We start from the raw sequence: 539,748 nt of genomic DNA on the forward strand, positions 1-539,748 counted from the left end.
AGCTAGTTCTTTGAGCGGGTGACATGTATTTGTGAGATTTATTGGTGCTGCTAACTCAGCTTGACCTTCCATTTCGCTTACAGCAAAAGTTCCATGTATTATTTCAGCTTGCATGGGCTGAGCTCCTATGTGAGTAATCACTGCCATTCACTACACTGCAGGTTGAAGTTTTGCATACAGAAAGGAATGAACCTGTGGCCTTGCCCTGCCTTGAAAAAGGAAGAGTGTGCAAATGCTTATCAGAGCCCCTAAGCCTGAAGTAACTATTTTCTAGAAAGCAATCAGAATTCAACTATATTAACATTACAAGTGGTTTTTCACCCACACCCCTTTCAATGCAAAGTTGGTGAGATTTTAATTAAAACTGTACTGATTTGTAGTAGTAGGTGTAGGCGTGAGCAAATTCTGTTTGATCACAAAAATTAAAATTCCTTTCATTTGGCTATTTCTAAAAGATTGTCTTTATTAACAAATGTAAGAATTGTTTACAAATTGTACAAAAGTAGTACATAAATCCAGAAAGTGTAGAAACCCATAAACTATACTTTAAAAAAGAGAAATCCTTTGGTTACAGATATTTTCTGTAGAACAAGCTTGTGCGTTATAGTCAAGTACTTTGATAACATAGAAAACTGTAGATTTAAAGCATGGAGTTAATATGTAAGGTATGAAATATAAGTGGTCAAAGGGGGAAGAGAATCTTTGAAAGAGCTCTATTTTGGCAGTTCTTCTATAATGATGCGAGAGACTGAGTTCCATCCAGTGGAAGCATCTCCAGGTGGGTAATCGGAACAAGTACCAACCCAAACAGCAATATCCACCAGGCCAGCGCTGATCCCTTCACAAAGCCCTTCCACTGTATGAAAGACAAAAAGCATAGTGGTTTCACCCAAAACAGAGGGATTGAACCTGTGCCCACCAGGCACCGTTTGATTCACCTCCCATCACCCCTCTATTACTTTCAAAAATTAATCATGTTCATTATTTTCAATGGTTCTACTCTGTGTAGGACTAGCATTGGATGCACCCTTGTATGTCCACACAGAATTGCATGGAAATAATAAAAAGTTTTAGTGGATGTTTGCAACAGTACAATTAATAGGCGGGGAGTTCCAAAGGACTGGCATCTTTAAAAAGAGAAGAGCCACTTTTGGTGCTGATTACTGTAGTTCATGTTTATTTCTTTTATTAACTGTCACCAGGAGGAATCAAGACCCCTTATAACTCATAAATCTTTTTTGCTTGGTTATTTTACTTAAAATGCTGTTATTTTCTGCCTTATACACATTGTGACTTTATTTTGCTTTGTATCTGGTGACCAATACCCATTATTTGTTTGTATTATTTCATGTTATTCTTAACAAAATTTATATTATAGACATAAAAAAAGAGGAGAACCATTCATTGTGATTTGGGAAGAAACGGCCCCGTGCTTAGGTTTTGGTTTTGTTTGTTAAAAAAAAAATCTCCATCAACTAATTATAGCTGTCAGTAAACAAAATCAATATTCTGTGAGAAGGTGCTCTCATTTTAATGGAAACTTTAACAATGTTCAGTTGTCTACTCATACTCTGTGTGTCTGAGCAAATTTAAAGGACAATAATTGGTGTAGTTTCTGACCTTTGCATTCTGGAACAAATGTTTTTCTGCTATAGCATCCTACAATTCAGGGAAGAAGCTGAATGGATCAGCCATCACTAGCAGTTTGCTGTGGGGCAACATTAATGGCTTTTACGCTCTGTCAACCTTCCTTCCAGATGCAGGGCTACCAGGTGGTGTCTAGAGTTGGGCTCTAGTAGCTGCATTTATATCTCTATACTTTCTTCTTTGGCATTCACTCGTAGCCAAGTAAGATTGTCTTCCATAAACACAGTTTTAACAGTGAGTTCATAAATGATTGTGGAGGCCAATTCTGGATCCAAACATCCTTCCATAGTGGGGACATAGGTTTCTGGGCCATAACTGATCATGGTTAGGGTTTGCCAAGCATGCCTTCCTCTTAGCACATTTCTTCCTTTTGTCCTGAGTTCAAGTGTCTTCAAAGCGCATGACACCTTTGGTAAAGGCTGTTCTCCAAATGGAATGCTCACAGGACAGTGTTTATATCTCTATACTTTCTAGCTTATAACTGTGTGAGTCTAAGCCTGGAGGAGGTTTGATTCTCATCTGTCTGATCCTAAACCTTAGTTCTTTATCACCAGAAAGGAAAACTCTGATGTACCTATTACCTTATTATTGTGTTTATTTTCTACAGGGAACCAGGCAAGTAACGCCATCTGCATCTCACATGTGCCCAGAATTTTTACAGTGAAATTCTTCTTGGTCTCACAAGATTATCTTGATACGTACCTGAAGAAGTGCGGTGTATGTTAATGGTGGAATTTAATTCCGGACTTCCTTGATCTAAATAAATTATAGCTTCAATGGGAAGCGGCCCAGAGCATTCAGCTCCATTAAATGTAAAATACCATCTCTGGCAACAAGCGTTTCTGCATTTGAGTCTAAGTGATCCACTGAAGAGGACTCTTAAAGCACTGTTGCTGCGCATCTTTGTGAATGTGCACTCCTATTACAAAACAAGAAAAAGTTGTGTGTTTAAGTGGTTGATTATTTATTGACTTGTCATTTAAAAAGAAATAGTTACTACCTTAAAGGGACAGCTGCCTCAAAAAGCTTATGCCATAATAATTTGGTTAGTCTTTAAAGTGCAACAGACTCCTGGTTATTTCTTATAGAGTTAGACAAATAGCATCCCTTCTCCAGCAATCCTCTGCGTCCTCTGCTCTAGATTTTTATATTTAAATCCTAATACCAGAGCTTGCTTACAGTATCTTTCATCAGTCATTTGAGATGCCTCAGTGGGCCTCCTTAAGTGGATCTCTGATTGCTGACTGCAGTAGGTAGGCCCTGGATGCTAGGAATAAGGAAGCCAAAGCGATAAGGAAAAGAATGATCACCACATCTTTGTACCCTCACCCACCTCTGTTGCTGTAATATACATTATAAATGCAATGGTACTTGCTTACTGCAATTTTTCCAAGGTCTATGCCATAGTTCAGAGCACTCCATGAACACTGTTTGTAGTTGGGTGTCCAAGACTCCTCAAAGCTTTCTCTCATGCATTCTCCTTTTTCTCCTTTTAGTCCATCTCGACCCGGGATCCCAGGTGTTCCAGGAATTCCATTGACACCAGGGTTTCCGTCTCTTCCAGGAACACCATTAGGTCCTTGCAAACACATCCCATTATACTGAAAATCAAAATTATTCCCATTTTATAGACACATAGTTATATATATATATAGATGCTTGAGCTTGATACAGTAAACCAATAACCACATTGGTTATTACATTTTGTTGTTGCAAAGGAACCATTTTTCTCCCCCGGCTTGTCTCGTATACACACACATAAACCAGGCACTGCTTTCCCCAATGGACATATTACTTAAAGAAATGTGGCGAGTTACAGCCACAGCTTACCAAGGCCAGCTCTGCTTCTGTGTCCAACGTGGCAATGAATGGCTTGAGTGAGGAAGAATGTTTTAAGAAACCCACTAACCATTTCCCTAAATATTCATGCTCAGTGAGTAATAACAAAGAGCGGCGGAGATCAGTCAGATTACTCATCCTCTGCAGCCGTAATGTCCCACCACAGCAGATTACACAGCTGTCTCTTTTGCAACCCTGCAGGCAGCTGTGAGTTTTACGTTAGCAGAGAGAAAGGCTGTATGCATTGCCAGTCTAACACACAGGTAGGCCAAAGCTGGTTTGGGGGGGAAATGCATAAAAATGCAGTATTTCATAAGAAACAACAGGCTAGATAGCATCAGGTGTACACCGCTTCCCAAATGAGAGGTGGAAGCACACTGGATGAAGAATAAACATCTGCATGTTTAAGTACACAGCCCTTGAGATCTCAAGTTGTAACAATGAGCACAGCACAGCTCCCATTCCACCCCATCTACAGACTTTAATATTACTTTCCATCAGTCAAGCTTTATTTAAACATGATGCCAGGTAAACAGTAAGGATTTATCTGCATAGTGTTGTTTGAACCTGGCATCACATTATGTATGCAACATTAGCATCCTGTTGCAGTATGGCCCCTGCTAGATGGTGCCTCTCTCGCACACTATTTGTTATTTTCTTACCAAACCCAGAACTGCTTAACGTCAGCAACATTAAGCCTTGTGTGCTTTTGGATGTGACGCCCAGGCAACCCAGTTTAAATTAGAAACGGAACACATGCACTGGTAAATTATTCTAATTGCGCACCATCATATCTAAATGTGGCTTTAGAGCCATTCAACATTCAGAAGGATCTTTGCAAGTTTTCAGAAACTAGTAGAATTCTGGCTGCGGACTGCATCTTCCGCCCAGCTGCGTTTGATAATAATGCTCCTTCATTTGTTCCTTCCCCACATCCTCTCCTTTTCCAGTATTGTGTCTGTCAGGTTTGTTTTCTTAATCTTATTCAGCAGCTCGAAAACATTGGGGGCTTGGCTTATTCTTTTCTTCTTACACATCGATTGTTGCCAGCATGGTGCAGAGGTCAGACCCATCAACCAGGACCTGGGAGACCAGGGCTCAATCCCCAGTCAGCCAAGAAGCTTACTGAGTGACCTGGAGCCAGTCAGCCACCTAACCTACCTTGCAGGGTTGTTGTGAGGGTGACCTGAAGAATGCAAGGTAGAACCAGGTAGGCCACCTTGAGTTCTTTGGAGGAAATCACACTGCAGTCCCCTGTGCTCCTGGACTCCCCCCATCGGTGTCTGCCTGGCCACCGGGAGAATAGGATGCTGGGCTATTTTAGCCTGATCTAGCCAGGCTGCTACTTCTTATGGTGGGATATAAATGAGTAAGACAGGAAGTGGCACGCCAAGACAAGGGTGGCGCTGTGGTCTAAAACACTGAGCCTAGGGCTTGCCGATCAGAAGGTCGGCAGTTCGAATCCCCGCGACGGGGTGAGCTCCCGTTGCTCGGTCCCAGCTCCTGCCAACCTAGCAGTTCGAAAGCACGTCATGTCAGGTAGATACATAGGTACCACTCCGGTGGGAAGGCAAACGGCGTTTCCATGTGCTGCTCTGGTTCGCCAGAAGCAGCTTAGTCATGCCGGCCACATGACCCGGAAGCTGTCTGCGGACAAATGCCGGCTTCCTCAGCCAGTAAAGCGAGATGAGCACCGCAACCCCAGAGTTGTCCGCGACTGGACTTAACAGTCAGGGTCCCTTTACCTTTACCAGCCAGGCTGCTGCTTCTTATGGTGGGATATAAATGAGTAAAACTGGAAGTGGCACACCAAGAAGAGGGCTAAGCAGGAGGTCTCCTTGAGGGGTGTATCTAGGGTTTGGAAAGGTTGTCCACCAAGGGTGCTGGCCCAACTCCTAGCCCCCCCCCCCCATTTGATGGACAAGGCCATTCAAATGATGTGTGTGACGCATCTTGTGATCAATTATGTGGGGTGGGGCTTATCTGCCTCCCTCCATATTTTATCCAAGTTGACACCCAGTGGGCGCCAAAATGGTGCCTCTCCACTCTGGCTTGGAATGGCAGAGCGCCCAGCTCCTTGGGCAGGGTGCAAGGGAACCTAAGGTACGCCTCTGCCCCCATCCCTCTGCCCCGAGGAAAACGCAATGCGTGCGCCCTCTCGGGATCGCTGCTTGCCTCCATGCCACCCACGACCCACCGCAGCCCGAGACCCTGCGCGGCCCCCTCCGGGGATCGCGGCGCCCTCGCTGCGCACTCACCACGTCCACCACCTCCCTCTGGCGAAGCGCCTTCTGCTTGCCTTTGGGGGTCTCGGCCAGGCCGGCCGGGGGGCTCGCCGACAGCACCCCCAGCAGCAGCAGCAGCGCCGCGAAGGCGACCAGCGAAGGCGGACAGGGAGGCAGGAGCTTCATGGCGCTGGCGGAGAGAGCGAGCGGGAGGCAGAGCCGAGGCGCGGATGAATCGGGCAGTGTCTGCGCCGCGCATAAGCGAGCCTTTCAGTCCCTCCCCGGGGGGGGGGCGGCCAGGAATGCGCAGTCCGCAGCAGCGTCCGCCCGGCTAAGCGGAGGGGGAGAGGGAGAGGGGTGGGCGGAGAAGGCAGGGGGTCTCCCCCCCCCCAGCCACGTGCGGACGGAGGCAGGAAAAGGGGATGAGGTAGGATGGAGGGAGCGCGCCGCACAGTCGAGGGGAGAAGGCAACTTCTGCGCCTCTCGACGGCGGCGCCGCTTTCCCGGCGCTGGCAAAGACTGGCCGCTGGGGGGCGCCCGGCTTGACTGCCCCGCCGCCGGATCTCCCTCCTCGCCCCGGAGCCGTCTGCTTGGATGCAAGCCAGGCGAGGAAAACGCAGCCGCTTCTTTGTCCGGAATCCGCCTGCGGAGAGAGAGCGGTCTTGCATTTCCAGATGCAACGCTCTTGGCTTTGCGGGATGCGCGAGAGGAGCCCGGCCCACGCAGGCTTCCTTAGCACGAAAGAGAGAGTTGCCTGCTGATACCCCCCTTTGCATTACCAACAGATAACCATTACAAAGGGTTGGAATGTTTTGATTTCTCCATTGCTATAAATACTCACATGCAATACATTGCCCTGTGGTTGCGCGTTTTTGTTGGTGGCTGCACAGAGTGATGATGCAGTGTTAAAAGTTGTTGCAAACGAAATCCCTGATCTGGACGTTGTGTAGAGTAGACATTGGGCTGCAGCTCCCTCCTTCCATTTACCGGTATTCTCTAATTACCAGGTTGGGCACTGCTTTCCTTCTGGGTGAAGACAGAGGCAAAGTGGGTGTTGAAAAGTTCCCTCTTCTCTGTAACCCAATAGCATTTCTCAATCTTCTCAAAAGACCTTTTGTTGTTGTTGTTTAGTCGTGTCCAACTCTTCGTGGCCCCCTGGACCAGCCCTGACCACTCAGACAGGACCACTCCTGTCTTCCACTGCTTCCCGCAGTTTGGTCAAACTCATGCTGGTAGCTTTGAGAACACCATCCAACCATCTTGTCCTCTGTCGTCCCCTTCTCCTTGTGCCCTCCATCTTTCCCAACATCGGGGTCTTTTCCAGGGAGTCTTCTCTTCTCATCAGGTGGCCAAAGTATTGGAGCCTCAGCTTCAGGATCTGTCCTTCCAGTGAGCACTCAGGGCTGATTTCCTGAAGAATGGATAGGTTTGATCTTCTAGCAGTCCATGGGACTCTCAAGTCTCCTCCAGCACCATAATTCAAAAGCAACCTACTATTTGCTTATTCTTCCTCTTGCCTCAAACGTAGCCGAAAATAAACTTAAAAATTATTCTCTTGCAACCCTGAGTTTATCCAAGCTTTGACCCTCCTTCTCCGTGGAGCTGTCGACTACTCTTCCATCATTTCTCCTTTCTTCCCTTTCTTGTGCATTCTCTTCTTCTATCTCAGCTCATCTGTAAGCTCCTTGTGCAGCCACACTCATATCTTTTAAGTGTCTCCTTACTTTTCCATCAGCAGTTGCGCCTTCAATACCTCACCTCTAAGAATAAGATGGCTTCCACCGTACAAAAGTCAAAATCAGCAGAACTGGCAAAGGGCAAAATCATAGTTAGAGCAGGAAGAAACAAATGTCAGACAAAAAAGTACTTCTTCATATAACATACAGTTAAACAACGGAACTCACTCCCACAAGATGTAGCGATGGGGACCAACTTGGATGGCTTAAAATGAGGGTTGGACAAATCCATGAAATGGTTACGTGTCATGTACTACATCCACATTTGGAGGAATCATGCTGGAGTTGTTTGAATATTTATCTTTTCCATTGGAAGGTTACACTTCCTCTGCAGCTATTTTAAGACACAAAGCTACCACAATATCTAATGGCAATTATTTCTGACAATTATTGTCTCGTACAGTATTTAGATATGGATGTGGGACCAAAGAGGTAGCCAAAAGACAGTTCCATTCCCCCCACAACTAACTCCAGCCAGTGGCGTAGTGTGGGGGTGCGGGGGGGCCCGGCCGCACCGGGCGCAACATCTGGGGGTTAGGGTTAGGGGGCGCAAATCCACGGGTTAGGGGGTGCAAATTACTTGCCTTGCCCCGGGTGCTGACAACCCACGCTACGCCACTGACTCCAGCCAAAACCAGCCCTGCTCTGAATCACCACCTCATGCCTAGTTAGGAAACCAGCACTGAGTTAGGAACCCTGACCAAATAATGAAGTAACTTAGCCACTTTGGGGAATGTAGATTCTACGACTCTTTATCACTGCTTTGATGACAATCCCCACACACTCCTACTTTTTGTTACAATTGTTAAAATGGCCAATATATATATATATATACCATCATTTGTGAGCTCTCTGGCATTACTCCAGTTAATTGCTGGCAAATGCCTGTGGTTCTGAGTCAGAGACAAGGCATTTAATTGCTTGCCAGGAAGCTGAACTTCACTGTACACATTTATCTTTGTTACTGAGAAGGCTTGCTGGGACCTGCCCACTTGCCATTAAAGCCACTGACACAATCCATCTGGAAATATTTAAACCCTATGCACATAAATGCACAGTGCATGACTTACAAGGGAAATGCCCTGCAGCTTCAATCTATAGAAACTGTTTTACCAAACACTGTAGTGGAACACACATATGCATACACATATAAACATTTGTATAAAGAAAGGTAGGCTGTGATTCATCTCTATGTGTATCTTAACAAGCTTTGTTCCTGACTCCAGGGACATCTGTATTGCCTATTTGTATTATTTTCCATTAACATGTTTATATTCAGCTTTCCCATCTGAACAGTGGGGCACTCAGCTAAACAAATTAAAAAATGCAATTTTTAATTGCAATTTTGAACATTAATCTGGGTAAATCAGTCATACCTAGAATGAGTTCCCATAGCATGTAAACCATGGTTCGTCATTACATTATAAATGGGCCTAAATACAATTTAGTATGATATTAGGATTCAATAGGATATTAGAAGTCTTCCTGCAAACAAATCAAGGTGCACATCACTGTTATTCAGTTACCATAAAATCACACAACAGCTGCTTTTAGGAATTATGATTTGAACTGTACACATACAGGCTCCAACCTTACTTACAGTGATTCCCCTCACTTATAGTACTGTCATAGGCCAGGTCTTTTCAGCTTCAACCTCCAGCAAGTTATTAGTTCTAAGAAGCCCAGCTGTAGAGAACAGACATGCATCAGTATATCAATGTTTGCATAAATGCTGGAAGTTGGTTTCCTTTACATTTCTATATTGACTTAGGCAAGAAGAAGAAAAATATTGCTCTCTCCTCTTCCATGGGTATATCAAATTAATAAAGCTCAAACAGTGTTAAGTACAGATCAGAAATCCCATTATGTACGGAATTACCCTCACCCAAAAAGATTCAGATTAATAAGGTGGAAGATTCTTATGAGTACCCAGCTTTCTTGCATTTCAAAAAGTATAAGAAAACAGGAACAGAATCATAATGAAGAGAAATAAAAATGCAATAGGAGGATTTCACACCATAAAGCTCCTGTAAGCCATGTTGCATTTGATGCCAAATTCTCACTTTTGTTTTGTGGGGTTTTGCATGTGAATACTGCATGTGAATACTGGCAAGAGTTTTGCTCAAACAAAAAGCAGCCGAGCTTCTTCAAAGCACCACTGAGCACAGCACCCAGTGGCAGCTGATGGATGCTCAGTTTTCCTGTGATGTGGCATTTTAATGAGATGCTCCAGTGAGAGTGGGTGGTCAGACTTCAAAGAGAAATCTTATGCTGCATCCCATTTGGCCGCTTCACTTTCAGTGTTTTGCAGAAAGCTAAGCTTACCTCTCTCATTCTGCTGAAGCAGCTGAATTGGAAGGAAAGTCTAGATGAAACTTCATACCGCTGGCTGAAAGAGTCTGGGTGGAGGGGGAAAGGGGGGCCCTGCACTTTGCTTTGAAACAGGTCACAACATTTCAAACAGAAGCACAACCAACATCCTCTGCTGCCTCCTGCTCTTTGCTGGTGGCTACGGTTATGTTTTAAAGAGGTGCTGCAAAGAAGAAACATTATAATTATTTCTCTTACCAGAAGATGTTTACACAGACTTGAAATACCAACAAACATGGGGCTGTTGCCAACAAAATCACTGTGTGCACAGAAGAACCTCTGTGAGTGCGGCCGAACTTCCCTTCCTTCTTCCCCCTCACTCTGCCGCAATGCCCACAAATCTGCTTGGGGAGGGGAGAGGTTGAGGGGAAACCCAGAGCAGATTTGGGGGCAGTGGGTGGGGGAGGTAATAGAAATTCGATTGCATTTGCACAAGTCATTCCCTGAACCCATCGATTCAGTGGGATACAACCCATGGTTTACTGGTGGTATTTTGCTGGTTTGAACTTTGCATAGCACTATCATTATGGAAAGCTTGTTGAATACAGCATCTTACAGCAATGAATAAAGCAAATTCAGTACTGTATTATAAAGTTCAGTGCACTTTGAGTGCTAAGAATCCTAATGCAGTTTTATCAGTATACAAATGTTCATTTGGGGTACTTTGTCAAGTTCTGATTATGCCACATGGGGAATAGTGCAGAAAATGGCAATTAAAATTGCTGGGGCAGCAATGAAATGTGTTCTGACTGGGAAGGTGGGAGTCATGCCCTGGGGGGCTGGCTGGTTGCCAAAATGCTACCGCAGCATGTTGCTCTACGTATGTGCAGTCATACAGGTTCTGAGCTTGCAGAACTTGTGTGACTGCACAGAGTTCTCAAAGCAGTGTAGGAAAGGGAATTAAAAGGCCTTTGACAACATCTCTTGGAAATTTATGAAGGGAAATTTAAAAGAAATGGGAGCGGGGCGGGGTTTTCAAAATGGGATTGACGCAATATATTCAGAACAAAAAGCCAAATTGATAGTTAACAATGTGGTAACGGAAGAATTTAAAATTGAAAAAGGAACACGACAAGGCTGCCCGATTTCCCCTCTGTTATTTATTTCAGTCCTGGAGGTGCTCCTGAACTTGATTAGAGGTGACCGGCTGGTGCAGGAGATTGAGGTCGGAGCGAAACAATATAAACTTAAAGCTTTTGCAGATGACCTAGTTTTGACATTGCAGGAGCCAGAATCTAGTACGAAAAGAGTATTACAACTGATACATGATTTTGGACAGGTCGCAGGATTTAAGCTAAATAAACAAAAAACGAAGGTGTTAGGGAAAAATATGACAGATACAGAGTCAGAACGGTTTCAGAGAGAAACAGAATTATCATTGGTGAAAAAGGTAAAGTACCTAGGGGTTAATATAACAGTCAAGAATCTGAGTCTATTTAAGGATAATTATGAAAAATGTTGGTCTGAAATTAAGAGAGACTTGGAAAGTTGGGCAAAATTGAAGCTTTCTTTGTTAGGCCGAATTGCTGCCATTAAGATGAATGTGCTGCCAAAGATGTTGTTCTTGTTTCAAACATTGCAAATTGTGGACAAAACGGAGTGTTTTCGGAGGTGGCAGAGAGATATTTCCAAATTTGTCTGGCAGGGCAAAAAGCCCCGAATCAAGTTTAAGATATTAACAGATGCAAAGGAAAGAGGGGGCTTTGCCCTGCCAGACTTAAGGCTGTACTATGAAGCCGCAGCTTTCTGTTGGCTAAAAGATTGGCTACTTCTCGAAGACACTGACGTGTTAGATCTGGAAGGTTATAACAATGCTTTTGGTTGGCACGCATATTTGTGGTATGACAAAGCTAAGATAAACAAGGCCTTTAAGAACCATATTGTCAGAAAAGCAGTGTTTAATGTCTGGACAAAATACAAAGACTTATTGGAAAATAAAACTCCAAGGTGGCTTTCACCCTTGGAAGCTAAGGCTTGGAAAAGACCCAATATGGAAGCCTACTGGCCAAAATATTGGGAACTGTTAGAAAAAGACGGAGACAATTGGAAATTGCAGAGTATGGAGAAAATGAAGGATAAAGTGCGAGACTGGTTACATTACGCTCAGATTAAGGAAATTTTTAAAAGTGACAAAAAGCTAGGATTCCAGGTGGAGAAATCGAAGTTGGAAACAGAACTGTTAGAACCTAAGACTAAGGTACTTTCAAGAATGTATAATTTGCTGCTGAAATGGAATACGCAAGACGAAATGGTTAAGTCGGCTATGATAAAATGGGCACAGGACATTGGGCATAACATTATGTTTGAGGACTGGGAAAGGTTGTGGACCACTGGGTTGAATTTCACTGCATGTAATGCTTTGAAAGAAAATGTAATGAAAATGATATACAGATGGTACATGACCCCAGTTAAACTTGCCAAAATATACCATTCGTCTGATAATAAATGTTGGAAATGTAAAGAAAATGAAGGAACATTCTTCCACCTCTGGTGGACTTGCCCCAAAGTGAAGGCCTTCTGGGAAATGATATATAATGAGTTGAAAAAGGTGTTTAAGTATACCTTTACCAAGAAACCAGAGGCCTTTCTTCTGGGCATTGTCGACCAGAAGGTGTTAAAGAAAGATAGAACATTTTTCATGTACGCAACAACAGCAGCAAGGATACTACTCGCTAAGAACTGGAAAACTCAAGATCTACCCACACTGGAAGAATGGCAGATGCAACTGATGGACTATATGCAACTGGCGGAAATGACTGGCAGAATCCGAGACCTGGGAGAAGAAAGGATTGAAGAAGATTGGAAGAAATTCAAGACTTACCTGCAGAAATATTGTGACTTAGTGGAATGTTAAGAAGGATGCTTGGTTATAAATAATTGGCCATCACTAAAATAGATTAAGAATTGATGATAAGAGAGATTAAGAGAAACAATTAGTAGGAGAATTATTTTATGGTATTTAAGCAAGTGGTTATAGATTTGGAAATAAGATGATAATTTGCTTGACAAAAATTTATTAAAGATGTAAATGGGAGCGGGAGACGTGAGGAAGTTCAAGGATATCATGAAATTTTGTTAAAACAAAGCAATAATGTTTATTACTATTGTATTCTTTTTTCTAAAAACTCTAATAAATATTTATTAAAAAAAAAAGGAAGGGGAATTAAAATTTATCAGGGTTGAAGTGGAATATGTTCTCTGCAAAAAGTGGCATAAAAGTAGCCACTTTAAATTTTATTCCCCCCCCCAAAAAAGTATAAGGAAGGCAAATATGACAGAAATTTATAAGATTAGTGATGGTGCACATGAACAGAAAGTCATGAAATGAAACTTGTTGGCAAAATAATAATGAATGTTCAGAGAGTATAAATAACACATGGAACTCTTTCTATCATAGGAGCCAACTCCTTCACCCCCCAATAAAATAACTGAGGAGGCTGCCCCCCAAAAGCGTTGATGGGCATTGCCATTCAAATGGTGCTCATGCACTGCATCTTGTGAACGAGTACAGTGGTACCTCGGGTTACATACGCTTCAGGTTACAGTCTCTGCCAACCCAGAAATAGTACCCCAGGTTAAGAACTTTGCTTCAGGATGAGAACAGAAATTGTGCTCCGGTGGCGCGGCAGCAGCAGGAGGCCCCATTAGCTAAAGTGGTGCTTCAGGTTAAGAACAGTTTCAGGTTAAGAACGGACCTTTGGAACGAATTAAGTACTTAACCCAAGATAACACTGTATGTGGGGAAGGCTTACCTGCCTCCCAAAATTTTACTGAAGTTGGTACTCATGCTTGCCACATATCAATGGCTACTAGCGATGGTAGCAAAATCTGGATCTTACAATTCAGATGGCAGTATATCATAACACAAGCTGGAGAGAAATAGCGCAACAGCTTTCTCCACAATAATCTATTTGTGAACTTTCCAGAAGCATACAGATGGCCACAATTGAAGCCTTAACATTTGGAAAAATGGGTCTCCCATCTTCAGCCAGGAATGTAATTTGCACTTAAGCTCTTAGCCACTTAGCTTTTAGAAATTTGGTTAACACTCATGTTTAGGGTTGCCTGAGGCAGAAGACAAGATGCAGAAGCTGACCGGACTACTAGTTGAATGTTACTTCCACAATGTATCAGGATGGTGTTGTCTACCATACTTGAGGACAGCAGGCTGGCTTAAGAGGTGCAGGGCAGCACATAAAGCTCTAAGCAGACAACACTTCACTGCCACATGCACCCCCAGGACTTGGAGCCCAAGGTGCCCACCTGATTCCACCTAACAGTAGAGCTGGCCCTGCTCCAAGCTGTTTTCAAACACAACACAGTTTGTGACCTTTTTACAGTATAGAAAACTTTATTGACCAATAGTAAAAATACATATGCCAAATTGCAGACATTTTTTTAAAAAATCAGATGTGCCAATAAGAGAATTTTTTTCCCCACAGAGAATATTTACAACTTTGAAAGTCACTCTAGTTATTGGAAGAATAGCATGTTCTGAAAATAAGGAAATATCCAGTTAAACCACCAATAGTCTTTGTTAAAGGCAATAAGTTAGAAAGTTGTAAAATGCAGAGAACATAATACATTCAAAATTCAATACATTGTTATAACAGGAAACAATTTGATCCATCAGAACTATCTTCCTTATTCAGTTGCCATTTACATTTCTTTTCTATAATATAGTTTTACTTGGTGTCCAAGACAACCAAAAGATGTTGCACAAAGTGGAATGTTGAAAAACAAAGAAACTGGGAGTGCTTTCTTTAAAAAAACACAAAACCACTTACAAAGACGGAGAGCTATAAAAACAAGTGAATGTTAGTGTCATAGATAAGAGCTCAGTTATAATCACCTTTGTCTCTGTTAGAACTACTTACCTAAGAGCGTAAAATGCAGTTGGGCTGAGTAGCGAACAATAATTTCTATAAGTCAGCTGGAATGGTAAAAAGGGCATCTGAACAAAGGCACAGTGCTTAGCCCTTTCCACTGAGCCAAATGTAATGTATATTCCTCACACTTACAATTCAGAATGAAAGGGGTGCTTACAGGACAGATTGAAAGGCTTCTCCCCCTTCCGGCATTATCCAACACTTGTTCTATTTAGAAATTCAACACTTGTTCTATTTTGAATTTTAAATTCAACAACATCAAGGCAGCTTTTTGTTTGGAATTGAGGAATGTGCAGTTAAAATAAACGAGCAGGTGCTGTAGAAGCAAGATGTAGAGAAGGCCACCTTCTTTAAAAGAGGATTAGACAAATTCATGGAGAAAATGTTGGAGGCACTGCACCTCTGAATACCACTTGCCAGGAATGACAAGTGCAGAGAGAGTACTAGTGAAGAGGTTGGGGCTTCCCACAGGCATGTGGTTGGCCATTGTGAGATCAGGATGCTAGACTAGATGGGCCTTTAGCCTGATGCAGCTACAGAACCTGAGCACACAAGGAAAATGAGTAAGATGGACCAGCTACCTCCAGTTCAGTCAGAGGATTGGGGAAGGCATGGCAGGTTTAGCAAGGCAGGTTTAGCAACTCATCAGCAGTGGCTGAATAGGAGAAACAGATACTTTTTGTTTAAGGAGCAAAATATTACAGTGGCTTATTGGTGCTGGCTGCTGAGAAGCATTAAATTTACGGCTGCTTTGGCAACAGGGGTAACTGTAATCATAGACTCCTGACAACAGGTGAGGACTATTATCCCAAGATGGCTGCACACAAACAACTTAATTTATTTTGCTACCCAGAATTAGTGCATCACAAAACATTAGCTTTTACTAGACCCACAGCAGATTAGTCTTCAAAATGCAGTTTTCAAAGTCACATTATGTAACTATTGTCAACTGCACAGTGTATATCATTGTGGGGCAGGCTTTTGACTCATTTTTTATCATTATAACTGACTTGGAAAAGATGTAGGGCTCTACCACATTATGCCGTGCTTGGCATAAGGAGACACCACCCTGTGTAAAATCCAGAAAATATCATTCTAAAGTATAGGGGCATCTTCTGCAGCCTTTTAGCAAGGAAGCACAACTGCCCTACTCTACCTGTGAAAGGAACAAATTGTAAAGAAAGATGAAGAGAGACTTGGCTGTGCTGCCTTCTGCTCTTTTATGAGAAGCGGCAAAGGGCAAGAGTACTGCTACAACATCCAAATTGTTTGCCTTCTTTCGCTTGATTGCTATGCACACAACCTAACTCGGTGCTGCAATACATTAGTTACTAGGGCCATCCAGTCAAAAGGGCAAGGGGATTGGAAAGAATACAACATTCCTGAGCCACAGCAGGATTGGAGATACTGGAGCCTGCGGTCAGTTAAATTGAATGCAGAGGAAATATGATCCAGTGAAACTGCAAGTGACTTCAGCATCAAAGGGGAAATACCCAGGACAGTTTACCCAAGCCCTGCTAAGCATAATCACATCCTTTCCTTGATAAATGTGCTGCCCTTGTGCTTCAGAGCTGCACAAACATACACTCAGTATGTTTATTTATTGAATTTGTATACCACCCTTCATTCAAAGATCACAGGGTGGTTCACAACATAAAAATACAATCGAGAACACAAAATATGTAACAAAAACATACCAATACCCACCCACTTACACAAACTTATTTAAAAGGCCATCCATTGCATGTTAATCAGCCCAAGGCCTGGCTATAGAAAAACATTTCACCTGGTGCCTAAAGAGATGCAATGAAGGCACCTTGGGGTGAGCAACCCATAAACAGGGAACTACAGTAGAAAAGGTCTGTTCTTGTGTTGCCACCCTCTGCACCTCTCGTGGAAGGGGCACACAAAGAAAGTCCTAAAATGTTGATCGCAGGATCCGGGTCCTTGATATGCACCTTTCTAGACAAGCAGCAAACCCCAGCTGCTGCAATTCAACTGAATTTAAAGAGACAAGCTTGCTATTTCCAGTCTTCTACAGGATACCCTACCAGTTTCTTCCTAAACAAGTGAAAGCAAGCTTTGCTGTAGGACTACTGGGTGTTTTTTATATCATTGCCAGGTAGGGACACGGCGCAGAAATCCCAAGGGCTAGTGGGAATAAGCTTAAAGCACCAGGGTTGGGAGCCATTAAAGTTGTCTGAATGGTCTTTACTGCCTTGACCCAGAATATCTAAGCAGCCCAGGGGCTGTTTCACAGCTCTGGAATAAGTGCTATATTATGGAGAAAGCTGCAACTATATCAGGTAGAATCAGACAGATTTGGTTTTTGTAGATTCTACCTGTAGACTAGAATAGTAGAAAGTGCTTGTTTTAATCAGTTGATGCTTCTAAGCTGATTTATCAATAAATGATCAATAAATGGACTCAGAAATCACAAAAAAACTGATGTTTAAAATGCAAAGATCAGGACTGAATGACTTCTAGCAAAGAAACACACAGTTCTCCCATTTTCCAAGCTAATAGAAAACAAAAAAAAATTTATAGAAGGTTACAGCTTAGATCTTCAAAACTACAAAAGGCTAGGAAATTAGCTTCATAGGTACTGTGGTCTATTTCTTCTCTCAAGGGTCTATTCTGATAGGGGAAAAGAAAGGGAAGGGAATGGGGTTCAATGCCCAATTTATGCAGAATCTCACTTTATAAAATATAAGCTACTATTAGATTGTGCTCAAGCCTCAGATTTGAAAGGTACCACCCTGAGTAGAAATATTGAGGTTAAATAAATTCCCAGGTTATTGCCTGTAATATCTAAACAGCGGTTGGCTTCACCACTCCCCACCTTACCTTACTTGAGCATAATGACAATAATAATAATGAAGGGTAGGAGACAGGTATATAACAAAGCATCCTGTCATGTAAAAGAAATCTGTGCTATACTTGTATAAAAGTAGCTACTTTCAAAACTGGTTTTGATTCAAGAGTCCCTTTCCATTTCAGTGTTTAGACCATAACATAAAATATTACTACTGGCCCAAAAATTTATGAGCCATTGCACCTAAGATTTTTTTTTTTTTACAAAAATAGCTTGTCTACTAGACCCAATACAAATACCTGCACAGAAGCATCTGCACCAGTGACCACCCAGTATTATTACAATACAGTTGTAATTCATAAAGACAATTGCACAGCTTTGGCAGAGGCAAAAGCAGGGTCCCTGCTACGTTTCTCAGCAGCATCCCAAGGGCTGTTGGACCACAGAAATCAAAAGTGGATGTACATGTGTACTTGCCAGATGTGATAATAAGAAAGGGGCATTTGAGAAATCCCCATTTCACAAAAGAACCCCTCCCCCCCCCAAATAAGACAAATGAAAAATTCAACCCCGCTGAAAACCAAAATAGGGAGATACCTTGGCAAGTTCCATGGGGTGCTTCTGAGGGAGATGTAGTGTCCACTGGCACCATACTAGAGAACCTAGGCTAAGGGTTTCTCTGGCCTGCAGGTCAGAGCTGGCTGATAAGAGCAGCAAAGGCAGACACTTCAGCCACAGGTGCTCAAGTCACTGCTTGTACTTTGCAGCTTAAGCCAATTCTCCAAGAATGGGACCGTGGTGTTATTCTCACATGGTGCATCAGCTTTCCCCTGCCCCTGTCTGACCCACCTATTTATGATACAGTAAATAGCACTGCTAGTAGTAGGTGGTAGTTTTATAATACAGCTCAAGATACCTTCCATCTCCACTACTGCATGCAGTTTGACATGAAGGTCATAAAAAGCAGTACTTACTTGTTCATCATCTTTTTCACATCAAACTTACTGCTAGCTAGGACATGTCCAAAGTTTGAAGAGGAAGCTGTTGCTAGGCCCCTCACAATGCAATTTTAGTTTTACCTGAAGTGCGACCAAGGAGGATATTGTGGCACCTCCTTGCAAAGCAGAGCGCAACAGTCATTTCCAGTGTAACACAGATTCCATCCATGAGCTGAAATGACTCACGTAGCAATTTCTCCTTTTTAAGCATTTGAACTGTGACCAGACTCCTGAGCTTTCCTTGAATCTGAAGAGGAATGGGCAAACAAGACTGACCCCTTGGGACTGCCTGGCTGGGAAACATCAAGGTGCGGATGACCAACTTGGAGGGGAAGGGATTCAATCAGATCACTTCTAGGAGTTGTCCTGTTATATGCATACAAAAGACAGAAAGAAAAAACATATTTTTTAAAACACAAGAGATCCTATGAACTACTCGGAGAATGATGTTACTAGGCAGCCTATATAACTGCTGTAAATCAGGGATGGGGAATCTATGGCCTTCTAGTTGTTGGTGTACTAAAACTCCCATCATCTCTGACCATTGGACATGTTGGGTCGGGCTGATGGGAGATGGAGTCCAGCAACATCTGAAGGGCCACAGTTTCCCCATCCCTGCTGCAAACAAAACAAACACTCAAGTTTAAAAAATGGGTCACATACTTGACAGGAATTATTAGACATGCAGTTTTCAACGAAAACTTTTGGGTAGCAGGGATGGAAAAAGCCTTTAGTAGAAAAGCTGCTATCACTCAGAACTAACAACATAGGCTACATTTGTCTTTGAACCAGGCATCAGGATCAGTGTTAGAAATTGAGAAATGAAAGCTAGGAGCAAAATGGTACCTTAAACCTAGGTTATGGGAGTAACAATGGAATGTTTTTAAAAAGGTGTGCCTACACAAAATACAAAGCTGAAAATGGATGAACTGCAGGTAAAATACTATGTCCATTTTTCACATGGTCTAGTCCTTCCCCTACCCACCTCCCTAATATTCTTCAGAGGGTCTCTTCTCCAGTCTTCAGAGAGGGGAAAGGGGAAGGCAGAAAAAGGACCTCCTTTCCTTCTACTCTGCAGTTTTAATCTGAAATCTTAGGCGCAGAAACTGCTTGCACTAATGAAATTCCCTGTCACATAATGCACCTAGAACAATGGGAGTTTCAAACACTGATCAGGATTCTTACAGTATAACCCAGCAAACTCCAGATCCTGGTTCTGCGCCAAGAGCATGGGACCTTTGTCTTTGCTCTACATGATTGGCTACATTGTTATGAAAGGCTTAATGAAAATAGAATATTTGGGTATCAAGATGGACCAAATCACCACTTTAGCTTCATTAAAGTAAAATAACATTTGTTTTCATAATTTATCAGTGTGCACTGAATTTTTACAATATTTATGCTGTTTTGTGGGAGTTGAGTCTTTTTATAGATGCATTACTGAAATGTAAGGACACTGAGCCACCTTGTGCAAACCTAAGTCAGGTCTCCTAGATCCAATCTAGGAGTGAGCACAGGCTCCCACACTGGTTCAGAGTCTTTGTCGTAGCAATTCATCCAACTGGGCCCTTGATTTTCTCCTGAACTGCTTAGAGGCTAATATCTTATACTTTGGCTTGTCTCCTCTTAAATTCTAGCAAAGTATCTGAACAATTACGCCTTGCATTCTATATTCAGGTGTTCAGAGGTGTGGTGTCTAAGACAATGTAGCTACTTTTGCTTAAAGATTGGTTTAGGTGCCCACTCCAGTGCAGATAATGCAGCTCCATTGGATAAAAAGCTTTGTTTGCAAGATTTGTTTTCCATTTCCTGCTATTTAAAAGTAAAATGCAGTATTTTTCTCTTCTGATGGTAGTAACAACTAGCATGCAATAGTTAAAAACACATAAAATTAAGGGAAAGGCAATTACCTTCCTTCGACCATTCTTTTCATGCTTTCAGATAAGCTGGCAATATCCTGTGTGTTGTCTGCCTTCCCTCTCTTTTCTAGCTGTTCCAAAGCCACTTTAGGGCTAGGTAACATGTGCAGTGCACTTTGTTCGCTGCAGGCAAACTCTTCCTCTTTCACTTTCTGGCTGACCGTTCCATCTGCTTCCATCTCTCTCTCAGATGTTTCAGGACAGCTTTTGATCTCCGTGAACGTGTCTTGGCTTAAGTAATCATGGTTTGCGATGGCCATGGCAGAAGTTCCGTGATTGGTTGTGACAGCTGTACTGGTCCCCATTGACTTTGAAATCACCTTCAGTTTGTGAGAGCTGGATTTGTAGTGCTTCTTTTTGTGCTTCGCTTTAGAGTTGTGCTTCAAGAAAAATTCACATGACTCTTGCAATACTCTTCGGCTTTCACTGATTGGACTGATTGGGAGAAGACAATACATGGTGATTACAACCCTCCTCCATAACTATTTAGATGTGCTAATTGCATTCAGATGTGCAAACATCTTGCTGAAGTCATTGTCAAAACTACCAATTTTAAGATGTGGCAGACTGCTCTCTTAACTCATTTTTTACTTTCTTTCATAGAATTCTAGAACTGGAAGGGACCCAATGGATCATCTAGTCCAACCCTCTGCAATGCAGGAATTACAGCTAAAGAATCCCTGCCAGATGAATATTCAGCCTCTGTTTAGCAACCTCCAATAAATGAGAGTCCACCCCCTTCTATGGTAGCCTGTTCCATTGTCAAACACCTCTTACTGTCAGAAAGGTCTTCCTAATGTTTAATCAGAATCTCCTTTCTGGTAATTTGAATCCATTAGTTTGGGTCCTACCTACTCTCCGGAGCAGGAGAAAACAAGCTTGCTCCATCATCCATGTGACACCCTTCAAATATTTCAAGCTGGCTATCATATAAGCTCTGCTTTCTCCAGACTAAATGTATCTAACTCCCTCAACTGCTTCTCATAAGGATTGGTTTCCAGACCTTTTATCACCTTAGTAGCCTTCCCTCTGGACATGTTCCAGCTTGTCAATATCCATCTTAAAACGGTGATGCCCAGAACTGGACACAGTAGTCCAAGCTGTGGTCTGACCAAGGCAGAACAGAGCGGTAATGATTATTTCCCTATCTTTCTGTTGATGCAGTCTAGAATTGCAATAGCTTTTTTTTTGCTGCTGCATCACGCTGTTGACTCATGTTGATTTTCTGGTCTACTAAGACCCCTAGGTCCTTCTCACATGCACTGGTATCAAAGCCAGATGCCCCTCCATTTATATTTATATGGAGCAAGTCTATAAACTATTTATTGCTCCACTCCCATCTTTACAAAGGGGTGGAAATATCTTATCTAGTGCACAAGATCATGCTACAGTCGTTTTAAGAGCTACTGCATTTTTTTCAAATGTTTTCATTACAAGAAGGGACTTGAGGGTGCATGATTTGCTCCAGGACATTGAGCAAGTTAACTGCCAAGTTGGCACCACAGGCCCATGTTCAATATTCTATGCAAGTAGCATTGGAGCCACAATCCTGCAAGTACAAGAAACTTAGTTCTCCCTTAATTCTTATTTACTCAGCCACTCTCTTGGTACAGAAAACACACAACTTTATCAGACACTAGGTCTATAGGGAAGTTTTCTCCACCTGTATTTTATCTTTATCCATGTCTTCATCTCTTTGCCCTTCAATAGCTTCCCTAGTGAATCAAATGAAAGATCCATCTGGTTCTACACCATGATAGATACGGAGGCAGGCAGATATTTTTGTTTATTTTATTTATTGAATTTATATACTGCCCCATACACGGAGGTTTCAGGGCAGTTCACAGAACCTGTGAAAAGCTCACAAGAGGGACATCAGGGCAACAGCCTCCCTCGCAACTAGTATTCAAAACAATATGATCAGGATTAACATGCAATATTATCATGATTAACATGCTCCCATCATCCCTAGCTAGCAGGACCAGTGGTCAGGGATGGTAAGAATTGTAGTCCAAAACCAGTTGGAGACCCAAGTTTGGGAAACTCTGCTCTACACTTTTGGCCCACTCTGCTCCTTAGTCTTCACTCTTATTGCCTGCCCTCACCACAGAATCCCAAGGTGCCTGAAACTGGCTTTTCACTTTCCTCACATAATCTGTATCATTTGCCAAAATTGTAGCCATTAATGCATTGAACGATTGGAATATTCATCAAATCACAGCAACTCACTGAGTGGCCAGAAATGGTGCTCCAGGTTTCATATTACTGCATAATATGGTTGTACATGCAAGCAATAGAAGTTTTTAGTGTAAAAAAGTGCAATATTTACCTTAAAGTAACAACACTCTGGATGTAGGTAAATAAATCTGACTACCTGGGACAAACTAGCAGGGTAATAATAAGGGGCTGTATTTTGGTAGAGTGCATCACTTTGCTAAGACACACATATGAAATAGCTATACAATAATGGAAAAAGGAGGAATATGGAAAGGAATATACATCTTCATTGTAAAGGAATGTGGGCTGAAGGAGTTGAAGATAATTGCTTGCAAACCTTGACTAAAGAAATTTAAAGAAATACAGAAATCTAAAAGCCATATTAAGAATTCAGGATGCAAAGGAGAGTAATGGAAAAAAGTATTCCCAAGGGAACTTACACATAGCCTACATAAAACTGTTCAAAATATACTCCAGAAGAATTTAAACTGAAGAACAGACCACTCTGTGGGAGCTTAGAGAAAATATTATTCTCAAATTCTCCTCTTCCTGAGATCAATCTCCAAATAATTATGCAATGCCAAGCATCAAGAAAGACTGTATAAAAATATGGCATAGCATTAAAACAGATACAAAATTTGACCAAGTCAGACCCCTGCTGCTCAGGATTAAACTGCTCAGTCTCTTTTGCAAAAGGAGAAAAAATGGCCAGTTTACCAAGGAAGATTTGGTTTTGGAGGAAATTCAGCATCTGGCTAACTACAGCTTTAAAAAATCCCCCGTGTGAGGGCACTTCTAGACCTTGCAGATAGTATTGCCCATAAGTTCCAATTCACTGCAGGTTCACATGTGAGGGAGGGAGGCGGCACTTAAACAATGATGACAATAGGAAGTTCAATATCAAAGATGAGAGACCACATGTTTTCGGGGGTGGGGATTTTAAAAAAATGACCTGCAATCCTATGAACAAAGTCAGGAAGCAACCCAAGATGAATACACTCTCTCTCTCTCTCTCTCTCTCTCTCTCTCAATCTCTCTCTCTCTCTCTCTCTCTCTCACACACACACACACACACACACAAACACATTTTTAAAACACACCAATTAACAGTGCCCACTAATTTTATCTTGTTGTTTTTAAAATAAATATTACCACAAAAAATGTGTCTTACTCTCTTTTGCGATTCCTGTTGAAGAAACTTGCCCATTCTGAGCAAGTCTTCTTGCTTCCCACCCAGAAAACTGGAGAGATGCCAACAATTAAAGTCATAAGGTATTTCATCAGAAACAAAATTATTTCTGGCCTTGCCAATATCTTGACCTGGAAAACAATAACCATTCATTAAAAATACAATAGAAAAATGGTTTTCCGACCCTATACTTCAAAGCAGAAAATGAATAGTGATATAGAAGTTTGCAGTTTTATATCAACTAAGCTGCACTCAGGCTTAAACAGCTTTAAGAAAATGAGAATACTGTACCTATGCTACACACGTAAAATAGCTTAATCACAATATGTTGTCATCGAAACTCCAGTAAATGAAATGCTGCAAGTGTAAGCAGGGATAATATGATGCAATGACACAGTACTGAATGGTGTGATTTTAATTTATTTAGAAAATGACACAAAAACAAGAAATAAGCCTCAGGGTAGGGAACCTCCAGTCTGTAGCCAACTTTGGCCTGCCAAGGGTCCCAGTTCGGCCTGTTAGGCACTTTCTGGCAAAGTACCCACACCTGCCATATTTGTGGGGCCAGTGCCTGCATAACTTCAAAGGAACAATGGTGAGCTTAAAGTGAGCTCCCCACTGTTTTTTTGCTGGAGCAAGGTGTGCTCCCCCTGCCCAGCAGTTGGTGGGGAGTGGAAGTTTGCCTTGCTCCAGGATCATGATGGGGTTTGCATTGAAACCCCTGCTAGAATGGAGGGAAAATGTATTAATGAGAGAAAAAACACGACACGTAAGAGTTAAGTTACTCCAGCATCACAAAACTACAATTCCATAAATCCCTTAGGAGAAGCCTGAAGAAACTTCTTTAGAACTTGCCTGTGTTCTTAAATGTTGAAGGCAGATACAGTTAAGTCACAAAAATTGTGGCCACAGCTGTATAGAAGGGAGAAATGCATAACAAGTGTAGCTAATTCTTCTAAAGTGCTCAGTACTAACCAATTTCTTTAGTGATACTCTGTACAGTAACACAGTTGTGTCATCTGAGTACACAGGAAAGACGATGGAACTGATGGGCTGAAGTTAATTAGAGGTGGCAGGATTTTCAGAGTGCCTTGGGGGTATGTACCAGTGTCTTTTCTGCTGTTCGCTGCAAAATTAATCCACTCTTGTGAAGAACAGGCTCAAAAAAAGGGCAATGATATTTAACTCAAGAGCTAACTTGTCTGTCTTACCTAGTATTCAGATTTTTATTTTGTATTAGCTTGGCCAATTCAGGTCTCTCCATTACCACCCTGGCCTATTTTTATTAGCTTGAAAATCATTAACTAGCTGATGCCAGAAATATTATTTTGAGTAAATAGCTATTTTAAAAAGCTTGGACCAAGCTGAATGTAATAAAGTAATACCACTAAAAAGGAAATGCTCTGCTATAAGTATTTTTGCTTAAATAATCCTTATATTGGAATAAATGCAGTATGCATCTAGGTTGGGATAGTCTAAGTGGTCCCTCTTGATGTTGGGGACTACAGCTTCCATAATCCCTGACCATTGGGATGTGCTGCCTGGGGCTGATGGAAGTTCACATCTGGAGGGAACTACATAAGCAGCCAAAATGAATTAACATTTCCCTAGTTATAAGTAGATCAGAGGTTGCTATCTACAAATATAAACTTCTGTTTCCATTTTTTTCCATTTCTAAGTGACTTAAAACCTCACTTTAATATGCCAGTTACAGATAGGTAGCCGTGTTGGTCTGCCATAGTCAAAACAAAAAAAATTCCTTCCAGTAGCACCTTAAAGACCAGCTAAGTTAGTTCTTGGTATGAGCTTTCGTGTGCATGCACACTTCTTCTTCTTCTGTGTATCTGAAGAAGTGTGCATGCACACAAAAGCTCATACCAAGAACTAACTTAGTTGGTCTTTAAGGTGCTACTGGAAGGAATTTTTTTTGTTTTGACTTTAATATGCAATGTAGATAACTTTCCCATCTATTTTAGTGGGAAGAAAAGCATGTTTTAAGCAACAATATTAAAAATGACTCTTATCTTCAATATGAACAGATGAGTGTAAAATCTGAAGGATTATTGTCTAGCAGCATATTAGTTTTGCTGTTGTTTTTAGACAGTCTTTTTAAATTTTCTTCTTAGGAAATCATAGCTAGAAGTCACTAACATCTTCAAGGAGGGTTCTAAAGAGAAATTTATTCCATTGCTTTTTTCTCAGAGTTTATACTTTCTAGGACAATACTGATTGGAGGAAGACTGGATTCCACGTTGAACACTAGGGTAGGACCACTCAGCGGCTTTAGTAGCACTGAAGAACAGTAGACAAAGCAGTATCACAGTTATAATAATAATAATAATAATAATAATAATAATAATAATAATAATAATAATTTATTATTTATACCCCGCCCATCTGGCTGGGCCTCCCCAGCCACTCTGGGCAGCTTCCATAAAAACCAAAAATACAGTAAAATCACACGTTAAAAACTTCCCTGAGCAGGGCTGCCTTAAGATGTCTTCTGAATGTCAGGTAGTTGTTTATCGCTTTGACATCTGCTGGAAGGGTGTTCCACAGGGTGGGCGCCACTACCGAGAAGGCCCTCTGCCTGGTTCCCTGTAGCTTTGCTTCTCGCAATGAGGGAACCGCCAGAAGGCCCTCGGCGCTGGACCTCAGCGTCCGGGCAGAATGATGGGGGTGGAGACGCTCCTTCAGGTATACTGGACCGAGGCCGTTTAGGGCTTTAAAGGTCAGCACCAACACTTTGAATTGTGCTCGGAAACATACTGGGAGCCAATGTAGGTCTTTCAAGACCGGTGTTATATGGTCTCGGCGGCCGCTCCCAGTCACCAGTCTAGCTGCCGCATTCTGGATTAGTTGTAGTTTCCGAGTCACCTTCAAAGGTAGCCCCACGTAGAGTGCATTGCAGTAGTCCAAGCGGGAGATAACCAGAGCATGCACCACTCTGGCGAGACAGTCCGCAGGCAGATAGGGTCTCAGCCTACGTACCAGATGGAGCTGGTAAACAGCTGCCCTGGACACAGATTTAACCTGTGCCTCCATGGACAGCTGTGAGTCCAAAATGACTCCCAGGCTGCGCACCTGGTCCTTCAGGGGCACAGTTACCCCATTCAGGACCAGGGAATCCTCCACACCTGCCCGCCTCCTGTCCCCCAGAAACAGTACTTCTGTCTTGTCAGGATTCAACCTCAATCTGTTAGCCGCCATCCATCCTCCAACCGCCTCCAGACACTCACACAGGACCTTCACTGCCCTCACTGGTTCTGATTTAAAAGAGAGGTAGAGCTGGGTATCATCTGCATACTGATGAACACCCAGCCCAAACCTCCTGATGATCTCTCCCAGTGGCTGCATGTAGATGTTGAAAATCATGGGGGAGAGGACAGAACCCTGAGGCACCCCACAAGTTGTTGCTGCAGTCAAATCCCCAGCATTGTATACATGTGCAGCAGCATTAAGAGATACCAATATTCTTAATTATTGAGGTATAAATTGTGCAAGTATTTCACTCTTACCTGATAAGGGCAAGGTATATGGAACTTAACACAATGGTCATAAACCCAAGTGGTTTCCCAGATCTTCCTGTACACCTGCTCGTAGATATAACATCCCAAGAGCATCACTAAAGGTACCAGGTATAAGCCACTGAAGACACCGATTCGAATCATGAATTTCTTCAGCTTTTCTTGATTCCTGCCATCATTCTGTATAACTTGCCGCACATGATTTAGAGAAATTATGCCTGCTAAGAGGAGAGACAATCCAACAAAGACACAAAGGCACAAAGGCAAAAGGACAAAGTATCTGGAAGCATCCAGGTCATAGAGGCCAACGAAACAAACACCGCTGATGTTGTCACCTTCCACTTTGTTCATGGCAAGAAGCATAATGGTGAGAAAGCCAGGCATGCCCCAGGCAATTGCATGGAACCACATTGCCTTTTGCTCAATAGCTTCACAGCTCCACTTTCGTCCAGCAGCTAGGAACCAAGTGACTGTGAGGATCACCCACCACACAGTTCCAGCCATGGTGAAAAAGTACAGAGCCATAAAAACAATTGTGCAGGCTTTGTTCTGAGAACCAAGAACAACTGTCTCTCCAAGCTGCAGTTTTTCATCTACCTTATTACAGGCAGTTCTGTTTCCCAGGACAAACCCAAGGAAGTATACCAGAGACACTATGCTGTAACAAACAGAATAGTATATTATTGGCCTCTCTGGATATCTGAACCGCTTAACATCAATCAAAAATGTTAGGAATGTGAACAGAGTTGCGCAAAGGCAAAAAATTGAAACGATCCCAATGAAGCTTTTGGCGACGTCTAGCTCATGATTACTGAAATACATGTTGGGACAGGGGGGAGCACACTGATCAATTCCCAAAAACTTGTAGCCTTGGCCACTGGAGGTCTGCAGATGACGTGGACACCAAAATCCATAATCCCTTCTGGGCTGTCCTGGAGTCTTCTTAGTGTCATGAGATTTTGTAGTGAGAGAAGGAGTGACAGCAGCAGTTTCATCACAATCCTCCAACCTAGAAAGGAAAGAGAGAAAATGCAGAGGGACCACTCAGTGCTATTTGCCTAGAGGCTCAGAGCACATACTTCAGATGCTTGGTTATCAAACTAGACTGGGACTGGGATCGCAAAGAATAAAAACAGATTTTTTTTAAAAAGGAAACCTAACCTCAATTACAAGGGCAAGGACCCTCCAGCTAGCAGGCCAATCTTGCTCCATCAGGGGCTCCAAGATTGCGCAGCCAAGGCAGTAGGATTCAGTCCCTGTCTGCCAATTTGGCAGGGATTAAAGCCCTGGACAAATTGCCCTTTGAAGCAGTGCATGCCCACAGATCTGAGGGAGCAGGGAGGTACATATGAGAGGAAATGCTTGTCTATGCAGACCCCAGACCAGGTAGGTTTTTTTAATAGTTTTCATTAGCACTTTGTAAAGGGCCTAGAAGCTAACAGAAAGCCAGTACAGGTATGCTAAAATAGCTGTGGCCTTTGCCAGTCAAGAGGCAACTCACAGCATTCTTCCAAGCATCTTTCAAGGCAGCTCCAGGAAGAGTGAACTGGAGTAGTCATTGTAAGAGTTTTCCAAAGCAAGTATAGCTGAGGCCAAACACTTGCCTGAGAGATGCAGCCATAAAATCATAGAATTGTAGAGAAGTAAGGGACCATGAGAACCATCTAGTCCAGCCTCCTGTAAATATGCAGCTGTTCCATAGGGGATCAGACCTGTAACCTTGGCATTATCAGCACCATGCTTTAACCAACTGAGCTACCCAGACATGACTTGCTTTATATGTTGTATAACACATAGATTTTTTAAAAAGTATTAAAGCTATTTATAAATACTTTTAAAATAAAGTGGCCTCCAAATGCACATGTTGTCCTTTATAGGCGATATCATATTATGTGCTTTATGACCATGGCAGAAGAAAAGGAAACAATAAAGTTCTCCTTCCAAAGTGCTTCATCTTTGAGGAGATGGGGGCTCAAGGTATGAGTTTTTCCTAATTCTTCAGTCTTCCTCACCTCAACTGCTGTTTACCAACTACCATGCATGCTAGTCCTGTAATGACCTCTGTTTCCTATATGGATGAGCAAGAATCCAAAGCACTAAAGAGCTTGTACAGAAGAGAACGGAAAAGTTGAACAGTCTAGGTTGAAATATATATGCAAAGCAAATTTGCTTATTCACTTCATCAGATATACACTTGGTCCAAGCATACTCATAAACCTGGCAGTGCTCCTCTCCCCTTGAAAGAGCAGGCACACTCTTCTCATCACAAATAATCTTGGGGAGTCCAATTCACAACTGTTCCCCCTCAGAAAAAGGGGGGAATGGAAGAACCGCATGCATTCGGGGTGATGGGTGTCATCACATAAATTGATTGCAACCAAGAGCACCCGTTTATACAGAAGATCATCTGTGTGGAGGAGGCACACACGCTGATATGTAACAATCAAAGAGAAGTTTATTGCATGAATGTATGGATTAGGACTTTGTCTTAGGCCAGAGTAAAATCCATTGGAAATAAAGAGAATTAAAAACACTGTACCTGCTGCATTCAAGTTCCTCATTCCAATTAATTCCAAAAGTGTTTATCACTTGTTTACAGTCAGAGTACACTCTTTCACAGAGACTTCGGCATGGGTGAATCACACGCGATTGATCCAAACAGGCAGGCACAAATGCTTTGCAAAGAAATGCATGAATATCTGGTGAGCACTGGACATTCAGAAGAGGAAGGAAATCCTTTGGGAGAGGGAAAATGATACTTTGATTAGCACATCTACAAAGTTTTCTTGTAAAACTGACACTGTCTTGTTACAGAACTTGAGTTACAAAAGATTAGTAAATCATGAGATTTCAGAAGTGGAACAAGTGTTTAAATGGAGGTTGAGGGCACTCCAGCTCATCTTCTCTCATCTGCCTCTGCCAATAGCCATGTTTCACATTTCCCCATCTCTCCTACTGCTGCTGTTGCCCTGCATAGGGAAAGCATCTTGAGCATCTTGCTGAGCAGAGGAAAGGTAAGTTTGGAAGTATATATAAAAAAACTGGAGTGTGCACCAAACTGAAAGATGTGACTACAAAACATTGAATTTGGACATTTGCACCTTGCAAGTTCTTTCCAGTTAGATTCATGCAACTCCCATCTATCTTTAACGTGGTCAACATAAAACTTTTTAAAACATCAGGAAGCAGTTGGCTCCAGGGAGAACCACAGAAGCCCACTGCAGCAGCCATAGACTGTGCAAGATTTCTGGAATTTAATTTTGACAGAAATGATCAACATTACTAAAGAAACTATTGTTTCTTGTCCAAAATTAATGTTACTGAATATTTTTTATGAAACCAATGTAAATATATTGTCAAAAAGAATTGGTCCTATATGATCTTGGCAGCAAGAACAGTCATTGCAACTCAATGTAAAACAGCCCAAAATCTTACACTGGACATGGTACCACTCACCTCTGGAATATATGTATAGTGGGGTAAAACCACGCATAATTTGAGATTTCAACAAGGACTATAACTTCCAGACACATTTTATATGATTTAGCATATAAGAACCATCATTTCCAAGACAAACCTCTTTGAAGACAAGCCTGGTAAATCTAGAACTATACTTGATAATCTGATAACACTGATAGTCTTTACCTGGACTTTGTTATTTTAACCCATGAGCAACTGTACTCATGCCTATTTTATAGTTTTGTTTTTCATCTTTTAATTTTCATCTGCTGTTATAATTGTTCTCTTTGCTCTATATGCATTATAAAATGAAATAATAAAAAACTTGACCAAAAAAGCAAGCCCACAGAGCAAGAAATTCAGCACCAAAAGGCTTTTGAGAGTTTAATTCTATAGGCATATATAGACTCTTTGTTTAAGGAATGTACGCATAGAATGACTTCATCATGATCAAGGTGTCTCCCCTGCCAGGTAAGTAAACATTCGAACTAGTTTTATCCAACCCATCTTATATAAGTTCCCTGGGTGTTCAGAACAACACAACATCTCCCTATTACTATAGGACGAAAGCCCAGAAGTCACATATTCAATCACCAGATTTTGCGCTGCCATGATAGGCCCATATTGTTAGTTCCACACTTCTGAAGCCTCACCCCATATAGCTGTTTTAACTGGTCTTTTTAATTTTTATTATCAGATTTTACTCATCTGTTATTTATGCTTAATTAAATATTCTATGTAAGGTATATGTTTTAATCTACATTTGGTTCTTGCTCCCATTTATTTAACAATTATCCGCTTAGACTCACAATGTTATGCTATTTATTTAGATGTTTTGCTTATGCTGGTCTGTGACCGTAATAAAGTAAATTCAATTCAAAAATTCAATTCAATTACTTCATCTGTTTATTTTATTTATTTCATAAAATTTATGCACTGCTTGACTGTAAAAAAACCCCTCAAAGTAGTTTACAAGATAAAAGAAAAAAAATCAAGGAAAAAAAATACAACCCTACTTGAACACATACAAAACTTAAAATACTAAAACAGATTAAAATTACTTCAACTTTCTAAGCATCTGTGTAGGCTTGTTTAAACAATAATATTTTTAGCAGGCATCAAATGTTGGGGGTGGGGAGATAACAAGAAATAAGTGTATATGTATTTATATACACACAACCACACCTGACAGCAACAGTTGGATGAGGAAATGTAGCTGCTGCCACTGTAATAAATTCCAGGTTTCTACTGTGAATACTCTAGTAGTCACATCATATTTTGTTTCTTGTAACCATGTTACATGTTTAATTAAATATCCAGAGCCCTATTGCTCACTTTGCATTCGGTAATTTCCTTCTGCTAGTTGTTAAAAGTGACAGATGACGCTTTCCAAAGTACCAGGTTCTATACTTACCTACATGAAATAATTTTATTTTGCTTATTATATTCAATGGCCATCTGGAAGATGCATAAATAGACATATTTTCCCTCTACTGTTCATATACATTAAATAGGCCAACTGGAAACTTTCCATAAACGTGGGAAGTCCACGTTTCCCAACAACCATCAACAACAAGAGCAGAGGAAAACACATTCTCTAGTTGAATTGTTAGCATAGAGAGGGTGGTGGAATGCACAATAACTGAGATCATTCTTCCACAGGAAATTAAGAATTGTTTCTTAAGTATTTAAAGAGGGTTTTGTCTCTCAGGGTCTGGGGAAATTTGGTGTTCAAATTACTGCTCGCTAAAGGAAAGAGGAGAGAATGGGAATATGTAGATTATGACCTGCTCCCAATTTCTCCCAGGAGAAAAGTACATGACTGAATGGAAGAGTATAGGTACTTCTACTTTTTTCATACTTTCTTGATAACAGAATTCATCATGGGATGCAGAGAAGCCAATTTCATTTTGGGGAAGATGGGGGAGCATACATGTATTATCAGGTATAAATGTTTAAACCACACTGCGCTGCAGACTGTACACTGCCTCAGCAGCAAGGCCTGAGGCAATCAATAACCATTGCAATAACTTAATTTAGGTTCCAATCTTACCCCCACTTATCTTAGGACAAAGAAACAGAAAGAAACCATGGGTTTTCTTTTCCCCAGTAGCCCTTGGTGCTACTGAAAAATTGGTTTTGTACCTAACAAAGTTTATCTAATTAAGTCCACAAACATGCTCAAGACCACCCAAAGAGCTTCATGTATATGTATGGATTTGAATCCAAACTTCTCCTGGCTAAAACCAGCAAATTATCCCCTACATTTATACCACACTATCAGGATCAAGATGATGTAATTATTGCAGCTTTCAACATTTATACACGGCATATTCACAGATGCAACTGCCTTGTGATCTTAGAACTGTGAAGGTGTTTCTCTGGGTTTAATGCAAGTGAAATCAGTTGAAAGGTTCCAATCAAATGCCAGGGAGGCCATATGAGTGACAGACAAGGCAATTACTTGCCTTAGACAAGAGTATCCATTAAAGTTTAATTGTCAAACCATAGTTTGGTAACTGAACATTCAGAAGCATTCTTCCCATCCCCTTTCGGCTCTCACCCTCTCTAGGTCAGCACCTCAAGTCCTTGTCTCTGGTTACAAGCCAACTATGATTAGTGGTAATGCAATCATGCCAGTTAGATGTAACACTGACCTCAATTAAAGCTAATTAGGAAGGGTGAAGGAAGAGGAGTAGGCAAGCCTATGGCGTGCTCATCACTACCAAACTACAGTCTGGCAACTGGGCACCAAACCATACTAATGAGTCACCAGCAAAATTACTGGATCCAAGACAGCAGCATGGGTTTCTGGGTGGAATATAAGATATGTCAGTCTACTTACATCAGCCACTGCAACTAGAAAGTTGTGTGCACAGGCACTGCACACACCAAGGCTGCCCCTAGTGTCCATAGGAGGACCTTGACACCTCCCAATCTGGCAACAGCAGTATCACCACCCTCCTGCTGAAATTAGGTTTCAAAAACCCATCTGTGGTAGCCCACAGTGCTTTGGCAGGGGTGATGAGTGGTGTTCCACAGCAAGGCGAGAAAAACCCTTCAAAGCTGTGGGCCATTAAAAAAATGCTCCCTATGCTACAATTGCTGTGGCATGGAGGAGGGGTGGTCTTCCTGTCAACTGCAGCTGGGGAGAAAGCTGAACAATGTGGCCTTGGAACTTCCCTCCCTAGCTGCACTCTCCAGAAATATCACTCATCCTTAATTAGGCTTGGGGGGAAATTAACCCTTTTCAAGTCTAGCTGCTTGGCTGAGGGAGAGTGTGTGGGCGCAGATGCATCACATGTGTGTAAACATATGTATGCATGTAAGTGTGTCTGTGTGCATGCATGTGCATGGATAGGAGGGGATAATCTCTTGGCTAGGCAGCTAGTGCACCTTTCAATTCTTACAATGGTGAGATGAAGTGTGACTGGTGCCCACAACCTTTTCTCAGAAGTCTACCTGCATCCACAGGCCCAAAAGCGTTAGCAACCCCTGGTCTAATGTATTAAAGTTAAAACACTGGACTTGGAAACTACACACATTCAGCAAGACAAGTCACATTTGCGTGAACTGGAGGCGCAGCATCATTCACTTTCTCCAAAAGGAAAGAATGATGTTTAAAAATAGCTTTTCTCTTAATCACATGTATTATCCCTTTCTAACCTATGTATATGCATTACTTCACATAAAGCAAGCCTGACTTCCAAGCTAGCTTTTCAAACCTCTACAACTTAAGTTAGGGGACTAATCATTCTGCTTTGCAATGCAACTTCCTAGTAAGCACATTACCTAATTAAACTGTTTGTTAAGCAACTGTGACAGTACTGCCTATACAGACCTCTAGTTATATTTTAAGTTTAATGGACCATGTCCCAAGAGAAGTTTCAAGATCCAGAGCAGTTGGAGCACTCGACTTTGACCAGGGAGAGCTGAGTCCATATCCCCCCTCAGACTGAAGAGAGTGAAACTTTGGGCAGAGTCACAAGTTTCTTGCAAGGTTGGGGTAACTCCATGCATACAATGCACACAGGGGCCATGGAAACATTTAGAATTTTGACAAGAGTGTTGCAGTCTCCAACCCAACTGGTTCCTTCTCTCACCTACCAACCTTATACAGAAAGAAAAAGTACACCTGTACATCTACCAATAGTATCTCTCAACATGGAAGTGGCAACTTCTGAACTAAAGAAATAGAACAGTATGCCATAGGATTTTAGCTGGGTCATATCTGGTTTGCATTTTTATCTATGATTTTAAAACAAGGCCTTTATTTGCCACTGTGGCTATTAAACTATGTCCATGACATGAATTACAGCTTTATAATCCCAAAGCAGCTTGTATTAGAACTGATAATTGAAAGGGAGTTGTTGTTTTCCTGGAAAATAAAATTAGGTTCTCTTTTTTGGTAAGGAACTTATATAAAATATTGATAAAAAAATGAATACCAAAGATTTCCTGGAATAGCACATATATTTAAAATCCGTAATATTTTCACCTTCTCAACAAATCCGAGCAGGAGATCTCATTCCCAGACCGGGAACTATTGTTGAGAAATGCGACTCACACAAGGCTGCCCATCAGCTACTTTCCATACCCAGAACTAATTTTTAAAAATTCATCTCCATCGTGAAGATTCAGTTATGTAAAGCAGACAGCAATGTTCAGTTGATACATTAAAATGTATTTGCAGTTATCTTAACAAACTGATGGGATAGCAAATCAACCCTTAACTTCAAGTGATAATTTATTCTCCCTACTTGCAACTAAGTTAGAAATTCATTTGGTCAGAGAGAACCGCTAAGTACAGATTTATGAGTAACTGAGGAGAGTCACTTGGGTGTGAGTTATGAGGCACCATTAGCAGTGGTTTTAGAGTTTATAATACTCATGGTCATAGCTCTGAACACTGACTTCCAAGGAGGGACTTAGGTCTAAACCATTTTCAATCTAGTTATCAGATGGCATACTGAACTGCAATTTGATGGGGTACATGTAAAAAGAGATGTCCCCTCCTTGCACAAATACAAAAGCTTAATATTTTTTATTTTTCCTGAGAAGCATCCTCAGATCCATGCAGAAAAACAACCCCAACCCCAAAATGTACAAGAAGTCATTTTTTTCTCCATATCAAATGAGCATACAGGCTGCTTGCACTAGCAGCTTATCTTGCTATAATACAGGGATGAGGAAACTTTCAGTCAGAAGAGCAGCCCCTCCCATTTCATTACCATCCTAAGGCAAAATGGGAATTGCTGCCCTGTGCTCCCACACCCTCTCACCGCTTCTGTTGCTGCACCCCCCACCACTGCCGGAGCAATTCCACAAAGCGTTGCTGCTTGGCTTCTCTGCCCAGGAACAGGGAAGACAAGGTGCAACACCACATGCTGGAATGCCTCCCTCTCACTGGCAAGAGGGGAGGGTATTCTGGCGATGGTGGAATCAGTGGGGTGGGCGAAACACTGCCTCTTGTGCTTCTGCCACCTGAAGTGGGCACTTCATCCCACCTCACGAGCAAGCTGGCTTTGGTCGGGGGGCTGCATTCCCTTCTGGGAAACCTTCCAGGGGTCACAGGCAAAAGTGGGCAAAGCAATGGACAATGAATATTTTATTTGTACAGTATACTAATTCCTACATACCCCTCTCTATCTTCTATTCAGGCAGGCAAGAAACATTATCAGAGCTCAAGGACACATTCCAGTCAGGAACAAACACTCAAAGGAAGGAGCAAAGCAGAGCCAATAACTGAGCTATTAGTCACAACTAAAAGTGGACTGCATTGATTTGGGATGAAGCAGTTTCATCACCAGTATGCTGATGCCACTGAGCTATTACAATATAAAACTGGCCGAGGTTGAAGACTGCTTAAATGCATGACAATTTAGCCTGACCGAAAGCATTATGCAAAGTTAACCTATCTGAAACAAAGAAGCATTATAGAAATAGTTTTTGAGGACTATCAGGATAGCAATTTCACAGTAGCAATGCATGGTGCAGAGAATTATCTTTATGGATCAAAACAGCTTAAACCTATTATTTCAGTTATCAACTCTTCTACTTGTTTAATTTTCCTTTTCTTCATGCTTTCATCATGTGCTCTCTCTGTATGTGTTGGTCTTTAAGGTGTTACAAGACTTTTTGTTGTTTTCTCAAATAGTGGCAGGTGGATACCCTGGAAAAGCTCACAATCAGAGAATGACGACAATGGCTAAAGACATGAAGACTTTTAAAGGATGAGTCATCATCATCATGCCATTATCACTATAGTTACCATTTTCTCTACCTTTTCAAGTTCTTTTTGTAGGACTACACAAAAGTTGCACAAAATATTCTAAAGTGGGTACACTATATTTTTATATTGCTGTACTTGCTGCTGCTTTCAAATCCTCTCCCTAATAATTCCAACCAAAAGCATACAAAGTATTCCAAAAGCAGGTACACCATAGTTGTATATAATAGCATTACAAAGTTTCAATGTTTTCTACATTTTTTCAAACTCCCTTCCAATAGTTCCATCACTGAATTTTACTTTTATCACTCATAAAACTTTACTATGACACTGAGGCTCCTTACACAGCCTGTTTAGACTTCCATCTAGCATGAGTTTTGTTTTGTTTATGTCTTAATGTTACCTTACTTAGCACTTTGTTCATTAGCTCTGATGGATGCTCATATACAGAGCTAAAAATCTGTCTACTTATTAGTGTTTTAGTCTTGTTTTACAGCACAGTCCCATGCAAGCTTACTCGGAAGCAAGTGCCTCTAGCTTCAATAGGATATGCTCCAAGAAAGTGTGCTTAGAACTGCAACATTAGAAGACATATCCTTTAGTTTTGTTCTCCATTCCTACATGCACTGACTTGTCACGGTTATATTACAAGAGAATAAGGAATGCTTCAGTGCAATTTCTAATTGCACAGGTACCTTAATTTTCCTGTCACAAACAAATATTTGCTTGTGCTTAGAAATCTTTAGATATCAGAAAACACCACCAAAATATATACCACCAAAACTAGAAGTGTCTGACAGAAATCAGAATAAGGATTCAACAGTACAGATGGTTGAAGGATGCACATCTTCCTTCCAGGTGAAATGGGAGGGGAAGCGAAGGATGAAAATACCAATGTGCCCCTCACTCGTGTTCTTATTCCAAATATCCAAAGTCTACCTGGGGAGATTCACAGTTTAATGCTTTTGGAGACTTATTATAAATGTTAATATTTAAAATAAACACTAACACATACATATTAAAACTGGCAAACACTAAACAGCAATCTCTTCTCCTTTCCCCTGCTCTGTAGCAGAGGCTGAAGTGCCGGAAGGAGGAAGAACATCCTAGCCAGGAAGCCCACAGAAACCACCCTCAACACCTCCTCCATCCACAAGCAAAGAAAAGCAGCAGCTGCTCTCACTACCTCTCTTGCTCATGGTATAGACACTGACATAGGGAGGACTGGGCCCATGGTACCACTTGGCAAGAAATCTCAAGAAGTTGCCTCTGCCAACTTGCTTACCCATCTCTCTGGGCAGTGCAGCACAGACCTCTAGTCATGGAAGCAGCAACCACTCACTAAACAGCACTCTCCCTGTGGATGGCAGGGTGTGTGGGTCCAATTTTTGCCGCAATACTGCCCAGTAAGCAGAAGTGGTGACTGCTCCTCCAAAGAACATCAGCTGCTTTGCTGGGCCTAATTCTTCCAGCTCAAGCACCCAAAGGAAGAACACATGAGCAGGTTTAGGCTTCTAGAGGGAGAGGATAATTGGGCATTCAGAGGCAACTATCACTTGCCCTATCCTTGACCCTATTGTCTCTTCATGCTCATGCTCTCAAAGCTGGTGGAATGGTGAGGACAATTGGGCTCATTCCTCACCACTGTACCATGCAGAGGGAGAGTGCAGGTGATCACATGAGAGATGTCTGCTTTTTCCATTACCAACGCTCTATAGCTGCACCACCTAGAGAGAAAGGATCAGCAAGCAGGCAGATGCGCTTAGTCAAACTATTAAAAATATTTAGATCAAGAAAAAGACATCCTACATTGCTTCAAAATTGTAATTAATGTTCACTACAATTACTGAAAAGCATTGTACATAGTAATCACCACTATTTAAAAAAGGTATTGCCTTCCATGACAGAAAAAAGAATTTCTTCTGACACAGCCTGCTGAAAAATATGCATATTTTTAAAGTACTTTTTTCTTTAGAAAAAAAATCCCATGGAAATTTATGCACCTTCTAACAATTCATGGATTAATTGACTCAAACTCACATGGTTAAGTTTCTTTTTAAAAAAATTAGATTACATCCCTAATTCACAGGCATGTTTGGTCAATTGCACCATGGACAATTGTGAATGTCTAGTCTGAAGGAGTATAAAAAAAATCCTTCCAGTAGCACCTTAAAGACCAACTAAGTTTGTTATTGGTATGAGCTTTTGTGTGCACAGACACTTCTTCATGCACACAAAAGCTCATACCAATAACAAACTTAGTTGGTCTCTAAGGTGCTACTGGAAGGAATTTTTAAATTTTGTTTCGACTATGGCAGACCAACATGGCTACCTACCTGTAACTGAAGGAGTATGTTAGAGACAAGAATAAACTTCAGAGAAGCTTAACACTCCTTTCATTTAGCATAATGAACAAAACCTATTTGAGGAGTTACTACACCTATGCTTTTATACACAGTTAGGAGATCTGTGGAAGAGATGCATCTCATATTTTAGAACTTTATGGGCAGCAATGAATTTTTATGCCAACTGCATGCAGATGCCACTGGCCTGAGGGGATACAGCACAAGGTCGCCAGATATAAACAGTCAGGAAGCTCAGATGACTAAACACTTTGAAGATTTAAAAAGGTAACACAGAAGATCTTCTATACATTTATTCAGACAGGATGTAGGAGCTCTTTTGTAAATTTTCAGGCTCAAACCATGTAAGAATAGACCCTAAAATCTGGTCACATGCCCATACTGTTATGTTTGTACCTGCATCTCTCTCTTTATGTTTGTTTCAGAACACTAGGTTTTTCCTCATAATGTGTAATATTGAACATGTCTTACCTAGAATTCTTTTTACTGACAGAATCACATTTGTACATATAACAGAAAAAATATTTATAGCATGTACGATAGAGAAAGAACAACTCACCCCCATTCTGGCAGCTGCAGTTTGCTGATCATAGTGCCCCATCACATTGGGAAAAAATGTCATATTGTAGGCCATTCCAGAACATCTTGGGATAGTAATGGGTTCACATGTGAATAAGCTATGCCCATGTGTCAAGTTTAAGATTAAGCTCAAAGTCAGAAGTACAAAGATACCCATCTTCCCAAGCATTTCACACTTCAGTGTTGTGTCATGATCAGCTTCTCCACAGGATACTTTGTTCACAGTCAAAGTAAACACATATTCCTTTTTTAATTTCTCAGAGACTGCAATGAAATGGCAAGACTGGATTTCCTGTTTCTCTTCATATTCTCATCTGCCTGTCTCGATTACTTGAAAGATAAACTTCGCCATTTGCGCACTGTAAAGGAAAAAAGAACAGTTAACAATAGCTGTAACTGCTTCAAGATCTTTGAAATACATCAAATAGAACTTTAAAAGGCAAAAGCTTACAAATACTTTTAGAAATAAGGTAGGCTATTATTACCCTACACCTCCTCAAGGCAAAAGGCAACTGGATCAGTCGTTGACAGCAGTGACAATCAGGATAGCTCAGCTAATAATCAGTTACTATTCTGCACAGTACAAGCCTATGCATGTTCATTCAGAAATAAGTCTCACTACATTCAACGAAGATTACTTGGGATTGCAGCTACAAAGACATACTACATGTTACGAAGAACTAAACCCCACAGGGTAAATTTCTCAGAAACAACATCAGAAACTTGAAAGACACACTCCAATTTTCAAAATGTAGGTCAGTCATAACTTCTAAACATATAATTTAGACATCTTCCATATAAGCAGCAAACGTCAACATACAAGTTTACAGGAGGGCCCTCAATACAGCCAATACATTTATAGTTTACAATGTGGTTTGCAAAAGAACTGTTTGCATTGCTGCGCTGACTGGAGAGCTCTGAAACTTCTTCCTCATCGCGCAGATGAACCAAAAGAGGGAAAGATGCCTACATACCAATTAAGCTGACGGCAGACATTTCAGAGGGGAGAAAGCTCACGTTACAACGTGAATAAGAGAGAGAGGTACGATCTATTCTAACAGGTACGTTTTAAGCCCCATTCCGCCCACACTTTGCAACTACCGAGTCTCTCTCCGCCTCAAAAACCAACTCCCTTCCTTCCTTTCCTCCACAATGCCTCCACAGCTTGAACTGCAGCCAGCATTTTCCCTCCCTGCTTTACCACCTTAGAGACGGCCTGCTAGAAAGGCTCTGGAAAACTCAAACCCCGTTTCGTGACTTTTCTCTTGTCCTCATACAGCTATTTCATGTGGGGAAGACTTGAAATGAGAGAGCCCGCCAACGACTTTGCCCTGAAAGCTCTTCGAAGTGGCATTACCTGCCATGGAGCATTTTTTCAAGATGCTGAGGACGTAGAGAGGAACAGAAAACCCGGATTTAATTAAGTCCTCCAAACAAACGGCCTCTTATACTTCTCCAACGCCGCCCTCAGCGCAGGAGAAGAAGAAGAAGAAACACTCTCCAACCTGCCTCTATTCGGCGGCCGCCCCACATGCCAACACAAGGCGTCGTCGCTACCCCGTCCCGTCGCGTCCCTCAGACGGGAAGAAACCACAGCGGAGGGGGCGGGGGGGCGGGCAGCTGGGCGCCAAGCCACGCCCCCGTCCCTCACCTGAGCCGCTTGGCAGAGAGCCGGCGCCTCACCTGGACTCGCCTCAGGGCGCCAACGGCCGCGCGGGCTCACGGGTCCTTTCGGAGACAGAATGCAGGGCCAGCCAGCCGAGATAGGGAGGTGGTGGTGGTGGTGGTGCTAAGAAGAATCGCGCGATATTTGAACGACCGGTGAGAAGGGCGAGGGGGCGGTGCTGCGCACCTTCTTCGGGCCACCCGGATCCCCTCCCCGCTCCCGCCTCCCCCTCTCTCCTCTCCACCAAGATGGCGGCGCCTCACCAACGTCTCTTCCCCTTCCCCTCGCGGGGGGAAAAGGGGTGGAAATGACCACGAGAGAGGAGGAATCGCGTTTCTAATGCTCCTCCGCTTTTTTTTTTTTTTTAAGGCAGATAAACCTTTGAAAGTAGGAAATTAGCTTAATGGAGAGGGAGGACTACGAGATCACAAGCTTATCTTCCTTCTGTGCTATTTCTTTTCTTTTTTTAAAGGTGGGCAAATGATATTCTTCACCTGCATGCCAAAATGCCAGAGTGCACTTTGCTGTTAACCCGCACACCGACGGTGTCTCCTCATTCTGCATTTTGTTTCAACCCAGCTTGGTATTGGGCGAAATGTTGGCTCCCGGTGTCAGCAGACCAGAAAGTGGAAACATCTCAGATGCCTATTTGTCATTGAAATCAAGACGATTGTTCGTTTATTTGTTAAGATTATTATTTTGAAGTAAATCTGTTGAGAGCGACGTAGAGAGTGTTTCTAAGACTAAAGGAAATCTCAGACGTAGTTCTGGTTTGGATAAATAGGAATGTAGTTCCAAATGTAAATAGGATGCCAGAGAAATTAATTTAAAACATTTGAGATATTAAAATATATTGAACTTTGGGAACCCACACTTTTAAAGCATAATAAAATAGCAATATGTTGAGCCCCCTTTTTCAATTTAAGGACAAGTAAATAGGAACTGTTCAGCCTTGTGTTTCGTGGCCTAGGGGTAAATCCAATTTAATTCAGTGGGATTTAAGGTAAAGGTAAAGGTACCCCTGCCCGTACGGGCCAGTCTTGACAGACTCTGGGGTTGTGCGCCCATCTCACTCAAGAGGCCAGGGGCCAGCGCTGTCCGAAGACACTTCCGGGTCACGTGGCCAGCGTGACATCGCTGCTCTGGCGAGCCAGAGCTGCACACGGAAACGCCGTTTACCTTCCCGCTGGTAAGCGGTCCCTATTTATCTACTTGCACCCGGAGGTGCTTTCGAACTGCTAGGTTGGCAGGCGCTGGGACCGAGCAGCGGGAGCGCACCCCGCCGCAGGGATTCGAACCGCCGACCTTTCGATCAGCAAGTCCTAGGCGCTGAGGCTTTAACCCACAGCGCCACCTGCGTCCCATTTCAGTGGGATTTACTTCTGAGTAAATGTACAAAGGATCAGGCCTTGTGGGTTTCCCGTGCCCGCCTCTTTTCTTCTGTTCTGCTCTGTTCTTGCAGTGCCTCCTAGGCCCTGCACCCAGTGTGGTGGAACTGGTCATGCCACCCTAAATCCACCTCTGGCGGTTCTCATTCATCCCTTTCCTCCAAAAATGTCTCATTGCTTCATCTTTGCCTTCAAATTTTGCCCTGAGAGGATGAGAAAGACAGAATAGCCTGGAGAGCTGCCCACTATCTATCTCAATGTAAAGTGCTGGTTTTGATCATGGCTTGGAACTTCAGTATCTGAATGATCACGTCTTCTTTCCACATGCACCAGCGCAGTCATCTGAGAGATACGATTAGTGTGATGTCTATCCCAAATAGGCCTACCTGACACCTACCTTAACATTATTTTAGAACCAGGCAAAGCCCTTACGTGCCCAGATGGTTTAAATTATATTGTGATTCTAACATTATTTTAGCCCAGTTTTTGTTTATTTGTTACTTTTCATTGTAATTGTGATTATTGTATCATTTGCCACCTAGGGGACCTTTGACACAAAGGTGGGTTAAAAATACCCAAAAACAGAACAAAGAAGCCCTCTCCCAAAAGGTCAGTGGCATGCTAAACTCTCCTTTCATTGTTGCGATAATTATCACCACAAAACTGAAATGTGAGGCTCCTGTGTTGCTCAACCAGTTCTGCCACAGACTTGTTGTGTAGCCTTGGGCAAGTCACACAACTGCCATTCTGTGCCTTTATGAAATGTGAATGATAATAATTTTATTTAATACCCTTACAAACCTTCATTAGCATCAGTATAGTGCTTTGAGATCTGGAAAGAGGCACTCCAACACATAATTACAAACTGGAAGGTGATGGCACTGAGACAAGATTATTCAGTGCCAGAGCCTTACCCAGGTCAATTTGGGACTCACAGGGCTTGGCCTTGTATAGATGGGGTTGATGCACACAAGTAAGATGGTGGTTGTAACATTTATAGACAAGATAATTGCAGAATCACAATAAATAAATTATTTTTCTCCTGCTTTGCCAGCAACCGAACCATGTTTTAACTACAGTAGTGCAAGTCCTTACTTTGCACTACTAGGTAGCTAAAACCATTTTTAAAGGCTGTTTAGATAAGAAAATGTAGGGATGAGAAAATGAAGACCTAACAGAGGAGAATTATCTGTTGTTTTGATGGCTTTTATTTTGATTGCAACTTAGAAATAGTGGCATTTCTTACAATAGTTGTTAATGGCTGGAGTTGAGCAAGAAATAGGTCACCAGTCTTTTTGAACTTGTGGGCACATTTGGAGATTTAAAAAACTGTTGTGAAATGGCTGCCATGGCTAGTCACAAAATGGCTGTCATTTTGTAAACATGGATAATCTCAAGGCATAGCCAGGATCTGAGCCCCAGAACACAAAATCACTCATCTGAACCCAGTTTTCTGTCCAACAGGACACTCCTAAGACAATTAATTTGCTCTTATTACCTATAAATGAGTTCATTTCCCCCAATTCCCTCTCTTTTTCAGAATTATTCTGCACACTCTTTCACACATGGACATCCTTTCATTCACAAACACAGTGAAGCCTCAAGTCTACTTTATTGGGTATCTACATCTGCAGTAGGGTGCAGCTGGGTACAACTACATACCTTGTTATGCCTATTGCAAAAAAACAACAACCACAAAGTCTTGTCTCCTTTTTCCTTATGGCAGATCCTTTTTAATACACAAAACAAAAAAACTTATAATCTAATTTAATCCCAATGTTATTTTAATCAATTTGTCATTAAGGCATTGCTTTTAATTTCTCTAGATTCAACAGAAAAACTTTAAAGAACCAGTAGGTGGCACTAATAAATCTCCTGAATGTCAATTGCAAAGCTGAACAGACACTCAGTTTTTGTGTTTTGACACTCAATTTTTTTGTCACATTTAAGCTGCAACCCAATAACCACTTACCTGTGAGTAAGTGCCATTAAACCCAATGGGACTTATATACTTTCCCCATAGTATTATCTCTCCAGTTTTTCTTTTATTTTCTCCAGCAGTCAGGCAGTATTTTGTAGACCCTGAATATATTAGTCCTCACTTAGTTGTTTTTGAGAACTTTTTCCTCTTTAGGTTTTTCTGCTGACGTTTTAGTACTTCTGCAAACCACAAGTTTTTCCCAAATATGCCAGTACCTTCCTATTGTGTGTGTGTGGTGCTGTTTTGGTTACACAAGGAATGGCACCGGGGGGGATATAATTTTTTGTATATTGTGTATCTTATATTAAATTAAAACAAAAAATCAAAGAGAAAATTGAGGGTGTGTGTGTGTGTATAGTATAGTATATAGAGAGTTTGCTCACAGCTAAAATCTACACTAGGGACACAGGTGGCGCTGTGGATTAAAGCCTCAGCGCCTAGGACTTGCTGATCGAAAGGTCGGCGGTTCGAATCCCTGCGGCGGGGTGCGCTCCCGCTGCTCGGTCCCAGCGCCTGCCAACCTAGCAGTTTGAAAGCACCTCCAGGTGCAAGTAGATAAATAGGGACCGCTTACCAGCGGGAAGGTAAACGGCGTTTCCGTGTGCAGCTCTGGCTCGCCAGAGCAGCGATGTCACACTGGCCATGTGACCCGGAAGTGTCTCCGGACAGCGCTGGCCCCTGGCCTCTTGAGTGAGATGGGCGCACAACCCCAGAGTCTGTCAAGACTGGCCCGTACGGGCAGGGGTACCTTTACCTTTACGTTAAAATCTACACTAGTTGCATGCAAAGCAAACAAATGAAACCAAACAACCCGAGGATAAAGAAAAGTAATGCTTTTACTGCAGTATATTGTAGACTCTGGTATTGACAAAGCTTTGCAGTTCTGTTTTGTAGCTTGGTAAGTACTAAAAACACGCACCAAAATCAGGATTTCTGAAACAGAACAATCAATACAACATTGCTTTGGGAGATAGCCAACACAGATGATGACAGAAATGATCAATATTTTGTCTTTTCAACACAAATAGCAATAAAACCCTCCAGCTGTTTCTTAAGCTCCTGAGGATCTGAACAAATTATAGAAGAGGCTTCTTTTAGGTAAAGGTAAAGCTCTCAAAAGCCACTTTCAGTGCAATTCCGAGTCATTTTGCATGTCACACTTGTGGTAGCTTTACTCACATGCAATATTCCATTTTGAAAAACTGTTGCCATATAATGAAACTTAGGAAAACTATCTTTAAAATGATACAGAACAAGTTAACAATCTATGAAAAATAAAAATGAGTGTGTAGGTAGACATTTTCATGGAATTGCCTGAGTGTCTACACTTGCTAGAATGGTTATCCCCTAAACATTTTACAAGCCAAGTTCCCAAATTATATTCTGTCCTTACTTTGCAACCCATCTGCTACTTACAGACTTACTTAGTAAATTGTTCTGTTTTAACGCCCACTAGGAGCAACCTGATACTTCAAGCTCCTATGGCAATCTGGTAGAGATGATTGGATTCACATTACCAAAGCTTTAGTTTCTGCATGTAATGTTTGGTTTCAAGATTTGGTGTCATTGGTCCATTAAATGCCAGTATAAAGAGATGGCCAAAATGTGAGCATTTTAATAGGCTCCTTACTATTAAAGATTCATGCAGAAGAACTGTAGGGTGAGGAGTTCATGCTATCTGCTCCCAAAGCAGCCACTGACAATGATCCTTATCTGCCTTTCCATGAAATACCATACGTAAAAACTTTGATATGAGGAAAGTTGAAGAGAAAAAGCCCAAATCAGGACTCTCATACCATCAGCTCCCAAAGAGATCACCAGTGGCTGACAGAAGTCTACTGTTTTATTATTTTGTCTTTTGTAACTTAATCTTTAATACCTTATCAGGAAGGTGGTCTATAAATGCAGTAAAGAAAACAAATAATGTGTAAATAAATAATCTGATAGAAAATATATCCCACACAGGTCTGGACTATAACATGCCACTGGAAACATATGATCTGAGGCACATCTGACTACAAAATGCTGCTTCTGACAATATATGTGTGTATCTGTATCAAGATCTTTGTCATATTATTTAATATTTCTATTTCCGTAGTCCTCAGATAATTTACTTTCTGTGGCCCCTGTAAGTGCCTCTGCCGGATTTACATATAAGCTAAACAAGCTATAGCTTAGGGCTCCACTCTCTTGGGGCCGCCCAAAAGATTCAAAGGGGGAAAACCTGGATGTACATTTCCAAAATATAAGATAAAAAACAAATAAAATAAAGCCTACATACAGCAACACTGTTTTGTGTTATGTAGGCTCCTATTTGTTGTGTGCAAATGCCTTTATATACCTATTAGGTCCATAAATTACCATAGCATATATTCAACACAATAAACAGCAACCATTTGTCGCTGACAAAGAACAGCTGGACATATAAAGGGCCCCCTTACCTTCAGTAGCTTAGGGCCTCTTCAAACCTAAATCCGGCCCTGCTCCTCCTAACTCTGAAATCCCATTGTGCCAGCAAACACAGCCAGGGGCTGCACATTTGCCAAGATAATGTCTAGTTCTGCCCAAGCCTTCCCTGAGAGCATCAAATCCTAAAATCAATTTTGGAGCAAACACAGAGGAAGTACAATAAGAACTATATCTGCAAAACATGAAATCTTAGCTGTGGCTCGTGGGGGGCATCAGAGAATTGAATAAAATCCTTAAACCTTGCTTGAGAAGCTGTTTACTTAATGAGCATAATAAATAATGAATACGCCTTGAGAAACTGCTGGAAGCAGATTGCTTCAAAATCTGGAAACACCACAGGAAACTGGTCCTGTGTGTTTTTTAGAAATAGTTTGCCCATCTATTCCCCCTCCCAACACAACAGAAAAGACTATTAATTTATTTGATACGATTTTTCTGACATTTTGGGTATGTTTTTTTCTAAAAAGTACTGGTGAGGTGATGAAACGAGAAACAGAAAATCCATTCTCATTAGATTTGCCACAACAGGAGCTTCACGGTTGGGCATCCACCACAGTGTTCTAGCAATTAAAACCTGTATTTCAACCAGGCAGTTCAAAGGTGTTAATTATGCTAAAAGAATGCTTTAATAATTATTTTATTAGGTTCATTTAAAACACTTTAGCTGCATATTAAAATCCCTTCAACTTCCAATAAGCCTGAGAAGCTGTAACATTTTCCAGATTTAAATCTCTGAAAAAATCAGAGCTGTGGCATCACTAGCCACCAAGGGATATGCCTGCAATACCTTTCTGTGTGGTTCCTGGATCAAGTGATTGACTTGATCCATTCCCAATCCCCAGGATATCAGTAGCCTTTGGCAGCAACACTGTAACTAGATGTTTCCACTGCCCTGTACAGCAGAGACCAAACGGAAGCAATTCAACATGAAATTTTGTGCCTATTTTTTGGCTGAATTTGCTGTCACACCTGATTTTAAAAAACAAAGAACTTGAAAAATGTGTGTTTGCATACAGCAAAAAATAAAATAAAAAATCCATAGTTCTGCAGGCTCTTAGAGCATATTTTAAAGGTGATTATCCTCCTACAGTTTTGAACCCTGACTTAGCATTACCATAAGTAAGGCAAAGGCTATGTGCTCCACAACTGTCAGTTCTTTTTTCACTGATGTTTCTGGAAACCATAAATTATTGAATTTTGCGAAGAAAATTAGAATGGCCCTTAAAGAAATAAACAAGTTCCATAACCTGGCTCACTCCCATTTTAGCCAGTCTGTAGCCCTTTAAAAACAGTAGCTCAGCGGGCTACTAAAAATGATAAAGGGACCAAGCCCTCTCTGGCCATCTGTGATTCAAGCAATAATGGAGACATCTGAGTCCTGGAAGACCTGCTCCCTTCCTTGCAGAACTTTTTGCACTTGGCATGGGAGGGTGGAATCCTGACTGACTCAAAAAGAAGAAGCAGCTGAGGCTGAGTGAACAGACTCTTGGGCTGGGATATTTCAGTGGGGTTTTTGTTGTTGCAGTTATTGACATTATTTTTTTTGCATTTTTAGCTCCTTGGTGCCGTCTCCCCGGTCTAGGTATCACAAGCCACAACATGAAATGACAATGCAGCAGTTTAAGCATGAGTTGTAGATATATTCAAAGAGGTGAGAAGTAATATCTGACACTGCAGATTCCTAGGTTGCCTCTCATGGCCATTGTAGCCAAGTGACCATTAATATTACTGCACCAATGGAGTAGCAGGCAAGTATCCAACTGCCATTTTGCTTTGTTTACTGCGATTACATTTGATACAGTCTGCCCTCGGAGCAACTATTTAGACCCCATTGGGCATCGCTGTGTACATGCAACGAGGGAGATCTGTGTATTGAGGAAAGCTTTCATGTGCATAGTGGATGCACACATGCACCTGGATCACACAACCACGTTGCATAGCTCACCAAGGCCCTGCTGATGGGTGGATGTGTCCTTTGATGCAGCTGGCATTGCACACCCCCTCCCAGCCCCACCAGCTGTTATGCACAATTAAGAGCTGGATCAAGGCCAGAAGCAATTAACAAGTTCCCCTGCTGAAACTTCACTTGTGACTCTGTCCTCTCAGAACACAACACAACACTCCCTTCTTGGCCAAGAGATTAAAGAAAAGAATTAGGAACATTCTTACGCTTTGGAGCAGAATAAAATAAAACCTGGGAACTTTGGGAATAGCTTTTGGGGGAGGAAATGTTTATTTCTTCCTGCTGAACTTTACTCTGCCCATAATTATAAAGAGCACTTAAAGGCCAAGGATTTGCAACCCCAGGTGGAAAATGTCCATTTTGAAATGAACAGTTGGGTTAAGTACATACAGTTCCCAATGCATTTTGAGGAAACTAGAAATAGCACCACTTTCATTTTGATTACCCCAAATGTTTACAGTAGTACCTCAGGTTACATATGCTTCAGGTTACATACGCTTCAAGTTACAGACTCTGCTAACCCAGAAATAGTACCTCGGGTTAAGAACTTTGCTTCAGGATGAGAACAGAAATCGTGCTACGGTGGCGCGGCAGTAGCAGGAGGCCCCATTAGCTAAAGTGGTGCTTCAGGTTAAGAACAGTTTCAGGTTAAGAACGGACCTCCGGAATGAATTAAGTACTTAACCTGAGGTAGCATTGTATATGTAATATAGTCCACCTGCCAAAGTGAATTTTATTTGTAGCAGGATGTGACCCATGTTTTCTTTGGACCATGGAGGAAATATTATATGTAATTTTGTTTCCTAAATACAGTATGTTAGGTTGGATGCTGAATCCCTAAGAACATATAAAAATGGAAATGTTTAATGCTTCTTCATTAAAAACTGCTCTGGACTGGTGTTTATAAAGAAACACGAAGAGGCCTTTGAAACATGCAGGGAAACATATTTACTTGTTCATCTGCCCATTTTGTTTTCCAGAAAAAGCAGCTACCATAACTTGCACATGGGGTGTGTGGCATTGACCTTGTAGCCCTTCTGTTCTTGATCAAATTCCATCAGCATCAGCCAGCATAAACAATGGTCAGAGATAATGGGAATTGTAGTCCAATGACATCTGAAGGGCTACAGGTTCATCATCCCTGATGTGTGATTTTGTCAGCAGAGCAGCTGTTACAGCACAGCATCATTATACTGTAGTGATATATAGAGGGGATTTCACACTAAACCTAGTCCAGTTTAATCAGCATTCAACCGGGATATGCTCATATAATTACAAATTCTCTACCATAACCTCCCCTTCAGTTTGGCTGTTCTCGCAAGGCATGTTTTGTTTTAAAAGCCCACGTGCTCCTGCGTGGTTCACTGCAGACTGAGACTTCATTGTGTTTCCTTTTCTCACCAATTATTTTATTTTGGCACTTTTGAAAACCACCACTTTGCAGTATTAATCCTTTTCAACAACAAACAAGTCAGTTGCTTCGTCAGGTCTCTGGGCATTGAATCAAAATAGGAAAAGACAGTCTGTCAAGTGTGTTCTGTGCATCGGTGATTAGAAGCTAGCCACAGAAACTCTTTCAAGCTATGGAGAAGAAATTAATTATCAAAGGCTGCATATATACATAGAGGAACTATTATATGCTCATTGCAACTACATTGCAGTAGATTTGTGCACTATGAGTTGTGGACATGTTCCCGGGGGGGGGGGGGGTAGATTTCTGTCTTTCTCTAACTTTAAGATTGCAGTCTAAAGTAAGAAATGGGGAAGTTGGTGGGAGCAGTGATCACAGAGATACGGGACAAGGAGAGGCTATGAATATTTCCCTCTTATTCAACCAACAAAGTTAACTTTTTATTTTATTATAGATATGACTAGTGTGTCTGAGATTAGACAGGCACCCTCCTTGCTGAGCTTCAGGTATATGACAAGTGCTTTCTTATTTCAACAGGCATTTTAAAGTGGTGTTGGGTTTATTATGATTTTTTAATTGTTATTCTATGCATGGTTTATTTTTATTTTTTTGTAATTTTACTTGCACTGCTTAGAAATATTAATCAGTATATAATAAATGCAATAAATAAACACACATTCTAAATTGGCAGATATGACATAATCCACAGAATCATGTGTTCTAGGGCAGTGTTTCCCAACCTTGGGTCTCCAGCTATTTTTGGACTACAACTCCCATCATACTTAGTGAGCAAGACCAGTGGTCAGGGATGATGGGAGTTGTAGTCCAAAAACAGTTAGAGACCAAAGGTTGGGAAACACTGTTCTAGGGCTTACTTCCAAGTAAGCTTGGAGAGTATTGCAGCTGCCAACTTTGAGCATAAGCACTCTTGAAGCATCCTGACTGCAGCCTAATTATATATGTTGCACACAGTTGTAATTTGAATTTATCACTCTGAGAGTAGACAGGTCTTAAGTAAAGTCTACAGCAGCATAGGCAAACTCCAGATGTTTGGGACTACAACTCCCATCATCCCTAGCTAACAGGACCAGTGGTCAGGGATGATGGGAGTTGTGGTCCCAAAACATCTGAGAGCCAAGTTTGCCTATGCCTGCTATACAGGGTTCTATGATTCAATGGTTATCTTAACTTAATAAGCAATCCTCCAACAGTTATTAAGCCTAGAAACTGAATATGGATTTCAAACACTGAATTTTCATCTCAAGCAATTTCTTTAAGAAGTCAAACAATTTACAAACATTTTTATTAGTTACATTTTTTTATTTGTCTCAATGGCCTGTTCATCTGTGATTGAAGTGCCTTTTCTATAGATTTGACACCAAACACTAACTTTTCATATAAATTTTATTAATTTATAGGCCAGAAGAACTTTTTAAAAAATGAAGTTGTGTCCTTCAGATTACTATTTGAATAATTTTGCTCTCCTTCAAAACAAATCTGTTTGTTTAAAATTTAGAGACTTCAGTAGCAAATGTATACACAAATTCCTTTTGAAAATATAAGTGATAAAGGAGACACAAGATCAATTGCCTTTTTTCAATGAGTTGTGGGCGATCCCAATTTTGAGTGATAGGATATTTCACCCTTTTGCAGGCATATCGTTGCCACACAGTGCAAAGCTGCTATATGACACAGAAGCAGGCAAAGTTAGAGTACCACAGTTCTTACATGTATTTCAGCTACATTAAACCTATCTATGCCGTCACAAACCTTGGCCATCAGTTACATCGTAAGTCTCATATGGTATAGCAAATCAGACCATTATTATATGGCTCACCCAGCATGCCACTGAGATAAACAACAGAACCTGCAAATCTGTACACAGCCATTGTAGTGAACATCTTTAGGATCAGGATGGAAATCATTTGATGTGCAAACTGAACTGAAGTGCCAACCACAGAAAGGCTGCATGAAAGCTCAACTTTCATATAATAATAATAATAATAATAATAATAATAATAATAATAATAATAATACCCCGCCCATCTGGCTGTGTTTCCCTAGCCACTCTGGGCAGCTTCCAACAGAATATTAAAATACGATAGTCTATTAAACATTAAAAGTTTCCCTAAACAGGGCTGCCTTCAGATGTCTTCTAAAAGTCTGGTAGTTGTTTTTCTCTTTGACATCTGGGCGGGTGCCACTACCAAGAAGGCCCTCTGCCTGCTTCCCCTGCAACTTGGCTTCTCACAGCGAGAGAACCACCAGAAGGCCCTCGGCACTGGACCTCAGTGTCCGGTCAGAACAATGGGGGTGGAGACACTCCTTCAGGTGTACTGGGCCAAGGCCATTTAGGGTTTTAAAGGTCAGCACCAACACTTTGAATTGTGCTCGGAAACGTACTGGGAGCCAGAGTAGGTCTTTCAAGACCAGTGTTATGTGGTCTCAGCAGCCGCTCCCAGTCACCAGTCTACCTGCTGCATTCTGGATTAGTTGTAGTTTCCGGGTCACCTTCAAAGGTAGCCCCACATAGAGCACATTGCAGTAGTCCAAGCGTGAGATAACTAGAGCATGCACCACTCTGGCAAGACAGTCCGTGGGCAGGTAGGGTCTCAGCCTGCGTACCAGATGGAGCTGATAAACAGCTGCCCTGGACACAGAATTGACCTGCGCCTCCAATGAACAGCTGTGAGTCCAGAATAACTCCCAGGCTGCGCTCCTGGTCCTTCAGGGGCACAGTTACCCCATTCAGGACCAGGGAGTCCTCCACACCTGCCCGCCTCCTGTCCTCCAAAAACGGTACTTCTGTCTTGTCAGGATTCAGCCTCAATCTGTTAGCCACCATCCACCCTCCAACCGCCTCCAGACACTCACACATGTACCTAAAAACAGATGTGTCAGGTGCAATTTGTGAGGGATTGAGTGTTCCTGAAATATTTTGGTATACATTTTTATGTGATATTAATTACTTAAATGGCAATGTATAAAATCCAAACACATTATGTTCTAATTGCTGGCCCAGCCTCACCAGTATGGCAATATAGAACAAAAAGCATCCAATGCTGGCAGCAGTTTAGAGCAAGGATAGCGGTTTTTCCAAAGGCACTCAACAGCAGATGTCCACTACATTCAGCATGAAAAATAAAACATCTTGAGATCTTCACATTAAGTTATCAGTTAAAGTGCAGCAAAATATTGCAGAATTCAGTCATCTTCTCCTTTGGCTCTTTTAATTCACACAGTTCTTTGTAATTCTTCTGTTACTAATTTGTCTTATTGTTTTGGTGGCGTTAATAGCGACTTCTTTTGTGACGTTTTTCTTGTTGTCCCATTTAGCCTGTTTAAAAAGAGTGTACAGTAAATTAGTTTAATGCAAGATGCTTAGAAGATGTTTCATAGAAGTAAACTTCCTAAACAAGGAGAAAAGACAAGAGTAAAATAAAAATTATCAAAATATTCCAATCAAAACAACAAGCAAAACTTAGCAATATCTCTATCCTGATCTTGTAGTAATCTTGTAGTAATCGCCAGTCAAATTGTTGATACAGTGGCATTTTTACCCAGCAAATAGGAAGTAAAGTAATTGGAAAGTTATCACAAGGAACGTCCTCCCTACCATTCACAAGTGATCTCTGTTTAACTGGTGTTATTTAACTTGTTTATAAAGGATCTGAAGTCAGGGATGAGGAGGAACATGGACTAGTTTGTAGATGACACCAAGTTGTGTTCAGGATAATAAAGACCTACATGAACATTACATTGTCCCCAAATGGACAAAAAATGACTAGTGAAGTTCAAAGGAAGTATAAATGTAAAGCGGGGTGGGAAACCTCCAGCTCCTGGGCTAATCGTGAGACTGTATCATCCTCCAATACTTTGCTACCACAAAGTAGGTCCTAACATGAGATCTAGACCATGTTCAATTGGATTAATCACCAGTTTTTCTTCACAGACACTCCGCTGGATTTTATGGATGCTTGGCAGGCTCAGAGATGCGACAGGAACACCCAGTGGGCAATAGGAGATATGTTGCACTACTTGTAACATTTACTTAAGCAGCTCATGACTAGTCTTCAAAATAACAGCAAAGCAGTATTAATATATTCACTTGATTCTTCTTTATGTCCTTAATTAAAACAGGTTCAACGCATGCCATTATTCCCATTAGTTACTGCTTTGTCATGAGCCTTGCAATATGAGAAATGTATTCATTTGTGACTTTAAAAAAGAAACACTAGTTTAGAAGGTACGACTTCGGTATAAAGGACACAGGCTTAATAGCCCTGTGACAGGCCTTTAGCTGAGGAGAAACAGGATTAGCCCAGCTTCAAGAGGATACCAGTGTGTACAAGGAGTCACTCGAAATGTAGTTCTGCACCTACCTCTGTGGTTCTAAAGCCATTTTGTTGTTTGTGTGCTGAAGTTCCAGTGGGGTGAACTGTCAGTTTTGTACATTGTGTACCAGAGTGAGCTCTCTTTTCAGTACTACCTATTCCACTTGCAGCTGAGGACTTTCCGGTACAAGTCTGAGTTGATTTGCTATCCTCCAGAATTCCTAAGAACACACAAAATCGCATTTTGTTAAGTCAAAACATTTACTGGTGTTTTACACATTTTTCAAGTTAAAGAGATATTAACAAAACTAGTCAGTTTCACAGAATTGTTTGTGAACAGTTTGTATATGCCCAGTTACCAAAAGATGGTTTTTACGTTTGCACATTCCTATCCCCCTCCAACAAATTAGAAACTGAACAGAAGTTAGGAGCACGAGATCCTGAATTATTATTCAGAGAGACATAAGCAAAGCAGACATGTCTTTGAAAACAAAAATAGAACACTGATGTTTTTTTTTTCTTCTTCTCCTGCTCTATTCCCTTTTAAATATAAATAGTAATCTGTTGAATACCATGGCTAATAGTTTATGTCCTGTTTGACTTCCTGCTTTTGTGCAACCATACTGCTGTGGAAAAATACGTTGTATGGCTCAGAACATCCCATACTGCCTCTCTTCTATTTCTGTGAACTTTTGCTATAAAATCGTTCTCGCCATCCTGAGTGCAGAAATTATGTGTAGTTACATAATTTCCTCCCCCTGCTTTTTTATCGGGTGAAACAGCTGTGGGCACTGGGGGATTGGCAGGGGGGAAAGGCCGGTTTTCCTCCCCATCTGTTTGCTCTAGCTCTTCACCCAGCTGTTTTTTCTCTCTCCAAAAGATAAAATATACCAGGGCCCTTCAATCATCATATAGCATTTCTCAGTGAAACAACATGGCTGTGTGCAACCTGTCAAAGAAAGCAAGCAGAGCCATCTGAAAGTTTCTGTGGTAAGCCTTGATGGTTTGGGTAAAGAAGGGGTTGCCAACATGGCCTTTGTGGGCACCATGGTGCCTTTGAAGCCCTATGGGGAATGCACTGGCAAATCAGACTCCTCCCCTCACCCCTATGGGTCAACTGCCCACCTCTCATCTAAAGTAATTGTGATGTCAGATTGACAGGTCAGTGGCCTCGCTCACGTCTCACCCAAGTTGGCCCACAGGGTTTGGGAGAGAGAAAGATCTGGCCATCTGGGCCAAGAAGGTTTTCCACTCCTGATCAAGCCAATATTTGATGTGTCTTCCAGCTCTATGATTCTGTATCAGGGATGCTGTGGCAGCATATATGTATCAGGGATGCTGATGGCCAGTTTGCTTCCCTGAGCTCCTTGGGGAGGAAAGGCAGAAGAGTGTAAATTCAATCAATCAATCAATCAATCAATACCACCTACAGAACATTTTGCACATGTCTCAAGGTTTTCTGGCCAAGTACCAAGCCTTATGATTACCGATGCTACCACTGATATGAAATATATGTGAACTTTGGGGGGCCAGCTGCTTCAGTTATACGTGTCTATCTGCCACATAATGAACCTTTCACATGCTCTTATCAGTTAATCATAGCTTTTGCTTCAAGCCCCGCATACAGAACCAAACAAAGCTGTCGATAAAAGGAAATACGTATAATCACTGGGGGTGGTTTTTGTCTGCATGATTCTTGGTTACATATATGCTTCACGAAAAATTGAAGGCATTGTTACTTTGTGTCAGGTGACTGAGAGCAGCTGCAAAAGCAGACAGGAGATAACGGCACAATTGGCTCAATATATTCAGCCAACCTCTTTATGCGACTCCCTCTGAAACAAGAAAATTTTTCGGTTTTCTGCCCAAAGCAGAGTGCTGCTTAAGTCTATGCTGTAAACTAGGGAATGGTAAGGAACACTGCTTGGTATTTGGAAGTGATACTGTGTTTCATAATCAATGAAGTCTTAACTCACATGAGACCAGGCATTGCATCAATATTTCTATTTTGTACACATACTGCATCCAGAGCGAACTCCAATTAGATTCGACATGCAGCCTAAATATTTTACATGTATCCCTTTAAGCATTGATACCCTGACGGAACATATCAAATTTGTCAGTAGTTGTCAGTGGGAATAAGCGGGGGGCGTGCACAGCACAGACATACCCAAGTCCTCCATAAAACGGAATATTAAAGGGCTGTCTCAAGTTAATTTCAACATCACTATTCTTGCAAGTGCTATATTACCAACTAAATAGCATTTGTAAGGGTGCACATCACCACCTACATGCAAATAACTAGAGCAAGAAGACTGCACGGGAAGTCTGTGATCCTTTTTGGAGACCTCCTAAAAAAATGTTTATGACGAAAGACTCTTTATCAAAGCAGATCCTTGCTTGTCCTCTGTATATCTGCAATGCAGGGAAAGGAAAACAATTGGTTCAGTCCCATTTCTGGTGCTAAAAGTCAACGCAAGATTACAGGATGCTCCTCCCACACAGGAGCATCTAGAGGGCTAATGAAGTATTCTTTAAGCATCAAATCATATGAATGAAGCAATATTCAAGCTTTGTGGAAGAATGCACTCCAGGAAACTGCAGGGGAAAGAACAAAAAAGGAGGAAAGTACCAAAAATAGCATGTAAAAATTACGTATGCATTCATATTTATCTGTTCAAGAACAAATAGTCTTGAAGTAACAGCACGTTCCTTCCATGCTTTTTGATCATCTGTGCAGGAGTTTTGAGGCTTCACACAAGTGAGTTGCACGGAAGCTGCTTAGAACGGCATTCAAGTGAATAATGCTGCACAGGGTCAGCCATTCGCCTGCATGAGCTTGACATATAGACTAGTCTGTGCTACACCACTGTTGCCATGCTAAAATAAAGCCGTGCTGGGTAGGCTGTGTGGCAACATGGAGATGGAAGGCAAAATGCATAGCTGGGATGCATAGTGCATGCTTATGTTATTTTTAATTTGTTTTATATATCACCTTATGCCAGTTTCATGGGAGAGAGAGATTGGGTTTGTCATTAAAGGATGGCTCCTTCCATTTGCCAGGACTCACCTTCCTGCCCTCAAAGCTTTCATGAGGGAGCTGGTAATGGAAGAAATGTGTGTGTGTGTTTTTGAAGGGAAGGGGGTTCCCTTATATTTTGAGTCTAGGTATAAAAGTTGTGGGCGTAGAGTTGCTCGGTACTAGTGGCGTCACTTGGGGACTACTGTAGAAAAGAGTAACATGCTTGTGGCATCCACATAAACCATATTATATTTTACTCTCAGTAAGCATCAAACACATATTTGGTAGCTGGCAGTCCTAGATTTTGAGAAAGAAGTTGTGCAAAAATACAGACTGCCATCAATCTAGATATTATGTCCATGCTCAGTCCATGGTTGTCCCCTGCCTACCTGCAATGCAGGGAAGAAGAAAAAAATTCTAGCAGTTTCATTTATGGTGTTATCTAGTCAAAAGCAAGAACACAGAATGCTCCAGTGCAGATAGTCCTTGCACATGCGGTCTAGAGTGCTAGGCCAAGTGAATTAGTATTAAGACAAGTGTCAAATGATATGACCTAGTAATGGTGGGATGCTGTCAGTTTTGGGCAGATGCTAAGCTAACAACTCTGGCTTCTGTAGCCCATAACAGACTGAGTCACAGAGACTTGCATATCAGCTTCATGAGAGGACTATGTTCTGCCCCAACCCTACAAATCTACCTGAATGTTACATAATATGAGAAAATGTTTTTCACAAGAGATAGAGCTCATATATGACTGCTCATAGGAAACAGGGAAAGGGTGGGGAAGGAGAATCTTCAGCATCCTCTCATAGCACTTGAGCTGGTGCTAGAAGTGGGATAAAAGGCTAGGAACACACAAAACCCAAAGTCATGTTCTGTGGTGGCTCTCCATGCATGTATCTATGTGGGGCGGGGAGTTGTTTATCTGGTTGGTTGTATGTTGCTTTGGGTTGGCCTTGGCAAGATAAGGCAACTAACAAATTCAAAGAAGAAGAAGAAGATACATGGCGATGGACAAGTGTTGAACACAATGCAAATCCAATGTAATGGGTTCTTCAACATACATGCATGATGAATCCATGCACATCTTACTAACTTAAGGTGCATGTAAGAGACATGTTTACTTGCAAGTACAGTACTACACTGGGGACGTTATCTACATTCATCTCCAAATATATAGTAATATGAAGCTGACACCCAGTTATAGGATTTTGGCAAAACAGCAGTCAAGTAAAACAATGATGGTGGTGGTTTAGATTCCTTATGTATGTAGGTGAATATATATTAGTTCTTCAAACGGCAAGTGCTTCGACTAGCAAGAATCGGAGCAAGTGTGGTGTAGTGATTAGAGTATCAGACTATGACCTAGGAGACCAGGGTTCAAATCTCTACTCGGTCATGAAGCTCACTAGGTGACCTTGGGTCAGTCAGTGCCACTCAGCCTAACCTACTTTGCAGAGTTGTTTTGGGGATTAAATGAGGAGAGGGAGAAACATGTTGTATACAGTCTTGAGCTCCTTGGAGAAAAAGATGGAATATAAATGAAATAAATAATCTCGTAGACATTCCTTAACAGGTAATAGAGACAGGTGATTGGGGTAGTACATCTGCCTAAGTTTAAGTAACAGCATGACAAACTTCTGGATAAACACTCCAGAGCCAGTGTGGTGTAGTGGTTAAGAGCAGTAGTCTCGTAATCTGGGGAACCGGGTTCGAGTCTCCGCTCCTCCACATGCAGCTGCTGGGTGACCTTGGGCCAGTCACACTTCTCTGAAATCTCTCAGCCCCACTCACCTCACAGAGTGTTTGTTGTGGGGGAGGAAGGGAAAGGAGAATGTTAGCCGCTTTGAGACTCCTTAGGGTAGTGATAAAGCGGGATATCAAATCCAAACTCTTCTTCTTCTTCTTCTACTGTGGTAGCAAAGCAAGCAAACTGTACAGCCTTGAAAGACACACACACACACACACACACACACACACACACACACACACACACACACATCACTTAAAACCAGAAGATCAGCAAGTAAATATTTCCCAAAATGGAGCATGCATAAATGTCATTGACTATTTACAATATAAGGGGCATAATGCAAAATGCATCTGTGACTCTTTAAAACCATATTTCCCCACATAGCACTTGGAACAGCATTAGAAGTACTAAAGGTAAAGAGACCCCTGCCCGTTAGGTCCAGTCGCGGACGACTCTGGGGTTGCGGCGCTCATCTCACTTTACTGGCCGAGGGAGCCGGCGTTTGTCCGCAGACAGCTTCCAGGTCATGTGGCCAGCATGACTAAGCCGCTTCTGGCAAACCAGAGCAGTGCACGGAAACACCATTTACCTTCCTGCCAGAGCAGTACCTATTTATCTACTTGCACTTTGACATGCTTTCGAACTGATAGGTTGGCAGAAGCAGGGACTGAGCAACAGGAGGAACTACAATACATAACAAAACGTTGTTTCAACACAGAAAAATATACCCTTAAGAGTGTTTTCGGGGGGCGGGAAGGCAATGGATCCTATACAACTAAGCAACTCCCTCTAAAAGGGTTGTGATTATAAAGATTGCAGATCTCTGGCCTATGGAAAAACTAATCCAACTGTCAATAATACTTCTGATAATGCAAAACCTTTCAGTTCAATAGTTTTGCTTTGATTGCTTTTCTAGATGAAGCTAATGAAGCAGAGTGACAAGACTGCTTTTAAAACAGCAATACAAAATTTTTCTAGTTTTAATAGTCTGTGAAAGGAGGATTTCATGCTACATTTTCTCTTTCAATGGAAGCTTTTAGGAGCAACTTGAACTACTGCTAAATTGTCCTCCCCTCCCTTTTTTTGAGACCATTCACAAAAGTATAGCACCGTTGTTGGTCTTTTAAAGGCTTTGCCTTTTCATACCACCCATCCCAGATGACTGATATCGCTACACCGGTTTTTGGATATTTCTTCTTCACCAATTGTTTGGTACAGGTAAAAAGTTCCACGGCGGGTTTAAGTGTGTTGCTTACTACTGAGTACATTAAATTCTGTTATGATCTTAATGGAAAGGTCTTACAGTTTCTGTATTTCAAACTTCTGTTTATAGCCATTATTGCTCTTTTCAGTTTACTGTAGAAAAAATCACCCTCTGCTGCAGTTTGAAAATTAAGATAAAAAAGGGGATATGAGGAGGAAAAAACGAATAGAAGAAAAAAAATGAGTGGAGAATTATAATATTGGATAAAATCCAGCCAAATTTAGGTGTTTGGCTTTATACCAGTAATATTATTTTTTTATTGTCACATTTTGTGTGGATTGCTTTTTTATGTACGCTGCTTAGAAATACAAGTAATTAAGCAGTATATAAATGTCTAAGAAAAATAAATGTTTATGTCCCTTTGATTTCAGCTGAATGGTTAAACTGTCTCCTACTTTACACAATAAGACTTGCAAGCAGTTAATTTCTGCTAAATCTTAACCATTGCTTACTCAAAGACAATAACAAATATAACCAAACTCAAATATATTAAAAATGTATAGGTGGTTCATACACAGGCTACAAAAATCAGAAGGCAAAATTGAGAAAACAAATTTTGAGGTTGTAATCAATGCTAGTCCTGCTCAGTGTTAGTCCTACTCAGAGTAGACCCACTGGAGATTATAGATATGACTAACTGAGGTTCATTAATTTCAGTGGGCTGCTCTGAGTAGGACTAGCATTGGTTATAACCCATGGAATCATTCTGAGGGCTAGGTTAAAGAAGAGTTCTGCTAATGTCAAACTACATGTTACACATAACTGAAATGTAGGTGGGGGCTGGATTTGCTTGCAGCAGCACTGTGATTTCAGTTATAGAAATGGCATAAGGGGAAGCTCTGCTGCTATAAGCAAACTGACTGTTCCCTACACCTGCATTTCAAAAAATAAAAGTAAACCCATCGGAAGATCCAAAGACTGATGTCCTAGGTAATTGTAGCTTAGTCCTAGTTAGCAACAGCAAATGATATTTCCTCAGTTTATGGAGGAATGCAATAGCATTTGGGTATTACCCTCCCCCTCCGCCACCATGCCAAAATTAAGCAGAATGTGACCATAAGTGCACGTTATTTCAAAGAGTCAATTCACAAAACTCCTTTGAGGGCTTTCCCCCCTGTTTTAAATCTGCATGGTAAGCAATTCCACCAGGATGTTCATGATGGATTGTGAATAAAAATCCACATAATCTATTACAGGCACACACCTCTAAACTGGTCATATGGCTGACCTGCTATCATGTACACATTCACAATGATTTGACTGGGGTGGGAAAAATCAACTACTTTAAAACACATGTATACATCCCTAAGATGGGCAGAGAGCTTGGTGCTGGGTTGCTTTGAAACCAACAAGACATACTTCCAAAGACAAATATTATAGCATACATAGCAAAATCTATGTTAATTAATAAAATAACAGTAATATCCCCTGGATACCTAGCCCATTTCACTAAATACTATGTAATGAAATGATGAGGAATTCAACAGGGCTTTAATGCACACATCCCAGTCTCTAATGCAACTCTGCCAACCTTATTCTTGCTCTCTTTTTAATCATATATTTATTTATTTTTAAAAAGTCCCACCCTTAATCAAATATATTAGCCTGGGTAACAACTTCATAAAGTAATATATCAGTGCAATAAAACAAAACATTCTTTAAAACTACAGCAAACCATCTCACAGCAGCATCTCAGTGGCAATTTTCCAAAGCCAATGTAAAAAAGAAGACATCTTAGGGCTTCATCCACACTTCTGTTTCACCAGCTGCTCCCCCCCCCCCACCGAGAAGCCCATAATTTAGCACTGGATTGGAACAAATAGCAACCACGTTTTCCATGGATTACCGTTTGTTCCAATTTAGAGCTACTGAGTGTGTTTTCCAGGGGGAAACAGTGGGACAAAAGCATAGCTGCTCGGACTCATGCTTTCGGAACAAGTGGCAAGCCTCTCGGATCCGTGCTTTCAAAACATGGGACAAAAGGGAGGGGGGCAAGCCCCTAGATGTCCAGTCCCCTTAAATACCCAAATCTTTTCATGATTCAGACAGCTATCTATCTCTTTTGAATTGTATTTAAAATGTTGCCTGGTGTTAGCTGACAGGAAACGAGTGGTGCTGTTTTCAATGAACAACATTTGAACTCTTAATACTGCAAACCTCTTATCTGCAGCATTAGTTCTGAAAACAGAGCAAATCTTCTATTCCCCACTTGTGAGGCTCTCACTGGTTATGGTCAAGAAGAGTTCTACCTACCCTGCAGAGATGCTAAGGCGTTCCTGCTGATGCTTTTAGTAAGCAGCTGCTAGGAGAGTTGACTTGGCACAATACCATAACTGGTGCAGAAGTCCTGCCGTCTGCATTGTGGCGAGTGTGTCCTAATTACAGTATTTCATGTTCTTCTACGTTGCTAAGTTGATATGGTGCTGCTGGCTAAGCATTAGGACTGTCTTGTATCCTTGTAAGCACAAGCACAGCAGCATCCATCTTAAATGGACAGAGACCAAAGATGTTATGTTTGCAACTGAAACTGTGCAACATGTAATTGAAATATATAACATTCAGTCATGATTTCAACACTATGAACTGCTAGCTTGACTAAAGCACAACCCTAAATCTGCATGTTCACAGATCAGACAGGTTGCTCTGACAGCCTAATCATCCAAATATGTGAAGCCCTGTTCACAACAAGCCTCACAATCCTTGTGCCACTTACTACATGGCATAAACTGGTAAAGCACAGGATCTATAGAACTGAGGCTACAATCCATCTTCGTTGTGCACTGGTACCAGGTTTCTTTTCAGCAGCAACTCCCTTTTGCTGACTGTTGAAGAGCCTTTCCTTATAACAGCAACAAAAGGTCCCTCCCTGATCTTTCTGTAATGTCACACCAGCAGCATATAATACGGACAAAGTCTTGGACCAACAAAACAAAACAAAAACGCATCACGATACTGCCATAAGGTTAAGTTACATGAAGATGTAAGTTAAGCAGAGCTGCATATTGCTATGCATTCTCTTTACATTGCAGGGAGGAAAAGTTTTAACCCTTCTCCCTGCTTAAAAATAAAAAGTCGCAAGAACGATAATGGTCCAAAAAGAACCCCGCCCGTGACTGTGTCTTCAATTCTCTTCTGAATATGCAGGACCTAATAGGGTTGCATTGCAAGCCACCGCACAGAACGAGGAGCAAGGGCTGCAGGAATAAATACATGAGCGCAGCTCAGACGACAGAACTTGAAATGCAAAGCCACTTCTCTGAAATATGTCCCAACAGGGAGGTGAGGTGTTCGCCACCTGTTCGCTGGCCCACCTCTCGGCTTCCTCTGGCCAAACCTTTGGCTGTGGAGAAGAGCCCAGAAGGAAGCGAGGCGGAGGACCGAGCGAGGAGGCGGGAAGGGCCCGGGCCGCCTGGCTCGCGTTTCCCGCCACCACAGCCCCGAGCTCTACTCACCGGGTTCCCTCAGGCCAGCCTCGGCGTGGCCGCCCTCGGGGCCGGTGGCGGCAGCGGGAAGCGGCTGCTGGGGCTCGGCGTCTGTGTTGGTCAGCCAGGTGGACTCGGTCTCCCTCGTCCAGCTCTCGTAGTAGCGCGGCTCGATGGCATCGGCTCGGCTCCCGCCGCAGCCCATCCTGCGGGGCCTCCTCCTTCTCCGTCCCCCTCCGCGCCAGCACCGCGGTCAGCGGCCCGGCCAGAGCAGCATCGCCCTCCCGCCTTCCTCGCCCAGCCTCCGGCCAGGCGCGGGAGAGCGGCGGGAGGCGGCGCCATGACTTCCCGCCTCCTCCGTTTCGCCCGCCTCCTCAGGGCGGCCCCCTGTCAGTCCTGGCCGGAGCTTCTGCTCTCTCCTATCTCACGTCCCCTTGCCTCTTCTCCTCCTGTTGCCTTCTTCCATAAGAATTACGTGTCCTCTTCTTTCCTTTCCCTTCAGGGTTTTTCTTCTTCTTCTTCTTCCCTCTTCTCTGTTCCCATCCCTTTCTTCTCCTCAAATTTCCTGGGAATTTAGAATCCTCCTCGCCAGGCTGTGGGCTGAAGGCTGTGCAAAGAGCCTGAACTGATACTGCCTTTAATATTAATACAGAAGCGGGGCTGGCTGTTTCTTTTTCCTCTAACAAGACATCTCTTCGGCACGTCGGTTGAAAGTAGAGGCATGATGCTGAACAGTTTGGTGCTAAGGCTGGAACACATTCTCCTCCCAGACCCAGGGAAGTCTCCTTGTCTAATTAATACTGAATTGGTTAATTAAATACATTAGTTAGTGCTAATCCATTGCAATGTAAAAGAAACGATTCTTTAAGTACACAAGATTTTGGCTAATTGCCAACCCTCTCTGCAGTGAATTCAAACCCTAAAGGGACTGGAGTTCATTGAGCGCTGGATGGTGGCGAATGCTTTAGATGGCCAAAAGCAGTTGTTGTTATTATTATGACGATGATGATGATGATTAGTTTTTGTTAAAAAACTGCACACACATAAATCATAAAATAACACAACTAAGAAAAAAATGGGTCACTAGGGGGTAAAATACTAACCACTAGGAGTGAACCTAATGAATAGTGTCGGCTTTATTGCGCCATATTGCAATATATGTTGTAGGTTTTTCTCGTCCATGTGTTGTTTCATTTGTATATTTAGTAAAATCACACCCTACAGTGCAACAATTATCTTGTTTTCTCTCTTCCTTGCCACCTTCAATTTTTTGCCACACGTTTTCCAATTATGGCAGCTTACCAGACTATTATTCCAGTGATCAATATTCATTAGTTGCAAAGTTTTCCAAGTTCTATTACCGTTCTAGCTGCTGTGTTATTAATTCCTTACTTCTTAATTGGTTCATATATGAAGTATATAAATTAAATAAGGCTAATGCTGGAGTTATTGGGATTGACTGAGTTGTAATCTGAGATAGCTCATTAAAAACTTCCAAAATTGTTCTATTTGTGGACAACCATATGCAGTTGTGAAGCACAGACAGAGGTGGATCTACTATGAAATGAATGATACAATCTTCAGAGGCCCTGTTCCCAGAGAGGCCCCGTAAGAATCTTTAATCCACATTGCTTTAAAAAACTGAGAGTTAGTAGCACAGATGTAAAGGTGGAATGTTGCGGTAAATTAACTGCTCTGTTGTGGCTGATGTATTCTCTCTCTCTCTCTCCCCCCCCCCCCCCGTTTTTAACAGAGATCTAGACCCTAGGAACAATGATGAGGTCACAAAAGTACTTAAGCAGATACCCAAAAACACAATTTGTGGTGATCTGTTGTGGAACAACCGAGTTGGAGAATATAACAGTGGTTTCCCAGACCTCATTGCTGGTTGTGAAGGGGCCCCCTATGACAGTTTAAGCTTCAGGGGACCCCCCCCCCCAAGTGTAGGTCCACTATAGGTGTCTAGTATCTTGATTATGTAAGCAGTCTTTAAATATGAGGAATACAGCTCTAAAATAGAAGACCTAGATAACTGGTTCAAGAAGAATGGCCTTTACATGAGAGCCCTTCAGTTCACTAAAATTCATTTGCATTGTATAATATGTGCATAACAATTGGTGCTCTGGTGTCTGTTTATTAGGGATTCAGTCTTTAATTGATTAATTGGTGGAGGCCTTTGCAAGCAATTTAAAGCACCTCTCCAAATAATAACTACACTTAATCAGCAGAGAAGGAGGCTGAGGTGTGCCTGTGAAACTGCAGTGCCCTGATGTATTTGGAGAGGGAAGGGCAATCTTGCTGGATAAGACTGAGAGCCTGAACAATTAACTGATGGGGCTTACTTAATCATGTAGCAATCAGTTAAAATGTAAAAAAATTGATTTCAGTGTATTGCCATGCTTGGTCAGGGCACACATCTGAAAGTTCTTTTCAATGTTCTTGGACTAAACCCTTTTGGAATACAAGTTAGTAGTACCAGCAGAATATTTTCCCTCTGATAGCCTTGGATGTATTTTGCTTGAGGACAGGCTGTTGCGGCATAGAGCTGTTCCAGAAACTAATATATCTCAAACTATAAAGGAACATAGCATAAATTTAAGACCCATGCTTGGGTACAAAATCCCATCACAAGGTACCCAGGAGGGAATAACAGAGACTACACAGGAAAATTTTCCAGGAAAAAAATAAGCTTTATTGAGAATTACAAGGTAGATTACTGAAGGCTTGCCCTAGAAGGGAGAGGGAGGGTAAAATAAATGAAGAAATGGTAAGGAGGTAGCAGTGAGTCAAGAGCAGCCATGTTCTGGGAAGCTTAAATGTTTCTGGGGAGGTGGGGGTCAAATTATAGAAGCTGTAAAGTTTAGAAAGGCAGAGAGAATAAGTTGGAGAATGAAAGATGAAAATTGTTTACCCTACCTTATGATCTGTTTGAAAACACATCGAAGGAAGATGGGCTGATGACAGCTTCACTGAATACAGTGGTGTAGCGTGGGGGTGCAGGGGGGGCCGGCCGCACCGGGCGCAACATCTGGGGGTTAGGGTTAGGGGGCGCAAATCCACGGGTTAGGGGGCACAAATTACTTGCCTTGCCCCGGGTACTGACAACCCACGCTACGCCACTGACTGAATAGGAATTTGGTGCAGGAAATCAAGCCAGGTAGTGTGCACTGAGTGGAGACATCTCTGCCCCCTTCTCTGGTGTATACAATATAAAATATAAAAACGTGGGTAAAAATGACCTTGCTGTGTTTTAAGCCTCATAGCCTCATTCGCTGGGTAGGTCATTCCCTAGTTCACACTAAGGAGCTATTTCTAAATGTGCCCAGTGAGAGCTGCCCTTAGGCATAAATGAAGAAATCAAATATTTTAATATAGTTGGGACTGGGCAGGAATGCTCCAACTTCATTGCCAGCCAACCCTTCCCCAAGCAAGCAAATGAGATAAGCTTGTCAGTGGAATGGGCTGTTTCAGAAGCTGATGGACTCTCCTTTATTGGAGGTTTTTAAACAGAGGATGAATGGTTATCCACCAGCGATTCTTTAGTGTTTCCTGCATTGCAGGGGGTTGGACTAGATTATTTTTGGGGTTCCTTCCAACAATTATCTGATTCTGTGATGATTGAGTATGTTTAGTGGGCACAGGGTGCTGACTGGCTGTTGTGAGGGGAAAACAGATCAGTGGGGAGAAGAAGAAGAAGAAGAGTTTGGACTTGATATCCTGCCTTTCACTCCCCTTAAGGAGTCTCAAAGCGGCTAACATTCTCCTTTCCCTTCCTCCCCCACAACAAACACTCTGTGAGGTGAGTGGGGCTGAGAGACTTCAGAGAAGTGTGACTGGCCCAAGGTCACCCAGCAGCTGCATGTGGAGGAGCGGAGACACGAACCTGGTTCCCCAGATTACGAGACTACCGCTCTTAACCACTACACCACACTGGCTCTCCTGGGAGGAAGAGGAACAAAATGTCTAGAACTCTGAACAGAAGCAGTTTGCAGTACAGTACAGTACAAGGTTTTGTCTAAGAGACCCAAATGCTGATGTTTAGTTTAGTGGCAATGTCGCTAGAATGGTGCTACACACACAAACAGAGAGAGGGAGAATGGGGAGAGAGAGGGTATCAGAAGGCTTTTTCAACTGGGGGCCCGTCCACTGTCCTTCAGACCTTGTGGGGGGCCAGACTCTATTTTGGAAAAGAAAAAAAACAACGAATTCCTATGCCCCACAAATAACCCAGAGATGCATTTTAAATAAAAGGACACATTCTACTCATGGAAAAACACACTGATTCCCGGACCATCCATGGACTGGATTTAAAAGGCAATTCGGCCAGATCTGGCCCCCAGGCCTTAGCTTGCCTACCCATGGCTTAGAGAGGAACTGCAAGGTTTGCAGGACTGCAGAGGGGGGGAACTGAGGAGGAGAGAAGGGTGTCAGAGAACAGCCCAGGACTGAGCATGTCCAGTGACTATGGAATGCTGACTGACTGCTGGGGGAGGGGCGGGTGCAGGACTGAAGGACTGGGGAAGTGGTGGTGGAGGGGCGGAATGGAATGGGGTGTCCGGAATCCTGAACAAAACTCCATGCGGCAATGTTCTGCTTAGAAAAAAATGGGAAGAGAACCATGAACAAACATATTCTCGTTTGCCTTTTGAAAATCTCTCTCGTGTGATCAGCTGTTCAGAAAGAAGTTCGAAATCCTCAGATACAAAGGTTACTCTAGCTGCAGATTTGGATTACCTATGTCAACCTTTTGAGATATAACCCATTTCGGTTGTGTACACATCCCTGACTCACTGGTTGCTGAGCAGTGGAAGTGTGCTGCCGGGTAACAGTGCGAGCAGAGAAAATGAACGATACTGTTATTACATAAAATCATCTCCCACCCACTGAACTGACTCATCAGAGCGTCACTGAGTAGGTTTTTGCATCCGTATCAAAACATGACACAGTAATCCGTTCTTTCCTTTCCCCCATAACATGATATAGCATTACTCCTTAATTCAGTGTGGGATAATGATTATAATTTTATTTCCTGTAATAAAATACTGTTAGCATGTCAAGAGGGAGGAAAAAGTGGGGTGGACTTTTTAACCTCACCGAGAGGCAACACAAGCCATTCATCTGGAATGTGGGTTTGAATCTTGCAGTCCTGGCCAAGAGAGGAGGAGCTAGGGGATGAAGAAGAAAAGGGTGCAGCACTAAACACAGGTAGCAAAAAGAGAGGAAAACCTCCAAATTGTATGCTTTTGAATTATGGTGCTGGAGGGGACTCTTGAGAGTCCCATGGACTGCAAGAAGATCAAACCTATCCATTCTTCAGGAAATCAGCCCTGTGTGCTCACTGGAAGGACAGATCCTGAAGCTGAGACTCCAATACTTTGGCCACCTCATGAGAAGAGAAGACTCCCTGGAAAAGACCCTGATGTTGGGAAAGATAGAGGGCACAAGGAGAAGGGGACGACAGAGGATGAGATGGTTGGACAGTGTTCTTGAGGCTGCTAACATGAGTTTGACCAAACTGTGGGAGGCAGTGGAAGACAGCAGTGCCTGGCGTGTTCTGGTCCATGGAGTCACAAAGAGTCAGACACAACTAAACGACTAAACAACAACAACTTTGAGGCTTTACCAGATTAGCTGAGGAGGCATCAGGAACAGTCCTTTATTGCTCTTTAGGGAGAGGCCATAGTTCAAAAGAGAGTTTATTTGTGAGATTGCCTTACCCCATATATGGCTATTTTTCTGCTTTCATCTGTTGCCACATAATAATTGTTCTGCATTTGTAAGAAATCAGTCTTTCAGTGTGGCAGCACCTACCCTTTGGAACTCCCTGCCCTTTGACACCAGGCAGGCACCTTCACTGCACCCTTTTCAATGCGGGCTAAAACCAATTGGATTTAGAGAAGCCTTCCCAGGTGTATAGAACGTTGACATGTGCTTCAACCTTATTTTTTTAGCTTATTGCTCATTTAAGAAAAAGGTAATGTTTCACATAGCTATTTAACTGTTTTTACTGATTTTTTTTATTGTTTTATTGGTGTGGTGGTTTTTTTTTTGCAAACTGCTTTGAGAGGTTTTTTAAATGTAAGTTTTTTTGAGGATGAATATGCCAAGTCTTGGCAAAGTACCAGGCAAGCATTTAAAAGGCTGAGCAAAGTGTGGGGTGCAAGCAGGAAGAGTTTTGTAAAGCCAGTGATATAATTTATTTTTAGGTGAGGCAGGAAAATTTCAGGAACAATGCCAATGCAGGCAGGTTTTCTCTGATACAGAGGGACAATTGAACCTTGCTCTGCAGTTCAGGGAATGCTTTGTGAATAGAAAAGCTCGACTCAAACCCAAAAATGCTTTATAAGCTGTGAGGGCAGAATAATTTAACTGAGCTTCCTTCTGCCTTGAGTTTGTATAGCATAACTAATGTAAAGCACATTAACTGGAAACTCTCTCACCTGAATGCATGCAGAGATTTTACTGTGGTGAGTGTGGTATACTATCGTATGGAGAGTAAAGGTTATTCTCCTACATCCTGCATACTTGACAAGTACCTTTATCATCCTTTCCAGTACGGAAAAGTCATTAAGTGAAACAGCTTTATGCATCTGTTTGGGTGTTAACTGGAAATTTTCAGAGGAAGAGAACCAGTGTAACTAGAAGAAAGGGGAAATGCTTAATTATCCATGGCAGCATGTGGCAATATTTTGAATAGATGGGATTTGTTACAACCACTTTAATTAAACCTAACCCACCCACCCCCGTGACAATCTTGTATTATACATCAAAGGTGAGGAACCTATGGCCCTCCATATGTTTTTGGACTCCAGTTCCTCTGGATCTTCAGCTAGAATAGCCAAGAAGATAATGGGGGTTGTAGTTCAGCAATATTGGGCGACCACCTTATCCCTTGCACACCCAGCAGATTGCTGCATTCTGTAGGAGTTTCTCCTGCAAGTTTCATAGATCTCAGAAGCCTGCTCTGCAGAAGCTCAGAGCAGGGCTTTTAGTACGGCTGCCTCCTGTTCTGGGGAACAGCATTTTTGTCGAGATAGCATGTTGTTGTTGTTTAGTCGTTTAGTCGCGTCTGACTCTTCGTGACCCCATGGACCAGAGCACGCCAGGCACTTCTGTCTTCCACTGCCTCCCACAGTTTAGTCAAAGTCATGCTGGTAGTCAAATTGAGATGCCACAGGTGCCTGCTATCTCCACTTTCTGGAAGGTTGAAGACATTTTTGCTCCGATGGGCTTTCCCAGTTGGATAAATGGGTCATTACCACGATTACCCACTTGTTAAGGTTTTAGTCTTGTTTTAAATGTATCTGTTGTTTTTATGTATTTAACTCTTTAATTACCTAACGTGTAAATCACTTTTGAGTCGATTGTTTAGAACGCAATTAACATTTTTTCTTGGTAATAAGTAGCATAATCATCTAAAGGGCCACAGTTTCCTGCATTCCCAAGTTACGCCAGTCACATTTTACACAGGCCAAAATGAATGATTCATCCACTGCAGTGAAGTCCATAGAACTGTTGTAATTTGAAAGGTGGCGTATTAATGGCACTTTTACATTATCTAGTCCCCCCCCCCACCTTTGAACTGGAAATAAGGTTTTTTTTTCCCCATAGCCAGCTGATTTTATTTGCTGCTTTTGGTTTTCTATTATTCTACTATTTTGTGTGTTTTACCATTGCTGTTAGTAGTGGCTTTGAGGTACTAGCAAGGAGGTAGGCATATAAATTTTTAAAATAAATATAAAAAACAGAAACTGCCTGCAGCTGGTAAAAAAAATAAGCCTGCTACTGCAGTTCAGAACGGTATAGCCAGGTTAAGCACTGCAGACTCTGAGGAGACTTCATTATTTGATAAGAGAGCATTCACATCTACTAGCACATGGAAACCGGTCTGTGTGGAAGAAAGTGTTGCTTAGCAACAGGCAAAAATTCTAAACAGTAACCTCTGTGAAAGTGATAGGTGTTGTTTGTTGAGAGGCATGTGGTGTGGAAGAAATTGGGATTTGTTAAAAAATGGAAAGGAAGCGCAGGAGCATGAGAGGCAAACCTGCTTCCTTCTAAGTGAGAAGCCTTCAATATATATATGTATAAAACCCATATGTCTATTTAATCACTTACAAGACATAGGAACAGATGGGAGTATCTGCTAGCAAGATGGTCTCTGCTTGAAGGAGACTTTTCAGTCTTCAATGGGAGTTGCCCCAGCAAATTTTTGTTGTCCAACCCAGGGGTTCCCAAACTGTGGACCGTAGACCACCAGTGATTTGCAAGCCTCATTCTGGTGGTCCATGTCTGTGAAGAACATTCATTGTTCTTAGATCTTGGCAGCTCACCTGGAGAGTGAGTGGGACAGTCTGAAAGTGACAATAGGAGGAGGCATTCGAAAGAAGCAGAGATGATTAGCAGATAAGTTACTGGAAGGCTAGAATCCAGAAGTTCAATCTTTTTTCAATTAAAAAAAATCATACACCACCTAGCACAGCTATTGCTACAAGAAGCAGAAAAAGAATTAACTGGTCCAAGACCATAGACAATTTTAAAGTCATGTCCCTTGAAGTGGACACTACACATCCCCAAATCCTGAGGCCCAATGTAGACTCTCAAAAAATCAAGTTATAGCAAAGAGACTACTACGTGGTATTTCAGATTTAGTTTTTATAGACATTTTTTGCAACACATTTTAAGCTGAGCAACATGGATGGTAGAAAAGCATGCTTCCTGAACCATTGTGCTGGCAACAAAGAAATGTCAGGTCACCTGCATGAAAAAGCACAATAATGCAGGAAACATGTTTAACTACCATCAACATATTTCAACCAATAGGAGAGATGCTTAAGCAGTGAAAACCTCTTTAAGTGCCTGTGTTGCCCAAATGTAATGGGAAATGAAAGATACTTTCATAGCCTCTGTACATTTCCACCCCCCGGGTGTGGATTGTATTGGGGGTGGGGTTGTACTCTACATCTTGTTTGAATTACTGTACTTTTCTGTGTATGACTGTTTGGTTTTTTTACTCTAAAATAATGTTAAAAAACGGGAGTCGTTTTATACACAGGGGTCATCTTTCCACATCTTCGTAAATCTGTGTCCCCCAAAATTGGGGAAATACGGTATTTCACTTCCGCTGGGGGAGATTTGTTTATCATAACCCAATCCCTACAAGAGCACCAGACAAGTCACACTTCAACCTTCTTGCTTTGCTTAATTGGGCAATTATCAGCTTGCATGAGCAAAATCTATTTTTTCTTTGCAACAATATACTCCTAAGGATGTAGTCTGTGCCAGTTCAAAGGTTGCTTTTAGCATTTTCAAGAGTCCATTAGTTCTAGTAATGCGATCAATTCACATGCTGTGTAGGTCTAACAACGCTGTCTTCATTACAGAAGCCTCTTATATCTATAACATGCAAAATGTTTTTGAATGTATTGCAGCAGATAGAAAGGCTTTGTGTTTTGAGTAAATTAATACCTGTAAGGTAACTGTAGATGCTAAACAAGATGTTCAAATGACACCCCCGTTTGCCTTTCTAAATTTGTTCACATACCAAAACTTGCATGTAATGAAAAAGGACTTGATAAGCCATTTGCTCAGTGCAGCCAGAATAACCATAGCTAGGGCATGAAAATAATTATCAAGAGGCATGGCACCAAGCGCAGCTTACAGCATTATTGGAAAAACTTGCCCATAAGCTAAGACGTATAAATAGACAACATAGGTGAGATGCATGTATAGACACATGGTGTGATTTTATTGTTTTCACAAATATACCAGAACATATTCAGGCTCCACCTATACACAATTTGTGGCAGACGTGAATCAAGTAGCATTTGACTCCATGAAATATGTCATACCCACTACCTCCAGGCTTGCTGAGAGATGATAATGAAATAATAGTCAATCAACACTTCTTCTTCAGATGTTATATTAAAGAAACTGGTCAGATCCTCTTAAAGGACCCATTCCAATAATAATTATTAGAACTGCGTTTAATTGTATTTTTTTATGTGATTTTCAACATACTTCTTAATATTTTTCCGATTCTCCTGTTTCCTGTATCCCTCTCACATATTCCCTAGTAAAATGTTCATGTTGCTGTTTATTGTTTTTATAACAATCTTTTAAAAAAATATATATGTAAAGACAGGTGTTAGGTGTTTGGAAGAGACTCGGTTGATGCTGCTATCAACTGTTGTTTAGTGATGCTTTGTTGTTTTAATGAATTGTGTTCTCTAAAATAAAGAGGAGTAACTGTAGGTTGTGTTCTGTATCCATCAGATTATGTAAGCAGCAGTTCTGGCAACAGGTTGAACTTTCTGGAAGCTGGGTCCTGGCATTTTGCAGCACAATTCAAACAGCACTGAGAGGCTGCATTATTTTCAAAAGGCCAGTTTTGAGCTAGGCTACATGTTGACCTCAAGCTGCATCCAACTGGCACCCCAGAAGCTGCTGGAAAGTTATTTGATTCAGTGGAGCCTTCTGTCAGTGGAAAAGGGATGGAGGGTGATCTTGGGTGGTCCTCCCTCCTTCCTGCAACTGCTGTGACACGGCCCACATTATTCCAAAGTGTTCCACAAATTTGGGGTGGCACAGAAGAAGAAGAGTTTGGATTTGATATCCCGCTTTATCACTACCCTAAGGAGTCTCAAAGCGGCTAACATTCTCCTTTCCCTTCCTCCCCCACAACAAACACTCTGTGAGGTGAGTGGGGCTGAGAGACTTCAGAGAAGTGTGACTGGCCCAAGGTCACCCAGCAGCTGCATGTGGAGGAGCAGGGACACGAACCCGGTTCACCAGATTACGAGTCCACTGCTCTTAACCACTACACCACGCTGGCTCTCCAAAGGAGAGGAAATTGCTGGATAGCTTTGTTCTCTGTTCTGCTTAAGGCTCTGCAGGATCAAACAGCATTCAGCGAGTGGAGGAACACAACTGGATACAGTGGGTTCACTGTAGCGTTTGACCTGCAATCTTCTACTATAGCTCAAGGTAGAAAAGAAAGGTGTGTAGAATCTGCAGAACAAGGTAATGGAAGTCTGGCTTATTCCTGGCACTTAAAAAATATCACGCTGTTTTCCTAACACACTTCTATTAGAAGAAACCAGTTTAATACTGAAGCTCTCTTTCAAGTTCTCATTTTAATATTTTGCCAATACCTGTTGTTGCATTTACTGTAATATTGTTTGTTTGAAAGTGGCACAAGGGTGCCCTCTGGTGTTCCAGAAACAAAAGTGTGGTGGTAGTGCAGAAGCTCCAAAAAGTTTTAAAATATTCAAGCGACAGAAATAAAGAATTGGATCTGACCGATAAATATGATAAGATTATTCTTCGTAATACCAAAATGCATGTTAGAATCAACCAGCTCTTTAAAAAGACCCATCATATTTCACTATTTACTTGGGCCCAGCAATGAAGATACTCTTATTGATTAGTGTCCTGTAGGTCTTCATCTATTCTTCCCTTGCCAGCCCCGCCAATTCCTTCCAGCGATTGCTCATTATTGATTGGCTTCATTTATGGCCACCACAAATCTATTTGCTTGCTTTAGCACCCAGCGTATGAATCTCACCTCTCAAAATGCTTCCTACCAGCTTTTGACAAAGTCATACCAGAGTGAGACAAAGCAGTCAATACAGTAGTACAGGTGCTTTTATTTTTCTCCTGTGAATGTTTCCTGTGCATAAGTTTAAAACATTCAGAAAGCACAGACTGAATATCAATCTCCACATATTTTACATCACAATTCAATAACAATGTTTACAAGTTTTATATCTATGAAACACAGTGAACAAAATGGCATTAAGTTTTCTCCCCACAATCTTCCTTTGTAAACAAGTTCTTCCCGGAGGATAGTCAATGGAATTGATGCAGACCACGGTACGAAAGAGGAATGACCCTTTAAAAACTTTTTTTTAAATAAGGACTATTTATAAATACACTCTGATTCTCTCAATATACATTTACAGACCTGATCAATTTAAAAGCGATACTTACATTTCTCTTTTAAAAGAAAATGTCAAAGAGATGGACCACTATGGGGATTATTCTCCTACGCGAGGGAGGGAGCAAGCAGGCAACAGGTTTACAGGAGAGAGTTAGGAGCATCACCATTCTTCAACCTTTTCTTCTTGGACACCAATATTATGGGAGGATGGTCAGGGTCAGAAGTAATCTACTTAAATTCGAGCAAGTTGCAGTCTATCTTGTAGTACACATAGGGGTAGTATTCTTGCTGACTGAGGTTCAAACCTGGAATATCCATAGTTGCCTATAAAAGACAAGTTTATTTTTTTTAACTCAACAACTAAGAGTTTAGCAGGAGAGTTAATGGCCACATATTTTCTTTAAACACGTGCAAGTACTATTGCTCAGACTCAGACAAAAACCACCTGAATTTTATCTTTTTGGTACATTTTAAAATTTCCTTCCCACTGGGGAAGGGTCATAGCTTTGTGACAGAACATATGCTTGACAAGCAAGATTTCAAGATTTTCTCCACTTCTACACAACACAAGTGATAGCTGGGAAACTTCAGAATTTAATGAGATTCTCAACCACTCCCACTAGCTCCGCAAAGATTGATAAATGACATCATCTGCCTCTATCAACAGAGTCTCCATGGCACCAAGTGATGCTGAATGGGAGATGATTGTTCCAAATCTGTCATTGTAGCACTCAAGACATTGTGATTACTGTTTTAGTAGTTTGCACAGGGCCATCCCTTCTAGCAGGACCTAGGACTACAAATCAACCAGGTTTCTACTTTACCAATATCAGGGCAAACTTATAAACTGTCCAATCAGCACCAGCTCCCATGCTGGTAGATGTGGCTGAGCCAGATAGTGTCTCCTTGGTGTAAGAAAATTCTCAGTCAACGCAACTTCAACAATTTGAATTGTAGGTGGACGTCGTAAAAATGCGAGTTACTTACATCAATGATTGCTGCTGCGCTGCTGTCAAGGTGCTTGTACAAGTCATACAAAACCTCTCTCAATTTCTTCATTGTTTTCTTGTTGGGCTGAAGGAGCATAGCCTGGAAGTTCACTGGCAAACCATACCTAGAGGAGCAAAGTAATTTTAAGAGCTGTTGGGGATGTGCTTCAGTTCTGAGACTTCTGGAATGCAGTTGTCACCACTCCTGCCAGTTATTTTGGAAATATACTATTACGAAGGGGCAGCAATAGTATATTGGATGTTGAGCTCTGCCGTTAATGAAATCCAAGAGTCTCTGTACCAGTTGTTACTTTCTGTATTGTTTAGAAAAAATGTTGTCAGGGTTTCTGGGAGAGAGGAGGAGATGACAGAGGAGACGGAGAGCGAGTGGGAGGAGGGGCAGAAGGATGAGGAAGAAGATGACGGAATTCTAAGGGAATCCACGAGTCTGAGCAGCGAGTCAGAGGATTCTCAAAAGGGGGTTACCTTAATCAAGCAAAAGGGAGGAGAAGGGAGAAGCGGAGAGGAGCCCAGTGGAAGACAGACGCAGCAAGAGGCGTCTCAGCTGGGACGGAGTAAAGGGGGTGGAGTCGTCAGCCTCTCGGAGGGAGCAGGATTAGGAGAGAACAGAGAAAGGGGGTTGGAGCATGGTGTTCAGCCGGAAAGGGTGGAGAGCAGAACAAAGGGTGGTGTAGCGGTCGAAAGAAAGGTCAGGAGCAACGTACGCGCGCCAAGTTCAAACGTAGAGGCGCGCGGAAGTGGAGAGAGCTCAGGGGAGGAGCCCGGCCCCAAAGCCAGAAGGAGGGGGGAAGAGGCGGCAGAGGATTCAGCCTCAGGCGAGTCACGGAGAGAGGGAACCCAGGGGGGCAGGAAGACCCTGCGGAAAAGAAAGGAGAGGAAGAGGTGGTCTAGAGCCAGGCTATTAAGTTGGTGTGGAAGAGGGGAGGAGTCAGAGGGGACTTCAGCGGTCTAACGTGACAGACGTACGGCCACAATGCTGAACTGTATGAGAAGCAGAAATCTTCAATAAACTTTTCCTGTAAATAAACCGCAACGGAGTGAGGTCTCTTGTGAGCTGGGACCCATCCTGGGTGGCCGTGACAGTAAGTCCCCTCTCTGAAAGCAAAAAAATTTTTTTTTGCGAAGCTCACGAACGGGAGCAGCCATGAGCGCTGAGGAGCAGCTGGTTGCACTGCGGGATCAGGTTACCGCTCTCACATCGGCAGTCATTGCTTCGCAGAAGAAGAATGACGACTTGGAGAAGACGTGCCAGGATTTGCAGGCAAGGTGGGAACACGCGGACAGGGCGGGGGCCCCAGGATCCAGAGCGGAGGGCATTGCGCTTGGACGGCGGGGGGGTGCCCTGGTTCCGCATTTTAATGGCAACTTGCAAGACTATCCCAATTTCAGAGCGGACGTCGTGTATGCACTGCATTTACTCCGTCACGATTTTAAAGATGAGGAGGAGAAAGTGGGGTTCATTGTTTCGCACCTGCATGGGGAGGCCAGGGCTTGGCTACGCAATCTGTGGCGCGAAGATGGACCGGCCCGTCGCAATTCAACTGCGTTCATCAAAGCGATGGATTCCTGTTTTCAATCCTCTGTGGATGTGGACATTGCGCGCCGTCAAATGCACGGGCTGAGGCAGGGGAAAGCGACTGTGCGCCAATACCACTCTAAATTTTTTGCATTGCTCACCGCCTTAGATTGGCCAAAGGACAGTAAACCGGTCAGAGATCTTTTTTGGGAGGGATTGAGCCCCCCCATCAAGGATGAGATCGCTAGGGGGGACAGACCCCAGACCCTAGAAGACGTGGTGCAACGGGCTTTAGCTATTGGAATTCGACATGAGGGACGTCCGTGGCACGAGGAGGACGGGCCCCAAGCGCGTGCGCAAGCGAGGACTCTCCCTTTTGTGCACAGGGATTTCAGCCGTGCGCACCCCTCGCCAATGGGGAAGGACAGCGAGGAGCCAATGGAGATTGGTGGTGCTAGGGCTCAGAAGCCATCCCAGAGCCCTGTCCCTGGTGCAGCCAAAGCGAAGCCTCCTAGAGGAACCAGGAAGTGTTACATCTGTGACAGTGCGCACCATATGGCGAAAGAGTGCCCCCAGAGGCTCCAGAAGCACACTGCGGCACTGGCAACTGTGACAGCAGAGGTGCAACCAGGGGAGCGACTTCAGGGAAACGACAGTGCCTGGCTGGAAGCAGAGCTCCTGGGGCTCAGCCAGGCGGATCTGTAGACAAGCCCCCAGCATCGCCGCAGAGCGTGGACCCTTTGCCTCCCAAACCGGCAGTTCTGCTCACAGCAACACTCCAGCTGCCTGATGGGAGACTCCTCGAGGTTCCAATAACGATCGATTCGGGAAGCAACGCCGACTTCGTGGGACTGCAGTTCGTTAAGCAGCACAACATGGCGCTCCTGCCTGCAACGACGCCTCTGAACGTGGTCACGGTAGACGGCAGGAAGTTGCTGGGGGGGCAAGTGGTGCAGCAAACCCCTCCCATGCTGATGCAGATTGGCAACCATCGAGAACTTATTAGTTTCAATGTCACCCACTTATCGGACACGCCCATCGTGTTAGGCATGAGTTGGCTGGAGAGGCACAGTCCCGCGGTTGCGTGGTATCAGCGGCAGATCACCTTTTGTTCATCGTATTGTGCTCAGCATTGCTTTCAGACCGATCAGGGAGGAGAAGCCGAGCAGCAGTTGCATCTGGGTATGGTGCAAACAGTGCCTCACAAGTACCAGGACTTCTTGGAGGTTTTCTGTGAGAAGGAAGCTGACAAGTTGCCGCCTCACAGACCTTACGACTGCGCGATTGATTTAGTGCCAGGGGCGCAACTGCCTGCTGCCAAGCTGTACTCCATGTCGGAGGACGAAATGCAAGAGCTTCGGGAGTTCATAGACCATAACCTCAAGCGCGGTTTCATCCAGGAATCTAAAGCAGCGGGAGGCAGCCCTGTTTTCTTTGTGAAGAAGAAAGACACGCCCCAAAAAAGGCTTATAGTGGATTACAGGTTCATAAACAGCTTGACTAAGCCCAAAGCTTTCCCCATGCCCAAGATTGACGACCTTTTAGCGACCGTCAGGAGGGGCAAGATTTTCACCAAGCTGGACCTACGTGGAGCTTACAATCTCATCCGCATCCGGAAAGGAGATGAGTGGAAGACCGCCATGTTCACCCCTCTGGGCACATACGAATACAGAGTCATGCCTTTCGGCCTCCAAAATGGCAGCCACGTTTTTCAAGCATTTATGCACCACGTGCTAGCAGGTCTCCTCTACAAAAAGTGTGTCTGCTTTCTCGACGATATCCTGATTTTCTCGGAATCGCCGGAGGATCACGATAAGGACGTGAGGGAGGTCCTGCAGAGGCTGAAGGAACACAGGCTGTACGCCAAGTTGGAAAAATGCCAGTTTGATGTCAGAGAGGTTGATTTCCTTGGCTACAAGTTGTCCGACGAGGGACTGGCCATGGACAGGGCTAAGGTTCAAGCGCTGTTGGACTGGAAAAGCCCTCGAAATCGGAAAGAGGTCCAGAGGTTCATCGGCTTTGCCAATTTTTACCGCAAGTTTATTAAAGGCTTTGCGAACGCGACGGCGGCTATCACTGACACCCTCAGTTCCAAGAAGAAGAAGTTCGTCTGGACCGAACAAGCGGAGCGGTCCTTCCGGACGCTTAAGGGTCTTTTCGCCTCCGAAGAGCAGCTGCTCCACGTGAATCCCGGCAGACCCATGCGGGTAGAGACCGATGCGTCAGACAGAGCGGTTGGGGCCGTTCTTTTGCAAGAGGATTCACAAGGCAACTGGAGACCGGGTGCGTTCTACTCCCGGAAGCTCAGCAAGACGGAGCGCAATTATACCATATGGGACAGGGAGTTGTTGGCCATTCATGCAGCTTTCAAAGCGTGGCGACACTTCTTGATAGGAGCCAAGCACACGGTGCAGGTCCGCACGGATCACAAGAACTTAGAGTATTGGCGGACGGCTAAGTTGCAGACCCAGCGACACATGCGCTGGGCGGAGTTCTTCGCGGACTTCGACTTCAAAATAGAATACATCCCAGGAGACTCCAATGTTATTGCAGACGCGCTATCCCGAAAGCCGCAATACTTGGAGGAAGCAGCTCCAATCGCAGCAAAGCACATTTTCGCACCGCAGGCGTGGACGTGCGCTACCATCGCAGTCGACCTGGACGCGGTGCGACGCGCGTTGCAAAGGGATCAGTTTGCACAGTCTAAGATGGAGGAGCTACGCGGAGGGTCGCGAGACAACGATGAGTTTCAATTGCAAGATGGACTTTTGACTCGTAAGGGTGCCCTTTACGTGCCCACCGACGAGCTTCGAGCCAAGGTTCTGCAACAATTGCATGACGCCCCTAGTGCAGGCCATTTCGGCAAAGAGAAGACGATGGAGTTGGTGGCTAGAGACTTTTGGTGGCCCCAGATGAGAGGAGAGGTGGCGGACTACGTCGCCAGGTGTGATATCTGCCAGAGGTCCAAACCAGTGCACCAGAAGCAGGCGGGATTGCTAGAACCGCTGGAGACACCGCAGCAACCGTGGGAGAGGGTAGCGTTGGACTTTGTTACAGACCTGCCCAGCTCCAGAGGTAAGACGGCGGTGTTAGTGGTGGTGGACTTGTTCACCAAGATGGCGCACTTCATCCCTTGTGCCAAGGTGGCGACGGCAGAACAGACCGCAAAGCTCTTCATCGATCACGTCTTCAGAGTGCATGGACTTCCGCAGTCCGTCTTGTCCGACAGGGGGCGCCAGTTTGTTTCCACTTTCTGGCGAAAGCTTCTGGGCATCTTGCACGTCAAAATCAACCTGACATCGGCGAGGCATCCACAAACCAACGGTCAAGCGGAGAGGGTCAACGCGATCATGCAGCAGTACCTGCGGTGCTACGCCAACCAGCGACCTGCGGCGTGGGTGGACTATCTGCCGATGGCTGAATTCGCCTACAACAACACGAAACACGCATCCACCGGGGTGACGCCTTTCTTCGCGAACAATGGCCGTCATCCCAGGACCTTCCCGAGATTTGCGGCACCAGGAGGGGGGGGGCCTCAAGATGCCGACCAGTTTGCAGCGGAGTTGCAAGAGGTGCATGAGGAGCTGCGGAGACATTTGGAGCTGGCAAAACAGGCGTATAAGGTGCAGGCCGATAAGCACAGGAGGGCGGGAGAGGACATCCAGGTTGGGGACTGGGTGTGGTTAGCAGCCCACGCGATGCCGGCCAGGTCATTGGCCAAGAAGAAGTTAGGACACAGGCAGCTAGGGCCATATCAAGTTGAGGCTAAGATCAATCCGGTGGCTTTTCGTCTAGCCCTTCCGGAGGGTTCCAGGGTGCACCCGGTCTTTCATAGGTCGGTGCTCACTCCCTACAAAACCCCACACAGGTTTCAAGAGTCAGGAGCACCCCCAGAGCCACGTAGGAGGGCGCCTGAGAGGGGGGAATCGCCAAGACCAGAACCTCTTAACGAGGTCACAGAGATACTGGACTCGAGATGGGGGGAGGAGGGAGTTGAATATTTTCTCGCCAGGGAAGGCACTCCGGCCTCTGCCAATAGCTGGGTGCCGGGTTACGCGTTGGACGAACCCCTGTTGAAGGAGGAGTTCCATGCACTTTTTCCGCACAAGCCCATGCCCGAGGAGTATTTTGATGATTGGCTTTTCACGCCCACTTTGTCGGACAGCACGTTCGAGGGTTTCTCCTCGCCCGAGGGCCATACGCCCGAAACAAGCCCGACCAGGGATCCGAGACTGGGGGGGGGAGGAGACAGGCCCTTGTTGGTGGGTGGATCAGCCAAGGGAGGCATGGAGTCAGAGATGGATGGTAGGTCCTTGGCAGGCAGCGCCAGGAGAAACAGTGATGGAGGAAGAGACTGTGATGTCTTTGGGTGGGGAACCCGAGTTCGAACACACATATACGGAGCTGCCAGAGGAGAACGTTGAAGTGGACAACCTGTATCCTGAACCGACCCCGGAAGAACCACGTTTTCCTCAACCTGCACCCGGCGAGCGGGAGGGGGGAAGGGGGGGCTTCGAGGGGGGGATGGATGTCAGGGTTTCTGGGAGAGAGGAGGAGATGACAGAGGAGACGGAGAGCGAGTGGGAGGAGGGGCAGAAGGATGAGGAAGAAGATGACGGAATTCTAAGGGAATCCACGAGTCTGAGCAGCGAGTCAGAGGATTCTCAAAAGGGGGTTACCTTAATCAAGCAAAAGGGAGGAGAAGGGAGAAGCGGAGAGGAGCCCAGTGGAAGACAGACGCAGCAAGAGGCGTCTCAGCTGGAACGGAGTAAAGGGGGTGGAGTCGTCAGCCTCTCGGAGGGAGCAGGATTAGGAGAGAACAGAGAAAGGGGGTTGGAGCAAGGTGTTCAGCCGGAAAGGGTGGAGAGCAGAACAAAGGGTGGTGTAGCGGTCGAAAGAAAGGTCAGGAGCAACGTACGCGCGCCAAGTTCAAACGTAGAGGCGCGCGGAAGTGGAGAGAGCTCAGGGGAGGAGCCCGGCCCCAAAGCCAGAAGGAGGGGGGAAGAGGCGGCAGAGGATTCAGCCTCAGGCGAGTCACGGAGAGAGGGAACCCAGGGGGGCAGGAAGACCCTGCGGAAAAGAAAGGAGAGGAAGAGGTGGTCTAGAGCCAGGCTATTAAGTTGGTGTGGAAGAGGGGAGGAGTCAGAGGGGACTTCAGCGGTCTAACGTGACAGACGTACGGCCACAATGCTGAACTGTATGAGAAGCAGAAATCTTCAATAAACTTTTCCTGTAAATAAACCGCAACGGAGTGAGGTCTCTTGTGAGCTGGGACCCATCCTGGGTGGCCGTGACAAATGTCAATAAAAAACAAACATTTAAAAAGTTTCTGAGTAAGCACCTGTTCACTCTTTGTGCTCCAAGCCTAATTAACAGGCAGAAGGATAAAACAGGTATCTGAAAGTGATAACTCTCTTATTTTGGAATACTTGTCTTATTCAAAGGTTTTGGAATCATCTTTGGACCATATTGGCTGTGAGTTCTGGAAGACCTGCTCCTTGCCTTGCAGGCTTCTCCACCTGGCCTGGGATGGCAGGGGCCTGACTCTGGCTACAGAAGCTGAGGCTGCTGAACAGACTCTTGGGCTGGGGTGTTGTTTGGGGGGTTTTGCTGGGGAGGGTTGCTGTTGTTGTTTGGTATCTGTATTTCAGATCTTGTTGTGATTAATGTGGAAATTGTTCAGTTTGGTTGTGTATTTTTTAACTTTTTCTTTATTGTTTATGAATACTTATGATATTTTTTCATGTTGTAAGCCACCTTCAGCATGATTAGAACTGTGGAAAATCTATGTATGTATGAAATCAAATTTCCTGCATTTGCTATCTCAGTTTAAGAATCAGCTGTCATAAAACTGTTATAGCATTTTATTGCGAATCTCCTTACTGCACTACATTGCCTCTAGCTCTTGCGAGCAGCAGCAACCAGTTTGATATATGTCATGTCCCTCTGCTGAAAGAAGGCACTTTGCTCCAGTGGAGGCTCCCATTAGTGAAAAGGTGAGGGAGCGGAATTTTCATCCCTTCTGCAGCCCACTGTGCTACTGTCTGCCTCCCCAAATATGTTCCAGGGATGCCCTTTAGAACATCAGACATCCAGAATAACAGCAGAAACAAAGTAGCATATCAGACTGAAGGAAAAGGGGGAGATTTGAAGACCACCTCTCTGCCTTGTGGATCATGGAAGTATCTGGAATATCACGAAAATTTAATATTAAAATAATCTCACTGCTTGTCTGATTGCTTTAGTAAATTGGCCTTGTTCCTAGTTAATGCGTAAACAGTAATTTGATTCAGATAATCCTGTTGTCTGTGCAAGAGAGCGCAGCTACCAAGATACCACAGACCAAACATGTGGAATGCTAGTGATTCTTGAAGGAATGGAGCAATAGCTCATCTATAAAGAAAAATACCTCAAAACTGATTCAACGAAGACTCTCAGCGCTTTCACATGAATCCACGCAATGAAAGCTTCACTGAAATTTACTTTCAGCCATCGTACTAGAGGCCCCTGTATTTGGAAAGGAAAAGCAAGAAGGCATTTTAAGCAACAGGAGACTTTGCACTGTATTCAAATCTGTTTTGTGTATGGCAACGTTACTGCAGCTGCTCTGCAGAATGAACAGGCCAAAGCATGCCAAGAGGAGATAATGGAAGCATCCTTTGGCTGGGGAAACTGAGATTCTGAACATCAACATCTTGTCATTTTAAGCATTTATTTCCTGCCTTTCTATATGAAGACAGAGGAAGCTTACCTAAAACTATAAGCTATCAGCAATAATATAAAAACAGCAGACACAAAAATACATACAGCAATTACATAAAAGACCAAGTCAAGGGTTCTCCTAGTCACAGATTAAAATGATGGGGGGGGGGGGAACCGTCTTCACCTGGCATCCAAAATACATAGGACCAGTGCTTTTTTCTGGGGGGACAAGAGGGTACGCATACCCCTAAACATTTTGTGAATCTAAGTTTGGCCTCAATGAGAATCAGTATTTCAATATGAGTACCCCTAAACATTTTTTAAAAAGAAAAAAAGCACTGCATAGGTAAAGGTAAAGGGACCCCTGACCGTTAGGTCCGGTCGTGGATGACTCTGGGGTTGTGGCGCTCATCTCACTTTACTGGCCGAGGGAGCCGGCGTGCAGCTTCCGGGTCATGTGGCCAGCATGACTAAGCCGCTTCTGGCGAACCAGAGCAGCGCACAGAAACGCCATTGACCTACCCGCCGGAGCGGTACCTATTTATCTACTTGCACTTTGACGTGCTTTCGAACTGCTAGGTTGGCAGGAGCTGGGACCGAGCAACGGGAGCTCACCCCATTGCGGGGATTCGAACTGCCAACCTTCTGATCGGCAAGTCCTAGGCTCAGTGGTTTAGACCACAGTGCCACCTGCATCCCTTTTACTGCATAGGACATTATCCAAGGCTGCAGTTGCACCGGCACAATGCATTTCCATGGACTCAGTGGTGCTTCTTCTCCTTTCCTCATCAGCACCCCCCTCTCAAAACCAGCTCTGGAGGGCTGGGGGAAGATCTGGGGAGCCTCCAAAGATGATCTTACTGGATAGGCAGGTTCATATGGAGGGAATCAGCTTTTAAAAAGTCATGAAATTATTCAGGAAAATGTAGACAGAAAGAAAACGGAACAAGCTTATCCACTGGCATGGATTTTTGTCTTTCAGAAATTACATAGGGCACCTCCAGCAGGAGATGTATGCAATGCATTCAGAACCACAGAAATGGTAGCAATCCTCAATACACTGGGCACTGCACAGAAACATCTGAGAGCTTACATGTAGGAAGGGACCCACACAACAAATTCTCCTTCTCTGGAGGTAATGGGCACTGGGTGGGAGATGAATTGTCTCACAGCCTTTGCGGACGGTTCTGGGGCCCTGACATATCCCAATGCCATCTAGAAAACTAAATAGCCAAACAGTGGAAAGCGTAGCCCAAACTGTAATCTACAATTACTAATAACAGCTTTCATACTGTCAAAGGCTGCTTTGCTCGCTCTGCATTTACTGCAATGTTTCTTATATCAATGAATTAATCTCAATAGTCCCTAAAGGCAGATGTAGGGAAGGAAAAACTATTTGGGGGGGGGTGTTGAAGAATTATCTTCAAATGTATTTAACACACATTGAACTTACAAACTGTTTCTTCTTATCAGTAGACAGCCTGTTCATTTCTTCCTTGTCTGCCTTCATCTCTTCTTCATTATACTGAAAGTCGCGGACCATAAACCTGCATCGGGAGACCAGCAGACCATTGGAGGTTGCTTTACAATTGCTGTTTGGTAGAAAAACAACCTGGGAAGAGGACCACTTACTTGTTTTCCCTGGCTTTGTGCCTGAACTCATCCACAGCCTTCCTGAACAAGGTGACATTACAGAGATAACTATCCTGGTCCTCCGAAAGAACACTGCAAAGAATGAAAGACACCGGGGAGTACAGGTCAAAAAATAAAGGAAGAGACATACGGCAATAAAAACTGTAACCTGTAACGCAAGACCAGCAAAAACAGCTTATGTGCTGCTGCTGCTGCACAGTTGTACTGCTTCAGATTACAGTGCTAGGCTTACAGATGGTGTACCTCTATTAGAGGAGTAATTGCAGCTCACCTTTGCCATGCTTCACAGGAGAAGTGCTCGAGTCGCATTTCACATTCAAATCATTGTCCTCTCTGAGCAAAGCTAGCTGCATTAAACCCGCTGTGTGCAATTTAAGTATTCTCTCAGAAAATGACCTCAAATTTGCAACACTACTTAACAGCTTTCAGTAGCTTTCCCAATCTTGCCTGCTTAGTAAAGTGAATGGAGCGTTAGAACTGAAGAACTGATACTGCTTCAGAGGAGGGGCGAGAATGAGAGTTGTACCCTCCCTTGCCCCATAAAACAAATTCTGTGCAAACCAAAGGTTCCTCTAATGCAGTTGGGCCAGAAGAAGATTACTGGACTTTCAACCTTCAAGTCCAAATGAGACCATGATAAAAAGATGTTTTTTTGAACATCACCTCTCCTAACAATTGTACCATGTGGTTGGGCTGTGGCCAACAGTACAGCTGGCTGCACACATTACTGGGCGTTACTGGAACCAGACTCAGTATAAGGTGGCACTTGTATTCATTGCTCAGGAATGCAGTTTCTGGGGAAACGGACCTGATTCAAAGACTCAAATCACAAGGTGGTGAAAGAATTCTAAAAGAGAACTAACTTTTGGGGGGCGGGTATAGTACTGGGCAAACCAAGTCTCCAAAAGCTGTTTCTCCTTTTTTTTTTTTTAGTACATCAGCCTATTTTCAACTGTGTTCCTAAGTAAGTAGAATCAAACTTACTTGCTGGATCGTGGAACTATCATATCCGTTAAAGTTTCATACTGCTTCATCCAGTCATTATAATTTATCCTAAAGATAGAAAAATTAAGCATTAGTTGCCTTAACAAAAATCCCTGGGGAGGGGAGCACAAAGTTCTTTTTGCCACTATCAGCACTATGAGTGTTTTCAGGATACACTGGGTGTACACCCAGGATCCAAGGAGCTGCCTGATGTGTCCTCCAGGTTTCTCCATGAATACACAGAGGGGCTGCTTAGTTTCCTTTCCATCTACAGAAGAACTTAGCACTGCATCAGATGTTGCTCTGTCAGCTCCTAAGTCAGGAAATAGTTTTATAGCACTATTGCATGTATCTTTACTCAATTTACTCTGAACTCCAGGGATTCATTCCCAGTGGTACATACAGCTTAAGACTTAGACAGAATTAAGTTCTCCAGTGCAGCTTTAAGATCATACTGTTGACCCAGGACTTGCAAGGAATTTGTTGTACCTACTGCAAACTCTTGTTTTTATTGCATAGGAAAAAGCACTCCTGGTTTTCACAGGGTAGAACATTGTGCATTAGAGCAAAGATCAAACTTCTAATACTTGATGTTTTTATTATGTTTTTAGATATACTGCAAGTCACTCAGAGTGGCTGGGGAAACCCAGCCAGATGAATGGGGTATAATAACAATAACAACTCAAAGTGCATGTTTTTCATTGCATTTTTATGTACACTTACTTTAAAAGCAAACATGCTAAGGTTTGTACTGCAAGCCCCATTCAACACCCAGAATAAAGCAGGCATGGGGTAAAATTAAACATAGAAATATAAAACTAAGTTTTTGCTGTGTATATAATTTTAGATGTATAGAATGTTCTACATAATTAAGCAAGAAGCTAAACCCAACACCTTGTTCTTTAGTTTCAACTCTTTATTGGCCTAAAAATGTCTTTTTCCCCCAAGACAATACCTTTTTAGCAAGTATTTTCCGTTTTAATTTTTTTAAAGCTAGTAAATTTCCATGAGCTACCAGCATCATTTGACCAACTCAGATACATCCTCAACACAATTTACTTTGACTAAAATATTATTACAAAGAATAGCCTCGTTTGCCTGGCCTGCTAATACTTTACTAAGATTGCAGGCTAATAGAGAGAGAGTTAGGGCAGGGAAGATAAATGCAGTGATAAGAAGCAAAATGTTGACTGACATGTGTAAATCCAATTTACAAGCTAAACACTTCAATAGGTTAGAGCAAATCAATGAGAATTTCTGAAACCTGGAGGTCAGTTTTCGCAGCTTAGCTAGATTTCTCGACTGACTTCATAAATGAACAGATTTTGCAGTGCATGTGAAAGGGCTTCAACTTACAATGGAAACACTGAGTGCTTTTGCTGATGTTGAGATGTAAAGAAAATGTCTGTTCCCCTGCCTATTAGAAGTGGATTTCACATTTCCACATATGCCTTTAATTGTTCCATGGTAACATAGCAGTTTCAGCAAACAAATTATTCTGCGAAATATCCCTTCCTCTTAATACATTCTGTATGCTTGTCTTTACGTTTCAGCAAGGATTCTTTTTGGGACCAGGAGACAGACTTACTTTGGTACAACCACTAACAACGTAATCAAATATTCAGAATCAAGTACAAAGTCATCTTTCTTTACAATTTCAGCCAGACTTCTGGTTAGCAAACTTCCCCTGTTAAAGAACAAGAAGATCAAAAAATGAGTGTATAATTCTTATATTTAATTTGATCTGAATAATAAGACTTTTGGCGGCAAATAGCTACAATTTTTATAATGCTCCTGATGTGATATAATCAATTAGATATGCCCCAAAACCAACTGACAAAAAGCCAAAATCTCAATCCAAGTGACTGGATAATTTAAGCTTGGTAAAGTATGAAATCCCAAGTTTTCAGATAAACTTGCATGATATGCAGAACCCACCACTTAAATTTTCTATTATAGCTGTGATGTGATAATGTTATCTGAAAACAAAGATCAGGTGCTGTGATACTAAAGACTGACAAATCGAGCTATATGGCTGGTTGTTGTACAATTCTCTGTATGACTTCAACATGATGGCAAATACGTTTCTTCCCTCTTTTTTCCAGGTTTTTTTCTTAGCTTGTTTCAAATGTGGCTTTAACTCCACCATTATCTTGTACAGTATGTTCAAACCCAGAGGTAGGGCAATCTGCTAATTTAGGCCCTTGCCTGAGAAATGTATGAATTCAGAAATCAAAAGTCATATGTGTTGTGTTGTACTGTTGTACTGTTTTATTGTTGTTAGCCGCCCTGAGCCCGGCTTCGGCTGGGGAGGGCGGGATATAAATAAAAATTATAATTATTATTATTATTATTATTATTATTATTATTATTATTATTATTATATTGAACATATCAAATTCATCAGCCTGCTTTCAGATTGCCTTACAGAAGAAGACAACTCACGCATTCTTCCTTTCCAAGTTCTGAAGGTTGCCTTTCAGGTTGTTGTATGCAGACGCCCTTGCCTTCAGGTCATTATCAATCTGAGTCACTCCCTTTAAAGGACAAAATTCAGAAGCAAAACTATATCAGTGTTTTCTAAGAAGCATTTAAATACTGCATTAGACTTTCCTATAAAAATGACAATTATGTGCAAATGAATATCAGGCTAGGAAAATAAGACAACATTCACTGGCCAGCATTCCAGCTGTTACCCTCCAGATGTTTTGGACTAGAGTTTCCATAAGCCCTTGGAGGACACCAGAATGAAGAAGGCCACAGATTATCACTTACACACAGTTTCTTAAAGAAGTTTACTATATTAGTAAAGTGAGTTCGAAAAATCTGTACAGTAATTGCCTTAAAAAGGATTACGACTTGGAATCCCCTTTTTATGAACTTTTTTAAAAGGCAGAAAATTATTCTCAGAAGTAATGAAATAGCATTCTTTTGTAGCATATATGACCCATTTAAACGGAGCTTACACTTGGCTAGAACAGTCACTGAAGTTGCTAATGATGTGGGGGTGGGATTCAGAAACATATTTGAGACTTACCCCAGGGCCTCCACACACCCAGTGGAATTCAAATTCCTTTCCCTTTGGACATTTAACCTCCATACACTATCAAATCCCTCTTGAAACTCCTCTCTGTTTTAAGTGCACATTAAGAGGTACTGTTGCCCTGGACTCCCAGTTTTTTTTCTGGCAGCCTGTGGGTCTCAACCATAGAGTTTTCCATCAAAGATTATTTTTAAAAAATTTATTTTAAATTTATTTTTAAAATTCTAACTAGGTCTGGTCTTGGATCCTTTCTGGAAAACCCATGTGGATTTTCAGCCTTGAAACAACTTTTTTTCATAAGTTGTTCCAATAGAATAGTTTCAAAATCACAGGGCTATATCCAATGCTCATCCTACTCAGAGTAGTCCCAGTTAAAATAATAGCCATGGCTAACTCCAGTCTTAATTGGTCCTACTCTCTGTAAAATAGGGGGATGCCACCCACTGTGGCCCATTTAGCACATCACAGCAAACAATGAATGGTTTACTGTGAACTTGGGTGGCAGTTCCTGCTTCAACCTTAACACAGAAGGACTACAGAAGCTTGTTCAAGGAAGTATGCCTGATTTGAACATCTAGCAGATAAAAGTGGTATTTAGGAGCATCTACTGAAAGATCTGGTAGTTAATGAATTGCTGCTCAAGTAAACAGCGCTCACGGTGAAAGGGAAAGGCATCACCCAAGAGTTTTCTGAAGGACTGGAAACAAAACTGATCACAGAGCGGGCAGGGAGGGACTATTTACTTCCTTTTACAATACAGAATAGTTATTGTTCCCATACTTATGTGAAGCTATGAAATATTTGGGGAATTACTGCAGGGAATTGCCAAGAGGCCAACTAGAAGAAAAGCAATGATTTGGCTGTGGTGACCACCCAGGGAAGGCTACAACTGCACGCCTCACTATCCACAAATGGCACTTTAGTTGGCTTTATCTTCCCTTTCCTCTTCAGCACAATGGCACCATTCATCACTGGTGATGATTTATTTAGACAGTTAATCTACCAGCTATTTCACTAAGCAAGATGAATCTCTTCCTAGAGAGCAGTCGCCAGCAGCCCTGCAGCTGGAAAAAGAGCGTCCCTTCTTTGAGCTATTCCCTAATTAGAAGCTATTCCCATCCATTCCCAAATATCTATAGGAGAAACAAGCAGGGCAGTGGGAATGGGAAGAAAAAGAAAAGGCTTGGGTTTTTGTCAAGGGCAAATGCCGTATAGAGGAGTCTTAGTCACAATTAGTGCGGTTAGGAAACAGGATTGCTACATCCTGCCAGTTTGGAGAGAAGGCATAAGTTGTGGGAGAGAACAAGCCTTTGAGTTAGGACTGTGGTGCAAGGCTGCACAGACAGACAAGAAAATCAGATCAATAATATTTTCGACGAGATAATCCACACTTGCCAGTATAGGACTGAGCCTTCATAAATGGGCAAACTATAAACGAATACAGATTTATGGTGTTGTAGGTTTGCACTAAACAAGACAAACATGGCAAATCTGGAACTATACTTGATAATCTGCTAACACTGATAAGTCTTTACTTGTTTCTATTCTGTGTTCATTCCTCTGAAATGTCTGATCAATACCAATTTTGTCACTTAAAAGTATTCAATATTGTAAGATGCCCAACTGGGTTGCATATTTATATTTTATTAACTGTATTTACATTTCCAGAGTATGCAAGACCCTGATGAGAGGTTAGTCTACTACCTGACCTTTTCCAGGTTCCCCCCCTTTCTTAATGTTAAGGTAAAGGGACCCCTGACCGTTAGGTCCAGTCGTGGCCGACTCTGGGGTTGCGGTGCTCATCTCGCTTTATTGGCCGAGGGAGCCGGCGTACAGCTTCCGGGTCATGTGGCCAGCATGACTAAGCCACTTCTGGCGAACCAGAGCAGCGCACAGAAACACCGTTTACCTTCCCGCCGAAGCGGGAGTATTTATCTACTTGCACTTTGACGTGCTTTCGAACTGCTAGGTTGGCAGGAGCAGGGACCGAACAACGGGAGCTCACCCCGTCGTGGGGATTCGAACCACCGACCTTCTGATCAGCAAGTCCTAGGCTCTGTGGTTTAACCCACAGCGCCACCCATGTCCTTAATGTTAATAGGACACAATTTTCCATTTCCTAAAATGTCAGGTCAAGGTTTTCATTGATCTGCCTGATAAATCACTGTATGCTTTTATGGGGGGGACTTTTGCACCACAGAAGCTTTCTGCACTTGTTTGTCACTTTGGGAATTTTTGATGGTTTCTTCTTCTTTTTTAAAAGAACACCAAAGAGACTAAAAAGCAGAAGCAATTTTTACCACACCCTAGTGCATGGTCTATGCAGTACCACAGAGATTATAACACAAGCTTTATACGTCTTTGGATAGTATAATCCTACCTTGGCAATTATTTCTGAAATATTCTTCAGAGACTGCTTGATTGGATACTTCGCCATGTCCCACTGGAACCTTGTTATGTAGGTGACCAAATCAACTGTGAACACAAAGATTGAATATTGGTATTGGCAAACAGGTGTGCTGGCTCCCGGCCGATTTATGGGCACAATTTAAAATTCAGGTTTAACCTCGGAAGCTCTGAACTTGGTCAAGGCTATCTGAAAGACCATCTTCTCCTCTATGTACCTACTCAGACCTCAAGTTCCTCTTCAGAAACCCAGCTCTGGCTGCCCCCATTGAATGAAGTGTGGTGAGTGACTGCTGGGAAAATGGCATCTCAGTTATGGAACAGCCTGGCTTCATATTTCTTATCCTTATTGTACCAGGTGAAGACCTTTCAGCTCACTTTTAAATCATTTAAGTAATCTGGCCCATTTTTCAAAAATCTGTTTTTAACTTTAGGTAGGTGGAGTTCCGTTTGGTTTATTGATCTAGGGTTCCCATCTTTTAAAAACAGCTATGTTTGCCTGGAATTTCAGTTGCTTTTTTACACAACTATTTTAAGCCAGCCAGAGAACTTTACGTTATGGGATGGCGCACAACCTGCATGAATGAATAAATACACCTACCAAGCAATGCTCCTGGAGACTTTATATAGATGTTTGCCTTTTAAAACACAGGAAAGACTATCTGTAGTATAAGAAAGTTCAGAAGCCATTGCAGCAAGGCCATATTAAAAGGTATGCTGTTTGGGATGTTTCTTTTCATATATTAATTTTGTGCACATACATAATTAGAGTGGATCAGAAGCAATAAGAGGATGGAGCCCCTATTACTTTAGTGGCTGAGAGGGGGGCATTTCGACAGGACATTGTTGTGACAGTGCTGCAGGAACAGAAGTGGCCCCCACCAGACAATTTCTTTCAGCATAATTAAAGACACTGGATTGCTGTGTTCCATTTATTCAGGTCACCTAATGATAACCTAGATTTACAGGTGGTAACCAACAATAATAAGCTACTGTGGGACAGCTTAACACTTATTTTGGCCAGCCATGATACACTAGTTTAGGGGCGATGAAACACTTGTTAGAACAGGGTTGAGGAACCTGCAGCCTTCCAGAGATTGTTGGACGTCAGCCTCAACCATTGGCGAAGCTAGCTAGGACTTGCTGGGAGCTTGAATCCAACATCTGGAGGGCCACAGATTCTCCAATCCTCTTTCAGAAGTTACTTTAGTAAATTCTGAAGGCATATTAGACACATCACATCAATTTTTTCACTGGTGTTCAGAAATGGCACCTCTACTCTTACAAAAGCATCTGTGGTGTTACTTTTTTAAAGGACCACAAGGGAAAAAATATATCAACATTCCAACAGGGCATCTTTCACACCATTCTTTGGGTATGACAGTATTTTTCATTTCTTTCTGATACTATCGACTCAGGGTGATAGCCAACTAAGTTGCACTGAGATCAAACCTATTGAAAACAACAGACATAAGTATCTTGCCCTTGTTCTCAGCTGGGGCTACTTTGAATATGCCTATTGTCAGGGTTTCTGGGAGAGAGGAGGAGATGACAGAGGAGACGGAGAGCGAGTGGGAGGAGGGGCAGAAGGATGAGGAAGAAGATGACGGAATTCTGAGGGAATCCACGAGTCTGAGCAGCGAGTCAGAGGATTCTCAAAAGGGGGTTACCTTAATCAAGCAAAGGGGAGGAGAAGGGAGAAGCGGAGAGGAGCCCAGTGGAAGACAGAGGAAGCAAGAGACGTCTCAGCCGGAACGGAGTAAAGGGGGTGGAGTCGTCAGCCTCTCGGAGGGAGCAGGATTAGGAGAGAACAGAGAGAGGGGGTTGGAGCAGGGTGTTCAGCCGGAAAGGGTGGAGAGCAGAGCAGGGGGTGGTGTAGCGGTCGAAAGAAAGGTCAGCAGCAACGTACGCGCGCCAAGTTCAAGCGTAGAGGCGCGCGGAAGTGGAGAGAGCTCAGGGGAGGAGCCCGGCCCTAAAGCCAGAAAGAGGGGGGAAGAGGCGGCAGAGGATTCAGCCTCAGGCGAGTCACGGAGAGAGGGAACCCAGGGGGGCAGGAAGACCCTGCGGAAAAGAAAGGAGAGGAAGAGGTGGTCTAGAGCCAGGCTATTAAGTTGGTGCGGAAGAGGGGAGGAGTCAGAGGGGACTTCAGCGGTCTAACGTGGCAGACGTACGGCCACAATGCTGAACTGTATGAGAAGCAGAAATCTTCAATAAACTTTTCCTGTAAATAAGCTGCAACGGAGTGAGGTCTCTTGTGAGCTGGGACCAGATCTGGGTGGCCGTGACAGTAAGTCCCCTCTCAGAAAGCAAAAATTTTTTTTTGCGAAGCTCACGAACCGGAGCAGCCATGAGCGCTGAGGAGCAGCTGGTTGCACTGCGGGATCAGGTTACCGCTCTCACATCGGCAGTCATTGCTTCGCAGAAGAAGAATGACGACTTGGAGAAGACGTGCCAGGATTTGCAGGCAAGGTGGGAGCGCGCGGACAAGGCGGGGGCCCCAGGATCCAGAGCGGAGGGCATTGCGCTTGGACGGAGGGGGGGTGCCCTAGTTCCGCATTTTAATGGCAACTTGCAAGACTATCCCAATTTCAGAGCGGACGTTGTATATGCACTGCACTTACTCCGTCACGATTTTAAAGATGAGGAGGAGAGAGTGGGGTTCATTGTTTCGCACCTGCATGGGGAGGCCAGGGCTTGGCTACGCAATTTGTGGCGCGAAGATGGACCGGCCCGTCGCGATTCAACTGCGTTCATCAAAGCGATGGATTCTTGTTTTCAATCCTCTGTGGATGTGGACATTGCGCGCCGTCAAATGCACGGGCTGAGGCAGGGGAAAGCGACTGTGCGCCAATACCACTCTAAATTTTTTGCATTGCTCACCGCCTTAGATTGGCCAAAGGACAGTAAACCGGTCAGAGATCTTTTTTGGGAGGGATTGAGCCCCCCCATCAAGGATGAGATCGCTAGGGGGGACAGACCCCAGACCCTAGAAGACGTGGTGCAACGGGCTTTAGCTCTTGGAATTCGACATGAGGGGCGTCCGTGGCATGAGGAGGACGGGCCCCAAGCGCGTGCGCAAGCAAGGACTCTCCCTTTTGGGCACAGGGACTTCAGCCGTGCGCACCCCTCGCCAATGGGGAAGGACAGAGAGGAGCCAATGGAGATTGGTGGTGCTAGGGCTCAGAAGCCATCCCAGAGCCCTGTCCCTGGTGCAGCCAAAGCGAAGCCTCCTAGAGGAACCAGGAAGTGTTACATCTGTGACAGTGCGCACCATATGGCGAAAGAGTGCCCCCAGAGGCTCCAGAAGCACACTGCAGCGCTGGCAACTGTAACAGCAGAGGTGCAACCAGGGGAGCAGCTTCAGGGAAACGACAGTGCCTGGCTGGAAGCAGAGCTACTGGGGCTCAGCCAGGCGGATCTGTAGACAAGCCCCCAGCATCACTGCAGAGCGTGGACCCTTTGCCTCCCAAACCGGCAGTTCTGCTCACAGCAACACTCCAGTTGCCTGATGGGAGACTCCTTGAGGTTCCAATAACGATCGATTCGGGAAGCAACGCCGACTTCATGGGACTGCAGTTCGTTAAGCAGCACAACATGGCGCTCCTGCCTGCAACGACGCCTCTGAACGTGGTCACGGTGGACGGCAGGAAGTTGCTGGGGGGGCAAGTGGTGCAGCAAACCCCTCCCATGATGATGCAGATTGGCAACCATCGAGAGCTTATTAGTTTCAATGTCACCCACTTATCGGACACACCCATCGTGTTAGGCATGAGTTGGCTGGAGAGGCACAGTCCCGCGGTTGCGTGGTACCAGAGGCAGATCAACTTTTGTTCATCGTATTGTGCTCAGCATTGCTTTCAGACCGATCAGGGAGGAGAAGCTGAGCAGCCATTGCATCTGAGTATGGTGCAAACAGTACCTCACAAGTACCAGGACTTCTTGGAGGTTTTCTGTGAGAAGGAAGCTGACAAGTTGCCGCCTCATAGACCTTACGACTGCGCGATTGATTTAGTGCCAGGGGCGCAATTGCCTGCTGCCAAGCTGTACTCCATGTCGGAGGACGAAATGCAAGAGCTTCGGGAGTTCATAGACCATAACCTCAAGCGCGGTTTCATCCAGGAATCGAAAGCAGCGGGAGGCAGCCCTGTTTTCTTTGTGAAGAAGAAGGACACGCCCCAAAAAAGGCTTATAGTGGATTACAGGTTCATCAACAGCTTGACTAAGCCCAAAGCTTTCCCCATGCCCAAGATTGACGACCTTTTAGCGACCGTCAGGAGGGGCAAGATTTTCACCAAGCTGGACCTACGTGGAGCTTACAATCTCATCCGCATCCGGAAAGGAGATGAGTGGAAGACCGCCATGTTCACCCCTCTGGGCACATACGAATACAGAGTCATGCCTTTCGGCCTCCAAAATGGCAGCCACGTTTTTCAAGCATTTATGCACCACGTGCTAGCAGGTCTCCTCTACAAGAAGTGTGTCTGCTTTCTCGACGATATCCTGATTTTCTCGGAATCGCCGGAGGATCACGATAAGGACGTGAGGGAGGTCCTGCAGAGGCTGAAGGAACACAGGCTGTACGCCAAGTTGGAAAAGTGCCAGTTTGATGTCAGAGAGGTTGATTTCCTTGGCTACAAGTTGTCCGACGAGGGACTGGCCATGGACAGGGCTAAGGTTCAAGCGCTGTTGGACTGGAAAAGCCCTCGAAATCGGAAAGAGGTCCAGAGGTTCATCGGCTTTGCCAATTTTTACCGCAAGTTTATTAAAGGTTTTGCGAACGCGACGGCGGCGATCACTGACACCCTCAGTTCCAAGAAGAAGAAGTTCGTCTGGACCGAACAAGCGGAGCGGTCCTTCCGGACGCTTAAGGGTCTTTTCGCCTCCGAAGAGCAGCTGCTCCACGTGAATCCCGGCAGACCCATGCGGGTAGAGACCGATGCGTCGGATAGAGCGGTTGGGGCCGTTCTTTTGCAAGAGGATTCACAAGGCAACTGGCGACCGGGTGCGTTCTACTCCCGGAAGCTCAGCAAGACGGAGCGCAATTATACCATATGGGACAGGGAGTTGTTGGCCATTCATGCAGCTTTCAAAGCGTGGCGACACTTCTTAATAGGAGCCAAGCACACGGTGCAGGTCCGCACGGATCACAAGAACTTAGAGTATTGGCGGACGGCTAAGTTGCAGACCCAGCGACACATGCGCTGGGCGGAGTTCTTTGCGGACTTCGACTTCAAAATAGAATACATCCCAGGAGACTCCAATGTTATTGCAGACGCGCTGTCCCGAAAGCCGCAATACTTGGAGGAAGCAGCTCCAATCGCAGCAAAGCACATTTTCGCACCGCAGGCGTGGACGTGCGCTACCATCGCAGTCGACCTGGACGCGGTGCGACGCGCGTTGCAAAGGGATCAGTTTGCACAGTCCAAGATGGAGGAGCTACGCGGAGGGTCGCGAGACAACGATGAGTTTCAATTACAAGATGGACTTTTGACTCGTAAGGGTGCCCTTTACGTGCCCACCGACGATCTTCGAGCCAAGGTTCTGCAACAGTTGCATGACGCCCCTAGTGCAGGCCATTTCGGCAAAGAAAAGACGATGGAGTTGGTGGCTAGAGACTTTTGGTGGCCCCAGATGAGAGGAGAGGTGGCGGACTACGTCGCCAGGTGTGATATCTGCCAGAGGTCCAAACCAGTGCACCAGAAGCAGGCGGGATTGCTAGAACCGCTGGAGACACCGCAGCAACCATGGGAGAGGGTAGCGTTGGACTTTGTTACAGACCTGCCCAGCTCCAGAGGTAAGACGGCGGTGTTAGTGGTGGTGGACTTGTTCACCAAGATGGCGCACTTCATCCCTTGTGCCAAGGTGGCGACGGCAGAACAGACCGCAAAGCTCTTCATCGATCACGTCTTCAGAGTGCATGGACTTCCGCAGTCCGTCTTGTCCGACAGGGGGCGCCAGTTTGTTTCCACTTTCTGGCGAAAGCTTCTGGGCATCTTGCACGTCAAAATCAACCTGACATCGGCGAGGCATCCACAAACCAACGGTCAAGCGGAGAGGGTCAACGCGATCATGCAGCAGTACCTGCGGTGCTACGCCAACCAGCGACCTGCGGCGTGGGTGGACTATCTGCCGATGGCTGAATTCGCCTACAACAACACGAAACACGCTTCCACCGGGGTGACGCCTTTCTTCGCGAACAATGGCCGTCATCCCAGAACCTTCCCGAGATTTGCGGCACCAGGAGGGGGGGGGCCTCAAGATGCCGACCAGTTTGCAGCGGAGTTGCAAGAGGTGCACGAGGAGCTGCGGAGACATTTGGAGCTGGCAAAACAGGCGTATAAGGTGCAGGCCGATAAGCACAGGAGGGCGGGAGAGGACATCCAGGTTGGGGACTGGGTGTGGTTAGCAGCCCACGCGATGCCGGCCAGGTCATTGGCCAAGAAGAAGTTAGGACACAGGCAGCTAGGGCCATATCAAGTTGAGGCTAAGATCAATCCGGTGGCTTTTCGTATAGCCCTTCCGGAAGGTTCCAGGGTGCACCCGGTCTTTCATAGGTCGGTGCTCACTCCCTACAAAACCCCACACAGGTTTCAAGAGTCAGGAGCACCCCCAGAGCCACGTAGGAGGGCGCCGGAGAGGGGGGAATCGCCAAGACCAGAACCTCTTAACGAGGTCACAGAGATACTGGACTCGAGATGGGGGGAGGAGGGAGTTGAATATTTTCTCGCCAGGGAGGGCACACCAGCCGCTGCTAATAGTTGGGTGCCAGGCTACGAGTTAGACGAACCCCTTTTGAAAGAAGAGTTCCATGCACTTTTCCCACATAGACCCATGCCAGCTGAGTACTTTGATGACTGGCTTTTCACACCCACATTGTCAGATAGCACGTTCAGGGGTTTCTCTTCCCCCGAGGGAAGAACACCAGAATCAAGCCCGCCCAGGGGATCGTGCTCGGGGGTGGACACGGAAACCCCTTATTGGTGGGAGGAGCAGCCAGAGGAGGAATGGCGTAAGAGGTGGCTGATAGGTCCTTGGCGGGCAGCACCGGAGGAAGTAGCGATGGAAGCAGAGACTGAGAAGCATTTGGGGGAAGAACCCGACTTCGAATACACTTACACAGAACTGCCAGCAGAGAACATTGACGTAGACGACCTGTATCCTGAGCCTACCCCCGAAGAGCCGCAGTTTCCACAACCGGTCCCCGGCGAGCGGGAGGGGGGAAGGGGGGGCTTCGAGGGGGGGATGGATGTCAGGGTTTCTGGGAGAGAGGAGGAGATGACAGAGGAGACGGAGAGCGAGTGGGAGGAGGGGCAGAAGGATGAGGAAGAAGATGACGGAATTCTGAGGGAATCCACGAGTCTGAGCAGCGAGTCAGAGGATTCTCAAAAGGGGGTTACCTTAATCAAGCAAAGGGGAGGAGAAGGGAGAAGCGGAGAGGAGCCCAGTGGAAGACAGAGGAAGCAAGAGACGTCTCAGCCGGAACGGAGTAAAGGGGGTGGAGTCGTCAGCCTCTCGGAGGGAGCAGGATTAGGAGAGAACAGAGAGAGGGGGTTGGAGCAGGGTGTTCAGCCGGAAAGGGTGGAGAGCAGAGCAGGGGGTGGTGTAGCGGTCGAAAGAAAGGTCAGCAGCAACGTACGCGCGCCAAGTTCAAGCGTAGAGGCGCGCGGAAGTGGAGAGAGCTCAGGGGAGGAGCCCGGCCCTAAAGCCAGAAAGAGGGGGGAAGAGGCGGCAGAGGATTCAGCCTCAGGCGAGTCACGGAGAGAGGGAACCCAGGGGGGCAGGAAGACCCTGCGGAAAAGAAAGGAGAGGAAGAGGTGGTCTAGAGCCAGGCTATTAAGTTGGTGCGGAAGAGGGGAGGAGTCAGAGGGGACTTCAGCGGTCTAACGTGGCAGACGTACGGCCACAATGCTGAACTGTATGAGAAGCAGAAATCTTCAATAAACTTTTCCTGTAAATAAGCTGCAACGGAGTGAGGTCTCTTGTGAGCTGGGACCAGATCTGGGTGGCCGTGACACCTATTATTAGATATCACACTCAAAAGATTTAATGGACAAGATCAGTAGCATCATAGTTATTTGTATGTCTTTTTAATGCAATGAACATATCTATCTATTTCAAGGATGTTTAAATTAGCATACATGAAAAGCTTGTGCTTAATGTAACTAAGGAGAAGACACTGATCACATAAAAATCTAGAACTATAAACAAGGTAGGGAAAGCAGAACTGCAGCTGAAGAGCAAGCTTCCTTTTAGATATTATATTTATAGGTTGGTTTCTAGGTTTTCTGCTTGCTTTGAATTCTTGCTATCACTTGTGCTGCAGAAAATGCTTTCCTATAACTCCTATGCATCACTTCTGAATTCATGCTCAAACCATCAACTTTCAATGTCACCCTTCACAGAAAGCTAACATTTACCTCCATTGGCCAGAAGGTTTTCCTGAACTTTATCTTTACTGTCTTCCAGGACATCAGCCATATACTGTGCCACCTTCTTGACAACACTGAAGAGAAGAGAAAAATTAAGATAAAAGAAAGCAGATCCCATTCATCTTTCTGTCTGTGGACTAAACGTTTCAGCAACTTGGGGGCTGTATCAAATGAGACTCACAATTAGGTCACAATTCATTTCACAGAACTGTTTCAAACTGACAACAAATTGTCCCCCATGATACTCTCCAAAATGCTGCTCGTGAAATTTGTTGTGGTATAAGATCTGTTCTTTGTTCTTCAAAAGCTACGGGTCATTTAAGACTGGGCACTTTCTCAGATTTTTGTCATTTTACTCAATTCAAAGAATTTTTCATTGCTTTCTGTTAGGCCAATATCTAAAAATCTCTCCCGTGTCAGGCGATAAAGTGCACTAGTTAACTCTAGTATCAGAGGCGGTATGTCTCTGAAGATTAGTTGCCGGGGATCTTCTTTTAAAAATTGAATTCATATACTGCCCTATACTCAGGGGTCTCAGGGTGGTTCACAAAATAGGAGGTGCTGTTGCACTCCTGCTTCTTTAACTTACTCTTTGTACCTGTTTGGCTACTGTGAGAACAGAATGCTGAACTGGATGGGCCTTTTATCTGATCTAACAGGGCTCTTATGTTCTTAGAGATCATTTTAGCAATGCAGACAGTCAAAGAACAACCACACGTTCCTAAACATGGCAAAACTGCAAGTACTTAAGACTAACACACTGGGTTGGTTCACAGGTAGCATTCCTGAGCCTCCAGATGATCCTTCTTTTCACCTGTTTCCCCTCCCTAGCAAAGCAGGATTGGAATTCGTGGTTTGACGCTGGTTTCCATACCTAGTTTGGAGGGCAAACTCAAACCACTGCTTGCGAGTTTGGTTTTTGTGACTTGTTATGGTTGTCCAAACCAAGAAGTAGCTAATTAACCCAAAATATTGTTGGAGACTCATAAATATGGCATAATAAACCATACTGTGCACGTAATCTGATTGCTGGCAACTGACAAAGTAAAGAAAATAAGACAGGGATAGCTTTATCATTACACAAACTCAGGACTGTGGTTTGTTTGGCAATAACAAGCAAGGATTGGAATGCCAAAAGCAAACTGCAACTTAAAGCTGGCTAGCTATCCTGGCTTGTTAGGAAAACGCAAAGCATATCCCCGGGGTTGGTCACAATACTAAATGATCCCTTCCTTGTTTAGTTTATCTGCTCACACCAGAGGAGGTACGTGGGAGCGATCAGGCTGCCTGCACAGTATGGTTTATTCCACAAAGGTTCTTCGCTTTCCATTATGTGCTAACACTGACAGTCATTAAGCTGGTTAACCTAAAAAACAGACAATTAGCAGGCAATACATAGGCTTCTATATTGCAACAAAACGGAAGAAACGTGAGCAGTGATATTAGGTGGATATTAAAAAGTAGTTACCTTTCCACAAATGTATCCAGTTTAGCCAGCTCATCAGACAAGCCAACTAACACATCAAGGGTACCAACCTATAAAGGAAAGAATGAGAATTATTTTAGATAGGACATATACAACAAGGTAACTGTAAGAAGGAACTATTAGACTAACAGTGCAATCCTATGCATTTTTAATAACAAAGAAGTCCCACATTAAATACAATGGGATTTATTTCCAAGTTTGCATGCATATGATTTCAGTCTAAAAATTGTCTTTTTTAAAACAACAACATTGCATTGAAATTTAAAGATAATCATTTTATTTATCATCTGCCAGCAACTACAATGTTAAGAGATTATCCATGCCAGTACATTGGAACAGGAGTCAATGAATCTCAGCAGGGAATAGAAATGGATTTCCAAGCTGGTCTAACCATTTGTTCTATATCACAAGTACATTCAGCATTAGCTTGTGATACTGCATTCAGGGAGGCAACTTAAATAAAATATAATTTGGAATTTTTAAAAAGCCTAACAGCCCCCTTACTGTACAGTTCCAGTTCACGCTGTAGAAGATAGGAGCATGCACTCCACAAATTCACAAGTTAGGTAAGTGATTTACAATTGCTTCATTTAGTAAGCAAAGTAACATTAGCAGGCAAATATTCTTTGGCAACAGGAGTGTGCTGTGTTGGTACCATCATGTCTCATTTCCCCTAAACTTAAGGTGCAAACAGTCTGAATACAAAACCATGTGCTTTTGAATGGGTATACCTTTAAATCCGGAATGTTAAACTTTGCATTGGTAGAAAGGTTGTTATTTTTTATGGTTGCAGCACACAGCTTCTCCCATGTCTGCTGACATGTTTTTTCCCCAGGAGCAGAAATCAGCCAGAACTCTGTCATTTTTGCCACTTTATTGCGACGCTGATGATTTTGAAAGATAGAGGTAAAACACTGGGGAAGCAAAAGACAGGGGGGAAAAAACATTTAAATAACAATAGAGAACAAGGTCCTTTCAGAATATATAACTTCATTTCTGTTCCACCTCTGGGCCACCGGTGTGGCACACTGTTCTATACAGTACTGCCCTCCCGGCATACGTTTTAACACTTACTTGAAAGCATTTCTAAACCACTTCATATTTTAAAAGTCTCTAAGCAGTGTGCCTTACATACAATAGTGAAACAATATCCATTAAAACAAAAATACAGCCTAAAAATCAATAAAACTGCATGAAAACAAAAAGCATTTAAAACTGATTCAATGCACTAATACACATAAACCAGGGCCTAACTTGGTCAGGGAAAGCCTGTGAAAACGATCTCTTTTGGCTCCCAGTACGTTTCCGAGCACAATTCAAAGTGTTGGTGCTGACCTTTAAAGCCCTAAACGGCCTTGGTCCAGTATATCTGAAGGAGCGTCTCCACCCCCATCGTTCTACCTGGACACTGAGGTCCAGCACCGAAGGCCTTCTGGAGGTACCCTCACTGTGAGAAGCCAAGTTACAGGGAACCAGGCAAAGGGCCTTCTCGGTAGTGGCGCCCTCCCTGTGGAACGCTCTCCCACCAGATGTCAAAGAGAACAACAACTACTAGACTTTTAGAAGACATCTGAAGGCAGCCCTGTTTAGGGAAGCTTTTAATGTTTGATGTATCACAGTACAGTGGTGCCTCGCAAGACGAAGTTAATTCGTTCCGCAAGTTCTTTCGTCTTGCGAGTTTTTCGTCTTGCGAAGCACGGTTTCCCATAGGAATGCATTGAAAATTAATTAATGTCCCCCGACCTCTTCTGAAGGCTGGAGGGGGGGCGGACAAGGGCTTTTCTTCCCACCCCCAGCATTTAAAAAAAAACCCGGGACAGCAGAGGACTTCTCCGCTGTCCCGAGGTTTTTTTAAATGCTGGCGGGCGGCAGCGCTGCCGCCCGCCAGCATTTTAAGATCGCCCCGGACAGCCTCCGCTGTCCCGGGGTTTTTTAGAATGCTGGCGGGCGGCAGCGAAGGCTTCTGGTCCTGGACCTCTTCTGAAGGCAGGCGGGGGGCAAAAGTCTTTGCTCCCCCCCGCCTGCCTTCAAAAGCCGTCCGGAGGCTTTTAAATCGCCCCGGGAAGGCAGGCAGGGGGGACAAAGACTTTTGCCCCCCGCCCGCCTTCGGAAGAGGTCCTGGACCTCTTCTGAAGGCGGGCGGGGGGCAAAAGTCTTTGCTCCCCCCTGCCTGCCTTCCCGGGGGCTTTTAAATCGCCCCTGGACAGCGGAGAATGTCTCGGGGTTTTTTAGAATGCTGGCGGGTGGCAGCGAAGGCTTCGCTGCCGCCCGCCAGCATTCTAAAAAACCCCGCGACAGCAGAGGCTGTCCGGGGCGATCTTAAAATGCTGGCGGGCGGCAGCGAAGGCTTCGCTGCCGCCCGCCAGCATTTTAAAAAACCCCGGGACATTCTCCGCTGTCCAGGGGTGATTTAAAAGCCCCCGGGAAGGCAGGCGGGGGGGAGCAAAAGTCTTTGTCCCCCCTGCCTGCCTTCCCGGGGCGATTTAAAAGCCTCCGGACGGCTTTTGAAGGCAGGCGGGGGGGAGCAAAAGTCTTTTATTTATTTATTTATTTATTTATTTATTATTATTATTATTATTATTATTATTATTACTTTATTACATATAGAATTATGTAGACTTCTATTTTGAGATTAGAATTTTTGTGATGCTGAATGGTCAATTATTTTGTAGTAATTTCCCCCCTTCTTTACTAATATCAAGTGGTTTGTATAGGAAGCCCTGTACAAAATATTTCACTTGTGCAATGGGGCTCCTGCCCATAATCCAGAAGTAGGCAGTGGGGAGGGATTGTTCCATCTGGCAAGCTGATATGCTTGTCCACATGGAATGTTAAGCATCCATCAGTCATTTTATTTGTATGCCACCTTTCCAAAGTTAAAACCATGCTCAAGGCAGCTTACAACATATCAAACAATAAACAAAACATCAAAAAGTACACAAAACTGAACATTTCCCACATAATAAAAACCAAAATAAAAATATAAAAAATAACATTAACATTAACAAGAGCAACACCCCGCGCAAAAAACCCACCTTCCTAAACAATACCCCAGTCCAACATAGTGCCATGTTGCCACTCCTACCATCAACAGGCAAGAGGGTTCTGAGACTGCTCTGCCCAGCTACAAGAAATCTTTAATCTGTATAATCTGAGGGCAGGGTAATTGGTTCCACAGTTAATATTGCTGCGTGTTGTATGGTATTGTGAGCATGAAGACACTGTACACTATATGATGTTTAGTTTTTCTTTTTTATAAAATATATTTTCTATTGTTTCAGTTCGTATAGGTAATATAACCATTTTAAAAAGGAAATACTATTAGTATATTTATACTGGGAAGAATACAGTTTATGACAGCCACTCATCCCCCTCTCCTCAAAGTTTTGTTTCTTGATGAACCCCTAGCTATGGAAGTTTATTTATTTTTCCCCCTACTGTATAATAACTTGCATTTAAGCGGCCCTTCCAAAAATGTGATGCTATTTCTCAGGACACCTATCTTACTAGGCAACAGAACCTTGCATCAACACAAAGCACAATAAACTCAACTGTAACCTTCCTAACATCTATTCACATAGTTTTGAATAGTAGCAAGCCATGTAATTTCTAATGTTGATGTAGAAGCCTAGCGGGACAAACTTACGCAACCTGCCTGATATTCATATGACTAATACACTTGAAAACGTAGGACTTTAACTTCCTATCAGCTCCTATAACAAAATGAGTGTATGAGACTGTGGAATATTTTAGGCTACTACTTCCTATATTACTGAATTGCGAAGCTTTAGTGCCACACTTTGCTTTTAGGGCTAATTAGGCTTCATGAGAACTATTAGCACATTGTACAACACTTCCACAACTGCTTAATCAGCAATAATAGTAAAGTTCTACTCAAACAGTTTAATAAAATGCTGAAAATGTGAATTGAAAATGTGCACCCAAATCAAAATCCCCTTTTCTTATTCCTCACATGACTGATACTACATCTCTTAAGAAGTATACAGTAATTGATTCATGTCTAAGCAAAATAGAACACCCCAAATTATGGCTGTTTTTTCTTGGATGAACTCTCAGGGTAACTGCAAGTGCATTCTCTGCAAAGATGTGTCATTGACATTGGATGGAGGTTTTTTGGGGGGAGGGAGGGGAAGAAACTACAGTGGTGCCTTGCAAGACGAAATTAATTCGTTCCGCAAGTCTTTTCGTCTTGCGAAGCACGGTTTCCCATAGGAATGCATTAAAAATCAATTAATGCGTTCCTATGGAAACCGAACCGCCTTCAGACCAGGTCTGGGGACAGTCTGTCCCCCGACCTCTTCTGAAGGCTGGCGGGGGCGAAAGTCTCTGCTTCCCCCCCCGCCTGCCTTCCCGGGACAGTCCCGGGGGCTTTTAAAATGCTGACGGGCGGCAGCGAAGCCTTCGCTGCTGCCCGCCAGCATTTTAAAATCGCCCCGGAACAGCGGAGGTCTCCTGGACCTCTTCCCAAGGCGGGCGGGGGGCAAAAGTCTTTGCTCCCCCCACCTGCCTTCAAAAGCCGTCCGGGATAGCGGGAAGCGATTCCCTGCTATCCCGGACCGCTTTTAAAATGCTGGCGGTGGGGAGCAAAGCCTTTCGCCCCCGCCGGCCTTCTTGGACCTCTTCTGAAGTCCGGAGGGGGGGGAAAGGCTTTGCTCCCCACCGCCAGCATTTAAAAAAAGGTCCCCGAGATTTCCCTATGGGCTTTCGTCTTGCGATGCAAGCCCATAGGGAAAATCGTCTAGCGAAGCGTCGCAAAAACCGAAAAACCCTTTCGTCTTGCGGGTTTTTCGTCTTGCGAGGCATTCGTCTTGCGGGGCACCACTGTACTTCAATTGTTCTTAGAGTTTGCACAATGAACTCTATTCAGAATAAGGAAGTACTGAGATTGATTTCAGACATTACTTATACAGTTTGGACAGGAGAATGAAAAAAGGAAGAGAAGAAAATTCACATACCATAGCCTAGAACTTTTAAATAGGGAACTTGTGTTAAAGGTGTCAATTTCAATTGTCAACTTGCAGTCTACTTGCTGATTAACGTAGGTCTCCTAGCACCAGAGCTGTGTGAAAAGGGTCTCTGGATTTTCTAGTCACTTCTCCCCACTCACAATCCTTGAACGTAGGGGAAAGTATGGTCTATGTATCCATTATCACTAAACCTTTTTCCATTGCTCTTTACAGAAAATACTATTTACCAATTAAAACAAAAAAAATTCCTTCCAGTAGCACCTTAAAGACCAACTAAGTTAGTTCTTGGTATGAGCTTTCGTGTGCATGCACACTTCTTCAGATACACTGAAACAGAAGTCACCAGACCCTTCTATATAGTTCAATAACATATTATTCAATAACATATTAGATCTTCCTATCTCCACTTCCCTGGTCCTAGCAAAAGCAGCCTTGCATTTAAATAAACCAGAATAAGATATCTACACATTTAAAAATGCAAGTGGATTAGAACTAAATAGAAATAGGAATGAGTAATCTACGTATAAGAATTGGTATTTTTGAAATGAAGAGAAATGTTTTTTAAAAGAGTGCTTATCTTTAGAGGAATCACTAGTATTAAGGACTACCATAAAAGCAGCAGTAGTATGTTAAACTGAATAAACCCATCAATTCAACATTCTTCCATTTGCTTACACTAAGCTTACAAGGTGGTTCAGCTATGCCTGTTCTTTATTGAGCATTTGTTTACAGGACGGTTACATGACAAGGAGAATTCATCCTAATTCACTTATGTGGTGCTTGTCTTCCTGTTAATCAGTCGTTTATCCCACTTTTCAGTGCATTTCCCTTCCATTTCCCTAACCACAGAAAATGGATTTCTTGTGCTAGAGTGACATAGCACTTTACCCGAACAAAACTAAGTTCCTGGTATGTGCCTGAATCCATCCCTCCAAACAGTGACAGTGGAACCCTATATTTGGCTAAGCACTAGGTAAATCTAAGGGTTAAGTTCTGATAAACCAACTCAAATTAATCTACCTATACTGAAAATTTTAAGACAAACTGTGTTGCAGAACAATGCTGAAGGGAACTTAAAGAAAGCAGTTCTTTTTTAAGGAGAAAGCAATCTGTTTAAGGAACAATATAAAAATATTTCAAACCAAAGACTCCCAGCCCAGGGGTGAGGAGTCTGTGGCCCTCCAGATGTTGTTAGAGTCCCCAGCCAGCATGACCAATAAGTGTCATGGGAGTTGGGCTGCAACAACATCTGCAGGGCCCACCCTTGATCTAGAGGACATCTTTTCACATTGCTGTCACAAGACAGCGTGCCAGCAAAGTATTTTTTTATATGGATCTGATTTATTCTGGGTGACAGGAGTTGAATGAACAAAGTCATAAAAGAACACCCAAACCTGCAAGATGAGTTTGGTATGTTAGCATGATTTAAAGAATTGGAGGCAGAATCAGTACACTTAACTAAACTGCAATATGACTGGATATCCAGCTCTTTGAAGAGACCCTCCACACGGAAAAAATAAGCACACGTTTGTTTGTGAAGGGTTCGTCCTCTGCTTCTGCCTTTCTCCTGTCAACGTGCGAGGAGCAGGATTTCGCTTGTTACTACCCCCACATGCGAAAGCTTAGGTCGGCAGTTTCGCCGTGGCGCCAGCTTTTACACGCACTGCACGATCTGAGGAAGTGGGGTCTAGCCCGCAAATGACCGCCGTGCCCCATTGACGCCCCTAGCCCTTAATAATAATAATGATAATAATAATAATAACAATTTATTAAGAGACCATCAATGGGAAAACCTGAGTGGGGCGCGGGGGAAGCAAGCTTGAGAGCACCCATTAAAAAACCCAGCGGTCCCCAGGAGAGAAATTCGCCCTCCGGCCCCCCTCTCGGTAAGGAGAGCCAGAGGTCAGGGCGAAGGGAAGCGGGGAAGCTGCCTCCTTTCCGGACGAGGCACCAGGGGCCTAGTGGCCCAGCCTGCCCGAAGGCGGCTGCCGCCGGGGCCTCTCACTCACCGGCGTCCGCGGAGCGGGGCACGAGCGGAGCGGCGGAGCTCAGGCGCGGGGGGAAGCGGCGGACGCCGAAAGGGGCCCTTCCCGTCACTCCATGGCCTTCGCGGGAGCAGCGGCGCCTGTCAGCACCATCACGTGACGACCGGCGGGGAAGGGATCAGCTGACCAGGCGCTTCCCGTTTGGGAGCCCAAAGCCAGCCGCAGCTACCCCGGATGGAGAGGGGCGGAGCTCCCAGAGGGAAGCCGGAGAGCGAGGGGCGGCGGGCGGGGCTAAGGGTTACCTTGGAGCCGGAGCTCGGTTGGTGATTGGTGGAGAACGCTTGGGAACGACATCGGACGGCCGCTAGGGGCGCCAGTGTCAAGGGAAGAGCCCGCGCTCTGCTCTCCCACTGTGAAGCTCAGATTTACGTGGGGACCGCGAGAAAGGTTATTCCGCAGGTTTAATTAACAGTGCAGTCCCAGCCTGGTCTACTCGGAAGTAGGTCCTGTCAAATTCAGCAGGGTTGATTCCCAGGTAAATGGGATTAGGTTGGCAGCCTAAATTATGATGGGGAGGAAAAAATAAATAAATCAGAATTTACATATAATAATATTCGTTTCTTGGGAACCAGGGCTAAGCCTCGGCATTCGTTCTGAAAGCCAGGACTATATGATGAAGTCAGAGAGGAGAAGGCATGAAAAATGACAGGTTGATTCTGTTAAATGAACAAATGCAGCAGTAACGTTGGAGGGCAGTACTTTAATTAGGAACATCCAGGTATTCGGGAAAGAGTAAAGCAAATTGTTTACATTCAACCTCTGATATCTGCAATTAGGACAAGGGAAGACTCCTGTCTAAAAATCCCTGGAGAGCTGCTACTCCCGTATCAACCAGTGTAGAGGACTGAGCTAGTACTCTGACCTCTAGTTTCACTCGGTATGAGGCGATTTTCTGATAAACTAATATTTTTCTCCTTCGAATGTGGAGTTTTCTGCATGTTATGAAGAAGGGGAGCAGTAAGGAGTTGAGCCTTGTGGAAATTCCAAGCACCGCAGGTTGTAACGTTATTAAGAAAACAATGCCGCCATATTAAGAGCACGTGCAAAAGAAGTTGTGTAGATTTAAAGCACAACTCTATGCGTGTTTCCTCTAGAAGCAAGTCCCACCTTCACTGTGTAGGATGAAGCTTACTTCCCAGCAAATGTGCATAGGACTGCAGCCCCAGTTTGATCATCTTGGATGAAAAACAGGTTTCACCAAGGGTTGCTGGGACAAAGAAACATCATGGTTGCTCCTCTCCCAACACCATTTATTTCATTAATTAATTACTTTGTCCCGGTAGCCCTGGTGAAACCTGGAATCTGTTTTGTGGCCTGCAGAACTTGAGCTAATGAAGTCTGCGCTCCTATGCAAACTTGCAGGGATATAAGTCCCGTTGAACATAGTATGAGATACTTCTCTGAATAAACTTGGATACGATTGCAATGTAAATCTGCAAAGTGCCTCCCCTCCCACGTTATCCAGGAGTTAAGGAAAACTAAGGAGGTTGGTCACACATTTATGACCTAGGCTCCTTTGGGAGTGGGGATGGTGAGGGTGAAATGGCCCAACAGCCAGCACTTGACAATATTGGGCCCAGTCAGTACAGAAGCTGCAGGCTGGCGGAGCCTGAAGCAGGCTTTTGTCTGTCTCCTGTCCTGCCCCAACCAGCATGAATGACAGGGTTGTGGACGGACTACTAGCTACACTGCTCTGTCACACTCAGCTACTGCCTAGCCATGGTTTCAAGTTGCTCTGCCAGTCGCCAGATAGGGAACAAATAAATTCAGTGTTCTTCACGACAGAAAGAGAGGGAATCTAACAGCCATAACAACGTGTTTGCCAATACAGGTCCAACGTTCATTTCTAGATTGTGGTGATTAACTGCAAGTACATATCAATAAACACCAGGATGAAGCAGAATAACAAGGCAGATATTATCCGACTCTCAAATGGAAGCCAAATGTAGCAGAACATATAAGACATGCAAGAAATACATAGTGCTGTGAGTACAGAAAAGGTAAACAAATTTGAGTTTGCAATAAATGGGGATACCACTTCAGCGGCACCAGCTGTGATTTGCATGATCCCTACATGGATTGTGGGTGAACAACCACCAGCTAAACACTGCCTGAAAGTACCTTGTAATCTAATCTTGCACCTTGATACTTAGACATTAATCCTTGAAGTTCCAATTAACCCACAATTCTTTCTTGTGTATTGTTCTGTGCACACAAGGTACATTGTGATAATTGGTGGAGTAATATCCTAATTTAGGAAGATCCTTCTTTGAATAATACTGCAACGGCACTCGGCCACTAACTTTCTTTGGAATACTTACATGCATATTTATCAGAGCTGCAGTATCTTGTGGTTTGTTCGCTCTTACAGAAAATGATACATTTTAATGCAGATTAAAACTTGGTTTAATTTTTAGACCTGCATTGATAAAGGTTATAAGAGAAATTGTTATGGGTCAATCGAAGTCTGCTTTTATTGTCTGCTCAAATACATTTATACTCAGAAGTAAGTCCCATGGCTTACTGGGGTTTTGAAGTACTGTCTCCCCAGTTCAAGTCTAACACTCCAGTTAGCCTAGGATTTACTGTTCATACATGTGTATAGGATTAAAGCCCTAGTTATAATTTTGTGCTTCACAAAAAGCAAACATTACTCAGTCCACACAGGTTCGAATCATATGTTACAGTGTGCAGCACAATGCATGCTCACTCAGAGAAGTATCGTCAAGCCATATTTAAATTAGGCATCTGCAGATGCTTAAGACTAGTAATAATCCATTATCACATTCCTATTTTCAGGAAAAGTCCTCTGTTACAATAACAGCAGCAGCTCCTTTCTCACGGAGTCTAGATTGGGAAGGTAGCAAAGACGATCTACCTATTTTCCTTTCCTTTTTATCCTATCCTTCTTCCAAGGAGCACAGGTAGAATACATGGCTCTCCCCTACCTGTTTTATTCTCACCACAATCCTTGCAGGTTAGTTAGGCTGAGTGAAAGTAATTGGCCATTTTTTAATGGCTTAGTGTCAATTTTAATTCAAAACTCTTCAGTTCTAGTATGGGGATATGTACACATCTTGCATCTAAAGCTCCCCCCAAAGAATCCTGGGAACTGTAGCTTACCCCTCACAGAGCTACAGTTCCCAGCACCCTTAACAAACTACAATTCCCAGGTTTTCTGGGGGGTGTACTTTAAATGCATGGTGTCTATGCAGTCTAACTGCTACAAGCTACACCTATTGAAATTTGCTCTTCTACACAACAATTAAAGCGGCAAAGTCTTGTTCCCTTTTGCATCTTACTACCTTACAGATCAATTGATGCAATCCTGAGTGCACGGTGCCACAAAAAGAATAAGTACCATACAGCTGGGAAGGGAAATCAGATGTTCTTGGAATCCAGTTCTCATTAGTTCCAGCCAGCATGGCCAATGGTCAAGGAAAACGGGGGTTTGCGTCCAATTTCATCTAGGGGCTCCATACCTGCAGGCACACCATGCTTGATAATGCTGAAGAAAGCACTTGCCAGTCTGAGTCTATTGAAAATTCCTTCCTGGCCCCAAATAAGGTAGTCAGTGAGGCACCTGTTAAGTAAGCAGAATTTTATTTGGTGCCCAACATCCAATGTCACCCAACATCTAATTTCTGCATGTAGCAGTTTTGAAGCAAGTGGATTTAATTAATAGCTTATATTAAGGTTACCAGATGTCCCCGTTTCCCGGGGACAGTCCCTGGATTTACAAACCAGTCCCCATACAAAATCCATTGAAGTTGAAAAGTGTCCCCAGATTCAGTGAAAAAAGTCTGGTAACCTTAGTTTATATACAAGGGAAGGAGTCGTTTCCTGAACCCAATAGGCTACCACATCAGAGATATAAAAAGTAAACCACACCATCATTATCTTTACAAATAATCCTGAACATCCATGATTATGACTATCCTACAGGGGTCAAGCAGAGGTTAGATCATCATCACTCACTTCAGAAGCACTGGCCACGTAGGGTTGCTATAAGTCCTCTTTTTCCAGGACATGCCCTCTTTTTCAGGGGAAAGATTTCTGTCCTGGCGGATTTTTTGATTTTGCTAAAATGTCCTTTTTTTTTTCCTTTGGTACCAAACCGCTCTCCTCTTCTGCTGCTGCTGCTGCTGCTGCTGCTTCTTCTTCTTCTTCTTCTTCTTCTTCTTCTTCTTCTTCTTCTTCTTCTTCTTCTTCTTCTTCTTCTTCTTCCTCTCTATCTCTCTCTCTCTCCTTTTCATTTTCTCCTATCCTCCTCTCTCTCTCCTTCCTTCCCTCCCTCCCTCCCTCCCTCCCTCCCTCTTCCTTCTACATAAAAAGCCGCCATTTTGCTTCATTGCTTTTCCTGGGCTTTTTAGTTAATTATTTTGTATGCCTTCCCACCACCCCATGGACACCCCAGAGAGGGGGAGGCAGATTTCTTTATATTTACATGTCTCCCCCCCCCCCCATTTTGCATGCACAAATTTTGCTGCATCCCTCCCTGGCACCCTCCAATGTTGCTCCGGCGTGTGCCCTGCCCACAGCATGCCCTGGTACATGCCAACTCCTGCTCACACACCCCTCCCCAGGCACCAGCAAATGCGTCCTTTTTGCTCTTCAAAATACAGCAACCCTAAAGTAGTGGTGATTATGAGTATTGCCTTGCAACAATGCGTGCCTAATCAAGTCAAAAGGATTCTACCCATTCTCTATAGGTGTCTTCCTGTAAAAGAAAAAGAAAAAGGGGGCTGCCACCTTTTCCTGGTTCTGCCCAGTGCCTTTGATGGCAGCGTGGCTGAGGCTGATGGGACCAGGAGTCTAACAACATTTGAGTGCCTAGGTTCTGTATTTGTGTCCAATTGCACCAGCTGTGTGTGTTTGGGGTGTGTGTGAGAGAGACCTAAGTGATTTTGTATGTGTTATAGAATGGTCAAGGGTAAAATAAATATTACATATAGATCAAGCAACAGTGTTATTACTGGTATATATGTAAGTCAATTTTCCTTCGTTATACTTTGGTATTTACCAGCTTCTGATTAACTTCCTTCACCCATATTTCAACTAGAAAGGGGATGATCCTGTGTGGAATAAATGGCTACTCACGGCCTGTTTGCCCACTGGCAACTTTGTGAGGGAGAACACACCTAGGGATCCTGTTAGTTGTAGAGACTTATTTAAATTTCTCTTTTTGAAAGCCACACATTTTAAAAAATATATATATTTTAAATTGTATATATAATTAGAAAAGGGGGCTGTTGGCAGTTATAAGTGGGGGGGCTCATTCTTAACCATTTGTAGATTATCTTTGAAAATATTCTTTCGTACCTTTTGCAAGCTGCTCTATTGACAAATTCAGTTAATATCTAAAACTTTGGCTCTTAGAAAGTTGCTTACTTTCAGGGATTCTGTTGACGATGACACAAGGTTTGATAGAATGATGGCAGCCTTAAGACAGATGGTGACTTCATAATAAGTAGTTCTAGACTTTAGAGTTTTGGAACGGTGAACTGCTGTTTATTTCACAATTATATTTCCACTTTTCATTGTATGTTGTGCAGCTAATAATGGCATCATTCACACCTAACATAGCCATATACTGACTTCACAAACAGTATTTATTTTATTTGCCAAAAAAATCTCGAATAAAGCAGATATTGCACTGGAGGCGGACTTACCGTAGCTTGCAGTCCCCACATGTCTACTCAAAAGTTAAGTCCTGATGATTCGAGCGGGGCTGGATCCCAGGCACGTGGAATTAGGATTGCAGAAACCATCAGGCATGGAACAGAGCCACTGAAATCAATGGGACTTGTGAGTTTAATGTTTAACAAATCTACTCTTAAGCACAACTAAGTGTGAAATCAAAATGTAGAAATATGTAAATTTACAGAAACAAAGAAGACCATAGGCATTGACACAGATTACTGTGAAGGTTTACCAGGGTTATACAGACTGTGATCAGGAAAAGAAATCCAGACCACAAAAGGGAAAGGTATAAATCAGTTTTATTGATTACAAGGGCAGTGCAATTTTAGCAGACAATTCAAAACAAACACCCACATGGCTTTAATCACCACAGGGGACGTAGTTTACTGCAACATAACTTTACAATTTCAGTAAAGGAAGGTGGCCAGTTTTCCAGGCTTCAAGTGGAAGCAAGTCTTGGATCTTTTCTAGTCTCTCCAATGCAAGTTTCACCAATGGAAAAAAGGAGACTGTCCTGCTATCTGTTGGCCAGGGAGGTCTTCTTCAAAGCCTTGTCTTCATTTGACACAACTGGAACTAATGTCACATTGTTCTCACTTACATTTTGCTTTCCCCTTTATCCTTATGCAAGAATTTTTCCATCTCCTGTGCTTGCAAAAATTGATAAATGACCTCACAGTACTCTTTCATTATTTCTTCGACTACATACTATAGCTGCTACATGAATAGTGTGGTACCTGCATAAAATAGCCTTATAAGTTTCTGGCTGAATGTGGAACAAAGCCATAAACTTTAACCTATTTTACTAATACCACAGGTTGTCCGGCTTGAATATACTCGCCATTGTTCCCTTGACCTTTCCCCCATATACAAAGCACTTCCTCTTAGGTTTCTTCCAAATTCTGTAAATGCTACGTGACCTTTCTTAGTTTAGTTTGGAGCCTGGCTTGTCAGCACCCAATCAAGATATGATCTGCACATTCTGCCCATCTCTATACTGTTGTTAGCTGCAAGCATAATAATAAATCATCATAGATCCAGAGGAAAAAGCCTCGCTCCGGTCAGACAACCTGGACAACCTTTCAAAATGCCACTGACAAGTAATGGCTTTTTTTTCCCTTTTAGGGGACAGTCTCAGGCCTTGGAGAGATCCAGCGCTTCTGTTGCAGGATCAAGACTTCTAGTATCAAGCAGCAGAACGAAACTTTGTTCCCTGGTTAGTTATGTAGAAGGCTTCCTTGACTACAATAGGAGACTTCTTTGAAATCTAATTACAATGGAGGAGAAACAATTTGGAAGGGTTGCAGTGCACGTTGTGTGTGTGTGTGTGTGTGTGTGTGTGTTGCCATGAGTACAAGGTGCCTGCAACAGTTTTTATTATTTGCAAATGTGCCCATGCCCCTCCCCAGACTGGTGACCTATGATATAGCTTGATAAACGGGTTGGAGAACTTGAAAGCTGGCGTCCTATTTTGTGACATTTCAGTTTTCTGAATAAAGGTCTTGCTCTAATGGACTTTGAAACATAATAAACAGTGTCAATACATCTGAAAGCAACCATATAAAACAAGCATACAAACAAGATAATAAACATCTAATCATGGGCATATTCAGGATTTATGTTGGTAGGGGCAGGCTTTATATGGGGGGGGCGGGCAGAACTTCAGTTAAGTATTTTTTATTGGTCTTGGCCACCCCGGCTACACCCATGCATCTAACTCACCTGTTCACAATGCATCAGGAGAACCCTGAGAAGAGGAGGATTGGGACTAAAAGTCTAAGGAAAAGCGTGGCCTCATGGAGTCCAAGTCGTGAGGGAGCATGATATGTGAGACCATAGAATGTGTTCACTGCGTGCTTACATGGCATAGATGTTAAGTTTAGGTGCCTTCACTTGCAATGCCCATGCTTCGTATAAAAAATTTATAAACACACTATACTTTTCTTAGGATGGTGCGGGGAGGGAGGGTTATCCTAAAACTTTATTGTTTTGTATTTTTAAAGAAAATTAACAGAATTATATAAGATAATTATAGCTTCCACAAATACAACAGCTTAGTTCCACAAGGAGTGAACCATCTAATACTTGTGATAGCTGTCATGGGTTTCCAAATAGTGTAAACATGTTTCTAAAAGGGAATCTTATCTGTTTCTGAAAGATTATTTTTATTACTGTGATTAGACTTTCATCTTATAGAACCAAGTAAGTCAGTTTAAGATTAGCTACTATTGCCAAATCACATTGAACATAAAATGTGTAGGGCCTTTCATTTCTGTTTTCACAGTTGGCAAGTTTTTCTACAGAAATAGCATTCAAAAAATGAAAAGATTGGATTGTGCAAAACTGTTTCTTGCCGCCAACAACCTCTTTACACACATCACCAGAAACTTGCTTTTCCAGACACAGTTTAAGGAACCTGAACCAACAGGCTTTAAGCCAGTAGATAAAAATATTAATGAACCTGTGCTCTCACCTCAAGTGGAAAAATTCCCTTCTCCATTCTCTCTCTCTTTTTTTTTAAATTTTTTATTGATTTTTCAAACACATAATAAAAGACAAACACATTACAGAACAAAAACATACACAACATTAAACATATACCGACTTCCCCATACCTCCCTTTCGCTGCATCCTTATTCCAAAGTTCTTTAGCAACCCTTTAGTCAGTTTATCTATTAATTCCCTTTCATTAGATTTCCTTAAACTTGTTAATTACAGCTGTATTTCTCTACTTCTTACCCCCTGACATCTCAACACTCCTCAATTTTACAACAGTTTTTAAGATATATTTTAAACTTCTTCCAGTCCTCTTCCACTGTCTCTTTCCCCTGGTCTCGGATTCTGCCGGTCATCTCTGCTAGTCCCATGAAGTCTATCACCTTTGTCTGCCATTCTTCCAGAGTAGGTAGTTCTTGCATCTTCCAATACTTTGCCAGAAGAATTCTTGCTGCTGTGGTAGCATACATAAAAAAGGTCCTGTCCTTCTTTGGCACCAGTTGGCCAACCATGCCCAGGAGAAAAGCCTCAGGTTTCTTAGGAAAAGTCCATTTAAGGACCTTCTTAATTTCATTATAGATCATTTCCCAGAAGGCTTTAATCTTTGGGCAAGTCCACCAAAGGTGGTAGAAGGTACCTTCAGTCTCATTACATTTCCAACATTTATTATTGGGCAAATGGTAAATTTTTGCAAGCTTGACTGGGGTCATGTACCACCTGTAAATCATTTTCATTATGTTCTCTTTTAAGGCATTACATGCCGTGAACTTAACAATTCCCTTCTCCATTCTCAAAGCTAGTGATGTCTCGTTCTCACCATAGGTCAACCACCAAGGAGATCAAAGCTATCTCTGTCCCATAGCTAAGCCTAAAACAAGATCAAAATGGCTCTAGATAATCAGTCTCTCCTACATGGAAGCCATAGCTGCTCTAACTGGCCCATCCCTCACACCCTGCATGCCTCCCTCTGCCTTGGACTGCTCTGACCATCCTGCCTCCTGCCTTGTGGGTGGTGCCAACCCCCATAAATCGCTGGTCCCCCCTCTCCTGGGTCAGTCCCCTGGTCCCCTGCTTCCACACTCTTCAGAGCCCTGCCTGTCCCTGGCAGAAACACACAGAGAATTAGGCAAGGGACTTTACCTTGTCAGGATTCTGCTGTAAAGTGTATCAGGTAAGGACAGATGAAGTGACTCTGAAAAGACAAAGAGTACGTTTCTCTCACCACTGAGCAGCTACTGAAAGTTCCCACATGTTAGAGGAACAGCCTAGTATGGCAGCTAACGTTGGACCTGGGACCTGAAGTCCAAGCCCCACAACGCAAGAGGCCCTCAAATGACCACCCAGAGAGTGAAATGTGAGGGCAATGGCAAACAGATTCTGCATTCGCACTCTGGCTGACACAAACATGCCACAGGCTTCCAGCGTTGATACTGCTTGCTGCAGCACCCCATGAAAAAAAACACACAACCATGTTATAGCCAGGGGGCAGTTAGCTGTGCATGCATATACTGTAGTTACATATGCTCATTTTATTAATTTTGCTTTTAAAATATTTTCCTTCACAAAATATTGCTTATTCCCAAGTGAATATGTTCAGCATTTGGGCAGCGGAAGCAAACTCATTTTTATTCCTTGTGGTCATGATGGTGCTATGATTTAACCTTGCTTAAAACTGCACACTGCGAAGTTCTTTAAAAAGAAAACAGGATTGACTGTTGTTGCTGCTCCATTTTGTTCGAACATATCATGAAGGTAGAGGCAGTGGTAAATTATGGAATGGGTGGTGGTGGAGGAAAGAGGAGAAATGTTAATTGTGTCAATTAGGTGCTTTGCGACTGGAGATCTCTGTAAGAAAGACCATTAAGTCCAGGATGTAAAAAGCACCCAGCTGCACCACAGGAGAGGCTTTCCAGATCAGAGACCGGGAGGGGGGCAGTTTTCTTTCATATTTGACCCTGACACATATTTCCATACACTCTGTAGAAATTAAAGTCTCTGCCAAAGAGTGGAAACCTTCCTTGTTCCAAGTTGGCCTGTGGTTGTATAAGCACTGCTGCTGCTGTTTTCCATCTCTGCTCAAGGCAGTAATGGGAACTATGTGCATAGTTTGAATTGTAGCAGTCAAAGGCAAATATCTTGGAACTGTTTCACCAATCCTCCCTAAGTTTAGGTATTTAAAACAACCTGAGCTTGGTAGCCCATAATCCTGGTTCTCATAGGCAACCGACCATTTGGCATTATTTACGTTTTTTAAATACATGGTGATGAATGAATTCATACAAAGGGGGATACAGCCCTAGAGATTCCACTTTCGATCCTGGCGAATTCCATTCTTAAAAGAATACCAATACAGACACAGCAGCTGTGGGATCCGGCTCCTTTTTCAACCGGGGCCAAACAGGGTTTCAAATGACATAAGCAGACTAAAGTTTCAAAGCAGCACATGCCTGGAAGGACATTCTATTCTGCCCAGATAATTCCTAAAATATGATCTGCAATGAATGGCTAGTCAGATGGAGTCTCTCAAGAATGCTGTGTGTTTGAGTTGATCCATTGTTTATGCAGAAATCCTCAGGCAACAAGATTACAGAGCAGCAATCCTATATCCATTCACTGGGGAGTAAGCTTTGTTGTAAACTCAGTGTGACTTACTTTTGAGCAGACATATATAGGGTTGTGCAGAAAGAAAAAACACTTTCCGCAATATGTTTCAAGGTCGTCCTTTCCCTTAGGCACAGCAAGCATCAGGCAGCAGATGCAGGAACAGGTCAGGTGGGGAAGTGGCTGCAATGGCAGAATTGATAGTGGTCTTCCTTGCATGCCCTAAGCTAGCCTACAGGTCTCTAGTTTAGTGGGTGAAATATACACAGAGTCGCAAAGTGATTTCATGCTCTTTATTCAGCTCCTAGTGGTGAGGAGGAATGAATGAATGTCCCCTCAAAGTATCGGCTTTATATACATTATTTACACAATGGGCTGCACATGATTGGCTAATTCTGGAATTCTACTGTAAGCCAATCAGGTTGTGGATTCACTTCTATCTGGAGCATGATTGGGTGGTTCCTGCCAACCAATCATACTGCTGCATTGTTCTAAGACCAATCAGACTGCTGCATTCTGAATCCTATCGTTCTAGGACCAATCAGACTGCTGCCTTTTGGATCCTATTGTTCTAGGACCAATCAGACTGCTGCAGTTTGGATCCTATTCAATTCAGTACATAACACCGGGGAAAGCTGCCACATCACTAGTGTTGACATAAGAGTCAGCTGCCGATTTGGTCCGCTTCTGTATGTGGAATAGTTAGGAGGGAGTCCCTGTCTTTTCCTCTGCTCTGACCAATTTGCTTAGAAGTACAGTTGTACCTCAGGTTACAAACACCTCGGGTTACAGACTCCGCTATCCCGGAAGTAGTGTGTCAGATTAAGAACTTTACCTCAGGATGAGAACAGAAATCGTGCAGCAGCGACACGGCGGCAGCAGGAGGCCCCATTAGCTACAGTGGTGCCTCAGGTTAAGAACGGACCTCCGGAACAAATTAAGTTCGTAACCAGAGGTACCACTGTAAACACCTTCTGATTCTGTGGGTTTCCCTTTCAGTAAATATGTTCAGGACTCTGAGCATAAGGATATTTCCTCACATATATTTTCACAAATAAACCTAATACTACCCCATCCACTTTACTACTTGCCACAAAAATCTGTTTTTGCACAAGACTGGGCACCTAAGAAAAAGGACACGCAAATCAGTAACCGAGGAAGTGGCAACATAAACGTCTACTGAAACCGGATTCCAACGAAAACATTGTGGGAGAAATCTGGTAGGCTGTATTTGGAGTCATTTGTTTTGATGACAGCCGTTTTCTGATATCTGAACTGTCCCTTATAAATTTATTATTAATCCTTTCCCCTCTCTTAACAGAATTGTTGTGTATTGCATTACTTTTTCAATGCCACCGGCAGCTTTGGGATCAATTTTTCAACTAATGACATTTTGTACTATAACTGAATTGCTGAATCACACAATTGCATTGAATTTTGACATGGCCAAGTCACTACAAGGCACCACCATATCCTGTATTTGTTTCTATGGTTCTTGGTGAAAAAGCTGCCTTGCATTGGGTGCCTCTGGCATGGAAAATCATTGCTTACCATAGCTGATCACTTTTTTCTGTGTGCACACATTTTTATAGTCTACATTCAGTACACATGGAGGTCTTGGTTCTTCTACCAGATCTACACAGTTATTGCAATTATTGAAGTTATATCCCACAACTGCAATTATTGAAGTTATATCCCACAACTGCAATTATTGTGTTGGAGTGAATGGGAAAGGCATGGAAAACCTCTTCAACAGGATGATTTTCAAACAGATACCATGTAACTACACTCACCTTTGTTGATGACAAGATCTAGAATACATATAGATTGAAAGCAGTTCGTTAAGGAGGGCTGCGTATATATCAGACCTTTAAAGCACCGCCTCCCTGCATAGAGGAGTTAAAGTTTGTGTAGGCTGTATTATGGATGTGCTTTAGAGCAGTGTTTCCCAACCTTGTGCCTCCAGCTGTTTTTGGACTACAATTCCCATCATCCCTTGCCACTGGTCTTGCTAGTCAGGGATGATGGGAGTTGTAGTTCAAAAACAGCTGGAGGCACAAGGTTGGGAAACACTGCTTTAGAGGCTGACTATATGAACAATTCTGCATTCTGATAAACCATTCCTTTGCACTCTAGATGGATAAGTGTGTACACTGCCTTAATTTCAAATGTCTTATGAACTGAGGCCAAGCTACCCAACCAGGCAAACTCAGTCTTTTTCTAACATTCATCTTTTCCCAGTACATCAGTATGATAATTCTAAATGCAAGACACTATAAATCAGCAGCTATTATTGGGGAAAAAATTATCAGCCATTCTAAACAACATTAAAGCAGTAATTTTCAAACTTCATATCTGCAGGGAACCCATCCCTCTGTTGATTTGTCTGTAAAGGTGCCTCTGTGCATTTGCTATACAGTCCTTCAGCATTGTCAAGGATCCCTGTGAGTCTTCACATTCTCAGTTCGTATAGTTAGGTCTCATAGTTATGCCTCACTAAAATTGCAATGTAGAACAGATTCAACCCACCTCTCTGGTTTCACCTTGAAGGGGAAAACCCATAGAGGTGGGCAAGCTCTATTTCAAAGGTAACTTCATCTTTCAATATATATAGCAACTGATCATCCTAGTGAAGTACCCCTCAAAGTTTAATGTTTATGTTCACTTTAATACATTTAGAGAGAGGAAATGTTGCACTTCTGCTTAAAATACGAATTAAAAATAAATGCTAATGAATGAGCAGGAAATGTAACGACAAAGGTGCAAGCAGGTAACAATAAAAATGGAAACAGGAAAGCAGGGTCGGGGGAAACCACTATGCCAATCTGTACTTGCAAGGATTGAGCTGCAAAAAAACAAACTACTAAAACTGAGCACTTAAAAACAGCAGTGGGAGAGGACAATTGATAAAACAGAGGAATGCAATGGTGCAAGGCTTTCTGCATTCTCCGGATTAATTGGGTGAAAAAATGGTATCAATTCCAGAGGAAAAAGCTAGTGTGAAAGCTAGTCTGACTTAATGTGAAAGTCACATTAATATAGCCAAATGATACCTAGCTTTAACATGTAGCAACATGAAGAATTACAGTAAAAATTACTGCAACCAGAGGGTGTTTCATGTTGGCACTTAATAAAATGTACACATAAAATTATTCCGTTTAAAAATATGTTTGTCTGGCTTCCAGCTGGAAACTAATTACATGTTGAATTCTTGCCTTCTGCAGATCGAATTATGTAATCGCTTTATACTTGTACAACCGCGCAGTAAGCCATCAGTAAGTAATTGAAAAAATAAAATAAACAACTGGGTGTTGTTGTTTTTAAGCGTTTCCATCTGAGCTCATGAGCAAAGCAACAAAGCAAATTCATGAGCACAGTTGGCCTTAGTCTTGTGACATTATGGGGAAAATGTGCAGAATGATTATCTGATAGCTAAGGGCTACTGTCAGTTCCAGAGACCATACCTGTCCCTTTAAAATGATGGAGTAGCAAGAGAAGATGTATCCCCTGCACCACCTGTGTCAATACCCCACCTTTGCCCACCTTCCTTTTCTGTCTGTAGTGAACCAAAACTCAGGTCCTGCATACTACAGCACTTGAGTGTGGGGATTGGCGGACCGGTGGATTAGGAAGCACAGTAGTGTCTTGTAATTCACTATATTTTGAAATTAAAGGGAAAGGCATGATCTCTGATTCTCAGCTGGCATCTGTAGTGGTGGTGTCCTTCAGAAATATGTCCAAGAGCGTGGCTTGCTCTTCTAGAGTACAAATCAGGCAGGAAGCAAGAAGGCATCACATTACTAAGAAATGAATAAATCCATCTTTCAGTTAACTGTTATAAGCTACATTGCAACCAGGGGGGGGCATCTTGAATAAAATATTGTGGGGACCCAGGTAAGTCCCACCCTGCATAAACAGTCACATGATGAAGTGCACACACACCATTTGAATGGGAATGCCCATCAACTTTGTGGTGGCCCAGCCCCCTCAGATATTTTATTGTGGGGGGCCAAAGCCCCCACAGGCCCTAGGAGTTGGCTCCTAAGATTGAAACTCCATCAGTTTACAATCTATAGCAGGGGCAACTAACTTGGTGCCCTCCAGATGTTGCTCAATTCCAACTTCCGTAAGCCCCCCAACACAACAACCAGGGATGGTGGAAAACATTTGGAGAACTGCATGCTGGCCACCCCTCATCTTTAGTGAGTTATACTGCCATAGCAATCCTATTCCCATAAGAGTAGCCATGTTAGTCTTCTGCAGCAAAAACTAACACATTTATTAGAGTATACACCAATAGTGTAGCCTCAGGGTTAATCAAGTTCAAGAAGCCTTTCCTACCTGGTGCCATCATTCTACAATTTTTTATGGTGGCAACCTTTTCTTCTAGACTCTGAACCTTTGGATTCAGTCCTTCTCCCATGACCTGCTTCCAAGGCTTCATGTACTCCCCAAGAGCCCATGGAAGGTGAGGGAAAGTACACAGACCAGCATATTACAGTGGTACCTCAGGTTACAAACACCTTGGGTTACAAACACTTTGGGTTACAGACTCCGCTAACCCAGAAGTAGTACCTCGAGTTAAGAACTTTACCTCAGGATGAGAACAGAAATTGCGCAGTGGCAGCGTGGCGGCAGCAGGAGGCCCCATTAGCTAAAGTGGTACCTCAGGTAAAGAACAGTTTCAGCTTAAGAACGGACTTCCGGAACGAATTAAGTTTGTAATCAGTGGTACCACTATACATCCACTCACTCAGCTGGCCTGCCTCCAACCTGAACCATCTCTTCACTTAATACAGGCCAGGGATCTTTGTATGTCTTAAAGGGGGTGTGTGAAGCATGGCTGGCAGGCTGCTTTCTGATTACGGCACTCTGGGTTGGGAGATTTAAAGACTCTTCCTGTTCCTTGGCAAAAAAAAAAAAGCAGCAAAAGAGTTATGCAGCTGCCCTAAAAGCATGTGTCATTTTCACAGCCCCTTTTTACTCAAGGAAAGCTTTTCTTATCATAGAGTGAGTGCATATGTGCCTGTCTCAGGTGCCCCTTGCACTGGAGGTCTGCTGCCTGGGTATGGCTGCAGCCAGGAGTTGCAACTTGTTACAGGGCACTTTCCTGGCCTGAGTCCACTTTATCAGATGCAACTGATTAAGTGGATTCTAGAGCATGAAAACATGCACCACAATACATACTGCATTCTTTTTAAAGGTACCACAAGGCTCTTTGTTGCTTTTGCAACAATCATCTGAGGTACGTAGGCCGCTATATTATTTCCTTATTGCAGTTAAATAACATATTAATGCCTCCATCCATTACACTAGTCTCCTCCCTCCGCTCAAGATTCGTCCAGCATGTTCATTCTTCCCTCTTCCTGCCACCCGGCCGTAGTATCCCAGCCCTGGTTCCTCAAGTCTATAGGGAAATGGAGGTATCTCCATACAGATCTGACCTGCTGCGCGGTGACCTGTTTCCCAACTAGAGCAGGGTTTGCACTGTTTCTGCTGGAGATACAAGCCATACAACAAATCCAGGAAATGAAAAACCAAAACATCAGCGAGTAAACTCATACTTTCCTAACGATGCAGTAAGAAAGGCAAGCATCAAATACCATGACAAGAAGAAAGAATAAGAAGTAATAATGAATGATAATAAAAAGCAACATGGAACAAATAGCACAGCAGGAGAGGCATATGACAATATGTTAGAATCAATGTAATTGAGAAGAAGAGTTTGGATTTGATATCCCACCTTTCACTCCCTTTAAGAAGTCTCAAAGCAGCTAACATTCTCCTTTCCCTTCCTCCCCCACAACAAACACTCTGTGAGGTGAGTGGGGCTGAGAGACTTCAAAGAAGCGTGACTGGCCCAAGGTCACCCAGCAGCTGCATGTGGAGGAGTGGAGACACGAACCCGGTTCCCCAGATTACGAGACTACCGCTCTTAACCACTACACCACACTGGCTCTCCGACATAAGTCCCACTATGTCCAATGGAGCTTACTCTTAATTTATGCACAGGACTGTGGTGCTACTGTCTTCAAAGTTCTTTATTTAAAGGACCAGCTTTCTTCAAATTTTATGTTTGGGATTATCCTGGGGGGAAATTGTTTCAACACAACCCTTAACAATTATAAATTTGTCTTGGTTTATAGCATATTAGATTTGCTAAAGGCAGAGAAATTAGTTAACTTCTTAGAATGAATGATGCCTTTGTAGTAAATAAGTTAGCATGCCTGCCAAATAAATAAACAGTAGAACTAATGCTGTCCCATTGATCCTTGGCTTCTTCTAAGCAGACTTGTAATCTAACAGAGATCTTTACTACCTTCTGAGTCCAAACAACATCTACAGTGTTTATAGATAGTATTACTCCCCAGGGCACTAATGCCTGAGATAACTTTGTACTTGTAGGATTCAAGTTGCTGTGGAAGATCTACATGATTTGCTTTCTCTGTTCCTCTAAAGGGTAGAAAACAACTGCTTTTTTCTCATGCAGAAGAAAATTTCTCAAAATGTTAGTAGACCACACCTGTCTGCATAAGGGTTACGAAGCAGCAGCCTCCCACTGATGTGGCAATATAAACTATGTTGAAACAAGTTTTCCCATTGGCGTTGTGTTGGACTTCACCAGCACAAAGCAGTTTAGGAGTAATCATTTGCTTTCCAGCGAGCAGTGGTAACCATGACAGCTTGATTTCCCTTGCAGAGGCTCTGCTATGAGCCCCACATTGGGCAAAATATTTCTGCATTGCAGGGGGTTAGACTAGATGACTCTCGTGGTCCCTTCCAACTCTACAATTTTATGGTTCTATGATTCCAGATCAGTTATCTGGAATATTATCTTCTGACATGGTGCTGAAGTGAGCATTGTGCAAACAATTTTGATCAGTGACACTTACTGTGAATCTCAAAGAAGACAACACTCCAGTCATAGAGATGTATGATATGAGTATAATTAAGTTTACATATACACCTTATCTCTCTCTCTCTCTCTCTTTCTCTCTCTCTCTCTCTCTTGCTCAAAAACGTTTTCTGCTTGAACTGTCTTTCGAACTTTTGTGTGGATAAGAAACTGGGATTTAGAATCCAGCTTCAGAATTGTTTACCTGACATGGCTGTGGGATCAGATGGAATGGAAGTTGGCAGATCTCAGGGGTTCTCTACTGACTCTAATGAAAGTGTTTTTATAGCATCTCTTTTGTGGTTTAATCTTACAGCATCATCGGAGGGTGGGACCAACTCCTGAGCAAGCCCAGGATCTAAACTAAGCCCCGTGATATCTGCAAATATGCTCAGGCTTTTTTTTCTTTGCACTTGCACTGTGCCACCAGGGTAGGGGGTTATGCAGGTGGTGTATTTTTTAATTAATCTTTATTAAATGTTAAAACAAAAAGAAAGGAAAAAATACCACAGCTGTCAAAACATTATATACTTCAAAGAAACAAACTGACACAACATAAGATTGGCAGCCGATAAAGTACTTAAGAAAGAATAAATAAATAAATAAAACAAAAGTAGGTAATTATTGAAAACGAAACAGGACGTGTGTTAACTGGTGTAAATGTGGTGCAATGCCAGCATAAACACTTTGCATAACTCCAGGATAGGATCTTACTATTATAAAATATTGTGTCCAAAAGGATTAGTACTTGATACATTAAATATAAGTTTTTGGGAGAGCTAGGGGAAATGATTTGCCTGCCAAGAGAGGAGAGGACAATATATGGCAGATAGTATGCTGCTTGACAACAGACGGTTTTGAAGAGACAGGTAATAATTTATTTTATTTTTTTACTGAGCACTGATGCGTCACGTCACAGAGGTTATCAAATTATAATGATGTTATACCTCGTGTTCTTCCCAGAGCCATATTTATGACCTAGAGGTAAAAATTTGTGTAGCCTATAATGGGTAGCCTTAATTATACCTTGAAGTTTGTATCGAATTATTTTGGTTAGTACCTATATATGTATAAATGCAATTTGTAAAGGCAAGAACAACCTTCATTCTGCCGATTCTCTATGGAAAGGCCCTCCATTTCAGGTAGAGAAGCTTTAAATGAATTTGCCTGTAACACAACTTTTCTTGTTAAACATTGTCTGAGTGTGGTCTGCAAAAGCGGGGTATTAATAGCCAGTTCATAATTGCAGAGGATTAAAACTGTTTGGCACATATTATTTTGCTCATACTAGAATCCTCTAATCCTAGAGTTGGAGAGGATCTAGTCCAACCACTTGCCAGCGTTGGAAACAACAACAGCACCCCTGATTGGTGGCCATCCAGCCTCTGCTTAAGGACTTTTAACCAAGGTGAATTTGCCCCCTTACAACACGATTTGTTGCTGCAAGACAGCTTGCATTGTTAGGGTGTTTAAAGGAGCCAACTCCTAGGGGCTGAAGTCCCTTCGCCGCCATCCCCCAATAAAATATTTGATTCCCGCCCCCAGTTGATGAGTATTGCCATTCAAATGGTGTGTGCGCACTGTGTCATGTTTCCACTTATGCATGGTGGAGCTTACCCACCATATTTTATTCAATTTGGCACCCCTGGCAGGGCTTGAGCTAGCAGTCGGGAGGGGTGGATGGATAACTGGCCAGCTGAAGCCCATGCAGTCCATGGCTCAAACACCCTCAAGCATAGGCTGCAGTCTTCTATACCTACTGATCTGGGGCAAATCAAATTGAGCTCAAAGGGGCTTCTGAATAAACATGTGTAGAATCACACTGTTAATTGGTAGGCTTGCAGTCTGCATGACCTGGTTCCTTTAGGTTCCCCCACTTCCCTCCCTGTGATGAATGGGAAGCTGCCTACAGGAAACAAGCATTTTAAAATAGTTGTGATTTGTCAGCAGTATATTCCGCTACCCACCCACCACAAAAAGGTTGTAGCACAGACGGTAGTTCATACGGGCTACTCTATGTCCTCATTTACTACAAAGGTATAATTCTAAGAGGTTAACTCTGTGTCTTTGAAATGCTGTAGCGTGGAGTGTTTCTATTGAGTTCTAATCAACCAGCTATGCACTCCACAATAGGCCATGCCATTCCCCGCGCCAAAAAAAAAAAAAAAATTAGTCAGCATTCTTTTGCCATTGAGCACACTCAGTTCTCAGGGTTTCAACCCCACTCCAGGGTTTCCCCTTAAGGGTTTTTTTTTGGTACTTCTGCTAACACTGAGGCTCCCTCCAAGACAGCTGATAGTTCCCTCTTGTGCAAAAGCAAGGGCACACACACTTGAACATCAGAAATGGAGGGATATTTCCCGTTTTGCATCCCAAATTAGTCCTGGAATGCAAGAAACAATCCCAATTTCATACTTTTAATGCAAGACGGGCGTTTTGTAATCCTGTTATTATTCCTTGTGCTACATAAATATACACTCTGTTTTACAAATTATCAAACCTATCAAAACACTGCTCTCTTTTTGATCTTTTATTTCATTATGTAAGTGTTTCAAGCTCCATGTGGGATGTTTAATACGGTACAGTGTGTGCCAATGTCTTCTCACTGTTGTACTAAGATGACCCAAAGCTACCACACTGGGAGGTTATAACACATGCTTGTTCTCAAGTCCCTTTCTCTCCTGTTGTCAGTTCTGTAAATACTGGCAGCAGTCTAGCATGTGATCTGTCAAGAAGACCATGTTGCTTATGCTAAGTAGCAGAATATATTGTGTGGGCTAACCTAGGTGTAAGAATAGGAGCTGCATGCATTAGCCTGGTGACATTTTTTTTAAAGAATGAAAAGTAGTGGAGAGAATGAAAAAAATCTACTTAACCCTTTCGCTTCCTGACATTTTCTGCTCAAAATCCTGCTTCCTTCAGAGGGAAAGATGCATGAGTGGGAAAGCTGCTTGGGTGATTTCAAGTAAATTAAGGACAGAAAGGGGAAATGCTAATCAGCCCTCTACCTTCCTAGTTCTTCCTCTGCTCCCAACTGAAGGCTCTGAGATTGCTTTCCTTAAAAAAAAAAAAAAGTTAGGAAAAAGTTACTTTACATGGCTCCCAATCATGGGTATAACCAGGATTTTTGTTGGGGGGATGACAGGCCTTTTTGGGGGGGCTGCAGAACCGTCATGATTGGTCAGTTAGTTAAGTATTTCTATTGTTCTATTGCTGCCCCTCCCTGCCGCCACCCCCCCCCCCGCTATGCCCATGGCTCCCATGTAACATCAGGTTTGGTCATCAGTCTATCACTGAACCTGAAAAAGATTAACATTTAAAACACTGGAAAGCTAATTGTAAGGTTTCTTAGAGAGAAAAAAAATCAAAAGGCAGGTACGGTTTCAATCCTATGTTTACACAGTGTGGCCTACTCCCAGGTTAGTGGGGTTAGGATTTCAGCAGTCACAAAGTTGCATTTTTTTTCAATAACCAAGTTTTAGAAACAGAACTTGTTTGTTTTTCATAAGTTCCTGTCTGACTCCTTGGGAGACAAACCTGCCTTTTCCTGCAATGCTTCCAGTTTAGTATACTGAGTCAGAAGCACAGCTGAGCTGTCCTACAGACACACTGTTACTTCCATGCCATATACTGATAAGGTACAGAAGAGTCATGAGGCGTTTTCCAGAATTCTCCTTTGACTTGTTCTGAAAGAGTTCCTATCCCCCAGTGCCTGGGAAGAATGTAAAATGCAAACAGACAGGTGAAATTATGCAGTCCTTGCCACAGATTAAAATGGTGGCAAGGTAAGTGCTTGGCAGAATGACTTAAACCAATATTAACTTGTACCCATTTGTTCCATTTGTACTAACAAAGTACATAAATGTTTACTCAGAGGTAAGCTCCACTGTATTCACCAAGGCTTACTGCCTACTACTCAAAGAGTGCTTAGGAATGCAGTGCTAGAAACATGAGTGTATTTCAAATATTGTGGCACACGGAAGGAAAAAGAACTAAGTGTGAGTGCGGGTACAGAACTAAAATAAGCAGCCCATATGGATATCAAGCAAAATAAACAGCATTGCAGACTGTGGCATAAAAACAATTGTTTCTAATTAATCCCTCCAGAAGTACCTAAGGTTGGTTTTGTTGGCAGAAGAGCTCTCTTTCACACAAGAGTTTCAGGCACATAAATGCTGCATTTCTTGACAGAAGAATGCCTTGCCCTGGAAGGATGCATCATCTCCTGGGTTTCGGCCATTGTACAGCTCTTAAAAGTGCACAGAGCCTCTGTAAAATAGTATGGGCTCAAAAAAACAAACAGCAAAGTATACTAATTAGGAAGGACAGGAGGTAATTTAAATACGTTTTAGTCTTTTAACTTTTGTAAGTTTTGGAGTAGGATTGTAAATTTCCCCCGATTTTACTGTTTGCAAACAGCTTTGAGGGTTTTTTGTTTACAATCGAGCGGTGTATAAATTTTGTGAAATAAATAAGAAGCACATTCTAGAGTCTAGACACGCTCTCAGCGCCTTTCCGTTTGTGTATTACTTCATACAGTAGGCCAGACCCCAACCAAATACAGCACGCCTTTATGTGTCTGTATGCGCTTTTAACGCGGGCTCCGAGGCGACTGCCTTTAGTAAAGGGCGAACTTCGGCCTCCCCGGGAAGAACCACCGCCACCTCCCCTTCCCTCTGCGCCCTGCGTATGTGGCCTGCTGCGCTCATGCGCAATGCCCTCCTAGCCCCGAGGAACTGTCACTCACGTTGGGAAGGAAGGAAACGAGTCGCAAGGAGAGAGAGGAGAGCGCGCGCGCGCCTTCGCTCCCCCGGCGAGGAGGGCGGCGAGCAGGCGCCTCCTTCCTCGCACGCTTGTGACGCGTGCCTCCGAGCCCCGCCTATAGCCCGGCTCCTCCTATAAAAGCTCCGCCGGCGCCCCTTCTTCCTCTTCTTTTGCCATTTCCTCCTGCCTGCCTGCCTGTCTGCCTCCTCGGCGATCTTGCTTGCCGCGCCGTCTCCCGTCTTGCGTGTGTTTTTTCTTTGCCCGCCCGCCTGCCTTCCTCCTCTCCTCCCGGGCTTCTGCCCCGCGCCTCCCTCGCGCCTCCTCGCATTTTTGTGCGCGCGCTCTCTTATTTTTTCTTAAGCCTCGGCGCAACTTTGCGCTCTTTCCTCTGGTCGCGCCGGCAGCCTATGGCCCTGGAAGGCGCCGCTGCCGCCTCCCGTATTTCTGCTGTAGGTTCCCACATCCCTCTTTAAAAATTCCGCCTAAAAAGAGAAGACGATTTACCAAATCTTTCGGGCCGTTGTCCCACGTGAGTACTTAACCTACTATATAGGATTATGATTATTTATTGGGGAAATGTGTATATTGAAAGGGGGACGCCACCCACCCCGTGCAGCGCTCTCCTCCCCCGCCTTGCGCGAGGGCCTTTCCAGATCCACCTTCAGCCCCAGCGGAGGCGGGTGATGGCCGAACCGGGCGCAGGTGCCTCGGCCTCGGCCAGATCCAGAGAGGCGGGGGGGGTGGACAGTCTCCTTCCTCCTCGGTCCTGGCTAGGCGGCGAGCGCCATAGATGGTGACTCCTCGGCACAAAGCTGCTCCGAAAGGAGGCGCGAGGAAAGAGCGATGTCGGTCGCGCTCTGCGCGCGCGCGCGCTGTCAGTAGGTCTGGATCCGTTGGGAGCCCAGGAAAGAGGATGCCTCCCCACCCCACCCCCATTATAGCGCGCTTCGGGGCTCTGGGGGGGGGGTTCCCATTACACCAAGCCCGGAGGCGACACTTATTCCCCCTCGAGGCGGGGAGAAGAGGAGGGAGAGAGCCGAGCTCCTGGCCGGAAGAGCCAGAAGGTTGCTCCCCCGAGCGGACGCCCCTCTCACGCCGGCGGCTCGCTCAGGATGGCGAGTGTGCGCTCTTCCCCGCTGCTTCTTCCCTCAGCGCTCAGGGCGGCCAAGGAGCCCCGACCCGAGCAGGTCAGCGGTGTGCGAGAGAGAGGAGGAGCGGGGCTGAGGAGCTCCTAACATGGCGGACGCTCGCGTGCGAGGGAGGGAGGCAGGCAGGGAGGGGGCTGCCGCCCGACGGGCTTCGGCGGCCCCGTTCCCCCGCGAGTCGGGCATTTGTGGCGGCGGCGGACGGGGCCGGGAACCGAGGCGCGGGGAGCCCAGAGGACAACATGGCAGAGGGGCTCCTCGGCGGCTGTTCTAACATGGCGGATTCCTGTGGAGGGGAGTGGGAGGCTGCCACCGCCTGTGTGAGTGAGTGAGTGTGTGTGTGTATGGCTGCCTCAGAACTGGGTCAGTTCATGGTGATAAGCTGCGGGAAGCAGCAGCAGCAGCCGTTTAACGCCCTGCCGTTGGAGATGGAGGGGGTGGAGGTAGGGGTGGGCTGCTGCTCTGGAGGCCGAAGGCTCCGCGGTGGCGAGAAGCAGCGCTTGACGTGTGCGAGAGGAGGAGGACGACTCCTTCTTATCCCCTCGTAGTGGCCATTGTCGCTGGCTGGTCACTTGTCACCTGCCGCCCTCTGGGTGGGTGGGCAATGGTGAGTTGCCTCAATCCCTAAAAGTGAAGCCTTCATGTGACTCTGGGAGATCTGGCTGGGGGCATTTAGGCCTCTCGACCATGAAATGAGTCATTGGAAGCTGGTGACATGGCAGAGGTCGTCCTCTCCCTCCCCCACCTTCTTTTTCATCTGTAGGTGTGCTGTGTGTGTATATAGAATTGTGACCAGCTTTCCGGGTTGTGTTATTGTCTGGCGCTAACCTAAGGGCTTTTCCTTCTCCTGCGCCTGGTGAGCAAGGAAGGCCACCCTCAATGCCCTCTCTTCGCATGGGTGGATGGTGTCAGCAAGGAGTGGCTGATGATTTTACCATGTCTGCCCTAACGTGTCTCTGAATGGGAACCAGCTGCTTTTGTCAAAGCCTGTAAGCAGTTGCCAAGGTGTATGAAGTGGTGCAGGCCACAGGAATGGAGGAACGTGACAGGTGTCACTTACCTAGGATGTAGAACATCTGCCATGGTTTGCCTCAAAATGATTTTGCACCCATTGTTTGTGGCTATACCATGTTTATTGTTGGTAACATAATTTGACACTAATACTACTGCTGCTTTCTTCAAAGAACAAGTAATTTATCTCCATCATGGCTGGATGAGAATTATTGGAGCTGCCCTTTTTCTTGGTGTTAAGACATATCTTAATGCTAGTATACCAAGGAATGGGATGAAGCAAGACCTCCTGTCCTGTTCAATTGTTGCAATTCTTCTGGGGCACATGTCTCTTAAATATTCCTACTGATCCGACAGACGCTTGCACAATATGTACAAGAACACACATTTTTGTTTTTAAATACTCAGGAATAAACACAAACCCCTAGGTCTGTACAGGCAATCAGCATTGCAAGTTTGTCCCTAAGCATGTGTGGAAGGATTTGAGAAAATCTGTCCTGATTTGAAGGTGGCAGGGTTGCAGCTTCTTGGTTCAAACTATTCTACTTGACATCATTGAGGGGAATGTGGTTTGTCTCTGACACACTTTGGCTTTTAGAAAGTTTGTAAAGAGTTGTACATATTTTTTCGTATGTCGGAGAAGTGACACAGGTGGAACTGTTTGGATATTTGACACCCATGCCCCCAGCAGAAGCTGGAATGGTTATTTAAATTTAGGAAAGACCACATTCTTGCTCATCTGTTGGGAAAGTTGCAGTTTTTCTAGCTCAACCAAATTTCGGGGGGGGGGGAGGAGAATGAGTATCCTATGAATGCTGCTGAGTTCTTTGAAGAGGATACAAATGTGACAAAACATCTCCTTTTTCTTTGTGGGGAAGACAGTGGGAAAAGCTCTTAGCTGTTGAATGGTACAGGATCATAACTTTGGCCATCTGTTAATATGGAATAACTGCTACCTCTTACTTGTCCAACAATGTTCATTTGCTTACATTTATGCCCCATCTTTCTTCTAAGGAGCTCAAGGTGGCATACATGGTTGTCCCTCCTCCCCATTTCATCATCATCAGGAACCCTTTGAGGATGGTTAGAATGAAAGACTGTCAGAGGTCACCCAGTAAGCTTAATGACTGAGTGAAGATTTGAACCCTGGTCTCCAGAGTTCCTCTAAGTTCTTTGAACTGGTAGTGGAAAAGTACCTTTTGTCATACCTTATCTCCCTGCTTCTTTCTGACCACAACAGCACAATTACTGGTTAACACAATTAATGCATTAGAACCAAGATTTAGGTGTTATGGGAACATAAACTTATCACAGTGTGTTTTTCCAACATGCATGGTACAGGTCCAGTGTGTTCGCATTACAGTATATCTCAACTGCGTAGTTTGGGATGCGGCAGAAGTACAGGGAAAGGCGTGGAGTCGGGCTTTGCACGCGGGGCAGGAAAGCAAGCCTTTTGAAATGCAGAGGATCCTGCACATATTTGGCGCCAGTATAAGGGACAGTTCAAAAGAGCGCAGGTCTCGCCAGACCAGCCTGCAGCCCCCTTTCGGAGGCAGCGCTGTCATTGGAGGCTCGAGCTAGCTGCTTCAGCGTCACCATCCGCTGTGACCAAGCTGACGCGATCGTCCTCGGGGCCCCTTCCTCCTCCCCTGCATGTGCGCTGGCGACCAGCTGCGAGCGCCCTCCTGCAGCCCTGCGGCGACGGCGTCTTCGCGGAGTTGCGCCGCGAAGCATGGCGTGCTGGCAGGGGGAGGAGGGTCTGTTCCAGTCTGGACTGGTCCTGTCTAGTTCTTCGCTTCCTGCCTGCCTGCCATGGTGTGAACAATGCTATTGCTGCTGCTGCCGCCGCTGCGGTTTGCGACACGGCATCCCCCGCCCCATGCGCTTCTTCGGAGTGCGAGCCCCTCCCCTCCCCTGTCTGCCCAGCTACAGCCTCGCCAGAGAGCTGCTGCTGCTGTCGTCCACATCAGGCGCATTGGTGTATCCCGCCCGCCCGCGGGGAAGCCCGTAGCCTCTGAGCTTTCCCTAGCAGCCTCCGGCAGACGTGGGAGGGAAGGCGGGCGGGAGCTACGGCGGCGGCTGGAATAAGCTGCAGGGCTTCTTGGCGCACAATGGAAGTTCGCTTTGGGTTGCTGATACTACCAAGGCAGTTCAGCCATGCGGGTGATCGGCTACTCGGCCTCCTTTTTGGTCGCCCCCGCTCCACGTGGGGGATGTTCTGCTTTATAGCTTGAAAACGCGAAGAGCTCATCTGTGGCGAAGGAACTGCTGCTTTGCACACGCCTTAAAATGAAAAAGGCAACACAACTGTACTTGAGAAAGCGGCTCCCAGACACGTGCCTTTATTGTGTGAACTTGTTTTTGAAGCTTGTTGATTTTATTGGTACGTCATTATAAATATGTTATGCTATTTTATGTAAACTGCTTACAGGTGTGTTGTTTTGATTAAGTTGTCTGTAAATTTTGTTAAATGGGTAGTTATGTGCATAAGCATGGAGAATAAAATAACTGGTGTTGGCATCAATAGATTTTAGAGTTTCAGGAACGAATATCCTTTAGGAGGGAAAGGACTAATTCACAGCCATGATAGCACTGAACTTTTGCGAAGTCCTGTGGACGCGGAGGAATATTTATTTTAGATTTTAGAAGAGCTAAGTGGATAGTGCTGAACAGGTGAAGCACCCACTTAGTAAGGAACGTCATCACCACATGAACTTGTGCTAGTCTCTTCACTCTGGTTAACTTGCTTCTTGGGGGTTATCTAATGAAAATCGCTTTGCAGAGAGAACAGGGCACAAATATGAGAAATGGATATATTGTGACATAAATATTCAATCAGTCTCCTATTTCCAAGTGTAATGTAGAAAGATTTTTTTAGGTATATGTGGTAAAAGCGAAACAAAGTTTTGTAGCACTTTAAAGAATTAATAAATGTATTATGGGATAATAAATTGTTGGACCACCTCATCAGATGCATAGGTTTGTTAGTCTGTTGCTGTTCTGTAGAATCTTAAAGACTAACATGGTTACTCACCTGAAGCAGTTAAAATGGTAGAAATGGAGGTGAGTGAGTTTCACAGTATGTTTAAAAGGTGTAAAGAATGCAAGGGAACATAAGGTGTGTTCCAATCTGATAAAGTATATACACCAATTAGAATAGGTGTATTCCACTTCCACCTCTGCCAGAGGGTATGGAGTGCACTAAACAATCAACTGTTCCAACTTGGACCATTTTGATCCTTGTTGGGCTTCTTGGAGACATTAGGTTGAAACCTTTTTAAAAGAGGTTTACAGGATGAATACATAGAATTTCTGCATAGTTTTGTGAAGTACTTGCTTTCATGTCTGGATGCCAAGCACAACTAATATAGTCCTGTCCTCATAAATGCCTGCTTCTTAGGAGTGCTGAGGAAATAAAAAATTGAACCAACACAGAATAATTTTTTTCTGCTCTGTGGAGCTAGGGTACCCAGTCTGCTGGATTACTCATTTTTTAATAGATGAGTCCTGCAAATGTATCAAGAATGGTGAGGGTACTTATGCCTTTCGAGGTCTGGATTAACTGGGGCACAGTGTGGTCCTTTTGGATAAAACATGAAGAATAACTGTGAAGAAAGGATAGGAATAGAAAGATGACTGCAAGGATTCAGACTGAACAGATGCACCAGACTGTCCCTCCACCAGATGCACATTCAAAGCAGATACATTTTTTTTCCTGTGGCTGCTCATTGTCCTGCAGCACAGCTGTTCTGGAGAACAGAAGAGAAGTAGAATTGTTTCACTTGTCTGCCGATTGCCTCAGAAGGCTATTGCCATCCTTGGACAATATTGTTGTTAAGTAAAGGACTACCACTAGGACATCTATCTGGGGACCTGAAAGACTTGAATTGTGGTTTTTAGTGGGCTATACAGCTGTTGGTACAGGGACTGGGTTCTTTATTTTCCCCACCGCTGGCTACTTGCGCCGACGTTGTGCTTGTCTCTGGACCTTATCCCTGATTAACTAGAACAAGATGTGCCCACAAACTAGCCTGTTGGTGGATTTAATGTGTAGCGTGAGGGTTTCCTTCAACTACTAGTTTTAGGCTTCCTTACTGCCTCTGCTCAAACTTTCATGTAGGTTTTGGGTGTTGACAGAGTATGGTAGCCCATTATGTCCCTGCTCTATAATCTTGCCCTTGAGGGATTCCTATTCCGAGCCATTGTGGGCAGGAGTTTGCTGCTGTTGATCTTTCAGTCTGCCACTTTTCTCCCTGGCTCTTGCCAGAAGATTCTCGCTTTTGGACCTGAAGTTGTGTCTATAGCCTTTGTAAGATTTTAATATTTGTTTGATCAAGGCGTGAATTAGAGTGTGGTGATAATGTCAAGGTTGTGGGTTTGATCCCTGTATGGGGCAGCTGCGTATTCCTGCATTGCAGGAGGTTGGACTAGATGATCCTCAGGGTGCCCTCCCTTGATACAGGGGTACCTTGGGTTACAAACTTAATTAGTTCTGGAGGTCCATTCTTAACCTGAAACCATTCTTAACCTGAGGCGTGCTTTTGCTAATAGGAGTGGCACACGATTTCCGTCCTCATCCTGGGGCAAAGTTCATAACCCGAAGTACCACTTTATAGACTTTGTACCAATGTCACTGTTCCTCTAAAATGTAGTCTAGATGCAGTTGTCAACATAGCATATGGTCTGCTGATGAAAGTGATCTGTTTACACAAAGTAATTTAATTGCTAAGGCGTAGTTTTTCTCTCAGCAAGTGTTCATAAAACATATGTACACAAAAAGCCATCTAATGTAGCATCTAATGTCCAACTTATGTCTCAAGAAAGGTGAGCTGTTATTTGTAACTTGCTTCCTTGAAAAATGTTTCCATCAACCAGAAGTTACAAAAATAGAGGTTCTGCTAATTTAATCTACATTCTATATGTTTTCTATAGGATGTACAGTATTTACCTTTCTGTCACATCATTTCCCTTGGAGAGAGAATATTACACTCAGCAGTTCTCCATTTTTAATAATTCAGTCGCCATTTTTAATCTAAACTTATTCCTTCTTGTTGAACTTGGATGATGTGCAAGTGTGTTCATCACTTATCTTAATTCTTTGTTTTCATTCTTCCCTTTTTCTCAGAGCTTAAGTAGTTTCCACAGTATAGAATTCTGGTTTACACAAAGTGCTGGTCAGATCTATTGTGCCACGTGAGCAGAACACATAAAACTTTCCCTATGATTACATACTGTAAGGGAAGTTTGACAGTGGCAACAGAGTTGGTCAGGACAGCTCTTCTGCTGATCCCCAAGGCTCCCTGAACTCAGTTTGACAACAAATGGTTGATAAGCTAAATATTTTAGTACTTAGTCAGCATGTTCATTTATGCTTCTGGCTTGTAGTTGCTATGAAACTGCTACTGCCTGGGAGCCTTCATACTGCAAGCTGAATGTTGTACAATTCTGGTGAAGTTTGAATTGGCCTTCTCAGTCTGTGTTCTAACCTGAATGTATGTTTATGAATGATCTAAACATACAGGCAGCAACCATTTTAGGCACGTCCCATATATGCATGACTGTGCCAAAGCTGGAAGTGACTCAAAAACATCATGGGACGGGATGGGATGGGATGGGGCAGGATGGGCTTATGTGGACCCCACCAACATGTGTAGGGGTCCAGAGTGTAACCTCTGCACAAATCCTGTACTGTATGCTAAACTTCCTCTTTTTTTCTTAAGCACAATTGCTGTATTGAGATGGGTGCATTTGAAGATTGGTTTTGTAAAGCTGGACTTGCAACATTACTGTTGAATATATAATGGATAGTCTCCTCTTCCCCCCCTTACAGGGCAAGCTCTCTGACCAGGTGTACAACTATCCAGAGGGATTAGGAGAAGTGCTTTATCGGGAACAGTTCGACTTCAACGCTGAGCCACCTTGGGAACCTAGCTGATGATAGTAGGGTTCCATCTCCTAACTTGTCCATGTGAGTCTTTTCCTTTATTTTTACAGCTGTGCCCTTGCAAATTCACTAAGTTTTCCCTCCTGGAATTTGGTTTATGAATTGTTCCAAATTATAGGGAAATGTGTGAAAGCCTGATCTTAATTCAAGAAAAGCTGTTGGCCTTAATCTGTGTTTGTATGAGTTTACATATCAAGACCTTAAGATGCCTTCCCTTAAATTAAAGGCATACTTTTTATAAATCCTCTGTGTTCATTTGTAACCTACCTCAGTATGCTAATTGGGAGATAATGGCTGTTTAGAATAAACTTTAATTGTCTTATTGATGTGTTACATGTAAATACCCATTGCTAAATCACTTCAGCACTTTACTTGTAGAGCACAGCCTCCAAGGCATGTCTTGTTAAGTACCTCTTACTTTCCATAAGTTAGTTTTTCAACTATAGGAGATTTTTGGATTCTGTCTTGGACAAATGATTTGTACTAGTTACAGTTTAAATTATAGAGGAGAGAAATGGACGGTAAGCACCCTACTATAGTTCTGTATCACCACAGCAGGAAATCTGGTTTTGCAGACTTGGTGCCTTATCAGACATCTTCTAATAATATATTCTGGTTATCATTTTTGTTGGAAGTAAAAATAATTTAGATTAAACACTACTGAAATAAAAAAAACATGACTAGTTGAAGCATGTCCCATTACATAATAGACAGCATTCTTGCAAAAGAATGTACCACATACTAACCTGCTGCTGCAGTTGTGTACTAATATAAGAGAAGCTGCTTCAAGCAGTAATTCTATTTTATTATGGAAAAAGACAGAACTCAAGCAAAACTTGGAGGATGTCACCTTAATTTTAAAAAGACTAATCTGTCAAATAGACTTGAAACAAAAGTTATGCTTGCAGGTTTTGTTTCGTTTAGCTAAATTGTTGGTGTTTTGAATCAGCCTATTTGACTAGCCTGGCTGGAAGCCTAGCTCTGACCTGACTTAGATATATTGAGATTGTAGGTTTCAAACTTGTATACTTCTTCTTGCATCATCATCCTCTTCCTTGCATGTTCATATTCCCTTTTTTTCCCCCTAGTTGAAGCAAATATAATTTGCTCTGATGTCTAAATCAGGCAAACTGTGGTTTACGCAAGCTGTAGTTTGGCTTCCAAATCAGAATGAGAAATTTCTGTTTGAACTTTGAGAGACCAACTATGGGTTGTACAAACATAGTGTACCTGATTTGGACATTACAGCATACTGTGCTTTGCTGAAACCTGGAAGGAAGAACTGAGTCTGAAAACTATTCTCAGCAGCCAAACTGTGACTTGCCTGTTACATTTGAAGACCTATATTAATTACTTATTGTTTGATACTCTGAAATGCTTTGATAATCTGCAGAGAAATAAAGAACAGAAGGTGTGATATTTCAAATCATGCTGAAATGCACCCACATGATCCTTATTAGTAGTTAAATCCTGGCAAATTTACTGTTTGTGCTGTCTCATCTGTAACTGCTGCAACTGGTTGGCTGAAGCAGTTGAAGCTTGGAAGCTGTTTCAACTGTTGTCACAAAGACTAGCAGCCTTGACAGGCTTTGCAACTACTGAACCATGTGGTACTTTGGGTTTCCCTGGGCTCAGCTGGCTGCAGGATAGACTGTGCTGGAAAAGGAGAGTTTGTGAATTACTCTGTTTATGAATGCAATTGTAATCTTGCCCTGCCTTCATAGAAGATTAATAACTTTCCTTATTTCAGTCACTGAGGATTTGGAATGTTTAATTCTTACGATACTTTGATTTGGCAGCCTTCCCTACCAGGGTTTATTAGAGTTGCATTGAAACGAGTGCTTAGAACAACCCAATACACCTCAAATTTACCTTAATTTCTTGGATGAAATAATTTACTCAAAAGAAACATGATTGACTATATTTCCGTGTTTGTGACAGCTTTTCCTCAGTTCTTTGTATTTTCCTTGATATAGGCAGGTCTGACATGCTGGGATCAAACTGTATGATCCTTGGAGTTATTGCACTTGCACAGCTGCTCCATAGGATCAGGACATTTGTTTCTTTAGTACATGTAGCCTCTTGTCAAAATTAAATTGATTGATTTTTAAATCTTCTAAAGTTGGGTAGATTCTCATATTTGTCTTGCCAATAAATTGTATTGCTGATAAATGTTTGCCTGATGAATTGATGCCCATCTTTAAAGCAACCTAAAAGTTTTTCATGCTGGCATTCCATGCTGTTTTCCTTAATGATTGTGTAGTGCCTAGGCACTCTAAGCTTTTATTTTGCAATAAGATTTGTTCTGCTGTGTACAAATATTTTAAATTAATCATAACTAGTGAATTAAATCTTAACCATGCAACTTCATAGAAATGCTCACCACAAATATACTTACATTTGGGGTGTGCCAAAACTTGGAAGAGCCTTGACACACCCAGATTGTTCGTGTGTGAGAGAGCTGACTAATAGGCACCTTGAAGTTGTGCTATAAAACGTTTTATTGAGGAAAAAGTCAATTAGACGTTAAATATAATGGACCCTACTAGGAACAGGGTATTAATTAAAATTGGTTTGTCTGGGTATAATTTTAAATTCTTATTAAAAGTGGTCTCCACCTTCAGCTGACAGCTGTAGGAGAAAACCTGCTTGAGCTCTTGCCTCCGGGACTAAAACCTACCTTACTCTTGTCAGCATAGCTCTCTGGGACAGGCAGTTCTTCAGAGAACCTGCCTGGTGTGCACATGTTTCCCCAACACCCTTTTGGAAGACAAGTGACACATAGGTGTAACCAAATGAGAGAACTGGAGTAGACTAATTGGAGGTTTGTTCTTTAGCCCCCAGACCAGAAAAGTCTGGAGAAATGTTTCTCTTACTTCCCATCCCCCATCCCTTCAACTTTGGAGCTTTAAGGGGTTTGTGTGCGTGCGCACATCAAACACTTTAAGAACTTCAAATAACTATTTTGCATGCTAAATAAACATACATTCATTGTTTAATTGAATTATTATTGGATGACATGTCAATATTACATTGGCACATTTATTTTGCATTCTAGCCTACTCTGTAATTAAATGATCCCCCCTCCCCACTAAATGGCTTTACTATTTTAAAAGTGGCTCTGACTTCTTAATGTTTGAGATTATTAAGGAGAAAAGTTAATGTAAAAGTAAAGGTTTGGCAAAATGTCTTTCTGTATGCCTACTGCTTCCCACAGATAATGAATACATTTTTTTAAATCACAAAAAGTTTTCTGCAGTGGAAAACTAGCACATGGGGTGCTAATTTGCTAGGGGCAGGGAACGTCTTTTCTGTAGAAGGCAGCATTCCCTCAGTGGTAATTGTTGACAGCAATGGGTGGGGATAGAGCCAAAAGTGGGTGGCGGGGGTTCATCCCTTTTCTGTCCCTACCTCTCTGTTTCTCCTGTTTGTTGCCCTCTCCCTGCCCCCTCAGTGTTTCCCCCCTTCTCCCTCTGGGCTCCTTGTATGAAAATAGTCGAAGGGCTGCAGGCTGCCCACCCAATTTATAATCCAATTTTGCTGAATACCTAGCTTTGTTGTTTTGCTTTCAAATTTAAATAAGCAGCATATTTACACTACTGATAGCCCCCTGATCTCTGTGAGAGAGAGCATGGGTGGGGAAGGAGAAATGAAAGCTTTCTAAAAGGCTATGCTGCGATTGTAATTTTTTTTTATTGTCTTCTCTGTCAAACAGTTTGTTGCATAGCTTAAGGACCCGGATCTAAGGTTTTGTGGCCCATCCCTTGTGTTTCTTGGTTTATGACTGTCGGCTTTGCGGAATACGGCTGAGATGAAAGGATTTCTTGAGGATGCAAACTACTCCATTGGCTTACTGGATGAAGGAGTAAATGTCGGAGATGTCATTGACAACTGCATTTATGAACATACTGTTGTAAGTGTTCCATTTTCAGTATTTTTATTTGTATTTTTATATTGCAAACAAAAAATAAATCTATGCAGTTGTACAGGACTTCATTTAAAAGCAAAAAACACAAGAGTAACATTAAAGCAAAATAAACAGAAGTAAAGAATGGGTCATCTGAAAAAAATAATCACAAAAAACAATCATTTTGATGAAGGCTTGGTTAAAATAGTGGTGTTAAGATGGTGCCTAAAACCTATGACATATGATACTAGCTTGATTTCATTAGATGAGCCCCATTACCACCATATGAAATGCACAATTGTCAGACTTGTCTGAGTGACAGATCACAAAGATCAGGCAGGGGTGTAGGCAATAAAGCAGCCTTTTAAGGACACCAGATTATGTCTGTCTTTATAGATTGATAGCAAGAATTTGTAGCTTGGTAACATACTGGCAGCCCAAGAGGCTCCCTTAACACAAGTATTACATTTAGAATTTTGCACCAGCCTCAAGGGTAGCTCAGCATAGAGTGCGTTACAGTAGTCTATCCTTGACGTTACCATTGCTTGAACCATCACAGTTAATTTATGCAGGAACCGTTGCAGCTGTTAAATGCACTCCTAGCCACTGAGGTTTATCTGTGCCTCAGATGACAAAGTTGGACTTAGGAGTACCTCCACTCTGCATAGCTGCTCCTTTAGGGCGAGTGCAGCTTCATCCAAAGCAGGAAACTGGCCTTTCTCCTAGACACTGAAATGGCACAGCCATAGAGCTTCAGTCCTGCCAGGATTCTAGGCTCCGTTTATTGGCCCTTATCCAGGCCACTGCTGCATCTCTAGACACTCGTTCAGAACTTGCACAGCTTTACCTGGCTTAGACATTGTACTGCCGATTTTCAGATTTAGAGGCATTTCAACCACAAATAAAGTTCCAAAACAAGGTTACATTTTCATGGTACGCCCAGGGAAAGTGGAAGCAAAATGTCTGGGACACTAATTAACAAAATGGAAAATGCTCCCTATGACTGCCAGCTACTTACTGTATATCTTTGTAGTAGCCTTTAACTGTAGTTTCACTGTTTCTCTTTTTCTTCCTAGACTGGAAACAACACTTTTTTTGTTGGTGATCTGGGAAAGTTGATTAAGCAACACATCCACTGGCAGAATGTGATGGCACCAGTAAAGCCATTTTACAATGTAAAATGTAACTCCACTGTCGGTGTACTTGAGATAATGGCAGCTCTTGGAACTGGGTTTGCATGTTCAAGCAAAGTAAGTATTTGACATCTTACCTAAACAACTCTTCTCCAACCTGGTGCCCTGCAAAGGTTTTAGACTACAGCTCCCCTCAGCCGGCACAACCATGCTGGTGGAAGCTGTAATCCAAAACATGGAGGGGACCACATTAGGGTAGGGTGCTGTGAACCCTAAACCTCTAGTAGAGGATATCTGTAAGAGCTTGTTCACTCCTTAAGAACAGTTTCGGAGTTCCGCTTCATGTGCCTCTGCCGCCAGAGCTTTGGAGGTTGGTGGCTAGAAATAGTCCTGGTGGTGATCCTGTTTATGGAGCACCCACCTCCTAGGCATGATGGAAGCTAGTTCATTCTGTGTGTGTTTATATTCTTAAAGTGGCTTACAACAGATTAGAGCAATAAAACAAACAATCCAGGAACATTCCGCTGGCTGGTTGCAAAGGTTAGAATGACCTTCCCCTCACTGCTGTGATTGTAGGCCAACTAGCATTTGGAGCAGAGTGTTCATTACAGAAGATAAGGGGTGAGCAAACTCCCTGCAGTTCATTCTCAGGCCGGTGGCTGGAGCCAGCTCATCTTCCCAGTTTTATGAAGACAATTGTATTCTTTGGTACATTCAGTGGCTGGGCCTGGCCTTTTTATTCTTAATGCTTGTGCTGTTGTCTGTTTCATTTGGTGTCTTATTTTATTCTAATGCTGTATTGGGTTTAATATTCTAAAGCTTTTGTAAACCACCCTGGATGTATTTAAGTTGGAATTTAAACATCTTAATATTTGGGGGGGGGGGGGAGATATGGAATGCATTCTTGACGGTATTATTGCTATGCAGAGGTGTGTGATACTGCAAGCATATTATATTATTTAGGACCATAGAAAGCTACCATATACTATGCCAGACTTTCTCCAGTTAGCCCATTGTCTGCTTTGACTGACAGTAGCTCTCCAAGATCTCTTTGTAACTTGAGATACCAGGGATTAAACTTAGGACCTTTGTGAAAAGCATGGGCTCCACCACTGAACTGTGGTTCATCTCCAGCCTATGAACCTTCCACATATTGAGATTTTTGTACCCAACTTTGATGCTCTCATAACTGGAGTAAATAAAAATAATCCAAATACTATTGTGATGTCTTAAGAACAACTAAGAATGACGTGTTTTATTAGTGTAACTTGCTTAGCTTGTTTGGACATTATGTGCATGTAGGGCAGCTCCAGAGCACCAAGCATTAGAAACTTTCAAAACTTTGTAAGCCTCCTCTCTCTCTCTCTCTCTCTCTCTCTCTCTCTCTCTCTCTCTCTCACACACACACACACACACACACACACACACACACAGCTGGCTTTGAGTTTCTAGAGGTAAACAACTTAAGGTAGAATTTTCTTAGCCTTTGGGATAGGGCAGCTTGCAAACTTTACGTAACTTCGGATAACAAGTCTTGCTTTAGGTATTACTCCCCCCCTTTAATACCACTATTGTGATTTTTAAAAATTCCAACCTTATATACTCTAAATCTTCTTCACAACCTTTATTTGCCTCTAACCTTGTTCAAATGTTTGTTTTTTCAGACTGAAATGGCATTGGTTCAAGACCTGGGCATTTCTCCTGAAAACATTATATTCACAAATCCTTGCAAGCAAGCTTCTCAGATAAAATATGCAGCGAAAATTGGAGTAAACATTTTGACATGTGACAGTGAACTCGAATTAAAGAAAATTGCTAGGAACCATCCAAATGCAAAGTAAGTATACAGAAATGTTTTCATTTTACTTACCATTGTGGGAAGTTGGGATTACAGTATACAATTTTAAAACATTATTGTGGCATCTTAGAAGACTAACAAGTTGTACTATGGCATAAGCTTTCATGAACCAGAGCCCACTGAATTAAATTTAATATATGCTTATAATGAATTATCTCTAAAGGGATAACCTTCTGAAATACTACTTGCAGAGAAGTCTCCTTTGGCTGTTCTAACATGCAACTCTTTAAAACTTGAGAGTGTATACCTTGATGACCCAAATGCTAGCTAGGTGTGTTTGACAACATAGTTTTAAGCTGTTGCTTTTGAAGATTCTACTAACTTACCCTGAAATTGCTTTATCAAGAGACCTTAAAACTTCTTTTGACTCGGAAGCACCTCCTGCCTGGGTTATGTGGGCTGGCGATATTAAAACATGAATATATCTATGTATTTACACACACCATTCTCTGCTTGGGACTCTGGCATCATGATGAAATGTATCACATGTTTGTTCAGATCACCATCTGTGAGAATTGTCTCAAGATCCCTTGAGCTGGTCCAGAATGTTTCGGGGGGGAAATCAAGTATAAATCTGGAACAGGCTGCTATATGCTGCGTGCCAGAACTGTGGTGCTGCACCAGAAGTGCACATCAAGTTTTCTTCTAGTTTACTTGGGGTAGCATCAGCATGAAGGAGGAACAAATGTATGGCGGTGGATTATCTAAAACAGATAAGGCAGTTAGTGGGTAAGTACATGCCCCTTTGAAATAATAGAATATGAAGGCTGCATGTCAATCTCTAGATTGTATCAGTAATTTAATATTCTTGCAGACTTCCTGGGCCTTGAGAGAAGAGTTCATCCAGTAAATGTGTCATGCAATTGGGCACCTCCTTCCTCATTGTCAATCTTTGTGTAAAAAAGTTGCTGGAGTTTATTCTTTTAATAGGGCAGTGATTGCCATGTGTTCAAGAAATATTATATATATGTTATATGCTCCTACACTACTAATCCATATTATGATCCAAACTTTTATCATCAGGTATATTGATCCTTAAGAAAAAGGATAATATATAGTGCTTCAGTTGCATATTTTTAAGGGCATATCTGCATGAGTGCTGTGGACCTTATTTTGGGGCAATATAATACACACTTGGAAAATATAAAGATGTTAGCTTCCCACTCGTTCCAATACCCAGCACTGGCCATGCAGTCACTTCTGTTAACTGAATCAGCAGAGGACTAACACAGTCATTTGTGGAGTATGACATTTGCAAGGCTATTAATGCATCCAGCTCCCAAAGTAAGGTTTGGTAGATTTGGCCCTAAGGATGTTACACAGACATTTAGAGTGAAATTAATGGCTGTATCTCTTTGGATTAATATTAGCAGCTAATTGATGCTCAGGTTTGCAAGAAATGACCCATCTTTCTAGAAACGAAGAACTCATTATGCTCTCAGTCATCGAGTTAAGTTCCAGTTTCTTGTAAGGGTGTAAGTCCTGTTACTTTCAAATGAAATGCTGCCCACCAGCCTGTTCTGGCTACTACTACAGAAGGAAGCAAGCAGTGAAGCTAATAAAACTGGAATTAATACTTCAAAAAAGTACCCAGCGGGAGGGAAAATCTGGGATGCCTTCTATTTCAAATCAGCCATATCTTATCAAGCAAACAGTATTCAAAACCCAGTCATAGATGTGGCTTGCATGTAAAGGTAAGCTGAACCATTAGCTTGCTGTGGCTGCATGGGCCCCTGTAGAGACAGTTGCAGCTGCTTTGCTGTTTTGCTCCTGCTATGAAGCTAAGCTATGGTTTGGCTTAGTATGTTGTCTAAATAGTGGTTCATGATTTGTCTCGTCCCAGACAAACCACAAGCTGTAACCAAGGATTGTTCTTGGTTTACAGCTCGTCTCTTCCAGCCAAACCATGAGCCTGAGTGTGGATGGCATACTGACCAAACCACATCTTAGCTTGCAGCAGTGCAGTAAGACTGGAGAAGGAGCAGCTGTAACTGTCTCTCCAGGGGCTATGGTTTGACTTAGTGTTACATGTGAACTGAACCATATTCAGCACATTTTGCAAGAAGTTACCACTGAGCAGCTTTATGAAAGCCATGATTACATCCAAGGTAATGTATTTTTATTACAGCAGTCAACAGGTTTTCTGCTACAGCAGTTATTAGCTGCTGCATTTCCAAACCACTTATCCTTTTTGACTCCATATTTAGGCCCTAATTGCTAGTTTTCTCTCTGTACAGGATTATTTTTATTAGGTTCCCTTGACTCGTCCATCGGTGGAACTGGAGTATTGGCAACATAATCAACATACTTCTGACAGTCTTCAGGCTTCACATGTGCTGATGCTGCTGTAAACCAACTGTGCCCCAATCATCTTCCCCTTCTCTTAGGCTCTTGCTTCATATTGCCACAGAAGACATTAATGGAGAGGAAGAGATGAACATGAAGTTTGGCACCACCCTGAAGAACTGTCGGCACCTCATGGAATGTGCTAAGGAGCTGAATGTCCAAATAGTTGGTGTTAAGTAAGTAATCATGTTCTTTCTCCCTCATCTTCCCTTCACATTGCTGCTCTTTTCAATGTGAAAGAGGAAAGCAGTGGACTTAAATGGTATAGTCAGTCACTAATGTTGAAATGTTCATGTTAGGAAGGTATCCTGAATGTCTATAAAAGTAGCCACAGTGTTTCATAACTATGCTTCCAATTATATCTCATACATATTATTAAAATGCTATATAATACAGTGTCTTGTTTCTGTGCACCCAAATATTTGGGAAGAGAATATAGGAAGTATTAATACCAGAGAGAGAAAGAAACTGAACTCTTCAGGGATATTAGTTCCCAGGCCTCTAGAAAATTATTCTTAAAAGTTTGTCCTATATATGGTGTACAGTACATGCATTTCCTGTGTGATAAAATTGACCTTTTCAGTTTAAGGCTGTAAATTAGTTCCTAAAGGGGGCCACCTAATTTGAATACATATGGCAGATGAAAGTCATTTAACATGTAAGGCTTGATAGGACAAGCCCATTTCAAACAAAAGGTAAATGTTTAGAAATACATGTATGAAAGGCAACAGCAATATTCAGAGCAAAGCAATTCGCTACAGCTTTCCCATAGTCTCAACTATATAACGCCACGTCCCTAGTAGCAAATATTAGACACCCATAGCATCTAATTCCAAGAAGATGATTATACTGAAAACAGGTCTCCTGCCTCAAGTGTAAATATATCTCCGGGTATAGGGTGCTATATAAATTCAATAAATACTAATAAATAAATAATAATTTTGGGCAAAAAACTATAACTAGTGAGGATTGGGAGTAGAACTTCAATGCTGAATGATATTTCAGTAATGTAGAGAGATCTCTTTTGCTAATACTGTACTGTACTCCATCTTCTTGTTTACCCTTTGTATAAGTCCCATATTTATTAGCAAGAAATCCTGTTGCTTTCAGCGGAAGCTTCTTCTAAGTATGTTTAGCATGGAACACAGACAGATTTGATTGGCTGGGTAATGGTCATCATGTTTATGGTCTAGGCTTCAATAAGTGCAGAGAGCCATTGAGAGAATGAGAGAATTGTGAAGCTAATTTATTGCAAACTTTGTGAGTTTGTCAAGCCAGAGTAAATCGCATAGAATCTGCAGAGTTTTTTAAGTTAAAGTTAGTCTTTGTTTTTGTTTGTTTCAGATTTCATGTGTCAAGCTCTTGCAAGGAAACTCAAGTATACAAACATGCTATTTCTGATGCTCGCTGTGTGTTTGATATGGCTGTAAGTGAATTATTGGACTTGCATACACTTAGTTCACATGTTGAATATGTTCAGTACAGTGAACCCTTGGTTCTCAAACGGCTTAGATGACATACAGATCAACTCCCGAACACCTGGAAGTGTTCAGGTTTTCGAACATTTTTCAGAAGCTGAGCGTCCGACGCAGCTTCCACTTGAGTGCAGGAAGCTCCTGCAGCCAATCAGAAACCGAGCCTTGGTTTTCGAACATTTTCGGAAGTCAAACAGCTTCCGGAACAGATTCCGTTCGAGAACCAAGGTACAACTTTACTTAATTCCATCACACAATTGTAGATAGTTTGCTATTTATTTTTGACATAATATATGAAAATTTGTTGAGTTGCCATTTACTGTATAATCGTTTAAAAGGTAACAAATAAAGCACCTTGTCTTGTTAAAAGAGCTCAATGTTTTAAGAGTCTATATTACAAAACAAAAAGGGCACCTAATACCTTGTAGATAGTAAACTTTCTGCATTTTTATTTTAGGAAGAATTTGGCTTTACCATGAACCTGTTGAACATTGGTGGTGGTTTCACAGATTACGAAGCTGACCTGGAGGAGGTACGGATTTTTATTTAGCTTTTTCCTATAAAACTGGCTTATTTAGTTATTCAGTTAGTTGAGATTTGCATTTGCAGTGGATATACGTATGAAATAGCTAATGAATACAGAGATGGAGGGTGGATTTATAGTCTTCAGTTCCAGTTCAATCATTGAAACTTGAGTTCACAATAGATTTGGATACAGAGCAGCCTTCCTTAACCTGGTGCCCTTCAGATAATTTTGCACTACAAGTTGCATCAGTCACAGCCAGCACATTTGGAGAGCACCAGGTTGAGGAAGGCTGACTTAGAAAATAAGAGTGGCAGACTGGTTTGATCCTGGCTTGTTTAACCAAACCAAAGTATAAAATAATCAGCGTTCCTCTGAGTTCAGACATAACAGAGAGCACTGATTAGTTTTAAAACAAAAGTTTCTGAACTTGTTGCTACACCAAAATTGGAAATGGGAGCACAGTAACCTGAGGCTTGTTTGCACAATAGTAAAACACATTTTCTTGTTGCATCCAAAAAGGACTTTGCAAGTTTTAATATTACAGAGCTTCTGACGCTTTTTAAAATGAATATTTTTTGGAAGAACTTGTGCAGTGATAAGAAGTTACAGCATGCAGGCCAGGATCCAAGGAACTGTTGATGAAAGATCAGATGCAACTTGTGTATTTGATTTCTTCAAGTGATATTTTGCACAGTTTAGCTAACTCTGCTTATAGCTTCATAACTTTCTCAGTGCTTCTGTATCCATATGTGCTATGCATCTTAGAAGGTGGCCTGGTTTTCCTAATGAGGAAAACAACCACTCCAAACTTGGAAAGCAGATTTCCATATGTGGAAGCAGATCTTTGGGTCCCAGTCACATTTTATTATAGTGGCATGTGCATCTGTATGACCTGTTTTTGCTACAGTGCTTTCTAAAAGATATTGTGCTATATGAGTATTGCTGCAAGTGTATTTTGGTCTAGTTGCACAAATGAGAAAGCAATGTGTGTGAATTGGTTCTCCAGTTTGTGCAACCCACATGCTGGGAGTTACTTGACTGACCTAAAATGTTTTTTGGATACAGGTTCACACTGAGAGGGAGGAGAGGAGGAACACACCACAGTTGTGCTAATTTAAAACTGCAAGAGTCTAAATATCACAACAAAATCAACCATTATTTTCAAATTACCCAAGATTTTAGATGGCTGCTTTTGAATAGACCTAGATTATTTGAAAACAAGATCATATTTCGTAGGATTGAACATTGGGGAAAACAGCCTGATAGGAGCAGTTGTAGTCCTCTATCGGTAATGTGCTAAAATTTATACAATTCACTTGATTTTAATAGATCAGCAATAATACATCATGTATCCTTTTTATTCTGAGGTAAAATTCAGACGAACTATGCAACTTGATTGGTTCAGATTTTCCCCCTCCCCAAGTTGTGATAGTGAGTGGCACCGTTTCTCCCCTTAGCTTTCAACTTGACAAACGTTTCTCTAGGAACAGACCTAAAATTTGAACTAAAATTGTTAATTATAAATTAATACAGGCTTTAAAATAGACATTCCCCTTCTATCTTCAAGGTTAATCATATTGTCAGTCCATTACTTGATACCTACTTTCCTGAAGAATCTGGTGTGAACGTGATTGCGGAGCCTGGATGCTATTATGTTTCTTCTGCATTTACTCTAGCGGTTAATATCATTGCCAAGAAAGCTGTTCAAGATGACAAACCTCTTCTCTCTAAAGGTGAGCAAAACCTGTTCCACACTTAAATCAGCATAAGGATTGAAGAAACAACAGCAGTGCTTTGGATCCTAGCCGAAAATTAAGCCTCTAATTTAATAGCTTATATTCTCTTTTATGTTGCTGAGAAGCTTCATTTCTTAGTGGTATTTATATATGGCCTTTAAGGGAAACCACACAAAGCAGTTTGTTAATGCTTATTGTTCCAATATTTTAAAACAATCAAAGAAAGCAGTAAAAATAAGCTATTAAATTAAATTTCTCTCCTTGAAACAAGATGGTCTTTGGTCAGTCCTGGTGGCAGCTGGGAGAATGGGGGTTTACCTTATCTTGAACACTGGAACAACTAGGCTGTTGTTTTCTCTTTTTCATCTCCTGAGGTATTGTGTCTCTTCCAGTATTTGAGCTGGTTTCAATTTAAAAGACAGTTGGCTTTTTTGAATCAGTAAGGGCTCAGCCCTCAGGAGGAAAAAATATTTACTATTTGTAAACTAGAACATATTTTCAGTTTCCATAGAAACATACTGTTTCAGGCTGAGAGTTTTGCCTGGAGGGTTACATTTCAATTTTTGTTAAGCTTTAAGACTTCAGGCTTTGACTTGCATAGTACTGCTAATTTGTATGGCAGACCGAGGGCATACCTCTGCAGTATGTCTGTGTTCAGACTGAATTAAGTGAAGAATCGTATCTTATTTAATGTGCAATCTTAAGAATGTTCCAGGTCATGATTCATATTTGTCTCAGGATACATCTTATATCTGATATTCCTTCATCATGTTTCTTGTCCATGTGCATGTTCCATATGCTCCTGAAAAACTTAGGCAACTGTTTAAGAAAGGGCTGTAAATGGAAACATATTGTGAAACTGTTATTAAAATGTAACATCTTTTGTTACAGTGGAACAAATAAGGAGTGATGAACCAGTCTTCATGTACTACATGAATGATGGTGTTTATGGTTCTTTTGCACGCAAATTATCTGAGAATTTGACTACTATTCCAGAGGTTCACAAGGTAAGAGCACCTTTATGTACTATAAGCTGCTATACTCAACAAGAATTGCCAAATGAAATTATCATTGCTTTTGTATGTGTAGAATCATACATGTATAAATTTAAATCTAACTGTCAGAACTGTTTTCATGCAGAAATACAAGGAAGATGAGCCTCTATTTGCAAGCAGCCTTTGGGGTCCATCCTGTGATGAGCTTGATCAAATTGTGGAAAACTGTCTTCTCCCTGAGCTGAATATTGGAGACTGGCTGCTCTTTGACAATATGGGTTCTGGTGCTTTGGGTGAACAATCTGCTTTTAATGATTTCCAAAAGCCACCAGTTTACTACATAATGTCAATCAGTAACTGGTAAGTTTATATTGTGTTGTACTTTATGATTCAATCTAACTTTGACAAAACACTATGCTCAATATTTTATGAAGGAAGGTGAGCTATTTCTAAGAGCATAGACATCTCAGCAATGTGTGTACACCTTTTGAGAAACCCAAACTTCCTTTGAAAATTGTTGCAGCCCATCCCCCCAGATGCTTTTCCTTTTTCACCTGGCAACACATGCTCACTTTTAAATGAGTCATGACAATAGCTAGAGTGCTAGATTTGGACATGGGGAGACCCATGTTCCTATACAATGCAAAGTTTGTGTTCAACTGATCTCACTAGATACAAAGGCAATAAAGCATAATTTTATCTAGATAGAGCATGTGTGTTAGCTCTTGCTTTGTAGAGGCTGCCCAACTAGCTTTGCAGATCCGTTTTTTTTTTTTTTTAAATTACATGTCCATTCATACCCATGCTAAGGTCACATGTAGTTTAGGTGCTAAAAAGAAAGTATTTCAGTGCAACCGCAACAGTGGTACAGTTCTCTCCTTGGGGTAGACCCTTAAAGTATATGCTGGGCCAGCCCAAGCCTTGCTACATGAAGCCTGGCTGCCTCTAACCAATCACTATACAGTACTGCACTTGCATGCACTGCTATCCTGGTCTATAGGTAACACACCAGTGTGGGCAAACTGTAGCCTTGCAGATGTTAGATTCCAACATAAAGTGGTCAAGGATGATGGAAGTTAGACTACCAGCTTCTGGAGGGCTACAGGTTTCCCTTTCTACTTGTTTTGTCCATCTTGCTAATTTTCCAGGACATAATTTGGCATTAAGTGAATAGAAAGTCAGCTTGTGGAAGAAGGAACAGGTTGATGTGGATATCTAAGTTCATTTAATCAGTCTTGCAGATTGATGGGATTTTATATATGCAGGCAGCGGCCATTTCATATAGGGGTTTTGTCAGCAGAGCACACACAAGCACACCCAGTTATGCCCTCTTCCAGGTCAAAAATGACCCACACATTGGCGATCGTGCCTAAATGGGTTACCATCTATACAACTGCATTGCTCGTAAGATGAAGTATAATGATCAAAAGTGCACGAAAAGTACCATCTATACTTTTAACATAACGGCTGGGAAAAGCTAAAATTAGGCAATTTAATTTGCTAAACTTGCAGTGTTTAGAACAGTATGCAAAATAGGAAAGGGCGGTGCTACAGTGCTTGGAAAAACCCCCAAATGAAATCTTTCTTCCCCTATTTTGCCTGAATATTGTGTGTGCTTTCCATTCCAGGTGTGAGATGCAAGATGCTGGGTTCACCTCTGACACACTGATGAAGAACTACTTCTTTGTGCCTTCTTGCATTCAGCTGAGTCCTGAAGACCGCTTTTCTATTGCAGCTTAAAACAGGCACTAATGCTTCAATTAGCCTTGCAGTTGCATGTCTGTAGTCTTGTCTGGTCACAACATTCCAGTTTGGAATTAAAATGGAACAATCTTGAATGAATTATTGAAACTTGAAATCATTTGGGACCAGGCAAAACCAGCTACAACTACAATTCACTGGGGGAGTAAAGGTTAAAAAACAACAACATTTAAACTTGTCAGATCACTCAATCCCTCAGCATTTAAACGAAATATGCAACAAAATGGATGACTTAGTTGAGATGGAAACCCATCACTTGGGTTCTCTGTTAAACAGTTTACATACAAGTACAGTTTTTATACTAAGGATTTCTGTTAGTCTTGTAAAGTTGTCTTTCCCTCTGATATCTGAAATGTCAGTGGGAAACAAGTGTGACTTCATTAGCTATGTTTAGTGTATTTAGAACGTGTAAATTTGTGCTTTGAACTGTAGTTTAATAAATGTAAAATTGCATCATAGTATTTGTTGTATTCACCTTTGCAGTACCCACCCTTGTACGATTGCAATAAAATTTTGTGTAGACTTTACTGTTCTCCCCACCTACCCCCTCCCTGCTAATACAGGGAAGAGATCTAAGCAACACCGATAGTACAAAAAGGTGTAAGGTTATTATTCAAAGACTGTTTAAATTGACAAAATTTTAAATCATGATTAAAAACTAAGCTGAAGTGCAGTCTGCTGTTTTCCTCAAGCATCTAATTTGAGCTAACTCCAAAACATGCAAGCAGACAGGTGCTGCAAATCAATTCACAGGAAGTAAAATGCATATAATAAACAGAAAGCTAACTTATTGCTTTCTTTTGTCTAAAAAGCAAGACTTACTTTGCACACTGTTGAAACTAAGACCTATTAATCTTGGAGGGGCTTACTTTCCACAGAAACAAACATAGGATTAGGATTTAAAAGTCTCAGTATTCCAACAAAGTTCTGATTAGCATTTTGACAGGATGTCTACATCCATCTCTAGGAACCAGATCCCTGATGTTCTAGATACACTGTAGCAGCTAGACTTAGCAAGCAAAATATAGAAGCTTTTACTCACCGTTGCTTAGATTCCTCCTTCCCCTTGATTTCTCACTTTAATTTATTTTGCTAACCTAGTAGCCTTGGATGTGAATTTTGAAATGCACCAAGCCAGAGTTAATTTGAAAATGGAGATTAGTATACTTAAATAACTTGGTAATGTAAAATGGGCTGCCAGATGCACATGCATTTTATACTAATGCCAGTTGGCAGGAAGCTTTCTCTTCTCTCTGTCCCCTTTCCAGTTCACTGGAGCTAAAACTGCATACTTGCTAGATGAAGGGGTTTGGGAAAATTCCCTTCAGCCTGATCCTTTTAAAATAACAGGTACTATATGCTTTTAACCATATGAGATGCTTTTAATCTGCATGAATGCTTCCTGCAGCTAAATCTTAATAACCCTGACAGTGGAATATGGTTGTGAACATTAAAGCACAAAATGAAAAAAGCAAAATCAGTTTTCCAATTAAGAAAATAACATCACTTTACAGAGTTTTGATCCAGTATCTGTCAGGGTTCTATTAGGAAATTTAAAAAGCAGGGGCAGTTGTCATATCCATCATCAAGCCTCTCTAAAGATACCAAGGATTCTGCTCTTAAGTTTATAGAACTGTTGTGAGTTAACCAACTCTGTTGTAAATGGTACAGTCACCTTCGAAATGTCTGTATTGTATTTGACAGTTTGCCATAAAAGCTGGTTTGAACTTGGTATGTATTTGAATTTATATGCTAAAACCTATCTCTTCTGTTTACAATATTGTAATATCAGTTTTTGAATAATTCAAATATAAAACTGAATGATTTCTATATAGCAAATTAACTAATGGGACTTTGTCTTGTGTATAGTATAGCTAGTTGCTGAGAGAGACTGTTAATTTGAATGATTACACATGAAGACCTATAGCCCTGCCCAATAGAAACTGCTAAGGATGGAAGCTATGTTTAGATGCACCAAACTGCTGACATTTTAAATGAGATTCCAGTTGGCAAGATTAATGGAAAGGAGGACAAAGGGACTGTTCCATCTATTGCATGGGTTTTATTCTCAGGTGCAGTGTTCATTGGACATGTAATGTAACTCCATACCTGTCACATATTTTAATATTTGCACAGTAGCTTCTTGTCACATGAGGGACAGAAAACAACACTTCCCCTTTGGTAAAACAGGCCCAGTTCAGGTTCCAATTTGGCCCTCAAGTCCATTCCCCACAAATCACCTGCCTAGTCTGTTACCCAAGGTACTACGTCAACAGGAGCCCAATCATGCTAATTACTATTGTCATGACAGAATTGCAGCAGACAAACAGCAGCAAAGGAAGATAAATGCTACCCTCAGTTTCATAGGTTTCTATCATTCAACCTCCAAGCAGTCTTTAAGGTCTTCACATCCTGTTCAGTGTTCAAGAGGGTATTCAGTGAGCCTACTAACCCTGGTAGCCTTCCAAGTACAGTGGTACCTCAGTCTACGAACAGCCCTGTTAACGAATGCTTCGGACAACGAACTCCGCAAAACCGGAAGTAAGTGTTCCGGTTAGTGAACTTTGCCCCGGAAGACGAACAGAAGCGGCGGGGAAGCGTGCACCTCGGTTTAAGAACACTTTGGTTTAAGAATGGACCTCTGGAATGGATTAAGTTCGTAACCTGAGGTACCACTGTACACAACATGCAGGTTCTCAGTCCCACAAAGAGACAGGAGTCATGCACATGGGTCTGCCATTCATTCCAAAAATGAATTTAGCTTTTCACCAAATGCAAGAACAGATTCTTCCTTTTGCCCCCAAACACTCTCACACTCTACATAAAGGTGGCATAAGCTAGACATTTGCAGGACCCTTAAGAGTTGTTTCTTCCCAACCTAGCTTTGTGCTGAAGAAAGCTTCAAGCACTATGAGTGCTAAGCCTATGAGGTGTAATGTTTTCCAAAACCACAAGTGATTGCTGCTCATTCTAGCAGCCTAACATTTTCCACTCACACTTTTCTTCAAATCTGCAGCGCAGCCGCATGAAAATCATCTTTGACGTTCACTAAACGTTTTAAGATGGATTCCAGTGCATCTGAGTTGGCCATTGGCGGGCACACTCTGCCCCTCTGTCTTCTAAATTACTATCCAAATTCCCATTCTAGGTTCTGAGTAGCTTAGACATAGTCTACTATAGGATGCCTCTGCCCCAAACTAAGTCAACACTGGGCACTTACCATGGATGTTCTTTCTTGTTTGGGGTAAGCGAGTCTTCCAAGTGTTCCCCTATTTTGATGAATGGTCTGCACAAATGGACAGCTTCAAATGTTGCCTCTGATAGATACCTCTAGCAAGTGCTGAGTTTCCTCCGTAGCGCTGGAGGCTCCTCTTGTTTTCCAGGCTCCTTTCCTCTAGCTGTAGTTATTGCATCAGTGAACTTTGTTTCTAGCTTTGTCAAGAGTGCAGGATATACCACCAACAGCTTATCAGGTGCTTCTTGTACAGTTGGAGTATGTGACCCATTTGTTTCATTCACCCTAAAGAAGAAAGGACGTTCAAAGTAGGTGCCCAGCTTCCCTATCCCAGGGAGTGCTTTGGTAACCTTGAGACTGGATTGTTGCAATGTACTCTGTGTGGGGCTGCTCCAAAAGCTCCAGCTAGGGCAGAACACAGCAGTTAAGACTGCTGATGGGGGCAGGCAGCCAATAGTATGTCACATCTCTGCTACCAGGCCAGGTCCAAGTGTCTACTACACCCTGAAAAACCTGGATCCAAGATACCATAAGGTTTGCCTGACACTTTAATTTCAAACACTGAGATCGTCCAGAGGACTGTTGTTAGTTTTCTCCATATCACAGAGAACCCAACTGGCATCAACTAGAAGTCTCACATTTAGTGTCGCCAGTTCCATGCTGTGGAACTGTTAGAGAAATTTAAAGGGGTTCCTAGACTGGAAGTATCCCTTCCTGAAACCCAAAGGAAAAGGATTTAGGCTCCAACTGAAAAGATTGGCCTTTACTGAAATGCCAATGCGCACAGGGACAGCCTCAAAAATGAGGAGGCTGCAAAGAACCACATCCAAAGCAATGTTCCTGACACACCTCCAGAATATACATGTGATTTCATTTCACAAATCAAAGGATCACAGTAATCTTGGCAGTTGCAACCTAATGTCATTCTGAACCAAGCAAAGTCATTTAGCTCTCCAGATCAGCTCTCCTCAGATCATGTGATTACATACAATCGATTTTAAGACTTTGACTAATTTTCCAATTCATTAAATGCCTTCTACTATCCTATTTCAACTACCTACAAAACAATTCAGGATTGATCACAATTGCCACGGCTATTTTCATGCATACAATGGCCACCATGGATTTATTATTTTCAGTATGAATATTTGCTACAGACAGTACCTAAATGCAACTAGTTTTGTACTGGAAAAGGTAGGTAGCCATGGGCCTTTCCAGTTTAGCTAGGCCACAGACTCAAAAGTTTTATGAAATTATTATTTTATCCACCAGAATCCTCTTCCAGCAGAGATTCAGTAAGCATCTTCATACAACATATTGTACACACATCCTGGTATTTTATGAGATGACAGCATATAACCACTTTATGTAAATGAACTACTTTTATATAAAGTAGTTTTATAAATGAACAAACCCACTATTTCCAGGTTGAATACCACTCAGCTGGGGAAACAAACTTCAATACTGTCTGATTTAAGTCTTAGTTTACTGGTACCCATCTAGTTCATTACTGTGCCTCGACACTGATTCAGAAAATCCACTGTCTCATCTGGATTTGATGAAAAGGAGATAGAGCTGGGTGTTGCTTCAGTTCTCTGCATGACCTCAGTGTAGAGGTGGTGAGAGGGAATGGTTTGCATTTAGGGCAGGGACTATGCAGTTGCTTTACAGTAGGACATTCCCCCCCCCCCCAAGATTTAGTTGCTGCACTAAATTTTATTTAAGAAAAGTTATGCACTGCTTCCTCTAACAAAGGAACTCTTAAAAACCTTACAAAAGACAAAGGCTCAGTTAAAAAATACCAATAAAAGCAAACATTAAAAACAAGCTACATATTTTTTTTTAAATATATAAAATAAAAACAACTATGCTCACTAAAAATCACATGCTAATGCAGCTTGTCCAAAATTATATGCCAAGGTAGGCTTGCTGAAACCAAACTTTAGCAGTGCCAAAACAATACAATTAAAGTGTGGAACAAACATTATTTGGCACTTGTGGGGGGGGGGGAGTGGAGATGTTGCATGCCGATAGTGTCTCACTTCTGTCAGCAATTACACCGCAGCACTCTGCAATAACTCTAGCTTCTGGACCAAACAGAAAGAGAGTGTTACAGTAATCCAGTTTTGAAGCTACCAATTCCCAGAGTACTGAGATCAAGCTGTTCCAATCCAGGAATGGCTGCAGCTGACAAAAGGTGTTCCAAGCCACCAAGGCCACTTGGATCTCCACTGACAAGGTAGGATCCAGAAAACATTCCCAGACTGCAAACCTGTTCCTCCAGTGGGAGCCCAACTTTCCAGGGAAGGCAGCCAGCCATTTTTCAGACATGGGAACCAGGCACTCACAGAGCATCCATCGTGCCAGGATTCGGCCTCAGCATCTGAGCAGAGGATCGGGAGTGATCATGCCAACTGTCCATCTCATTTCTCTGACCAGAGAGATGATACCTCCCCCCATTTCTTAGTGTCAGCTGTGGCAGGTCTAACCAGTTCCAAGGCTGCCTTTTCTCAATGTCCCAAGCAAGCTAGCTATGTTTCTAGATTCATCTCTGGGCATTTTCGACTCTAGACTAGGATCTGCTAGGAAAATATGTATTTTGGGATGTTCACTCTTATCAGGTGCTGTCCAACCTTCAAACAATGTAAGCATAAGAAAGATTAAGTTCTACTTGAAGAAAAAAATCATTTTGTGTACTAGATTTGCAAAATCTGGTGTTGGACACAAAATAGCACAGAAATATAGGTAGTCTTTTTTCCTGCAAGTTAATGTACAGTCGTACCTTGGAAGTCAAACGGAATCCGTTCCGGAAGTCCGTTGACTTCCAAAATGTTTGGGAACCAAAGCGTGGCTTCTGATTGGCTGCAGAAAGCTCCTGCAGCCAATCAGAAGCCACGCTGGACATTCGGCTTCCGGAAATCGTTCAAAAACCAGAACACTCATTTCTGGGTTTCAATCGTTTGGGAGCCAAGGCATTTGAGATCCAAGGTACGACTGTACTAAAAATTAACAAAATTGAAAATATGTGCCAGATATTAGTGGGAGAGTTGTAACTTGGTAGTTACATGCAAAGCACCCTGAGCTCAATCACAGACATCAATAGGTTGGGCAGGGCAAGACTCCTGTCTGAAACTCATCAGAGCTGCTGCCAGGGAGTTAAAAAATACAGAGCTAAGTAGACCAATGGTCTGACTTGGTACTTTCCTGTATTATAGATTCCCAGTGCCCTTTTATTCCACAACCAAAAACAATGGCAATAAAAGAGCTTTGGCTGACTACACAAGTTTTTCCTCTCTGAAAGGAAAAGGATTAAAAATTTATGTTTTTCTTAATTCAACATCTCAAGCAAGGATCTGAAACATCCCAGAGGCAGCTACAGCCTTCCTGGGTACATTGGAAAGAATGAAATACATATACAGTGGTACCTCGGGTTACATACACTTCAGGTTACATTCGCTTCAGGTTACAGACTCCACTAACCCAGAAATAGTGCCTCGGGTTAAGAACTTTGCTTCAGGATGAGAACAGAAATCATGCTCCGGCGGCACAGCGGCAGCGGGAGGCCTCATTAGCTAAAGTGGTGCTTCGGGTTAAGTACGGTTTCAGGTTAAGAATGGACCTCCGGAACGAATTAAGTACGTAACCAGAGGTACCACTGTATAGATTTCAATTTGCTCGTATAACATGTGATCCACAACATTGAAAGATAAGCATTTCTATGTCCTGAGGTTGCCTGGAGGTGGGGTTTAAAAGACAAACAAAATAAACAAATCCAATCAGTGTGGATTCTTTCAACCTGGTTCTTTCAAGTTTCTCATGATTTGCCACATCGTTAATCTCAGTCCCAAAGTGTCCACTAGAGGTCATATTTTGCTTGTCTATTTGATTTGAAGAGGCTGGAGCCAACCACTAAACTCTGGGCCAAACTACAGGTTATTCCAGGACAGGAGATCTATGCCAGCTCTCTAGACATTTTTTAAAAAACACGCTGCGGTGCAGTGAGGGGTGCATGTGGGCTGCCAATTACTTTAGAACAGCGATAGGATGGGAAGGGTGTTTAACCCTTTGTTCCTGTACCATTCAGGTACCATTCAGCCTGCCCTGTTTGCTCCAGGAGGGAAAAGATACCTGGAAACAAATTATTATAGGTAGTGGATATGGGGAGCCCACAAAGTAGAAGAATTTTAAAATAAGTCCCAAGTTCAAAATAAGTTTGAGGTACTACTGGTGCAAGAGACTCATATAAACAACAGCTTTAACTCAAAGGGTCAAATCCTTTCCCTGCTAAAAAAATATAAATCCTCCTGGGATCCTTCTTACTAAGCGAACAATATTGTTTTCCAGTTTGAAATGTAGTGTGTCATCTTGGTGCCAACCATGCTATGGCCTGTGTTAATCATTTACACTGTGACGCCCTAGAATAAAAAGACAATATCTTGTGACTGACATCTTAAGTGCAGCACAAACAACTTAGGGCTTACGTAGCCAGTGTTGCCTTGACTGAGTTCTTCCATCTGTCACCCCAGTCCAAGGCTTTTTGCGCAACACCATATTTTACCTTGCTATTCACTTTTATGATAAAATGGTGTCAAATAAACAAGGCTCTGTAACCAGTGTTAGAAACTGAGATATGAAAGCGAGGAGCTAAATGGCACCTTAAACCTAGGTTATGGGCGCAATAATGGAATGTCTAGGCACACTTTTTTTAATAATAAGAATACAAAGCTGAAAATGAATGAACTGCAGCTAAAATATTATGTTCCTTTTTCATATGGTCTAGTCCTTCCCCTGCCCACACCCCTAATATTCTTCAGAGGGTCTCTTCTCCAGTCTTCAGAGAATAGCTGGAAGTGGGGAGGCAGAAATGTTTTCCCCCTTTCCTTCCACTCTGCAGATTTAATCTGAAATCGTAGGCACAGTACTGTGCCCAGAACTCAAGCTAATGCTTAAGCTATTGTCACAAAATGCACCTAGAACAATGAGAGTTTTGAACGCTGTCTGCAAGACACAGACTTTTGCAAAGTTAAAGACATGGTATTCAATGAAGTTTAACTTAGAGTAGACTCATAGAAATGAATGAATATGACCATGTTAGATCCCTTAATTTTGGTGGGTCTACTTAGTAATTTGTGTGTTGGGACACATGTCGCAACAAGCTAAATATCTAAAGTTGTTTCAAATACAGTACAGTGGTACCTCGGGTTAAGTACTTAATTCGTTCCGGAGGTCCGTTCTTAAGCTGAAACTGTTCTTAACCTGAAGCACCACTTTAGCTAATGGGGCCTCCTGCTGCCGCCGCGCCACCAGAGCACGATTTCTGTTCTCATCCTGAAGCAAAGTTCTTAACCCGAGGTACTATTTCTGGGTTAGCAGAATCTGTAACCTGAAGCGTATGTAACCTGAGGTACCACTGTAATAGCTGAGTATTTATAATATTCAGCTGTTGGTATGCATTCAAACAAAAAAGACACCCTTTACAAGCAACAAGATACATGCTTTTCTCTCACACAGGTTCATTTCCTCATTAGAAATAGTAATGTATGAAGAAGCTGCATTAAAATTATCTCATTAGCAGGTCTTCTTTTCCTTCACTTCTCATTCTTAGCTTATTAGCTTGTCTAATAGTGGCCTCTCAAGGTTTTTCTGCATTTGCCCCTTACTGCGAACTTTTAAAAATTAATGTGGATTGACTGCATATCCAATTGGTGCCTATATAACTCATCTGAGCACAGTGTAGCCTTTGAGAAATTTCACTTAGCTTGCCAAACTGAAGACAGATCAAGTCACACTGCTTCAATTTTCAGCAAAAAAAGCTACTGTGTGTACCCAAGTAATTCATTTAACTCTGAAAATCTGCTCTGATGGTTGTCACATGGAAGCATAGCTATAAGAAATATGAAATAAATAAAGAACGTGAAAAACAGTACAAAAAAATCGAATCAAACCAGGTTTCACATCCATTATAAAGAACATTCCCAAGAGACTACACATTGAATAAGATATTCCAACAAAAACCAGCCTCATAAAGAAAACGTATGACACAAATGTTAGGAATAATCAATAAAGCCATATTTCATTGGGACGTGCCATCCCTGTGATTGGCCTATCATATGAGTAACAAATGGCTGACAAATGGAGACAAGATCCATAGGTTTAGCTGTAACCCAAGATACCTTTAGTTTATATGTCAATTCGTCATAAATAAACAATACTTTATGGAACCAAAATATTTATATAAAAACCTGAGGACTCCTTCCAGCCCTGTGATATGACCAAACAAGCAGCTACTAATAGAATAAAATTAAAATTATATACATCATATTAAATTGTGTTATTAAGTTGAGTTACTAAAAGGACAAAGGAACTCAAACTTGTTGTCCATAGTGCTCCTGGCTGGAAGTTGTTTGGAAAAGCCCCCCCCCCCAAAAAAAAACCTATAGAAAGACTGTAAAATAATTCAGCAGGAGTCATTTTCCTCAGCAATGAAGTAGAAAAAAAGGGGGCAAGAGACTCATCTCCCCCACCCTCAATCAAGTCCAGCTGACCAATTAGCCGCTCCCAGGTCATGACTTTAAGAACAGCACAAGCAACTGGGAAGGGAGAAGAGGAATTAAGGGGAAGGAAATATTTACTTGGGAATTCATGCTACTGGTTTTCAAGTGAGCAAAGACGGGTGTGTGGGTGTGAAGGACACTTTGATAACAACCCATCGCACAAAAAGAAATCTGTGATGCTTATGTTCAAATCATGCAGTTTCTTCTTGCAACGTTTCCACAAATATGACTCAGACAAACGTTTCCAAGGCAAACCTTTCTACAACTGCAGAGTAATGTGCTAAGGTCCAAAGGCAGAAACACCTGTACATAGTTTTATGAAGGAACTTGCCCTTCACAAGATCCACAGTGATGGAAATTTGAGCTAGAGCATTCAGGGACACAGGCTAGCCCTGGCACCTTGCCTGCTTTCCTAGCTAGCAAGTGCTGCGTCAGTATTTAGGAACTAACCTGAATACACAATGAGAAAATACACACTGTACCTATCCGACAAGTGCAGGTAGAGGATACTAACAGGCACATATTAAGACAAGTCTCAATACACTAGTGGCAATTAAACACTGTATAAAATAAGAAGCTTGAGGACAACAGACTCAGAGTTTGAGAAGAAGGGAAATATGGAAGAGATAGCAAATAGTTATGGGCAGGCAAGTAACAATTACCAATAATTTCAAAGCTAGTTTCAGTGTACTTGCTAGAATTATTTTAGCCTTGTCCTTCTCTCACTTGGATGTTCCCCCTCATTGTTCTCCCTCCATCCTTCTAACTCCTGGATTACTTGAGCGTGTTCACATTTCTGTTCATTCAGCGACAGCTCACACAAATGCTTCTATCTTTGTTGCAACTCGGAGTGCCATTTTAAAAGAAGGAAGTGCCATTTAAAAGAAGGAAGTCTGCCACTGCAATTTCAACATACAGTGGTACCTCGGGTTATATACGCTTCAGGTTACATACGCTTCAGGTTACAGACTCCGCTAACCAAGAAATAGTACCTCGGGTTAAGAACTTTGCTTCAGGATGAGAACAGAAATCATGCTCTGGTGGCGGCAGCGGGAGGCCTCATTAGCTAAAGTGGTGCTTCAGGTTAAGAACAGTTTCAGGTTAAGAACAGACCTCCAGAACAAATTAAGTACTTTACCCGAGGTACCACTGTATTGAGGATGGGAGCGGCATTTCTCTTTTCACCTCTGCTTTCCTTCCCCACCAAAAGTTTTGGTCTTCACACCATCAACCAATGGTGGGGTACCCGGTGCAATTTTTCTAGTTCCCTACCATATTTCTTCTTCATCTCGTAATCCATATCACATTGCAGATAAAGTTGATTGTGTACACAGGGCCACCTTCCAAGTTTGATAGCCGTAGCTTTAACTGGCCAGATAAATGACTGCAGTCCTCTTTTCACTTGGAAACTATCTGCATCAACCTCATAAAATTCTCATGGACCTTGACTTTAACACATGACCAAAGGACATCATCATGATATGTGGAAAGGGGAGGGGGGAGCAATATACTGAAGGAAAAGAGAAGAGGATCTAAGGCAGGAGAGAAAGAAAAACGAAGTAAAAACAAACTCTGATGTACCCAGAACCTGTTTGGAAAGCATGTAAACTATGTGCTTTCTCCCTAGTAACACTCTGTAGCATGACAAGAAGTACCCAGACTGTGTCATTCTGGTGCAAATTGTTCTGCAACAGACTCCAAGGTTTTATTTAGAGTTAAAGGTCAGTTCTTAATTGCTTCTGCTTAAAAACAAAGCATGCATGCATCACATCACTAAATTAAGGCAGGAGGAGAACAAGCGCAGCTGGGTGTGTAGCTAATCTGTGAGAAATACCTGAAACATTAAGTCCAGAACACTGCTTTTTTTTTTGTCTGCAAGAGTAAACACAGTATAAAAAGAAAACAAAGTTTAGGATTATGGCTGCTAACACATTTACCAGGGAATAAAGCCTGTGGAACTTACTTCTGGGTAAACATGATTCAATTGTACTGTAAGTATGCTTTCTAGTTAGAAACTTGACAGGCATAGGCAAACTCGGCCCTCCAGATGTTTTGGGACTACAACTCCCATCATCCCTAGCTAACAGGACCAGTGGTCAGGGATGATGGGATTTGTAGTCCTAACAAACATCTGGAGGGCCGAGTTTGCCTATGCCTGGTACAAGATTTAAGAGCTGGGGTTATAATAATTAGAAGCAGTGCATACTGTATACAACTTTTGAGTCACACTTAGCTGGTATGTAAAGCAAAAGTCCACTGCTACTCATACATATATGCTCTATTTATGTAGGTCTCATTCTTCACATGCCTTCTCTCCTCACCAAGTACCAGGGAAGCTGATGTTAGCAGCTTATCTTATGTAACAGTCCTACTCCCTCCCCTTATGGGCAAACCAAAGCAGGGTTTCAGATCCAGACTTGGGATATGACACAAAGGGTTTTGAATGTTGCACAAACATGACATGTTGTGCTTACCTCAGAGCAGCTTCCTCTAAACTACCAAAATATTGTAAGTACAGTACCTTAATTTTAAAGAACAAAATGCTAGCCTGGCGCTGAACGGCTAGTGGAGAAACTCACTGCTTAGGCATTTGCTGGGGGTTCAGTTGACGATGCCAGAAAAAACACTAAAAACATCAAGTATGCCATGTTTGATAAATTGCACTCTTTGAACAACAGGAAACATGCAGGCTAACTAAAAGGGCATCTGATTTGGCTTATGCATGCTGGCAATCAATATTAAGACATGACTCTGGAACAACATCAACATGGTCCATAAAGTCATGAATTTTAGCCTTGGTTCTGCCCCAGATCCATCATGGATTCATTAACTATCTCAGACAAGTCACCATCAGCCTTAATTCTTTTTTGTTAGGGAACAGGCTAAACTGGAGATTAAACAGGCGGGTTGTAAACAGAACTCCTGGCTTCTCACCACATAACCCTGTACAAATATTTCTATCTACTTTCTCTTGTTTTGCATCAGTCCCTGCTTCCGTGCACGTGCGAATCTTGGCAAAGCCTACTGAGTGCACATTTATCTGTGAAGCAGATGTATTTGCTTAGCAGGTAGACAACAGAACCATAGAATAATAGAACTGTAGAGTTAGAAGGGACTCCAAGGGTCATCTAGTCCAACCCCGGCAATGCAGGAATCTTAGCTAAGACAGATGCCCACCCAACCTCTGCTTAAAACCCTCCCAGGAAGGATACTCCACTGCTCCTGAGGGAGTTCATTCCACCATCAAACAGCTCTTACTGTCAGAAAGTCCTTTCTAATGTTTAGTCGGAATCTCCTTTCTTGTAACTTGAAGCCATTGGTTTGGGTCTTAGCCTCCAGAGCAGGAGAAAACAAGCTTGCATCATGTAACAGTCCTTTAGATATTTGAAAATAGCTATCATATTTCTTCTGTGTCTCGTCTTTTCCAGGCTAAACACACCCAACTTTCTAGACCGTTCCTCATAAAGCTTGGTTTCCAGACCTTTTTTCATCTTTGTGCTCTCCTCTGCATATGTTCCAGCTTGTCAATATCCTTCTTAAATTGTGGTGCCCAGAACCAGACACAGTATTCCAGGTATGGTCTGACCAAGGCAGAATAGAGTGGCTCTATTACTTCCCTTGATCGGGACACTATACTTTTGCTGATGCAGCTTAGAATAGTATTACCCCTTTTTTTGCTGCTGCATCACACTGTTGACTCATGTTAAGCTTGTGGTCTATGAAGACTCCTAAATCCTTTCCACATGTACTACTGGCAATCCAGGTGTCCCGCATCTTATATTTGTGCAGCCAGTTATTCCTGCCCAAGTGCAGAACCTTACAATTGTCCCTGCTGAAATTCATTCTGTTAGTTCTCCAATTTGTTAAGGTCATCTTGAATCCTGATTTATTTATTTTTCAGCATTGGCTGCCCCTCCCAGTTTGATGTCATATGCAAATTTGATAAGCATCCCCTCAATTCCTTCATCCAAGTCGTTTATAATTATTCTGTGTTTCAATCTGAATAAACACTGAAGTCTAGGATCTCTCTCACACACATACAATTTTGAGAACAGTTTTCTTATGTGGAACTATTTTTTACCATGCCTTAATTAAAATTTGATTGGGCTTCTGGGAGCAAGATAAAATTGCTTTGTCAACAGCCAGTCGGCCATTCATAATTTAAGAAGCTGGTGGTATCATTTGTTCAGTAGTCAACATTAAACTTGGCAGTGAACAGTAACAGTCTCCATGCAATGTTTTTAAATGCTGCTCAATGAAGGACCCTAGCTAGAGAAATCACAGAAAAGAAACAACAACAATGGTATAGCAATAATTGTTTTGCTACAAAACAAGCAAGAGACACTTTGCTAAGTGCTGTTTGATCCAGAACCAAAACCCAAAAGAGGAATGTCTTACCAGAAAGGATTAGCAAAGTATAAAACATACAAAATAGACAGGATGCACCAAGTAACAACTCCTAGAGTGTGGCATATCAACACTGAACTGGAACTGTGCATGTGAGTTGCTGGTTTCTGGAAGGGGTCTGCTATCTAGACCCAGAAGAAGTCACATTTGCAACATGGGCCGATTTCCCCCCAACCTTAAGGAACAGATTTAATGGAGGGGCCAAGAGTGTGGGTAGGAAGAAGAGAAGGTGGGGAAATTACACTGGATAGCTAAAAGTTGTTGCACTAATGTTTAACTCCTTGACTGGATACTGCCCACTGTACTTACTTCCCCCACTGGGTGGTGGTGGTTGATAATAACTGAAATCACAGGTGGGGGGGGGGAGATTTAACCCTTTCCTCCTGAGGATCGGTGTCTCATGACACCTAATGGCACGGTGGCTGTGTTTTTCACTAGCTGCAGCTTCCAGAATGTCCTTAACAAGCATACCCCATGTAGAATGCATTGCAGTAATCAAATCGAGAGGTTACTAGTGGATTACTGAGGCCAGGCTCTCACGATCCAGTTAACAGTTGCAGAGGCAACCTGCATCTCAACTGACAGCCTTGAATTGAGGAAAACCCTTATTGTTCTTTTTGGGAAGTGCAAACCCATCCAGAGCAAGCCATCTACCAAATTCCAGGACTTGAGAATCACCTACAGCTGCGATCATCATCTGTGGGGCCCCATCTTCCTGTGCCCCCTCCATCAGAGTCTAGTGGGTGCCAACAGGAGAATGGGCCTCACCTGCTGCCTTCATTACATATATTTAGGCACCGGGCCAAATCATTCCTCTTCTCACAGGCCTTTGGTTAATTAAACAATCTATGGCCTTTTCAACTGGGGGGTAGGGGTATTGGTTTTGTCTGTTACTATGTTATATATTTTTGTGTTTTTATATTGTAAACTGTCCTGTGATCCTTGGATGAAGGGGTTATAGAAATTTAATAAGTAATAGTAATAATAATAATACCTTCAGCACCTGTGTCTTGAACAGATTCAGTTTATTGGTCCCATTTGGTCCATCACTGCCTCTAAGCACCGCAACAACACCTGCACAGCCTCTCCTAATTCATATGGAATGGAGAGATAAAGCAGAGTGTTTCTAGCACCTCAATGACCCTGTGCCCCAAATTGCCAGGTTCCCCTCTCCTCTCCCTTGCTCTGACCAGTGTTGGATGCAGACATGCTGCCACTTTCTCCAGCTTAAGGCACATGCCTGGAGCTTGTTATACTGTAAATATAAGTATCTTGCCTGCATGGTTCTTACTGCTACTGTTGCTGTGAACCAACGCATGGATATAAAGTAAGTAAATCCTATTTTTAAACTTACTTCGCAGGTTGTTGCTTAATTCTTTATTAAGCAGAATAAGAAAGGGGGACACCTTGCTTCATAGGTGGACTTGCTCAAAACAAGGCTGTGTCGTCTAATTCCTATGCTTTTATTGCTAAGGTTGGGATTTTGAAACTCTGATCAATCAACACACATGGGAACCTGGAAGGATAAATCGCAATTACTACCGTATTTTTTGCTCTATAAGACTCACTTTTTCCCCTCCTAAAAAGTAAGGGGAAATGTGTGTGCGTCTTATGGAGCGAATGCAGGCTGCGCAGCTATCCCAGAAGCCAGAACAGCAAGAGGGATTGCTGCTTTCACTGCACAGCGATCCCTCTTGCTGTTCTGGCTTCTGAGATTCAGAATATTATTTTTCTTGTTTTCCTCCTCCAAAAACTAGGTGCGTCTTGTGGTCTGGTGCGTCTTACAGAGCGAAAAATACGGTATAACCTCTCCTACCCACTACAACCCAGTCCACAGTCAATCCTTTCACTTGCAATCATACTGTGAATGTTGCTTTATTATGGCCTGATGTGTTCACCAGCGGCACCACATGGTAGGAGGGAAGGTTGGCATGGCTACCGAATATTTGTTGATTGAGGGATGGTTCAGAGTGGGTTATGGTTTCCAGTTTTCTGTTAACCCTGTTCTTTAAACAGCACGGCTGCACCTCCCTCTGCCCATCACCCTGTTAATTACATCAGCTCAGAGCTCCCTCCCGTCTCCACATATTATCCACACATATCCACACAGACACATATTATGTCCTTGAGGGTCTCAGTGCAAAATACAGGGAAGTCCATTTACAGTGGGTCTAGCATGACAAAATTCGCCACAGTGCAGAAATATTAATAAAGTACAAATGCAAACAATAGCAGCCTCCTCACAAGCAGCTTATTTTATCTCACAAAGAGCAATGTAAGTTAACAGCAGACCAGATATTCAATGTGTCCCCCTATCCCTATCCTCCTCTCTCAAAGCTCCACTCTCACCAGGATTTCACCTACTTCCCCAGCTTTCTGTTCTCACCAAAGGGTCCTAGGGATGGTGCAATACTCACCTCATGCAATTCCCCCAGTCTCTGACTCCCCCCCCCCCAGACAGCAGTCTTCCCTTCTATATGCCTTTAAGCAGAAAGGGTCAAGGGCCTCTGCACTTTTATGGTTTCTCCATCCACTTTTGCTGCTCTGCCTCTGACTCAGGAGCTGCAGTTATCACAATGCATAGATCTGTTTATGTTCACCCAGCTGGCCCAGCACATTCCAAGTGTCCTTGGTATATTATCTTGACAATTCCATGGCAATTCAGCATTGCTACATCGATGGAATGCGACCTTGAAGGCGAACTTGTGGCTTCCTGAGAAAATATGGAAGTCAAATATATCCACAATAATTAAAGTTACAGATAGGTAGCCGTGTTGGTCTGCCATAGTCAAAACAAAAAAAATTCCTTTCTGAAGAAGTGTGCATGCACATGAAAGCTCATACCAAGAACTAACTTAGTTGGTCTTTAAGGTGCTACTGGAAGGAATTTTTTTTGTTTTGACAATAATTAAAGTGATCATAAGTAACCGAAAGCAATAAATTCTGCTTTCTTAATAGCTAATAATAATAATAATAATAATAAGCTATTAAGAAAGCAGTTTAGGTCTCATCTCACCAAATATGGGGGCACTGTAATGCAGTGGTGAGGACCAAGCCCATTCAAAAACAGACGTGTGTTTATAAGGGGCCCTAGTGCAGCTGTCAGGCAACCAAGAAAGAGCCAGCACAAACAAAAGTGTTAATCAGATGCGAGATGTATTAGTTAAAATTCTTACTCTGGCAAAGGCTCTCTGGGTGGCCGAGGACAAGCCAGATTCACAACTAAGGGAAGGATGGTACCACAGCAGCCAATGAGTCCTGGGCTGAGACAGGATTCTAACAAACATTGCCCACAACCAAATTTAACATTCATTGTGCTGGCTCTTTTCCTGATTGGAAAGACATTAACTACTAGTTTGATCTGAACTTAGAAGTATCATGTCAACTCACACTGTGTCCTATTCAGCCAAAGCTGTGGATTCACATACATATTCATACTAGATGACAAGGCGTGATCACAGGAGCAGCACACTTGCACTGCAATTGACACGCTACCACACAGCTATCACACCCTTCATCGCTTCTCCTCTTAGGGGCTTACTTTTCTTTCTTTCTTGTTTCATATCAGAATGCCAAAATAAGTGCATATGCAGCTTGTAGTTCATATACTCTCAGTATAAAAAGCATGTACAGTCCTCCTGCTCACCAGCATACTTGAAAGGAAGCCATGACTCATTTCCATTTTGCAGAAGTAAAATGAAGCTGAGTCCAGTGTTTCTCCTGATGTAATGATTATAATCCATGGTGTTTCAGATGTGTTTGTGGAAGGGGGTTATTGGTTTCTTTTTGGTTTTTTTGTTATGTATTGTGTGCTCTCATTTTGTATATGTATGTTGTAAACAACCCTGTGATCTTTGAATGATAATAAATAGAAACAAAAAGAAATACATTAGCAGAAAAATGAATCCACCTAAGTACAGTGGTATCTCGGGTTAAGTATTTAATTCATTCCGGAGGTCCGTACTTAACCTGAAACTGTTCTTAACCTGAAGCACCACTTTAGCTAATGGGGCCTCCTGCTGCTGCAGCGCCACCGGAGCACGATTTCTGTTCTCATCCTGAAGCAAAGTTCTTAACCCGAGGTACTATTTCTGGGTTAGCGAAGTCTGTAACCTGAAGCGTATGTAACCTGAGGTACCACTGTACAATCATAGGACAGATAAAAGAGCCACACATTTTCCACCGTGGAATCCAAGAACATTTCTTATCCAGACAAAACAGCAACATCTTACTTAATACCACACTAATAGCCGAACAGGAATGAATCCTTATTATGAGCAATGGTAGTGGCAATTAATAGGGATTTAAGACACTCACACCGTAGTCATATGTGTAACATATGGACAGGACTTGTGGCACAATCCTAGCTGTGTTTACTCAGAAGGAAGTATCACTTAACCTACTTCAAAAACAACACTTTGCATCTCTTCATTTACGTGTGTCAGAAGTTGGGGGCACCTAATTCTGCATTGAAAACTACAGGCAAGAACAAGGCACGTAGACCAGAATGATAGAAAGCACTGATATGTTTGTTCAGAGATATTAAGATCAAAGAGAAACAAATGTAAACAGTAATAATTTAGGGTTAACACTGCAATCTGAACTCTTCTGAAGCCAGCATAAACAAAAACTGAACTCTGTTTTGGATTCTATGTATTACAGCAAACAAAGAACAGAAAGAAGGACAGGAATACCTGAGATTAAACAGGCTGCTACAACTTTTTCCACAGAATATGGCAAAACATGTTAGATATTCAGAGCAGCATGAAGTGGGTGGCTGTGATGTCCATAAAAACTGACATGGATAGTCAGCTAAGATTTTTTCCAGAACAACTTGGCTCAGCCAGGAGCTGCACAACAGAATTTCCACACAGAGGCTAAGAAAGGGAATTAGGTAGGCTAAGCTCAGGAGCGAAGTCGTCTGCTACTGCTGTTAGCTGTATTATACCTTCATTGCTACTGATAGTACTATTTATGGCTCGCTCACCTTGCAACTGTACAGCCATCCCCACCTCAGCAGAGACAGGCCTTTCATGCAATGCCTAATGTTGATGTTTTCCCTATTCCTTCTGATACAGGAAGAAAGCCAGTGTGGTGGAATGGTTAGAATGTCAGACAATGACCTGGGAGAACAGGGTTCAAATCCCCACTCAGATATGAAGTTCAATGGGTAGCCTTGAACTAGTTACAATCTCTCAGCCTAACCTACCTCACAGGGTTGTTGTGAGGATAAAATGGAAAGGGGATATATGTCACCTTGAGCTTCTTGAAGGAAAAGCTGGTATATAAATTTCACAAACAAATAAAAGAACAGAATTTGGTTCCCTGACTCCCAAGCCTTACCAGAAAATTTCAGGTCTTAAAATTCTCTGAAGTCTTAATTGCCAAGCTTCTTAAACAAATTATCACACTCTTCCTCAAATAGGTGAATAGTAAACAGTGCCCAGTCCTAAGCAGGTTCTAGACAGGCAACAAAAGAAGAGTTGTCTGGCAACTGAAACAAAAAAATTCCTTCCAGTAGCACCTTAAAGACCAACTAAGTTAGTTCTTGGTATGAGCTTTCGTGTGCATGCACACTTCTTCAGATACACTGAAACAGAAGTTTCCAGACCCTTCTATATAGTGAGAAGGTGGGGAGGGGTATTACTCAGAAGGGTGGTGGGAATGGGTGATTGGCAGATAGCTGTGATGAGCCTGTTGACGACTCTTAACGACTGCAATAGGTCTTACAGGAAAAAGCAAGGGGTGAGAAGGTGAAAAATTGCTTTGTCATGTATAATGAGATAAGAATCCAATGTCTTTGTTCAGACCAGGTCTCTCCATGGTTTTAAGTTTGGTAATAAGTTGCAATTCAGCAGCTTCTCTTTCCAGTCTATTTCTGAAATTCCTCTGGCAACTGAAAGATTACCAAGTTCATTGTGGCCCATGAAAGTTTATGTTGCAGTAACTCAAAGTGCCACAAAACTCTTGTTAGTTTAGGAAAAACAGGAGTTTTGTGTCACCTTAGCTTATTGTAGCATAAATTTTCATGGGCTACAGTGAGCTTGATAAGTGCCAAAGGATTAAAAACAAAGAAATAAATGCTGTTGTCTCTGATGCTGCTTAAAAGCTACACTCAGTTGCCTAGCTACTGGTTCCCTGTGGAACAATATTACCACCCACATTCATGGTTACTTCCTGTTATATACATATCTTATCTGTATAAGACGATGGAGCCGAATGGGGAGGGTTAAAAAATAAAATGAAATTCTTGCATGCCACTTTTACCACCAGCTGTCTTAGTTGCTAAGCACAAGATCCCTGCAGCCCACCTCGCCTCTCCCACAGGGATCCGGAGAAGGGGAGGGGAGGAGGGGCGGGGGCGGGAAGAGACGTGACACTGACTCAGCCAGCAACTGGGACTTACCCGAAGGCTGCGCCGGGACACGCTGCCGGGTTTGTGTACACGCCGAGATGACTTTGTCTCCACGCTGCTGGGCAGCCGCTGATCACGCGCAGCCCCCGCCCGCCCATTGGCCAGGGCCTCACACACCTTTGCAGGCGATTGGCCGCGCCTGGCGCCCGCCTTTGCTCGCGCTGCGCTGGGGAGCCGCCACCTGAATGAGGAGCTGCCTGCGAACAAAAAGAGGAAAATAAAGACAGCGGCAGGCAGAGAACGCCCGGGGCGGGGAGGGAACTTGTCAACAGCTGCAGCCTCGCTGGTTCAGCATCAGAGCTGCAGCCTGACGGGGGTGGGGGAGAGAGAGGCGCCTTCCATCGGGGGTCATGCTGAATTTTGGAGTGTCTCCTTTCCAGCTTGCTGTAAGTAGATCTATCCGTCCATTGCAAGAGTCAGTTGGAGCGGTGGAGTGGATTGGGGGGCGGGGACCAAGCTTTCAGCTGGGGAAAAAGTGCTTTTGGCGGAGAAGGGAAAGATGCGATTTCTGTTACGAGATGGAAAAGGCGTATTTGTTCAAAAGGGCAACGCAGAGAGAGAGATCCAGCCAGCTTGAGGTGTGTCTCGGTCAGAGGCTTTTAAGAAGCGAAAGACCTTGTTGGGGAGGAAGGAAATGGGGCTTAGTGGAACCTTTTTTTTTTGCAAGGGGGTGTGTGTTGTGAAAACGAATATTTGGTTGATAAACGGGTGTGTGCAGCGAGGTGTAAGGACTGGGGTGCAGTGCATAAATGTTGCTACGCAACACAATTGGATTATATATATTTGAGTTTGAAAGGAGCTTTGGGGGGGGGGGGGCGAAGCTCTTGGAAACTGCCTGGAGGGGAGTATGGCTATAGGGGAGCATCTGGTGCGGCCCTCTTCGAGGGGGAACCTTTTGGTATGTGGCCTGAGTCTATGGTGAGAATCCTGTATTGCAGCAGGGGGTTGGACTAGATGACCCTTGGGTCCCTTCCAACTCTATGAAAGGCAACTCTTAAAAGCGATTTGAGTGAAAAGGAAAAAGCGGGAGGGGGGAGGGGAGGGGAGAGATTGAAAGAGGCTTATAGGCTGCTGAGGAAGAACAACTATTTTGGAATTACCCGGGAAATAAGAGATCGGAAAAGAAGCTGGTAGAAAGCAACCCCGCGTGTGGAAAGAGAGGTGAGGGAGGTCGGGAAATGAAGAGGCGGCATGTGGCGGCAGGCAGCTCGCTTAGAGAGCCCCAATGCGAGGAAGGGAAGCAGCAAACAAACGAACAGGGCGTGAGTGAGACCCAATGTGTGGGTGACGGGGGGGGGCTCGGTGAAGCGGTTTGGGGGGCGCCAGGACTTGGGTGGGTGGGTGGCGGCGGCGCTGAGGGGGGAGTCCGGCCCCGGGGTGGGTCATGGTATGACTGGAAGAAAGCGGGAAGAGGCCGGGCGAGGGCGAGCCGCATTCCCTGAGCGGGCGAGGCGGGCCTTCCAGAATAAAATAAGGGCGCCAACCGCTCGCCCCACATTCCTCCGGGCGAGGCTCCCGCTTGGCGGTGTGCATTCGCCCCTTTCCTTCCGCCTCCTCCAGACGAGCCTGGGCGGGAACTTCTCTCCCCCCCCCCCCCAATTTGCAGGCGGAAGCCGCTTTCTGTCCCCAGCAGAGCGCGTTGGATTCGGGGGCGCCGCGCAAGGCTAGCCCTGCAGCCTCGAGGGCTTGGCTTTTCTGTGTGTGCGCGGCTTCCTGACGCCCATCAGGTTGCAGGAGGAGGAAGCAAACATTCGCCCGGCTGCTGGTGCCTTTGGGGGAGCGGGCCAGGCCTGCCCAAACCCACGCGCAGGAAACGGGGGGGGGTAAGGGAGCCTCCCAGAAATAAATGTGCGTTTACAGAAGCCTCAAGGACCGGTGGGGTGGAAGGGTTGGGGCGCTGAGTTCAAGGCTCGCCCCCGCGCGGGAGATGCAAGGGGACGAGCATCATCAGCTTTTCCCAGCAGCAGCAGCAGCAGGCGAGATCTCTTCCGGCACGCACAGATGCTCGCCTCTGCTCCTTTCGCCTCCAGGCGTGGGAGGGGGAGAGTGGGCGGGGCCTGCGAGAGCTCGAGCCGCCCCTCCCTTCCCTGTCTCTCGCATTCTAGAACGCGCGGCAAGGAAGTAGGGGAAAGGTCGCCGAGCGGCAATTCCCAGTCCTCGTTCCCCGAGCGCCGAGCAGCAGCCGCTGATCACGCTTTGTTCACATGTCCCCGCCCACTGAGCCTACACTCTCTCTCGGGTGGGGGGGGTAGCCGCCGGCCAATCGTCTCCCGCGGCGCCCGACGTTGGCGGCCAATAGGCGGCGGGCAGGGCGGTCCTTCAGGAAGCGAGTGCGTGCTGTTTGGAATGGGCGGGCGGGGCGCGTGAGTCACCGGCGGAGGCTCTCTGAGGTGAACGTGGCTCGGCTCCAAGATCCGGCTGCCGGCGAGGATCTCCCTGCCCCCGCCTTCCTTAGGCCGTGTAGTCGCCGAACGGCGGCGGCGGATGTAGCCATTCCCTTTCGGTGCTCGGGCCTCCGCGCCTGTATGGCGGCCTTGCAGCGCGCGCTTCAGGGCGTGACTTATAGTGGAGGGGTTGCAGCCGAAGGCAGGCATTGGCGGGTTAGCCAACTTCATGGGAAAGAGATCTTATGCACGGGGCTCTAATAAAAGCGAGTAAAAAGTGCTGCACATAAATTCAAAACGCATCCTTCAGACCTCTGGCTGGGCGCGACTGATAAGTGCGTTTTCCGCACGCAGGAAACGAGCAAGGAATTTGAGGGGTGGGTTTTTTTTGGGGGGGGTGCAAGTTGTTCACAGGAATCCCTAAGCCACAACTTGGAGCACCTCAGGATAGCCAAGCTGAAGCCCTACAGAAACAGGACTTGGTTTTAATTCCCATGTGTAGGCCACACGTTTTTGAGAGAAGCACAGCTCCCTTGTTGTGTTAGTAATGGAATGAATTAGCACAAAGCAAGTACTTAAAAACACAAGGCTGTGTCCCTAGCTTGTCTAAAACACAATAGTAGCAATAAAGGAACCTTGAAGGCTGAAGTCAGTGCATGTTTGCCTGGGGGTATGTGCCACCAAACTCCAGTGACAAATGACTTTCCGAGCATGCTTGTATAGGATTGTGCTTTGGAATAGCAAAGGTACACCTTAAAAATAATGAAATAAGAGTGTAGTAGTAAGTATCCCTGCCTGTCACGCAGGAGACCCAAGGTTCAGTTCCCTGATGGGAAGACTCAGTTTTTGAAACTTGTTTTAACACTTGAGATAGCTTGGTTGCTGGAGCATAAGACTCTTAATCTTAGGGTCATGGGTTCATGCCCCATGTTGGGTGCAGGAGGTTGGAACTAGATTGTGCTAGTGGTCCCTTCCAACTACAATTCTGGGAAAATGGCATAGGACATCACATAGGTGTCTATAGAATGATCTGGGAAACATTTTAAGTGTTTCTACATAACCTTGCAGACTGATCTGAATCCAATTGGACCGAAGTACTTTGACATAAACTGTTTTGATCGAATGAGATACATTGGTTTAACTATAAGCTTAATTGTTTTGTGGACTGAGTTTCATTGAGGTCAATAAGATTTCATTACACTTGGCTGGTTACAGTTTTCATGGTATCCAACCTAGGAATAAATAATCCATTCAAAGGAGGGGTGTAGGAAAAAGGAGAGGCTCTTAAAAACACTGGCGTTACTACATATAATCTGGTTTTTTAAATATTTGATGAACATATAAGCTTATATTTGCTGTTTGATACTGAAAAGCACCCTCTCTTTTTCATAGCAGGAAGGAATGGAGGTGATAACTGAAAAGCGGCACATTAGGAGTGATTTTGAAGCAGTAGAAGCTTTAATGTCCATGAGCTGCAGTTGGAAATCAGACTTCAAGAAGTACGTTGAACTGAGACCAATAACACCAGCATCAGATACATCTGAAGAAATTGAGGACAACCTGCTACCTGCTGCTGACTTTCAAATATCAGCCTTTGTAAGCTTTATTCAATTATTATAAATTTCTTATTTACAACTAAGTCCTATGCATGCTCTTTCAGAAGGAAATTTACTCCATTTATTGGCACTTGCTCTGAAGTAAGCATGTGTAGAATTGCAGCCTGAAGTTCATAGATCATGCTAATTAGTTGTGCTGCATAGAGAGCTAATTGCACCATGTTTTTATTCTTCCAGTGCTTGACTCCGCCCTACAGCCCTTCTGACCTTGAAATGGCTCAGGCAGTCCATCCCATTGCACCAGCGCCACCTACTGTAAAGAGCAAGTCACTTGTTGACACTTCTGAGCAGGGCGCTCCAACAGCTTTTAAGAAGACTGAAAAAGTTTCAGAATCAAGAATGCTGAAAGCACAGGCTACAAGTGTCATTCGCCATACAGCCGATGCTCAGCTTTGCAGTCACAGAACCTGTCCAGCAAGAACAGACAGCATTTTGAGGTGTCGGGATGATTACACAAGGGAAGAAAGGCAAGAAGGCAATGCAAAACCGAAACAAAATCCATCTTGTGAAAGCGTGCCACTGGCTGCTGCAGTGTCTGAAGATAAGCAGCCCGATGTGAAAGAAGAAAAACATTCAGTGTTAGCAGTCAGTCCAGTGCCTTTCATGCAGACCACACTCAGTAGTCCTCTGCCTGTGCCTGGTTCAGCACAACGCTCTTCCCTGGTAGTTCCCACATCTCCTGTGCAAGCAGGGGGAGTCCCTCCTGTGCCATTGGTTTGCCAGATGGTTCCGCTGTCTGCTAACAACTCTGTTGTGACAGCAGTAGTACCCAACACTCCCTGCAGTCAGTTGTCACCAAACCTTTGTCAGCCTATGGTGTTCATGGGAGCCCAAGTTCCCAAAGGAGCTGTTATGTTTGTTGTTCCACAGACTGTTGTTCAGAATCCAAAAGCACCTGTGATCAGTCCCAATGGCACCAGGCTCTCACCTATCGCTCCTGCTCCAGGTTTTGCTCCTGCTTCAACAAAAATCACTCCATCCATTGACTCTTTAAGAATAAGAAGCCATGTGTGCAGCTATCCAGGATGTGGAAAAACATATTTCAAGAGTTCCCATTTGAAAGCACATGTTAGAACACACACAGGTAAATTTTGCTTGAAAAGTTGGAAATTGTTTTGTTTGTGTGTGTCTGCATGTCATTCATGTAATACTGAGGTTTCTCTTTCACTGAGTTTTGTATTGTGGAAAACATAACGGGAAACCCAAAGTTTTCCTCAACATTATTTCACTTGCATAGGAATTTTTCACTAATAGTGCAGTTCTATGCATATTGAGTTTAGTGGGCTATTTCTCCCTGATATATATGTATAGGACTGCAATCTTAGCAAAGGCTATTGCATTTTTATCTCACTGCTGAGGTCTAAGCATATGTTTCATACTGTCACTGTTTTGCTATTTTAGAATGGCTAGTGAATCTAATAGTGGTACAGTAAAGCTAAATATAGTAAAAGAGAGGTATTATGTAATTATGCACAAATGCAATCATGCCCAAACATTTCAGTAATATTTTGGAGCCTGGCAATTTCCAAATCCAATATTTTGCATAATCACACTTTCATGAAGGTAGGTTTTGAGACCTCAGATTATTTGTGTAAATTTAACCTTACTGCAATATAAAACTAATGCTTTATTTGATGGTTTGAATGCTCATCTTCAATAGTAGTTGTCTGCCCATGTACTTTGGATAATAATGTTGATGGTCTAGGGATTCCTCTAGGTTTGTGATTGGAAGTCTGAAAGCTTAATTTGAAGTACCGTATGCTTTTTGAAAAATGGCTGTACAGGTTGTGGAATTACAAAGACAGTGATTCTATAAGGTTTTGTCTGGTCTGTGTTGACAGCGCAGATGAGGATTTTTCTTAGAATATGTCTTGTTCTGTTTCTTGAAAATGGGTGCAACAAAAACTGTATATTCTGTTGGTAAATAAATGCTCTGTTTCTACCTTTTTGTATTTTAGGAGAGAAGCCATTCAGCTGTAGTTGGAAGGGCTGTGATAGGAGATTTGCACGTTCTGATGAACTGTCTCGCCATCGCAGAACACACACAGGAGAGAAAAAATTTGCCTGTCCAATGTGTAATCGCCGATTCATGAGGAGTGACCACTTAACAAAGCATGCACGTCGCCACTTGTCAGCCAAGAAGTTACCAAACTGGCAGATGGAAGTGAGCAAATTAAATGATATTATTGTACCTCCTGCTTCTGATCTTGCACAGTGAAATAACACCAACTGACAATACTGTTAACTAACTACTGTCACTGTGGTTGGCGGTTCATGGTGACACAAAACAGCTTGCAAAATGTCTGTGGTTCTGCACTGTCATCCTTTGATGGTGCAAGAACAGACGGAGAGGCAATGGCTGGCTGTACTTCTGAGAGCAGCAGTGACCAGAAGGGCTGGAGATTTCCTTTGTACTTGGAGAAGTGGAAGTGTCAATGCCAGCACAAGAATGTGGCTTTAAACATGTGGAAAACTATTCAGCTGCTCAATGCATCAGCTAGGTTTAAGCCAGAGTTATGCAGGTGCTCTGAAGAGGTGTTGTAAACAAAATACATAAGAAGTACCAGTTTATGGAATCAGGGATGACCTTTTTATAGCAGAGTGCTGTAATTTCCTTTTGGTTTATTCTCTGAGGCCCAATTATGAAAGATGATGGAATTCCACTAGTGTACCTCCATATCTTAGCATATAAACTATAGCTGTTCCAAACAACTGTTAAGTGAGAGATGCCGTATGGTTCCAGTTGATCTATTCAATTATTACTACAAGCAAGTCCAATAGTATTTTTACTATACCCTTAGAAAACAACATGATTAGTACCATTAGCTGTACCAGCATCTTTGAATATTTCTGCTTTTAAGTTGTGTATTGTTTCCTGTATACCTATACAGTTCTATACCACTGAATTTTTCAAAACCTTGATACAGTGCACTTTGTTTAAAATATAATCCTTAAAGAGTAAACTACACAGCTTGTATTCAGAAGGAAGGACAAAGGTTGTATGGTATGCTACTTTCTGAAAAGTTACTCTGGAGGATAGTTTATGATAGAAGTATATAAGTTGCTTTTATATATTGAAGGTATAGTTTAAAATTGATTAAATTCAGTAAAATGGGGGTTGTGTAGGAAATGGAAAGAGTAAAGACACCAGCCCCAAATGCCAGAATTATCCAAGCATTTTTCTGCTTTATATTGTACCATACTGAAGAAAAGTGAACTATTGGAGAATGGTGTAATATCTATTTTGTGACTACTTAAAAATTTTTGCACAATATTTCTTATAATGTACTTTATACCTTGTTTACAATAAAGATACGGTTTTCTTTAATATAAAATGTGTGTGTTCTCACCTAAATGCAACACTCATTAAAACATATGTGACCTTTCTAAAGGCACCCCCACACAATCATGCAGTGTATAAATGTTACGATTTATTTTTTAAAAAGATTATCTAGAGCAGTGTTTCCCAAACTTGAGTTGCCAGCTCCTTTCGAACTACAATTCCCATCATCTCTGACCACTGGTCTGCTAGCTAGCAATGATGGGAGTTGCAGTCCAAAAACAGCTAGACACCCAGGATTAGGAAACACTGATCCTAGAGCATGGTACTGTGCATCAAAATTTGTAAGTCCATATATGTTCCCTTCAGTAAGTGCCTGTAAACATAAACCCTGAGTCTTAAAAATAATGTTATATATTTGCATCCATACCATGGACCCCAACATGAAATATCTTATTTGCAGCATGGTTGATTAAGCCTGCCTGATTACATGCAGGTACCTTTGTGACACTCCTCCCACCCACACCTTTGCTGGTCCCTTTAAATTTTGATTTGTTGAAAAACAAGGGGGAAATCCATATTTCATATTTCTGATTGCTGGAGTGGGAGGTTGTCCCTTGCTCGCTCTTACATTAAAATAAAAGCTTTGTGGTGTGTATTCTTGCTTGTAAATTTTTTAAAGAATGTTAGCAGCTTCACACTGGCCAGCAGGCCTGTGCAGAGGGGAAAGGCAGCCGGGTACACTTGCCCTGAGCCTTGGAGGGCTAAGCTGGTCAGTGGGGGTGCCTGCCAGACTTATGCTGTCATGCCAAGAACACCCGTGCCTCCCAGACGCCCTTGGGCCTCAGATAAGCTATGCACAGGCCTACTAGCCAGCTTAGCTTTATTATGCTTGTGTTTGTCCTTCAACAGGCATTTCAAGGTGACTGTAGAGATCTGAAGTGTTCTGGATGGATCTTTCCAAGCTAAACAGCATATTTTTTAAAAAAATAAAAGTTAAATGAACCCTTTAGTTTCTAAAAATAAAATTCTGCTGGACTACTTTAGCATCGTATCAGCATTAGCAGCATCATGAATTCAGAGCTCTTAAGTGTTCCACAGATCATGTTCTGGACAGCCTTCTTTCAAAGTCCATGTGCCTAAAGAAACAGACAGGACACCAGAGAGAGAGAGAGAGAGAGAACAGTTTTTATCCAAATGCGATTTTGGTTTTAAATGCAGTGTAAGGTTGTCTCTGTGGGAGTATATTGTATTTAATTTTGGGGTATCAGTTTTTAGGGGGTTAAACAGGCTGGGATAGAGGGCTTGTTGGTCTTTGAATGTCTGATGTAGATTTTTTCCAATTTCGTTGTTATGTATGGGACAGTGACAATAAAGATTATTGTATCGTATCGTATAAAGCAACACAATTTGTCCCCATATGGGACGGCTGCATATTCCTGTATTACAGACTAGATGATCCTCAGGGTCTCTTCCAACTCTACTATTACGTGATTCACGATAATCTGTGAGGGCTCTGATTTGACTTATGCCAAAATACAAGAGCTGTATCACACCTCGATAAAATCATGACCCCCACCCCATCATACTAGTGTTTAGCACCTTTTAAAAATCAGACTTATTTAGTATCTCAGCAGTCATGGGACTGGCCCAATGCACGTAGTCAGATACACTCTGGACAGGAAGAGGGTGAGTGGAGAATTTTACCACCATTCTCTTATCACATAAATCTGACGTCAGGAATCACAAGATGGAGAAGCCAGTAGGAGAACACTTCAGATCTCAAATCAGCTGTCTTATTACAAGAGAATTTCAGAAACAGATTTGAAAGAGAAGTTGCTGAATTACAACTTATCACTAAACTGAAAACTATGGAAAGACCTGGTCTTAATAGAGATACTGGATTCCTGTCTCATTACATATGCTAATCATCTACATACTATCCCTTGCTTTTTCCTGTAGGACTAATTGCAGTCGTTAACAGTCCTCAACAGGTTTACCATACCCATTGAGTCAATTGCCCATCTCCTACGGAGAAAAACCCCACCCCACCCTCCCACTATATATAAGGGTCTGGTGACTTCTGTTTCAGTGTATCTGAAGAAGTGTGCATGCACACAAAAGCTTATATCAAGAACAAACTTAGTTGGTCTCCAAGGTGCTACTGGACAATCTTTTTTATTTTTTTATATATTTCTCTTATCACCTGTTGGCGTTCATTAGTATCATCTGCCCCCATAAGCTGGCTTGGGGGGGGGGATTGTTCCCAGCTGATATGGCTGGTGGATCTGGTGGACCTGTGGAATGCAAATATGACCCAGGTGATTCACATGATTGCTGCTGAACACACACTCATTTCCCTAGGAATTGAGATGGTTCTGTGGTGTACAGCTTGAATGCAATGAAGCGCTAGTGTTGTGCACTACTTGTTCATTATTGAGCCTACTCACTGGCCTACAGAAAGAAGAGCTTCTTTGCTACCTCCATTACATCTTCTGTATGCCATCCAGCTCAGCTTTTCCATTTGTTTTGAAGCCTTTTGTATGCTGGCCAAAATGAGGCACTGGACTCTTGGTTTGCCTGCTGTGACTCATGCACAAGGCGTTTTGAAGATATCTGTTAGGACCTGGGCTCCATTCTTGCAGCAGCCTAGCATTGAGAGACACCCAGAACTCTGTCTGGTTCAATTTTGTTAGATCAGTTTCAGTTGGTACTGCTTAAGGATTTGGACTGGACCCACTTGAGTGTCTGACCTTTGACCTTTCCATACAGCATTCAGGAGACGTTGCACAGGCAGTAAAATTTGGCTTAGTTGCAGTTGTGGTATAGGAAATCTGGCCCAGCTGCACGGGCTGCCAACTCATTTACAAGTCCAATTCAAAATGCTGCTTTAAAGGCAAATAAGGCTTGGGACCACAATACTTCAGGCATTAACTTTCATTATATTAACCTACCTGGACCGTAATTTGAGACCCTCCAAGTGAAGTCTCCATAAGATGGTAGCAAGAGAATGGACCCTTTTGAGTGGCAGCCTCCGCCTGACACCAGCACTAATTTTTTTGTGCTGGGTGAAAATGTTTCTATTCTCCCAGGCATCTGGATATTACCGTATTTTTCACTCTACAGGATGCACTTTTCCCCTCCCAAAAATTAAGGGGAAATGTGTGTGCGTCCTATGGAGCGAATGCAGGCTCCTTGGCTTCAGTGAAAGCAACGCGAAGCCTCTGGAGCGCAGCGGGAACTCGCGCTGCGCTCCAAAGGCTTCAGGGATAGCCAGAGGCTTTGGGTTCCTTTTGCTGAAGCAGGGAGAGCAAGACTCTCCTGGCTTCAGCAGGGAGGGAGAGCTGCACAGCGCCCCTTCAGCCAAGCGGGAGGAGAAATGGAAGGGGCTCCGTTTCTCCTGCCGCTTCACTGAAGGGGTGCTGAGCAGAGAGGGGGAGAAATTTTTTTCTTGTTCTCCTCTCTAAAACAAGGTGCGTCCTATAGAGTGAAAAATACGGTAATTGTTGTGTTCCTTGTGGCCATTTTAATTACATCTGGGTGTTAATCCTGATGTGTGGAAGAAAAGTATTTGTTTTCTAATTTATTATGGTGGATAAACACTTACTGTGCTATCGTTTTTAACGGATTCTTATTAATTGTATTACTGTGTATTTTATTGTCACTTGAGACTTTTTTTGGCGGAAAGCAATTAACAAATTGGAATGAAAAACAACAAACTCCATGCAAAAAGTCAAAAGCCCATGCACCTCCCAAACTAATTTCATTATCATAAGATTCTGTATCTCGCTCAAATCGCTTGGATCGAGGCAGCGATCACATTCTCAAATATCGCCATGAGGTCCTTCCTTCTGGAACAAGGCTGCTGTCCTGCTTCTAAATCAGATAAGTGTTCGAAACATCCAAAACATAAGCACATTGCCAAACTGAAAGGCTCCGTGATCAAATGGGTCAGCCAGCCCTTAGGGCTATTTTTAAACAGTACAGACATGTTGACATACAACACTGAGAAGTGTAAATATCTTTCATTGGTAGTCCTCCATTTAAAGTGACTAGGAGGTTCATAGGTCACAGGAATGGGCAAGTGACCCAGCCGGTTATGTGATTCTGCTATAACATTGCACTTCTTAGAACTGACCTTTAATATTCATAGCATACATTCTCGACTGGTAGAAGATGCCTTTCCTTTCCCTCTAACTCTAAAGTATTTTTCTCTAGTCCTGTTATGTTTTAAATGTTCTGCGTTCCTCCCAAATTGATAACTATCTGTAGGCATAAGTGTCAGCTCCCTGAGGTCCTGGGTGCCTGAGCACCTGCAAAATTCCCCATGAAGGGGCTGGGCACCCACAAATTTTGGCCCCAGGGCCATGCACGCTGCATGGCAGCCATGGTGCCGGGAACTACACCTGCAAGATATTCATGGTTTGATCTCTTGATTCATTTTTTTTTTTTGAACATTTATTTATTTTTTACATAGGAAGCTGCCTTTTACGAAGTCAGGCCATTGGTCTTTTCATCACCAGGTAATCTCGGAGGAATTTCCATAATAACAAATAAAACCGTGGATTTTATTTCTATTAGCACAAGGACTTTTGACTGTGCTATGGAACTTCCTCTCCACGTATGTACCCGCTAAACCCTTTCTGGGAGTTTCTCTAATCCTGCAGAGCAGATTTAAGAAAGGGCTAGGGGTGCAAGGGAAAGGAGGGGGAAGGGAACTTCTGTTGTGCAGCTGGAAGTCCTTGCGTTAGTGGAACTACTTTATTGGATTTCGCCCAATAATTCAAAGTGTTGGTGCTGACCTTTAATGCCCTAAACGGCCTTGGCCCAGTATACCTGAAGGAGGGTCTTCACCCCCATCATTCAGCCTGAACACTGAGGTCCAGCTCCGAGGGCCTTCTGGTGGTTCCCTCACTGCGAGAAGTGAGGTTACAGGGAAGCAGGCAGAGGGCCTTCTCGGCAGTGGCACTTGCCCTGTGGAATGCCATCCTATCAGATGTCAAGGAAATAAACAACTATCTAACTTTTAGAAGACATCTGAAGGCAGCCCTGTTTAGCGAAGTTTTTAATGTTTGATGTTTTATTCTGTTTTTAATCTGTTGGGAGCTGCCCAGAGTGGCTGGGGAAACCCAGCCGGATGGGCAGGATAAAAATAATAAATTGTTGTTGTTGTTGTTGCTGCTGCCGTCAAAATTGTGTATAGTCAAAACAGATTGGATTCAATGTCAGATGGGATTGCCAACGTCTTTTTCCCCTGGATCTCTACCGGCTTTCCACTACCTTTTAATTAATATATATATATATATATATGCTTTCGTAGATTTTCACGGGTACAGGAATGCAGGTTTTGGTGTCCTCGGGTGTCTTCCCGTGTAAAAGTTGGGGTGTCTAGGCGACGTTTCGACGAGGTCTCACTCGTCATCTTCAGGCTGGTGCTTTCGGCTTCTTGTTACTGGAACAGAGCAGGATCTCAGTGTTTGAGTTCCTATAAATACTGTTGAGGGGGTGTGGTGTATAGCCTCCAATGTTCTGGGCAGAGAGGAAGTTCCCAGGCTAGTGTGCCTTTTCTTCTTTTGTTCCTTAATTACTTGAGGGATATCCTGAGTGATTTCACTCAAGAAATCACTCAGGATATCCCTCAAGTAATTAAGGAACAAAAGAAGAAAAGGCACACTAGCCTGGGAACTTCCTCTCTGCCCAGAACATTGGAGGCTATACACCACACCCCCTCAACAGTATTTATAGGAACTCAAACACTGAGATCCTGCTCTGTTCCAGTAACAAGAAGCCGAAAGCACCAGCCTGAAGATGACGAGTGAGACCTCGTCGAAACGTCGCCTAGACACCCCAACTTTTACACGGGAAGACACCCGAGGACACCAAAACCTGCATATATATATATATATATATATATATATATATATATATATATATATATATATTGCCAAGCACGTAAAGCACACAAGTTGGAAATTGCAAGGCTTACTGCATTTGTAAAGAAAAGAGAAAATGTCTGACAAATATTTTGCATGAACTTTGTATGGCACCCACACTCACTTTCAGACTACAGTTCAGATATTGAAATGCTATATATATTTAATTGCAAACAGTTTCTAGTGTTATATACACATTAGTGCCTTAGAATGCAATAAGATCTGCTGCATTTCAAGTTGGATTTGTACATTGCTATACACACCAGACAGGGGACCAGGATGTCCTCACTGATGCACATTCCTTGTTTGGTTTCCCCACCCCGGCAACCCTCCTGTACTCTGTGCAGAGGCAAATGCCATCTCAAGTTTACATACCTCAACTTACTGTGAAGTGAACCTAGCTTACATTTTGAAATCTGATGGAAGCTGGTTTGGGGGGGGGAGTGCATCAAACAGCACTATCTCTTAAGGAAGTACAGAAGAGATATGGATTGTGGCTAATGTGTAACTAGCTTCAAATACCAGTGGTGGGAGCTCACAAGTGCCATAGCAAATATTAATGTGGACATAGCCTCAGAGAAACATCCACACATCAAATTGTTCACATTGCCTGCATCTCAGTAATGACATAGCAATAGATGAAAATTCCTAAACAGACTCATGCACGAAACTGGAGACTACTAGCTGATAGTGTCTCCTTAAATGACCTTAACCACAAGTACCATATTGGCCCGAATATAGGTCGCACCCCAAAATAAGCTGCTCCTTTAAATTTCAGGGGGGGAGAGAATGCCCACAATACCCGAATATAAGCCGCTCCCTTAAAATTCTGCAGGCACTCACACCCGTTCTGTTTTATCATATGTCTGTTTCAGCAGCGATATCGTAAAAGCCAATTTTTGTAAGGTTGCGAATTTAGCCGCACTTTAAGTTTTCACGGTTGGAATTTGGAATAAAACTGCGGCTTATATTCAGGCCAATACGGTACTTTGAAATGTATTTCTAACTGCCCCTGATAATGCTTCCAGCGCTCTCCTGTTGGATATGTTGTCATTTCGTAATCTTTAACCTCACTAGTGGAGCGAAGTCATACTTTTATCGGTTGTGCTATTGTTGGTGTTGCTTACTGATAACAAAGAGAGGTTTTATCAGCTTTGCTGAGGAGTTTATCAGAAGGTTGAGGTCATCAAGACTTAGTTTGTTAAAATAGATTAATAACTATTCTTGCAGAATTAAACAGCGTTTGAGCCAGAAAACCATTTGCCAATGGGGCAACCCTGATTCAAAACTGTTGAGGCTTTGGGAAGTATTTTTTTTAAAGGGAATTTTGGTTCAACATTGTAGTTTAAACTTACCCCAATGACCCTGGCCTCCCTTTAAAAAAAACACACAAAAAACCACTTCCACTAATGAGGTTGACTGACGTAAGCAAGCACTATATTTGTTTTTACCTGCTGACATAATTATATAAGTCGCCATTTTAGATGTTTACATTTGTTTGGAACTTTTCAGTGTTAACACCAGTTGGATGGGTTACAGATTATTTTATGGTGTGCAACTTTGTGCAACCAGCTTCTTGAGGAATCTTCATCACCAATAGGAACCAAGCATGCAAATTCACTGGCCGAGGAAAAAGAGCAATTGGTTACGAGGTTTTAGCTGACAGTATGTAGCGATGTTGAGGACTGGCCAGTGGGGAGCCATGAGGGCTGGTGTGAGCATGATTATCCAATTATTTAATTTCTATATCACTTAATAAAAACGGCTGACTGAGAAGAGCATGTGGGGTTCTTCCTCAGAACAAACCTGTGGGGACAGGCTACTGGTATAGAGATTGTTCTGCATTTATAATTAGGAATAGTCAGTGCTTTTCCCCCCTAAAAAAATGTTTAGGGGTACTCTCATTTTGACTCAAGAAAACCACCATTTTATAGTTCAAATCGGGGGGAAATAAATACAGTAAATGGACAGAAGAACAAAAATTCACAAAATGTTTAGGGGTATGCGTCCCCCTAGAAAAAAAGCACTGGGAATAGTATAAGTCGAACCTGCAACAAAATGTTGCAGCGTGGAGGGCTTCTGTTCAGGATTCCAACCATCCAGACAAGCTATAAGTTTGTTGCAAACCTTGGGATTCCCCCCAAATCTGCCAATAACTTGTGTATGGATGGTGCCGGTTTGGCTATATAAAGATCCACACTTGGAGAAGGGGTTCACTCTTAGGATATAGGATGGCAGAAGGTAAAATCATTGTGCTATCTGTAAGTATGATGTCCGTATATGCGTGCGAATGAAGGCTAGGGGTGATTTTGTTCTCACTGTTCATCTAGCAGCACATGGGATAAGCAGGGAGTTGCACAGTAGTTTGGAGTGGTTTAATGTTTCAGGAGTATCCGTGGCCCACTTAGGGAAAATCAATACCCAGTGCCAACATTAGCCTGATATGGGAAGGGAGCAGGGGTCATTTCAGGCTGTGCTTATTTCAGCCTGTGAAATTTCACCTGCCAGGAAGATATAAATAGACACAATGAGGTCTTACTTTAGACAAATATATGCCACCTAGTGGTAAAAGTATCTTCCAGTGTGCCTCTCTCAAGCCTGGAGAGCAGGGAATGGGAAACCAGATGTTTTTGGCTTCAACTCCCATCATTTCTGACCACTGGCCATGCTGTGCAAAAAGCCTTTGCGGGGAGCACAGGCTTCCCATCTTTGACCTAGAATATCTGCAACCACTTTCACATAGAACAAGCAAGTTTCTCAGCAGAGGCAGCTGCTGATAAGATAGCACCTGTCCACTTTTTTGGGGGGAAGGGGCGAAGTAACTGCAGTGGATCTAGATGGCATAGGATGAATTGCTTGATGTAAATTTAACATCATGTAAATTTAACATGATAATAAATGTTGGAAATGTAAAGAAGAGGAAGGGACATTTCTACACCTCTGGTGGACCTGCCCGAAGGTGAAGGCCTTCTGGGAGATGATACATAATGAACTAAAAAAGGTGCTTAGATTTACCGTACCCAAGAAACCGGAGGCCTTCCTCCTGGGCATGGTAGACCAGAGGGTGGCCAAGAAAGATAGAACTTTCTTTATGTACGCTACTACAGCAGCAAGGATCTTGATGGCAAAGCACTGGAAGACACAAAATCTACCCACACTGGAAGAATGGCAGACGCAGCTGATGGACTATATGGAACTGGCTGAAATGACTGGCAGAATTCGAGACTCGGGAGAAGAAGAAACGGAGGAAGTTTGGGAAAAATTTAAGGACTATTTGAAAAAGCATTATAAGTTGTATGAATGTTAAAAAATGCTCCTTTCTAGGAAAGTACAGCTTCAGTATCGGTAAATTTTTGAATTGGTAAATAAGGCACAACAAGACAGAAGTGGTGTAATGAAATAATTTTATTGTGTTGAAACTAAAAATTAATGGATTTGGATTGAAATGTTTAGAGACCAGATATCACGATAAAATGGAAGATATATTATTATGTTTAAAATAAGTCAACAAATTGCTGAGGTTTTGGATTTACAGAGAATGCAGTGATCGGAAGATGGGGGGAGTCCATTAGATTTATGGAAACATGTATTTGCAATTTGAATTTTGAATATTACAAACCTAATAAAAATTATATTAAAAAAAAAAAAGTAAATTTAACATTTTCTTTCCTACCCCCCCCCCCTTTTTGTACTGCGTGGCTTATTTGCACCAAGCTTCCCCCCCCCCCCCGCCCCAAGGATGAGGTTTATTCTTCCAGGTTAAAACTGAAAACTATGAAGAATCGTCAAGGATTACGGCATGTTTACCATTCCCCAACGATAAACTTCAGCTAATTAAGATCTTTACACCAGTCCTCGCAATAACAGGAAACCAATTTAGACATCTATGTACAGCTTATTTATAAAAAGGTTCCACATCTGCGCTGCCTGCCATGCAAGGGAATCTTTTTCTCCATCAGGATTGCTCCTAACGGCCTAAGATTGTGTATTCATGTAGTAACGCAAATACAAGTGGCTTAATGTACAATCTCCAGCATATATATTATTTCCAGAACTCATTATGTAGGAATCAGCTTTCGGAAGCTGAACAAAAACCAGGGAATAAGCAATGACATGGATTTTATAGCTTGTACTTTTCTTTTCTTTTTAGCTCTGAACCCATGTTCACACTAATTGGATAAAGTACACTTTAGATGTTGAGAACGATGATAAACACTTTCCAAAACATTAATGAACCATACAATTTCCTTTAGATGTGTGCTCTTATTTAAGACTCGGCAATGTAGTCTGCTGCTTTGGCCAAGGAACGTCACTTGTCAGGCAGGATCAACAAGGACTTCAGCCGAGAGCTTCCTATTGTGTGTGCTGAAGGCTCTTATGGCAACTCTCAATTGCAACATGGAGTATTTAATATTTGCATTTTTTTTTTTAGTAGGCTAGGCAACTGCGGTGTGCAGATCTTGAACAGATATTTTAGCCAAGTTTATAATTTCCAAACAATGTGACCCTGTCGTTCTGTTAAACCTTTACACACTATCACTGGCAACCCTACAATTCAATTGGGCCAAGTCCTTCCCATCAACTAGGAAAGATTCTTCTACGTTGAGTGGTGGCTGATCCTTCAGGACAAATGGAGCAGTGCCCCGTTGAGGCATCTGATCAAGGCCTGCATTTTAAAATGAGCTTAAAGATATATTTGCAAATGTTTGTATGTTTCATGCCAGGCAGAAAGCAGCTGGCTAAGTACTCTGGCAGTTGTTTATCTTCCTGCTCTCCTGAACAAGGGCCCCCCTGATTTATAGCAGTAGCAGGAGACAAGTTTCTCAAAGTTGTAAAAGGGAAATACAGGCTGGGAGCAAAGGTTACACTGACCCTACATATTACAGAATACAATCAAGCTGCAAAAACACTAATTAAGAGTTGGTAAATAGTAAGATTTATTGTTTAACAGAAAATAATACCATGAGCCATCTGTTTTAGCCATTTGTTTTGGAATGCAGGGGCAACAGGGCCAAAAGGTGATCTGGTAATTATGGTGCCTTGTCGAGGCAAATGTAAGATATATGGCTACTTGTCTGCCATTTATGGATAGAAGGAAATATAGCTCTTTGTCTCTCATAAAAGGTAATAGGAAATGGGTGTATCTTTTATTATTGGTTCTAGCAAACAGCCAATAGGAATTTCAACCAGGCTGATTGGACAGAGGCAGCCAGAGGAGGAGCAAGGGGGCTGGGTTGAGGAAATATAAGTGCTGGCCATCAGGGCTGAAAGGGGCAGAGCTTTGGTAACCATATACCACTGTGCCTATCATTTATTTGTCTGACAAATAAATTATTATTTTAATTTCTCTATTGCTGCGTTGAATACCGGTATTTCATTCCAGCTAAGCGTTAACCACAAGCAGGGTGCTACACCGTCAACCTCAACCAGGCCCAGGGAGAGGCACGGCCTGTCAGCTTCCTCCTCAGGTATACCCCTTACAGAACTCAGCAGGGAGGATAGCCTCTGTGTGTAATCGTCTCTCCAACTGTCCCTATTTGCCAGGGACATTTCCAGAATTACAGAAGCCACCCCGGCTTCTGATATGAACCCAGAATGTCCCAGGGACGTTTGAAGTGGTGTTGCTGACTCGCACAAGACCAAGGCACCAAAAGACACGCATCCCAATTTTCGTCAGAGTAATGTTGGAGGGTATGTTACTGTCGGTCTCCCTGACCTCTGCCCTACCAGTTCCAATTTATTATTATAAGCCATCCCAGACTCTGTGTTCATCATCTGATGCCCTTCTTTGAGTGCCTCCTCCAGGTGAAGTCCGGAGGGTGGCAACAGAAGATTGGGCCTTCTCTGTAGTGGCTCCCCATTTGTGGAATGCCCTTCCCAGGGAGGTTCACCTGGTGCCCTTCATTATATATTTTTAGGAGCCTAGCGAAAATGATCCTCTTCAACCAGGTCTTGGGCTGATTAATATTCTGTGGGAAAGGGGTGTTCTTGTTTTGCTGTTTTGTTTTATTCTGTGAACTGCCTGAGACCTTATGCTGAAGTGTGGTATATAAATCTAATAAAGACATAAATGACACTTAATGACACTTATACACTGCTGGATTGTTAAAAATCCCTCCAAGTGGAATGGGGCTTGTTCTGTTTTTACTGCGGCACAAACTACAAGTTTAATTGCTCAGGGGCAGAATAACCTGTCTCCTGCCAGGTCAACCTATTTAGCCCATCAAGCTCTGAACTGTACGTTGACTCGCTGCTGCTTTCCAGGGATCTCAAACATAGCGCCCTCCCCCATCCCTTGCTACCTGATCCCCAAAGCATGTGCTCTACTACTGAGCGAGGGTCCCTCCCCATAATTTCCAGCTCCGCAGCTAAAAATAAACAGGAATGGCATTCCCCAGTGCTGGATTAAACCCTGTAGAGGCCACTAGGCAGTCAAAATCTTGGGGGAGCCTCACACTGAACTAAGAAAGCTTGATTGTAATTTTCTTTCAAGATCAATATTATTTTGATCCATTGTCGCAGGCCCCCTAAAAGGCATGGAGCCTATACGCTTGTGGCTATTCTGGCTATTTGATAATCCAGCATTGCATTCCCCCTCCTGTGGCAGCGACCGGCTATGAAGACACCCTTTAAAACACAACTTGGAAATAAAAACAAACGAAGTCACACCAGCAGATGCTCAGCATTGTCGTTGTTGGAAGAAGGTTCGCATGGACAGCAACACGTTTAAAGGGCGATATTAAAAAAGAGAGAGAAAAACGAAACCAAACACAACCATTCCCCTTAGGATCCACTGAGATCGCATCCAGATGCTGAACAGCTGCCAGAGCTGATCATCCAGTGTCTTATTCAAAGCAGGCTAAGCAGGCAGGAAGGGACACAGCCTGGGGACTCTATCCTCACGAGACTGCAAGGTCCGATGGTATAAGTGACTTCGTTCTCACACACCCCTGGTGGCAAGCAGATCTCCTTGGTGACGGTGGAGTAGTTGTACTCCTTCCCTCTGCAAGTCTTAAATTCTTCCTCATGCTCAGCCGACACTTTAATTTTCCCATCTTGTACCCTCACTGTAATGTCTTCCGGGTCGAAACCCTTAACGTCCATTAAAGCCAGAAGCTTTGGGCGGCTACATGCTGCCATCATCTTAGTGATCCTTCTTCGAATTCTGCAAAATAATAGCAACAGCAGTAGTAATAATGGTTACGATAATAACATAGGAAAGAAGAACGAGCCAAGCTGCTTAAAGCGGCCAGAATCCCGCACACAGGAGGATGATGATGATACTGATGATGATGATGATGATAATAATAATAATAATAATAAACCACAGAGCCTAGGATTTGCCAATCAGAAGGTCAGCGGTTCGAATCCCCGCGACAGGGTGAGCTCCCATTGCTTGGTCCCTGCTCCTGCCAACCAAGCAGTTTGAAAGCATGTCAAAGTGCAAGTAGATAAATAGGCACCACTCCGGCGGGAAGGTAAACGGCGTTTCTGTGCACTGCTCTGGTTCGCCAGAAGCGGCTTAGTCATGCTGGCCACATGACCCGGAAGCTGTACGCTGGCTCCCTCAGCCAGTAAAGCGAGATGAGCGCCGCAACCCCAGAGTCGGTTTCCCCAGCCACTCTGGGCAACTTCCAACAAAGTACTAAAATACAAGTGGTATGAAGACAACAAAGTATTAAAATACAGGATGAGAAGTGGAGGCTAAATCTGTTGATAAATAGGCATGATTCGACGGTACATTGTGTCAGTGGATTCACATTATGTGGCAGTGGAAACCAAATGGTTGCAATACAGTACATCAGCTTGTACCAGTTGACAGGAAATGCCACAGGGTTGAACTCATCTATATCCTTGTGTTGGTAGAACTGGACGGTGACAAATCTGTGATGTTTGCATTAGACTCTAATCATTTGCCAGTGGCCTTCTCTCTCTCTCTCTCTCTCTCTCTCTCTCTCTCTCTCTGTGTGTGTGTGTGTGTGTAGGGGTGTGTGCAGTGTTAGAAACTAGCCAGGCGCCAGGCGCGTTTTGCAACTGTTGCGGGTCCAATTGCGACCATGTGGAGATCTCTGGATGCCAGGTTGGCGGCTGACATCTCCATCGGCTGGCCCCTCCAGCTTTCTTAAGCAAATAAGCTGAAGAGCTTATTTTTTGCATTTAGATTCCAGCTTTTTCTCCAAGGGGTACATAGTTAATTCCGTACAACAACCCTGTGAGGTAGGTGAAGATGCCGTGACTGGCCTAAGGTCACCCTGTGAGCTTCATGACTGAGTGGGGATTTGAACCCTGATCTCCCAGGTCCTAGTCCGACACTCTAACACACTGGCTTCCTAGAGTACTTCTGCTATGGGACAGCTATATAAATTAAGGAGGTAAATAAATTTGGGGAAAGCAAAATGTCCCTTAGAGAAGGATCGGAAATATTTTCCTTGAAGCTTGCATTTGTTTTATTCTGGATTGTTTTATTGAATGTTTTAATGTAAATTGCTTTGAGATTTATTTATTTTTTAAATAAAGTGGTATGGAAATGAAATGAAAAATAGTTACAAAAAAGAGGAGCCTATACATTCCATTGTAGTGACTGTAACTAAGGCTGAAGGTGCCATTTGGCAATTAGCTTATATATAGGAGATAAATATATAAACACCATCTAATGCAGGACCTTTTATAAGCATACTAAAAAGCTTGCAATCTAGGGATAGTTAAAAGGAAGACACATAAAGAAATGTGGCTATGTAGAAAAGGAATACACAGTTGGAAACAAGTGCTGAAGGAAAGCCATCCTTCAAAATTAACGCTTCTCCAAATTTTGCAATGCCGCTCTCCAGTCATGTGTACAAAAAATTAATATACTAGGGTAAAGTGTGCATTGAAATGCACGTATATGTGACAATAACACACAAAAATGCATTAAAATGTGTTCATTAGGAGAAATTCACACTAAAATGATGATAAATTTTCACAAGAACCTTTTAAAAAAAATCACAAAGTGATTTGAATGTAGGATTGTGAAAAAATAGAAACTTGCAGGTTTGCTCATACTTGCTCTTGAATGACATAGGATCCTGGGTATTTGATTTGACGGAGCAGCACTTATCAATGTCTCCTCCCTCGCCCCTGAGATCAGCAGGGAAGGCCCTGATTGTGGATCCACCAATGGACATCTCTTATTGTGAAGGGACCTGGAGTAGAGGCTTCTCTGCAGCGCTCCCTCTTCGTGAAGAGCAGACACAGCACAGATGGGGTTTTCAATCACCTGCTGAAAACACTTTCTTTCTCTAGCTGTCACAGGCTTCTGTTAGACTGTTTCTGAGCTTGGGGGTTATCTTTTATTATAGAAGGGACTATGAGTGTCATCTAGTCCAACCCTCTGCAATGCTTGAAACCACGACCTTGATTTAAGAGTCTCCTGCTTGACCAAATGAGCTATATTTTATTGCACAGTCAGAAGTCTTTGGGCTAATGGAAATATTTTGCTGGATATTGCCCATGGATTTATTTATTATGGAAACTGTTCTGAAGTTACCTGGTGACTGAAAGTGGTATAAAGGTAAAGGGACCCCTGACCACTAGGTCCAGTCGTGACCGACTCTGGGGTTGCAGCGCTCGTCTCGCTTTATTGGCCGAGGGAGCTGGCATACAGCTTCCGGGTCATGTGGCCAGCAGGACTAAGCTGCTTTCTGGCAAACCAGAGCAGTGCACAGAAACGCCGTTTACCTTCCCACCAGAGTGGTACCTATTTACCTACTTGCACTTTGACGTGCTTTCGAACTGCTAGGTTGGCAGGAGAAAAGTGGTATACAAGCACACAAAAGGAACCATGAACATGGCTCTTTTATTCCACTTACAATAGAAATCCAAACGCCGCTTTCAGATTTGCTGAAACGTGAACATGCTTAATGATAAATGATGCAGCGGCAGGGCAGGTCATTACATATTTGTAGTGCACCCTCTGCCAAGAATCTCATGACAACATACATGGAATTTCCTATTTTATCCTCACGGCAACCCTGTGAGGTAGGGCCATTCCTTGAATTTATTTGATGAGTATGTATTTTGGCCACACTCAGTTCTGTTATCTGCCTAACTACTGGCTGTAAAACTTTGGTTTCCTGTGTGGTGCTTTTATGAGTCTCAAATTATATACAGCCAAAGACCATCTTGGCTGTTAGTCCTGGAAGACCTGCTCCCTGCCTTGCTGGGTTTTCCCACCTGGCTTGGGAGGGCAGGGCCTTGAATGACTCCAACTACAAAAGTGGAGGCTGCTGAACAGATTCTTGGGATGGGGGACTGTTTAGTGTTTTTTCGTTGGGGTTTCTTGTTGCTGTTACTGATATTAATTTTCTGCAATTGTTATTTTTAGACCTTGTTGAGATTTATGTGGAAATTGATCAACCTTGTTGTGTGCTTCTTGATATGTTTTCTTTATTGTTTGACTGTTGTGATAGTAATAAGGCCCGCTGGATCAGACCAAAGGCCACCTAGTCTAGCATTCTGTTCCCATAGGGGCCAACCAGCTACACACAGGGCAAAAATGCTATAAAAAAGTCAGAAATTAATTGTTATAACAAAAAAGGAGGAAACACTATGGAAAATGTCAAAGAAAATCTTTTTGCTCTCCAGCGCCACCTGGTGTTGCATGTTTATAAATTCAAAGCACTGTTTTTTGACTAATGTAGCTGAGTCCTAAGAGTTGCATTGAAGGGGAGATTATCCCATGCTTTGGGAACAATTATCCCAGGAGCTTAGTATTGCAATGGGTCGTTGTCAACATTTAAAAAACAAACGAGAAACTTAAGGGATTTTCTGATAAATGGGTAAATCCAGATTAAATGGGAATACCCCGCTGGCATTTTGATGCCAACTACAGTGCAGACACTGCAAAGGAAGTGCATGCTTGAGATCCCCAGATCCCCCAATTAATGCCCACCTAGAAGCACTCTGCAACCTCATGTAGCCATTGGTCACCCCTGGTGCGAATAAGCCAGTCGCAGGGTAGAGTTCAGACACTCTGCTGGAGAAGGAGAGTGCCTGAGGCAAATAAAAAGATTGGGTCGTATTCAGCCAACGTTCACTCAGAGCAGAACCCCATGAATGGGCCTGTTAGCGATGGCTACTAATTTCAATGGGTCTCCTCTTGATAAATGTTGATGGAGTACAAACGATTGCGACCTCACGCCAGGGAGAAAATACAGCAGGGGGGCCCAAACTTTTTTCAAACAGGGCCAGATTTGATGAAGTGAAGAACAACTGAAGTTGTTGAGCTTTTTTTTAGGATTGGAGTTGTTGAGCTGTTACCCCAACAGATAAACTGCCACGGGGGCCAGATTAAACCGGCATGCCTGAAATAGTGTCTTTGTTGGTGTACGTCCCTTGAGAGGGCATTCCAAAGCTGTGGTGCCTCCACAGGCTTTAAAAGTACATACCTCGGGTTAAGAACTTAATTCGTTCTGGAGGTCCTTTCTTAACCTGAAACTGTTCTTCACCTGAAACTGTTCTTCACCTGAGGTACCACTGTAGCTAATGGGGCCTCCTGCCGCCGCTGCCGCGCAATTTCTGTTCTCATCCTGAAGCAAAGTTCTTAACCTGAGGTACTATTTCTGGGTTAGCGGAGTCTGTGACCTGAAGTGTCTGTAACCTGAAGCGTCTGTAACCTGAGGTAACACTGTACATAATGCACTTCTAAGAGCACAAGAGAAGCTTGCTTCATCAGGCCAATGACCCATCTAGTCTCACAATGGCCAACCAGCTGCCGATGGGAAGCCCACAAGCAGAATCCAAGGCAGGAGACCTCTCCCCTCCTGCGTTTTCCAGCAACTGACATTCAGGAGCAGTATGGCCTTCAAGGGCAGAGTCAGAGCATAGCCATCATGACTGGTAGCCACAGATAACCTTATCCCCCAAGAATTTGTCCAATCCTCTTTTAAAGCCGCCCAAATTGGTGGCCTTCGCTGCATCTTGTGGGAGCAAATGCCACAGCTTAACTACACCACTGTGTGAAGAAGCAGTTCATCTCTTCTTTTTTTATTCTGAATCTTAAAAAAACAAAGGCGGGGTGGGGGTGGGGAGGGTGGCAGGGCTTGGCTCCATCCAAGTTGGTGACTTCCTAAATAACTTTTATGTTCTGAACCGCCCTGAGATCTATGGGTTTAGGGTAGTATACAACTTTAACAAATAAGCAATAAAATAGCAACATGCAGTTTAAAACAGACCTGGAAACTGCAAATGTGCTTCCTTTTCCTCTTTTGTAGGACATCTATTGCTGCAGTGGTCAAATTACAGAACTAGATAAAGGTAAAGGTAAAGGGACCCCTGACCGTTAGGTCCAGTCGCAGACGACTCTGGGGTAGCGGCGCTCATCTCGCTTGACTGGCTGAGGGAGCCGGCGTCTGTCCGGAGACAGCTTTTGGGTCATGTGGCCAGCATGACTAAGCCGCTTCTGGCAAACCAGAGCAGAGCACGGAAACATTGTTTATCTTCCCGCCAGAGCAGTACCTATTTATCTACTTGCATTGTGTGCTTTTAAACTGCTAGGTGGGCAGGAGCTGGGACCGAATGGGAGCTCACGCCGTTGTGGGGATTTGAACCACCGACCTTCTCATCAGCAGGCCCTAGGCTCAGTGGTTTAGACCACAGTGCCACCCACGTCCCTTTACAGAACTAGATACACAGGAACAAATGCACTCCCCATTGCTTCCACCCTTTTAACACCTTAACAGTTAACACCTTAAATAATTACGCAAGCGACAAACTGGAGAAACCCGTTTACCTGGCCAGTTCTTGCTCAGCTTCTATCTTAGCCCTGATAGCTTTACGCTCCAAAGGTGTGAGGCAAGGCGGTCTACAGGGACGACAGCATAGGATGTCACACAGGCAGTGTGGGTAGGGGTGGAGAAGACAGCAACAATGCGGGTGGAGACTTATATCACAAAGGCAGGTTGCCTGGACTTCGCAGGATTTAGGGCAGCAACTCATGTCCATAAGCCTTAAGCGCTTCTTTATTTCTCTGTCGGTTCGCCTTAAATCTCGCCTTACAGCTTCGAGGGCGTTGCAGAGGGTTGCCATGAGTAGGCATTAAACCATATTAACCGACGAGTACAGCCTTCAATAAAGGGCACTCGTCAGGGGGAAAAAAATTGGTCTTGCAAGCCCCGGCCAGAAGTTTGCATTAAGGAGCAAGCAACTGGTGTTCTGGCTGTATTCCAGCATGACGTTTATGACATCATTGCTCTGCAAATATGTCACAGTCTAGCCATCGCCACGGGAACAGTAAACTGTGGTTGTGTCTCAGCTGCTGAATGTAAAATGCCACCCCGATGAGGCATCAAGGTCATTCTTTCATGTACAATGAAGTCAGAAAGCTCCGAGTTTGTGGTATTTGTTAAAAGCCATTACAGACTTCTGTTAAAAGCCCATATTACAGACTTCAGAATTTCTCAGGGGGGTATCTTGTACTGTGGCCTCTTGGTAGGAAATGAGTGTGATGTGGGTGTCTTAATGGTGTTGTGATAGGAACTAAAGATTGGTTTGGGCGAAATACTTGGACATTGTACAATTGTCCTTATAAACACAGAAACATAAAACATGTAGGCAGAAAGCAAATCAGGCCCATATCCTGAAAAGCCAAATCCACTGATGAATAATGTTTCATAATATTACTATTGGGGGCCAACTATTAATTTTTAACTCAAAATTTAGTTCAGGAACCATTTTATGTTCAGAATGTGGCCTCCTAAGAGAGATCCCTCAAACTTTCTGAAGATCTAATTCCTGCGTAACAAGACTGAATACGTCTCCACCTCCTTCAGAAATAACACCAAGTTCCCTCAGATGGTTTTAGTTAAAATTCACTGGGATTCAGTTTTCTGTGCCCACTGTCTCCTACTGCTTGTAATTACTCTGATATTATGAAATGGCCATTATGTCACAGGTTTCAGGCAGAAATATAAAAGGCTCAATTTTCAGACTTTTGCTTTGATCAGGATGACCTGAACTATGGTTTTACAAAATTCTATGAATCGGCGAAGTACTTTAACATCCTGCTTTGTATCCAGTGGTAGTCCTACTCAAAGTAGACCCAATAAAATGAATGACCATTACTAACTTGGGCCCATTAATTTCAATGGGTCTACTCTTGGGTAAAACTTAGTTGGGTACCACTCAAGATCAAGATAAATTTATTGTCATTGTCCGTATATACACAGTATACACAACAACGAAAATCAAACACCCAAAGACCGGGTTCACATACACATTTGCACGTATCTCCAACACTCTCATCCTATTCAGACATAATCTATAAAACATAACATAATCCAGAATATAACATAACCTATTAAAGGCATAACATAACCTAAAACCTATCTCATTCCTTCCTACTCCCTGCTTACTATTTCTTGCAACTGGCCCTGAGATCATTATTTAGTGCAATCAGAGCTCTTGGATAGAAACTATTCAGAAGGCGTGTGGTTCGTGTTTTCATTGTCCTATATCTTCTGCCCGAAGGCAACAGTTCAAAGAAGTTGTGAGCAGGATGGGTGGGATCTCTCAGGATATTGTGTGACTTCTTCAAGCTGCGAGACATGAAGATCTCATCCAGGGTTGGTAGTTGGAGCCCAATAACATTCTGGGCAATTTTAATTATCCTCTGTAAAACTTTTTTATCCATTTCAGAGCTGCTCCCATACCTTGAAAGCATCTTTAACAATGCTTTCAGGGGGTCCTTTAGGCAACTGTTGCGCAGGACGGTAAAAAGTACATCCTATCGCAGGGTTTAAAGCCCAAAAGCCAACTGCAGAGGTTTTACTACAATTCAAGCGGTATATAAATTTTGTTCTAAGAAGTAAAAACAATGCCTTGACTAAATTTCACATGTACCCTTAGTGCCACCTTGTTCTCTGGATAATGTAGGCCCACCTTTTGCTCTCCAAACTGCCCCTCTGAGAAGCACATCCTCTTTGGCTGTGTGTGAGAGAGGAAGGGAAATGTAAGAGACTGAATGGGGTGGCACAGACAGAGGAGGAGCTATGTAATGCTGCAAACTCCACCATCTTTTGGTCCTGGCTCTGCCTGCTACCAGCCGTAGTCCCCGACTTTTCAAATCACCTCTTGTTTAGGGATAGCACAGCTCTGTTTTTGGTGCAACAGCAGATACAACACCCACTGCTTGGTCTGCTAGTTTCTGTGGACTAGCAGCAATTTACACCAAGTAGATTGCACGTAACTGGAGCTCTGACTCTGAGCAGCAATCACCACACTCCAATATTCTGTAGCTATCTTTTTCTTACCTCTATCTAATACACAAGAGTTTCCTGACATTATGACACTTGTATCTGGGAGTACATATTAAGCCAGTAAGCATCCTAGCCAACAACTGAAATTGCGCTAGGATCAATCTGCCCTTGCTAGAGGGGTCCCTTGTGGAGGTAGGGTGGAGGTAGCAACAACATAAATAACTGTAATTATTGATTCTCATTACACTAAAACTCATTGCCCAACCTTTAAGCAGGCACTAGTTGCAATCAGCACTGCAGATAACAAGGCCAGTGGAAGTGATGGTATTCCAGCTGAACTATTTAAAATTTTAAAAGATGATGCTGTTAAGGTGCTACACTCAATATGCCAGCAAGTTTGGAAAACTCAGCATTGGCCAGAGGATTGGAGAAGATCAGTCTACATCCCAATCCCAATGAAGGGAAGCCCAAGAATGCTCCAACTACCGCACAATTGCACTCATTTCACACGCTAGCAAGGTTATGCTTAAAATTCTACAAGGCAGGCTCAAGCAGTATGTGGACCGAGAACTCCCAGAAGTGCAAGCTGGATTTAGAAGAGGCAGAGGAACCAGAGACCAAATTGCAAACATGCGCTGGATTATGGAGAAAGCTAGAGAGTTCCAGAAAGACATCTACTTCTGCTTTATTGACTATGCAAAAGCCTTTGACTGTGTCGACCACAGCAAACTATGGCAAGTTCTTAAAGAAATGGGAGTGCCTGATCACCTCATCTGTCTCCTGAGAAATCTCTATGTGGGGCAAGAAGCTACAGTTAGAACTGGATATGGAACAACTGATTGGTTCAAAATTGGGAAAGGAGTACAACAAGGCTGTATATTGTCTCCCTGCTTATTTAACTTATATGCAGAATTCATCATGCGAAAGGCTGGGCTGGATGAATCCCTAGCCGGAATTAAAACAAAAAAATTCCTTCCAGCAGCACCTTAAAGACCAACTAAGTTAGTTCTTGGTATGAGCTTTCGTGTGCATGCACACTTCTTCAGATACAGCAGACCAACACGGCTACCTATCTGTAGCCGGAATTAAGATCGCCGCAAGAAATATCAACAACCTCAGATATGCAGATGACACAACCTTGATGGCAGAAAGTGAGGAGGAATTAAAGAACCTTTTATTGAGGGTGAAAGAGGAGAGCGCAAAATATGGTCTGAAGCTCAACATCAAAAAAACTAAGATCATGGCCACTGGTCCCATCACCTCCTGGCAAATAGAAGGGGAAGAAATGGAGGCAGTGAGAGATTTTACTTTCTTGGGCTCCATGATCACTGCAGATGGTGACAGCAGCCACGAAATTAAAAAACGCCTGCTTCTTGGGAGAAAAGCGATGACAAACCTAGACAGCATCATAAAAAGCAGAGACATCACCTTGCAGACAAAGGTCCGTATAGTAAAAGCTATGGTGTTCCCAGTAGTGATGTATGGAAATGAGAGCTGGACTGATCGCCAAAGAATTGATGCTTTTGAATTATGGTGCTGGAGGAGACTCTTGAGAGTCTCATGGACTGCAAGAAGATCAAACCTATCCATTCTTAAGGAAATCAGCCCTGAGTGCTCACTGGAAGGACAGATCCTGAAGCTGAGGCTCCAATACTTTGGCCACCTCATGAGAAGAGAAGACTCCCTGGAAAAGACCCTGATGTTGGGAAAGATGGAGGGCACAAGGAGAAGGGGACGACAGAGGATGAGGTGGTTGGATAGTGTTCTCGAAACTACCAGCATGAGTTTGACCAAACTGCGGGAAGCAGTGGAAGACAGAAGTGCCTGGCGTGCTCTGGTCCATGGGGTCACAAAGGGTCGGACACGACTAAACAACTAAACAACAACAAGTTGCAATCAGAACTGGCTCATTATCTCTTAACCAGCCTCCAGGTGGCAGCAGAGGGCAGCAAGAGGCAATTTGAGCAAATAATAGGAGCAGGGACCTCCTCACTAGTTGCTTTTAATCAGGCTTTCTCAAACTCTGCCCTCCAGATGTTTTTTTGGCCTACAGCTCCCATGATCCCTAGCTAGCAGGCCCAGTGGTCAGGGATGGTGGGAATTGTAGTCTCAGAACTTCTGGAGGGCCGAGTTTGAGGAAGTCTGCTTTTAATATATCCTTGAAGGCTTGGTGGGTTGATCTGGATAGTTGCATTGGATCCCTTTCCAACTCTGTAGTTCTTGATTCTCAATATTTCTGCAAGTAAAGCTATGGGTGTGGGTTCCCCCAAGGCAGTACCTCTTAAGGCCTTACAAAATCTTCCCTGCAGGGTGAGAACATTCTGAGAAAAAGAGCTTAGCAGATGCTCCTCCAGATTTCAGAGGCCTTTCCGGTTCCATAAATTAGCTTTGAGATGAACAGAGAAGTTAAATCACATTGGAATAATAACAGCTTCACAGTATACATCTTTAGTACAGTGGTACCTTGGGTTAAATACGCTTCAGGTTACATACGCTTCAGGTTAAGAACTTTGCTTCAGGATGGGAACAGAAATCGTGCTCCGGCGGTGCGGCAGGAGGCCCCATTAGCTAAAGTGGTGCTTCAGGTTAAGAACAGTTTCAGGTTAAGTACGGACCTCCAGAACGAATTAAGTACTTAACTCAAGGTACCACTGTATATCTACTGAGCTAACTGCACTATTTGATTTCCTAGTCTTCACACACTGTGTACAAATCATACAGATGTTTGTGGAGCCATTCTTTAAGAGGAGCCTGCTGGATCAGGACCAGTGGCCCATCTCGTCCAGCATCCTAGTCTCACAGTGGCGAACCAGATCCCTGTGGGAAACCCTCCTGCAACTGATATTATAGGCAGAGCAGAGCAATCAGGGCTGATAGCGTTTGATAGCTCTCTTTCCTGAATTTGTCTAATCCTCTTTTAAAGCTGTCTAAATTGGTGGCCTCAATGCCTCATGTGGAAGCAAGTTCTGCAGTTTAAGTATGTGCTGTATGAAGGACTTTCTTTTACCCGAATCTTCCAACATTCAGCTACGTTGCTGTCCAAAAGTTATTGCGTTAAGAGACACCATGGCACTCATTTTAACAGAAACTGAAATGGCCAAAATCTTATAGTTTAAATACCTTGTATTACGCATACTGTTTTTTCTTATAAGACTCTTAAATTTCAAACTTCATCTTAAGGGATTACGTTTCCTAGTTTCACAGTTCTTAAAACTCCCAACTGTTTTGAGAAAACAATGATCACAAAAAAGTAATTCTTACATTATTTAAATAGTTATCTACTAGGTTTTTTTTTGCTCTCTAAGCAAAAAAAACAGATAGTATTAGTATTTGCTAATGGGGACAATAGGAGAGTGAAGTGACAGATTTGTCACTTACAAAGCCCTGCTGGCTTGTGCCATGGGCATGTTATCAAGGAGAGCCCATTGTGTGCGCAGGGGGTCTTCAACTATGGGGGGCAGAATGCCCATTTGAAGACCTAAGAACTGCACCACAAAACACCCATTTCGTGGAAGAAAAATTGGTGGGGTGCAGAACCTTTTCAACCAAACAAGCAAAATACTCAACTCATCCAAAAGCTGTCATTACTTGATTGAAGTTCTTTTACAAAGATTAAAAACTGGCTGTACCCAGTGGCCTTGGTAAGCACCAATCAGGGTGTTAAACGGCCTCGGTCCAGTATACCTGAAGGAGCGTCTCCACCCCATCGTTCTACCTGCACACTGAGGTCCAGCACTGAGGGCCTTCTGGCGCTTCCCTCACTGCGAGAAGCCAAGTTACAGGTAACCAGGCAGAGGGCCTTCTCGGTAGTGGCGCCCTCCCTGTGAAACGCCCTCCCACCAGATGTCAAAGAGAACAACAACTACCAGACTTTTAGAAGACATCTGAAGGCAGCCCTGTTTAGAGAAGCTTTTAATGTTTGATGTATTACAGTATTTTAATATTCTTTTGGAAGCCGTCCAGAGTGGCTGGGGAAACCCAGCCAGATGGGCGGGGTATAAATAATAAATTATTCTTATTCTTATTATTATTATGAGGGGAGCATGGTGCCATGGACACCATGTTGGGGACCCCAGCAATAGTGTCCCCCCTCGTTAGAGATCTTCATGACTCATCAGTCAGGAGGGCAGCAACACCTACAGACACAAGCTTACTCAGAGGTTTAAAGACTAAACACAGCCAGCACAACTCTACAGCCAGTTTGGCAGGTAAACAGTCAAGGCCAGCCAGAGGAATGCCAAATGTAACAGTCAGCAGCATGGTGTGAAGATACACGATGTGATATTATTGATGAAGCCGACCAGGCCCAGGGTGTGTGGGTGTGTGGATGGGGCACTGTGAGGGAATCCTACACATTCTTACTTTATTTCCACCATGGGAAGAAAGATGGCATGTAAATGTAGCAAATAAAACCCTACAGCCTACTGGTCATCCTGGATAAGTGATAGGTTACGGGCTTGCCAGGAAAAGGACGAAGTCCTAATTTAGTGCCACTGATTCCACACAGGCAATAATGTTCAGAACAATGCCTATATCAGGAGTACAGTGGTACCCCGGATTACAGACACTTCAGGTTACAGAATCCGCTAACCCAGAAACAGTACCTCAGGTTAAGAACTTTGCTTCAGGGTGAGAACAGAAATCACGAGGCGGCAGCGGGAGGCCCCATTTGCTAAAGTGGTACCTCAGGTTAAGAACAGAACTCCAGAACAAATTAAGTACTTAACCTGAGGTACCACTGTATATTTGTTTATGTGCCTAAGAGGAAGCAGCAGCAAGAAGAGCTACTGCAAACTTCCTGGTAGCATAGTAGGAAGCAGCAACGAAATTGGAAAGGTGTTCCTGCCTGAGAGTCATAGATGTTGCAGTCACAAACTACATTTTTGAGGAATCCTGATAGGTACGTATTTTAGATGTTAAAAAGAAGTTGCAGCAAGGTTAAAGCTCAGGCCTTTGACCTCAGAAAGTTACACACAAATCACATAACCATAGGTTAATAGTTCACGATGGGGCTTCTATACTCTAGCCCAGAGAAATGGAACCTAAGATCTGGAGACCTTCCAAGCCTCTATTTCTGGCTCTTAGGACTCTTCCCAGGTCACACCCTTCCGTGGCCCTGTTTTGCACTCTACTTGAGTGGTTTGGTGCCCTTGAGCTCTGAATAACGCTACTTGCTTGCCTGAAGTGTGCATGTAACTATCCAATTGTAAGGTAAAGGTAAAGGACTCCTGACAGTTAAGTCCAGCCGCAGACAACTCTGGGGTTGCAGACCTCATCTTGCTTTACAGGCCAAGGGAGCTGGCATTTGTTCGTAGAAAGCTTCCGGGTCATGTGGCCAGCATGACTAAGTTGCTTCTGGCGCAATGGAACACCAAAACCAGAGCAGCGCATGGAAACACTGTTTTACCTTCCTACCGTATTTATCTACTTGCACTTTTTGGCATGCTTTCGAACTGCTAGGTTGGCAGGGGCTGGGATCGAGCAACGGGAGCTCACCCCGTCACGGAGATTTGAACCACCGACCTTCTGATCGGCAAACCCAAGAAGCTCAGTGGTTTAGACCACAGTGCCACCCACGTCCCCTATCCAATTGTACAAAGGTACAATTCAAACTTGTTGTTTTTCCCCAAGCTGGATCAGAGGTAGCTACAATGACCTGCAGAGGGACGTGGGTGGCGCTGTGGATTAAACCAGAGCCTAGGACTTGCCGATCAGAAGGTCAGCGGTTTGACACTCTTTACCAAATGGAGAAAAGAAGAGGGGTGTCGATACAACCAAACGAACAGCCAGTGAACAGAATTAAAACCACTATCTTCAAGTGTGGTAAAGTGTAGGCCTAGGATTGTGGAGCCGGGACCTTCAGCTACAAAGCCTGTTGGGTGACTCACTCACTACTGCACAACTATCTCACAAGGTTGTTGTGAGGATAAAATGGGGACAGGGCAGAGGAAGGAAACCTGTGATTGGCATCTTTCTGTCTTGAGAGACAATGGATTTCACTTGCCTATCCGTCACGCACGGAGGGCCCGCTTCACACAAACCGCAGTAAAGGTTTCCCCGGGGCTATTCCCAGGCAAAGCTGCAAGTGCGCCGTTCACACGTTCGCGTGTTCCCTCCCCGCCACCCCAACATAGATTTTAGCAACTCCTACAGGCAGAGTCTGGCTGGCAAGTCAAGGGAAAGCCTATGGCGCCCTGCCAGCCTTTCCCACTCGGGGGCTTTTGCCTTCGCGAGGCGGATTCCCCGTCCCCTCACAGGGTATTATTCCCCGCCCTCCACGCTAGTCGCTCGGCCTGTTCCGGCGGAGGAGAAAGAGGACGCCTCTTTATCTCCCGCTCTCCGGGAAGGCCCAGAAGCCGGGCGGCCAAGGCGGCAGCTGCGGCGGGACCGTCGGGAGAAGGCGGCGCTGACGCGCATCTCCGACGCGCATCGCCGCCTCCTCCCCTCTCCGCACTGGAAGCGAAAGCGGCGCGCGCATCCACGCCGCCCTCCCTCTTCCCCAGCCCGCGCCTGACGCAACGCACGCCGGCTGCCGGCCAACCCTCGCGAGCTTTACATCGTCCCCACGGCCGCCCGCTGCTGAGCGGCGGCCTGCCATTGGCTGCGGGGGGGCCGCGGCCCCGCCCCGTCCGCTCTCTCCCCGGCGAGGCGCAAGGAGAGGGAGGGAAGAGAGGGGCCGCTGGAAGTTAAGATGGCGGCGCGTGTGAGAGCGGGGCGCTGACCGAACCCTTTCCCGCCGCCGCGAGCTCCCCGCTCCCGCGCACGCCGCTGACCAGCCTCTCGCTCTCCCCTCGCGCCGAGCGGAGGCTCCCGAGTGTGAACGAGACACCCAGCGGCACTCCGGAGGGGGCGCCAAGCCCTCCTGCCCTCCCTCTCCCCCCCCCGCCCGCCGTCGCCCGTCCTTTCTCCTCCGCCTCCTCCTCCTCCTCCCCCCCCCGCACCCTCCATTTCCTCCTCGCGCGCCCGGCCCCTGCCCGCCTCCCTCGAGGGAGGGGGAGCGAAACATGACATCGATCCACTTCGTGGTGCACCCGCTCCCGGGCACCGAGGACCAGCTGAATGACCGGTGAGGAGGGAGAGCGCGCGAGGGGAGGCCGCTCGGGGGCCTCCGGGAGTGGGGGGGGGGGAAGACAGAGGAAGCAGGAGAGGGGGAGGAGCCCCCGTGCGTGAGGGGAGGAGCCCCGCGTGTTTGGTTGACGGGAGTGAAGGGTTGGAGGTGGAATGTGGCGTGGGGGGGGACACTTCTCCTTCACCCCCTCCCCGGGATTTTGTTTATTTCCCCCACCCCTTTTCATTTTACACGTTGTGAGCGTCAACAAGGTTCTCCGCCTGGGTTGTGAATGCAGGAGGCGCCTCGTGCATTAGGACGCTTAAAATTAAACAAAAAAATAACCGATAAATAAATAAATAAGTGAAGCCGCCGGTGTCAAAATGAGAGGCACGGTCCCATGCATGCTTACCCAAGTGCAAGGATCCCGTCGGATCCTGGGTAAACGTGGGTACTGTATAGGATCCGGCTTGGAAACGTGTTGGTTTTGCTTTTGTCTCTTGGGTTTGCAAAAGGTGGGGTTGAGCAGACTCGGGTCTTCTCTTCCCGGCATTGAATAAAAACTTCGACTGACAGTGCGATTCCGCGTGGGGTTTAACGCTGTAAGCATCGTGTAACTTGGCGTCTTCTGATGCTGTGTATATTTTAACTCTGGCGCTACGGGAATCTTGACCGCAATGGAAATTTAGCTATTTCGAACGTTGTACACCATCAGATAAAATTCTGAAGGACTCTTCCATCTTATGTTGAAGAAGCTGCTAATCTTGTCTGTCTTAAGCGTAGAAAGCAAAGGAGCAAGACTAGGTTTTGAATTAAATATGCTTTTAAGGGGACTTAAGGGGGAATTTGCGACTACAAATTAGTGATGAGAAAGGGATAGGGAAATCAGTATGTTTATTGTGGCTGGTGTTCATGCAGGGTAGATCTATGAAATAGGCTTGATTGCATTGAGGTTGACAGTCTTGAAACTGCTAAATGTGTATGATTGGGAGCATAATGGAAAGCCTAAATTGCAAGCAATTTGAGATTTCCAGTAATGTTTAACTTTCTGTATTACAACACAAAAATAATTTTGCTACAGTTAACACGTAGATATACCTATTACTTCTTTTTAAAACAGCAACAGAGATAGTAGACATTTTTTTCTCCTATTGTACTCTCTGGGCCTTTATTAAATTTGATTATGGTCCAAGTCTATGCTGTTATTGTGCAGCACAATCTTAAGCATATTTACTCAGAAATAATACCCCTGTGTTTTGGTGGGGCTTATTCCCAGATGAGTGTGCATAGGATTGTATGCTTATCTAAGAAAGATGTCTGAAAAAGGTTTCAGTAGAAAATGAAAAGCTAAATATTTAGCAAGTAACGTACATCAATGTGAGGATTACATCTTATCCAAACTATTACGGGCCTGCCTGTCTGGGTGTGGTTTCTTTCTCTTGAATGACCTGGTGACACATTTAACACTGCAGTGAGTGTCATGTGCTAAGAGAAATACCACCTCAGAGATTGGCTGCAGCCTCAGTAATGTCTATGAATTTGGCATGTTTCTGTCATAGAAGGGTGGAGATAGGACATTAATAGTGTGAGGCAAGTACACCAGCATCTTCATGTAACTTCTACAGCCATGTTCTAAATATGTTTGCCTAGATATATATCCCACTGGGCCCCATGGTATTTGGTTTCTTCCTGGTGACACTGATTTTGGCTGTAACTTTAGAATCGTAACCAAATTGTTCATGAAGTTGTGATAGTGAGGAATGCCAATTTTAGTGCAGACTTAAATGTACAAAACACGTTATAAAATGGCTGTTGGTAGCTATAACTTCTTAGCAACAAATGATTATTTCATAAATTCATAAAATTATTTCCTAAATATGGGGATTTGTTTTTGAATTGTTAGTTGGAAAAGCATAGATTTGGTTTCATTTATGCAAACACTTTTAAAGGACAACTTTATTCCGGTTGTTCATTTTTACTGACGTAATAACAAATGCTCACAAGGATAGAACATGTTTGACTATATCCCCTTTTTATTCTTGAGACAACCCTGTCAATTAGGTTAGGACAGGGGTCAGCAACCTTTTTCAGCTGTGGGCCGGTCCACCGTCCCTCAGACCATGTGGCAGGCCGGACTATATTTTGGAAAAAATATATGAATGAATTCCTATGCCCCACAAATAACCCAGAGATGCATTTTAAATAAAAGCACACATTCTACTCATGTAAAAACACACTGATTCCCGGACCGTCCACGGACCGGATTGAGAAGGTGATTGGGCCACATCTGGCCCACGGGCCTTAGGTTGCCTACCCCTGGGTTAAACTGTGAGGAAGTGACTGGCTGAAGTTCACACAGTGAGCTCCATGACCTAGGGATTCCCTGGCCATTGTTAGACACCTGATAACTACTGCACACCATGTATCTGTTTGCACTATCAAAATGGCTCCCACTAATTAATGATCACAATTTGACTGTTGGAAAAATCAGGTTATTTTTGTGTACCTATTTCAATGCTGTGTGAATTGGTTTTTTTATGTTGATCACATGAAACCAGAAGCAGATGAGTAATAAATATTAATTTTACCTTTTGGGTATATATTTTCTTCTCTGATGTAGAATGGTATTAATATCAAATACCCTTTTGAGTCGACATGCTTGGTGCCATAGCACTTGTGACTTGTAATCATGGTGACTTAAGAGAGGGGAAGCTCTTCTATATTTAAAAGGTGTTGAAAAGCCTCTCTACTCAGGAATTAGGGATTCAGAATGTCTCCCTTGGTGAGGGTAAGCAGGATTTTAGTTCTGATTCACAGGGCAGGAGATGGAATATAGTACAATTTAGAATTGGTAAACCAACATTTTCCTGCCTGTTACTATCCCGCTTTTGACCATGTATTTTGGTGTACAGCATCATAAAGGGATAAAATAAATTGGGACCACAGGTCCATAGTTTTCCTGTAACAGTGGTGTACTATCATGTTTTGTGACTTCCTGGAGCAGCTGTTTATTTGCCTATCTGCTGGTTCAGCGTTAAGATCTAACTGTTAAATCAGGCCATTCTTTACTGATTAAAAAGCATGTGCCTTCAGAAGAAGAATGTTCAAATTAAAATCTAGATATGTTTTACTAAGCTTTGTTAATATGTAATGTGTATAAGTTCAGTTTACTGTGTCTAGCAGACAGCCAGTACACACATAAAAATAATAACAAGAAGAATGCAACAAGAATACAAATATCGGCCATTGTAATGTTTTCCTTCCCCTACCAGCCAACAAAAATGTGTGGCAGGGAAATTAAAAATGTCATGTTTATGAAACATGGGCTAAGTATTATACATTAAGAGGGAGCGATGTCCAGCATGATCTGGGAAGGTGATTTTGGCAAGAACTCTGTGTTTCCGCTTGTGTGTAGTGCTTTTGGAACTCTCCCTACCTTTCCAAAATTCCATTACACTATTTAAAATATCTTCATGCTTAGCTAGAACAGGGTATTCTGCAGTTATCTAGATACTGTAGATTGGATCTGGACCAAGTTAGTTAAACTTAAGTCCCATTGAAATTAGAGAAGCTTAATTACTTGTTCCACTGATTTCAGTGAGACATACATTCAGCTATTTTTCTTTGGATTCAACCCTATATATTTTGTTGAAATCTTACATAGTTTGAGGTCTAAAAGTTTGGAGCTCGCATTGGGCTGTGACTCCTAGAGACAGCACCCTGAGGACAAAACATTCACCAAACATTCTCAAATGGTTTTAAAGGAGCATAGCTGAGAACCTCTACTCTATGCTTTCAAGAAGCTATAACAGATAAGGATGCAGTCCACAGTATTCATTAATTTCAGTGTTACTCTTGATTTCTGCTCCAATTCAGTTGAAATGATTGGAGATTTTATGCTACAAATACCTGGCATATTGATGTATTGTTCTGCTCCCCCAAGAGTTTTGAGATATATATACTCTGGACAGTGTTAGTTTTAGTTTACTCACTTATTAACTCCCTGGCTCCCAAAGTTTGTTTACAAATAGATTCATGAATGTGTTTAATAAAGATACACACACACTTCCTCTCAGTGGTCACCTAAAAAACCCCAAAATACAACTTTGAACCTGCCCAGTTTCCCACTTCATAATAGATCTCTAGATGACATTAATGAACTTGAAACAATATATGATGTGGCTTTGGAGTGTGCATGTGACACATGGGTAAGTGGGGCCCATCCCAGAGTTTATGTAGTTTGTGCACATCAACCCTAATTTTTCAGACTCCCCTACAGTGAAGAATCCCTGCTTCTCTTTAGGCTTATCTCATGATTATTCCACAGCCTTTACTATTCTCATAATTCCCTTCTGAGTCTTTTCTGGTTCGTCAGCATTTTTCTTTAATTGCAACACTTAAAAGGGAACAGGATACTTTAAATAAGGTATTGGTGGCACTAAGTAATTTTACTGTTTCAGGGACTTGGATATACAGTGGTGCCTCGCAAGACGAAAAGAATCCGTTCCGCGATTCTCTTCGTCTAGCGTTTTTTTCGTCTTGTGAAGCAAGCCCATTGACAGCTTAGCGGATTAGCGCTACAGCGGTCTAGCGGCTTCTAGCGATCAGCTGTTAAGCGGCTTATCAGCGGATCAGCTGTTAAGCGGCTTAGCGGCTTAGGAAAAGGGGGGAAAGCGAAAAAAAACCCACGGGGACTCGCAATATTTTTTCGTCTTGCGAAGCAACCCCATAGGGAAATTCATTTTGCGAAGCGCCTCCAAAACGGAAAACCCTTTCGTTTAGCGGGTTTTCCGTCTTGCGAGGCGTTCGTCTTGTGGGGCACCACTGTAATGGGGGCCATAAATTTGGGCTGGTTTTGGTGGCTGACCAAAAATTTGATTTCTGAAACTTTGCTCCTATCCAGGGCTCAGAATTTTATCCCTGACCTTGTGGTGCCCCCTCTGAAGTACAGCAGGACTTTGGGGCATTTCCCAGGTGGGAAAATGTCCATGGAATTATGCTGTGTCCAAGTGTGGTACAAAAATAAGCCTGCCTTTTTTGTAGTGGGCGCTGTAGAGGAAAACTTGTTTTGGTGATGCCCTTCTGAGGTGTGTGAAGTACCTTGGAAGTACAGTCTTTAGCTTTCTTCCAACTGTGTGGGCTGTGAAGGGAGTCTCAGCAAGGATTGTCCTGCAGTGGTGATTCCTGCCCCCCTCTCCAGATTTGGAGAAAGCCTGGGACTTTCCACACTCACCAGCTAGAAAAATGCCAGCTGCTCAGAGTAAGAATATGACTAGGTGGAAAGAGCTTCATACATTAGAAAAGTATTGGGGAAAATATTTACTTTCATTTCGTGTGCGGGTGTGGGTATGTGGGTGTCTACACATATGAGTGTTTTTGTATGCAATGTTTGGGAGGAAATAAGATGGTAAATACCAAATAACAAACTAAATATTGATGTATGTAATTTTTGTTTCTTGGTTATGTTTGGTGGTAGTATGGCTGTATTTTTTTTGTAACATAAAATCATTCAATAAAAATTAATTAAAAAAGAAGAAAAGTATTGGTTCCCCCTTCCCTTCCCCCAGGCCATCAGCCCATCACAAGTGGAAAGTGTGGGAAAGGAGGATAGTAAATTTGAACTTATTCACTCTGGCATTGTCATGGTCCTCCATGCACCAGTATTGGTTTAGTCATGCTGGCTCCACGACCCAGAAAGCTGTCTGTGGTCAAGCGCCGGCTCCCTCGACCTGAAAAGTGAGATGAGTGCAGCAATCCCATAGTCTCCTTTGACTGGACTTAACCTTCCAGGGTCCTTTACCTTTTTTTTTTAAACAAGGCTACTCTTCTTAGTGGTTTTATTTCCTAACCTTTATTGAATCACAGTCTTCTCATTGTGAGATCACCTTGTTGAAAGGTTAGCAATTGTATTGTTGAAATGAACACATAGAGAAATGTATTACCAGTGAAATGTATTTTTGATCTAATTGCAATTCATGTTAACCGCTCCACTTCTGATTTCCTTTCACTTCTTATGTAAGGCAGGTATTTCAGAGTACAAGTACAGGAGCCTGTTTTGTGAGGGGGCTTACCCTATATGTGCACAGAACAGAAAGGGGGGGAAACAATGACACAAAAACATGAAGCACAAATGTAATCCACATCGTGGAAAATACTAAAACACTTGCAGTCATTGCCTGTTGCAGCAGTGGCTAACTTTATTAGCCTGGAGTCTGGAGTATGTCTAGCCAGACTGCTTGAGGCCCAGCCATGGCATAATAATATCCCTTCCCAAGTAGTTTGCACTGGGAGAGTTTGCCTTCTCAAACTAAATAACCTTGAAAATTGTCTTCACATTGCCTTAGGTGGCATGCTTGGTGTAAATGGCATTCTTGGATTGGTAGTGTTGCCTCCTGAGAGCCCTGCCGATGATGCAGATGCCTGTAGGGCAGCCTCGTCGCCAGCTTTCCTTGTTAGGTGGGGCAGCCACATTTCAAGATGGAGTGTTTTGAGGGGCATAGTGCTAGCCAATCCCGCTTCTTCACGGATGGAGAAGAGGTGAGGGCCAGTCCAAAGGAAGGAAAAGGCAGGTTAACTTACATAATTGGATATGTAAAGGTCATGTTAACAGAGCATTTAGTGTGAACACCAGGAATTAGATGACTGGCATATTTTTTGTTTTCCCTGAGGGATAGCTCAGTCAGCATTAGACTCTTAATCTCAGGGTTGTGGGTTATTGGGTGAAAGATTCCTGCATTGCAGGGGGTTGGACTAGATCAGGCTTCCTCAAACTCGGCCCTCCAGACATTTTTGGTCTACAACTCCCATGATCCCTAGCTAGCAGGCCCAGGGGTCAGGGATGATGGGAATTGTAGTCTCAAAACATCTGGAGGGCCGAGTTTGAGGAAGCTTGGACTAGATGATCCTTGGAGTCTCTTCCAACTCTATGATGCTAAGGATGTTATGGATACAGTGAACAAGGCTATGAAAAGGTGTAAAACAAAATAGAATAGTTTATGCTATAACCTAGAAAATAAAAACTTGTGTGGAGTGGTGCTGATGACAAATGAACCGCCTTGAGATCTTATTAAGAAGAGTGGTATATTCATCTAATAAATAAAAAAAATCAAATAAAAATATGCATAACCAGACTCAAAAGCTTGACTTTGCCAATAGCTACAGTCTTCTTTCACCTAATTCTTAATGAACTGAGCTACTTTGGACGAGGCAGTGAGCTTAGCTTTAATGCTGGATTAGGTGTCTCAGCTTTAGATTCCATAATGAAAAACAAACTTTTCCATAGATCTTCCTTTCTGTTGGACGGTCAAGGATCTTTTGTTTACTGTTTGCTATATAAAGGACTAAAAGGCTAACAGTGATTGGAAAGTAATTGTAGAATTCCATTGGATTTTTATTTTTACTGGTTGCTGGATTGATATTTCTTCCCAGAAACCTTGGAAAGGCCTCATGCTGAGCTGCACGTACTGGGAAAATCAGAAATTAGGCCTGTTACAGCAGAGCCAGCCAGCCAGCCAACTGTAGATTGCACAGCAGTGTTTTTATTCCTCTAGGCTTGTTTTCATCCTTTGCCGTCTAGCATCACAAGAAAAAGAAGAAAAAAATGATTTTGAGTATATTGAGTGCTAAAGGACTGAAGAATTACTTGGGATAGATGTATTTTAGCTTGCTTTAGGTTGCCTCATTATTTCACCTTTTTGCAATAAGTGCCCAGTCCTCCTCTACTCATCATAATAACTGCAGAATAAACTAACCCTCACTTCTTACAACAAGCACTCGAGCATTCTTCTTGATTGCTGGCTGGGTAGACAACACAACTAAAGCTGAAAAACAGAGCAAAGGAAAGTCCAAGTGGTGGAATGTAACTTTAGCTCATAACACAAATTTAAATATTGATCTCTTTGAGTTAAATTACTGTAGGAGCTGTTTTTCTGCAGGATCACTTAATTAAATGGTTATTGTGATCATGAAGAATCTACCCTCAGTCAGGGAAAGTCTTTGGGGGCTTTTCTAGATGAGGCTTTTGTTGTGAACTCATCCTGCTTTCTTCAGTGAGTTTTTCAGCAGTCCTGCCTTAAATTGCTTCTGTTGTTAAAATGAGCTTTCATTCTTTAAATAGAGGCTGTCAATTGTTATGTCACAAATAATTTCCCCCCAAAAAAACATATATCCTTGGAATGGAGTGGGAATAAAGCAGAATTCTGGGTGATGGTGCACTCATTTGCCCCACCCTGGCTAGAAGGCTGTTGTAAGACAACTGCTCATTTCCCAGTAGCAGGGCACTTGCTGCTGAACAGGCAGACATGTTAACAGTAAGGTTGGCCCAAGTAGGTAAGGAGGGGCATACATAAAATGAAGCTGAATTCATTTGTGCACAGCTGTTCCGGCTGGGGCCAATGGGAATTGTAATTTAAAACAGTGTTTGGAATTCACCAGGCGCATTTTGCACCTGGCTATTGGCCACTTGCGACCAAGTGAAGATGCCCGGGCACCAGGATGGCACCTGATGTCTTCACCATCATGAGGTCCATGCCTGGGGATCCTTGGATCTTGGCTGTTTTCACACACTAGCAGCACATCCTATCCATTATATTTTATCTTCAGCATCAGAGTGAATTTCAGGAACCAAAAAGTTGTATTGAAAAATATGACTGTCAAGTCGCCTGGGCCCCAAATGACAACTAGGTACCCCATTTTAGTGACTGTAACCCTGGTTTAAGGTCATGTGGGTGTCCCAGCTCCTGCCAACATACGAGTTCGAAAGCATACCAGCGCGAGTAGATGAATAGGTGCCGCTACGGCGGGAAGGTAAACAGTGTTTCTGTGCACTCTGGCACCAGTCACGGTGTCCCATTGTGCCAGAAGTGGTTTAGTCATGCTGGCCACATGACCCGGAAAGCTGTCTGCAGACCACCGCTGGCTCCCTTGAACTGAAAGCAGAGATGAGTGTTTTACCCCATAGTCGAATTCGCCTGGACTGAACTGTCCAGGAGTCATTTACCTTTACCTTTTTACCTTAAGGAGCCATTTGGTGTTCAGCTTATATTTCTGAGTTTCTAACTCACCTGGGGGCTACCAAGTTGGCAAAGGCAGGTGCATCATGTGATCAAACCAAAAGAAAGATGGGTACATTATACATGCTTTACCTCCTTGCAAATCATGTGTTTCAAGGTGTTTTTGAAGTTACTTATGCAAGAAGACCAGTGCATAATGAAGAAAACAGAAAATATCCATGGTTCAGCTCTTATGTTGTCTTGTTCATATAATGCTTTGAATTTATATTGTGCTTTATAAAGTAGAATACGACAGGCTCCCTTCTAAAACCACTTTAAGTTTATCACACAAAGTGAGGGACGACGATGACAAAGTAAACAGGGGAAGAACATGCACTTGTTTCAATTGTATGTACTTGAGTTTAGTAGTATGGCAGCCAAGGGATTTCGACAAAGACTTCATGCAAAAGGTGGACTTTGCGGAGGAATTTGAAGGAAGTCAGGTTGGCATCAGACAGGTACGAGGCACTGCAAGAGGACAGAGTTTGAGGCACAGGAGAACTACAGATAATGGAGTGCTAGAGCTAGAAGAGCAAAGAATATGTTGGCTAGGAGAGTGGTGACATAAAGGGGTGCTCGGCAACCCTGGTAGATGAGTCCATTTTTAAAGCTGCTAACCAAATGCTATTTATGCATTTGTTAAGGTCATGGTCTGAAGGCACATGAGGCCTCTACCTTGGTTTGCAACTGTTTTGGATTACAACCATTTTGGATTACAACCACGTCAAACCTGGAAGTGTGTGTCCCTTTTTTTGGATTACAACACTTTTTTTGGGAGGCCCCATTGGCGAAAATGCGCCTTGGGTTACAACCTGTTTTGGTTTACATATCTGGCTCTTTTCAGTACCTGGATGAGTGATTGCCTTGGAATCGCATGTATTGGGTTGCAAGACAGAAAATCAGTGGAATATAAATGGAAGAGAATTAGAACAATATTCATAACTTGACCTGTCTCTTGACGACTGGAAATCTCAGCTACTAATCTGGTTCTGAGGTTTCACTCACCATGAGCATTTGTTGTATCATTATAAACAGATCTATTAGTAGCCAAAGTAAATTTTAGTCAGAAATGTGTTGCTTTGACTGAAACTTATTAATGCTAAAAGATCCTTTGTTTTCTCTTGCAGGTTAAGGGAAGTTTCAGAGAAGCTCAACAAATACAACTTAAACAGGTGAGATAGCGTTATAGGCTATAACTTCAAAGGAAGAGTAACTTTAGGGCAACTTTCCCCAACTTTGGGTCTTCCAGAATATTGTTGGACTGTGGGACCCATCATTCCTAGCTAGTATGGCCAGTGATAAGGAATGATGGGAACTGTAGTCCAACAAAATTGGAGGACTTGAGGTTGGATAAAGCTGCTTAGTTGTTCAGTGTTCGTATTCACCATTTCCAGAATTAGTAACTTTGTCTCTACATTAGTTTCACTACTTGCCTAACTACATAAGTCTTGTTGCCCAATTAAATGCAGAAAGGAAGAACTCCTGATGTACTTGTGATGGTCAAAGTGCCACGTGGATGTGGTTTTCTATTTCATTGGTATCCAAATTAATTATTTGATCTTGGGGTTTTTTTGTCTTGTTTTAAATGTCTTTGTTTTTCTGTTCTTAACTGTTTTTAATTATGTATAAATCACCTAAGACGGTTGTTTAGAAGGTGATTAGTAAATCAGTATTGGTGATGATGATAATTGGAGTTTAGCATTAAAAATGAGTTTAGCACTTAAATGAATTGAAGTGCATAGGCAGGGTTAAAACTGGCTGCTGTATATTTCACAGCTATTGTTAGAAAATAGCACTTGGGGAACACCGCCTCATAAAGATATGTATTGGAAAATACATTATTGAAATATAGTATAATGTTCCCTGGTGGCTTTTAACATTTTGTTCTCTTTTGTCTTATGGCTGAAAATACATTGGGTTGCTGCAAGTAATGTTCATCTTTAATCAATTTCAGATGTTAAAGCTATATTCATTATACATTCCATATTCCACTTGGTTTATTTCTCAGAGTTAAGGAGTCTTTAAAATTGTTACCCATGCTTGCTTTTTGTTTTCAGCCACCCCCCTTTGAATGTATTGGAGCAGGCCACTATTAAACAGTGTGTGGTGGGACCAAATCATGCTGCATTTCTCCTTGAGGTAATTTGTTCAAAATATGTTTGTCAAAAATATTGTGCTGATACTTAATTCATATAGTTAAATATAGTTTTCCCAATCTCAATTAGACCAACTTGACCCACAGCTGAAAACTTTTATTTTTTGCATAATTAAAGTTTAGTATTGTTTCAATATTGGACACTCTCTCTTTTAAATCTAGGATGGTAGAGTCTGCAGGATTGGCTTTTTAGTTCAGCCAGACAGATTGGAATTGGGTAAACCTGATAATAATGATGGGTAAGGACTACTTTTGTTGTGTATTTAAGAAGTATCTAACACATGTCTCCTGGTATTTTGATTCTGAACCATCAACAGAATTGAAAATGGAAACGAGAGGTGGGAGAACCATGTTTGGGGTGTCTTGCTTTAGCAAACTGGTAATGGCTGTACAGACCTTAGCCAAAATTAAGGCCAATCTAATGACCTATTTTATATTAAATGATGAGAACGGAATCTTACAGTCCTAAATGTTATAGGTGCCATTACGAGTTACTTCAGATAATTTATTTCAGTAATCACTCAAGTTTGAGCTTACATTTTTACATATTTACTACTTGCCAGGGTATGTTTTCTGGATCTACGTTGTTATTATTTGGCTCAAAATTAATTTTTTGGGAACTGTTATCTGATATGATTAATGTTTGGTTTAAACAGGTTTTTGGGCATTACATTAACTCACGATTATATTAATTTATAATCTAATGCATATTCATTCATTTATATAGATACTTCACAATCTTACCATAATTCCTGACACTGAGTTGTTGTTTTTTTTAAGTAGGACATCATTTTGTCAACCACCAAATTCATTAGGCATGCTTCACATGCCTTTTCTTTTTTCATATTAGAACATCATATACTGCAGCTAAGTATGGAAGATTCCCCAAGGGTGTTGCTTAAGCTGGTGTGTTACCAGACTAAGTCCCTGATAATTTAAACCTGGGATTCCAGGCTTTGTTCGTAACCCGTTTGGGATTGTATTGTGACTGATCTACCATCTTTTACTTTCAGTTCAAAGTTGAGCAGTGGCTCAGGGGCAGGAAGGACATCCAGGCCAGGCAGAACTAGTGATTCCCCATGGTTTCTGTCTGGTTCTGAAACTCTGGGCAGACTGGCAGGCAACACCCTTGGGTAAGTTTTGATAGGGTTGAGGCTACCATCTGTTTGCGCTTGGTTATGTGTGGCTACACATAACATTGTCTCCCGTATGTATAAGACCACCGAAATGCAGAAGTAGTTTAGCTAGCTTTATGGGAAAATGCTATTAAGCTTTTAAGTTTGGAATGTTAAATCTACAATTGCAAGCAATCTAATTTACTTTAACCGTAATAAAAACATGTATGCTACTGTGGGTAGTCCTTTTAGTTTTTTTTCCCCTGAATAACAATGACTTCATTTTAGGGGAACATAATTGACTCAAAATGTCGCATGAATCTGCTTTGTAGTACGGGATTAAAATTAAATATACAAATGAAAACATTTGTAGGAAAAATATCTGCATGTGTGTCATGACCTGTATTCGGACATTTTTGTTATTTACCGGTATGTTGTTGAAGAAAGTTAGCATGATTTAGAAGTAAACAGAGGATTTCTAGTTAAACCTGCTGCATTTGTATCACATCAGCAACAATTGTTAGTATCTTCTCAAGAATGGTTCACTACTTCAGTTTCAAGATATCTGAACAGCCTCACATTTGGATTGTGCCAAGTGTCTTCAGTTAATAAAATATTATATTAAAACAAGCCCTATCTTCAGCCTAGAAAAAGAAAAACGCATAAATAATCTACATTTGCACTAACACAAGTATTTTAAAATAAATTATCTCTTATTATTGGTAAAGATATTTATATTGTGCGCTTTCTTCCAAAGGAGATATTTACTGGAAGGATTACTATTTCTGATGCAATTTATAATTTTAACCAATATATGGCCATTAAGATGTGGTAGTATTTAAATGTTTTGCATAGAAAATGTCATATTTAATAGGGGGAGTTCTGTTTTAATTATTTGTAGTGTAGCGGTCTGATTCTGTAACTCAGAACGTATGGCTCTTGGATATGAAAACATAAGCATATTGATCTTTTGCACATGTATGCAATGACTTCATTGTTAACAATTTCAGAAGTTGGCTGGAATGTAGATTAAAAGTAAAAGCTGAAAGTAAAGAAATGAATCTTAATGCAAACTGGCTTGTGAATTTATATTCTTTGGAGTCTTTTAAAGAAATTGCATTTGCAAAACTGCTGTACAGAAAAGATCCCATTGTATCAAACATTCTAGCTTCATTTTAAAAGGCTAGTGTACATGGCTAGTGTACTGTAGTCAACAGTTAAATTCAGATACATGATAGCTTGTAAAATAGCTCAAACACATAAATCTATTGCCGTTTTTAAAATTCCTCAGGAGTCGCTGGAGCTCGGGTGTCGGAGGAAGTGGAGGAGGATCCTCTGGTAGATCATCAACTGGAGCTAGAGATTCCAGGAGGCAAACGCGAGTTATTCGAACAGGACGTGATAGAGGATCTGGGCTATTGGGTAGTCAGCCCCAGCCAGTGATTCCAGCATCTGTTATTCCAGAAGAACTCATTTCACAGGTATGAATCTTTCTTGTGTTGAAATATTTCAAATTTGTGGAAAATGAGTAACTGGGAGATGCTTGCTTATTTATTTCTTTATTTTGCAAGTTTCTGACATATGTGTGTATATATATTGGAGGAAGGTGGAATGCTTCTGTGCCCTTAGACGTTCACAATGTTTGGAAACATGAGAAAAGGCAGAGTATCTGCATCAGATTCATGTAAAGCTAAGGTTGACTGTGAGCACATTTTGGTTTGTGGTCTTGGGACTGAAATATTTTGAGTCAGCCTTTGAAAAACACCTGGCCCAAATTTCAGTGAATAAAGAAATAAACACCACCCATAATGCAAGTCACTTAATGTTCGAAAATTTGAAAACACATTTGTGTTGACTATTCTCTAAAGATTAGCAGGCAGACTACAGATTATTGAGAAGGAACAATTTCTGTTGACATGAGGGTTAGCAAGAATTTTAAAAGTAGGTTAGTTGGTTAGTATTTCTTTAGCATTGTGTAAAGATGATGGAGCTTGTTGTTCAGGCCTTTGAGACTGGTCTAATTGGCCCTGGACCCCCAGGGATAATTGATAATTGCTCTGAGATTACTTTCTGTTTCCTATAATGCCTGTGGGTAAATTTCTTCAGACACTGCACATGTTTGTATTATTTTTATGCCTTCTTTCTGTTGGACTCTTCCTCCACCCCCACCTGGGCACTAGAACACTTTGATTTTATTCACATTAAGTTGTTAACTAATATTCTCTAATGGTAAATTCACATCTTCCTTGTAAATTGATAATCACTTTTCTAATTTCTAATTTTAATATATTTATAAGAGGCAGACTTTGTGCTATATGACACACGCTGACATATTCAGTACAGCCAAGGAACAGAGAAGCACAATGGTCCCTGAAAATCATTTTTATCTGGCAGGATATTTATCCTTGCCGTATCTGTACCGAGTTACTGAAATGGCATACTTCATTAAAAATGAACTACTATATAATCATACTTTAAAAAACCAAACAGCAAATATCCAAAAGAAATAATGTGTCAGGTAAAAATATGTCAGATGAAATATCTCCAGCGTCTTAGACCAAAGCCTACCTGAACGACATTTTTTTTTCTTCAAATGTTGCATAAGTTTTTATTCTGGGCACTGCTATGGTGAACTCACTTCCTTGTGCCCCAGCCAGCCTCACCTCTGAAGCCACATGAGCAGAAGGGCCTCCCCTGGCAATTTGAGCAAATGTTTAATGTGGTAGGAGATTATTCTTTCAAATTCTGGACCGTGTTCTCACATTTGTTACCTGCCTAGCATGATTTGAAAGTAAATATACAGCTGCTGTCAGAAGTTTTGGCATGCCCCTTCTCCTGGCAAGGGGCTGCAGAGGTTTGGCTTGGCAGGGGTCAGAATCTCACTCCTTCCACCTACTTCGAGAGGAGTCCTGAATCACCCATATATATATATATATATATATATATATATATATATATATATACACTGTGTGCCATGAGCTTTGAGGCGAGGGTGGCATGAATCCTTCATGTCTTTGCTGGAGGCTTGTTCCTGGAAGACTGGGTATAAGAAAGTTATTATTAAGGATGTCCCCCAAAAGGAACATCAGCAGCCTCTTTAAAAGTAGCCTGTGGAGTGGAGCGAAGGAATGTTTAAGCAGCAAAGAATAGAAATAAGCAATAGATTTTTATTTTTACAGATTTATAAACTGCTCCACAGCCAGAAGTTACTGAGACTTCACATTACTTACTAGCATTATCCAAAACCAGCCTGTTTACCTTTTTCCAGTTAAACATGATATCTGCTTATATTGAGTATATTGTTGACTTCTACTACTCCAGAAATATTTGTTTCTGTTGATGAAAATTACAATGTTTAAAATGCATTCTATTTTGTATAGGCACAAGTTGTTTTACAAGGAAAATCTAGGAGTGTAATTATCAGAGAGCTCCAGCGGACAAATCTTGATGTAAATCTTGCAGTCAACAACTTGCTGAGCCGAGATGATGAAGATGGGGATGATGGTGACGACACAGCGAGTGAATCTTACCTTCCTGGAGGTTTGTATTGGGCAATGTTTCCTTGTTTTCATCATTAAAAGCAATATTAAGTTATTCTGTCAAAGTGCAATAGACTTCCAGTTTGCAGTGCTGGTAAAGAGTTAGCCTTGTGTTGTTTGCTATGTGCCCTATGGAGATACAGAAATATTGATTGCTCTTTGGTTCCAGTAAATAAGAGAGAAAGTGATAGGCAAGACATAAGTAAGGTTAACTTGTATGGAAGTGAATGTCTTGAGTTAAGTTATTGGATTTGAAGCAGCAGTTCAGAGGTCTGGTATAACGAAAGCTTGTACATACTTTGACCATCATCATTTATCCCTGTTTAGGGAAGCTTTTAATGTTTGATGTATTACAGTATTTTAGTATTTTTTTGGAAGCCACCCAGAGTGGCTGGGGAAGCCCAGCCAGATGGGCAGGGTATAAATAAATTATTATTATTATTATTATTATTATTATTATTATTATTATTATTATTATTATTATTATTATTATGAGGGTCTCCCCCCAAGCGTAAAGAGCTCTTATTGCTAAGACCTTCTGTTTTGTAACTATCAGGAGACAGTTATGCTAGAACAGCTGTACACTTAAAATGTACCAGTCTTGAGTAAGTTGGCATTTTATATAATTGATAGGCATTCCTATTTGGGGCATGATTTTCCATACCTCATATGCACTTTCACACAAAGCCGCTATATGTAGAACTCTAGACTGTGTTGCTCCTCAAATACTGGAGAACCAGGGTGCACGACTTGTCTAATACAAAGGGCCACAGTGGGGAGCTTATAAAGTGGGAAGACTGTAAATAATTTGCATGTTTGTTTTGACAAGCGAAGAATTAGCAATTTTGTTTTAATATTGACAGCAGTTGACATTACTGTTGTTGTGAAAGGCTAGTGATTCATAATGTGCGATATGCCAGGGACAAGAATTAACCTGGGTGCTTGTTAGGCAAAGGGCCTATTTATACAATGTAACTTTGAGCCATGTGAAGCTCTCCTTGATAATGACTGGATACCAACCTGTGTGAACTATTCCTGGTGGCTGTTTTTAAAAAGGTTTTTAAAAATTGTTGCATTGGTTGGTGTGCAAATTTTGGCCGTTTTGGGCCTTTTTGAATGTGTAAAGGGAAGACTATACATATATTCGGCTGAAATCCTAAACTAGGGAGAAAGTTCTGTTGATCATAGTAGGGGCTTGCTTCTGAGTAAGCAGTCAAAAGTATTGCTCTGTTAATGCATCCAGCTTTCATGTTTCTCATTCTATAAACATGCTCTGCCTCTTGGCTTGTGCCTTGCCTTTGAGATAAGGAACTATGGCAATCTCTAAACCTAGATGCTAAATTTCATATCTTCCATAGATGCCTATTTAAAATATTAATAAAATGCCCAAGCAAAATCTTCCCTATCTGCTCCTTTCTTTCAGCTAAAGTTTTTTTCATGTCTCCATATCTCATTCTTCTTGTCTTGAGCTTCTGTGACAGACAAAAGGAAGGGGGATGAGAGTATCTCCTACATCCCCAACCCCTTTCAAAGGCTAGTGTTCTTCTCTTAGACTGTCTTTTGCAGGGCTTGGTTTGCTTGTGTGATTTCTTGTTGTTGGGAATAACTGAGCAAGCTCAGTGGCAGATGATTCACAGACAGGTAGACAAAGCACCCCTGTTTTTACTCTTTGAAATACATATTTGAAAGCATGACTATTAAAAAAAATCCTTTATTCCTACAAAGTGTGCTTACGGTTGTAATGCTTCTGTTGCTTTGAGACATTAAATATGAATTAGGTAAAATTTACTAAAATAAAACAAAATTTACACAGCGATACTTTTACCTCAAATAGACTTGACAGCACTTTTGGGTCAGGGAGGTTTATCGCATCCCTTGTAAGGTTCAATAGATGCTCAGCAAGTCCCAATTTTGAGATACACGGTGATGGTATTCTAGGTGCACGTTGGGGCACGTGCATCTCTCCCAAAAGGTAACTGCCAAAGTTGTCTCATGTTGATAAAATATGGACATGAAACAGTCTTGAGGCTGCATGAAAAAGGGTGCTGCTTGGAGAGCAAAGCCTTGCTGTTTAGTATTTACCCCCCTTTCCTGGTATTCTATATACACGGAATTTTCCAGAGTTCAACATTCTGGTTTCTTTGCTTATTTATCTTAACTTTGTGTTCTGATGGCCATTGTCATGGGAAAGTACTTGGCTTCTGAGCTGCAGCAGTAGTTTTGGTGTGGCTTTTGGAATCTGTGTTGCAGCACTGAAGCAAAATTATTCAGCCAGGTTACTCCATTGTTTTTACAGGAGAGTTCAGCTCTATTGTTTATTTTTAATCTGACCTTCAAATTCTCAATCATCACTCTATCAGGGGGATTTCATATGAAATAAGCATCTGTTGGAGGCTTTGAACAGTGCATTAGGAAGAGGTCAAGTGGTGGTGTGCCCAATTAGCTTTAGCTTTGTCTAGGTATATTTCAGAGGTAATAGTTCACAGACAGATAGTGAAATAGGTGTTGTTGTTTTTAGCATGTTTAGAATGCAGTTAACATATGTATATTTATCCAGTTGGGTATTTGGTGATATCTGTGTAAGGAATGTTTTGTGTGGTACATAGTACCAGCACCTCTTTTTGTTGTTGTTAAAAAGTGTGGCACTTAACTGTAACAGCTTCATGGTGGATACCAGCACCTATTTTTCTAGACAAAAAGCACTGGTTACTAGTAATTTAAATTTCCAACCCTTTTTTTAAGAGCAAGGTTGGGGAAGCTGTGGCCCTCCAGATGTTGTTGGAGTGAAATTTCCATTGGCCATGTAGTCCCAACATCATTTGTAGGGGCACAGATTCTTCATCCTTGTTCTTAGAGCAAGGATTCCCAAATCATTGTCTGTGGACCACAAGTGGTCTGCAAGCTTCATTCAGGTACCCTGTGATATGTGAGTAAAAACACAGTTACAAATCACATAGCATTGGGCACAGCACATTACAGTTGGTACAACAGGCAGAAAAATTATGAAGTGGTCTGCCAAGACCCTCAGCAAGTTTCAAGTGGTTTGTGGGGATTATTTTTTGGGGGGCGGGGAACTACTGTTCTAGAGGATGCCATGTGCAGAGAAGCTGAAAGTAATTAGTGTTGAGGTTGTAATTCTTAGGATGGACGCTGAAAGGATTGCATAAACCTATGTTTCCTTGTCTTAGTGGAGGGATCCCTGGGATGGTGCAAGGTACCAGTGAAGGACATTTTGGGTGAGGGAGGAAAGAAGCTGAAAAGAATTTTGCACGTTTAATTAGTATCAGATGTATGAAAACATCAGGGTTTCTCAAAGTTAAAGTGGCAGTCTCAATGAGATTACCAGTACTTTAAAAGGGAGATGTCCACGATGGGTGGACGCATTCAGTGCACCTAGATGAGTACCCAGAGCAAGGCTTGTGGTTGGGAATGTCTATGGAAAGCCTAGTTAATGTAAGAAGCGGGGTGTGATTTTATAGAGCTTGAAAAACACTGCCAGAAATAAAAAAATATATCTGCTGTCAATGTGGACAGCATATCCTGCTTTGTGTTGGAAAATAAATTTAATAGAATTTAACTGAAAGTCAGGAAGGCAGATTTTTTTTTCCAGCACCTAAGGTAGGATCTTTATCATCTCCAGATAGAGTATTAAAAGACGGGGCACTGTCCTACCACTAAAATCAGTTACTTCATGATAGAAAATGTAGAGTTTGTTTGGGGGGGCATGCTTATGAGTTCTTTCAGAAGTTATCAGTAGATTCTATTAAAATTTTTCCAGTAGATTCTATTAAAATTTTTCCAGTTTAGGAAGTTATTGTCTTAGTAATAGGCAAACATGAGCTTTATTCGCTTTGGAGGAAGTCTTTTATCTGCTTTCTTCTGGAACATAAACTTATTGAGCCTTGTTCTTTTTATATTGTTTAACCGCTTCCAGCTTTGAACCATGTCTGGATTAGTTTAGACCAAGCAGTTGATATAGCTAACATTGGTTTCTTAAATCAGGACATTTTGCTTGATCGCATATGTGAGCAGTAGGCAATACATCCGTAAGCTAGGGAACCTGAAGAACAGAACATCAGTTTTTGTTGGTGGATTTGTCTTGTTTGGTGATGGTCTTTCAAGATGATATTTCAAGTAGCTGATAATTCACCTCAGATCCTTGTCTCCTCTTATAGAGGATCTTATGTCTCTTCTGGATGCTGACATACATTCTGCTCACCCAAGTGTCATTATTGATGCTGATGCTATGTTTTCAGAAGATATTAGTTACTTTGGTTATCCATCCTTTCGGCGCTCATCACTTTCCAGGCTAAGCTCGTCCCGAGGTAATTTTGCACCTTTTTTTTCTTTGTAAATAAGTAGCATTGCTGTGCAGTACACTAGTTATAGCACATGCTGGTGATTTTTGTCTTTAGTTTTGTGTGTACAACCCTTTTCTGTTTTAAATATAGATAAATAAAATTTCTTGCATTAAGCTGTAAAAATTGTATGATGTAAGTGTGTGAAATTAATTGCTAGCAGTATATTTGAAAAGTTTGACAGGTAAAATCTGCACGAGGCTTTCAAAAAGCAATCTGCCAATTTTTAAAAAACCATGCCTACTTAGGGAGTACTTACTGAAAAACTCTATGTTTTTCTCATGCAACATTCTGAAAGGGAGTTCAATTGCTCAGTATCCATGGTACACAGGGAATTTTGTGCCTTCCTGAGTCTGGAGGCATAACTAATAGTATAGTTAGAAGTCCTACATCTGTTCCAGTAGGTAGCATTGAAAGCTCTTCCACTGCTACTTATGCACTGCTCTAAGAGTAAACATTTTCTTTGCAAAGCGTAGTAATAATGACATACTCAACAATAGGTCAGGCAAGCTGGAATTTAACTGCATTCTGAAATGGCTTGCAGTGCTCAAATTCCATCTCTGTTATTCATAACCCATTGCAATGACAGAATACTTTGTATGGCGTCAAGTTCTAAGCATGACTTGAAAAGCGTATGGAATGTAATACCAGATCTGATACTTAGTTATTCCTTCATAGCTTCTTAAAAATAACTATTATGCGTATCCATAACATTTTGCCAATTGTTAATCCAACCTCTATCATGATCTTCATGGAGTATTGCTCTGCCCATTCCAATTTTTTTTCTGTTAGATATTCCAATACCTGAATATCTAAGTGTTATCACAAGTTAGGATCAGTAAAATGATTGCTGTACGTATTAGGCATAATTTTAATTTTCTCGACATGTTAGATTTATCCAACCTAGCATCATAAAATTATGCAGTTTCTGTAGGTGACGTAGAGGATTAGAACAAAATACCTTGTCATCATTCTTGAGACATGGTTCAGACATAACGTTGAAGCTAGGGTTTAGGTCAGGGGTCGGCAACCTAAGGCCTATGGGCCAGTAGCGGCCCACGGGGCTTGTCTAACTGGTCCATGGTGACCCCTGCCACTGCCCGCTCTTACCAGTGCGGCACGGGGGCCAGCTTCCGGATTGATGGCGCACAGGCGCTCCTCTGACCCAGAAGAGTGCGCGTGCACACACGCTCCAGCCCATCCTCCGACGGATGGAGTGTAGACCGGCCCATCATCCGGTAACCTTGCCGACCCCTGGTTTAGGTGTTGAGTGCAGGCTGCAGGATCACATGCAGCCTCCTGCTACCTCTCCGAGTGCACACACTTTGTCTTCAGTATCTACATTAAAAGAGAGACAAAACCATTAGGTTTCTTGGAATGAGTTTATTACATGCTTGGTTTCATCTTAACTTGGATTGGCAATGGCCGCATGTAATTCCCAAGCTGGAAGGAGGAGAGAAGGGGAATTTATGCAGAAGGTGGTGGGGAGAAGGTTTACACGATCCTCTAGTCTACGCTTCATCTCTAAAAGCTGTTTTAAATGTATTTCAGTTTGACCTATTTGGCCCATTTCCCTCCAGTGATCTTGGGGATGGGGAAGGGGTGGACTTAGAACAGCCAGAGTTGTCTTTTGAGGGGGGGGCATATTGGATGATTTGGGGGGGCAAGAGGGCTTCCCTATACAATATTGAGGTGTCTGAGGGTTTCCTTAATGCTTTTACTATTTGTTCATTTAAAAAAAAAAAAAAAATTAGCCCCCCCCCGCCAAGTATACCCCCCCTTTCCCTAACCCAAAGGCATAGTTCTGGTGTAAACAATGGCAGTAAAATTCATACAAGCACAGAAGTGGAGAGAGACTGAAAATTACTGATATCAGTATGAAGGAAAACGTTATCACAACTACCTTTTTGTTCAAATGGAAGATTTTTTTACTGCAGTGAACACAATTGCTCGTCATGATTTAGTCATTCCTATTTAGCATTTTATAGGACCTATCAACAGACGGTCAATTGTAGCTCAATTTTGCCAATTGTTAATCCAACCTCTATCCTGATCTTCATGGAGTATTGCTCTGCCCATTCCAATTTTTTTCTGTTAGATATTCCTATACCTGAATATCTAAGCAGAAGGAAACCACCTTTGTTTCTTGATTAACTTTTTTCTTTTGAAGCATAAGGAACCCTCCACCACCTCATATCGTAGAGGGAGGCCTTTCTCAATTTGTTGAATTTGCCTTACCAGCCCCAAAGGTTGCAGAAAATTAGCCACCAAAACCTTTTCGTGGGGCATGAACACTACCATTAGGGTGGGAGATGATTTTTGGCCCATCATTAGTCCGAATAGATGGGTCATGGGAGATAAAAAGAAAAGTTGTTAGGAATTGGGCTGTAGAGCAAAGGGAGGGAGGGAGAAGAGAAGTAAGCTATGTGGAGATTAGTTTTGAAATAAAGGAAGAGAATGACATGACAGATACCAGAAGGAAAAAGAGAGCAAGGAGGAAAGACGAGAGATTTGTTCTTAAAAAGTTTATCAATACAAATGAAGACTCATATGTTAAATGCATTATGTGCATGTACGTATATTCAACCTCTGACTTTTCTTAAATCACTCCCTTTTTCCTTTCTAAGGTTATTTCTATGTTAAGATGAAAAAATCCTTATTTTCCATGTATGTTTGACTTGGATATTTAGCTTGATTACCTGACTTAAAATTTTAATTGTATGAGAGAACTGGAGAGTACTGGCTTTAGACAATTTTAGGCCAATTGGAGGGAAAGCATTTTGGTAAGGAACATTCTCCTTCAAAAATCTTTTTTTAGAACGTTGTCTGACTACAAAAATTTTCACTTAAGCAACTTTGCCACAAGCTTTTAAAAATCAAAGCAAGTCCTATATGTTTGTTTAAATGAAGGGGTTGGATTAGCAAATGTTACAGAAGTTTAAGATTGTTTTTTAACCTTTTCAAGTGGTGGTGGTGGTTGGGAAAAATTCTGAGACTCTCTAATAAACACTCCTTTTTGGTTAGCTTAAAAAGTCTCTAAAAGAGACATTGCCTTGTTTGGTGGCATCTATTTTTCTTGCTGTTCTTTGATAAGATCACCCACAATATACTCTTTGCATATGGTACTATAAAAATCTTAAATCACCTTTTATCTCATCCTAAGTAAACAGTGAGGTATTTTTTCCCCTTCTGTTAATTCATTTTTTTGAGTAGCTTGAAACTTCAGATTTTGAACTTTATTTCTAGTCCCATTCTTGCATTTCAAATTATTTTGGCAGTACCAAAGTACATATGCTTGAAAGGGTTAATATTTTGAGTGTTGCATGTCATTTTTATATTTCCACTTAAGTGAAATCTATAAGTAGTTTTTAACTGCTGTTAGTTGCATCCTGAAGGGTCTTTACTAGAGAGTGGCTTACTTTTATCCCACTGGTGTGACCCAATTGCATACCAGTTCTCCTTCTTCCCTTAGAGAGAGACTCTGAGCTGTTGCGTGAACGTGAGTCCGTTTTACGTTTGCGTGAAAGAAGGTGGCTTGATGGAGCCTCATTTGATAATGAAAGAGGCTCTACAAGCAAAGAAGGGGAGCCAAACCTTGACAAGAAGAACACACCTGTCCAAAGCCCGGTCTCTTTAGGAGAGGACTTGCAGTGGTGGCCGGATAAGGTATTTTGGTTGTATTTTATTTTTATTAAAAATGCAAAATTGGAATATATTGTATTGTCTGTCAATGTGGATCTATCTCTTTCCTCCCCCTGCCACCTTCCTCATCAAATGCCCCTGCATGTAAATCCTATATTATGGACATGTTTACATTGAATGTGGATCATTCGTGTTCATGTCACTTCAGTTTTGACGTGTTGCTCAATCATAAACTCATTCACTTGGAAAATTAAGTATTGTTGAATTTAATAGAAGGGAGTTGCTTGAATGGAAGTGTGCACAGGCCTCCTGCCTTAAGTAGTTTATAGTTAGCATCCCTTTCACTTGCACAGAAAATTGTGTCAACTGATATTTTTTGGGAGCCTGAACAAGTACTCTTCTGTCTTTATCAATGCGTTTGCCATCCTTTGAAGCAGTGGGGTGATATATTTTTTTTAAGCTGATCCTTTGCGTTTCTTCTGTCTATTCTTTCCCCTTTCACCAGTTGGTTCACTTGTTTTCTGTCGCCTTGCGGATGAAAGAACTCATCTTCACACTGTTGCTGTTATTGTCCTCCTTCATTCGAGAAGTGCGATTATTTGTTAGTGTCAGCTGAAAATGATTCCTTTTGCTCTGATGGTATAAAAAACAGCCATGAACCTATTTCTCTTTTCCTCCCTGCCCTTCTAAGGAACAAATGTCGTGAAGAGGGAGTGGGCCATATGATATACATTTAGCTTAAAGAACTCTACTATTGCTAGTGGTCCTATTTGAATGGACATGAGCTATTTTGCCTTTTAAACTACTTCCTATATTTGTGCCTTCCTTTCCCAGAAGACTGAAAGCCAGTCTGGACTCTTAATTAGTGTAGGGAAGTATCTGCTCCCCTTCATTATTTGCTTCCAATATTTTGGGGGTACGTACTGTGAAGTAGCCTTTTCACAAAGCAGCAGATATAATTAAATGGGTATCTGAAGTGCAGGAGAGTCTTGAGAACAGTGGAGTCTAGAGGAAGCTGCAAATTTCAGGCAGGGATCTTTTCAGTCCTTGCATGAGGACCTGGCGGGAGCTGAATCGGGGACCTCTTGCATGCAAGCCATGCACTCAGTTGCTGAGCTACAGCTGTTGTGAATTAGCAGAATCTTACTCGATGCAGTGGGCTTATTTTTTAACCTGAGATGCCCAGCACAGGAACATTAAGCTGTGGGCCTGTTTATTCCATTCTCATCTCTCTTGGATTTGTATTCTCCTGGGTTCAGTTTAAGACACGCGTCATCAGTCAAGCTTCCTGGCTTGCTTCTTCTTTGGAGAATCGAAGAATGAGGAGGCTTGCTGCGACATGATCTATAATGCCCCTGCCTAGAGCAAGGCAAGAGAAGTGGGACAAGAGAACTGACCGCAACTTTATGTGCTTTAAACATTTTTGGAGTACTTGCAGTTAAATGGCGGGGGAAGATGGAAGGGCAAGATGTAAAACGTGTGTCCAAAGTTCAGTCGAGTCTTTTGGATTAACAGAATGCATCACTAATCCTTGATGATCAGGTAGAATTTGGATCAAAATATCTTACGCTCCTTTGAAAGGTCACAGCATTTCATTACACCAATTCAAGTGGTTATCAGAAAGCTGTTAGGCTGAATGTAAAGGTAATTCCAAAATAGGCTCTCAGTTTGTTTCGGTCATGATCAGTTTCCAAAAAGATTATCTGCCTCTTGATGCAAGCATAATATGTGTTCAAAACTGCATAGCACCTGGTTTTCTTTTGCTGCTTCCATTGTATATATTCTCTCCAAATCTTGGAATTCCATGGTTTCTTTCATCTCAACAAATGACCTCCTCACTTCATGCACAATAGTCCAGCAATTCCTATCATACCTAAGCTTGGTCTTCTTCCTGAAAATCCTGACTTACTCAGAAGCTTTGATTTTAATAATTAAATAATTTGTTCAAAGCACAACAGCATTTCTTCAGCTTCTCCAGATGAGGTTTCTACAGATGACAACAAAACATTCTGTCATTTCTTTTGAATTAAGCAAATGAAGACTACCTGGTAATTTAAATTCAGGTGGCCACCAAACCCTCCTTTGTGACACCTCTTCTATATTACTCCAAGGATAGGTTTCTGTATAGGACACTTCTCAGTCCTAATATAACTAGAAACTCTTCCACTTGTATAGCCAGTGTTAGAGGAATGACCATATAATCTACTACACGTGTTCCTTTGTTTGTAAAACCTTTCTCATTTCTTCATCTACAGCCATTGAACCACTGAGTGTACAGAAGTTAACATTACCTGGTAAATCTTTCAAGAGTCACTTGTGCTGTTTTGGTTTTAAAGCCCCTTACATTTCAGTTCTGAAATTACACAGAACCCACTAATGATACAGCCCAAACCCTATCAAGGTCAAAAATAAAATACAATCTAAAATAATTATTTTTACCAAATATAAAACTATGTCTGATAACCTGTCAACTTCTCACAGACACCAAATGGTCTGAACAGCTCTTTTTCCTTGTGATGAATTTATAATATATGTGAGTGTTTAGCACTCATAATATTGAAGTTTTAAGCTTCACTTGTTTGCTTTTATAGGATGGGATGAAATTTATTTCTATTGGTGCTCTGTATTCTGAGCTTGTGGCAGTGAGCAGTAAAGGGGAGCTGTATCAGTGGAAATGGAGTGAATCTGAACCTTACAGAAATGCACAGGTATGTCTAGCTATGTTCTGTAAAGATGTGGTAATCTCTTGTATACAAAAATGTAGTTGCTTTAAAAAAAGTACAGAGCTTCCTGTGCATCTTTAAAAATTCTTATTTCAAACTTTATTGAATTTTTAAATAAACAATTACCAAGCATAGCGTTGTCTTGCAGGACAAATACACATTCAGAAGTTCAGTCTTGTGTGCAGTCATCCACATGGTATCAAAGCAGATGTGGAAAATCTTTTACATTACAGTTGTTGCTTTGATTACACTTCAGTGTGAATAGTGAGCTCTCTGCGCCTAGTGCTGGATCTGGAAAGCCACTGCCAGTTCCTCTTCCTTAGCAGCTTCGCCATTTTAATTGAAGATTTCAGTGGCTGGGAGAAAGTCAGTCAGGAAAGGTTTGCCTCCGGCTGTGCTTGAAATTGTGCATCTTTCCTCCTTCCCCTCAGCAGCAGCAGCAACCTGAGAGCTGGAGAGGAGCAGCCATAGCAAAGTGGTGGGGCTCTTTGATGTGTTGCTTGGCTTCCTTGTAACGTTCTGTCATATATGAATAGCGCCCATTTGCTTCTATGGCAAAAGGTATACCATTGCTCTTGGTATGGGGTAATGCCTGTTCCCTTGTTATGACTTGGGAGAGAGACAAAGACTAGGTCTCCCTCCCTGCCAAATGTTTGGTAGCCACAAGTGATATTTCAGTGGCGGCATTTTAAAATATTGTCTGCTTCATTTTTGTTTCAAAGAATCCTTCTATACATCACCCACGTGCCGTGTCCCTGGGATTAACCAACGAGAAGATCGTCCTCCTTTCTGCAAACAGCATCAGAGCAACTGTTGCCACAGAAAACAATAAGGTACGAAACACTGAGGATAAAATTCAGTGCTTTTAATCTCCCCCTTGCATTGCCATTCTATAGAAAAAGATTACAGCTGGCCTTGAGCAAATCATTTGCAGAGATTGGTTTTGCGAATAACCTTGAAGCAAGAACTTTTCACCACAAAAACAAGCCAGGGCACGCTAGAAAGAAGATAAAAGAATGTTTTGACTCTGTTTGCTGTTAAAATTGAGAAGACTTTGGCCTAGTAACAAAATTAAAGAAACTTTGCTTCTTTAGAAGAATAATCTATAAGAAAAAAATGAAGCTGCTGTAAAAGTAGAGAATGTGTAAAGCAGGGGTGGCTATCCTGTGATACTTCAGAAGTTGTTGAACTAGAGCTCCCATCATCCTAGACAGTTGGCCATACTGTCTGAGACCGACAGGAGTTATAGGCTGTCAAAATCTGGAGGGCAACAGGGTAGCCATCCCTGATATAAAGCAGGGTCTTGAGTTATTCTTGTCCATGTGTCTTAGAAAGCTTATTTTCCATAGAAATGTAGCACTTAAGGTTTCAGAAATAGGTTTGTCTTCCTTAATGACAAACTTCCCCTTGGTCTCAAGTGACTAACAAGTAGTTAGTCCATTGTATTAAAAGTTGCTAATCCAAATATTCTAGCATAATATTCTGAGATCAAGATTTCTAAATAAAGTCCAGGCACTCTGTGCTCTCTGCTGGATGCATATCACGGCTCCACCTACGAAAGCTTCCTGTTCATTTCAAGGAAGTGAGGAGTGACTGTCTACAAAGTCTTGCAGACATGGGTACAGTGGGGGAGTTCTGTGATAATGTGAACTACTTCTGGCTTGATAAAATGGTTGTAGCAGGGCCAAGGCATGCTTAGAACAAAAAGGATTGAAGCAAAACTTCAAAGCACTATACTGGAAGTGGTTGCACCTGAATAATCTCAAGATTATATTCTCATTGTTTTGTATCGTGCCCTGCATGAATACAAAGTCATATTTGTGTTAAGATCCACTCCGGGGCTGTGCTCTATTCCTTTTAGGTAGCTACCTGGGTAGATGAAACCTTGAGTTCTGTAGCTTCTAAACTAGAACATACAGCACAGACGTACTCTGAACTTCAAGGAGAGCGGATAGTTTCCCTGCATTGCTGCGCTCTTTATACCTGTGCTCAGCTGGAGAATAACCTGTACTGGTGGTAAGTGTATATTTCAGTTTAGAGTCCAAATAATGGTTTTTTGCTCTTTGAAAAACAATAGAAGAGAAGTTGACATCGGCCTTGTTCACATGTCATGGTAAACAGCAGTTAATGGTTTACTAAGAATGTGCTGATCTTGTCCCCTGTGCTATTGCCTGACTAATGAATGGGAGAAACAAACCATGGACTCAGCTACATTAGTCAAGAAACAGCATTTTGAATGCGTTATAAACATGCAACACCAGGTGGTGCCGGAGAGCAAAAAAAAAATCTAAGCGATTTTCCATAGCGTTTTCTCCCCTTTTGTTATAACGATTTAATTTCCGACTTATTCATAGCATTTCCCCTTGTGATTTCTCCATGATTTGTGGTTTTGCATTATGTTGAAACCAAAGATTATGGTTTGTTTGCTTCAGACTACAACCTGTGGTCAAGGTTTGTTCTTAGCTCCCTAAGCATTATTTGTTTGACTGAAACTAACCATTATCCCTAGTTTTGACATAAAGCTAAGACAGTGATTGTGGCTCATACAGGAGCAAAGTGGATAAGATTGGCATGTTAACCAAATAAACCAATAACTGGTTTACCATGGTGTGAACTGGGTCACTAAGGTACATTGAATTTACCCATCCTTGTTCATATGCATGTTTCTCTTTTTTTAATGGAACTGAATTTTCCCTTCTGGTTAGAATTCTTTAGGAGGTTACATTGCTTTGAAGAAAGGACTGTTCTTGGATCAAAGAGAAACAAAGCATGCTCTTGTCCTTAAAGCATTGAAGTGACTTGACACTGAATTATTTTAATGAATTTTGTATTTAGGATGCTTTCAGAGTTAGAAGAGCTAATGCTTTATTACTGTAACAAACCTTCACAGTTATATGACAATAGATATTCCACTGCATATGATATAAAATCTGTAAATAAATGTTTATACAAGGCTGATACCGCTATCGGAGTTGTCTAAGACACAACTGTGATTATTACAGTTGAGGTATCTCATCACAGGTGGCTAAGCATCTTCTGTAGGATCAGTCCAGTTTTGTATTGGCAGTCAGTGGGTGACTACATAGGTATTGTGTCCTTTGGGGGTTTCACTTGTGAAAATATGATTAGAAGCAGGGGTGCAATATAGAAGTTCTAACTGCTTAATTTTACTTCCATTCCTTCATTGGGGCCTTATGTCTAAACTAACACAAAAGGCAAGTTGCTTATTAATAGTGTTAGTTGATTTTTGTAAATAGGATTTTATGTGTAATAAGAGTGTCGGTTTGATAGTGCAGGGAGGATATTACTCTGTAACTGTCTAAACTCTTCTGTGCTTTTGCCAGGCTGTGCAGATTTGTAATGGCTTAAAACCTTTATAGGTTAAGTTTTCCTAATTCTTCCAGACAATGATTAAAAAGGTGACTTGAAATTGACCATGAATGTATTCCGTATCAAGTTGTATCAAAATTTTAATAATGTTACTTTGTTTCATAGTGCATATTGTATACATTTGTTTGAAGAGGACTTTGTCTGGAAATGTAGCTTAAAAAATCTTTTAATAATTATTAAATTAAATCAGATTAGTAGTGCAGGAGAACCAATGTGTCCTTAAATGATTCAACCATTTAAGTGGCATTGGTCAGCAATGGTTGGTTATGAACAGTCCCACTGGCTGCACAGATCATAGCAGGAACCTTCTAGAAAGTTCTGAAAGATTAGGAGTGCTTTCCCCCTCCTGCCCTATGGACTGCCACATTCCACACGTTGGAAAAGAGCTGAAACCATTGCCTTCCCTCTGTTTCTTTCTGGTCACAAAATTTGAACCCTGAATGCAATTGCTTGTTTTTTGCTTTATCCTTTTTATGAAAACTATTTTCCACCTTTCTCCCCAGTCAGTAAGGCTCTGCTTAATTAGGGTTGTGAATGTGGTAGCAAGATCTCAGTCAGATTTTCACAACTCCTGCTTTGCTTTCTTAGGCAGCAATCACAATTGTTGAAACTTGCAGTTGGCTCTGAATGCTTTATGCCTGATGTTGCTGTATTGTTTTATTGTATTGTATTCTTGGCATGTTGAGTTTTATATGCTGCCCTTGCTTGAGTTAGGATGAAGGGCACTTTAAAAATACTTCAATTAAGAAATCAATTTAAAAGCAAGTCTTTGGTCATGCTGTATACAATGGTTTGTTGGTAGAACTAAGTGGGAAAATGCTGCCTTTGCCTCCTTGCCCATGTGTGGAAAGCTGCTGTGTATGACTGAGGGTTGGTAGCATCTCTGAGCTTTCAGTTTTTTCAGACTTTCTTGGAGGGACCTGTTTGGTTTACACAGACACATTTCCCATACATATGACTGCATGGGATACTTACTGAAGGAACCTGTAAGCAGGAATAATGTTTTTGGGAGCTCAGCTTCTCAGATCTTATTTTATTTTATTAGCTCTGGAAATAAACATTTGAAAATGCACTTTTTTTCCTTTTAATCAATACCACATCATCTTGAAAATCACATTTATGGATAATAAGTATAACACAGCTCTTTTTTTTTAACCTTATATTAGTATTTTTCCTCCTAGGGGTGTAGTTCCTTTTAGCCAAAGGAAGAAGATGCTGGAAAAGGCTAGAGCCAAAAATAAAAAGCCTAAGTCTAGTGCTGGTATCTCCTCAATGCCAAATATCACTGTTGGTACTCAGGTATGTAGAGGCTTACTGTGTGACATTTTAAAGCTTTGAGAAGGAACAAATCCACCATTAAGACCCTTTTTATGATGCAGTGACATGTGCAAATAGTCTGCAGATAGACTCTAATGTAAGTGCTCCCATAACTTGAAGTGACAGAGCTTAAACCACCTGTTCGTACGCAGCTCTGTGCTGTGAACTAGCTGCAACCATATTAGGCTCTTGCCTTTCTTCTCTGCGTTGTCACTGTTGCTCCTAAAAAGTTTCCGATACGCTGGTGTGCCTGTAGTTGCCCTTTTGCCTTAACCTTTTCCTTCCCTTCAAACCAGGTGCCCTTATTAGGAAACTATGTGATAGGAAACAAGGGTAGCCAATGTGGTTCCCTCCGGATACTGTTGGATTACAATTCCTATCAGTCCTAGCCAGCATAGCCAATTGCTAAGGAGGATAGGAGTTGTAGTCCAGAAACATCTGGAAGGTGCACCGTATTGGCTACACCTATTCTAAGACTTTTGCAGCTAAGATAGAGATAATATTCCATATGTCACGACTAAAAAACCTGGTCAAAATATATTAAGTACTTAACCTCTTCTAAGTGTTGTTTTGCTTACATAGTTTTGATTCTTCATTGGGAATGAATGGGACTTTAGGGTGAAGGGTGGGTAACAAACAAACAAATAAAAATACTTGTTTACCTCCCTTGTTGATTGATTGCAGGTGTGTTTGAGAAATAATCCTCTCTATCATGCTGGAGCTGTTGCTTTTTCAATTAGCGCTGGGATTCCTAAAGTTGGCGTCTTAATGGAATCTGTTTGGAATATGAATGATAGCTGTCGGTTTCAGCTCCGGTCACCAGAGAGTTTAAAGAACATGGAGAAAGCTAGTAAAACAACTGAAGCAAAGTAAGTGTTCTAAACTTTTGACAGGGACACAGTAGCCGGTGGCTGAAAAAGATATTAGATTATGGGTCTCTGTACTCCAGCTCCTCACTGTTTCCATAACTGAAACAGACATGAGTGCAATAGAGGGCTGTAAATATTGCTCTGAAGACTGTTTAGCAAATACTTGAAAGAAGCAAGTCACACGAAGAATGTGCTTTGCATTGCCTTTTCATACTGACAAACCACATACTTAAGAGTATGTTGATTTCCCCCCAATACAAATTAATGGTTTGAAAATGGCCATAAACAGTTCTTCTGTATATTGTTGCAGTATATGTTTGCTGTTATATTGCATCAGCAAAAACTTCTGTTGACTTAAGAAACAATTCAGAAGTTAGTATCTCTGTCCAAAGTGTTAACTAGTTTTCACATTGTATTCATGGAAAATAAATGTAACAACTGCCTTGTTTTTTAAAAAAATAAATCCTAGGCCTGAAAGCAAACAGGAACCAGTGAAAACTGAAATGGGTCCACCACCATCTCCAGCTTCTACCTGTAGTGATGCTTCTTCAATAGCAAGCAGTGCATCAATGCCATATAGTAAGTCATATGGGGAGGTTTTGGGGGTTTTTTGCCTTGTTGAAATCCACTGTGGTGCAACGTCTGCCAATTATATTAATGTATCCATATTTAATTCCTGAACCCCCACAATGAATAATGTAAGAAACAGTGTTCCATAGAGGGATAAAATTAGCAAAATACAATTTTAGTAGATGCCACAAACTTCACAGAAGGCACTTCCTGTGAAAAGTGACATAAGTAGCCATGTGCTTGTTTTTAGACATAGAATATGCGTGCAGCAGACATGCTACAAAGGAGACTTTTAATCTGTTACTTTTTTTCTTAAGAGCGGCGGCGATCTACACCTGCCCCAAAAGAAGAGGAGAAAGTGAATGAAGAACAGTGGTCTCTTAGGGAAGTTGTCTTTGTGGAAGATGTTAAGAATGTTCCTGTTGGGAAGGTTTGTATAAAATAAGCTCTCTTAGTTTCCTTTAATTTGCTGTGTACCAATCCTTTAAAAATGGATAGAAGAAAGCTGTTTTACAGCAAACCTAGCCATAGCAGTTTGAAATTGTTGGTGAAAATGTGGTTTTGTGTGGTGGCACTGCTTGCTTTTCTAGATGTTTTAAGTACAGTGATTTTAAGTAAAGTGATTCCCCACCCCCCGCTTCACTTCAGAGAGTTTTAATTCTGCTTCAACACTATGCAATATGCTCTCTTTTATAGGTACTGAAAGTGGATGGTGCTTATGTTGCGGTAAAATTTCCGGGGACATCTACTACTGCAAATTGTACAAACAGCTCTGGTTCGGATCCTGATCCATCTTCTCTTCTCCAAGATTGTCGGTTGCTCAGGATAGATGAGCTCCAGGTATGTTTGCAATGCCAGGACTTTGGCCCTGTTCGATTATCTCTGCTGCAGCCACAGTTTCTAGAGTTTATGTTCACTTCCATCACTCCATCTCAAAGAGGTGTCAGACTTTGAGAATATAAGAACCAGAGATATTAAAAGTAAAGTCTTCAGAAGTTGCATATTTTTAATTTAGAAAGACAGACATCTAAGGGGAGACATAAGTTAGATTTTAGAAATTACCCACAGAGTAATTTTTCTTTTATAAGAATCTGGAGTCTGTGACATTAGGCAGTAGGTTTGGAACAGGCAAAAGAAAGAACTTCATGCAACACATAAATTACTTTAAATACATGGCTGGGATGTAGTTCTGGTCATTTGCTTAGATGGCATTAAAAAGTGTAGACCAATTTATGGATTGATCATTGTCTATTAGCTATGACAGCTAAGTGGAGCCCTCACATTAATAGATGGCATACTTATGCTTATCACATGCTGGGAACAAAAAAGAGGGGATGGCTTTCACCATTATGCACGGCTAATGAGCTTGTTAGGCATCTGGTTGTCTGCTGTTGCAGAAGAATCCTAGTCTTTTCAAGCAAATTGTACATTCTTAAAGAGAGGGGAATTAACCCAATTCTTTAGATTGCATTGGAAATACAGAAATCTGCTTTTGTTACAGGTGGTAAAAACTGGTGGAACACCAAAAGTTCCAGATTGTTTTCAGAGGACTCCTAAAAAGTTATGTATTCCAGAAAAAACAGAAATCCTAGCTGTGAATGTAGATTCCAAAGGTAAGGATGAAGGGTTTTTTCCTTCTCATTTTATCTATTGCTTGCTTTAGAAAAAAGAAAGGTACTTATCCCAGTAGAGAATTGTTAAACTGAGTCATCTTAATTTCATTAATCAATATTTGCTAGTTTAAATGGTTTTAAATTTTTTTTGGAGCAAATAGTTTGTTGCTCAGTGTTCTTTTTTGCACTCTTTCAGGAGTACATGCCGTCCTGAAGACCGGGAACTGGGTTAGATATTGCATATTTGATCTTGCAACTGGAAAAGCAGAACAAGAAAACAATTTCCCCACTAGCAGTATTGCTTTCCTTGGGCAGAATGAGAGGAGTGTTGCTATTTTCACTGCTGGACAGGTTTGTTTCTTCTCAGCTTCATCCGTTTTCGGTGTTTCCTACCACCCTAAAAGTACCTCTTTAATGGGTTACTTAATGTTGATAAATGATTCCATTAAACAAGAAATATTGAAAAATAAATCTTCATGGCAGACTTAACTTGACTGTCAGTGTTCCTGATCCCTATCTGGTGAAGGAAGTGGTAAAGAAAAAGAAAAAGGTGGGTAGATCAATGGTATAGTGAGGGATAAGGCTTTGTAAGCTACTGACACAAGTTAATGGATCTTGGGAAGAATCCCTCCTCTTCTCACTTGCCTTGCAACCTAGCTGCAGAATTTGAAGAGACATGACTCGCCAGTGTTTTATCCCCACACAAAGAAGAGAGGGACACAACCATGCATGCTTCTGATACTGGATATTGTTGTAATGTATATGTATTCCCCTATGCAAACTGCATTTAGAAAGCATTTGAACTCGGGCTTCTAGTCCATTCTGGATATTTGCAGGAGTGTTCGGTGAGGACGACAGGTACTACACCTGTTGTCTGACACAACCTGGAGGGACGCGGGTGGCGCTGTGGTCTAAACCACTAAGCCTCTTTGACTTGCCAGTCGGAAGGTCGGCCGTTCGAATTCCTGCGACAGGGTGAGCTCCCATTGCTCTGTCCCAGCTTCTGCCAACCTAGGAGTCCGAAAGTATACCCGTGCAAGTAGATAGATAGGTACGCTGTGGTGGGAAGGTAAACGGCGTTTCCGTGCGCTCTGGTTTCCATCATGGTGTTCCATTGCGCCAGAAGCGGTTTAGTCATGCTGGCCACATGGCCCAGAAAGCTGTCTGTGGACAAACGCTGGCTCCCTCGGCCTGAAGCGAGATGAGTGATGCACCCTACAGTCGCCTTTGACTGGACTTAACTGTCCAGGGGTCCTTTACCTTTACCTTACCTTACCTGGAGGGAGAGTTATCGGGTGATAGGGATGTCAGCATTGTGTGGGCGTATCAGCAGGAACACCAGACGGGCTTCATCAGTGCATCTATGTTGATATGTCAGGTGATAGAGCTACAAATCAATAACGAATGAGAAAAATAATGACAATTTGAATTCTATAAAAATCTACTTTTTCCCCAGGAATCTCCAATCATTCTACGAGATGGAAATGGCACTATATATCCAATGGCAAAAGATTGTATGGGAGGAATAAGAGACCCTGATTGGCTTGATCTTCCACCTATTAGCAGCCTGGGAATGGGAGTTCATTCCTTAACAAACCTTCCTGCCAATTCAACCATCAAAAAGAAAGCTGCTATCATTATAATGGCTGTTGAGGTAATTCATATATATATCTGCCATACTCTCTCGTAGAGACATTATCCTGCACCACCTGGATTACTCAGCGTTTTCAACTGAACTTTCCCTTTTTACAAATATATCTAAACGGTAATTTTAGATATGAGAGCTCTTTGACAGAAGTAGCTTACTGCTAGTTACAAAATGCAGCTGCCTAAATTGATACTTCTAATATAAAGTCTACTTTTTGTTCAAACGTTTGCTATTACTGTTTATAGGTGTTCTGGACCTAAACTCTCTTTAATACAGGGAGAAAATGTGATTTTTTAAAAACATAGCTTAATCCAGATTTCCACTTTTAAGTGGGTCAGGAAGGGCAAGCCTAAAAGAGCCCATAGATTCATAGAATCACATGCAAATAGTTGTGTACTTCTTCTCTCTGTTTTACTGTGATAGCAGTTTTGGGACATCATTTTCAGATGTTGTGATTTATTTTTAAAAATTCATCCACCCCAGAAATTAACTTTAAATAACAGTTTTTAATAAGATGGGATATCTAGGTATTCAAAATGCTTTTAAAAACAATGCAATGCTAAAATAGGTTATAGTCCTTTTTATTTAAATTCCACTAGCAAATGAAAACTTTTCTTTTAAAACAAGCTTTGATTCTGTTGCTTTAATATTGATTTCTAGTGCTAGTGTGTTTACTTTTTAGTTGCTTTTTAAATGTTGTTAATTTGTGTTTTCATAACTGGATTATCGTTGCTTTTATGTTTGCTTTTTATTTGTAAGCCACTTTAGACAACTTCTTTATGAAAGGGATAAATGGGATATAAAGATTTTTAAAATGTAAATAAATGCATAAGTAAAAATTGTTTGCTACATGTTCAATTTTAAAAGCATTGTAGCTGGGATATAGGATTCCCAACCTGCCTGTCCTCAAATCAGTTTGTTGATCCTGCATTTGACCAGCTAAAATCTTAGTTTATCATTTAAATATATAGTACTTTTAAAATGTTAGATGATCAGTTTTAGGTATTTATCTCATTTGTATCCTGTACTTTGTTTAGGTCAGGATAAAGTACTGATGCTAAAAGAGGCTGCAGAATGTAGCATAGGGGAAGGGAATGTTGCTTGCTCTTGTTTTATTAACGTCTCTCTCAATTTTTCTGAGCACAGAAGCAAACCTTAATGCAGCATATTCTCCGATGTGACTATGAGGCCTGCAGACAGTATTTGATGAACCTCGAGCAAGCTGTTGTCTTGGATCAGAATCCACAAATGCTGCAGACTTTCCTCAGTCACAGATGTGATGGAAATCGAAATATTCTGCATGCTTGTGTATCTGTGTGCTTTCCAACCAGTAATAAAGAAACAAAAGAGGAAGAGGGTGAGTTCAGTGATCTCATGCTGATGAGATTCTTCTGAGAGCTTTTGCAAGAAGGCTAGAAAGATGAGTCAGAATTGTTCAAAACCTGTTCTGAAATAGTTACACAAACACAGACACAGGTACACACACACACACACACACACACACACACAGCAACTTCATTAGTAATGAGACATGTCATAAACCAGCAAGGCAATCTGGTTGGAAAATGCAGGAAGAGAGTATGGTAGAAAGGGAAACAAATGTCCCAATTGGCAACAAGTTTTGAGTTCAGCATCACATTTTCCACTTGGTAAATTAAGTCACTTGGAAATAAGGGTGGGATCTGAAATGCTGCGCTCAATGTTCCATGCGTGTATCAGGCTATTTCAAGGCTCCCTTCCCACTGCAGTCTTCCAGTCCTGAAAAGCTGTGCTTGGAGGTTATGGGACCATCTGGTGCAGTATTCAAAGCAGCACGGAGAAGCTAGTGCCAACTCCATTGCCTGCATGTGTGGAAGTGCTTGAAATCCAGCCATAATTCTTGCCTCTAATGTACACTGGGGGAAATTAGCAGATGACGCTTGCAGAAAGACAGGAATTTCAAGACGAAACAGGCCATTGTGAACTTGAAGCATAAGGTTATGGCTGTTGAAACAAAGCAAAAAAGAAAGAGAGAAAGAAAGAAAGGTGGATAGGAGAAATTTATGTCAAAAAATGGCCCGTATGATGCATTAAAACTGTGTTTTGCAGCATGAACTGGAGATCTACAAAACTGAGAATCCTATTAAACTAGAAATATGGAAACATCTATGTATACTGTGTATGCCTGCAGTGGGGCAAAATACATGAAGTTTTCGAGGAACTAAAAGCAGAAGAAAGTGTACTTTCTAAATCATTTAAAATACATTTCTACACCATTTACACCCTTCTCCTAACTTGCTCAAGGCCATGTACAATTTTAAAAATAATAGCATATAAATCTACCAAGCAATGCTGCAAAGGAAATAGGGGTGAGGAAGTAGAGGGGAAAGCAAGCAAATTCATTTACCAATTCTCTAAAGTACATACATGTTTCTGAACCTTTGAATGTGTTGTCCAACAAATGAATGATTTATGGGGCTGCTTGGAGACTGGTTTCCTTATTTTGCAAAAAAGAACCTAAGCTTTGTGTATTTGTGTGTTATGTGTTTTCCAGTTTAAATTCTCCTGTCTTTCTCTTCTCTGCTGGAGGCTTTTTGCTGTTCAGTAATCAAACCCATCGTCATTATACATTTGCATATAAATATTGAGAAATTCCATGTTGATTTCATATACAAAATTTATATAAAAGTGACAGAGAAGCTTTCGGTTCTTTAGTGTTTAATGTCTCTGTAATAAACAGATGCCAAGTTTCTTCTTTATGCTTCAGAAGCAGAGCGCTCCGAAAGGAACACATTTGCTGAAAGGTTATCTGCCGTCGAGGCGATTGCAAATGCTATTTCAGTGGTGTCAAGTAATGGACCGGGAAATCGTGCAGGATCCTCTAGCAGCAGAAGGTAAGCTAGTGGAAACTTCTCTTTTTGCTATTGCAGTATTAATTACCGGCAAGACATTATGAATTAACGCAGGCCAGGATCCAAAGAGCTGCTTGGGAGGTCCCGTGGCTCAGTGATAGAGCACATCGTCCGCATGTAGAATGTCCCAGATTGACTCCCTGGCATCTCCAGTTAAAAGATCAGGTAGCAGGTAATAGAAAGAGAGTTTCTTCCTGAGACCCTGGAAAGGCGCTGCCAGTCAAAAATACTGGGTTAGATGGGCAGACAGCCTGATTATTATAAGGCAGCTTCTCATGTTCCTAAGTGTGTGCAGGTTAGATTTCTGGCTCTTGTTCTTTGAACAAGAAAACCACATACAAACTACTTTTCAAATCTTTTGATGAGCAACAACAATAAATATCCTTTTCCAGTAAGCATGGGAGCTCGCTTCTTCTTTCCCTGACTTACTGTGGTGCTGCTTTCCCTCTTTCTGCTTGTCTCTGATAGCACCCTCCATCTAATCCAGGGTTTGGCTGGCAGCAGCCCTCCAGAGAGGCATAACTTGTATCAGGTGGACAGGACTATGTGCCCTTTTCTCTGGTTTGAGCCACAGTTCTTTCATATTTGGCTGGGATTGACGACAGTCTTTCCTTAACTCCTTATTACAGGAGAATTGGAATTTGTTTCTGGCTCCAGTCTTTCTAAAAGCAAGACAACACGATGACCAAATACAATGATACAATATCAATATACACTCTTTATACAATATGAAATATATGAAACCACATAAACAGAAAACTTACGAATCTCTGAAAATCACAAAATATGCACTTAATGGATTCTCTTGAAAACATAAAACCAAATGAACATAAGTCTTATAAGTCTCTGAAAGTCTTTGAAGACTATGCAAGTCTCTGAAAGAAGCAATTTATCAGATTCTTATCTGGTGAAAACAGGCTGAAAAGCTTTGTCTATGGCATCCAATGTTGCTGAAGTAGTTCGCAAATAGACGTAGTGAACAGTGATTCCAGATATACCCACTGTTTTGTGGAATTCTTCTTCAGCACAGCAGAAGGATACAGAAATGCTTCATAAACCCATCTATATGGAGAATGGAAAAGTATAACAACAATTGCTATGGAATAGTGGTCATAAAGTTATGTTTTCACCAGATAAAGCCTGTTTTCACCAGATAAGAATCTGATACATTGCTGAAGAGTTTGGTTTTGATATCCCCCTTTATCACTACCCTAAGGAGTCTCAAAGCAGCAAACTTTCTCCTTTCCCTTCCTCCCCCACAACAAACACTCTGTGAGGTGAGTGGGGCTGAGAGGCTTCACAGAAGTGTGCTAGCCCAAGGTCACCCAGCAGCTGCATGTGGAGGAGCGGAGACACGAACCCGGTTCACCAGATTACGAGACTAACGCTCTTAACCACTACACCACACTGGCACCCTGTACTCCTACGTTGGAGCCCATTCACTTGCAAACCACCTGCAATGTGTTTTTGGTTGCTAGTTATTCCCCCTTCTCCCCCCATCTTGGGGGGGGCACTCACTTATAAATTAAATGCAAGAGCAGCTTCAGGCTAACCGCAGTTACGAGGAGAATGTAAAGTTGAATTGGTATATTGACAGTACTGTGTCTAAACTACGTGCCGTATTTCTTTTTCACATTTAATAATTGGTGTGGCATTTATATTGCTTTCTTTTCCACATATTAGTTATAAATGCGGACAAAAGTTTGTTTGGCATTCTCGAACACTAGGTTGCCTTCATTATGCTTCCTGCGCAAGCATTAGTTTTAGGATTTTCTGTTTGGTCTTAGTTTGCGACTGAGAGAGATGATGAGAAGATCTCTGAGAGCAGCAGGTTTGGGCAGACATGAAGCAGGGGCTTCATCTAGTGATCATCAGGATCCAGTTTCTCCTCCGATCGCTCCTCCAAGCTGGGTGCCTGATCCTCCTGCTATGGACCCTGGTAAGATTTTCACATGCACTTGTGCATAAGTGTAAAAGTAGATATAAATTGCCTTTCGTTTGAATTGTGAAAGAGTGTAGGAATAAGAAATGCATTGCATCAATGTTATTACAACTTCAGTGGTGCAAAGCATTTAGCTAGTTAGCCACTTCTGTGCTTTCAGGTGAAAACTGAGTGTTAAAATTTTCTGATTACAGCTTGTAGGCAGATGTTGCTTATTTTCAATAATGTGACTTGCTATCTGCTATAATGTTAGCTGCACTTACCAGTAGTTTCATTGAATAGCCTTTGAAAGGAAAGAAAATGTAAAGATATAGTGTGGTTAGTTTCTGTGGAGTGCGCATGTTGCCAGGGATGTGTTTTATGTATTGATGTGCATCCTACTGTTCTGTTTACTAAAAGATGGTGACATTGATTTTATCCTGGCCCCTGCTGTGGGATCTCTTACCACAGCAACAACTGGCACTGGCCAAGGACCCAGCACCTCCACGATACCAGGTGAGAACATGCTATTTTGTACACTTGCATATGACTTAATAAAAAGAAATGGCAAATGCTCACTTCATACATCTATTTTAGTGCAGCTTAAATGTTCCCTCCTATAACTTGAAGGTGCATCTTCCCATTGTTCTGTATAATGAATAAGGGTGCTTAACATATCAGTCTGTTTGTCCTGTTAAAACTATTTGGAACTGCTTCACACATTAAAAATATGTTGGCCAATATTGGTTTCAGGACATGAAGTTTCCAGTCCTTTATATACACTCAAATTCATAATTTAGCATCAGGTTTCTGACATTGTGAATGTGTTGGCTAATCATAATAGCTTGATACAAGAATCCCTCTTCTTGTGTAGAATGTTTTAAGTAAGTGAGCTACTTTTGTAGGCAGCTATTTTTCACCAATACTTTTCCAATTTGCAGGTCCTTCTACAGAACCCTCTGTAGTGGAATCAAAGGATCGGAAGGCAAATGCTCACTTCATACTGAAATTGTTATGCGACAGTGTGGTTTTACAGCCTTATCTTCGGGAACTGCTATCAGCCAAGTAAGGGGTCTTTATGTGCATGTCTTGTAGTGTTTTCATCTACTTGGGAAGCCAAGCTTTTTGAAGAATGGTTGAGGGAATTGGGTATGTTTTACAAAGCTGCACTGAGCCTTGATATAAACAGCTCCATTTTGTATTTGTTAATAAATTGATTTTTCCATTTTTGTTTATGCATCAGATCTATTACCTTCATTTTAACTTTAAAAGTTGGGGTAGTACTAAATCAGGCTCTTTCTGCTAAACCTAGAAGACTACCTTTTAAACTTAACTGAAAATGATACTGACATATTACTGTTTTTTAGGGATGCAAGAGGTATGACACCGTTTATGTCTGCTGTAAGCGGCAGAGCATATCCTGCAGCAATTACCATTTTAGAAACTGCACAAAAAGTTGCCAAAGGTATGTGAATACTGTATGTGATTCTTGCTTTATGTATGCCAATAATTGAGGGCTTTCCCCTTCCTAAATCTCTGGATTAGGCATTGGAATAAAATGTAAAATATTGAATTAATAGAACATGCCAGTCTTCCTGCTGTCCATGAATAACTTCCTGTTATCTTCTTGGTTTTAAAAAGTGTCTGATTCAATAGATACAGTTTCCTGTATAAATTTCCCTGCAGGAGGCTATGCTTTGATATCCATTGGTTTTCGTTTCTGTGAAAATAGGTCAGGGCAATTATTGATAGAAGGTTGTGAATAGTGGCAGGTTTCAATGAAACAAAGATAAAAACCTGTTCTCTATAGAGGAGGAATTTTGTTTAGTATAACTAATACAATTTGAAGTCATTTTGGAGGGAACCATGAGTGCATTCAGTTAGCTGATGTGCATTGTGGTTTAGCAGTAATGTTAAAGTGCCGTGACGTTTTGTTTTCTTCATAGAGGACCTTTGAGAATTATTTGAGAATTATTACCTTAAGTTGCTAGCTCTTCAAAGAGTATGTATAACTTCATTTTAAGCACTATCTTTCTCCTTTTTTAAAAAGCGGAGGCAACTTCAGGTGAAAAAGAAGAGGATGTGTTTATGGGAATGGTTTGTCCAACTGGCACAAACCCAGACGACTCTCCTTTATATGTCCTATGTTGCAATGATACATGCAGCTTTACATGGACTGGTGCAGAGCACATAAATCAGGTAAAATAAGGGAACTTAATTGTTTTTTTTGTGCTAGGTGTAAAGACAAGCTCATATTCCTGAGCTTTTAAGCTTAGATTTTTAAATGCTTGCCTTTCTCTTACTGCTTGGTTTTCTGGGGAAAGGGCTGAGTGGGGGGATGCTTCTTACTGCTCTCTTTGGCTTAACAAGAAACCATTAACAAGAAGCTTAACATTATTTTAATGTAATCTAACTTGAAAACTCTTGAAGAATAAATAAGGCTGCAATTTTGTGCATACTTACCTGCGAGTAAGTTCCATTGAACTTGACGATTCTTTACTTATAAGTAGTCATATATAGAATTGTTAGCTACCACTTAAAAGCAGCATCGTAAAATTATACATAGTATTCCATTCCCCCCCCTAAAATGCTCAATTATCTCTTTGTAGGATATATTTGAATGTAGAACATGCGGTTTACTGGAGTCTCTGTGCTGTTGCACAGAGTGCGCAAGGGTGTGCCACAAAGGTCATGATTGCAAGTACGTGTGTTTGTTCCTAACATCGAGACTTCTGTAGGTTGTTGTATATTTTCAGGGATGATTCAGTTTCATTTTGTTTGAAAATGCAGTAGATTTTTATTTCTTGTAGTGCTCTGCTTTACCTAAAATTTTTGTTAGTGAACAGATTGATAAATGATTGAAGGAAGCTGGAACTGCAACTTGGGCCTGGGTCCACAGTGTAGGGATGGGGAGGGGAGATGTAACCAGCTAGGTAGCCTCCTCTCCAGCAGTGTCAGAGAGAGGTGAGATAAATCAGGCATTTGCTTAGGACTGATCATAGGGGGAGAAGCTGCTACCCCATTTTCAAGGCCACCGTTTCCTCAGACTAATGTAGCCTTTCATAAACAAGAACTGGAAAATGGTATTTAGATGAAAAACACTTCAGTTGAATTAGCAGGGTTTTTTAAAAAAATGATTATGGACATAGTGAAACTTGTAGTGTATATTGATATGGAAACTGCTGTTTTTAAATTTAGAAATTGTATTTACACATTTTGTCTCTGCTTTCAGGCTCAAACGCACATCCCCAACAGCCTACTGTGACTGCTGGGAGAAATGCAAGTGCAAAACATTAATTGCAGGACAGAAGTCTGCTCGTCTTGATTTGCTTTTCCGGCTGCTTACCACCACGAACCTTGTCACCATGCCAAATAGTAGGCAAGTGTCCCTTTTATAGTGGGATTGCGCTGCCCCACAAAAAGCCCCAGTGTAGTCTCTATGTCAACTCTTGGTTTGTTTGTATGTTTACAGGGGGGAACATCTTTTGCTCTTCTTGGTGCAGACAGTTGCAAGACAAACAGTAGAACATTGCCAGTACAGGCCACCAAGAATTAGGGAAGACCGTAATCGTAAGACTGCGAATCCTGAAGGTGGGACCCTTTTCTCATTTGCAAGATTTTCCTCTTATTGTAGCAACTGCTGCAGCAACTGCTTACATGCTTTTCTTTAATTCCTTGGCTTTAGATTCGGATATGCCAGATCATGATTTAGAACCTCCACGATTTGCACAGCTTGCCTTGGAACGGGTTTTGCAAGATTGGAATGCACTGAAGTCTATGATCATGTTTGGCTCACAGGAGAACAAAGACCCGTGTGTATTAACGAACTAGTTATGATTACACTTTTGAGCACTGACTTTGTATCATAGACTTGGCAACTTACTTTATTTTCCCTCTTCCCCTGCTTTCTTTTGCTTTTTTCCAAGTCTTAGTGCAAGCAGTAGGATTGGTCATCTGTTGCCTGAAGAACAAGTGTATCTTAATCAGCAAAGTGGAACTATTCGGCTGGACTGTTTTACACACTGCCTTATTGTAAAGTGTACAGCAGACATACTGGTAAGACATATTTAAATAACACAGTGCCAAAGAAATTTGTCCATTCAGTGCTTATGCGCTTAGAAGATATGAACGTTAATGTGATTAGCAGATCTAAGTTGTGGCAAGTTTGTCATAACTCTTCTGTATTCAGTTCCTTTGCACAAGAATTTGCATGGTTGCGTAGCCGTAGTAGACATTTGCTCCAGTAAACTTTTCTTTACAGCTTTTAGATACTTTGCTGGGGACACTCGTAAAGGAACTGCAGAACAAATACACTCCAGGTCGCAGAGAAGAAGCAATTTCTGTTACAATGAGGTTTCTGCGTTCTGTGGCAAGAGTTTTTGTTATCCTCAGTGTGGAAATGGCTTCCTCAAAAAAGAAAAAGTAAGCTTTTTTAATATAAAAAAACTTAAATTACTGCTTGGGGCAGTGAAAGAAAATGCTTAAGATTTGTTATTTATAAAATGCTCCTCACCAGTTCAGTAGCATCAAGAGTAACTATATGCTCTCAGACTTCTCCCAAATGCCTGTGTGAATGAAGCTGTTTTCTAAAAACGGTGAGAGGGACAACTTGATCCCCATAGGGAGGGACTTCTGCAAGTGCGAGGCTACCCAAAAAGACTATGCCATGTCACCCCCCGTATAGCGAGCTATGCTCACTGGTGTGTCTACAAAATGAGCTGCGTCCAGCAGATTGCAAGGCCTGGCTTGGCAGATAAGGAGAGAACTAGCAGGTAGTGAGGTCCTAAGTTGTTGGCGCTTTAGTATATAAAGACCTTGAGTTGGACCCAGCACCAAAAAATAGGTAGCCAGTGTAGTTCATGCAGGATTGGTGTTGTGTGGTCCCATCTTGCTGTACCGCTCTTGCCATGTGGCCATGTTCTGCACCATCTGCAACTTCCAGATCATCTTCAAGGGTAGATGTCATTGTATTTTGTAGGTGGTGTACACGTCAACTGGAAACAGTCCTCTGAATTCAAACCATGTTTCAGTTAGTACAATGAAACAAATACACACATCTGTGTCTACAGATAGCATTATTACACAGAAACATTGGGGCTTTCTCATGCTGTGTATCCTGAAACATAGGAACAAATGGGGATGCATGTCTCCATACAGCATACCACATAGTATCACTGTCCTCTACCATCTGTAAGCCAAAGCCTGCCATGGTTGTATAACTTGGGTACCACACTATGCCTCTGATTCATATTGCTATAAAGACTGCAGAGTTAATAAAATGGTTTGATTTATGAAAAGCTACATGAATGGGTTAGTCATCGTTTTATAATTAAGCTTGTTGTGTTTTGAGTCTTTCCACATAAATGTAGTTCTCCAACTGTATAATATACTTTTAACTTTATTTCAGTTTTAAGGTAAAGTTCAACATACTCTTTTGTATCCACTGGGCTGCTAGTGGAACAGTAGGCCAACCACTAGACTAGAGGTGGGGACCAGAATTTTTGCCAAAGAGACAGAAAGAAGGGCTGTATTTTAGCAGTGTTAAGAGGGAAGCAATGCAGCTTGACTATTGACTGAACAGGATGAACAGAAATAGTTGTGCGAATACAAAACCATTAAACAACCTGTTCTGGTTTTTGTGTATTCTGAACCTTTTTGAATGTGGCTGTTGATGTCAGTGTTTTCCCTTCCCACGTTTTGTTTCCAGTAACTTCATTCCGCAGCCAATTGGGAAATGCAAGCGTGTATTCCAAGCTTTGCTACCTTACGCTGTGGAGGAATTGTGCAATGTAGCGGAATCCCTCATTATCCCAGTCAGAATGGGTATTGCACGTCCTACGGCACCTTTTACATTGGCAAGCACTAGTATAGATGCTATGCAAGGCAGTGAAGAACTGTTCTCAGTAGAACCACTACCTCCCCGGCCGTCATCTGATCAATCCAGCAGGTAATGCTCCTTAATGTTTATCATTATAAATGCATTCTTGTAAATCATATATGTTTTGGCCATCCATCCCCAGACATTCACTATGGTAGAGAGGCGCAAAGCAGGAGCAGCTGGCAGACAAACAAGCTGAGACTCCTTTGTTCATCTGTGAGATGGCTTGTGGTTTTGTTAAACAAGCCATGGGTAGAACAAGGTGTACAGCTAACATGGGAAGTGGACTGGGCTGGTAGCTCAAAATAACTTAAATGAAGAAGCTATCAAAAACAAGAAGGGAAATCTATTATATTCAACTGACTATTTTCAACAAATGTTAATATGGAGGTTCTTTTGTCTGCTGTATTAAAGTTGATACCTTTGTGCGAAGAGAAGAAAATCATGTGCGATGGTGCTGTGTAAATATATATAATTATATTTTTTTAAAAGGCTTATTTCTTTCTTGTAGTTCCAGTCAGTCTCAGTCGTCCTATATTATTAGAAATCCACAGCAAAGGCGGATCAGTCAGTCTCAACCAGTTCGTGGCAGAGATGAAGAACAAGATGACATTGTGTCAGCAGATGTTGAAGAGGTTGTTTTCTTAATTGTTTTCAATGGGCAACTTTCTATTTATTTTAAAGTAGATATCAGTGCAAGTGTTAAATGAATCTAGTACTAGAATGCAAAATAATAAGTTGGCTTGTAAAGTTTCAGCTGTACTGCAATTTGGGATGTAAATGAGTGTACAACCTTGGTGTTACACACTACCAAAAATGAATCCATGTTAGCCTCTAGCAGCAGAAAGTCCTGTGGTACCTTAGGGAATGGCTTTGTCTATTGTCTGAGCTGGGAGTAGCCAATTTGATGCCCTCTTTTCCCAACTTTTATGAGTATGAGCACCACTTTTTAGCCTCAAAGTTCTATTTAATTTAGAAAATACATAATAACAAAAAGCTATTATGAACTCAGCAACACTTTTCAATGTGTTCATTTTATATTCATCGCAACAAAAAATGTATATGTTTGAAAAATAGTAGAGCATCACTTACTTTTGACATTCTACAGCAGATATGTCCCACCACCAGTCTTAGAATAAGATTCAACTATCAGTATGCCATACTTCTGTAGGTGGAGTTAGGCGTGCGAGGTGCCATTTTGTTATTTGCCTAAGGTAGCAAAATGTTACAGGGCTGGCCCAAAACTAGGAATGGAGCGCAAAATAAGTGTATTGAACAATATAGAAAATGTCTAAAACAGCCATAGCTTTGAGAGCTGTATTTACAAAACATCCTTGAAGATAAGCATTTACACGGTGTAAAAGAAAAAAATCTTCTTGTTTCAGGTTGAGGTGGTAGAAGGGGTAGCTGGGGAAGAAGACCACCATGATGAGCAAGAAGAACATGGCGAGGAAAATGCTGAGGCAGAAGGGCAGCATGATGAGCATGATGAAGATGGTATGATAACGTGGACATGTTTATTAGTCATTTTAAGACATGCACAGGGTTGGATCCAGAATAAGTCCTCTGTACCTCACTGAGTCCTATTTCCTCTCACTTTGGTCCCATTGAAGGTAGTGATGGCTGACATTCTACATTTATTTCAGTGGGACCTAAGTGTGGCTTAGTTTGGATGCAACCTGTAGGTTTTGCCATACACAAGGAACTGTAAGTTGTACCTTCTTTGGGTTGATTAGAAATGAAACAGAAAGCTACTGCAACCCCCTATTCCTCTAACTTGTATTGCTATACGTGTTGGTAATTGTGCATTAGTAATATTGGTATCAAAAACAGCAAGCTTGTGAGATAAATGTATGGCTTTCTGCGGTTGAGTTAAGCAGTAGTTAATGTACTACTGGAGTGCCTTAATCTTCTCAACAGTTGAGCAGTGGGAGAGCTTAAACTGAAAGATAGCTTTGTGAAGAATCTGAAATATTGTATCATGCAGACCACTGTGTTAACATAATTCTATAAATTTGTTATTAGGAAGTGATATGGAGTTGGATCTTCTAGCAGCAGCAGAAACTGAGAGTGATAGTGAGAGTAACCATAGCAACCAGGACAATGCCAGTGGGCGCAGAAGTGTTGTCACTGCAGCTACAGCAGGATCAGAAGCAGGTAATATTCTTTTTATCAGCCTTCATTTTTATGTTTTTTTTTGCAGGGGGGGGGACAATATATTGCTGTACATTATTAAAAGAATTTTAATGTGTCCCCTAGTCTGAGAGAGGTTGATGGGCAAACCTTGAAGTCTACAAGTTGCTTATTTTTTAAGTTACCTTGACTGTTTTGTAGGAGAAAATCAGAAATGGTTAATTATTATTGTTAACAGAACTCTTCACCATAAGCTCCTCTGGGTTACAGCAACAAAATTAATTTAAAACAAAATAAAATCAAGCAGCAACTGTCAGGTTAATAATGTTGCTATGCTTGCAGCCTGAGGGATGTATAAAGGTGGGGTTGCATCTGCAGCTCTGTCTTTTAAAAACACGTTGAAAGAACGCAAGGTAGGAAAATATTTGTGTGCTTCTTAAAAAGTTTTTCTTACTTTGTAGGAGCTGAGTGCCACAGTATACTTTGGATTTCTGGCCTAATAAATAAAGCTCAACCTGCTCTCTTATCAGTGACCCTTATAGTATATCTTTCCCCCTCAGGTGCCAGCAGTGTTCCAGCATTTTTTTCTGAGGATGACTCTCAGTCCAATGACACCAGTGATTCAGATAGCAGCAGCAGCCAGAGTGATGATATAGAGCAAGAGACCTTTATGCTAGACGAGCCTCTGGAGCGAACAACAAACAGCTCTCATGCCAATGGTGCTGCCCAGGCACCCCGCTCAATGCAGTGGGCTGTACGTAACACTCAGAATCAGAGGACTACTAGCACTGCTCCATCTAGTACCTCTGCTCCAGCAGGTATTATAAAAATGATTTTATTTATTTTATTTTTTTACCCCACTGGGCCTTTCTTTTTTCTGATTTCCTATCCAGTGAACTGATTTTTGATTTTGATTTTTCTTGATCCGAAGGGGTACAAGTAATTTATGTACATCTTCTCATAAGCTGCTGTGAAGTGCTTTGTTATTTTAAGAATCATTTATGGACTGGATAGGATCAAATATTGATCATCTGCTTTGTGCTAATACTGGAGCTCATTTCTGTTTAGCTGTTGACGCCCCCTGAATGTGTTTCTTTCTACTTTTAGCAAGTTCAGCAGGCTTGATTTATATTGATCCATCAAACCTGCGTCGAAGTGGCACCATCAGCACAAGTGCGGCAGCGGCAGCAGCGGCTCTTGAGGCTAGCAATGCTAGCAGCTATTTAACATCAGCAAGCAGTTTGGCAAGAGCATATAGCATTGTGATCCGACAAATATCTGATCTGATGGGCCTCATTCCCAAATACAATCACCTGGTGTACTCTCAGATCCCAGCTGCCGTGAAGCTGACGTACCAGGATGCAGTGAATTTGCAGGTAAAGTGCAACAAAGATATGCCAATTTCCGTGTTTACATTTTGTCTTTAATGCAAAATTCCACCTTTAAATTCCTTGGTATAGTCACAGTAAATAACTACTGTTTCATGCTTATTATCATTCTTCTGCCCCCTATATTGGCCACCAGGAAGGGAAATTTCTCCCCTCCTCCAGACCCTAAAACTGGTGGATGGGGAACTAAGGAAAGGTAACAGTTGAATCTGAAATTTAGGGGAATCAAAGTGGATACATTGTGTAATTGGTTCAATAGGGTATGGTTCAGAACTTCTCTGAATTTTTTATGTTTTATGTATGTATACAAAATGTTGATCACATTTGATTTAGAACTACGTTGAGGAAAAACTGATACCCACGTGGAATTGGATGGTGAGCATTATGGACTCCACCGAAGCTCAGTTGCGCTATGGTTCTGCCCTTGCCTCTGCTGGAGACCCAGGGCACCCAAACCACCCACTTCATGCATCACAGAACTCAACCAGGAGGGAGAGGATGACAGCACGAGAAGAAGCTAGCTTAAGAACTTTGGAGGGCAGAAGGTATGCAAATGTACCTCAATAGTTGTATGTTAGTTTCCCCCCCTAAGTAACCACAAGCCAAAAATTTAGTGCAGTTGTCCACACTGATATGTAGCCCTTGGAGGGTTGGCTGACCAAAAGATTAGCCACCCCTGGTCTAAAATGCAATACTTCCGTGTCCCAAAACCATTTGTTTTGTTTTTTATCATTACAGGCGTGCTACACTGCTTAGTGCTCGTCAGGGGATGATGTCGGCAAGGGGGGACTTCCTAAATTATGCCCTCTCCTTGATGCGTTCTCACAATGATGAGCATTCTGATGTTCTTCCAGTTTTGGATGTCTGCTCATTGAAACATGTAGCGTATGTTTTTCAAGCTCTCATTTATTGGATTAAAGCAATGAACCAGCAGACTACCTTGGATACACCTCAGCTGGAACGGAAGAGGTACGGAAGCCAGTTACTCAATGGAAATATAGCTAGATTGTGCACGGGCGCTGGTGTCCCCTTTGATTCATAACACTAATGCATGTGTCTTGCGGTTATATATGTAGCATATGCAGTAGATTAGTATATATGTACAGCTGAAGATGATGCAGTTCTGGTAATCAAGTATTACCTGGAATTTAGCTATTGCTGAAATATTGGTCTGGTTATGAGAATTCACTAGAAATCTGAACATTTTCAGTTTGGGCATCTGCAAAATGAAGGAGGGAACGTTATGGACCCCCAGTACCAAACCAGAAAGGTGGTCTAGAATGATACATTGGTCAGAGCAATAGTATTGATGGTCACATGCCTCCATTCCTCTCCCAGGATATATTCATAGCTCTTTGACCAAACCAAAGTTCAGGCACTCAAGCTCTTTCAACAGGAAACAACAATTTAACAATGTACCGAGAAACATAATAATTTCATAGAAGCCAGTTTACAAGGACCCACATACCAATCCTGTTATTTCTCTTTTGTCTTTCAAAGTATTTTTTGAAAGGCAAGTGAAGCATTCATCATAATCATAAACACACTATTCTCCCAATTATCCTTTTCTTAGGAAATGAATGTTGTTGCTTTGGGTGCTTCAATTTGTTTTTAAAATAGTGGAAGGATTTAAATATATTCAGCTTTTTGGATTTAAACTACCCTTTTCAATTTGTTGAAAGGTGTTACACACAATGATACAAATAAATATGTTTAGCACTAAGCCTTCACTTGCATTTATAGTTAGAACATTACATTATAAAAATATGAGTACACTATACATGTAGGTCTTAATTTTCCAAATACTCATTATACAAAATTTCATTTATCCAGACAATAAGAATTTGTACCCTAACCTCATTACATGAACATCTGAATCAGATACCCGAGCAGCGGAACCTCTGTGTATACAAATATCTGAGAATTGCTTCTTTTAAACCTGCCAATTTACTGAGCTCAGGCTCTTTATTGGTTTTCTTTCCTTAGTCACAGCTTGGTGGGGTGGGGTGGCGCCTCTGGCTGCAGCTCCGGTCAGCAGCTGGACGTGGACGACCCTTCTCAAATGAAGCTGTGACTGAGGAAATAGGAGCACAATAAGAACCCTGATCTTGGTGAAAATGGCAGCTTTACAGGAAGTAATTCAGGATGGAGGGCCAAGCAGTAGGCCAGCAAGCTGTGGGAACATGTTGGGATTTTCCCCATACGAATCAATGGAAATCATAAGCTTTTTATGCAAACACTCACTTAATGAACAATTTCTAAGGAAAGCGGGACCTGCATGTGTATGGTATAGCTGTAGGACTGTATAGCTGATAACAATATTTTTAATAATTTTTCTTGTGTAGCACTAGTAAATTTTAGTACTACGTGCCATCTAAAATAACCTGTCATTCACTTTTTTTTTTAAAAGGACCCGGGAACTTTTGGAACTTGGTCTTGACAATGAAGATTCAGAGCATGAAAATGATGATGACACAAATCAAAGTTAGTACTTGTATAGTTTGGGGTTGTGGGGAGCTGGAAAGAGACTTGATCATATCTCTGCATCTTGGGTTTAAATGATTCACGGACATTGATAATTGTTCAAGCACAATAAAATTGATAAAAATGAAGTCCTAGCTAGTTTTTTTCAGGGGTCAGCTGTAGGACCTATTTCAGTGCCAGGGTTCAGTGCCTTTGAAAATGTTCATAGTGTCTCTTCTGCCACTGAATAACTTACCTAGTCAGCTTCTGGGATTTATGGTAGTGATGGGTTCACCTGCACCAATTCATCTTGTATTCCTAGTGTGGTTTTTAAAAGAATCTTCCAAAAAGTCCTAACGTTAGGACACTTGGATGAGCTCCCCACTGTCCCTCTCTGCTTGTTCCTATGCTCTCCTTTCCCAGATTTAACTTTGTGAAGCTAGGAAATAGGGGCTTGTGGCAGTAGCAATACCATTTTAAGATGTAGGCATTCACATGGACTGCACTTCCTTTGCAGACGCTGGAAAATGGAATTTCTAGTGGGCTGAGTTTAGAAGGCTTTAGAAACTCATTTTTTCAGTCTAGCCAGCACAGGTTTATGTGGGTACTAGGATCCTGTATTGCCACCCTTCTCTACTTTTTGCTTCTCCCCTGAAAGTAGGGTGGAAAATTCCAGTAGCTTAGTTGCAAAAAAGTGATTGTGTTGTTGGATGTGGGCACCTGAGAGAGAGAGAGAGAGAGACTGAAAAAAGAAGACAAATTGTCTGCAGAACTGCAGTCTGAATAGAAATCCAATGAGTAATCTGACAAGTTCAGCTTTGAAGTATTTGAAAAGAATAAAGGAACTGGCTGCAATCAGCGTTACGATGCCGAAGTTTCCTTCGGGAGGAATGGAAGTGAAAGAGGGGAAAGCAACAAGATTGGAGGAAGATAGAAAGATAAATGACAAGGAGGAGAAGTAAATGGTGGAAAAGAGGGGAGATTAAAATATAGACAGGGAGTCATAGTAATATTTTAAAAGGGAAGAGTAGTTGAATGCTGTTCCTTGTTTTTATATAGCATTTTAAACTTGCAAAAGTATTATGGGTGTTATTTTGTTGGAAGCTGCCCAGAGTGGCTGGGTCAATTCAGTCAGATGGGGAGTATATAAATAATAAATCACAATTGGTATTTTTAATAATTTTGAAAAATTATAAGCTAATAATCAAGAAGCAGACAAAAGTGGAAGCAGACAAAAGTGGAACTTCTGATATTTTGTCCTAAAAAACTGGAGAAGTGTTATCAGCATAAAGTAACAGAGCAAATCTGTATCAAATAATCACTGTTATATTGTAATGATTTGTTTTAACTGGACACTTTTCAGGTGCTACACTTAATGACAAAGATGATGACTCCCTTCCAGCTGAAACAGGCCAAAATCATCCATTCTTCCGACGATCAGATTCCATGACATTCCTTGGCTGTATTCCGCCCAACCCTTTTGAAGTTCCTCTAGCAGAGGCCATTCCACTAGCAGACCAGCCACATCTGTTACAGGTAATATTAACTGAGAAAGCTTAAATTGCTTGATTCCTAAGCTGCACACACAATTTAATACTCCAGACACATTAGCCGTTGTTAAACAATTGTGAGCAGATTGTAAATCAGCCACAACTTCTGCTAATACATGCAGTAGGAAGTTCAGTCCCTTATTGTCCAATATGTCAATATTGTTTTTGTTAAGATACAGTACACTATTCCAATTTCCGTCTTTCCAAACAACAGCTTTTTTTGCTTTGCTTAGTTCCCCCGCACCCATTACAAAGCAAGCTAACTACCCAAGTGCCTTAATCAGTCTTGTTCTAATGTTAGTGAAGCAAAATATTCCTTAAGATTAAACCCTGTAATAGTCATTTGGAGTGCCGTTCCTGGGCCTGGGTAGCTAATTTGCTCAGATGCAGGACAGGAATTGATACAGCCAGTAGTTTTTTGGCATGTTACTCTTCCTCAAAGCATGGTGGCATGTGAGGAAGAAAAGAAATTCTCACTGTAGAGAAGAGATGCATGGATCAGCTGCTTACGTTGTGATCAGGAAAGTTGCATCTGCATCAGTGTTGGCTCACATGTAAATTACCTCTGGGTTTTTTTCAGCCAAATGCTAGAAAAGAAGATTTGTTTGGTCGGCCAAGTCAGGGTCTATATTCATCCTCTGCCAATAGTGGAAAGTGTTTAATGGAAGTGACTGTGGATAGAAACTGTCTTGAGGTATGAATTTATTGTGATACATGTTACAAATTCATAACATTGCTTCTTTCCCTCTCCGTTCATCCACTTTCTCTTTTCACTCTTATTTTGCTAAAAAAATGAGAGCAAGTCTATATATCCATATTTCTTTATCCACTCTCAATTCCCTTCCAGGCCTGCTAAGGACTTTACCTTGCCTTAAAGAGCCACAGGATTACCATAGTATTCATTTCAGACTCTGGAAATGCAATTGCAGTGGCTGGAAGGCAGGCCTTACCCAAATGCAATTGCTGCCTGCTCCTCTAGTGAGCAGTCAGATAGATATTAACTCTTTCTCCAAGTGGGAATGCATAGAAGTTGTTTTTTTAAAAAAGCTGGTTAGATGTTTTTTTGATGGATGCATCCACAATGGATATTTCCAAATGTTCATGGCTATTGGTGTGTATGCAAAGTTAAATTTGGAAGAGAAAAGGCCTGCTCCCATAGAATATTAGATCTGAAAATTCCACATTGCTATTTTAGAGAGCTTCTCATCTCAGTCTATAATACTATGTATAATATATTATCAGCTTGGACATTTTTAGGGCTTGCTTTGTTTCAGTGGAGAGGTCCATGAATAAAAATGAACATTGATCCCACTGATTTCTATAGGACCAGTCAAGTTAATCCAGACTCTGATTCAGCTAGTATTAGGCTTTAGGTTCTTGCACTATAGTGACCTTGTTTGCATGTCATGAGTTAATGGTTCACTATGGATGCGTTAAGCTGGGCTGTAGCATTATGTCTGAACCAGTTACTGGGGTTTGTTTTGCTCCAAACAAACCATGATCTGTAGGCAAAGTTTGGTCTTGATTTACAGATTGCATTTGGTTGAGTGAAACAAACCAGAGTCCCTGGTTGGGACATAATGCCAGGTTTGTTTCTCCTGCTTGTTGTTGGGGCAGAGCGAAGAAGCCAAGATCAGCTCTTTCATGATAAAGTTGACGATGGTTAATGATGATATGCAGACTGTACCAAAATAGTATTGCAGACGAGTCTAGAGCATGAAAATACCCTGCAGTGTTTTACAAACCTGTTTCAATGCTCTTTTGTTTAGGTTCTTCCAACCAAAATGTCTTACGCAGCAAATTTAAAAAATGTAATGAGCATGCAGAATCGGCAGAAGAAGGAAGAAGAACAAAATGTGCCATCTGAAGAATCGGAGAGTTCTAAGCCAGGCCCTTCAGCTCATGATCTTGCAGCGCAGCTGAAAAGCAGTTTACTGGCAGAGATTGGACTGACCGAAAGTGAAGGTCCACCTCTGACATCCTTCAGGTACCATTACTTACGAAACAACACCTTTACTTTTACTCCTTTGTGCTCAGTACTGCATAGCCAGGAGGGTTAGTTGCCACAAATGACTGCTTGGGAAAGGCAACAGCAGCAGGAAAGAGAGAGAGGAAATGGCTGTGTTGTGAACGCAGGGTTTCCATCTTAGTTCTTATTCAATTTTTGCAATTACCATTGCTGTTTGGTATTTGCATTGTTTTCGCGAGTGCCACTTTTCTTTGTACGTTACCTTGCTATTTACCATATTTTTTGCCCTATAGGACGCACCGTCCCATAAGGCGCACCTAGTTTTTTTGGGGGGAAATAAAGGGGGAAAAATTATTTTCCCCCCAGGCGTGGGGCTGGGGCGGGGGAGACCCGAGCTTCCCCCGACCCCAGTCCCCAAACAGGCAGCTCTCTGCAAGCCGTGGGAGCCCAGCGCTGGCTCCCGCTGCTTGCGGAGAGGTCCGCGAAGCCTGGAGAGCGAGAAGGGTCGGTGCGCACCGACCCCTCTCATTCTCCAGGCTTCAGCAAAAGCCTGCATTCGCCCCATAGGACGCACACACATTTCCCCTTCATTTTTGGAGGGGGAAAAGTGCGTCCTATAGGGCGAAAAATACGGTAGTTCATGTGCTTGTGATCAGGATAATCCTTGATGGATACTGCAGAGAGATTGTCACTTGACTCTTCCTGCTAGAAACTTTGAGTTGTTTGGCAGCAACTGAGCGCAACATAATCCTAATTTTAACTTGCTTACTATATAAAAGTAATCTCTGTTCTCCTGGTTCTTTTTAAATTTTTGTCTGCCAGGCCACAGTGCAGTTTTATGGGGATGGTTATTTCTCATGATATGCTGCTTGGACGTTGGCGGCTTTCCCTAGAGTTATTTGGAAGAGTGTTCATGGAAGATGTAGGAGCGGAACCAGGATCAGTAAGTATCTTCTTGAATGAAGACAGCTAGATTGTTTTGTAGGCCTTTCCTTTTACTAATACATTGTTTCTCTTTGTAGATTTTGACTGAATTAGGTGGGTTTGAAGTAAAAGAATCTAAATTCCGCCGAGAAATGGAAAAACTGAGAAACCAACAATCTAGAGATTTAACACTAGAGGTAAGAAGTTTCAGTGTTATCTTTTTGAGTTTAGCTAGATTTATCCTGTTGCTCTTGCAATTACCTACCTCAGTAAATTAGGATGTAAAATGGTGGCCCAGCCATCGCTGTGTATGCTGCAGCTGAAGGATGTTTTTGGGTGCTAGTGTGGCTGTAGATTGTATTTTCATTCTTTAGTTTGTCTGTTCTTTACCGTGTCCTCCTAATGTGCTTTCTAGGTTGATCGGGATAGAGATCTTCTAATTCAGCAGACGATGAGGCAGCTCAACAATCATTTTGGTCGCCGATGTGCTACAACTCCAATGGCTGTCCACAGGGTAAAGGTCACGTTTAAGGATGAGCCAGGAGAAGGCAGTGGCGTAGCAAGAAGCTTTTACACGGCCATTGCACAAGCTTTTTTGTCAAACGAGAAGCTGCCAAATCTGGACTGTATTCAGAATGCCAACAAAGGGACACATACAAGTAAGTATATTGTAATAAATGTGTTATGTATAACATTGAAGACTTGGAACAGTGAAGCAGGATGAGGGGCAAGAAATTATGCAGGGTTCTGCATTATCCTCAGGTTTTCAAATCATTACGAGGGGCACATCTGCTTATTTAACAGTAAATCTGAGGATCCTGAATTTTGCACTCATCACAAGTCTGTGCCCTTAAGGTGGTCACAATACACACAGTTCTGATGGGGGAAAATCTGTATTCTCCATCAATCCTTCATTTAAACATAGTGTAGAACATTTTAGCATGAAATAAAGATGCCTGCAGAGAACATTGGGTGGGTGTGTGGGTGGGAACAGGAAGAATTGTCAGACTGCCAGAATTCTTGCTTGGTTCCATATTATTTCCATAGAATACAAGTTAACAGATTCCTGCCTTGAGTCTATATGCTAAACTTCATCAAAGGGGAGTCAACTGAAGAAAGGAAAAGTAACAGGCAGGACTAAACAGGGGAAAGCAAATGGATTTTATTTTAGTTACATGTATTTGGCTTTTTTTTTAAGGCTTCAGCCAGTGAAGGGTTACATTTTAACTTTGTTTCCTTCAAATATTTTAAGATAAACTTCCAATATTGTGTGGTGGTAGAAAAGAACTTGAAGAACAAGCCTGATTTATATATGTCTTTAAATCTTAATTTGGAATTGTGATTCCAGGCTAAATTTTGTGTTCTTCTCCCTCAGCCTTGGTTTCCACAGTTTTATGATCTTTCATAGTATTTGTAAGGGAGCACTGTTTACAAACCATAAGTATGTCTTGCCCCTTTAAGGTCTCATGCAGAGATTACGAAACAGAGGGGAAAGGGATCGGGAAAGGGAGCGCGAAAGAGAAATGAGGAGGAACAGCAGCGGCTTGCGAACTGGTTCTAGGAGGGACAGGGATAGGTAAGTAGCTTTCTTTTGAAGTTAACTTCAAATCAGGAGACGATTTGGAATAATAAACTGCTCGTTCTCACCAGGAGTTTCGTTGAAAGGCAGAAAATAAATCTCTAAATTAACTGCTCCTCAGAAACGGGGCCTCAAAAGTGAGCAAAAGAATTAACTAGGAAGCACCTGCCACTTTACTGGGACACAAAACCAAAGGTGGGGAAGGATGGGTTTAGCGCAGCAAGAGCATACCCTGTATGTAGTGCATTTGATGTGGACCTTTCGGAGAGCAAAGACAATTTCTGATGAATTGCTGTTGTTTTTAAGGGACTTTAGAAGGCAGCTCTCCATTGATACCAGGCCTTTTCGACCCGCATCAGAAGGGAATCCTAGTGATGACCCCGATCCTCTTCCAGCACATCGGCAGGCCCTGGGTGAAAGACTTTATCCCCGTGTACAAGCAATGCAACCTGTAAGGCTAATGTTCTCTTCTGTCTACTGTGGCAAAAATCATTCTTGTTTCTTAATATGTACTGTATTCCACTTAAAAATTGGGTTTGTCTACACATACTTGACATGTTAGTGAATAGTGAATAAGCTGAAGAATACAAAGAGTTTTGCCTTAGACCTGCAATTATTTGTAGTTGTAGGGCTCTGTTGAGGATCCTGTACTCCCCTAGGCATAGGGCTTCAAGATGGATTCCAGTGGAGCAGCAGCTAAATATGTATCAGGATCCATACCTAGACCATCTGCCTCGCGTTAAATAAATGCAAAAGCCTACAAGCATAAATTACAGCAGGGGGCTGAATCTAGGGCAGCTGAAGTTTCCCGAATCTGTAATTTCCACGCAGATGGAGAAGACTAGGGAAAAAATGGAATATAAGATATTAATTTCTCGTTTCCAGGCATTTGCAAGCAAGATCACTGGTATGCTGTTGGAATTGTCTCCTGCTCAGCTGCTTCTGTTGCTCGCCAGTGAAGATTCCCTTCGAGCGAGAGTGGATGAAGCTATGGAACTCATTATTGCGCATGGAAGGTAAACTAACGTTAGGGATAAATCCTTAAGGGAAAACTTTTTTAGATTGCGCCTGGCTTTGAGCTGTCACAGGGGAAAAATTGAATTAGATCTTTTGTACGTTGTAGCTCCTCTACAGAATTCCTGTGGTTTTGTACTTGTTTTTCTATGTTTTCCCACTGGAAAACTATTTGTTGGGTATTAAGAATATTGAGAAAGGAAGACAGATCATTTAGCAGCTAGTAAAATCCATCTGTGCCCGCTTTCCATATTTCCATATTTCTTGAAGGACAAAAAGAGTGATTTATTTTACTAAATTACAATAACATTTAAATTGAATTTTAAATCATGACATTGACTCTGGTTAAATATTTTTCTTTCATTCTGTTCAAAAGGGAAAACGGAGCTGACAGTATCCTAGACCTTGGCTTGTTGGATTCTTCAGATAAAGTACAAGTAAGACAAATGTTTTAACAGTGCCTTTATTAGTTTACCCATGGGACGCGGGTGGCACTGTGGGTAAAACCTCAGTGCCTAGGACTTGCCGATCGTATGGTCGGCGGTTTGAATCCCCGTGACGGGGTGAGCTCCCGTCTTTCGGTCCCAGCTCCTGCCCACCTAGCAGTTTGAAAGCACCCCTAAGTGCAAGTAGATAAATAGGTACCGCTTTATAGCGGGAAGGTAAACGGTGTTTCCGTGTGCTGCGCTGGTGCTGGCTCGCCAGAGCAGCTTCGTCACGCTGGCCACGTGACCCGGAAGTGTCTCCGGACAGCGCTGGCTCCCGGCCTCTTAAGTGAGATGAGCGCACAACCCTAGAGTCGGACACGACTGGCCCGTACGGGCAGGGATACCTACCTTATTAGTTTACTGTTATGTGCATGGAATATGTTGGACTGTTTGCAAGAGGGAAAGATTCTTTCAGTCTAGTACTGTGGTGATGAAACTAAATTTTATTTAAACTTTCCCTTTTAACTAAGTGTGCAATTCCATTAACCTTACCATTTGTTTAATTCCTTTTTTTTTTAACTTGGATGTGGTTTTGACAGACAACTTGTAACAGTGAAGAATATTTCAGTCTTCATTAGTGTGCAGAAAAAAACACCCTTTTTTTACTTCTCTTTTTTTTTAAAAAAAGGAAAACAGAAAACGTCATGGTTCCAGTCGCAGTGTGGTAGACATGGAATTAGATGATACAGATGATGGTGATGACAATGCACCACTGTTCTATCAACCTGGAAAGCGTGGCTTTTATACACCGAGGCCTGGCAAAAATACAGAAGCCAGACTAAATTGTTTCAGAAATATTGGCAGGTAAAATATTCTCAAGATTTGTGTGCATCGCTTTGTGTGAAAAATACTAGAATGTGTACAAAAGTAACGGTCACGAAAAGACGTAAGATTTTGCAATTCAGCACCAGGTTTACAATGATTTCAACTAGACTTTGAAAATATACCATATTTTTCCGTGTATAAGACGCCCCCAATTTTTGGGGACTCCAAATTAAGAAAACACCCCTCAGCACTACCTGTGTATAAGACAAGCCCCAATTTTAAACCTAATTTTTTGGTTAAAAAACCTAGTCTTATACACAGAAAAATGCGGTAATTGATCTCATTTGCTTAGGTGTTCTTCTTTTGACTTGGTTTCTTCATCACTTTTTCTTTTTTTAAAAAACAAAACTTCTTGTTCTGATACGTTTTTTTCTTCAGAATTCTAGGTTTATGCTTGCTACAGAATGAACTTTGCCCCATCACGTTAAATCGACATGTAATAAAAGTTCTTCTTGGCAGAAAGGTAAACCTGCATATAAATCTTAAGAATAGTTAATTATAGGGCTTCAATGTTATTTGATTAAAATTGTGGTGCTTGGTTTAAAATGTAGAGCTTGGTTAATTGAATATTGCCGCTATGTCACCCAACTTTCCATTTAACGCAGTGATTCTTCCTCCCTCTGCTGTGTACTTTTTCCACCAGAAAATGGGAACTCCCTCCAGAGTTCCATGTTCAGGCTTCTTTGAGCATTAGGAAATTGTACTTTGTAGCCACCTCCAGGGCCCCTCAGGAAAAACTGTGATGTGGAAACCTATTTCAAAGGTGTTTCGGATCGTTAACCTGCCTTAACCATGGGCATAAATTTGAACGGAGACATAGGCCCAGATCAGACATGGCATAATGTGAGAGAAAGCAGTGTGCCCTCCCTCCCTCATGGTGCCCTCTAGGCTTACCCTGATATTGTGGCTTGTATTCAAAAAAGTTTCCTGGCATGCACATAAGTAGTAACTGTAATTTAGAGCAAGCCAGGAAACCAGTGCCAAGGTCAGGTGTGCAAGGAGGGAGGAGTGTTGTTTCTGAACTAGGCACATTTGTTTCCTTATGAAAGAACAGAAGATTTGGACATAACCATAGCTGTCAACTTCTCCCTTTTTTTAAGGGAAATTCCCTTATTCCGAATAGGATTCCTTGCAAGAAAAGGGAAAAGTTGACAGCTATGGACATAACACTTCTCCTGACTAACTTGCTTGGTATAGCCTTCAGAAAGCTTTTTGAAGTTCTTAACAGCAAAACTGCTCAGTAGAGTAGCTGTCTTGGTGAGCTGACAAGAAAACTAAAAGTGATGTTTTACATGTGCATTTTATTTTCAGGTTAACTGGCATGATTTTGCTTTTTTCGATCCGGTAATGTATGAGAGTTTGCGGCAACTTATCCTCGCTTCCCAAAGTACAGATGCTGATGCAGTTTTTGCAGCAATGGACTTAGCATTTGCAATAGACCTATGCAAAGAGGAAGGCGGAGGACAGGTAAACAGCAGTTACACCGTTACTCAGACCATTCAACCCTTTTTGCTATTAATTGGAAATGGATGAATGCATCTGTAATATTAGTGGCCAGTTTAACAAAACATATGGCTGAGGAAAATTCCCCTTGGAATGTGTTTCCATTATCTGAGGTATTTGTAAGTATTTTAAGAAGTTGGATTATTTTTTTATATTAAAAATACCACAACCTTCTGTTTCACAATATTTTCCTAGGTTGAACTTATCTCCAATGGTGTAAATATACCAGTCACTCCTCAAAACGTTTATGAATATGTCCGAAAATACGCAGAGCACAGAATGTTAGTAGTTGCAGAACAACCTCTACATGTAAGTAGTACGGTTGAAAGGCATTGGCTTATTTTGATGTTTTCTTACTCACATTTGATAATTTGCATAGAACTGTGTCTTTGAATTGATACATCACAATTTCTGCGCAGTCTCTGAAACTGAGCAAACAATGGTTGCCAGGAAGGTTTCTACTGCTCACCTGCAGGATTGTAAGGCCCCTGTGAAATTTACAAATAGCAAAGGAAGTACCGCTCTTCCTTGTGATTTGAGTGTGAGCATATTATTCTTCAGGCTCTGCTCTTCTAGTTTCTCCCCTCCTGGAGGAAGGAGGCCAGGTGTTTTTTTTTTCCTGGCTGTCACTTCTGACAGCTGGTGCAAGTTGACTTTTTAGTTTGGCCATTCAATCAGGAAAAAGAGAAGTAGAAATTTTGTAAATGAGATGAAAAAAGTATCTCACTTGATGTTTGTGATTATAATAACTTTCTGGGTGGTGAAGGTGCTGCCTTATTGGTCCGTGATTCCTATGCAGAAGTAAACACAAGCCATGTCATGAGGAACAAATAGGACCCCTGCTATAACTCAACATGCTAGAAATTGGGTGTCTGAAAATGTTGGCTGACCTTAATAGCCAGGCCAAAGCTTGTAAACACCAAGGGTTGGAGCCAATGTTAGTAATACTTAGAATAGACCCGTGGAAATTAAGGGGCATTGCTTACTTATGTCCAGCAACTTCAGTGCTCTTGAGTAGAACTTTGTTTGTTGCAACCCCAAGATCCTGCCTCTCCTCTTGTTCCTGACCTTGCTCCGTCTCTCTACATGAGGTCATGTAAAGTTGTCAGTTCTCCACAACTCAGAAAGCCCAGTACAACCCTGTCGCCAAGCTCCATCTTCCGAGTGTAGGGCTGCCTTCATAATGCTTGCCAGAGGACAATAGCTTACTTGCCATGACAAACAGATTTATCTGCCAGTTGTTGGTTCTTTCCGTCCAGTTGTGCAGTAACCAGCCAATATGCAGTTCCTGGTAGTGTTTAAATTAAAATTATTGTGGCTTTTTCAGGCAATGAGGAAAGGTCTGCTGGATGTACTTCCAAAGAATTCATTGGAAGACTTGACAGCAGAAGATTTCAGGCTTCTCGTAAATGGCTGTGGTGAAGTTAATGTGCAAATGCTAATCAGCTTTACGTCCTTCAATGATGAATCAGGTATGAAATTCTTTGTGTAATATTTTAGTCATGCAGCAGTAATATTGCTCCAGACTGCTGGTTTTTTGTTTTGTTGCATATTGGTTAGACAAATGCAATGTTTCCTGAAGCATGCAAGCTATGGGGGAAATTCAGTGTGAGCAAGCATTTGTGTTTGCCTGATGGAATGATCTCCCCTCTCCTCCTGCCACATGCTGATCTAGGGGTTCTTCCGGCCCTCCAGAATGGGTTTTGGGGGAGTGAAGAGGGAGAGAAAGCCCTGTTACCCTAGTGGGAGTCCTTGCTCAGAGTGCTAGCAGAATGGGTTGGTTGCATCCAGCCCTGTGTCTCTCCATTGTATTTGTAGATTTTTGCAGATCTACAAAAATCACAGTGCAGATGGCCCATCCGTTTCTCCTTCACACCAGTCTCTTCAGACCTTTCTAATATAAACTATTGCTTGCGTACTAAATGTAATCTAGTGAAACCATGTCCTTGGATCCCTCTGTCTGCTCTTATTGGCATTTTAATTCACAGTTGGTTGTTGCTATTTGCACAACCAGAGTATTTCCATTAAGTCCACTTTCTGATATCCACAACTAAATGTTATTATCTGCCTGCTCTTCTGTTAATTTGTTTCATTTTTGAACAGGAGAAAATGCTGAAAAGCTTTTGCAGTTCAAACGTTGGTTTTGGTCTATAGTTGAGAAGATGAGTATGACTGAAAGGCAAGATCTAGTAAGTATTCTTTCTTTTGGTCAACATATGGGATTTGTTAATCCCTGTTGGTACTAGATGACTCCACATTGGGGAGAAAAACAGTTTCTTATTTTAACTACCCCAGTATGGTATCATTTCCTCCTGGGCCCAAAGAGCAAGTTCAATCACTCAGGAGTTTGGGATTTGGAGTCTCTTCAAGATTGGTTTCTCCTGGTACATTTCAAACCTCTTTTGAAACTGAGGGGGGAGTATCAAAATCAGGCTACAATATAATACAGAGTCTGCCATAAAAAAAAGAAAATCAGTAACATTTCCCCTTGGGCATTAGTTCTGACTTCAACTTTTCAGTTTTTTAAAAGACTGGACAATGAGAATCTCGAGTAGATTACTTTTAGTTACTCTCATAAAATGAGGTGGTTATTATCAGAAATGCTTCACATTCGTTATTTGAGCATTGTAGGTTTCTGTTACTGATTCAATTCAAGCTCTGTGTTAATTATTTTCTCTACCATAGAGCTCCATTATTTGTGGAAAAACAAAGAATCAAAGATGGTGCTGACAGATAACTTCATAAATATTGTTCGAATCTACAGGAGTTGGGCATAAAGGGATGTAACATTAGTAACAACAGTGTGTGGACATGAGGGACTAGGCTAGTGCCTTAAATGTTCACAGTAAATTCAAGTATTAAAGTATTTAAACCTGGCGCCTGCTTCCCAAAGCCCAGAGCACAATGCCCTGATGGGGTCCAAGAGTCCTCCCTCCACATTCCCAAAGCCCACCGATGCTCAGGACATCATGTATGCAACGTCTCCCCCCCCCCCAATCGCCCTCGCAAGCTGGCGCCTCTGGCCCTAACTGTCCCCCTACGATAAATTTCACTGCATGCCACTGAAATATAAAATTGGCATGTGAATTCCCCCCTCCCCAAATCATTAACAGGTCACTGTTTATTTGCACCTTAGGTTTATTTCTGGACGTCAAGCCCATCCTTGCCCGCTAGCGAAGAAGGATTTCAGCCCATGCCATCCATCACAATAAGGCCACCAGATGACCAACACCTTCCTACAGCGAACACTTGTATTTCTCGCCTTTATGTCCCTCTGTATTCTTCTAAACAGATTCTCAAGCAGAAGTTGCTACTCGCCATTAAGACCAAAAATTTTGGTTTTGTGTAGAGTATAAAAAGTGTGTATTGCTGTGTAATATTAATAGCTAGTTTTTTTGTAGATTTTCCATTTGTCTATAAAAGTTTATGAAAGTTAATGCTGTCATACTCTCCCTGCTGGTATTGCAATGACTAAATGCAACATTCCTGTACTAAGTTTGCAACCCAAGGGGCCGAAGGAGCACTAGCAATGTCGGACTGTAACCATTTGCTAGTTGCCGGCTTCCTGGCCAACCCCAGCCAAAGATGACAGCAGAACAATATAAATTACACTGTGATTTAGCTTTTTGCCGGGGGAGGGTGGGGAAGGAATATGTAAAATGTTCTAAGAAAATTCACTGCTGCCTTTGTGGAAAGTGCTTCAGCAAAGGTTCATGTATAGAGGGAGTAGGGAATTTCAAAATAAAAGATGAAGTATGTTCTGTGTTTTATTTTAACTTTTTTTTTAATGGTGTTTAATTTTGTGGTTGGCTGCAGTTGTGCATCATGTATATTGAACTTGTAAAAAGTTCTTGCCAGTTAGAGCTAAGAGTTGAAATCATTCACGTTTGCTTACAAAAAAACCACTGCCATTGCAAGTTTTGTCTCTTTGCATTGGACTCTGGCACACAAATACCACCACTAATGTTTTGCATGTAATCTGTATACCTTAGTGAGGATCTTTTTGTACATAACAAGGAAGCCAATGCACAGTATTTAATCGTTCACAATCAACATTTTTGTATCCCTCTTTCCTCGAGCAATCAGTCAGAAGGTTGTTCTACTTCCAACTCCAACCTGGACACTTGTTCTGCTGTGTCTCAGACTGTTTAAAATTTCAGCCTAGGCACTACCTGGTAACTGTAAAATGTTTATAAGATCATGATTATTTGAAGGTACATTTTGAAGAAATTTAATGTTCGTGAGCAGCTTAACTACTTTTGTATCTAGCCTTTTTTAAGTATCTTGTTACAGTTTTTAATAAATTACAGACAAAAGTACAAAGTCATACTGAAGAAACAATAGTTTTTATTTATATAGCCTGTATAATCCTAGTTATCACCACACACCACAGTCATTCACTAAGCCACTCTAAATTTCATAAGTCAATAAAACTCATTCTCATCTTCAGTCGAAATGGAAGGAGTTCAGCCCACATTTTACAGTTAGCAGAACTGCCCTGCCCTGGCAAGCTCTCTTGTTTTCACCAGGCTGTACAAGATGGAGGCGTAATGTAGTTTTGTTCAATCAGCACAAAGAAAAGTTTGCCAAATGTATTGTGGTGCGCTGAGTGCTTGCTTTTTTAAAAAAATTAAACATTTTTACAATGAAGGGGAGAGAGTCCTATTGTATTTCAGTACGCCAGGGTCCCATTTTGTTTAGTTCTTAAGTGATGTATGAAAGGGGGAGGCTCTGTGTTGTTGCTTGCTCACCATCTCCTACTAGACATAAAACTCTTTCCATTATGATTGTTGGCTTCAGTTGTTCCCCTGTCCCCATGGTTCTTGGCTGGGGGGTGAGTGGGGAGAGAACAGCACATCGCTGCAAACTTGCTTAAATTTCTACCAAAGTGGAAAACTGCTGCTCTCCCCCACTCACCCTTAACAACAGCATTCAAGCCCCTTTCTGCCTTAGCTTAAAAATAGAATGGCTGCCTTCTACAGAAAAATCTAACTCTGACAGGCCTTGGAGAAGCTCGCTAGAGCACATTTCTGACCTCCATACAGTAGACTCTGAAGACTGTTTGTTCTCTTAAAGGTGACTGTGCCAGACTTGTATAGTTAGGGAAATAACTGCAGGTGCTTTTTAAAAATATCCCCCCCCCCTGCATGTATTGATGAACTAATTAGTTTCCCCCGTGACAGCCCTTTGAGGGATAAGGATGGAGTTTCTGGTGATGTATTCAGTGGATATAAAGTTTTGGATTCTGTTCCTGAATCTGCTACTGGCTTTTATGGCAAGTTACTTACTCTGGGCCTCTTACTCACATTCTGTAAAATAATGATAGCTACCTACCTCACTGAGGTGTTGAGGCTTAATAAGGTTAATCTCTTCCAGAGCTCTCTTATGAAAGGCTGTGTATATTGTAAAGTATTGTTATATATAACCTGTGTATATATAGCATATCCATATGTTATATGTATAATTATGTATATAACATAGCTGTTTTACAACAATCACAGCAGGATAAAACTACACAGTCAACAAGCCCGATATAGTAGCCTAAAAAGAAAATATATACATGTAGAAAACACTTTGCTGATACTCTAACCGAAGGGGAAAGCTAGAATGATTTATGCTGTAGTCATTGACTCAAGATGTATATGTAGCTATATAAATAGCTTTTCTCTGTATATTTGAACAGTATCAAGCTTTTCATAAGAAATGTTTATTAAAATTGTACACCACATTGCTGTCTGGCTTAAGTTAGTTTCTTTTAAATATGTGGTATAGAGTAAAAGAAAAAGCAAAGCATTAGGAAAACACTAGTTCTTTGAAGCTAGAAGTATAGATGTGGTTTCTCCAATTGTGTATTGCAACACACAGTGCTGGTTTGAAAGCTGATACTAATGCTCCCATATTTCAAAAATGGAACTGGGTTTCTTCTAAAGCCTGTTTCCCTGGTAGTTATTGAGCCCATTGGCTTGAAGTTAACATGTGTGAGTCACTTTGTGGGTTCTTGGTCTTCTACCAGGAGATGGTATCAGGGGGTAGGGAAGGGGTCGTCTGTCACCATCATCCACAAGGACAATGTGAGAGAGGGTCAAGCACCGCAGGCTGTTTGTGCCACATTTTATTATTGTGTGTTCATAATTATTCACTGTATATTGCTTGTTTTTGTTATTTTTCCATTAGTTAAGCCTAACCTGAGATGGAGTGAGCAGCAAATGTTAAATGGGGCCTCAGTCTTTCAAGCAGACATACAATGCAAAAAATATTTTGCAAGCAGCAATTTGAAACTAAATATAAACTTGTTTAGTTATCTAACAACTGCTATCTTACATATCCTTTACTGTTTGGCAAGCAGGCCTGCGCTACCCAACAGAAACAGGCAAATGTAAGAGCAAACATAATAATCACAGTACGAAGGATTTGAGATGGGACATTTCATAGTAAAGACACCAGTAAATCATCACATGTAAATCCCTGAAATAAGCATCTTGGTGAACTGAAAAGTACAGTACAAGTACTGCAAAAAAAAAAAAAGACAAATAAGAATTATGCGGCAGATAAGCCTTCACCAATGCTAAGATGGTTTGGAATAAAGCTTTCCATTCACCCCTGCCATTATGTGCCAAGGGGTATGTGAAAGTTGCAGGAGATGACTATGTATTTCACTCTACCTGCAAGCAAGAGTGATCTTGAAACTATTGAAATATACATGAAATCCATTTGTTTTAAGGCTCTCTAGCTTCCTAGGTGAACAGATTTTCACGGTTTACTCTGGTCTTGGTGGAGTTGATTCTTTACTTATGCACCTCCATCTATGACATCATCTTCAGTGTACTGCATGACCCACAAAAGCGCTGCACGAGTTTTAGGATATATTTTTAAAAAACAAGTCTGGTATGCATTCCAGATAAATGTTTGAATACCACCGGATGAAATCTTTTGAGGCTCCTTACGTTGCAAGAATTTCAACACAATCTTCCAAAAGCTTTTTTGGCTGGCCAGACACTGAGCAAAGGTCAACTTTGGAACCAAAGAGAGGTCAACAACAGATGGTGATTATTGCTGAATGAGTTAATGCCCAACCCTCTCCTCTTTGCAGGGTCATATACCTAAGTAAATACTTTTAGTGAAGCAGTGTCCATTCAAGTTACCTTGGAGGCTGAGATGGGCATATGGTTTTGCTATGACATCTTTCAGCGGAACATTTTTTGAGTCATCCCTCTGGCTTGGATTGCAGTCATTAAGTTATAAACAGGATGGCAAATTAATCCTCTAGGTTTACGGCTTTATGTATAGGGTACAGACAAGTATATAGCCTACAGCTTTGCAGGGCTTTGAAGGTGGTAATAGACTCAGAGGGTAGAATTCACTGTTGCGCTATTACCATGGCTCCATCAGCACAAGCATTTCAGCTTGCTAGGTGGAACGATCTTGCTGCCTCCCCCCTGTGAGTTTTGAGAGCTCTCCTGACCCCCTAGAGCTGATTTGGGGGGCCCATGGGAGAGGAGAGGGGAGATTGTTCTTGTACTCGTGCGCTCCTCTTGCTAGCACAACTGTTTAGCTGAATCCATACCACAAAACCAGAGAGTTTGGAAGGGACTTGGGCGTTTTGTCTAGTCAAACTGCCTCCCAATGTAAGAAATGCACTGCTTCATTTCAACAAAATATTACAATTATTCTGAGCAATTGATCATACAACTGAACACTACCTTAAAAAGCATACTGGAACAAGAAAGTTTTAGTCACGTATCTGAATCTCAGCAAGGAGGGGCGTCTGCCTAATCTCAGTTGGCAGGGAGTTCCACAGGTTTGGTACCACCACACTGAAAGCAGTGTCACTGCAGTTCCTTGGATGTTCTGCTCCTTGGTGCTTGAGTGTTATTTGTGGCCAGGAGTGTCTCTCTTCTAACCAGAGGGTACTCTTGCTACACCCTCTCCTGATAAACAAGTAACACTGTGATACATGCCCTACTAACCTCAAGATTGCACTGCCCTTACCATAGGCCTGCCTTTGAATGTTCAGAAATGACAACTGATCCAAAGTGCAGCAGCAAGATTACTAGGCATGCCAAAGAGACCGCAGGATACCAGTCCTGCTCTGGTTACCAATGAGGTTCCAGGCCGAATACCAAGTGCTACTTTTACCATATAATCTCATGCCTTCCTCCATATGTTCTCTGCTTAAAGTTTCTCTTCACACTGTCAGTTGATTTCCAGTAAGGCAGCTTACCATTGAAAGGATATATATCGAGAGCTACTTGAGTGCTTTGTAGGATTAGGTCCCTACTTTCACTATTGTTATTTTTACTATTTGTAGTCTCTCTGTTATCAAGTCCAGACCAGTTACACAATGGTTATGGGGGAGGGCAGCACAGTGGTCAGCCTCTTTAGAATTGAGGGAGCTATTTTTGGTCGCCAGAAGCACCAACTCAGTCAAAAGAGACGTTACCTTTTCTAATTTGCTGTTAATTTTCTCCACTGTTCTTGCAGTCATCAGACAGTGGTCCGCGAGTATTTCCGCATTGAACGGTGCCCCCTCTGATAGTAGTTCATGGGATAGTTCATGGGCACTCGTCTCAGCAATCTCCCCTGGGTGATCTCCACCCATTGAAGCATCCCCACCCACCTGGGAATGTGCTCTGTTGGATGTGGTAGGTCCTGAATTCTGTCCTTTTCTGCTTGCACTTCTGCTGTGGGCTCACTTGTGGAGATAAGACCAGTCGCTTCTTTTTCCTAGTCATTTTCCTGGAGATGCAGCCACTACTAATTTCTGCTGTAAATCGGAAAGCTTGGCGTCCTCCCAAAATAGAGCAGTTAATTGCCACTCCTCCTGATAATTAGTTGGTAGACTGAGTCGAGCTGGAGCTAATTAAAGCTTTCCCCGAGACTTTCCAGGACTTTCTCTAAGACTTCTAACTTGAGCTTTTAACTCAAGCTTTGTGACTATATTAGTTAAGGAAAAGCTGCCAAATGTTGTAGATAAAATACTGAGGCTGATAAAAATTGAATAAAAACTGATAAAACTAATAAAAACCGCACAGCTGATGCGGAGCTCAAGTCAAACTAATAAAAACTGCACAAGTGATGCTCAAGTCGATGCTTCCACTAAGGACGGTACTCGGGAATGGTGGAAGGAGAAAGAATTTGCCCATGTGAAGACCATCAGATGGAAACTCTTACACATATGGCTCTTAAATGTAAACTACCGTATTTTTCACTCCATAAGACACACTTTTTTCCTCCTAAAAAGTAAGGTGAAATGTCTGTGCGTCTTATGGAACGAATGTGTGGTCCCTGGAGCCAAATTGCCCAGGGGTAAAAAGCAGATTGTGCTTTTTTTTTTTTTTAGAAAGAGGGAAAGGGGTGTTGAAACAAAGCCGCTGATCAGCTGATTAGCAAGCGATCGGGAGGAAGATCCTTATCTCTAGAGATAAAGGAGGCTGCTTGGGAGGGGGGAGGTAAAAGCACATGGATCCTCAGGATTTTTGCACTGGGTCACCCCAAATTCTCCATCAGATCACATAGCATGTCCATGGTTACAGCCTGCACCAAAAAACACATGCATCCACTGTTTTGTGGGGCCGCAATGGTGCAAAAACATGGTTAGAAAGCATGGATCCACATGGATTCTCAGGATTTTTGCATTGGGCTACCCCAAACTCACTGTCAAATCACATAATATGTCTGTGGCCACAGCATGAACCACAAAAATCATACATGTTTGGTTCAGAATTTTTTTTCTTGTTTTCCTCCTCTAAAAACTATGGTCAGGTGCGTTTTATGGAGCGAAAAATGCGGTATATGTTGATCTCTGCCAGCAGTTCCTAGATCAACCCTGCATCCCAAATGGAAACCAGAGTTAGAGGTCATACATTTTCTATTATTGGGGAATAATCAGGAGCTCACCAAGTTAGTGGCTAAATGTCTTTATCTGGTTCTTTGTCATCGAAACACATTGCAGATGTCTGATCTCCCTGGAGACTTAGAGATGTAATGTTAGACTGCTTTGCCTCTTTCATTTGACAAATGTTTTGTGTCATTGGGAAGGTGGGAATTCTGTATTGATTTGCTATGGATGTTTGTATGTGTTTCCAATAAAAGGTATGATGATGATGATGATGATGATGATGATGATGATGATATGTTCGCTGTATGCCTTGTGATCTTCAAATACCCTTTTGCGCATATTATCTTGGCAACTGATGCTTTCCAAGAGAGGCTGTCCATTGAAATAATGACCATCTAGCAATGAGAGGAGCCAGCTTCCAGATCCTCACACGTTTACTGCACTTAAAACAGCTCAAACTCTATCCCTATATATTACTTATATGAAATCACATTTGCCATTCTGATGTCCATTCACCCCGTTTGGAGAGATCCTCAGGAGCTTTTTGCCATTCATTTTTTGTTTTGACCACTCTGATCCCTTCAAAGCACTTTGGGCACTGTAGTTTAACCATCACAGAGCTACAATTCCTTAACAAACTACTGGGCCCGTAATTCTCTGTTGGTTGAAATGTGCTTAAAATGGGTTTTAAAGATATAGGCACGTACACATTCTAATTTGGTCAAGCTTGGTCAAGTTCAATCTCTGCATCTTCAGGTAGAACCAATAAGTGCTCTTAAGGGGGCAAGATCCTCTGGGATGATCAGTTTAGCATAATAACAGATCTCTGGAACTGGAAGGGAGTCCCACTGTCATCTATTGCAAACCCCAAGCAATGCAGAAATCTCAACTGAAGCACCCATGGCTGATGGGTGAATAATGCAAACTCGATTGCATGTTAAAACATTATTTTACATACCTTCTAGTTCACATTTCTTAAAGCTTAAACTTCTTCCCGGCCACTGAGGCGGAGCGCTGAATTCAGACGGGTTATTTATTAATTGAATTTTTGTTTGTCTCGACCTGTGTCTGCGCCTTGACTTAAAGGACGACGACGACGAGGAGGAGAGACTCAGTTTTGCAGAGGGAGCGCGAGCATTTGCCTTCCCTTTCGGCCGCACACAATCCCGCCTCCGGGAGGAGGAGCCTCCGAGTCGGGGTCTCTTCCGAGGCCGCTGCCCTTGCAGGTCTGCCGGTTGCTGCTGCGCGCAGGTCCCCGTCGTCGGCGCCGCCTTCCCTTCGCCGGCGTTGCTCCCGGGCCGGGCTCTCTGCGGGGCCATGGGCGAGCAACGGGAGCGCCCTGCGTCGTGCGGCGCTGCTAGGCCGCAGGGGGACGAGGTGAGCAGGGCAGATTGGGATCTCCATCTCCCCGGATGGGTGCGCGCGTTTCCTGGGGATCAGGCCCCCGTCGAACCCGGAGGCCCTTACACCCGAGCAGGCGCGCGCAGGATCGGGCGGAGGGGGGCAGGATCGAGTTCCAGGGCCGCGATCCTATGCTCGTGCTTACTCGGGAGTCAACTCCGCCGCGCTCCGTGGCTCTGACTTCCGAGTAAAACTTAGGTTATATAATACGTCATTGAGTTTTCAGCGAGGCGGCGTAGAAAACCAGCGCACCCTCTACGACTTTTGTGCTCGTTTACTTTTTGAAAAATTATTTATTTGGTTCTTCAGATAAAGTTTTACAATCACATATGCAACATACATCATAAAAACAAGATTCCAAAGAATCTCCTGGACTTGCCTCCTCCCCTTTCTGGGTCCCTGTGTTAGTCATTTACTCCTGCATCTTTTATAATAATCCAGATCTTTTACATCTCCGTTATATTCAAAATTCACCATTAAACTACAAGTGTTATTCCAATCCTACTAACGATTTTAACTGTTTACAATTATTTTTAAGATAAATTATAAATTTCCCCCATTATTAAAATTTTGGTCTTCCTGATTTTTGATTCCTCCTGTCATTTTTGCCATTTCAGCATAATTCATCAACTTAATCTGCCATTCTTCTCTGGTTGAGACTTTTATCTTCTTTCCATCTCTGGGCCGATGTTATTGACTACTCGTTGTGTTCTTGCTTTAGAGATTGTTGCCGTCTTCAGGAGAGACTGAGGATGGTTTAAAATCGGGCGAAGAGCCTCTTTTAAGGAAAAACCCTCGCCGGTTTGTCATCTTCCCCATCCAGTATCCAGACATTTGGAAAATGTACAAGCAGGCGCAAGCATCCTTCTGGACAGCGGAAGAGGTGAGTGTAACAACATAGAGAGGTAAGGGTCTGTTTGTGCGTGCAGGTGTGTATTCTGTGTCCTGCTGTGTTAGAGGCATCACAGTTTCCACAATGACAATGGGGTTCCTATGCAAACAAAGCAAGCCTAAGTCTATGCTCGACTTGCGTAGTTCAACACCACTTTCAAGACGTTTCTGAAACATTTCAGGACATTTCAGAAGAGGAGGCGGCTGGGTATCCAGTTCTCAAGTGGCTTTTGTTTGCTTTTTGGAGAAGTTCCACAAACACGACAACTGCACTCTGATGCTGCTGTTGCCCAGAAACAGATATTCAGATATTAGGGCCAAACACAGCCATCATGGCTAGTAGCCATTGATAGCCTTAGAATTTGCTATAATTCTTAATGGATAGTTCTAAGAATTTGCCTAATTCCATTTTAAAGCCACCCAAATTGGTGTCCACAGCTACATCGTTTAGTGAATTCCATATTTTGACTAGGCACTGTGTGAAGAAATACGCCTTTTTGCCTTGAATATTCCAACATTCATCTTCATTGCATTACCTCCTGTTCTGGTATTATGAGAGAAGAAGAAAAGCTTCTCCACAGAACGCATCTTTTTATGTTCCTCTATCATGACCACCCTTACTTGCTTTTTTTCTAAACTAAAAACACCTCAAACATTGTATAGGCTTTTTTCGTAGGGGAGTTCCTCTAGCCACTTAAGCATTTTGGTTGGTATAGGAGAATAAAAAGAAAGGAAGGGTCAAGAGACCAAGGAAAGCCAGAATTCAGGGACAGCTAGGAGAGAGGGTGACGAAAGACTGACTCCATTCACTGATGTCACAACCACACCATGCATTTAAGGCACTCTTGTACCACTTTAAAAGTCATGGCTTCCCTCAAAGAATTCTGGGAGCTGTAGCTTGTAAAGGGTGCTGAGAGTTGTAGATACATAACTAACACTTGCCCCAAAGAGGCTCACCTGGTGCTGTCATTGTCATCTGTTTGGCACCAGGCAAAGACATTTGTCTTCTCCCAGGCATTTGAACACTGATACGGGCCACTGATAATGTGCTGTTTTAGGTAGTCTTTCTGGAAGCAGCTGGTTCATCCTTTTGTGTCTGATTTGTTGAGTGTGGATGAACTTTTAGCGTATTAATAAAAGAATTATATGGCACCTTAAACTCTTAATACATTTATTACAGCGCAAGTTTTTGTGGACTAGAGAAAGGAGAAAATGGTAAGGCGGTAACTGAATGGCAATAAGATACAAAAATTGCAGTCAGTGACACTGAGAGCTCAATATATGTTAGATAGATACACCTGTAAAATTTTACCATAATATATTGATGATAACTCCTGAAATGATTGTATTTACACCTGCAGTGGGGCAGGGAACAGTTAACAAGAAATGATCATAGATAGCGCAGATATCCTGGCATATTTAGTGTACTGTTTCTTAAATTAATTCATTTTTAATTGTATTGGTTTCGTGTTTATTATTTGTTATTTCTGTTAGCCATTTTGCGACTTTTGGAGGAGTGGTGATAATAACAAAATTAATAACACGTCTTTGAACAAGTTATGGGCATCCTCTTTCCCTGTCCACTTGCAAACTATCCAGTCCTTGCAAATGTCTTTAAATGAAGCACAAGGCATCGTGGAGAGAAGCTTTGTAGGAACTATATGAATGCGGCGGGTTGGTAGATATTGGTTTGTTTTGGTTTTGTTGCTCTTGTTCTTTTGTATTTTGTGTTCTTATCTTGTATCTTTGTGTTGTGAGCTGCCTTGAGATCTACAGATGAAAAAACAGTATAGAAAATAAATAAATAAAAAATGTGCCATTTCATTTCCCTCAAGAGTTTCTTTTGTCTTACAGAGTTATTAATGAACCATTAAAGTATATAGTTGCAATGAATTTTTCTTCTTCCTCACAAAGGTTGACTTATCAAAGGATCTTCCTCACTGGAACAAACTGAAACCTGAAGAAAAATACTTTATTTCACATATCCTGGCTTTTTTTGCAGCCAGTGATGGAATTGTGAATGAAAACCTGGTAAGATACTTTATGGGCTGCTTTTCTAACCCTGTGCTGCCTGCCTTATTTGCTATTTCAGCACCTGCAGTCAAGCTGATGAAACACTTTGGCATATGACCTCAAGGCTTATTTGCCATTAGTGTTTTGAGCAAGCAGTTCAAATATTTAAGGTCCTTAGATAAGTTGGCACTTGAGGATTGCAGCTCCAAGTGTTGATAGTAAACACCCATTCCCTTGGCCATAGTTTCCTGTCGTTTGATAACTACATCAAATGTAGTGCTTTCCAGTGATGGTAGAATCATGCACCCTTCTATGAGTTGTTAAGAATGTATATGTGTGAATTACCTCTAACCTTCTTTTGTTGTCAGGTGGAACGTTTTAGTCAGGAAGTGCAGATCCCAGAAGCTCGCTGTTTCTATGGCTTCCAGATACTAATAGAAAATGTTCACTCAGAGATGTACAGTTTATTAATAGACACTTACATCAAGGATCCTGAGAAAAGGTAATCACCGTAAGTATTGCCACAATATAGAGGATTTCTGTATTGTGTTCTTTCCATACTGAATGACTCTGTCCTGGTTCAGACATAACAGGAGAGATCACTACAGTGGTACCTCAGGTTAAGAACTTAATTCGTTCTGGAGGTCCCTTCTTAACCTGAAACTATTCTTAACCTGAGGTACCACTTTAGCTAATGGGGCCTCCCACTGCTGCTGCGCCGCTGCTGCACGATTTCTGTTTTCATCCTGAAGCAAAGTTCTTAACCTGAGGTACTATTTCTGGGTTAGCAGAGTCTGTAATCTGAAGCATCTGTAACCCGAGGTACCACTGTATAGCATTAAGCCACAGTGGGACTTGGTTCCAACTTTCCTCCCTTCCTTCTATGAGGAGGAGGTAAAAACATCTACTTTTTCCTTTCAACAAACCACAGTTCACTGCGACTTCTCAGCTTGGAAATTGTGGTTTGTTTAAAGCTAAACTGGTTAGGAGAGGATGCGGGTGGCGCTGTGGGTTAAACCACAGATCAGAAGGTCGGCGGTTCGAATCCCTGCGATGGGGTGAGCTCCCGTTGCTTGGTCCCAGCTCCTGCCAACCTAGCAGTTCGAAAGCATGTCAAAGTGCAAGTAGATAACTAGGTACTGCTCTGGTGGGAAGGTAGATGTCATTTCTGTGCGCTGCTCTGGTTCACCAGAAGCAGCTTAGTCATGCTGGCCACATGACCCGGAAGCTGTATGCTGGCTCCCTCGGCCAATAAAGCGAGATGAGCGCCACAACCCCAGAGTCCACCACGACTTAACCTAATGGTCTGGGTTCCCTTTACTATTTATGGTTAGGAGAATCATTCTTTCAGATGATTCCAATGTTTCCAATCTCCTCACAGGTATGCTTGCGGCAAAGGTTCATTGCAGCTCATTATCATAGCAGGAGTTTCATTAAACTCAGAGCAGTATGTGTTTTTGTGCTTAAAAATAGGAACCAATATTCATCAGAGTAATCCAAAATTGAACTTTCTTTTTTTAAAAAAACTTTCCTCTGTATAAATGATACAAGTTAAGAAACTGCATGCATTTGTTTAATTTGAATAATTCAGATTCAAGTAAGTATGAGAAAGAGCAAGGAACTGCATGGTATTGAGGCCCTGCTCTTTGACCTCTAGAAATATAACTTCCGAGATTCTACAAAACACCTTCAAGGCTCATGGCAGGTCATATGGACTAGAATCATGATTTTAAAATCGTGATTCTTGAAATGCTGGGAATTCTGCACCAATTAAGGCTTCACACAGCACTTTCATGAAATCGCAGAATACATGCAGCCCTGAATAAAATTGTGCAAAATTACAAAGATGGAAAATGTGTGTAGCTAGGATAGAACGGTGAATAACTTTTTCCATGAAGGGGCTGGATGTGAGAAATGAGGTAAAAAGGTAGAAATCAGTTGAATACTGGTTTCGTCTCTCCCCCCTATCCAGTTCATATGGGTTTTTTTTTATTTATTTAAAGACACAGCAGTCACTAAGTTCACTAGTGGCTTACCTGGACAGGTGTCCTGTCTGTCCTACCACACCAGTCACTGTTGACCAAAGGGTGACTTTTCCTTCAGAATTAATGTGCTGAAATGAAATAGCCTTGTCACTCATGCTGTAAATTCCTCAGTGGTGAAACAAGTTAATATTTCCTCCTAGTTTGAAGGCAGGTTCTGAAAAATGTTTGTGCCTTAACGTTCTTCAAGAGGCAGAAACTTCTTGTTTTGCCATAACATCCACACATTCAGAAGATCATTTAGTCATGTATCTGTTACGATACAGCTGTGGGTGACCCCCTGCTTCAGATACGGCTGTGTGAAACCCTGTTTAAACTTGCGGTCAGAGAGGCGGTGGAAGGAGGCTGCTTGTATCATCTCATTTTCCCCACACCTCTTGCCACTTAGGGCTGCACAAGGCCCTGATCCTGTTCAGGTTCTGAGTTTGGCCCAGATTAGGCTGGGCCTCGGAGTGATCTGGCTGGAATAGGGCCTGATCAGGATTACCAAATTGGGTTCCAGACTGTACTGGGGTGCCTTGCACAGCCCTAGGGTGGCATTCAACTACGTTTTACTCTTGAGTAGACCTGTTGAAATTAATAGCCCTAGCTTAGTTATGTTCATTAATTTCAGTGGTCCGCTTTGGGTAAAACATAGTTGAACCACCCATATTGTCCGATGCACGGACGTGATACTGGCGCCTCAGATTCTTGCTATCTTTTGGTTTGTTTTTTTCCAGGGACTTCTTATTTAATGCTATTGAAACAATGCCGTGCGTCAAGAGGAAAGCTGACTGGGCACTGAGGTGGATAAGAGACAGGGAGGCCACCTTTGGTAGGTTGCTTCTGAGTAATGCATTTCCACTATACGTGCCTTAGTTGAAATAATGTTTTTGAGTGTTCTGAAGTTGTTTAATACCTCTCAGTGTAAGAAACTGAACTGGTATAGAGTAAGACTCTACCTGAGTGGGAGACCAGGAAGGAGGAGCTATGGTGTTGGTTTGTGTTATCCTGTGGCTGAAGGTGGTTGAATGAGCTGGTTATAAATTATGCTTAAGACTACCAGGATTGGGGCGTTTGTGGAGAGGAGGGACACTCGAGTTCATACTGCATTTTTGCATTTGATTTTTGTGTTCTCTAAAAAATATTTTGTTTTCTTGTTAATTATGTTGCTTTCAGTGCAGATTGTTACTGTATTTGTACTGGAATTTCCTCTCCTTTTATATGTTGCAACATTCTATTTTACAGTTTGAGGGGTTGGTGTCTGAACTTTGTAACCATAATGTGTGTGTGTTTTTTTATCTCCCCCGAAACAGGCGAGAGAGTGGTTGCTTTTGCTGCCGTCGAAGGGATCTTCTTCTCTGGTTCTTTTGCGGCTATATTTTGGCTCAAGAAAAGAGGACTGATGCCAGGCCTCACTTTCTCCAATGAACTCATTAGCCGAGATGAAGTAAGGGGGGGGGGGCTGATGTTCAAAATGGGGTCCAGTCTTGTTCTCTGAAAGCAAAACTGTCCAAATAAAAGAGTCACAGATACTAGAAATTCCCCCCCGCTTGATTTTTTTTTAAAAAACAAGAACCAGTAGTATCTGAATTGTTGAAATAGTGTAAATGTATAAACAGTGTAAATGTATCTAAAATAAACTAAATAAATACACTAAATACACTAAAATAGTGTAAATGTCTCACTTTAGGGTAAGCACAGCTCATTTTAATAAGAATGATGTGTTTCCCCCAACTAAGAATGCATGTTGCTGTCTTGAAATTTTTAAAATATGAAAAATCAGGGTGGGTGGATTGGAAGCCAACTTGGCCCTGTCTGTACTATACATTTAAAGCAGTATCATACCACTTTAAACAGCCATGGCTTCCCCCAAAGAGTCTTGGGGACCATAGTTTGTCAAGGGGTGCTGAGAGTTGTTTTAGGAGACCCCTGTTCTCTTCTTTGCTGCTTTATATTGCTATCTTATCAATATCTTCTGGCTAGTTCTATTCAGTTTTTAAAATTGTGGGTGGGTGTTGCTGTAAAAAGCTTGGCCCTTTTAACGTTTACTTTAGGATGGATGGATATATTTATGTATGTATTTAAGGCACACACACACACACACACACACACACACCTTAAATACATAAATAAAAGTGGAAAAAGAGAGTTTTTGCTGCTGGTTTGTAGAAGCAAGGTGAGTGTCCCTTATTTTCCATTTCATTCTCATTTTTCAGGGACTCCATTGCAACTTTGCCTGCCTAATGTTTCAGTACTTAGTGAATAAACCTTCAGAAGAAAGAGTCAGAGAGATTGTTGTCAATGCAGTTGAAATTGAACAGGTGAGCAGACGAGTCTCTGGGTTTCTTCTTCTGCACCCAAAATACCATTCCTCTTAAAAAGTCAGGTGCCTGCTCTACTCCACTTTTGCACCAGTCACTGTTTGTCACTGCAGTTGCTTCAGGAAGGAGCACCTTGACATACATCTCCAGATCTCAATGTGTTGTAGCTGTGGCTCTCTTTAAAGTGGCCTCTGTTAACATGGTAATCAGACTATAATGGGTTATTCCTAAGTAGCTGGAACTGTGCTCCTCCTAAAATATTTTACCTTTTTTCTAATTTACAGGAGTTTTTGACAGAGGCCTTGCCGGTTGGCTTAATTGGAATGAATTGCACTCTGATGAAACAATATATTGAGTTTGTAGCAGATCGGTTACTTCTGGAACTGGGCTTCTCCAAGGTAAAGTAGCTCAGGAAGATATAAACATTTAACACTAGTCTCCTTACAATGCAATCCTAACCATGTATTCTAAGAAGTAAGTCCTGTTGAATTCAATGGGGCTTACTCCCAGGTAAGTGGGGTTGGGCCTTAGGAAGTTTTGCCATAGTCATTTGTTTCAGGGTTGTGCCTGAGCTCTGTAAGCACTTGGAAATAAAATATACGATGTATAGAATAAAACCAGGAATGTTTTGACTAGTCCTTCTTTGGTCAGGTTGCCTTGCAAAATACTGTACATCTTATTTACTAATTGTGTTATTTATTTATATCGTTTTGTATCATTTATTTATTTCAGAAAATTTGTATTCCACCTTTCTGCAGCAAAATAAATAGCGTGCAGGGTGACTTGCAGTGTAATGTTACAAGTAACACATTGTTAACAAATAACGTACAGTGGTACCTTGGCTCCCAAACGGCTTAGTTGTCCAACAGATTGGGTCCCGAAAGGCGCAAACCGGCGTAAGTGTTCCGGTTTGCGAATGTTTTTCGGAAGCTGAACGTCTGACGTGGCTTCCACGGCTTCTGCGGCCTTCCGCTTGAGTGCAGGAAGCTCCTGCAGCCAATCGGAAGCCGCGCCTTGGTTTCCGAATGGTTTTGGGAGTCGAATGAACTCGCGGAACAGATTGTGTGGGAGAACCAAGGTACCGCTCTATGGTAAAAAAAAGAACACAAGTAAAATAAAACAACAAAAGAGACAATAGAACGCTCACTGAAATGTGAGTATCAGACATTAGGGCCCAATAAGTTAAATTAAAATATTGTCTAAGAAATTATGACTCGGAAGCGGTGGCTGCTTCACCCACAATATACCACTGGGTGAAGCAGACACCATGCTCTGATTCTCATACCAGCCCTGAGCGATGTATTGATTGATACATCGCCCAGGCTTGGTTCATGTAATGCCAAAGTGGGACTTGTCATTCTGTCTAAATGGCCTCAGAATATGTGTTGTCAGTTATGAAATTTAGCTTTGGCAAAGGTGCCTGAGAAAGTGGAAGAGGTGATAGATGTGCTGGGAGAGTGACACTAATTCAGGAGCTGCCATATAGCAGGCAGATAAGTAACTGCAGAAGAATTAAAGCTTTGTTGCCTTTGCTTGTGCCCAGACAAGGCTGTGGGCAGAATTATTCTACTTGTTTTTTATTAAATTTATATACCTGCCTTCATCCCAAGATCACAGGGTGGTTTACAGCATAAAAATACAAATCAAAGCACAAAACAGCTAACATAACAACAACAAACCCTTCTCCGCAAACTTATTTAAAAGGCCATAGTTGTTTAATCAGCCAAAGGCCTTGTTATAGAAGGGTGTTTAGTTTTTTCTGCTATTAAGAGAAAGGAGTACTATCTCAGTAGAAAAGGCCTCCAGCAGTTATCTACCAGAAATTTGTAGGAATGTTGTCTTCCTTAGGCCAGTAACTGCAATTTAATAATAACTTTGCTTTTTCTCAGGTCTTTCAAGCAGAAAACCCTTTTGACTTCATGGAGAACATCTCTCTGGAAGGAAAAACCAATTTCTTTGAAAAGAGGGTTTCGGAGTATCAGCGTTTCGCAGTTATGGCTGACACCAACGATAATGTTTTTACTCTGGATGCTGACTTCTAGGATTGCCTTCTTCAGAAGACAAGTGTTGCAAAAAATGTTCACGTGCCACTTACCTGCTTGAAAAGCTGCTATTTCTTCTACCGGAAGTAGAGAGTTCTGGGAACATTTTTCCATGTTTCCGCACATGATGAAGTTTTTTATATGACATATTTATTGCAGATGGTGATGTAAATGACTGCGTGTGTGGGGGGAGGTCCTCTTTACCAAAAGTCCCTTTGATAATTCATGCAACTTTTCTACTTAACAGTTTTTGAGTAATACAATTGTGGCATTTGTGCAAGCCTCAATTTGCTGTTTTATGTAGAGCAGTAAGGCTGCAGTCCTCAAGATGGCCCAAGCCACCTTAGGATGCTGTGTAAGTGCTGCTCAGTGGGTGGAGAGGAGTTCCACTGGCACAACAGTTCTTACACTCCCAGTGCACCCCTAAAATTCTCTGTTAGTGTACACATAGCGTTGAAGATGTGTTGTGGTAGGGCTTGAAACAGGATGGATTGCAGCAGGCCTTCGGATCTGCAGGATCGAATGGCCCCACAGAAAGGGTCCTGGAATAGACATAGTGATTCTCCCCCCGCTCTCCTTCTGGCTAGAGCAAGCAGCAGGGGTTAGGCAGTGCCACATCTTCCTCCATGGTGCCCTCCTTTATCCCATGCCACCCTCCTTTATCCCATGCTACCCTCTTTAGAATTGCTTTGGTCAGCTGTGTGTTGAATCACGGTAATAACTAAAGCTTTCGTTGCACTGAAAATTTTGTTCTTTCATTCTCTGGATTCATTGAGCTGAGATGCACACACTCTCTGAATTTGAGCAACCATATAATCTTACTAAGCCAAGATATGCACAAGCCTTTTACATATACTGTACAAGCAGTTCCCTCGTTCCTGAGCTATGATTAAAGCAGGCCAGCTCTAATTAACCATGATTCCCTGTTTGGTTTGAATGGGAAACTAGAACTACCTGCTTCTGAATAAGCCAGGGTATTAAACCATATATTGAAGTTGGTTTGATAACCTGCCTTGTTTCAAGGCAGGTAACTGAAGTTTCTCAGTTTCAATGAGGCAGGAAGCTGTGGTTAATCGGAGCTTTCCTGGTTTAATTGGGGCTCAGGCAGACAAGTTTCATGTGCAAGCAGAAGGCTTGTAGCTGTGATCATCTGCGCTAGACCAGTCCTTCAGAGGAGAAAGCAGAGATTACTCCAGGATCATTCCTCCTTATATCAAAGAGTATGGAAAGCAAGCTTGAAGATTGTCTTCCAATCTGTATCCAAGGCCAGCAGGTATTTTGCAAAGTCAAAGTCTTATGGCTTTCTTTCTGCAGTTAGCCAGGATATGGACTGAAGGCACGTAATGCAGTTAGCTTTTTGAAGCTAAGTAAATAATAATAAATAGGTGTGGGTCTAAACAACCACTTGGCTACTTCATGTATGTCGCATTTTGCTCTTGGAAGGAAAAGTGGGATACCTAAATAACACCAAGAGCCAAAGGCAATAGATGTTCTTAGTGCTCAGTTTGAAATCAGGGTGCCTGTATCCTTGGCGTGTTGTTTTGCCATTGTGCATGTGCCTTTCAAGGGGTACAGGCATACAAGCAGCTCCTATTGTGCTGCGCCACATTTCTGTGACTAGGAACAGCAGCTATACAGAAATGGAAAAGGGTTCAGTGGTAATGGAACAGCAGTGGGGGGGGGGTTAGGCAGGTTGGTTTTTTTTAACACTGCCATACCTTCTTCATAAAAGGGACGTGGGTGGCGCTGTGAGTTAAACCACAGAGCCTAGGACTTGCTGATCAGAAGGTCGGCGGTTCGAATCCCCATGACGGGGTGAGCTCCCGTTGCTCGGTCCCTGCTCCTGCCAACCTAGCAGTTCGAAAGCACATCAAAGTGCAAGTAGATAAATAGGTACTGCTCCAGTGGGAATGTAAATGCCATTTCCATGTGCTGCTCTGGTTCGCCAGAAGCGGCTCAGTCATGCTGGCCACATGACCCGGAAGCTGTATGCCAGCTCCCTCGGCCAATAAAGCGAGATGAGCGCCCCAACCCCAGAGTCGGTCAAGACTGGACCTAATGGTCAGGGGTCCCTTTACCTTTACCTTCTTCATGAATGGTCTTAAGCATTGAATTGGATTGTTTAACCCTGAAAGCAATACAGTATGTTGGAAACTCCGCTGAATAGCAAAAATTATTCTCACTTCACAGGGTGTAATATATTTTCTCGACTTCTTGTTGCTGGCGGGGGGAACACTATTTCAATTAACAATGCAAGTGGAGCATACAGTTAACGAGTGCTCAGTTCAGTTGGAGGTGAATTCATGTCGTATGTAAACATATCCCTGGATTGGCGTAGTTGGTAGAACATGCGACTCTTAATTCCTGTCTTGTGGGTTCAAGCCCCACACTGGCCAAAAAAGATTCCTGCATTGCAGGGCGTTGGACTAGATGATCCTTGTGGTCCTTCCAACTACAGTTCTCCTATGACATGAAGATTTGCAGCGCATGGCAGAGCTATAGTTGTAGCGCTGACGACTGCATTAACTGTTGTCACCACATTTCAAAATAGCGGGGCTATACCAGTGTGGACAGTTAGACTGAATTGCCCTTAGAGAGGCAGATGGCCATAGTGGATAGAGTTTTGAATAGAAACTCTGGAGGTCTGGGCTCAAATCACCTTTCAGCTATGAAACTAACTAGGTGACCTTGGGACAGTCACACACACAAAGCTTTCCGCTGCACCTACCTCATAGGGTTCTTGTGATCATTTTGGGCAATGCTTGTAGCTTTGAGTTCCTTGAAGAGAGGACATAGAAGGAGTAAATAAGAAAAATAAGCAATTACTTCTACATGACAGGGAAAGGTGGGTTCCTTCCCTGGTTTAAGATTATTTCATTTTAACCTTCTCAATAGAGGTTTCTGTTAATTCAACTATTTTTGCAACGAAACATGGTTTAAATTCATGTAACTTATAAATAATGTTTACGTGTACTTCAGAAAAGGAATATGACGACTGGCTGTTTTAACACTTTATTTTCTCTAGAAACCATAATTCTGTTTACTCGAAACAAGTCCAGCTTCTGCCATAACGTGCTCCAGGTGGACTAATCATAGAGTCTGAAGACTTCTGGCTGGAAACTTTGGCCATCTGTTCACTGTAGCTCTGACTGCATGAGTGCCCTGTGGTTGACTATGTGTCCTATAATATGTCTTGAGTAGATGTCACAATACAATATCAGAATTGGGTCTTTTGTGGAGTTTTTTAAAGCAACTTATCTTCCTTATACAGCATGTACTGTAAGCATCAAAGCCAGAAACTGGCTGGCCACAGTAGTGAATGGGGGAAAGAGAGAAAAGTTGAGGTTGAATATCTGAAAAGGTTTCAATCAAGCCAACCCTGTTTGATGAACAGTCAAGTCCATTTCGGCTTTTAATATTTCTTAGCCCTTTTGCGTTACCAAGGGCATTCCAGTCTTTGTCCCCAATCCAGTTCTAGTCAATCTAGTGACTGTATGTAAAGATGGGTATTCCTATTGGAATAAGAACGTCCGAATGGTTCAATGGATCCCAGATCATAACTGCAGTGCGAATGGCCAAATGGCCAAATGTCTTCACAAGGACGCGAATCAATTACGTTGCTGGATCCAGGCATTCACAATGCATCTTTATAACAGACCTGTGTGAGGGCTGGTTAATCCTTTGCCTACAGCAAATGAGTAAAACATAACACAAGATGGATTATATAGAATCTTCACGACAGCCCATCATTTTTGAAAAGCCTGCAAGCAGCTTTACCTGCTCATTCTTGTGAGCCAGATGTATTCTCACAACCCGTTTGCAGCTGTAGGAGAGTCTGTCCTGCGACCAAAGAAATTACTGTAATAAGGGCCCTCAGTATGTGAGGAGGACAGGTGTACTAAAGGGGGACAGAAGAAAAAGCTTCCTGGTTTGGTGTTCCTTTTGCTTAGAAAAATATACAACGGCACAAATAAAATTTGCAGGAACAGCCTCTACCACCTGTGGTTTTCATTTTGCAAGTTTTCTCTTATTTCACAAATAATAGTGCATATTGCTTTTGTGTAAGCTCTGATATACTGTTTGAAGGTACCATCTCCCAGTTGCAGGCTACGTTCAGGGCACGCAGGCAGTCTGAGGTCCAATCCCTGGCATTTCCAGATAAAAGCAAGTGGTGGAAAAGGTGTGAGATTCTGCAGAGCCACTGCCAATCAAAGTACACAGTGCTTGACTGGATGGACAAATGGGGCAGGATTCAACCACCATGTCCCATCAATGCAAGGATTTCTGCTTGCACAATGGGACTCCCTCCAACATGCCCTGCATCCATAAGAAAAGCATTTTGGCTGTCCCTGTTCAGAGCTTTGGACGCTACTGCCCTGAGCAGTTTTCAGCACCTCTGGCTTTCTCTTCTGTACTCAAAGGGCTCCTGGCTTTTTAAGATACCTGGCTAAAATCTTCCCACTCTTTAGCCTTTAATGCTTGTTGACGCTGGTGAGAATTTCTAGCCGGTTGTTGTGATGCATCTTAATTGCAAAATGAAACCCTGGTTTGTCCATGTGATGGAGCGCTTGAGCCACTTTATGTTCTTAGTAGCTGGGAGTGTGCTACAAAAAACATTCTTTCAGAGAACAGAGATTCATTAACACAATATTTTTATGCCTAGTATTGCAAAGGCTTCATGTGCACACTGAGCTTCTTAACCTGTATACAAAGGGACAAGTGCCATCTACATTATTATCATTAGTAATTAAATTGGTTGGTTGCTTTTTCTTGCCCAGAGCAACCCAAAGGAACTTACAAGCAGACAGACAAAGGACCCCCCCAATACATTAAAAAGGCCAAAGGCCTGGTTATAGAGGAAAGTTTTTGCCCAGCCCCCAAAATATATAATGATGGCATTTGGTAAGTCTTGTGGTAGTTACATCTATCCTACTCTTAGACTAGAGACAGGTTGAAGAGGAACTTCCAGAAGAATCTTGCTTATTTTTTTTATTCCAAGCATGGGGTATTTGTTGCCCTCCAGATAATGATAGACTCCAAAGCCCATCAGCCTTAGGCAGCATGGCAATGGTCAGGGATGATGGAAGTTGTAGTCCATCAATATCTGGAGGGTCACACATTTCCCATCCCTGCTTTATGGTAATTCTGATTCAGTTATCTTGAGTTCTAGGGGTGGCCCATTTTGCCACCTGCGGTGAAATTGGAATTATCCTCCCACTGCCCCCTCACTTCTGCCATTGCCAGAATGTGTAAAGGTAAAGGGACCCCTGACCATTAGGTCCAGTTGTGGCCGACTCTGGGGTTGCAGTGCTCATCTCGCTTTACTGGCCAAGGGAGCCGGCATACAGCTTCCGGGTCATGTGGCCAGCCTGACTAAGCCGCTTCTGGCGAACCAGAGCAGCGCACGAAAACGCCGTTTACCTTCCCACCGGAGTGGTACCGAAGAGGAGTGGCAAGGCCACTCGCTGGTGAGAGGTGGGCCAGGGCTTCCACACCTTGAGGCCTATGCTTCATCCCACCTCATTGGTGGGCTGGCTCTGCTGAGTCCTATTGGTTATGTAGACCTGAGGTAATTCCAAAGCTTGGAGAAGTACAAAAAAACTTCAGAAATAAAATTCTTCTACGGTGATAGGAAACCCCCAAAGTTGTCCAATGAGGACTGAGCATGCCCAGCGACCCCAGAATGCTTATTGGCTGTTGGGAGGGTTGGCATTTTGTTTTCCTCAGGAGACAATGGAGGAGTGTGTTTGGGGGGGCGAAGTCAAACTGTTGGAAGCTTACAGCACCCTCTCCGATACAGGAGAGACATGTTTTGTTGCAGCTGGGGCAGGTGAAGGCGTCTGGTTGTGCTGTTGCAGATGCTCCATGGCATTTCTTCTCCCCATGCTCCTCTCAGTGGCCATTCCTTTTCTGGTCACTGCTGTGGCTGCACAACAGGACTGTCTCTAGGCACTGCGGTCGTCTGTAAGGGATTCCCACACGGTGGGGTTGATGTTGCTAACCTTCATGCCACGTTGATAGACATCTTTGCAACACAGAGTTGGTCTGCCAACGGGGATAGTGCCTGAAGCCATCTCCCCCTAGAGCACTTCCTTGGGGATCCTGCCATCTTCCACTCTGTGTACATGACCAAGCCAGCATAGATGTCCCTGAGACAGGAGTGAGAACATGCTGGGAATGTGTACAGTGGTACCTCTGGTTACGAACAGGATCCATTCCAGAGGCCCGTTCGCAACATAAAAGAGTGCAACCCGCAGTGGTGTGTCTGCACACATGCGGGTTGCGATTTGCCGCTTCTGCGCATGTGTGTGATGTCATTTTGCACTTCTGCGCATGCGCGAGCGGTGAAACCCGGAAGTAACCCTTTCCGGTACTTCCAGGTCGCCGCGGGATGTAACCTGAAAGAACGTAACATGAAGCAAATGTAACATGAGGTATGACTGTACTCGTGAACTGTTGGGAAGAAAACAACTGAAAGCTAGGTGGGGAGTAGAATGGAATGGAAAGACAAGAAGGTAGGAGGAACAGATAGCTACATATAATTTGCCCATTCTGTTGTGGTGTTGACAGCTGCTGGTTGCCACCTGCTCCCTCATCAGCTGGGGAAACCCAGCCAGATGGGTGGGGTATAAATTATTATTAGTATTATTATTGCTCAATCTTGGCCTGCTCCTTCCTGAGAGAGGTGAGCTTTGAAGGCTCCCTCTCAGACATACACATATCATTTTGTTGCAGTGACCTGATTCTGTTGAGTAGCCACAGGTAGGCTTTCAGCTACGAAGAACCTAATAACATAGCAGTTACATTAATTGATAAATTAAGAGGTAAGTAAACACCTGGGCTAACAATTGCTTTGACACCCTTTCCTGAAGGATGGCAAACATTTAAATCCCAATATTAAATCTGTACTTTTTTGCTATGCAGATTAAATCTGTAATTTTTTTCTAAGCCTGTCTATGAATTCTTATGTGCTGATACTTAATTGGTATCTGGATTGAATTGGTGTTGGTGTTAACATCTACAATTGGAAGCAGAGACAGATATCATGCTGTTTGGCTGACTCATTCCTCACCCTCTGAGCAGTTACACTCTTTCACTTGTTCAGTTTTTTAAAAAACAACCCAAAACACCAAGGTGCCTATAAAATGTTTAGCTGTTTTTGAACAGACTTGTTTTCTAACCAGTCCAAACCACAGCTTGGAGGAACAGGAAAAAACTGTGGTGTATAGGTGTCTGTCTCCTTCTTTCATGTGTTCACCTTAATAGAATATTTCCTCATTTGTCAAACCACGGTTTGCTGTGATGTACAAATTGGCAAACTGTAGTTTAAGCGAGCCCTGCAAAACAGGATCAAGCTTGTTTTTTTCTTCCCCACTGGAATTCTTCGTGACTTTCCTTTTAGTAACCACCTCCAGGAATGCCCACACATCTTGAGCTCCTTTCCCTGTTATTTAATCAAGCCACGGAACCGTACCTAGCAATTCTCTGAGCTTATTAAAATGAGCTTTCATGAAACCCAAGATACATGTTTGGCTTCTGTAGTGGAGCAAGGTATTACTGCTCAATCTACAGACAGCTTTGAATTAATGCAGTGAATATACCAGAGCTAGTTATCTCTAGGTGTTATTGGACCAGCTCCCATTATCCCTGTCCATTGGCCATGCTGACTGAGGCTGATGAGATTTGTAGGCTAACAACATTGGATAGCACCATGTTGGCTACCCCTGGGATGCACCAAGGACTTGCCAGTTTCTCCCATACCTGCAATGAACTTTGAAACTTGCACTAATCCTGCTTGTCCCCAGCCTATTCTTTGGACTAGCTGGATGAGCACAGGAATTAGCACAATTCCTGCGTGGTTTGTTGGTGACACTGTGCACGACACTCCCAAAGCCTCTGTCTGAAAGCAAACTAAACCAAAACTATGCCAAAACTAGAAGCGTCAAGGACAAAATTCAGAGTGCTATATGCAGTTCCAATATTCCAGCTGCACCCAGTAGGTGGCTCTAAAACATACCATAAACTTTGCTTTGCAAGAGTTAGGTGCCTTATGGCACCTTGTCAAATATCACGCCTTTGCAGTGATTTTTGTTTTGTTTTGCTATTTTGGGCAGTTTTAATCACCAGATCATCTCCAATTATCTTGCCTTTTATCCGGAGATTTAATAAATCAAACCTGAACATTTCTGCCTCCTCCAGTTATAGGGTACGGCTGATCAGTCCCATTCTCTCAAAATGAGCAGCAGGTGCAGGAATAAATGTCATTAAATGCCACTTTCCTTCCTCCACTTGGGGTTGAGCCGCGAGGTTAAGATCAAATGGCCCCTCTCACTCTGAAAACATGACTTGTGGAGCTGAAATAGCAACCACTTTCTGACAGGTTTTATTTCTCTACCAAAAAAAGCCAGTGTGCTTTCTTTAAGGTTGCAGGGTCTTCTTCTTTTATAATTCTCTGGACAATCTTCAGCGTGTGAGAGGAGTTGGAAGCCATTTTTGCGGCTGACCCTTTTCACACTATGCACAGAAGCGGCTGCCATTTTGTGTGTGTGTGTGTGTGTGTGTGTGTGTGTGTGTGTGTGTGTGTGATGCCCCGCTCCCTGCTCCCCATAGCAAATATTTTGTGACTGGTGCCTCCAGCGCTCTCCCAAAATCTGAAATACGGCCATTGGTCCCAAAATGTTGGTGACCCCTGTCTTAGTTGATCAGCATTTTTTAATTGATTAAGCTAACCAATTATTTGATTAAACATGTCAACCATTAATATCCGGTAAGGGGTCGCTCCTGAGTGTCTGCACCATCACACAATGTGTGCCAGTCGTATTAGCCAGCCAGTTTCATTAGTCTCAGTTATTTTGGCACATATCTGTATCTGTATCTTACACTAATAAACCAAGAGGGAAACGTTGCCTGAGGAAAAGCAGGCTCATCAGCAAGAATAGTCTAATGAATGCTACGATGTTGGCTGGCATATGAATATTTATCAAGGAGACATCTTGTGATGTGTGCAAGATGCTAGCATTAAAGAACTCGACGCACACTATTTTGTGCATCTCTGGAGATCCTATATGAGGATGAAAATGGACTGTTAAACTCCAGTTCAGTGATTAGCTCCTGGATATGCTGGACTTGAAGTTTCAGTACTTATCATAAATCTGGCATTCCTTGATTTGTTTGCTTGGCGCTTCTGCTAAGTAGAATTGGACCAGTCACAACTCAGACATTGGTTCCAGCGTGTCAGTGCTGGAAGGGATGCATTTCACTGTTAGCTACAAGTGAAATTTATCTGTTAGTGGCTTTCTTCCAGAGGTAAATAGTACAGTGGTACCTCTGGTTATGTACTTAATTCGTTCCGGAGGTCCGTTCTTAACCTGAAACTGTTCTTAACCTGAGGACCACTTTAGTTATTGGGGCCTCCCACTGCCACCACGCCGCTGCCGCACAATTTCTGTTCTCATCCCGAAGCAAAGTTCTTAACCCGAGGTACTATTTCTGGGTTAGCAGAGTCTGTAACTTGAAGCGTATGTAACCCAAGGTACCACTGTAACTGGATAAGTAGAGAAAATTCAAGAAAATGGATCACCTTGAAACCTCTAAGGTGAGTATTAAAGTAATGATCTTACACTTGAATCAATTTTGCTAATTTTCACACAGTTCCATTTCACTATATATTTATTTCCTGCTCCCCTCAGCCCCCACTGCGGACAAACTCAATGCATTTTGCAGACATGGGTGATGTGTAAAAGTCAAACCTATTGGAAGTTATGGAAGGCCGCACTGGCTACATATGAGGCTACTTAAGGGTTCAATCTCCTGGAATGCAAAGTAGGGGTGTGGCTCTGGAGAGAGAGCCTTGAGGACCAGAAATAGAGAGTGGTTGGAGAACCAGATTTGGCTCCTGGGCTTGAGGTTCCCCATCACTGCTCTAGGCAAATGGTTCCACTGTTCTCAACCATCAATAAATTTCTACTAATGTTCTACTGAACTCTACCTTCCTGTAACTAAAGCTCCTCTGACTCTTGTCTTCTCAGGCAACTGAGAACATGGCATCTTCTATGAGTACCAGCAACCTCAGTCCACCCTAGCTTCTCTTCTTTAGGCTAAACATTCTCAGAAGTCAGGCTCACTAAACACCATTCTCACCACCCCCAGTTATAAATGTTCCCAAAAATAGGGGACAAAACTGTTATTAACTATTCTCATCCCTCCTTCTTCATTCAGTGTCATGTCAAGGTTATGTTCCTGTATCATGAAATTATCGTGGAAGTAAGCATGGAATATTCAGTTTGTCAATACCCAATTTTGAGCACTTGTTTGGTATATTTGCATTTAAGTGCAATGCTTTTTGTAATTCATTCCCTTGAAACCTATTGTCAAGCCTTTGCGAAAAATTGAGTCAGATACACTTAATGTACATAATGGATTTGCTTTTGCGAAAAGGTCAGGTGGAAAGAGCTTTCCCACCATTCATAAATTGCTCAAGGGATTAGATAAACAGATAAGAAACATTTCAATAGTTCAACAGATTTTTTTCAAGTGGCTTTGGAGCATTCAGTACAATGGCCTTAATTGTTGGACAGAAAGAAAGGTCAGAGCTACCTGAAGCAGAACTCCATTAACTTCAAGGTCAGGTTATTTCTCAATATCTATGCAAGAATCAGTATTTGTCCTAGGTCTGCTAGGTCCACTGGAAGAGTTCATCACGATGCAAAGCAACGATTTGTGAAATAGTTGTTAAGGTGTGCCTGGCCATTGAGGACAATCTACCCAGGTAATTTCAGCCAGTAGATGCCACAGATGTTTCTTGTTCTCCCCACTCTTAAGTCCTTTCCTGTGCTCTGCACAAATAAAATGTGGTGCCGCTGTGCAAAGCCTCATCACTGCATTACTTAGGTTGCCACGCATTCTTAGCTCAGGGCTACTAATTGGGGTAGGAAACAGATGACCCTCCTATCTACCCAACAATGGAACTTCTCAACCCAATGTGCAATGATCACCTCCCTTTCCACAAATTGTTCCAAATTTTAATCTCCACATCTCTGGGTTGCCCACATTGTTGTACTGAGAAACTATGTGTGCTCCATATTAAGACCAACTCATATATTTTTTTTTTATTGGGAGAGGGAGGCGTGATATTGGCATGGAGCAAAAACACTAATGGGATCAGTGGGTTGGCTCTGCTGGTGTGTTTGAATCATGCTGACCTCCTCACCTCACTCTTTCTGCTCTGCATCCCAGCAGCGATGTGACTAACTGGAGGTCAGGTGAGAGCCGCTATCCTGTCACACCATCTGTGACTCCTTTTCATAATGGCATGCTTTGGTGTGACTTTCTGAAAATAGGAAATGCTGTTTACTCCACCGAGTTGCTATCTAAAGAATGGTTAAGGGAGTCCAAGTTTGCATTCCACGGCTGCTGTGAAGAAATGGTCTCTTCCGTCTCTCACAGCAGAATATGATCTGGGATACAGAGGGCAGTGATAATACGGCACTTTAAATATTCTTTGACTGAGATTAGCACTAGCAGGATTGTACGCCATTTATTTTCTTGCGGAAAACGTATCAATGAAAATGGGAGGAAAGGATGCGGGGAAGGTACTTATGATCTGTGCTGCTGTAAAACTTGCATGCGTCACTTTAATGGCAAGAATTGTATCAATGGCTAATGGTTGAATGGAGATTTGAACCAGCACTCTTAACCACAAGCCCACATCATCTCTCTCATTCAAAATACCGTGTTGCGCTGCTAAAGAAACCTCAAATTCCAGCAGCCCATTCCTTTGCTTTAAGTCACTGCAACTCAGTTTAAAACACATAGGCCATTAAAAATTGTGAGAGATGGTTGCTTTGGCTGCCTTATTGCAGACCTTCATTAATATATTGTGAGCTGCCTCTGAAGGCAGAGGGTTAGGCCGGATAACATACATGATAGGACATTTATTTTTGCCCCCATCAGGAAATATTTGTTGAACTCGGGGGAAGCATTCATTTTTATAGCAGGAACCCTTTAATGTTATCCCTTATGAGTTCAGCTGGTGCAGGAGCTGAGGACGGCGAGCGGCGGAGTTCAAGGGCTGTGAATGTTATAAAACACGAATGGACAAAGCGATTGGCTTCATGTTACCAGTTCATTAGCTTGGCATCATGCAGACATCACAAACCATGTATTTCTAGGTGAATTTCATTTTCTTGTCTCATTAGTGAAGCATGTGATGACTGGAAGCCTCGACAGAGGGCGCCACTGTACACTCATTGATGTCAGCTCTACATCCCATGCAACAGCCAGCTTCCTCTGAAACCACTGGATAAACCTTGAGATAAAAGGGGCCACCTGGAGGGGCACAAACCGGTGAGCAGATGAGGTGGAGCAATTTCTTAGGCTTCTGAACTATTCAGGTGACTGACAAAGACTGGTAGTTGCTACCCAGTAACAACTGTTGGGGCCAGTAATGGTGTTGTCTGGGTGTATGTGGCAGCAACACCATTACTGGCCCCAACAACATCACACATACCATCTCGGGACTATTTAATTGCTCATCGTCTAACATTGTGTATGCCATCAAATGCCAACAGTGTCCTTCAGCTCTCTATATTGGACAAACAGGCCAGACCTTACGCCAAAGAATAAACGGACATAAATTGGACATCAGGAATCACAAGACAGAGAAACCAGTAGGAGAACACTTCAATCTCCCAGGACATTCTATACAAGATCTCAAAGCAGCTGTTTTACTACAAAGGAATTTCAGAAATAGACTGGAAAGAGAAGCTGCTGAATTGCAACTTATCACCAAACTTAAAACCATGGAGAGAACTGGTCTGAACAAAGACATTGGATTCTTATCTCATTATACATGACAAAGCCATTTTTCACCTTCTCACCCCTTGCTTTTTCCTGTAAGACCTATTGCAGCCGTTAAGAGTCGTCAACAGGCTCATCACAGCTATCTGCCAATCACCCATTCCCACCACCCTTCTGAGTAATACCCCTCCCCACCTTCTCACTATATAGAAGGGTCTGGAAACTTCTGTTTCAGTGTATCTGAAGAAGTGTGCATGCACACGAAAGCTCATACCAAGAACTAACTTAGTTGGTCTTTAAGGTGTTACTGGAAGGAATTTTTTTTGTTTTGACTATGGCAGACCAACACGGCTACCTATCTGTAACTTCAAAAGGAAGGGCGTTTATTCGTGAGAATGTTTATTCTTACCTTCCTGAGAAAATGGTGAGCATCTGGTTTTTTTAATGACTCATCTCTCTGCCCCCCTGGGCAGATGTGCAGCCTGGCTTTGGCTGTCTTAAAACCTTTTAGATAAATAGCCATTGATCTACTCCTAGCTTTGTCCTGAATAATGTATAACTGGGATAAATTCAACTCTAGTCAGGGGAAGAGCTTAGCCAACAGGACTTGACAAGAATCTTTCAAAGGCCTGAATTTTGCCAATGCTGCCACCTCTCAGGTGGGCACCATTGTCATTACAGTACAGTGGTACCTCGGGTTAAGTACTTAATTCATTCCGAAGGTCCATTCTTAACCTGAAACGGTTCTTAACCTGAAGCACTACTTTAGCTAATGGGGCCTCCTGCTGCTGCCGCGCCGCTGGAGCACGATTTCTGTTCTCATCCTGAAGCAAAGTTCTTAACCTGAAGCACTATTTCTGGGTTAGCGGAGTCTGTAACCTGAAGCGTATGTAACCCGAGGTACCACTGTATAAGAGAACAAGGGAAGTGTTCATTTTGAGTTTCAGCACCTCTTTTTCTAGAATTAAAACAGAATTGCTTACAGGAATGCTGGGCACGTTGCAAAGTGCAGACAGCAGCCACCCATCATCTTAATTTGCTCAGGTGTGTGTGTGTGTGTGTGTAAATGTGTGCCCTGCACTTGCGCCCTGAGTCTTTTAAGTACTTAACAACACTGCTGCTTGTGGGAACGCAAGCAGGTAAAGGTAAAGGGACCCCTGACCATTAGGTCCAGTCGTGACTGACTCTGGGGTTGCGGCGCTCATCTCGCTTTATTGGCCGAGTACAGCTTCCGGGTCATGAGGCCAGCATGACTAAGCTGCTTCTGGCAAACCAGAGCAGCGCACGGAAACGCCGTTTACCTTGCTGCCGGAGTGGTACCTATTTATCTACTTGCACTTTGACGTGCTTTTGAACTGCTAGGTTGGCAGGAGCAGGGACCGAGCAATGGGAGCTCACCCCGTCGCGGGGATTCAAACTGCCGACCTTCTGATCAGCAAGTCCTTCTGATCGCATCCCCTATCCATAGAAAGGGGAACTTTGTAGCAGAAAGCTAAATATCAGGGCAGAATGAGCCAGATTTTCTTCTGTTGCTTGTTTCTTCAATAAAGAAAAGAAAGTAACAGTAGCTGCGGAGCATGACAGCACAAATCTGAGTCATGGTGTCTGGGGTGCAATAGCTGGTCTGTCTGATGTTCATGTTTGAAATGCCCCTTATAGTCAGGATGCTGTGAGATGGCATCATCTCCAGAGTGCGCAAGCATTGCATAAACCACTTACAGCCACATCACCACTTTTGGACATACAATATTGAGAAGTCCATTGAGACCAACATTTCACGATGTTCTGCTACAGCAGTTTCAGTTGTCTGACTAGCCCTGCTTTCAGGATTTTAGTCTCTACACGAAATAGCTACTTGTTTTTATTTACTATTTCAGCTGTCACTGAGATTTCCCCTTAATTCCTGCACCTCCTTAAGAAGGTTCCCCTCCTCCGCAGAAATTACATAGACACTGCAAACTATACTGACCTCACTGATTTTCATAGATGCCAACTTCCAATGTTCTAGAAAAGTGTTGAAAATAGAATGCAAATGACAGGTGTACAATGAAGTAGACTTTCCAAGGACAGGAGAAGAAATGAGAAGTAAACCTTGGAGTTTGTTGTAGCAAATAAATCAGCTCACAGTGTGATACCTAGCTAGCAATCAGAAGACAGAAAAACACAACAGCTCTAATATTTAACTAACTCATCAGGAATTTTCCTTCTGGTGATACTTTCCCTCTGTTTTTTTTTTCCTGAAAAGCACCATCATCACCTGAGGTGCAGATGCTAAACACACTTCAGCGAGGATTAGCATTCATACAATCACACTGCGAACCAGTGAGATGTGCGCCAACACTGGCAACCTTTAAATCACTAAAGTAGGAATATATAAAACAATTCATCGACAGCAAATATGCTATTGACTTGCAGCTGAAGGTGTTCTTTCCCTGGAGATCCTAATGCTTTTGAATTCCTTAAAATCCGACATGATACGACCCAGCCTAAACAGACGGATGAGCTGCTTTGATGGCCTGCTGGCATATTGTGTGTGGCTTGGAGTGCAAGAGTGACAAAAAGAGAATAAACATAAACACAAGGAGAAAATAGGTAAAACATAAGCTATGGGCCATATGTGCATAGTGGTAGTTCTCAAAGCTGCCTTATACCATGTCAGAGCATTAGTCAGTGTACTGTGGCTCTGTATTGACTAAACTGAGTTTCCAACAGGAGTCTTTTCTAGTCTTAACTGGAGGTGCCAGTACTATGTGACATGGTGGGGGGCTTGTTGTGTGTGCATGACATCACATGTGTGACACACAGGTGTTATGTCACGTGCTTCAGGAGAAGACCACAAGGCCCGGTGAGGCCCTCTGCCACAGTGGGGCCTGGTGAGGCCTGGACCCACAAGATTGGGGGAGCTCAGCCCTGTCCCCACACACTTTGGGTGGAGGCTGAGCAGTCCTCAGCCGCATAGAGTTGGTACCTATGATGCTAGTAAAGGCCCCTTTGCATGCAAAATATGTACTTTACTACTGAGCTATGGCCCTTTTATAGAATTTTTTGAGGGGTTATGTAGAATTCTCCACAGAACCTTTTCTGGCAAGCGTTCACAGAGCTGGGTGAGTCCCCATGAGTATCTTATTCTCTTGAGCACTGCAACTGATTGCCTACAGTATATCAACACTGTCACATTATGGTTCCAACTCAGATGATGAGAAACACCAGCTTATCATGCGACTCATATTACATCAGCTAGCAGCCTGCACAGATGTTTCTAATGGAAGCAGTTATCAGTGCTTTGAGCAGCCGTGTGACAGGAAGGAGCCGACTGCTGCTGCTGACTTTGTTTTGCCATTTTTAGGGGCACTATTGGAAATGACATTAATTGTAATGAGCTCACCCTGGCATACATAATTGGAAACACTGTGTCTTAATTAAGTGCTTTGTTTTGCAACCCATACATCTCTTTCCTTTTCCTAATAAGAATTTGCTGTGTCATTTCTAAGCTAAGCCAAAGGGTCTTCTAAGCTAAGCCAAAGGGTTCTTGAGTAATGATGGGAGATTGAACAAGATGGATTCTGTCATAGGAGAAGACCTCTTTTTTATATAATGAACTGAAAAAGGTATTTAAATATACCTTTCTGAAGAAACCAGAGGCCTTTCTCTTGGGCATTGTCGGCCAAACGGTGCCAAAGAAGGATAGAACATTCTTTATGTATGCTACAACAGCAGCAAGAATACTCATCACAAAGTATTGGAAGACACAAGACCTACCCACCTTGGAAGAATGGCAGATGAAGGTGATAGACTATATGGGACTGGCAGAAATGACTGGCAGAATCCGAGACCAGGGGAGAGAGACAGTGGAAGAAGATTGGAAGAAATTTAAGGACTATCTCAAGAAATACTGTAAAATTAATGAATGCTAGAATGACGTTGGTTTAGAAATTGTGTGGTTTCCAGCCAGATTGGATAAGTAGTAAGGGTTAAAAATTAAACGAAGGGTTAAAAATTAAACGAAATTAAGGGGAAGGATTTGCTGAACTAATATAACAGAAATTGGAATACAGAGAGGGGAGGTATGGGGAAGTTGGGAAAGTAAGGTATAAGAAAAAAAGGGAATGAAATTATACTTGTTCTTTTTTTGTCTTGTTTTTCTTTTGTTTGTTTTTTCATTATTGTCTTGTCTTGTTTTTATATAACTATTGGAAAACTTAATAAAATTCTTTTTTTTAAAAAAGGAGAAGACCTCTTTTTTTAAAACTTAACAGTTTTTCCTCTGTTCTTTGATCCTGATCCAACAAGATGTATGTATATAGCCCCATCAGGCAACTAGCGGCTGCAGCAATTGGCTGTTCAAGTTTAGGCCAGGTCTTCAGAAACTTTTACTATATTTTTCTAAGTTCTAAAAACTTTTACTTTTCTACCTGACTTTTTCTTGGTGCTGCATGGAAAAAAAATGCATGGATCTGACCTTTGATAAGTTTGTAAGTAAACTTCTTTTAAACTTATCAAGCTGTGTAGTCTATTCACTGTTAAAGGGGGTATAAAGGGGAAGTCACTGTAAGTGACCTACAACGAAATATTTAAAAGGTCTATATTCCAACACTGCTGCATGTTTTGTGATTTAAAATCCCTGCTGGGGCTCTCTCTGACAAAACAGAATTCTGCCCCATGTTTGGATGTAGGGATTCATCCACATTCATTTATATTGACACACACCACACTTTTAAAGGGCTTGCTGTTCCATCTGCTCCCTGGGATCTCGCTGTGTTGCATGAGAGTTTGTGGCCCCACAAGATCTTGAGAAGGATTTGTCCCAAATGGCGAAACTTACTGGAAGAATAAGAAATCAAGATAACAAACTTTTTTAAATAAAAGAATGGAAATGGTTTATTGAATATTTAGGGGCAGTTGGAGGGCATGGCATGGTGGTGGCAGCGCCAGCCTGCAAGTCACACTGAACCGTGAATAGGACCACCAGTGTATCCTGCTGTTGTGCGTGAGGTAGCAATATACTAGGTCAACAGGCAGCCATTGTGCACCCACAAACATCAGCTTCTAAAATAAGCAAGGACAGCATGTTTGAGCAATGTCGACAAAGTCTGAGTTTCTAATTAGTACTAATCAAGCAAACATGGTCTTAAAATGCAGCTAATCTCCATAATTTGCCAGGCCAGGAGAAAGCAAAGCGAAGAATAGATGTTCCGTTTGGGGACTGGCCAAACACTCTGAATCATTCCAAAAGAAATTGTTGTAAATGCTCTTCTAAATAACAGTTGCACCTATATAAATCATTTTATTTCATCTTGGGCTGGGCAAACCCTTCAGCTCTTGCATAATACTTCTTGGTAACTTCGTAAGCCTATTTTGTTGAGGGAGATAACTTGGCTTTTCCCTCAGTCCTCAGTTCCTGGTGGTAACCAAACAGCGATAGCTGTTATTAATGCAGACCCAAGACATTAAGGGGAAAAGTGCCATTTTCAAATTCTCTTCATTAATGCGCCACAGGAAATTACAGGCTACTTCATTAGCAATCTCAGAAATGCACAAAGCCTTCTTGCTTTGTTAATGCTCCCATAGATTTGTACCCTCATAGCTGTGTTAGCTGTTCCATCAAATTCAGTACAGGTCTTTCTATAGCACTTCATCCTACACACTCTTCAGATTTACTCTTTTGACACTGTAAAAGTGATTATATGTAGCTCAATGCTAACAGCCCACCAGTATGGCAAGCGTGCTTATATAACTCAAGATGACAAGCAGAAGTCTTGACTGCTAAGCAAAGGCTGTTAAAGAATTGTTGCCTGACTTAGCCAAGCCAAAGTTCTCTTTCCCCAAACTCAACACCTCCCAAAAAACCCCAACCCACATAAAACATTAAAAGAATCCTTCTACATTTCTTCAGATAAAAAGTAATTAATTAAAATTTAAAACCTTTAATTGAACATGAATACTGAGTCAGGTCATTGCTCCATCTAGCTCAGTATTGTTTACACCAGTGTTTCCTAAACTTGGGTCTCCAGCTGTTTGTTGGACTACAACTCCCATCATCCCTAGATAGCAAGACTGTGGTCAGGGATGATGGGAATTGTAGTCTGAAAACAGCAGGAGACCCAAGTTTGGGAAACACTGGTCTACACTAACTAGCAGTGGTTTTCCAAGGTCTCTCCAGCCCTACCTGGAGAGGCCAGGGATTGAAACATGGGCTTTCTGCATTGAAAGTGGGTGCTCCACCACTGAGCTATGACCTTTCTGAATTGCACTGCATTCATGTAGGTTAATTTTTAGTGCAATATAATGATCAATGATCACCATGATAGCTTATTCTCATTGTCTTCTGTAAGGCTGGGATACAAAGAACTGCAAGGTGCTTTCTTTGCACACCCGAGGAATTTTGCAGTCCCCCCTTCCCAACAATGACCCCCCCACCCGAAGAATGCAATTAGCAGGATGCATATGGGTGAAGAAAACAAATAATATTTCCCCCTCCTTCTCACATAGTACTAGAACTTTGATCAGGGGTTGGCAAAATTTTTGTGGTTTGTGCCGGTTCACGGTCCCGCAGATGCTGCAGTGGGCCGGAGTGTGTGTGCGCACACACGCATGCGCAAAAGCTATTTCCAGTGCTCGTTCAGGCACAGAGGAGGCGTGCGCAGCTTCCCATTAGCTGCAGGAGCTTCCTGCAGCCAATGGGAAGCCGGCCAGTGTCATGGAAGGTGGTCCCCACTTTGCTCTGTGCCGGTTTAGTGGGGTGCACGGGAGCCAACAAAACGGGCAGTGGGGGTCCCTGAGTGGGCGGCAGGGGTCCATGGGCTGGTTAAATGACCCCCATGGACCGCTTGTGGCCCATGGGCCTTAGGTTGTCAACCCCTGACTTTGATGGACCTTTGGTTTGACCCAGCAAGACTGTTCTTCTCATGCATGTTCTTAATGTAGGGGACTAGGAAACTCCAACAAATACTGTAATTCTTATAGACAAGGATGTGCTCACAGTGAAGAAGCAGCTAACATCAGAAGGTACCATAAGGGCCGATCCTATGACACAATATGCAAGAAGATAATGTAGAGTTCTGGCATGATTAACAATTTTGCATGGATGTTGTGAGCTAAGAAATGCCATGGAATGGGAATCAGGCTGTAACTGTGGTAGTTAATGAAGAATAGTCCTTTCCTCCTTTCCTTACTGATATCAGCTGAGATTACTATTATCACACCTAATATTTGTTGTCAAGGGGGGTTAAAACTATTTGCAAAATGCTATGCAAGAAAATATTGCTCTGTGGAAACAAAATGTAAATCTGTGTTATCTACTTACTTCTTTACCTTGATGTACCAGGAACTGTGAGAGTTCAGCTTTGGATTTGGATTTTGAAAAAAAAACACCGCCCCAATTTGATGTGTGAGACAGATCTAATAGGAATGCTATGGGATGGCACTTTTCATTGGAAAATGAATTCACAATTTTTCATTTGGAAATGGGAGAAAATAGAAATAGAGTCATTTAATTAAAGTGGCAGAAGTGAGATGGTACAGCTGGACGTTAATGAAACCGCTGATTCACAGGTTAGTTTTATTCACCCCTCCTCCCTGGTTTTTAAAGTTTGCCAAAGATAGACAGAGGAGGCCAATTAACTTTAGGAAGGTCAGTGGTTCAGAGATTCTCCAAGAGAAAGAAAGCATTGCCATTTCTTGCTTTCAGAGAAAGTGAAAGGTAGCCGTGATGATCCACAGGAACAAATCCAAACTCTGTATGAGAACAATACCTGTACAGAGCCAGCCAAAAAGTCACAAAATGGTGTGCAAGCTTTTGAGTGCTCCAGAACTTTTAATTAGGCTAGATCAGAGGTGGGGAACCTGTGGTCCCCCAGATGTTGCTGGACTCCAGATCCCATCACCTCTGACCATTGGCTATGCCAGCTTTGGCTGATGAGAACTGTAGACTAACAACAGCTGGAGAGCCACAGGTTCCCCATTCATGGGCTAGGTCAGCCTTTCTCAACCTTGGGTCCCCAGATGTTCTTACACTACAACTCTCATCATCCCTGACCACTGGCCATGCTAGATAGGAATGATGGGAATTGTAGTCCAGCAACATCTAAAGACCCAAGGTTGAGAAAAGTTGGGCTGGATGGTAAAGCAGGAGAAGAGCTGGGTGAAAGAAGAAATTATTCAGATTCCATGGCTTCATCTGGTCACAGTCCTAGGCTGGACCAACTTCATGCAGGTTTCTCCTACCTCCTTCCAAATAAAAAGGACTGGGCATTTAACATAAAAAGAAGAAGAAGAAAAAATTCAGGAAGGAGCTTAGAATATTGTCAAGGGCGGCAGGACCCTGTCAGCTCCTCCCCCGCACAAGGAGGATTGTACTGTTTTGAATGTGTGGCATGTATTAAAGAAGCCAAGTAGTAAACTTGTGACAAAGAAGAGATTGGGCGTTAGCTAAAACAAGTGGACTTGGAGTAGAATGTTCCAACTGGAGAATGTGGGCTGGAGTGCTATTCAGAGACTTGCCAGCCAGGCCCTTTTCAGGATATTCTGTTCCACCCCAAGCCCCATCCCTCCACCATGCATTCAGCATTCCATGTCCACTGAGCATGCTCCTTCCTGTTTAGACTGTTTTGAGGTTCCTCCTGTCAGGAGCTCAGCCTACACTCAAGTAGGACCCTGGTAGAGACACATGCCCGACTGGCATGTTCTCTCCCTCCTGGTCAATCGTTCGGGAGCTTCATAAGCTTTCTTCAGCCTGAACATCACAGCGACTGATGCCAACCGACATCAGCAACCGACATAGGGATCCGCAGAGTCTGTGCAGTTTGTGTGACAGATCTCAGCAACTCAGCATTTTGGCTAATCGACTTTATTTACATATAAACACAAACGGAGCACTGCAACATGGCTCCCTCTCTCTCTAGCATCAGACAGCAAAGAGAAAAGACAAAGGACAACAGTCCCACTTCACAGAACACAGTAACACAAACATCCTGTCTCTGTCACTTCCCACTTTGTGGAATAAAAACTATACTGTCATGTGATAGACAACAATCCCATGACTGTAATCATGGAGCAGGAATTCTAACACCTCCACAGAGTCCCCACCTAACTTTTTTGTACTTCTGCAAACCGTGGGGTTTACCCAAGCCTGCTTGGTAGATGGTGGTGTTTTGCTTGGAAAATCAGTTCTCTATTACTATATACAATGGAGAAATCGTTGTATTTATTACCACATTGACACTCCACATTCGACCCAATGAGCTGAATCCAAACAAGAATCATGTGAGCTGGTTCAAGCTGAGAGAGAGTGGCTGGTCCAAAGTCACCCAATGAGCTTCATAGCTGAATGGAGATTTGAAAATTGGTCTCCCAGGTCCAAGTCCTGTCAGTGCTGCATTTAGGGCAGTGCAGATGGTTGCCCCACACAGAGCCAGTGTGGTGGACTCGTAATCTGGTGAACCGGGTTCGCTTCCCCACTCCTCCACCTGCAGCTCCTGGGTGACCTTGGGCTAGTCATACTTCTCTAAGTCTCTCAGCCTCACTCACCTCACAGAGTGTTTGTTGTGGGGAGGAAGGGAAAGGAGAATGTTAGCCGCTTTGAGACTCCTTTGGGTAGTGATAAAGCGGGATATCAAATCCAAACTCCTCCTCTTCTTCTTCTACCAAGCCAAGAGGGCACAAAATTGAGAAGATCCATAATGGAGAAGATCCATTTGGGGGCGCCAAATGTTGGCCTTGCACAGAGCGCCATATTATGTAAGATTAGCAAAGTCCCTGGTCCAGCCCTCTAACCACTGCATCACTCTGGCTGTGAAACATTTCGTGGATGTTGTATTGTGCGTAAGTAAGGACTACCAGGCTCACTTCTGCAGTGGGAAGAGGAAAGAAGGAAGGAAACAATTCAGCTTGATTCAGCTTCAGAGGATACAAGGTTGGTTCTCAGCTGCTTTCCCAGTGAGCATGCAGAAAGGGGTTAGGTGACGGGGGGGGGGGAATTGTTTAGGGAAAGCATTTCAGGTTATTTTTAGATGGCTGCCAAGCAGGATGTGTCATGCTTGTGTCAGTCAAGGAAGTTCATCAGGTCAATGGCTGCAGGCAATCATCAGGTCTGCCTTGCAGCCGGAAAAGATGGTCAGTATATTGTTCTCACATGTTTGCCTTCAAGAGATATTTTTAAGCTGCAAGATCTTATTTTTTCTCCTCACCGATAAATCTGCTCCACTTCCCAGTGGGGAGGAGTTGCAGTGGACCACATGGCCACCCACTCCCCACCGGGGGCAGGGGACTTTGTCCCCCATTGCCCGGGGGATCCTGGCCACGTCAGAGCCCGGCCAGCCAATCTGCTGGCCGGGGGTGTGTGTGTGTGGCTGGGACAGTTTAAACCGAGGAGTGAGCCAGTTAAATACTGTTAGGGTTGTGGTTAGGCATTGTTTGACCTTGGGGGGGGAGGTGTGACCATGCTTAAGGGTATCCCGTTAAAGGAATCTGGGGGTGTTGATCTTGTCCGAAGCCCGGCTGGGGGCTAGGGCCTTGACACGACCCCAACAGAAACAACAGGGGGAGCTTGAGTTGATTCGCATCGACAGGGCTCCCCCTACTGGTGGCTTACCCTTACTGGACTTCCTGCACAGCGGGCAGGAGTCAGATATAGTCAGGTCCAATCAATGCCTAAGCCAATACTGCTCACATTCTGTAATTCAATAAAGTTGTGGCCAAAATTTGCCCAATAACATAAACCTAATATCTGTGTCCTGGTGTGAGTTATTTCCCAACGAGGGGGTGGCTGTGGGGTCTCGACACACAACCTCTTTTTTAGGAAGAAGGAAGGAAACCAGCAGCCCATAGCTTACATGAAGGGTTGAATTCAATGGCGTGCTATTACGATCATTCCACCATCACAAGCATTTCTGCTTGGAAGATGGAACCATGTCTCCCCTCCTTCTTCCACATGATGCTCTGATTACGGTACTCTCCCACTGCCACCAGAGCAAAAACAAAATTGGCGGGTGGGTGGAGAGAGGTGCAAGGCCCATGGTGCTAGTGGGTCTCATTGCTCCAGCTCCTGCTAGTGCAACTATTTAGTTGAATCCAGACCTGTGTTCTGCAATTTGTAAGAATGTGAATATGTCCTGTGGGCAGGGATGTAACAAAAGGAAGGATGCCGACCTGTGTCCCTCCAGATATTGTTGGATTACAACTCCCACCATCTCTGTTTACTGGCCATGCTGGCTGAGGTTGACAAGAAAGAAACCTAAACAAACAAAGAACTCCAGTGGGAATGAATTATTGCTCATTAAAGGTTCTGTTGAACAAGACAATTGTCTTGTGAAAATTTAGCAGGGAAAGGGTGAGATGGGCCTCTCAAAGAAAGGAGTTCTGGGGCTTGGGTGCTACTATCCAGAAGACCTTGTCCCACACATACTTAGCAAGTGGTACTCAGACATGAGGCAGAAGCTCTTGTTTTTAAAAACTAGATATAGAGGCAAGAGGATCTGGTTGGTTATGGAAGTTGGATCAAGAGCTGGAAGTCTGGTAAATATCATTTTCCTCATTATCTGTGGCATTTTATTAGAATCCTGATCCCTCACCTCGGTTTAATTTAAATGGCTAGCCCACATCATTCAGGTAGACATGCCTAAATTCTTCCAGACCCAGTCATTACCATCAGAAGGAAGAGCTGTGGTTTGTACCGGTGACATCAAGGGTTGCAGTAGAAGCAATTTTACCTTTAGACTGATTTTTAAAACAACAACAACAAACAAACAGAAAGATCTGAGGATCTCAGCCCTTACATCAAGTAATATTTCCTACAATCCATCAATCTTGTGAGTCAAACCATAACTGTGCTGTTACAAAAATGGGATTTCTTCAAAACGGAAGTTTAGGTCTCCATGGAACAGTTGAAGCTGTTAATGAAGAAAGGCATCTGTGAGCCTTCAAATTTATTTAGAAAGTGAAAAGATCTGGAGTCTTTATCTGTAGAATTTTTTCCCCTGCAGAATGATTGTGCAGTTTTTAGTCATCTGTTGTGGGGATTCAGATTCCCTCCTCACCTCAAGGCAGAGTTTTAGCTGTGGAGAATTAGGATGATAGCCAACTAAATCATGCTCAAAGGAGACCCACTGAAATCAATGGACTTGTGTATGACTAATATGACTAAGATTGGACACTAATCATCACTTAAACCACTGTAATGTGTTGCCCAGGGTGAATGATTTCTATCCAGACATCGTATCATTCATGACAAAGAGTGCTGTCTAGCGTTGGCAGTCCTGATGCACATTATTGCTCCAGCAGGGAATTTGTACTTGATGACTTATGAGAGTCTTCCCATCTCTATGGTTTCAGACTTAGTGCTTCAAAACCATTTTTACCATAATCCTTTTTGAACGCATTGCAGTTGGGACCATTGCAGACCTGATGCTTTCCGAAATTTCAGTTCATAACTGTAGTCTCATTAGTGTTGTGGAGCATGTCTGGATGCCTATTTTTGGCTAACATTCCTATAAAAATGTAAAATGCTTTTCCCAGCATGTGTTCTTAAGAGCTGTGGATCTTGCTGAGCTCTAGACAAAATAGACTGGAAAGTTCCTCCTCCTCTAATTGTTTTAGATGATTGTGGCTGTTTTAACTAGGGATGGGGGTGAGTGCGGAATGAGTTCAGTTCACATTTTAATGTGAACCTCCAAAATCCTCACTTCCTGGACCAACACACCTGCAAACACACAGCTCTTGGAATTCATACTTCTCTGAATTTTGTGGTGCAGTTCTCCAAACAAACATTGCATATTTTACTCTGGAGGAGTTGCAGTTAATTGACTACTTTTTCATGACACACGTGCTGCTAGTTGGTTCACAGGCAATCTTTGTTTGTACAGTTTTGACTTGTCACAGGATTGGGACCAAACAAGTCACCCAAGTCAGGAACTATGCATTGTCACAGGTTAGCAACCAAGAGGTTTGTTCTGAGGACAAACACAAAACAAAACAAAATAAAATTGGGGCAGGGTGATGGAAAGCCAAGGACCTATTCTCAAACACAGCAGGTGATGTTGTAAGTTAGTGTGTCTACAGGTGGGGGAACATATGAATGTTCCTCCATGGAGAATTCCCGCCCCCCGCCCCTGCGCATAGAAAATAGGTGGCAGAGGGGAAAGCTCTAGCCCAGGAGTAGGCAAAATCCGGGCTTATGAGCTCTACTTTCTTTTTACTAGATCCCCCATATCAACTTCATTGTCTTAGAGTGGATTCCTGTGTGGATGAGCCAAGAGACAAGCAAATCCTGGCATGACAAGCCAATAAATTGAAGCACCATTTGAAAGGTACTGTACTAGAAGATACATCCAGAAGAGGTGGGTGGTGCTTATTCTAAAAAAACTCTTCGTTGTGGAAGCCCAGAGTCACAGGTATGTTGAGGGTTAGTCTTAGAGATGGGGGGAATCTGCCAATTTTTGGTTTCTCTTTTTATCCCTGTTCCAATCTTAAAGTTCAGTTCTCTATATTTCCACATCTTTTTAAAGTACTTATGAAAATCAATTTGTGATTATTAAAAGAAATGAAAATCAATGGTAGTGCATTTCAGTGCCCATCTTTCTTAATGTAACACATTTTTGTAAGCAATTTTCCCTAATACAATTTTTTTGGCATGCTATTTTCACCAATACCTGCAATTTTTATGTGAACTTTCCCCTGCTATATACATTTTTGTATAATTGGCCAGAGAACGGCACTGCAACATTTGGGGAAATGTGAATTTTGAAGGATGGGTGCATTTTGGCTCGTGTATTGTTCTGGGACAGGCAAATTATGTATGCTTGCCTTTAAATGTGAAGTGAATCCTATTTCTCCTCCATTCCTAGTTAGACCCCATTTAAAATTGTTTTTGTGGCCCATTCATTTACATGGACAGATATTTTGAAATACGGCTCTTATCTACAACTAGATGCCCTCCAGATGTTTTGCACTAGAACGCCCATCAGCCCTAGCCAGCAGGGCTATTGGAAAAGGCTACTGTCAATTTCACAAATTGTGTATTTACGATTTCCCCACCCCTCTCCTATGTGCATCCTGCTCTTCTTTGAAACAAGTCAAAGTCTTCTTCACTTGAGGAATAGAACTACATTATATGCATTATAAACATTATATAAGGGACGCGGGCGGCACTGTGGGTTAAACCATAGAGCCTAGGACTTGCCAATCATAAGGTCTGCGGTTCGAATCCCCGCGACAGGGTGAGCTCCCATTGCTCGGTCCCTGCTCCTGCCAACCTAGCAGTTTGAAAGCACACCAGTGCAAGTAGATAAATAGGTACCTCTCCGGCGAGAAGGTAAGCGGCATTTCCGTGTGCTGCTCTGGTTTGCCAGAAGCAGCTTAGTCATGCTGGCCACATGACCCGGAAGCTGTACGCCGGCTCCCTCGGCCAATAAAGAGAGATGAGTGCCGCAACCCCAGAATCGTTCACCACTGGACCTAATGGTCAGGGGTCCCTTTACCTTATACGCTTTTCAAGCCATTCTCAGTGTCGTACCACCATTTTTAGGAAAGTGTGAGGCAACATGAGTTAAATGTCAAAATCAGTGACTCTTTTGCTGAGTGCCTTTGAATTCTTTTCTTTTAATGAGGTCGTTTTATCTGCATAGTTGCACGGACTCTGTGCATTAATGAGCCATCCACCGATCTCCCCAAAGGAAATTGTCCCACTCGCTGTCGGTCACCAACAACATTTTACAGTGGGAAGACAAGATAAGGAGAATATGCTTTGTGATATCACAAAGGAAATAGCCTTCATTAGGTGCTACTAAAAATATTAGCGAATGAGCATGCTCAGATTACTTTCCCAGCTGCTCTTAATGTAGCTAGTAAACAACAAGCCCTGTCATCTCATCCCCTTGATGCTCCGTAGCTAGAAATTTGAATTAATACTCTGTCCATGTCAGGCTTCAAAGTGCAGATATCTTTAGGGCTGTATGTGAGGGAATTTCTCTTGTAGCATTTCCACTTCACCAGCCCTTTGGGTTATAAGGTTCTGAATATTCAGTGTGGATTGATGAAAGGCATTTAAAGTAAACTGAGCATGGCTTCCCCTTGCCTCCATCTTTGAAGCTTCTGCATGTCAACTTTCAGCCTTCGCCCCCCCCCCTTCACCAACTTATGAATAATTTAAGATCAAACTGGAAGTATTAGCAAGTATATGCACGGTTTCTTCCCTTCTTATTTTTTGAAAACCTCAGATCTGACATTAAATGAATCTTCCGTGCAACACTTGACTGATCCAGAAATGCTGAAGCTTCATTTTTATGCTCTCGGTTTGACTGACTGATATTCCAAGAAAGACCGTTAACTGGTAGACTGGTATATGTTTTATTCCATTCAGAGCTTTCATCTTCTGTGTTAGAAAGACACCGATATAGGCACAAATGCTATAATCTTTTGATAACATCGAAAAATAGGGGGGAAAGGATCATACAGCATATTGTCTGCTTACGGGGACAGAAATGAACCTTTTTTGTCCTACAGATAACTGGGGAAATCTATGAATGCACAAGCCGCAGGGTTACGATTGGCGGGTGAAATTCCAGCCCAATTCAAAATACTGGTTTAAACTGTTAAAGCTGTAAATGGTTCGGGATCAAATTACTTAAAGGACTGCTGGACCACTAAAAAGGTAAAGGACCCCTGGACTGTTAAGTCAATCCAAAGGCGACTATGGGGTGCGGCACTCATTTCACTTTTCAGGCCAAGGGAGCCAGTGTTTGTCCACAGACAGTTTTCCGGGTCATGTGGCCAGCATGACTAAACCGCTACTGGCTCACAGAGGATTGTGACGGGTGCCAGAGCGCATGGAAATGCCGTTTACCTTCCCGCCACATTGGTACCTATTTATCTACTTGCACTGGTATGCTTTCGAATGGCTAGGTTGGCAGAAGCTGGGACAGAGCAGCAGGAGCTCATCCTGTCATGCGGATTTGAACTGCTGACCTTCCTATTGGCAAGCCCAAGAGGCTCAGTGGTTTAGACCACAGCATCACCCACGTCCCTCCCAGACCAGGTGTGCAGAAAGTTTGGTCCTCCAGATGTTGCTGAACTACCAATCCCATCAAAATCTTCTCAACATCCAAGTGTGGAGCTATAGGAGAACAACAGTCTGATGGCAACTTAGCAATTTTGTTTTACGTGGGAAAAAACGAGAGCTGCTGTTGCTGCATATTCTTTCGTTGGCTTACAATTTATTTACAGTGGTACCTTGGCTTTCGAATGTAATCCGTTCCGGAAGACCGTTCTGAAATGTCCGAAAACCAAAAACTCAATAGTCGACAGCTAGGCCTCAGGATCTTGCACTCAGTGGAAGCCACGTAGCATGTTCGACTTTCGAGGCATGTTTGAAAACCAAAGCATTTACTTCCGGGTTTATGGTGTTTGAAAACCAAAATGTTTATCAATGGAGACGTTTGAAAACTGAGGTACCACTGTATTTTAAAAGACAGATAGGAACTGCACACAAGCTTTCTTTTCAGGTGGTAAATGATAGCACACACATCTTTCCCATAGCACAGCTATTCATAACACACAGGCAAGCTTTTGCACTTCTGTGGCTGTGGATGAGACATTCAGAAGTATCCGCAAAGGTAGAGAAAAGTTAAGATGCGCTTTGTGCAGAAAGGTCCTTGGAGCTCAACAAGTAGGAAAGTCTTGCAGGGCTAAGAAACTGTGGTAAGTCTTGATGGGGCTGACAGCTGAAGCTGTAAATTCCTGGGAAGCTGGAACAAATTCATTAACAACTCTTCTGCTAATTTAATTAGGAAATTAATGCTGAAAGCTGTGTTGCTTGACTCATTAGTTCTTCTTTTGTCAGTCACAGCTGTTAACATCTTCCTTAACATATGTTAAAATCCTTTTGGGTTTTTTGCCCATAGCTTGTAAACCCTACATATTTCCTTTTGTATATGCTTTCTGTGTAATGTGTTAAGTCCTTAAGCAATATTAGTGCAGGGAGTTTGCACAGCAGATCTGTCATGACAAATTTTTCCTCAGAGGAGGGAAAGCTTGAGGCTCATTTTGGAAACTTTATTTAAACAAACAAACAAACAAATCCAACAACACTTATTTGGTTTAAGCTTTAAAATAGTGATTTGGGCATTGCCTGGACTAGAAGGGGCTTTTCAAGAATACAAAGCGCTTTTCTGGAAGTATTCAAGCAGATGTTGGATGGCTGTCTTTCAAGAATGCTGTCAGCTGCAAGATTTCTGCATTGACAGAGGATTGTAGTAAATGACCTTAAACAGGTGTGGGGAACTTTTGGTCCTCCAGATGTTTCTAAAATAAATTCCCATCATCCCTGGTCATCTTCTGTATTATTAACAACTCCCCCACTCCACCAACCCCAACAAAAGTCCTTGGAAAAACCTCTTGGTTTATATTCCGACTAGAACTGTTGATAGATTGACAGGTAGACAACCGAGTTCTTATTAAATGGCAATTCCAAGTCAATAACAGCTCACTTTGCAGGAGCAACTGACAGATCGTTAAAGTCTAATGCTATATGTTGTCAAGGAGATCCATCTACTACAGCAAGCTTTTTTGTGTATGTGCATGGCCATCAAGGAGTTATGCTTGAAGTAAGAGGTTTCTTATCCCAAGCGACTTGCAAAAATAGTGGATAGTGTTGCTGCTGTTTTCTTTACCATCTTAATGTTGCTTTTCAAAGAGGGACTCCCTGGTTATTTATATAAAGGTAAAGGTAAAGGGACCCCTGACCATTAGGTCCAGTCGTGGCCGACTCTGGGGTTGCGGCACTCATCTCGCTTTATTGGCCAAGGGAGCCGGCGTACAGCTTCCAGGTCATGTGGCCAGCATGACTAAGCCGCTTCTAGCGAACCAGAGCAGCGCACGGAAACACCGTTTACCTTCCTGCCGGAGCAGTGCCTATTTATCTACTTGCACTTTGACGTGCTTTTGACCTGCTGGGTTGGCAGGAGCAGGGACCGAGCAATGGAAGCTCACCCTGTTGCGGGGAATTGAACCACTGACCTTCTGATCAGCAAGCCCTAGGCTCTGTGGTTTAACCCACAGCACCACCCGCGTTTATATATTTATATTTATATAGGGGGGGCTTAAATTAAATTTCAAAAAGCTACATTAGGACAATACCTATATGTGGTGAACTAAAGTATCACAAAAACTTCCCAATTTAAGTCTCTGGGGGTGTTGGTAAGATATGATTCCTGTCTCACCTCTATTCCCCTGGTGAGATCAGGGCTGGGCTTCAGACTTGTGCTACAAAAGGTGTTGCCTTTAGCACACAGAGAGGCATGAGAGAATGTGTTAGCTCTACCCTCCCTGCCACAGGCACCGGCTCCTAGGGGCTGAGGCCCCTTTGCCCCCCAGGTGGTTTTTTTTGAATGAAGTTTGGATCTGGAGTAACTTTATGTTGGCATACATTACACCAGCTTGCATTCTTGAGCCTGGGATTGCTCTCTCTCTCTTTTTGTACACGGTGTATAGATTTTTTATTTCACAACCAAGCGGTATGTAAATATTGTTAAACTAAGAAAATTAAACTGGGGAAGCCAATGAGTGAATACAAGATAGCTATGTCGCAGCAGAAAGTAGAGAGCTTGGCCTGATGTTCACCACCAGGCTGTACTTCAAAACACATTCCCACCTCTCTCCCGAGCATGAAAATTGCTCAGTGGCGATCTGAAAGCAATCGGATTGTAGCTGCAGTCTGTTTCGTACAGAGAAATAGCTGTGGGTTGCCTTAATCCCCCAAAGCAAACAAGTGAAAATTGATAATCTGTTTTGCAGTTTGGATTTATTGCGTTTATCTCCACAGTAACTTGATTTGCGAAAGAACACGATTGTTGCCTGAGCCAGTGGGTGCATTTATTTTAATAAAATGCAATTAAGCAAATGTTGACATTGCCGCCAGCGACTGCCTGAAAAGAAGACAGACCCATTAAGCATTAAAAAAACAACACCTAGAATAACTGGAAAGATTTTAAAAGTTCCCCAAAGGGTTTGTCATTATTGGTGCCATAGACACTGTTCAATAGGGTTCCATGCAAATCTACTCCATAAAATGCTCAAAATATAACTATCGGTTCACCATTTGGGCAAAAATATTATATTCCTACCACAGAAATAGTGTGGTATGGAACATGGAAAGAATTGTTACCGGCATAAAGGGTGGGCAGTCTTAAGGAAAGAAGTATGGGTTCCAGACAAGAATAAATGAATAACTTCTTTTTAATGCACAGAAGCCCATCTACCGTATTTTTTGCACCATAACACTCACTTTTTTCCTCCTAGAAAGTAAGGGGAAATGTCTGTGCATGTTATGGAGGGAATGCCTATGGGTGGCATGCCTACGGATTTTCCTCCTCTAAAAAACTATGTGCGTGTTATGGTCGGGTGCGTGTTATAGAGCGAAAAATACAGTATTTCATTGAGCTGGCTCCAAAGTTTCTATTCTTCTCTCTCTCTCTCTCTCTCTCTCTCTCTCTCTCTCTCTCTCTCTCTCTCTCTCTCTCTCTCTGTAAATATCTATTTTTATTTATAGTTATCCAAAGATGTACAAAAGTTCATACTCAATAGAAATTATATTTTTATAAAGCAACAGAACAAAAGAAATACTTTTAAAATCTAATTGAAAAGGGAATGGAAGGAAAAAGAAGAAAAAAGGAAAAGAAAAGAAAAAGAGACAGCAAGAAAAGAAAACGAAAATAGATTTTTAAAAAGGTAATAAAACTGACATGACATGTTCTCTCCCTCCTGGTTGATCATTTGTGAGCTTCATAGACTTTCTTCAGCCTGAACATCACAGCGACCGATGCCAACCGACACCGGCACACTTAGGGATCCGCAGAGTTTGCGCAGCTTGCGTGACAGACCTCAGCGACTCAGCATTTTGGCTCATCTACTTTATTTACATATAAACACACACGGAGAACTGCAACATGGCTCCCTCTCTCTCTAGCATCAGACAGCAAAGAGAAAGAACAAAGGACAATAGTCCTTTGTTCATGGAACACAGTAATACAACATGGAACACAGTAATACAACAAACTTCATGGAACTTCATGGAACACAGTAATACAACAAACATCCTGTCTCCGTCACTTCCCACTCTGTGGAGTCAAAACATATACCGTCATGTGAAAGACAAAAATCCCATGACTGCGATCATAGATCAGGAATTCTAACACTAATTAGACAAAACCAACAAGGCAGACTTGTCCTGGGAGGGCATTCCACATTTGCAAGTAACAGAATCAACTTCTGCAAATGACAGCTGCCAAGGCAGGATCGTTTGGTAAAACAGTTGTCTGTATCCTCCCTTCATCATGCTGCTATGAGCACTTAGCACCACCCCCAAGGGTCATTGTAGCAGAGCCTTTTGCAAGTAACTGATGAACGCTGTCAATTAGGGCATCTGATCAAAGCAGCTTGCAGAGCCTAGGCAGGGATAGAGGCTTAGGTCAGAATTGGCCAAGGTATCTCGGAGGAAAACTAGAACTATATGCAGTTGGGTCACAGAGGCTGCTGAGAAGGGGGCTGCATTGCAAATGAGCACCAGCGGTAATTATTTACAGTACTTTTGATCCTGTCTGTGAATGCTATTTTTGGCTCTGCTGTGTTTCCAACAAGCCTGGAATTGTTTGTTAATTGAAACCACCTCCACTTCGCTGACAAGAGATTACCATATTTGACAGACTCTTTATAAGCAGTTCCCGTTTAACAGTGGATGCTCTTTGTTGTTGCTAGGCAGCTATGCACATTCCAGCAGCGAGATGCTGCTCCCTGGGCCATGGCTAATTTTATAGTGGGTGAGTTCTGCGGAGCTACATCATGCTACATTTTGTTTTGCCCCTCTGGTTTTGTTTTATATCTCCTGTTTGCCTGCTCTGAATAAAGGTGTAGTTGGGATGACGGAGAGGCTAAAACAAATGTCATTAAAGGGTCTAAATATAATTGATGAGTTGCTATACTGTGAAATCATTCATGACTGGGGTAGTGATTAATGGTGCATTTTTCTTTATATTACAATTAGCAGCCTTTGCCCAGGGATTATAAGAACCCCCCCCCAAAAAAAAACCCAGCATAGTTTTGAAATCACTGCAGTTTTGAAAGGTTCAGCCCACCATCTTGATTCAAAATGGCACCCAATGGTATCTAAACATAGATGGAAACCTGCAGTTTGATTTCAGGACCCATCAGGCAAAATTTGATTATGATAAGAAATGTCCATATGCATAGCTAGCAGACAAACCACTTTCAAAAAGACTGCATATAGCAGACTAGTGGAAGGTCCTCAGCATTGGTCAAGAATTCTGAGGAGCAGGAAAACACTGAGAGTTGTAAGTGGATAATGTCACTTGTTAGTTTCCTGCCAAATATGGTTAAAATCAGTGGAGTCTGGAACAGTCCAGTCTGCCATCTTGATGTGAAATGGACATAATACGACCAACACACCAGTTCTTATAAAACAACATAACTGAATGACAACATTAATAACAGGTGGTGTTTGGGTGTCTACAGTATATTTAACATTAGCTTATCTTATAATGTTCATGGTGTAGCAAAGAATGACTTCAGTTATGTTTGGAATCCTAATCTAAAAATGGATGGAATTTAGTGCTGTGAAACAGTGAAATGATCTATAAACCATTACAACAGCAAAATATCCAGCTCTTTCTTTGATGGCTAATTGGGTTTTATTTTTTGGGGGGGGGGCGACGACAAGGTAATACAGTTTGCATTCTACAAGCGTAGATATTCTCCTGGAAACTATCCCTTCTTTAAGTTTTTAAAATTCTCCCTGTTATCAAATTGATATAAATCAGTTTCTAATTTATAAGAACATAGCTGTCGTATTGCTTTTGAATTATGGTGCTGGAGGACTCTTGAGAGTCCCATGGACTGCAAGAAGATCAAACCTCTCGATTCTTAAGGAAATCAGCCCTGAGTGCACACTGGAAGGACAGATCCTGAAGCTGAGGCTCCAATACTTTGGCCACCTCATGAGAAGAGAAGACTCCCTGGAAAAGACCTTGATGTTGGGAAAGATGGAGGGCACAAGGAGAAGGGGACCACAGATGACAAGATGGTTGGACAGTGTTCTCGAAGCTACCAGCATGAGTTTGACCAAACAGTGGGAGGCAGTGGAAGACAGGAGTGCCTGGCGTGCTCTGGTCCGTGGGGTCATGAAGAGTCGGACATGACTAAACAACTAAACAACAACAAAGCTGTTGTATAGAAACCAGCTGCCTCATAGCTGAGCTGCCGTTTACCAGACCCATGGTAGCATGGATTTTGGACTGGAGTTTTGCCCAGTCCCACATGGAATGCCAGGGAATGAATCTGGAACCAGAATGTAATGCTTTGCATTGCCACTGTCTTTCCTCACGACCCACGTACTGTAATGCATTTTGTTGTGCTGTAATAATGAATAAAGAAATACATAATTGACTACAAACTCCACTTGGTCTAAAATGGGATCTCCTTTGCCTGCAGCAACATTTGCCAAGCGACTTCAAAGCCTAAGTCCCCACCTTCCTGGAGAAGTTATCTTGTCAACACCTTCCCCTTCCTTTCACAGTGCTGTAGACAAGCTGCTTTGTCATTTAGCAAGCACTCAACATCTCTATGGCAACTGCTGTACGGCAACTGAGAAGGAATGCATTAGGAAAGGGTTTAATGTGATTTTAGCTCTTTCTAGTGATGAGCTGCATCAACTGGAAACATAATTAATTTTAATTTAACATTGCAATTTCCCCCCGTCCTGTCTCCTTAAAAACAGCCTATGGCGGGATGCATAATATTTAAAAAAGCATTGTATTATTATAGAAAATATTTAGCATAACAAAGTAAATGAGCACACTCTTTTTGCAAGGAAGATAAATGGGACTGGTTTTGGCAGGCCATCAGCAAGATCGCAAACACCTGTGCACTGTGATCTGAAACCAATGTCTGCTGAAAGTTTTGTTCCAGTCTCAGGTTGCTTCCAGATGACACTGGCTGTTTACTAAGCATTCATCCTGATTTTGTTGCAAGGTAGTTCAAAGGTACTGACTATTTAATGAGCATCTGTTTTGATTTGTTTGTGGGAGGTTAAAGGTTATCCCACATTTTCCAGTGCAGTTGTAGGATGGCAGAGTTGGAATGGACTCCAAGGGTCATCTAGTCCAAAAGTCAGGGCGTTTTGTTTCTGTTTTTGTAGGACAGGGAAGAGGTTTGTTGTGCAAAGCCTGCAAACCAGTCTTAATTGCAACAACCAGAATTTGATGATCTATAGCTGAAAAAGGGAGGCGGGTGGCTCTGTGATGTAAACCACTGAGCCTAGGGCTTGCCGATTGGAAGGTCGGTGGTTCAAATCCCCATGATGGGGTGAGCCCCCGTTGCTCGGTCCCAGTTCCTGCCAACATAGCAGTTCGAAAGCACATCAAAGTGCAAGTAGATAAATAGGTACCGTTCCAGCGGGAAGGTAAACAGCGTTTCCGTGCGCTGCTCTGGTTCGCCAGAAGCGGCTTAGACATGCTGGCCACATGAGCCGGAAGCTGTCTGCGGACAAATGTCGGCTCCCTTTGCCAGTAAAGTGAGATGAGCGCCACAACCCCAGAGTCGTTCGTGACTGGGCTTAACTGTCAAGGATCCTTCACCTTTACCTTCTTTAGCTGAATCCTACCTGACAAGAGCAACAATCTGGAAGTGTCGTCTGTGTGAATGGCTGAAACAGGCAGAACAGCGGGTAAAAGCACTTAAAATATGCTAGGGTGCGCTCTCTCTCTCTCTCTCTCTGTGTATGTATGTATTTATGTATGCATATGTGTGTGTGTGTGTGTATATATATATATATGGTTTGGCCACTGCTATAAATCCAACAATCTGAAAAACCATGAAACAAGAGGAGATGGCCCTTAAAGGGAAGAAGAGAAGATGGAGATGAAATAACAGGAAAGGATGAAGGTGACATTACAAGGAATTGAAAAGGAGTCTTAAGACAGCAAATTCTCCAGATGTTGTTGGAGACAACAACAGTCAGGGCAAAGTTGGCACAGTGATGTTACAATTTGTAAATTATTATTATTATTAATTGTTAATAAAATATGATAGCACTATTCAACATGTTTGTGTTGTAATACAGTCAATACATTGTTCCTAATTCATACTGGTTATGGCATGCAAATAATAATAATAAAAACAATAAATTATACAGGTAGGGATGGAAGATAAAATTGATTTTGTTTTCATTTTAATGAGAAACTACCTAATCTGTACTTCTTGAACCACAGCAGTTGTCCTTTGAAATGTACCTTTCTCTGAATTTTGTGATGCAGTTTTATGACCGAACAATATATGCAAACATGTATACAAAGGGGGGAAAGCACACACACAAATGCATATATTCATGAAAATAGGATACAGAACGTTATTAGGGAAAACTGATTTCAGAAATGTGTATATTAGTTAAAAAGGCGAACAAAAATGTCTTAGGAGAAATTCATTCTAAAATCCTGACAAGTTCTTTTGTGGATTTTTTTTTTTAAGAATTTGCAAATTGCTGTGGAAATGTGGGGAGCTGGATATAAGACTGGAAAAATAAGAAACCTAGGGAGCAATCGTATAGCAAGTTCTTCCAGAATGAGCAGGTTTGGATTCAGCGTAGCTTTAGCTTGGCCACCAGAGCAGTCGAGCTACATTCTTGGCTCAGCTAGAGATAGGCTAGCATACCTCTCCCATCCCAGCCAAGACCAGCTGACTGAGATGATGTAAGCCCTAAAAAGGGGGGCATATGAGGGGCAGGATGGAGGTGGGAGTGGAGGATACTAGGGCGAGAGGGGGGACTTAGCCTGGATCCCAAGCATGCCTAGCACATGACCTGACAACTCAACGTTTTGTATCATGGTGCCATTTTGTTACTATTTTTTTATTTAACAAGTTGGTATGGACCACTTAATAGAAAAGAAAAATGGGTTACACTAAAGTGTGTAAAATATTTATTAGAAATGTCAATGAAATCAAGTTTTAAAACAAGGAGGGCTAACAAAATTGTCAAAAATATAGATAATATCTACAGAAATTAGGAACAAGTTTATAGAAACATAAACATTATATATATATATATATATATATATATATATATATATATATATATAATAAAATATAAATAATAAGCTTGGCAAAACAAGATTAGTTCCCCCCCATATGTAACTATTGATCTTAATAATAACATATATTCCAAAATCTGAGTGTTGTTGATGTTGTTGATCTTTCTCAGCCACCAGCAGCTGAGAATGTGAAATGACTGGAATAAAAGCACAAACCAGCAGTCTGATTCGTCTCCCGAGTAGCCAATGCCATCTGCGAAAAGGATCATCACTGTTGTGCAGGCAGCTGTACTTCAACTCCTGGCAGCTGCAGCTTCATTCCACCTTTTTCAACCTTCACACGTTAGAGAATGAATGCACCAGTGCTGAGGAGGATAAAGAAAACAAATCCACAAAGGACGCTGAAGGTGCCAGATTCCGTAAGAAAGATTGAACAGTTCTGTTGCACTTTCATGCACTCCTTGAAACTGGGTCAAAACATGATGTCTAGGTACTAGGGTGTGATATGGAGGCAAACAAATCAGACCAAAATATTAATTATTTGTTAATTTTCCCCCACAGTGAAAGAACTTCAAAATGTGCCAGGAATCAGCTGGGCAGTAAATTTATTATTATTATTTTTTAATTTTCTGCAGCAAAGGGCAGGGTTAGATCTCTGCCCCAGCCTCTTCCTGCTCCCTAAACCCAGTTGCCTTCACATTTTCTGACACGTCCACCTCCTCCAGTCTGCTCCTCCTTCTTCCTCTGACCATTCATTGTCATCCCACCACCAATCCCCCGGCTCTGAGCCTTCTTCCCCTGGGGGTTCCCTTCAGGGGTCCCCAACATGTGCCTCCTACCACTCCTCAGCATCCAGCCAGCTGCAGGGGGACTCAGAAGACGTCGAAGGAACTCTGTCACCCTCTGTGTATACATGGAAGATGTAGTAAACAAAGCACGTGTGACATTTCGCAAGAAGTCCCAAGGAGCCGCACATATTCTAAACACAGTAACTAGCTGATGCCAAAACTAGGGGCGGTGTTCAGCTAAAAGTGTAAGGTTAGCCCTAGTGCAATGGGACTTCATTGAAAGACCTTCATTGGCTCCCAGTAGGTTTCCGAGCACAATTCAAAGTGTAGGTGCTGACTGTTAAAGCCCTAAACGGCCTCGGTCCAGTATACCTGAAGGAGCATCTCCACCCCCATCATTCTGCCCGGACGCTGAGGTCCAGCTCCGAGGGCCTTCTGGCGATTCCCTCGCTGTGAGAAACCAAGTTACGGGGAACCAGGCAGAGGGCCTTCTCGGTTGTGGCACCCGCCCTGTGGAATGCCCTCCCAACAGATGTCAAAGAGAACAACAACTACCAGACTTTTAGAAGACATCTGAAGGCAGCCCTGTTTAGAGAAGCATTTAATGTTTGATGCATTACTGTGTTTTAATATTTTGTTGGAAGCTGCCCAGAGTAGCTGGGGAAGCCCAGCCCGATGGGCGGGATATAAATAATAAATTATTATTATTATTATTATTACTATCATCATCATCATCATCATCATCATCATCATCATTCCTCTCCATATGTGCTCTCTTCACTGTACCCAGGTCTGCTCTGGAGGGGTGGAGGAATCTCCAGGACAGATTTAAGGGGCATGCAGTGGAGGGGAGGACAGTAACATTCCATTGCAGAAGGAGAAATCCCTGTGCTCTTGACAGAATGTTTTCCTTAGTTCTGTGTTGAATACAGGGACGCAGGTGGTGCTGTGGGTTAAATCACAGAGCCTAGGGCTTGCCGATCAGAAGGTTGGCGGTTCGAATCCCCGTGATGGCGTGAGCTCCCGTTGCTCGGTCCCTGCTCCTGCCAACCTAGCAGTTCGAAAGCACATCAAAGTGCAAGTAGATAAATAGGTACCGCTCCGGCGGGAAGGTAAACGGCGTTTCCATGTGCTGCTCTGGTTCGCCAGAAGCGGCTTAGTCATGCTGGCCACATGACCCAGAAGCCGTACGCCGGCTCCCTCGGCCAATAAAGAGATATGAGCGCCGCAACCCCAGAGTCGGTCACGACTGGACCTAATGGTCTGGGGTCCCTTTACCTTTATGTTCAATACAACCCTAGATTAAAAAAAAGAAAAAAGAAAAAGAAAAGGTTAGCAACATCAACCCCACCATGTGGGAATCCCTTACAGATGACCGCAATGCCTAGAGCCAGTCCTGTCGTGCAGCCACAGCAGTGACCAGAAAACGAATGGCCACTGGGAGGAGCATGGGGAGAAGAAATGCCATGGAACATCTGCAACAGCACAACCAGATGCCTTCACCTGCCCCAGCTGCAACAAAACATGTCTCTCCTGTATCGGAGAGGGTGCTGTAAGCTTCCAACAGTTTGACTTCGCCCCCCAAACGCACTCCTCCATTGTCTCCTGAGGAAAACAAAATGCCAACCCTCCCAACAGCCAATAAGCATTCTGGGGTCGCTGGGCATGCTCAGTCCTCATTGGACAACTTTGGGGGTTTCCTATCACTGTAGAAGAATTTTATTTCTGAAGTTTTTTTTGTACTTCTCCAAGCTTTGGAATTACCTCAGGTCTACATAACCAATAGGACTCAGCAGAGCCAGCCCACCAATGAGGTGGGATGAAGCATAGGCCTCAAGGTGTGGGAGCCCTGGCCCACCTCTCACCAGTGAGTGGCCTTGCCACTCCTCTTCTCTGCCCCAGAACAGAGAAAAGGAGCAGCAGTGCCTTGAGGAGCACCCCAACCCTTCCCAAACATAGGGGGGGGGCTAGGACTTGCCGATCAGAAGCTCAGCGGTTCGAATCCCCGCGACGGGGTGAGCTCCCATTGCTCGGTCCCTGCTCCTGCCAACCTAGCAGTTCGAAAGCATGTCAAAGTGCAAGTAGATAAATAGGTACTGCTCTGGCGGGAAGGTAAACGGCGTTTCCGTGCGCTGCTCTGGTTCGCCAGAAGCGGCTTAGTCATGCTGGCCACATGACCCGGAAGCTGTATGCCGGCTCCCTCGGCCAATAAAGCGAGATGAGTGCCGCAACCCCAGAGTCGGTCATGACTGGACCTAATGGCCAGGGGTCCCTTTACCTTTACCTTTATGTTCAATACAACCCTAGAGTAAAAAAAGAAAAAGAAAAAGTTGGTGTTTGGAGGTGAACTGCCTCGGCAGACTTTCAGAACATGAGAAACAACTTGTGTCCTATTTCAACGGTGGTAGTATAGATTTTCTGTATAAATAATGGAATTTAATCGAAAAGCGTTCCAGTTAATCCTATTACGCAACCCGTTTGCAAGCATAAACTCTGTGGATCTCCCAAAACAAATTGAGCAGTTTGATCTCTGCAGCCTGCTGTGAGTAAAATTTCATTAGCAATAACTGTCTTTTATTTAGCAAAATAGCATGGCAGTTACAGAACAGTTCTTTAAGCAGAAAGCAAATGCTCATCAATGTGGAAACAAGGTTTAACCTGGAGTTGTGCGTGAATGGCTTCTTGTAGTTTTCAAGCCTGACTGTGGGCAGAGACACATGGGGAACCATTGCACCAAATTTCTCTGCAGAGAGAATTTTTCCAGCAGTTTCTCAAGGGTGGGGGCGGCGGGGGCGGAGGTTCACCATTAGCTTTTGCTGAGGCTTTGGCTATGATTTTGCACCCTCCATAATGCCCCAGACTTAGGGATGTGCTGTGGCATTGTACGTGTGTGAAATAGCAACCACTGCAAAATAGTAACAGAAAAATGGTGGAGAGTATTCTGAGTAAATTCTACAAAGTGGACATCTTTTTTCCAGTGGGGTGGGAGTGGGGGGACATCTCTGAAAGCTTCTCAGAAGTTGTTGAATTCCAACACCCATCAACCCAGTGGTCATAGCCAGTGATCAAGAATGATGGCAGTTCAACAACATCTGTAGAGTCAGAGATTCCACCCCCTTGGCCTCTTTCTAGGAGGTTGTACTGCCATGAACTGGAAATATTTATCATATTTCCCAGGTCCTGCCCTTCAGGATGGAAAGTCACACTAATTGGAAGGTGTTTACAGACTTCTGGAACAGGAACCATGTCCTCAGAAAAGCTCTAGAAGGAAGGACTTGTCAGAGAGGGAAGCCACTTCTAAAGGGTAGAATGTGCATCATGCCATGCATGGCAGAAGGGTGAAACATCTGCTTAGTGGGAAATATGGTTTATGCTATTGCACCATGCAAGAAGATCAAACCTATCTGTAATGGTTCTAGGGGTTGCTCGTGCGTAAATCGTCGCCACACCTGGCTGGGCTACCTGGGTGAACCCTTTCTGTCTGGACAGCCACTCACCCGTGGCTGTCTCAATCGCTGGCAGAATCCGTCAGTGGGCGTTTCTTGAACTTCTTCCAGCAAAGAAGTTCTTTGACGCCAAGTCTCCTCCTACTCTCCCTGCGCGTAAGTCTTCTGCACAGGGAGGGCATGGGTAGCGGAGGACCCGTGCTCTCCTCGCTGGTCTCCGGCGAGGAGTCCTGGAGCCCCCTCACCGATTCCCCCATCTGCTCCCCTTCTTCACTGGTGCTACGCTGATTTCCTTCCCCAGCAGATGGGCTGCCTCTCTCCCTACTGGGACCCTCTCCAGCATCCCTCTGGAGCCTTCCCTCTGCCTCTGGCTCCGATGGCAGTTCCCTGACACTATCCATTCTGAAGAAAATCAGCCCTGAGTGCTCACTGGAAGGACAGATCGTGAAGCTGAGGCTCCAATACTTTGGATGGTTGGACTGTGTTCTCGATGCTACCAACATGAGTTTGACCAACCTGCGGGAGGCAGTGGAAGACAGGAGTGCATGGCGTGCTCTGGTCCATGGGGTCACGAAGAGTCGGACACGGCTAAATGACTAAACAACAACACAACATTGCACCATGGTTTGTTAATGCAATTCAGGCTTCGTGATCCCAAAAAAGTAAGTCTGCGAACCTCTTTATGTCATGGTCTCTTGCTAGCTGAAAGTGGCTAAGCTTCTTTGGCCATGGTTTGGTGCACTGTCTAAACCGAGCCAGAGAAAAATTCTTGGAAACAGTTTGATCGTTTCCCTTCCTGTGCTTTGTTTGTGATATGGAAAAGTGATTTAGTGCAGAGGGGGAAGGAAATCCTTCCCTGGTTCTAAACACAACTCCTCTTCCTTTCTTTGTACTAAGGATGTGTAAAGATTTTGCATGTTAATATAGAAAAGTAGTGTAAGAAAGCTGGAAACTGGCCTCCCTTTTTGACGTTTTGGAGTCTTTGGATGCTATTTCTTTTTTGGCACTAAACCTTGTGTCCCAAAATGCAATTATGAAGCAGATGGCTTAACTACAGGCATTCACTCCCAGAAGCTGCAATGATGGCCACCAATCTTGGATGACTTTAAAAGGAGATTAGAGAAATTCACAAAGGTAAAGGCCACTGTGGGAACAGAATGATGGAGTAAATCTGTGTGAATCAGCAGGGCTTATCTTATGTTCTTAGATCTAACTGCATCAAGATCAATGAGATTATTTATGTCCAACACAAAATCTGTTTCTTTTTCCAGCTGGAGTGGTTTTGCTTTCATTTTCTTGAGTCTTAACTCCCGTCTCAATAAGAAATATTGTCCTCTGTGCTCTGTGGTGTGGCTCGCTTGTTTCAACGGCCTAGTATGTTTCCACCAACATGAGTCCATCACACTCTGAGTTGGGCTGGAGGCTCAAGCTGGTACAAAACACTGAAGCTAGACTGTGGATGGGAGGACAGGCTATTACCAATGCAGACCTCCAGTGCTCAAAAGCTTGCACTGGCTGCCCACATGCTATCGGATCAGCTTCAAGATTCTTGTGTTAGTGTGCAAGGTCCTTAAAAACTGGGGTCCAAGATACCCAGCTGCCTGAACCTTTCCATCCCTGCCCAATCACTGAGGTCTTTGGGGGAGTCACTGTTACTGACCCCACATGGCTTGGATGCATGGCTCATAACCACCAGGAGTTGCACATTCTGTATTATGGGCCCAATTTTATGGAACTCCCTTCTGGTTGAGGCCTGCCAAACTCCGTCCCTGCTGAACATTCAGCACCTATTGAATACTGTTTTAGAGCAGTCATTTTAGTTGAAATCTAATTTTATAATTTAATTGATTTTTAACTCTTCTGTATTGTATTATCAGTACACCATTTAGAGATAATGGTAGTTAAGTGGAATGTTGTTGTTGTTGTCATCCCACAAGGCGGTTCCTTATAAGTTTGGCAGCAGCTGTTCATCCTATCCTATGTGAATAGGTCAATAAGAAGCAATGGCTATATAAAACAGGACGTGCTGATCTTGGCTAAAGATTAGAAAAGATTTTATGCTAGAACAAAGTTAGCAATGGAACAAACTGCATAAAGAAGTTGTGGAGAACTTTAAGTGTAAGCTACGCTATATGGAAACAGTGTTGGACCACACACAATTCTGAATATCTTGGAATTCTATTACTCTGTTCATAGGTGTCAGGGTTTCAGGGAGAGAAGAGCAGATGGGGGAGGAGACAGAGAGCGAGGGGGAAGAATCCCAGAGAGATGAGGAGGAGGATGACGATGACCAAAGGTCGTCCATGAGTCTGTCCAGTGAGTCAGAGGACTCCCAGAAGGGAGCCCCCCTGATCAGACCAAAGGGAGGCCAAGGGGGAAGCAGTGAGGAGCAGGGGAGCGAAGGGAGAAGCCCCAGTAGGAGTTGGACACAGGAGCCGGCTTCTCAGCCGGAACGGAGTGAAGGGGGTGGAGTTACCAGTGTGTCAGAGGGAGCAGAGCGAGAAGGAGACAGGGGGAGGAGATCGGAGCAGGACGCTCAGCCGGAGGGGGTGGAGAGTAGCACCGGGAGCAGTGTAGCGGTCGAGAGAAAGGTCAGAGGCAACGTACGCGCGCCAAGTTCAAATGTAGAGGCGCGCGGAAGTGAGGAGAGCCCTGGGGAGGAGCCCGGCCCCAAAGCGAGAAGGAGGGGGGCAGAGGCATCAGAGGATTCAGCCTCGGGCGAGTCCCGGCGAGGGGGAACCCAGGGGGGCAGAAAGACCCTGCGGAAAAGGAAGGAGAGGAAGAGGTGGTCCAGCACAAGCCTCTTAAATTGGTGCCGAGGCGGTACGGATTCAGAGGGTACTTCAGCGGTCTAACGTTACAGACGTAGAGTCACAAAGATGGAATGCAAATGCAACCATGATCTTCAATAAAGACTTTCTGTAAATAAACCGGATTGGAGTTGGGTCTCTTGTGAGCTGGGACCAGACGGGTGGCTCTGACAGTAAGTACCCTCTCCAGAACGCAAAAAATTTTTTTTGCAAAGCTCACCAACGGGAGCAGCCATGAGCGCGGAGGAACAGCTGCTTACGCTGAGGAATCAAGTTACCGAACTCACAGCTGCAGTCATTGCATCGCAGAAGAAGAATGACGAACTGGACAAGGCTTGCCAGGACCTGCGAACAAGGTGGGAGCAGGCAAGCAGGGCAGGGGTTCCGGGTTCCAGATCGGAGGGCGTTGCACTTGGACGGCGGGGGGGCGCCTTAGTTACGCACTTTAATGGCAACCTGCAAGACTACCCTAACTTCAGGGCAGACGTCGTGTATGCACTGCATTTGCTCCGTCATGATTTTAAAGATGAGGAGGAGAGAGTGGGGTTCATAATTTCGCATCTGCATGGGGAGGGCAGAGCTTGGTTGCGCAATTTGTGGCGCGAAGATGGCCCTGCCCGCTGCAATTCTGATGAATTTATTAAAGCGATGGATGCTTGTTTCCAGTCCTCTGTGGATGTGGATATTGCTCGTAAACAGATGCACGGACTGCGGCAAGGCAAAGCCACTGTACGTCAATATCATTCCAAATTCTTTGCATTACTAACTGCGTTGGGCTGGGAGAAGGATAGTAAACCCGTCAGAGATCTTTTCTGGGAAGGTCTTAGCCCCCCCGTCAAGGATGAGATCGCCAGGGGAGATAGACCCCAGACCCTAGAAGACGTAGTGCAACGGGCTTTGGCTATCGGAATACGACATGAGGGACGCCCGTGGCACGAGGGGGAGGGATCCCAGGCGCGTGCACCAGCGAGAACCCCCCCTTTTGTCCCCAGGGACTTCAGCCAGACGCACCCCTCGCCCTTGGGGAGGCAAGGAGAAGAGCCGATGGAAATTGGTGGTGCTAGGGCTCAGACACCATCCAGAGCCCCTGTTTCCGGTGCAGTGAAGGCGAAGCCTCCTAGAGGGACCAGGAAATGTTACATCTGTGACAGTGCACAGCATATGGCGAAAGAGTGCCCCCAGAGGCTCCAGAAGCACACTGCAGCTCTAGCAACAGTGGCAGCGGAAGTGGTGCAAAGAGAGCAGCCTCAGGGAAACGACAGTGCCTGGCTGGAAGCGGAGCTACTGGGGCTCAGCCAGGCGGATCTGTAGAACAGTCCCCCGCACCCTTGCAACGCACAGACCCTTTACCACCCAAGCCAGCAGTGCAACTCACTGCAACCCTTCAGCTGCCAAATGGACGATCCCTGGAAGTTCCCATCACGATTGATTCGGGGAGCAATGCGGATTTTGTGGGAATACAATTTGTCAAGCAGCATAGCATAGCGCTCCTGCCTGCAACGACGCCTCTGAACGTGGTCACAGTGGACGGCAGGAAATTGCTGGGAGGGCAAGTGGTGCAGCAGACGCCTCCCATGGTGATGCAGATTGGAAATCATCGAGAAGTCATTAGCTTCAATGTCACCCACCTGTCAGACACGCCCATTGTGTTAGGCATGAGTTGGCTGGAGAGGCATAGTCCCGCTGTAGCGTGGTACCAGCGGCAAATCACCTTCTGCTCATCGTATTGTGCTCAGCATTGCATCCAAACCAATCAGGAGGAAGGAGCTGAGCAGCAACTGCACCTGGGCATGGTGCAGGCAGTGCCTCACAAGTACGAGGGATTCTTGGAGGTTTTCTGCGAGAAAGAAGCTGACAAGTTGCCGCCTCACAGGCCTTACGACTGTGCGATCGACCTGGTGCCAGGGGCGCAGCTGCCAACTGCAAAGCTGTATTCCATGTCTGAGGACGAGATGCAAGAGCTCAGAGAGTTCATAGAGCATAATCTGAAGCGCGGGTTCATCCGGGAATCCAAAGCAGTGGGAGGCAGTCCTGTTTTCTTTGTGAAGAAGAAAGACACGCCCCAAAAAAGACTCATTGTGGACTACCGGTTCATAAACAGACTGACTAAGCCCAAGGCCTTTCCCATGCCCAAGATTGACGACCTCCTAGCGACCGTTAGGAAGGGTAAGATCTTCACCAAGTTGGATTTGCGTGGAGCGTACAACCTCATCCGCATCCGGAAGGGCGATGAGTGGAAGACTGCCATGTTCACGCCTCTAGGCACGTATGAATACAGAGTTATGCCGTTTGGTCTCCAAAATGGCAGCCACGTTTTCCAAGCATTTATGCATCACGTGTTGGCGGGACTCCTCTACAAGAAGTGTGTATGTTTTCTCGACGACATCCTGATTTTCTCGGAATCGCCGGAAGCTCACGAGAAGGATGTAAAGGAGGTCCTACAGAGGTTGAAGGAGCACAGGCTGTACGCCAAGTTGGAGAAGTGCCAGTTTGATGTGACGGAGGTGGATTTCCTTGGCTACAAGCTGTCCGACGAGGGGCTGGCCATGGACAGAGTCAAGGTCCAAGCGGTGTTGGACTGGAAGAGCCCACGCAATCGGAAGGAAGTCCAGAGATTCATCGGATTTGCCAATTTTTATCGCAAATTCATCAAAGGTTTTGCCAATGAGACGGCAGCAATCACGGACACCCTCAGTTCCAAGAAGAAGAAGTTCGCTTGGACGGAACAGGCAGAGCGCTCTTTTCGGAAGCTTAAAAGCCTCTTCGCCTCCGAGGAGCAGCTACTGCACGTGAATCCCGGCAGGCCCATGCGGGTGGAAACCGACGCGTCAGACAGAGCGGTTGGAGCCGTCCTTCTGTAGGAGGATCCGCAAGGCAATTGGAGGCCGGGCGCCTTCTACTCCCGGAAGCTCAGCAAGACGGAGCGGAACTACACCATATGGGACAGGGAGCTGTTGGCCATTCATGCAGCTTTCAAAGCGTGGCGACACTTCCTCATAGGAGCCAAGCACACAGTGCAGGTCCGCACGGATCACAAGAACTTAGAGTATTGGCGAACGGCAAAGCTGCAGACCCAAAGACACATGCGCTGGGCAGAATTCTTTGCGGATTTCGACTTCAAAATAGAATACATCCCGGGGGACTCCAATGTTATAGCAGACGCACTCTCCAGGAAACCGCAATACCTGGAGGAGACGACACCAATTGCAGCGAAGCACATTTTCGCACCGCAGGCGTGGGCATGCGCTGCCATCGCAGTCGACCTGGACGCGGTGCGACGCGCGTTGCAAGCGGATCAATTTGCACAGTCCAAGATGGAGGAGTTACGCAGCGGGTCGCAAAGAGACGATGAGTTCCAGTTGCGGGACGGACTCTTAACTCGCAAGGGTGCCCTCTACGTGCCTAACGACGAACTTCGCGCAAAGGTTCTGCAGCAATTGCACGACGCCCCCAGTGCGGGCCACTTCGGCAAGGAGAAGACAATAGAATTAGTGGCCAGGGACTTTTGGTGGCCCCAGATGCGGGGAGAGGTGGCGGATTACGTCGCCAGGTGTGACACCTGTCAGAGGTCCAAACCAGTACACCAGAAGCCGGCGGGATTGTTGGAACCGCTGGAAACGCCGCAGCAGCCGTGGGAGAGGGTAGCACTGGACTTTGTTACTGACCTGCCCAGCTCCAGAGGCAAGACGGCGGTGCTGGTGGTTGTGGACTTGTTCACCAAGATGGCGCACTTCATTCCTTGTGCCAAGGTGGCGACGGCAGAACAGACCGCCAAACTCTTCATCGACCACGTGTTCAGAGTGCATGGACTACCGCAGTCCGTCCTGTCCGACAGGGGGCGCCAATTTGTTTCCAACTTCTGGCAGAAGCTTCTGGGTATCCTGCACGTCAAGATCGACCTAGCGTCGGCGAGACATCCACAGACCAACGGCCAAGCAGAGAGGGTCAACGCGATCATGCAGCAGTACCTGAGGTGTTACGCCAATCAGCGACCCGCAGCGTGGGTGGACTACCTGCCGATGGCTGAGTTTGCCTACAACAACACGAAGCACGCATCGACCGGGGTGACGCCGTTCTTCGCGAACAATGGCCGTCATCCCAGAACCTTTCCGAGGCTTATAGCACCAGGAGAGGGGGTGCCTCAAGAGGCCGACCAGTTCGCAGCAGAGTTGCAAGAGGTGCACGAGGAGCTGCGGAGACATTTGGAGCTGGCCAAACAGGCCTATAAGGTGCAGGCGGACAAGCACAGAAGGGCGGGAGAGGACATCCAGGTGGGGGACTGGGTATGGTTAGCGGCCCAAGCGATGCCAGCCAGATCATTAGCCAAGAAGAAGCTAGGACACAGGCAGCTAGGACCATACCAAGTTGAGGCTAGGATCAATCCTGTAGCATTTCGCCTGGCCCTTCCAGAAGGCTCCAGAGTGCACCCGGTCTTTCATAGGTCGGTGCTCACTCCCTACAAAGCCCCGCACAGGTTTCAAGAGTCAGAAACAGTACCAGACCCACGCAAAGGGGCACCCAAGGGGGGGGGGTCGCCTAGGGCCGAACCCCTCAACGAGGTCACAGAGATACTGGACTCGAGATGGGGGGAAGAGGGGGTTGAATACTTTCTCGCCAGAGAGGGCACCCCAGCCACTGCCAATAGTTGGGTGTCGGGCTACGCGTTAGATGAACCCCTTTTGAAGGAAGAGTTCCATGCACTTTTCCCACATAGACCCATGCCAGCTGAGTACTTTGATGACTGGCTTTTCACACCCACATTGTCAGATAGCACGTTCAGGGGTTTCTCTTCCCCCGAGGAAAGAACACCAGAATCAAGCCCGCCCAGGGGATCGTGCTCGGGGGTGGACACGGAAACCCCTTATTGGTGGGAGGAGCAACCAGAGGAGGAATGGCGTAAGAGGTGGATGATGGGTCCTTGGCGGGCAGCACCAGAGGAAGTAGCAACGGAAGAAGAGACTGAGATGGCTTTGGGTGAAGAACCCGAGTTCGAACACACATACACAGAACTGCCAGCAGAGAACATTGACGTAGACGACCTGTATCCTGAGCCTACCCCCGAAGAGCCGCAGTTTCCACAACCGGCACCCGCCGAGCGGGAGGGGGGAAGGGGGGGCTTCGAGGGGGGGATGGATGTCAGGGTTTCAGGGAGAGAAGAGCAGATGGGGGAGGAGACAGAGAGCGAGGGGGAAGAATCCCAGAGAGATGAGGAGGAGGATGACGATGACCAAAGGTCGTCCATGAGTCTGTCCAGTGAGTCAGAGGACTCCCAGAAGGGAGCCCCCCTGATCAGACCAAAGGGAGGCCAAGGGGGAAGCAGTGAGGAGCAGGGGAGCGAAGGGAGAAGCCCCAGTAGGAGTTGGACACAGGAGCCGGCTTCTCAGCCGGAACGGAGTGAAGGGGGTGGAGTTACCAGTGTGTCAGAGGGAGCAGAGCGAGAAGGAGACAGGGGGAGGAGATCGGAGCAGGACGCTCAGCCGGAGGGGGTGGAGAGTAGCACCGGGAGCAGTGTAGCGGTCGAGAGAAAGGTCAGAGGCAACGTACGCGCGCCAAGTTCAAATGTAGAGGCGCGCGGAAGTGAGGAGAGCCCTGGGGAGGAGCCCGGCCCCAAAGCGAGAAGGAGGGGGGCAGAGGCATCAGAGGATTCAGCCTCGGGCGAGTCCCGGCGAGGGGGAACCCAGGGGGGCAGAAAGACCCTGCGGAAAAGGAAGGAGAGGAAGAGGTGGTCCAGCACAAGCCTCTTAAATTGGTGCCGAGGCGGTACGGATTCAGAGGGTACTTCAGCGGTCTAACGTTACAGACGTAGAGTCACAAAGATGGAATGCAAACGCAACCATGATCTTCAATAAAGACTTTCTGTAAATAAACCGGATTGGAGTTGGGTCTCTTGTGAGCTGGGACCAGACGGGTGGCTCTGACAATAGGGGATGTCCGTTCAAGTGAGATAGGCTTCTTAATGCCCCCAAATTCTTAACAGGCAAGCCTATATCTATCTGTAAGATGAGACCAGAGTATGATTTGTCTAAGGTACAACCCGTCAGAGGAGTACAGGAGATATGGGGCTCGTTCATTTGAAGTGTGCACCCATCAACATAAAGTTTGACTGTGACAGCTGTGACAGGTAGACTCAGCAGAGAGCGACAACTGGCTTCATCTCATTGGGCAGTGTTCCTAGGGTTGCCACCTTTGGTCAGGCAAAATACAGGACAAGCTGTGCAAAATAAAGGACAGGTTGGGCATGGGGATTGGGGGGCCCCACACTCATGGCACCAAATCCTTCCCCCATTTGTGGGTGGGGGGTTCCCCACATTCAGCCTCACGCCTCCCTCACCACCCTGGCCCCACTGTTCCACTCAACGCATGTAGATGGGCAGGGGTCGGGGTAGACGGCTGGCTCCCACAGTCGACTTGAGAGGCAGCTCCAACTGGAAGAGACTCAAGTGTAGAGGAAGAGGAGAGGGAGCAGAGGTCAGGTCAGGGTGGTGGAGGGGGGCAAGTGGCAATGGACCTGCTCCATGCTGAGCAGGATCACCCGCAAGAGAGAAGGAAGGAGGGAGAGAGAGAGAGAGAGAGAGAGAGAGAGAGAGAGAGAGGAGGTTGCTCCTTTTCCCTTCTCTCTGTTGTCGCTCTGCTCCTCATCAGCTGCACCAACAGCGATGCAACTGCCATTTTGGGCCGACTGAGCTTGAATACAGGAAAAAAGTGTCCTGTTTGAAGTTAAAATGGGAAAATGGGACAGGGAACACTTTAGTCCAAAAACCTGGCAGTCCTGTTTTACTAGGGACAGGTGGGAATCCTAAGTGTAATTTGGTGGCTAACCTGGCTTTGCTTCTGTATAAAATGGCCTAAGGATTTTGCTTATTCTGAAAGATACTCCACACACACAGCCAGGTAGGCAGATCCTCGCCTATTATTAACTGAGAAAACATTTTTAAAATATTGTGTTTTCTAAAAAGACAAAACTTTTAAAAAATTGAATTGTGGTTGTTAAAAACGAAACAATCCAGGAACTTTCTTCTTCAAAAAAAGAATACTGTGCCTAACAGTTTATAAGATTTCCTTGTTTGTATTTGGAGACCGGATCTTCGACTTCCTCTTTGGATGGTTGTCCCCTGGAAACAAACATACGCTGCCAAAATATCCCACCTTTTCCTGAAAGATTTAATATTAATAGCTCTAGCAGAATGTTTTGCAGTTTAGATGTCTAGATGTTAGTCTTGGGACAAAACGTACCGGCATAACACTTCAATGTTGGGTTGAATTAACATGGATATTCAGAAACTCTTCTCTACCCTAAGTTCAAGAGTGTAGAAACATGCCAAACAATTCTAGCTTAACAATCTGGTGTTAAACTTGATTTTAGATTCTAAATTAAGCTGGTTTATGCTACTGCTGCTACCACTATTTTCTGGCTATATTACGAAGTGCTATAGGAGAGGTGGGGAGCCTCTGGTGTGCAGGGATATTTAGGGCTGGTACATATTTGGTCTATGATGTCATTGCCCCAAAACTATGCTCATCTGACCTACACCTGTATGTATGCATGAATGAATGTATGTATGTGCATGCACACACGCATGTGTGAGCACATACACGCACACCATCTGCCACAATTTGCTACCCCTGTCCACAGAACAAAACCTGAAAGCTTTTAAGAATGGATAATAAATGGTTTAAGAATCAGCTTTAATTTAGACTAAGAATTCTCCAGTTCACTGAAAGGCCTTGATAAGGACAAAATCTTGGAGTACGGTACTAAAACCGTTTCCCAACTTTGCTAGGGTCTAGCTGTGCTGGTTCAGAATCAGTCAGGTTCAAACAAGAAATTTGCCAGGCAAATTTGAAGCAAATCAGCAGCCAGAAATCCTGACCGTTTATTATTGCAACAAGGTTCCAACTCCCAAGCAAAACAAGGAAGAGTAAGCCCAAAACAAAGGGCACACGGGTTCTTAAGAGTTCCCACAATTTCTCACAATACATTTCCCACAGCATTATCAAAATATCATATGTGTGTCACAGAAAAGGTGTGGTGTCAGGCAGAAATCTGAGATCCAGACACGACCCTGTCAATTATGCATGGTTCAAGTACAGTACCCACTTCAAGCAAGCTAATGAAAATATCTACATATCCTTTTGTGAGGAGGATATCCCTTGGCACCTTTATATGTTCTTCCTGGGTCTCATTTCCCTCTGACAATACCTAGTCTGGTCCCTTTGTCAGGGCTGTTAACGCCTGGTTTGGCAGTTGGGAGTGGTATCCTGAGTACATGATGATACATCTTGAGGATTATGGCAGCCATGCTCCTATTCAGTCAGGTCCCCTCTCCTTCATCCCTGAATCACAATTTTCTATTACCTTTTGGAACAAAATAAAACCATCTATTTGGCTATTTTTGGTAAATTTCAGAAATTGAGGTTTCCTTGCCTTATTATGGTGCTGGGAGCCCTGTATAATGGAGGATGTATAGAAATCAGTGGTAGTGTGTGCATATAATGCTCTGTAGAGGAGCAATCTCCTTTGCTCTGGAGCTATGCTGTTGTCAAGTCCTTACAGCGTAGAACACAAGCTCAGAAGGCCAACGCTTTTGATGTTTTGGCTGAATACCCCCCCTTGTCCATAACAGCCTACACTGTTACTCTAGTTCATTTGTGGGGGGTTTTTAAAATTGTGCCTCGTCTATTTGATTTGGCTATCTAAGATTGCACTAGTTCCAGAATGCAGTAATTCTGATAAATGAAGACTGTTCTTGAAAGGGATCTTCTTCTTTAAAAAAGGAACAAAAAACAAAATGAAGAGCACTGCTTTTTCTAAGAAAAATAATAATGTTTAGGGGTACTCTCATTTTCCTACTCATATTGAAATACTGCTCCTCAATGTGGCCAAACTTAGATTCACAAAATGTTTAGGGGTATGCATACCCCTGCTTCCCCCCAGAAAAAAAGCACTGATGAAGAGTATCATTTGGTCTCACATGCCTCTAATAAAAACATTTGAATTCAAGGCCAGCAAGCACTCCAGTCAAAGGACTGTTTAACGGAACTTCTGTCTACCTTCAGACGGTCCTGTCAGGCATGCTGTGACAATATACTACTCTGAATATAATTTATTTTTCAGATGTCCCCTGAGAAGCCAGCAATTTTCAAGTGGTCCAAAGAAAAATAAATAAATGAGGTGAGGTGACCTACCTAGATCACCAGTGTTGAAGCAATGATTCTTCAACATCAACTTTATTGGACTGGTCATGTTGTGTGGATACCTGATTATTGTCTTCCAAAGCAACTACCGTACTCTATTCCAAACTTAAAAATAGAAAGTGTAATGCTGGTGGTCAACAAAAGAGGTTTAAAGAGTGTCTCAAGGCAAATCTAAAAAAATGTAGTATCAACACTGACAACTGAGAAACACTGGTCTGCGAGCGCTCCAGTTGGAGAACAGCCTTTACCAAAGGTGTCACGGGCTTTGAAGACACTCGAACTCAGGACGCAAGGGAGAAACGTGCTAAGAGGAAGGCGTACTTGGCAAATCCACACCGTGATCAACTCCCGCCCGGAAACCAATGTCCGCACTGTGGAAAGACTTGGAAACCGCCCAAAAACCAATGTCCTCAGTATGGAATTGGCCTCCACAGTCACTTACGGACTCATTGTTGAAACCCTGTTTATGGAAGACAATCTTACGTGGCTATGAGTGATCACCAAAGAAGAAGACGATATTGGGTCAAGCCATCAAGATGGCACAGTCTGGTGCTCTCTGGCTAAGAGGGGCTTCCTGAGGTATCAAGCAGGGGTCTTTCACACTTGCTACTTGGGATCCTTTTAAGACTAGAGGTGATGAGAGAGTTTGAACTTGGAGTCTTCTGCATGCAGGGGGGTCTGTTCTACCGCTGGGCCATGTGCCTGTGAGAAGGAGTAAAAAGGTGTGCCTCGAACTCAGTTGTAAATTCCAGAGTTGGGCTGTTGTAAATTCCAGCGTGGGTTCGGCTGCAGGGGAGCCAGGTCAACAAGATAAGGAAGTAGAAAGAGTCTCTAAATAAGGTTAGGTTTAGAGAGTGTAGAATGGATGATGTATTAGTACCATGTCTTTGATGATTAGACAGATTGTAAGCCAAGCTTCGAATGAAGGGCGGCAGCAATAGGGATAAATACACTTGCCCGTCCATTGTTCGGGGCTCTTCGTACCACCCTGGGACGGGGAGCCCGCCTTTGCAAACGCGTTATAATAAAAGGGAAGTAATAGACCTTATCTCGGTGTCTCCTTGTCTCATTGTAAGTCCACGTAAGTAACTTCTCACAATTTTTGGCGCCCAACGACGTGGGGCTCTCGACGACCTGCTCGGCGGGGGCTGGGGAACGGATCAGCCGGCACTCCGATTTTCGGAGAGATCTGTTGCTCAGGGCCCGCGGTGACAGGTTCCGGGAGCTGGAAGGACGGAGAACCGACTTAAGATATTCTGAAAGACTGGTGGTCTGGGACCGCCGCAGTCGGGGACTGCCTCGCCCTGCAGGGACGCCTGCCAGTTTACCAGCCACCGAGAAGGAGGCACTAGACTGAAGGGGGTGAGTATCTTGGTAATATATCCCTGGGAAGGGGAATATTGGGTGTTGTTGGTGTGTGGTCTCTGTATGAAAGAGAGGTTCCAAACGGACGCGTGAGTGTGGACCGGGGGGCCTGGGACCCCGGTGGGAGGATTAGCTTGCGGTTCCGTTCTCCCGCGAGGGAAACGGCCAGGCGATTCCGCGTGATTGTGTGAGTGAACGAAAAAGAGACATAATAGAGTATGGGAAAGAGTCAGAGTACATGTAAAAGGGGCCCCAGTAATGGGACCAAAGACCCCATAGATCCAAATAGTCCTTTGGGACAGGTTTTGTTGGCTTGGGATGATAAGGCAATTAGACCCAGATAGAGTAAAAGGGATCATGGAACTACGACCACCTAAAGATAAAACTGATGTAAGAAGAATGTTAGGATTATTGGGATATTGCAGATTGTGGATAGATCAGTATTCAAAGTTGACTCAGTTTTTGAATAGGAAACTGACAGGAAAACAAGAGGAGGTGCAATGGGACGAGGAAGATAAGGCCAGGTGGGAAGAAATTAAGAAAACTTTAATAACTAGTCCGGCTCTGGCCCTGCCAAATCTACAGCAGCCGTTCCACTTGTATGTGACAGCGGCTGCTCAGACGGCAGTAGGAGTCCTGGCTCAGAAAAGAGGGGGGCGATATCAGCCAGTAGCTTATCTAAGCGCAACCTTAGAACCAGTGGTTAGAGGATGGCCGGCGTGCATTCAAGCGGTGGCTGCAGCGGCCGAATTAGTATTGGAAAGCAGGAAATTGACCTTTGGGGGAGCACTGATAGTGCACAGCCCTCATCAGATAGGCGCAGTACTGACAGGTGCTGCACCCACCTGGATGACGGACAGGCGCCTAGTGCAATATGAAGGGATACTCAGAACTGGAAATGATATAACCATAGGGACAGATAGAAATTTGAATCCAGCGGAATTCCTAAGAGGGGAGCGGCAAGAATGGGAACTAGAGGAGCATGATTGCCTTAAAGATATAGAATTAATGGCCAAAGTTAGGGAAGATCTAAGCGAGGTACCTCTAACGGAAGGGGAAAGATGGTTCGTAGATGGATCTAGTTATGTGAGGGAAGGAAAAAGAAGGTCGGGATACGCAGTGGTCAAGGAAGACGGGGAGACGATAGAGAGTGGGGCCCTCCCTAGCACGTGGTCAGCCCAGAAATGTGAAGTAATGGCGCTAACCCGAGCCCTGGAATTGGCAACCGGGTTAGATGTGACAATCTGGACTGACTCAAGATATGCATGGGGAGTGGTGCATACTTTCGGTCGGACCTGGAGAGAAAGGGGCTTCATAAAGGCGGATGGGAAACAAATTGAACACGTTGCTTTACTCGAGCGGCTACTAGAATCCCTGATGGGACCTCGGAAGATAGGCATTGTGCACATCCTCGCCCACACCAAAGGATACAGTTCGGAGGAACAGGGAAATGCATGGGCTGATCTCCGAGCGCGAGAAGCGGCGGAGGGGGAACCAAGGAAGGAAATATTTAAACAATGTGTCCTGCAAGTACCTGTGATTGACCCGCAGGATGTAAAAGATTTAGTGTTCACTCAAAAGGAGAAAGAATAGATGGAAAAGGAGGGATGGGAAAGAAAAGGAGAAAGTTGGGAGACTCCGGAAAAGCAAATGGTCCTTCCAAAATCAACTATGTTAAATATATTGGAGAAAATACATGAAGGAAGTCATTTAGGCACGGAGGGAATGGTGAATTTGGTGAAGTCAGTGTATTGGAGTAGAGACATGTGGCCGATGGCGCACGCCATCGCATGGAAGTGTCTGATATGTCAAAAGGTTAACAAAGCCCGGGCAAGGAAAACTGAAAGGGGTGGGCGGCCTCTAGCGGTATGGCCCTTCCAGAGAGTACAAGTAGATTTTACCGAACTGCCAGAAAGGGGGGGGCAGAAGTATTTGTTGATATTTAAAGATCATTTGACAGGTTGGATTGAGGCCTTCCCTAGCCGTAGGGCCACAGCTCAGGTGGTTAGCAAAGCCATTCTGGAACACATTCTTCCTCGGTATGGAATAATAGAAGTCATAGACTCTGATAGGGGAACTCATTTCACCAAAAAAGCAATGCAGGAGGTACTGTGGGGATTATGTGGAGTTTCCACACGTCCTGGCACCCTGAGAGCAGCGGAAAGGTGGAACGGGCGAATGGGGAAATAAAAAAACATTTGACTAAGTTATATCTTGAAAATGGGCTGCCTTGGACGAAAAATCTCCCTTTGGCACTATTAAGGATGAGGGTAGCTCCCCGAAAAGACACTGGTCTGTCCCCTTTTGAGATGATGATGGGTCACCCATATTTGGTAGTATTAGGAAACCCTCAAATCGAGTTCAGGGATCAGTTTATCAGGAAATATTTGCAGTCACTGTCCCAGTCTCTGTTATCTTTCCACAGACAAGGCATACTAGCACAGCGGCCCCCGCTCCTGGAGCAACAGCACACCTTTCAGCCCAGAGACCTGGTCCTGATAAAGGCTTGGCGGACGGAGAAACTCAGCCCGAGTTGGGAAGGCCCATACCAGGTCCTGCTCACAACCGAATCAGCAGTACGGACCAGAGAGCATGGATGGACCCATTACCACCGGGTGAAAAGAGCTCCACCTGAAAATTGGACAGCAGTGACTAGTCCAAATAATCCGCTGAAAGTTACGCTTACCAAATCAGGAACCGGGATCCAGAAGGGCGCACCTAGACTGTGATGTGTTTGTTTTGTACCTGTGTGTGTTTTTTTTCCGAGTGCTGTTGCTGTCAACATTGCGAAGGGTGTGTGCAGTGTGTGCATTGTACTGAAAGGTGCAGCATCATCTTTATAGAGGACGTTATACTCCAATATTGTGAAGTGAAATTAGGAGGGGAGGTAACGTGCCAATTAGCAGAAACCCCAATGGTGAGGCAAGCTTTAATCTATTTGAACCCCACACATGAAAGGTAACTGGCAAGTATTAGGAATAGTATTAATAGGATGGGCCACTTCATGGGCAACCCAATCGGAACCCCAGTGCACCGAGTGCATCCAGACAACCCGAACAGGCAATAAAATCACACAGACCCTAATGTATTATAATATAGCGCCAGAATGTGTTCAACAGTTAGATCCTTGTGTTCACAACCAAACTCAATATTATAGATGTAGGGTAAAAGGAAACAAGACGGAATGCTATGAACCCCTGGCGGTGGGACCCATAACTTCCAGTATATATGTTTACGGATATAAGGGCGGAACCGCTAATCAAGCTGGTGAGGGGAGAAGTATGTTTTCCTTGGCCCAAAACCGACAGGGTTATATAGCACATAATACAACAAGGGGAGAGGGCAGGATTATGGTCTGTTTTGATGCTTGTATCGCAATAGATAAAGGACAGGGCCCAAATGGAGGGGCAGGGGTCTGGTGTGGAAATCGTGGATGGGAACAATCATATTTACAGGAAAGAAAGTACCTTTTCCAGAGAATAAAAGGAAGCAACGTGGGGGCTGGGGCCGGGGTATATAATTATTGGTACTCAGAGGGAGTTAATAAACAGCCCACCTATAGAGGCCCTGAGGGAATAAATCTCACTAGGGGAGCTGCCTCCACCGACTGCTCCACAGGAAAATGCAACCCAGTATGTCTATGGGCGAGCGAGAGACCTTCTACTTCGCCTAAATTTGTGCACATAGGTATAGGCATTGATGGGACTGGAAAAGATCCTTATGGATATCTCATCATACAAATACACACAACTAAGGTAACAAGACAACCCATATCAGTATTCGAAGATTTTGAGGAAGAAGTACAGCATTTAAATACCCTTCCCCTACCCCCTAAAGCCCATAATATGTTCCTGAGTTTAGCTGAGACTATAGCCAAGGAATTAACGGTGAAAAATTGTTTTGTATGTGGAGGAACAAATGGGGGATCAGTGGCCATGGGTGGCTCATGAAGTAAACTATACGGAGGTATATAAAACACAAAACAATTACACTTATAAGCATTTGGGTAACGAGGTATGGCAAATCTCTAATCACCTAGTTGGGACAGAATGCTTCACCAGGAACACCAGCCGAATAAATGGAACGCATGTGGGGACACTCCCTTGTATAGGACAATGGGAGGACAAACAGTGGTGGAGTCAAGGGAATAATAATAAAACTTGGCCCTCTCCCCTCGGAAATATTACCAATATGAGCTTTCTCCTAGACCCGGAGAACAGAATGCTAGAATGGACAACCCCCGATGGGTTTTACTGGGCTTGTGAGAGCTATGCTTACAATAGGTTACCTTTAAATTGGGTCGGCTCATGTGTATTGGCAACCTTAAGGATATGTTTGGTTCATGGTTCCCTAAATTACCTGGTCTGCAGGCCATAGTGGCCCTAATTGGGTTAATTGCGGCAGGATGCGTACTACTTCCATGCGTTCTGCCAATCTTTGTTAGAACCATCAATAATTCTTTGTCCCTCCTAGCGGAACGGAAGGTATCCACTTATTTCATGAAGATGCAATATGCCTCAGTACCCACATCCGATGAGGAAGCAGAAATAACAGCCCAAGAATTATTATGTGAGTTCGAGACAAGATACAAAAAGAGGGGGGATTGTGAGAAGGAGTAAAAAGGTGTGCCTCGAACTCAGTTGTAAATTCCAGAGTTGGGCTGTTGTAAATTCCAGCGTGGGTTCGGCTGCAGGGGAGCCAGGTCAACAAGATAAGGAAGTAGAAAGAGTCTCTAAATAAGGTTAGGTTTAGAGAGTGTAGAATGGATGATGTATTAGTACCATGTCTTTGATGATTAGACAGATTGTAAGCCAAGCTTCGAATGAAGGGCGGCAGCAATAGGGATAAATACACTTGCCCGTCCATTGTTCGGGGCTCTTCGTACCACCCTGGGACGGGGAGCCCGCCTTTGCAAACGCGTTATAATAAAAGGGAAGTAATAGACCTTATCTCGGTGTCTCCTTGTCTCATTGTAAGTCCACGTAAGTAACTTCTCACATGCCTAACACAGTGAGCTTGTTAGCTAGCTGGTGACATGCAAGCAAATTATTCCTTTTGCTGCAGGAGCTCAGTCCAAAATGCTCCATTTGCCCTGAAGTAACTTTTCAATTACCTGACTGTTTCACAGAAATGCTGCTTCTTCTGCATTAGGCAATTCACAACCTCAGAGTAAAATATTTATCTCTTTCTCTCACTCTCGTTTTAGATGGGCTTTGTGAACCAGAGGGGTCCCCCAGCTTTTTGATATAATTGTCTTCTTCCCTTCCTTTCGCTGCATGCTGCTTTTGAGCAGCGCAGTATTATCTCCCCACAAGAGCCTGCCTGGCACAGCGTGGCGCCGTTTTAATGGTCAGAGAGCATTCTGCCGCTGAACTGAATGAAAGCAGGCTTAGTAGCGCCATGCAACATGCACTCTGCAATACTTGCAAATGAAAAAGGGGTGTAAATTTGGAGCAAACTCTTTGGGGGTGACGGCAGAGGCACTGGGGCCTTGCTGCATCGCTGAGTTTTTCTGCAGTCCCTGCGCCTGCATTTGAGACATGACATTTATTTCAACAGACCCAATCTATTCTTCCAATCTCTTTGAAGAGGGTTGAGAGCTCCTGACCAGGTTCCTGTAATTAGCAGGGTGACGATGTTTGGTTTCATGCCATGGAAAACGCCCAAACGGGTCTCCTCCTCTCTGCCCATGAAGTCTGTTAAAAGGCAGAGGAGTAACCCAGGGCTGCTTTGTTGTTGTTGTTTTTCCTGGCCAGTTGGCAACCTAACTTGGAAAAAAAAGATTTAATCCACCTTAGTAGGTTTAAACACAGCTGAACATGATATGAATCATTGTTGGGCTCACAGCCTGGTGTAGGCTTACTCACATAGAAGCCAACTCCAGGGGGCCATGGGTGCTTAAAGGTAAAGCGACCCCTGACCATTAGGTCCAGTCATGGCTGTCTCTGGGGTTGTGGCGCTCATCTCGCTTTATTGGCCAAGTGAGCCGGCGTACAGCTTCCGGGTCATGTGGCCAGCATGACTAAGCCGCTTCTGGCGAACCACAGCAGCGCACGGAAATGCCGTTTACCTTCCCGCTGGAGCGGTACCTATTTATCTACTTGCACTTTGATGTGCTTTCGAACTGCTAGGTTGGCAGGAGCAGGGACTGAGCAACAGGAGCTTACCCCATCGCAGGGACTCGAACCGCCGACCTTCTGATCGGCAAGTCCTAGACTCTGTGGTTTAACCCACAGCACCACCTGCGTCCCTTCATGGGTGCTTGGGCACCCACAATAATATAATTGTGCGGGCTGGGAACCCACAAAGTCAATGAGAAAAGCCGGCAGGCAGCAGCGGTGCTGCCTCCGAGAGAGAAGCAGTTCATCTTTGCCCTCCGCCGCCAGCAAGCAAGGCACCCTTTTGAGGGGGGGGGGGGCTCAGACACAGACGCAGGGTCTCTGAGCCTGAGCCCCTCTCCTTAAAAAAAGGGTGCCTCACTGGGTGCGGAGAGGAGGAGGAAGAGGACCTGGTGCCACTGCTGACCACCACAATGCGGAAGTGTGATGTCACACACACATGCCTGCACTTAGTATGTGTGCCATCACACACACTACCTGTAGGCGTGTGAGAGAGAGAGACGTCACAGTAGTCCATGTTGCGGTGGTAGGCACCCACAATCCTGAGAGCAAGATGGCGCCCCTACTTACTCAAAAACATCCCATTGATTTCAGGGGCAATTATGCCCCAGGAAGCATGCATAGGATTAGGTCAGGGATTGTTTAGTTGTGATTCCTGCATTGAAGACATCTGAAGACAATTCGATTAGATGACTCTTGGGGTCCCTTACAATTCCACAGTTATATTATATGACAACATGGCAGTTTAATCCATTTCCATTGCATTTCCCTAGCTATTAATTTCCACGTTACAAATGAACTTTCAAACAATGTAAAAGCCAGCTCTGGAACTGTGGTGGCATATCGTGGAACTACTGTGGAATATAACACATTATTTCCAAATGGATTTCCCCCTGGAACATGGAAAAGAGCAGTCAAATTGCACAGCATTCCACTATAAGTCCAGAAACAGTTTTTAGATTGCATGAAAGCTCAAACAATAATGTGGAACTGAACAGTTAGGGAAAAGTTGTGAAAACAAAATAAACTGCCCTGTGACTGCAGCCTCAGTCTGCTATTTTGAGTCTGAAAAGCCTGGGCAAATACGCGCGCACGCGCGCGCGCACACACACACACAACATCTGAAGCAACTGATGGCTGCTGTTGTACGTATGGCAGAAGGAAGGGCATTTCATAGTAGAGGTGCAATGGAAAGAAGATGCCTGCTATTGAACCTTAAATGGACCGCCAGGAATGGCTGAAAGACCGATGTTGTCTGGGTGGATCACATCTTGTGATCCAGAAGATCTCCACTCCAGAGGAGGAAACACCCCAGAGGATCACAGCTACTGCAGAGCTGTATGCTCTTGTTTGAAAGTGTGATAGCAGTTGCCTGCATCTCTCTGCAGGCAGTGCTGGAAAGAACTATTCAACTGACAGCTAATTGTTGCCACTGACTGCTGCTCTGACAATGTTGTTATAGCGAACTCTGCTTCCTTGAGAGCAGCTGAACGAGGAGAAATGACATGAGGTGGCGTCCCCTCAATCCCTTGTTGTTGGATATTACATGTATAGCAGATGCGTCGTGTCGTGTAGGTTCACTGCTGTCATTCTGGCTCAGATCTTTTGCCACAAACAAACAACACAAGCCTACAAAAATACGACATCATCCGCCGTAAGACAGGTCGGTGCTAAGAAGACAAGCTCAGAGAAGTGGAAATGTTTGCTTTGCCATCGATTGGGCTTGGCAGAGGGGCTGGTCACCTGCTCTGCAGCAGGGCTAGACCCAATGTAGAATGGTAGGGTAGCAAGGCTTTCTGATTCAAATTTGTTTGATAATAGCAGCAACCCGCCTCCCTAAATTAGTTTGCTGAAACGGAAAAAGTGTGGGGATGTGTGTGTGTGAGGACTAGGGATGGGCAAATATATCATTTTCAGTTTCTCATTGTTCCAATCTTAAGTTCAGTTCTCCACATCAGTTTGTGATCTTCTTTTTTTTTCAAATGTTCTTGTGAAAATTCGTAAGCTTTTTTTTGGGGGGGGTGCAAATTTTTCTTAGTGTACACATATGCATTTTTTACCTAATGTAATGCATTTTTCCATGCTGTTTTCACTAACATATGCATTGGCATACTCATGGTAGCATAGCACAATCCTTTTTCCTCCACATCATATTTGGCTGGAAAACTGCATTGCAATGTGAATTTCGAGGGGCGCCTGTGTTTCAGTTTGTGTGTCGTTTCAGAAAGTGCAAATTAAGTGAGGTTGCCTTTAAATACAAACTGAATCAAATTTCTTCCCCGTTGCTTGTGAGAGCCAGGAGTAGCTTTTTCTGTGAAAGGGCAGTGAACTCAGGAAATAAATTCCTAAGATGACCATGTGTTTGAGAGGCATGCTGTTGTTTAACCTTAACAGTGCAATCCTAATGCATGTCTAGTCGAAAGTAAGTGCTATTTAATTTAATGGGACCTACTCCCCAGTGGTGTGCATAGGCTTGCAACCTATTGATTTTATTTATTTGGACATTTATTGACTTCTCATTAACAGTGCCCTCTGACAGTTTATACAAAATTCAGAAACAATCTTGCAGTCCCTTTAAAAGGTAAAGGTACCCCTGCCCATACGGGCCAGTCGTGTCCGACTCTAGGGTTGTGCGCCCATCTCACTTAAGAGTCCGGGGGCCAGCGCTGTCCGGAGACACTTCCGGGCCACGTGGCCAGCGTGACGAAGCTGCTCTGGCGAACCAGCACCAGAGCAGCACACGGAAATGCCGTTTACCTTCCCGCTATAAAGCGGTACCTATTTATCTACTTGCACTTAGGGGTGCTTTCGAACTGCTAGGTGGGCAGGCACTGGGACTGAGCAATGGGAGCTCACGCCGCCGCGGGGATTCGAACCGCTGACCATACGATCGGCAAGTCCTAGGCACTGAGGTTTTACCCACAGCGCCACTCGCGTCGCTTTAAAGACTAACAAATTTATGATGGAATGAATAATATTTTTATATATTTAATGTCTTATTGAAGCACAATGTCTGTTACTGACAACCCAAAAGTATGGTTGCAGGGTACAAATACTATGACATTCATTTGTCTTTAAGGCGCCTCAAGGCTCCTTGATTGTTTTTGCTGCAAGAAACCGACATGTGTACTCTTCTGGATTTTCTTTTTCTTTTCCAAAACTCAAACCACATCAACAAAGGCAAAACAGAAAAATCAATGCAACGTCCATATTTTTTAAAAACAGCATTAGCTGTTTAAGATCATTCCAAAAACAAGAACTAAAACCAGGCTGCACATAATTTGTCCCAAGGACTGAAGTATGGTTCTCAAAGGCCTGTGGTAATCTTTACTTAGCACTGAAAAAAATTAATATCGGTGCCAAGTGAGCTGTTGTTGTTTAGTCGTTTAGTCGTGTCCGACTCTTCATGACCCCATGGACCAAGTAAGCTAAAGGGGGAGGGAATTCCATCATTAGGACACCACAGCTGAAGAAGGCCCTCACTCTAAGGTGAAGCTGCCTCACCAGTTAGGCAGGAGAACCTGTAGAAGGGCCTCCAAGGAAGATCTTACAGTCTAGGCTGGTATATTCAGGAGGACACGATCCTTTGCAAGTACATCCACAAACCCCAAACCACCATTTTGCACTTCCCTGTAGCTGATGGGCTGCAATGATCCAGTACAAAAACAAAGTGCAAAAACCGAAGGTCTTCCCACCTCCGCCCTACAGCCATCTGAAAGAGCAAACAGGGGAGAGAAGGAATCAAACAAATGATTTGAAGCTGCCACCTTGTGATTGTTGTTTGTCAGGCGTAAATTGGAAAAAAAATGAATTATTTGAGATTCAATTAATATTCACGTCTTGGCTGTCACGGAGATTTAATTCTCTGGGTTCCAGGCATCTTTTCTGAAAATAATAATTTCCCCTGCTGATTATTATCTTGCTTCAACTTGTCTAATTTCTTGCTCTGCTGAAGAAGAAAATTGGGGAAACCATTTATTGCCTAGTCAATCTGGTGTAGCTAAAACAATTAACATTGAAGCGATTAAGTTAATTTCCCCACAAAAGCACAGGATACTTTGTTTGTAACACCCAGCCCCATCTCCTTCTGTGGGGACAAAAGGACAATGAGATGGAAATATTATTAGATCTTGGTCTGCTTTGGCTTTTTTTAGGGTGAAATTAACAAGTAAGGGCACATGCTGTGTGAGAAACCTCATTGCATTAGGGATGCATGGCAATTAAAGAGCTACTACAACTGATGAGGGCCAGGACAGGCCTTTCACTTTTATAGACTCATTGGGCCTTTCAGAGTTTACAGCTAATTATATATTTTTGCTGGCAAGTACCATGGACAAGGCAGTTAGTGTCGGTTCTGTACAGTGTGGATTACGGTTCTGCTCTGAGACATGGTACAGTAATACGAAAAGCTTTTATTGAGAAATCTATTTCCTTAAGCTCATTACTCTGTAGCTGGGGGACCTTTTTCAGTCTGAGGGGCAAATTGCTTTCTGGAGTCCAAAATGCCAGTGCTGAGTGGGGCCAGAGGAAAAACGGGTGGAGCCGTGAATGCAAATTTTACTTTTGGACAGTCCACGAGTTTCTACAGACACTCCCACCCGCCTCTCTATTTCTCCCTCCATTATTATCTGAATTCAAGGACACTTTCCAGCCAGGCAAAGATTATTGAGGAAGGTCAGAAGTAGAACCAGAAGGGATTGTGGCCTGGCCTTGGGGGATTCCCAAAGGTTAGACAGAAAAGCTTAAAAAGGTAAAGGTACCCCTGCCCGTACAGGCCAGTCGTGACCGACTCTGGGGTTGCGCGCCCATCTCTCTTAAGAGGCCAGGGGCCAGCGCTGTCCAGAGACACTTCCGGGTCACGTGGCCAGCGTGACGAAGCTGCTCTGGAGAGCCAGCACCAGCGCAGCACACGGAAACGCCGTTTACCTTCCCGCTATAAAGCGGTACCTATTTATCTACTTGCACTTAAGAGTGCTTTCGAACTGCAAGGTGGGCAGGAGCTGGGACCGAACGACGGGAGCTCACCCCGCCGCGGGGATTCGAACTGCCGACCATACAATTGGCAAGTCCTAGGCGCTGAGGTTTTACCCACAGCGCCACCCGCGTTGGAGGACCATAATTGCCCCTCCAGGTCTAAGGTTCCTCATGGAAGGTGTTGACCCAGCATGTGGCAACTGAGCCAGTGTGGTGTATTGGTTAAGAGCAGTAGACTCGTAATCTGGTGAACCGGGTTCGCGTCTCTGCTCTTCCACATGCAGCTGCTGGGTGACCTTGGGCTAGTCACACTTCTCTGAAGTCTCTCAGCCTCACTCACCTCACAGAGTGCTTATTGTGGGGGAGGAAGGTAAAGGAGAATGTTAGCCGCTTTGAGACTCCTTCTGGTAGTGATAAAGCGGGATATCAAATCCAAACTACTCCTCCTCCTCCTCCTCCTCCTCCTCCTCCTCCTCCTCCTCCTCTTCTTCTTCTTCTTTTTCTTCTTCACCACTATGGATCCCATGCTAGGAGTCATTAGGAAAGGGATAGAAGATAAAACTGCATATACTGCAATTCCATTGTGCAAATCTTGGAAGACTGCGTACAGTTTCAGTCAGCTCCCCTTAAGAAAGGATATTGGAGAATTTACAGAAAAGGGCAACCAAAATGAAAGAGCCTGTGAGGAAAGGTTGCCACGCGTGGAGCTTTTCAGTTTAGAGTAGGGTTTCCCAAACTTGGGTTTCCACCTGTTTTTGGACTACAACTCCCATCATCCCTAGCTAGCAGGACCAGTGGTCAGGGATTATGGGAACTGTAGTTTGGGAAACCCTGGTTTAGAGGAAAGGTGAGTAAAAAGAGACACGATAGAAGTTTATAAAATTATGTATGATGCAGAGAAAGCAGCTGGAGAATGTTTTCCTCCTTTTCTTATAATGCAGGAACTGGTGGACATGCAATGAAGCTGAATGTTGGAGGATTCGAGACAGGCAAAAGAAAGTGCTTCTTCACACGGCGCATAGTTAAGCTATGGGATTTGCTCCCTAAGAGGCAGTGATGGCCACCAACTTGGATGGGTTTAAAAGAGGATTAGACAAATTTGTGGAGGATAAATCAGTGGCTGCTAATGTAACTCCAGAGTCTTTTATGTTCTGCCTCCACAGTTGCAAGCACTGTGCCTCTGGCAACCAGCTGCTGAAATTGCAGGAGGGGAGAATGTTGTTGCATTCCAATCCTGCCTGCGTGCATCTGGTTGGGTACTGTGAGAGCAGCAGGCTGGACTCAATGGGCCACTGGGGTGGTCCAACAGAGCTCTCTACTTGTGTTCTGTAGGGCAGCTGAGAGAAGGCCAGTCTGTGCTTTACAACGGAGCAGCACAATTTATAATCCGCTAAACTGATTAATAATAATAATAATTTAATAATAAATTATTATTTATACCCCGCCCATCTGGCTAGGTTCCCCCAGCCACTCTGGGTGGCTTCCAACACAATATTAAAATACAATAGTCTATTAAACATTAAAAGCTTCCCTAAACAGGGCTGCCTTCAGAAGTCTTCTAAAAGTCTGGTAGTTGTTGTTCTCTTTGACATCTGGTGGGAGGGCGTTCTACAGGGCGGGTGCCACTACCGAGAAGGCCCTCTGCCTGGTTCCCTGTACTTGGTTTCTCACTGTGAGGGAACCGCCAGAAAGGGGTGGAGATGCTCCTTCAGGTATACTGGACCGAGGCCGTTTAGGGCTTTAAAGGTCAGCACCAACACTTTGAATTGTGCTCGGAAACGTACTGGGAGCCAATGTAGGTCTTTCAAGACCGGTGTTATGTGGTCTCGGCAGCCGCTCCCAGTCACCAGTCTAGCTGCTGCATTCTGGATTAGTTGTAGATTCCGGGTCACCTTCAAAGGTAGCCCCACATAGAGTGCATTGCAGTAGTCCAAGCAGGAGATAACCAGAGCATGCATCACTCTGGCGAGACAGTCCAGATGGAGCTGATAAACAGCTGCCCTGGACACAGAATTGACCTGCGCCTCCATGGACAGCTGTGAGTCCAAAATGACTTCCAGGCTGTGCAACTGGTTCTTCAGGGGCACAGTTACCCCGTTCAGGACCAGGGAGTCCTCCACACCCGCCCACCTCCTGTCCCCCAAAACAGTACTTCTGTCTTGTCAGGATTCAGCCTCAATCTGTTTGCTGACATCCATCCTACAGCCTACCACCCATATATTGAGGTCTTCTAGATGCTTGGCAACACTCCCCCAATCCAGCAGCATCTTGGCCATGATTCATAAACTGTGTTTGGCTTGACGGGCCACAAGTCACGCAGGCTTGCTTTGCTGCAAGACGTGGCCTGGTTAATTAAAAAACGCATGCAATTACAGGGCTTTTTTTTATTGCACTAAGCCACACACACAGGGCACTCTCTTGAGGCTTTGATGTTTAATCTAATTCCCATCCATCTTTTATTTAGAGTTCAGTGCAGCAGAGCTCAACTGACTTAAGGATGATGAACAATAAACAGTCACTTTTGCTCTGCCGAGCAAAACCTTGAGCCAAAAAGTGCCTTGATCATTAAAACAGCGTGGAGAAATGTTGGCCTCTTCTGCAAATCTCACCTTGGTTCTAGATCTTATGGGTAGCCTTGGGCAAGTCTGTTCCTCCTAAGTTCACTTCCACATCTGGCAGGTACAAACAAAAGTTGTACGTAACGATCAAGAGATTTTTGTAAGTCACTTAGAAAATTTTTTCTTCTGTGTTAAGCAACTAACAAGTTAAATTTTCTTATTAAGAATAATAATAGTTTTGCTTGCTCCTTTTTCTGCTCCTTGCAATAACGGTATGGACATCCAAGAGTTTGGTGAGCAACTGACAGCTTAATGAATGCAGAGTGGCAATTTTGTGAGAAGCAGATTCTTTTGCTGGCTGGCGTAGCTGGTGCGAAGTTCTGAAATGAAGCTGTACGTAGGAGTTCTGCCTACTGGTTCTTCCCATATAAGCTGCACTGAAAATATTGGCGCATTGTTTTAAAAATAAACGGCACTCAAAGCATTCCACAATCAAATAAGGACCTAGCGTGGGCAGAACCTCATGTTGTATTAGAAGTGATGAACTACATCTCCGCTGATGTGTCATTTAAGTGGTGGAGGTGACGCGAGATCATCCACAACAAACAATGCAAAATGTCTGCTTCACCTGGAAGGGAAAAGCTTTTGCAGCCTGAGGGCCACATTCCAGCATGGAGAACCAGCTGGGGGCCACATGGCAGTGTTGGGCGGGACCACAGGGGGGACGTGGGTGGAGCAATGGATGTGAAGACTCTTACTTCCATACAGTAGACTACATGCACTGTCTTTTGTGTCTTGAATCTTCCAATGTTAAGCTTCACTGGATGGTCCCAGGTTCTAGTATTATGGAGAGGGTGAAAAAACTACCTCTGCCCCCTTAAGCCACACCATATGTAATATTGTTATAGAAGCTGGGTGCCACCCCCACTCTCCAGGGGTAGCAAGACTCCAGGAGGTTCCAGGTGCTCACCCAGGGTTTGTGCTCCTTCAGAGAATTAAAGATGCGGCAGAGACTGTCGTGGTTTGTTCACATATTTAGACCTTCAGTTTGCATGGAGGGAGTCCTGATCTTACAGCATTGTCACCCCAAGAAGAACTAGTTCCCATAGCAGGGCAGCACTGGAACTGAAGGCATCTCTCCCAGCCAGCCTTCAGCCAGCCTGCCCAAAATGGAACTCCCCATGTTCTTTCTCCCTCCCAGCACACCTTGCTACAGACCATCTTTGCCTGTGACTTCACACTCAGTTACCCTGGTAACCTTCTGTCTGCTCAGGTCCAAGATGGGCCATCAACACCTTTTGTCATGTTAATCCATCTATCCCTGGTGATGTCCTGGCATGGAAAGGAAGCTAAGCTTGTATTTTTCCACTGGCGTGCAGTCTTCCCTCCAAATAATCAAAATCCTACCATTTATTAATTTCTAGGGTTTAGGAGGGTCTCCCCAATCTATAACACCATTATACTTCATGCCACCCCCTACTCACTGCCCCCCAACCAAACAGCCCCATATGTTGTAACCTTCCCTGGAGTTGCTCCAGCCCCAATTCCTTCAGCTGATCATTTTGGTCGCAGCTTCCTAGCTCTGTGATATTCTTTTTCATGTCAGGCTACCCAAGCTGCACACACAGTATTCCAAGCACGGTGGCACAGTAGATTTGTACAGCGGCATTGTGATATTGGCAGTTCTATTTGCAATCTCTTTCCTAATGATCCTTAACGCGGAATTTGCCTTTTTTCACAGCTGCTGCACACGGGCTCGACATCTTCATGAAAACTCATGAAAAAGAGCATCTGATGCTGTTTCTGTGCGTGCGATAGCAGCAAATAATCATGGGAGTTCTAAAGGCTGAAAGGGAGAGGGAATCTGACACCCTCCCTCTTGCTGCATTAAAGCAGAAAAACAGTTTCAAAAAGGCTTTGGACTTTACATGCTTGGGCACAAATTGTGTGTGGAAATGTTTTAAGGCAGCGAACCTCTGCTCTTTGCAGAAGAGGATTGTTGTCATGAAGTTCCACAGCACATTCTCCCCCTGCCCTGGAAACTATATGTGCGAGATGATCATAAAAATCATGCCAAAATAATACAATTTTGTATCGATTGGAGACAATCGATATGCTGTTCACTGTTCATTTCCATAGAGATGCAATATTCACTTTCTATTGCCCAGTGGCGAAGCTGCATGCTCCGCTACCGGGGGCGGAGAGCAGGCGGGGGCGTAGCTGGCGCCCGTGGGGGCAATGTGTGCTGCCTGCGGGGGCATGGTGCGGATCCCAGGGCATGGTATGCCACCTGCGAGGGCATGGTGCACAGCCCGCAGGGGCGTGGGGCGTGTTCTGGGGGTGTGACGCGCTGCCTATGGGGCCGTGGGGCCCGGCATTCAGGGGTGTGCGCAGTTTGTGTCTGGGGGGGCGCCACAATGGCACCAGAATAGTGGTGCTGGGGGCAGTCCGCTCCCTTCGCACCCCTGTTTTCCGCCAGTGCTATCGCCTCAGTGATGTGTGGTGTTTGTGCGACATTTTAGGCATTACGCAGAAAGGCAAGTCATTTTTTTTTAAAAAAAGGATAAAAATAAAATAAGCTTCACGAGGGAATTCCATGCAAGCAAATAGCATCTTCTAAGGAGGAATTTCCCTCAGGATCACAGCGGGAGAGGAAAGTGTTAAATCCCTCCTTCCTGCTTCCTGTGATTCTGATCATTGCCAGTGCCCTCCATTGGATGCTATTTGCATTTTTAAAAGGTGCATGTTAAATGCAAAGACACATTTAACATTGCATCTGGTTTCACCCTCATCCACACATTCCATACACTCACACAGGACATTCACCACATTCACTGGTTCTGATATAAGTGGAATATAAATTAACAAACAAACAATAAAAATCACTGGGACACATTGTTTGCACATGCCTCAAACTTTTCTTAAGGTGGGATCTCTGAAATCATTCGAAGCAGACAAAGCAAAAGCAACCTGCTGGTGGTTGGAAGGAAATCAAAACATGGACCTATATCTGACCAAAGATCATAGTTTTTCTAGCTTCTTAGATCTGAAGCAGCTTCGGCCTTGGCCCAGCACACCTGAAGAAGCCACCCTAATTGTTCAGCTCGGACAGGGAACCAGGCATAGGGCCTTCTTGGTTGTGGCACCTGCCCTGTGGAACGCTCTCCTATCAGATAAACAACTGTCTGACTATTAGAAGGCATCTGAAGTTAGCTCTGTATAGGGACATTTTTTAATGTCTGATGTTTTACCATTTTTTTATGTGCTGTAAGCCACCCAGAATGGCTGGGGAAACCTAGTCAGATGGGTGGGGTAATAATAATAATAATAATAATAATAATAATAATAATAATAATATTCCAGCCTGATGTCTCTCAGATTTTTTTTGGACTCCCATCACCTCTGACCATTGACTATGCTGGATGTTGAGAGGTGTATTCCAAATGCATCCGAAGGGCCTCAGGTTGGATTAAAAACAAACCTGACTTCAACTTGCTCCACTCTTTGGGGAAAGGAAATGCTAGCACTTCCTTAGCAAGCTTTGTTTGTTGCCATAACAGACTTTACAGACGAGTTGCTGGGGCTGTTATGCAAGTACGGGTTATTGCCCAAAGAGCTAACAAATGGTTGTAATTATATCTATTCTGTAGCTTCCCAGCGGTGGCTCTGACAGCACAGGCAGATTTTTCTGCACATCAAGTACTCCAGTTCTGTCCCGCCCCCTTTATTATACATCGTGAGAGCCTTTACACCCAGCGATTTCCATGGTCATCCAAGGAATTTGTGGGAGGCGCTTTCTGCTGAACGCTCCTGTTGCTGCCGGCGAGCCACTTGCAAAATAAATAAATAAATTGGCAGGCTTTTATTATAGCCGCGTGTAAATAGCATGATTCCTCCAGCAAATTATAGTGTGCGCTCTCAAATTTCCTTCTGGTCTCGCAGAGCCGTTGTTGAGGATGCATTTTTCCTAACCCCCCTCCACTTCACGACGGAGTTTCAACTTTGGAAGGCTCAAGCAGCTTGCAAGTGAAGGAAAGAGGAAAAGGCAGGATCGGGGCAGGATCGGCTTATTATGTGGAAAGGCTGATGTGCACCAAACCTGGAAAACTACAAACAGGACATCCTGCAACCAGCAGCCCATTAGAAAAGTCTGTTCCATACAATGCACAAAAAGTTGAGAGGTTTGAATTGCTTTTTTGGAACCCTTCACCCATGACCAGAAGACGTAGGAGAAGTCACAAAGCAGGGATAGGAGCTTCTCCAACGAAAGAAAGAGGAAATAGAAACAGAAACAACAAGATCCTCGCTCATCACTATACCATAACATGGTAGCTTTTCATGTACAGTGTTGTTCATGCGTGATTCTTTTATTTCCCTGTATCAGGGCCCATTAAGACCAGAGAAGTAATAGCTATTACCCCCCAAGGCTGGAGGGAATTCCAATAGCCTGCTAAACATAAGGAGCAAACTGCCTGTAGAAAGGCCAAACTCTTATGTGTGGTCTAAATCAGGGCTGGGCCTCTGAGATGTCATAGGACTCCAAATCCCATCATTCCCAGCCAACAGTGCCAGTCACAAGGCATGATGAGAATTATAATCCAACAACATCTAAAGCAGCCTTCTCAACTCCCATTATCCCTTGCTACCATGACCAGTTGCCAGAGTAGTAGTTCAAGCTGGGGACCCAGAGGAAAGCAAGCACCAGCAGAGCTGCCCCTTTGCTGGCCAATCAATGGAGTCAGACTGACCTCCTACTTCCCACGATGTTCTCCCTGTGAGGTAGGGGGTAGAGGCCCCTTGGTGCTCTGGCTGGTGTCTTCAGAACAAATTGGTGAGGATGCAGGGCATGGATGCCTGAAGGAGTGGGGAAAGTCCCTTTGCAGAATCAGAAATTATTGTATGGATGTGATGTGCTAGATACATACTGCCCAAGAGAGTAAAGGGAGCTAGTGTGGTGTAGTGGTTAAGAGCGGTAGACTCGTAATCTGGTGAACCGGGTTCGCTTCCCCGCTCCTCCACATGCAGCTGCTGGGTGACCTTGGGCTAGTCACACTTCTTTGAAGTCTCTCAGCCCCACTCACCTCACAGAGTGTTTGTTGTGGGGGAGGAAGGGAAAGGAGAATGTTAGCCGCTTTGAGACTCTTTAGGGTAGTGATAAAGCGGGATATCAAATCCAAACTCCTCCTCCTCCTCCTCCTCCTCCTCCTCCTCCTCCTCCTCCTCCTCCTCCTCCTCCTCCTCCTCCTCCTCCTCCTCTTCTTCTTCTTCTTCTTCTTCTTCTTCTTCTTCTTCTTCTTCTTCTTCTTCTTCTTCTTCTTCTTCCCAAAGGCCACAACAAACTTCCTTTGGTATAAATGCTGCTGTCTTCTCCTACAGCAAATTCAAATATCTCTCTGGAGTCCTAGAAGGATTAAAGATAATATGAGATCTGTTTCAGATAAAAAGTTCTGCTACTGCTGATAACCCTGGGCTACAAACCAGCCCACAGACACATGTGCTTAAGACAGCTTGGAAACAAAAGGACTTGAGAGTCAGGGCCTGGTGGGGCAGATAAAGATTATAGTCCTTATGTCCCAGATTAATTCTGCATCTCCTCACCAAGTTGCTAGCTCTCTGCGTGTCTAGAGGATCTCTGTAAAGATATCCTTTGATCCGAGTGTTACTAATCCTTGTGACTAATGCAAAAGTGCTTTTTCGAAAGGAGAAGCTGTAATTTGCTTGCTATGAAATCTAATCAGAGAGGGCCGGAACGTAACTTTATAGCAACCACAAGGAGATGGAACATTGTACAAATAAGGGATCCTGGGACAAGCTACTTAAGTAATTCAATTTCAGAACCAAAACAGATTACGCTGTTTGGAAGAAAACAAAACTGCTGTGAAGGAAAAGGTCCAATCTCTCCCCACACCCTTTCCCTGTTGCTTCCAGCTTTATTCTAGAAGTGGAGACTGGCAGCAGCATATTTCTAGCTGAGACGTTTGACTAGAAGCGATTATTCTTCTAGGTGACATTTCGCTGTAATTACACGGTTCTTCAGTTATACTGGAGATAATCATCAGCGTGACCTTCAAGCGAGGGATGTGGAAAGTGCCTTATAAAAAATGATAGAATTTCCGGCTTTAAACTATTCTGGGTACGGAAGCCAAAATTGAGGAGGGTTGGGGGATATCTACTGCTTACTGCTGTAAACCATTAGATGAAAAAGACATATAAATATGAACTGAGAAGACGTGAGGGATTTGTTTGTACAAATCATAATGTCTGTAACACATCGGCCTTCCTGTATTCTGGGCAAGGGAGAGAAGCACACAGAAAACATGGCCTTCAGTTTCTGTGCTTCAACCTTTTGTGCTGTGTTGGATCATGCGAGGATAGTTCTTCTTTATTCTCTGCCTCCACTACCCTGACCAGGAGCCCATGAATTCACTGTTTTATAAAGGGCACACATGGTACATTCCCAAAGCCAAGCACATTGGTAGTGCCTCTGGTGAGGGACATGTCGTGCTCCTTCTGGAGTCGTTTGTCCATCTTTGGTCCCCACCCTGCACTCAGCTCTCACCTGTGGCTCCTAGAAGCTGTCAACATGCGGCAGTGGCCACATCCTGGGAACGGTTTTGACTGGCAGGCTAAACCAGGTGAAGGTAGCTGATAGGTCTCAAACCCTTGGTGAGTCAACGACTTCACTTGTGTGCGAAAACAGGCTCTGGCAGGTTGAGTGGACAAGACCAATAGTGGGTCCAATGGTCAAGAAGGCAGCTTCTGCATGTGCTGTAGAGGGAAGTGAAGGGCAGGTAGGGCTTGTCAACCTGGGAAGGCAGCCCGTTTAGGAGGAAAGCTCTGGTCCTAAACCTTAGCTACCTTGGGGGATGCCTTTGGGAGAAGAAATAGCTAAGGAGGAAAACCTACACAAATCTGGAGCGGAGTCCCTAAGATAGTTGGATGGCGCTTTGTATTCCTCCTCCTGGCAACTCCTGCAGCCAAGCTTGTGCCAAATGTTTTGCTCTGCTTTCCTTTGGACTATATCAGCTGAGAGGGGGGATCTTGTCATCTGGGTAGACCAGGACCTCCCTACACATTGCCCAGCCTTGCATCCCAGGGAGGTTGGTGCTGCTGACACAGTAGTTTGACTTCATCCCTGGAGGCGCCCTCCATTGTCTCTCGACACAGATGCCAAAAAACACAAGACCGTCCATGGAATTCAATGCATAATCTCATGTGATGTTACAACATGGCCAGTGCTAAATGCTGAAAGGTTACCACAGGCAGCGGGGGCAATAGCATACTATGGGCTCCTGCAAATCCTCAAACAGAAGATGTCTGAAGTGCCACAGCAGAGGACGTTCCTCCCCCACACGAGCACGGGAGCCAAGGGGGCACCTTCAGGCCTTCTTCTCAAAGCACTTCTCAAAGTGCTTGCCCAGCTTTGAAAATGAGGGCTCTAGGATGCTGCCAGAGCCTTATTCCTCTTTCCCAAAACCCAGTGCCTCCCTTACCTATCTTTGGGAAGGTGGCGAAAGGGCTGCAGGAGGGGTCAGGGTGTCAATTTTTGGCCACACACAAGGCGTCATATTATCAAGGTCCACCCCTGGCCACAGGTTCTCCAACCCCTGAAGCAGAATAGAGCTGGAGTCAAGGAAGCAGATCTGCTACCTCATATCAAATCCTGCATATTCTTGTTATAAAACTACTTTGAGGGATTTTTTAAAAAGTGCTGTATAACTTTTATGAAGTAAGGAACAATTATTATTATTATTATTATTATTATTACTATTCCAGCCCTTCCTCTCAAAGGAACCCAGGGCAGCAAACAACAAAGTAGTTCAACAATTCAATTTAAAAACATATTTAAATAATGAAAAAATAATCAGTAACAAAATCAAACCATCACAAATTCTCCCAGTGAATAGTGTCAAAGTTGCGAGAACAGTAGTTGATTTAGAAATCAAGTTCTCCAGCAATCAAATTAGACCTTTTCACTGCAACTCCAAAAAAGAGAGTTGGCAGTACCCTGTTGAAGGGGAGGGATGTCGGAAAGGACTGATAAGATGCTTCGTGTTATGTGTTAGTCTTCCATTACAACAGAAGTCTGCATAAACTGCACCCACGGAGGTTTAAAGAGGGTCTTAGAGCACTCACCAGAATGATAAGATGCTTATGAAGAAGCAAACTTCTCTCCCCACCCCAGTTTGTATTAAGCTCTTGCCACCCTCAAACAACGTGAAGGATTTGCCAGAGTAAAACGGGAAATGAACCAATAGAGAACATTAAAGAAGAGTGATTTTCAGTTTGCTGAGGTGGGTGATTATCTTCTAGCCGTAAGCCAGCAAATAAGGGGCACAACTGAGTGCTTCTGAGTCCCGTTCATTTCGTTGTTATCAATGGCACTTAAAACATGCTTGGGAACCACAGGTGCAACACAGGTGCATAGGTAATGCCAAGAGCAAACTGGATGCATTGATGTAGCTGCTGGACTGCAGCCTTAATCTGTGCTTTCACCTGATCACATGCCTGAGCTCCTCCTCTTGATTTCAGTAGGTTTCAAACACCCGCGCACACATACCCAACCTGGGGTTTAGATATTCTGGAGAAGCCTAGCCAAATAGATGTAGGAATGTCATAACCCAAGCATATTGGATATTTAGGTGACTGATATACAGGCTGAATAGTAGGGGACATTTGGTAACCCAGTCAGGTAGAATACCTGATTTGAATGCATGATGTCTGAAGCCCTGGGATTAAATATAAATAAATACAAATTTATATATCCAAGTATGGCTGCAGCATCTTTTAACTTGGGCCTGGTTTCTGAAATGGACTACAGAAATGGTGCAATAGCTCCTTGCTTCTGACCTGTGCAGAGGGGTAAAGACAGCCTATTTTAGTCTGCAGCTGTTGGAGGAAGGAGGCCGATTACTTTTTCATAGCCATGATATTGCTTAAAAGACTCCAGCGGTTCCTCTGCTGAGCCTTTGTTAGATCAACTGCACTTTTCTTTATGTATCATGATGACTACAGCCGTGGCAAATTACAGTCAGCTTGCAGCTGTGTGGAACAGAACATTGAAATGGAAATAATCTGCAAGTGGGAAAAAATTATTTGCTGGGGGGGAAAAAGGTTGTTGGCTTCTGAATTGTATAAGGAGGTAGGGGAAAAAATATATCCAATATAGGAAAACAGGCCACTGAGCTACCCTTGTTCAGCAGTGCAAACTTGGGGGTGGCTGCATTTCACAATAGCAAAAATGAAGTTCTCTTTATTACTAATGTCAGAAGAAGTCAGACATTAAAATAAGTAGATAAAAACATGGCATTAATGAAAGGGCGGCTGCTTTCAATTATCTGGTAGATCTTTTCCTTGTCTAATATCCCTGGTGTGATATATATTTTGGTATGTAGCTCTGTGCAGAGAGCCAATGTGGTGTGGTTGTTAGAGAGTTGGACTACAACTTGGGAGAACAAGGTTCAAATTCACACTCCCTGAGTGAGCTTGGACTAGTCACTGCCTCTCAGCCTAGCCCACCTCACAGGGTTGTTGAGAGGATAAAATCGGGATAGGGGAGAGCTGCGTACACCACCTTCAGCTCCCTGGAGGAAAGGTGGAGTATAAATGACATAATAATAAAATAAATAAAATGGAGGCATGTATGTGTTATGTTTCCAGTGGTCTGTGTTTGCCTGAGCTTGAGTCTAGACTAAGGATTTGGGGTGCCTGTGTTCTGATTCGATACATGATATCCAATCACAGAACATTTCAGGATTTGGGGCCTCTGTGATTGGCCCTTAAACTCTGAGATATGATTCGCAGCTTGGAAGTTTAGACAGTCAATCACATTGGGAGTGGGAGTGGCCCAGGCCTTCAGAAATATATATAAGCAGTTGCTTTGCCCCTGTTGTCCAGTTCTGTTATTCAGTAAAGGTTCTTGCTGTTATTACTGTGTCTTGCCTCATGGGAACCCACCTACACTTCAGTATGCATTGGTTTCCCCGCCTCTGTTCCATTATAAGTGCCTGGAGTCATCAGCATTTCTTATTGCGATGTACTTGCTGCTCTCTGCTGGTGGTGCTCTGTGGTCTACATTGTGTTGGTAGATAAGTTGTGGGAAGACTGGGGAAGGTGGAGAAATTTTGCTCTGTTCACATTTTGATGTGATTTGCACTTAACTTGCACTTCCCAAGCCGACACATGAACCGAAATGCAGCTATCTCTTAAAAAAAACACCCCACAGTTCTCTGAATTTGGCAGTGCAGTTCTGTAACCCAAAAGGGTGTACATTTTGGGCAGAGTGCACCAAAAAAATGCATATCTTAGTGCATGGTTTGACCACATGGAGACGTGTAGATTTTAACTGTGAGCAGTGGGGGGATGCAGATTCTTGTTCAATTGTATACTGTTGTGAAATATACTCAGAGTCGAGTGTGGATTTCATGCTCTTTATTCAGCTCATAGTAGTGAGGAATGAAAGTTCCTCCAAAATATCTGCTTTATATACATTATTTACACAATGGGCCGCACGTGATTGGCTAATTCTGGGATTCTCCTGTAGGTCAATTAGGTTGCGGATTCACTTCCACCTGGAGCTGGATTGGGTGGCTCCTGCGGACCAATCACACTGCTGCATTGTTCTAGGACCAATCAGACTGCTGCATTCTGAATCCTATTGTTCTAGGACCAATCACACTGCTGCCTTTTGGATCCTATTCAACTCAGTACATAACACCTTGCATGGAAACCACTTCACGGATGGTGAGAAGTTTTAGGGATGTAGGGCCTGTGTAGATTTGCTTTGCTTTGGAGAGAGGTCACTGAAGGATTAGTAGGAGTAATGCACCTCTGTGTATTTGTGAATATACAGGCTGAGCCTGGGTGGAGGCACACCACTCCAACACACAACCCAGGTCCACTGCTTGTGCATCCGATCTCCAAAGAGATGCCCAGAATCCCAAGATGCTTTTACAATATCCCAATTCAGCTATGTATAGCGTGGGGGGTGCAGGGGGGGTCGGCCACACCAGGCGCAACATCTGGGGGTTTGAGTTAGGGGGCGCAAATCCCACGGGTTAGGGGGCGCAAATCCACGGGTTAGGGGGCACAAATTACTTGCCTTGCCCCGGGTGCTGACAATCCACGCTACGCCACTGCTTCCAACTCTACAATTCTGTGAAAGGGATGTGCCAGAGTTTCTGTATTAATCCTTTCGTGTGCACCCCGCCTAAGGCTACGCCACTTCTGATTTCATGGCCTATTCATATGGAACAATAAAAGAGACAAGATAAACCTGGCAATACCTGAAATAAATCTCTGGGCTGCGTCCAACTAAGGTCTACTCAGAATAAACTCATTGAAAACTTAGGTTCAAAACAACAAGGAGAGTGGGTTCAAATCTCAGCTACAGCCATGGGAAAAGGCCCCTTTCTCCCATTTCCACCAAATGAGCTTCAGTTGCTGATAGGACTGAGAGAATGGTCTCTGCAGTAGACCTCACCACTCAGGCAGGCTCATATGTAAGAAAATGCCTAGTTCCAAGGCAGCCATTTTGAAATCTCTTCTTCTCCCATTCGAAAGTGGAAATGGGACCCTTGTCTTAACCATGGACATGCTATGGAATCTTGAGCTAGGTGTCACCTCTTTCTGCCTAAATTTTTAATCTGTAAAATTAGAACTCTTTTATCTCATCTGATTGTTCTTAGGGCCAAGAAGAGCAACATGTACTCAGATCTGCCCTTTTAAAATTAATGAGGCTTAAATGCAGTTCAGCTGTGTTGGTTCATTACCAGAATCGGTGAAGTATTTTGAAAATCACTGGTGATTTAGATATGATTAATAATAATTCAGTGTAGCCAATGCTGTCTTGCTGTTCTTTTCTTGGCCTTTAAAAAGAATTTCCTTAACAATTCTATTACTAGATTATTTATATTTTGAAATGTCCGTCATTCCTCTCTCTCTCTCTCTCTCTCTCTCTCTCTCTCTCTCTTCTCTCTCTCTCTCTTAAATCAGCTCATATCTTTATTGGGATGCAGCAGTTACAACTTAATGGGCAAATTTAATGGAGGTCAGAAGCACACTGTACATTTTCAGTTTCACAGTGTTCACAAACCAAATAAATAAATTAAATGTATCTGGAAAAATAAACACAGTTTAAAATTACATACAGCAGTCATATATAGATAAATCTGAATCAGTTTGCATTCAAAGTTACTTTGCAGTTTCCCAAAACATTGTGAGAACAGAAACACAGCCATTCATTGACATGTACACTTCTCTGAATTTGACAATGCTGTTCTCCAGCCAAGTCATGTGTACAAAAATGCATATACTAGGGTAAAATGTGCATATAAATGCATGTACAGCTGGCCTGCAGCTTAGGTGGGTGTTTGGTTCTAAGGGTAATGTGTATATGTGAAAATCACGCATAGCCAAAATCACGTTACTCTTGGAGCCACCCCATAACTAGCTAAGGAGGCACCAGAAGAAGCCTCAGAGCCAGGGAATTGGTGGTGGGACAATGCTGTGTTGTCAAAGGGAGAAGAGGGAACAGACTGGGAGGAGGAGATGTTGGAAGCTGAAGAGGCAACAGGATTTAGTGTGCAGGAATAGGCTGTGGCAGAGAGCAGTCCATGCTCAGAGACAGAAGCAGAGGCTGAAGAGGAGGGGGACGAAGAGGCAGCAATGAGGCAGGCTGCTGAAGAATCCAGGGAGTCTTCTCCACCTGCTGAGACCCGCTCCCCTTCCCACTGGTCTCCCAGAACACAGAGAGAAATGAAGAAGGCAAAGCAAAGAGAGACAAGATGAAGGAGCCTCAGGTTGCTGGGGAAGGACCCAGGGGAGGAGCCGTAGAGAGCGGTGGGAAGACAGAGGCCTTCAGTTTTCGCAACTGCCTCATTGGAATAAGACGTAATGGGAAGAGTGGCTGGGATCACTAGGCCTGAGCTGCTTGGTTTCTTTGAATAAAGAGACAACTTCACTGACACTGATGTTTTTATTACTGACCTATTCCGGTCTCTGGCTCCTGACACAAGTAGGCCTTGCCCAGAAGCTAGGACAAGCACATAAAAGCACATTTGTGTGTGTGTGGGTCCACCTGGGGTAACCTGTGTAAAAAGCTCTTGGCCTTGCTTCTCAAGCAAGGCATGCTCAGTGTGCTAGCTCTGGAACTGTTAGGGATGCCAACACAAGACCTTGCAGGACAAACTGGTTTCCCATGATATCTCTTGAGAGCATCCCCAGCACTGCTAGAGATGATGTACTGAGTAGGGGAAGTAAAGCCCTTTCTGTGCTGTGTTCATTTGGTGAACTATTTCTGAGGAAATATGATCAGATTGCACAGCTGCTTAGGTAGAGTGCTGGCTTTTGGTTTGGAAAAGATTTTGAACTCTCAGACACCCATTAAGGACTGCAGTTCTTTTATTTTGACAAATCATTAGAGACTTCATTCGGTCGATAGCATTCCAGATTTCCCTTTGTCAAGTTCAGTGGCCTTGTTGAACAGCTGCAGCAACTGTCTGCAAAAAATGAATAGGCTAATTTTAGATCATGTATATCTCTGGAGAAATGTTATTCAATGTTTATATTTAAGTGAGAATACTCAATGCTATCAAAGAATCACTGAACAGTACTTGTTCCAATGGGAAGTGCTGTGCTAGGCTCATCAAGGACCAGTTTTATTATGCCTGAAAGTACTTAAAAGAACACAAGCTGCTGAACTGCCACGGGTTCAAGGAATATTAACATCTGTGTGCTTGCCTGTACCTTGCTGATAGATGAAAACTTTAGATGAAAGCCTAATTTATTTATTGTCTTGTGGAGCATTTTATGAATTGTGGAGCAGAACAATTCCACCTTTGGTAGTCCCAAAACATTTTTTTAAAAAATCAGTTAGGTGAATTTGGCACGGGAAAATGTCTTGCCTTCATAACTTCAGGAATATCAGATAATGTGACCAAGTGAATGCAGCGTAGCTTCCATGTTTCCCATAGGCATCTGGGTGGCCACTGTGAGGACAGGATGGTGGCCGGATCCAGCAGCAGTCCCCTTATGCTCTTAGTTATGGAGGTAGAGGAAGAGTTGGCCACTAAGCCCAACCACCTGCTCAGGGTCAGAACTAGAGCACACTCAATGGGTCAATGTGGCCATACAAAGACAAGCTATACTGACAAGGTTCACAAGGAGATTTCTCAGTCTGAGACTTGAAATGGATTATCATTCTCTCTTTTTTATATAATATTTATTGAGATTTTACAAAAAAACAAAAGTTGACAGAATGAAATAAAAAATACAGAATGAAATAAGAAAAATACAAAAATTAAGAAATAAAGATTACAAGATAAAAAAAATTAAAAAGAAATCCATTTTTAAGTATCTTTGAACTCATTTGCTTGTTTCGTTGACCTCCTCACACCTCCCCTTTTTGTATTCCTATTTACATAATCAAATCAGCAAATCCTTACCCTCTTTCATTTATCTTAACTCTAACTTTGTTGCTAATGCCACTTATTTTCAATCCAACATCATTTTAACATTCATTAATGAAATGGATTATCATTCTCCAACACCATCCCACAAAGTATTGAAAGTGGTATGATATGGAGCTATCATTGTATGTGATATGTGCCCTGGCCACTTCCAGGCTGTCATTCAATCAATCATATGGTGTCCAATTATATGCTGGCAATGTTAAGTTTCACAATTAAAGGTAGATTTGGTACTCTTGTGCTACAAACTCCTTAAAAAAACACACGATATTTTTGCAGTAAGGAAAGTGACAGAGAAATTCCCTGTAGCGTGTAGGGCAAGAATAACTTGACACAATGCCATCCAGCATCTGAATGAATGAATAAAAGAATGAAAGCACAATAAACAGTGGACACATTGTGAAAACAAACAGGACAGACACTTTTGCATAGTGGAACATATCCCTACTGACCCAAACACTGACAATACATGTCTATTTAGACGTAAACCCCACTGAGTTGAATGAAAGACTCCTAGGAAAGTATATAGCAGGGTGGTGGAACCTGTGGCCCTTCAGAAGTTGCTGGACTCGAACTCCAGTCATCCTCAGTCAACATAGCCAATGGCGAGGGATCGTGCAAGCTGTAGTCCAACAACATCTGAAGAGCCACAGGTTCCCCACAGCAGCTCTGATGGACCAGCTTTCACTGCTGGACTTGACAGCTTGAGAGACTGGGTTTCATTCTCTGCTCAGCCATGCCATGAAGGTTACTGATCTTTGGCTAATTGCTATCTCTAGCCTAGTCCATCTACCAAGACTGCAATGAGGAGTAGTGGCACCAGAAAAAGGGGAAAGCACAGAAGGGTCAAATTAAATTTCTAGGTGTGTGAGTTGAGCTCCTTGTTGGGAAGGCACTTGCCCTCCTGCTGCCTTCTGGGGCCACCCATGAGCAAGGTTAAAATGTGGGTGGGTGGGTGTGGGTTGTGGGTTGCCATATATGCAATGGTGGAGGAACCCTCTCCGGCACCCGGGCCGGGACGCCAGGGGGCGGGGCAAACTGCTTGGTGGCACACGTACGATGTCTGTGCAGACTGAACACGTGTGGCATTCCATACAGAGTGTGCATGAAGGGGTGCTGCACGTGCGCACTCTGTATGCGCTGCCACTTGCGCAGTGTCCATATGGGCTGCTGCTCGTGCACGTCTTCCATCCGGGCGACTGTATGGGCTGCTGTGCAACCGGCATCCCGTATGGAGTGCGCATGCGCGGCTGCCCATACAGACGCCTGTATGGATGGCACGTATGAGCGGCAGCCCGTACGGTCACCGTGCGAGTGGCGCCCATACTGACTGCACGCGCCCTTGGCCACTCTACAGCTGGGGGGAGGCAGGGGCCATCTTGTCACCGCCCCCAGAGTGGCACCCAAGGTGGCCTGCCCCCTCTGCCCCCCACTTCGTACGCCCCTGCATATATGTTGCTTTGAACATCTTGGAGGAAGGCTAATAGCTATATAAATAAAATTTCCCTGTGAAAGGTGCCTTCATTCCACGTGCCCCTTTACCATCTCTTTGAAAATTATAGGAAGACATCTGAAAACACAGCATTTTTCCTTCCTAGAGTTAACCACTCTTTGCAGTGCGGATTCGACTCTCAGCTCATTATTCACCTATAGAATCTCCTCGATTCAAATGTGTTGCTCTTCACGGTAGAGCAATGTGTGCTGCCTACAATGTGCTGTTATGCAGGGCTCAGTTAATTCTTTGTCTGCCCCTTTTCCTTTGGCAGCTGACTGGTGAAGTCCCCGTGGAGTTAGTTCCATGTGGTGTGATGCATTGTCATAGGACAATTGTGGCCTCCTTTGTCCGTTTCTCAAGCTGTCAAGATCCCTGCCTTTGGGGCTTTCTTTTTCACTTGGAGTTTCCATTGTGGCCTGGTTGCCGCTGAAGATCTCACAAACCCAGTTGTGCATATGGTGTTTACACAGGGCCAAAGAAAACCCTACATTGTTAATACTCAAGACTTGACAGGTCCCTTTGTGCAACTAGGTCTTGAACATTACATTGTCTTGGGTGAATTGTTGTGCTCTGCACCGAAGCCCTGATTGGTTTCTTGCAAAGTGTGAAATCCAATTCTGCCTGGTTTCAGAGCTAGATACATTTTTCTTTTCTATGGCTTCAATTCTTAAAAGGCTTTTTGCGTTCAGGCCAATTGATTGCACTGGGACTGGAAGACAGGTCTGAGAAATGAACTTTATAGATCTCCCTGAACAGCAATCTTGAAATGTTATGTTGCATTTTTTGTTTCTTTCTGGAAAGAGTTCCTATTGATTCTGCTTCACTGAAGCCATATATAGAGTAAATTCGGTTGGTTGTGTTTTCCCAATACCACAAAACCGTACAACTTATCTGCTTCTCGGCTGGAAGTACTGAAACCAAGTTAAAATCGCCTTCTGCCTGCACTGAGGTTCTGTAATCAAACCAGTGGTTTTAAAGGCACCTCGGTTTCACCAGTTCTCTGAACGCACTGCTGTACTTATTCCAGACTGCCCTGGAGTGTCTACACCTGTTACGTGTCATAACCCAGATTGCTGTGTGAGCACCATCATCACACACATACCACAGAAGTGTAGATAAGATTCATATACAGTGGTACCTCGGGTTACAGACGCTTCAGGTTACAGACTCTGCTAACCCAGAAATAGTACCTTGGGTTAAGAACTTTGCTTCAGGATGAGAACAGAAATTGTATGGCGGCAGCAGCGGGAGGCCCCATTAGCTAAAGTGGTACCTCAGGTTAAGAACAGTTTCAGGTTAAGAACGGACCTCCAGAATGAATTAAGGTCTTAACCTGAGGTACCACTCTATTATCATTTGCACCGGCGCCTATGGGCCAAGGTAATTTCACCCCCAATGTTTTTTTGAGGGGGCTGCCCCCGCTCAGTGTTCAGAGGGTGCTTGGCTTGTCCCCCGGCTCCTCAAGACGTAATACAAGTGATGTCAGTATGTGGCTCTTTTGCTTATTTCCTCTAATGTTGCCCTCCAGAAGGGTGCAATTTCTTCATATAACACCACATAGAAACATGGTTCCCCATTCTTTACATCCTCTCCAACCCTGGGTGAGAAGATCCCATTACTCTGCTATGTGCACGGAATAAGATACCACCCAAGTATTCATTTTAATTCTAAAATAAATAGATTCCATTTCATTTAAACAGCCTAAAACTGATTTGCTCTACCATTCAGCTAAAACGCCTTCATACTTTCTATTGCCTTGAACACTCTTTAGCCTCAGAATACCAGGCAAAGCAGACAGAATACAAACAGCTATTAGAACGAGCCATCACTGGACTTACACGGAAAAATGTCTTTGGCTCTGCTTCGCTCGTGATGAGTAATGCTTTGTATGGGGACTTTAGGAAATTGAGGGCTGAAAGAACAGGAATCAGGACTTACTTAGCAGGTCCACGGCTGCGAAAACAACATTCCTGACTGTAGCCTTTGTTTACTGTCCCCCTTCTAAAACAGCTCCTTTCCTCCTTCTTGATGTGTGGCTATAAAAAGGTCATATATATAAACTCAGTGGGGTTGCTGATTTCAGCACACATTTTCCATTCCTGTCTGAGTTTTAAAAAGCTGCATTTTGCTTTCCCCCTTTAAACGTATTTCTCAAAATTGACCAATTTGTGGGGGTTGGGGGGGGGACCACACACAACAACACAAAGCATTTGACAGGTTCTTATAGTCACTGTTGTTTGGGAAGTTGTTGTGTTGGCAGGGTGACCTTAGCTGCAGAACGCACTAATTGTCGGTAACATTTAATTAAATGCTCACTGCTGATGAAGTTTCCTTGACAAGCCTCAACTTCGCCTGTTTTGTAGAACTGATTAAAGAAATTGCACAGTGTGAGACTTACAGTTCGGTCCCACTGTTTTGCACATGTCCCTGTGGGGTAGGAAGGTTTATTAATATCATCATTGCTTACCGACAGATTTTCTAAAGGACAATGACCACGAAAGACATATGACTTATATGTAAGTTTAAAAGATTGTTTCTGACTAATATGCCACAATTTATAATTCTATATCAGGCAGGGCTAGTTGCGGTGGCATAGAATCAGGGTGGAGGGTGGGGCTGAGGGAACCATCACCCCAGGTGCAATTTTTGGGGGGCTTTTGCGAGCAGTGCTGTGAGTTGGTGAGGACAAAGAAGTCTGGGTAGGGACTACTGAGCTGCTAAATGAGGTTACGATTACAATTGTGGTTTAAAGGTGGGAGAGGGAAAAGAGGAACGAAGTATGTTGACATTACGTAACAGGAGGAGTAGGGGGGAAATGGTTAAGTTGCCTAGGTAACTAGTCTTCCAGAAATGACTTCACACTTAACATATGCCTTAAAACATTCACAATGCTTTTATTTTAATGAAACTTTTTGTTCTCTGGAAAGAACCGGTATACAATAGGGGTTCCAGCAAAACAAAAGGTTTTTGTTAATTTCTATGCCACACACACACCCTACGTTCAACGATATGTTCTTTAAAAAGGATATTGCAAGATTCCTGCTTACTGTCTCAATCATTCTTTTATATATTTAATATAAATACTGTGATATAAACACAATATAAATATTGTGATATAAATACAATATAAATATATGATATAAATACAATTTAAAAATTCATTCCTATCCCACGTCATCAAAATAATTTTTCAATACGGCTTACTTCATAAAGCCATTTATGTATTAACAGCATAATCCTATGTGTGTCTTCTCAGAAGTAAGTTCCACTGGGTTCAGTTGGTGTGACTCTCAGGTGCATGTGCACAATAGGGTTAGAGGATAATTTATTTAAAGTACGTATAAGCCACCGTTTTGACTTAAAATATCCAAAGCAGTTTACAACATAAAGGATTATTTAGAAAAGAAAAGAAAATATTAGCAACATGCTACCTAGAAGCCATATTAAAATGGTGAGAATAGTAGCAATAATAAATGACACTTTAAAAGCCTAAAGGCAGCAATCGATAAACGCAAAAAAAACCCCAACACAAATTAAAATGCAGGAGCAAATGTTAACATTTTTACCTGGTGCCTAAAACTCATGATCTTAAGTCCCAGCCTATTGATCAAAGTAGGGTGTTTCACAGCTAGGGTCCTACAATGCATTGTAGTAGTCGACACATTGCTCTTCTGGTTTATTGATGTTATGGTACGGTAGTACTCACTTCCATTTGTGAGTACATTTGTGAATGTAGCTTGCATTCATTTCAGTGGGACACATGTGTATTCTGCGTAACATTTGCAGCCGAAAGAACAACAGGCACATTAGTTGGAAGAGAACAGAGAATTGTAATGAGATCCACTATGGTGTGGCGATTGGATTGCTGATTCAGGGTATGAACACCCAAGTTCTTATCCCCACTTGGCCATGAAGTTCACGGGATGCGGGATGACACTGGCCAGCAACTCTAACTCTCTCTCTCTCTCTCTCTCTCTCTCTCTCTCTCTCTCTCTCTCTCTCTCTCTCTCTGCCTAACCTACCTCACAGGGTTGTTGTGAAGGTACTTACAGGGAAAGAAAATCAGTTATGCTGCCTCGAAGTTGCTTGAAGTCTATATGCTATGAAAATACCTTCAGATACCCACACCCAAACAGAGCATAACCTGGAAGGAAGATGCAGTAACAACTGTGCCATTGTTGCAGTTAAAAATCACTTGCAAAGCTCCCAAGTCACACACATACGAGCTGTCATGTGCAGAAGCCTTCCTTGTAAACATGTTGTGAGAACCTTCCGCAGCACTTGCAGTCAAGAGCTGACTGTTGGTGTCTCTGCTGTCATAACGTGATCTGGTGGGAATGAATGACAAGGCAGAGACTAAGAATTGGAGCTTTAATAGAGTGCTTGAGCAGTGATGTCATCAGCATGCAGTTCTTTTCTGTTATATTTATTATTAAGACTTGGCTGGACTTCGTCAGTTTCTTGTCAAACCTAATTATTATCGTGATTTCAGCAACGGGCATCAGAGAAACTTGTCACTGGGTTGGACAGAGTTGACTGGTTTGCTTCCTCTGGCATTTCAAAAGGATAGACAACCTGAACTGAACAGGAAGACTTAATATCTTCCTGAATGAGAGTGTGGCCGCGCTTTCCCAGAATCTTTGCATATTAGCATCTTTTTAGAAAACATGCAGAGAGCATGGGACAGAAAACAATGGTTCCATTTAAGACAGATCTTTGCTCTGAAGTGGAGGGTCAGGACACTTCATCACCTGAAACACAGCCAAATTCACACTTCTTTGAATTTTGCAAGTAATGCATTTGCCAAGTAATGTGTACAAAAATGCATATGCTAGGCTAAAGTGTGCATGTTACTGGAAAATAGCATAAAGATATATAAAAGTAGGGGGAAATTGCTTGGCAAAAATATGTATACAGTGGTAACTCAGGTTAAGAACTTAATTCGTTCTGGAGGTCTGTTCTTAACGTGAAACTGTTCTTAACCTAAGGTACCACTTTAGCTAATGGGGCCTCCCGCTGCCGCTGCGCGATTTCTGTTCTCATCCTGAAGCAAAGTTCTTAACCCGAGGTACTATTTCTGGGTTAGCGGAGTCTTTAACCTGAAGCGTCTGTAACCTGAAGCGTCTGTAACCCGAGGTTCCACTGTATTGTGGAACAGAAATGTATATATTTTGGTGGGACATTAACACTAAAATGCTGATGAATATTCATGATAAGTGTTTAAAAACAACAACACAGAGAATGATGCGGAAATGTGGAGAACTGTACTTAAAAACAATGAACTGAAATGGGAAGATTTGCCCTTCCTTGCTGGGCATATGTGAAAGCTAACGGGGAGCCTAAGCCCTGCCTCTTCTGCACTGGACCACAGATCTCCTACCCACCCTTTTAAAACTTTGCTTACAGGTTTGTTGGCTGCCCTGCAAAGTACAGTGCTGGTGAGACCCTCCCTGGCCCCCTGCCATCTTCAGTGGCCCACTGGAAATTCTGTCATGGGCCAGTGACCCACGACTTTTCAGTGCCTCACAGTGCCCCTGCCCCCAGATGAGCAGAAAGGACTGGAACCTTTCTTCTATGAGAGCAATTATGGATTCCTGGCATGGCTCAGTGTATCTTGCTTGAAAAAACAAGGCTGAGCTTAGCTCTCATGCATGCTAGTCTGACTCAGAAGTAAGTGTCGCTGTGCACAATGGAGCCTACTCCCAGATAACTGTGCAGAGGGTTGCAGAGTAGGAGATAACCAAATAGTGACATGTCACACACACACACCCCTCCTTCCTCGAGTTTCTTTGTAACTTGCAGCTTCCCTCCCTTTGTCCTGCTTCTCTTGGCCTTGACTGAACAGCTGGCTGACCTTTTATTTCGTTTTCCTGGATAGATTGGCCTGTTGTGCAGCCAATATCCTTGGTCCAAGGGGGCCTCTTGCTATTTTTGTTCCAGTCACAAAACATTATTTCCACCCTTCCCCCTCCTTGACTTGCACTCAGCCCCAGCCTCCCATGCTGGGCTGCCCCCCCCCCCCGATACAGCTTGTCGAAACAGCATCCTGCCTGACTTTTCACATTTATTTGATTCTCCCCCTTTCTTCCACGCAGCCCGCTGAAAAATCCAGAAGAAAGGAGGTGGCCTTTCTTCTCAAAAAAGGAGAAAGTATTTATTTGCATATTGGCCTCCTCCCAAGGAGCAGGCAACTAGGTGTGACAGTCCAGCTCTCTCTCTCTCTATTCCATCCATCACAAGCAGGGGAGTTTGTGATGGTGCTGGAGCCTTGCCTGGAAGCACCGGGGGGCTGGATGGGGGCCAAAAAATGGGGCTGAATCCTGGTAAGGTGAAGGGGGTTGGGGGTTGGGGTATCCACAGTCCAGGTGTTAGGCATGCTACCTGTTCTCAGAGGTGGGGTGTTTTCCTGATGATAATGCATAAGGTAAATAAACATTATAGTTCAAATTGTTGAAAATGCCAGAAGATCTCACTGCCCTACTTTGATGCCCTTTCCATGTGGAAATATTTTCAATCTGAAAGAGGATGGCTGGGTACCACTAAAGAGCTCTAGTGATTCCACACTGTGAAAGCATTGCTTTCCCACAATTAGCTGGAAGCAGAATTAAATGGCACTGCCTCCCAGTACTTAATACAGTGCTATATCATTTAGCAATCCCATGTCCAAGTATCATGTTTACTCACAAGTAAGTCATTTACAGGAAGGGGCTTCTATATTGTTGATTAAGTGTTTCCTTCTTTCAGGTTCAGTCCTGTCTGGCATGGCTGGGGGATTTGTGATGACTTGACCCTTAATTATTCATTTTCCGTCCATCAGGAAAGGACTTTAATGCTGGTTTCCTTGTTTTGATATAAAATAAACGGGGAAATTCATCAACCAAACAAGTAATCCTCCCCTGGGTAGAAACTGATGAATTAAAGGGCATCACTTGCAGTTGAACGGAATAGGAAGCAATTGTATGAGCTGAACCTGCAAGAAGGAGGTTTTTGTTTAAAGGCACAATTCTATACCAAAGGACTAATATACAAGCAATCTGGTCCAAGAAGTGCAAAATGGTCCTGAGTTCAGTGGCTCTCTACTGCTGCAAATTACAATGCAGGGATGAACTTCCATTAGCCAGAGTTTCTTTACACATTAAATACTTTTTCATTGTTTATGTTGTGGTTGACGGTCAGGATCCGCTGTAAAACCTCTGTTATGTATGCAGTGCCAATATTTTCGCTTTGGCCATTGAGCTGCTTAAGGGTGGCTCTGGCTGCAACCGATTTCCATGCTTTATTCATTCCTAATTACAGGCTATTTGCATGAATACAGGTTTTCATGCTTGTAGAAGAACCGAATAGGCTTCAGAATACAATTGTCTCATTAATCTACTCAACATAAAACAAATGTTTTCCTAATTATCTCAGCTCCCAAGAGAGGTTTTTGGAGGCAGAATAATACTCATAAGAAAACTACAGGAGGTGTGATGTATGTATAATACAGTTTATATTCCTATGCATATTGCTGGTATACAAATTAAGAGAGATATGCATATGAATTGACAGTGACCCACCTATAAAGAAATGACAGGTAATATTCATTCGTTCTTTCATTTACTACCCTTTTGTCTACCTTGATCACATCCTTGGTTTTTATTTCCACATCCAAGATGATTACTCTGCAGAGACTCCAATTAGCACAAGGTCTGGGCTGACTTTCCTCTTCTGGAGCTTTGCATCAAAGACTTAAGAGATTTCAAAGAGAACCTTGATGTGAGCAGGGTCCTGATTGCATATGAATGACCCAACATTTCAGAAATGAAAACAGGGACTTGCTTGTAACTCTCTTAAGCATCACTCAAAACAAAAACAGCATCACCACCAAAACAGCCAGCACTGTTACACATTGCTGAACCTCCGCTGTCTCTTGTATACTGTATTCATCTACCATGCAACAGTCTGATCTCTGGTAATTTAAAAGGCAAAGCAGTGCTTGTTCTTTTGGTTAAAGATGTACTAGAAAAACATGATCTGTTCAAAAGTTGTAGGAGCAACTGCAGCTGTAATAGCATGCTGTATAACGTACAATGCTTGGGTGTTCGTAGCCATTTATACGCAGGACTTCATAGCCATTTTAATAATAATAATAATAATAATAATAATAATAATAATAATAATAATAATAATAATAATTTATTATTTATACCCCACCCATCTGGCTGGGCTTCCCCAGCCACTCTGGGCGGCTTCCCAAAAAATATTAAAATACTGTAATACATCAAACATTAAAAGCTTCCCTAAACAGGGCTGCCTTCAAATGTCTTCTAAAAGTCTGCTAGTTGTTGTTCTCTTTGACATCTGGTGGGAGGGAGTTCCACAGGGAGGGCGCCACTACCGAGAAGGCCCTCTACCTGGTTCCCTGCAGCCAGAACTTGCTGGAACTCAGTTCCGGCACCTCTTTTTCTACAAAAATAGCACTGTTGTACTCACATTTGGCCAGGACAAGATGCACACACTGCCATCCTCACTCAGAGATTTGCAGTGCAATCCTATATACAACTGCTCAAATCACATTGACTTCAGTGGGCTCACTCCCAGGTAAGTAGGGGTAGCCCAGCCCGTTTCACCACCTGAGACAAAACAAGAATTGCCATCTCCTGACCTGCCACACTGTGCTCCACTTCTGCTGCACCCCAGTTCTTGCCAAACCGAAGGGGGTAGGGGGAGCCAAGGAGAAAATGGTGCACTGCATAGGAACACCAGTGGCAGATCCACGTCCGGAACACCTCCCTCGTGGTAGTGGAAGTGGTGAGGCAGGTGGAGAGCCACCACTTTCACTTTTGCTGCTGTCTCTGCAGGCAAGTGTACAGTTCCCTCATCCCTGAGCATTGGCAATGCTGGCTGGGAATGGTAGGAGTTATAGTCTGACATCTTGAGGGCCACAGTTTTCTCACCCCAGATTTGGTAACTGAACGGTGGAGTCCAGGGTTGTCCATTCCACATTTAAACAAAACAAAACACCATGCATTGACTTAACATTTCTTTTAGCTAGAAGAGTCTTCTTTTCTCAGGAACTGCAGCAGGAATAGTGGCAACTGTCAAGTTGTAGGTGAACATATCAGATGACACAGCGATTCTTCAAACAGCTCTTGTTTATTCACAGGCCAGAACAGAACTGAACTGAAGGGTTCCGCCAGCCTGCTTATCTAGAGCTCCACTAGAATGCAACAGTAACCATTTTCTGTAACTATCCAATCACTGAACATCACTTTCAATCCTTTATTTGCATATGTGGACCTGAGTGAAAACTATCTACAGTATCCCCCTGCTGGCCCAGGGTGAGAACTTCAGTACATAACAGCAACAGCAAAAAAGAAAAGAAAAGAAAAGAAAAGAAAAAGTGGGCAGTTGAAGCACCCCCAGTGTTGACAGTGAGAACCTACCAGATCTCTACTGGTTCCTGAACCTAGATTTCTTCTCTGTTCTTTCTTCTCCCTTCCCAAGCATTTTTCTTTACTGCTTGGAAACAGAACTGAGTGCACATTCCAAGGGGGAAATGTGCAAAACTACCTTGCCTCTCTCTATCTTTCTCTGTGTGTGTCTATATCTGTACAAAGCTTGTGCCCTTTTGTTCAGCTTTAAGAATACATCCCAATAGTAAAATCTGGGGGATGCAATTGCAAGAGAGGAGAGAGCCTTTTTGTGACTTTGGGGACACCAGCGACACTAACAGATCAGGGTGATTAAATAATGGCACGTTTTGATAGAATAAAAATGCCACTTATTTCATGGCTGAAAACCATTAGTGCAGAATGCTTTCAGGGCAGACAGCTAGGAGACTTCTAGGCATTTGTGTGAATTTGTCTGCTCTTAAAATAGCTTACAGGAACAAAGAGGAGGTAAAATGACTTCAGCTAATATTTCCCATTCTCTGTCACTCATCTGACTGATCTGCTCTGGTTCAGGAATGGTATATCTTCTGTTTGTCTAGAAATTGACTCTGAAAAGCTTTTTTTTTTAAAGAAGAAAAAAGCTGTGCTGTGTTGTTTTTGCTTGAATGAGAAGGAATAGAGAGTCTTAGTGCACATTTTCACAAGCAATTTCCCCATAAAGATGCATTTTCAACATTATATTTTCACCCTGACATGTTAATGCACACTTATGCAGACATGGCTGAAAGTTCAAATTAGGCAGTGTTGCATTAAAATTAAAACCAAAGCAGATCTCTCCTCCATCCTTAGTCTTGACCCTGCCCCATTGCTTCAGCTGGAATGTCTGCCTTAAACAGATGAAATATTTGTTACCTTGAAAAAATACCCAGCCCATTCTAATCAAATTACAAAACTTTCTTCAGAGAAGAGGCAAGGAGTTTAGTTTGTGGCACTCCACTAGGCGCTCTGCACAGCCAATTTTTGGAGCAAATTTGCAGAAATAGGTTTTTTTTATGGATGCCAACTTTGGAAAAAGTTCTCCAAGAAGAACACAGTGCACACATTTTCAGACCAACCCTGCTACTCAGAGTAAGTTTTTATTCGTACACTGCCGAAGAATCACCAACCACCAAAGAGTAATTGAGGGTGTGAATGTTCAGTGAGGCGCCAGTTTCTAGGGTCTTGGAATCCCACTTTCTGTGCTGTAGCCAATCTAGTTTCTTTCTGGGTCAGCCAAGTAAGAATCACAATGTTTTGGCTGCTTGAGCATTGCAGATCCCCAGCAGCTGGGCTCCAGGCAAGCCTGATTAACAAATCTAGGTCACCTGCCCCCAAGCATCAGAGCTCCAAGGGTCTGAATTTTGAAAAATTAACTGCTAACGAATTTTCATATTTTTAGTTATATCAGTGCCACCCACATAAGATCTCTTGCCACTCTAGTCATTCTGTCTTGCAGTGTCTCAAAATGCAGCTGTGGTGGCAGCCTCCTCACCCCCCCATTATCTGACCTTTTCTGTCCATATTTCAATACAGAAGCAGATGTTAGGTTCTTCCATTATTAAGTGTTGAACTGTGGTCAGTCAGAGAAGCCTTTCTTTTCTTGCCTTCAGATAACTTACATGTGTTGTCCTGAGGCCAGCTTGGCACCTCCTTCGATATTTGGGCTTCGAGGAGATTCGTAAAGGGAAGCCATGACCATTAAAGTAGTGTAACAATGGTTGTTGTTTTTTTTGAAATAATTTTTATTAACAGGCCAATCACATTACATTATCCAAATCACATTAATTCCAAATTATACAGCCAAATTTTAAATTTTGTTGGGGGTACCCATACATCAAGCTCCGAACGAGTCCAAACATCACTTATATTGCTGCTTTAATTAAACAATTCCATCCAGTTCAATCCAGATAGTCCTTTATTACTTTCTTCATCTTCTTGTTGTTATCGTATATTCCTTTCTTTGCGATCTCTGATAATCTTCACAAGCAGATTAAAAACAGGCATCCTCTGTGTGGGTTTTGTGTTCTCCAAAGATCATATCACTCAGGGACATCCGCCATTCCACGCTTCCATAAAAAATTAATTTTCGGTATGTCCTTTAATTTTCTCAGGCTTGCCAAATATTTCAGGAGGCTCTGTCAGGTTAAAATCACATTCCTTCTCATTCCAATGATCCTGATTCTCCTCCCCCTGTCTTTCTTTCTCAGGCAAGCCTGTGTTAGCGAGACGCCATTTTACACTGCGTCATAAAAATTTCCTCCGTTCTCATTGTTTACCATTCATCTCTTTAGCTATAATCCACTCCACACAGTTTTTGAATTCCTGCTTGTGGTTAGTAAAATGCAACTATCTTATTTCTTTCTGGGGTGGAGGGTTATTAATATCGCATGTAGTGTAACAATGTTTTAAATGTGTAGTGCGGATGCGAAACATGTCTGAGAGGCAGGCATCATAGTGAGTGAGTGGGTGAGGTTAGAATCTGAATTCCAGTGGCTGTGAACGACTTGTGTTACATATTTACCCAGAAAATAAGACCTCCAGAATTCAGTAGGATTGCAGCCTAGGTCTGAAGCCTGAAGAGGAATCAAAACAAAATTCCATATGCTGTGAGACTTGCAGTAACACTGATAGACTTGGCAACACAAAGGCAGCATTAAAACCTAGGCAGAAATCCTTTCCAGCACAACTTCTTAGGAATCCTTTCCAGCAGAACTTCTTAGGAGAGGTCCTGGATTAAGTCCTTCACTTGTCAGAGAGAAATGTTTTTCTCCCTCTCGTTCTTTCAGTAGCATAGCAACTTTCAGCCTTAATTTGCCAAACTGCAACTTCTGGCACTGCCGCCATGGCAAACAGTGGATCCCACGATAGCGGGTGCCAGCTGTACAATTAATTAAGGATAATCTGTGAGTAATTATCTTTGCAAGCCCCCCCCCCCAAGTCAGGGGGGGAGAGCTTTTACTCGCAGATCGTCTGATAACTGCCTCTCGTTCTGATGGAATGCAGGGCAGGGACACAGAGTGAATAGCACTGCACATATTGGAAACTCCCCAACGCGGTCGCCATGAGCGGAGGTACTTCTGTTTCTTTTAACATGGATCTGAATTTGGACTTAACAAATAGACATGCTCTGCATGAAGGAGAAAGATAACCTGCTAAATGAATCAGCCACTGAGTGCCAAGGTTTTGATCTGGAGAGGACTCTCGTCATAATTGGATTGCTGTGTAAGTGAAGGGGAGCCTTTGTTCTCTTTTTTTTCATTATATTTGCTATGCTATGATTGGGAAGTCTTCACATGAAGTACTAATTACTTACTTGCTTACTTAATTAATTAATTACTAATGGAATGAAATTGTTAATGGATTATAATTATATATGGAATGCAAGAGGGAGTCAACAAGAACTTTATAATTTTCTTTACAGAGTACTTGAAGAAATAGGCTGTGTGAAATACTATGATGATTTGTGACCTTGCCTACTAAAGAGGGCTCTAGCTCTGATTTATTATGGTTTTGGCGAGACACCAGCTTGTTAGAAGATTGGAAAGGATCAAAAGAAGACAAATGCTGGAAGTATGCCAGGAGTCACAGTCGCATGCTGGAATACTTTCGTTTTGGGAAAGGCAAAATGGAGAAGTTGTGGCATAATGAGAATTGAGTCCTCGAAGGCGGGGCAATGTTAAAGAGGACTGATTGATTACAACATGAAGGATGAACGTAAACAAATACAGTTACGGATAGGTAGCCGTGTTGGTCTGCCATAGTCAAAGCAAAAAAAATCCTTCCAGCAGCACCTTAAAGATCAACTAAGTTAGTTCTTGGTATGAGCTTTCGTGTGCATGCACACTTCTTCAGATACACAAGAGCTGTGTGTATCTGAAGAAGTGTGCATGCACACGAAAGCTCATACCAAGAACTAACTTAGTTGGTCTTTAAGGTGCTACTGGAAGGATTTTTTTTGCGTAAACAAATACAGTATTTCACACAGAAAACTACAGGATATATATTCCCTTTGCAAGTTAATGGATATGGATTTGTAAAAAAGGAATGAAAGTCATCATGCCAGTGGCTGCTGAAATAAAGGATTAAGATCGGAATTGTTGTATTTGGACTAATTAAGAGAATTGGAGCAGGACCAAGGAATAACATCAACTCCTGATAACCGGAACACAGGGAGGCATCCAAAAAGGTTTAATTCAGAATTGATTAATTGGCTCTTTTGATTGTACTATGATTTGGTATGATTTGGTATTGTATTAATGTGGACTGCTATTAATGAAAAATTAATAATATTTTTTTAAATTGCCAAACCACTGGGCCCTCCTGTCAACATCAATGGCAGTGAAAGCATCTTTCAAGAGGAGGTTCTTACAAAATAGGGACTATCAAAGCTATGCAGTATCCTGTCCTTACAGTGTTGCAGTTAGGTCTAACCACACTTCTCATCTGGCTATGTTTGAAAATAAAAACCCAATGTTTGCTTCAGCCAGGGAAATGTGGGGGTCGTCATGTGTCCGGTGGAGGTGTCATGGAGGGGATGGTCAGATCCTGAGGAAAAAGGAGGATCTCAGGAAGTTGGAAAAGCTGAATGACCCTGGGGGTGGAGATCCTAGTGGTACAGGGCAGATGATATTGGGATCCAAGAAGTGCCTGAGCCTCAGGAGAGGGCCAGTAATCCAGTTTAGACCTCACTTTTGGGGATTTCTGTAATAGCAATCTCTAAAAGTAGTCTCTGGGCAAATAATGTGCATTCACACACATGTACATGACCAGTAAACATGTTTTTTTTTAAAAAAAATCTCACATCATACATATTGTTGTTCTTTCTCTTCTGTGGATGATGAAACTGCTCAAAGCGATCTTTTAAATTTTGATAGCTGCCACTTCACTTTTTGGTCAATGGCATTGTCCATTCAATTGTCTGCTAGAGTTTCATTGTTTATATAGGCTGACAAGGTCAGGGAGGGGGGTGGATGCACATTTGCAAAGCTGTGTCCCTCATGAGCAGAATGACAGTATCCTCCAAAAGAGTTTGAAGGAACAGCGCCAACAAAAATCGTCACATGACAACATCCTGCAGGCCCTGTAGCAAAGTTACAATATGTCAAACCCCTATGGTGAGCATATTTGCATTAATTTTTGATTTAAAATGACCTTCCCTGTAAACAAATCCCCACTCTATTGTACACACATGCAGTTGAGCCTTCTCATTATCGCGAACATATTGAAAAGAAGGAAAGACCAAGATTACAAATAAATGACTGCAATGGCACTAGAATCTGAGTTCAGCAGTGTGGTAAGGAAAAATTATCTGAAGTGGATACAATGCAAAGAAAGGAGTCATAGCAGATTCCTTTCCTGAGGCAGGAGCCCACATTCGTATGACAGATGTGCTTACCCATGAAGTGTATACTTCTTCAGCTGTCAGTCTTGCCATCTACCCTGCCCCCATCGTGTTTCAGAAGTATCTGTGTTGATGGAGAATCTCTACCACTTTTCAAACTTGTATTTGTCCACTTACTCAAGACTTCATGGTATGGTGTACACATACATACACACACATACATGCACACACACACGTATACTAAAAAACAAACAAACCACAAGCTAGGTGCCCACTCCAGCACAAAATTGGGTATTACAAAATCCTATCTCAGTAGGACTTACTTGTGACCATCTTTTGCTGAATTATGCCTTTGCAAAGGATGAGGTTTGCATGCTGGTATGGTTACATTATTTGAAATTACAGTCATATCTCGGAAGTCAAATGCCTTGCAAGTAGACCATTTTGGCTCCCAAATGCCGCAAACCCAGAAGTGAGTGTTCCAGTTTGTGAACGTTCTTTGGCACCCGAACATCTGATGCGGGTTCCGCGGGTTCCGATTGGTTTCAGGAGCTTTTTGCAGCCAATCGGAAGCTGCACCTTGGTTTCCGCATGTTTTGGAAGTCGAATGGACTTCCAGAACAGATTCCGTTCGACTTCCGAGGTACAACTGTAGATGCACAAATTCATCATAACAATTTTTTAAAAAAATAAATAACATTACCCCTCTTTTCAGCCTGAGTGACTTACATAAAGTCAGTTAAAATAGTGTCTCCTTACAGGCTTACAACCTAAAGGCTACAACCCCCAAGGGGGTGGGGGAAAGCAAACTCAATCACCAGTTTCTAAAGTGATGTGGTTCTTATAATGACCAGCTGAAATAGCTACAGTTCTAGAGAGAGAAGAAGTCAAATGTAGTCTCTTGGCAGAGTCAACAGAGTGCAGGCTGATGGGAAATAAATTCAGGAGTAATTTAATTATCCTGTGTTCTCCCTCCTAAGGCTAAAAATCTGTTGGGAGCCCTTGCAGGTGATTGCCAGACTTAAGAACTACTTTGTGTGTAGTAAGACCCTTGGGTAAAGACCTTCCCTTTAAATAAGCTGTCTTATTATTTAGCTACCAAGATTTACTGCTTGCCTGTTTTAATAACGGATGGTGGAGTTTCATTCTTCTTGCTGTTTTTAACTGATATTTTTTTACTTCCTTTATTTTATTGTTCACATTACACTGCTGCTAGGTGACAGTTACGGGATGAGCCTGATGGGTCTAGACTCTCTGCAGAGCCAATGGCGAGGCTTTGTGGTCCCAATATCTTGCTCCTCTATCAGACTATAGCGGAGTGAGAGATGGGACTGCAAAGCCTCTCAGTTGGTTCTGCTGAGAGCCCAATTCCATCTGGCTCATCCCACAACTGTCGCCTAGCAACAGGCATACTATGAGGCTGTGCAGCGGAGGGAGACCAGAAAGCTTTGTGTGCTCACTTTGGCAGCACATATACTAAAATTGGAATGATACAGAGAAGATTAGCATGGCCCCTGCGCAAGGATGACACGCAAATTTGTGAAGCATTCCATATTTTTAAGTTTAAAGAATATTTGAAAAAATATTTTAATATTTAAATCTTAGAATAGCTTTGGAAGTGAATATAAGCTGTAGGGTTAGAAGTAGAAGATAGTGTATTTTAAAATAGTATTATTTGTAAGTGATAAAATGTGAAGATTTTTATATTACAAGTAAGAGTGATTTTAAAAAACGGTTAGAAATTGTGATATATGTAAACTGCTAAAGATGAGGTAAAATGAAAATCAGATAGGGGGGACTTGGGGAAGCCCACGTAACAATGTTTAGAAAAAATAAGGATAAGACAAGAATTTGTTTGTATTGTTTGTTTTCTGTTTGTGCCCTTTAGTTGCGTTATACTGTAAAATGAATTTAAAAAATGGGGGGGGGGGGAGAGAGAGCCGAGAAACCTTTGGCTCCTCCTCTCCTGGAACTGTTTCCATTTCTAGCTGTTCACTACAAGAATGGGGTTTTGTTTTTTCCCTTCTCCTTCACAACCACTTTACTTCTTGTGGAGTGTTTTTTTTTCATGTTGTAAACTTGCAGGCAAAGATAGAATTATCATTAATACCTGTAAGTCGCTCTGGGAGCCTCTTTTGGCTGAAGGTCGAGATTTAAAAAGGAGAGCTTCAATTAAATAAATAAACACATCCTGTGTTATTATCGTACGGCTTAGCCAGGAAACTGAGTATAAATAAGAGAAAATGAACAATAAACATGTTAGCGTCGTTCTGTTCTTTGAACACTACTGGGCATTCCCAATCGCCACTCCCAATCTCCCAAAATCAGATATAATTTTGCTTTCCCTTGCTCTGTAAATATAATTATTTGTATTTTAAAGTAATTTTAATGAAGGAAAATTCATTAAGTCATGGCAGATTTGCCTCTGGGTTCCATTTGGTAGATTCTAATTGACAGGAGCCAGATAAGCTCTCTGACAATAAGTAAAAGAAATTGCCTTTATTAGTCTTAAATGACTAGCTGAGACAACATTGCCTCTCCTATTTTCAGCTTTGGAGTGTTTTTTCGTAGCTCTTTTATGTTTAATTAGCTATTGTCAGGATCAAAGATAACCATTGTTATAGGAATACTTATAACACCATCGTGTTCATAAAAGTGTGAATATTGACTTCTCTTTCATAGCAGACCATGTATCTAGCTAGAAATATCTATCTAAAGAGTCTCTTCCTATCTGGGGTAACTTGTGACTCATTTTAACTCCCTTCACTATTTAGACCCTCATTTTCAGTTTTGCTCCTATGCTTCCTGTGTTATTGTTGCTAATCGACAAAGAGGCCAGTAATTCAATAAAACTGGCCTCCTGGCAGCATGAAACTCACAGGCATATGCATGCAGACATTTGCCCTCAGTTAATTTTCCCCCCAGCAGGTTGAATTTTGGATCTTTTCTTTATTTTTCCATTGTGTGGTTCTTAAAACCTGTATTGCAGAGGGTGAATTAACTGCCCATCAGGCAACTCTTTTTGTACCTTTTATGTATTTGATTTTTCTGGCTTCCTTAAATGTGCTTCTGAGCCTTCCACAAACTCTCCAGCAAGGAATGAGATATTATTAAGCAAAAAGGCTTACAGCTAGCTCTATGCACAGACGAAAAATAAAAACATTTAATCAAGTGAACAAGTATATGGCAGGCTCTAAATGTGAGGGTCTGGGGCTTGTGGCCAAACACTTAAAAATGAAGTTTACACAATGGAGACCTGCGGCCAAAGATTTCAACGGACAGTTTAAATCAATGTGTGAGCCTCTCAGACTCCAAAGCTGGCTTGTCTGATCTTCTGTTCCTCGTAAAGATCTAGTGTGATTTTGGTGGTTAGGTCATCAGAGGAGGACTGGGAGTTCAATGTTCAAATGCTCTCTCAGCCATGAAACACACTATCTCTCAAATGGAATCTACACACATATAAAAATGCTGTGAAAATGCTTTAATAAAAAAAAAAGTTTTGAAAAATATATTGAATTTGCCATAGCTCACTCTCGCCATCTAGTGTCACATTTGTATATTGCATTTTACAACACACTTAAAACATTTTATTTGCAGCTGTATAGCTGAACCCTCAGCCTAAATGGGAACCATGTGCAGTGTCTTGAGTTCCTTGGAGAAAAGCTGGGATACAGATGAAATATTTTTATTTACTTTCTTATAACCTGCCCCTCATCATTCACACTATCCCATGGAGAGAGACAGGCCTACAGGAAGCTGCCTTATTCAAAATCAGCTCAGTGGTCCATCTTACCTCCACCCCACCCTTGTACTCACTGCATGCAGTACTTTTACCATGCCACTATAGTTTGCTTTTACTGTCCATAACTACAGTACATTATTTGTGTTCCCTGTTGTGAAACTTACATAATTTTTGTAATCAATTATGAAAATTACATCATCATTACATTATTCCACCCCGTTCATTTCAATGCAAAGGACACACAATGCAAATGGGGGAGACATCATCAACTGCATCACATTTATGGACTGAAAGCTGCAACAGTAGTGAAAACAGATCTTATATGGATTGATTTCCATTCAGACACAGGACAGCTTGTTTATTTATAGCTTCCACGCATATCTCAAGGTGATGTACAGAATGCATCAAAAGCTGCTAAAAAATCAGTTTAAAACGGGGCAGAAAATAGCAGCAGCGAATAAGCGCAGTTTCCACTCCTGTTTCTGTTTCCCTGCCACTGTCCTCAGTTCAACTCCATTTTCTTCTTGACCTCTTCTCTTTCTAACCCTGCTTCTTCCACCCATTGTTTCTTCAAGTCTCTGCTTCCTCATGTCTCACTTCCTTCAAGCACTCTCACACTTTGCTCCCAAGTTCCTCCTACTCAGCTTCTCAGGGCCAAAGTACACATCATGTCAGTCACATGTTTAAAACAAGCATGCTTAACCCGCTCCTTTTTTATTTTACAGGGAGAGAAGTTGTGCACCACCACCCCTAATCTGAAACGTGCTAAAAAGTGTCCTCTGACTAAATGCTTTTTGCTTCCCCAAGTGATGTTTACTGCAAGCAGCACCTTGAAGGTAAACAGCAGCCAGGAAGAATGGAGAGAAAATGGTAGAAAATTCTTGTGGGGCTCTGATCTAGGTTGGGAGCATTTTCAGCATGAGGGCTGAGAACGGCCTTTACCAAAGGTATCATGGGCTTTGAAGACACTCGAACTCAGGACGCAAGGGAGAAACGTGCTAAGAGGAAGGCACACTTGGCAAATCCACACCATGATCAACTCCTGCCTGGAAACCAGTATCCCTGCTGTGGAAGGACGTGTGGAGCCAGAATTGGCCTCCACAGTCACTTACGGACTCATTGTTAAAACTGTGTTTATGGAAGACAATCTTACTCGGCTACGAGTGATCGCCAAAGAAGAAGGAGGTGGCTTTGTTCAAAATAAATCCACCCAGGATAAGCACACCGGTTTGAACACATGACTAGCAATGTAAGAAGACATTGCTTTCTGTTCTGACACGAGTTCATTTCATGCAATGTTTCCATGCCACTGCAGCTCGGCTTGCAGCAAAAACTACATTATTCATCTCACTGCTTGCTGTGAGGAAACTGTCCGCTAAGGAAACACAATGCAAATTGGGGTGGGGGTGGGACTTCATCAGCTCTATGTCATTGGCAGAATCAAAGCAAGAGTGAATACTGGTTAGTATTCCCTGGGTTGGTTGATTTCTGTTCTGGACATTAGACGAATAATTCGGAAATTTCCACTCCCATTTCCAGTGGAGATTGCTGGCATCCCTACAAGTGACTGAGGTCACGTGAAGCTTGGCCCTCTTCTGCTTATTAGCATTCTTCAGTCTCCTTGCTGTGATAGGAATTTTGAGGTCTTAGATATATGTTAAATGTTCATAAGTGTTCCAACCAAGCATGTACATTAATCAGCACAGGAAGACCAACCTGAAACCATTTTTGATTCCCAAACTGACCTCAAATATTTCTCTGCAAGGTCAAAGTGGGAAACCTCCCCATTGTCTCTTTCCTCACAAATCCTGTCTTAAGGGCACATTTAAGATATGAATAGGCTGTGAGCCTGACCTGGCTCAGAAACTAAGTATTTAACATTACAAAAGACTAGCCAGGCTCCCCAGGCAATCCAATCAAGTGACCATTAAACAGATAACCTGACAGACAGGAAAAACAACATTCAAATTTCTGTCTTAGACCACCTTTTCTGTGATGTGTTGTTGTTGTTTAGTCTTGTCGGACTCTTCGTGACCCCATGGAACAGAGCACGCCAGGCACTCCTGTCTTCCACCGCCTCCCGCAGTTTGGTCAGACTCATGTTTGTAGCTTCGAGAACACTGTCCAACCATCTCGTTCTCTGTCGTCCCCTTCTCCTTGTGCCCTCAATCTTTCCCAACATCGGGGTCTTTTCCAGAGAGTCTTCTCTTCTCACGAGGTGGCCAAAGTATTGGAGCCTCAGCTTCAGGATCTGTCCTTCCAGTGAGCACTCAGGGCTGATTTCCTTAAGAATGGATACGTTTGATCTTCTTGCAGTCCATGGGACTCTCAAGAGTCTCCTCCAGCACCAGAATTCAAAAGCATCAATTCTTCAGCGATCAGCCTTCTTTATGGTCCAGCTCTCACTTCCATACATCACTACTGGGAAAACCATGGCTTTTACTATACGGACCTTTGTTGGCAAGGTGATAACCTGGGATGTAGGTATGATGTTTGTGGGGTGGTGGTCTTGGGTTACATCCCTTCTGTAATGTATGTATGATGTATGGAGGGGTGGTCTTGAGCTCCAGGGCAGGGAATTTAAAATGTCTATACAGTGGTACCTCAGGTTAAATACTTAATTCGTTCCGGAGGTCCGTACTTAACCTGAAACTGTTCTTAACCTGAAGCACCACTTTAGCTAATGGGGCCTCCTGCTGGTGCCGTGCTGCTGGAGCACGATTTCTGTTCTAATCCTGAAGCAAAGTTCTTAACCTGAAGCACTATTTCTGGGTTAGCAGAGTCTGTAAACTGAAGCGTATGTAACCTGAAGCGTATGTAACCCGAGGTACCACTGTAGAAGATTAGGCACACTTTTGTTATGGGTTTCTCCTCCCTCCTGCGTGTGGTGAGTGAGGACCCTGTTGCAACAGATCAATAAAGATCAGGCTTACTAGCTGCTTTGCTTCTCAATATTCTCTGGTTGGCCTCTGTTATTTTCTCCTACCAATAGGGAACCTACGTAAGGACTCTATATGGGCTCTTGGATACCCCATAAGGGGAAAGGGCAGATTTTTGTTTACAACATTTCCTTCCTCTAGCTTGCCAGATTTTTGCAGCTTCTCCTCCAGGAACCTTTTCCAGAACCACATTCCCTTGTGGGAATGCATGCCAATGGTGTGTGGGGCCAGAGGCAAATGTGGGCAGAGCAATGGATGTGACCTCTTACCTTTGCTCAGTTGGGTACATTCCAGCCATGCAAAAGCCAGGCATTTCCACAGCACCCCCCATCTAGGCAATCAAGGGGCTTTATCGCAGTCTGAAGACACATCCAAGTGTTATAAGAAAAAAAAAACTATTCCTTTATCGCTTATGGGGTACCCAAGAGCCCGTATAGAGCCCATGTGTATGTTTTCTATTGGTAGGAGAAAATGACAGAGGCCAACCAGAGAATATTGAGAAGCAAAGCAGCTAGTATTAAATTTATTAAATTGTTGCAACAGGGTCCCCCACTCACCCCACACAGGGAGGGAGGAAAGGAACTCAGAACAATGGTGTCCAAGCTCTTATATACTTTTGAAATTGCCTCCCCTGTAGCTCAAGACCACCCCCCGAAACATCATACACACATCACAAAAAGAGGTGGTCCCCAGAAGAAATTTGAGTGTGTTGCTTCTGCCCCGTCTGCCAGGATACCTGATAATGCCTTATCCAATTGCCTTTTCTGGGTAGCCTGGTCATTCCTTTGAGATGGTGAATACTTAGTTCCTGAATCTCTTACACATACTGATACTGTGCTCAGCAGCTTAATGGATACTTGTAAGACTGTATTTACAGGGAGGTGTAAGCCCCTACAGTCCAAAGACAATTGCAAAGCTTTTTCTATTTCCTTCCTCCTCGCAGAGAAATATTTGAGGTCAATTTGGGAGAGTCAAAATGGCTTCAGGATTGTTCTCCTGTACTATTTCAGACATGTGGTTTATATACTTATGTACGTGTTTGCCTTGTACACTTATGAACATTTATTTTATATATACAAGACCTTAGAATTCCTATAACACAAGCCTTGCAGAAGGACTGGAGGCAGCAGCAGAGCAGGGCCAAGGAGACCTGGCCTGGGGGTGGGATCTTGAGGGCTAAATAGAGAGACTTAAAAAGGCCGACATTTGGCCCTCAGCTCTCTTGTTCATAGCTCTTACATTGTCTCCAACCTACCTTTATAATCTTTCCCCTTTCTCCCTCAACTCTTTTTCTCCTCTCCTATGTTTATCTTGACTTCTGTCACCTCTACTTCCTCAAGTAGTTGTGTGCCACACCTGCAAGAGAAATGCCAGCTGCAATTCCATTCCCCCGGCCCAACACCACATTTTCCATGGAAAATGCATTGAGCTGTTCGGATTCTGGCCAGTCCTGGTTGCATTTCCCTTCCGTCAATATTTTATCAACTCCTTCACAGCACCTGCCCTTAATCCAGTATGCCAAACCAGTTCTCTTGTTTGTTTTGGATATCCTTCTTTGGATACCCTATCTAGACTTTAGGCTGATTTTGTGCACATGTCAGGTAGTTTTTTTCTTTAATAAATAGACTCACAGGCATCTGTGCATGCCAGCTTTACTGAAGTGCCAAATATGGGAAAAGGGAATCTGAGGCTCTGTGAGATTTGGAAAGAGTATGCTATGCACAGTGCTAGGAAGGCTAAGAAAGGTCAGAAAATAAAATTTAGAAGCACTATTGTGCAGATATTTTACTTTCTATCTTTAAAAAGGCCAATCTCTCATAAATTAAAATATTTAAAAATGAAATGGAATCAAACAAATGTCTCTTTAAGATGGCACTCTGCAGTTTATGTGCTGTTTACATGGAATGATTACTGCTCTGCTAACTCATCCTCTGCTCTGCATCCATCCCCGTTTCAAAACAAAACAAAACCTCGAAATGTTCATCATGGGATGCAGGTTGCAATAAACATTCAGGTAATTTTCTGCTACAAAATGAAAGAACAAGCAAAAAAGCTGGTGCAGATATTCATATCCTAAATCAAGGTGGGGAGGGGAAATGGATTTCATCCTTGCAGTTTTAGAGAATGGAGGGAGACTGTAAACGTAACAAGATAATGAAGGAAATGCAATTGCAAAGAGAAGTTCTTGCTGATAGACGTCAAGGGGATTGTAAGTGGAGCAGCTAATGTGCCCAGCAACTGGCCATTGTGCACAGCCATGAGGCCTCATGGAGAATGTGCACATAACCCTTTCATGGAGAGGGACTTGTGCGCATTTCCTAGTCAATATACATAATCTCCAGCAGGCATGGGAAATGTGCATATTTTGGCTGAATTTTGCACATTCTCCAGCCAACACATAGTGGTTAGAATGCTGGAATAGGATGCAGGAGAACAATGTTCAAATCCTCACTCAGCCTTGAAGCTCACTGGGTGTCCTTGGACTGTCCTAACCTACCTCACACGGTTGTCACAGTGATAAAATGGAGATCAGGGTAGAGAACCATGTATGCAATCTGGAACTTCTTGGAGGATAGGTGGGATGTAGATGTAATAAATAAACAACTCATGGAGAACTCTGCAAGTTCAGGGCTCTAAATCACATGGGGAGCTTACTCAAGAGCATCAGGCTCCCCACTGGACATCACAGAATGGCCTCTACCACAGATCACAGTGAGCTGGGCAGCCTGTATGGGAGAAGACAACCATTCAGATAACCTGCTCCCAAGGTGTTTAGGGCCTTATGAGTCAAAATTAATACCTTAAACCATGGGTAGCCAACCTGATTCCCTACAGATGTTATGGACTACAGCCCCATTCCGCATGGCCAATGGCCGGGGATGCTAATAGTTGTCATCTAAAACATCTGGAGCAGACCATGTTGGCTACCCCAGCCTTAAAGCTAATATCCATTTGATTCGATTCCACATTGCTTGTGTTGTGCCTGGTACAATGAAGCACCAACAGTTATTTATTCTCTTGCTTGGCTTTTAAAAAACCTTCAAGAAATACCTGTCCACTTAGATAGCTTTCAGGGGGGTACCTACCTACAGGATACCTACCCACTTCATGCATCTGTCAAAAGAGACTCAAGTCCATAGAGGCTTTTGGCTCAAAGTGAATTTTACCTTCTAAAAATGTGTTTTTATTGAAGGAGCCCCCACAGTCTTGTTTTTGTTCAGCCACCACTCTGGAAAAGAGAATTAGTTATCTCAGGCTAGTGAATGGGTGGCTGTGGATCATGGTTTTTAGAGCCTTTTCAAACTTTTACTTAGCACTGTTTCTGCAATGTACCTGTTAGCTTTTGAACATTATGCGTAAAAATATCCTTTTGCTAGACAGTAAGGGGGATGGCTATTCAATTGACACTCCAAACCAGATGCCTCATGCTTCTTCTTCTTCCATTATTATTTCCTCTGTGGATTCTACATGATGTGACATTTTATCTGTTATCTTTCCAGGCACGGGGGGAGCAAACGAGGGAGCTGATTAACAGAACCCCGTGCACAACTAGGAAGCACCGTTCCTCAAGTGCTGAGATGCACAACTGTGCTTTTCAGGCTAATTTGAACGGTGGTGATTGTGTAATGAGAAGGAAGAAAACTGAGAAACATCTATGATTTACTCTGACAGCTGGAATGTACTTATCCAGCCAACGGAGAGGGGGAAAATATTGCTGCTTTTAGTGAAGAAGAGCATAAGTCAAAGCGAAGAAAAACACAGCAATGTTGTGATCAGCACAGGAAAGGAGAAAACAGCCTCAGTTGGTTGGGGTGTCCAAATTCAATACAGATGATATTTGTCTCCGTTAGCTAAAGAATGCCTTAGGAGACAGAGTGAAAGGTCAGGATAGATGTAATCAAGAGAGACAGCAGTTACTCCATTTTCTCATAATAGGGATTCCATTGATAGCTTGCTCACACATCTGTACACACTCGTTTGAAGCGATTCCAGATAATTGGCTAGGTGCTGGCCTCGCTGTGATGGAAATGGCTCAACATGGCCAAATGTTTCTCACAATGGAACATACAGAAAGCAAAGTGTGAAAAATATCCTGGGTAAAGGGAAAAACCTTGCTGAATATGCTTTAGGTGGGAAGCTAACTCCTGATCCATGCCCTTTGAGGGCCAGTGGGGCCTTCAGAATCATAGCTTACCTGCCTGGGTGTGAACAGCAATTCTGGCAATTTGAATTTAGAGTTCCTGGCCCCTCCAGTCTCTGCCGAGAGGTGCATGATTACAGAGATTTTGGCACTTAACCATGGTTTGTGTTTCCAATGGAAAATGAGGCACAGCGGAGACTGTAGTGTCTTTATGAAAAAAAAAATTTTGCACATATTTACACCTGAGTTTCGATGAGGAGAGGGTTCTGAGCATCCCAACTCCAGAGGGGCTTGCTCCCCGCAGCGGAGCAACATTCGATTCAAAGGCACCCAAAACACTATCTCTGTGTCTCTTCCAATTGATTTGTACGTCCATTGGCCTGCATAGCATCTGGCTCCACCCTTCTTTTTCTCAGATCCCCTTGCTAAAATGCAACCCAAGTCTCCTGGGGGGGGGAAAGACTTTCTGTAGTGACATCACACCCCCTGTGACCCTGGCAACCTCCCTCTCCTGCCTCTGTTGTTGTATTTTGCTAACTAACACATAACTGGGGGAGGGACTCCATCTTGTCTCAACAGTTCACTTTTTGTCAGGGTAATGACTCTGCCATCACCTCTTTTGTTCTTTGATGGTACCTCCCTCAACCGATCTCCTGAGGAAGCTGGTTTGACTTATTTTTTAGGCCTTGTGAAATCCATTGGTCAAACCCTACATTGACTAGTTTCAGAAATTATGGGAAGAACCTGGCAACCAGGAATCTTAGGGGATCCTTGTACCCTGCAAACCCATTATACTAGGTAGAGAAAAGCAATCTGAAGGTGGCTCCATACTGTCAGTATTTTGGAGCGGGGATTCAAGTTTGGATTTGATATCCCGCTTTATCACTACCCTTAGGAGTCTCAAAGCGGCTGACATTCTCCTTTCCCTTCCTCCCCCACAACAAACACTCTGTGAGGTGAGTGGGGCTGAGAGACTTCAGAGAAGTGTGACTAGCCCAAGGTCACCCAGCAGCTGCATGTGGAGGAGCGGAGACGCGAACCCGATTCCCCAGATTACGAGACTACCGCTCTTAACCACTACACCACACTGGCTCTCAAAGTTGGTCATTCCCTGTGTTGGCGAGGCTCATTTGACAACAAGAAGAAACCAAGCCTTAGTGTCATTGACCCAGCATTGTGGAACACTCTGCCAACAGAGATTCAGCAGGTGTCTTCAAGTTTTAAATGCGTGCTGAAAACTTGTCTATTCCAGGCAGTTAAGAATAACTCCACAATACATAAGTGATTTCTGATTTCAACTTTCTATATGGTTTTTATTGTATGGTTTGATGTGCTATTGTTGCAAACCACTCTGATTTTTTATGAATAGTGGTATATAAATAGTTTAAGTAAAAGCAAAAAAAATGATTGTGTACCTGTCTATTATTCTACGTGCACGCACACACAAATACACATTGCTATTAATAACTTCTTTCTCTTTGCAACAACCTTACTGTGAGCCACAAATCTCAGAAGCAAATACAAACATACAGTATTGCCACATTAGAGACAATGGGAATAAAGTGCTCCTGAGTGGCTTGTGGGCAGCAGCCTGCCGTTTGTGACTCTTTGACCAGCCATAAAGCTTAAGGGCTGGTGCTGACCACCCATGAGTTGGTTGCAACATTTCTGCAGAGGATTTTAAAATGTTTCTCATTGCCAAGAGCTAATCTGTCTTTAAGTGCTTTAGAGTAATGGAAAGTCCTGTGCCAGAAGCGAGAAAGGAAACATAGCATAACATGCTTGGGTCTGGATGTGGTCAATTAAGCATAGCAGCTAAAAAAGGCTGCTAACTTGCTTTCTTAAAATAAAAACAGGCGATTAGTGGGCCAGTTTATGTAAGCATGCTGTGTGATGCAAAACAGAATGTGAGCATTGGGAAAATTCATAAATGTTAAGTAATACTTGCTGTTTAAATATGATCCATATACAGTGGTACCTTGGGTTAAGTACTGAATTTGTTCCGGAGTTCCATTCTTAACCTGAAACTGTTCTTAACCTGAAGCACTACTTTAACTAATGGGGCCTCCCGCTGCCGCCATGCCGCCAGAGCACGATTTCTATTCCCATCCTGAAGCAAAGTTCTTAACCTGAGGTTACATTTCTGGGTTAGCGGAGGCTGTAACCTGAAGCGTATGTAACCTGAAGTGTATGTAACCCGAGGTACCACTGTACATGTATAAGTATACTAGTACACATATATACACAATAGGCAAGTACAGGTTTAGGCAAGTGATTTTCCAGAATACCACCTTGTGGTTGCCGTTATTATTATTATTATTATTATTATTATTATTATTATTATTATTATTATTACTACAGTGGTACCTTCAGGTTACATATGCTTCAGATGATTCAAACGAGGGCTGCAAAAATGATTGGAATTGGTTGTTTAATCAATGGCAATTTTAACTGATTCATCGGTGAAGGTCAAATTTAATCACTGGGACTGTGAGTTATCTCGCTGCCACCCAGGTTGTGTTGACCCTGTAACAAGTGGCTGTAAGCACAACTTCCGTTTCAAGGCGATGTTGCAGGGAATGCCTGCTTCAGACATGAACAAAGACTAAAGACCACATGTCCTGCCTGCCAGACCAGCAGGAAACAGATAAAAGTCAAAACACCTTGTAAGGGGGAGTAAGACAGTTTGAGGTATCAGGCGTGATCTGCCCAGCTCTGTGCCTTCAGCAAGCCTTGAGGGCTCAAATTTCAGTGGCAACCTGTGTGACACCAAAATTTGGTGCCCTCCTGCCTCTCAACTTCCATTCTACATCATAGTTGTGATGCCCCTGAGGCTCAGCACTAGGCCTGGGCGATACATCAATATGTGAGAAGCATATGTATGATGTATGATGATATGTATTGATGTATGAGAAGCAGGTGGCGCTGTGGGTTAAAGCCTCAGCGCCTAGGGCTTGCCGATCGAAAGGTCGGCGGTTCGAATCCCCGTGATGGGGTGAGCTCCCGCTGCTCAGTCCCAGCGCCTGCCAACCTAGCAGTTCGAAAGCACCTCCGGGTGCAAGTAGATAAATAGGGACCGCTTTCTAGCGGGAAGGTAAACGGCGTTCCCGTGTGCAGCTCTGGCTCGCCAGAGCAGCGATGTCACGCTGGCCACGTGACCCGGAAGTGTCTTCCGACAGCGCTGGCCCCTGGCCTCTTGAGTGAGATGGGCGCACAACCCCAGAGTCTGGCAAGACTGGCCCGTACGGGCAGGGGTACCTTTACCTTTACCTTTATGAGAAGCAGACTGTGATGTCGGTTTCACTCAGCTGTATATCGCTGGTGAAACCGCCGCTGCCACTCCTGAGTCTCTCTGCTAGCAGCATCCACCGTAGGAAGTCAATAATTTCTTCCTCTCCAGCGGGCACTGCAAGCAGAGGAACTCAGGAGCGGCAGCGGTTTCACCAGCGATATATCTCTGGTGAAACCACCATCCCATTCTGCCCTCATACAATGGAGAGGGAGAAACAAGTTGTATCGGCAAGGCTCCAATACAGCTTCTTCTTCCCTCTCCATCTTTAAACTGCTCAACGGAGGAGTGTGTAGCTGCCTCTGCCTCAGTCAAGCAGTTAAAGGAGCCCCCAGTCCAATGCTGGCTTCTACAAACCTGCAATGGGGTGGGAGCTCTGTGAAACTGCTCAGCTGAGGGGAGCGTGGTTGCCGCTCCCTGCAGTGAGCAGTTAAAGGAGCCCTGATGTAGCAAGAGCACCAGGGCTGTCTCAGCTGGGGAGGGGGACATTCCCTCCCTGCAGCTGAACAGCACAAACTGCATTGTCCCAGCTTGCAAGCCTGGGTGAAACCGACTCTGCTCTCGAGGTGAGAGCTGGGGCAGTTTCACCTGCTGTCTCACGGGCAGAGGCCAATGCACCTTGTTTTTTCAACATTGTGGTGTATCGCCAAACCACGATGTTTGGTTGGCAAATACACTGCAGTGTTGAAAAGCTGATATCTCCCATGCCTACCAAGCACCCAGTGTGAACTGCTCGTGCTTCCCTAAATCTGCCTCTGCGGCCTGGCCTTGAGGAAGGGTGTGTAATACAATTTGGGTATTGATTAGGAATTTATCTCTGCCTGTCAGGTTGAAGAGGAGCACCACCAGCTCCCCTGACCAGAAAAGGCGGGAGCCAGAAGAAGACAGTGCTGGACACTGATGGAATACTGCACGCTTGCCTGACCCAGAAAAGGGCAAACCAGAAGCAGAGGTTCGGGGCTTCCTGTTTCTGGTGGTGAGAAATGGCTGACTCCCACATGATCGGACCTCAGTCGTGCCGGTAATTCAGGGTTGATATAGGGGTAATTAGCCCTGGCAGACTCCCCAGGGTGGGGGAGGACTGTCTCGTAGACCTGCAGATCGTCCAAGATTGTCAGCTGGCATCAAGGTGCAAGCGGCAGGACCCTGGGTCCCAGAGCACGACATGGCTGGCACTCTCCGATGTCATTCTCATAGCTGGAAATATCTCTTTGATAAAATGATTGGATTTGGACAATAAACAGACATAGTCTGGACCGAAGAAGACTAAGGAAAAACCTGCAGAACTGTACAGTCCCTGGTGTTTAAGTTTAAGCTCAGACCTCCAAGAGATTCTCATCATGGCGTGTGGATTACAGAGGTGTTTGGTGTGTCTTTTGTTTCTTCTTAACAACTACAATTGGTTTTCTATACCAAGCCTCATTAAGAAACCTTTTTTAAAAAACGGAGTACATATGGACTTCTATTTATGATTAAGTACTCAGCTGCACAGCTTTACTTAGACTTGATAAAGATAAAAGAAGAAACAAGATGGCGCTTGTTAGTATGACGCAGCACGGGAAAATGAGAATTCTTCCCTTTTTTGAGGAAAGTGGGAAATACAATGGTACCTCGGGTTACATATGCTTCAGGTTACATACACTTCAGGTTACAGACTCCGCTAACCCAGAAATATTACCTCGGGTTAAGAACTTTGCTTCAGGATAAGAACAGAAATCGTGCTCCGGCAGCGCGGTGGCAGCAGGAGGCCACATTAGCTAAAAGAATGTCCTACTCGAGAAATAATAGTTAAGAGTAAAGAGGGTGGAGGCACTGGAAACGTCTTATTGTGTCAAGAATGGCTCAACCTGCTATAACTTGGTTATGCACAAAATGGAAAGCCAGGTTGCCACACCTAGCACACCCCCCCCCGAGTGAGAGGCAAGGGGGAGGTAAAAAATTTTGGAAATGATTTTTATTGGTTTTACAAAATAAATCTCACAACACATTTAAGTTTTAAAATCAAGCAAGACTCTTCAGACTTCCCTCCTCCCTTCCGTGGGTCCTTTATATATCTAAACCAACTGCATATTATAGTTCATCTGCATTATAGTCCTCCAAAATATCCAAAGTCTATGTAACATTGCAAGAGTTATTGAAAGCCTGCCAAAGAGCTCAAATTATTACAGTGTTCTTTTAAGTACAATCTGTATTTGTCCCATTCTCTACTGAAGTTTTGATCCTCCCAATTTCTGATTTTCCCAGTCAGTCTCGCCATCTCTGCATAATCTAGTATTTTCATCTGCCAGTCCGCTTTTGTCGGCATCTTATCCTCTTTCCAATCAAGCGATGTAAATTTGTGTGTGTGAAATAAACAAACAAATGACAATGATCCGGGAGGTAAGTAGATGTACCCCCCTACCTACAAATTCTTTAATATGGCATCCCAAGATGAAGAAAATAAAACAGATATGTAATGGACCACTTACATTATGGGAGGAGAATGTCTAGTGAAGATTTGTAAGTAAAATTTCCCAAAATGCAGAGGGCGCATGCTGGATTTGTGCACATCGTCCGACCCATGAAATAGAACAGGGCTCAGCAAACATTTTCAGCAGGGGGCCAGTCCACTGTCCCTCAGACCTTGGGGGGGGAAACTATATTTTTTGGGGGGGAAATGAACGATTTCCTATGCCCCACAAATAACCCAGAGATGCATTTTAAATAAAAGCACACAGTCTACTCATGTAAAAACATGCTGATTCCTGGACCGTCCGTGGTCCAGATTTAAAAGGTGATTGGGCCGGATCCGGGCCCTGGGCCTTAGCTTGCCTGCCCATGAAATAGAAGGAACCCTTCTAGTAGGGATACCTGTGTCTTTGTCAGATTCTGTTCTTGAATTTCCACTAAATTGGAATTTAACACCCCTAAACATGACTAGAGGGACGCGGGGGGCGTTGTGGGTTAAAGCCTCAGCGCCTAGGGCAGGGGTCTGCAACCCGCGGCTCCGGAGCCGCATGTGGCTCTTTTACACCTTTGCTGCGGCTCCGGGGCGGATACTAGCGAGGGGAGGAGGCGCATTGTGCGCCCCGACACTCCCCACTGTGGCGGGCGCTGTACTGGCTGTGACGTCACATGGGGGCGGTGCGTGCGTTAGTCACTCACCGTCCCGACGTCACCTTCCCGCCCGCTGTCAGATCGCGGCTCCGGAGATATATTTGTTGTAAATGTCGCAATGGTTTTGCGGCTCCCAGATTTTTTTTTTCCTTCGGAAACGGGTCCAAGTGGCTCTTTTTGTCTTAAAGGTTGCAGACCCCTGGCCTAGGGCTTGCCGATCGAAAGGTCGGCGGTTCGAATCCCCGCGGCGGGGTGCGCTCCCGTCGCTCAGTCCCAGCGCCTGCCAACCTAGCAGTCGAAAGCACCCTCGGGTGCAAGTAGATAAATAGGGACTGCTTTCTAGCGGGAAGGTAAATGGCGTTTCCGTGTGCAGCTCTGGCTCGCCAGAGCAGCGATGTCACGCTGGCCACGTGACCCGGAAGTGTCTTCGGACAGCGCTGGCCCCTGGCCTCTTGAGTGAGATGGGCGCACAACCCCAGAGTCTGGCAAGACTGGCCCGTACGGGCAGGGGTACCTTTACCTTTACCTTAAACATGACTAAGGACAGTATCTGGTTCTAGGCGAAAAGACTGTTGGACCAGAAAATTCATTGGAAAAGGGTGGATCCAATGAATCCAATCAGGTTATCAAATGGCACCAACTATGTTCTGAAACATAACCTTCATATCCCCGAGGAGGAAGAGTCAGAGCCAGCGGATTGGTGGTGGGACACTTAGGAGAGGTCAGAGGGAGAAGATTGGGAGGAGGGGCTGGATGCTGAAGGGGCAACAGGGTTTAGTGAGCAGGAAGAGCCTGCGGCAGGGAGCAGTTCAGACTCTGAGGCTGAAGCAGAGGAAGGGGGTCAAGAGGCTGCTGAAGAATCTAGGGAGTCTCCTTCTCCCGCTGCAACAAGCTCCCCTCTCCCCTGGTCTCCATGAAAGCACAGAATAATGAGGAGAACAGACCAGAGGCGCACAGAAACAGCTTGAGACTGCTTGGAAAACATCCAGGAGAGGAGGAACCGTAGAGAGGGTGGAAGAGTGGGTTTTCAGTCCTGGCAACTGCTCCATAGGGGCAAGACCTACTGGGAATTGTTGCTGAGACCACTAGGCTGAGTTGTATGTTCATTTCCTTGAATAGTTAACTTCATTGTCAATGCAGATCTGCTTCCTTTATTGCTGACCTGAGTCTGACTCCAGTCGTTACACATACATCCAGATTGCTTGATCGCAATCAGGGCCTTTTTTCATCTGAAACCCCCTGGAACTGAGTTCCGGCACCTCTTTGTAGCGTACCAGCAGCTGTATAGTGGCATGGCGCCCAGGGCTGTGTGTCAGAGGCTTCGGGCTGCACGCCGTTCATAGCTTTGTGTCAGAGGTTATGGGGCAGCGAGGCCGAGGCGACGCTTTAATGTGGCCGCAGCAAAAAATTATACAGCATAATACTTTGAGAAAGTAAGATGCAAGCTAGTTTGTTGACATTTATCTCAAATCTCAGGTGCCTGGAATAGCATTTTTCTGAGGGCTGCCCATCATTTCATGTTCTGTACTCCTGGTACAGATACCCACACAAAAGCACATCTAATAATGTATGTGCGGCACATGTCCGTTTAAATTCTGTCAACTGAATAAAGGCCTTCTGTCGTTGTTTTAAACCCATCTGAGGCTGATTATTTAATTTTAGGCTGTGCATACCTTCCTTGAAACCAAAGGTAACACACATCACTAACCACCTTTAGTTCTTCCTAGTTTCATCTGATCAGGCTGTGGGACATTCTATCAATGGACGTATTTCTGAGATTTTATACCTTGCTTTTCTATCTGATGCTTTTCATTTATTTCTTTTTAGATTAACATTTATAAGCCGCTTTCCCCATCTCCCGAAAACTGCAAAGCAAGATGCAGCAGCATAACGAAACGAAATGGGATTAAAAAGAACCTCACACACCCAATTAAACAGATGCAATAAAAAAAAAGTAAAATCTGGCTTGTACGTTCCCGACTGTGGGCTTTGGTTTGCTTGCTTGTTGGAAGACTTCCTCCTGGACAACATTTCTGGTCCCTTGCCGTGGAGAAGCCCGACCAGATCCCCGGACGGGTTCCAACGTGCACACACACCCGCGTGTGTATGTGTGTGTGTGTGTGACAAACGACCTATTGAAATGGCTTCCGCGCGCCGTGCTGCGGTTGCCACGACAACCAATGCTCTTTTGGTTTTGCATCGGGCCATGTGACAGCGACTTTGACGTCAGCCGGAGGCAGGCGATGTGGTGGGAGCTTGGCGAGCCGGGGGAGAGTGAGAATCTGGCGGTGGAGGCTGCCGGGCTTATCTCGCTCGCTCTTGCGCGCGCTCGCCGCCGCCTGCCTGCCTGCCTGCCTGCCTCGGGCTGCCGGAGCATGGAGCACTGAAGAGCTGCCTTTCTGCACGGTGAGGTAAAGAAAGCATTAATATTATTAGTATTAGTATTATTATTAGCATTGTTCTCTCCCCGCGCGCCAGGGCAATTCCACGCCTCGCTTTCCTGCGCGCCACTATTGCGCTTGTTTCGGCCGCTTGGCGAGTTTCCCGCTAGAGGAGCCGCGGAAGAGGCGCTTTGACTTCTCTCTCTCCACGCACTTGAACCGGCGGCGGCGGCGGCGGCAGAGGGAAATGAAGCGGAGGGATCCCAGGCGGGACACTTCTCCAGCCTCCCGGGATAAAGCGCGTGTGTATGTCTGGGTGGGGGAAACACGAGTTGTGTCTGGAGCCACGCTTCCGCCCAGCTTCCCCAAGGCTTCGGGGGAGCCTCGGAGCTTTAGGTCGAGGCTTTCAGTGCGCGCTCATGAAATTGCCTTCCTGATCCGATTAAAGAGCCCGCTTTGGCCCAGGGCTCTCTTTTTACGCAGCGCCTTGGCGGCGCTTGCCCGAAGGGGGCCCCGATCCTCGGTGTGTGGGGGGCTTCCTCTCCCAGGTTACGGGCTAGACTGCAACCTGAGCAGGGGGTTCCTCGGGAGGAAGTCCCGTTGAATGCCCTGGGAGGGAACTTCTCAGGGCGCGCAACTGTAAGGAGGCACCACCGGCTGATGGGGAAAAGAAGGAGGTTAGCACAACAAACGCTGAGAGCTGCATTCTCTCCCCTTCCCCGGTAGGCGAGATTTTGTTTCAGTTTGCAAAAGCATCTTAAATTTGCAAGGGGAAAGGGTGGTAAACAGGCTGTAAGCAGCAGGGAAGGGGTCTCGGGAGCAGCCTGACAGCGTAATCTGAAATGTGTGCTGCTGAGATACGAGATGAAAAGTAGTGAACTGTGTGGCTCTTTTCCCACTCTGCCAATCCCACTTGTAGCTTCGCCTTTCAAGTTCTTCTGCGGCGGAAAAGTAAGTTGCAAGAGCTAAAAAAAGGATACCTCAGTGGAACATTATTTTCTTCTTCTTTGAATAAGTAGAAGGCTGCTTCCTCCAGTCCCCTTTGTTAAAGGAAGAGTGGGGAAAATGGTTGTATTATGTGCAGAAATATTATTTGCAGAAACCTTGATAATGGAGGATATGGATATGATTGGATATGGGTGTTTGCCGATGTTTTCCACCTTCAGAACGGAGGAAGGCTCATGAATTAGAACAAAGATACAATGCACTGCTTGTCTTTTTCTAACCAAAAGTGTAGGGCTTTATTATTACTAGCAATAAAAGAAACCACATTTCTTTGAAAAGTCTTGTGGACACTGCATTTGAAACATAGCTGGCAATTTAAGTGTGCACGCATGCACTAGTTAAACAAAGGCGTGAAAGTAATGTGGTTAAACTTTTCAGGGATATGAATGAAAGCAGCTTTGAAAAATTATTGCAAGTTATCTTGCTTTGGTGTGAAGATTTAAGTGAGAAAGCAACTGTAGATTTGATTATCTGGGAGTTGGAGAAATAAATGTGCCGTCTTTCTCAACATGCTTATGCTGAAACTTAATCAAGTTGTTGTTTTATATTAACTTGTGAATGATGTTCTTTTTTAAAACTGCATTTTTGTGTGTGTTTGGCCCATTTGTGAACATTGGGGGTTGCTGCCCAGCTTCCCTGCTTAGGTAAAACGTAGCTAAGCAATCTCAATGATTGCAGCTGTTTCAAAGTACCACAGGGAATGTAATTTTACTGATCTATTAAAATTCTACATGGAGTCCCTCCAGGGACAAACAAAGCCTTTTAAACGCCCCACTGTGTGTATTAATCAGTTCCTAGACTTGAAGGCAGGACTGTGAGCCCCTTTTGCCTACAGACAGTAGACCAGTTGTTCAGTTGTAGGGAAATATTGCTTTGAATAATTGCTTTCAAGTGTAGAAACTTTATACAGTAGTCTAGCCCTTTGACTTCCTGAATTGCTGCACAGTACTTGAAATCCACAGTCCTTTATTTGCTTGAGAATAGTCCTGTTGGGTTGCATCCTCAGCCCTGTATTTACTCTGAAGTAGCCCTGCTCCAAAGCAGTGAGTTGCGGAACTGGAATGAATGTAGGAGTTGTAGCAACTAGCTCAACATTTATTAAACCTCAGACTTCTGGGCTTGTGGCCAGACCTTGTAAACTCACACTTTTGAATACAACCACACTCTGCATCTGAAGTTCAGTTGAGCAGATGAGTTATTTGGTTTATTATTGAAATCCTTTTTGTGGCTAGTGCACATGTATGTTGTAGATTTATAGAATTTCTATCCGAAGTCCACAAAAAGGGTTCCCTTGAAACAAGGATGGGGAACCTGCCTGGGAGTTCAACACCCACCAGCCCTGACCAGTATGGGCATTGCTAAGACAGGAGCTGTCATGTAACAACCTCTGGAGTGCCACAGGTTCCCCATTCTTGAAACTGAAGTGGCTGTTTAACACAACCCACACCTAATCCCAGATTGGTCCCTTTGTTGGAGGACAAATGTTGTTGTAGTTGCTCACCAAGTGTTAGATTTGCTGGTTGGAAACAGAAGTAACTGTGGGCGCTTATGTTCTCAATCAGGGTTTCACAAACCTGGGTCTCCAGCTGTTTTTGGACTACAGTTCCCATCATCCCTGACCACTGGTCCTGCTAGCTAGGGGTGATGAGAGTTGTAGTCCAAAAAAAAACAACAGCTGGAGACCCAAGTTTTGGAAACCCTGTTCTAAATCCAAAAAGTATTCAGACACCAGAGTTCTTCCACTCTGCCAGCTCCTGTTGTATAATAACCCCAAGTTCCAATGGATGTTATGCAGGGAACATGGGATGAGTTTGTGATTTTTTTTCCAGGGTTACAACATCAGAAAGCGATGGAGTGCTGTCTCCCTGGAATGGGGGATGCTGTGATGGGGACGTCAAACCTGTTGCATGTCAACCAGTCATGTCCTAGTGAAGAAGCTGGGGGACCATCTTAACCATACCTCCTCCTTTATCATGCAGCATGGCATGCTTGCTTGAAACATCTATTTTTGTTCTAGTATGCCCAGTTTCAAATTTAATTCAAAAACTTCTGAATAGTGGGGACCCTGTCTGGGGGGCACCATGCATGCCATCCACGTCTTGTGTGAATTCGCCCGCTTGCGTAGTTAAGCCAAACCTGGACTATTGGTGGTGGCATGGAGCCTGTGCATGAGGCTGGGCAATCCAGATGGGCAAAACGATTAACTATATTGCAGCGTCAACATTGCAGCTTCCAAGCCAGCTTTCACCAACCTGGTGTCCTCCAGATGTTTTGGATTACAACTCCCATCAGCTCTGGGTTCAATAGAGTTTGATAGGGTTTTGCCCCTTGTATATCTAGACCAGCGTTTCCCAACCTTGGGCCTCCAGCTGTTTTTGAACTACAATTCCCATCTTCCCTGACCACTGGTCTTGCTAGCTAGGGATGATGGGAGTTGTAGTCCAAAAACAGCTGGAGGCCCAGGGTTGGGAAACACTGATCTAGACTGGGTCTGTTTGTGAGACATCATTGGACAATAATAGACTGTCTGTCACTTGGTAAGGCATGTTCCAGTGTGCTTGATCCTCCTTAAATTCTTGTTGGCAGGACTAGATGAGATCATTTCAGTATATTTCAAAAACCTAACGATGGCACTCATGATTATTATTCATGTATAATTCAGTTTGGTTTCATTTCCATATTGGCCACCGGCTATAATAGAAATGCAAAAACGCAATGCATAACATTTTAACAAAATCCATATTTTACAGATTGTTATGAAGGGCAACGGAAGTGCCAACCAAAATTAATTGTCGCCATAGCAGCCGCAGCTTGAATTTCAATGAAAGTTGTATGAGTTGAATGCAAGCTGCTGACTTGAGTTATACTTCTTGATATCTGTTAGCTAACAAAATTAATGAGCTGATCAAAGCATGATTAAGCATGATTAAGTAGGATTAAACATGTTTGGTTTGTACTAACAAAGTAGGTGCTCTTTTGTGTGTGTGTGGAAAAACAGCCATTGTGTTGTCCTACTTGCAAGTGATTTGAAAGCAAAACTAGTCGTTTCTTTTGGCTGTGTTCACACATAACGTTAAACCATAGCTAATGTTTAATTATGTTTAACTGTGTCTCAATAAAATGAGCAGTGTCCCTACCTCATTCCTCTCCAGCTCCTTGGCTGTGCTGCACCGGGAGAACAAACCACAACTTTTGGCCTGTCACGCCACTTGAAACTGAGCTCAGGGTTTGTTTTCCCCAAATAAATGATGAGCAGGAAGCCAACAACAAACTACCACCTGCAGCTTGCTTGGAGAGCCGTAAACCATGAGCTCAAGTTCAGATAACAAAGGCTCGTCATTTGTCGTTCATGGTGTGACCAAGATTGCAGGAGAAGAGAAATAGGGATATTTAAACACTGTGTGCCATCTTGCTGCTTGTTCATGTTGAACCATAGCTAAACATAAAATGTTAAACTTTGATACGATGTGTGAACCATTTCATAGACTAGAGGTAAGAGAGTGCAACCAACCAAATGTTATGCAACCTTTATTCACTTCCATGGTCCTAAAATCCCATTAAAATGGGAGGCTGCACATTTGCAGTGTTAAATGGATTGGACTTGTAGGCTGTGCTTTTACATTTGAATATGCCTGTGGGGTTCTGCTGAGCACTGTTCACCACTGCCAGCACCATATGTGTTATCAATTTCTACATAATTCCAGCTAGTTATGGGGCTTTGTTACTGTGGCTTTATTGCTGCTATGATCGTACGAAACAAGCAGTGGTCATCCAGCAGGGATAGAGAGAGCTGGCACAAACCAGGCACATGGCTGCCCAGCATCTAATTATTTGAAGCTGTTGCCTTAGCATTTGACCAGTTAGTTCAACTGTGGATAGAGCTATCCCCCTCTGCCCCAATGCAATGGTGGCTCCTAGGAGTCAGAAGAGTTTCTACACCTGTGTTCAAAGTGGGATGGGCTGGTGGGTGGTTCTCAAAAGACTTCAGTACGGAATAACCCAAAAATAATAATTCTTCTTCTTCTTCTTCTTCTTCTTCTTCGGCGATCACTCGTAGCCAAGTAAGATTGTCTTCCATAAACACGGTTTTAACAATGAGTCCGTAAGTGACTGTGGAGGCCAATTTCTGGATCCACACATCCTTCCACAGCGGGGACATTGGTTTCCAGGTGGGAGTTGATCACAGTGTGGATTTGCCAAGCGTGCCTTCCTCTTAGCACGTTTCTCCCTTGCGTCCTGAGTTTGAGTGTCTTCAAAGCCCATGACACCTTTGATAAAGGCTGTTCTCCAACTGGAGCACTCACAGGCCAGTGTTTCCCAGTTGTCAGTGTTTATACTACATTTTTTTTTTAGATTTGCCTTGAGACAGTCTTTAAACCTCTTTTGTTGACCACCAGCTGCTTCCCAGGTATAATACGCATCAGCATTGCACAGGACAGAAATGACTTCTGGCAATCAGATTTCTTACCATATAGTGAAACCAAGTTTGTCTGCAAGTACTGTACAGCACTGGTTCCTGCAGATCTAGTCCAGGAGGGAATGGCCATGGGATAGACTGTATTTCTCAGGGGTGGCGTGTCTTGGGAGAAGAATACCACGTTGTGGTCTCCCTTATGGTGCAGACACCACCTGGCAATTATGCAAGTATGTACCCATTTGCCTACTGTGCATCCCTGTGTGGGGACATATTGTAGAAGTCAACCCACTTGGTTGTGGCTCACCATGATTTTATAGCCTGATTTACAAGTAAGGCCGGATACTGTAGAGTTTCTTAGAGTTCTTCAGTGGGATAGACTCCCCCCCCCCAGTTTATTTTATAAATACCAGGGCTTGCTGTTTTGGCAAAATATTGAGTGCTTAGGAATGCTGGCTATTGGACCATTTAGCTCAGTGTTGTCTGCACTGATGGACAGTAGCTTTCCTGTATTTCGTACAGAGGTTCCCCCCACCCCATCCCTCACTTGAAATGTCCGGGGTTGAATCTGAGGCCCTTTTCAGGGAAAACATTTGGTCCTCTGTAGAACTGCAGCCCCCTGGTCTTAACTAACAGGGTTCTGAAGTGTGGGCACACTTCTCATACATGTGGTGAAAGCTATATATACTTGTTAAGCCTGCTTTTAATTTTTGCCTTCATTTTCATAATCATTCACTTCAATGGAGTCACAAAAGAATGTTACCATATTTTTTGCTCTATAACTCACTTTTCCCCTCCTAAGAAGTAAGGGGAAATGTGTGTGCGTCTTATGGAGCGAATGCAGGCTGCGCAGCTATCCCAGAAGCCAGAACAGCAAGAGGGATCGCTGTTCTGGCTTCTGAGATTCAGAATATTTTTTTTCTTGTTTTCTTCCTCCAAAAACTAGGTGCATCTTGTGGTCTGGTGCGTCTTATAGAGTGAAAAATACGGTACATTTAATGCTTTTTGATGTCTGCATGTTCCTGTGCATTTTGGGAAGGAGACCGTGCTGCTGAGAGTCCATGGCAAAGACCTGTTAGCTTGCCTAAGCCCATACTCCAGACCTCTGAGGTGGTCTGCTGTATACCATGCTCACTGTTGTACAACTCACCAGAGTGTGTTAGGCCTCTTCACCAAGAGTGGCTTTGAACATTATGGAATAGCAGGTGAGGAGGAGGAATTTGTATCCAATTTTTAATTTATTACTTATTTACGATATTTGTAGCCCAGTCTTCATTGAACATTTCCTGTCCCAGAGTGGGAAGCTAAAGTAATAAAAATAAACCAAGATACAAAAAAAAAAAGATACAAAAATTACCAAATCATATAAGCAGGTCCAGTAAATAACATATTAACAGTTTTGTCCTAAGATAAACAAGCAAAACCACAACAGCAAGCATTAAAATTCCCAGTTCAGATACCTAGGTGAACACACACACACACACACACACACACACACACACACGATTCAAACGGATTGAGCAACTAGCATTCTTAGCAGCAGTTCCCACCCTGTTTTCCCCTCATGGCAGCCCACTCACTTCCCCTCTGTCTCTCACATTAAGAGGGCCCCACTCTTTGGCATCTGACTACCGGTAAATCTGGCTCCTTCTGCACTACACAGTTAAAGCAACATCATACAACTATAAACAGTCATGTCTTCCTGGGAACTGTGGATTGTTAAGAGTCCTCAGAGTTGTTAGGAGACCCCCCCCCCAATTCCCAAAGTACAATTCCCAAAGTAGGTTAATAGTCCATCCCTCACCCCAAGGAACTCTGGCATAACAAAAGGATTAAATTTATTTATTTATTTCTTGAATGCAAAAAAAAAAAAAAAAACAACCCCTCTCGCATTGACTTAGTGCACCAGCAAACATTACTTGGGGCAGGATTCTCCCCTTCCCCCCACACCTCCAAAATTGGCAGGGGGACCCCCATATCAGTGTGTGGGGAGAGAGGAGGAAGAATTCTTCCATCTGGCAAGCTGATTTTCTTGGACATACAGAATGTCTGCAATAGCGTGACGTTGAATTTCACTTGGTCACTCTTCTGTGACATATTGGTTGCTCCTACCAAAGGGGTTACACTGTTGAGGATTCTGGGTTGCCCCCTTCTGTGGACCATCATGGCTGTCTATGTATCCCCCAGATAAAATCACGGTCCTCCCCCACCTTTCTATATGGCTTTCTTGGCATTATTTATCCCACAGGTTACACAAGGATTTGGCACGTGTCCCTCCCATTAGTCTTAATTCGAGGTGCACGTGCCAATCCTTTGCACGCACTCTGGGATGAATCTGCCTGCTTCACATATCACCTCTTTTTATCCATGGAGATGACAGAGTCTTAGTCATCATTATAAGAGACACGGAGCATGGTTTATAGCGCTTTCCCTTAAATAAAATATCAGCCAAAAAAACAAAACAAAACCCATCATGAAATCTCACCTGCTCTCATACGCTGAGTTTATTAAAACCAGACAGAATTTGCAAACAGGCTCAAATTCTGAACGTAGTTGATCTGGTTATTACTGTGCTTTGTTTAATACGTGTATGCATGTGATGACCTTTGATGGGGGAGGTCAGTGGCAATAAATAAAACGTCAGTCCGGTTTCTCAGCTACATAGGAAGCTGCCTTTATACTAAGTCAGACCATTGGTACTGTATAGCAGTGGCTTTCGTTGGATTTCAGACAGGAGTGTTTCCCAGCCTTACCTGGAGATTCAGGGATTGAGTTTTAAAAAATGAGCAGATATTTGATGCCTTACACCAACCAGTTTTAATCACAACCGGACCTCTATGGAGTTTGCAACAATCAAGACTCACTTTATAAATCAATCCCAGATGTAATCATCTGGCATTCAGTCATTACCTCATGGTCTCTTGGAACCCCAAGTACAAAAATTGAACCCCAGAATATTTTTGGTTTTCATTTCCTCAGGAGACTGTTCTGCAGAAGTCTCTGCTGCGACAGTTGATTGCTGCAACAGATTATTAGGAAAAGAGGCTGTTTGGGCTGTATTCTTGCTGCAGTTTAACAGAGCAATACCATTTTGCCAAGGCAGGAGGGAATTGCATTGTTACTACATTGATGAAAGGGCTGGCATCTCCCATACATGCCCAGGGGAAAACTAGAAAAGACCAAAACAACCATCTGCCATCCCTGGAAACTTCACCAGTGCCCACCAATCAGGAGTTATGCTGGCAATGAGGTCACACATAGTGGGAATCAGTTAACTCCTTCCTTCCTCCCTCCCTCCCTCCCTCCCTACCGAAGACCTCAGTGACTGGTCAGGCATACAAGGAATAAGGCAGTATCCCAGGCCCAAGTTATTTAGGACCTTGTAGATTAATTCAAGAACCTTGAACTTGGCCAAGAAGATTAATGTGCTGGAGACTCCTATTTTAAGTCTCCCTGCAGCAGGAGAGGAGGAAGTCCCCCTTCAATGCCACACTAAAGCCTATTGACAGGATGACACCATGAACCTGTAACCTGGCTCCCCTTGCGGCCCCTCCGCCCTGGCCATCCATGTAACCACTTGCTGTTTCGCCTAACAGGCCAGCCCAACCACCAGTGGTGAGTCCCAGCAGCATGACTGAAGTGTTCTGCTGATGAGTTGTCTTGGCAATGGCCAAGAAGCTTGGTATTTGCTTCTGCCAAATCCACCTCAGCTGGTGGATCATGAGTATAGCGTTTCATCTCCCTAAACAGTAGGGAATAAAAACTGAAGTTAGAAGATCAGCAATTTTGCAATCATTTTATACCCATCCAATAATTTATGTAGTCAGATTTGCATTTCAGACAGAGATATGTTATGGAAATATAATTAGAAACCGGAGCTCAATGATGATGGAATGTAGCATTTCCCAGAGGAAGCCTTGTGGAGAAGCATCTCTCATCATAATATGGGCTGAAATTCTATAGTTAGAGGAAAGGAATGTGCTCTTATGGTATTCCTTTCTTTTATGTGATCTCCCTGTTTCTTTTGGCTGGTTTATCTTAATTCTTTGGGTAAACTTTACATCCACAAAATCATTTACTGTATATAACATTCAAGATCCCCCTCCCCATACTGGCATTCACCTTGATGTTTGTGACAGGATTTCAGTTGTCGCTATAGTGTTGGAGATTCTAGTTACAGGTAGATAGCCGTGTTGGTCTGCCATAGTCAAAACAAAATTAAAAAAATTCTTCCAGTAGCACCTTAGAGACCAACTAAGTTTGTTATTGGTAAGAGCTTTCCACACGAAAGCTCATACCAATAACAAATTGAGTTGGTCTCTAAGGTGCTACTGGAAGGATTTTTAAAATTTTGTGTTAGAGATTGTTAGGAGTTTGACTAGCAGCCTGATTTTAGCAGCTCTCTGAATACAACTGAACTATTGCGATCTTTCGCAGATTTTGCTTTGGTGCAGTGGTTACTCACTTGCGGTGCATCATCTAGACCAGGGGGAGCTAACATGGTTCCTTCCAGAGATTGATGGCCTACAGATCCCATCATTTCTGACCATTGGCCATGCTGACTGAGGCCGATGAGAGTTGTAGCTCAACAACTTCCAGAAGATACTCAGTTTGTGGATACATTGCAAGTGGGAGAAGTAGCTCTCAGAACTCAGGAAGTACAGAAGTTGTTTGGAAATTGCTGCATTAGTGCCATGGGTCTATGCCAGCTGATACCTGTATAGTTGCCCAGGGCAAGCTGGAAGGTGGATTTGTGCATGCCTGGTCATATGTACATTAGGACTGAGCAATATCTGGTTGTGATATATCACAGGCTAAACATCGCGATATACCAATATATCACAGTGTCTGACATAAGGATGCTATATAGAGGCACTGGCCGGCTTCACGGCTTTCCCCACATTGTGTTTTTATCACAACACACACACACACACCATGATTCACAATATATTGCCAGGTCAAAAATTATGAAACCGATATCACGATATGGACTTCAAATTGGTTTTGGATGATATATCGCCCAACCCAAATGTATACAGTTGCTGCATCAGGCAGAGAGAACAATTTGCATGAAATAAATATAGAGCAGCCCTGCCCAACGTCTAACCTCCAGTCCTGAATTCAGTCCATCTGCTGTGTGCCTTCTCTATGATTTTACAACTCCTCTATGCTTATGCTCATGCTTGCTCCAAGTGCCGGGCTGATAACACAGTAAGAATATCAAGCCCTATACAGGGCTGCTGAGCTACGTACAGCCTTCTGGGTCAAAAGCTGGGTGGGCCTGGCATAGCAGATGGATAAAGTTATCTGCCAGTTTGGACTCCTTGGAAAACCCTGCCTTGAGTAAACATGGGAGGGCTATGGGCCGATGGATGTGAAAACCTGATGTTGCAATTGGTGTGCCTGCACAGAATGGCATTTTATCTTTTCTGCAGTCATGCTATATTACTTTTCTGGGCTCAAATCCGACATGAAACATAAAGCTAACTGAAATACACAAGAAAGCAGCCCAAACTTCTGTAGCTTTTAGTGAGTTGCAAATGTACAAATAGCTCAATGCTATCTTCCTGGGAATGTTTAAAATAGAAACATTCTATTTATTCCAGAGCTCAAAAAACAGTGGTGAACTTTAAACATAATAGCTCTAGCAGGTGCTGCTGAGGAACTAAGTATTTGCTTCATGCTGGCCTACATGATTTTTTTTTAACAGTGGGAATCTGAAATGACTCCATTAATTATAGGTATCAATTATATTATATAATTAGGCAAGGATGTAAAACAATGCCAGTTGCCAGCCCTTCTGTTGCTGAGTAGAAGATGGAAATGTTGAATCTAGATCATTGCTGAATTTTTGGTATTTAGGATTCTTTCTACTAGCAAAGGCAGAGTCATGGAAACAAACGTTCTGAACCAACTGGCAGGTGTTTTTTGTTTTAATAAAAAAAAGAGTTTTAGAATTTTCAAATACTCCCCAGGAAGTTGAGCCCTTGAAATATTTCCTTTTGAATAAAGAAATCCCTCATGAGCTTGTGTTTCCAGTGTTCGAAACTCCCATTGTTCTAGGCTCATTTTGTGACACGGAATTTCATTAGCTCGAGCAGTTTCTGAGTTCTGAGTGCAGCACTGCACCTAAGATTTCAGATTAAAACTGCAGAGTGGAAGGAAAGGAGGACCTTTTTCTGCCTCCCGACTTCCCGCTACTCTCTGAAGGCTGAGAAGAGACTCTCTTAAGAATATTAGGGGGGTGGGCAGGGGAAGGACTAGACCATATGAAAAATGAACATAATATTTAAGCTGTAGTTGATTCATTTTCAGCTTTGTATTCTTGTTATAAAAAAGCGCCCCTAGACATTCCGTTGTTATGCCCATAACCTAAGTTTAAGGTGCTGTTTAGCTCCTAGCTTTCATATCTCGGTTTCTAACACTGTGCGTTGCGTAATAAACTCACATTGCCAGTTCCATGTTGTTGCAGAAATGGAAGCTGAGGTTGTTGATGCGTTCTCCCAACTCATTTGTGCACCATCCATTCCTCTGTTCTTTTGTGTGGAGTGACAGCTGCGTAACAGGGTTCTCTCAATCACTGGCTTTGCCGTTTGGGTTAATGCAAGTCCAATTAGCGCAATTATATTTCGGCAGTGAAGCTAGACTCTGCCTTCTGTCAAGGCCTTCCCCGCCCTCATCATAGTTGTTTGACGGGTCACTGAGAAACCATTTTGACCTCGTTGATATATTCTCATTGAGAAGCTGGTTTGTGTTTTTTATACATGGTCTCTTATGGCCAAGGTCGTCTTCAAGAAAGAAAAATGGTTGGCCTTTTGGAAGAAACCTGAGCCCTGTTCATTTGTTCGAAGAATGCATGGAAGTGGGGCTTTTTTTCCAGCTGGAACATGCCAGAACTCAGTTCTGACACCTCTCGGGTATTTCTAGAGAAATAGCACTGCGTGGAAGTATAAAATTTGAAGGGGATGTGATGCTGCACATGCCAGCCTTGCTCCCAAGATCTCCATCTTCACCGATGGTACCTACGACCTTCCTGCATTGAACAGGAATGTCTGAAGGAGGGTTTCCTTTGTTTGGGTGGACATGCTTGCAGTCCTCCCCCTGTAATCGGAAACCCTACATTATATGGGTTCCCAGTCACATGGAGGATTCTTAGCACATCCAGCCAACTCCACAAAGAATCCCTCTTCATCTTTCCACTCACAGTGGGATGTTCAGGGTGGCGCCAGTGAGGACAGGGTCACTGGGGGCAGTAGGAGTTTGTGTGGTGAGAGCAGAGCTGTACCTGACACTGGTGTCAATGCAACTTACCTGGGTGAAGCTGAGATGGGACAGGGTGGCAGTGAGATCAAAGATCCTTGATTGGAGCTGTGATAAAGCCAGTCTACCACTCCTGCCAGGGCACCCAGGCATCCCCAAACCGGCCACCACCCCCCGCCATCCCCAGCACCAACCAGGCAACCTGCAACAATGCCAGTGTTGGGAGGGTGTGTCTGTCTCATCATCCAGGCTGCTACTGATCGTGCACAGGGATAGGCCCACTTCCCTTCCCAAATCTATGCCCCCCCCCATGACCACATCCTTTGATGAAAAGTCTCCTGCTGAAAGCCGACTCATGCAATGCTTGACTTTATTCCAAACCACTTGGGTTTTGGTTTGTCAGCCAGGCTCGAACTGGTTCATAGCGATTGGTTGCGTGAATAAAAGTTTGTTATATTTGCCTCCCAAAGCAATAAGGGAGGCATAGGCTCAGGCCTCAGGTTTGTGAGCAAAGAAGAAGGCAGAAAACAGAAAGGGAAGGGGAGTAGAGGGGAAAGGTAGGTGAGGGAGATCAGTTTGGCAATGCCTGGATGAAGTAAAAGGTAAAGATACCCCTGACCATTAGGTCCAGTCGTGGACGACTCTGGGGTTGCAGCGCTCATCTTGCTTTATTGGCCGAGGGAGCAGGCATACAGTTTCCTGTGGGCAGCATGACTAAGCCGCTTCTAGCGAACCAGAGCAGTGCACGAAAACGCCGTTTACCTTCCCGCCCGAGCGGTACTTATTGATCTACTTGCACTTTGATGTGCTTTCGAACTGCTAGGTTGGCAGGAGCTGGGACCGAGCAACAGGAGCTCACTCCGTCGCGGGGATTCGAACCGCCAACTTTCTGATCGGCAAGTCCTAGGCTCTGTGATTTAACCCACAGCGCCACCGGCGTCCCTCTGAAGTAGTGAGTTGTATATAGACATTTGGCTTGTAGCCTCTTGGGACCTGGCTGATATTCTCTTGCTGGTTGTTTTTGCTTGTACGGAAGCATGTGCCAAGCTGGTGTCCTTGGTCCTCTGTCCAGAATGTTCTTCCCATCAGACTGGGATGCAGCCAGAAGCCTCTTGCCTGTGCAGGTGGCGCCATTGTGTTAGCTTCTCGACAGCTCTTTACTGGGAGGGGACAGGTTGAAATGGCAGGGAGATTGGATTGGCTCAGCAGATGTGCCTACCCTAACCTCTCCACCACCTCCCCTCTTCCCCTTGTGGCAAACAGCAGCAACACTATGGTCTGCAAATCACACACCCTCTCTCATAGCCCCTTCCGTCTTGCAAGGCTGAAAATAGTTTTATTTGCAAGTGGAGGGGTGGTGTTCCATGGTGCATTAAATCACTATTGAGTTTTCCAAGAGCACCTGAGCACTGATGTAAAAATCTGTAAAATCTCTATAGCTGATGGCCTTCTGCCTCAATATGGGATATATGGAGGCCCCAGGGCGCATTTTCACACCTAGCTGGAGATACTCTTTGCCAACCTTTCCTTTGTTCTATGAGATTGAACTACAAGCGCTATGGTTTCATTAAGGACTGTCTTGTTTCTTTATGTATTGATGGTATATACCCACCTTTAGATCAGGCAGTTTACAACGCATTGCAACAATACAAAGCAAGCAATTAGAAATGGATACGCAGCCCAGCATCTTTCCCACTGTACATATAAAGCACAAACCTACATATCCCAGTCCCCTGAACAAACTACAATTCCCAGGATTCTTTGGAGGAAGGCATGTGCTTTAATTGTATGCATGGATGTGACCTGCTTCCCTTCAGCTCTTTGGTCCCAGCGCAACTGGTAGTAGGAGAATATTCATAGAATTGTAGAGTTGGATGGGATCAGCTCCCTGCAACGCAGGAATATTTTGCCCAACATTGGGCTCAAATCCATGACCTGGAGATTTAAGAGTCTCATGTTCTACCAACTGAGCTATCAAGGTGGAATTTCTGGCAGAGGAAAAAAACAAGTTAAGCTCCCCACAGCTGCTCTATCTCTAGCTGATGAATAGGGTCTGGCTGGTCTTCTCCTTGCCTTGATGTTCTTTCTGGGAGGCCAGTGGTTCAATCTCCCAGTGGACATGAGATCTATGACTGAGGGATGAAGCCAGAGTGTGTTTTCCTTCAGATCAGTATCAGATTTTCTTTCATGCCAAACTTAGACCCTTTGTGAAATGCTTTACCTAGTACAGGAGGGAGAAGGGAAAACCAGGCTCAAGCACGGTTTAAAGTGGCAGTGCTTAAAGTTATGGGCAAAGTCAATTGCAGTTCCGACTGTCCTGCCCTTGATAAAGAGCAGTCCCTCCCCTGAAGCAGTTGCCCCCCCCAGAGCAGATCCAGGAGCATTACTGGTGACAACAGGGCAGCTCCTGCCCCATAGTTCTTCTCTCTGACAGCTGACTTGATGGCAGTTACAATCTTGGAGGCAACCTCCTGCAGAGCAGCTGTCTTACCTATATTGAATTGTATTGTTCTTGTGGTGGCGAAACCTGTGACTGATGGCTTGACCTGGTACCTGCTGTAATGTCACAGAACCTTCATGAATATTCCTGCTTCTCAGTGTTATCGGAATGTTTGCGTTTGGATTCTGTGAGGGGAACTTTTCAGTTTGGCTGGGATTAAAACTCATTCAAAGCCCAGGGGACTTGAATCTGATTGTACCTCCTATGCAAAAAGCCATGGCCCTCTTTCTTTTGTTTTTGTTCTTACCTTTACCTTGGAGCTTCAGGTCATTCTAGGACTGGGTGGTGGTGCTAAGACATCATAGAAATGGGGGGTGTAAAAGATAGCAGCAGCACATTCATTTACATATAATTAGCATCTTTAATGGAGACATTTATCGTGTATCATGGTTGGCTCTTTTCCCAAACATGTTTCTACCTGTGGTTTCAATGCAGGCGTATACAGAGGAGTTTTATTAGTTTTGTTTGAAGATCACTTAATCTTATTTCCCTGTGTTGTGGTAAAGGGCACTCTTCAGGTGTTCTTGTTTATTGTTCTAAGGATCCACTTTAAGGAGGAAGCAAATACAGAAACATGAGCAAAGGCAATTAAATAGTATCACACCCTTTCGTACTTTGTAGTTGTTCTACAGAAGACTATTTTTAAACTTGTTGCCGTGATAGGCGTGTTTTATTCCGTAAAGACAAGGACCCAGTTCCTCATTGTCCGTTCTATTGATGTCATATAGACTTGTACTACATTGTGCGCAACTTGGTCTAACATATATTACAACAAATGACAGGGCCAATGCGTAATCTTCTGTTCTGTTTTGGCAGCGCTTGCATGTCTCTCTCTAATAAATCAGTGTTTGAGTTCACAGTGAGGTGCATGATGTTATTTGCCAAAGTATTCACACCAGTACGTAGCTGCCCCATCTACATTCCTGGAAAAATATGGTCTTCCCTAATCATAACAAAAGGTTAAACAATGAGAGCCCAAGATAATGGTTTGTAGGGAGAGTGGGCTCACTACCAAGCTCAGTCTCCCTTCAGCCAGCCTCTGCCTGCCTGCCTTCTTATTTACAACCAGAAGAGAGAGTGGCACTGCCGGTTAGTTCTTTCTCCTTAGTCTCAGTGTTGCAGTGGTAGAACTGAATAGGAAGGAGGTTGGGAACCAATTTAGAATTAGTTGGCTCTGCCAGTCATTGTGTCATGGGGGCGTGTGGATCAGTAATCACCCAGTTGAAAGATGGAGTTAACTTTTTATAAGCAAAACCGCAATCTCCATAGACTTGGTTGAGTGTCAGGCCTAATGAGCAGAGCAGATCATTCCCAGTGGTGGTCCTCCATGAAAATCAGTTGCGTAGATTGAAAGTCTCTGCCTCCTCACAGCCATCTAAATCCTTTCCTCTCCAAGGCCTTTTCCAAACAATTGGAAACCATGCCTGTGTGTAGCCTCTGCTCTGCCCTTTTCATGCCTCTTCTGGTATGGGAAACCAGGGGAGAAAGCACCTTGTCACAGCAGGAGGGGGAGACACTCATGACTCTTCACCAGCCAAACTCATGTCTGCCTCTTGGCTTCCCAATCTCCTGCTTCAGCTTCAGCTTCTGCCTCTGATTCTGCACTTCTCTTTGCCACAGACTCTTCCCTGCTCTCTAAGTCCCGTTACCTCTTTAGCGTCCAACGCTGCCTCTTCCCAGTCTTCTCCCTCTGACCCCTCATCATTGTCCCACCACCACTCCCCAGGCTCTGAGCCTCCTCCTTTTGAGGCTTCCCCAGCTGGTTTTTCCTACTATTCCTCTGCATCCAACCAGTCCATGATGCATTGACTCTGACGGCATCTATGGCTGGTCTTCCTACCTTCTGCCTTATGAGTGCCAGTGGGCACCAGATGCCACTGCCAGACCCAGAGGGCACAAATTCCAGCCATGTTCTGAAACCCAAGCTTTAAAAACATTAAATTCGCCCCCCCTCCATTTTAAAATTAAGTTGTTTGCAGTAGCTGCCCTGGGAATGATGGAAATTTGGAAACAATACACGACAGTGATACATTTGGTCATAAAACCTAGTCATCTGCCCTTCTGTTTCATTGGTGTGTTAGTACACATTGTTCTTCGCAAATTAAATTTAGCTGAGGCCTTTCTGTTAAGCTGACAGTATTAACCAACTTGCAAATGATTCACTGTCCATCATTCACTATTCCTTCTTAATTAAGTGTGCCTGCTTTTGCAGGTGGACATTTTTGTTGTTGTTGCTGCTGTTTATATCATATTGGTTCTAAATTCACAAATGTTAACAAAATGATTGTGTGCTCTCGCTCCTCCTGCCTCAGCATGGTGATAGTTTGCTGCTTCTTTCAGTCCTTCTTCTACGGCTAAGCAATGACACCTTGAGAGGTAAATATTAGAGATTTCCATAAAAGGCTCTGGGGGGCAAGGAAATTACTCATTGGCTCGGGGGGGGGGAGTACTCATTGGCTATGATTTTATTGTCTATCCAACAAAATGGGCAGGTTTCATTTATTTAAAACATTCCGACACCACCTTTCCATAACAGCTCCCAACCCTGGAATGGAACCACAATGAAACAATAAAATCAACTGCTCAAACAAATCTATATGACAAAACGGTGCTGGAGAACATTACACGCGAAGTCACTTCCGGCAGCCATAAACAGCTGGCAGCAAAGAGGCAGCGTTATTATGTGCTCAGACTTGTTCTGGGGTGGAATCTACACACACATTGAAAATGTTCTGAAAATGCTTTTTTTTTTACAGTGTTTTTTAAAAAACCTATTGGCTCACCATCACCACCTAGTGTTACATTGTACATTACGCTTAAAACACACTTTAAACGTTTTATTTGCAGCTGTATTGTTGAGTCCTTAGTCTCTCATCATTGCCCAAAGACCAGGACAGAGGACACCTTGTTCTTGCATGCCCTTGATCTAGCTCCTCTTGGGGGGCAGGGGGGTGCGTGAGAAAGAGAAAGAGAGAGAGAGAGAGAAGAAAGGGAGCAGGGCACATTCATTGCCACTCACCCTCAGGTGTTTCACTGGGACAATGTAGCCCCTTGGCCAGAAAAGATTAGCCGTTCTTGTTCTAAGATATCAAGGTCCCAGGTTGTGATTGGCATTTGATGACCAAAGGTAGCACCTTGAATTGGACCTGGAAGCCAACTGTTGGCCTGTGCAGTTGCTGTAAAACCATCATACTGATCTGCACACATCTAAAGGTATCCAGCAGCATTCTGCACTAGCTGCTTACATCATAATAATGGGATATTTGGCCTCAACAAGCAGAAACAGAGGAAATCTAACTCCCCAATCAGTACGAAAACAAAACTGTGAATAAAGCCCAATTTTTAAAAGCCCGGTGTGTGGCTGTTTGGGCCTGGGGGCCAAATACAGACCTCCAGATCTCTCTTCCTGGCCCTTGGGACTCTCCTCAATGACACCCTCACTGGTGCTGCTCTGCACCCCCTTCTAGTGCTTTAGCCTGGCTGGATTGTGTATTTCAAATGGTAATAATGCCTCTTGCTTGGATGGATGGATGGAGAGTCATGTGTGGATTTAGAAACCTGTGACTGGCTGGAGTGTAACTGTGCAAAGGTAAAATATGCATTAGTTGCCTCACCCACTTCTGCCTCTGGCCCAATCCACCATTGGCATGGAGCCCCTGGAAGATTGCCCACCAGCGAATGACACCCTCAGGCTGAAGAAGAAGAAGAAGAAAGGTTTTTCACCCCTGTTTTTAAGCCGTTGAAACATGACCCTTAATCTCTGCGTTGCAGCCCGCCGAAATTCGATTCCAAATACCGTTGTCTCAGACAGACAGTAGTAAAATTGCCTGTTGAACAACAGAAGAACCCTGTCCATAAAGCGTGCTTAAACTAATTGGGTTTTGGCTATCTAATGGGAACACTGGATAATTCAATTACACTCTCCCTGTAAGACATTGGCATCAGTTGGGCTCCTTTACTTTTTTGTTTGCTTCGTTTTTTTTGTTTGCTTGATAATGGCTTGCTACTGAATGGATTAATAGTTGCCAACAGTACCCCCCCCCCCGCCACCTAGCCGGGCAGAAATTAATTAATTTGGGCAGAGTTACTTTGCCAACAGGAATGCATAATGTTCAGCTGCTACCTTACTCCTTGGTTCAACCAAGTTCAATTTCAGGAGTTGACATTGATTAGTGTCCATTTAAATCAATGACCCTAAACCAGCTTAAGTGCTAGTACTTTGCAGCCAATTTTTTTGTTTTTAAAAAAGAATTCAGTAAGCTGTATTATGTTGTACCCATATCCCTGTGAAATAGTAACCTGCTTTGTGTGCTTGGACTAGAACATACCCCCCAACATTTCTCTGATGAAAATAGGAACGTCCTATTTAATAATAATAATAATAATAGTAATAATAATAATAATAATAATAATAATAATTTGTATTCCATGCCCATCTGACTGGGTTGCTGCAGCCACTCTGGGCGGCTTACAACATATATAAAAGCATAATAAAACATTAAACAACTTCCCTTCAGGTGTCATATAATGGTTGAAAAGGTACTTATCTACTTGGCTTGGGGGGTCACATAACTTCATACCCTCCAACTTTTCTCCAGTGAAAATAGGGATGTCCTAAGGAAAAGTTGGATTGTCCGGGATCAAATCAGAAACTGAGACAGCTTCTGCATATCTGGAACTTTTGGAGTTTCCAGGAGGTACAGGGATAGGTTGGGAGGATTGAACCCCTAGCAAATTGCAGTTTGTGTGTGTGTTCGGAAAAATTTTGGGAGGGCAAACTCACCACCCTCCGCCTGGCCTCCTTCTGTTGGGTTGTGGCCAGTCCTAGTTTCTCCCCCATGCCCCAGTGAATGATAGTGCTCAGGATGCTGTAGTGACACTCTGGTAGGAGCTTCTGGTGGGGGGAGATGGCAGGTTCCACTGCAGGAACTTTGTCAGAGAGCACCTGCAAATGTTGCCATAAAAATCAGGCAAAATGTCCTCCCCATTTCACTGCCTGTAAATGGAATGGTGCCACTAGTGTTAAGTGTAACCCCCCCCCCCAAAAAAAACACACCAAGCAAAGATTTGGTTTTATAATTAAAGGCAGATTGGGCACAGTCTTGCCAGAATTAAGCCCTTGAAAGTCTTCTTGCTTTCAATGAGAGAATCAAGCTTTTGTGACCGTTCTCTGCCTTTGGAGTCAACGGGACTCAGAAGCACTTCCCTTGGGCTGGATTGCGTCCATCGGTTTTGCAAACTTGGACAGTGCATTGTAAAATGCCACGTTGGTGCCAAGGGTTAAGGCTGTCCGGCTGTGTTTTTGTTTGAGATTACTTTAAATCCTAATTTCAATTAAATTTTGTACTAATGGCATTGCCACGTCTAATGCTCTCTAATGCTTGAACTGACACAACATGCCGACTCTTTTGACCTTTCCACTTCGCTTTGGCATGCAACCCTCCTCTTACGTAATGCTGCTTGTGCATTTCCAGTGCAATGTTGCGTTTGTTGGCTTATAATGATTAGAAGCCTGTCCGTTGGCGGAATAGGGTATCACGACGAAACCAAAATAAAAATAATTTAAGATGCGTTACTGGTGCTGGGATAGGCTGTTGAGTGGCAGTTGTGGAAACACTGTAAAAGTGGCTCCATGTTTGCAAGTCGCTTCTAGTTTGTGGACTGGAATGAAGAAAAATGAGGAACCATTTTTCTGGTGTGCTTATTCTGTTTGAAACTCTAGCAGTTGATGCTTTACATTCATTATTGCTAATAGAAAATTTTTGTTTAGTACAGGGAGCTTTGTTCATAATTTGCCCAATTTGTTGTGCTTTTCTTATTCAGACATCTGTTGTTTCACTCTGTCATTTTCTTCTCTACTTCAAAAAAGGCTGTTAAGACAAAGCTGAATAGATCTGTTGCCGATCTTCTTCAGGAAGACGTAAGGTAGGCCCAGGGGTCCCTAATGACTCTGTGGCCCAAATCAGATGTACTGCTACACTCATAGCATTAGGGGAATGGGTCTCTGTGAGTCTTGGGCTCAAGCCCTTTCTGCAAGAGAGGAGGAAATGTAAAGCCTCTGGTCACTATTTGTAGGAAGATGCAGTTCTCCATCTCATCCAAATAAGAGAAAGTGTATCAGAAGGTATTCTATGAGATCCAGCCTGGTATCATGCAAAGGTGGGGAACCTCTGGCCCCTGGGCTTAATGAGGTGCAACATGGATCCCAGTTTGGCCCATAAGGCCGTTTCCCCAAACCACAGCCACCTGCCCCACAAATGATGTCATATATAACATCAAGCAGGTGGAGACACAGCTGCCAATGTGCTCCCTCTTGTGCATTGGCAAGGGAGGCTTGTCCTCAGGACCAATCAGCTGATTGGTGGTGTCAGCAAGGCAGCTAGGATTGGCTGTGCTGATGAGTTTCCCCGTGGGGAACTCGGTAGCCAGCTGGTACCTGCAGAAAAATGGAGCTTGGAGTGAGTTGATTGGTGCTCACTGCAAGCTCACTGGGATTGGCTGCACTACAGGGTTCCCCATGGGCAACTCAGTAGCGCAGCCGAACTTAGCTGGCTTACTCTCACTACCAATCAGCTGGGAATTGCTGTTCAATCAGCACAGCCCTGCTAGCTGGGGCTGATGGGAGTTGCAGTCCAAAATGATCTGGAGGGCACCAGGTTGGCAAAGGTTGTGCTAGGCAGTCCACAACATTGATGCTGTGTATTGAATAGTCTTTTTCTAGCTCTGTGGTTTTCCAAATACAGCGGTACCTCAGGTTAAGTACTTAATTCGTTCTGGAGGTCCGTACTTAACCTGAAACTGTTCTTAACCTGAAGCACCACTTTAGCTAATTGGGCCTCCTGCTGCTGCCGCGCCGCCAGAGCATGATTTCTGTTCTCATCCTGAAGCAAAGTTCTTAACCTGAAGCAATATTTCTGGGTTAGCAGAGTCTGTAACCTGAAGCGCATGTAACCTGAGGTACCACTGTACAAACACAGCTGGTCCTTGCACTTCCTGCTGTGCTGGAACAGCAGAAAAGGAAAAGGCAGGCACAGCCTAATAACTTCACAACAGGCATGGCAGATCCAAACTGCCCTTTACTTTTAGACTGAAGATCCATCAGTAGTTCACCTCTCACAGAGTTACAATTCCCAGCAAACTACTCTTAACAAACCACAGTGCATAGAATTCTTTGAGGGGAATGATGCGCTTTGAGTGTGCTTTTAAAGGTATGGCGTGTGCACTGCCCTAGTCCCAATTCTCTTCGCTCACACCAGCTCTCCATTGGTGCTTGGTCCCATCCAGTGAATAAAACAAAGCAAGCCGTGGGGCTTCCCAAAGCTCCTGAGCCCTAGGCTAGACTGAGGCACTCTGAAGGCTGTGCAAACTTTCCTGGTTCCCTTTCTTAACTCCCTCAGCCCCAGACTGACTGGAGAAGAACGGAAACCGGCAACTGGCTTTTCTGTTGCCAGAATGTGGAAATACTTTTTCAACATGCATAAAAAGAGGTGGTGGTGAGTGAATGGAATCTAGGGTTAAAAGGAGAAGGAATGAGGTGCACCAGTAACCCCAAAACAAAAGCTGCCCTCACCTTATTGACAGAATGAGTTCATGTTTCCATCCATTGCTAGGAGATTCAGCTGCTAAGCCAATACATTTGCTGACCTAATTCTGAGAATCACAAATGCTTCAGTTAAGCAGTGGACGGGGGGGGGGGGGGGAAGGGCTCACAGCCTCCAATTTCCCCCTATTCATAATGCTTCAGAGGAGCAGTAAACCCAGGCTTCCCCCAGGTAGCTATTAAGCCGCTAGAATGTCCTCTTTGTTGCAACGAGGGGGAAACATAAGTCTGTCTTGCAGGAGAAAGTAAATGGAGCAGCAATAAAAAGTCCCCTCCCTTTGCACCTTAGCATCTGCTCTTAACTTTTTGACAGCTCAGATATGAGAGTAAAATGCAGAGCAAAGGAACAGTAGTGATGGTTCCCTGTGGATAAAAGTCATCCCAGGCTTCTCTCCATTCAAGATAACGGAAGCAACAATGTGGGTTTTTTAAGGTTCAGAACACCTTCATTTCCAACATAGGAATGTGCTGAACTCAGGCCATTGGCCCGATATTAGTCTGCTTTGAGTGGTAGCAGCATTTCATGGATCTCGTCGGACAAAGGTCTCCCTTTGCCAGGCTAAGCTGAGATCCTCTGACTGGGAAGATGCCAGACTCGCCTACAGTCCACACTGGACTCCGTATACCTTGTTTATGCAAACGAGGCTTTGATGGCCAAAGTACAACTGGATAACATACCCCTCAACTGTCCTGATTTGACTGAGACATTTCAGAATTACAGAAGCCATTGGATCCCGGAATGTCCCATTTTGGCTTCCATGAGAGTGTGGCCCCAAAAGATGCCTGTCACCACAGATCTGATCTAGAGTGCCGCCACCCCCAGTAGCTAATTGCATCAGGCTTGCCATCGCCTCCTGCTGTTGAATTCATACATAGCATTAGGGATACCCAAGGAAGTGGATACCTGCCTATTTTGATGCATGCCTACCTGATCGGTATCTACCTCCTGGACAAAGATGCAGATGAGAGCATATGTCTTTTGGATTTTGCACTGCCCCAAATTTTGTGATAGTTCTTGGCTTAGAATACTGAAATGCATTAAAATTCATATTTTAGGATAAAAAGTGTAGAAATTCATACATACATATATGTATGTATTTTATGATATAAAGGTAAAGGTACCCCTGCCCGTACGGGCCATTCTTGACAGACTCTAGGGTTGTATGCTCATCTCACTCTAGAGGCCGGGAGCCAGCGCTCCGCAGACACTTCCGGGTCACTTGGCCAGCGTGACGAAGCTGCTCTGGCGAACCAGCACCAGAGCAGTACACGGAAACGCCATTTACCTTCCCGCTATAAAGCGGTACCTATTTATCTACTCGCACTTAAGGGTGCTTTCGAACTGCTAGGTGGGCAGGAGCTGGGACCGAACGACGGGAGCTCACCCCGCTGCAGGGATTTGAACTGCCGACCATGCGATCGGCAAGTCCTAGGCGCTGAGGTTTTACCCACAGCGCCACCCGCGTCCCTTTTTTGGGGGGGGGGTTTATGATATAGTACTTAAACAATTTTTGTGTGCCTCTAAATACCAGTTGCTGGGGATCATAAACAGGTCTGGGTGATACTTGGTTTTCAACATCATGACATATCGATACATCAGGATGTCTGAAATAAGGATGGAACTACCTAGCGAACAGTAGGACTGGGCGATACCTATTTTTCAGCATCGTGATATATCACCAGCTAAACATCGCGATATACTGATACATCGCAATGTCTGAAATAAGGATGGAGCTTTGTAGAGGGATTGGTTAGCTTCATGGTTTCCCCCACTTTTTGATTTTTTTCATACCACACACACACATCAAGATTTGCAATACATTGCCAGCTCAAAAATTATGAAACCAATATCACGAAATGGATTTGAAACCAGTTTTGGACGATATATCACTATATAGCCCAGCCCTAATCATAAATGGGAGCATGTGTGCTCATGCCCATGTCTTGCTTGTGGGCTTCCCAAAGGCATTTGGTTGGCAACTGTGAGAACAGAATGCTGGACTAGGTGGTCTTTTGGGATCCAGTGGAACTCTTCCTACGTAGCATAGTTTCGTACCACCTAAGGCAGGGAACTGGACTGTAGCTCCCATCATCCTCAACCATTGGCTATGTTGGTTGGGGTTGATGGGAGTTGGAGTCCAACAACGTAAGAACATACAGAGAGACTGCTGGGTTAGGTTAATGGCCCACAGGGCCACAGGTTCTCTAGCCCTCACCTAAAAGGTCCTATATCTGTTTACACATTTTCTCTACATTCCTATTCTTTCGAAATCCTTAGCATTACCACCATCATCCACCAATACAAATAATTTTTATTTATTTTTTGGTGTAGTATTCAAAGGAAAGGCATTTATTCTTCCATGTTGGGTTTTTTTTTCCTACCTGGGGAAAAAATGAGATGTTTTACCTTGAATAGTCATTGCATTTTTCTCCATATTGCTTAGGCTAGTGTGTCTGTTACCATGACTACAACCTTCACCATATTGTGCTTGTTTTACAGTCATTAATAAGAGTAAAAGAGCAGATGTATAATTATGCTGTTCTTATTTAATCCGTTAGATTGCAGATGGCATTATAAAAACCTTTCCATTTAAAAGAATTCATTTTTGGAGGTTTTTTTTTTTATTAAATACGGTAATTCTGTACTGACAGATGCTTCACTTAACTCCAGAAGTACTTGTAGAGAGATTTCTACATACGACATAAAGGTGAGAGGAAGATGCAGCATAATCTGCTTAATATCCCCCCAACCCCATCCCGCAAATGAAAACAAAGCCTTCAAAATAATTCTCTTTTCAGATTTTGTACTGTGACTGCTAGGGTAGAATCCGTTTATTTCCAGTGAGCGTTAGTTTTGCATGCATCCATTGCCTAAATCTGGACCCATCTGCACTATAAATTAAAAGAAGTACAATACCACTTTAAACACTCATAACTTCCCCCTAAGAATCCTGTTGTCTGTTAAAGGAGCTGAGAGTTGATATGACACCCCTATTCCTCACATTGAAAGGCAATTCCCAGGGTAGCTTAACAATCAATCCCTCTTCCCAGGAAACTCTGGGATGTGTAGCTCTGCGTCATAATGTCTAGCGGTGAAATAGATCCACATGATGAGGAAACAATTGATGGGCCAGCCAGAGTCCTTGCTTTCTTAGGGGTGACTTCACATGTACCATCTGGGTTTATTTTTTGTCTGGGTTTCACTACCGACCATGTAGAGGAGTCTTGGTTGCACATAGGAGATACCTCACCAAAGATAATTTGCTCTGTATACACACAGAGAGAGACACATACACCTGTGGACATTTGCTTCTTCTGTGAGCAAAATCCAGAAGATTTTGTGAATACGTTGGCTTTACTTATTTCTGTCTTGCTATGCTATGGTTCTGATTTAGCCAAAGCATGAACCTAAAGCCTTGTGTAAAAGGTAAAGGACCCTTGATCATTAGGTCCAGTTGTGGCCGACTCTGAGGTTGCGGCGCTCATCTCACTTTATTGGCCAAGGGAGCTGGCGTACAGCTTCCGGGTCATGTGGCCAGCATGACTAAGCCGCTTCTGGCAAACCAGAGCAGCGCACGGAAACGCCGTTTACCTTCCCACTGGAGCGGTACCTATTTATCTACTTGAACTTTGATGTGCTTTTGAACTGCTAGGTTGACAGGAGCAGGGACCGAGCAACAGGAGCTCACCCTGTTGCGGGGATTTGAACTGCCGACCTTCTAATCAGCAAGTCCTAGGCTCTTTGGTTTAACCCACAGCGCCACCCACGTCCTTAAAGCCTCATGTAGGTCCATACAATTATCCATAACTCATAGAAGGGAGAAGTTACATAAATCATCATCTGTGGCTGAAGTTGCAGTGAAGTTGGTGTGCAACTGATGAATCCCAAACTGGAAACAAAATGGAGAAGCCATCCATTTAGTGCTTATTCAACAACAGAACAGAACAATGGAAGTTAGGCAAGATTCTCAGCCGGGCAGAAACGTGAGCTTCCAACTGAATGCATCTTTATTCACTAGTAATTGGGCAACTATAATGATATATCCTATTATTAGTCTAAGCAGTAGGCAGAATGAGATGGTTGCTAATTTCAGACTGAAAGATTTTGAGCTTTATTAAAATTAAAGATGCAGAGCCACGCCTGCCATTTGGGTTACTGCTGTAACTCTTACTTCCTTCTCTCACATCTCTGAACCTAAGGCTGTGCTACTAAACATATACAGTGGTACCTCAGGTTACAGACACTTCAGGCTACAGACTCCGCAAACCAGAAATAGTACCGTGGGTTAAGAACTTTGCTTCAGGATGAGAACAGAAATTGTGGGGCAGCGGCAATGGAAGGCCCCATTAGCTAAAGTGGTACCTCAGGTTAAGGACAGTCTCAGGTTAAGAACAGACCTCCAGAATGAATTAAGTTCTTAACCCAAGGTACCACTGTATTTAAAAGCAACATCCATTACAGTAAATGAAAGCTTTCTCACATAGCTGTGCCTCCCTAATGCTCAGGAGTGACTCAGGAATGTTAGGAAATGTATCAGGTCAGGTCAATAAACCATCTAGCCTAGTAGTATTTACCCCATTGCCAGCAGGTCTCTAAGATCACTAGAGCAGTTGCTCTACCACCAAACTGTGGTCTCTATGTGTGTAAGAGCAGGGACTTCTCAGTGGTGGTGCAGTTGTGAAAGAATTCTGGTACCCTGTTTGGAAACAGTATTTTTATGTTGTGTGCATACTGCTCTATTGATGATGTGATTTTAGATGTTTTAAGTTATAATAGTATAACACTGTTTCAAGCATTTTAAGAAAAAGCATGCCAACAAAAACTAAATGCATTAGTGTACTGAGGATCAGGGTGCAAAAATCCTGACATTACTATTTTTGTAGTGGCTAAAATGGAGATACACAGACTTGCTCCATAGGACTTGGGAAGCAGCAGCAGCAGCAACTGAAGTGGGCTCTTCTTGTAGGGTGACTAGATGCAGAGAGAGACAGGGCACCTGTCCATTTCAAACCTGTGTAGAAGAGGGAATTTTAGCAGCTGAGGAATCCCAGGAATGCTATTTGTTAGCTTGGCTCTCTGAGCTCTTTTTTTCCTGGAGTTACTTAATTTATTCTTGTAATTGGTTGGGTGACCAGGTGCAAATGAGGGCAGGGCTCTTGCACCATTAATAGTTTTTTGGAAGAAGGCATTTCAGCAGTTGTAGCTTGTCATGATAAATACAGTGGTACCTCGGGTTACATACGCTTCAGGTTACACACTCCGCTAACCCAGAAATAGTGCTTCAGGTTAAGAACTTTGCTCAGTGGCGTAGCGTGGGTTGTCAGCACCCAGGGCAAGGCAAGTAATTTGCGCCCCCAACCCGTGGATTTGCGCCCCCTAACCCGTGGATTTGCGCCCCCTAACCCCCAGATGTTGCGCCCGGTGCGGCCGGCCCCCCCTGCACCCCCCACGCTACGCCACTGACTTTGCTTCAGGATGAGAACCGAAATCGTGCTCCGGCGGCACGGCAGCAGCGGGAGGCCCCATTAGCTAAAGTGGTGCTTCAAGTTAAGAACAGTTTCAGGTTAAGTACGGACCTCCGGAACGAATTAAGTACTTAACCTGAGGTACCACTGTACATAAACAGTATACTATTAAAGGTGTACAGACTCTGACCTTTTAAAAATAGGATTGCAGCCTTGGTCACTTATCAGAATGCATAACTGAACTGACTTGTCACTTCCCCAGTCAAAACAACAGCCCAAACTAGATACGCTCCGTTTTCAACCAGGTGACTAAATATGAAGGATTCTGGGGCTCTTAAATAGTTGCACAGAAGAAGAATGAAATTGGGTAAGCAGAGCTCGTCCTGCAGTATGACGAGGAAAACTGCAAAAATCATTTCAAAAAACTGAAATGTTTCAAGACTGCAGTTCTGAAAGACACCGGAACTCTGTTTTCATTTGCATTCTTCCTCACCATTTTGTTGACCGGTCTGATTGGAGATCAGCCCAGTCTTAACTTGAATTCACCTCTCACTCAGAGCAAATGATTTCGCTGGGTAGCTGTAATGGGTTTATTTATTTGCTCCCACCTGACATTACGAGGGCAACAGCTCTGCAGAAGCTCGGCGGATCTGCGGCTTGAAGGTCATGTCAAGGCTCACTCAGCTCTTGAGAAAGCAGCTTTGGCAGTTAACCTCAGACCTGGCCTCCTCCAGGAGATTTGCAAAAGCCTCGTGTGCCTCTCCTCTCACGCTGGCAATGCATTACTGCCAGGGCTTGGCAGTGCCCAGTCAAGAGGCGCCAGTGTTACAGGATGAATTTTGACCTCCATTATTCAAGTTACCGCGTCCTCTAAGTAGGGATGGGCAAATATGTTGCTTTCAGTTTCGCATTTCCCCAATCTTCAGTTCTCATAATGTCAGCATCAGTTTGTGATCTATTTATTTTTTTGATTTTTTTAGTCCTCATGAAAACTCATCAGCATTTTTGTGCAAATGTCTTCTAACATTTCCATTTCTGTGTGCAGTTTTGCCTAATATAATGCATTTTTGCCAAGCTGTCATCCCTAATACAGTGGTACCTCGGGTTACATACGCTTCAGGTTACAGACGCTTCAGGTTACAGACTCCGCTAAACCAGAAATAGTACCTCGGGTTAAGAACTTCAACCTGAAGCAGAGAACAGAAATGGTGCTCTGGCGATGGTGCGGTGGCAGCGGGAGGCCCCATTAGCTAAAGTGGTGCTTCAGGTTAAGAACAGTTTCAGGTTCAGAACGGACCCCCAGAACAAATTTAGTTCTTAACCTGAGGTACAACTGTATAATGCATTGGTGCATCTTATTTTCACTATTATATGCATTTATATGTACTAATTACTCTACTACGCATGCATTTGTGTACACATTACTTGGCTGGAGAACAGCTTTGCAAAATTCAGAGAAGGGCAAATATCAAAGGATGGCATTGGTTTGGATAGTGTGATTTAGGCAAGTTTGCCTTTCCTATCTCTGGAGCAGCCTTCACCAACCTACTGCTCTTGCGTACCACCTCTTCCTTTCTCTGTGTTACGTGTTTTCATTTCCTGTACTTGTGCTTCTCTCTCTCTCTCTCTCTCTCTCTCTCTCTCTCTCTCTCTCTCTCTCTCTCTCTCTCTCTCTCTCGTTAGCATGGGACAAGAAGAGGTGCAAGGAAAGAGAAACCAAAATGACGACATGAGTTAGAAAAAAGACAAATGAAGGGAGGACGGGCAGCAGAGGTTTAGGGAGCAATCCTGTGCTCCAGGAGCTTACGAAAAGCAAGCCAGTGTAAATTAAGCTTGGTGTTAAAGGTAAAGGGACCCCTGACCATTAGGTCCAGTCGTGGCCGACTCTGGGGTTGCGGCACTCATCTCGCTTTATTGGCCGAGGGAGCCGGCTTACAGCTTCCAGGTCATGTGGCCAGCATGACTAAGCCGCTTCTGGCGAACCAGAGCAGCGCACGGAAACCTTCCCGCCGGAGTGGTTCCTATTGATCTACTTGCACTTTGATGTGCTTTCAAACTGCTAGGTTGGCAGGAGCAGGGACCGAGCAACGGGAGCTCACCCCGTCGCGGGGATTTGAACCACCGACCTTCTGATCGGCAAGCCCTAGGCTCTGTGGTTTAACCCACAGCGCCACCCGTGTCCCTAAGCTTAGTGTTGCAGTAGAGCTAAACCACCTTCAATATCCAGGCTGTGGCTGCTGCTCTGCCTAAGCCTGTCAGAAGGAAAACAAGCCTTTAAAATAGTGTTTTGTGTTGGGTTGCCAGGTCACATGAACATGGTGAATCGGCTTAGGGTCCAACCTAAGTCCCATTCCCTCTAGTCCCGCCCCCATCACACCCCTGGAACACCTCTTTAGCGGGGACTTACACCAGACTTGACTCAGCCAGCTTTGGCTCAAGTTAACCCAGTGTATCTTTAACTGAGCTTTGGTTGGGGACTTAATGGCGCCTGAGCCCAGCTGAGCCATGAATCAGCTGAATGAGTTGGAGATCCACTGCACCCTAAGTTGTTCAATCCTGTGAACAGGCCCATGCAGAGGGAGGCGGGCAGCCAGGTACACCGGCTGCTTTTTTTGTTTGAGTTTATAACCCTTTATAACCCTTTACCAAGACTCTCGGCCCTGGAAAGAGACAAGATCAATTTTTTAAAAAACCCCAGAAGCATACACAACAAAATTACATGTCTAAGCATGTGACAAAAGGGATTTTACCAGACTTCAAAAACCACATAGCAAAGGTGCCTGCCTAATTTTAAAAGAGAGTAGGAGCTGCCACACTTTAAAAAAAAAATCAATTTATTGCAAGTGCTGAATAAACACCAAGTTTTAGTTTTACAGATTGAAGCAGTCAAGTAGGCATATCATTTATAAAATTATAGATAGTGTGGAGAAAATTGATAGACACAACCTTCGCTCTTCCTCTCTCACAGTATCAGAGAGAGGCTGAAGAAAAAAAGTATGTAGATAATTTGTGAAATTTGCTATCACAAAATTTGCTGTCACAGAAGAATGACATGATGAGAAATCATGTGCTCTATCAGGTCTCCTTGCTGTTTTCACTGCCTTCCGCAAGTTGGAGGGCAATGTTCTTGCTCCTGGAACATTCCAGAACTCACAGGGAGCCTAGATGGTTGGAAGGCTCCTTCTTTTCCATGCTTCAGAAGGTCGCCCACCACCTTGTGGGGGACAACCAAGATGATGATATGGGAGTGAGGTGGAGCCAGCATGCTCATCCCTATGGTTGTCCCTTGTGTGATTACTTCACAGATTCTGAACACCTTTGAGAGGGCCAAGATGTGCTGGTGATGGCTGCTGCCTCAGAGAGCTTTAATAGAGGAGGAAGCTTCCAGAAGCCACTAGCCATGATAGCTAAATGTCCAGAGGCCATTGATTGAATGCCAGTTGTACCTGAGAACAGAAGAGACAGTGGGGTCCCTGTGGGGTTCAGGGAGAAGAAGATACAGTGCTACAGAATAAAGCGAGGCAAAGCAACAACAACAACCACAGTGAGAGGTTCAGAGAGATCTGTAGTGGTATAGAAAGAAGAGAGCCCTCAGGATGAGAGATGGTTAATTTTTTAAAAAAAAATGGATTAAAATTTAACAAAATGCCTCCCCACACCCATGGTTAAAGCAGTTGTGTTAACACAAACACAGAATTCGCTTTCAGAGTGATCTGAGTTGTGTACCCTTTACCAACACTAATAAGAGCTTAAGGGCAGTAACTAGACAATCCGTCATTGTCATCCACAAAGTGCAAATTGTTGCTTTAGCTCATGCAAATGAATTGTTATTGTCAACGCACCAATAATTTTACTTCAGCGATGCTGTGCATTTGTTAAGAGTTCCGGGCTGATTTTCTAATTCAGTCTTTTTACATTTTTTTATATATAAAAACATACCCTTTGAGCCAGTGTCGGCTCATGGCTAGAACACAGGACATTTCCTGAAGGATTCCTCTCATATACTAGCGATTTGCAAAGGACAATATACACATTAATCTGTTGTAGCAAAACCAAGAGTGTCCTCCGGTATCTTTAAATCTAATGGGGCACTCCTATGCATGTTTTGTCAGATGGAAGTAAGGTGGTCAGAGACATACGAGGACAGGGCTCCTGTGTCTTGGATGGTTGTATAGAAGATGGAATTTCAGCAGGTGTAGCTTGCATGAGAAGTTTGCCTCCCGCTGTCCTATCTACGGATGTCAGAGAATTGTGTCAGAAACGTAAATCCCTGTAATTCACATATTTGCCCCAGTCAATAATGGAAATCTTACAAGCAAACAGTTATTGTAATATTTGATTTTTTTAAAAATGTATTTATTAAACATCAAGTTGGCATATACAGAGTATTTATACTTACATTACACCAGCAAACTCTCATTTTGCGTAAGTTAAAACTAAATTTCAATAAAGAAGAAAAAGCAACAAAAGAACGAAAGAAAGAATAGTCTACCTATTTATGCTTCTCCTTCTGCTCTTATTATTTTGTTCAATGGAAACAGTGAACTCACATGAAAATTAAGATTTGCAGCCAGGCAAAATAAAAGATGAAATGATTAAGTAGGCTTGGTCTTGCCACTGAATAGGTATGGAGAGGCTCCGAATACCATGAAACTGTGGGCTTGTGTGCTATGAGATGATCTTGCACAGTTCTCCTGAAGGTTTCTTGAGAGTTCCCCAGGTTGGCTGATGCAAGGAACTAATGGTCCGGTGCAGATTACATGCTCCATGTTGGCTTCAGTTGATACCCAACAGCTCCTGCAAAAGAACCGAGACATCATTAAGCACCGGAAGGAAAAATGAAGATCAGAATATCAGTAGGCCTCAAGTGCGTTACAATTTTTTCCTTTTACATTGAAGAGGAAGTTTCAAATAACAGCCTTTGATTGTGTGTCTGTGTCAGACAAAAGCTTCTCAGGCAACCAGGCGGGGCAGGATTTGGGGGCAGTAGGGCTAGCTTACTACAGTTTAAAGCAAGTGAAGCAGCGCACATTTAACCTCTGAAGGGGTGGAGGGTGAGGTTCCCTGTAAGACCGTTAAGTCCAGAATCTAAAATTACCTAGCCGAACCACTGGTATTGGATCCTGAGCCCTTGGGAGTGTGATCCTTGGTCATTTGGAAGAGTTTTCTAAATTGTCTAAAGCCATTCAGGTTCCTAAGTTTTTCCCATCACAGAAGCCAGAAGGAATCACTTTTTCTTCTTTTTTTAAAAGCACCTGTCAGTGTGGCCTTGATACACAGCCTTCTTTTGAAAGAATGGCACAAGTCATGGCCAGCTGGAATGAGAAGAGGGGTTTTGCCAGCTCCCCTGCTGTGATCTTAACCCTCCTGCCTTTCCTGCGCTTTAGCGAAACAGACAAAGGTACAAAAGTTGTGCGCGTTCCCATCAGAGTTCCCATCATATAGTATTATGGTTCGGCAGTCACTTTGTTCCCTGTAATGATCAGCCTGTAGCAACGGATTCTATAAAAACAGCTGATTTTCTAGTATCTTAAAACCCAGCTCTCCGGGAGACAGAAAAGCAGTTTGTGTTTATTCGCATGACCACATAGATTTCCTTTAGACATTGCAATGTTCTTGCTGCTTGGGTCTTAAATTCTGTTTTTAGCTGGGGGCGGGCGGTCAACTTTGTTTTAATGCCACAGCACTAATTTAGCTGCTGCTAAATTTGTTGCGTTTTTTTATGATTGGAGTCTATGGGGTTTTTTATTTTGAATATATCCCACCTTTCCCCCCATAACCAGGACTCAAGGCAGCTCACAAAAATTAAAACGCGCATGGCTAAAAACATTAAAAGTTATAGTTGAAAATACTATCTGTGCTTTGAAGATTGCACAGCTGAAAAAGTGGCACATCAGTATTTTGCTAAGTTTATCCCATGGAACTCCTGCAACAATGAACAGCTCCTCATTCTATGGATAGGGCCAGTCTTGTGGAGCTACAGTCATACCTCAGTTTACAGGCGCTTTGGGTTGCGTGATTTCGGGTTGTGCACTGCACCAAACCCGGAAGTACCGGAACGGGTTACTTCCAAGTTTCGGTGCTTGCGCAGATGTGCTAAATCACGCTTTGTGCATGCGCAGAAGCGCCGAATCGTGATCCGCGTGTGCGCAGATGCTTCCCGCACGGATCATGTTCACAACCCTAGCGTCCACTGTATATCATTTCAGATCTCTCTCTCTCTCTCTCTCTCTCTCTCTCTCTCTCTCTCTCACACACACACACACACACACACACACACACAGGCAGGATGACAATTTCTGATCCGTCTTTTTTCATACGTAAGTTTGATTTATTCATATAATCTGTTGAAATACATAATTCAAATATTATTAGTACTACAGTACTGTCGTTATTGAGGGACGCGGGTGGTGCTGTGGGTTAAACCACAGAGCCTAAGACTTGCCGATCAGAAGGTCGGCGGTTCGAATCCCCGCGATGGGGTGAGCTCCCGTTGCTCAGTCCCAGCTCCTGCCAACCTAGCAGTTTGAAAGCACATCTCTCTCTCTCTCTCTCTCTCTCTCTCTCTCTCTCTCTCTCTCTCTCTCACACACACACACACACACACACACACACACACACAGGCAGGATGACAATTTCTGATCCGTGTTTTTTCATACGTAAGTTTGATTTATTCATATAATCTGTTGAAATACATAATTCAAATATTATTAGTACTACAGTACTGTCATTATTGAGGGACGCGGGTGGCGCTGTGGGTTAAACCACAGAGCCTAAGACTTGCCGATCAGAAGGTCGGCGGTTCGAATCCCCGCGATGGGGTGAGCTCCCGTTGCTCAGTCCCAGCTCCTGCCAACCTAGCAGTTTGAAAGCACATCATAGTGCAAGTAGATAAATAGGTACCGCTCCGGCGGAAAGGTAAACGGCGTTTCCATGCGCTGCTCTGGTTTGACAGAAGTGGCTTAGTCATGCTGGCCACATGACTTGGAAGCTGTAGGCCGGCTCCCTCAGCCAGTAAAGCGAGATGAGTGCCACAATCCCAGAGTCAACCACGACTGGACCTAATGGTTAGGGGTCCCTTTACCTTTACGGCCATTATTGTTTGAATAACTGTTCTCATGAAGTAAGCATTTCTAAATATAACGTAATCCTTATATACGTTTTATATGCATTTTGGTACATTTATTCTGAGCCGAGAATTGCATAACAAAATTCAGAGAAGTGCAGAATCTGCAGGGTAGCAGCTGTATTCTGATTCATGGGTTAGGAGTCCAGGAGGTATAACTCAGGTCGATTCATATTGGAATTTACAACAATAAAAAATGGTTTGAGTAACCTTAAGGTCCTGCATTTCAACATTTCAGCAGGTGCATAGGATGATCCCACAGAAAAGCAGCTTCTACAGCCCAGCTGTGATATCAGAAGGGCACCTTGCTCTATTGTTAGCACTTGATTGCTCTTAGCAAGCTAAAGCCAGGCTTCATAGATTCGTTCCTGTGCAACCTGGGCCAATCAGCACATAAGATCTGCAGGCAACAGGGAAGAATTTGCTAATCTACACTTGGGTTGGTGTGGTTGGGAAATGATAGTTCTGTGGCGGGGGACTGGGGATCTCTAGCAGAGAATTCTCACCACACTCACCAAACTACAGCCTCCCAAGATTCTTTGGAAGAAACCATAACATAGTGGTATCAAAAGAGATACAAAATGGGTATGTTAGATGTACCCCAATGGTGATGGGCTGTGGGAACATGGGAGATTCTCAGTTGGTTGACAAGAGTATTTTATAGCAGTGTGCATTCCTGCTTCTCTCTGCTAATTTCATGGTGAGGAAATTAGAGAGCAAAATTATGTCTGAAGGACTACAACTTTATCCCATATGTTTGAGAGAGAAGAACAGATTTTCATGAAATCTGCCCAAGCAGTGTTTGGGGGAATCAAGCTAAGCTTGTCAAGATTGAACTCTGATTATGACAATATGTTGGGGTTTTCTCTACATTAGCTTTATTCCCACTGGAGAATTTTGAGTCCGCATGCTCAAGAATGATAGTTCAATCTCCAAAAAGTACCATATTTGCTGAATGCTGGAAGGGTAGCATTCTGTTATGAAACACACACACACACAGTGGCACCTTAAAAAACTAGCAGATTTATTGTGGCATGTGTTACATGAAGCTGTTATCCTCAAGCCTTTGAGTCTCACTGTTTACAGCTCCCTGACACACACACGTGTGTGTGTGTGTGTGTGTGTGTGTGTATCTGTCTGTCTATAACACTTCATGCATTCAAGGAAATTTCATCTAGCCCACAAAAGTTGACTCCACTATGTGTCTTTTATGCTGGCAGTCCTTTAGAGACTGTTTCTTATATCTACTTTGAAATCTCGAAAATGGATTCAATCTCCATCAGAGTTAGCTGCAGAGTCTAGATTTTCATCTAACAAAAATGAAAACACTGTTAAAATTATGTGGAGATTAGGGAGGAGCTGAAATTGCTCAGAAGACAACATTCTTCTGAGAAAATTGCTTACCTGCTTGAAAAAGAAAAGCCACGCTATACAGAATATTCCTTTGAAAATTCCACACCCTCCAATACCCCAGAACGATGCTTGGTTTTGGCCCTTCCGGATGATGCAAAATAGTGGACAGGGTAACAATGCATTTCCTGTAAAGAAAGAATGACAACCTACATAAAAAGAGAGGGGGGAAACGTATGCCACTGCTGCTGGGAGAACTTCCCCTCTCCCTGCGGAAATTCAGTTTGATTCCCACCCCCAATCATTTCTGGAGTATTTCATGAGACCATTTCAGCAAGGCTGTGGTAGGATCTACAACAGCAAAAAATCAATGTGCATGTTAGGCTTTAACAAATTTAGTGTGCAATAAACTTAGATTGTGAGGTGGCCTGTTTTGCTAGTGCTTGGTGCATCAGTACCAGCAATGCAAGAGTGAATAGGATTGACAATGATTTGGAATGAGCTGGTGGATGTCTAAGTTGCAGAGTATTGCCATCCTGCCATATCCAACTGTAATATTATAGCCATGAATGAAATAATATAGTGAGCAACTGAAATAATGAGTGTTCCTAAGTTTTAATCAGAGCTGTTGTTGTTTAGTCGTTTAGTCATGTCCGACTCTTCATGACCCCACAGACCAGAGCACGCCAGGCACTCCTGTCTTCCACTGCCTCCCGCAGTTTGGTCAAACTCATGTTTGTAGCTTCGAGAACACTGTCCAACCATCTCGTCCTCTGTCTTCCCCTTCTCCTTGTGTCCTCCATCTTTCCCAACATCAGGGTCTTTCCCAGGGAGTCTTCTCTTCTCACGAGGTGGCCAAAGTATTGGAGCTTCACCGTCATGATCTGTCCATCCAGTGAATCAGAGTAGGCCCATTAAAATGAGCAGACATGAATAAGTTAGCTCCATTAATTTCAGTGGGCTCCTGAGTAGAACTTAGTGTAATACCTCCCAATATTTAATATTGTATTTTTAAATTGCTGTAGCCTACCCCGGGACCTTATGGTGAGGGACAGGTAAGAAATCAAATACCAGGAAATAAATAGGTCACCAAACTGATTGAGGCTGTTAAGAAATGTCTTCTATAAATTGAATTGCAATAGAAAGCAAGAAATCATCGACTGCAAAAAGATTTTCAGGGGGGAAAGAAAAGTAATGGGGGGGGGACTACAATGGAAAGTGCAATCACTTGAGAGCAGAGGCACCAGCTTCTCCAGAGGACCAGCAGGGACTGATGCATCGTGACGCAACATCCTCTGAATATTGATGGAGCCTGGATCCCTAAAAAATATGGGGGGATGAAACTGCCTCAGCCCCTAGGAGCCAGCACCTATGCTTGAGTGCAAACATGGTATAACCCTCTGCAGATTTTGTGCAAAACCAATCAATATGTGTTTCAACTGGAAGCAAGCTATGGGTTGTATTCGGAGCTGATCCACCGAAATTAATGAACTTTAGTTAGTCGGGTCCATTAACTGTTCTGAGTAGGACTAGCGTTGAATACCACCCTGTGTACCTGCATCCGTGAAGTCTGAAAACTCTTTGCTACACAGTACTCAGGTGATCTGTCCTGATTCTAAAGTCGCATCCTCCCTGCTGATGAAAGCACTGCTGCTGCTGCTGCTGCTGCTGTTCCCCAGCCTCCTGCCAGGAGAGCACAAAAGAATGATAAGGAGAAGTATGAGACAGCACAGAGCAGCTGTAGCACATCCATGCCAGAGTAAATCTAAAGGGACAAAGGCTTCTCTTTTGATGTTGGAATCCATAAACATCCCTAAGCTGGTTAAAAAAAGAAGGAAGATGGATGTGTGCAGCTGCTCCTGTTTGAACTATCCTCTTTTCCCCCTTCTTTTTTAAAGGACAAAGACTTGGGAGCTGGGAGGGGGGAAGGTTTGCTTTTAGGTTGTGCACAGCGTGAGCCAACATGAGCAAATAACAATGTGCAATTTCATAGCAGCAACACAGTCCCTGCCCAGAGGAACGGTAAACATGCACACTTTTAACGAGTGGAGAATCTTTCTTCCTTTATATGATGTTACAGTCTTACTTCCTAGCATTTCATTGGAGCTATAAGGGGGGAATTCTTTGCATGATGTGAATTACCGCTAGAGTTTTGTTTGTTTCTTAAGTCTTAATTTTAAGAACACATTTTAGCTTTCTAAAAATGTAGTTCAACCACAGTGTGGCATTTATTGCTCTTCTGGCAATGTAGCTGCCTGTGCTTGGTTCATATTGTGCCATTATCTAAATGTCTAGGGTAGGAAATACTGGGAAAACACAGACAATATTTTATTATTACTTGGCAAGCTCATCCATTGTATTGTCCTACCAAGCACCAAGAAAGGAAATCCTACACCAGTTCAGAAATCTGGAAAACGGGGACCCTGTTCAGAAGTAATGCTCATGCAGGGCTGTCGACTCCTAGGGGCCGAGGCAGTTTTGGGCCCCTGAATATATTTTTTGAGGCTGTTGGGCCCTGAGCTTCCCTTCCAGTCCCTTCCATCACAGCAAGTGAGCAGCTGAGAGCAACTTCTAGGCAGCAGCCCCAAGCAAGGGAAGGTGTGCAGTCTCCCATCTATTTATTTATTTAGCGGCAACCCTCTTAAAAGCGGCCGTGCACAAGTATAGCATGTGTAATACAATATTCCTGTATTGGAATAAGATGGGGAATGACGGTAACGTTCCATTCAACATATGGCAGGAAGCTACAGATGATGGATTTTTTTGTTGGGGTTATGTGCAGCGAGGCAAATTTCTGCTATGCTGGCACAATTAATACTCAAAGCATTGCAATTACGAGGGTGCTAATGCCATCACTATAGGCTGCTAGGAACAAAACACTTATAATAGTTGGGTACAATTCATAAATCCTCCTAATCTTTGCTCAGAGCAGAGCTACTGAAATAAATGGACCTACGTTAAGTCATGTTGGTTGATTCCAATGGGACCACTGTGAGTAGGATTATCGTTGGAGCCAGCCTTATATCTCCCGTGTTGCCGGCCACCATGGGACTTGGAGTCCCAAATGTTGTTTTTTTTCTTCTGGTGTTGTTTTCAATCTGCTTGTTTTTCATCCATAGCAAATGCTTCTTGTTTGCCACTTGTGGTGGGAGAAAGACTTGCCACTAGGAATGCATGGGCCTTGCCGGTGTAATAAATGCAGTGCTAGAAGTAAAAAGGTAAAGGACCCCTGACAGTTAAGTCCAATCGCAAACAACTCTGGGGTTGCGGCGCTCATCTCGCTTTACAGGCCGAGGGAGCCATTGTTTGTCCGCTCTGCAGACAGTTTTTCCGGGTCATGTGGCCAGCATGACTAAGCCGCTTCTGGCGCAACGGAACACTGAAACCAGAGCAGCGCACGGAAATGCCGTTTACCTTCCTGCCAGAGCAGTACCCATTTATCTACTTGCACTTTTTGGGGAGTTTTCGAACTTCTAGGTTAACAGGAGCTGGGACAGAGCAACAGGAGCTCACCCCGTTGCAGGGATTCGAGCCGCTGACCTCCTGATCGGGAAGCCCAAGAGGCTCAGTGGTTTAGACCACAGCGCCACCCATGTCCCATGTTAGAAGTAGATTTAAAGTAAAGGCTTTCAATATATTATGAGATTTCACCTTTGTTAAAAGCACTTTTTCCATAAGCAGGCTAAATTCTCCTCTGAAAACACCAGGCTGGAAAATTAAGCAGACCCCCTTAAACTCCAGTGGAAATTCTGGAGTGGATCTGAACTGCTTGTAATGGACTGAAACATTAAGTCCTGGGAAGCCTCGCCAGACATCGTTTCCAGTTTGTTAGCTGTGCTTTGGTTGAGCGCCCCTCCCCGAAGCAGAAGTGAGCAGCTGCTAAAGGTAATAATACCCTGAGCTCATGAACAGCGACAAGATAGAGAATGAGAGAGGAAACTGGAGAGCTTGAAATTTACTCCGATAGCCTGTTGTGAATTATTGACACACATTCTTTTGGATTGGTTTGCAGTGTTAATTGTCAAATGCACCTTCCTATCTCGGAGAGCGAGAGTGTGTGGTGTGCAATGGCTCGATGTACTGTACATGATGAGATGCAGAGAGCATTGACTGTGTGCTGTTGGAGTGAGTCTGCATTAACGATCAAGTCCCGGACACATCAGAATTAGAAGCTATTGGGAGAGAAAGGAAGAAGCTGTTTGAGAGGGAAATATATTGATGTCGCTAGGTGCATCGTTTGAACAGAGAAGCCATGTTGAGCATCATTAAGCAGCTCAAGGCAATTAAGTACAAAGCAGTGAATGCTACCGCCAAAACCCTCATTATGTATGGCATTGCCTAGTCTAGTTCTACAAGGGAACTGCAAGTATTTTGGAAGGGGAAGAAGTAGAAGGGGAATATGCTACACACACTCACCCAACAAACTGTTGGGGTCCAAAGGAGATGTGCAGTTGTCACCACAGAGCAAAATGCTTCAGAGGATCAAGCCACTCTTAAGAGGTGATGCAAGGACAGTGATTTGCTGGATTCTGTGCCCTTTTGCTGATGACTTTGCTCACACAGTGACTCAGTATCTGGTTCTCTCCAGATTTTGTGGACTACAGCTCCCACCAGCCACAGCCAGCATGGCTAGTGGGTTGGGATGATGGGAACTGCCATTCAACAATACCTGGGAAGACGCCACATTGACTACCCCTGTGATAACTAAATATGGTTCTTGATTGTTGGCTGTGGAGCTCAGTCAGAGAACTATGCCTGTCTCCAAATGCCTGGTGCACTAGCTGTGATGATATTTGGAGCCAAAGTTCACGAAAACACCTTAGTGCAAATGTGTTGTAAGTGGCTGTGGCGAGAGGCTTGTGTTCAGTGTGGCCATGAGCTCCTGGAAGGAGGGGTCAGATTGGCTGAGCAATTGGCCTTTTCAAGCAGGCAATCTGTGATCCTAGGCAGTGTTTCTCAAACTTGGGTCCCCAGCTGTTGTTGGACTACAACTCCCATCATCCCTGACTATTAGCCTTTTTAGTTGGGGATGATGGGAGTTGTAGTCCAACAACAGCTGGAGACCCAAGTTTGAGAAACACTTTGGCAGAATATGGTTCTATCTTCAAAAGCCCTCTGCTTGAGGTGCAGAATAAGACAGCACCCTTATTTCAGATACAGAAGATTATTGGGTTGGTAGTTGAATCGGATTTTGACACTGGTTGTGGGCCATTCTCCTTCTGAGAGTAACACGGCAGCTTAGGGGGCAGAGGAAGGCTATTTTCCCACACTGCCCCTCCCTGTCCCGCAAGATCTGCCGCCTGAAGCAACCCCCTGACTCTGCCTTATGAGAGGGCCGGCCCTCAATCTTTGGGCTCTTGTCCTGATTAAGCACAGCATTGGAGGGATGCACAATCGGAGGTAGCAGGTTACTTTAGGTTTATGTCTACGCCCATTGTTTTCCTTCTAGCCTTTTGTAGTGGGTTACCTGAGCTGCCCCTGTGAGGTAGGTTCTGCTGAAACTTGGCATTTGGTTTCCTCCTGTTTCCTTCCTTTGCTGCTGAGTTTTCTTGGTTGGAGAAATGCACTGCATAGCAACCACACCTGCCCTGTCCTGGCTTAGCTTAAGGCATCCAGGAGAGCCTCGATTGAAGCTCTGGCACTTACTGGAACGGCAAGCAGGTCACATCCAGGAGAACAGAGTCAAGCCAAGGTAGGCTGTGCCAGATCACAACCAGCAGAGCTCTATCTGTCCAGATCCTGTGTAGGTCACTTTGGCTTAAACTCACCCACTGAGAACTGATACCTCAGTAGCATGGAGAGGCCTTGCCAGTGTCAGCTGGTCTGGACCTGCTGTCAACTGCACCCCTTCTGAGGACCTTTCTGTTTCTTAAAGGTCCATTGCCCGATTCTCTAGCTTTTGGCCCAGACAGTGTGGCAGCAATGAGGATTGCATTGGGTTGGGTGTCCTCTGGGTTTGAAGTCTCAAGTGTAAAGTAGGGTTGCCACATTTCAAAAAGTGAAAACCCTGATGCAAACGTTGTTGAGCTTTAAATCTCCCCCCAAAATGAAGTTTTTGAGCTATTTTTAAGGAAATTCGCCAAAATATCAACACTTCCAACATGGGTTCCAATACGTCTGGGTTTTCTGAAGGATGAATCCTGGATATATCTGGGAAATCCCAAGCGTATGGCAGCCCTAGGTAAACTCTGTCCTCTGACCTAGAATCCTGGAATGAGGGCAAGGGGGTTATGGGTGATGCCTCCTCCCCTTCTGAGTCTTCCTCTGAGCCAAAAGGGGGCATTGAGGCCAGAGGCTATGACAAGAGCTGCTTTAAGAGTCAATCCAGTTGTTGTAAGGAAGGGTTGCTGAGTGAGACCCCCAGTGGTGGTGACCGAGTGCTCAAGTGGAGATAGAAAAGTTAGACAGAGTTTTGCTGCAAGCAGGGAAGGGTTAGGGACAGAAGGGATAAAGACAGAATTTTAGCACACATTTTCTAGATTTCTTGAGCCTGCCCTCACATACTAAAATCAAATAAATAAAAATTAAAAACCCAGTAAGAGTCAGTGTGATGTAGCTTAACGTATCAGACTGGAACTCCTGGCCTGCGATCTCCAATTGGCCATGAAATTATCTCAGTGACCATAGGCCAGTCGCCACTTCTCAGGCTACCCTACCTCACATGTTTGGAGGAAAGGTGGGATATTTATGGAATGAAAAATATAAGATCTGCTGGGTGGGGGCAATTCAGTGTTTTTGCCTTCGGAGTCACATGTACACAACTTGCTGATAGTCCCCACTTTAAAATACATTTAATTATAAATGTGCTTTTAATACACAATTTGTGGCATTCATTTGTGGCATTCATTTTTTTCTGATCACAGAAAAAAAAAGTACATTGGTACCTTGGGTTACAGATGCTTCAGGTTACAGATGCTTCAGATTAGAGACTCTACTAACCCAGAAATAGTACCTCGGGTTAAGAACTTTGCTTCAGGGTGAGAACAGAAATCATGCTCCGGTGGCGCGGCGGCAGTGGGAGGCCCCATTAACTAAAGTGGTACCTCAGGTTAAGAACAGTTTCAGGTTAAGAACGGACCTCCAGTACAAATTAAGTTCTTAACCCGAGGTACCACTGTATTCTATAAGGTAGTTATGTCCTGGGAGATGGCAGACCTAATTACTAGGGAATAATCAGTATTCAAAGGAATGTTGTTGTGTTTTTTTAAAACAACAACAACAACAACAACAACAACAACAATGGAATTGAGGGGCCCTTTCTAAGTCCTGTTTTTGGAGCTCTTCGGAAAATTAATTAAACTGCCCTTTAATGCAAGGAGTTTGCCTTCTGAAACAATGTTTAAAGGCTGAAGGCACTGCTCTTTGCTGGACCCATTTTGCAACGTGGATGTAGCAATTTTCATTCCATGGAAGTAGCTCTGATGATTTAATTGAAAAAATTGGATATTAGAGCTGCATTTGGGTATTTAATGGTTAATTTAAGGGGAAAAGGCTTTCCAGTTTTATCAAAGCTATACTTCTTATTGGCTGGGCTTTTAAAAAAAGAGATTTTTAAAGAATCTTGCCTAAACCAATTTATAGCTACTAATTGGTTTTGAAACCTGACCCAAGAGGGATATGCAGGGAATGAAAAATACATTTTCATGTTTAATCCTTAATCTTCTGCCCTAATGACATTCCATAACTTTGATTTCTACCTTAAAAGAATTATGCATAAGAAAAAAGTAATCTCATGAGCTTCTGACTGTAATATTTATAGGAGCCTGATGAAGAACATAATCTTGGTATTGGTATTTGAAATAACATTCCACATTCTACAGTGGAAATGTAATTTTTACAGCAGATTAGTATTGCTAGACCAATTGGTGCTTAGTATGATTTTGCAATAATTTATATAGCTGTCAAAAGAGCATAGGAAGAAGCTGCTTAAATTTTGAGTCAGACAACTGGTCCACCACCCAGCTCAGCATTATTTACAAACTTTGCAGTGACTGGCAGTGGCCCTCCAAGATTTCCCATGGAAATCTTCCCCACTTCTGCTTGGAGTTGCTGCGGATTCAACCAAGAACCTCTTGCATGCAAAGGCCATGTTCTACCACTAAAGCATAGAATCGAGGGGTTGGAAGGGACCCAAGGGTCATCTAGTCCAAACCCCTGCAATACAGGGATCTCAGCATGACATTCAGCCACTTTTGAAACTCCAAAAATGGAGGACAGAAGATGCAGATTTGCATAAAACGTGTGTGCTAATTTATATGTACAAATGCAAACTTGGAAATAAGTGCAGTACAGTGGTACCTTGGGTTACAGATGCTTCAGGTTACAGACTCTGCTAACCCAGAAATATTACCTCGGGTTAAGAACTTTGCTTCAGGATGAGAACAGAAATCGTGCGGCGGTGGCAGCAGGAGGCCCCATTAGCTAAAGTGGTACCTCAGGTTAAGAACAGTTTCAGGTTAAGAAAGGACCTCCAGAACAAATTAAGTTCTTAACCCGAGGTACCACTGTGGTTTAAATAGAAATACAACGTTCCACTGTAGTGAGGAAATCTCACCGGCTGACAACTCAGTCAGCTGTCCAGGGTCTACCTGTTGATGGACAACTTCAAGGCCTTGTTAGTTGGGCTGATCCTGACTTGCCCAGGCCCTCGCCTCAAGAAATTTCATCCTCTTGTATGAAGAAAGCATAAAGACTGGGGGGTGGGTGGGCACAGCTATTTGGCCAGAGAAAGTGAGAGGCAGAATTTTGTGCATTGATTCAAATGAGCAGTGGGGAAATCTTAGTAGCAGGCCTGAGTTTATTCAGTTTTTAAAGCTAATATTTTATTGAAGCCTCCTATATCATTGTATTGTACAGGAACTTGCAATGTGCCATATTTTGCAATCAATCATTAATTGAAGTTTGGTCCACTTGCAATACATAGTGCTTTACTTGTAGGCACCGGGACATCCCCAGCTGCTTCCTACTGCAACCTCTCATGCCCCCACCCAAGTCTCCTGAAGTGGCTTTTGAGGGGGAATAGTCAGCAATGAAGGTCGGCTTGTCTTCATTGGCAGACACAGGCGTCTTTGAGATCCTGGCTTGAAATGCTACACCATGGGGCACCCTGAGCTGGTTCAACAAAACTGTTAATTCGCAGCAGCAAATCAACCCTTTATCAGACTGTTTGAAGGCCCACAACGTTCATCACCGGCCTCCGGTTTTGTAAGCGATTCATTAATTTGCTTTTCTCTCCACCTCCCTTCCTTAGATAAGATCCCGACTCCAACATGGGGAAACAGAACAGCAAGTTGCGCCCCGAAGTCATGCAGGATTTGCTAGAAAGCACAGATTTTACAGAACATGAAATCCAGGAATGGTACAAAGGCTTTCTGAGAGACTGTCCAAGCGGACATTTGTCCATGGAGGAGTTTAAGAAAATCTATGGGAATTTTTTCCCTTACGGGGACGCTTCTAAATTTGCCGAACACGTCTTCCGCACGTTTGATGCGAACGGCGACGGAACGATAGACTTCAGAGAATTTATCATTGCCTTGAGCGTAACATCCCGAGGGAAACTGGAGCAGAAGCTGAAATGGGCATTCAGCATGTATGACCTGGATGGAAACGGCTACATCAGCAAGGCGGAGATGTTGGAAATAGTTCAGGTAGGTGTTACTTCCAAGATGTTTGTTCTTTCCTTCAAAAAGAAAAAGAAGGAAAGAAAGCCGTTTAATGAACAATGATTGAGCAATAAAGCCTTCAGTATGCTTGGTCTTCCATAGGTTTTTGTTGTTGTTTAGTCGTTTAGTTGTGTCCGACTCTTCGTGACCTCATGGACCAGAGCACGCCAGGCACTTCTGTCTTCCACTGCCTCCCGCAGTTTGGTCAAACTCATGCTGGTAGCTTCGAGAGCACCATCCAACCATCTCGTCCTCTGTCGTCCCCTTCTCCTTGTGCCCTCCATCTTTCCCAACATCAGGGTCTTTTCCAGGGAGTCTTCTCTTCTAATGAGGTGGCCAAAGTACTGGAGCCTCAGCTTCAGGATCGGTCCTTCCAGTGAGCACTCAGGGCTGATTTCCTTAAGAATGGAAAGGTTTGATCTTCTTGCAGTCCCTGGGACTCTCAAGAGTCTCCTCCAGCACCATAATTCAAAAGCATCAATTCTTCGGCGATCAGCCTTCTTTATGGTCCAGCTCTCACTTCCATACTGGGAAAACCATAGCTTTTACTATACGGACATTTGTTGGCAAGGTGATGTCTCTACTTTTTAAGATGCTGTCTAGGTTTGTCATTGCTCATCTTTAACAACTGCAGGGCTGGAGAACCCGTCGCCCGCCAGAGAGTGTTGAGCTCCCAACTCCCTTCAATCGTAGCCAGTATGACCATTGTTTAGGGATGATGGGATCTGAAGTCCAACAGTCTGGATGACCACAGGTTCCCCCATACCTGAAAAGTAAAACACCCAGACCTGCCTAGATCTTTGAATATGCACCTCCCTGGAGTTGTACCTGTCACTTCAAATAGACTCTTGGAATAAGCTGTGTCTTACCTAACAGCTTCCTTCCTCTGGTTCAACACATCAAGCTAATAAATTGTAAGGCTCTTTGTCAGCTAGAATTCCTATCTCTGTGACCGCAGGACAGATCTCTTGTCTGTTTCATGAATAGGGATGGACAAATCTGTCCATTTTGGTTTCTTTCCACTTCTCATTTTCTCAATCTTAAATTCAGCTCTCCCCATTTCCACATTAGTTTCCTAATTTTTATTTTGAAAGACCGTGTGAAAAATTTATATGCATTTTGTGTGTGTGTGCTTCTCCTTCGTGCTCAATCATTTCAAGCAATTTCCTCTAATATAATTTGCACTAATAAAGGAATATTTGTGTGCACTTTAGGTAATTTCCCCTCCCCCAAACCTTAGTTGTTGATGGAATATTAATTGCACATCTGTAGAAATGATTTTCTTGTGTTTAAGAAAGTGTATTTTTTGTATTTTATCTTTATCTTTTTATCATGATCCTTTATTTTTGACTGCTTTGATGGCCTCAGGCTGTGGAGCAGCTTATCAATTTGAAAAGTAAATAAAACAAAATACACTTTATCTGATTCAGAGAAAGCCGTGTTACCCTTAGTTAGAAAAATACGTTGTCGTTCTTGTTTCCAAATGGGAGTTTAATCAGAAAAAAACTATAATGGAAAGCAGCCATAAAACTCTTGGTACCCTTTCAAAGTGTGAGAGCCAATGAATGACTGTTTATACTGGTGTGTTCCTGCCTGGAACCCTGAGCTGTATGTAGAAGGGGAGGAGGAATCTACTCTGCTCAGATTCCAAAGTGGATTCACCTGATCTCATCCAGGTGCACCATGACCCAGGTTGCATCAGTGGTCCATTTCGGAAACCACAGGATGCTGAACTAGATGGGTGTTAGTTGGATCCAGCGGGGATCTTTCTAACATTCTTATGTAGCTGATTCTATCCAGAATAGTGGTACTTCGGGTTACAGATGCTTCAGGTAACAGACTCCGCTAACCCAGAAATAGTACCTCGGCTTAAGAACTTTGCTTCAGGATGAGAACAGAAATCGTGCTCTGGCAGCACGGCGGCAGTGGGAGGCCCCATTAGCTAAAGTGGTGCTTCAGGTTAAGCACAGTTTCAGGTTAAGGACGGACCTTCAGAACGAATTAAGTTCTTAACCCGAGGTACCACTGTATCCTGAACCCCATTCGGAGTGAAGACTGCTGAGCAGCTCACCTGCTGTAGATAGCAAGCCTCTCCAGCTTGTTCTCATGCACACAACGGAGTTTGTCTTGAGTTTCATTACTTTTGACAGTCTGTGCCATGCTGGGTTTAAATTTAAAGGTAATGGCAGGAGCTAGAGGAGCACTGGAGCAGAGCATCTGCTCCTGCCCAGCAGGTAGCACTCGCCAATCTTTCACCTGCTCCACATTGCTCTAAACTCTCTGGAGCAAGTTTGCCTATTTGGGTAAGTTTATATAGCAGTCATAGGTTGCAGGGTCACGATTTATGAAATATGCATATCTGTGTGTGTGCCAATTTAGAAAAGAGTGCTATAATTTAAATAGAAATGCAATACCTCTTGCCATGGTGGGGAAGACTGGACAGAAGAGCCCTTCAAATAAAGGATGCCTTCAGATTGCCCACCCTGATAAGTTGCAATGGGAAGAAATAGAAATCAACATCCTCTGGATAAAACATAGTGACTGCCTTGGAATCTTTTTCCCCCCTGTATCTCTGCTGCATTTTGCTTTTGAAACTGTTTTTGTTTGTTTCGGGCCGTAATAAAGAATATATGTGTGCAATGGGAAGAAACTTAAAACAGCTCAGGACCGCAGGACCTCAGGGACTTCCTCTCTCCGTATAAACACACTGGGACTCTGTGTTCATCATCTGAAGCCCTTTTGGTGTGCCTCCTTGATTAAGTTGTGGGTGGACATAGCAGTCGACACAGATATTTCTCCAAGTGGTTCTTTATAGTAAGCTGGAACTGAACTGAACTGAACAGCTCAGCCGGCCTGCTTTTATAGGCTTTCCCGCCTAAATTAACTTACGTGGACCTGAGTGAAAACTATATACAGTGGTACCTCGGGTTACATACGCTTCAGGTTACATATGCTTCAAGTTAAGAACTATGCTTCAGGATGAGAACAGAAATCATGCTCTGGCGGCACGGCGGCAGCAGACGGCCCTGTTAGCTAAAGTGCTGCTTCAGGTTAAGAACAGTTTCAGGTTAAGAACGGACCTCCAGAACGAATTAAGTACTTAACCACTGTACACAATACCCCTGGTGGCCAGGGTGAGAACTTCAATACATACCATCATTTAAATGCATTTGTAGGAGGCGGGGTTATTTTTGTTGGTTTGTTCCTGTTTTAACTATTTATTTGTGCTTTTCTCTTGTGTTTTTCTCTTGTGAACTGGCCTGAGATCTTTTGATGAAGGGCAGTGTATAAATCCAATAGATTGACTGACTGACTGACCAACAGACAGACAGACAGACAGACAGACAGACAGACAGACAGATAGATATGTGCTCCTGAAGAGGCACGGTAGACCACATTTTACAGTAGATTTAAAGGATAGTACAGCGGACTTAAGGGGCAATCCTATGCATAAGAAGCTGGCATAAAACAAGCCATTGTAAGTTAAGCCAGTTTAAAGTTACAGCCGTCCCAAACATCGCTTAGTGGTGTCTCTACTGCTGCTGCTTCTGCTATGCCTAAGCGTGACAGAGGGGAAACAAGCCTTTAAAATAGTGTTCTATGCCCCTTTGGGGGGAACTTACATTGGCCTTGGCTCAGCTAGCTGAGCCCCAGCTGAGCTGGGATAAGCAAGGTACACAGAGGTATTTTTGCCTGAGCCAGGTTTGGAGACTTAACACCAGCTAAGGTAGGATTCAGCCCATTGTATCAGAGATCAGTTGAATCCAAAGTTGCTCATTGTTATGTACTGAAGTTCTCACTCTGGGCCAGCAGGGGGACACTGTAGATAGTTCAGCTCCACATATGCAAATAAGGGATCGAAAGTGACGTTCAGTGATTGGATAGTTACAGAAAATGGTTACTGTTGCGTTCTAGTGGAGCTCTATATAAGCAGGCTGGCTGAACCCTTCAGTTCAGTTCTGTTCTGGCCTGTGAATAAACAAGAGCTGTTTGAAGAATCCCTGTGTCGTCTGATATGTTCACCCACTTAACACTCATCCTGGTGGATCTTCCTTGTTCCTTAATGGAAAAGAACAGAACTCCTCATGGGTTGGAGAGCTCTGTGTAGTCATCAGAGCCTCTGGAACATGTAAGGGATAGCAGTTGTTCAAGCTGATAAAATTTTAACGTGCTTAGGAGTCTTCATCAAAACTATTTTTTAAAAAATTGATTAAAAAACACACACACAAATCAGATAAGGTTTTCTTTGTTTTATGGTTGCTTTTAATTAACATATTTTGTAAGCTGCCTTGAAAATATTAATGTAATGGCAGGATAGAACAAATCCTTAAATATATAAATGCTGTTGCCTCCAACAAATAATGATAATTTTAATTGCAGAATATGCCCGTTGTTTCTGCACCTGGCTTCAATTAATGCCAATATTTCATTTGCTCATCCCACATTATTTTTCATAACTTTGGGGTGACTGAAGGAAAACTGTTGTTACAATGCCAGCTGCTGATGGAGGCAAGAGAGAAATACTTGACTATATTAACCAAGCATTAATTTTCCATTAAACTGATAAATGCTTTTCTGTGCACATATTGGTCCTCTCTGTTTAAAGTATAACAGGGCTGGAAGGTGTACTGGGTCGGTAAGCAGAAGTAAAAGAGCTAGAAATGTGGGGTAGTTGTGAGCTTGGTGGGAATTAAGGCTTGCAATCCTATGCACGTTTAATTTGGGAGTAAGTCCCATTGAACTCAATAGGACCTGCTTCTGAGTAAACATGCATTGCATTGCCCTGCACTTGTTCCCCAGTGCTGCACCAACAGTCCCTGATTAACATTGTCTTCTGTCATGTCACTTAACTTGCTGTTCTGCATCTCCCAGAAAATATTGTTTAATAAGGTAGACTGGAGCAATGACATTTTCTCGTTTGATGAAGACAATATTTTATTGAGGCAAAGCTATTTTGGATTAAATTTTGCATAAATGAGAACTTCAGGCTAATTTGGAGAATCTTGCTTGAAAACTTCAGGGTTTCCATTCGGCCGGTTCCAAGTAGCAGCTTTCTGGACTTACTGAAATTCTCAAGAGGTCTTCAAAGGCTGATTCATTTTCATGACTTTTTTTTTTTTAAGCACAGCACAAACTGATGTGGAAATGTGGAGGACTGAATTTAATATTAGAAAAATCAGGAACTGAGAGAAACTTTGTCCCACCCTTACCTGGGCGCCACCCAAGAGGAGGGACATTGCTAGGCACTTAGGCAGTTCGAGATGCTGATCCTTGACACAAGCAGGCATAAAATTTGCATATGCTACTTGGTACTCATAGATGCCTTTGAGCAAATTAGATTGAGGAGAGGCCAGGGTCTCCTTCAGCAATGTAATGTGCCTTGCTGCCCTGGGAGCAAAGTAATGATGAATAAATAAATGGGAAAGGAACAGGCAATTGGGGTCCAGCGTAAAGGAATGGGGGCACGGACCCCCCACATCCTAGAGTAGTCTCTGGAATCACAACAGTGATCATCACTACCTTGTGTCCCACTTCTTAGGCAATCTACAAGATGGTTTCTTCGGTTATGAAGATGCCAGAAGACGAATCGACACCCGAGAAGAGAACAGAGAAAATCTTCCGCCAGATGGACACCAACAGGGACGGTAAATAGCCTTTGTATGCTCTCTCTTTAGCTTGCTGGCCTCTGCTTGTTCTGGTCTCTCAAACACCTGTCAAACAGCTGGAGTGACTGAATAAACAGAAGGAAGTCCATGCTAATGAGGCCCCTGATATGTATGTAGCAACTGGGCTCTCAAGGATCTGTGCAGTGCTGACTGTTTACACTATTGTGAGAAAGCCATAGAAGGTCAAACTATGCTTTTTTGGGTAGCTTTTGCAGGCTAGCAGTTTGGCCCATAATTTCTGGAAGCAATCACAGCTGAATAGAAGCCTGCAGGAAGCACAGGTCACAAATCAGGGCTCTGATGGCACAACAGGAGGCTGTCTTGGAGTTATTGTGCTAGAAAGCTCCTTCCTGGTCCTTCGAACCCTGGATCTGCTCCCAGGTCAGGTGCTAGGAAACCACTCTAAATGTTTTTTCCTTCTTTCTCCAATTCATCCCAAGCCCACTGTCACTCAGAGCTGAACCAAATTTTACTAAACTCTGGGAAAGTGACTGGTGCCCACATATTTATCTTACAACACTGGTGATGTTGAGATCTGAAGTCAGAAATATATTAAAAGTCTATGAAAGGTGTAGGTGTCCTTGGGGGAGGGAGGGAGGGAGAAAGAAAAGGAAAGGAAAGGAAAGGAAAGGAAGCAAGGAAGGAAGGAAGAAAGGAAGGAAGAAAGGAAGAAAGGAAGAAAGAAAGACAATCCTGGTGTAAGAGTTTTTATAATGCCTTGGCTGACTCAAAATATTATTTTTCTCCTGTATTATAGATAATTCCTAATGCAGCAGATCAGTTTCAGAAAGGCTTTTGGAACTGGGTTAAAGGTGATAGTGCTCATTGGTTTAGTGGTGGGATAAACCTTTGCGTTCAACAACAGGCTCGCAAGCCACTATTAGGTTTGCTGAGTTGCAGCCTGTGAGAATTGCCCAATCAGAACTGTTTCAACAAAAAAGAAACAGTGCATTTTGTGAACGAGAAACTTTTGTATGCATGGGAGTAATCCCAGGTGCATTTACCTATGGCAGCGTCTTCAGTCTTTTCCAAAACATGCAGGAATGAATGTTGTGTGTGAAGCGGCTCTTAAGATGCTTTGTCCACTATAGAATTCCAAAACAGCATCTCTGTTTATTTTCTAGGAAAACTTTCTCTGGAAGAGTTTATTCGAGGAGCCAAGAGTGACCCATCCATCGTCCGTCTCCTTCAGTGTGACCCCAGCAGCGCTGGGCAGTTCTAAAACAGTTGCTTGGATTATTTCATGTCTCTGGGTTTTTTTTTATTTCTTTTCTCTCTCTTTCTCTCTTTTTTTTTGCCAAAACAACATTCATGGTGGCATTGCCTCTGTCTGGCCAACTATGCCTTCTTTTGTGGCACCTTTCGCTTTCGTTGTGGCAGATCAGGTAGAAGTTGTGCTAGGAAAACACTCTCCCAAATGCATCCCGGGATACAGAGAGAGCTGCCTGCACAACTATGTCAGTTTTCAAATGGTTGTCACAATCTGCGCGGCCTGGTCCTCAGTCAGTTTGCCTGGGAGCAAATCCCACTGGGTTTGAACAGGACTTCCTTCCAAGCATGCTTAGGACTGAAGCCTTAAGTTTTGATTTGTCTGTCAATTCCAAGCTAAAAAAAAGAAATGCGGAAGAGACGAGAGCCCTTTGCCAGAAGTATGTAGGGTTCCGAGGCATACATGGGGTAGTGCGCAAGAAACGTCTCCCGTGTTCCCTTCAGTGCTGGGGAATGCTGAAGAACATTCTCTGGCATTGCAGCAAACGAAGAAGCCTCTTTCAGAGCTCCATGTGTGCACCAGTGATGCTAGCAGCAGGGTTTGGATCACAGTCAGACCAAGTAGTTTAACATTCCTGGCGGCATTCAGCTACGTTTTAATCAGAATGGACCCACTGAGATTCATAGAATTGTAGAGTTGGAAGAGACCACAAGGGTAATCTAGTCCAACCCCCACAACGCAGGAATCACAACTAAAGCATCCCTCACAGATGTCCCTCAAACTTCTGCTTAAAAACCTCCAGTGAAGGGAGAGTCCACCACCTTCCGAAGGGGTCCACACCAACATCAAATAGCTTTTGCCGACTGAAAGGTCTTCCTAATGTTTAGTCAGAATCTCCCTTCTTGTCATTTGAATTGATTGGTTCGGGTCATGCGCCCTGCAGCAGGAGAAAACAAGCTTCCAACTTCCATGTGACCCCCTTCAGATATTTGAAGATGGCTATCGTATCGCCTCCTTTTCTCCAGGCTTAACCATTCTTCACAAGGCTTGGTTTCCAGACCCTTGCTCATCTTGGTCACCTAACATGACTAATGTCCATTCCTTTCAATGGGTCTACCCCGAGTAAAGCATAGTTGAATGCCACCGTCTGTCTCCATGTTATGTAAGAGGTGGGCTGCTGCAACAAACCTCTGTAAGGTCCCTGCTTATCTCTAATAAAATTACCTGTGGTCACTGCTTAGATGTAAGCACAAAGGTTTCTAGAGTTAAACACAGCCCTTAGTTCCTAGTACAGCAGCCAAATGAGTTCTGTGCACAAATCCTAAGTAATGTGTGCCTGGCAGGTGTGAAATTTGCTGTTCTAATCATTCAGCCTCAATAAACACAATCAGGGGGGCCATCTGATAAATTGGGTGTAGATTTAACCCATGGACAATTCCTTTTGGCGCCCAAGGTGCGAGTTAGAGGAGAAGGCAGGGGGGAAAGCGATAGGCACCAGTGCTAACATAACACACACAAAGGACAGCACACCTTGCCTATCGGTGATGCTGGGAAGCTCTGAATGCTTCTGTAAGATGAAGGTGCGGTGGGTGGGGGAGAGAGAAGGTTGTTCAGCTGCCTTCTCTGGGTGATGCGACTGCATTTCTTCTTAAAAGGAGGACATGCATTTGGAGAGAGGGCAGAAAAAAATGCCACGCGGCAGTTGTGATGCTGGTCGTTGGTTACCATTTGGGATCAGGGAAGGCAATTTGTGTATGTGGGGAACTTGAATTGAGGAAATCCATCCCTCGGGGGAAAGTGAATGTTTTGGTGGGCTGATGATAAAGAAGAAGCACCTACAACTCAAAGGCCACTTGCAGGGAAGAGAGCAACAAGGAAATGGCAGAATTTGGTGGTTAGAAGACAGAGAAATATTTGAGAAGGTGTTCTTTTTCTCTTAGACAGAAGAAAGTTGACGAGAGTCGGGTGGATCTATGGTATGCCAGCAAACGTGTGTTTCCTAAACACGTGCCTGCCAACTTTTGGGAAGGCAGGATGCAGTTTTCAGAGGGAGAATAGCTTAACTCTCCTTGCACTTGCCAATTCTCCCCTACAAACGCCCCTCCAAGGTCGTAGAAATCATAGCGTCAGAAGGCACCTTGGAGGTCATATTGTCCAACTCCCTGCTTCTGCAAAGCAGAATGCAGCTCATCATCTCTGCCAGATGTTCACCCAGCCTCTGCATCAATACCTCTAGCAAAGAAGAGCTTGTTGCCTACTGAGGCAGGCTGTTCCGCTGTTCCATTTCCCCCTGCCTTCTTCTGGTCTTGGAACCAGATTGGCAGAAGAACAGTGGGATCAACAGAGGGCAGCATTTGCAGAGGAGAATCAGCAAAGTTAAATTCCCCACCCCCACCCACACACCACTTCCCTCCTGCAAATGCTCTGCCCCTGCATCAGAGATAAACTCAGTGCTGGGAACCTGGTGTTTGATTTGTAACGTGGTTCTGTCCTGAAGAAGCAGCAGGAAAACCCCCCCACAAAATTGCATGTGGAAGAAAAGCAGTGGAGGAGTCACTTCAGCTCGAGCTCTCAAAATCACAGCACCTTTTGAGCAGCTGACAGGGAGGGAAGCATGTTGATTTGGGTGCGGTTTGGTTTCACCATTGCAGAGGGGAGAAAACTCACCAACCAGGTGTCTCTTTCTCCCTGGGTGTCCACATTGTAAAGTGGTCTTGTGAAATGGCTAGGTTTGTTTTGGTTTCTGGTTTTCACGTGATCTCGCCATGTGGTTGCACTTTCCCAACACCATCTGAATCACACCTCAGAAGTGGCTCAAAACTTATCTATATCCTGGGTTGGTTGGTTCTTTTAGGCAGGGCACACCTGGGACCATAGGAAACGCTAGCATCCCATAATGTTCAGATATTAAATTGTAGGATTCATGCATCAGTACACCACCATGGTCTGTACTGAAACATGGAAATGGTACCATTTGTGAGATATTTATATATACTTAAATATATATTAAAATATTTTTGTTAAATATAAAAAACTATAGGAGAAAGATGTTGGATTTTTATCTCTCTTTTTTGCTTTCTTTTGCCTGAAGGCAATTGATTATTTTGTTTTTCCTCCTCTTCTTCTTTAGACCTCAGATAGTTAGATGGGGAAAAGCAGAATCAAAAGAATAAGCACAATTTAAGTTCACAAACAAGAATATGGAAACCCCCCAGTTGCTCTGGAAAGGGTTGGAGGAACCTGTGCCCCCCTATTTTTTGTTAGATTCCAACTCCTGTTCATCCCAGCCAGCATGGCCAATGGTCAGGGATGAGGGGAGTTGCCACTCGATCAGCATCTACATTGCACCAGAATGAAGGTTGGCAGAAGGTAGATCAGAAACTGTCGGTTGATCTTGGGGTGATTTGCAGGAGATTGGCAGGTGTTTCTTCTCTCCCAGCGGTTTGTTTAACAATAGCAAAGGCTAGCATGACCCTCTCCTGCAGCCCCACCTGAAATTAGGCTGTTTTGATGAATGAAGCTTGAAGAGAAGGCAGCTGTGAATCCCTCTGTGTGTGAAAGAGCTGTGAGATCAGTCCCTGGCCCTTAACCCAAAGCATACAGAACCCAGCCAACTCTCCATTTTGTGCCAGCGGATGGACCTCCCAAGTTCCAGTAAAAATGAAATAGATCCATCAAGCCTCAAGCCCAGAGCCATCTGGCCAGCGGTTCTGATGCAGGGTAAGGGAATAGAGCTACTTGATTATGGGAGCATCCACAGGGGTCTATGGGTGCTGCATGGGAGTGCTGGCATCTGCAAGCGCTGCATCTTTTGCTCTGGCACCTAGAGGGAAGAATGCCAGGCTCGGTTGCATCTGCAGGTGTGATGGGGGAGCTAGCAGAGTGCTGTCTTGCAGGCTGACGGGGGTCTCATTTGAGAACTGTATGCACAATGGGGGTGAAAGCTGGCAATGGCTCCTCTCCCTTCAGACTCTCACAGTTGCTTAGCTAGGAAAACCAGAACCCCAAACTCTGCACCACTTGGGTCACAGGGGCACCATTTCACGTCTCAGTGGAGGAGAGATTCCCAGCAAGATTAGACTGCAGAAACGAAAGCAGTGAGTTTTAGGAACATTTGTTGCGGCCACAGGATACCTTGTAAGGGATTCTTTTTTTGCTTCTGACTTGCAAACCTAATCCATGGGTCCATTTCATTGGTGTGATAACAAAGGCCAGTGAACTGGTCCGATATTGGTCTTCCTGAGGAATAGACCAGTGTGATCTAAAACAGGGCACCTGCCTTTCATTTTCCCCCTCCCCATATGCAAATCTGGCAGACTTTTGAGATAGTTTGTCACTTATTGAGGCTATATATATCTATAGAACTAGCCATATGCACTGAGAGGAGGAGAAGGGGCTTCCTGGGATTTGTCAAAAGTGACCTTGTGGAGACAGAGTGCAGCTGAGCCTTAATGCAAAGCAAGGTTAGTTCTGCTGCTGCTGACATTACATGGTCTATCCTGGACTATAAGCAGCAACTATTGTTGACTAGATGTTTAGTGAGACTGGCAGTGATCTTTTGTACCATGTGGGTAGCAGAACATATATTCACTCCCAAAGCAACCAAATCCCCGAAGAGATGTCCCAGTGCAATGTGTTCTTCTCTACCATCCAAGCTGCCTACTGGCTGTTTATCAGAGCCAAAACAAGGCTTCTCCTGATGATTCCTGTCTAGAAATAACTAACAAGGTGATAGTCAAGTCATACTAAACTAAGGCAACCTTAGGGGCCGTGTCAAAATTACTCAACGGGGACGTTCCCCAAATACCCATCACAATTTCTGTTCTCGTCCTGAAGCAAAGTTCTTAACCCGAGGTATTATTTCTGTATTAGCGAAGTCTGTAACCTGAAGCGTCTGTAACCTGAAGCATCTGTAACCCAAGGTACCACTGTAGTTTGCATGGAGCAATAAGCAAGGCATTAGCGTATATATGTATAGATATCATTGCAGTTACATTTTTTTTATAGCTGTTCCTGTAGTCGCTGGGACATTCTGTATGAAATTCCCACTGCCTTGCATAGCTTGCATGCAGCAATGGTAACCTATTAGGCAACCATTACTTGGATGGTACCACAGGGTTTGACTTGAGCATAGATAGCCATTCTTCATTTCATATAACGTAGGGCCAGAAACACACCCTTCATTATTTTTACGTCTTGAAAACTTGTACGACTGTTATGAAATAGTAAGAGTTTGGCCCATCCTGTTTGATAAAATCTTGAGAGATGTTCCTGACTGCAAAGGCCTGAGTTTGGACATATTGCTTAGTATACGGAGAGTGATCGCCTCTGAACCTTCCGCCAGTGTCTTCCCATGTGTTTTGTCAATTCCACCAGTGGCAGTTGATTGATCCCACCATACACATGTTTGTACTGGGGTTACAAAACCGAGAGTCTCTTTTGTTAATTTCATAGTTCCAAATTAGACTAAAAGCCCATCTTGAAGTTGCATCCAATCTAGCTATGAAGCCACATTGTAAACGGTGTTTGTCACATGGCAAGTTCTTCTGCCGCCTGTTGGAAAACAGGATTTTGACACACATAGTAATTCAACTAGATGAGGTGGCTGCTACAGCAGAGCTACAAAATTTGTGAAGGAGGTTTCTGATGGAGAGCCTATGGTCGTTTTTTTTCAAAATGCCACACATCCTCCTGCTATCATTCATCAGCAGGAACAGGGCAGTGTTGCTTCCCTGGCTTCCCAATGCAGAGGTCGCTGCTGCTAACTAAGGGGTGAGGCGGCAGGAAGGTCCATGTGGGTAATGTGGCAGAGCCGATCTGTCACTCCCGAGGCTGCCCCTTGCCCCTCTCCTTCTTGGTTGCCAGCAGCGATTTCTGCATTGGGAAGCCAAGTAAGTAACTTGTTTGGAAATGTGCTGCGAGTGCCATCACAAAATGGCTGCTGTGGTGTGCGGCATAACACAAAATGGCTGCCACATCTAAAAGAGCGGGGAGGGGAGAGGAACACAAAACGGTGTGGGCATGTTTCCCCTCGATGAGAAAAAGCATTTACACCAGCCACCTACCTCCATGCTTGCTTACAGAGAGGAAGTTCTTTGCTCTGTTCTGAAGGAAGGGTGGGAATGAAATGTCATGTTGAAGGAAGCATATTCAGTGTGGGAGAAACCAAACCAGGGCAAAGAGGAACTGAACAGCAAGAGCATATAGTCTGCCATGCAGTGTGGATTTTTGAGGGGATAATTACTGAGATCCTTCACAACTGGCATAGGAGGTAATTGTGTGGTGTAGTGGTTAAGAGTGGTGGACTCACAATCTGGTGAACCAGGTTCGCATCTCCGCTCCTCCACCTGCAGCTGCTGGGTGACCTTGGGCTAGTCAGACTTCTCTGAAGTCTCTCAGCCCCACTCCCCTCACAGAGTGTTTGTTGTGGGGGAGGAAGGGAAAGGAAAATGTTAGCTGCTTTGAGACTCCTTCGGGTAGTGATAAAGCGGGATATCAAATCCAAACTCTTCTAATTGTGGGCACACTGGCACGAGGTTGGCAACCGTCAAATTGATCCAATTGCCTGTTGCTTTTGGAGCACACACACTTTTCCAAAGGTGGCAAAATTAGCTCTCAAAGTCTAAATTACTTCCATCCTGTCGTAAGTCCCAAATGCTTTAGGGTGGGATCTAGTGACATCTTCACTGATGGAATTTTTAAAACATGAAGCATAACCCTGTCGTGATGTGTTTTAAAGCCCTATCATCGCTGGAGCATGAGGAAAGGGCTCTGTAAGGAGGCTTAAGACTTGAGCTGAGGGGAAATTCAGTTTGGTTCTCATTTAAACACAGGCCTATGTAATTTGCACTTCCTGAAACAACGCACAAACACAGCGGTCCTTCAAGATTTGCACTCCTTTGAATTTTGCAATGCAGTTCCCCAGCCAAATACAAAAGATGTATATATTAGGGGAAAGTGTGCATTAAAATGCATATATTAGTGAAAATGACATAGAGGAATGTGTATATTTGACTAAACTGCATACAGAAACGTGTGTATTAGGAGAAATTCGCATTAAAATGCTGGCAAATATTTCATGAGGTCTCATTTGGGGGGTGGGAATTGTGAAATGTTGTGGAAATGTAGAGAGCTGCACTTGAGACTGGGAAAATGAGAAACTCTCTTAGTTTCTCTAAAATTAACAGATTTGTCTGTCCATCATCAAGAATCATACAATTATTAGTTTCAACCCTAGGCCATCAGTGCAGACTTGGAAGATACAAAGTAAAGCTAATAGACCTTTAGTTGAAATCACAAAAGGCTGTGACCACAAGGTGCTGCTTCTAAAAGGCAAGCGGATGTCTTCTCAAAATGTTGCTTTTCGTCTAAGCAGCTGTGCTCACCCATTTTCTGCAACACTCAGAGAACCTTTTGGCTTGTTGCCCACTTTAGGGACACGGCATGTGGTTCCTTCTCTGCTATGTTAAAACCAGAATAGAGTCGATTTTGATATTCATATGTGAAAACAGGCCAAAGGCGGAAGGCCAGAAACAGCTGCACAGAACAGAAATAGGTGGAGTTGTTTTTTACACACATTTTGCAGCCCAAGCCTATACACAATTACAGTGGTACTTCGGTTTTCGGACGTAATCCATTCTGGAAGACTGTTCGAGTTCCGAAATGTTTGAAAACCAAAAACTCAATACGGAAGCCTCAATATGGAAAACTCAATATGGAAGCTGTGTTTCATGTTCGACTTCTGAGGTACGTTCGAAAACCGAAACATTTACTTCTGGTCTTACAGCGTTCGAGTTCCAAAATGTTCCTCAACGGATGGAGACAGAACCTGCTTGTCACATGGCCAGATGTGTCCCCCCCAAAATAGTTGATTTAAAGTCCTTGCTGTTTCTAGATGGAGGTTTATAGTGGGATCAGGACTCCTTTCTACGGGGGGCGGGGACTGTGGTCAATGGCAACAATTTGCAATAGCCCAATGATCAGTTTGCAAATTAAGTCCCCATATGGAAGCACCCTGCAAGTCATGCCTTCCTTGTAGCAATGAATGACACTTCTCCTTCCTGTTGCATGCCCCCCACAGCTACTTTTGAGGTGGGTGACCCTCTGGAATGCCATGGGATGTGGCATGGGGGGCGGGACTATAGCAGGAAGGGAAAATGGATGCATACTGCTTGCATAAAAAGTGGTTTCTGCTAACATCGTGGGATCCAAACCAATCTCTTTTGCGTCTCCCCTAGTTCTCATGTGAAAATCCACAAACTATATGAAGATCCCAATTCCTGCTTTTTTAAGAGTTCATGACCCCAGTACAGAAAGGCACATATACACCTTGCTAGATGAGAAAGTCTGTGTGTAATGGTGCAGCACTCACCTGCCTTGGTTCAACCCATCACCCAAGTTAGCAGTAGCACCTATCAGCACTTCCAGAGGGGGAAGCATCAGACTGCATTTGGTTCCATCTCTTGTCACACTGGTAGAAAAGCTGGAGAAAGCATTTTAGCAGCTACTGGGTTGTTTCCAAGACCAACAATGAGCCCTGTCTAACTTGAAAGCTTGCATACTCACTCTGACCTTGTTCCAATAAAAGAGATAGCTGCTGAGAATCCAGTGGGAATAAATTGCGGGTGTCTACTGACTTTCCCGTTGTGCCTCCTTGTTTCTTATGCAGCCTAAAGGCAAGCCATCAGATGAACATTTTGGAGCGCAGGCAGCTGTGTTATAGACACCTAGGCCTTGTGCAGACCCATGGTTAATTGACTAATAAATCATCCTAGCTGATGTGCCATAGAGAGACAGTTGGCTCTTGATCATAGCTGTCTTTGCTTAGATAAATTGGCTGTGATGGTGACAAAGGCTGAGGAGATGTAATGGTATTTCCCCTTCCTTCCTTCCTTCCTTCCTTCCTTCCTTCCTTCCTTCCTTCCTTCCTTCCTTCCTTCCTTCCATGCCAGTCCAGAGAGAACAAGCACTTTCAGGTCAAGTCTTTAGCAGTTCTGACACAGGCATGTCCACACACAGGCACGCTACGAAGACATTTAGCATTCTTTAAATAAGTATTAAATCTATAATATTGATGGTGAATAGACTTCCAGTTGTCTCTGTAGCATTTTATTAAAGCCTTTTGGAATTGCTGGTGCCGAGCTATGTAGTAGGGATGTCGTTTTTTTTGTGGGGTCATACGCTTCCTCCATTCTCATCTTTTATGGGCATGAACCACAAAATCACAGAGCTGCACCAGGTAGGCTCGGAAACAAACTCAGGATATAAGTCAGGCTGCTTCACGGGTTACCAGATTTCCATTTCAGTGACGACAGAAACATGCACTTAGACCCACGCTGGCCTCAACCCAGAGACACCTGATCGGGATTAAGTTTCACTGAAGGGAGCAAATTAGTTGTGACTTGGATCACCTGATCTGGATCGGGGCACAAGGGCAATGCAAATGGGGGACTGCATCTCACGCCTGAGATTTGAATGTGCATCTGCCATGCCTCAATTTGCATGTTGCAAATTAGCCATGCACCCATTTGCTCATCAATATACCCCATCTGCATAGCATGGTTCCAGATCTAGCAAGGCCTGGAAAACCACCTGTGGACATTGCTTCTGTTGGTGTGTCTCCCTTCTTGGGTCAGATTGAAGTATATGTCGTTTTTAAATGTTCAGCATGATGGGTTAAAGCCAACCTGTAGAACAAGCACAGTATAGTCAGTCAAAGAATAGAGCAGATTTGGTGAATGGTAGTAAATTCTGTGTTCCCAAGCATGGCCACTGTTTTATGCGCCCTTTTCTAGAGTTCTGTGTGTGGAAGGAACAAACTTTTTTTTCTTGTATACTGACAAATGCACTTGTATTTATTGTTCAGAGAATGACTTTGATCTGTACCTGTTATAGTTTCCTATCAGTTGAGACTCCCCAACCCCTCCCTCCCTATACATATAATATGCAGATTCTGTGCCAGTCTTACCAGTATCGGTTGCATTTTTAAGACAGTACTTCTGTGTGATCCTACTGTGTGTCGGTAGCGGCAACTTTGTTGTAAAATGTAAGCGGGGGGAAGAAACTTAAAACTGAATTCTTGTGTTTGTGTTTGGCTTGTTTGCTTGTAGAAACAGTACTGAGACTTGCATGTTCATGATATTGCAGCCTTCACCATCCTGAGGCCCTCCAAATATTTTGGACTACAAAACCCATCACCCCTTGCCAGCGCATGCGCTGATGGGTTTTGTAGTCCAAAACATCTGGAGAGTCCCAAGTTGGTGAAAGCTATTGTATCGATTATTTCCCCTCCTCATTGCTAGTTGTTGCACAGTTATGCAATTGTTTTCAGTTGTATGGGAAACTTGCATTCCTTGTTTGTTTGCTTGTTTGTTTTAAAATGGGGATTTGTTACAATCTAATTTTTTTTAATAATCTGTTTGATTGTGTTTGTGTGTTTTTTTTAAACCATACCTGCTCTTTGCTGCTCAGGGGTTGCTGTCAGGAGAACATTTTGTTCCCCAAACATGGTGGTTTTCATGGACTCCTATCTTGCATGGTAGGGCGACACCACTGCTTTGCTCAAAGTTAGAGGAGGTCCCTGTCCATGGGGCTTTGGCTCTAGATTTCCCTTGTGGCAGTAGCTGAGACCAGCCACCCTTGTCAATTTCCCACAATGCTTTGGGACAGCTTTTTCTGACCTTGGGTCCTCTGGTGTTGTTGGACCTCAACTCCCATCAGCCCCAGCCAGCATGGCCAATAGTCATGAATGATCGGCACTGTAGTTCCACAATATCTGGGGAAGGGCTGCTCTAGGGCACTGTGGACTATTTGAACTGGCAGGCAGGTTCATAGAACAAGGGCGAGAAGAAGGGCTAAAGGAAGAGGCTTGTGAAGTCTGTTGAACTGCTGGGGATCTCATGTCATGGCGCCAAGCCTAGCTTCATTCAACAGCATCCCCCATAAGAACGTAAGGGTCTGTTGGATCAGGCCCTTGTAGTCCAGATTCCTGATCAGACAGTGGCCAATCAGATGCCCATGGGGAAACCATAAGCAGGGTCCCCAAAGCCCCCATCCCTTTTATGGGACACCTACAAGATCTCACACACAAATATTCCATCACCAGCCACACAATCGCTTGCTCAGCTCTGTCCGGTCTTCTCATTCTTAGGAAGGCTGTAGATTAGAGCTGGAGCTTTCGTTCCCCCTTGCTTAACTTCTGTGGTTAAAAAAAGTACATACTTTAGGAATTGAATGCAGACTTACTGTGCTGTCCCAACCAAGCTCTATTGAATTCAATGGGACTTGCTCCCAGGTAAGTGAGACTAGGCTTGCAGCCTTAATCATAGACCCCCTGAAAACCATGAGTCTACTCTAAGTGTGACTTAAGTATGAATCCAACCCATTAAAAAGAGTTGTCCAGGGTGTTTTGCCCAGTGTAACATTTCTGAGATGTTTGCTCGGTTATCACCATGTTAACTTTTGACATGTAAAGTTGCCACGGTTATTTTTTAATCATCCCAGGTTCCTAAATTAAATATTTTTAATCCGTCATCAGACAAGAGGCAGTATTTACAATGGGCAGGATCCAAATCAAAATGAAGCACCTTTAAGGCTACAATCCTATGCACACTTATTCAGTGGGACTTGCTGCAAAGGAAATGCATATTATGGAGTGGCAAAGGCATCAGCTGGTGGGGTGACTGTGAGGTGGGGCCTCCAAGTGCCCACATGCTCAACCTATGGGGAGTTTGGATCCAGACTTTTTGGAGTGGGCCTATTGTTTAATTCACCTGTTTCCACACTTGGATGGAATCCCTTGTGGACTGCATGCTACGGTCAGGCATAATGTCTGTTGTTGTTGTTGTTTTAAAATGTGAAAATTGTAGCCAAGTATAGCCCATAAATATTTTAAAAGCAGCAAAGTGTGTTGGTTTAAAAAAAGAGGGAGATGCATTTGTGACAATGTCTTTTACAGTGCCAAACATATGAACAGTATTGTTTTGAAGGAAGTTAAGACTTTTTTTTACTGTATTATTGAACAAATATTGTTTTTAAATGTTAGATTTTGAATAATTTTGTATTGTAAACTTGTTTTGTGACATGGTGCTTTTTCATACTGGAATTACTGATTGCACCTGACTATAATTATTCTGTTTTCTTATATGAATACATAACCTCAAACAAATCTTTATGAAAACCAGTGTATGGCTGAGACCTGAGGTTTGCAAATATAAAGTCCTCCATAAAGCCCCTAAATGTTATTGCCTCTAATAAATATTTTGCTGCAGCCAGGCTTTCTGGAACGTTCCACTGCATTTCTCTGGGAGAGGGAGGAGACAGGCAAAGAATATAGTAGCCATTGCGAGGAAACAGCTTCATAACTCCCATGATTCTGACCCTGCCAATGCCAGTGAAGCCCCCTCTTCTTGAATAATAATTAAATAATAATAATAATAATAATAATAATAATAATAATAATAATAATAAATAATAATAATATTTGTACCCTATCTATCTGACTGGGTTGCCCCAATCACTCTGGGTGGCTTCCAACAAATATTAAAGCATAATAAAACATTAAACATTAAAAGCTTTCCTATACAGGACTGCCTTCAGGTGTCTTCTAAAAGTTTGGTTGTTATTTTTCTCTTTGACATCTGGTGGGAGGGCGTTCCACAGGGTGGGCGCCACTACTGAGCAGGCCCTCTGCCTGGTTCCCTGTAGCTTTGCTTCTCACCGTGAGGGAACCGCCAGAAGGCCCTCGGCATTGGACCTCAGTGTCTGGGCAGAATGATGGGGGTGGAGATGCTCCTTCAGGTATACTGGACTGAGACCATTTAGGGCTTTAAAGGTCAGCACCAAATTTATTGATTGATTAATTCATTAACATTTTTATCCCACTCTTCCTTCAAAGAACTCAGGGTAGCTGACATGGTTCTTACCTCTACCTCTTAAAAATAGAATAAAATCATTTCAACAACCCTGTGACGTAGGTTAGGAAGAGAGAGAGGAGAGCTGGATCAATATCACCCACGTGAGCAGGTTCAAATCCGGGTCATCTGTAGAAACTTCAGTACCGTGCCAATATGTAATTGCTCCGTAAGAGGAAAAGGAGAAATGGGAGTTGGAGTATGAGAACTCACTTACATGCCTCCTCCTTGCTTTTGCTGCCTCTTCTTCAAGCACAAGAAGAGTGAGAAGACAAGGAGAAGGTACAGCCACCTCTCTTTCCAGCTAGTGGTGCAAGGATTAACTAAAGTGGTACCTCGGGTAAGTACTTAATTCGTTCCAGAGGTCCGTTCTTAATCTGAAACTGTTCTTAACCTGAAGCACCACTTTAGCTAATGGGGCCTCCTGCTGCCGCCGTGCCGCTGGAGCATAATTTCTGTTGTCACCCTGAAGCAAAGTTCTTAACCTGAGGTACTATTTCTGGGTTAGTGGAGTCTGTAACCTGAAGTGTATGTAACCCGAGGTACCACTGTAATGTGAAGCACTTGCTTGATACAAAGTCATGAATGGACATTTTCTCTTGCCTCCAATCTTCCACTCCAGCACCTATACTCAGGGGCGTGTGGGTGTGTATTCTGTGTGCACACACACAAGCACAAACAGGTGATCTTAACTTTTGTGTTTCAGGACCAAACATGTCCAAGGCTGGCCCAACACGCCCCACAACCATGCACTGGAGGATTAGCTTTCATTTACTTAATAAAGGACCATGTGGCAAATTCAGTGAGTTCCCCATCACAAAAGTGCAAGCCCGTTCAAGCAAATTTGAGTCAATATTCAAAATGCTTCAGTGTGGAGCCGAATAATCTATCAAACACCAGAAAGAAAAGAAAAGGTGGTTATATCTTACGAATATTTATTTCTTTCTCTCTTAAAAATGTACAAAAAATAAAATAAACCTGTATGTTTATAGATTTCCCTCTCCCATTTACAAAAAAAACTATTAAGTTACACAAACTAGTTTTCTTAGAATAAAATAGCACACAGTGTTTATACATGGAGCTTTCTAGCTTTCCAGCTAATGGGAACTATGCACAGATTATTTTTTTGGCACAAACAAATCCTCCTGTTTGCATCATGTCACCCTAATCTGGGAGAAACATTGAGGGGAGGCAGGGAAGGGGAAGGGTTACAAGAAAAACAAACATTTTACATGGCTGCACACTTTTTAAAACTTTAAACAAGTCGATTCATTTCCAGTTCTGCATGATGATGCTGATTGAATCCATAACAACAGCTTTTCAGTTTCCTCTCTAATAATAATAAAAACTCAAGCAGCTATGTTAATTTTGCAACTTTCCAACTGGTCTACAGAGATCAGAACACCAGGGCTAAGTGCTGGGGGAAATGGCTTAATTCATAAATCACATGGTTCTGTGTACATATCTAAGTCATTTATGTTTAGGAACAGACATTTGTTAGCAACAATGAAAGATGGTAAAAGCTCCCTCTTCTTTTATGCCCATCAAAAGTAAAATATGATTTTTAAAAAATTGGTAGGCTAGGTAGACTCTATGTGATTTATTTAAAATGTGTGTATAGGAAGAGGACTGAAGCAGGCCTTATTACCCTAGTAATTGATATAGCCATGTCAATATTAGTAATGTATCAGTGGATGGATAAACAGAACATCTACATATAATTGCAGCCTGTGATAGAGTATTATCACTCTGAAATTCTTATACAAATGCAGATTCTATAGGACTAGGAGTTTTCTTTCCTCTCTAGAAACAAACACTTAAGTTTCTAGCCCTTATTGACTAGAAAGGCACAGAGGGCTAAACTCATTAAATACAACAATATTTCTCTGCACCTTCTCTGGATAGATAAAGGGGGGCCCAGCCAGTTTTAAAAAATAGGCAGAGTCTTCACAGTGTAGAGCTTTATTTCAGAAGACAGCAGTAAGGGTGATTTTTGTTATGTGGCCTTCTTCAAACTTTTCACCTTTCTGAAATGTCTGGCATGCCAAGGTATTCACGAAGATTTAGCCCCCAACACCAGTAAATGGTTCTGAGGCCAGTGACCTGAGAGCGAACCCTCGCGCACACCTGATCTTCCTCTAAGGCTACCCATTGTTTGAGGTCATTAATGGAAGGACAGGTACCAAATTGGCCCTTGGGGACTGCTTGAAGATACCCAAGCTTCTAAGGGATCCCATTGGCTCCCCAAAACAAAGTCTGAAAGCCCACTTTTAGATTGCTTTGGAATGATCATTATGCTTAAGTGCTAAACCACAGAACAGAAGGGGTAAGTTATCATTTCTTTCTGGGTTGCATGGCAACGCCATGGTTACATAGAACATTGGGAACTGTGCCTTTGCCAGCCACCAAGAGATGTTCAACAGGTGCAATTTTACCCATCACTCCATGATGAGCATAAAGAAAAAGAAGAAGAAGAATGCAATTTTTGATTTTCACTCTGCCAGGCAGTTTGGCAGGGAATTATCAGTTTGCTGTAAAAATGGCTCTGTAAGCTCAATTGATTCTGAAGCAATGCTAAATCAGCATGTTATTCACTTCAGATATATCAGTCAGCATAGCTTTACATGACTACAAGAGACACACATGCTTATGCAAGTATACACAAATTCTCTCATGCATTTTGCATACAGTGCGGATTTAGGACAACTGTTCTGGCTCCTTTCCCCCTTTAAGAATCAATATTGGTGGAACTCAGAAATGCAAGATTGTGACCAAAATAAATTGACCTTAAAACCACTGAACAAAACAGTTTTTTTAAAAAACGCATGCATCTCATAATGCAGCGTTTGGCATTTTCCCTGTAACATTTGAAACTTTGAAGAAATAGAAAAGGACTAAGCTGCTAAAAGAGTATCGGCAGAAGCAAACACTCCTGAAATTTAGGTCAAGTTAATTTACATACCAGAAACCTTTTAAGAAACATTCATCTCCATAGCACCATTTTGCCTGATCAAGGAACCTCACTCTTTGAAGCTCTGACTGTCCCAATCAAAGGAGTGCTTGAACTACATTTGCTTTCCAAAGCTATTAAACGAATTACAGGGTTTCATCTCAGATTCCTATTTCATAATCTCAGGGTTGCCTTAAAAAAGCCTTAAACAGAGTCCGGCTGCTCAGTATCTACAGCTCCTCAATCTCAGGCCTCCAGGTGTTGTTGGATTGCAAGTGCTATCATTCCTAGCTGGCTTAGGGATGATGAGAGTTGTAGTCCTGGGTTGAAGAAGGCTGACCAAAACTGGCTGGCAGCAAGTCTCCAGGGTTTCAGCCAGAAGCACTGCTAGAAATAGTGGCAATCAACTCTTTGACCTTATGCAAGCAAACCACGTTTTGCTACTAATCTCTGGCCATTCCCAGCAGTCCCATGGATGGAAGTGCAATGAAAAAAATGTCTACTACATACCGATTAAGACAGGCTGAGTAATACGATCATACAAAAACAAAGTCTATAGAGTCAGGACTTGATATGTACATTCAGACCAAAGTCAAGGGAAGCGTATGTACATTTTTACATTTACAGCAGGACCCATCAGGGGGCGCGAAGACGTTCAACAAAATGAGCAGAGGATCCATTCATCCAAGAAATTTGTTCCATTCCTGCCACAACTCCTGGGAAGTTGAATGGAGAAGGGAATGGCAACCAGGGATGAGGTGGGTTGGGGCAGTGTCAGAAGGGCAGGGAAAGGAGACAGCAAAGATTAAAGGAGCTGAACAAGGGGCATGGAAGCTGAGGTGAGTCCCCAGGGCATGGGAGCGTAGGCTGCATCCTTTTTCAACTGCAACAGAACTGCCCTGCCTCTCTGGCTTCCTGGGACTGTAGGGATGGACTGTAGGGATGCAGTTCCCAACATCAGCTCTTCTGAGGATGGGAGGGATAGAACGATGCCTCTTCAGGCACATGTCACCCATCCCCATCATGACCAGACGTTTCCAGATTCCCTTTCTTGGCACCATTCACGCTGTGCACATGCATGTAGACTGCATCCCCAGATCTGTTCCTGAAATTTGTACATTGTGCGAACGGGGATCTTGGCTATTCATTGATTTCATTAAAAAAAGAAAAGGTAAACCAGCAAGCACCTGCTCAGCTGGTCTCGAATGGTGTTTGCGGAACCAAATCCACCCACCTATTAAGGGGGGACACGATGGCTGTCTTCAAATACCTGAAGGGCTGTGATGAAGAAGAGGGAGCAGAGTTGAACTCTGTTGCTGCTCCGGACGGCAGGATTAGGAGCAACGGGTGGGAACTGCAGGGAACTGGATTTCAGCTGAACATTCGAAGAAGCTTCCTAATAGGACAAGCTGCAGAACAGGCTGCCTCAGGAAGTGGTGGGTTCTCCTTTGCTGGAGGATAGAAGCAAAGATGTCCATCTGTTGCAGATGTTGTAGTTGCACCTTGCAAGCTTGCATGCAGATCCTGCAATGAGCAACAGGCCGGACTCGATGACCTCCAGCTTTACGGTTTCATGTTTTTACGACTTGCTATAAATAATAATAATAATAAAGACCTTTTGGCTCAGTTTAGGCTTGGCTCCATCTTGCCAGAGGCTCCCAAGAAAGAGGTGAGCTGAATGGAGATATATCTTCTGAAAGCCCAAAGTCAGAATCGGAAGCAGGCATGGAGGGAGGAGAGTGTTGGTGGTATTGGCACTGCCTCAGTTCTCGCTGCATGCAGAAAATGGAGGGTCTCATCCAACAAGGATGCAGAAGACCAAAGGATGAAATCCAAGGGTGCAAAGAAAGCATAAATATTTCAGAAACCGGAAGACAAATAATCCGGAAACTGGGAGGCAATGTGGTATCCTTGCACAGAAATGGGCATGGGAGGGTGAACGAGACCCACAAGCTGGTGGTGCAAATGTCGGATGCACCACTGGAAGGAGAATTTTAACGTTCTAATACGGATGCTGGAGAAGCCACTCAAGAAAAGGTATGGAAACGTCACTGAATAGCTAATGGCAGAATCTCTCTCCTCAGTGAGAGTTGCCTGACAGCTTCTAATCCCAGGATTAGAAACAAGAGTGGCAGTAAACACATCCACACAGGTAGGAAAAATATATTATTACATATTATAAACATTATATACAAAGGTTAAAAACGGATGGTGCTTTACTTACAAATGACACGCCATCCAAGTCCCTTACTTACAGTCCTCAGTTGCCCTGTGCTGGGAAGGATATGGCTAACCTACACCTACACATTTGTTTGCTGGTACCAGTGAACATGATTGGCCACTTTCCTTGCCATGGATTAGAAGATCAAATCTTCAAGCAATTTATTCCTGAAAGTTTCAATTTTAACTATTAAGTCCCAGGAGAACTAATGCAATTCCACAATTTCATTTCCTTCCACATTAACTCTTTTTTTAAAAGTCACCGTTTCTCCTCTGCGGTGGGTGAGAAGCGATGTCCGCAGTCTGCTATGTACAGATTGCAGCGTGAGGAGGAATAAATAAGGAACTTTGTAGAGGTATGTTAGTTCATCTTGAACGGACTGGTCAATGACAACTGGGCTTGTTTCCTCGCTTCCAGTGGAGTTTTGTAACAGCCTCTCTTCTTGGCATCCGTGAGTCATCAGGGCTTTAGAAGAATGGTCCCCTTCCTTAAGATGAGGGTGAAATGCTATGACTTCACTAGGCTGCGTTCTGATCTAGGCTAGATTTCCGTCAACGTGACCTTGTAGCCTTCCCCCAGGCTCTCGATGTTGAGGATGAACGTGTCTTCATTGGAATAATGTTCAATGATGTTATCATCCATATTTACCAAAATCCTGGAATAGGAAAGGAGTGTCAGTAAAATCCCCCTAGTTTCACATATCAGGATAGATTCAGATGGCAAATCTGGCATGGGGTAAGGGATGTGTCTGTCTGTGTATTTGCCATTTGTGTTAATGCTTTGACACAAGCCATAGCACAGCTCATTGTCTCCTGGAGGTTCCAGCGAGCTTTTAAGTGTCAGTGAACAAAGTAGTTCTTCTTTTTGAGTAAATATGCATAGGGTTCTAAAGTTAGACATAAAATCACAGTTGGAAGGGGCCATGAAAGTCATCTAGCCCCAACCCTTGCAATGTAGGAATCTTTCACCCAACATGGGGCTTGAACCCACAACCTTGGGATTAAGGGTCTCATGCTCTACCAGCTGATCTAACCAGCCTCATTGCAAAATCTCCAGATAAATCCAAACCAATGTAACCCCACTGAAACATCATAATTCAACCAAATGTTGAACTGGAAAGTTGCTTGGGCTATATGGACCAACTATTTACTACTACTACTACTACTTCTACTACTGATATTTGCTTGCTGCACAGGGAACCTTTTTGGCTGAAAAGCAGGTTACAGAGGAGGCATACGAAGAAGGGCCTCAATGATGACTGCAGGCTCTGGGTTGGTTCATATGGGGAGAGGCGGTCTTTATGGTATTGTTGTCCAGAGCTGTTCAAGGCTTTATAGGTCAAAACCAGCACTTTGATGGCTAATTAAACCTTTCCTGGGTGTGCAATCAGGGAAACAAGATAGCAAAGTGGAGGGGTATTAGGAGCTGGGCAGCCAATTAATGCCGCAGCATAGACAAATTCATTGATGTGATAGCATTGTAGTCCTATCATCCTTTCTTCCTACTCATCTCCCTTGTTTGGGGAATACTGAAACTCCAGATTACAGAGGCTTCATTCCCCCCCCCCCCCGTTGCCGCCGTTCAATCTTGGAGGTAATTAAAATACTAATTATCCTCTATTTAATTTGAAACACAACTGAATTATATTGTACTTGTCACAGACGACCTCTTCTCATGTTGCAGTTGTGTTGAGAGAGCTGCTGCAGAATTGTTGTCTCTACCCAAACTGTTTGGGTAGTGTGAGAAGTCTTAAGTCAGTATGAAATGTCCCGGGGTCAATGCTTCCCCCCTGCCCTCCCCCCACAGGGGAGGGGGAGAAGGAGCCACAATGCAGGCCAGTCCCACCTGAGCCCAGGGCACATCACATGACTTGAGGAGTCTGGGAGGGGTCTGGGAGTTGCTCACCTAGGACACCTAGAATCTAGGGCAGCTGAGGTTTCAAGACCCTGTAAAAGTTTTTAAAAAGTGACTCGGAGCCGAGGTGAGATTTTGTTTCCCTTACTTACCCCTTTTTGCTCTTCTTGTACAGCTTTGTAATCTTTTCAGCTGGAAGACCGTATTTCTCAGAAATCTGAATTTAAAATTTAAAAAGAAGAAAGAGCAATTATTAAAACCAGAAACTGGTACCACCAGCTTCAATTAAGGAGTGTGAAAGAGTGAGTGTGTGCCTTAAAGCACCCACTCAGCACCCAACTTCTCAGCACTTCTAAAAATCAGGCTTAATGACCTGAAGAAATGTAGAGCTTCCTGCCATTTTGAAAAAGTTTTGCACCTACAGTGTAAAAATGCATTATATTAGGATAAGTGCACATTAGTCAAAACTGCAGACAGAAGTGTGTCAGGAAAAATTCACAGTACAATGCTGAAGAATGTTCATGACGATTAAAACAACAACAACCACGTGTAGTTCTTTGCCTAAATGCAGAGAATTGAATTTAAGATTGGAAAATTGAGAAGCCAAGACAACCAAAATTGACCGATCTTTCCATCGCTACTCATAGCACATCCAAAAACAGTCTTGCACAACCCCCACTAAATTTTGTACAAAAGTCATTTCCAAAAGCGCATCTCTCTTTGCAGATGCAAACATCTCGTTAGCGTTCACATCACACCTTTCCTTGTGACTCAGCCTCAGGGGAAAGAAAGAGATCTAGGCCCATCCAAAGACACTCACAAGGCACTTGGCAACCAGCTGACTAGTAAGTCATCTTAATTTACAAGGTCTTGATGGGGGGGGGGGGAATCCAAACCACAGAAGTCTTTACAAAACAAAGCAGGAGGCTTTGGGTATGAAAAGGACTGGCTGAATAACTAGTATTTCAATCAGCTCTGAATGGAGAACATCCAATAGGTTTTATTGATATTTTGGAAGAAGTAGCGCTGCTGGGAAATTAGTTGAAAATAAGAACTCCACCTGGTCTCACCTGATGGCAATTTCCAGTTACCAATTGCAACAAGGCAATATGTTAAAAGCAATACTAAAAATACCCAGTTTAAGTCACTGGGTGGCTCTTCCCTGTTTAGGGAAGTTTTTAATGTTTGATGTTTTATTGTGTTTTTAATATCCTGTTGGAAGCCGCCCAGACTGGCTGGGGAGGTCCAGTCAGGTGAGCGGGGTATAAGTAATAAATTGTTGTTGTTGTTGTTACCTTCTAGCGATGCAATCTTATATATGTCTGCTCAGAAGTATGTCAGATAAGTATGTGTAGGACTACAGTCTAAGTGGTGTAGAAATCTCTTGATCCTTCCGATACTCCCTTGAGTATGTACCAACATCTTTTTATACACCTCTAGAACATTTCAGTTTGCTTGGACCTGTCTCTTTTACTTCACAGTCAGGGCTTTTAAAAGAAATCTTTTAAAGAAAGAAATCTGGAATGGGGCAGCTGAGAACCGGAATACATAAACAAATCTGATCACACTTTTTCAGGTCATGGATCAGGGTTAGAGGAAGTTCTGTCCCAACAAAAGTTGCCTCTGCTGATCCTTACTTGTCAAAAATGCTTTATTCCTCAAAAACAATGTGTTATGTACAGCAGCCATGCTCTTGGTCCTTCTAAGATGTTTGACGAAGCAGGATATTGTCACTGAGAGCTCATGTTAAAGAGTTGCTCTCTAAGGTGCCATAGTACTTTCTTGTCACCAGAAGAAGCCTAATTGCAAAGATAAACTGCCTGCTCCTCTGGGAAATAATAGCAAATGGGAGAAGAATGAAGCAAATTCCAAATATGAAAAAATAAACAAGGGGAAAATGTGCAACTTGTAAACAATGGAACTTCCTTTTAATATGTTATGCTCTTGCTGGGATGAAAGCTTTTGAAAACAACGTTGCTAAAATGAGGCACACGGCACTGCCAGACACAAGTGTGTGTGCTTCTATGTGAAGTGCAACATGTTTTGCACGGATTACATTTTCAAGGTATTTTTCATATCTTGCCAAGGGCAAAATCATGCCTGGGTTAATAGGCAATGAAGAGTGAGGGAAGTTAGGATGGTTCCAGTGCAAATGTTTGCAGTAGCAGAGCATGGGAGTGTAAGTGAGAAACCTTGGCTCTTTCCATAAGGGTTCATATTCAAAACCTCTCCTGTGAGAGATTTCTGTTTTCTAAACTCCACCATGTCCCTTTGTGGCAGGCAAGCACATATACAGGTACCCTGATCTAGCAGGAAGAATCCATGCACTCACTGCCCTTCTAGATAAGGCTGCTTGCACATGTAAAATAGTGACGTGCAAACAAGGTGTGCAGAAATCTTCTAAGCTGGTTTGTCCTGACCCTATACCAGGGGTCCTTGAAAGGGTAGGGCTGGCTACACTATTGCCTGTGGAGATCTCTCTCCACCCCACAGTGAGCATATTGTTGGCCAAGGGTGAGGGCCTCCTTATAGCACTCCTCGTATCTACAAATTTTGAGATGCACCCCACTTTTTGACTGGAGTCCCCACAACAGCTTGCAACATTCATAAAAGGCAACACTTCCTACAAAACCATATGCTTTGAAATTTGAAACTATAAAAAGGAAAGATATTTGAGGTGGAGGAGGAAGCAGGAGAGCAAAACTTTAAAATCTTGATGCTCCCTTCCTGTGGCTGACCTGGTAGGGAACAGGACAGTCTGAGTGAACCAGCAGCAGGCATAGTGATGGGGCCTGTTTTTCCATGGATCTCCTCCTTATTCCAGCGTGAATGTCTTTTAAGATTTTAGATGTGAATGGGAACCCATGGGTATTGATTGGACACATATTTTTACAGGGAGAAGGGAACCAACAAATATACATGATAGAATAAACAGTCCAGCTGAAGAATGGGAACCAGATTATCTCTGAAGCCAGGGGAGATTTGCCAGTACAAAGAAACTGAAGATTGGGCTGCCTGCTCTTAGAACTAGTCTGCTATCTCCTCTAGCATATGCTGCCTTGTGAATAATTATGGAGATGAAAAGAAACCTCAATGTCAGAATTTAAGGTGCTAGGAACATGCATGCTCACAAATTGCACCCATTTTCTACAAATGCATTGCAAGCAACCACATCCACGGAATCTTGCAAAGGCGCAATGCATCATGAGGACAACATCCACGTGGTACTTTTGGCCTTTGGAAACTTCGGAGTGCTTTTGTTCGAGAGTCCCTGGAGCTTCCCTTGGTAGATCTACATTCGCCTCCTTGTGATTTAATCTCTCTGTTGGCTCTGTCTCATGGGATGACAAGCCCTGGTGCCTCAGTGGCCCTGCGTGGGCAGGGAGGTGACAGCTTAGGCACTCTGGTGTTTTACAATAACGAAACAGCACGGTAAGGTGGGTCCGTGTTGTTTTCCCAGAGGCCAAGAGATAAGTCAGCGAAACATAACACCGGAAAAAACAAAGGACAATTTCAATACAAATTAGGCCATAACAACAAATTAGGCCATAACAACAAGAGATAAGAGGCTTGCCAGGGCCACCTCATGAGTTCACAGCACAGGTGAGATTTAAACCAGGACCTTGTACTTTACAGCTCAATCTCTCTATGCTGCTTTAGCTCCAGTACAATATTCTAGGTGCGTCTGTGGACTAAGGTGGCATGGGTGCAATATCTTGATCACTACCGCTCTGGGTTAAACCACAGAGCCTAGGACTTGCCAATCAGAAGGTCAGCAGTTTGAATCCCCGCGACGGGGTGAGCTCCCGTTGCTCGGTCCCTGCTCCTGCCAACCTAGCAGTTCGAAAGCAGATCAAAGTGCAAGTAGATAAATAGGTACTGCTCTGGCGGGAAGGTAAGCAGCATTTCCGTGCACTGCTCTGGTTCACCAGGAGCGGCTTGGTTATGCTGGCCACATGACCCGGAAGCTGTATGTCGGCTCCCTCGGCCAATAAAGCAAGATGAGTGCCACAACCCCAGAGTCGTCCATGACTAGACCTAACGGTCAGGGGTCCCTTTACCTTTTTACCCTACACTACAAGCTTTTTCAAAAGAAGGACTTGCATGCCCTAGGGTGCTAATGTATACCACAGGATCCAGAGTCCAAATTCGTGATGAATTCTGGATGCAGTATTCTTTTCAAATTTTCTTCTACAAACCTCCTTTTTTCCAAAATGAGATCATTTACCTTTGCTGAAAACAAAAGCAACCGCAATGCAATGTGGCCTGGGTCCTGCTCAACTGGCAAGACAAACATTCCCATGACCTGCACTGCACAATGGAGTCCCAAGTGCAGCTCTTTACTAGCCCGTGTAAATGAATGGTTTCCAGGCTGGGAATGCCCCCTCTGGACCCCCACTCCTGATGTGGCAACTCTACATTGGAGGCTAGGGGCATTTGGAGGAAAGAAGGTGGTAGCCGCCCACCTTTGACTTTTTTCCTTTCAGTGCTGGGCCCTGAAATGAAAAGAAGGTTTTGCAGGAGAACACAGGAAGAGCCTGCCAGATCAGAAGGACTGTGCAGCATCCAAACAGGTACCTATGAGGAGCCTGAAAGCAGACCTGAGGGCAACAGTGCTCTCCCCACTTGTGAGTCCTGGCATTCAGAACAGATGCCACCTCCCAAAGTGCCTTCCTTCCTCTCCTTGACTCTGGGAAGCCTAAACCTTTGCAATGAGGATTTTGCAGAGAGCTGCGATGTGACCCTGCACATCAAGGACAGGGAAACTAAGAGCCTCCAGGTGCTGCTGGATTCCAACTCCCATCAGCCCCAGTGTGGCCAGTGTTCAGGGATGATAGGCGTCGTAGTCCTTTTAAATGTGTTGCCTTTTAAAAATGTGTTGGGGAGGAAGAATTGTTGGGTTGTTCTTATTTTTATTATGTATTTTATGCATTCATATTGTGCTTTTATGTTGCGAACCGCCCTGAGACCTTTGAGTTTAGGGTGGCATACAAATTTTAATAATAATAATAATAATAATAATAATAATAATAATAGAAATATCCAGCATGCCACAAGTTCCCCATCCCAAGGAGTCCTTGTTAACATCCAAGCTCTCCCTCTTCACACGCAAATACCCTTTTCTCACAACGATGTCAGTTTGCTTGTCAACAACCTCAGCACAGTTTTGCACAAATATAAAATGCAAATTTGTTTTCCTTTCTATGAGGAAGTTAAAGCAGACTGCATGCTGTTGTTGCTTTTTTCAACTGCCCACGATAAATGAAATTGAGATGACAGATACTTACCGCTTCCATTAGTCCCTTTACAGTGGGCGATTTTAACATCAAAGCATCAAACACTTCGTCAGCCTCTTTCCTCACGTAAAGCAGCACTGAAAGGATGAGAAGCAAATTTTTGGAATAGACACAGAACATTCCCACAAGCAAACTACTCCCTCTTGGACAGAAAACTATTCCTCTCCAACAAATGACAAGTGAAAAAGGCCAGAGACTCGTGTTAAAAATAAAACTATCCCATGTCACAGAGCAGGAGGAGCATGTGCCGATTTCAAAATATCCAGAGGAAAATGATGTGTTCTTTCCACAAACCGCGCCACCCCCCACAGGAAGCAGTTGTAAACAGTCACACCCATTTTCCATTTCAGTTGGGTGATAGGCAGAGATTATGCGGAATATACTGAACAGTAAGTGGAACTAATTTCCCTGTCACGCTAAGCAACCCCACAAGCAAAACAGCAATTCTCATCAAAAGTTGGAATTTCCTGGAATTCAAACGGTGGGTTCAGCTGTTGGCAGAACCAGAATTTGGGAGTTGGAAGGAAGTCTTTCAGTCTCTCGCTTAATGGAGGAATCTTGCAAGCGCAGCATCCCTGACAGCTGTCTGTTTAGCTCTTCCTTTGAAGGACATGCCACCTTCCTCCAAGGCAGTCCGCTCCACAGTTGAACAGTGCAAACCATTAGGAGGTTTCTGTAACGTTTAGTCCTTGCTGTTTCCACACATTAATTCTAATCCTGCCTGTCCTCTAGGAAACACAGAAGTCGTCTGCTCAGCCTTTTATTTAACAGCCCCTCAGATACCCAAAGGACGCAGGTGGCGCTGTGGTCTAAACCACAGAGCCTAGGGCTTGCCGATCAGAAGGTCGGCAGTTTGAATCCCCGCGACAGGGTGAGCTCCCGTTGCTCAGTCTCAGCTCCTGCCAACCTAGCAGTTCGAAAGCACATCAAAGTGCAAGTAGATAAATAGGTACCGGCATGAAGGTAAACAGCATTTCCGTGCGCTGCTCTGGTTCGCCAGAAGCGGCTTAGTCATGCTGGCCACATGACCCGGAAGCTGTATGCCGGCTCCCTCGGCCAATAAAGCAAGATGAGCGCCGCAACCCCAGAGTCGTCCGCGACTGGACCTAATGGTTAGGGGTCCTTTACAGATACTCAAAGACAGCTATCAAGTCTCTCCATAATCTTATCTAGCTCTTTCAACTGTTCCTCGTAGGACTTCATTTCTAGACCCCTCACCCTCCTCTCATGTGATGGAAGACACATGTCTTTCTTGTAGAGGTGGACACCCCCTTCACTACTTCCTTTGTGGTGCTCAAAGAGCAGCGCCAGCACATAGCACATGTGCAACATGTAGTTTTAGATGCAAGCATGTGCCTGCTGGTGTAGCTGGTCCAGAGGTAAAATGCATGACCAGTCAACTGCCTTATATGATGCTGGACTTCAGAAGGGGGTCAAATGTCTCCGGTGTTAAGATTGTCAAAGGGGAGCCTGATTGGTAGCTCCATCACCCTCAGAATTCCAGGGTATGGCAGCGCAGAAGATGGCATTTTCTGTGGCAGCCCCTAAGCTGCCTCTCCATACATTTGCACCCGTCATTGTGCAGTTTTTGCCATATGTGCCTCTTTATCCTGGCCTTTGTTGTTGATCATGCTGGCGCCTGTCTGTCTCGGGAGACAATGAAGGAGTGTGCCTTTGCGGGTGAAGTCATGCCTGCTGTGGCTGTAGACCCTGATATGGGAGAGACAATGTTTTGTTGCAGCTGGGGCAGATGAAGGCATCTGGTTGCTGTGATGCTGCAGATGCACCAGGGCGTTTCTGCGTTCCTCCCAGCAGTCATTTCTCCTCTGGTCAGCACTGTGTATGCACAACCTGACTGTCTATCTCCAGGCACTGTGGCTGTCTGCAAGGGATTTCCACACAGTGAGGTTAATGTTGTCAGCCTTCATATCCCATTTGCCGACATCTTTGTAACTCAGAGTTGGTCCGCCAACAGGCCTGGTGCCTGAAGCCAGCGCCTCATACAGAATGTCTTTGGGGATCCTGCTATCTTCCATTGTGTGCACATGACCAAGGCAGTATAGACGTTGCTGCGACTTCGGCATAATTCAGAACCATATTTCCATTCTGATTTTTTCCTTCCCTCTGCCCAATGACTTTCAAATGAATTCTGAACTAGGGAAAACTGAGAATAAACTGGTACCTCTTTTCGTTCCTTCTTCTTTTATTTGCTTCAGCGGTGGTGAGCTGAAGTCTTCTTCTACTGGCCGGAATATCCTTTTAGCCAAGATGCTACTGTAGGGGGAGAAAAATGAGAAAGATGTACCAGATTTATAGTACTGGGGGTGGAATTGTTACCCATAACTTGTTCTCCTAATTGTAGCTGGGAGGCTGTGCTACATTGTGGTTGCACTGGCCAAGACTTTTGTCTTAGTACTTTTGACAGGCCTAATCTAAAAAGCAAGGTTACAGTTTAATTTCATGACTGTGTATTATATTGATTTACCACTACAGCTATATAAGAAGCTGCATGTATTCTACAAACAGAAAACAGTACCCTAAGAATCTAAGCACACACAACTTGTTTCTAGCAATTATGGATCACAAAAAATAAAGTAACAAATAGAATAATATACACAATATGTCTTAATTTTCATACAGTGTAAACAGATCACAAAGTTCAGCTTTCTGAACTACAGAATTTGGGTTACATTTTGCAAAAAATAAAATAAAAAATTAATGCTTTTTTTCCAAGCACACACAGCCTTGAAATAAATACCAAGATTATTGTTATATGAAGACACACAACTATGTGTATGATTAAAAGGACAACAGTTTGCATCTAGCGCAAGACAACAGGAACAGGAACAAAAGTAAAGAAATCTGCCTCTGCCATGACAAACATTAAAACACTGGAATTTAAACTGCATCGGAACTTCAGTACTTGATTATTACTACTCTTATTTTGTCAAGGGGGTTGAAATCCTGCCTGCAAAATTTACAAGACAAAAAAAATGACTTACCCTTCTCGCTCATCATCTGTGTTATAGTAAGCCTGTAAGAGCAGACAAAGAACAGATTCATTATTGTAATTTCACCAGGTGTTGCGACACAGAAGTGCTAATGGAGAGACAGAGCGGTTGCATACATGCCAATCAGATGGTTAGTACAGAGTTAGACTATTGCTCCATCCAGTTTGGTATTGCCTGCGTCAAGGATAAGAAACTGTTTTTTTTTGCCCAAAGTCCACATTCCCTCATGGGCAACTTCCCAGAAGCCTTGTACCAGTGGTGTGGCAGGGCAAGATGCGTAAGTGGATGGAGCAAATGGATGTGACTCTCACGTTTGTGCAAAAATTACATTCCAGCCATAGATCATGCATATTTCTCCATCTTCCCTCCACACCAGCAAGAGTCACTATTACAGTCCAAGGGCACATTCCAACCAGGCCTAAGCATTCAAGCTATGTGTGGGCCTAGGGAAGAATTTGGGATCAAATGGAGAGGCCCAGAGGGCTGCATTTGGGCCTCTGGTTCTCTACTCCTGGTCTACATTGACTAGCAGTGGTCCTCTGGAACTTGAGACAAGAACCGTTTCAAGATGCCAGAGATTAAATGTGCCCATTTCTGTTACTCCCAGTTATTTTTCCAGACTTCAGTTCATCCTATTTCTCCATCCAATTGTGATTAAAAAATAAATAAATTGTGAAAATTCACACACATTTGTGCCTAATTTACATTCTGGCAAACTGTTTGCTATAGCACCCTGCTTTTTTGTACATTGTTTGCACCTATGTACACATCTTTATATACACTTTCCCCTAATACATAATGTTTTTGGCCACAGAGCTGCCCTGCAAAATTCAGGAAAGTGGCAAGTTCAACAGATAACTGGGCTTTGGTTCACGTATCGTTCTGGGAAGTGCCAATATGGGAGGTCCATATTAAAATGCAAAGGATTTCTCCCCTGTCCCTAAGCTCTTCCAATAAGGTATGCCATACACCCCAAGAAAGTCGGATAGAAGCTTATACATGGTATTTTATCATGCAGTTATAAATCTGTATATAAAGTTATATACAGTGTTTCTTATGTTAAAACATAATTCTGGCTGAAAAGGTTGCAATGCAAATATATTTTCCCACTGCACAGAGATATATGTATGGTGTATCATGCAGTCATAAATCGTTTCATTGGAAAGCTATATGCAATCTTTCTTAGGTTAAAGCATGATTTTGGCTGAAACTGTGCTGACATCTTCTATTGCATTTAGTCTCTTTCTGTGCAGGAAAAAAAAATTTTTAGCTGACAGCTATTAGCACAGTGTCTAGGGTGCTAATACCTTCTAAATGATGGCTGATTAAAAGAAATTAATGGTAAACTCCCACCCCTGTCAATTTAAGTTTTGTTATGCTGAGCATTCTAGGCAGATCTGATAGCTCTGTTCATCATGTTGTCTCCCTTAATATTATTTAGACTCTGAGAGATATTAACAGAGTGCGATTAAACAGAGGGGGGAAAACTATGGAAGTAAATTCTGTTTTCCCTAGGATAGACATCACACTGAGTTCGTTGAATACAGTTTATGTATTCAGCATTATTTTAATTATTCTCTCTTCCTAGATACATTGGCTCTGCCCATCTGCCATACTTGGTCCATAGGGGGTGGGGGAGATTACAATCCAACCAGTCAGGTTTCCCACCCCTGATTTGCACAAAGAAGGGAGAACATAAGAGGCTTTCGATCGTGTAAACTTACGATGCTTAAAATTTTATGATTTTTTTTTTTAAAAAAATCTTGTACAAATCAAAATAAATAGATCTTATTCACTGTTAACAGGCTATTAAGAACCATTCGTTTCAACTGCGCTGAGCAATGACAGAACAGATTATCTGTACCATGGGTAGACAAACTAAGGCCTGGGGACCGGATCTGGCCCAATCGCATTCTCAATCTGGCGCGCGGATGGTCCAGGAATCAGCGTGTTTTTACATGAGTAGAATGTGTCCTTTTATTTAAATTGCATCTCTGGGCTATTTGTGGGGTCTGCCTGGTGTTTTTACATGAGTAGAATGTGTGTTTTTATTTAAAATGCATCTTTGGGTTATGTGTGCGATATAGGAATTCGTTCGTTTTTCTTCTTCAAAATATAGTCCAGCCCCCCACAAAGTCTGAGGGACAGTGGACTGGCCACCTGCTGAAAAAGTTTGCTGACCCCTGATCTGTACAAAGAAGGTCTCTGATTCAATCTTTGGCATCCTTAGTAGGATCAGGCAGCAGGCGATGGTACCCAAGGAAAGGCCCTGCCAGTCAGAGTAAATAATAGTGGACAATGGAGGCCTACTCTCAGGCGGCTTCCTAACTCAAACTGAAATCAACAAAATACAAAAAGGGGGCTACATTGGCTGGATCGTGTGCATTCGGTTCTGAACTTCCGATAGCAAAGGTGGAGAACCTATAGCCCTCCAGATGTTGTTGGATTGTAGGTCTCACCAGTGCCAGTCAGTATGGTCAATGTTCAGATATGGGAGCTGCAGTCTAACAATGTCTGGAGGACCACAGGATCCCCGTCCCTGCTCCACAGCATCTCAGTGTTGCAGATGGGAAAATATATCCTCCTCCAGGAGCATGGACCAAAAAGCCCGCTAGGATTTTATGCAGTTCTGTAAAGAATCGGGCCGTTGCGCCTTCCCTCATTCCTTACCTGCCCAGTTCTTTGCAGGTTCCCAAAATGAACGTCTGGTATGAAGAGAACCGGCTGCGAGTCCAGGTCAGCCATGGTTTTGAAGTAGGTGATGTCGCTCTTCTTCTGGAGTGGGACGGTGCTCAGTTTCCCTTCAGCTGTTCATGAGAGATGGGCGGAAAAGTTCATGAGCCAGGGCCTCAACTAGAGCCAGGGCTTTCTCGGCTGCGGCTCCAATCTGGTGGAACGCTCTGTCACGAGAGACTAGGGCCCTGCGGGACCTGACATCTTTCCGCAGGGCCTGTAAGACAGAGCTGTTCCACCAGGCCTTTGGTCAGGACGCAGCCTGACCCCCTCCTCTGGCAATCTGCACAGAATTTTGCTTAATGGTTGCCATCAATTTGATTTTAATTAATTTTTATAATGAAAGGTTTTGAGAATGTTGGATTATTTTGATTGTTGTTAGCCGCCCTGAGCCCAGCTTCGGCTGGGGAGGGCGGGGTATAAATAAAATTTATTATTATTATTATTATGAGCGGGGCAAGCTGGGAAGTACAACTGAGCGCAATGCAAACCAGACTACAGTCCTGATGCTTTGGACTACAACTCGCAGTAGCCATGGAAGTTGTAGCCCCAAACACCTGGAAGGAACCAGTCTGGCCAAGGCTGAAGGAAGGGCGTATCTCCCTTACCATTACTACACGGAGGTTGCGACAGCTGGCCTTTTGCTTTCTTCCTATTTTGCTTCCTTTCTTCATCCCGGATTTTCCTCTCAGCTCCCTGTCATGAGAAACACAGATATTGATGAGTCTACTGTGCACAGCGTTTCCCTCCAACAGGGATAACTGGCTCACTGCTGTTATAGCCAGCCCAATTCATTCATCCCATTATTGCTATGCCACTTCAGGGGGTCTAGCCCACTCAAGGCAGCTCACAATGTCAGAAAGGCACCACACGCGGCGCGATCTAAAATAATCAAAATGAATAAGGCCACAGCATTAGCACATCTGAAAAAGGCCAGTTAAAACACTTATGACTAAGAGGACAACTAAATGGAGGTGGATTATATAACACAGCTCTCTAGAAAAGGTCGTTAGCAAAAGGCAGTTCGAAAAAGTTGGGTTTTGAAAAATGGTTTAACAATCCAGAACATGGAGGCCATTCACATCTATCAAGGGTAGCAGAATTCCAGAGTCCTGGATTACACACACACACACACACACACACACACACACACACACACACACACACACACAGTGGGAGGGATTAAATTTGGGTTTCTGCAATTAAAGCCCATTAAAGCTCCTACTTCTTAAAAAAATCACATTCCGTGGTAAGGAAGCTGAGAGTATAATATGGGGTAAGAAGAAACTGACATTCCTCCTCTGCTGCTGCTCTGAACCTTGTTTCGTTGCTCCTTCCTCCTACATCCTTTCTTTCCCCCATGAGAAAAGAGTTTAAAAATGCTTAATCCAGTCCAGTTTAGCAATGCTTTTGGCTACATCTCCTCCAGGCCCTTCTGATTTACCCGAACAAGTGGATCAATTTTCTATTTAGAAAACCATACAGAGCATGGCAGAACTAAACACCAACTCACAAGCACCATGGTTCATAGCCACCTTATTTTGCAGCCAACACACAGTGAAGCAAGTATATAAGGGAAATAAATGAAACAGGGCGCATAACTTTGCAGAGAGACAATGCTAGTGCGCTATCAGATTATGCCCGCTGTCCTGAGGCACCCGCTGGGGTTGTCTGCATCCAGCCCTTAATCCCCTTCCCCCAAGAGGCACAGGACAAATGTATTAATACCAGCAACAAAAATAGTCAGAGCTATAATGAGGACAATTAAGGGAGCCTGCAAACAAGTACATCCAAGCTCACAAAAAAACATTAAAAAATGCAGATGTGTCCCGTGGGATTTAAACACTCTCTCTGTTGACCTGCTGAGCCATTCTGCAGCCGCTGCTCTACAATAATGTAAATACATAATGAAAGCATTCCATGCTGCTATGTGTACGATAAGGAGCTGAGCATTTAGCTGGCAATTAAACTACAATTCAGTGAAGAAACAGAAATCTGACCTGTTCCATACATCAAAATGCTCAGAAAGTTACTTGTTGGGGCTAATACTTCTAAGACATGGGTGGGGAACCTTTGGCCCAGAGATCTAACCAGGCCTACCAGGCCTCCCCATTTGGCCCAGATACAATTTTGGCCTAGTCACAACTAACTGCCCTACCTACACCAGTGGGAAGTGGGGTAGGGTGGCATGGCGTGGTGTGGCTGAAAGGGGATTTGCAGGCACTACAAATCAGCTGCTCAGTGATGCCAGTTCAAAGAGACAGCACATTGAAAGGGGTTTCTGAAGTCCTGACATCAGCTGAATCGAAGACCATTGGCAGACAGGTATAGAAAGAGAGAAAATCCAGGGAAAAGAATAATATGAGCTGATAGGACAGGATAAAAGGAAGGGATAAGGGAGGAAAGGGGCAAAGCCAAACATCAACAAAATGGAAAACAACAAAAGTGAATAAATGTAAATTAGACAAAAATAGCTGTAACTTTAAACGGTAAAGGTAAAGGACCCCTGACAGTTAAGTCCAGTCACAGACGACTCTGGGGTTGTGGTGCTCATCTTGCTTTACAGGCCGAGGGAGCGGCGTTTGTCTGCAGACAGTTTTTTCGGGTCATGTGGCCAGCATGACTAAGCCACTTCTGGCGCAACAGAACACTGAAACCAGAGCAGCGCATGGAAACGTTGTTTACCTTCCCGCAGAGCAGTACCTATTTATCTACTTGCACTTTGACGTGCTTTCGAACTGCTAGGTTGGCAGGAGCTGGGACAGAGCAACAGGAGATCACCCTGTCGTGGGGATTCGAACCACCAACCTTCTGATCAGCAAGCCCAAGAGGCTCAGTGGTTTAGACGACAGTGCCACCCGCGTCCCTTAGCTATAACTTACTTATTACTTAATTTAACACTTAACCTAAAGTCCATTATTTAACCCAAAGCAATTAATATCTCCTCCCTCCTAGTATGACTTTGGGTTCAGCCAACCCTGTTGAAGATAATGGCCAAACAACATGTCTATTTAAGGGTGGGGAGCGTGCTGAACGTGGCCTCTTTTATTTTGAAGAAAAGCACTCCGAGGTCCCCAGTCTGTAATATATTCTTAGTTGGATCGGGGTCTCATACCAGTTTCCTACTGTCAGGCTGCTATATGACCTCAATGATCTGTGTGCAGTAAACAGCACCTTAGGGGGCAAATAGCAACTGGGGAAAATATGTTTCCTGAGAAAACAGTTTACAGTCAACAGAGGGCCAACACAGCCTAGGCTGGTATCTCTGTGTTCCTACCTGTCACCTCTAGTCTGAAATATAATTAAGGATTAACTTAGGCAGAAATCTCCATAGGTCTAGACTATGGCAGGAGATGGGAGGAGGGTTTCAGGTGTGTGCTAGGTAAACCCTGGACGGTTAAGTCCAGTCAAAGGCGACTATGGGGTTGTGGCACTCATCTCGCTTTCAGGCCAAGGAAGCAGGCGTTTGTCCACCTACAGCTTTCCAGGTCATGCGGCCAACATGACTGAACCGCTTCTGGTGCAAGGGAACACTGTGATGGAAACCAGAGTGCACAGAAATGCCGTTTACCTTCTCACCGCAGCAGTACCTATTTATCTACTTGCACTTTTTGGTATGCTTCTGAACTGCTAGGTTGGCAGGAGCTGGGACAGAGCAACGAGAGCACACTATGTCGTGGGGATTCGAACCGCCGACCTTCTGATCGGCAAGCCAAAGAGGCTCAGTGGTTTAGACCCCCAGCACCACCAATGTCCCACAATGCTAGGAAGCATTGGAACGATATCAAACCCCTTCAAAGCTGCAACTTCAAGCCTTGCTGGATGAAGAAGAGTGATTTTAGAAACTATTCACCCAATCACTTCATTCTCGCCAAATGATTCCAGGGTGCAATCTACTTTAAGCATGGGGGGTTTTTTAATATAAAAATATATATTTTCTGAACCTGGCTCATTTGCCACTGTGTGGATGTCAAGACTCTGAAGTTCCTGATTGCAATTAACGTCCAGGGAGCCAGACACTTGATGGGATGGAGAATTTACAAGGAGTAAAATGAGATCAGCTTCACATGCAATTCTCTCTCCTGCTCCCTCCAGTTTTCTGACATAGAAACCTGAAGTACAGCTGTTCAGACCAGGGCATATTGGAAATTCAGTGAAATGAAAGGAATAGCACCCAATTGTTCTGATGGTCTTGGTTTCAGCTTAAAAGTAAGATGCTATTGAGCCAGTGATCCATCTAGCTCAATATGCTGATTGTCAGCAAGTCTCAAAATTCCAGACTGGGGCCTCTCCCAGCTCTAACCAGAGATGCTGGGGAACTTGCAACCTTTCACATGCAAAGCTGATGCCCTGTTATTGAGCTACAGGGTCTCTCGCCCATAAAAACCTGCCAAAATGAAGCAAATGTATAAAAGTGCATTTGCCCATAGTTGGAAGGGACCCCCCCCAAGCCATTTAATCCCACTCTTTGCTTTGAGGCAGGGCTGGGCAGTTCTAAGTCCCCAACATTAAGGCATTCAGTGTTAAATAATCCCTTTGTTCATTACCATAGACAGCAATGATATGAAGGATTTTGTCACCCATCGCCCTGTAGCGATGATCTCCCAGCTTGACACCAAAGCCTCTATTACGCAGCCATGTAATTCCGGTCTGCATCCCGCTGCCTTGCACTTTCCGTTACTATTTAAGTTGGTGCCAAATCTGTGAATAAACAAGCTACCCTTTCTGTAGCATTTTATTCTCACTTAGCAGGTACAGAAAGTGGGGCGTAAGCCGGTGGGAACCATGTGAAGATCTTATGGATTTAAGATGCTAATGCAGGTGGCGTCCGGGTGGCCACAGCACAAATTCTGCATAACAGAAGCTCTTCCCTGCTGAGTTTTGAATGGCTGAACCTTTGAATGCTAATATTTGTCATGCTCCGTTAGTCATCTGCGTATTATCTTAATCATTCCAAGTCCCGAGCACGCTAATGTTGGAAGTAATTTTTGCAGGAATCTCATAAGTGCACATGCTGCTCCCAGCAGCTTTCCTTCTTTCATTTTTCCCTATTACTTGACACTGTAATGCACCTGGGGCTATGCTTGGAGGCTATTATTTACATCAACTGTGTCAAAATCAAATCTGTTTGTAGTCGGGAGCCCATAGAATCGCAGGATTTTAGAGTTGTAAGGAAGGAGGATAAAATCAATTCAGTTTGCATTGAAAGCCAAATTCAGCACATTTGCGCTTCCTGAAACAGTGTGAGAACCGGAACTCATCCATCCTTCAAAATTCACATGGAGCCAAATCTTGCAATAGCCTTTGGAGAGAGTCTCCCAGATGATTTGCAAAATTAGATACAGATGCATCTTAAGAACAAAAGAAGAGCCTGCTGGATCAGACCAATGGCCCATCTAGTCCAGTATCCTGTCCCCACAGTGCCCAACCAGACAGACACACCTGTGGGGAACCCTCAAGCCACATCCAAGCACACAAGCCTTCTCCCTTCCTGTGGTCTCCAGCATCACCATCATGGCTTGTAGCCATCAATGGCCTCCTCCTCCATCAATTTGTCCAGTCCTCTTTTAGAACCACCTTCAATATGTGCTTCATAGTCAGAAGTGAAATATTTTAGCTCCACCTGGTACTGTGGCAAAGCACTACTGGTACTGTTCCTGGAGGCAGTATGCTTCTGAATTCCAGTTGCCGGAACCACAGGAGAGGCAAGTGCTGTTGTGCTCAGGTCTTGGTTCCCATAGGAATATGGGTGGCCACTGTGAGAATAGGACAAGGGACTAGATGGGCCTTTGGCCAGATCCAAAAGGACTCTTTGTTTCTTCTTAGCTGGCAGTCAGAACTAGGGCTGGGCGGTTTATCAATATATTGTCCAAAACTGGTTTGAAGTCCATATTGTGATATTAGTTTCATAGTTTTTGACATGGCAATATATTGTGAATCATGACGTGTGTTAGGGCTGGACGATATATTGTCCAAAACTGGTTTCAAGTCCATTTCATGATATTGGTTTCATATTTTTTGACCTAGCAATATATTGGGCAGGGAGGGGGTGATGCAAAAATCACAAAGTGGGGGAAACCGTGAAGCCGGCCAGTGCATCTATATAGCTCCATCCTTATTTCAGACACTGTGATATATCAGTATATCGCAATGATTAGCTGATGATATCGGGATGTTGAAAACCAGATATCGCTCAGCCCTAGTCAGAACCTTCAGAGGTTCACGGGTCTTAAGTTACAGGAGGGTGAAACCTGCTGAAAACATTTTTCCTACCCATGAGTAAATTTGCAGGTGTGCTCATTCTGATAAAGGGCATCCCTGAGTGCTAAAAATCCTCTTTTTTAATCTGTCCACATGACAGAAGGACAGAAGGCACAGTAGTTAAGATACTGCAGATAAATAGAGATGAAGGATCACAATAGTTTTTATGAGTAGAATAGATCAGATGTTTTTTTAAAAGACCATAATAAGTGACAAAAAGACCACACCACCCCCACTATTAATTCTACCCTACTCCCTTGCAATAGATTTATGTTAAACTGACTCAGTGTTGTGGCTGATGTTTCCTTGACAACCTACTTAACGCTATTTAAAGCATTACAGAACAGCCTATCATCTTAAGATAATAAGAAATAACTGTTCTCCAGAAAGTGCGAGGGCATCGAGGGCAGCAGGAATAACACGGAGAGGAAGCAAATCTCAGAACTGCACCTGCCTAATGCGGCAGAGTCAAACACAGGGAGGCAATTGTTTTGCAAATAGATTGTGCGCATATGACTGCCCTTTTAAAAAGAGAGCTTATGATCACAATGTATATTATGATGCATGCTCCTACAGGCTCTGGGCTTGGCTACTGCAACATGCTTGAAGACCACTTGGAAGCATGGGCTAGCACAAAACGTTATAGCAGGCCTGCTGCTACATATCATGATGGGGAACAGGTGTTGAGGCAAGGGATTGTTGTCACACTGCTGTCTTGGCTGCAGCAGCGATGCCACTCAGGAGGACTGGGATGGGGCAAGGGAAGCAGCAGGTACAGGTGTGGTTGCATCTTTGCCCACCATTGGCAACCTGGCTGGTTCTAAGTTCTCTGTGGCTAGGGACCCACACGTACAAAGATTTCTCTCTTTCATCAAATCTCCCACTTACTTAATCACACCAGACTTCATTTCAGTTGTTCCGAACAAACACCTGTAGCCAGAAAGGAGGGCCTTTGCAGGCATGGCTCCCAGAGTATGGAATTCTATAGAAAAAGACCTTTCTTTTTCATTAGGATTTTCTGGTTTCTCCCTACAGCAGCTTTTCTGGCAGGCTGATATATTTCTGAATTATTTTATAATGCTTCAATATTTATTTATTTATTTATTTATTTGGTAATTTTAATTTCTCTCTGTGTGCGCACTGCGAGCTGCTCTGAAGACTTGCTGCAAGAGCAAGATATGAATTTTATTTATTAAACTCGTATGCCGCCCCTCATCCAAAGATCACAGGGCGGTCCACAACATAAATATACAAAATGGCAACACAAAAGACATAATAAAACAAAAACAACAACCAATAACCAATGTTTTGTTGAAATGCTTTCAACAAAATAGGCAAGCAAACAAATATATTGGATCCACCATTCATTCTCTCTCCCTCTCTCCTTGAGATGCTTGGGAGAAAGACAGGATTGTGAGGGTAATAATTAAAATAAAATGTCCCTTATTCACATTGCAGCTTATGCAGCCCTTTATTGCCCTCAATGGAGGTGAGTGAAAGAACTGGTTGTAATTTGTATTCTGGGACCCTTATGGTGAAGGACGGGGACAGAATCTTACATAGAAATAAAGTTGGCATGGATTTTGTTTTTAGACCAGATGTACACTTTGTGACAAATGACTGCCTGGGAATCGGCTTTGTTTTGGGTATGGCTGGTAGGAACAGCTGAGAGCATGCGGGAAAGTGCTAAGGATGGGTTTGGCAGATGTGTTAGTAGCAGGACATATGGGCGCAGCTTCTATCTCCTCGGCTGTTTTGATTTAACTGCGAATGAGGTTTTAATCTGTGATTTGTGTGTGTGTATTTTTGGCATTTGAATCCTGCTTGTCATTTCTCCTCCCCTTCTAAGAAAATATTTTGCTTCCTTGCTAAACATGCTGCTTCAAATACGGGTGTCTACCGTACCTTGCATTTCATTTGTGATGTTTTATTTTGATATTTTGCAACATTTATGTGTCTAAAGAGATGTTGTGAACTGCTCAGAGATAACACCCTGCGCTCAGAATGGTTAAGAAGTATACCGAAATGATCTAAAGAAAGAAAGAAATCTTTAAAAGTTGGTCTTTGTTTATCAAAACAAAGAGCATTCTCATACAATGCCACTAGATGGCATAAACAGACTTATGGAGGTAAAACAGGTACGTTCAAAATTGGGCCCCTGACCTGCCAGAGGCTCCACTATCCACTACGCTGACTCCTAGGGTCACAACAATTCCTCTGAACTGTGTGTCAATGCAGTTGGAAAAGCATCAGATTAACATGCTCCGAATATGGACCAATTCTGCCAAGGCAACAGCATTCTGCAGCCAGTTGCAGTTTACAAACGCTCCTCAAAGTCTGCATGCTGCAACAGTCTAACCTGGATGTACCAGAGCACGTGGGACGGGGGAAGTGTCAGATCTACCTTCCCAAGAAAAGGGAGCAGTTGGGGCAGCAGCTGAAAGGGACAGCTAAGCATCCGGGAGCCAGAGGACTTGAGAAGGACTCCCACACAGCACACTTGATTCTTCGGAGTAAACACTGTCCAGAGGAAGAGGAGAAATTTCCCCGTCTCTCTGCCACAAGTCCTGAGTCATGTTTTAAGAGCATCTAGTCTCCTGGAATACCCGCTGTCTTGTGCACTTAAGAATTTGGCCTGAAAACTCTCAGCCTGAGGCTGCGAATGTGAGTGAGACTATAACTGCACATTATGGGGGAAGGAAACGTAGGACATTCTAAGGATGCTTTCTGTGTAAATTCACAGCTGTTTGCTGTCCTGGCCTCTCAGCTTAATGAACATAAGAATGCAAGAATAGACTGCTGGATCAGACCAATGGCCCATTTAGTCCTCACAGTGACCAGAGCACTCTCCCCTCCTGTGGTTTCCAGCAGCTAGTATTTAAAAGTATGGCTAGTAGCTGTCTCCTCCACAAATTTGCATGGCCCTTCTAGTGATGCTTGGCTCAGAGGAACAGGTGGGAAGTTAGTGGAGGTTGTGACAGCAGCAGGTAACCGGAGACTTCAATGGGACACTTTTTGAACCGAAAGCCCTTTTGGACAAAGAGCATCACATCACTTCTGTGACTTACACAACTTCCAATCTGATCTTTATCATGGGCAACCTTCCAGTGCTTGTATGTCAATGGTGGGTGTGGCCAGAGGCAAAGTGGGTGGAGCAAGGGATGTGACCTTTTACCTTTGTGCAGTAGGCTGTACTGCAGACACACACAATCCAGATTTTTACTTATACACACACACACACACACACTCCATCCAGGTAAGGAAAAGACCTGGAGAAGAGGCCTGAGAATCTGAGTTCCCACCTGTTATTCTAGATATGGTGGTACAGAAAAGGTAAAGGGACCCCTGACCATTAGGTCCAGTCATGGCCGACTCTGGGGTTGCGGCGCTCATCTCACTTTATTGGCCGAGCAAGCCGGCGTACAGTTTCCAGGTCATGTGGCCAGCATGACTAAGCCAGATATGGTGGTAAACAGTAGTAAATATCTGATGATACTCCGTTTCACCATTGGCCCTGATTTACACAGCCCCATTGCAGATAAGAGTTGAGTTTTAATTGTTGTTCATGACTGTTTGTTCTCAGGGACCACTTCACTGGGACTGCCAGATGTTGTTGGACTACAAATCCATCATCAGTTGCTCAGTTGGTGCGGTGCTTCAAATCGTGGTGTTTTTGCTGCAAAATTCTGCAAAAACTCTTGCCAGACTTTGGTACTGGTTTGGAGTGAACTGGACAACGTCCAGTTTGAGCTAATAACTATGGCCCTAGGTTTGAGTAGCAATTGCTCTGTTAGTGGGGCACTGCAAAACACAGAGTTTTTGCTGCAAATCAACACCAAAAAACCCTTCAAAACTTTGGCACAGGTTTGGAGAGGATCCCAAATTGTGGGGTTCATAGTTAATTTTCCTATCATCTTTGTCCGTTAGCCATGCTGGCTGGGATTGATGGGAGTTGGAGTCAACAACATCTGCGAGGCCACAGGTTCCCTATTCCAGTTATAAACTATATTTTATTGCCATGTTCTTTAAGGCAATACTGCCCAGAAAAGTTATCAGCTCCCGATCACTAGACTATGGATAAAAATAAACCAATAACAAGAGGTTGCAGAATGTTACAGGTAGAAGCAATCCTTAGCCACTTGCTGCCGCAGGCCAGTGTTTGCATGGTTGACCGCATATATCCTATTTTAAGACTCAGTGAGCTATCCAGGCTCCAGGTTTGATAAGGGTAACATTTTAACTACTCCTGTGCTCTTTTCTCCTACTTTTAAGATGGCTTTGATTAGATCTGTCAACACTCATTTCCTTCTCCCCAACCATGAAATGTGAAGTATCAATTAAACGGATAGATAGTCAAAGCGATGAATATGTATAATTCAAAGGGCTCAGCTCCTTGTCGTCTGTAGGTCACTCATGATGGGGCCCATGCTCTTAAGCTCTTTCTTCCCCGCCTTCCCCTCATTACTTTTCAAAAAATGGCAAACTGGGGGGGGGGGAGCCCCTACTCAAGCCTTTGAAATTTACTGAGATTTTAAGCAGGCAACTGTATCTTCAGATTACTACAAATATCTGACCTTTACAAATGATAATATAGCACTTAAAATTCATTGCTTCGATATATATTTTTAAAGGTTGCTAATCATGGCTGATAAGGAAAGAAGGAAGATCTGGCTGTTTGCACAGCACACTTTTTTTTTTGCCTGTTCCCACTAATATCCTTATATTGAGGTTAGAGGACTTGGGTATTAAACACCACTACCAGACCAGACCAGAGCCAAAGAGGTCATGTCCAGAGGAAAACACAGAGAGGCCTACTCCCAGGCCTGAGCCTGTTTTAGATTTTATGGCTTTCTTCATCTATTTCCCACCCCCCACCCCCCAGTTTTGCAATGATATTGTTATATTTTTATAATCATGGACGCCAAAGGAAGCCAGGAATAAAGCAGCTTCCCAAGACATTCTAGGAAGTTAAAATAGCGGCCAAACTAAAAAGTAGAAGGAAACAGCAACAAAAGTAAAGGAAAATGAATGCAATGAAACAAATATACAAATAAATGAACAAATGAGGTCTTTGATGACTAAAATAATTGATAAGCGAACAAAAAAAGTCCTGCTCACCCCTCTCCTCTTTTCAGCACTGAGTAACGTATCATCTTACCTTGTCACAGAAAACCTTGATCTGGCAGAAGGCACGATGGATAGGTTTATTGCTGCGATTATTGTAGCTGTACGTGTCAATCTGAATCATCAGTGGAAGTCCCTTGACTCCTTTCTGAGAAGAGAAGTCTGTGCTCAGGCAGTTCACCGTGATGAAAATCTGATTTAGAGAAGAAGAAAGTTTAAAGTTAAACTGGTACAGAAGTGGTTGTTATCCATGAAGAGAATTCAATGAAGTCCTGCCTCTATTTAATATTTAAACTTCCACTTGCAGCACCATTTGAGAAATTGATCCCTGTTCAATAGAGGTTTGGAATTATTGTTTTAAGGGTTTTTCCAACAGTGAAGTGATTTGATGAAGCCAACTCAGCTATTCAGCTCAACTCACCTGTTCACACATGTGATACATTAGAATCAATAAAGGAATATTACTATAAGAATTGGCTGACTCATTCTAATCAATATGTGAAATCCCCACCTTTCTCCACAACCATTTCCTGATCACTCAGCACTATGGGAACAGTCACCATATGCAGTCTTTTTCTGTACAGTTATTAAAAGGTGCAACTTTTTAAAAGGCCCAAACTCTAAGCCCCATAGCATTTTGGCTACCATATTTTTTGCTCTATAAGACGCACTTTTCCCCTCCTAAAATGTAAGGGGAAATGTGTGTGCGTCTTATGGAGCGAATGCAGGCGGGAATTTCTGCTGAGCGCTTTCTTTAAAGAGCCGCGTGGAGCGTGTGTGCGGCTTTTCCCTGAGGAGGGAGAAGGGCTGCCCCCAATACATTCCACGTGCTCTTTAAAGGGAGTGCCTCAGCCGCGCACAGCCTCTCACGGGCAGGGGATGAAGGCTCCCCTTGCCCGGGAGAGGCTGTGTGCAGCCAAGCAAGTAGCCAGGACAGCCAGCGGGATCGCAGGGATCCCGCTGGCTGTCCTGGCTTCTTGTTTAGCCGCATGCAGCCTCCCCAGCCCAGGCTAAACAAAAAGCCAGGACAGTGAGTGGGATCGTGCGCTGAGATCCCACTGGCTGTCCTGGCTTCTGGCTTAGCCGCATGAAGCCTCCGCAGGGCACAGGGAGCCTTCATCCCCGTGCCCTGCGGAGGCTTTGCGGGGCCATCCAAAAGTAAGTGTCTGAATAGCCCTGGAACTGCCAGTCTACAATACTGAGATAGAAGGCTCAATGGTCAGATTCAGTGTAGGGTGGCTTCCTACTTTCCAGTGGGCCTTATGGCGGCACTGCAGATGGCTAAGAATACTAGCAAAACACAGAATTATGCAAAGACATAAGAAAACCCACTTATATTTTTTCCCTATGCAATGACATTAGTTCAGAAAATGAAAGATGTAGAAAAGATTGGAAAAGATGTGGGGAAAGGAAGACTAAAGAAAAAAGAAGACGGATCTCAGGGAGATATAGCTAATGTGCCTTACGGGGAGAATTTAACAGCATTCATCTGATTACAGAAGTCGATATTACTGTCCGGTTTTTTATGGTGCAGCCGTCTCAGCTTGTTTGCTCGACCCAGCTAATAGCACAGCGGCATTTCTGTACCTGATGGTATCACAATGCTGTGCTTGCAAACAATGCAGTTGAACTTTAACTGATGTGAGGGAAGTGGTCTGGGAGAAATCCACTTCAGTGGGACGTGCAAAATGGACTGCATTTCCTGTCTTAACGTAAGCCTCGTGCAGGGATTTCTGCACGGATGATGCACTTTTGAAGAAGTGGGGCAGCAAGACTGTCCCCTCCCCACATCCTGCATTGCACTGAGCATGCCCCCTGGTTGTCTGCATAGGGAAAATGAAGGAGCAGCCTTCAAGTGCCTGGAACACTGTGAGGTCATCCAGTGGGCGTGGCCAGTGCCCCAAGGGATGCTGGGCCAGCACATTCCTGCTGCCCTCCTCTCCACACATAGGATTGCATGCATGCAGAATACCTGAATGGGGCTATACGGAGGTGGGGATTTTTCTTTCCCCAGTCCAAGGACCACATTCCATTCAGAGGGAAACTTTCAGGTGGCTAGAATGCAAGGCTGAGCAGAGCAAGGACTAAGACGTTTACCTTTCTACAGCAGGCTACATTTCTACATGGCAAAGCCAGAGGTTTAAACACGATGTCTGTTCAACCAGGGATGGAGAACTTATGGCTCTCCAGATGTTGCTCTATAACCTCAACATCCCTGGCCATGCTAGCTGGGGTTGACGGGACATGGAATCTAACAACATCTGGAGGGTCTCCCCATCTGTGCCCTACACATTATGAGAACAGCTTATTATAATTCCAACCATCTCTGACTACCAAAGAATACATGCTACTTATGCAAGGATACTGTGCATTGGGTCAAAATGCCTGAATCTCAAATATAGGAACACTAACAAAAGGAAAATTCAAGCAAGAAACTTTCAGATAGCTGCCCTGAGCTTGGAAAAACAGGATACAAACCAGTTAGACAAATAAATTCAGCTGCAGCAAAATTATATTGATGGAGAAGCGGAGATAGCTGAGTGATGGTAATTGATGACTACAAAAGGCCATCATTTTAGAAGATGGAATATCATCCTCCTGACACCTTAATAGATCAAGTCTCTTTAACAATCAATAATTTTAAACTTATGGCAAGCCCCTACACACAGAGGGGTGGGGGCAAAAGCTGTTGTATCAGTATTAATGCTGTGTTGTTTTGCATTATAGGAACTGGGCTAGAATTAAGGAAGACCAGTGACTTTTGCAAGGTTTTATGCTTCACTACACTGCCCTACTAGCCTCCTTTAGAAACAGTGGGGAGGGAGGGGGCTTTTAACTCGAAAAGGCCATTCACAAGAATGTGACACTGAAGCTATAAAATATGCTTTGAGTGTGCTTTTAGTTTTAATTTAGCTTCATGGCCAAGATGACATCAATGCTCTATCACCTTTCCTTCTGAAAGATGACTGATGCTCAATTATCTAGATTCTCAGGAGCCTTTCAGGGATGTCTCAGAGCATCATTTATTCTCATGCTTCAGAAATCTGCTCTAGGTAGAAGGGCACTTTGATGCCACAGTGACAGATGCTGTGGAATAAGGAAGGCTGGAGGGAAGGTGGCAGAGATTACAACAACCAAACATCACACTAGTCAACAGAGAAAGATGTACCTCTGATTGCAAAATACAGCTAGTGAATAATTACGTGCCTTTGATAAAATTCTTTCCCCCTCTATTCCACAGCAAATTGTGCATGTTCTAGGGAACACTTATGATCCGTGGAATAACAACATTGTGGTCGTTGGAAATGGCCCACAATGGGCAGAGAGGAGAGAAGCAGTCTATCCAGATGCCATAGTAGAGAATGCAGACATGTTCTCACAAGAATTTTCCTCTGCAGGGAAATGCATGGACTCCTTCCTACTATATGAGGAAAGAAAACAATATGGGGCACTGAGTGCATATTGGTACAGAAATGGACACCCAGCTGCAATACTTTTGCTATGGCTGTCATCACTGGGTTGGGTCAAGTATAGATTATAATAGAACATAGGCATTAGGAACCTAGGAAGTTGTACTGTACAGTCTGACCATTGGTCCATCTACTTAATTTTGTCCAGTTAGCATTGTAGCTGCTCTACAGGGTTTCATCCCTACCTAGAGATATCAGAGACTGAACCAAGGGCCATCCTGCTCTACCCCAAACTTCAACTGCTGGGTCCAAAACTCTGGCCTGAAGTAGTCATACATGCTCAGGCTCAAAGACGAATAGCTGAGGGCTTCTACGTGGAGAAGCCTCATTTGAGGGACCACAGGTTCTCCATCCCATGCAGTGGCAGAAGAAGGGGACTCCCAGAGGACTTCCCCCTAAAGGCAAACCTGCTGCAAGTTGCAAGCCTTAAGGTTACACTGCACAGCTTCCGTCTCTTTTCCTTCGAAAGCAGATACTACAAGGCAGCATGATGACAAATGTTGGTATCTAATCTGCAGAAGAGAGATAGTCGAAAGATGTATGCGGGTAATTTCGACTCTCAAACGTCAATACCCAAGCTCCATTGCCTCAGGGCTTGGCACTAATTAGAGAGATAAAGGTAGGCAGCAAGTTTGCTGGCATTTGAAAAGGGGGGGAAACACTGAGAAAACAGAGACAACGTGTACAGATGGGAGAAGAGATAGGTTGGATTTTGGCTCGGGGCACTGCAGATATATGATCACAGGGCGGAGTGGGAGAGAAATCCACATATACTTATCTCTTGTGTGTGAAAATACAGTCAGCTCTATTTAGAATCTAAACTGTATAAATTTCTTAAGATTTAAATGGCAGGAAAATAGCAATAGGCCTTAGGTTTCCTCAGGCAATCTCCCATCCTCATTTGCAATTCTTAAATATAAAAAGGGCCCTGAAAATTCATATTATCAGCAGCAACACCTTATCAGTTGAAATGTGGCACTTCCCCAATCTGTGCCGTGCATAACGTGCTGACAGAAAGAACAGGTAGAGGCTAGAGTAGTCACACGTTATTTAATAATTGTATTTTTTTGTATTTGAGACACTTTAATATACTGGTTTTTATCTGCTCTCCACAGAAGCTGTATGTGACATGAATCAGGGTAATATTAATGGAGATTTAGGGTGATATTACTCGCAGCATACCCATTCAAATGAATGTACCAAACTTAAGTTATGTTTATTCATCTCAGTGGTTCTACTCTGATCATCACCCTTAGAAGATTCAAAACTGATAAAAGGTTTTGCTAAAATTGAAAAAAGGTCTTGATTGTTCAAAACAATAAAAGGCTGAGGGGAGAGAACTAAATAGAGGCTGCGGGGGCAGGAAGAGACTCTTTGGTGAATTTGAGACAAAAGGATGTTTCATGGGTGTATAGCGCAGCGCAAGTGTTTAGTTTACTACATTATCCAGGCAACCACTACAAGTCTCCATGTGGGAGAAAGATACATGTGTAAAATGAGAATTAACATTTGATTTTGCACAATATATACAGTGAAGTCGCTGGCTGTACAGCAGGCTTCATAGTGCCTTCCAGATGTTTTGTTTCCAGATGTTAGCTTAGCGAGGAACAACTCACATACCAAAACTGATGTGGAAGTCACTGTCAGAAGTAAAAAAAGATAGCTAGGAAATGGTTTTGACAGACTTGCTTTGCTTTCTCATTCAGAAAATCTCAGTGTTCCCACGTTCACTTGTTACAAGCTGAAACCTACGAAGTTGGTAACATCAGAAATATGGACAGAAATATTATAACACACATAGAAGAAGAAGAAGAGGAGGAGGAGGAGTTTGGATTTGATATCCCACTTTATCACTACCCTAAGGAGTCTCAAAGTGGCTAACAATCTCCTTTTCCCTTCCTCGCCCACAACAAACACTCTGTGAGGTGAGTGGGGCTCACCAGATTACGACTCCACTGCTCTTAACCACTACACCACACTGGCTCTCATACTGTTTAGTGTTTGATTTATTACAGTCACAGATGCTGTTCAGAGGACTACATTTCTGACAGCATGCCACGTTTAACAATAAATATAAAACTCCGAACTAAAAGTGGTTTTTCCCTGCTTTCAGGATTTTTCTAGCCAGCGTGTCTCCTACATCAGTCTTAATTTTTTTTTTATAAACCTTCAGTTATAATGATAATAAAAACCACCTTAAACACGACCTTTTTGCTTGTTTTCTTAAATCAACAATCAGCTGCTTAAATAATGAAGAAGAAAATACAGAAGGCCTAAATGGTCTGGTGTAGTAAATTCCTGAGATAAATTTGAGACTAGGTTTCTAATACCTACGGTTTGGAAACATAGGAATCTGCTGTTTACCAAAGGTGACCATTTATCCATCTAGCACAGTATTTTATTCTCTGGCTTCCAGTGGCACATCGCTGTCTGCAGGAGCTTGTGTCTCCCAAGCCAAAGCAATAGTCTCCCAGCTGGGGCCACTTATTGGGAGGACATGGGAATCACGGAGGGGGGCTGTGTGAGTGTGCCGGTAGGAGCACTTGACCCGCTTCTGAGGTCTAGCTCTGAGGGCCTTCTGGCAGTTCCCTCCCTGCGAGAAGTGAGGTAGTAGGGAACCACGCAGAGGGCCTTCTTGGTAGTGGCACCTGCCCTGTGGAACGCCTTCCTAATAGATGTCAAGGAAATAAACAACTATCTGACTTTTAGAGGACATTTGAAGGCAGCCCTGTTTAGGGATGTTTTTAATATTAGATGTTTTATTGTGCTTTTAATTCTGTTGGGAGCTGCCCATATGGGCGGGGCATAAATTAATAATAATAATAATAATAATTTGCTGAACCACCCTCCTCCTGCAAGTAGCAACAGTGCCCCTGCCAGCAGGTTGCCACTACAGGCAAGATGCTCCTATTTCATCTGGGACCTTCATCACACTTCATGAACCTGGGACCGTCTTCATGCTTAAAACAGCAAGGAACTGGATAGCCCATCACCTGTTCCAACGTTGTTGTTGTTTTAAAGGAGAAGCTGTATCACCTGTATAACAATTATTTATTGTTACAGGTCATCTAATCAGCTCCAAAAGTACAATTTCACAGGACTGCACGGTCAGGCACTCAGAAGATGCTTTAAATATATTTTCGCCTAAAAAGAATGACTCTGTTCAGAGTTCAAGCCAGCCATTGCCTCTAAGAGGGCATTCCATTTCACACAGACACAGGTTGCATTTTCCTGACATTACCAGTTGAAATGATTAGCTGGATTTGTCTTGATTTTGAATCAATGACTGGGCATTTCTCAGGTTCCGGACAAGGACTAAAACAGACTAAGATGGATGCTGGGCAGAATTGCTGTGAAATTGAAGTAGCTGCCTCCTCAAACTAGGTTTATAGAAATGTGTTGATGCTGTATATTTCATCTGTAGTAAGCTATCCTACTGGAGTTGTTTTTCAGGATGAGGGGGTGGAAAAGGAGGATTTGGCAGGTCGTGATATTTATTTAACTGTTCTTATCAGGGAATTCTTTGTGTTTGTTTTTTACAACTTCTTTCTTGAAATAAAATTATGATGATGATCAGCTAGCAGGTGGTGCAAAAGGCTTCAACCCTGTAACTTGGAGAACCACTGTCAGGCAGAAAATATAATTCAAAGATAGATGGACAAATAGTCTGATGCGGCAGAAGGCAGCTTTCCATGTTCCTAGCAACTTTTTTATGTTAAAAACAAGCATCCTTTTGTTTGTTTGGGCAAAGAACTGTATATTCGACTCTAGGGAGTTCTATCTTCATGCCATAAAATAAATTAAGAGATCCACTGCTAACACTTTAAATTTTAAACAAAACTATCAACCCATTATATCTTAATCATTTGTTTTTGTTTCTGGTTCTTAGAATCTTGCTGCCAGTCCCGAGCCCTAAACACTGGGCACAGTAGAGCTTTAAATAAACAAAACTCCTTTGTGCAGAGTAAGTGCAGCTTTTATAGTTTCTTTTGACATCCGTTACCTTATAAATTCATGCAAAGTCAACGCCTTTGTTCTAGCTCAATACCAATGTCTCCAGCAAATGTTTACCTTTCCCTTTAAGAAGCTTCCTTTACCCTGCACCACACCCCAGCAGCTACATAAAAACTCGGTTTGCTGCAAATGGTAGGTGCACACCTGTTCGGCCATTCGTATACACTGCAGTTGCTAGATGCATTGCAACCACAGCGTTTTATTTAAAACACCCTGCTTTATGTGCCATTTAAAGAACCCTGGCTCTCAGCCAAATTCTACACTAGTTTTGGTAGTGGTGTTTATATACCGTTTCTTCTTTTCTAATTTTTAAAGTACTAAATGTTAACGGAAATTATACGTTTTTGTACATGTTAACAAGAAAAAATTAAATACACACATGTGCATAGCCGCACAAACCAAAGGTTGCAAATTATGAGGTTCTGCAGGTATGGTAGGGATCTCTACTCATATTAGAGGCTTCTTACCCTTGCAAAACTACAGGTTCAGGAAATGCTTTAGCAGGGTTGATCACACTGTTAGGCCGAATGAGGCAGCTGCATCAGGTGGCAGCTGTTGGGGGGCAGGAAAAAACAGTGAGAGGTTGGAGGGCAGAACTCTATGTGCCACATTGCCCGTCCTGACCCCCTCTAAGTTAGTCTATTGCCTTGACATATGGCAGAGGACACTGGTGTTGAAATTCAATTCTTCGCCTCTGCCCTGCTCCCTCTTCTGGGTTTGCAAAAAGCACAGGTGTGCACAAGCTTTGAACACACATAAAATGGTCATTCCCTGTATGTGGAAGTGTGTATGTGTGTGCATGCTCCTATGCTCCATGTTATCCTTTGCCTCAGGCAGCAAAGTATATTTGGCCAGACCTGAGCTTAAAAATTTTGAGTTATCAGATGTATGATGGGTTTATACACATATACACAGGTACCGGGCAAAGGGAAGATGTTATTACAAAGCGAAGGCCAAAGGCCCAGCAATGTTAAGGGTGCAAGAATTGTGTCACAACTCTCCATTCAAAAGAGCCCATCAGAATAAGAGTTATCGACTGCCAACAAAAGAAGATGAATGGTGCACTAAAGACCAAAATAAGAACATTTATGTTCCTTCCAAATATTGCCCCTTGCAAGGGTTGCACATGCAGGCTTCTCTGGTGCCGCCAGCAAACTAGTCCGGTGCCAGGAGGCAGCACAGATGTGCTAATCTTGTGACAAGAGGGTACGAGTTTTGTGGGTGAAAAGGGAAAGGAAAAGGATACAGTTCCTCTAAGGCTGTCTTTCCCAATCTGGTGCCTCCAGATGTCTTGGGCTGATGTAGTGTAATCCAAAACATCTGGAGGCACCAGGATAGGGAAGGCTATTCGAAGGCCAATTCTCTCCCTCCCTAAGATTTTTCATGGGTTATACATAATAATAGGGACAAGGTCAACTATGGAAACAAGCTTTTTATCAAGGATGGGGAACACACGCCTAATCTGGTGCATGTTGCACTAAAATATTCTAAAGCAGTGCTTCTCAACTTGTGATAGTTCACAGTATGGGTCACGTGGTATAGTGCTTAAAAAGATCCACAGCAATCTAAAGATCTAAACAAGCAACTCTGCCCACATGGAAGTAGCTTCCCTATGGTATGGATGAGTCCCAGTTGGTTGGATTTTGTATTTACTCATTATCTTTATATAACATTTTTCCTCCAAAGAGCTCAAGGTGTCATACTAGGTCCTCCCCTCCCTATTTTACACAGAGTAACCCTACAACAGCCATCCCCAAACTCAGCCAGCCAACTGTTTTGGGACTACAATTCCCATCATCCCTGACCAGTGGTCCTGTTAGCAAGGGATGATGGGAGTTGTAGTCCCAAAGCAGCTGGAGGGCCGAGTTTGGGGATGCCTGCCCTACGAGGTAGGTTCAGTTAAGAGGCAGTGCCTGGCTCAAGACCACCCCGCGAGCTTCACAGGTGAGTGGGAATTTGAACCTGAGTCTTCGCAGTGCTGGCCGAAGACTCTTAACACAGTCATGGACTTTTCTGTGTTGTAGTTGTTATCAGTCTGGCTTGTGTGGATGACACATTCGCACATGCCTCAGCACTCTTGAGATTGCACTATATAGGCTTCCATGTCGCCAGGAGTGTCACTGAGCACAGTGAATATGATAGTATCACTATGAAGATCCCTTCTCCTCCTTCAAAAGTCGCTAGGATAAAATATATTCTGCTTTAAGAAAGTGCTTTTTTTCCACATTCAACTCCAGGTGGTGCTCTGGTACACTGAACCTTGAATCTTAATTTCTGTAAGAGAGGCCTTTGTATGGGTGAAATTCATTTTAATCTCAAAATTGTGGGAAAAGAGGGAAATGGCCCTGGAACAATGGTGCCAGTTTAAAAAACTATCCTTAAGGGAGGCTATAATTAAAGCTTCCAGCTCTCTGGAGTGAGGTAATTGTGGAGTGGGGTGGGGGTGGGGAACCTCCTCCACAGGAGGGAATCTTATCTGCAAATGACTAGGTGAGCGAGAACGAGTTAATGCCCAGATATGGAAACTGCTCACCATGTGATCTTTCAAGCATTATGCCTCACATGAACCTATGGGAGGTAGGAATAGTATTGCAGTGTGAAGGGTGAGGAACTCAAATCAGTGGGCGTTTCCTCCCCCCCCCCAAGACCTGCAACCCCGAATTATTATTATTACGAGCTAATTTTTGTCAAAATACTTGGGGTATCAGTGCACACCTGTAGTCAGAGATAGTTGATACCTATGAAAATAATGTTCACAAATTGCTGTAAGAAGATGCTACAGTAGAAATGGCAGGCACCTCGACCGCCACAACTGCTGCCATGTCACACTGTTGGCTCATGTCAAGTTTGTGGTCAACCAAGACTCCTAGATCCTTTTCACATGTACTGCTCTGAAGCCAGGTGTCACCCATCTTGTATTTGTGTACTTACATAAACTGCCACCTATGCTCTTCCATCTGAATTTACCTTTAGCAAGCTCTGCCTATTTGCTGCAGTAGGTCGACAATTAGCAAAGATTTATCATATGAATGATAATTTATGTTGGAAATGTAAAGAAAAAGAAGGCACCTTTTATCATATGTGTTGGAGGTTGAAGTCCTAAGGTTAAGGACTTCTGGGAAAAGATTTAGAATGAGTTGAAAAAAATGTTGAAAAATACATTTGTTAAGAAACCAGAAGGCTTTTTACTTGGAATAATAGGATTGGAATTGCCCAGAATAGATGTTAGATTATTTTTGTATGCCACTACAGGAGCAAGACTGCTATTAGCTAAAAATTGGAAATCTCAAAAAATACCAACGGTAGAAGAATGGCAGATGAAGATGTTGGAGTTTTTGGAGTTGGCTGACCTGACTGGAAGAATCCGCGATCAGAAAGAAGAGGAATATTAAGGAGATTGGAAGAAATTTGAAGATTATCTAGCTAAATATTGTAATATAAGATAATTAGAAGGTACTTGAAAGTATCAAAATAGGCCTAGGATTAGAATAAGAATGTTGTATAGTAATATGTATTTAAGCCAATAAGAAAAGAGATGAAGATAGTAAATTGAAGGAGTTAACTGTATTAGAAAGATGATCTTGGAGAACTGTTACAAAGGTGTTACAATGAAATTCAAAACAAAACAAAAAATCTTCCAGTAGCACCTTAAAGACCAACTAAGTTAGTTCTTGGTATGAGCTTTCGTGGCCATGCACACTTCTTCAGATACAACTGTGCATGCACAGTGTGCATGCACACGTAAGCTCATACCAAGAACTAACTTAGTTGGTCTTTAAGGTGCTACTGGAAGGAATTTTTTTTGTTTTGACTATGGCAGACCAACACGGCTATCTATCTGTAACAATGAAATTCAGTTAGGGGGGAATAGAGGAAGTCAGATAACAATGAAAGTTAATTTGGATTTTAGAAATATTAAGTGTTTTTATTTATTTATTTATTCCTTTTTCCTTTTAGTATTGTAATGTGTTTTGTTTTGTGTTTCTTATATGTTATATTTGTTATAAATGTTGAAAATTAATTTTTTTTTTTTTTTAAAAAAAGACAATGCCCAGCCTCACATCAATTCCCAAACCAATAGGGCCTCTTTGCAGGTGCTACAGGGCTTGCACTAGGACCGTGGCAGATCATGCACTGGTTCCCTGCTGGTTAGAGGGCAGAACTACAGGTAGTTCCTGCTGAAACTTTCAGACAGCACTCCATAATCCTCTTCACTTGTGATGTGATGTCAGGTGACGATAGTGGAACAATCAGGTGCCTCCATGGGAAAGGCATTCCAAAGGTGAGATGCCACCAATCGAAGCACTCTCTTCCCCCACCTTTGACTCCCTCACTTCAGAGGGTGAGGCCACCCAGAGGACAATCTCTGCAATGACCGTAATGGGCAAGCTAATGTGGCGGGTGCGATCCTTGGGGACTCAGGTCCCAAATCACATAGAGCATTAATGACAAGCACCATGACCTTTATTTGTGCTCTAAAAATGGACAAGGAGCCAGTGAGACTGTTGAAACACTGGGAAAATATCCCCCCCCCCCGCCGCCCATTGTCTGGTTTGTTAACAGCCTAGCTTGTTTTTGGACTACCATAACTAGGTGGCGCTGTGGTCGAAACCACAGAGCCTAGGGCTTGCCGATCAGAAGGTCGGCGGTTCAAATCCCCGCTACGGGGTGAGCTCCCGTTGCTCGGTCCCTGCTCCTGCCCACCTAGCAGTTCGAAAGCACATCAGAGTGCAAGTAGATAAATAGGTACTGCTCTGGCGGGAAGGTCAACGGCGTTTCCGTGTGCTGTCCTGGTTTGCCAGAAGCAGCTTTGTCATGCTGGCCACATGACCCAGAAGCTGTCTGCGGACAAATGCCAGCTCTCTCGGCCTACGGAGCGAGATGAGTGCCGCAACCCCAGAGTTTACCTTTACCTGTTTTTGGACTAGCTTGTTTTTGGACTAACCCAGCCTAGCAGGGTTTTGGACTAACTGTGGCTTCTGGGCAGTCTTCAAAGGCAGCCCCACAGACAATGCTTCACAGTAGCCTAAACTCTGCTGGAAAGGACTGTGGGACAGTTAAGAGTAAAATCCCACCAGTGTTTCTCGAACCAGGATAATACTTCATTTTCAACCAATAAAAAAACCGTAATAGCAACTGCTATTTGGTGAGTGGCAATAGGTTACTAAGACTTAGGTTCCCGCAGGATATTTGCTTCATACCATGGAGACCAGGGTCAGGCCGACCTGGGCTGCAACTTAATAGCGCTGATTGAAGTAAAAGGCGTTTCAACGGCAGGCCTGCAATTTCTGGTTAAGACTATTAGCCAGCATTTATCTGCAGGTAGGAATGATCTGAACTGCAACCCTGCAGACAAACACTGACAACGGCGGCGAGGCAGGCCGAGGATGCTGTGAAGCTAGAGTTATCCAGGGGGAGGAAATGCACAGAGTAATGATGTCAGGCTGTGTGTTATGTCAGGCTTAGATGCTTCAGTAAGAGTAGAGCATCCCTCTGTTTCTTGTAATGTTTCCTTTTGCTTTAAAGAAGGATGGAAGAAGACAAGTTATACACACATGCTAAGGGCTACTTTGTTTGTCCATTCATTTTGTAGGAAGAGGGTAATAGTTTAAATTTTTATTTTTTTATTTTTTGGTGCAATGGACCTAACGGTCAGGGGTACCTTTACCTTTACCTTTTATGCCCAGCACTTGCAAAGCTTCCCTCCTATGTTATTAACATCTTTTCAATAAAATGCTAACATTCTTCTGCAGGCAAAGGACTCACACACAATGGGGGATTTGTCTCACTAAGCACAGCAGGATGTACTCTTTCATCAGCAAACATCAATAGCCCAAAATCACTCAGGCTATCAATGAAAGCTTTTCTGAACTCTTCTGCAAATGGACTTCCTTCACTCAGTATTAAGACAGTCCTTCTGCTCCTAGTGTCACAATGGGCTGTCTTCAACCCTAAGCCCGGGAAATCCCATGCAGAAATGCAAGGATCACGTTCCTTATATGCAGTCATGGCTACTCTTACTGAAAGGTCAACGCATTACATTGTCACTGGGTTTTCCCTCTGGTTCCAAACTGTTTTCAGCTGCTTTTATTTACTCTAACAAAACAGAATGCAGCAGCACCAGATCACCTTTCCTTTCCGTTAAATGGGCCGTCACTGAATCCTCACAATATATATCAATAATTACGACACTTTCTTGGATAAAAGGAGCCAAAAATAAAGTAAAAATCACTTTTACAGTCCTCACACACATTTTTATAAAAGTTTTGACTAATGTACATAGTTTTGCAAGGAATGTTCCTTAATATAATGCATTTTTGTATGTCTCCCCCCACTAATACCTTCACTTTTATGCACATTACTATAAATATTACCAATGCAGTTCTTGTTGTGGTAGTGCCCAATCACAAGATTTGAGGAATCTTCCAGAATTCCTTTTACAACTATCAGCTGCTGATGGTTTGTTTACCAAACTGATATATTATCAACATCCATTTTTGTATGAAAAGGTCTAAATTTATTTCTCCATAGGAGCTGAATAGCTGTTCACACAATTTCTACTTTTGTCCTTGCTGTTTGCATTAGGGCTGGGGGAAAAGCTTTGTCTGACACTCTGAAGAACAGCTGCCCATCTGACCTAGTACCTCAGGTGGTGCAATGGGTCAATGCATCTGGCTGTTAACCAGAAGGTTAGTGGTTCAAGTCCACCCAGGGACAGCTGTAGGCAGGATACCTGTACTGTGGGTTGCTCCCAGCTTTATGATTCTATACCAGTTGGTTTCCTGGACCCTTAGTGGAAGAGAACATTTCAGCAGCCCTTCAAAGTAACATTTTATAAAATAGTTCCCAAGTCAGAATTCCCTTGAATTTCAGTAAAATATCAAAACCAGATATTTCTAAGCTTTAAATCAAGCATGACTACAAATCCTATTTTCTGAGCAGCCCTAATAAGTACAAGTAAAAGGTAAAGGTAAAGGGACCCCTGACCATTAGGTCCAGTCGTGGCCGACTCTGGGGTTGCGGCGCTCATCTCGCTTTATTGGCCAAGGGAGCCGGCGTACAGCTTCCGGGTCATGTGGCCAGCGTGACTAAGCCGCTTCTGGTGAACCAGAGCAGCGCACAGAAACGCTGTATACCTTCCTGCCAGAGCGGTACCTATTTATTTACTTGCACTTTGACGTGCTTTCGAACTGCTAGGTTGGCAGAAGCAGGGATCGAGCAATGGGAGCTCAGCCTGTCGTGGGGATTCGAACCGCCGACCTTCTGATCGGCAAGTCCTAGGCTCTATGGTTTAACCCATAGCGCCACCCACGTCCCTAATAAGAAAAAGTACATTTCAATTAAGTTTGCTAGGGGGTGATGCCTTACCTTTGCTTCTTCATTTACATCCCAAGTAAAAGATATGGCATTATAAGCAATTTCTTCTATATTCCCGATTGTGTTAAAGCTCTCCTTGTAGTCAGCTGCAAAAAAGAGCAGATCACAGATCATTTTCTAAAATTTAGATTTTTGTGTTTTTACCCAGGCATGTTTTCACATTCCATATCACTTGAGTTTCACTTATGGTGACTACAGTATGTTACAATATCTATACGTATGTGTCACTTGGTTGATCACAATCCAGGTGTAACTTCTGTTTAATTACTTTTGTTTTACTGAAGATGCCCTGACACCTCCTCACAGAACTACATTTCCCCATGATTCCCTGGGAAGGGGGAATAACAATTAACACGATTGCATCGCCTCAGAAATAAGGCCAATTGTGGTCACTGGGAATTGCCAACTAAGAGTGTGCCAGATTGCAGCCAAAAACAGTTTACAGCTGTGGTATAGATAAGCCCCGAGTCCTCAAGTGCCTTATCCTTATCTCATTTTGCACACCCAAAATTCATGCATAAATATCACAGGCAATATTGTATGCAAAAGCACAAAAGACCCACTTAATAGCTCTTGGGTGGAAGCATCTTGCATGACATTAAATAGGAAAATGATATCCAGGACAACATATATAGTTAGGTTGTGCTGCTCTGGCTCACACAGGACAGCAAGATCTGTTCAGTTTAGGTCACTCCAACTGAGAGTTAAAATGTGACAAAAGGTTTAAGAGAAAGGCTGATTACAACTGATACACATATAGCCTAGGGGAAAGGGAGGGTACAGTATGACAGTATCTTTTAAATATGTTAAGATTGCCATAAATGAGGGGAAGAGCCATGACTAGTGCCAAAAGCTAGGCAAGCTGAATAGCCATGGGGCATCTCTGCTCTGAAAAGCAAAAATGGGTACAATTCTGCTCAAATGGTGAGGGAGAGATCATGGAGAGGAAAGAGAATGGGGGAGAGAAAATGGCTGATGGCCCAATGCCCTGTTACTCCCAAATTCTGAGCCTATTTCGGGGGGAGGGGAAGATATTATTATTATTATTATTATTATTATTATTATTATTATTGGAGATGGACTGATAGTTCATTGCCCTGAAGCCAGAACAAGGGATAAAAACCAATGTGTGAGTAAGATATAACACGAGCCAAATAATAGGAAAAGCTTCTGAGAAATGCAAGCCTACTGAATCACTGGTTTTCCGTTGACGAGGCAGGACTTACAAGTGAGTTACAACATGATCTAAAGCAGGTCATAATGGCAATGCTACTATCCTTATCTTTTGTTTACATTTCTAAAAAGAAGGAGAATGGAGAGGAAAATGAGAAACAAGAGGCAACAAGAAAAGAGAAAATGTACATGTAAGCTTGACAAAAGTCAAGTAGGTTCTATGATGTAAGTCAGCAATAAAGTTAGAAATGAATTCAGTACAGCACTGCTAAATGCAACGACTGTACCAGGGTGGTCCAATACCAAACTTGCATTCAGTGACCAGACTGGGGTGATCCAACAGCAAACTGATGGGTCACTAATTGGCTATCCCTGCTCTACAACAAAAACAACTTTCTGGTGCCTGCACCGGTGCCTACCAGAAACCTCCAATGTTACAAAAAGGCACCAGTGAGCATGGATGCTCACAGGACTGTTTTCTCACTCACCAATGTCAAGGACCCTTTGCTTTGCTGTGTGCTGCCGAGAATGCCAGTATTTCCAATGCTTCAGCTGTTCGTCGCGGTTTTTATCCTCGCTGAACACAACCATGATCACACTCTGGAAAGACCACAGAAAAACCTTAAGATGGTTGATGGGGTTGACCAAGCATGAATGCTAAGCAAGATAAATCCTTAAACATTTTTTGTCTTGCCATTTGTACCTGCCTGGAGTACATTTTGCTCCTATTTTTCTGATAGGGAAATAAATAAATAGCTGGACTCTCGTATCCACAGATGTGCCAGGGAGGGACTTGCAAGTCTTAATGAAACCACATTCAACTGTCATGACATTTGTGACATCAGCAAGCACAGAGATCTCCCATAGGCTGCCTCCTCCCTCCTCTATTCACTTATTCTAAAACATTATATATCTCTTTTCAAAACAAGTTTCAAAGAGGCATACCGGGGGGGGGGGGTGACCCACCAATACAATCAAAACTGATATTTTTAAAAACAACAACACAAAATCAGGATCTCAGCTATTGAAAGCTTCTTGAAAAGGTCTTACAGCCCAAATAGACATGTTGCGTGTCACCCTTGAATACAATCACCCATGACTTATTTCTAGAAATAAATATATCAGTGGGGTAGGTTGAATTCAGCTTGGGAGTTCAGGCGCTGGGTGAGGAGAGGTTAATTCCCTCCTCCACACTGTTTTCCCAGTGAAAAATCCCCTATATGGCGTCTGTATGTTTTGTCCCATTCAGCAACTAACAATTTCATGTTTTCATGGGGGAAACTGTGTGTGGGAGGGCCGAGATTAAAACCCTCTCATCCAGTGCTGAAGCACCAAGCTCTTAAAATCTATTTTAGAAACGAAACAGGGAATCCTATGCACGTATCTCTCTGGTCACATCTTTTCTGCCTCCCACACCTTGCCCTTGAAAGCTCTTTTTAAAGTCAATATGCTTTTATCATTACTTAGCATTTGTATGCTCAAAGCACTAAGGATTGGCCGTATCCAAGCTGCTGCAGCATGGAGGTGCAGAAATCCCCCTGGGCGCTGTTACACTCCTGCCTGAGGCAGGTTTTGATGCAGCACACCATCGAAACTGATTGTAACCAATGCCCTTGTGCTGACTTTGTGGCTTTCTGTGGATTTTTAAATATTTTGTCTTGTTGTTGTTTTACTGTTCAGGACTATACAGTGGTACCTCGGGTTAAGTACTTCCCGGTAATTCGTTCCGGAGGTCTGTTCTTAACCTGAAACTGTTCTTAACCTGAAGCACCACTTTAGCTAATGGGGCCTTCCGCTGCTGCCACCACGCCACCGGAGTACAATTTCTGTTCTTATCCTGAAGCAAAGTTCTTAACCTGAGGTAATATTTCTGGGTTAGCGGAATCTGTAACCTGAAGCATATGTAACCTGAAGCATATGTAACCCGAGGTACCACTGTATGCTGCCCTAGGAGCTTTTTTAAACTGAAGGATGATCTCTTTCCAATAAATAAACAAATAGGAACAAAGATAACTTCGTAGTCCATTAAACTTTGCTAGAGGAGTTCTGGTTTTTTTTAAAGAAAAAAGCAGATCCAACCTGTTTCAGCTAACTGCCTCGTAAGTCTGTTGACAGAAATGAGTGACCATGTCAACAAAGTGTGTTTGGAGGCAGGGTGAACACACACACAGAGCGCCATTAGTTTATCACTATTACCAATCTCATAAAGACCAGCCGTACCCTGACTTTGCTGATGGGATGTCTGAAGCATTTGTTGTCTCCAGTCTCGCTCAGAGTTATGGCATAGAACTGTCCTTTGTTTAAGTACGTCATTGGTCCTTCTCCTTGCTTTTGACGCAGGGATTTGGTCGCTTCCAAAGTATAACGGAATGTGCTGCTATGTGAAGAAAGAAAGAACACAACACCAGCAGAATTAATAACAAAAGCCACTGAGTTCTAAAACACAGATATTAGGCTTTTACGGAGTCGTATAAATGGCCGCAGTTCAAGAACTAGCCTGGCACAGCTAGCCTGGAAATAGGAAATACAGATTCAGCTCTGCCATCAGGTGTGAAGCTCAGCTGGTGGCCTTGAAAAAGCCGCCATTCCCTCTCAGCCTAACTTGCCACACAGGGATGCAAGGCTAAGAAGAACAATTCCGAGCCCCTTGGAGGAAGGAGAGGTGTGGGGAGAATAAAAGTGAAACAAAAATAAACAAAAGGTCTAGGTAACTGCCATGGTATTTACGTCAGAGCCTGTAATGTTGTCATAATGGAATTTATTGGCCACAAAGCAAACACAGCACACACCCATCCCCAGGGTGATTTATTATTGCATTCCGTATTTTTACATAGATAGAAGTGTTTATTTTATTTTATAAAGAAAGGTGGGGGGTACTGTTTGTTTGTTTGTTTGCAGATTTATAAGCTGCTTCCCAGCAAATGTTTCCGAAGCAGCACACCACTAAACACACACATAGCAAAAATAAATATATATGTGATCATCTAAGAAGCACTGAGAGTTGCTGCCATTCACTGTAGACAATATGGAGCAAAATGGTCCAATTGCCTGACTCAGAATAAGGCAGATTCCTATATTCCTATGGTTTCAAGGAAAATTTATTTACTATGGATAATTTATTTACACGCCTGTTTTCAACAGGAATGCCTGGGCTTCTTGCGTTACTACTGTGTTGTCTCTTTTACAGCCAAAGTGGGGTGGATATATATATATATATAATAATTTATTATTTATACCACGCCCATCTGGCTGAGTCTCCCCAGCCACTCTGGCCGGCTTCCAATCAAGTGTTAAAAACAGTACAGCGTTAAATATTAAAAACTTCCCTGAACAGGGCTGCCTTCAGATGTCTTTTAAATTTCTAAGCATCAATGCCCTGGCAAAGCAGATGTTAGAAAAGGGCTGCAGGAGTCCAGTGAATGCAGAATATTACGCAAGTGAATCAAAACTTCCTCTCTTTTTAGTACTGCATTTCCTAGAAACCAGCTTGCATGACGTTTGATCACCAACAGGCAACATGCTGCTACTGGCTGGAGAGGAACAAGAAACGGCGGCTGCAAGCCACGGGAGGTGACCCCTAACTATTCTCCCCCACAGTGACTTGCTGTCACTCCCGCTAGGACAAAAATTGAGCTTTGAACAAATGCTGCAGCTACAGGAAAAGGAGCACGCAAAAACTGCTACCCAAAGGTGTCAGAGAGGCGAAAAGGTAATAAGCAGCCTGCTGATGCTACAAGGGTTTGTGGCAAGCTAAGGTGACATACAGTGGCAAGAGGTGCGAGATTCCAGGGTTTGTGTTTCCTTTTGGAACTGAGGCACAGAGGAGACTGGGGTGTCTTTATTGAAGCCTTGGGACCTAAATACCAATAGTATTGTCTCCATCCATACTAAAATAACCATGTATTAAGATCATCATGGGAGACGCTGCTGCTTCTTTTTGTTTTTGCATTTATACTGTGCTTCTATTTTGGAATGGGCCAGCCAAAATGGGGCTTTCAATTTGACTTTCTCTCTCCCTCTCAATATGTTTCCAAAGCAAACAAAGCCTGTTAACATATTTTTTTGGGGGGGAAATCTAGGCAACCCCAGACAGAAGATTAAATTCCAAATGGTCATGCTCTGAATTGTGCAGTCAGAGCCACTGTTTAGAATTGTTGTTAAGCAGCAACAATGTGGTAAATTGGTCATCCAACATAGAAATTCTAGAAAGAATGTAAAAACAGAATAACAAAAAAATATCAATGGTCTAAGAAAGTATTCCCCAATCAGATGGCCTCTAGGTTTTTTGAACTACAACTCCCATCATACCTGACAATTGGGCACAGTTTGGGGAAGCCTGGTCTATGAATATGACATAAGAAGAAACACTGAAGTAAATGATTGCTTCTTTCCATCCTATTCCCTTCTTCAAAGGACAAACTGTTCCCTTCCATCTTTCTTTTGAAATGTGGCCATCTGAACTGAAAAGTATTCTAGTAAAGGACTCCAGCCCAAGAGCTGCTGTCAGTCAGATGGGACAATATTGGGTTAGTTTGATCTGATATAAGGTCGCATCCTGTGTTCCTGTTCTGTGAACATCACCATACGCATTGCCAAGTCCAACACTGAATAGAGTGTTATTCTTCCTTGTAGGGTTCCCCTACAACCCTTTGCTTTCATTTCTTTCATCGCAAAGACATTGTAACTTCTCACCATTAATGAGGCTCTGCTGCTTATGCCACAGTGATTGCAGTTCTGCTAATTCGGGAAAAGGCTTTCTCTGTAACGGTGCCCCACCTATGCAATGCCCTCCCCTCAAGAGATGAAGCAGGTGCCAACTTTTCTGAACTCACCAGCAGCCTAAGGGTTACTGATTTGCCCAGGCCTTTGTAGGGTTTAGTACCCGGTCAGTTGACAAGCAACTTTATTCTGTATTAATCTGTTTTATATTTGTCAATGTTTGATGTTTTAGCCGCCCTGTTTTATGAGACTTATTGATGTGGTTTAACCTATTTTTGTGCCCCGCCCTTGTATAGCTGTGTGGTGATGAACAGCGGGTGAGAAATACTTTTAAGCAAACCAACAAACCAGCTCTTAAAATTAACCCAATTGATTTGCTGGAAACTGACACTTGATCTTCACATGCTTTTTGTGAGGCCTTCCCTTTCTCAAATAAAAGTCTTCAGTTTTAATGCTTTAAAGGAAACAATAATTCAGGAAGGTTTGGAGCACAAATTCCTAAAACCTTTTCCTACTTAAACGTAAGAGCTTCATTCGTAGTGTTTGGAGCATAAGCCAGGACAGGGTTACGCAATAGCAAATTCGGTTGCCATTTGTGAACAGACTTTTCTGACAATGTTCTTAAAACTCAGAATATACCTGACCAAAATTGTAGCCTCTTTCCTAAAGCACAAGGGAAATTTCTTCCATCCCATTGATCGTGCCCTAGAGTAGGAGGAGTTATACAGAGAGCAATTCCAAATTTATATTATTTTACTCTTACCTGGCTGCAAGGTCTAAGACACCAGTGTAATTCAAAATCAGCAGAAATGCTCCCTCTAATCTTAGTGGCTGTTGGATTCAAGCTTTGCTCCTTTTTTAAAGTGAATAATTCATTTTTGTCTAGGAAGGTACTAAAACTGTAAGGCTTTAAACCTTTTGCCTCGCTGTGTTAGGGTTCTTTGAAGATGAAGGTTTTTTGGCCAATGGGGGGGAAGGGTCATTTCCTCGTACAGTGGTGCCTCGCAAGACGAAAAGAATCCGTTCCGCGATTCTCTTCGTCTAGCGGTTTTTTCGTCTTGCGAAGCAAGCCCATTGACAGCTTAGCGGATTAGCGCTACAGCGGTCTAGCGGCTTCTAGCAATCAGCTGTTAAGCGGCTTATCAGCGGATCAGCTGTTAAGCGGCTTAGCGGCTTAGGAAAAGGGGGGGAAAGCGGGGGGGAAACTGCGGGAACTTGCAATATTTTTTCATAAATTTGTTTTGCGAAGCACCTCCAAAACGGAAAACCCTTTCGTCTAGCGGGTTTTCCGTCTTGCGAGGCGTTCGTCTTGCGGGGCACCACTGTAATCAGCTTCATCTTGCATTGGTGAGGTATGAAAGGTTATCCTTACATTGCTATCTCTCATGTTAGCATGGCCAACCAGAATGCTTTCCTAAGGCACATTTCACACACACCCTTTTTAAAAGTTTATTGTTCTAGCCAAAGGCCTGAGTGTGAATAACGCAATCATGGAAATAGAGCCAATCACAAAGGTCTGTCCTGCCTGATCATCACCCTTCTCCCTAATGGGGTGGCATCTGGCTGTGAAAGAGCTTTGCAGGATACACACCTGTGAATAATGCATCCACTGTTCTTATTTTGGCATTTATTTGCTTAGGCATTTTAAGCATCCTTCATTATTGTTTTTGCCCACTTTTTAACTGCCTCTGTTGTCGATAAGCTCATTTTATGGTTGTTCATCTACACGTAGGTTGCATATTTTAAGCTGTACCATGCACTGCAGTCTAGACTGCAGAAAGAAGAGATGTAGATATTTTAAATAAATAAATATTAAGTGCACCAGTGATGGCCAGGGTTACAACATAGACTTGAGAAATGAAAGAGCAAGAGCTTTAATAGCGCCACATTTTCAGCATTATTTATACTAACTGTGCCTTGAAGGACAAGTGTACCAAATTTCGGCCTCCTATTTGTTGAGAAAGTGCCTTAACAATTTTGATACCTCCACCAGCTGGTGAGAGAGGCACAAGGGAAAAAAAGGAATGCTGAAAGGAGACCATCACACTTTCCTGGATGACGGAGGAGCCACCAAGGATGGGCCGTGCATGCCCTCTGTTTACACCTGACGCAAACCAGGAGAGCCCAGTGCACTGCTGTTACTTACTTGGCTGTTTGTTCGTAAATGTATTCCTCAGGCCCCACAGATCCACTGCGGTATTTCTGGAAAACAAAGAGGAAATTGCATCAAAAGACTCAAATCAAATCGCTTGCATTTTAAAAGTCAAAGGATTACTGATACGGTTAATCAGGTACTTTATTAATTACATTTGCATATGGCTAAAACAAGGGTCTCATTTGCACACCACAGTAAGCCAAAGGAGGACTTACTACTGTGATCATGAAAATGTGAAGGATTCTTGAGACAAACTTGCCTCTGCTTTGCTCCCTGGGCTTTTAACCCCATCGCAGTGCAGCAGCTAAGCCAAGTTTTGGCTGACTGTGTCGTCCAACCTGGTTTTCTCCACCTGATCTACAATTTGTAGCCATAGGACAAACCTTGCTTAAGATCACGATTAAGGAAGAAGGACCTTAATCGTGATTCCCTGGTTTGGGTGACATGCCGCACGGGAGTTGAAAGCCTGGGGGAGAGCAAAGCAGAAGTGAGCTGGCTTCTGGAGGGCATGCTAAGATATAAACATGGCCAATGTTTTTGAACGCCAGAAATAGGTTTTGCTTTCCATGTGAAGCCCAAGAATAGGACATTACCTCAGAATAGGTATTCCCTTCTTTGTGGCAGAAAAGAGGGAATGCCTCTTTTAAGCTTGGCATTTGCAGTTCTTATAAAAATAACAAGTTGGCTCCAGCCTGTTAGTTGAAACCAGTGGGACTAAGATTCATGAGTCGCTTATGATTTTGAGGACACCCAAGCTCAACTAATTTTCTATGGAGCCAAACAAGGTATATATAAAAAAATCTGCTGTCCATCTATGCAGGTGACAAAAAAATAAGAAAGGCTGCAATCCTAATCCTATTTACCTGGGCGCTGTGGGTTAAACCACAGAGCCTAGGGTTTGCTGATCAGAAGGTTGGCGGTTCGAATCCCCGCAATGGGGCGAGCCCCCATTGCTCGGTCCCTGCTCCTGTCAACCTAGTAGTTTGAAAGCACGAAGTGCAAGTAGATAAATAGGAACCGCACTGACGGGAAGGTAAATGGCATTTCCGTGCGCTGCTATGGTTTGCCAGAAGCGGCTTAGTCTTGCTGGCCACATGACCCGGAAGCTGTATGCCGGTTCCCTCGGCCAGTAAAGCAAAATGAGCGCCGCAACCCCAGAGTCGGCGCCAACTGGACCTAATGGTCAGGGGTCCCTTTACCTTTACTAAACCCCACTGAATTCAATAGGGCTTTTCCTCTGCTGAATAGGCCTGGTTAGGACTGTGCTGTTGGTCAGCACTGCCATACCCTGCTGAAAGACATACCTCTGCCCCTCCATCTTTGAAGGTTTCGCTGTAAGTGCTATCGGGAGTGCTTCGCTGGTCATCTTTCAGGTAGGTTGAATGGGGCATGATGCTGGGCACCTCATAATGCGCATGCTCAAATATAACACTCCGGTGCTCCTCATTTTCTCCCCTTGCATAATGCGCCGATGGAGCCACATAAACCGGGGTGTACTCTTCTGCTTTCACCACCATCACCCCCGTCACAGAAATGGAAGTCGGGCTTCCGGATACGCTGGAACTGAACTGCTCCCTTTTCGACGTCTCCAGCTGCTCCTGATTCAAAGAAAGGTTCACCGGCACTGTTTTCAAAACCTGGACTCTGTTTTCCCCACCGCTGGCCAAGTTGCTCTGAGCTTCGCTGGTGGAAAGGCAACTTCTGGGGAAATAAATGTGAATAAAAGGAGATGGACTAAGTTTTGTAACTACAGGTGTGGTGCAGTGGTTAGTGCTGGACCAGTACTAGGAGGACTCGGGTTCAAATCCCCACTTGGCCATGAAGCTCGTTGTGTGGCCTTGAGCCAGTCTTACTCTTTTCTCAGCTTTATAGGGCTATTCTGAGGGAAGTATTAACTGCTCTCTCTCTTGCTCTCTCTGTGTGCATATGTGTGTGTGGACACATGCACAGGGAGAACCATGGATCAACCTGTGCTCCTTGGAAGAAAGATGAGTTATAAATAAATAAGATTCCACTTTTCTGGCTTCATGTTTATAAAGTTTTGGCTTTATATTGGGGCATTATTGCTTTTAATTGCACTGTTACCCACCCTGAAATAAGCTGAATAAAAGGCATATGCAAATAAAAAGAACAAAAAAAAATTGAAAAAATAAAACACGTAATATGAGGTGTAATAGTTATTAATGCATAAAGTTTCATACTGTTTAAGCTGATTGGCTTGGATCCCTAAGATGCAATTGTTTGAATTGCTTTTATACATGCAACTATTTTATAAATCTTTTTGTTGTGTTGCGAAATTGCTTTGAGATACTTCACAGGAAGCAATTCATAAATGAAATAAACAGTATTTATACTGCATGGTGAACAGGAGCAGATCCAGGAGGCTCTTGCTATGTGGGTGCCCTACCATGGTGAATCTTGACCCCAGCCCTGATCATAAGCCATCTTGCTACTTTTTAAAACTCATACTCCAGCAAGTATTCCACCCCCACCCCACCCCGTTTAGAAGCAGCCTATTGGTGTGCTTTTAAAATAATAATATAATACTGTACCTTTTATCTTGGTCTTCTTGATTATCACTCACTTTGTTAAGAGACAACACCCTTTTATCTCTAGGAACCTGAAACAACAGGATTCACATTATGCAACTATGATAGTGATGGCAGGAGATAAGATTAGCCAGCTGGACCAAATTTGACTCTCAAAGCAATCTTATCTGTTCCCTGTAAAAGGTAAAGGTAAAGGGACCCCTGACTGTTAAGTCCAGTCTCAAACGACTCTGGGGTTGCGGCGCTCATCTCGCTTTACAGGCGGAGGGAGCTGACGTTTGTCCGCAGACAGATTTTCCGGGTCATGTGGCCAGAATGACTAAGCCGCTTCTGGTGAACCAAAGCAGCACACTGAAACACCGTTCACCTTTCCGCCAGAGAGCTACCTATTTATCTACTTGCACTTTGACGTGTTTTCGAACTGCTAGGTTGGCAGGAGCTGGGACCGAGCCACGGGAGCTCACCCCGTTGCAGGGATTCAAACCGCCGACCTTCCGATTGGTAAGTCCTAGGCTCTGTGGTTTAACCCACAGCGCCACCCGCGTCCCTATTTATGTATTTAGGAATTTAGATAGCCCAGTTTTTGAGGCACCTTGCAATATACGCTTAGCATACAATAAAATCAAAGAATGACAAGACAGCAAAACCCAAAGAAAACATGAAAGCAAAGCAACACTAAAAACTATCCAGAGCATCAAGGCAAAATATATACAACCCAAGCCCTGGAAGAATTTTTAAAATCTCAGTTATTCATCTAAAGCAGGGGTGGACTAATCTGTGTCCCTTCAAATGCTGCTGAACTTCAACTCCCTTTGATCTCAAACAGTGAAGCCAATGATCAGGGATGCTGGGAGTTATGGTCCAACAACATCTGGATGGCCACAGGGTAGCAACTCCTGGACTTAAAGGCTAAATGAGAGGCAGTTAGCCAGGCCACCATAAGAAGGACATTCACAACCTCGGTGCCACTACCAGAAAGGCCGTGTTCTGTGTCCCAGCGAAGCAAACTTCCAGAGGTTGAAAGATGGACAACACCTCAGATGACCACTATAGAGAGTGAGCAGATTCATGCAGGAGGAGGCAGTTGTTCAAATAAGCTGGCCCCAGGACACCGAGGGCTTTATAGTTCAATTTTGCCAGAAGTCAGTGCAGCTTGATTAATCCTCGTTTGAACTCCCTACCTTGTAATAATCGTACAGTAATCCAAGAGCAGCTGCACTGTCCTCGTCCCCATTGATGCTCATCATAGCCTTTGTAGCTGCTGTTAAGGGATTTTCCAGATAAGATTTCCAGGCTTCATCTTCACTCGTGTAAGCCCTCCTGGTATTGAATGGAGCATCACTTGGCACCACAGTCACAAGCCGGTTTTTACTGCAGAAGGAACAGGCAAACATAAACACAAGGCAGTGGTACCCAAAGAGACCTCTCATTCTGCAAAGGCAGGCAAATTTCAGTAGCACAATTCATCCTAGACAGAATAAGAAAACATGTGGCTTTTTGATCATCCAAAAGAGGCAACTTTTTATTATATAAGGGGGTTACGTTAAGGACTTGAGGAAAAGTCACTTGATCCAGGGGCAGTCCACCTATATATTGACCTATTCCTACCTCTTTTTCGTAACGGTGACACAGACCATAAAGTGAGAATATTCTTCACAACTGTGAGCAGGGCAGTGCGGTTGGGTAAGTGAAGACAAGCTACAACAATCAACTATAAAGTTGTTCACTGCTCCTGCTCAGGCTGCACAGAAAAAGCATTTTGATTCCTGAGATTCATTCTGATTTCACAGATAAAATCTAAGGGATAGAATTCTACAGGATGTGTTGCTAATGTGCGAAAACAGTCAAGATCCAATGATTCCCAGGTACACATCTCCAGATGGTGGTGATGTCAGACGCCATCCAAGCATCTTCACTTGGTTGCACGTGGCCGATACCCAGGTGCAAAATGCCCCTGGCGCCTGGTTAATTTCGAACACTGAGTACAGGAGAGGAATTCTTTGGGATACCTGGGCTCCAAGTCATTTAGGGCATTATATGTCAATAGCAGCACCTTATATACAGCCCAGAAACAAAGACATGGCCAGCGAAGATCCTTCAAGACTGATGTTATCTCAGCTGGCTGCCCCAGTCAATATACAGTGGTGCCCCGCAAGACGAATGCCTCACAAGACGGAAAACCCGCAAGACGAAAGGGTTTTCCGTTTGCGAGTTGCTTCGCAAGACGAATTTCCACATGGGCTTGCTTTGCAAGAAGAAAGCCCATAGGGAAATCTCTGGGGACCTCTTTTAAATGCTGGCGGTGGGGAGCAAAGCCTTTCCCCCCCCCTCCGGCCTTCAGAAGAGGTCCAGGAAGGCCGGCGGGGGCCGAAAGGCTTTGCTCCCCACCGCCAGCATTTTAAAAGCGGTCCGGGATAGCAGGGAAGCGCTTCCCGCTATCCCGGACAGCTTTTGAAGGCAGGCGGGGGGGAGCAAAGACTTTTGCCCCCCGCCAGCCTTCAGAAGAGGTCCAGGACCTCTTCTGAAGGCCGACGGGGGGTGAAAGTCTTTGCTCCCCCCCGCCTGCCTTCAAAAGCCGTCCGGGATAGCGTCCTGGACCTCTTCTGAAGGCTGGCGGGGGGCGAAAGTCTTTGCTCCCCCCCGCCCGCCTTGCCGGGGGCTTTAAAATCGCCCCGGGACAGCGGAGAAGTCCTCTGCTGTCCCGGGGCGATTTTAAAAATGCTGGGGGTGGGAAGAAAAGCCCTTGTCCCCCCCCAGCCTTCAGAAGAGGTCGGGGGACAGACTGTCCCCGGACCTGGTCTGAAGGCGGTTTCCATAGGAACGCATTGATTGATTTTCAATGCATTCCTATGGGAAACCGTGCTTCGCAAGACGAAAAACTCGCAAGACGAAAAAACTTGCGGAACG

The 539,748-nt window shown here is 43.3% G+C and overlaps 11 protein-coding genes and 5 long non-coding RNA genes across 38 annotated transcripts in view; 8 read left to right on the forward strand and 8 right to left on the reverse strand.

Moving 5' to 3' along the window:
- Positions 1 to 432: 432 nt before the first annotated feature.
- CTHRC1 (collagen triple helix repeat containing 1) lies at positions 433 to 6,408 on the reverse strand. The gene is made up of 4 exons (XM_081919514.1): positions 5,745 to 6,408; positions 3,027 to 3,248; positions 2,350 to 2,566; positions 433 to 856 (listed from the first exon to the last, which is right to left on the reverse strand). Exons 1-4 carry the CDS (start codon positions 5,895 to 5,897, stop codon positions 714 to 716), a joined length of 735 nt encoding a protein of 244 aa, XP_081775640.1. The 5' UTR covers positions 5,898 to 6,408; the 3' UTR covers positions 433 to 713.
- An 800-nt stretch (positions 6,409 to 7,208) lies between these two features.
- On the reverse strand, positions 7,209 to 10,717 carry LOC309374534. The gene is made up of 3 exons (XR_014170619.1): positions 9,773 to 10,717; positions 9,048 to 9,133; positions 7,209 to 7,781 (listed from the first exon to the last, which is right to left on the reverse strand). It is a non-coding gene; the product is annotated as an uncharacterized lncRNA (long non-coding RNA).
- Positions 10,718 to 14,147: 3,430 nt separating this feature from the next.
- FZD6 (frizzled class receptor 6) lies at positions 14,148 to 41,784 on the reverse strand. Of its 4 annotated transcripts, none has more exons than XM_081918802.1 (7): positions 41,685 to 41,784; positions 39,982 to 40,360; positions 29,911 to 30,107; positions 27,363 to 28,380; positions 23,827 to 23,975; positions 20,430 to 20,873; positions 14,148 to 18,885 (listed from the first exon to the last, which is right to left on the reverse strand). In XM_081918802.1, exons 2-7 carry the CDS (start codon positions 40,168 to 40,170, stop codon positions 18,723 to 18,725), a joined length of 2,160 nt encoding a protein of 719 aa, XP_081774928.1. In that variant the 5' UTR covers positions 40,171 to 40,360; positions 41,685 to 41,784; the 3' UTR covers positions 14,148 to 18,722. The 4 variants fall into 4 exon arrangements, with proteins under 4 accessions (XP_081774928.1, XP_081774931.1, XP_081774929.1 ...); XM_081918805.1 differs by having other exon boundaries at positions 41,653 to 41,757; XM_081918803.1 differs by lacking the exon at positions 41,685 to 41,784 and adding an exon at positions 41,359 to 41,491.
- Positions 41,687 to 45,389, forward strand: LOC309374224. Of its 2 annotated transcripts, XR_014170417.1 has the most exons (4): positions 41,687 to 41,822; positions 42,140 to 42,339; positions 43,598 to 43,664; positions 44,596 to 45,328. It is a non-coding gene; the product is annotated as an uncharacterized lncRNA (long non-coding RNA). The 2 variants fall into 2 exon arrangements; XR_014170418.1 differs by lacking the exon at positions 41,687 to 41,822 and having other exon boundaries at positions 41,830 to 42,339; positions 44,596 to 45,389.
- Positions 45,390 to 52,178: 6,789 nt separating this feature from the next.
- BAALC (BAALC binder of MAP3K1 and KLF4) lies at positions 52,179 to 65,594 on the reverse strand. Its single transcript, XM_081919075.1, has 3 exons — positions 64,705 to 65,594; positions 55,262 to 55,434; positions 52,179 to 54,216 (listed from the first exon to the last, which is right to left on the reverse strand). Exons 1-3 carry the CDS (start codon positions 64,877 to 64,879, stop codon positions 54,109 to 54,111), a joined length of 456 nt encoding a protein of 151 aa, XP_081775201.1. The 5' UTR covers positions 64,880 to 65,594; the 3' UTR covers positions 52,179 to 54,108.
- A 10,705-nt stretch (positions 65,595 to 76,299) lies between these two features.
- ATP6V1C1 (ATPase H+ transporting V1 subunit C1) lies at positions 76,300 to 114,457 on the reverse strand. 2 transcript variants are annotated; one of them, XM_081918883.1, is made up of 13 exons: positions 114,357 to 114,457; positions 104,573 to 104,755; positions 103,824 to 103,891; positions 102,344 to 102,429; positions 93,901 to 93,995; positions 90,923 to 91,014; positions 90,066 to 90,164; positions 88,478 to 88,546; positions 87,473 to 87,565; positions 87,294 to 87,387; positions 85,548 to 85,645; positions 77,600 to 77,726; positions 76,300 to 76,936 (listed from the first exon to the last, which is right to left on the reverse strand). In XM_081918883.1, the coding sequence occupies exons 1-13, from the start codon at positions 114,369 to 114,371 to the stop codon at positions 76,841 to 76,843; spliced, it is 1,215 nt and encodes a 404-aa protein (XP_081775009.1). In that variant the 5' UTR covers positions 114,372 to 114,457; the 3' UTR covers positions 76,300 to 76,840. The 2 variants fall into 2 exon arrangements, with proteins under 2 accessions (XP_081775009.1, XP_081775010.1); XM_081918884.1 differs by lacking the exon at positions 114,357 to 114,457 and adding an exon at positions 110,839 to 111,020.
- LOC309374213 lies at positions 111,132 to 198,977 on the forward strand. Of its 2 annotated transcripts, none has more exons than XR_014170401.1 (4): positions 111,132 to 111,349; positions 112,706 to 112,874; positions 117,703 to 117,877; positions 198,915 to 198,977. It is a non-coding gene; the product is annotated as an uncharacterized lncRNA (long non-coding RNA). The 2 variants fall into 2 exon arrangements; XR_014170402.1 differs by having other exon boundaries at positions 117,703 to 117,883; positions 198,915 to 198,975.
- AZIN1 (antizyme inhibitor 1) lies at positions 133,506 to 159,013 on the forward strand. 3 transcript variants are annotated; one of them, XM_081918886.1, is made up of 12 exons: positions 133,506 to 133,862; positions 141,320 to 141,457; positions 145,149 to 145,346; positions 146,417 to 146,590; positions 148,138 to 148,310; positions 150,719 to 150,853; positions 152,022 to 152,103; positions 152,610 to 152,684; positions 154,246 to 154,411; positions 155,306 to 155,421; positions 155,555 to 155,769; positions 157,038 to 159,013. In XM_081918886.1, exons 3-12 carry the CDS (start codon positions 145,245 to 145,247, stop codon positions 157,147 to 157,149), a joined length of 1,350 nt encoding a protein of 449 aa, XP_081775012.1. In that variant the 5' UTR covers positions 133,506 to 133,862; positions 141,320 to 141,457; positions 145,149 to 145,244; the 3' UTR covers positions 157,150 to 159,013. The 3 variants fall into 3 exon arrangements, with proteins under 3 accessions (XP_081775012.1, XP_081775013.1, XP_081775014.1); XM_081918887.1 differs by lacking the exon at positions 133,506 to 133,862 and adding an exon at positions 134,372 to 134,520; XM_081918888.1 differs by lacking the exon at positions 133,506 to 133,862 and adding an exon at positions 137,723 to 137,872.
- KLF10 (KLF transcription factor 10) lies at positions 178,002 to 185,116 on the forward strand. 3 transcript variants are annotated; one of them, XM_081919211.1, is made up of 4 exons: positions 178,002 to 178,167; positions 181,558 to 181,761; positions 181,959 to 182,865; positions 183,740 to 185,116. In XM_081919211.1, exons 1-4 carry the CDS (start codon positions 178,132 to 178,134, stop codon positions 183,997 to 183,999), a joined length of 1,407 nt encoding a protein of 468 aa, XP_081775337.1. In that variant the 5' UTR covers positions 178,002 to 178,131; the 3' UTR covers positions 184,000 to 185,116. The 3 variants fall into 3 exon arrangements, with proteins under 3 accessions (XP_081775337.1, XP_081775338.1, XP_081775339.1); XM_081919212.1 differs by having other exon boundaries at positions 181,561 to 181,761; XM_081919213.1 differs by lacking the exon at positions 178,002 to 178,167 and adding an exon at positions 180,047 to 180,171.
- On the reverse strand, positions 197,669 to 204,191 carry ODF1 (outer dense fiber of sperm tails 1). Its single transcript, XM_081919046.1, has 2 exons — positions 203,764 to 204,191; positions 197,669 to 198,159 (listed from the first exon to the last, which is right to left on the reverse strand). Exons 1-2 carry the CDS (start codon positions 204,057 to 204,059, stop codon positions 197,844 to 197,846), a joined length of 612 nt encoding a protein of 203 aa, XP_081775172.1. The 5' UTR covers positions 204,060 to 204,191; the 3' UTR covers positions 197,669 to 197,843.
- Positions 204,192 to 205,747: 1,556 nt separating this feature from the next.
- On the reverse strand, positions 205,748 to 212,664 carry LOC309374243. The gene is made up of 3 exons (XR_014170444.1): positions 212,379 to 212,664; positions 209,348 to 209,447; positions 205,748 to 205,955 (listed from the first exon to the last, which is right to left on the reverse strand). It is a non-coding gene; the product is annotated as an uncharacterized lncRNA (long non-coding RNA).
- A 230-nt stretch (positions 212,665 to 212,894) lies between these two features.
- UBR5 (ubiquitin protein ligase E3 component n-recognin 5) lies at positions 212,895 to 279,548 on the forward strand. Of its 8 annotated transcripts, none has more exons than XM_081918589.1 (59): positions 212,895 to 213,293; positions 223,453 to 223,497; positions 224,383 to 224,464; positions 224,643 to 224,719; positions 225,494 to 225,613; positions 226,887 to 227,076; positions 228,976 to 229,135; positions 233,310 to 233,459; positions 236,947 to 237,158; positions 239,726 to 239,842; positions 240,580 to 240,690; positions 241,719 to 241,873; positions 244,429 to 244,546; positions 245,249 to 245,433; positions 245,903 to 246,012; positions 246,321 to 246,433; positions 246,700 to 246,843; positions 247,505 to 247,616; positions 247,813 to 247,967; positions 249,073 to 249,270; positions 250,411 to 250,621; positions 252,011 to 252,137; positions 253,943 to 254,094; positions 254,497 to 254,592; positions 255,018 to 255,141; positions 255,444 to 255,541; positions 256,127 to 256,275; positions 256,686 to 256,777; positions 257,309 to 257,455; positions 257,549 to 257,667; positions 257,762 to 257,888; positions 258,003 to 258,132; positions 258,338 to 258,498; positions 259,784 to 260,023; positions 260,466 to 260,589; positions 261,340 to 261,451; positions 261,980 to 262,111; positions 262,648 to 262,905; positions 263,195 to 263,463; positions 263,809 to 264,020; positions 264,214 to 264,444; positions 265,886 to 265,959; positions 267,302 to 267,474; positions 268,069 to 268,182; positions 269,258 to 269,475; positions 270,280 to 270,400; positions 270,480 to 270,578; positions 270,797 to 271,040; positions 271,843 to 271,957; positions 272,276 to 272,411; positions 272,846 to 272,976; positions 273,351 to 273,411; positions 274,091 to 274,266; positions 274,666 to 274,750; positions 275,599 to 275,754; positions 275,986 to 276,099; positions 277,118 to 277,262; positions 277,894 to 277,979; positions 278,927 to 279,548. In XM_081918589.1, the coding sequence occupies exons 1-59, from the start codon at positions 213,232 to 213,234 to the stop codon at positions 279,137 to 279,139; spliced, it is 8,388 nt and encodes a 2,795-aa protein (XP_081774715.1). In that variant the 5' UTR covers positions 212,895 to 213,231; the 3' UTR covers positions 279,140 to 279,548. The 8 variants fall into 8 exon arrangements, with proteins under 8 accessions (XP_081774715.1, XP_081774713.1, XP_081774712.1 ...); XM_081918587.1 differs by having other exon boundaries at positions 213,122 to 213,293; positions 252,014 to 252,137; positions 272,267 to 272,411; XM_081918586.1 differs by having other exon boundaries at positions 213,123 to 213,293; positions 272,267 to 272,411.
- Positions 279,549 to 286,846: 7,298 nt separating this feature from the next.
- RRM2B (ribonucleotide reductase regulatory TP53 inducible subunit M2B) lies at positions 286,847 to 370,668 on the forward strand. Of its 2 annotated transcripts, XR_014170351.1 has the most exons (10): positions 286,847 to 287,005; positions 287,751 to 287,912; positions 289,835 to 289,951; positions 290,302 to 290,435; positions 292,695 to 292,789; positions 293,271 to 293,404; positions 294,174 to 294,278; positions 294,563 to 294,676; positions 296,168 to 297,978; positions 370,401 to 370,668. XR_014170351.1 is itself a non-coding variant. In XM_081918940.1 (9 exons), the coding sequence occupies exons 1-9, from the start codon at positions 286,946 to 286,948 to the stop codon at positions 296,318 to 296,320; spliced, it is 1,074 nt and encodes a 357-aa protein (XP_081775066.1). In that variant the 5' UTR covers positions 286,847 to 286,945; the 3' UTR covers positions 296,321 to 300,315. The 2 variants fall into 2 exon arrangements, 1 of the variants encoding a protein (XP_081775066.1); XM_081918940.1 differs by lacking the exon at positions 370,401 to 370,668 and having other exon boundaries at positions 296,168 to 300,315.
- A 44,951-nt stretch (positions 370,669 to 415,619) lies between these two features.
- Positions 415,620 to 470,262, forward strand: NCALD (neurocalcin delta). Of its 4 annotated transcripts, none has more exons than XM_081919049.1 (4): positions 415,620 to 415,788; positions 461,735 to 462,131; positions 467,686 to 467,791; positions 468,937 to 470,262. In XM_081919049.1, the coding sequence occupies exons 2-4, from the start codon at positions 461,754 to 461,756 to the stop codon at positions 469,032 to 469,034; spliced, it is 582 nt and encodes a 193-aa protein (XP_081775175.1). In that variant the 5' UTR covers positions 415,620 to 415,788; positions 461,735 to 461,753; the 3' UTR covers positions 469,035 to 470,262. The 4 variants fall into 4 exon arrangements, with proteins under 4 accessions (XP_081775175.1, XP_081775174.1, XP_081775176.1 ...); XM_081919048.1 differs by having other exon boundaries at positions 415,621 to 415,793; XM_081919050.1 differs by lacking the exon at positions 415,620 to 415,788 and adding an exon at positions 416,170 to 416,485.
- Positions 470,263 to 475,414: 5,152 nt separating this feature from the next.
- LOC309374756 lies at positions 475,415 to 481,296 on the forward strand. The gene is made up of 2 exons (XR_014170715.1): positions 475,415 to 477,142; positions 477,174 to 481,296. It is a non-coding gene; the product is annotated as an uncharacterized lncRNA (long non-coding RNA).
- A 1,555-nt stretch (positions 481,297 to 482,851) lies between these two features.
- The window catches only part of GRHL2 (grainyhead like transcription factor 2), a 70,053-nt gene continuing 13,156 nt past the window's right edge, over positions 482,852 to 539,748 (reverse strand). The window contains exons 2-17 of one of the 2 annotated variants that reach the window (XM_081918831.1): positions 538,023 to 538,212; positions 536,845 to 536,912; positions 535,597 to 535,993; positions 534,284 to 534,339; positions 529,639 to 529,792; positions 527,907 to 528,018; positions 526,237 to 526,331; positions 511,419 to 511,577; positions 500,608 to 500,695; positions 499,937 to 500,073; positions 497,258 to 497,289; positions 496,438 to 496,529; positions 494,247 to 494,332; positions 489,111 to 489,175; positions 485,840 to 487,759; positions 482,852 to 485,790 (exon numbers count right to left, since the gene is read on the reverse strand). In XM_081918831.1, coding sequence (XP_081774957.1) covers positions 487,645 to 487,759; positions 489,111 to 489,175; positions 494,247 to 494,332; positions 496,438 to 496,529; positions 497,258 to 497,289; positions 499,937 to 500,073; positions 500,608 to 500,695; positions 511,419 to 511,577; positions 526,237 to 526,331; positions 527,907 to 528,018; positions 529,639 to 529,792; positions 534,284 to 534,339; positions 535,597 to 535,993; positions 536,845 to 536,912; positions 538,023 to 538,212 — 1,846 coding nt within the window. In that variant the 3' untranslated portion in view covers positions 482,852 to 485,790; positions 485,840 to 487,644. Of the gene's footprint in view, positions 485,791 to 485,839; positions 487,760 to 489,110; positions 489,176 to 494,246; positions 494,333 to 496,437; positions 496,530 to 497,257; positions 497,290 to 499,936; positions 500,074 to 500,607; positions 500,696 to 511,418; positions 511,578 to 526,236; positions 526,332 to 527,906; positions 528,019 to 529,638; positions 529,796 to 534,283; positions 534,340 to 535,596; positions 535,994 to 536,844; positions 536,913 to 538,022; positions 538,213 to 539,748 lie in introns of both variants that reach the window. The other variant, XM_081918830.1, reaches the window with a different exon arrangement.

This window comes from Podarcis melisellensis (assembly GCF_964234715.1).
Source record: "Podarcis melisellensis genome assembly, chromosome: 7".
NCBI classification, from domain to species: Eukaryota; Metazoa; Chordata; class Lepidosauria; order Squamata; family Lacertidae; genus Podarcis; species Podarcis melisellensis.

What these genes read in the sequence shown, in the direction of transcription:
- ATP6V1C1 (XM_081918883.1), bottom strand. An exon ending in TTGTTAGTGGTTGTACCAAA is followed by an intron (nt 88,547 to 90,065) that starts GTAAGTCTGTCT and finishes TTCTATCTTTAG; the next exon opens with GATAAATTATAATGACTGGA. An exon ending in CACAAAGCCAGGGAAAACAA is followed by an intron (nt 87,388 to 87,472) that starts GTAAGTGGTCCT and finishes CTCCCGATGCAG; the next exon opens with GTTTATGGTCCGCGACTTTC.
- BAALC (XM_081919075.1), bottom strand. Translation starts at nt 64,879, where the DNA reads ATGGGCTGCGGCGGGAGCCGAGCCGATGCCATCGAGCCGCGCTACTAC. An exon ending in GGCTGGCCTGAGGGAACCCG is followed by an intron (nt 55,435 to 64,704) that starts GTGAGTAGAGCT and finishes GTGTGTTCTTAG; the next exon opens with GAATTCTGGAGGATAGCAAA. An exon ending in ATGGCTTTAGAACCACAGAG is followed by an intron (nt 54,217 to 55,261) that starts GTAGGTGCAGAA and finishes CTTTTTAAACAG; the next exon opens with GCTAAATGGGACAACAAGAA.
- CTHRC1 (XM_081919514.1), bottom strand. Translation starts at nt 5,897, where the DNA reads ATGAAGCTCCTGCCTCCCTGTCCGCCTTCGCTGGTCGCCTTCGCGGCG. An exon ending in AGAGGGAGGTGGTGGACGTG is followed by an intron (nt 3,249 to 5,744) that starts GTGAGTGCGCAG and finishes TTTGATTTTCAG; the next exon opens with TATAATGGGATGTGTTTGCA. An exon ending in CATACACCGCACTTCTTCAG is followed by an intron (nt 857 to 2,349) that starts GTACGTATCAAG and finishes TCTTTCATACAG; the next exon opens with TGGAAGGGCTTTGTGAAGGG.
- KLF10 (XM_081919211.1), top strand. Translation starts at nt 178,132, where the DNA reads ATGCTGAATTTTGGAGTGTCTCCTTTCCAGCTTGCT. An exon ending in TGTCTCCTTTCCAGCTTGCT is followed by an intron (nt 178,168 to 181,557) that starts GTAAGTAGATCT and finishes TCTTTTTCATAG; the next exon opens with CAGGAAGGAATGGAGGTGAT. An exon ending in ACTTTCAAATATCAGCCTTT is followed by an intron (nt 181,762 to 181,958) that starts GTAAGCTTTATT and finishes TTATTCTTCCAG; the next exon opens with TGCTTGACTCCGCCCTACAG.
- NCALD (XM_081919049.1), top strand. Translation starts at nt 461,754, where the DNA reads ATGGGGAAACAGAACAGCAAGTTGCGCCCCGAAGTCATGCAGGATTTG. An exon ending in AGATGTTGGAAATAGTTCAG is followed by an intron (nt 462,132 to 467,685) that starts GTAGGTGTTACT and finishes CCCACTTCTTAG; the next exon opens with GCAATCTACAAGATGGTTTC. An exon ending in GATGGACACCAACAGGGACG is followed by an intron (nt 467,792 to 468,936) that starts GTAAATAGCCTT and finishes TTTATTTTCTAG; the next exon opens with GAAAACTTTCTCTGGAAGAG.
- UBR5 (XM_081918586.1), top strand. Translation starts at nt 213,232, where the DNA reads ATGACATCGATCCACTTCGTGGTGCACCCGCTCCCGGGCACCGAGGAC. An exon ending in TGTGAATGTAGATTCCAAAG is followed by an intron (nt 247,617 to 247,812) that starts GTAAGGATGAAG and finishes GCACTCTTTCAG; the next exon opens with GAGTACATGCCGTCCTGAAG. An exon ending in TGTTTCAGAAATATTGGCAG is followed by an intron (nt 274,267 to 274,665) that starts GTAAAATATTCT and finishes TTTTTTCTTCAG; the next exon opens with AATTCTAGGTTTATGCTTGC.
- ODF1 (XM_081919046.1), bottom strand. Translation starts at nt 204,059, where the DNA reads ATGGCAACCCTCTGCAACGCCCTCGAAGCTGTAAGGCGAGATTTAAGG. An exon ending in GCTGAGCAAGAACTGGCCAG is followed by an intron (nt 198,160 to 203,763) that starts GTAAACGGGTTT and finishes ATTATTTTGCAG; the next exon opens with AATTCGAAGAAGGATCACTA.
- RRM2B (XM_081918940.1), top strand. Translation starts at nt 286,946, where the DNA reads ATGGGCGAGCAACGGGAGCGCCCTGCGTCGTGCGGCGCTGCTAGGCCG. An exon ending in CTAGGCCGCAGGGGGACGAG is followed by an intron (nt 287,006 to 287,750) that starts GTGAGCAGGGCA and finishes TTCTTGCTTTAG; the next exon opens with AGATTGTTGCCGTCTTCAGG. An exon ending in ATGCAGTTGAAATTGAACAG is followed by an intron (nt 294,279 to 294,562) that starts GTGAGCAGACGA and finishes TCTAATTTACAG; the next exon opens with GAGTTTTTGACAGAGGCCTT.
- FZD6 (XM_081918802.1), bottom strand. Translation starts at nt 40,170, where the DNA reads ATGCTTGGGAAGATGGGTATCTTTGTACTTCTGACTTTGAGCTTAATC. An exon ending in GAGGAACTTGAATGCAGCAG is followed by an intron (nt 28,381 to 29,910) that starts GTACAGTGTTTT and finishes TTTCCTTTCTAG; the next exon opens with GTTGGAGGATTGTGATGAAA. An exon ending in AAAAGAATGGTCGAAGGAAG is followed by an intron (nt 18,886 to 20,429) that starts GTAATTGCCTTT and finishes TGCATATAACAG; the next exon opens with GACAACTCCTAGAAGTGATC.
- AZIN1 (XM_081918886.1), top strand. Translation starts at nt 145,245, where the DNA reads ATGAAAGGATTTCTTGAGGATGCAAACTACTCCATTGGCTTACTGGAT. An exon ending in GTCCAAATAGTTGGTGTTAA is followed by an intron (nt 150,854 to 152,021) that starts GTAAGTAATCAT and finishes TGTTTGTTTCAG; the next exon opens with ATTTCATGTGTCAAGCTCTT. An exon ending in ACGAAGCTGACCTGGAGGAG is followed by an intron (nt 152,685 to 154,245) that starts GTACGGATTTTT and finishes TCTATCTTCAAG; the next exon opens with GTTAATCATATTGTCAGTCC.